Genomic DNA, 576,716 nt, shown 5'->3' on the forward strand with positions numbered 1-576,716 from the left:
ATGCATAATTTTTGACTTTGAAATAATTTAAACTCAAAGAGTTCACCACACATTTCACATCTTGCTCAGTAAAGCATGAATAAAACTGAACGACGGTGCCTTAAGGTGAGTCTGTATCCTTTTCTCGTTTTTAGTTTTTTTTCAAAAATTACACAACTCACCTTTGGGGCCCTATTGTTGTTTCCATGATTGAAAGAATATTTCTTGCAAGATTAACTTATGCTATCGACAAACGTTAGGTAGTATTAGGCTCTGGTTTGAAATAAAACAAACACAGGGTAAATATCACATCTTACCCGCAAAAGGCAACTGAATGTTTTTTCTTTACTCTCTCTCTCTGAGTCGCTTCGGGGACCGATAAGGTGTTATGATGTAGATTATATTTTTGGTTTATGCATGAAGTAGTGGGTTGTTTGCTACACGAGGCTTTATCGTGGGAAATTGTCGTTTATTTTTAAAATGTCAACAGGTCTTTAAATTGTTATTCCTAAAAGTCAGTTTTGAAATCACTAAATGTCAGTTAAAATGTCTGAATAGTGTTAATCGAGTTAAGAGTCCTTAAATTGCTCAGGAAGCTCACTGTGCGATGCTTCAAATGCGCCCCAGGAGAGATATTTTGTATTCTGTTTATGCGATCACAGCGTAAAATCGCACTCGGTTCGGATCAAATCATGGCAGTGAAAGGTTAACTAAATCTTATTAACCTAAAGCTACATTCAGCCTTAAGCGTGGAAATTTGCAAATTGATGAAGAACAACAGTTGAAATAAGTAGTTTTGCCCATGTTTGTAGACATCAGATTGGGTCTTTTATTAATTTATTTCCAAATTCTACAAACTGGAAATTTTTTATTTCTATAGTATTTTTTTTCTTTTAACTAACAAAAGGAAACAATGAACGTTCACAAAATCATGAAACAGTTTTAGGATATAACTCACCATCCTTGTTAAGAGCAGCTGAATAAAACACGTGCCAAAATAAGGAACACTTTACGTTGGATATAAAGCGAAAAGGTGAACTATATTCATGAATAAATGTACGCCTCAGGAGGGAATAAGAACTCTCAGCGAACGAAATGTGTTGGCAGTTGTCGGGTGAAAAATGTTGAATGCTTGCGCTTGAACCGATATATGATACAACATTTAGAAAATCTCTTATAAAACAATTATAAAACTAAATTTGTTGCTTAACAAACGTGTTTATATTCCTAAGATTGATATTTCTTTCGTTCATTTTTTATGACCTAGAGATAAGAAATCCACAATTCAACTCGTAATCCTTCTTACCATGTCGTTGTTTTAAAATTCATATTTCATCAAGAAGCTTCTTCAATCATCGGCTGCCCAAAGCATGATGGCTCATTCGGCCAGCTTCCAACCGCTGAAGAACAACTCTCTTCGAATCACGTCCGCACTTATGGAAGGAATAAAAAATGATGTTACACATCCATTATTCAGCAAACAGGGCCAGCATCGAAAGACTTTGGGATCTGAATCGGACTCTTTCATAAATGTTCCCACCTTCCTTCCAACCTACAACAACAACGACGACGACGACGACGGCGGGAGAGATCGGTCAAATGCATTCCTCAGCGAGCATAACTTCCGGTCGTAAAATAATGGCACACACCTGCTGTTTCATATATTGCACACAAATTCCGGCTTCTTCGTCCCCCCGATGGGATTGCTGCTGATATGTGTGAGAAACGGAATGATTTTCTATGGGCTGCGACAAGCTTTTGTGGTGGATTCAGTTTTTGAGAGAGTTTCAAAACATTTTAAATTTTCAATGAATTTAATACAAAAATTTCGACTTTTTATTGATGCGCCCGTAACCAAATATTTTGAATGAAAAGTAACCATCATTAGCTTTTAAATTCCAACATTATCACATGATTTAAACTTGATTTTTCGCAACTTTCAGATAATCATATTTTATCCTCAATCTTATTCTTGATATACTACTACTTTTCCAAAAATATGTGGAAAATCACAAAATACTTCACTACACTTCTGTTTAATTCTATTCTTCTTATACTTATCATTATTCTGATAACAACATTTGTTCTAGAGAAGAGCATCAAGTAATGATATTCGGACATCGACCGAGTACATAAAATAGTGAATGTTTTTAATATTCCGTGAAACGAATATTCAGCCAAACATTCGTTTGTTTGAATTTTTCTACACATTATTTAATTTTATTTGTTGAAAAAGTGTCAAATATTACGAGGCAACAAAATGGACGGCAGTCCTTGCTTTCGAAAATTATAATGTTTTGCGAATTAAAGGTTTTAGTTCAATGACCAACTTTACCGAAAATCACGAGAAACTTTGACTTCTAAGAAAAAAGCTGTAGAAATTATCATATTGTTTATTTTCCCAATTTGGTTAAATACTGCAGTTTTTACGATTTTTAAGTAAAATAGAATTTAAGGTATTTTTTATACCATAAGTCCAATCGTTTGGCAGTCTTCACCATAGTTTTTAGGCAAATCAAAATCATTAATAACAAATATTTGTAAGACTTCAAAATTAGTTTTAATTTTTCATGAGGATTTGTCAGCTCATCAGTTATCAATGATAGTTTTTACTCAAAATCGACCAATTTTGTACACGCCATGTCACTAAAACAAGAGCTGATAGACAAAATTTGGAAAATGATTGGAACTCAGGACACCAAAATCTTTCAAAAACAGATGTTTGAATAAAAAGAACCGAAAATACTGATCCCTAGTGTGATTAATCTTGTATTGAAAAATTGATTTACGTTTATTTTTTTTTAGAAAATTTCTTCAAAATTCCTCGAATCAAATCTAATTTTATATTGATTTTTTAGGAGAGCTCAAGATTTAATAGAAAGCTATCTTTGAGGACAATAAAAAAAAATTGTTTCGTAAAACAGAGACTGTGACTCCAAATTTGATGGAAATTACTTGCATTTCGTTCGTTTTTTTACTTACATAGAGTTCAACAACCTGGCTCGTTGTACCCCTGTTCGTTTCGTTTCTACCGGATTGGCAGCGAACACCTCTTTTGCAGGACAGTCGTCCGGCATTCTTGCAACATGCCCTATCGAGCGTATCCGTCCAGCTTTCATCACCTTCTGGGTACTGAGTTCGCCATAGAGTCGCGCGAACTCGTGGTTCATCCTTCGCCTCCACACTCCGTCCTCCTGTACGCCGCCAATGATGGTTCCTAACACTCGTCGCTCGAATACTCCGAGTGTACGCAGGTTCTCCTCGAGCAATATCCATGTCTCGTGCCCGTAGAGAACGACCGGTCTAATGAGCGTCATATACAGGTTACACTTCGTGCGAGGGGTAGACAGCATGATGTTACCCGCTGGCCAACAGTCCCGTTTGACTGGGACACCAGCGCCGAAAAGCGGATTACGGTGGAAGAACTTCGCGAGATAGCCAAGTCTCTCCAACCGAGGGAGGCCCCCGGATCGGACGGCATTCCGAACGTCGCAGTGAAGGCCACGATCAGGAAGTTCCCCGATATGTTCCGAACATCGTTGCAACGACACGTGACGGAACGGGTGTTCCCTGACACGTGGAAACGGCAGAAACTCGTCCTTCTGCCAAAACCGGGTAAGCCTTCAGAAGATCCATCGGCGTATCGGCCGATCTGTCTACTGGATACAGCGGGTAAGGTCCTGGAGAAAGTGATTCAGAACCGACTTCAGAGATACACTGAAAGGGAGGGCGGACTCTCGGAAAAATAGTTTGGTTTCCGTAGAGGTCGCAGCACTGTAGATGCCATCCGCTCGGTCATCGAGGTAGCGAACAGAGCCAGGTTAACCAAGAAGAGAGAACTCCACTTTTGCGCGGTGGTCACTCTGGATGTGAAGAACGCCTTCAACAGTGTCAGTTGGACAGCGATTGCGTCATCGCTCATCCAAATGAGGATCCAGACATATCTGTTCAGGCTTGTGGAAAGTTACTTCCACATTCGCCAACTGCAGTATATGACCGGCGAGGGTTTGCAAACACAAGAGGTTTGGGCGGTCAATACTCGGCCCGGTTCAGAGGAACATCACTTACGACGAACTCTTACGAACGAGCCTCCCATCTGGAGCTGAATTCGTAGGATTTGCGGAGGATGTCTTGGCGAGAGACTCCTCAATAGCGGAGGTTGAGCTACTGGCCACGGTAGCTATCCAGGCAGTGGAAAGCTGGATGCACTCCAAGTGCCTGCGTCTAGCTTATCACAAAACCGAGATGGTGCTACTTAATCACCAACCTGATCTCAACCCAAACAGGCACCATTGCCGTTGGACCGTGCAATATCGTGTCCAAACGCGTAATCAAATATCTAGGGGTGATGATATATGACAGGCTCAGCTTTACGAGCCATGTCGTCTACGTGTGCGAGAGAGTTGCAATGGCCACGGCCGCACTAACACGGATGATGCCGAACTCCTCGGCAATCCGAAGTAGTAAAAGGAGGATCCAGGCAAGTTAGACCACATCAATCTTGCGGTACGGAGCGGCAGCCTGGAGGTTGGCCCTGGGAACAAACTGTAACCTACAACGACTTAGCAGCGTTCAGCGGCTGATGAACCTGCGGGTTATCAGCGGATACCGGACCATGTCGTCCGAAGCCGCCTGTGTAGTAGCGGGTGTCATTCCCATCTCGGATTTTCTTGAGGAGGATGTCTATTGCTATACGACAACATTGACACGCCCAACGTACGAGATCTCGCCAATGTCGATGTCCAACTAGCAGCAGCTGTGGGACAGCTCAACAAGAGGAAAGTGGACCCATTGTCTGATCCCGCACATCGGGAGGTGGATCGGAAGAAGGCACGTGGACTTATATATGACGCAATTCATGACTGGTCATGGATGCTTCATGAAGTACCACTACCGGTTTGGACGTGTGGCTTCGCCATACTGCCCAGATGGTGACGAAAAGGAAACACCCGAGCATGTCGTGTTTGTCTGTCCGAGGTTTGCGACGTTGTACAGAGGATGTGTGCGGATTCCAACTCTTGGAAAGCGGTCAGCGATGGGTTCACCCGGATCATGACTGCCCTGCAGAGGATCTGGAACCAACGGCAGTCCGCGAACGATGTAGGATGACTCCATCGACGGGGAGCATCTGAGTAGTGTGCGTCCGATCTCTTGATCGAAGCTACAAAGATAAGGCATCATCTTTTGCGTAGCGGAGGTCAGGAGTGCGCCGTGAACGTGAACCCAAATGCCGGGGGGTGTCCGAGTAGTGCCGCTTCCTAAGGGGGAATCTGCGGGGATAAGACTTTACCTTCCTCGTAGCGGACCTCAAAGGAAGAGGGTTAACCACTGTCGGGGGATACCACGGGTAGAGAGGCTCTCGATGCCGGGCAAGCCTCTCAAGTCGGAGTAGGATGTCGTCACCGTCGGGAAACATCCGAGTCGTTGCGTTCAAAGTCCCGAACGGGTGCCGTGACAGGCGCGAGTCCAGAACAAGCGGGCAGGAAAATCCGTGGACCAAAAACCCTAGGGTTGCCAGCCAAGGGGGATAAAGAAGACCGGACAACGGTCAGAGTAGACTGACCCCATCGACGGGGGGCTGTCGAGTAGAGTGTGTCCGACCTTACGGTTCGAAGCTACAAAGATAAGGCAACATCTTCCGGCAGCGGATTCCGTGGGTGCGCCGCGTTCGTGCGTAGGATGCTCCACCTACGGGGAGTATCTGAGTTAGGTGGTTTCCAACGACAGAATCTGCGGGGATAAGACTATACCTTCTTTGCAGTGGAAATCGTTGAGAGAGGGTTATTCCACGTTCGGGGAATATTCACGGGTAGAGTGGCTCTCGACGGCGGGTGAGCCATTCGAGTCGGAGTAGGATGACGTCTTCGTCGGGAATCATCCGAATCGCTGCGTCAAGTCCCGCGCGTGTGCCGTGACAGGCGCGAGTCTAGGATAAGCTGCTCTCAATCTGTCACACGACGGGCAAGGTGGCGGATCTCGAATTTCGGAGATAAGAGGTCAGGCTTCGAGTCGTTAAAGGAGAGGTCAGGCCTCGAACCTCCAGGCAGATAGGTTTGTGTGGTCAAACCCGAGTCTTTATGATAAAGGGTCAGGTCTCAAGTCGTAAGAGGAGTACCAGGCCCTAAATCAACAAGACGGGGGGTACAAGTGGTCACCTCGAGTCATTACGAGGAGAGATCAGATCTCAAGTCGTTAGAGGAGAGATCGGGCCTTGAATCGTGCCGAGGAGACGTAAACCTCGAGTCGATGCGAGGAGGGGTCGGATCTCGAGTCGTTAGAGGAGAGATCAGGCCTCAAGTTGCGAAGAGGAGAGGTTTGTGTGGGAATCTTGAGTCATTGCGAAGAGATGTCGGTTCTCAAGTCGTTAGAGGAGAGTTCAGGCGTCGAATCGTAAGGATGAGAGGTTTTGCTCAAAGTGGTCTCGTTAATGAGTTTTGCCTTGAAGCGCACTAGCGCGAAAAGACCTCCCACTATTGAAGTATAGTGTGCTAAACAGTTCGAGGTGGGAACCAGGTCTGCGGCCCCAGATGGAGTTTAGAGAGTAGGGGGTATACACGGAGTATATCATGAGTCTTCCCATTGTACCCATTGTGGCAAACTGGGGGTACGCGGTGGCTCGCCGTGCCTTGGAATACAATCCGTAAGCCGGGATTTACCACCTTTGGTTACCAACTAAAAAAAGACCGCTTGTGGAATCTCACCGGATCTCATAGCTGGTGCCATTGTCTGCGGTCATCAGTAAGCCGAGATAGACAAAATCTTCGACTGTCTCCAGCTCGTCGCCATCGATTGTAATTTTGTTATTACTAGACAAGCGGGATTGGTCGGTCTCGGATCCGCAGGCCAGCATGTACTTCGTCTTGGACGTATTAATCATCAACCCAATCCTTCCTGCTTCGCGTTTCAGTTTGCGGTAGATCTCCTCCACCATCGCAGATGATCGGCCGACTATATCAATGTCATTGGCAGATAAGTTGACTGGATCTGTTGAAAATTGTGCCCCGCATATTGCCCACCGCTCGTCGAATAATACATTCTAGCGCCACGTTGAACAACATGCAGGATAGACCACTGGCTTGTCGAAGTCCCCTGCGCGATTTGAATGAACTCGACAATTCTCCCGAAATCCGCACACAGCACTGCGTTCCATCCACCTTCACCTTGAGCAGTCTGGTAAGCTTCCCGGAAAAGCCGCTATCGTCCATGATTTTCCATAGCTCTTCACGTGTCGTTTGCAGATTTGAAGTCGTCCTTCCATGAAGTCGGCCTGATGAATTCCCACGAATCTGTTTGCTTATGCAGTTAGGCGGCGGGGTAGGATTCGGGACAACACTTTGTAGGCGGCATTGAGAACAGTGATCGCTTGGTAGTTCTCACAGTACAATTTGTCGCCCTTCTTGTAGATGGGGCTTTAGAGTGCCCCACATGACCCGATTTTTGAAAAAGATATGTGCTGCAGGCTTAAACTAACCCTAGTCCTAGTGCAAGATCTCATGCCAAATTTAGGCCAGATCGGATCACGGGAAGGGGTCGCTCAACGAGCTTGAAGTTTGTATGGGATTTTGAGACATTTTTTTTCGGGAAAAACATGAAAATCCAGGTTTTCATCAATAACTTTCATTTCCTTCAGCCGATTTCTTTTGAAAAAAAGTTTTCTTAAAGCTCAAATTATGCCAAATAATAAAAAAGTGAAAAGTGGAGAGTGAAATTTATCATTTCTTGTTTTGTTCCAGTTTTGATAAACATCAGTTTAATGTTGTTAGTAATTTTATTTAAATAACTTGCATCATTAAACTGATGTTCATCTGATTCAACATCTGTAAAATTGTTTTGATTCTAGAACAAAAACCAATTACCCCCGGATACGAATATTAATGGTTTTTCGCTTATTTGTTGTCTACCCCTTAAGAAAGTTTATCAATCACATACAAGTTATCATCCTACCGGTGTTCCACGAGGAGAGTACAATTGTTGTTAGAAACTTGCGCGAACGTCACGACGTACACAAGGGGGAGGGTCAGAAAGCCTTGATTTTAATCTCTGGCGCATTTCTTCTCCGAACGTATGGGTAAAAATATGGATGAGAAATTTGATGCCATGGACTTTTATTTGATTTAAATAATACCAAATTTAAATATTGAGGACAATTCACAAAATTTCGTGTAGTAAATATTTTATAATGAAATATTCATTTTTATAATAATAATCTAAAAATAATCGGTTGAGATATTTAAGAGAAGAAGCCAGACTTACACCATTACACGATAATTACTGAATATCTATACAGTAGCAAATTTAAACAAAAATCGTGGTGCCACTGGTAAAGCATTTTCTACCACAGTTAAATTATTATCAAAAATTTCGGGCTTTTTACGCCACAATTTGCAAAACTAGAATAAATGTTCAAAATGTTGAATTGTTTTTTCGACTGAGTGAAGGAAAAAACTTTCGATTGGGAGAAAAAGGGGATAACATAAAACTTTATCATAACGTCAAGACGATTTTCCACTTAGTCTTAACATATGGTTACTGAAAGAGTGGTCTTTCCCTTAAATGATGATTTTAAAACATATTATCATTATTTATTGGCCACAAATATGAAGAATTGAAAAGATGCTGTTCAATACGTAGCGTTCTCACCTTTTAAAGATTCATAAGATAATATTTATATATCTCATAATTGGTTGAACTAGGATTGTTCGATCTTCGGGAAAAGATCGATCTCCAAGATCGATTCAGATGAACGGTTCTGGGATCGATCCATCTAAAAAATCGGAGCTTGAAGATCGATCTCCGATTAATCGATCTTTTCCAAATATGCAAAAAAGACACAAAATTTCAAATTTTTATAATCCTTCAGTATATGGAACGAAAAAAATTTCAACAATTTTATATAAAGTGAACCGGGATAAGTGTTTTAAAACAACACTAATCGAAATCCAAATATCTCAGAAACGCTTTGATATTTTATAAGTAACGTACTGACAAGAAATATTCTAGAGTTAAAGTAATTTTTGGAAAATGGCTGTTACTTCTTAAGATAAGCAAATTCTAGCAAGTTTTTCTATCGAATCAATCACAAACAGCTTCCTGCACAAGGTTTGAAAATAATTTACAAAATTATATTGAAATGAATTCAAAATTTTTAAAATTATTTTTCAACTGATCATGAATGTTAAATGAAAATCACCTCGACCAGGAATCGAACTCGAGTTTTCAGATTATCTCTCCGACATCTTACCAATAGGTAAATCGTCAGATGTAAACTAGTCAAGCTCCACAATTCAGTTGACTTCATCGAATTGAATTCGCTGCTAGATTCTACGGTAGAAAACGCTCATCGTGCCCCGATTGATGGTGCTTAATCTGCCCCTACAGTGACTGATTTTCAGATTTCAGCACAAAAATTTAAAATGCATTTTTAAACGTTTCTATATACATTTTCGTGGGTGATGGAAAAATTAGAGAAACATGAGGTATCAAAGAACGAAAGAACATAAGCCGTATATATCATGAATTTTTCGAAAAAGATACAACGGCTCACCGGCTGGACCTGTCCATCACCTACGAAAATGTGATTATTTTCAGATACAAAGATGTACCAAGCGATTTCATAACATTAGTTTTGGTTTATATTTACTTTTTTCAAGTTTCATCCAGCTAGGAAATTGACTTTTTTAGTGTCTTAACACCAAACAATGATGTAACTCACTTATAATAGCTGTTTACTACGGTTAAATAAGCGTGCTCTTTAAGGTGGCCATAATGCACTTTTTTACCCTAAATGAGAAAAAAAGATCGAAAGATCGAATCGAAAATAAACCGATCTAATCGATTTTTTCTTGGACGAAGAATCGATCCAAAAAATCGAAAATCGGAGTTGAAAAGATCGATCTTCCAAGGATCGATCCAAGATCGACCAATCCTAGGTTGAACACGTGTTCAACGTTATCATACATGATCGAAATTGTGCCTTTGCTTTGAAATTTTCTTTGGAATAAACAATCAAAATCTTTCAATCTATTGTATTAAATAGTATTTCTACGATTTTTCAAGCTGAACCATTCTCCCTTCAAAAACCAGCTCGACTTCAAATGTTCCGCACGTAGCCGGTGTGAATCCTCGGACTCAACACCGAAAAATGGGCTCCAGCTCACGTGTGTGTCCATTGGCTGAAAAGGAAATACGAAATGACACCTTTCACATTCCAGAAGCAGCACCAGTGGTGTTTTCCTGTTTCGGGCACCCAAAGCATCTAATTCTAGATATTTTTTTCCTGATCTTTTAATTTTCTGTTAGGTCTCAAAATTTATCGTAACATGTTACACATTTTGTTTTTCAATAGAGCAATTTAACAGATTAACTCATCAACCGAAAAAAAATGTCTTCACATTTTGAGTGTACAATATCTCATCCGGGGTGAGAATGTTTGCAGCAAAGTGTTGAGACTGTGGAATGAGGGAACTTTTTCCCGTGAAGTTGCGCCATCACCCTGGGGCTTCCGAATTCTGATGGACCAGCAACACGTTGTAGTAGTTAATGTTGAGTTCCAGTTTGGGAAATGGAACAAATGAGCGATGGGAAAATCTGACGATGATACGTGATGTCTTCATATCATACTATACATTCGTACTTGCATCGAGAAATTACCTTGCGGTGAAGGATGATTTCAACTGTTTTCTTCAATGTAATTTTTTATGAGTCCTTTTGTCGGTGCATTATAAACATGATCGAAAAAAATGGGTGTTTGAAAAGAAACGAACACACATATAGGATCTAAGAGAAACTTAAGTTTCTTCGAAAAGATCTTAATTCTACTTAACTCTAGGCGTTCAGCTTTCAAGGATATAATGGCTTATAAAAAATGCTAAAATTGAATTTTCATATTTTTCCTATATTTATAAAAGTTCAACTATGATAAAAACCGTTTGCATTTGACCCGGTGTATCTGAATTGAAATTAAGAGTGATATTTGAACATAGAAGCAAATGAAACTTTTCTCAATGTTACCCTTCTTGGCGCAAAATTGATTATTTTAAAGTCTTGTGTGATGTTTCCATGATAATTTAAAAAAAAATCATACTACCGTCGAAGCATGAACAGATTATTTTTCCCGATCCATTCAATTTTTGTAAATCTACCTTTCAATCGATTGTTATTGAACATTTCTCCTTCGAAAACCATTCTTTTCCTTGATTATATAATTGAATTACAGCTAATACATATGTAAACAGTTTGCACTTTTTGATTTAACAAATAAAATACAGTAATTTGCATTAGAAAAAAGTCACCAAAGTTCATAAATACCATGACAAGTGCTGTTTAGCATCTCTTCAAGTTGTAATGTCAACATGTTAAGTATAGCAGTGTGGAGAAGGGATGGACGAAGGAAGTTCCATATGAATTGTTTGTTGGCATATACGTATCGAGAACTTATCAAGCTAAAAGTACCATACATATATTATAAGAGAATTTGTTTGCGTACGAATAATTAGAGACCCTTCTTTATTTCTGGGTGGAGTAAGAATGAAGAAGGCAAGCCTTTATTTTTATTATATTTGGAATAATTAGAAAACTTATCAGATAAATAAAGCGAAATGTTATTTCATTTAGATTCGATAAAATTTTTCATGGTAGTTTGTGAGCACTCCTCGCATTGGAAGAGAGAAAAGGTGGAGGTCCATATCATTAAAACATATATTTTGACATCATTATTAACTCTATGAAGATTATAAAAACAGATTAAAAGTTTCAGATATTGAAAAACAAGTTTATATATCAATTTTAAAAAAACACTATCAAATCATCTTTGTATTGAAATTTGAAAGTTCACTGTTTAAAGCGTTTGCTTCTAAATCTTGTTGAATTTTGATTTGAAACGCTGCCTAAGAAATAAAACTAAATTTCAGTTAGGGTGATTTGCCAATCGTTGCACAGCTAAGCACATGATTTTGGTGTTTATGCTGTATTTTAGTCATTTCAACCAAATTCACTCGTTTTTTTTGTCGATACACTCATACAGGATTGGTCAACAAGATCCAAAAGTTCAATTATTTGAAAAAAGTGACATAAAAAATTAAAAAATCATTTAAAACAGCTTGTCTGTGCCCAATAGTTGCACAGGCAAATTTTGTGTCGTGCATAATGTTGTCCAATTTTTTTCCAATGGTTGCACATTTTAAAAATCAGTCACCATGAGGTCGAATAGGCTGATATTTGTTACGGAAGCTTATTATGAGAACTTCTAGTTCAAATGCAATCTAATTTTTAGACGGCCCCTTATGAAAGGAGTGGGGAGGGGGTCTTCCATATAAACCGTCCAATGCACTTTCCCATTCCAATTCGGCCCAAAAAAAAAACACAAAGCCGTCGGTTTGAGTGTCTGGAATAGCATTTATCACACGTGAAGTTTTCTCAGAAACTCAAATCCACCTCTTAATTAACCTGAAGCCATTTGAGTGTAATGTTATTTAACCTCATTTGCCCAGTGTTGAGCCTTTTTCTTTATATGTCCTACCAACATAAAATTTTATGTCTTTAAAATCCCATAGAATGAACTGAAAGTGGCTATTTCATCAATCTTCAGGAAACAATCACATGACATAGAAATGCTTCCCTAGAGTTTTCCGACTGAAAAACTGTTTTGGATCAAATTAAGTTTCACAAAGCTATGACTGATTATTTTTCTGGATGATAAGGGCCAAATAAAGCTTCACATAGATATCTCCAGTGACGGCAACTTGACAGCAGATTCGAATTCCTGAGAAAATTGCACGACAGATAAGTAATATTTCGGGTCTTCCAACCTTCGACTTCAAGTTTTTGGGATTAAGGGTCTGAGTTTTCCTCCTGTACAATATTCTGACAATATTAATAACAATATCAAGGGGATCGCCGTTGATATGGAATAAAATTCTTTTAGCTTTGTCGACACGAAATTAGAGAAACAGATTTTTTCAGAACAGCTTTTAATCCTAAGCATAAAATGTTGAGTAAATGGTCGCGATAAAGGATTTCAAAATAAATCTGATGAAAAAGTAGTCTTTCAAAGCCAATGCAGTTGAGTTGACTTTGACACTTTTCATGCAATTCAAATTGCCCAACTTTCATACATACATAAGTTTTTTCAACGAGTTAAATAATTTCAAAACTTCATTTTTATGATTTGACGGTAGAAAAAATAAACTTATGGATAAAAAAAGTGTCTTTGAATTATTGAATTAATTATTTAAAATCAACATTGAGTGCAAAAAATGTGAAAATTCTGAGTGGAAAATAATTAAATATCCACTTATTCAGAAAAAAAACATGTCATATAAATAGACAATTCGAGTTGTTTTAGTTGCAGGAGATCGAAGCAGTCGTCGCCTGAGCATGACGTGTTTTTTCAAGCTCTGAATTTTCGTTGATTTGAAAAGTGAAGTTTAGATAAATAACAAAAAATTAAAATTATAATCAAGATGAAAAAGACCCCCAATGGAACAAGCAATGGAGGAGGATTTTCTCGATTCATCAGGCACGGCTAACCGCTCCTAGGGTACAGTCAGTCAAACAAGCGGCTAATGCGTAAGGAACCGGTGCCCTCTCATCAGAATGTAGTCCAACAGTTCATGGGTGATGGTTACAGCATGGGTTCATTTTCAAGAGCCCTGAAATACAAGTTCAAACAGAATTTTAAGATATGCCGTTTGAAAGAAGAATAATCCTGGTTGTTTACCGAGAGGTTGTTGCTGAAGGATCTACACTGGGATACGGAAATGGAACGAACAATGGTGAGGTTGTCCAGGGTACGAGAAAAGGCTCTGCAGACCAAATGGCTGGTACCAAGTTACAACACACAGGGGTTCCGGTAGATAAGAAATTGAGGAGAAAATATCATGTTCGTGCAGAAATGGATTTGAGCGGACCGAAGATTGCAAGATATAAGAACCAGGTTTCCCGTAAATTGGTGAGCTCTTTCCAATTTATTTATCCGTGTATTCGGTCACATTTTAAATTTTTTAACACATCAATCCTTCTTGCCAAGTAGGATTTCCTATAAAAGCAAATATCCTTCCCTCTTCCTATCTGAAACAGCATCCTTGTTTGTAGGGTCGCATGAGTTCTCTTGCACCTGAAAAGTTCATTTCGCTGTTCAGATTATCCCAATATGATTACATTGACTTGTCACGGTGTGCATAATGGTACCGCACTGATTCTCAATAGCAACACTTGAAATGAGTATTGAACCCAGATACTCATTTTGGCATCTAGTGTTGGGCTTGATTGTTAGTTGTACTTCGTGTATCAGCCAATTCAAGATGTGTGTAGTCACCCAATGCTATGCTATGCTAATTCGAGTTGTTTTAGTTGCATGTAGTCAATTAACATGTTCAATTCTGTATGACAATTTGTTTGCAAGAAGAACTGTTCGCATGTACAAGAAATTCAAATTTTGAAATGAATTTAAATTATTGGTTTTGCCCATTCTTAAGATTAATTGTTTGCCAGCATGAGAAGAAGCAAAGTATTTCATGAAAAAAGGTATAACAATTTCGAAATCAAAAATCGTAATCCATTCAAAAGTACATTGTAAAATTGAAGGATTTGCTTTCTGAAGCTTTCAATAATTTCATGACATGTTTTTGCGAAAGTTTTAAATCATCACACTTATTGGCTGTGCAAAGCAGTATATTGCGATTCTTATTTCATCCGGTTAACCAGCTTTCAAATTAGCTGTCAAAACACTAAAATTAAAAAAATATTTACCTATTTTTTTTTAACTAAATTGACTACAATATGAATCTCAATGGAAAATAATTTCCTTTGAAGAGATTCATTATACTATATTTACTATTACACTAATTATATTTACTAATTTTATCAAGTTATGATCATTAATTTAATAAGATAAAAATACAAACTACAATTTTTTAAAGAATAATAATATTAGAAATTAACGCTACAAATATGCAAAAGGTAAGCAAAACAAAGACTGGTTGATGATCGACTGTTTTAATGGTTCAATTTTTCTTTCAAAAGCTGTATCACTTTGGTTTTTAACATGGAACGTTTGGTTATGTTTTTAATATCAGTTGGTAAGGTGTTGTATTTAGTAGGTCCAATAAACGAAATTCTTTTTTGCCCTAATGATGTTGTGGATCGGCTTCGTTGCAAGAAATCTGACTGGCGAGTGTTATGAGTTCGCAACCCCGTAGTAAAATGGAGGTTTTGAATATTTTCAGTTGAGTGTAGATTATCATAGATATATATAACAGTTTGCAAATCACAGAGTTCAGATATTGGAAGAACGTTATGCGTTCTTAAAGAGTATAGCTGAAGGGTAGGGAATAACAAAGGGAGTTTTAAGATGTTTTTCAAGCATCTATTCTGGAGCGTTTGAAGTTTCTTTAAGTGAAACAAAGAAGCTCTTCCCCATATCATAACAAGGTAGTTCAAATGAGAGTGAATAAACGCAAAATAAAATTTAAAGAGAACATGTTGGGGAACAAAATTTCTCAGTTTCCAAAGAACACCGCAAAGAGGAGTAATTTTTTTTCCAGGTGTTCAATTTGACGATTCCATGAAAGAGTTTCATCTAAGTAAATTCCTAAGTATTTGAAACAACTAACTCTCTCAATCGTATTACCATTCATAGCTGGGTCATTAGTACGAGGCAGTTTTTTATATGAAGAACGAAACAACATGTATTTGGTTTTTGTATAATTAAGTGAAAGTAGGTTTGAATTGAAATATTTTGAAAGCAGTTTTAGGTCGTCTTCAATGTGCTGAATTATAATATCAGGTGAAGTTTCTGAATAAAAAATTGCTGTATCATCGGCAAATAAACGTGCTGTGCCTTTAAGTTGAAGGTTACATAAATCATTTACATATAAGAGGAAAAGTAATGGCCCGATAATACTCCCTTGTGGTACACCGATATCAATATTTCTTAATTCGCTTCTTGTATTTTCAATAGCCACAAACTACTTGCGATCTTCTAGGTAGCTACGAAGGATATTATTTGCTGTTCCTCTTATCCCGTATTTATGCAATTTGGACAATAATATGTCATGATTTAGAGTGTCGAAAGCTTTTTTGAGATCCAAAAACAATGCCCCAACAACATTTTTTTACTCTATTTCACATATAATAGATTCCACTAATTCTGAGATGGCAATTTGAGTGCTCGAGCCTGATCTAAATCCATATTGCAGTTTATAGAGTATATTGTTCTGATTTAGAAAGTCTACAATCCTATTAACAAGAAGCTTCTCGAACACTTTACTAAAAACGCTTAAGGTCGAGATAGGACGATAGTTATTGACGTCAAGCGAATCGCCAGCCTTATAAACAGGGATAACTTTCGCAATGTTTAGACAGTTCGGGAAAACTCCTGACTCTAATATTTGGTTAAAATATTGTGTGAGTATGTACGAGAATGTTTCATGGTTGTTTTTTAGGACATTAACAGGGAAGCCATCTGGTCCATGACCCTTTTTATTTTGAGTTTTTTGTATGACAACGAATATCATTTCTGGGGTACAAGTAAGTTTATTTTTTGTTCACATGCAATGTATTGCAAGAACCAAGAAATATTAAAAAAAAACAAAATTATATTTTTGGAACTTTCAGTACAATTCTGATGGTTTTTGAATGAAAATTTGGATTTTTCCGTACAAGCCTCCTTCCTAATTCAGAACACGTTGTTATAATTCAGGACATAATCAACCGCTTCCAAAATTTGTATTGCTATTTTTAGCTGTTGAAACAACCAAACAAAGTTATTGGAGGTATACGAATTTATAAATTTGAAATTTCCATACAAATTTTGCAGCAGAATTATGTACAACAATGGGGCAGGAGGAGATTGAGCGCATTCAACACGTTTTCTGGTTAAGTATGGATAATAATTTTTTTTCAATATTATGGTGTTAAAATTGTCTAACAAACGTTTCATATAGAAAACTGATACGAAAAATGTTTTGTTCTGACGTAAAACCTTATTTGTCGAAGTAGGAATGTTAAGGTTTTTTGCACAAAAGCACAAAAACCGCGCGAAAAATACAAGAAAAAATAAAACTGTCGTAAGATACACACTTACCAGCAGAAAATTTCACTAAAGCCTCATTTCATCAGAAAACATTCCGAATTACATAATTCAGTATTATTTTTGAGGAAAAGTTGAAAAACAGCTGATATATTGACAATTTAAGTCATGTTGTGTAACAATGAGTTAGGGGACAACGATTGGCAAATCACCCTATTTAAACAAATTTTATTTATTTTCGGGAGGTGTAGCAAAGCACACCGGGTCAGCTAGTATTTCTATACAATAAAGATTCAACTCTTCATTAATTTTTCAATTTTAAAAGTTTTGAAGTTTGAAGTTTTATGGAACTAATTTTTTTTTAAGATTCTTATCTGTTTTATCTTTATGTTTACAGATGATGTGATCTCAATCTTCATTCTGAATTCAAGTTTTGTTTCTCAGATATAGAGATATGTTAATGTTCACATTAATCACTTTTTAAAAAACACTTTATTCACTGATCTCTTAAATCGACTGATCTTAACTACGCACGAAAACTAACTGACTGACTCTAACTAACTCGAGGACTTCTAGACCGGTCACACACCTGCTGCGTCGATTGTCGGCGTTGCTGGTTGGTGTCCGATGTCCGGCGGCTTCCGTTGGTTGTAGCCTGTCGCGACACGTTTGCTACCTGTGGGAACACGGGCGAACGGTCGCGCATGTTGCTGACGTTGCGTCTGGGTTCGCGCCACCTGATGACCGGGGAGCACGATATCACCTGATGACTGGGGAACGCGGTATCACCTGATGACCTGCTGGTGCACAAGGATTGCTGATGGTGCAATATGAGTGCACCGGGTTTCTTCTGAAGAGTGTTGGGATCTATCCATAACTTCCCCCTTGTTAGATTGAACCGTCTCGGTTCAGTTCTGATTGCGAAGCTGTTTCTGTTCTGCTTGCTGGGACTTGAACTGTGAGTTTCAATTTCAGATTACGAATTTCCTTCTTTTGGGAAATGAAAATGGCAATGACGATGGATGTTATCAAGATTGTGGTTCCAATACTGAATGTTTTAGTTCTTTGGTGTAAATTCTGTAGGTTTTTTAAGTTGTTGCGGTTATTAATGTGTACTTCTTCCAAGTTTAGTATGGATTCTGCTTTAACAGTTGCTTCTTCCACGAACGTCGAATGGATTGGGAGAGTTTTTGGACTCGTTTCTCCACTGAAGGTTTTGTCGTCAAATTGTTTGCCATTTAGACTTATGGAACAATTTTGGAATTTTATAAGGATGGTTCCCGTAATGTTTCTCGGACCAAATCCACAATTATTCTGTAGTAAAGTTGGTTTTACAGAATTCTTGATAAGTAAACCGAGGTTGTCGATTATTTTTATCTCTGATGCTGTATGGATTTTAACAAAGGTACAGTTGCTGGGAAATCCTCGTAGTATTGGATGTAGGCAATTATCGTCAGAAACGTTGAAAAGCTTTTCGACGTGACAAATGTTGTTTCCTTCAATGTTCATACACTGGTTAGTGATTAGGTATGACTCGTCGTTGTTAATTATAGCTTTTGTTGCGTTCAGGTCGATGACTTTCTCGCCTATTGGAATCGGTTCTATTTGTAGTTGTTTGTATATGCCTTTTCTAAACTTGGGTATCTTGATAACAAATATTATGTTGGAACCATTATGGAAAGCTATCGGTTCCAAAAACTCGTAAGTTTGGTCATAGCTCGTGATCGTTATCCCTTGTGTTTCGAGAAGGTGCGTAGCGAACTCTAACTCCGATGGTTGTAGGAAAGCTTTGGAAATCACGCCAAGTTTCGAAAGTTGTAAGGATTCGAAGATGATGTTCAGCTGATGTTGGACCTCGTCGATGTGGAATATGATGTTGTGTAAGTGCAGTATGTGTTTCCAGTCTACTGATCTATCTAAACCTAACATAGCTTGTTTCACAAAATCGTTAATTTCTTTTGATTGTAAATAAGCTTGTTTTGTTAAATTATTTATTCTATCTTCGAAAAGTTTGTTGATTTTAATTTGTTCATTATTTTCGGTAATAAGTGCGTTGTTGGAGTTTTCTAAAGTCTCTAGTTGCAATTCTATCTTTAGTAGGTCTTCATTGTCTAGGTTCCCAGTAATAGTTTTTATTGCAGATCCTAAAAAGTTCAACGACCTTTTTGTTTTTCTAGGTTTTGATGTTAAGTTGTGGAGCAAAAGAAGTGCTTGGCTGTGTTTTTGTTTTAAAATATAAGTGATTTCTTTGATATTTGGATTCTCTCCTAGTTTTTGTATAATAGATTCATATTGTTTTAGTATAGCTATGAAAGGGTAGAGGTTAAATTTATGATAAAGCCTATGGGAACCTTCTCTTATTAGCACTGTATTTGTCTCAAACGCTATGATACCAGGGTTTCTATTCATGTCGAAGATTTCCATGCTGCAATGGATATTTTTGGCTAAAGATATTATGAAGACTACTATGCATATATGTTTTTGGAATGTCATTGTAAAAAAAAATTTTTTTTTTTTTTTGCTGAAATGAAAAAATGGTAAAAGCAAAATTAATTAGTTTTAAAATTAGGATTTTCGTTTGCGTTTTAGTTTGGATTTGTGAATTTTCCTTCCGTTGTCGTCGATGATGTTAGTGCGGAGGTTTTCTTTAACTATGGTTTCTTTATACCTCTCTTGGTGTTTTAAGTTATTTCGTTTCCTTTCAAAGACCGTGACGTTTTGTGCGAATTCTTCAGGTTCTTCTCTGGATTTGTTTGTTTTTTCCAAATCTTTGCTTTTCTTTTCGAGTTGTTTCTCAGAGAAGAGTCTGTAAAATTCTTCTTTTAATCTTATTCTTTCGTTTATATCGTCTGGGACATGGTCTTCGTTTCGGAATCCGAAGAATAATTCTTTTGGGGTTAATTTTGTTTGGGAATGGATGGAGTCGTTGTATATAGACACTGCAAGATTTATTTTGGATTTTTCGGGGAGATTCTTGGTAGATTCTCTGTTCGAAAGAATGTTATGTAGCTCTCTCAGTGTTCTATGTACAACCTCGACTGTTCCATTGGAGGAGGACTGTCCTACACTTGTGAAATGGTATTCAATGTCCTGTTGCTCCAAAAAATCTTTGATTGTAGTTGATGTAAAGGATGCCTCCTGGTCCATGACGAGAAGGGAAGGTTTACCTACATTTGCTAGGTAACGAGTTATCGCTTTCAGAATGTGGATTGTATTGCGTGTTCTAATAGGGAAAGCCATTGTTAATCGCGAAAATTTGTCACAAAGCGTTAGGAAGTTAGTGTTACTTATGATAAAGATATCCATATGCACAATTTCTAAAGGTTTTGTTGGAGTTTTAGTGAACTCGAATTTTTGCTTATATGGACGTCTTTCATACTTAGCCTTTTGACAAAGTTTACATAGGTTGATGAATTTAGTGATCCTTGTCTTCATTCCTGGAAAGAAAAATTGTCTGGAAATATGGGATTTAGTTTCATTTATCCCACGATGATTAGTATTGTGTTGCCTTTGGATGATAAGGTCTTGTTCGATCTCATCTGTAACGTCTTCCAGAATTTTTTCAGTCCAGAAAATTTTGAAAGTTTTCGCTCTTGCGAAATAGTTTTTATAGATTGTTTGTAGATTTAATAAGGTACGTCGGTCACAGTAAAGGCCATTTAGACAATTAGGAGAGCCGTAATCTTTTAGAATGTTAATTAGAATAGCTGGACTAAATAATACTTTCTTAATGGTCACTCGATGATAGCCTCTGAAAATATTTGTAGTTTCAACGCTGTCCTGGTCAGATGTTTCTAGGATAATCTGATTTCGGAATTCATTCAATGCTCGCTCCGTAGAAGGAATGAAGTCATTGTCGTCTGAGTCGGCTGAGTGTTGTGTCATATCGTCCGATTCAGAGGCAGAATTAGCGTTAATTTCAAGCTTTTCCGGGATCATTCTGGACAGGGCATCTGCATTGTTGTTCAATGTACCTTTTTTGTAACTAACGTCAAATTCGAATTCTTCGAGAGTTAATTTCCAATTTAGTAGTCTTCTGTTCAGGTCATTTTTCTGCCTTAACCATACTAAAGGTTTATGGTCAGTTCTGACATCAAATTTTACACCGTAAACATAGGGCCTAAAGTGTTTAGTTGCCCACACTATTGCCAGTAGTTCTTTTTCCGTTGCTGAATAGTTGCATTCAGCATCGTTCAAAGTTCTAGATGCGTAGGCAATGGGGTGTTCTTTCCCATCGTCGAATTTTTGAGATAATACGGCTCCCAGTGCTAGGTCGCTCGCATCTGTTTCAAGAATGAATTTTCTTGTAAAGTCAGGATATTTCAAAATCGGGTCTGTGGTTAGAAGTTGTTTACACTCTTGGAAACACTCGATGAATTCTGCATTAAGAACAATTTTATGATCTTTTTTCAAGCATTTCGTCAAAGGTTTGGTTAGCTTTGCGAAATCTCGAATGAATTTCCTATAATACCCTATAAGTCCTAAAAATCCTTTGATTTGGGTTGGGGTTTTGGGTATAGGCCAAGTTAAGATTTTCTCAATCTTATCGGGATTTGGCTTAATACCTTCCTGGGTGACAATGTGACCTAGGAATTCACATTGTTTGCGCAGGAATTCGCATTTGTCGAATTGAATTTTTAGGTTCGCTTCGACAAGTTTGCGTAGGACTTTGTTTAAGTTGTCCAGGTGTTGCTGCAGCGAGTTCCCAAAAATTATTATGTCATCTAGGTACACAAGGCAACAGGTGCCAATTAAATTTCCTAGTATGTTGTTCATAACTCTTTGGAACGTCGCTGGAGCGTTCTTCAGGCCAAAGGGCATACGAGTAAATTCGAAATGACCTTTGTCTGTGCTGAAGGCTGTTTTAGGCCTGTCGTTAGGGTGTACCTCAATCTGGTGGAACCCAGATTTGAGATCCAAAGTAGTAAAGTAAGTGCTTCGTCCCAATCGATCCAAGATTTCTTCAATGAGGGGGATGGGGAATTTATCATCCACCGTTTTCTCATTAAGTTTTCGGTAATCAATGACTACTCGCCAATTCTTTTTACCGCTTGTATCGATCTTTTTTGGGACAATCCAAATAGGGGATGTCCAAGGCGATATTGAATGTTGAATGATACCGTCTGCTAGCATATCATTCACCTGTTTCTCCACTTCGGCTTTGTGGATGTGAGGATACCTATAGGTTTTCGTATGAATCGGTATGTCATCCACTGTTTTAATGCGATGCTGAATTGCGGTGGTGCAAGACAGTTTTTCGCAATTTTTTTGTATAATTTCTGAATTTTTTGATAAGATTTTGAATAATTTGGCTTTTTCTTCTAAGTTTAGATGATCATGCCGGATTAATCTTTCTAATTCAGTAGTTGGTATTAAAGATGGGGTTTTCTCCGGTTTTGCGTGTGTATGATGAATTTCAGTAATTTCTTGTATTGGCAAGGTTTTTGCAGGTTTAGTCCACTTGAATGAAATGGTTTCTCCAAAATTTGAGGCTAATGCGTTTATACATCCGTCGTTGGCTTGGTACAATCCGGCGGGGATTATTACGTCGCCAATTATGATGTTTTTTCGCAGAAAAACATTGCCATCTTGTTGAGCCACTGGGACTTTGATCATTGACGCTGAATGAGCGTTAATTGTTATTTCAGGTGGTCCCATTATCCGAATGTTGAATGGTATTGTTTTCTCCGGAAGAATTAATTTATTATTCGCGTAGTCCATAATCGCTTCTAAGTCGGAGAGTGATTCGTAACCTAAAATTCCGTCGAAGAATTTGTGGAATTTAAACAAATAGAAATGGGTTCTCTTGCCTGTTTGAAAAAGTTCGGTTACAAATTTATGCGAGGCCTTATGTTTTCCAAAGTTGTTTGAAATCATTAAAGGTTTACAGGGAACTTTAAGGGATTTTGGAATAAGGTCGGGTGAAATAAAACTCTTATTCGACACGCTATCGATTAGGAGTTTGGCTCCTTTCCCGATGGGAAGGTGGATTGTTATAAATGGTAGGCCATTAATTGCATTTATTTCTGAGGTTGTTTCGGTATACCGATCTGAAAATTTATTTCGGTTTCCGATTCAGAGTCGGATTGCTCAACTTGAAATTTTTCTGAATTTTCTTTAACCATTTTGGAATCGTGGTTAAACACTTTTCCTTGTCTAGATCTAATTGATGGGTCGACGTCCATCGGTGTGACCTTTGATCTGTCTGATCTAACCCGATCTGTTCGATCTGTCCGATCTTGTCCATAATTGAACGGTTTGTTTTGCTTGAAATTTTTAAAGTTTTGGTTTGGACCTTGAAACTGTCCTGAATTTTGAGGTTGTTTAGTTTGTGGGTGGTTCGCGTAATTTTGTTGATTGGTTTGTTTTTTTGTCATTTCGGCACACTGGAATCGACACAGGAAAGCGTATGCTGATTCTAAGTCGTCTGGTTGTGCCGTCTGGGCGTAACCAAAGTATGGCCGTTGGAGACCATTAATAAATGCAGCTAGGCATTCTTGTTCGATAAACACGTTTATTGCCTCCCAATTTGAGGCATAAATGGGGTTTTCTTTGGCTAGGGATTTTATATTTACCATAAGTTCCTTCGCCCTTCTATAGTAGCTGTGGAGAGAATTCTCCATTTTGGTGTTCCAGATCTGCGTCTGGTATGTAGCTATTGTGTTTTTGTCACCATAGCTATTTAGAAGAATTTTAGCAGTTTCTTTGAAAGTCTGTGGATTGCCATTAGAGCACAATGTGTCTCTGGCTTCCCCTACGACTTTATTAATGATACACTGCTCATAAATCTCCATCGATTCTTGCGAAACGCGAGATCTAAATCTGTTTAGTGTTGTGCGCACCGTTTGCACCCAAGCGGTGGCTTGTTTCTTTTTCCCATCAAAACTTGGCAGTGATTTAATCGGGTCTGGGATCCGAAAAATATCTTCTGCCATATCACGAGCAAATTGATGTTGCTGATTATTTTGCGCCGCTGCGCGTAAGCTTATGTTTTCGGATTGGATATCCCGCAGCCTTTGCTCCATTTCCAACATGCTGTTGTACAATGTTTGCATGTTGATCATGGTTGGCTGCGAAGAATTTTCCTGTTCCATTTTCAAAAATGTTCGTGCCTTTACTTTTGGCAAAGGGTTGAATTTTTTCATAAAAAAAAAATAAAAAAGTAAAGTAAAATTCACTTACCGATGTAGGTTATTTTCCCTGACGACAAAGGGTTGAAACCCACCGTTCCTGCTGAAAGTTTCCTTGTACCTCCCGTCGCAAGTCTCCTACGTGTTGAGGGATGGGTTGGCCTTCACGTGTTGGTTAGCTGTCCCCGGGCGGGCGAAAATTGCAATTGATAATTCCGGATCTTCACTTCACTTTAATAGCACTTTGTGTCCATGAATGTCCAGAATTCAATTCACAATCACTGAGTTTCAGATTGCAACCGATAATTTCTGGTCTTCACTTCACTTCAATAGCACTTTGTGTCCATGAATGTCCAGAATTCAATTCACAATCACTGAGTTTGTGATCAGTGCAAGGATTCACTTTTAGCTTTTAACGTTCGTCAGGCCGTACGACTGCGCCAGATATGTTAATGTTCACATTAATCACTTTTTAAAAAACACTTTATTCACTGATCTCTTAAATCGACTGATCTTAACTACGCACGAAAACTAACTGACTGACTCTAACTAACTCGAGGACTTCTAGACCGGTCACACACCTGCTGCGTCGATTGTCGGCGTTGCTGGTTGGTGTCCGATGTCCGGCGGCTTCCGTTGGTTGTAGCCTGTCGCGACACGTTTGCTACCTGTGGGAACACGGGCGAACGGTCGCGCATGTTGCTGACGTTGCGTCTGGGTTCGCGCCACCTGATGACCGGGGAGCACGATATCACCTGATGACTGGGGAACGCGGTATCACCTGATGACCTGCTGGTGCACAAGGATTGCTGATGGTGCAATATGAGTGCACCGGGTTTCTTCTGAAGAGTGTTGGGATCTATCCATAACTATAGATGCTCTTTTTTTTCTCTAAAATTGAACATTTTTGCAAATTTATTTCCCAAATTTTGATTTGATATTATAATTTTGATTTGATTTGATGCAGTTAATTGTGATTGTCCCATTGTGGGTTTATACTATTTCCCAATAGTCTTGAAGTAATTTTTTTTTTTGTGAAGTTTTTACCGAGTGTCAAAAAAACTGTTTAAATTGTCTGTCAACTTAAAAAGCACGAAAAATATCGAAATTCTTCCGTTTAGTTTTATTTGCAGTTTTTTACAGTTAGTTCTTTTTATTTTTTTTCGGGTTTTAGTTTTTTATTAGAATACTTATTTATTACAAGACTATCTCCTATTTTTTACATACTTCATTTTTCTACTCTACTTATATAAACTAACTTAAATTTAGCCAACTTCCGAAATTTGCAGAAAATGCATTTTTGTTGTTCCACCTATTTTCTCTTATTTATTTTTGCAACACATACAAACTAGGATTTTTACGGTTTTTTATCAAGTATGAAATCACTTTTGCTACTAACCAAAGGCCGGCTTTTTCATGTTTGTTATTGTCATTTGTTTTCTTCATCAACATATTCTCGGGATCATTTGTAGCTATTTTCAACCGTTGTTGCAATATGTTCTTCAACCAAATCCAAATTTCATTTGATTTTATACATTTTTCAGTTAAAAATATACATTTATGCATCTTATTGCCTATATAGAAGATTTCAACATCAATTGGTTGAAAATTTCTCCCGCAATATTCCAACGAAACAGCATAATCGAATTTTTAATACAGTAGTTTTTCGATTCTATCACGATCGAAAAAAAAATTCTCCGGGAATATGGCAAAACCGTGAATTTGGCAAAACTATAAATTAAAGTGTAAAAAATTATTTTATTGACTTTAATCAATAATTTATAATATTTTCATTGATGGAAACGGATCATTTGGTAGATTTTCAACACATGATGTAAATATCAAAGATTACTAAACAGAAAGGATCGGTTTCAGGGCAAATTAATCTTCTTTTTTTTATCAATTTTAAGATATTTTCATGAAATAAAATTATGTATATTATACATATTACTAAAGTCTAAATCTGATTAAAGTGAATAATTAAGTTTTTATGGAAATTTTGCAGTTATTTTATCTTATGTCGATTTTTAAAAAGAGTTCCAAGAAAAATGTATCAAAAAAATTTCTTCTGATTATTTAAAATTTCAATATTTTTATCTTCAGACATTTGATTAACTTAAAAGTTTACTTTTTCGAAAAATATTTTGAAATTGCTTAAAAACTAAACATTTTAAGGCAAAGCTAGCAGAATTTAATTTTGATCTTCCAAAATTATCCATTCAGACAATACTAAAGGCTGCCTGATCAGGATTGCGTACGCCACCCTTTCAAAAAAAAATACAATAAACAAATAAATCAGAGACACATATATATATACTTTTTTTCAAAAACGCTCAAATTTACCCAAGTTTTTTATATAATTCGCATAACCGAAAAAGTTTACATTTTTTAGAGCGGCTTTCCAAACACAAAAAACAACACTAGTATTAGCGTGACGTTAAAATACTTATGTCGATTATTACAAGTGTTTTTAAAATCGAAATGACGATTTTTTACACTACACAGCCAAAATAAGCAGTTCAATGGCATTTTCATATTATTTAATACCTATATTCCATAACATAAACCATAAAATTGACACGAATGCCAAAGCGTTGGTAAAGTATCACAAATAAACAAAAAAAAACCATAAAAAATATTATGAACAAAGACGCTTTACGCTTTTGAAAGACAATTAAGATCTTGGAAATGGTTTCTGAATAATTTCAAAAAAAAAAGCGTGATATAATCGAAACAATAACCGTGATAAAATTGAGCACGAACTTGGCGACTATTGATAAAATCGAACAGTGATTAAATCGAGAAACTACTGTACTTTTATTAAGTATTCGAACTTCTCAAAGAACTTTAAAAAAAATCAATTTGGAGCTCATCCACCGGAAGTAAAATTGCCCCGAGACCCCCGAGGGCTTAATCCGGTCCTGCTTAACTGCATCATTTGTTTTTTTTCCTTATAAGAATTCGGGAATCAAATGTCATTCAAATGATGTTCCTTATTGCATATTTTCTATACCATTCATATTCGTCTTTGTTGAAGTATGAGAGAACAACGCAGGTTTGTGTTTGAATCGAGTTAAACATTGTTAATTTCCTTCGTCAAGTCCTTATACAATAACTTAATCCTATAGCGATTATCATCTTGTCGCTTAAAACTAACTGATTCCCAAACTCAGAATCAGTTCTTAATTTTTATTGGACTCTGAGATATCCTCTCAGAATTAACTGCCAATACTGCTGGGTTACTCTGAACAACATGTTGTGTTGGCTAAGTTGATCGTGTTTGATGACAAAATTTGTATTGTTGTCATCATCATCGATGATCATTGGTTGTCAAAACGCTATTGTTCTCGGTATGCGAATTGACCGACCAAAAGAGAAAGAGAAATCAAAACAAGCCAATGTGGTTTTGGTTTTTCTCCATGGAGGAACGAAGTCGTTCCAGAATGGAATCTTCCGAGGACGAATTATTGTGAGAGGATCCGAAAAGAACCGTGAGTATCAACAGTCTTATTTTTTTTAAATTATTTTAGGCAGAATTTTTTTTTGAAATAATCTATCTTAAAGTATATAAATCTCAGAGATTAAACCGTAAAAAAATTCAAGTAAAACTTATAATTATAATTTTAAACCAAAAAAAAAATATAAAAACTATTCAGATTTTGGCTGGTAAACGGTGGATAATGTGCAACACGAGACCCCATAGTGGTCATATCACCTCTTATTCACAACTCCTATCTCTACCTCCCCGCGGTGCCGGCTGGGGTGCGAGTAACCTAAGCGGAGATCGGGTACCCAACCCCGGTGGATGCTTTGGTCGCATGCAGACTGAGAAGGTGGCCGCACGCGTCTGTTCCCCAGGTCAGGGGCGGCGTGCAACAACAACCGAGCGTCTGTTCTCCAGGTCAGGGGCGGCTCAAACAGCGTCTGTCTTGCAGCAAGCGGCTGAATTTATGAAATGCGGCTCCCGCCAGCTAAGTCCAAGATGGCAGCCCCATCGCGGGATAGGGACTTTAGGCTAACAACCTACTGCTCCCGATTCATAACTTGTTACGGAATCCGAAAGAAATGACCGATCTGGAACTTTGGCGACGACTTTTAGCATGAAAACACGGACACGAATTGGAACTTGGAATGTTTTAACCCTTGCCCAACAAGGCAAACTGGAACAACTTGCTAGAGAGGCTAGCCGCCTCAAGCTTGAAATTCTGGGACTGAGCGAAGTCCGTTGGCCTAATTCTGGAGAACACAAGACACAATCCGGGCAAGTCCTGCTTTACTCTGGCATACGAGGAGAACATGCTACTCGGGAACGAGGAGTTGGTTTCCTGTTAAGCCCGCAGGCCTACGCGGCCCTCATTAGATGGGAACCGATAAACGAAAGAATAATCGTAGCCAGATTCAGAACACGGGTTAGAAACCTTACAATGGTCCAGTGTTATGCGCCAACTGACGTTGCCGACTTGCAGGAGAAAGAGCAGTTTTACAGTCAACTGAACAGCGTGGTTGAGAGAATTCCGAAGGGTGACATTCAAATCCATTTGGGCGACTTCAACGCAAAGATTGGCTCCGACAATCAGGACCTTGAGCGCATCATGGGGCGCCATGGCCTAGGATAGATGAGCGAAAACGGAGAGCTGTTTGTAGAATTTTGTGGCAACAACAACATGGTGATCGGCGGATCGCTCTTCCCCCATCGACCAGCACATAAGGTCACTTGGGTATCCCGAGATGGCCGAACAGAAAATCAAATTGACCACATCTGCATCAGCCGAAAATGGAGAAGGAGCCTTCTTGATGTCCGCAACAAACGAAGCGCAGACATTGCATCTGACCATCACCTCGTCCTTGGCGAGATACGACTGAGAGTTGCGCGTGTCCAACGGCGCGAGGAGAAAGTCGGGTGTCGATACGACGTCCGCCGGTTGGAGAATCCAGAGATGAAAAGGGCATACGTTGAACAGCTAGAATCCCGAGCCTCGGAGCTGCCGACAGACGGAACAGTCGAAGAACAGTGGTGTGGAATCAAGAATGCCTTTATCACGACGAGCTATGGTACTCTCGGTAAAGTTTGTGGAAGAAGGAGTGAATGGATGTCGGATGAAACTTGGAGGATGGTCGATGATCGGAGAAAGGCGAAAGTCGGAATTGAGCAGGCATGTACCGGGTCAGCCAAAGCAGCCGCCCGCTTACGATATGCGGAGCTGGAAAAGGCAGTTAAACGAGCTTGTAGACGAGACAAGAGAGCCTGGACAAACTCCCTAGCCGAAGAGGGAGAAAGAGCCGCCGCCAATCGAGATATCCGATTACTTTATGACATTTCTCGCCGCCTCAGTGGTGCAAGGACTAATGCAAGAATGCCGCTGAAAGACCGAGCAGGTCAGTTATTGACCGATCGAACAGATCAGCTCAAACGATGGACTGAGCACTTCGAACAACTCTTCCAAGTCACGAATAGCGATGGCCAACAAAACCCGCAGCTCGAAGCGCCAACAGTAAGTCGCATTAATGGCGTCAACTCGGAAGCGCCCTCGCTGGCTGAAATAGAAGCGGCAATCAAAAACATGAAATCCAACAAAGCACCTGGGATCGATTGCATCCCTGCTGAAATGCTGAAAGCCGACCCTGCCCTATCAGCACAAATGTTGCACCGTCTTTTCGCTGACATCTGGGATACTGCAACATTCCCGGCCGACTGGATGCAGGGTATCCTTGTAAAGGTCCCGAAGAAAGGAGACCTGACAGAGTGCGGTAACTGGCGAGGCATAACGTTGATCTGTACAACCCTCAAAGTACTCTGCAAAGTGATTCTGAACAGGATCCAGGAGAAAATAGATGCTACACTCCGACGGCAACAAGCTGGATTCCGATCCGGACGATCATGTGTGGACCACATCACAACGCTACGAATCATACTGGAACAAATCAACGAATTCCAGGACTCTCTTCTGCTGGTGTTCGTTGATTTCGAAAAAGCATTCGACCGACTTAACCATGAAAACATCTGGGCGGCTCTAAGGCGACGAGGGGTCCCAGAGAAACTAGTCCATCTCATCGAAGCACAGTATGAGGCATTTTCGTGCAAGGTCTTGCACGACGGTGTCTTGTCCGAACCAATCCCGGTAACTGCTGGAGTGAGACAAGGATGTATTCTATCACCGCTACTTTTTCTAATCGTAATGGATGAGATTCTGATTGGAACGATTGACTGTGCACCGAACCGAGGATTGCCGTGGAATCCTTCAACAATGGAGCAACTGAACGACCTTGACCTGGCTGACGATATTGTTTTGCTAGCCCAAACACAACCAGATATGCAGAGCAAACTCGACGACCTCACCGAAAGTTCCAAGGCAGCAGGTCTCAAAGTCAATGTTGGAAAGACCAAGTCGATGGAGATCAACACAGAAAATCCCTCCAGTTTCATGGTAGCTGGGCAACAAGTTGAGAAAGTGGAGTGCTTCCAGTATCTTGGTAGCCAGATAACGCCTGATGGTGGTACCAGGAAAGACATCGAAACCCGGATCAGAAAGGCCCGATTTGCGTTTGCGAGTCTCCGAAACATCTGGCGGTCACGCCAGATCTCTCTACGAACTAAAATCCGAATCTTCAACTCAAACGTCAAATCCGTATTGCTGTACGGGTGCGAAACTTGGTGCACATATGCGGTGACGACGCGAAAACTGCAAGTATTTGTAAACCGCTGCCTGCGGAATATCATCCGCACTTGGTGGCCTGGCAACCGGATCTCGAATGAGGAATTACATCGCCGGTGTCATCAAAGGGCGCTAGAAATCGAGATTCGGGAACGTAAGTGGAGATGGATTGGGCACACGCTGCGAAAAGATGAAAACGAGATTTGCAGAAAGGCGCTAGATTGGAATCCAGAAGGTCATCGAAGAAGAGGCAGACCCAGAAATTCGTGGCGGCGAAGCCTAGCCGCTGAAATCCGAACTGTCGACGAGAATCTTGACTGGGACCAGGTGAAGACGCTGGCTCCGGATCGTCAACAGTGGAGGTCTTTTACCACGGCCCTATGCACCGGAGGATCGGCGCGGGATCATTAAATAAAATAATAAAATTCAGATTTTAAAACGAGATCTTTAGATTAAAGAGATCTAAAATAGTTATGAGAAATACAGTATTGGAAAATACAAATACAGCTCGTTCCACACTTTTTTTCAATTGAATACTTATACTCTTCCGTTTTAATAAAATACAGTTCAAATGATTTATATTTTTAGAGTTCAAATATTGAATATTTAACACTTTTTTTAGTGTTCTCATTATTGACAGCCTTAAATGTGGTGACAATATCGTCCCGCAAAAGGACCATCAAAAAAACTTTTCCCGGTGTGTTCTGTCCAGCCGTCGTCCTCGTCGTCGTCGTCAGCAGTGAACAATATTGCAAAACCAAACTAATCCTGACAAAGTTTTTCATTTATAGCAACTCTTCCTCCGAGGCGTTCTCCGAGTCCTTGGCAAGAGCGATAAACTGTCGTAAACCGCAATCTCGGTCGAATTGTAGCAGTAGCACTTGGTCTGATGCTACCTTGACTGGCCCCATCGAAATAGGAACTAGAGGAATGGTTCCTGCCTTGGCACCGAGTCCGGAATCAGCCAGGTCCGGCTGAATGTGTATGGGATGGATTAAAGGCGTTATAGCGGTACTTAAATCCACCTGAATCATGATAAATGTGGGCGTTTATTGCATCCAATAAAGGCCGGCCATTGGCTAGAGGCAATGTGTAGAAAATCGAGACGATGTCGCACTGGTCAAATACGAGGTGAGTTATCACGAAGGGTGTGGACTTGATCTTCCGCCAAGGCGCGGGCATCTTCGACTTCTTCCGCTATACGGATCAAACCGCAAAGATTATAACCGAAAGGGTTTTATTGAAGGTGGTAAAGTTACGGCAATGGCGCCGTTAGAAGATGACATATGGTCGCAGCAATTTTTTAAAGCTCCTCGCAATCAGGACCGAGTAATGTCACCCAAATGACAACTGATTGATGAAATTAAGTTTTTGGGCTAAAGATTTTCATTGAGTTTCCCAAAGAATCCATTTGAAAGTCATACTGACACAATTTTAAGAATCTTTAACGATTTTTTTTTAATTTTAATTAATGTTTAAAATAATGAAATAAACATTGCGAATCAAAATGTGTTCAAAACGCAATGAAGCTAAAGCTAAATAATTTCATAGGAATTGCTCCTTTTAAGAACAATTTCTTATTTCTGATGACCGTACTAAGGCCGTGGGGGGGAGGGGAGGATTTAAGGGGTTCAACCCCCCCCCCCCCCATGAAGATTTCATCCAAGCAAATTTTTTTCCATGGTATCGAAAAAAAATAAAAAAAAGCTGTTTAAAAAAAGTGTTAAGAAGCAAGTCCGGAATTATGCTCGCCTCCAGCGAAATTTTGTTTTTAATCACCCTAGGCTTGAGACATTTAATTTAACGAATAGAAACTAATTTTTAATTGTAAATTTCGATTTGCAATTCAATTGAATTTTTATATTGAAACTCTAAACTTGAAATACAAAACCCTACTTCGTCTTTAAAAGGGGTTTTCATTAAGAAGTGTAACTAAACAAGAAGGGAGTTCAAAAGGAACGATTTTAACTTCAAAATAAATAAATCGAATACTTTTTTCATACATCGAGAAATTTGAAATCATTTAACAAGTGTTTGTATCTCACGATGGTCACCATTATTTACAAAAATCTTAAATCTAATATCCTCAACCTTATTACTAAAAATATTGATTTGAAAAAAATGTTTATGTTTATTAAAATGTTCTGCTGATATTAATTCCGCTTCAAAAACGAATTTCAAACTCAATTTCATTGTTCGTCTAAATGCTCAATATCACATTTTAAAAGGTTCTGATAAATTACAAAAGGCACATTTTCCGAGGTGCAATGAATTTTAAAAGTAATTTTGACTAATTTAAGTGCCATAAATCTAAATATGCTATTTTTCTATCGGTTTTGTTTTTTCAAAATCTGTTGAAATATTTTAAGAAAGTTCTGCACTTTTTTATGGGAGTGTATTTGAGTGTAAGAGAAAAGAGGTGCCATACGTTTGTTTTGATATATTCAAGAGCTCTTCAAATAAAATGAACCAAATTTTACAGGGGAGAGTATATGAGTACGAGAAATGGTTGTATGATTAATAAAAAAAACTCTTTTCACCTTCCAGCCTGGGATGAGAGAGGAACAATTGAGTTACGCATAATTTTTTGTATAACTTGAGAGTTTATCCAACAAGTAGAACCAAATTTGAAAGAAAAGGTATAAAAGTACGAAAAATTTATCTACTTTTGGAGAAATTTGATACAGTAAAGTACAGGAAAGTAGGTATGTAAAGCTCGAAAACATATCATGCAAATGGAGCCATACGTGAAATGTGATGTTATTTGATTGAGAAAAATGTTGTTATGGCAGTTTGTGGACTCTTCCCACATTTCAAGAAGAAAGGCAAATGAAACGAGTTCCTAATATCAGATTTATAACCAACTAGCTGACCCGGTAAACTTCGTTTTACCCTTTTCTATGAAAATCGTTGGAAAATGTTTCACTTCATCTACACGTCTTTAACTTCTTCGTGCTCGTTGATCAATTTTCATGAAAATCTTCATAAAATTGTTCGAGTTGTGTCCCATTTCAAAATTATTTTGTATGGGAGCCCTCCTTCCATAAAAAGTGATATTCTCGAAACTATTATACAAACCATCTCTGACACGATAAACCCTCGGACACTAAATTTCACTTCATTCCGACCGTCCGTTTATATGTGATGGTGTTACAAAGAAAACGCCTCCATTTTTTTATATAAGATATTGAAGAACATGTGATGTGAAATCTCTCATTGTGAAGATATCGAAAATTTGTTAATAATGAAATTATTTTGACACAATTTATTGATTTTTTGAAGGTGTAGAAAAGCACACCGGGTAAGCTAGTCTATAAATATACAAATGAATGTGTGTCTGTCTGTTTGTCTGTTTCCCATAGACTCAAAAACTACTGAACTGATAAATATGTAATTTGATATGTAAGAGTTTTTGGGGTCGGAGATGGGTTCTAAAATACTTTCAAACCCTTCCGGAAACAAGAAAGTGGGGCTCTCGTCTCAAATTAACAAAAATTTGGAAAATTTTTCTTCGACGAATTTTTGTAAGAAACTGATAAACGCAAGCGTTTTGACATAATGAGAAGATTAATTGAATTGACAAATAAGTTTTAACAAAACTGCATGATATATTGTATTGATAGACGCTTCCCATTTTATTGAATGAAGACTCTCATCTATATGTATAAAAATGAATGCTTGTCTATCTGTCTCCGATCATGAATCCAGGCTAGTTATCTCAAGACCTAGAAATTACTCAACAAAAATCAAGAAAATAAACTAAAAAAAAATCTTTTTTCATCATAACTGATCGACCGATTTCGAATTGTATTTTAAGCTAACAAAAAACCTTTCATGATTATTTTTATAATACCTGTTCAGAAAATTTCGTTTTGGAGGCATTTGTTGCTTATTTTTTTGTTGGATTTGCTTAATAAAGTTAATAAATCCTGACATTTTTAAGTGGAATCCGGGCTACCGGGCCAGGCCGGACTGTTTGGAAATTTTGTATTAAATATCCGGACAAACCCTGATAAAACCGGGCAATCTGGTAACCTTACTATAGACCCAGAAACTGCTGAACCAATCATCTTGAAATTTGGCTTATGATCGTTAACAGAACCGGGTATTATTGTATTTTGGAACATGTTTCGACATATTGAGATTATTTGTTTTAGGAAACCTCCTTGCCATTTTTTAAAAGGAGAGGGGTTGTCATGTAAAATTCATATAAAAGGTGGCAGAACTCGTACAATTTGGAACTTTTTTGATCAAATTGGTACACATCTAAGTTTTGAAGTAATGAGATGATTTTAAATATTTATAGGCGTTTTCCGTTTTTGTGAAAGAGGGCTCCCATGCAAATCGAACAAAAATATTACAAAACACGAATTATTTTCAAGAAATTGGTATACATAAAAATGATGAGATATTTGATTGAATTTTCAAAAAAGTTTCGGTTGTCGCTCCCATATAAAAATACCGTGAATTATTTGAATAATATCCAAAAAGTCATAAGAGATTTGCATCAAACTTGTAACTAAACTAAATTTTACAAAACGACATGATTTATCACATTGATCGCCAAGTCATGATATAATTTGACAATTTATTGTACAGTAAGAGCACTTTTTTCTTAAAAAAGAAAGGAGCATTCCCATATGAAGATATATATTTTAAAACTTGAACAAATTTCAAGTGCTTCCGATCAAATTCGGTACACATACAAGTTCTGATGTAATAAGATGATATACCGATTTGAAATTCTCTTCCAACTTTTGTGGATGATCCCATACAAAACCAACGAGAGATTTGTACTAAATTGAAATAATTTCAAGTGGTTTACACCAAACTGGTCATGGTTTGTATTGATAGATTAATTTTGATTAAATATTTTTTCTGTGTTCTAACATATATCCTTCTAACCTGTGTTTTAACATATAATTTTTTAGTAATTTCACAAAGTTTGGTATACAAGTCAGATTTGATAATAAGATGATTCAATTGAAAAAAAAACTCTTTTCACTTTCCATAACTCGTATTTTTTCAAATGACGGAATACTGTTCAGAAATAAACAAAAAAAGTCAATTCTCGAATATTCTTTAACAGAAATAAAAAAAATGGAAAAAATTGTAAAGAATTTTCATACATTCTTAAAATTGTAGTAGGTATTTAGAAGAATTCTTAAACATTAAGACCATTCAAAGGAAATAGCAATAACAAATGTTGAAGGTAAATTCTCAAATTCACACAACAAAAATAACTCTTTTCAAAATTATTTTGATTAAAGATTATTGAAATCAATACTGATGTTATAGAATCGCTTGGTACATCTTTGTACCTGAAAATAATCACATTTTCTTAGATGATGGAAAGAATAAGTGAAACATGAGCTATCAAAGAACGAAAGAACATATTTAAGCCGTAAATATCATGAATTTTTCGAAAAAGATACAACGACTCACCGGCAGGACTTGAACCTGCAATCTCCGCTTCAGTACAACGGCGCGTTAGCCATCACCACGGTGAACGTGATGAAACCGGCGAACACAAGCAATCGACCATGTGCTCGCTCGGCTAAAATCCCGAGTCGATGGGTGGGGTTAGAGGAACAAGAGAGATCAATAGCGGGAAAGATCACATGCGGGATATGGTGATTCGATAGAAGGTCCAGCAGTTGATCGGCAGAGCTCGATTGCTCGTGTTCGCCGGTTTCATCATGTTCACCGTGGTGAAATTGGCTAACGCGCCGTTGTACTGAAGCGGAGATTGCAGGTTCAAGTCCTGCCGGTGAGTCGTTGTATCTTTTTCGAAAAATTCATGATATTTACGGCTTATGTTCTTTCGTTCTTTGATAGCTCATGTTTCACTAATTCATTCCATCATCTACGAAAATGTGAAAGATCATTGAAATTTTTCAAATTTTAAAGCCATAAACTCATATCTAACAGGGAATTCTTGCTTAGAGGTCGCTTTTTTGTGAAAATGCTTGAAATATGGTATTTAAGATTAAAATATATTTTTCTTTTGAACAGAATTTAAAAACTGTGCCACATTAGACTAGTTCACTTTTCGGCTTTTTTCGCTGATCGCAACGCCACTTACAGGGTTTGATCCTCATTCATTTTCAAGTACTCTGGCCAAATTTGAGCTCATTTGAGTAAGTTTCCGGCGTGCGCTAGGAGTTTTATTGAAAAAAGTCAATTTTTCTGGAAAAATTTCGTAGATGTGTTCCTAGCAAGCTGTCGTAATATAAAATGATAATTTTATAGTGCTCGGTGATTGGTATGACAAGCATTCGTATGGACCTGTTTTAGATAATTGACTAAATCAAACCGAAAAAAATTAAAAATTCATAAACTATCAACTTTTACAGAAAATTTACTTACAAGATGAGAGCTTAAAATCAGTAGTAAATAGAAAAAAAAAATATTTTCGATATAAACTTTTCATAAAAAGATAGCCTTATTTATAACCTTTTATTTGATGTATAACACTTAAAGATCGCAAGAGTGCTAGCAAAGTTATTCAAATATGTATGCAACAAATTTGATTTGATAAAATATTTTTCATTCAAGTTTGCTCCACACCAACTTGTGCACAAGAAAGGATATTTTATTCAATCAAGTACCCCATGACGGGGCCAGGAGTTAAAAAAAGCGCGCGCTTTGATCAAGTTGTAAGCAAGTCAGTCCTCTTGATGCCACGTTTTGCAGGTTGCATGATGCTAAAAACTTGAATGGAGACAACATTATGATTCAAAGAATGTGATGTGAATGTTCGAATATCTTTGCTTGTACTGTTGCGATAATTAAGTGGTATACATCAAATTAAAGGTTATAAATAAGGCTATCTTCGAAAATATTTTTTTTCTATTTACTATTGATTTTAAGCTCTCAACTTGTAAGTAAATTTTCTGTAAAAGTTGGTAGTTTATGAATTTTTAAATTTTTTCGGTTTGATTTAGTCAATTATCTAAAACAGGTCCATACGTATGCTTATCATACCAATCACCGAGCACTATAAAATTATCATTTTATATTAACAACAGCATGCTAGAACACATCTACGAAAATTTCCCAGAAAAATGGACTTGAGCTCAAATTCGGCCAGAGTTCTTGAAAATGAATGAGGATCAAACCCTGTAAGTGGCGTTGTGATCAGCGAAAAAAGCCGAATAGTGAACTAGTCTAGTGCCACATATTCTGATTTTGAATATGAAACGAAAAATAAATTTAAAAACAGATTTTCTTTCAAAAAACAAATATTATTTGGAAGGTGTTGCAGAGCACACAGGGTCAGCTATTCTTCAAAAAATATATAACAATGAACTTCTGTCTATTTGTTCTCATTAAACTCGAAAACTTTTGAGCCGATGTGCGTGAAACTTAGCTGGTGAATGCTTTAGAGGCCGGGAAGGTTCCTAAGATGGTTCAAGACCCCTCTTTGAATTGGGGGTAGCCACAGAATAAAAGAAACAAGTTTGAGTTTGAGAACTGATCAAGCAAATAAAACCAAATTCAGCATAGGAGGATATTTTGGGATGAAGATTATTTCTTTGAAAATTCAGGACCCTTCACTTCATTTTGTTGGGAGATACGAAGGGGAAAGGGAGACGGAATCGAGCAAATAGAAGATGAGTATTTGGAATTCAAAAAATGTTTCAATATTTCTTTGCGATTCCTCTCTTCTTTTTATGAACATATGGGAAGGAAGAAGAGGGTCACCTGAACCATTTTTAGAATAACTCGAAAATCGGAAAATATGAAACCAGAGGTTGCATTGGATCGTATTTTAGACAAAAAATATTTCTCTGATGATTTGACACCACCCCTTCATTCAGTGGTGAGATAAGAAGGTTAAGGAGGCCACTCTACTAACATTTTTAATTACTCGAGAAGATGAAGAAAATGGAATCAAAAATGGCCTGGGAGCGTATTTGTAAAAGAGAAATTGATATCGATTTTTGAAAAAGGGTATATGAACCAGATGTAAACAGATCGCGTTATCAGCAGGGTGAAAAAGTACAATTGAAGACCTACGTTTTGAACCTACTTATTTGTCCGATGGATGATTTGGATTCGATCGAGTTATTGAGCAAACAAAAAAAAAAATTTTTCTGGGAGGGCGATTGAGCGCGATTTTCTAGATTTTTTTTTTTAAATTCTATAGTACAGTTTAATTTAATTTTTTAATAAATTTCCCGAATTTTAAAGCCAAATGTTTAAACATATTTTTTTTTTAAAGTTTGTCTTTGATTTTTAATTCTGATTTTTTTTTTGTTAAAAAATATATTCCTTAATGTTTTTGCTAATCAAAAAATTAGATTTCAAATCGCCAGTATTTAGAAAATAAATATTCTCGATTCCTGTGATTTTTGGTCAATATTCTATGTCAAAGTTCTGTGATGAAAAAAATGATAACTTCGTATTATGTCATTGACAATAAATAAAAAATCGGTACCGAAAACGCTGGAAGTCGTTAAGTGCATGTCACGTTCTGGAAAAGTTTTTCTAATTAGCTCCCCAAAAATCCTCTCAACCTAAGGCAAAGCCAATTATAATATTCGAGTGAGCGAGGACGGGAAGGCAGAGAAGAAAAAAATCATTTATTCACTTTCGGTTGGCAGATAACCCGTTCACCGATTCGCCAATAATTCTATTGGAATTGGCGTTAATGACTCCATCGCATGAAACAGGCGCTAGGATATTTCGATTCGGTCGGCAAAATAACGTTAGTTCGAATCCATCCGGGTGCCCCCTTCCGCTAGAAAAACCGCGGCTGTCGAACAGAATTGGCTTTTGCCGGTTTAATAGAGGTTGAAAGAGAAGGAAAACGAATCTGGGTGCGGAGCTGGTGGTGGCAAAGAGACTAATGATTATTATAAATTATTCCCCATTTTATCCACCCCAAAGAGTGCCCTTAATTAGCAGCTGAATTCAATTGCTGGCAGTGCAGAATGCAAGTACATTTTAAAGCGAAGCTTTTAATTTGATTCCATCACTATCCGGAGGAAGTGTAGAGTGGTGTTTCTCTTTCCACTGGTGCTTATGCTTTCTGATTGTAACCGTTTTTGGATTGATCTTATTGGAATTGAAAATTGAATAAAAATTATCATGTTTGATTATGGTTTAAAGCGTTTGTATTACTGAGTTTTTTTTCCTAATTAATATTTCGTGTCATTGTTAATATGAGTGGAATAGAAAAAAACATTGGACAAATGGACTGACCGAAAAGAGTTTCCGGAGGATGAATGAAATGAAGTAGAAGCGAATGTTTGGAAGGGTGTTAATATGAGCAAATCAGCATGCATAAATTCACAATTGCGTGGTGCCCATTACAATGTCTGAATGTTTTGCTACATGTAATTAAACCTAATATTCATTATCCAAAACTATGGGGGTAATGAGGTTCTCCGCAATTTAAATTGCTTTTTTTTGTTAAATTTATGCTCTGTAATACATTATATTCTTCAAGAACTAGTATGTAGATACAGTTATTTATCAAACTTAACAGAATGAGCTCAGAATTTTACTAAGAGCTACAGTCTGTTCCGTCTTTTGGCAACATTTCTATTGTTAAACTTCACATAAGTTTAGGTAATATCTTTTGAACTAATGAAAAGTTATAGTTTTCTGGCTACAGGACAGTTAGTTTCTACTAATGAACATGGTTTGGTGTCAGTAAATTTGTAGCAAATTTTCAATAGAAGATTTCAGATTAATTTAAGTTTTAAGATTTGACAAACTTTTAGTTCGTCTCTGGAAGATTGCTGGCTCAAATTTCCATTATTGAACGATGTTCGAAGCGATTAATCTCCACGAAAGCTGTTAGAGTAGAAGTAAGTGCCTTTGAAATGGAAGGACTCCACACCGAGGGGCACCTGAATTTTTGAATTGGGTGTGTGGAAATGCAGTGTCAAAGAAGTCCAAATAGGCGAAATGCAGTTAAATGACCAACCGACATTTGTGGTAATTTGGCAACATAATTAACAGGAGACATGCAAGGAAGAGCCAAAAAGGGAAAATGCTACTGATTTTCAGAACTCCAGAAAATTTTCGAATCCGAGCCGGCATGAAGATCCAAATTTCAAGGACTAAAGCTAAGTACATATATTTTTTATCATCAACTACCTGACCCGATGTGCTTTGCAACACTTCATAAATTATCTTTTTAAATTAATGTAATAATGTCAGTAATCCTTGAATAAAGGCGAGGCACAAATTGATTTTAAACAGCAGTCATTTGATTGCCATTTTGAAACGCGCCTTGTTTCCAACAAAAACCAAGGACTTGCTATAGGGCCTAACGTTTTACATGGGCGTCCTTAAAGGTCCGATCCGTATAGTTCCGATACAATCGAACCCTGTTAAAGGAAATCAATTCCCTCTTCTTTCCTCCAAGAAAGAAACCCCGAATGAAGGTCTCGGGTCTTCTCGAAGAACAACTTTCGTTGTTGTTTGTTCCTCCTCAGACAACATCTGCTTCGTCATACTCAAGTGCGAATAATAATACTCACATCCCGACGACGACGACGACGAAGACTTGCAAGTAGCAACAGCAACACATGATGGGGAAAGTGGCGAAACCCCATTCCCGGACAAAATGAATGCAAGAAACTCCAACATCCTGGCAGCAAAACATATCGCTCTCGGTACGTGTTTGTTGGGAAATTTGGCTTTTCCTACTTACGCCGATGGTGCCTGTTCTGTTTTGTTGTTGTATCAGTACATGGGCAACATACTTTCGCCTCTATCGTCTTTTGCCAATCGCAGACTGTGGGCTCCCGAAGAAATGCACCCACGATGGTCAAGCCAATAATGTAGGAAGTTTTTTTGAGTAACAACAATTCTAGTCAATGGTTCAAATCTTCTCAAACACTATCAGAGATACATGATTTTACAAAATTTTCATGCAACCCACTGTTGATGGAATCGCCAAAATATCTCATAAAATTTGAAACCTTACTGCAAACATTTGCAACCGTCAGGAAATTTCTGCTGATGGAATCAGTGCAAAAACCTATCTTATGTAAGACGCCAAGGAAAGTTTAGGAGGCATCTACAAGCAACCAGCTACCAGCTTTTGCCAGGGATTAAGATCACGTCGTGAAGATAAGTGCGATATTTTCGATGTTCATGATGTTATTTTGCTTTGCTCTGGCTGTTGGCTGCATATTGGAAATAACATTTTGGCCAAAAATACACTTACACGCGATGCCCGATTCAAGAAGGGTAGCTCAAAACGTAGCAGTGTTTCAAATAATGTTAATCCTTTTATCAGTTGTAACACTCAGATAACATTATGGTTGGTTCTGGAAAGGCAATGAAATTTTGGCAAGAAATTTGAGCCAAATGGAGAGAAGACCATATTGCGTTTTTCTCAACTAGATTTGAAAATTTAACCAGTAGGATTATTTGTAGCGAACTAAAGTGTATTTTTCAAAATTACAGATATTATTGAACGCATTAACTTACATTTTCAGTTTACCATCAGTTATGAATTATGAATTATCGAAACTTCTATGGTTATCTGGACTTAAAAATCTTTTACTATATTTTAAAAAATCTTTATCGCTAACAGCCAACATAAAACAGATGCCGTAATCAAGTTTTAACTGAGTCTACTGAAAGACTGTTTTTGAAAATAACATCCAAACCGTTTTCCGAAACCCAGAAAAATTCAATTATCGAGAATTAATAATACAATTACTATTAATAGCATCTTCTTTAAAACAAAGGTTTTAAAAAATAAAAAAGGTCATAAATGGAATTGAAAAAAATAATTAAAAAATGACAAATCAGGCAAAAATGACAAAAGCTTTTCAAAAAAATGTCAAAATTAACAGGAAGACAAAGTGCAAAAAAATCGAAAAAATGACAAAAATAACAAAAACACGAAAATGACAAAATTGAAAAAAAAAATAAAAAATGACAAAAATGACAAAAATGACAAAAATGACAAAAATGACAAAAATGACAAAAATGACAAAAATGACAAAAATGACAAAAATGACAAAAATGACAAAAATGACAAAAATGACAAAAATGACAAAAATGACAAAAATGACAAAAATGACAAAAATGACAAAAATGACAAAAATGACAAAAATGACAAAAATGACAAAAATGACAAAAATGACAAAAATGACAAAAATGACAAAAATGACAAAAATGACAAAAATGACAAAAATGACAAAAATGACAAAAATGACAAAAATGACAAAAATGACAAAAATGACAAAAATGACAAAAATGACAAAAATGACAAAAATGACAAAAATGACAAAAATGACAAAAATGACAAAAATGACAAAAATGACAAAAATGACAAAAATGACAAAAATGACAAAAATGACAAAAATGACAAAAATGACAAAAATGACAAAAATGACAAAAATGACAAAAATGACAAAAATGACAAAAATGACAAAAATGACAAAAATGACAAAAATGACAAAAATGACAAAAATGACAAAAATGACAAAAATGACAAAAATGACAAAAATGACAAAAATTACAAAAATTACAAAAATTACAAAAATGACAAAAATGACAAAAATGACAAAAATGACAAAAATGACAAAAATGACAAAAATGACAAAAATGACAAAAATGACAAAAATGACAAAAATGACAAAAATGACAAAAATGACAAAAATGACAAAAATGACAAAAATGACAAAAATGACAAAAATGACAAAAATGACAAAAATGACAAAAATGACAAAAATGACAAAAATGACAAAAATGACAAAAATGACAAAAATGACAAAAATGACAAAAATGACAAAAATGACAAAAATGACAAAAATGACAAAAATGACAAAAATGACAAAAATGACAAAAATGACAAAAATGACAAAAATGACAAAAATGACAAAAATGACAAAAAAGACAAAAATGACAAAAATGACAAAAATAACAAAAATGACAAAAATGACAAAAATGACAAAAATGACAAAAATGACAAAAATGACAAAAATGACAAAAATGACAAAAATGACAAAAATGACAAAAATGACAAAAATGACAAAAATGACAAAAATGACAAAAATGACAAAAATGACAAAAATGACAAAAATGACAAAAATGACAAAAATGACAAAAATGACAAAAATGACAAAAATGACAAAAATGACAAAAATGACAAAAATGACAAAAATGACAAAAATGACAAAAATGACAAAAATGACAAAACTGACAAAAATGACAAAAATGACAAAATGACAAAAATGACAAAAATGACAAAAATGACAAAAATGTCAAAAATGACAAAAATGACAAAAATGACAAAAATGACAAAAATGACAAAAATGACAAAAATGACAAAAATGACAAAAATGACAGAAATGACAAAAATGACAAAAATGACAAAAATGACAAAAATGACAAAAATGACAAAAATGACAAAAATGACAAAAATGACAAAAATGACAAAAATGTCAAAAATGACAAAAATGACAAAAATGACAAAAATGACAAAAATGACAAAAATGACAAAAATGACAAAAATGACAAAAATGACAGAAATGACAAAAATGACAAAAATGACAAAAATGACAAAAATGACAAAAATGACAAAAATGACAAAAATGACAAAAATGACAAAAATGACAAAAATGACAAAAATGACAAAAATGTCAAAAATGACAAAAATGACAAAAATGACAAAAATGACAAAAATGACAAAAATGACAAAAATGACAAAAATGACAAAAATGACAAAAATGACAAAAATGACAAAAATGACAAAAATGACAAAAATGACAAAAATGACAAAAATGACAAAAATTACAAAAATGACAAAAATGACAAAAATGTCAAAAAAGTGAAAAATTTCAAAAATGCCAAAAATGTCAAAAATGTAAAAAATGTCAAAAATGCAAAAAATGTAAAAAATGTCAAAAATGTCAAAAATGTCAAAAATGTCAAAAATGTGAGAAATGTCAAAAATGTCAAAAATGTCAAAAATGTCAAAAATGTCAAAAATGTCAAAAATGTCAAAAATGTCAAAAATGTCAAAAATGTCAAAAATGTCAAAAATGTCAAAAATGTCAAAAATGTCAAAAATGTCAAAAATGTCAAAAATGTCAAAAATGTCAAAAATGTCAAAAATGTCAAAAATGTCAAAAATGTCAAAAATGTCAAAAATGTCAAAAATGTCAAAAATGTCAAAAATGTCAAAAATGTCAAAAATGTCAAAAATGTCAAAAATGTCAAAAATGTCAAAAATGTCAAAAATGTCAAAAATGTCAAAAATGTCAAAAATGTCAAAAATGTCAAAAATGTCAAAAATGTCAAAAATGTCAAAAATGTCAAAAATGTCAAAAATGTCAAAAATGTCAAAAATGTCAAAAATGTCAAAAATGTCAAAAATGTCAAAAATGTCAAAAATGTCAAAAATGTCAAAAATGTCAAAAATGTCAAAAATGTCAAAAATGTCAAAAATGTCAAAAATGTCAAAAATGTCAAAAATGTCAAAAATGTCAAAAATGTCAAAAATGTCAAAAATGTCAAAAATGTCAAAAATGTCAAAAATGTCAAAAATGTCAAAAATGTCAAAAATGTCAAAAATGTCAAAAATGTCAAAAATGTCAAAAATGTCAAAAATGTCAAAAATGTCAAAAATGTCAAAAATGTCAAAAATGTCAAAAATGTCAAAAATGTCAAAAATTTCAAAAATGTCAAAAATTTCAAAAATGTCAAAAATTTAAAAAATTTCAAAAATTTCAAAAATTTCAAAAATGTCAAAAATGTCATAAATGTCAAAAATGTTAATAATGACAAAAAATGTCAAATATGTCAAAAATGTCAAATATGTCAAAAATGTTAAAAGTGTCAAAAAATGATAAAAATGTCAAAAATCCCAAAAAATACAAAAGTTACATAAATTTCAAAAATTCCACAAGTAAAAAAAAAAATTCAAAATAACACTCGCGTGAATATTTTTAGATAGTTTTTAAGTTTGGAAAACTCGTTCTATAAGTCTAATATGTTTTTTAGACAATATTCACTGACAGTCAGGTTTCTGTTATTCAAAGGTTTAGAAAAAAATCCGAACAAACATGCTTCAGAAAAGAGGCTATAGATCAGCTACAAAATGCTCAAAAACATTCACTATGTGTCCAAGATGAACATTTGCTTTTTTGGATACTATTCAGACTAGTTTTTATTGATTTTAGAATAATGTTTTTCATTTATAACTTTTGGGTGATTGTTGATCAACAATGTGGTCAGTTCAATTATGAGAAAACAAAAATAGTTTCGTACTGCGAATCCACTAAATGCTTTCTAAAGATTTTTACATTGGTCACCTTTCATTATAATTAATTGGAAAGAATAAAATAATTTAAATGAAACTGAAATAAATCGTTTTTCATAATATTATAAAATAGGCGATTTGGGTTCCAAGATGATGTGTTTTCGATAACTTCAAAGAACTATACACGGAACTTTCAAACCGGAAATTCCCAGGAATAAAAATAATTCGGGAATTTCTGAATCCTGGAAAACGCGAGAAATTTTCTAGCTGAGAATTAAGCTAAATTACTTAAAATTATCATTGGAAAAATTGATCAGATTGAGCAAATGATAGTTATATCTTGATGTATGGCTAACATTTAAACTTTTTTTTTCTTCTTAAAACTGGTAATACATTAAATTTGATAAAAAAGGTTTTTTTCGTTCGAAAACTTAGTGTAAAAGTAAAAAACGACAAAGAATCTGAATTATTGTGCAAAACTCATCGTTAAGAGCTTCCGTTTCGCAAACTTTTGACAGTATCAAATCAAAATCATCGAAAAAAAAATAACAGATTTTGAAACAAAAAGATAGTTATCTTAATAGTTACGAAAAATCGTTCTAAATTATTATTTCAAATTTTTGCAGCAAGAATCTATTTAGTTTGTCGAAAATAATACTTAGTTTTGGGACTTGGGATTTTAATTGCTTATTGAATTTTTGAAGCATTAACAATGATGGAAATAAAATGCAATAATTCTACCTGTAAACTAAAAAAAAACATATAGATTGATAAGGTTTTGTATGCAATAGAGTGTTAAAATATTCATTTTAAATTTTTCCGAAACCTGAGAATTCCCGGAAGAAGGATTGTCAGGATTGAAGAATGGGATAATCTCCAAATAAGATTTTCATTAGATTGAGGATAAAAAACAGAGTTATCGTTTGAAGATAAAAAAATATAAGGCCAAATCTGTTTAAGCTTCCTAAGAAATGGTGCGTTTTAAATGTTTTGTTGTGGCTGGATGAATGACCATTTAAAAATTTTTTATGCATACCTCTTAACTATAACTGTATCAATAATAAGAAAACGATAAACATACAAACACATAAAGAATCTCTATGAAACTTGATGTTTACTCGAAGAGATTCTTTTTTCATAACTACATCTTGCTTTAACAAAAGCTTAAAATCACTAACCCTTAAAAAATCGTACTATGTATGCGTGGCCGAGATTCGATCTCATGCTCGCTGGCTTAGAAGACTTGAAAGCTATCCTCTAAGCCACGGGCTGCGGCCATGTACATACTCAATCCCATTCAAAACTTCAAAAGGACCAACAAAATTTACAAATTTAACATCACTCAAAGCGTTTACTTGAAGTTCCCAATAAAAATTTCTAAGTTCCGGCAGAGTTTTATTATAATTAAAAACTTACATATATTTTGCGACAGCTCCAATCTTTATTCCCGTGTTCATACCCGAAAAAATATGCTTCTAAATTTTTTTAATTTTAAAATTCATATTTTTCCTGCCGTATTGCTCGCTTCCGGGCAATATCACTCCCGGGAAAGACAATTCAAAATTTCATAACCATTTCATGGCCCTTCAAAAGCTCGTTATTCCCAAAAACAGTTCATTAGAATACCCATAAATATATTCGCTGCGCCATCATTCTCTCAGCTGCCAGGCTGTGTCCAATCAAATGTGGGTGTTCTGCCACGTGTCTCTGTCCCGCAGCGCCACTGTCAGTGTGTTATGAATGCTAATCGGGGAAAAATTAATTTGCCACCTGTCGCCTGGAGGTGTGCAAACGTTTACGAATTTCGGCCGGATATATGTGCGTCCAAATGTGAGCAAGCGCTTGCGAGGATGGTCCAATTTGTGGTTTCCTTCGAATCTTGCCCAAATTAAATATGAACGCGGTCAGCAGGATAGCGAATGTTCCAATGTATCAACCGATGGATACACATGGCTTTTCAATTTTGAACTGCTACCTATTGTGCTTTTATGATTATGAACAGAATTCGATGGTAACTCCCCCGCAAATTCGAATACCTATCAAATTTTGATGTTGCTGATACCAACGCCTGAGCTGTGGTTTTTATTATGAAATTAAATTTACCACAGGTTTGATGGGAATCTAATAAGAGCCACTTATAACATGATTGGAATAATTTTATCCAGGATGTGTGTTCACAAAAGAATTGAGTAATTATTATTTACCTTTTTTATCACGTTTGGGAATTTATCGGAAGGACGATCATTGGTCTTTTTGAACATTAGAATTCATGGCAATATTTTTCTATTCAACTACAGTGAGTGAAATAAGAATAGTACCACAAAGTGTTTTGCTTGTTAAATTAGGAATTATTGAAAATCACCAAAATTTTCTTCGACTGTTTGTTTAGTATTGTTTAACGGATAAATCAAGCATAAGTTTACTTTTTTTGGTCGTTGCAATTGGCGTTGAGGACCAAAAATATGAAAAAAAAAGGTGCGAACACAACTCGTGTTTTTCAAAAAAAAAAACAAGATTATTTCTAGAAATTTACAGTGTAAAAAAGAATAATAATGCTTCTAAGAAATATTTGATTAGACAATTGCATTTTAGGAGTTTTCAAGAATTCCAAAGGTTTTCAAAGATTTTAAAAAGGGGTTTTAACCCTTTCCTTCCCATGGTAGCACAGGTGATCCACAACTTCGCACAGCTCGCATTTGAACTGGGCGCTTTTGATCAACACAATTTTTTCACCGGATGTGTAGATATGAGTGAAGAAACATTGCACGAAATTTGAAGAAAATCGGTTCACTAGGTTTTGCTTGGCAGGTCAAAAGCTTCAAAAAAGTCGGATTTTTTTCGAATTTAAATCAAGTCGTCATTTGTTGTTCAATAACTTGTCAAGTTTTTATAATTTCCTTCAAATAAAATTACTGACGTGCAGAAGGCTGCTTATGCAAGCAGAATCAAATGATGGTTTACTTAGATTGCAACTCAAACATATAAATTTTTGAGTAAGTAAAGTGGATCACTGGTGATACACTGGGAACAAAACGTACTTTTCTTCTTGTGAAGCTTCTTATCGATACTCAAGAAAATCATTTCGTCAACAAAAAAATTCGCTTCAGGATAGTTAGTTCATCTGCTCAAATGACCACGTGTCTCGAAATGTTTGTAAAAGTTCGTGATTTTCTCGAACAACTGCATGTTTTGTTTTCCTTGCGCAAAGTGTCATGGCGGCCATTGTTCAAGGCAAAAATGAAAATTTCAAATATTTCAATAAATAGACTATCGAGGGATGCGTATACAAAAGAAGTTTTTTATCAAATAGGATCGTTTTAGTTTGTGATCGAAGTGATGAAATTCCATGTTTTTTTGCAATTATTTCCTGTTTTGCATTTGCACCCTATGTGTTGTTATCTTCCCAATGGAGCACATATGATCCACCTCAAAACTCAAATTTATCAAATGGATCATTAAAGTAGGCTTAAATTATGCATTTTTTGTTCTAGAACTTTAGCTGTAAATCAATATTTCTATTTTTATAACGTGAAAAACCTCGTGGGAAGGAAAGGGTTAAGAGATGCTCTTCTGGAACTTAGGAATTTGATATTTGAACTTTATTTCTTTACCTAACTACTAACTTGCTTTATGAAAATGACGTGAAATGACGAAACAAACATTCTGAGTTTATTTTGAGTCAGAAAAAAAAATCAGGTTGGAATTCAAAAACTAAGATTTTTTCTATATCCCTCACTTTTTCCAGTTTCAAGTCATAGATGACAGCACTATCTTGCAGTTAAAATAAAATTAAGTCTCAATATTGATTTTCCAGGTTGATTTAGGCCTATATTTATCATTTCGAGGTAGTTTTCCAACACGGTTTTGTTGGAGTTCACGCTGCAGAAAGCTTTTCCGGATTTGCAAATAAAATCGCCAGCACAAGAATATACCACCGCCAAAATACCTGCTCATCTCACTTTCTGATTCAATTTCAAATTATTAAATTATTCAAAAATACTGCTAGTTGTCTGGTTTATCAAGCTCCATCGGAAAGTACAAAATTATTCTGATGATCGGTCCTAGAAATCACTTTTAGTGATCTTGATTAAATTCTAATATTTTATTTTGTGATCTTAGAATTTACAAGGCGGTCACACGGTACCAAGTACTTATTTCTTGAGCAAGATCATCAAGCAAAACTGAGTTAATCCCAGGTATTTGAAAACAATCGTCAATTCGGTTTAATTACAAGATAGTGCTGCCATCTATGACTTGAAACTAGAGAAATAGTATAAGACTATTTAATAACATTTGTATTTTTGAATTTGCCTGTTTTTTTTTATTCAAATTTATCCTCAAATCTTGCAATATTTGCAATATAAAAAAATTTGGTAAATACCAACTGCTTTCAGGATGTCAAAGCGATTTGAGCTTATGTTTTGGAGTTTGCAAAGGAAAGCTTTACATTAGTATTGTGTACATACCTACATCAGTTTCTCTCGAAGACGGCAGCCTTTTTGCGCGGAGTACTTCTTAGGAGATGAGTCCATTGCACGAGTTGACCACATCAAATATTTGGGCGTAATACTCGACCGTAAGCTGGAATTCAAAACACCTACGAACTACGTCGTCGATAAAGCTTCTAGAAGCCTCGGATTTTTATTTCGAGTGGCCAAGGAATTAAAGGACGTGTATTGCCTGAAGAGCCTGTATTGCAGCATAGTTCGATCCATCCTCGAATACGCCTCAGCTGTCTGGTGTCCTTACTACCAGAACGGTAATGAGCGGCTCGAGGCCATCCAGAGGCGCTTTTTGCGTTATGCTCTCAGACACCTTAACTGGCAAGATCCGTTCCACATGCCAAGCTACGAACATCGATGTCGTCTTATTGACATAGATATTCTTCAAGCCCGAAGAAATGCAACACGAGCATCTTTAGTCGCCGATCTACTGACATCGCGTATCGGTTGTCCTACGCTACTGGAAGCTATTCCTTTTAGTGTGAGACCCCATGGACTGAGAAACCAGGACCTTCAACTGTATGTCCCCATTCGATTGAACAACTATGGAGCCAATAGTGCATTCATCGGTGTAATGAAAACGTTCAACCGCTTTTCCGAGCTCTTCGACTTCGACGATTCGCGGGATGTTTTCCGAAGAAATGTTTTAAGAATATCAAGAAATCGCTAATTAGATGTAAATTTTATGTAACTTTAACTTTAAGTCGTCATTTGGACCTATACTTGGTCCGTTGATTGAATAAACAAATAAATAAACAAATACCCCACGTTTGTGCTTAATATGCTACTTTTGCGGAATCCTGTTCTCAGAACCTTGATCAATCATTAATCCTGAGGATGACATTATCATCCTCGGAGACTTTAATCTGCCTGGTTTTAAGTGGTGCTTCTCCCGAGGCTGCTTTTTGTTTGCCCAAAAGATCCTCGTTTAGTTTACCCTCCAATATTATCCCCAACGCTCTAAGCACGGCGACTCTCCTGCAAATCAGTAACATCGTTAATATAAATGGCCATACGATCGATCTCTGTTTCGTTAACGGCGGGCTTTTGCCAACAATCGTAAAAACCGAAAAAAACTCCTGCGCTTCAGGTCAAATCCGTCTCTAATCCTCCCGCTTTGCTGCTTTCGATTGCGATATTTCTACTATTTTTCAAACTCTGGACACCATCGGCTGGGAATCTGAACTTGAGCCCTTTGATCCAAACGCTACTGTTTTCACACTGTGTAACTTCAATTTCCATCAGGAGTCACCCACCAAAAGGATTGCGCCTTCAAACTCATCCTGTGTCCGAGTTGCATGGTTGCCGCGTCTTGACTGATGCCGACCGTTGACTGCTCGAATCAACTCTCGCGGGAATGTGTGCTATGCTTCGTACTTACGCATACATTTATACTATACCGAACTATCAAACCGCTCGAGTCAACTCTCGCGGGATGCGCGCTCACTAGCACAAGTATACTACACACATCTCCCTTCCTCTCGGGAAAAGAAAGAGCAGCGATGCAACATTTCCATCTGTACTTTCAACCAGAAAAAAATTCTATTTCATCTGTACTTCTTTTGGACAGAAATGTGAACCAAAATTTGTTCATACGACACTCAGTACTTTATCTTAGAAATTCTCCAATTTTCAAAAATAAAGTGTTTGGAATTGATTTAATTTCCAATATTTATACCATTTCGAGTGTCTTTGATCACTCTGATGAATTCTAAATATCCTATCAAGTAAAATCATTTAGATGGTATATGTATAGCTACAGTGATATGTATTACATCAAATGCCAACAAATCTGTACAGGTTTACGAGAATTTTGAAATCGGTTATATGTACCGAAAATGAGCTAAAGCATGTGCACTTTTCCAGATAAATTTTTATATGTGGCAACCATGGCCATATGTGTACTCCAACGTCTCCAACAATGCTATTCAGGTTTTAAACTGTGTGTGAGTGAACAACCTACAGGCAGAGATGCCAATGTGGCTGATTTTTCAGGCGTTGCCTGATTTTTCGAGGCTCTGCCTGACAACCTGATAAGCCATTGATTTTCCCTGATATTTGAAAATATGCCTGATTTTGCCTGATTTTTGCGAATGTCATGAAAAATGGGTAGTAAGGAACTGGAGTAGGTACCATAGCTGAAATGAAAAAGTGAAAATGTGGTTGACTCAAAGCAATCGAAAGATTCCCGTTAATTCTTATTGAAAAAGAGAATTGAAGGGATTGCTTTGATGCAGCAGAATTATTCAACTAAGTAGGCTCACAATACATATTGGAGTGAAAATGTGGAGCGATGACCAAAAAAAAGGTCATCACTTTGAGCGAAATTTCCGTTACTTTTACGTAGCCTGATTTTGCCTGATTTTTATTTCACAAGTTCCCTGATTTTTGAAAATAAATGTTGGCAACCCTGCCTACAGGCAGTAGGTAGTTATGTATTGGTTCTGGTTTGCAATTTTTCATCGTTTAAAATCATTACGAGAGCATAGACCGATTCCTATTCAAATTTGTATTTTATAAATCTTAGGGCGGTCCCAACGGTAGATGCAAAACACGGTTTTCGACCACGCTAAAACATTTCGGCTGGCACCGGTGTCGTATATTGCTGTTTTAGCACAGTTATCGATTTCGAAATTCCCAACAGTTATACGCCTTTGTTCCAAATTCATGCAAATTTGGAACAGGATTTCAAAATATACGACAGACCGATTTAGTTCACGGTGAGAAAATTTTAGCCAACAATGATTTCTTTCACACATGTTTGAGTAACATTGGGTGTAATAGTTTCTTTTTGAGATATTATTTGAATGTTTTTTTTTCGCTTCAACCAGCCTATACGTAACATAAATTGAGGAAAGATGTTTATAAAAACCATATCAAGTATAAATAATAGATGTCACATTATTCTCGATTTAATATAATTAAATAAAAAGGTTTTCATTTGGGCTCGACGAATAAGTGAATCCAGTCAGCGTTTTAAAATTTGAAAAAAATAAACGAAAAGAAAATTTTAATACTTTTTCGATGAGGTAAAATAAATGTCTATTGTTTGTTCTATAATTTTTGTTTTATTTGAGATATTGAGAGATTTTTAGTTCGTATGGATTGCTCGGAGTTTTCGTCAATATCAGCATATTTTTCTGTATCCATACATAAATTTACAAATAGTGAAACAAGTTTTTGTCAAACTAAAATGTCGACAAATCAAAGGAAAATTTCCTTTGACTTTGGGATAAACATTTCTCATTTCCTTTATCAATGTCAGCAATAACTTGAAAAAAAAAAATTGCTTTTTCATTTCATTTTAACAAAACCTTATTCCATTGATTCAAAGCAATTTGATTGAATTAATTGAAGAATTGTTTCAATTGAGCTTTTTTCCTCGTTGTGTAGTCATGTTTGCTTTTAAATTAATGTAATCCTGGTAGAATAGTTGAAATCATTGTTCTGTCAAAAAGAATATTCGTAGATTTAATTTTAAGACAATTAATCGTGAAACTCAAAACTTATGCAATTTTTCTAATAAAATGGGTTTTTTCTTCTCAATTATTGAGTGTCTGCAATGAAAGTGTTTCAGTTTTAAATTTGCTCCTACACCGGTGGGGAGTGGGTGTTTTAGCCGATTCTAAAATTTCAAATTGTGCTTAAACTGGTATACTTAAAACCAATATTTACGCCTGAACCGTTGGGAGGGCCCTTAATATTGGTATATCACAGTAAAGAAGCGAGCTAATACTTCTCGATGTTTTTCTATCACTTCAAATTAAAAGAACAACATTTTTTGAACTTAGGCGAAAGTTTGTTCTCTTTACAGTTATTCGCTCTGTCCAATCAATAGACACATTTCATCGTTTTCCCGGGATTTCCTCCCTGTTTTGGTCTATCTCATTCCTTTTTTGGTTGCGCACTATTTAATACGCTATAATGTATGCACCTATTTGTAAACGCCTCGATGTTGCTCGATTCTATCGATCATGTGCTCAGGTGGCTTCCGCACGCGCCTCGCACCTTCTAAGCGTGATGCTGCTGTTTTATGTATGTTTTTGAGTTGATGGCCGAGACTTTGGTACTCTATATCACCAATTTAGGATGCTGATGTTGTCGTGAGGAAAGCGCGTCTGCGCCTCTCTCTTTCTCTCCTACGTTTGAGAACTTCTCCAGGTTAATTTTTTTTTTTGCGTGGTCCACTCACGACGCTTGTACTGTGTGGCAGTGTGTGGTGTGTCATATGCAAATGATCCACCCACTCGTTCACCCTTGCTGGGAGCATTCGTAGCAAATAGTAATAGAACGTTATTTTCATGGTAGACCGTCTTACCAAAAACTCGTGAGGAATCGAAATTTTTAAATGGAATATGCTCGCAGGAATCTATTAAAATTGTTCCGAATGGTGACGCGATTTCGATTTATTTACGCTGAACAGACTTGTCATGCGGTTGAAAAGAAAGCATTATCTTGGCTCTCATATAACTGCTCTGCAGAGATGAACACTCTGCCTACACACAAAAACAATGAAGAAACAAGGACACTCGCACCATCCGTATATTGTTGTTCCTGCTTCTCTCTTTGATTACTTATTCGTCTCACCATCAACTGTTTGAGCATGAATTGTATAATACCGTATTTGTTTATGCCGAGTGTTGCACTGGTTTTGACCTGGTGGAGTTCTGCTTACGGACGGTGGCCCACCGATAATTTTGCCAGTGTTGCGAGAGAGCGTGTGAGTGAGTGAGGTAGCAATACAATGTCGACGATTTGTGTTTGTTTTTGTCGGATACGGTTTAACACTGATCGACGGGAGAAAACAAATACGGTATAAGTATGGGCGAGTACGGTAAACTCTTCAAGTTTCCGTTTTTATTCAATCACTCATAGGCAACGTTAAAATTTGACGATGGCACACACACCACATTGAGAGAGCGTAAATATGAAAACACTTGCCTCTCAGTTCGTTTCGCCAGACTTGCCAGTTTTATTTACAAATGCCATAACGTTTTCACTCGAAACCTAATTGTCTGTTTCAAAAAATTGCTGCACCCGACCGATCAACTATACAAGGAATCTTTGTTTTTTTCTAATAGAATAGTCTTACGAGCATCTTTTTCCAATTGTTACCAATTAAATAATTGCCTTAAATTTATACTACAATGTAACAAGTGTAATAATTGGATCTTTAAATATGTATGAGCTGTTTTTTTTTCCAGTGTTATGTTTCAACTGCTAGAGAATATTTAATATTTCACATGTTTGATTTTTTGGAAATTATAATTTCATTCCTCCCAACAAACACCAAATTTTTCCAATTAATTCGGCTAGAATATTCATTGTGGACTCTTCAGAAGAACCTCAGACAATCTTTTTCTTTTTCTATCTTTTTTTTTCACACATAACCACAATTTAGAGTAAGTCATTTTTTGCTCTTTCTTTCTTTAGTCAATTCTTTTTTTATATCTCTAGTTGATATTTTTTTCCATCTGGTATAAATTATCATTTTTTTTTCTTTAAATTAGATTAATTGTACTTCTCCGTATTTATTATTATTTACTATTATTTTAATTCAATATTTTAGGTTTTCTGGATAAGAGTATTTTTCATTATTCAACTTTATCCCTTTTCTTGTAAACTATTATTTTCAACTCTCACATTTATCTCTTTTCCATGTTCTATAAATTTATTGCAGCTTTCTTCATAATTTTCTTGCGATAATCATTCTTATTTATTTCCGTTCCACCTGGATACAGTTCTTGGAAGTGAGCCTGCCATCACACTGTTTTTCTTCCAGATGCTTTATTTGTTCTTTCCTCTTCTATCAATAAATTAAGCACACTTAGCTCACTATTCAGTTTTTCTCAATACTCAGTGGCATTTCTAACACGTCGAAACTTTTAGCTGCATTCTAGTTTTTTTTTGCGGTCTTTATAACTCGCACTCTCTCTTTCACCTTGTCATAACTGAACAATTTAACATTTACCATAATTTATATGTTCTCTGAAATATTAAACGTATTTTTCAACTCACATTCTTTTCATTTCGTTTCCATATTTTTTTCAGCTGTCCTCTCGGCTCGATGGTCACTATTTATGCGGTCCTCCCAACTCGCATTTTTCCCAGCTGTCCTCCCGACTCGCTGTTCAATATTTATGCGGTCCTCCCAACTCGCATTTTTCCCAGCTGTCCTCCCGACTCGCTGTTCAATATTTATGCGGTCCTCCCAACTCGCGTTTGTTCATGCTGTCCTCCCGACTCGCTGTTCAATATTTATGCGGTCCTCCCAACTCGCATATTTCCCAGCTGTCCTCCCGACTCGCTGTTCAATATTTATGCGGTCCTCCCAACTCGCATTTGTTCCAGCTGTCCTCCCGACTCGCTGTTTGATTTCAATGCGGTTCTCCCAACACGCATGCTTAGCCAGCTGTCCTCCTGACATGCTGTTACACAATACTTACTAATAATTATTTTCGATCACTTTTTCAAAATTCATCACTTCTTAAACACTTATACTTTCGGCAACACTGTTCACACCTTCACTACACAAAATAGAATTCCAATCTTTTTTTTCCGTTCCTCTGGTGGGTGACTTCCGTTACAGGTTCTTCAATATGTTTATTTCGATCAAAACTGAGGATAAAAAAAGTTAATCCCAGTCCTGTCGGTCGCCAAATGTGTAACTTCAATTTCCATCAGGAGTCACCCACCAAAAGGATTGCGCCTTCAAACTCATCCTGTGTCCGAGTTGCATGGTTGCCGCGTCTTGACTGATGCCGACCGTTGACTGCTCGAATCAACTCTCGCGGGAATGTGTGCTATGCTTCGTACTTACGCATACATTTATACTATACCGAACTATCAAACCGCTCGAGTCAACTCTCGCGGGATGCGCGCTCACTAGCACAAGTATACTACACACACACACCTTTTATGATAATATTTTCGATGGAGACTGAAAACTGAGGCCACTTTAGAACTGATTGGAAGCTATAACAGGCAGTTAAGGCATTTTAGATATTTTAAATAAGGAGCTTATGTTTTAGATGTTCACATCAATTACCGAGGTGATTTCCATGCCACCTTACTGAGGCATGAGTGGAGTTCGGATATTCATATCTTTACTCAAAGATTGCTAGTTGTCAAATGTCGTTTAATTCTCAGACTTTGAAGGTGGTGACCTATCGTGCTGAAACGGAATGCAAGAACGACGCTCTTGGTATGTTTTGGAAACAGCCTAACGTGGTTTAATGTAAACATGTGGTTGCAATTAAGGGGAATGGACATTCGGCCGAAGGCCGATAGACCGAAAGATGTTAGGCCAAAGGTCGCTAGGCCGAAAGGGTTAACAGGCCGAAGGATGATCGGCCTAATAGGACAATAGGCCTGATGGGACATTTGGTCGAAGGTTATTTGGCCGAATGGTCCTTAGACCGAATGGCCAATAGGCTGAATTGTTATCAGGCCGAATGATCGTTAGGGCGAATGTTCATCAATCCGAATGGTCATTAACCGAATGGACGATAGACCGAACGGTCGCTAGGCCGCATTGGTGCTAAGCCGAATGGTCACTAGGCCGAATGGTTGTCAGGCCGAATGGTCGTAAGATCGAATGGATTCTAGCATGGCCGTAGAAACGGGTGGGGGGGGGGTGGGTGTTGGGGTTAAACCCCCCCCATGACGGTCAAAAAAAGCAAGCAAGGTTTCCTACTCTACACTCAAAATTTTAAATTCATAATCAAATTACGATAATAGAGCAAAGTTTTTTTTCAAGAGTAACAATCTAGACTAAAAAACAAATGCCAAAACTTCAAAAACCCATACCAAGCTCAAAATTCTGCTACAGTTTTTCAAAATTTTCTTACTGATTTAAAGAAATTCAGGTCTGAATATTACATTTAAAATTGATTATTTCGGAGGTTCTGTTTATGTATTCCTTAACCTAAATTGAATTCCTCCATATTTTCGTATTTATAATTCTGTATCCAGTGTAACGACGGCTAGCTCAGTCACTCGTTACCTCAGGGTCGGCTTCACTTGCTAGGGAGTGGACAAACGACCTGGGGAGGAAGGGGCAAGCAACTGACGAAACTAGAACCAATATGTACCAGGGGGTTTCGGACGTATACTCACAAGTGACGTGTACATTTTTAACAATTTATTCTGGGTAACATTTTAGGGGGAAAGGGTTCAGGGATAAGGGAACGTTGGGGCCCATTGACGGAAATTTTACTTGCCGGTGTATGCTGGCGGGTTTCCAAGCGATGCCGATGACCATGCGCATTGACGAGTTGGTGTTTGGGTCGTGTGATCCTCCCGGGGAATGCCTGGCCCATGGACGCACGTGGTGATATCTGCACCACGAGGGTACTCTCCGAGGCCGAACTACCAGCGCGCCCTACTCTCCCGACCGGTAATGCACTGCCGGATCTATCGGGATTGCAGGGTAGTTCCTCCTCCCGATGACTCGGTTGAAGGCGCGCCAAGCTAACCTCCACGGTTTGCAGGGCCGGAACTAGGGGCAGGGTGATAGCCCGGACCTTCGGAGCAGCGGTTCTGGTGGGCCGAGAGCTTGGTGTGGCCGCGGGGTCCTTGGAGCTGGGACCTGATGGGGCCGTTAGATGGCTGGGCCCGTCGGTGACCTTGCAGTTAAGCCTTGGGATACCGGACCGGCCTGGTGAAGGAGCCTTGGATTGCTGGCACGAAGGCTGCTGGCACGTTTGACGAGTGCCACGTGGTTATTTGTTGGTTTGCAGGCGGACGGATTTGGACGTCCGCACCGATCAGCGACCACACTTTGAATGACGTTTTCTTTCAGCGCCTCTTCTCGTCCGCTCAGGAAATGTCATCGAAGAAGGGTTGCCAGTATTCCGGCCGAACGATGATGTTGTCGCTGAGTTCTGACAGATGAGGGATGGGGGACATTGGTTGGGACGAGGGACCTATGTATTTTTACTAATTCCCTAACCGTTATACAATTCAAAATCCGAGGTCCCAGCACATGAAGGTTCGCATTTAAATTGTTGCTACGGTTAGTCCGTAACAATCATCCCCTCCTCCAGGAAAAAAAACAAAGTATTTTTTTCTGTATCCGTTTTCAAGACCATTGAGTCGCTCATTTAAATTTTGATCATCCATCTGAGGCCTTCGTCCGGATCCCAACGTTCTAGTCTATCCTTTTACCATTTAAAAGATCCCAGGCTTTACTTAACTTTGAAGCTATCGAACCTTTCTTTAATCAACCTTGATAGGTTGTTATAGCAACATCCATAAAATACTTCCTCCTTTAGATAGTAATTTAATCTAGAAACGTGAATTTTAAACTAATGCATTACGTTAAGTTATTTCTAGTTTAATCTATGAATTTGAAGTGCACTTATTCTACATTAATCTACCAGCTGGATTTTATCTAAAGTATTCATGAATCATTAAACCTATTTGCGCAAATAGGTCCTGATAAGACTTCTTCAGTTTCTTATGAATAACTGCATAATTATTTCTACGATATGCTTAAGTTTAATTAATTAGCAATTTTCATTTAGCAAAATTTAATTCAAATATCGTTTTCCTACTTTATTAAAAATAACTTTTTTTCAAAAATGATTCCATTTTTCTGACTGCGCGAAAGATACGCGTCGCTTCATTCTACTGTCATACCGGCTTCGCGACGCTGCGAACCAGAGAGAGAAAGAGCTGTCAAAATACGCATAAAGAGGCATAAAGCAAGGCGATAAAAAACCAAAACATTACATCGGACCACAACTTTTATTTTTGCGGATCCAATAATTTTGTTCTTTAGGACGAAATTATGTTTTGCCAGCTCCTTGAATTACTGACATGGGTGAGTTCTAGCTATTTGCCATAAAATTTCTCCGAACTAACGCTCCTACTGTTATTGCTTTCTTTCAGGCGTGTGTGGATGGGTGCAACGGCTGCAGCAGTCTCAGTTTCTGTGGATATATGATTACCAATAAACGATGAATGAGAAACGACTTTTGGATTATTTCTTTACCGAAAGAAATTTCAATTGGAGCAGAAACATCAGGGATGAAGACTTATGCTGGTTTGAGGTGTTCAGCTGGCCAAACACCCAAAGCTTTTCCCTCTAAATCCTGAATCTCGTACGACGAAGAGCCCTTTTTCGCAATTATTGTAGCAGGCAAATACTGGGGCCCATACTTCGCATTATAATGTTTGAGTGCGCAGGAAGGTTTTATGTTTTTGTGATAAACCATCTGACCTACTTTGAAGCTGGGGGCGAACCTTCGGTGACGAAATGTGTACCGTTTTTTCGATTCTTCATGTGCTTTTTCAAGGTTGCGCTTCACCAGATCGTTTATTTTATCGAACAGTTCCTGACGACGGTTTTCAAGTTGCGTATCTTGATCGGTGTTCAGCAACGAATCGTGCTCTGAACCATTCAATCGAATTTCGTAACCATGGGTGGCAAAGAAAGGACTTAGTTCAGTGGCGGAGTGTACAGTGGAATTCAAAACTGTTTCTATCTCTGCCAGCTTCGTGTCCCAGAGTCTCTGGTCCTGCCTGGCATAAGTTCGGATTGCGGCATTGACTGTACGATTCAACCGCTCCACAGGATTCGCCTGAGAGTGATACTTTGCGTTCAGCCAATGTCGTACTCCGAACTTATCCAAGAGGGCTTTAAACTGTTTGGATAAGAAACAAGTGGCGTTATCTGTTATTATTATCTCTGGTACCGAGTTTCTATAAAACCATTGGTCGCGAAGAATGCCACAAAACTTCTCGCTATCTATTTTACGGAAAGGAAGCAACATAACCCACTTACTATGGAGATCTAATATCGACAGAATATACTGATTCTGTTTTCGGCTCCTCGGGAGAGGACCGATAAAATCCAAGGCAATTATTTGCCAGGGATGACTGGTAAGCCTCTGCTCGCCCATCTGAGGAGTGCAAGCTATGTTTGGTGCTTTGGATTCTTTACAAACTGTGCAGCGAGAGACGTGGTTTCGTATTTCCGAAGTCATTTTCGGCCAAAAATAATGCTTCCTTATACGCGAAAGAGTTTTTTCAAATCCTAAGTGCATCGCGTTGTCGTGGCCATCCTGAATGATTTGTAGCCTCTCGTGTGGAGGTGGGACTTTCTTCCAATCGTATTGGGTGTCCCGCGGTTCCTCCTTCCCCGCAACATATTTAAAAAGGACGTCATGTTCCAAGCGGAAGTCTACATAATCATCAGGATTGTCAACTACTTTAGCTACGATCTCATCGTACCAGTCGTCGGGCGAAGCTTTAGTCACCGCCAGGACGCTGCGGGAGAGAGCATCGGGGACAGTGTTTTCTTTTCCCTTCCGGTGGACTATCGTCATGTTATACTGTTGCAATTGCAAACACCACCTACTGCACCGCGATGCTGTCTTCCACTTTGCGGTCATCAAGTGGGTCAAAGCTGATGAGTCGGTTATGAGTTGGAAATGAGACCCCTCAACGTATCCTCGGAAAGCTTCGATTGACAGCAGGGCAGCTAGGGCTTCCTTTTCGCAGGCGTGGTAGTTCTTTTGGGCGGAAGACAACTTGTGTGAGAAGTAAGCCACTACCCTCTCCTCGCCCTCCTGCGTTTGCGTCAAAACCCCAGCCACCGCGACATCACTCGCGTCTGTCTGTATTTGAAATTCTTGATCGAAGTTCGGAGAGGTAAGAATTGGAGCTGTAACCAGCCTTTCTTTAATAGCGTTAAAGGCTTCCTCTGCTTCATCTGACCACCCCAAGACTTTGGATTTGGTTTTCAAAAGGTCGGATAACGGTGCCGTGATTCCGCTGAAATCGCTGATGAAGCGGCGATAGTAATTTGCGATGCCAAGAAAGCGGCGAAGTTTTGTTATCGTTATTGGTCTTTCATAGTCAATCACGGCTCTGATTTTCTCGGGGTCCGCTCGAAGCCCCTCAGTGGATAGCAGGTACCCCAAAAATGGAAGTTCTGGTACCCCGAACTTGGATTTTTCCAAATTGATTGCAAGGTTGGCCTGAGTCAATCTTGACGCTACTTCTCGAAGCAGCTGAGTATGGTGCGCGAACGTCTCCGTTACAATGATGATATCATCAAGGTAAACGAAGACGTTCGGCTCCAGCTCACCATGTCCTAAGATCTTGTCCATGAGGCGGGATAATTCTTGGGCACTGTTTCTAAGACCAAATGGAAGGCGGCAAAATTGGAACATCCCTCGGCCCTGGACACTAAACGCCGTAAAACGTCGAGAGGCTTTCTCCAATGGAATTTGGAGGAAAGCCTCCGACAAGTCTATTGTGCTCAGGTACCGGGCTTTGGGCAACAGTCCCAAAATACGGCCGGGGTGTGCCAGCGGATATGCGTCGGGGACGGTTCTCTCATTAATTTTTCTGGCATCCAAACAGAGTCGTACCTTGCCCGATGGTTTAATGACAGGGACCACATTTGAGGACCAATCTGAACTGGCTCTCTCGATGATTCCCAATTCGAGCATGCGTTTCAGTTCCTGTGATACTTTTTCGTGTACCTTTGGAGACAGAGTGTAGGGATACTGCCGCACCGGTGGCTTCCCTTTCCACTCGTCGGCTATCTCGATGTGGTGTTCAGTAAGGTGTGTCATGGGGATCTCATTCGAGTTAGCGATTTTAAATATGCTTTTGATTGAATCAAGTTGGTTTAATTCTTCCAGCGACAGAGAGCATGTCTTTGGCGGCTCTTCTGACGATCGGATGGCTTCAACTACGGCACAATCTAGTTCGGTAGGTCTTATTCGGAACTTGTTCCAGAAATCCATGCCTAATATACATGGTACCGTTAATTTGTCAATGACCAGAGTGGGTATTATTTTATCACGATTCGCGAAATGATAGGGGACGTCTAGTTGACCTAGTACGTTCAAACTTGAACCGTTTGCTGACCGCACGGTTATGGGACAGGATAACGAGTTCAACTTAACTTTAGAAAATTTAGAATAGATGCCTTTGCTTATCAGGGTAAGCTGGCTACCCGAGTCTAGAAGTCCCTGCGATGGGATTCCGAATATTTTTATCTTCGCGTAGGGGCGGTTGTCGTTGAAGGTGTTCAATGATATGAGCAGACTCTCGATAGAATCTGACTCGTAGTAGTTTCCGGGGACTACTTCCCAGAATGCCGCGAGGGCGGGGTCGAGTTTTAATTGGTTTACGCGCTGTTGTGGGGCGGCTGGCGAATATCGGTCGCCTGTAACCCGTTTTTTCGGCAGAAGGGACAATTCTGAGTTTCGTACCCTTTGAATCCACATACGAGGCACATGAGCCCTCGGTATGCTTTACAGTACTCGAGCGAATGGTTCGTCTGTCGACAGTTAAGGCACTCGGTAGGACTAGGGGGTGTGAAACCGGCCATTAGGTATTCTAGTGTTCGCGATGGTTTGGAAGGCCCTGGTTGAGGATCGGATCCTTTATGATCCAGACCCTTGGGTTTATTGGATGATCGCGGACCCCTATCCAAGTCCTTCTTCGTTTTATCTGGTGCTTCTTTCGACTTCCCTGAACCATATTCCCTCTCAGTGCCCAGGTCTCTCTTTTGGGACCGGTTACCGTTGTAAGAATTCTTATTCTGCCAGCTAGTATTTTTCTGTTACGAAAGCGCGTTAACAGATTTTTCATTCCCGAAAACTTTCATGTACAACGAAAAGTTTGAAGCGTCTATGACATGCCCTGCATCTAGAAGCTCCATCAAGCTATTTGTGGACTTCCACAAAAGCAGTTTTTTGTAGTCGGTTCTCATGTTCCTTTTCAGGACATCAAGCTTTTCTGAATCGCTGAAGGGATTGTTCATCGACCTGAACATGCTCTCCATGTCGTAGTAGAACTCCTGGAACGTCTCGTTACGTTGTTGACGACGTTGGTAGATTCTAGTACGCACAAGTGAGTCGAGTTCAGGGTGAACAAAGGCCTTTCGCAATTCCGTTATCAAATGCTGCCAATTATCCAATCGGCCCGCCGCTCGCATGGACATGTACCAGTTAAGCGCGGGACCGCTGAACAAATGGAACGCTGAGTCAAAGAGCTCATCATCTAGAGTTCTTTCGGAAAGAGCTAACTGAGACACCAGCATTAGAAACTCGTTGAGCTTCAAGCCCTGGTCGGTCCCTGCATACTTGTCCAGGTTCCATTTGGATACCGGAAGTGATTTATGTGAGCGCACACGGGCATTTCCGTTGCCGTCACCTAGACTAGCCGTGCTACTGTTGAGGTTGTGGCGTTGGGACATTGAAGGTGTTAAATTAAACGAATTAGCTACTGACTGAACGGGATCTGTCACGAGTTCCTGACTTATGGTAGGCGGACGCGGGTTTGGAACCTCCGAAGGTTCTCGGTTAGAATTCATTTTTATCTCAGGTGGGTACATACTAGGTGCGTATGGCATGGCCAAACCAGTGCCGGAGCAGGGGTAATGACCGGAAGAAACCGCGAAAGGCATACCTGGCACTGGCCAAGGAGAGTAAGGAGTGAAGTTCTGTAAGTTTGCTAAATACTGTGGCCAATATGGCACGCTTGGTTGTGATACCGGAAGTTGCGACACATACTCGGTCGAAATACTGGGACGCGTGCCTGTGGTGAAAATAGGGGGATTCGTGATAGGTACCGGGAATCTAGATGACGCGGTCGGTGGGAACATCTGAGCGTTTAACGGTAAGGTTACGATCGGATTCAGCATCGGCAGTATCGCATGAGCCGACGTCATCGTAGGCTGAAATCCAGTTGTTTTCGTAGTAAAATCTTGTTTCGCGGTTTCCGAAAGGGTACTGTTTCGCGGAACTGCGTTCGATGGATAATTCGTTTTATCGTATCCTCGATTCTTTGACGCGGCTTCCTTATCCTTCATTCGTCTCAACTGATATAATTCACTTTCGAGATTCAACAAACCGTCTCGGAGATTCTTCTTATCCAGAGACCCTGATTCTAAAAGCCCTAATCTGGTTAAAGAATTGATAAGGTCTTGATCCAGAAATGGATCTTGGGTTTCTGTTCGGAGTTCTGATGCAGCCACTGACTCTGTTACTAGTTCACTTTCTTGGACTGATTCTCTTTCTCGGAAAAGATCGGAAAGACCTTCATCCACAGCTTTGGGATTCTGGTCAGTATCGTCACCGCTACCTTGAAAATATTTGTTAATGATAAATAGGACACGTTGTAAAAGATGGTTCAGATGATCTGTAGCAGTTTCAGGTGCATTTTGCTTGATCAACTTGATGCGACAACCCAAGTGTAAGAGTGTTGAAAAGAAATTTATGGGGAGTTTTCTAGAACTAGTGTAAAAACAAGCTTCTTCTACCTTTCCCAACTTGTTTTCACAAATCTGTGTTTCCTGATCAAGATCACGATTGAAAACTTTGGTGATTGATGATTGATTGTCTTTTTCACACTTCAATGTTTCTCTGAGGCAACGTTTCTTCCTCGAAATGTTATCGCCCTGTTCAAACCGAATGTTTCTCACATCGAGCTCGTAATCGATCTCGTCTTCTTCTAAATGATCCACTCGTAATTTATAAAACTGGCTATCCAGTTCACTCTCAATCATAAGATTCATTTTGAAAAAGAGGATAGGAAAACGATTCTTATCTACAGCTAGTGCACTTCAAAATGTTCCTATTTCGCTAGATTTATAAATTTCACGGGTTCGAAAAAAGCAAATTGTTTTTTTTTTAGCCACTGGGATCTGAAAATCAAATGTTTCACAAAATACTCTCGGATCAAATGGACGAATGCTGATACAAACAGGTGAACAAACATCAAACAACCGACAAAACCGTCACGATAACAATCAATCGTGAGTCACCCCGAGCAAGTGTTAAAAAAATATTCGAGAACGAAACGAACTGAATATTTTTTTTGTATTTTTCGCGGATCGCCAAGTGTAACGACGGCTAGCTCAGTCACTCGTTACCTCAGGGTCGGCTTCACTTGCTAGGGAGTGGACAAACGACCTGGGGAGGAAGGGGCAAGCAACTGACGAAACTAGAACCAATATGTACCAGGGGGTTTCGGACGTATACTCACAAGTGACGTGTACATTTTTAACAATTTATTCTGGGTAACATTTTAGGGGGAAAGGGTTCAGGGATAAGGGAACGTTGGGGCCCATTGACGGAAATTTTACTTGCCGGTGTATGCTGGCGGGTTTCCAAGCGATGCCGATGACCATGCGCATTGACGAGTTGGTGTTTGGGTCGTGTGATCCTCCCGGGGAATGCCTGGCCCATGGACGCACGTGGTGATATCTGCACCACGAGGGTACTCTCCGAGGCCGAACTACCAGCGCGCCCTACTCTCCCGACCGGTAATGCACTGCCGGATCTATCGGGATTGCAGGGTAGTTCCTCCTCCCGATGACTCGGTTGAAGGCGCGCCAAGCTAACCTCCACGGTTTGCAGGGCCGGAACTAGGGGCAGGGTGATAGCCCGGACCTTCGGAGCAGCGGTTCTGGTGGGCCGAGAGCTTGGTGTGGCCGCGGGGTCCTTGGAGCTGGGACCTGATGGGGCCGTTAGATGGCTGGGCCCGTCGCGTCGGTGACCTTGCAGTTAAGCCTTGGGATACCGGACCGGCCTGGTGAAGGAGCCTTGGATTGCTGGCACGAAGGCTGCTGGCACGTTTGACGAGTGCCACGTGGTTATTTGTTGGTTTGCAGGCGGACGGATTTGGACGTCCGCACCGATCAGCGACCACACTTTGAATGACGTTTTCTTTCAGCGCCTCTTCTCGTCCGCTCAGGAAATGTCATCGAAGAAGGGTTGCCAGTATTCCGGCCGAACGATGATGTTGTCGCTGAGTTCTGACAGATGAGGGATGGGGGACATTGGTTGGGACGAGGGACCTATGTATTTTTACTAATTCCCTAACCGTTATACAATTCAAAATCCGAGGTCCCAGCACATGAAGGTTCGCATTTAAATTGTTGCTACGGTTAGTCCGTAACACCAGTTTAGGATTCTTGATTTTAAATTCGAATAATCATAAGAAATTATAAATAAAAAGTGGCTTTGAAATCCTGGTTAAAACTTGGTTTTGCATTTCATATCAAATTTGAATATTGTTTTTCGAAAATCATCCCATTTTCAACATGTTGATAAAAGTTTTCCGAATATGAAAAAAAAAGATTATATTTATTTTCAAATTCGAAGTTTTTTGAATTAATTCTTACTCAAAATTTAAACATTTAAAGCTTCGAAATGGTGATCCAAAATTTGAAACTTAGATTCAGATTCATCATTTGAAATTCACAATTAAAATCAGATTCAAAACACAGATTGAAAATAAATAATAGAAAAAATGAATTAAGAATATACCAGAACTACAGAAATCAAAAAATAGATTAATGAATGAGGGCCCTCAAATTTGGCTCGTAAAGTTCTTATCTGGAATCAAGATTCACAAATTGTATTTTTTGTACATTTCAGAAAATGTATTGAAATTCGGAAACAGATTCCAAGTTCAATTTTTGAATTCAGGTTCAAAATTCAGAAAAAGATTTAACTTGTAAATAAGTTTTCAATCAACACTTAATTTTTGAGGAATTCAAAAGAACATAAACTTAAAAATTTGCTTGTAAATTCAATTTCTAGATTTTAAATTTTTAATTCAAAATTAGTTTGTACACACAATTCAGCTGAAAATAATAAATAAAATGTAAATAGAATTTGAATAAATTTTCAAAGTTTTGTTTTATACAAAAAAATCTAAAATTTGATTTTAAAACATCATCCATAGGATATTGAATTGGTTCTTTATGAAAAATATTTGCTGTAAAAGAAACATGTACCTGATTATCACCTAAAAAATCTGCACAAAATTTTATATTTTCTCTCATGCATTGTTTAACAGCGTAAATTTGATTCAGATTTCATCAAGCAAATTAGACCCCAATTTTTTTTTATTTCGAACTTTTTTGGAAAATGTTATTCATTTTCATAAAAGGTTAGAAACTTGGAGTTTGCAAAAGAGTTCGAAAAATTGGACTTGTTTGATTTGAGTATAGAATAAGTTTTTTTCAAGAAATTGAGGCCTACCCTGAAAAGAACTTATTTAATGCTCAGATCAAATACATTTGATCTACCAGATTCTTAAACAAATTCAACTATTTCATCAACCATCGATGAAAACAAGTTCCATGTTTTGTTTCTTAAGGTTTCATTATAAAAATTATGCTCACCCTGTAGGTTAAGGATCACTTTAAAACGATTTAATACGAAAACTATTAATAAGTTCTTAAAAATGAATAATCATATAGTTACAAACATAATTTATTTTTATTTTTTTCTTCTTGCATTGTTGGGCAAAAAATCATGCGCAAAAATAAGTCAGTAAACCCCCCCTCATGAATCGGTTCATTCTACGGTTCTGGATGCTACCCCCAATGGTCATCATGCCAAATTGTCGTTAGGCCAAATGTGTGCTAGGTCGATAAATCATTTTATCGCTTGTTTGCTTTTTGGCTGTTGGCTGTCAGGCTGAATGGATGTAAGGCCGAATGGTGGTTTTTGCAATGCACGCTTGTAATGGCCGGCTTGACGACCATTCGGCCTTGCATCCATTCGGCTTAACAACTTTTGGTCTATCGTCCATTCGGCCTATCGTCAATTTGGCCTAACATCCATTTGGCCTAACATGCAGACAAGTGTTAAATATGTCTTATCAGCCTGACAACCATTCATGAAAATAATTCAGCTTTTACAAAAACGAACACACACATACAGGATCTCAGTGAAACTTCATGTTTCTTTGAAGAGATCTAATTTACTAAATACTAAGACGTACATCTTTCAAGGATATGATGGCTAGCATTTTACAAATTCTAAAACCACCAACCCACCGAAATTGTACTATGTATGCCGTGACCTTAAATCTCATGACCTCTAGCTTAGAAGACTTGAACGCTATCCTCTTAGGCACGGTCGGCGGCGACCATTCGACCTATAAGCGATCGGCTTGATGTCCTTTCGGCCTTATGACCATTCGGCCTAACATACTTTCGACTTTGCGTCTTTTCGGCCTAACAGCCTTCGGCTGGATAACCGTCGGCTGGATAACCGTCGGCCGAAAACCCGATTTGATCGGTCGGCCTGTTAACCTATTTGTCCTCAGACGTTCCTATGTTATTAAGTTGTTTTTAAATAAGGAAAAGTAAAAGGCTTTTGGTGCTGACTAAGTTCTTCTCTGTAGGTCAAGCTTAGTTCTATTGGTATTTGGGTTGCAGTGTCACAGTATAAGGAAGTGTTAAGTTTATGATGGGCAATGGATGGTAATGGATAAAAGATAAATATAAGGTACATGTTTCCCCATGTGAGGTTCGTAGGATTGAAGGATGGGAAAAATCTTAAAAAGTCAAAGAATAAAATTTCTAAAGCTTAGTCCTTTTAGAAATGGGACACTTTCATTTGCCAATAGCTCGTTAACTAGTTATTGGATATTAAAAATTTTGACAGCATTTTGTTGCCTGTAAAAAGTACTATTTGACCTATTTTTTTCAAAATTTAAAATTTACGCGTTTTTTAGATATGTACGATGCAAGAGAAAAAGAAAACAATAATTTTGCACAGTTTCCTATAAAATTCGTCATTATCAAATTGATAGCTGACAAAACCGTCGATTATTCAAAGAATTACTGAGCTTTTGTGGTGGATAAGCATGCAAACACTGTCAATAATGTCCACAAAGTTCAAATCAAGCATTGAAGTGAAGCAAATGATCGGCAACAACGGTTAAGGATCATCAAAGAAGTCAAGTCTCATACCAGCATTTTTAATTTTCAATAAACGAAAAACTAAGGGTAGATCGCTGAAATGTCCAAAACAATTTTCTGCGATTAACTGAAAGTGTTGCGTAGTGATGACTCATTGAAATCCAACCTCAAACAACCATTTTTTGATGGTTCCAAAGCTCTTAAGCTGTGAAACCGGTATCGAAAAAAAACGTTCAAAAATGTGGTCAAAAATAATCAAATTTGTTCATTTCGAAACAACTGTATCCACTAAAATGGTTCCAGTTTCCAGTTTCCAGAGAAGTATTGAACCAAAAAGTATCAGAAATTGAAGAAAGAGAGTGAAGCCACCTAAAATATAGATTTTACGAAGTATAAGTTGGAGAAACTGATCAATACCATGACTAAAAAAAGTGTGCGCCGGCCAATGGGAGATACCAAGAATAAAGTAGAAATTTCTTTAACAAAAAACGGTAAATATTTTTTTTCAAATTTTTTCATGAAAGATCATAACATTACCTTCTTTTTCTTCATAGAAAGTATTTGGTTCAAACGAATGGTTTTTGAGATACAGGCATTCGTAACTGTCCCATTTCTAAAAGAACTAAGCTTTACATTACTTTTCCCTTCAAACAATTCAGCTTAAGATCTGTAGAGGGATGGCGTGCAGCTGGCCTCTGCAAAACAAATCTCCACATGTGCTGCTTTTAACTTCCTCACATTCACTTCACGGACTTGGCCGGCGTCGTTATTGGTTCATTTAAAGGTTGGAGACCCCTAAAAATTGAGAGATTATATTGCTTGTTTCCCGTTAACTTTTGTTTGGTTCAATGTACAATGTTGATTATCTCGAACCAATCACGGAGTGCAACCATTATGCCATTGGCCAGGAGGGGCTGCAGCACAGTGGTTCAAATCCCCCAAAAGCCGGAAAAATCCATTTTCTAGAACAGCGACAATCCAATTTTTCTATTTGAATCACCAATATTCAAGGTACTTAATGATGTAATTAGATATTTTCTAGGACCTTTTATACACCTTCCATGGAACAAACTTGAACGACAACTTAAACACAAGAATAAAACATAGGATTTTTTATTCTTAACTAAAAAAAACTAAAAAAGCATCTTTATCTCTAAAAAAATATGAATATCTATACCTAAATGATATATTATAATTTTTTCACAGTTTGGAGGAGATGAAAAAAAACTTCGATTTTCTCTAATTATTTTTCGGAAACAGAAACATAACTTACGCTGCCGATCGCCGTGGTAAATTATATACCGTTGGATAGATAAAAAACTAAAAAAATCCTGCCTTAAAATAAGCATCTTGTTTTTGGTATATTTTGAATACGATAGCTTCGAGTGAAACGCTGTTTGGTTAAAAAATGAAAATTTATTTACGACCGTTTAGATCACCGCTGGTTTTATCTTTTGGGGGTTCTCGTTGATGTTGTTCGGTGATGTTTAGAAGAAAAGATTTGCTTGTTTTTTACGTTTCGGTCTACTATTTTATTTCAACCATCTTCAAAAACTATTTTGTAGTGCAAAATGAGGAAAAAACAAAATTTATAATAACTATAGCCTAATTAATAAAACGTTAAAGTACAAAAGTAAAAACACTCACAAAAAAACTATTTTTCCGCCTGCTAAGGTCGTCGCTTAAATTGGAAAGGAAGTCAAGTCTATTGCTGCTGCTGGTGCTGGTTGTCGTCGAGACGTTGGTTTATTAGATTTTTTGGATTCTCTCGTTCTCTCTCCTCTCTGAGTTTGGTCCATAGTCCGTTACACTACAAAATAGTTTCTGAAGATGGTTGAAATAAAACAGTAAACCGAAACGTAAAAAACAAGCAAATCTTTTCTTCTAAACATCACCGAACAACATCAACGAGAACCCCCAAAAGAAAAATGAAAATTTTAAATTATATATAGAGAGTTAGTCAAGCATGGTTTGCTTCGATGTATATGAAAATTTAACATCACACATCAGTTCGAATATTCATACAACTAACCTAGAGCATATTCGAAGCCCATACTTAATTTTACCAAAAATATTCATATAGGTATGGGAGAGTGGGGAATCATGGGCCACTTTTTTTCGTTGTTCCATAACTTTTTTTTATTACAAAAGATAACATAAAAAGAAAAAAATGATATGGTTTTCTACATTTTCAAGGTATCGTAAGGTTTTTTCAACTTTTTGAAAAATTATTTCCCCCAATTTCTGACTGATTTAAAAAAGCAATATTTTTTGGAATTTGAAAAATGATGGGCCACTAAATCCAAATTGACCAAATAACATGCAAAGTTCATGAGTTGACCCAAAACTGTGATTTCATAATTCATTTCGTTATTTTAAAGCAATTTCAGGTAATGAAATAAAAAAGAGAGCTATGATCGAATAGATTCCAAAACCTGGCTCGCGAAAGTGTTAGCAAAATGCCTTGTATAGAATTAACAAAATATTTTTCATAAATAAGAAAACTTCACAGATAATTAAAACGTATTTTAAGTTCTGAATGTGTATAAATACATAAAAATATAGGTGGTTTAAGATGTGTGGCCCAGGATTCCCCACAAGCTATGATTTGCAAATTGGTTGCGTTTGTGTGACTTATTGATGTTTCATCAAAAATTCCTTTTCCATGTGAAAGATCATGACAAAACTAAGATCATAAGTGTATTAGCATATTTTTGTTATGAACTTTAGCTTCCTCATCGATGCAATTAGCAGGTGTTTTTTTTATTGAGGCACTTGGGATCAGAGGGGTGCAAGTGATTTTTTATCAAAATTGAGATAAACTGTTTTTTGGATAGTTAAAGTATAGATTAACATTCTGTAAAAGACACAGGTCAAAAGAAAAATTATATCGATATTTTTAAGCTATTTATAAAAAAACGTGTCAATGAAAATCCTGTTTCGTTTGGTGTCAGAAGGGTGCAAGTGCACACACCAAAGGATTATACTTTTAGGCTGATTTCATTAGAACGTATACATTTTTGTCAGTTGAAAACAACATCATCTAGCTCCGACTAGGATTTTCTACTGGTTCTGACCTGGATAATCCAAAGTCCTCAGATAGAGAAGTGATAAAAAAAGATTCAGGTGTAACTTCGTCGGCATGAAAATCTCATTGTTATGTATACAAAAAATTCTAAAATATTTTTTTAAGGCAAATTTAGCCAATGCTAATAGGGATAAAAGGCGAACACAAAACGCACTTAACAATAATTTTTTGGCAAATATATCTAAGAAAAATCTCTCGGATGAAAGCTCAGAGGATTCAGAGTTTTCGACAGGCTCTGATCATGATGTCACATACTATCCCACGGAAACAATTGAAACTTCGAAAAGTTCAGATGAATCGTTGCGACAGGTAGTTTATAAAAATCTACATTAAGTCTATTAAGTAATATTTACATAACTGTTTAGCAAAGAGGTCTGGTATAATAAGACCAAAAAAAGGAAAATTAAACATCCACGGTTCTTCTGGAGAAACAGAAGTGGCTGCTGCTGTAGTTACTAGTGAGAATGAGTCCATTCCAGGAGAGTCAACTGGCCATTCATCAAGACCCCAAAAACGCCAACGAAATCAGGCAGTCTGGAAACTCATCTTACGAAAAAAGCTACGAAACCAAGGGGAAGCGTACGTTGGTTCTACCGGAAAAAGCGACCAGCTAAACAGTTAATTCCAATGAATGAACACATATGCAGGTATTCTTGTGTATCCATTAAGGAAAAAGAGAGATTCAAAGTTTTCAACAAATTCTGGGAATTAGGATAGTGGAACTTGCAAACCTCGTTCATTATGAGTTGCATAGAAATTTGAAGCCCGAAAACGCAGAAAATTAAATGTGTGAACATAAACAAAACATCTAGTATCATACTGAAAATACTCATTACATACAGGTTCCAAAAGGATGCTATCATATTGTTTGGAGACAGAGGGGTGCAAGTGTCATTCCTGGGATCAGAAGGGTGCAAGTGGAAAATATCAATAAAAATAGTTCGCCGTTTTAACATAAATATTGCAAAAACTTTGGTTTTTCTTTCAGAATCGTTCATTTTAGACCTCATGAGACACACTCCATCGAAAAATTAGTAGAAAAATTGATTCGATAATTTTGATTTAGAAAAAAAACTTTGAGGTCCGTTTTCTCGAAATCATCATTTCGGCACTTGCACCCCTCTGATCCTAAGCGCCTCAATTATGTTTATAAATTTTTCTAACTTTTTTAAGCTTGATAAATAAAAGAAGCATATGATGCGTATTTACGTCAACAACATATAGAAATATATGCTCACGCAAAGCGACAATGATGACAGTTGGTTTGAGATTTTTATCTCAACACACAACTGAGATATTGAAAGTGGCCCACGTTTCCCCATGGCCCACGATACCCCACTCTCCCCTACCTATAATAAAATATTCAAGTTTCCAGTATAAAGCTCAAACCCCGTTTTAAAATTATAGAAAAAGTAGCAATAAACAAAATTTTTTTTTTATCTCAGTTTCCTGCATAAAATCTTTAACGAAATTTTTAATTTTTGCTAACTTTTTTTGGTTTGTGAAATACTGCGAGCGGCCTTTGAAACAGTCTTCTCACTTTTTCGCTTAGGTATGGAATGTATGTCCCAACAATTTCATCAGCCACATCCTAAGTCTACGAGTTGATGCAATTTATAACTCACACCTATATGAAAACAGAGACGCCTCACTTGGAAGATACGCATCACTGACATACATTAGCGAGTAGACTGTTACAAAAATACGACATCATCGCTTCATCAAAACCTATGAATAAAATCAAAAGCTTAGCTTAGCTTGGTTGACTACTCAAATCCACCTTAAATCATTGAACTCGAAATGTTTTATCTGATATAATGTACTTTTAGAAAAAGGTTATCATCACTGAATAAAGAAACAATTACAATTAGAGTTATTAACAGGTTTTAATATCCATTTAAGTGGGACTTTATTTTCATTTACTTTTATTTTTAATGTATATTTACATTTCGAATTCCATGATCGCGTGGCTAAGCAGAACATCGCCAATGGTTGCTACTCCGTGATTAATCGAGGCCACCAATTTTGCACAAAGTCCAAAGAATTGTGCTTGGGATTAGCAGCCATTCTGTAAACCTATGAATAAAATCAAAACCTGGATTTTCTCGAAATTGAAAGACGAAATTTCAATTATGAAGCAAACACAATTTGTCCACCGAGTTTCCTGAGAATGTGGCCGGGTTTATGGCGGACAAAATTCACAAACCATCGAGAAACGGATAAATAATCATTAGCACAGCTTCAAACCAAACGTATCAAATGGCATAACGCAGTGTCATCACACTTTGAATTCTGATGATGTAAGAGTTTTGGAAAAGATGAGCGACGAAGGAAAAAGGAAAACTGCAAAAACCCTCCACCCACATTAAATTGAGCGGAAGCTGTCAAAGCATCTAAAGAGACGCAATCGGGATCTCAACTATTTACAACGCTCTTGTTAAAAAACTGAGAGAGATGCCACAATTCCAAAAATCAACCCAATCGAAATCACGACTGATTGAGCACCAATGGCATGCTCACTCAATAACATTATCGACGGAAGACATCGATTTCAAACATCGAGCGACGGCCGTACTTACTAATTCATTGGCTATTGAAAGCAGTTTTTGCTATTTTAAATTTTATCCTACGGTTAAAATGAGCAGTCAAAAAAAAAATAAAAGTACAAAAAATATTTTGAATAATTTTTTTTTAACAAAGCCTATTTTTTTAAGTAAAACTAAGGTTTAATGTTTTTTTACATGAAATATACTGCAAATATCAATAAATATTTAAAATTCGAAGATACATTTTTGCGAACTTTCAGTACATCTCTGGCAGTTTTAGTATGACAAATTTTGATATTCCAAATATCCTTACAAAATGAAAACTCGTTGCACTAATTCAGAACTGAATGAATCGTTTCCAAAATGTTTATTGCTTTACAAAAACAATCAAAACAATTATGGGAGGTTTAAAAATGTATAAATTTTAAATTGTCATACAAAGCTTGCAGTGGTCTAGACTGTCAAAAAAAAAATATTCAAAGTTGAAAATTAAACCTTTTTCTGAATATATCAAGCAACATGAGTCGTGAAACATTTATGGTACGAGTTAGTTTATAAAAATGAAGCTTAGTTAATAATTTTATTTGAAAAAGTATTAACTTGTTCCCCATATATGTGCAATTAATGGTTTGTTAAATTTTTTGTTAAAATAAGCATGGCCAGTTTCAATTCAAAGCAATAAAATATATATAAAAAAAATCTAAACAACGATGCACAGCTCATCTGTTTTCACCGAATTCATAAATTGAAATAGTTTTCCAAAAATTCAAACACTGTGTTTCGTATTCAATTTTTGACTGCCACGTCCGCAGATATAAATTTTCACCCGGGCAGTTGTTTTATTTTTTTCCTTATTATCCTCTTAAATTTGAAACATAGACAACACAGAAGGGCTCCGACTTCCATCCCATAAAATGGCATCCCAGGGTTTACTGCTAGAAGTTGTTCTACGTGGGATGACACCAGACCGCTGAATTGATGCTGCTGCTGCTGTTCCTTCGTGATTAGCATATAAATTTGGAAGGACCTATTGCATGTTGTTTCCTCTCTACCTATTCCACATCGGCTTTCGGATTGGTGGTGGCTCCATAGAGTTGTTGGTTACATGACACATCCGGTGGGTCGTCTTCGTCGAGGTTTTCTCCTCGGATGCGATAGTGGTTTATTGATGTGAATAAATTTTGGCCCTACGATTTGTGAGCGGCAATGGTCGTCGACGTCTGCTGGAGCACACATGGCGAAACTTTGTCATCACTTTTGACAGAGATTGAATTTTGATAGTGCACACATTTGCTGCGCCGTGTAAACCTTTCTGGCTACAGTCGGTTTCAAAAACTCATTGAAAAATAATTGAAATTTTTGGAAACATTCGCGGCTTTCAATCTCTTCCACTAACTGGGTAATGATAAAATTTTTGATTCTATTCGAAATAACGGTTACACAATGATGCTTAAAATTTGCAACTTTTGATTCATCCTCAGGCACCGCAAACACAATTCAGCGAAATGTAATCTAAATTGCACTGCCCATTAATATCAAATCAGTTAATGTGCTCCAAATTTGGATGCCAATTTTCCACGTAATCACTTCCGGTGCGCGAATAATTCCGTTCGTTTTGATTGGCACGTTTTTGCAACCGCAAACAAATTTCCGAAAATTATTCGAATGGGTCAAATTACAAACCAACGTTTGCCCTCGTAATCAATCAACGGCTTCAAATGAATTCACGTGATGGTGTGGTTGGGTTTGTTTAGAGCTAGAAGGATATTTTTGTAGGTGCCACAATTACAAGGTTTTTTTTTGTTGCAGTAACACGTGATTGTTAGATCGACAGTTTATGTACACACTTATTTTTCTGGATAATTAATTCAAGATCTCTACTCAATCCATCAGGCGCACTTATAAACACATTTTTGGTAAATATTGTCGCATTTGATATACCCTCAAGGTCACTTCCTTACTATCATCAACCTTCGCGCATTAACTTTCAAAACATATAAATTTAAAATTTATGTTATTGTTATCGACCGTTTATGATGTTTAATATTCGAGTTTTGGCTATTTATAGATTTTGGATTTCAAACAATCAACTTTTCTTTTGAAACGCTTGACATTTCAAACATTTTTGGTAGCCTTTCTCAAAAAACTAGAAAACTATTATATTAAAAATAACATCGAGCAATGGAGTCTGATTCAGAGTGTGGTTGTTATAGTCATATTTTTTTTCCTTAGTTTAGGTCTATGTGGTTTATCTATAGGTGGGGACAATCGAAAACATAAGTGTTAGTTCGTTGTATCCATACAGTTGTTTATGAACGATTGTGACGTAACGCGACGCCATCATGAAGTCGAGTATTAGGCGTCCAAATGTAGCCATAGAAACTTATTAGGAGGAATGTTTGGGACGCAAATAAATTTGTTTATTATTTTGAACTCATAGCGTCGCCGTACTGTGCGTCAGGAAAAAAAGAATAAATAAAAGGGTGCTTTGATTGTGATTTTTTAAATAACACGAAACGTTGCATGCCGTCGATGAACTGCGACTCTAACGTCGAGACGCATATGAACGATTGTGACGTAGCAATCAAAACATTGAAAAAACTGATTCTCATACTCGTGCAAGGGTATTCTTGTCCTCACCTATAGATAAACCACATGGAGTTTAGGTGTATTGCTTTCGCTACTTTTCTGTGGGTATATGGTAGTTTTTTAATATAACTTTTTTTTTAAACAGAAACTACTTATCTTATTGGGATTAGAACGGGAAACATTGTTTGTTTTTATCCCGTCCCGAGTATTCAAGAAAATTGTTAAATGAAAGAAAAACTTTATTATTAAATTCATAAAGACTTTTGAAATGATGTCAGAAATGCATAGTTGCAATATTATCTTCATGAAATAAAAAAATTGTACTTTTTAAACGTTGTTTCTCTCAAATGAGAATTTCTAGACAAAATCTGAATTCTGAATTGGGCGAAGGGTATTAAATAGTATCAAAATCAGTTTTCGTGTTTTTTTTTTGAATTGTTAGTTCTTCAGTTTTCAATGAGATTTCATTCAAAACTGAAAAAATTTCAATTTCTACAAACAATATCTCCAAAACAAGAGCTCATAGACCGCGCAGAATTAAGCCATCGGGAGCCTGGGCCAATTTTTCACGGGGTCCCCAATGAATCAACTTTTTTTATATTTTATCTCAGAGAACACATAATATTCTAAACATACAAAAAAAACTGTGAAGAGTTCTATATATTGCCTTCAAATAACCATTATGTCTGATATCTTCAAGAAAAAATTGGTAATTGCGGAAGAATTGATCAACTTATCGAAAATGAAAATGCTGATTAGAGCTGTTGAATGCAAAATTAAATTCACAATTTATTTTGTAACTCTATCACCACTCAATATTCTCTGGATTTGTGATATTTATAGAAATACGTTAAAACTCTTTTCATTAAATTATCATTCACTTGGTATGAGCTTCATCGAAAGTGGGATAAATATATTTTAATACTTTCTTCATGACTATAAAGAAGTAATATTGGGACTTCAAACAAAGGATCTCAAATAAAAAGTAAAACCGACAGACTTGAATTCAAATTCCATGGAGATACAGAAAATTCATCAGTGGAATTAAAAACCCAAAATCGGATTTTATCCATATCAACGATTCAAAGACTCAAAATCAACTCGTACTATCGAATAACGAATGAAATTCAAATATAAAATTGAAAATTAAAATACAATCAGAGTGTTTTTGATACGTGTTGAAATTTTTAAAACGTAAAGCAGATTAAAACTCAAAATTAGAAATTATTTACTTAAAATTAAAAGCATTTGTCAGTTGTCAATTTTTTTTCTAAATAACTCAGTACGGAAATTAAATTTTCAAGACACAGAATCATAAATCTGGAACAAGATGAGATATTTATGTTTCAATGATGTTCGCAATTCAACTATGAAAGCCTTTTTTTTTTTTTTGATAATGATATTTTGAGAATGATATGCTAAATTCAGGGTTTTTTGAAGAAGATAGTTGATAAGAAGTACATGAAAATCAAAAGTATGAAATTTGAGCTGAATCAGTTGGAAAATTTTGAATCAGAATTTCGAATCCTACATTCAAATTGGAATGAAAATTCAATAGCGGAGCTCAGTTTAACCGATTGATCCTATTAAGTCAACTAAAGTTACCTTTTTTTTCAAAATAAAAAAGGGTGTAGATTGCAGAAATCAACGCAAATTTCAATTATTTTCGTGAAACGAACATTAATTATACATTATTTATACTCATACTAATGCTTATAAAGTGAGCATTCCAGATTGTCTGGTTTTATTATTTTTATTCTCAACAAAACCCGAGAAAACTTATAATTTAAAAGGATTCTAGATATTTTCCTACAAAAACTTTAATTTTTAGATTATTTTAATTTTTAACAATGAAAAAAATAATGTATCTCCCCAAAAAGCCGTTACATTTTATTTCATGAGGAGAAAATACTTCCTTATCAAAACATAATGCATGATTCGTTGGAAACTCTTGACATATTTTTTTTATTCAAGAAATAAGAGAAATTGTTTTGTTATTTATTGAAGAGTTTGCATTCCAGACTGCCCAGGTTTAATCGAACATGCACGGGTTTTCGAAATAAAGTGGACAAATAAACCAAACGTTATTCGAAATAAGCCTAAATTTTTTTCTGTTTGTTTTATTCAATTTGTTTTTTTTAGTTTGAAACGAGATTTGAACGATGCTGCCTAGTTTCAATAGAAAAAATAATTAACTTTGAGGTGGTTTTACACTTTCTTGAAGATTTTTATTTCGAATTAGCATCGATTTGTCCGGATTTCATGTTGAAAAATTCGAGATCAAATGCCCAGATATTGCAAAGTATTGTAAAATGTGTGCTTATTTGTTGAAGATTTTTATTTTTTTAATAACTGTGTTTTAAACCGTAGAACAATTATTTAAAAAAAAACAACAATTTGTGCGTGTCGTGTCCTTTGATCTTAAGCAAAAAGATTTATATGGGTGCATCTGTAATATAAACATCCATTTTATTGATTTTTTTGTTTCTATTTTATTCCAAACGTTGAGCAGTCTTGTATCTTAGAGCATTTTTTTACTGGATATTACCCGTATACGTTATTCGTGTTTCAACTAAAGCATGGATCATCCAAAGTCTGGACGCACTGTGTATTATACCATAGCGCTCCTAGTTGTCGGATCTGGAATGTTTTGACAGTACTTTGTTCGGCAATGTTTCCTCTATCAGTGCTGAAAATTTCATAACGATTCGTTTTGTTCCAAAAAGTTACACGTAATGGAAGCCGCGAGGCAAAAATCAATTTTGGACACCCACGTCAAAACCCGCCGTTTCGTTTGGCTCAAAAATCGTGAAATCTGATTTTGGGCGGCTTCCTGGCCAAAAATTTTACAAAGCCACTGGTCGGGGTGATGTCCCCCCCCAAGTTCAAATTCGTTTTTTCCGATAAGTTGGCAAGAAAGTGATCTGGCAAGGTATTTGCTGCTGCGGACGAAAAACTCCGGTTTTTGTGAAAAACAAGACCATGGACTCCGAAATGTACAAGGAGGAGTGCCTGAAAAACGTTTTTTTTCCGTACATTAGATCTCACAAAGGACCAGTAAAGTTTTCGCCAGATTTGGCATGCTGCCACTACAGCAAGGAGGTACTACAGTGGTATTGGGCCAACGGGTGGATTTTGTCGAAAAGGACATCAACCCACCCAACTGCCCCCCACGATTCTGCCCTATCGAAAAATTTTGGGTTATTGTCAAGCAGAAGATGAAGAAGAATGGTAGGACGACTCGGGATGCGACAGAGATGAAGAGATTGTGAAACGAAATGGCAGCTGAGTGCATTGAATAGGGTGTCCTATGATTATTAGTTCTCGACGAAAAGTTCAAAATTTCATCAAAACAACATCGTTACAACTTTTCTCTTATTTTTCCTTTAAAGTGGATTAAAAACCCTACATTTTGATTACGAAACACTTTATTTTGTTTACATAGCTCCGAGGTAGACCCTATTTAATGCGTCCAGATTTTGCATGATCCATGCTCTAAATTTCAGAGCTTGATACAGAGTTATAGATAATTCAAACTTTTCAATCCATCCAGCGTTAAGTTCCTTTAATTAAAATTTCTATTGAACTTCACAACTGCGTTAAATAAAAACAAAAATATATGCAGAATGAATTGAGATGTTCGTTGTTGAAATATCAAGGATCCATCTATGGGTTTTTACTTGGATGTCAAAAAAGTTAAAAGTCTCAATAATAGACTTTCATCGATGGCAACAGCTAAGTCATCACCTTGTCGATCAAGTTGATTTTGATATACTTCTAAGATCCAATCGGCTGTTGGCAATGCGGACAAAAATTTTCCAAGTTTTTTCCGCACTTCATGGAATTAAATATGGAAGGTTTCCTCCAAAAAGAATTCTCCTTCATTTTAACAATAATTTTCATTGGATTTTGAATCATAAAATCAAATGGGTTTTCTCGGAAAATGTGCTAATAACATATGTTATTGTTGAAAAATGAAATTATTTTACTTTTTAGCCCTCTATCGCATTCCAACCCATAGCATAATTCAGAACTGTTAAAGAATTCAAACATTCATTTAATCATGATTTGGTGTTAAATTTTCTTCGAAGAAAAATCAGCTTTTAAGCTTTGAAATTATATTTAACTAAACACGAACAGCATTTTGAGTGTTGATTTTTCAGGGATTGCAAAAATAGGCATGAGGTATCATTAGTTCGGAAACAGAAAATATTTTTTATGAGTTGAAATTTTAACTTCACTTAAAACATACAACGATCTCAGCATAGGACGCAGATTACTTTTTTGTTGACTTCTCTGTCTTGCAAAACTAGGCATCCTTACTGTATCATCAAATCGAAAGAAAAAAAAAACAATTAAAATTCTAACGATTTTGGTTTAACTGAACGTTTTTTGATGCCTCGTTTAGCCAACCTTTTACAAGAAGTTTTTAGAGAACAATGATTCCAAAATTAGAAACAATAAAAAATGGCATCACTATGCTCTAAAAACTTGTTCGATACGTTAGCTAAACGAGGCAATATTAAGGTTTTACTGAAAGCTACACTTGGAATAATCGAGGTATCCTTAGGTTTATAAAAAGTAACCCATATTTTTGCATTCTACCACCTTTTTCGAGCTAAGTTATACCAATTTTTTCTATTTCATGACATATATCAAAATAAGGTAGAGTTTTGACCTCATTCCTCGAGATAAAAGATATAAAAATCTGCTTGGGAATTTTTGAATCACAATGATTTTTTGCATAATCAGACAAGGGAGAACAAAAATATCTTTTCAAATCCTGTTATGCCCAACCCCTCCTTCAGACGAAGTTTACAAAAACTGTCATATCATCGCGTCGAATACCTATTTTTATTTTTTTTTTCGCTAAATGATTGAAAAGATGTTGTTCCAAGGTTTCCTCCTGAAGACATCTGTTTGACATGCACATGAAATTTATCATAGCTGAGAGATGCTGGAAAACCATTAAAAACATGAAAATGTCCCTTTTTAACATAAATCGATATTTTCGCAGTCCAAGATTATATAGTTTCTTAAAGATTTTCGTTCAGAAGCCTTTATTGTGACAAAGATGCTGGACTGATGTTTCGAAAAAAAAATTATCCGAAGCTTGTTTAAAAACACTTAATATGCATTGATTTGCCGGTTCAAAATGGGTTTTTCTTCTTATACTGAAATTGAGTTCATGATTCTCATTCATATTCATCCTAATGTATGCTCAATAATTGTTTTTTTCGAAAATAAAAAAAAAGATATTGTTTTTATAATATCCTACTTTCCTACTATAATTTCCTACTATAATTCGATAACAATCAAAAACCAAAAAATCAGAGTTTTAATTGAAAAAATTTTGATTGAGGGTTATCATACAGATTTAGATTTTAAGTTAAGGAATTTTGACAAAGCTTTAGAAATAGTTTTCAAATATCAAGCTCAGGCTTAGAATTCTGAATCAAAAATAAGCTCCATTCTTTTTCGAGTTCTGCAATCAATACACGATTTTTAAAAATCCATATTTAAAACATTGTGGGAAAAAAAGTTTAAGGTTTGTTATAAATTGAAAATGAAGAAATTCTAGATTCATTATTATTATAGTTGCTGGACAAAAATTAAAATTTTCAAAAATTATCTTGGATGCATGTAATGCCATGTGGGTTTGATCTCAAAAAATGTTAAAAAACAAGTGTTTAATAAAATGTCAAAAAACTTACTCCCCTTCAGTGGTGATTAAGGATATCACTTTAAGCCTTAAAAGTTTCATTCTACGACACTATGACATTCACGAATTGAAACTAATTTTTTATTGTCAATTTTCATAAGAAATTTTTTGCGAACATTTTGTATTGAACTCAAATCTTGACAAACAAAAACCCTACCTCGACTTCAAAATCTGTTTTTATTTAGAAGGGTACCTTAACAAATTCATTCATAACTTTATTTCTTATCGCTTTTATACCAAAAAAGCGACTATTTGATCAATACTGATGTTATGAAATCGTTTGGTACATCTTTGTACCTGAAAATAATCACATTTTCGTAGATGATGGAAAGAATTAAAGAAACATGAGCTATCAAAGAACGAATGAACATAAGCCGTAAATATCATGAATTTTTCGAAAAAGATACAACGGGTCACCGGCAGGACTTGAACCTCGGCTCGGCCAAAATCCCGAGTCGATGGGTGGAGTTAGAGAAACAAGAGAGATCAATAGCGGGAATGATCACATGCGGGGTACACATGGTGTTTTCGATAGAAGATCCAGCAGTTGATCGGCAGAGCTCGTTTGCTCGGGTTCGCCGGTTTCATCACGTTCACCGTGGTTTTCGAAAAATTCATGATATTTACGGCTTATGTTCTTTCGTTCTTTGATAGCTCATGTTTCTTTAATTCTTTCCATCATCTACTAAAATGTGACTATTTGATCATTACAAATTAAATGCAGATACGAAAATTTCTTCAAAAAAAAAAAAAAAAAATTTGAGCCTTAATTTTATTTTGTGTTTGTTGTTCTTCATCTTCACATTCAAAAAGGTTTGAAAACTTTAACAAGGCCACAAAATTAACATTTTCGTTCACATTCAATTAAAATTTTTGAAACTTTTAAAAAGTGTTTAAGACAAATCTGCACTTTTCTGAAAAAAAAACAGTAAAACATAACATCTCCTTTTTAAATAAACAAATAATTTACTTTCTCCAAGACATCAAGTAGTTATAACTTCTATGAAAAAAGCGTTTTTTTGTTTATTTTTTACAACTCTGTGATATAAATGATTTTAAACAAGTTTTTTTGAAAGAAGTATTACCTAAAAAAATAGAACTTAAGATATTTTTAAAAGTAAAATTCAAATCGTTTTGTAGACTTCAACGATTTTTGTTATATGAAATGAAAACTTTTTTCTTTACTTTATGCAGTAATTTAAAAAATAATTGTGGTTCCATATTTCTATAAACTGTAATATTTTTCTTTTTCGGTTCAAACATCATCAATATATTATTTCTTAATTAAATTGATAATAATAATAAAAAATTTTATGATTGGCAAAATCTGATAAAGGAATCGAGTTCAATACGTCAAAATTTACCAAATAAACCATTGAACATAGACACAAAAATGTTTCTTTTTCAACTTCTAATATGTTTCAATTTATGATAAAATCATTTAAAGTTAGTTTTTTTGTGAATGTAATTTATCGACCATATCGGAGAAAGTTATATTCTTTTTGTAAGAACATTTCAAGATCATGAAAACTAAAGCGAATAGAATGTTAGAAGATATGAATAGATATTTGTAACGAATTTTGATTTTCAAAATCTTGAAATATTTTTTAAATCATCATAACTTTTACCGCTAGGGTCGTTTTATTGAATTTATATTTTATTTTAATGTTTAAAAAAATTTATGAAATTTTAATTTTAAACTTATGACATTTTTAGAAATATTTTTTAAAACTTTGCCTCTGTTTTTTTTTCAATTTTTGTGTTTTGCAAAGATCCATTTAGAAGCCTAATAATCTAGAGTTTTAATAAGGAAAACCTAGTGTTTACCTTTCTTCTTTTCCGGCGACGACTCATTGCTCGAAATTTTAAAACTTTGCTTGCGCTTGAAAATTTATCAACGTTTCATTTGATTTTATTATTATAATTTATATTTTTGGAGTCGATTGACACCTAATGAAAAAAATCAATTTTCTGTAGCTTTTGTTTTGTTAACTAGAAGAGTTTGGATATAAAAGAGAATTTTATCTCTGACTATGATCACTGGCACTCTTTTTTTCTTTTTTTTTTTTTCAATTTATCAACCTTTCAATTAAAAATGAAGAAAATTATTGTAAATTATTATTTTTTTAATGATAATTTGTTATCATTTTGCTTAAAAAATTCCACGTTGGTTAATTTTTTACCTAATTTGGTTTTTTTTTTTAAATTCGTGAAATTTATAATTTTTTCGATTTTGTGTGATAATCATGATTAAGAAAATGGTCAAAGAATTAAATTAACTTTTAATTGTGTATGTTCAGTATTGTTGTTATTTACAGCTTAATTTGAACTAAGGAAACCCCAGTGGACGGAAACTTTACAAGAACCTAGACCTACATGTCGTTGAGGCAAATTTCTGTGGGTTTTCTCAGTTGAAAATTTTGTGGCTGTGAAAAATGTTGTTTTTTTTTAAATATCATGAAATGAAAAGAATACAGAGAAAGAACCTTTGAAATTTTACAAGTTAATTTTAAACGATTTCAGATTTTACAAGACTAATAAAATTCGGAATGAAATTCGTCGTTTTAAAAAATTTAAATCGATTTTTTTTAGTAAGGAGGCTTCCAGTATCAAAAAAGTTTGTTTTTAAGAGTTGCTCAACCTTGTTCAATGTTTCGACAAGGACTGACAAGCTTCTTAAAACCACCTGTTATTTAATTTTGTTTAACCGTTATAAAGCTTAATGTAGGGAGACCTCGTAGCAAAATCAGGCAGGAATGTTCAGATCGATTCTTTAAAAAATTGTTCAGTTTTTTTTTGGTTTACATATAAAAAGTTTTGGAAAAAAAACTAGTTTTCAGCCATATGCAACATAAAGAAGTGATCTTAAATGTAGTGCTGAGTACCTGGCAGTAGTGTAAAGTATACCTGCCAGTAAATTCAAATTTAGCAGTGATAAACTTCTGTGAAACTCCACCATTTGACTTATTTAACTCAGAAAATTACTTGTCAAATAGGAATATCTTCCTGCAACCTGTTTCACAATTTAATATGGATTAGGAGATTCACTAAAGTTGATTATTTTTCAATACTTGGCAGAATAAGTTCCCTATTTTTTTATTTTGTTTTTAGTGTGATCATAATCATCACTGTTGCAAACCTTAATATTAGTACAAGAATTTTGAACATCCCTAAAGATTTTGACTTGTTTCAATAGTCTCAAAAAAAAACGCAAAGTCTCTCTTAAATTATAGTCGCTCTCACAATCAATGATCATCATCAAATTAGGCGCTTCCCGCCACAAGCTATGGCAATGATTGTGCAGCAGTTAGTCTTCACCAGCACTTGGTGCAATTAAGTTCGGACAAATATAGGTACTTATCGTCTTTCACTAAACGAAATCGCAGTTTTTGTTAGTGAAAGTATCACCACGTTGTCACAAAGTAATTACCGTGAAATTAACTAAGTTACTAAAGATCCTGTAACGTAAATCGGATCAATCGACGTCCCTGCAGCTGCTAGTCCGGTTTGGCTACAATCATAATTAATCAGTTTTATATTCTGATCGAGATAATTATAGGCATGTGAACACTGAGGATTCATTTTATATTTTGTTCAAGGTAGTTTGTTCTCAAGTTCATTTTTCGCATCCATCAACGTCATTTGTTGAGCAAAACAAAAATATTACAATTCAAAGCTAAATGTCATGATTTTATAGAAATGAACAATCAGTAAGTTAAAAAACACTTGAAACAAACAGATAAATAAAACCACAGAGTACAGACGTACAAGCTCGAACAAAAAATCGTCAAAAAAGTGTGTAAATTTCAAATGTTATCACCAGAAAAATACGTTAGAAATCGACTACAAACAGTGCCATCTATTGCGCCGTTCAAAAGTCATAAATCAACTTTAAAGTGCCCAGTTTTCGAAAAGGCGTATCATATATAAACTTACAAAAAAATCAAAAAGGGTGTTGGGATTTTTACACAAGTTTCGTGGGCTAGCTTGTACGTCTGTTCTCTGTGATAAAACTACCGAGTCCAGATACGAAACAAACATTTAAAAAAAAAGCATTGATGATGAAAACGGACTTTCCCGCCATCATAATTATTTCCACTTTCATAATGGAAGCGAGTTTAATTCTATTTCAATTCCACAGATATGTATGTACCTACCTTTGTAGTTGTCCCGTTTCATGGCGCATTTCCTTTGTTCCAACTGAATGACTGACGCAATCCAGGGCAGATTTGAAATGGAATACTTTTCGGAGCAATATAAAACTCACCTGCGTTTTATTAATCCAAATATATCATTTTATTTTTATTAAATCGATTTCACCTTTTTATTTTGTTCATGTGTTTGTGAGTGTGATGGTTATTTTTTTGTTTGTTCGTATTATTTGTTACCCATGCTTGCGCTCAATTTTGTTAGAGTAGGTACTTATTTTGGTTTTATTTTATCAACGCGCCATTTATAACGCTTTTCTCCAGGATCTGGGAACAATTTTTGCGCCGCGACATTGAACTTTCTGTTCCACGCGGTTTTGGTTCACGGATTTTTTTTTTTTGCTGATGAATTTTCTATTTTAAATGTTTTGTCCATTTCCCCTGATGACTATTTTTCGCGTGTATGTATGTGTGCGTGTGTGTTGATGGGTTTATCAAGTATTTTAAGTATGACGGGAAAAGAGAAAGAGTATCAACATTTGCACAAGGAGAGACACCTGTTATTTCTGTGTGTATGCGTTTTTTTTTCTGTTGTAAGTAGGATCTGTTTTTTTTCTGTTTCTGTGTTACATTCATCCGCGTATTTACAAATTTACACTAACTTGAACAACTTTCATTACAGCAATTTTTCCCACATGGTCATGGTCAACAAATGGTTTTTTTTATTCATTTTAGTTTTTTGGTTGTTGCAACTTTCACTCTGCTTTCGGTCGAGAATTAACGAACTGTGTATGTAGCCTAGATTTCAACTTTGTCGATTCTCTTTTTTTTTAGTTTTTCATTTTGAACCATTTTAGTTTTGTTTTATTCATTTTCATCTATACATCTGTTTTTTAACATTCATCTAACAATTACACTATTATGATGTTGACTGTAGCTGTCGAATTTTTAAAAATCAAATTAAATTTGGTTTAATCATAAATAAACGATCGTTAATAGCTTAGTTATTTTTTATTTTAAATATTTTCTTAAATCCATCAATGAACTATGTATTTCTTTAAGTTTTTCATTCCCAAATTAGTAACATAATCATTGATTTGCATTTGCAATAACGATATTTTATAAAGAAATCAGTAGGATGTCAATTGTTTGAAATCAACATCTTCCTGATTAAAACAAAGCGTTAGGAAGCAGCAGGTCAATTTATATGACAGTTCAACTTTTTTTCTTAATAAATTTATAGTTTTGGTGTAGTTTTTGTTGTATTTTGAGATAAATTTTTAATCCAGTCTAGGACAAAGGCTAGAAACCCTACCAAATGGTAAAGTTTGAAGGAAAAAATTTGAGGTGAATACTGTGAGGGCCCAGAGAATTGATATGGTAAAATTATTTGGTTTTCCTCGGACTAGCAAAGTATATGCTGGTTAGAGATTTTAATTTGTGGTTAATAAACCTTCCTCTTGCTAGCAGTTTGGGGGGAATTCAATTAAGATGTTCGAAGAATTTCATCAATGCAATTCCATTCAATCGATGAAGTTTTGACGAGAGCCTTATCAATAATTTTGAGACGACTGTATCACTTGAACCAATTTTGTAGGTTATACAAGTGTTGTGATCAAGGTTGCCGAAAAAAAATTCTGTGCTATTGAAAAAAAAATTTGAATTTCTGTGACTTTACCCAAAAATTCTGTGATGCTATTTCCTTTAATTTCATAAAAAGAAATCATGACTTATGATGTTTTTTATTACATTTGAGATGGGGAAAGTCAATTAACATCAATAATCTTATCATACATTTCTAATTCAAAGAAAGAAATTGAATTTTTTTTTACCAAAAAAATATAATTTTGGAAATCCATTCTAAAATTAAAAAATTCTGTGAAATATTTCAAAATTCTGTGTTCTGCGACATGGATTCTGTGATGAAAATTTATTCGAAATTCTTTGAAATTAAAATAAAAAATAATAAATTAAATTAAGATCAAATTAAATTTGAAATTACAGATTTTGTGATTTCGACTACCTTGGCTGTGATGTCTGTATTATTCGAATCCAAATAATTTTTCGAACTTGATCACAAACTAAGCTTAACTATGTAGGGATTTTTTTATAATTTTTTGTAGCCGCATGTAATTATACCTTCACTCCTACACCCCACTTTAAAGATAAGCTATTTCTTCTTCTCTTTTTACTTCTGTTGTTACCGTTTATGACGACAGAACTCCAATTTTCCCATTTTGACAGGGACTGCCGAGTCGCACTGTAATTAAACGCTCGACAGTCCCTAACCCGTAAACCTGATCCGGATCCACTCTCTGGAGCCACCGGATCAGCTTTACCATCGATGTTAATAGTTGTATGATGAGCGACACACTCTGAACCCACCATTTGGACTTCGTCAGCAGCTCCAGCACACTCAAGCACAGCCAGATTTTCCGTCCAACATCGAAAAACACCCCTAGTTGTACGCTCCAAAGCTTGACGTACCCGTGAGTCACTAGAGAAGATAGGTTATTCGATAATTCCTCAAACCCAGGCCTTGCGTCGATTTCCGTCTTCAACGTACACTTTGCTTAAGAGGATCTGCTTTGAAGAACCACTTGGATTGCTGGTTGACTGTCGGCACGTACTCTTTTATCCACCGTTTCCATAAGTCATCGGCCAGCTGCTGCGATCTCTTGTAAGCATCCCAAAGTGCCTCCGCAGGGTTGGTAGGTTCAATGACTTCATGTGGCTCGTTGAGATCTGAACCACGCAGGAAGACATTGGGATAAAGTGCATCTATCACTGGATCCGTAGATACAAGAGTAAGGGAAGTGCCAGCTCGTGATAGCAGTCGTAAATTAGCCGGCACAAACATTATCAATTTCCAGAACTAGTTGGATTATCTCCTTACTCTCCCCTCGCAAGTTCGTTCCGTTGTCCAAGAAGTATTCAGAAACGGGAACTCAGCGGCTGATGAAACGGCGGATCGCCATTATGCATGATTGCGCAGTTAGACTGTGGGCAATTTCTAAATGTACCGCCCTTAATACCATACAGGTGAACATCACGATCCAGCAATTTTCTCTGCGGTAAATAACGACGACTTCCACTGGACCTATATAATCAAGACCAACGATGGCCGTTTGAAAGGGCTTAATTTTGAGATTCTTTGACAGACATTGTAGGACCTTACACCATCAAATTGGTGAGATCGCTAACCACGAAACGTTGTTTGATTTTGTTCTTCACCGTTTTTCAATAACCGTGTCCAAACCTCTCGTGGTATTGTTGAACCAAAAGATATGTGACACATTGAGTTCTTGGTAAAACAATCAATAATCGAAGTTCGAAAGGGAGGAACTTCGTTTTGTTTTAGGGACGCCGTTCCATCCTAAACACACCATCTGCATCGATCAAAGGAACTAGCTTAAAGAGAGGACTCGATTTCTCCAACGGCAACCGCTTTTGTAAAGGTAGCTCTGAGTTCCGCTCGACACAGGTCCTGCATAAGAGTGTTTTCTAGCACCGTAAAAGAAGCCAACAGTCCTATCGGATCAAACAAAGAAAAGACCGTGCTTACGACTTCACGTTTCTCCGGTGTTTCTGACTCTGAAGGCGCTGCTTTTGTAGGTACCGCAAAAGAAAACACGTCGTTCTGTGTGTCCCACATAATGCCGAGAGCCCGTTCGTAATCCGTCACCTTGTATTGGTTCAAATGGATTGACTCTCTGGAGCCACCATCCACTTCCAAACTTCGAAGAACAGCTGTAGAACTAGACGTCCACTCACCTTTTGAGTGGATCCAACGTACCTCTCTGGTTCGCTCGATGGTCTCCCCTTCGGTGTTGAAGCTGTTGTAGTAGTCATCGACATAATGGCGGTGAACGATGGCTTGTGCTGCTGCATAGTATCTACTTTGAAATATAACAAGTAGGCCTCATTTGGAATCTCCGTGTGTGTATGTACACGGCATTCCTACTACAAACAAAAATATAGTTATGAAATATTACTGGATTCTATGGAATTGATTTTGTCTTTATCAGTCATTTGTTTCTTCTGGAATGTGCTTGAAATCAAAGATTGATTCTCAGAGGTAATAAGAAACGGTAAACGGTGCATTAAATTTCCTAGTATTGTACGTAAATTGTGAACACTAAAAAGAGAATTTCGTCGTCGTCCCCGAATGTATGATAAAATTAACGAAAAAAATCCTGCATTCGATGATTCGATGAATTTTAGTCGTTTTGTGTAATTACTTCGGAAATCTTCACAAGAACTGACTATCACATTACAAATATTAATAAAATTTTTGTTTTCCACTCGCCATAAAACCTACCAAATAAAACTGTTTACTAATTCAAAGAGCCAAACATAGTTGATGGTATTAAAAAGCATAAGCTCATATTTATTTTCATAATTTTATTGCTTATCAATTCTTTAAAAAATAAGATTTTTAAATGAATTCCATACATTTGCTAACAATTCTCATAACTATTTTTTGGAGCCTTACAACAACACAGTTGAAGAGGGCGGAATAGCCTACCTTATCTATTTCAAAGTACTATGGTGCTGCTGCTGGATTACGAGTGGAAAACTGGTGCAATTCTTTACGTATTGCGCCGAGCATGGAGAACTGGCAGCGCCAAAAGTGGCCGCATCAATGACAAAAACGGTAGGATGATCGTCTGGCGGGAATCGAAAAAGAAACCTTTGCGCTTGCTGGTCTGCATCTCTAACCCTGAGCTGATGGTACATCTCTTTAATGTCACCTCCCTCGGCTACGCGTCGATCTCGAAACTTGCGAATGACTGCCGGAAGTGATTCCAGCAGATCGGAGCCTTTGAGGAGGATGGAATCAAGGGAAATACCATATGCTTTAGCATCAAACACCAGGCGCACTTTATGTGGTTTCTCCGGATTCAGTACTACATTTAGCGGAAAATATCATACGTGGGATTGGTATTCAACAGTTCTTATTTCGTGACCTTATGGCAGTATCTTTTGATCTGTTAATTCTTGAAATACAAAGAGGAAGACCAGTTTTGTCTCTCTTGAAGCGAGTCCATTCCAGCTGATACTCGGACGGCAGCTTGTTCACTAGTTCCGACATAAGCATGGGATTGCTTAGATGGTCCTGCAGCTTGGCCGCCACCAAATGGTCACACAACTGTTTGACAGGGATTCCAAAATATAGAAAACTTTCCAGTTTGTCTACTCGTCTTGCTGACACCTTCCGCACCTTGGTCACAAGCGACTTTAACAGCTCCTCCGGATTCCCAAAGAGTTGTCGCAGATCCTTAATCACTTCCGGTACCGACGCAGACATGAGCAACCTGCTTTGAACTGCTTCTTTCGCCAAACCTTGCAGACTATCTTGAAGTATCTTCAAGTTGTCCACATTTGTAAACTCACAAGCTGCTGTAGTATATTAAAAAAAACTGATAAATTGGGGCCAGATTTCCGACCCCCCTCGGAATGTGAGGAGATGTTTTGAACTAGCTTGACGGGCAACTAGCTGCTTCTTCGTAGGTCCACTACTAAAATTGCGAGTTTGTGTATCCAGCTCTCTCCGTTGCTTACGCTCCAATAAACTTTGCATCAATGCTTGCTCCAAACTGATCAGATCCGATTCTTCCGCCGAATCGTTAGCTTCTTGGCTTCCTGTTTCCTATAAACACTGTTTCAAAAGACGGTTCAACCTTTTCCTGCGGTTCAAAATTTCCTCGGGCAACGCTTTTCGTCGCTACTCCTAACACTTCTTATTTTTGTTGTTGTGCTAAACTTACATGTTTCTCCGGTTCTAGTTCTTTGACTCGATTCTGTTCGTTGCATAACTCACGCACAGTTGAGGATAAGTTATCCGTTCCTGTGATTTTCATGAGATAAACGCCGCAAGGATCATCTTGCCGGTCTTGCCGGATCCAGCTTTTGGACCACACGAGTCCTCTTCACTTTCCTCCTTGAGCTCCTGGTTTAGATCTGATCTCTGCACAGAAAGTTTTTGGGTAATGTTTTGAAACGTGGAAATATTGTATGCCGTTATCATGGTCAGGGTTATTTCATTTCGAAAAAAATCATTTATTTGCTTTGGCGTCTTGAGCGCTTTTATGAACACATCCCGGCAATTTTATTCAAACCGTATGGAGCACATCTCTCTGATTTCCCCTTTTTTCCCCCTTTTTTTTTGACAAATTTAAGCTTTTTTCCTCAAATTTGAGCCTTCATCTCCTATGCTCTCAAAACAAAAAAAAGCTTAAATCTAAGGAAAAAAAGCTTAAAACGAGATTCACGAGCACATATTTAAAAGATGTTGGTCACACGATTCATGGACAAATCCTGTATCGTTGCCGCCTCCTGACCAAGACACGAAATTTCGTTCGACAATCACACAAAGAAGAATGCATGTCGTTTCGTCTGCAGGACCCGGCAATGTTACACGTTTTGTCTATGTATCGTGTGACCAACATCTTTCAAATGTGTACTCGTGAATCTCGTTTTTAAGCTTTTTTCCTTAGATTTAAGCTTTTTTTCGCCTTCAGAGCATAGGAGATGATAGCTCAAATCTGAGGAAAAAAGCTTAAATCTGTCAAAAAAAGGGAAATCTGAGAGATGTGGTCCATAGGGCTTGAATAAAATTGCCAGGATGTGTTCGTCTGATGGTAGTCGATTGATCCACAAGTGTTTGGTCGCATTCGTTTGATGGCCACATCCCGGCAATGTTATACAAACCGTGTGGAGCACATCTCTCAGATTTCTCCTTTTTTGACAGATTTAAGTTTTTTTCTTCAGATTTGAGCTTTCATCTCCTATGCTCTCAAGGCAAAAAAAGCCTAAATCTGAGGAAAAAAAAAGCTTACAAACGAGATTCACGAGCACATATTTAAAAGATGTTGGTCACACGATACATAGACAAAACGTGTAACGTTGCCGGGTCCTGGCAACGCGATACAATATGGGGTAAAGTGCTGACTCTGGCACATCATTGCACCATCGATATTGGAACAACGAATCTGGTGAGGATGTTTTATTAATTTTTTCTACCTTATTTCATTGTACTTTTTCTTTTCATTTGAGTTCAGATGTGTAAAACTATATTAATAAAAGTTTCATAAAGTTAAAATTACATTTCAAGTTTGAATAGAAGATGTTTAGTTTTCATCATTAATTGAAAAGCACAAGAAAACTCTAATGGAAATGAAAAAGCCTGGGTTGTATAAATAGATGCATAAAACAAGACCCAAAATAAAAAATAATCTATTTAAAATGCAATTGTTCAGATAAAATCAAGGTATTGCTCATCTCGGGTTTTCAGATACCTCTTTTCAAAAAATCCTGCCCGTTCATGAAGCAACCAAATGTAAATGTCCAAGTTATATTTTCTTATATGGAACCTATTTACGAAATTCCATTCAATATTTGTTCAGTGAAACTGCATCTTTTACAACGAAAAATTATAGCGAGAAACCGATCGTAAAAGCAAGTGGATAATGATTGTAAAATCTTTTTAAACTGTCGGACGATTAAAAGTAATGATCAAATATTGGTGCAATAAAACCTAGTGAGTTTCTCACTCCGATTAAGTGTAATCTTGTTTTGCTTTGCAACGGACGAGTTAAAGCCCGGAAGCCCCGAATAAACTAGCAGGCATTTATTCACCCATTTCATCACTTAACGGCATTCGACAGCACAGTCAACAGCTTTTGATTTTACTAGTAGTTAATGCTCCTTCCTGCTTGCCTGTCCAGCGTTCTGCCTCGACTTCCGCGTGTGCCATAAAAAAGCACTGTTTTATTCGATAATTTTATTTTCATGCTCACCCGTTCGGAAGATCGTTAAATTCGGGTTGATGGGAGCGGAAATATATAAACACATTATCTCTACTTATCAACCAGCCAGTGCCCACCAAAAACAGGAAATGTTTCCTGTCTGTTTGTCTGTAGGTGAGTTGATGTTTTTGCATTTCTGAATTTCTGTGAGCATTCATGGGTCTCGATATCTCCTATCGAATCCAATTGAACCGGATATTGAAAAGTATCGTTCCCATTTCCCGATAACTTCGACACAGAATTTTTCGCTTTATGCTTTGTGACATTGATATTGTTTTAATTTTGTGTACTCAGGATTTTTCACTATGCTATACAAACACATTCACCCAACCACACACACAATCTCACGGATTCATGCAATCACTTCCACGTGTAAACAAAAATATGTACACACACATTCGTCATTGATCGCTCACAAAATTGGTACTCTTGACCGGTCCATTTTCTGCCCCATCTGTTGGGAGGAATCGAAATCCTGGAAAAGATGAACCGTTTCCGGGATTCCACATCGGCTGACTCGCGTCTTCCAGCTGGTCAGTTGCCATCGTTCATCGCCCATCGTTCGCTTCCTTTTAATGAGCACATAACAACGAATTGATGACCTGATATGTTAAAGCTGTCAACAGCAGCTGGATGTGGACCGGTTCCAGAAGAACCCCCCGGCCATGATCGCCGTGCTGCATGGCGGCTGGATTTTCACCTGCGCATGGGGAGAAATGAAAAAAAAAAAAATAGAAAAAAAGATTATGGAAAAACATTCAGACTCCGTCAGTAAGGTTTTATTATCAAAAAGTCAGCAAGCGCGCTAACGAAGATTATTGGCGCGTTCTACAACAATATTCATTGCCTCCGTGTTCACGTTTTGTTTCCTATCTGAACTCCGGTAAGATTAATTGGTACGATTGGCAAATGTCGTGTTGCGTGGTAGAAAATATTGGTTGTACAGTGCTTTTTATCATTTTACAAGATAATTCGTCTCTTTTACTCAGTTTTTAAGCTCAGCTTGATTTTTTTGAAGCGCAAAGAAAGCTTTTCAAATTTCTAGTTCATTTAACAAATACTCCCAAACGAAGGCTGATTACCACACGTTATATTTAGTTGTATAAAATATAATATAAAATAAGAATACTGCATGTAATGTACGCAAAAATTTTCAAATAGTTGCTTAGACAATTTATTATTATCGACCCTATTTCCAACAAAGAGCAATGGTTTATGCAGACCCTTTTTTTTAAAGGGAGGTTGAATTAAAAGTGGCTCCAGAGAGTTGAGATAGATCATTCGGTCATACAATTTAAATGCATTACATAAAACGGTGCAGTGATAAATTGATTCGAATGTAATAAATGATTTTATTTTGGAACAAAAGCCTTAATAACAATGTTTGGAATAAAACTAAAACCATAAAGGTTGCAAGTGTGATGACTTTTATTGATTTTTTCTCTTTATATTTCTGGAGCCATAGTTTTGGTAATTGTAAAAGAATATTCCACCAAAAAAATAGAATGATAATGATTCTGTAAGCATGAAATATTTTTTTTTTGTTTCGATTATAGTCGTTTTACCATCTTTATGGCATTCGCGACTTTATCAACGTTCCAGTTGGCGGACAAATATTGAAAAATTTATCCGGTACAACTGTGTTCGATATTTACTCTTGGGCTCGAACTCGCGGACATCGGCTCAGAAAGCAACAGACTTGCCAACTGAGCTATATCACAAGCCCCATGAAATATTATAAAAAAAATCAATGTAGCTCAATTTTTTAAAAATAATTAAGTGGGAATTCAATTCCGAAATGGCGTTTAATTTACTTTGAAAAACTGCTTTGTTTTTTACAGATTTGTTTTATTTGCTTACTCAAGGAATCAAACAACCTAATGAAAAAAATTAGTCCTGATACAAGATTTTGACCGCGATTTTGCCTTACCGGCAGATAGAATTCAAAGTGGTAAAAAACTTTCCTAGAATACCTGCAAGGGCATCCAGCGGCCAACTGCGAAGACGCATGTTTATTATTGCTCAGAAACATTACGAAACAGTATATAAATCAAACATCCGTTGAATCAAAATCGGTTTAAATAAATTTAAATTCCTTGTTTATAACCTTTAAGCATAAAATTACACAAATTTTTGAGTTTAACTAGATTTTAATTCATAAATTTTTTCAACTGACTTTCAATGTGTGATGAATTTGTGATAAAGAAATACAGTTGGACGGAAATTTTCAAAGTGAAAAAATCTACTCTATTCAAAAACAATCCTTTGCGAGTTAGCTTTAAGTTGTTCTGAGTTTAAATTTTTATATAAATTATAAATTTCAACAGTTTCCAAGCTACAATAAATGATTCATTGAATAAGCTCTTTTGTGATGTTTGTTCACATTGCATATTCATGAAATTGCAGACATGTCTCAAAAAAGGCTATTTGAGACCCAATTTATACTGGATAAATGCGATTGATATGTCACAAAAAAGGCTATTTGAGGAACTTCTTGGAACTTGAAGTCCATGGAAGGCTTTTTGAGGAGCTTTTTGCAGCTATCATGCTCGCATTCGAGAAAATTCGGTACCAATTCCCTTTATAAACTTTGTTCAGATAAATTAGAACTTTGGAAGCACGCGTTTAAGTAGATATAGGACTTTTGGTTGCTTGAATTCATTCCAACACTATTGTTCTGTCATCTGAACAAACTTTATGGCTTTGGTAAAGCAAGGCGGAACAACAAATGGCATTGTGGAATTCGTTCTTCAGGGCAGACTCCATTTTGCGTTCTACGCAAACATTTTTGGAAACGAATAATTTATTTCGACGGACAATTGAGTCAAAAATTTAACCCACAAAAACTCTTTTTTTTTTTAACTGTATTTCTGAATGTGAACAAATATACTATGCTTATTAAACGAAGATTTAAGTAAAATGGCCGCGAGTAAGATTTTCAATGAGACGAAAGTACACAGCAAAAAAAAATGTAACGATGGACGATGTAATTTCTAGAGACGATGTTGTATTACGGATTTCTGTATGTATGTATGTATTGAATCCACCTTGGGTTTACGGCAGCGCCGCGGTTGTGGCAAAAAAAATAACCCACACGTCCATCTTGGCTACCACGCAACACAATCATAACCACTCAATGAGACTTCTAAGGGAATGGAATCGTACACAGCAAAAAAAATGTAACGATGGACGATGTAATTTCTGGAGACGTTGTAGTATTAGGAATTTCTGTTGAAATAATACATCTAAACAATGTATACAATGTGAATACGTCGTGTGGTGTAATATCACAACTTTCTGTGTGATATCGCATCAAGTAGTCAATGTTTTCTTCAATTGACGTTCAAATTTCTTTCATTTCAAAAAGTTAGAAACGGATTACGGACCTCAGCTGAATTTGTTTGGCGTGTAAGTACTACCAAAATTTAATAAAAATGTAAGCAAACCTATAGCTTTGAAAATAATTTCCTAATTTTTCATTTTTAGGAAATTTGGCCCATTTTGCATCAGCGGTACAATACATAACAGATGGTTTCAAACAGTCGGATACATGCTGACGATGTAATATTAAGTAACATTTACGACTCAAGTTATGTGCAGGTATTTGATGAAATTTCACAATACTTTTTTTGCTGTGTAAGCAGAGGCACTAACGGTATCCAGGGTGAAAAGGGGAAAAGTCTCGAGAAGCTATAACCATATTGTTGACTAACCACAATAGCATGCAAATTATAATCCCGCCGCCAAGGCTTCCGAAAAAAGAGTGCGTCCTTATTTTACAAAAAGTAATCAAATACTTTATTTTTCTCAACCATGTCAAATACCCTTGACATAAATTGAGGAACGTCTAGTATTCAATACGGTACTAGCATACACGGTAACCCGCTCTTTTTGTAAAACGAGGATACCCAGATGCCCCTACCCTAGATATTAATATAATACAATATAATATGCATAGTAATGTTATGTAATATATATGATGTTGTGTTAAAATAATATAATGTAATACAATATCAAAAAAGTCAAAAAGTAAACGGTCGGACTTCGACCAGACCGAACTGAGCGCTATGAGAAAATTTAGAAACAACAGAAATTTAATCCATTTTAATTCACATTCTAGAACGAAAAGCGCATAATATCGATTACAATGAATTCCTTGGTTTATAAACTATCGACTCTGATTGATAAAAATCAAAGATTTTGTCTCAGGATGAAAATATTTGCACACAAACTTGGAAAAATGCTGATGCCAATCAATTCGGTCTGATCGTATTCCAACCAAATTTAAGTTTTATTTAAGAAACATGGCTGAAAATATGTCATATAATATGTTATAAATAGAAATAATAAGATGAAAACATAAGGATTTCTAATTCCATGATAATATCTACTAATTGTGAAGATTATTACATTATTACATTAGATGTTTCGAAAAGATTATTATTTTTGTTGAGTTATCCGTTCTATCACAATGTGTTCCAAAATAATTTATCTAAAAAAAAAAAAATTGATATAAACGTTATCTAATAACATAAAAGTTTGCCAACAGTTTCATATCAATAAATATTTGATTACTGATATGTTTTCCTAAAAGCAAATAGTTTTAGAAACTTAAAAATTATAATCCGTTTAAAGAAATATTAATACATAGAATTTTTAATCTACAATTTATAAGGTAACCTACGCTTGAACAACTTTAATTAATCAGAAAAAATTTCAATGGAATAGTAAAATTTTTGATCCTAACCAGATGCAGAAAAATAATGTTTGCCGTCGTTTCCTTCTCCTTAATATCTTTTGAAAACTGAAACTGAAATAAATTAGACATTTAGGATAGGGTAAAGGGTTAAATATGAAATCCTTGAAAATTAGTGTCAAGATGGTAAATTTATTGGGCAATGTTTTGAATGCGTATTATCTGAAAAAGTAATATATAAATTAGAGCACACCCTTCAAAGAACAATATTGGAATGACATCTTTATTTTGACGCACTGCTTAAACAACTGAAATGGAGTTAATTCACGTGATCGTAATATTTTCCAACGCGTAGCATAAATTGTCATGTATGTATATTTGTATATATGGTTCCTCCATTTGTGACCTCTGAAACCTACAAAGGTTGTGAAGCAACATCCACTTAACATATAAGCAACACTAATAAAAATAAAAATTAATTGATTATTCAACAAAAGAATCTCCACAGCAAACGTAATAATTGAAATTCATTACTGATACTGATTTCTGTAATGCTATAAGAATGAAATAAATTGTCAAACATTTGCGCAATGAAAGTCGTAAAAATTGAAATGACTGTGGATTGCTATTTACGAAAAAAAGTAACTGAATGCATATAACATAAATATATATAATATATGGCCTGGCTTCGACCAGACCGAACTGAATGCCATAACAAAAATTTAAAACTGGAGATTTCGAAACTCATGTAATTCTTGTGTGAAGCCGAAAATTGGGAATATATCATTGCATTGTATTGCTGGAATTATAAACTTCTGATTTTCATAAATTAGCTTATCAAATCTCGTATTTAGTTAAATATATTCGTATGAGAGACTCGGAAAAATCAGTTCAGTTTGGTCTGATTGCATCCTGACCATATTATATATAATGAGCAATAATAATATTGATTATAACCTGAAATATAATAAATATAAAACTTGTATCACAACTAATGCACCAAACATAAGGAAAATAACAACACAAAAAGAAAAAAAAAGGTTTTTATAACAATCAGAGGAATGAGTAGGGTTAGGTAACTGAAAACTTGTCACCTCAATTTCATCAATGTAGGGCAACGCTTGCTTTGATCGAGCGCAGCAAGCATGAACTCGACCAAGTCTGTAAGATACAAAACGATTGTTTTGAAATAACAGTATTAACTGTAAAAAGTTAGTTTTTTTACGATAGTAAGTATTAGTTCTGATCTGAGAAAATTTAAATAAATTATTGAATTGAATTAACACTATATATACATATAATTAAGAGCAAATTCATTTATTTATCATTGAATACAGGTGACGTAAGCACGCTAATGCTCTCCGCTGAAACAAAATGTGCATATTAATATTATGAAAAAAGGTTGTTAATGAATGGTACATTTTATGTTATTAAAACTGAAATCATTTAAATGTTAATTTATATTTGGTGCCTCCAGCTGCTGTTTTGATTGTAGTATACTCATAACTGAAACCATCTATAAATTCGATTATATTATAACAACTGTTGATAAGACATTCCTATGCTGAAATAAGTTCAGTATTTTTTTGAAATAAGAATAATATTGTCCATGATATACCAGATGTTATAACAGTTAGTGATAATAGAGCTGGTGTTTTTTTTTTGGTTTTTCTGGGATTTTAACACTCTCGTGTTATTCATCCCCTTTAATAGAGCTGGTTTCTGGAAGGTGAATTAATGAAGCCTCTTGGACAAATCTTCTTACAAGCCGGGTAAAACAAACACTACACTAGTATACAATCCCGAGTAGCTTTTACCTCGCCAGGCCACAGCCCCAGAAAATCTAAATCTAAATTTTTCAAGAGATTGATAAACGCTGCAAAAAATCTGTTAGTGAAATAGCCGGATAATGTAAAATATTTAATATAAACTAAAATCACCTACTCTCGTCGAACAGCAGAGTCGTATTGAAACATCTGAAACTAATGAGATTGTAATAAGTAATTTATTGCAACACTATGCTAGAAATGATGCACCCAATTTGTCATCTCCCACTGAATTGAACATGAATATTCCAGTCAGGCCAGTCATCAATGAAAGGAAAAAGAAAATCTACAATCAGGAACGAACTCACCAGATTCCTTATCGCTTTTCCATGATGCCTCTGAGTTTGCCTTATTATTTCTATTTTGTTTCTCCCCTAGGTAATGGACGCGTTCACAGAGTGAATTCATGTCAATCAGCCGACGTTTTAACTTTTTTTGAAGCACCCTGTACTTCTATCATCGGCACGACGCGCCGCGGCGAACCGTCGTCGATTTGCGCATGCGTCTTCCTTCATCCCACGAACGAATGTACCCAACACACGCACACAGTGATAACTCGTTTCTTAGCTCTAACCATCGTTCAACGAAACATGCATTGAAATTAAAAACCCATTCCTGATTCACCTCACGATGGTTTCCCTTTATTTATAGCACTTGAATCAATTCACTGCTCGGACACTACCAACTACCAACATATTTGTATCTCGACTGCCACACACAAAAGATAGGACAATCATCACCAATGCAAATAAAACCCAGCTTCTACCAAAGCCCGACGCCATTTTTCACCTCTAGTTTCAGTGCCACTTTTTTCGTTTTCCACTTTTTTGCCCCACCAAACCTGTCTTCTCAATTATTTCTTTCACTAGCCTCTTCCAATTTCCGGCTCATTGGTAAATTAACCCACTAGGTAGCACATTTGACGAGAAAACACTTTATTCCAATGCGTTAACAAAACCGAGACAGCAAACAAAATCGACCGTTTCCGATGAGCGTCCGAAGCAGACTGACGATGTTGTATTACGGATTTCTGTCCCAATAATACATCTAAATGATGTACACAACGCGAATACGTCGTGAAGTGTAATATCACAACTTTCTATGTGACATCGCATCAAATAGTCAATGTTTTCTCTGTTGACGTTCAAATTTGATTTCATTTCGAAAATTAAGTAACGCATTACGGACCTCAGCTGTATTTGTTTGGCTTGTAAGTACCTACTATCAAAACTAATTAAAAATTTAAGCAAACCCACACCTTCAAAAAAAAATTCATTATTTTTCACTTTTTAGAACATTTTGCCCATATAGATCAGCGGTACGTAACATATTCTTTGACTCCAAATAGACGGGTACATCAAGGCAATGAAAAATTAGGTACCATTTGAGACTCAAGTTATGTGCAGGTATTTGATGTAAAATCGCAATTTTTTTTTTGCTGTGTAGACTTTATTTGAAAAGTAGACCTATACATCCGCGTTTGTGTCAATACATAAAACTACCGCGCCAGGAAGAAAAGGCAATAGTAAATGAGTGACTTTCAGACTATTCATTAATGCTGATAGTTCGTTAAGCTTCGGCTAATGCTGATCAACGTTTTTTTTTTCAAAACACGTGTATGATTCGTGAATTCCTAAACATTTTTTTTAAGATGTTTGTTCACTATAAAGGGTGATAAGGTCAAAATTTGGTCAATATCAACTTGACGAATTTCTTTCAATTTTGCATTTAAAAAAATTTGAACACCCCTCATTTTGAAGGTGTGTGTGTGTGTGGAATGTTGCTCCTATTTTGATTTTGGAATTCACTCTTCAGTTGTCAAAATGCCAACCAAAGAAGAAGAGCAGCGTATCAAAATTTTGCTCGCTCATCGCGAAAATCCGAGCTACTCGCACGCAAAGGTGGCAAAATCGCTTATAGTTGCCAAATCAACCGTAACAAATGTAATTAAAGTGTTTGGGGAACGTTTGTCGACAGCCAGGAAGTCTGGATCGAGGCGAAATCGAAAACCAGAATCCGTTGAGACTACAAAGAGAGTTGCGGTTGTTTCAAGCAAAACCCTATCCTCTCTCTCCGAGATGCCGCAAATAAGCTGGGTGTATCGTGTACAACCGTGCATCGAGCCAAAAAATGAGCCGGACTATCGACTTACAAGAAAGTAGTGACTCCAAATCGCGATGATAAACAAAATACGACGGCCAAAGCGCAATCCCGGAGGCTGTACACGACGATGCTGACGAACTTTGACTGCGTGGTAATGGACGACGAAACCTACGTCAAAGCCGACTACAAGTAGCTTCCGGGACAGGAGTTTTATACGGCAAAAGGAAGAGGAAAGGTTGAAGATATCTTCAAGCACATGAAACTGTCAAAGTTCGCGGAGAAATATCAGATTTGGCAAGCCATCTGTACCTGTGGCTTGAAAAGCAGCATTTTAATAGCTTCCGGGACTGTCAACCAAGAAATTTAAGTGAAAGAGTGTTTTAATAAACGTCTGCTGCCTTTCCTGAAGAAACACGGTTGTTCCGTAGTGTTTTGGCCGAATTTGGCATCTTGCCATTACGGTAAAAAAGCCATGGAGTGGTACGCCGCCAACAACGTGCAGGTGGTTCCCAAGGACAAGAACCCTCCCAACACGCCAGAGCTCCGCCCAATTGAGAAATACTGGGCTATTGCCAAGCGGAACCTAAAGAAGACCAAAAACAAACTGCTAAGGACGAGCAGCAGTTCAAGGCAAACTGGCTTTCTGCGACGAAGAAGCTGGACAAGGTGGCTGTTCAAAATCTGATGGCAGGGTTTAAGCGTAAGGCCCGGAAATTCGGATTTGGAAAAGCGGAAGCCTAACTGAATATTTTTTTCTGAATTTTATACTAATTAAACTTGAAAAAGGAATTTAATTTGATGTTTTTAATAAACGATTTCACCGATTAACACGCGTTTTCCCTTGACCAAATTTTGACCGTATCACCTTTTAGTGTCAAAATCGGGTCAAAAAAGGTGACAAAATCGGGGCAGATAAAACCGATTCGTGATATAATAGGGGTTTCACTGTTTTTGCACACTTGAGGAGAGCGAAAAAAAACGAGATACCGCCAACTGGAGCAACATGCAACACTTTCCAATTTCATTGGCTTCTAAAAAACTCACGTCCTCAGATAAAATTAAATAAAGGTTTATGCATCAAATAAAGGTAAGTGGGACATCAAACAGACGTAGTCACAAAAATTATTGATTTCTTCAGTTATTTTAATTTTTTTTAACATGCGATTTTTACTATAAAAAAAGGGGTAACTTGCAACAAACTTTGATTCTAATGGAAAATCAAATGAAATCGTTTAGTTTTTGATCAAGTTTTGATGCCATAAAAGCCATAACGCATAAAAACACTATTTGCTGTAATATCTGGTTCTGTAGAAACTCATTTTTTACATTTTTGTGAACATAAGGATATTGCATACATTAAGGGATAAAAGAATAGGTACTACAAAAAATTGTACTACCGGAAATCATAAAAACAAATGTTTGGATGAATGAAATTTCAATGTTGACAAATGCGCGATGCAAAACAATCATATTTGCGCATATGGAAACGAGATTCACAAGGTGTCTCTTCGATTTGCATTTTGTTGTATCTTACCCAAGACAGGTGACCGAATTATATGAAAATATGTATTTAAAAAATTGGTGATTGTTCGAAAAATATTTTTACACCATCATTGTTGGAATAGGATGATTCAACCAGTAAAAAGTTTGTAAGTGATATCATAAAGCCAATCAGTCATACTAGGTAAAGTATTAATGGATTTTTTGAATTTTTAATGAAAATGAAAAACTTTAAAATACTAGCTTAAGGTGTGAAAAATTATGACATCTTTATATTGTATTTACTAAAAAGTGGCTCTTTTACGTTATTAAAAATTAAAAATTTATCAGTACTGTTGTATACAAATGTTGCACCTAACACTGCTGTGGCATGATGCCCCGTTTGACGGTAGGTCGTACATAGCCTGCAATGTCTGAAAATACTTATAGTCTGCTTCATTTAATATTGGAACACAAACAATTGCGTGTAGTTCAGTCATTTATTAACGAATTCATAATTTGTTTTTCATACAAATGTAGCATTTTCTTTACTCTTTCATAAAAAAAAATTTAAAAAAATTATTCATTGCTGTTTAGAAGAAATTCTCGTACTTTTCCCGTAATACGGCACATTAGGCGGCACACACCCTTTTCGTCCACCGTTTTGGCGATTTGATTCCACCAGTTCTTCATTTGAGTCATGTTCCTAACAAGTTTTCCCTTTGCCTTAAGCCTCCGCTTCGTGATTGCCCAGTATTTCTCGACCGACCGGAACTGGGGGCAGTTTGGGGGGTTGAGGTCCTTCGGTATTACGCTGACCCCGTTCGTTGCGTACCATTTCATAACCGTGTTGCTGTAATGGCAGCTTGCGAGGTCCGGCCAAAACATTACTGGACGGTCGTGGGCACGAATAAACGGCAGAATCCGTTTCTGTAGGCACTCTTTTTTGTAGACTTCTGATGTCATTGTCTTGTCAGTGAGAAAGACTTTGGTTTTCTGTCCACAACTGCATATCCCCTGCCAAATCATGTACTTGCGGGCGAATTTATCCGCAAACATGAACTTAAATTTTGCAGGTACATCCCCCCGAGCCGTCGCCAAATAAAATTTTTGACCTGGGATTTGCCCAAAGTCCGCCTTCACGTTGGTCTCATCGTCCATCAGAATACATCCGTCGAACTTGGTCAGCACTTGGTCGTACAGCTTTCGAGCACGGATTCTGGCCACATTGTTCTGCTTCAGCGTCCGATTTGGCTGTTTGCTGGCTCGGAATGACCTTATTCCTTCCCGGAGACGAATTCGTCGCACCGTACTGTGAGCGGCCTGGAACTTATTGGCCAAATCGCGGTCTGAAAGATTGGGATTCCTCTTGACGGCCTTGATGACTTTCCCACGCAGTTTCCGGTCGACAGTTCCACTCCGACGCTTCGAATGCGGCTTCCGCGCCGTCGTCAATGTTTCCTTGTACTGCTTGATAACACGCCATACGGTATTTCTGGGCATTTTAAGCTGTTTAGCTAGCTTCGATGCCGACAACAATGGATTTTCAAGAAAACTGTGCACAATTTGATCTCTCCGTTCGGCTTCCATGGCGGTTGTTTACAAAATGCTATCGTTTGGTGTTATGACATAAATACATGGTGAAAGGTAATGAATTTTCCGACACGTGGGTGAAAAAAGTTTCCAAATCCGTCCACTAGGAGCGCCACAATGAGCAAAAGAATTTGTTCCAATATTAAATGAAGCAGACTTTACACAAAAAATACTTGGTTTTTTAGAAGTTTATCGTTAACAAATTCGTTTAAAATTGACGAAAGAACGAATCTTAAATTCAAATACCATTTCCAAAATCATTTCCAAATGAGTTAATGATCGAAAATTCAGAAAACCGTTGATTCAAGTCAAAAGCAATGCATGACTGAGATTTTTTTATCCTGAGAATCATCGCGTATTGTTTTAATTGAGCGAATTTTGGTTTGCGTGGTAATATTTGCTTTCCGTTCAAACTCATATAAATAGATAGGTAGTTTTGTACCTTGGAATGGTAGAAGTTAAAATAAATTTATAATCCACCATCGTATCGCATTGCCCAACTAACACTTACCATTGAGGATGTGCACCAGCGTCGAGGCGGCGACTGCATTGTTGGAAACGCACGAATAGTTTCCGGAATTTAGCGTATTAGTGTGAGTAATCACCAACTCCGAGAATCGGTTGTCTGGAACGAGAGCGAATTCGAGAAACAATTGAATTAGTAAACTACTCCGTTTCGATTTGCACGATTTTGAAACTGATGCAGCATCGGGCAAATTTTAGCCCGAATCGCTGCAACACGGTCGGCCATAAACATTTGCAGACTTCCTGGCGTGACGTGAATAACAACCCGTTCAAGCAAAGCATCGGCTAATAATTTCCGCTATGGATCGTGTGCGGGGGTGGATTCTCCCTTCAATTGCCGCTACAAATGGTTATGCCGCATCACTTTCTAACTACAACGTAGGCTCTAACTTACCGGACTCGGTGGACACATTAACTCCCCGGTGGACGTCATAATTGATCATGCGGTTGTTGTGGTACCAGAAGATATAAAGTGGCGGCTCGTTGCTTTGGACCACGCGGCATGTCAGCCTCAACGTCGAACCCGGCTTCAGATACTTCTCCGAAGGGCCGAATATTTCCGCTTTTGCTTCTGCAAATGAAAGACGAAGATGTTGGCATTAAGTTCAACCGGAAATGGATACAGTAATGAGCGGAAGAAGTTCTGGATAGATGGTTTGGTGTCTTTAACTGCTGAAAGGTATTTTATGACGTTGTTAAATATCGCTGTAACGGTTTTAAGGAATTTCTTGAAATTTCAAATCAATTGAGGTTTTTATTCTGCACTGGGCTGTCTTCTGTTGTCTTTTGTTATTTACTCCGTTTTTTTCTTTTTCTAGAAAAATACTTAAACCTGTAATTATATAGGTTAGAGAATCAAGTTATAGGGAATTTTTTCAGTTTTACTATTTTGTAGAATGTAATTTTTTTTTAAAAGTGTTAGGGGGAAGTTGTCTACTACCGGACACTTAAGGTTTTTAAGCAATAACTTAAAAATAGATTTTTGTAAATATTGGTTCCTCTACTGATTTGAAGAGTATCAATATTATGATCACTTAACTATATTAGAAAAAAATTAATTTTCAACATATTCATGTAGTAAGAGAATTCATTTCATGTTAGTTTTCACTCATTTCCAAAAGTGTTGTCTATGGCCGGACACTACGAATTACTTCACCAAAGTTGTCACCAATGGCACAAAACGTAGCAAAATGACTGAAATCACTCGCACAGGTTTTGTGAGTATGTGTTTTCCAATATTGAAAGTTCTATGAAGCCAGTCGTAAAAGTTTTTTTGACAAACCAGAACGAAACATTTGTTTCGAAAAAACTAGAGAAAAATTGTCTATGACCGGACAGCAAAATCTAAAGTGTCTCAGAGGACCAAAATAGTTTCGCTATTGAATTCATATCTTCTGCTAACACTTTTGAGGGTGCTCTAGAGATGAAAAAATGATAGTTTCAATTTGAAATCATCTAAAATTTTGAATATTTTCTTGTCCGGTCATATACAACAATTTGGTGTCCGGTCATAGAAAAATCGCATTTTTTAAATTTTCCTAATATTTCGCTTGAACTTCCGTTTTGTTATCTTATATTTACTATAGTCGAAAGATAACCAATCAACGATGCCATTCATGTACAGTTCAAATTTTACAAGCTAAAAAAACTGACCACAATACAAATGCAAAGTTTAGGCGATCCTCTCCTTACTACTAGGCAAAAGCTTTAGATGCCTATCATTAGTTTACCTTTTAAGATTGGATTGCCATATTTCAAACACCATATCAGGCTACATCAACTTTATTTTCATGGTGGTAAAACATTATTAGGATTTTTTTTTTCGAAAAATCTATGTTGTCCATAGACGACTTCCCCCTATATCTAGCCATTTTACTTATAAAGTTTTTATGTGTTGAGAGGATTGTAAAAAATAAGTAAATGATTTTGTTCGGCTAACTTTGCAACCATAAAATGAATTATCTCAAAATAAGAAAAAAAACGCTCGTTTGAAAAAAACTAGTTTTCTATTAACAAATCAATAGAAGTGCTATACGCCAAATGAGAAGGTTGAACAAAGAAAATCTCAACCATTTACAAACGAAATCGTCAATGAAAGACACCAATTGAAAGACATAACATTGGAACTCGGCAAACCTCTATAGATAAATCAACAGCTAGTGCTGAACTTTATACAACTTGTTGCATGAATAACTATCTCGACTCTCAACTACTGATTTCATGATGTGATAGTTAACTACTGATCAACTCTCGGAAGTTAACAGAGTTTCTAATATGCCAATAATTATGTTTATTGCTTTGCAAACAAAGGATTGGAACTTTTGGCGTTGGAAACTAGAACACCGAGAGATTCAACTAAAAATTTAATAAAAACTTCATTTTGGAACTTTTGATCAACAAAAATGATAGAGAATGAACAGAATTAATCTTATCCAAAAAATAAATGGTATTTAACTTTCCTTTGCGGTTGGGGTCTATATGACCCGAACTATACTTTCTCGAAGCGATATCTTAGAAACGGTTAAAGCTAATTACATGAATTTTTCTGCCTTTTCTTAAAATGAGAAACTCTACAATTTCTCATTTTTAGATTTTTGAATAGGTTTACCACAGTTACCCAGCAGATAAAGGCAATTAGCCGGTTAGGGTCACCCGGATTATTGTTTTGATTTTTGATTATAAAATCAATACTACTCCATCGATTCTCATTTGAATCATTTTGAAATTATCCAGATGCCCGCTATCAGAAATTTTTCAAAAATTTGAGTTTTGATTTTTGTGGTCTTCAGAAAACGACCTAGAAGGCAAAAAGTCTTTAAAAAAAGGTGTTTGGCAACGAAGATAACTCATTTAGTTGAAGTCGTTTTGAAAAACTATAGATTGCAATGATTCAAGATAGTTCGAGAGCTCATATTGACATAATAAAAGTGCTTGGTTTTACAGACCACAGCTAGTTTTTTCAAAAGTTCTTAAACAAAATTTCGATGATTTTAAACATAGCTATATTTTTCATGAGGATCTTGGAATAATGATAAAATAAATTACCGATCTGTTCAATTACATTCATTTGTGGCCATTTCTAGTATAACATCTAAGAATTTCAACATATTGAGGATCAAAACTGAGGTAAATCGACTGTTACTTTACGCTTTTTGTTGTCCTGAGCAAATCTACTCTGAAATGTTAAATTTATTTCTAAATAATATTATAACAAATCAAATGCTACACTTCATTAATTCAAGAATTCGATATATGCACATTTAATCCAATTTCTGTTGAAATACGGCTCAGTGAATTTTTGAATTTTCTCGTTGAATGTTTTTTGCGGTTCTTTATGTGAAAATAATATCATTTAAAAAAAATGTAGTCAGTTTTCATTGGTTTTCATTTTTTTTATAAATCGGAACAGTTTTATACATATAAATTAATCACTCAGTTAAAAATACAACGGTTTTCATGAAGAAAATAATTGATTTTCAATTTCTCCTCATTCATTACATATGACATAAGAAAAAAATTTTATTGCTTTAAATTAATCTTTGAATCTGCGTCAACATAGCTAACATAAAGAATTTTCATCATTCTACCCAGGATGTCCACGATCTTTTTTCCAAAATTCCATCTTTTTTGGCCATTTTGTCTTTCGGATCAATTTTCAGACGCCATTTAAATTATTATTATTTTTTCTTCATAGATAGATAGTGAACATGTGGACGATTCTAAAATTGTATACTTTATGGAAATCGGTTTAGTAGTTGTGAAGGTACTCTTACCGGCTTATTGGCCTTTTTGTTAACCGCAAACAAAAGTTAAAATAAGTTTTAAAAATAGTTGATCGATTTTATTTACACAATTTCCTTCTAGAATTATGTAAAACTTATCTTTTTTTTTAAAGGAATATATTGAATATGAAAAAAAAAAACTTAATCACGATTTACAATGTGAATTCTTTAATGTTTGCATTTTGAACTAAAGAGAATTTATTCTGAACACTCAGTTGATGATTTAAATTAATTTGATGAAGTTATAAAAAAAGGCTAGAAAAGTTCGATTTTTAAGTTCACAATAATAACTTAATAGATCAATAATACAACATTGTCATCTTATAATTGAAAGCTATTAAGTGCTGACAAAGTTGCAGTATGGGTGATTTCTCAAATGATCAATAAGAAATTGATAACAGTAAAAATAAGGAATTATAAGTTTTGATGAAAATAATAAAAGAACGAAACAAGCAAATACTTATTTAGTCATTGCGCATTAAAACATTATATTGGAGTTGCTGCTTCTAAAAGTTTTTCGAATATTTTAAAGATTAATTACAAAATCAGAAACAAGTCAAAAAATTAGATTAAAATAATTAAAATAAGTGAATATTTTAATAGGTTAATAGTTTAAAGTTAAAAATTTCAAGCTTAAAATATTTTGTAGCCGTTAATTAAAATATTGGGCCTTTGAATATACAAAAGGTAGAGACTATGTTTTCGTTATTTAAAACTAAGATTTGAAGGCTCCCATCTGTACTTCAAAACTTGTTTAATTTGTTTGAAACTCAAACAAAATATAGAATAAAGAAGATATTTTTTAAGTTCATGAAGGAAATTTCATCAATGAAAACGTCTTAATATTTAAAAGACTTATTTTATAATTTCAAATCATAAATCAAAGGAAAATCATTTGAGTACCTTTGTTTTGAGTATTGATTTGGTAGATTTAAACTTCATTGAAGATGATGGAAAAAAGCTTATTCAGGTGAATAAAAATGAACAACTATCGTCATTTTCCTAAATTTATTTATTTATTAATTATCCTAAGCTAAGCTTTTCACCGGAATCTGAACTAGAAAACATCGTCCACATTTTAATTTGTAGTAAAAAACTTCTTAATACTACTTTTATTTGGTTTCTGGGCATATTCAAGTTGATTTCTTCTACTTATGCGTTGTAAAGTGCTATCATCCTCCACAATGGTTCGTTTCTTGCGTAATTTTGAATCCTGCTTGATAAAGGGTGATACGGTCAAAATTTGGTGAAGGGAAAACGCGTGTACATCGGTGAAATCGTTTATTTAAAAAATCAAAATAAATTTCTTTTTCATGTTTAATTAGTACAAAATTCACGAAAAATATTCAGTTAGGCTTCCGCTTTTCCAAATCCAAATTGCCGGGCCTTTAAGACTAAATTTTGTCAAATGTCTGCATTAGTCGAAGAAGAATAATGATGAACTTAATTATACCTTATTCGTAGTAAACTTAACCAGTTGTGTGTGATTCAATTAGATATACATACCAAATTTTTTTTTCTTTAAGATATTAGAAAAGATTCCATTTTTTTAAACACTATAGTATACTTTAAAAAGTTTCATATTGATTTTGTTTCAAGAGTCTCCAACAAACATATTTTAAAATAAATTGGGTTGATAACATTTTCAGTTCCAAAAGCTATTCACGATATCAAACTAACGTATGGTATTGACAAAACCCACAATGACAAAGTATTTCGCGTGCTAAACAAATTTTGGGGCAGCTCTATCTGAATGTCAACGGCAAAGGTCATCTGATTGAGCAGCGCTTGGCCGGGTTGCTCGGGTTAATATACGTACCGACAACATCCAGCTGGACAAATATCGATGTGGGTGGGTGGGTCGAAACCTGGCACTCGTAAGGCCCGGCATCCCGCAGCTGTACGTATTTGATCTGAAGCGGCCACTCCTGAAACGAGACAATCGGGAAAAGGATACGATGAGCAATGAGACCGAGATTCGAGAGACGGATTCATCTAGCTAGGATAGTGAATCGGGTGATTGATGATGGCAATCAGATAAGTCGATAATGTATATTTGTTTAGAAAACAGTGTTGTTATCGTAAGTCAATCTAGTATTTCCACATGTTATTAACACCAGCAAAGTCCCGTTTATTATTGTAGATATTGATTCAACATCGTTCGGTATCAAATTGCTGACTCGCGTGGCACATTGCATTGTAGTATTTGTTCATGAAAGATATATTAAGGGGAGCTTACTCGTGTCAACATCCGGAGATTGAAAATTAGCAAGGCTGTTATTCTGTGATCAATGAATGTTTCGGGAAGCCTTCATCATTCAACAGAAATTCAAACTTTTCGTTGATTACTTTCAAAGATTATTAGTGTTCTTGTAGTATCATATAAAGTGAGGAATTTCAAATTGTAACTTTTCTTCAAAGGCCTGTTCTCAAAAATATTCTGTTTCTTCCAAATAAATATGGTTTATTAAATACAAGTTTATCCGAAACCGTAACGTTTGAAAATATTGTAATAACGAGACAGTTATTGACGCAAGAGACCCTAAATGTTCAGATAAAATAACCTGCATTTAATTTCCTTTTTTTTTTACGAAAATGAGAAAAAATATAAAAATTTTATGCCTATTTCTTGAGGAGGCTACCGATAAGTGGACGATGCAAATCTGAAATTGCTTCGTAAGGATTGACACGATGAAAGGCTAAACAAATGAAGAAGATTGCCTCCAAATGCGTTTTCCTTGCACAGCACTTACGTTGGTCCCACAAAGTTGATTTTCTGTTTCGGTTGGATCGTGACATTACGCGGAAACTGTGGAAGAGTGATTAAATGTCAAATATGTTGTTTTTGTGCCGAAGGAGGAAAATCGGCCATGTTTGTCAAAGCTGGGACCAAATTAAAAAATTTGAATAATTTTGAGGGTTAAGCTTCAGGAAAAAAAAATTGTAACCTAAAATAGCTTTGATTGAAAAAAAAAAGCTGGTGGAGAGTGAGGTAACGAGGGCCACTCTGAATATCTCAGATGTGTTGAGATAAAAATCTCAATCCAACTGTCACCGTCGTCGCTATGCGTAAGCATATTATTATATATGTTGTTGACTGAAATACGCATCATATACTTCTTTTATTTATCAAGCTTAAAAAAGCTAGACAAATTTACTTATAATTAAAAAAGCACCCGCCAATTGCATCGATAGAGAACCTATTGTTCATAACAAAATAGTCTCACGAATTTTTTATGCAAAAACAGCAATAAGTCACACAAACGCAACCAATTTGAAAATCAAAGCTTGTGGGGAATCATCAATAGGCCACCTATATTTTAATGTTTTTATACACATTCAGAACTTGAAATACGTTTTACTTATCTGTCAATTTTACATATGTCAAGTGAAGAGTTATGAAAAATATTTTGTCCATCCTATTTAAGGAATTTTGCAAAACGTTCGCGAGCCAGGCTTTTGAATCTATTCGTTCATACACAACTCTCATTTTTATTCCATCATCTGAAATTACTTTAAAATAACGAAATGAATTTTGAAATAACAGTTTGAAGTCAACTCATAAACTTTGCATGTTATTTGGTCGATTGGGATTTGGCGGCCCATGATTCCCAACCATTTTTCAAAATCCAAAAAATATAGCTTTTTTTAAACAGTCAGAACTTGAGGAAAATAAATTTAAAAAATTTAAAAAATTTACTTAATGATACCTCAAAAATGTAGAAAACCATTCCATTTTTTTCTTTTTTTTATTTTATCGTTTATGATAAAAAAAATTATGGGACAAAGTAAAAGAGGCCCATGATTCCCTACTCTCTCATATACATCAATTTCAGATGGCGCACTTTGTTCTTAAAAATTTTGATCGATTTTTTTTCTACGGACGGCAGCTTCAATAAAAATTTCATCAATTCCATCCATGCATTCAAAAAGTATCACAAAACCAGGTATTGTATTTTTTTTTACTACACTCCTTAGATGTCATTCAGTTTTTCAAAGAATTTATCACTTATTGCTTTCAAATATGTACTCGAAAAACGCTTTCAAAAGATATTTACAAAAGTTGTTGATGCATGAATTTTGAGTACAGTCCTTAGTCCCGAATATTGATTTTTAATGAGATTATACTCACAAAGGTTGCCAGATTGCCGGAATTTTTCCCGAATGTTTTGAATTTCTTTGCAGAATCTAATAAAAATTCAAATTAAGTGATCACAATTATATATTTGGCGTCCAAATTGTTTTCAAGCGAAGTTTATCGAAATAATCTGACTGAAGGGTTTCGATGTGGAAAAAGCAATGTTTAGAGTTTTGAAGAATTACCAAACTTTCCTGGATACCCAAATTTTAGGTGAGAGCGTAAAAATATATGGTAAGCTTAAATTTGAATCATCTTTTTCGATGTTCTCGATCCAAATTTTATTTTAAATCAAAATTTGTTTCCTGTGTTCGGATTTTAGAAACTGTATCCAGTTTAAAATTCTGGATATTAATTTCGGTTCATTATTGCGACATAATCCTGATTCCAATATTGGTTTTGCATTTGAAGCAAATATTTTCCGTGTTCAAAACTCATAATTCCGGAATATTAAAAGAAAATATTTAAAATAACTAACACTTTCCATGATCTGGGTTTGAAATTTTTACTCTTATATCTTATTCAGAGTTGAGTTTTGAAAAAATTCCATGATGGTGATCCAGAATTGAATTCAATCGGAATTTTAATTCAGATTCACTTGTTGTTTTCCAATATTTTATTGAAAATAGAATTCAAATAGAAAATCAAAGATAAAAAATTCAAATAAGAGATTTCTGGTTAAGGATTTCCTTATTTAATTCCCTTTTTTGTTAGTCATATTGGAAATTTTTGATTCTAATAAATGGAATTAAAATAAAGAATTCAGAATATTCATTCAGATTCTAAATGCCGAATGTGGCTGTGTGGTGGCGGCTTATAGAATACTACCACTGGGATACTGGTCCACGTCGTAAAAGGCGACTTATCCAGTACTTCCCATATGCGTTAGTCATTCTTCAAATGCGACTATCACATTGGGAGGGGGGAACCTTGGCTTGGTTTCAAGCCAAGTTTCTTCAGGGAGGATTCACCAATTGTGCTTATTGCTATTAATGCACATGCTCGAGTTGTATTCTCCTAAATTTTGTAAACACCCGCTTCAAGGTGGTTCTGTGCCTGCGGGCCCCAAAGTGGGGGTAGGAGGGTGTATAATAATCCTATCTTAAGCAGAACGTTGTTAAGGTCTGCACTATAGCCAGGCACTGGTGCAAAGGGCCGTATTTTTCCTGGCAACTCGTGGGATTCAGATTATACACACGATTTTAAAATTTTCATCCTGTATGGGATACCCCGCTTCATGCGTCGATATGAAGGTGCAGAGGTTCTTGTGTGTGATGGAAATATGTGTGGAATTCTTTGATAGAAATGCTTTCTATTAAGGTTGCACAGATAAATCTGCAGCACAAAAGAACCGCTACACTGAACTTATGTCGTTTAATCCTTAATGGAACTGCATCAATTGCCTTGGTCCAAGAACCTTATTTCCGAAATGGAACTTTTTACTTAGGGAATTTGCTCAAACCAAACTTTACTGTGTTCAGTGTAATTGGAATGACTAATGCCCGAATAATGCCTCGTGCATGTATATTGATAAACAATTCTTTAAATGCAACACTTATACCCAATCTAACAAAAAGAGATATTTGCGTCGTTCAGGTTTCGCTGCCTGATAGAAAATACGTCTACTGTTCAGCATACTCACCATATGAACAATCATCCCCTACGGATGATTTAAAAAATGTCATTTCATTCTGTGAATCACAAAATATACCGCTTGTAATTGGCTGTGATGCCAATGCCCATCATTTTGTATGGGGTAGCTCAGATATCAATCTGAGAGGCTTAAATTTTATGGAATATTTAAGCAGCACTGATTTAGAAATTCTAAATGTAGGAAATAAACCAACTTTTGTTAGGTGTGACAGAGAAGAGGTGATTGACATCACACTTTGTTCTAGAACAATTTCTCAGGAAATTTCAAATTGGCATGTGCCTAACGAAGAATCGATTTCTGACCACAGGTTTATCTATTTTGAACACTCAGGTGAGTTTTTAGAAACAATTACATTCAGAAACCCAAGAACAACTAATTGGGACCTATATTTGGAGCATCTTGCTACTAAATTTCATGGATATACACCTGAAATTACTACTCCTTCTGAGTTGGATGAAGTGGTTGCAAAAACCACCGAAATTATTTTAAATTCTTATGAAGAAGCGTGTCCCTTACGAACGTTGAAATTCAACAAAAACAGTACACCATGGTGGAACTCAAATCTCAGTAAATTACGAAAAAACTGCAGACGCTCTTGGAACCGAAGGCGCACGGAAGGTTTTGATGCTTTCAAGTTGGCTCGCAGAGCTTACCGGAAAGCAACAAGAGCTGCCGAACGCTCAAGTTGGCAGAGCTACTGCACAAACATTTCAGGCTTGCACGAAGCAAGTAGGTTAAATAAAGTCTTAGCCAAATCAAAAGATTATCAGGTTTCATACCTTAAAACCCCTAGTGGTGATTATACATCAAACGACGAAGAAACATTAAGTTGTCTATTCAATACTCACTTTCCAGGATGTGTTGATCAAGATTCATCGATAGAGCCTGAGTTCTTTTCTGGAAGTCTAGATTCCTTGCATTTTTCTCGGAAAATAGTTACTACAGAATCGATCAAATGGGCAATCGATGGTTTTGCTCAATACAAATCTCCTGGAAGTGACGGTTTATTTCCAGTTTTGCTTCAAAAAGGTTTCGATCATTTCAAACACATATTAAGAAAAATAATGATAAGCAGTTTTGCTCATGGATATATTCCTAAACTTTGGCGGCAGATAGCCGTGAAATTCATCCCTAAAGGGGGACGATCATCATACGACGAAGCCAAAAGCTTTCGTCCTATTAGTCTAAGTTCATTTCTATTAAAAGCACTTGAACGTTTAATTGATCATCATATCAGGCAAGAATGCCTTGTCCAACATCCGCTTAATGCGACACAACATGCATACCAAACAGGAAAATCAACATTAACTCTTCTGCACAACGTAGTACATAATATTGAAAATAGTTTTTCACAGAAAGAATCATGTCTAGGAGCATTTCTAGACATAGAAGGAGCATTTGATAATGTCTCGTTTACATCGTTAATGGATGCGGCACTACTTCATGGAGTGCCTAGTGTTATAACTAACTGGATTAGCGCAATGCTAGGTAACAGGAATCTTCATTCGTCTTTAAGACAGGCTTCAATAACAAAAGTTAGCACACGTGGTTGCCCACAGGGAGGTGTACTATCACCTCTTTTGTGGAACCTAGTTGCAGACGGCTTGTTGAGAAAACTCAATGACCGTGGAATACCAACCTATGGATTCGCAGATGATTATCTTCTGCTGGTAAGAGGTTTGTGCATAAGCACATTATTTGATATAATGCAACAAGCTCTGCGCTCTGTTGAACGATGGTGTTCTCATGTAGAACTGTCAGTTAATCCTCTAAAAACTAATATTGTATTATTTACTAAAAAACGTATCACCCGCGGGGTGCGCCCTCTGCTGTTTTATGGTTCCGAAATCACCGTGTCTGATCAAGTTAAATATTTGGGTGTCATTCTTGACTCCAAATTAAACTGGTCTGATCACATCGAATTCAGAATCAAAACCCGATTTAATACACTTAACAGTGGATTGGAGCCTTTCTAACAGAGTTTAAATTATATTTGGAAATATATAAAATAATATAGAATATACATGATAGATTCCTTCCCTCTGAATCATATAAGTATGATTTCAGATATTCAAACACGAAAAATTCCAATCTCAATATAAAAAAATGATGCCTGATACGTTTTTTTGGGGAAAAGCGAACTGGTATGTAAGGAGCTCATTTTATGTATGGAAAGAATGGTATTTAAACAGTAGAATTTCCAAGATTTATAACACGCTGAAATGGTGCCGTGGTAGCAACCAGAACTTTCACGTTGCTGGTCACGGTTCGAATCTTACTGTTTTTTTATGCTTTTTTTTACTGAATAAGTAAAACCAACTACAATATTGATGGATAGCCGTGACGCGTGCCCTAGCATGATACCTTTTTTAGAGCTCAACCATGCATAGAGGAAAAATTCCCACAAAAGGAGGGGAAAGTAATATGACTATTAAATGATTAATCTCATTCTGTAAACTAAATCTGAAATCTTATTCTGATTCTAAAGTTTGAATTTTGAGTTACAACACTTAGTCTAATATTTGAATATAAGTTCCAATTTCAAATTCCAGGTTGATCTTTAATCCAAATTCTTAATCAGAATTCTAAATCTGAATTCTCAATCTGAATTCTGAATCTGAACTCTGAATTTGAATTCTAAATCTGTATTCTGAATCTGAATTCTGAATCTGAATTCTGAATCTGAATTCTGAATCTGAGTTCTGAATCTGAATTCTGAATCTGAATTCTGAATCTGAATTCTGAATTCTGAATCTGAATTCTGAATCTTAATTCTGAATCTGAATTCTGAATCTGAATTCTGAATCTGAATTCTGAATCTGAATTCTGAATCTGAATTCTGAATCTAAATTCTGAATCTGAATTCTGAATCTGAATTCTGAATCTGAATTCTGAATCTGAATTCTGAATCTGAATTCTGAATCTGAATTCTGAATCTGAATTCTGAATCTGAATTCTGAATCGGAATTCTGAATCTGAATTCTGAATCTGAATTCTGAATATGAATTCTGAATCTGAATTCTGGATCTGAATTCTGAATCTGAATTCTGAATCTGAATTCTGAATCTGAATTCTGAATCTGAATTCTGAATCTGAATTCTGAATCTGAATTCTGAATCTGAATTCTGAATCTGAATTCTGAATCTGAATTCTGAATCTGAATTCTGAATCTGAATTCTGAATCTGAATTCTGAATCTGAATTCTGAATTCTGAATCTGAATTCTGAATCTGAATTCTTAATCTTGTAAATCTCATTTTGATTGTTTTGCATCACACGGTTTTCAACATTGAAATTTCTTTCATCCAAATTTTTTTTTATGATTTCGGATTTTACAACTTTTAATAGTATGGTTTTACCCCTAAAAGTATGCAGCAAACTTAATTTCAGAAAAATTGTGAAAAAAAGTTTTCACAAAACAAAATCGTGTTTTCATGCGTAATGATCTTTAAGTCATCGCAAATTTATCAAAAACTGTGCAAATTGGTATTCTTGGAGAAACAATTCCAGAATTGAAAATTGATAAAGTGAGGAGAAATTTTACGGATGATGAAAAGAGCGAAAGAACATTTTTGCAAGGAAAATTTATTAACGTACACCATACTTTACCTCGCAACATCCAGCTTCATCAATTTTTAATTCTGATATTCTTTCTCCATGAATCTAAATTTTTCACCGATATGCCGAAAATAAATTTACAAAAATTCTGAATCTGAATTCTGAATCTGAATTCTGAATCTGAATTCTGATTCTGAATTCTGAATCTGAATTCTGAATCTGAATTCTGAATCTGAATTCTGAATCTGAATTCTGAATCTGAATTCTGAATCTGAATTCTGAATCTGAATTCTGAATCTGAATTCTGAATCTGAATTCTGAATCTGAATTCTGAATCTGAATTCTGAATCTGAATTCTGAATCTGAATTCTGAATCTGAATTCTGAATCTGAATTCTGAATCTGAATTCTGAATCTGAATTCTGAATCTGAATTCTGAATCTGAATTCTGAATCTGAATTCTGAATCTGAATTCTGAATCTGAATTCTGAATCTGAATTCTGAATCTGAATTCTGAATCTGAATTCTGAATCTGAATTCTGAATCTGAATTCTTAATCTGAATTCTGAATCTGAATTCTGAATCTAAATTCTGAATCTGAATATGAGTTCTGAATCTGAATTTTGAATTCTGAATTTTGAATCCTGAATTCTGATTCCTAAACCTGTATCCTGAATTTGAAAACTGAATCTGAATTCTGCATCTGAAATTGAATCTAAATTATGTATGAGTATGTAGAAATGAAAAAAAAAACATAAATTCATTCTTCAACACGAGTAAAAAAAAACGAGGGTCATAAGATCTTCATATAAATTCCCCCCCAACGCAGTTTCCTGTACGGCTCTGCATTTTGTTGACACCCGGCATGGCTTTAGACACTATAATTTCATAAATGAAATTATAATGTCTATAGGCATGGCGGACTCTGAAGGAAACGCCCATCCGCCATTTGCTGCATTGAAAAGCAAGAAGTGTAAGATATAAACACTGTTGCCGTATTTGCCCCAGCAGACTGAGAAACTGCCCAGACCACGGTGCGTCTTAGTAATGCCTTTTACCTATTTGAGTTTGAGCCGCTTTCAATCAAGCGTGCCGATGGTTTATTGGATAGCGCTTGCAACTTTGGATCTGAAGGGTTTTGGTTCAATTCTCGAGTTAATAAAAATATTGTTTTTTTATTTTGATTATCTTCAATTTATAAATGATTGCTGGTGCTGCTGCTTCGAGGCGCCACTAGCAACTTTTTTTTATGCCATAATAAGTATGATATGTATTTGGTAAAGAAAACGGTTTCAACTATTTTGTTTTTTTCCCGTTTTTGAAAGGGTTGTGTAGAAAAAAAAATGCATTCTTTTAAGACTAAAATCATTTTAATTGTGCAGCCCAGTTTCGCAAAAACGTTCTTGACATTTTTAAAATGGCACATACAAATCCACGGACATCAACAGAACTCGTCGAGCTGAGTCGATAGGTACCTATAAAGGTATGTCTAAGACCCATAATTAATGATCTCTCAAATCGACCGATAACCAAACCTTTCTGTTAGAAAGGCAAAAAAGCATGCATGGCCTTCGGACAATGCCGACGTGCAATCGGAAAAAACTGGGGACTCAAACCCAAACATATTCACTGGATTTACTCCACAATAGTAAGACCAATTCTGGCCTATGGGTGTCTAGTGTGGTGGCAGAAAGGAGAAGTTGCAACAGTTCGGACTAAACTAAATCACCTTCAAAGAATGTGTCTTTTGGGGATGTCCGGATCGTTCACTACAACTCCTACTGCAGCACTAGAGGCTCTGTTTTCTATCAAACCTCTACACTTGTTCCTAAAACAGGAAGCCTTCTCATGTGCTTTTCGTCTACAGGCAGTTGGTCTCTGGCTGTCAGGAAATATCGAAAGATCATCGAGTCATACAAATGTGTGGCCTGAATTAGTTAGATTAAACAAGTTTAATCTAGCGCCAAACGATTTAACACTCTCGAGTAGTTTTCCCTACATGGGGTTCAAAGTCAAATTTCCTTCTCCTCAAGAATGGTTATCAGGTTTCGTAGAGGACCAAATGTCCTCTCATATTGTATTCTATACTGACGGTTCATTATCAAACGGCCGTGCAGGTGCAGGAATTTACTGTCACGAGTTGAACATAGAATATGCTCAACCTCTAGGAAAATATTGTACAGTCTTTCAGGCTGAGCTATATGCTATTATGTATGGAGTGCAAATTGCACTTCAAAAGAAGATTATGTTCAGAACAATTTATTTCTGTTCAGATAGCCAAGCAGCTATCAAATCACTCAGTGCTTCCAGTTCTAGATCAAAACTGGTAATCGCATGCCGGAAAGCAATCGAAGAACTTGCTGAAGGCAATGGATTAAACCTTCTATGGGTATCCGGACATAAGGGAATTTTTGGAAACGAATGCGCCGACGAACTCGCTAGAGCTGGGTCGGAAAAGGAATTTTACGGACCAGAGCCGGCTGTCCCAATATCACCATGTTGGTTCAGAAACCAAATTCAAACTTGGTCCTCTAACCAGCATGAACGATACTGGGAAGAGTTGGACACCTGTCGTCAAACTAAATTATTTTTAGAAAAACCATCTCCAATCATATCGAGTTACTTATTAACTTTAAATAAATCTCATTGCAGCATCTTGATCAGAGCACTCTCCGGTCATTGTAAACTCAACTATCACATGCACAACATTCAGCGTGCTGAATCTCCAGTATGTGGTAGTTGTGAATCAGATGTGGAAGATCCCTTCCATCTTATATGTAACTGTCCCTCATTTGCCAGACTACGTTTTCGTACTCTGGGATCTTACGCTTTAAGCGAATCTGAGTTTAAGAAATTAAACCTAAAAAACATTCTATCATTCCTTACCGAATGTAGAAAAGAGCTTTAATGCTAATAATCCCTAGTGGAAAGGCTTTATGCCATCTTACATAGATTGAATTTATTTCTTCCTTTTATAGGTTTTTCAGGTTTCTCAGGTAAATGATGAAATCTTGGATAAAAAAAAGGCTAGGCACAATTTTCCCGTATGTTTGGATAACGTGCTGCCATTAAGCCTACCCCCATTCTGATACCTGATACCTGAACACTTTCCATGATCTGGGTTTGAAATTTTTACTCTTATATCTTATTCAGAGTTGAGTTTTGAAAAAATTCCATGATGGTGATCCAGAATTGAATTCAATCGGAATTTTAATTCAGATTCACTTGTTGTTTTCCAATATTTTATTGAAAATAGAATTCAAATAGAAAATCAAAGATAAAAAATTCAAATAAGAGATTTCTGGTTAAGGATTTCCTTATTTAATTCCCTTTTTTGTTAGTCATATTGGAAATTTTTGATTCTAATAAATGGAATTAAAATAAAGAATTCAGAATATTCATTCAGATTCTAAATGCCGAATTCCTTTTCGGAATTAAAACTCAAAATTTCATAAATAACACAAATCGGAGTTATTCGCTATTATAAAATAAGATCTGAACTCATTTTCAAGATTGCGTTCTAAGAAAAATCTTTATTTATATTTTTTCTTAGAATTTTAATAGTGAAAAAAATAATTTAGGATAATTATTAGTATAATAATTTAATGAAAGTTTCAGATAAATTCAGCTGACAATAAGTTTATATTTCATATTTATAAAGCTTCAAAAAACTGGAAACTTTTTGGACTTATTTTCGAAAGATAATTAATGAAAAAAGAATTTAAACGCAAATAATGAGATACTCTCATTTATCTTTCTTTTTTACTATTATTTATGTTTGCATTTTATAAGCAAAAATGTTATGGAATTTTTTGAAACAAAAATGTTATGGAAAAATGATGGCACCAGAACCCCTCCTTCCCTCATAAGGCAGTTCTTCCTATGGCTCTGAGTTCTTCTTAAAATTTAATGTATTAATGTAAAACCATTTCATATAAGGAAGTTATCAACAAGTTACTTTGTCGTTCCGAAAGTTCATGACACATTTTTTAGAAGTGTCTTTTCACAAATTCTTTTTCACAAGTTCTAGCAAGAGGATAAGAAAAATTACTTACGGTTTTCTTTAGAAGCTCCAAAAGTGCAACAATTTGATGATCCAAAAGGGAAAGTTTGTTCAATTTCTCACAAAAAGTGTTTCAACCTTTAACAGTGTACAGTTTCCAAGTCTCCAGAAGATACAAATGAATGGTCTTATAATTGTGCTCTTTATGATTTTTGATATTTCATGTATCTTTTGATAAAACATCCCCATTGACCTATAAATGCTTGCTTTGAAAACCTGTCGTTTTTCGAAAAACGGACTAAATCTCATAAGTCGATTTTTGTCAAAAAAGATATCACCAGATCTCGACTTTTAATGAACTTTTAAATAGCTTGGCATAAAAAATAAAATTTCGATTTTCCGAACTTCCTTTCGTCTCCCCTTACGTAATTTTTGAAATTTTGAAGTCGATTTTTGAAAACAAAACAAAAATTTCCTAGTTAACACGAGATTGGGACTTTTTTTGGATTTTTGAGTCATTTCGCATCAAAATAAAAATTTCGATTCTTCCGATTTCCTTTAGTCCCTCTTTGGGTGGTTTTTGAGAGTCAAAAACCCGAAACTTTAAGCACCTTTAGGCACCCGTGAATCAAGTCTGATTGGGCTGAAATTTTGCACAGGTCAGTTTTTTTGGCCAATCTTCTAAACGCCGGTTTGCGAAATTTGACAGAACTCATTTGGCTGCCACTCTTATGTTTTTGTAGAATCAACTAAAACCCTTTCAAAAACTAATTGTTCAAGGGTGGTTAACTTTTTCCACACGCTAAAATGTTTTGAGAAAGTGTTGAAAAAAATATATAATGATTGTGATTCTCTCGCACATGTGGATGGGCCCAAAGTATTTCCAGATTGAGATGATTTGTTGTATTAAAATTGTTTAATCATTTTTGTATGAACGGGCTCTCGTACATAAGTTTTCACTGGCAAAAATTTTCTTGTTTAAATTTTTGAATTTGATTCGGATAAAAGTTGTTGAACATAGTCTGATTCCAACGAAGCATTTGTTTTAATTTATCAAGATAAGCAATTTCACATTGAATGAACCTAAAAATATGAAATTTACATTGGATATTTTGAAATAATTTCAAATTAAAAGTATATTTGAAAAATGTTGACCCTTTTAGACTTAAAAAAAAAGCGTATACTGAAGGTCTTCTCAAATTGAAATAAAAAAACGGTAATAGATTTTGTGAGAGCGAAAAAGATGACAAATTCGACACCGATATAAAACTAAAATAAAAAAAATGATGAGCAAAGGTCCAAGGGAAAAACAATTCGTTTGATTAAAGTTTCCAACGATAACTTTAAAAAAAGAGTTTGATGACATCAAACTATGTAAAAGTAATTTATTGTTTTCGGTTTAAACTAAATAGAAAATGAAGGAAACTTAAAAAAATTAAACAGAAATACACTCGAAGGCTCACATTTGAAATTTCAGTTCAAAATATAAAAAATACCGTAAGAGATTAAAAGAATTTATGCGCAAAACGAATTCCAATACAGAACTTGTCATACTAACGGTTTGAAAATAAACCGATTTGCTTTCTTTAATTAATTTAGAAAATAAACATGATTTTTTTTTCATAACAAGTTGGAGGCTTTACTGAGATAGCAAAAAGATAATTCTTTTCCAAAACATCGAAATAAAATTTACAGTTTTCTACACCAAACTTCAAATCAAATCACGCGTATCCATACCTCATTCATTTAGGGAAAAAAACTGACGCTTTCACATGGACAAGAATGGAATATTTTTAAACTTTGGGAGTAAAAATCCAAATATATTTTACATTTGTTCACTTTTGTTCCTTATGATCCTGCTTATAAAACTAGTTCATCAGACTTTAAAAACCTAGAGACTCTTCAAATCAAGAATTGACCGATTAAAATCTTTCCACCGTAGAAAAAAGTTCATTGTATTCGCTCAGTGACATTTTACGTCGGTTCCGATTCAGCTGCTCCTGATTAGTGAAGGGTTGACTGATGTGTGCTGCATGCGGCATTCAGTACCAGTTTCCGGTTCCGGACTCGAGTTGATTTGCGTTGTGTCGAGAGCGCCTCTAATGGCAAACAGAAACAGGCTCCAATCTCGCGAAACAGAATATAGTGAAAGGTACCGAGTGAAGTGCCTTCTGGCCCACCCCTGCACTTTTGCCGCCTCGTGCCAACGATATCCAATCAATGCCTACATAAATCACTATCAACAGTTCTCTGGGACATACATCCAGTGATATATGAATGTTTGCCGTTTGATTAGAGCTACAGAAAGCTACATATGCATGTGAAGGTACTAGGCACTGATCTCGGTTTCTCATTCAGTCAGTGGATTCGATTGGAATACGGAAATGGCCTTTGATAAATAAATTAATTGGGCTTGGTGTGTGTAGATTGTAGCGCTTTGTTTGACAGCCGTCGAGGAACAATCACAGACGCGAATTGCATCGGTTAGGATATTTGATTAAATTTGCGGGGTGATCGATTCAAAACCACAAGGTTCAGCTTAGAAAAAAAAATGTATCAAAGTGAGTGTAGTGTGGCTGCTATAGGTTTTGGTAAAAATCAATTAGATTTGAAGGCCAAAACAGATATCAAATTCTTCTTCCATATAAAAAGTTTTTCTGGTCGGAGATATATTCTATAATACTTTCCACCCACTCCGACTTGAAGGACAGGGGGCTCCCATACAAAATAATATGAAATATGACATAATCCATTTTATTATGAAGCAATGTTCATCAAGCTTTCTACAGAAACAAATTTTATTTAATCATGATGTGATTTATTGTATTATTGTACTAGTTTTGCCATATTCAGATAAAATATTGTTTTAAAATCCCATGTCAATTTTGAAAAGGGAGGGGATATATAACTGTTGAACTATAGTCTATAATAACTATAATCAAGCAACCAGAACCAATTGGAAGGCATGGGAGGGTATTTGAATATCAGAAAGCTGTATTTAATGGAATGAAACCCCTCTCCCTTTTGGAAAGATAGGAAGTGAAGAAAGGATCTTTCATACGTTTTGGTCATAACTCAACAGATAAATAGTCAACCAAGGAAGATTTTTGGGTATGAGAAATCATTTAATGTTAGTTAAATTAGGAGGAGATGTGTTGCATTACTGTGTGAACTAACCGAGCAAATGAAGCCAATTTTGGCATGAGAGGGTTCTTGAATAACAGAAAGCTCTGCATTGGGATGATAGAAGATGGTAGAAGAGACAACGCGCCATTTTTTTATTTTTAGAGAACTTATCAAGAAAATGGAACCAAATTTAGCATGGTACAATAATTAGATACTATAAAACTTTCTATGACGATTTTGAGGCCCCTTCCGCCAGCGGGACAATATTAAGGATATTAGCTCCCCAACCAGCTACAATACATCTTTTAGCAACTATCGAGAACTAAACGAGCAAAGGTAACCAAATTTGGCATTAGAAAGTATTTGGTTCAGAGAAGCTATTTGTTTATAGTATGAAACCCCCTCATCATTTCAATGATAATATTAAAAGTCCTAAGCTGATCAAGTAGATGGAACCTATGGAACCTAGTTCTATAAATCGATAATGGAAGCATATTTCAGTTAATATAACATCTGCCTTCCGAACCAACGCCGTCTATGCTTTCAAATTCAGGTGTAAACATCGAAAAAAGTTTAAACTTTTCAATGTCCTTGCGTTGGTAAAAAAGTGCGAACGATACAAAGACGTTAAAACAACATTTATTGAAACAAAAATTAAACCAATGATGAAAAAATTATCAACATTACAAGCGTTTTTTGTTTTGTTTTAAAATTGTCAACATTTTTTCTTGATAATTACCATATTTGCGACTGAATGTCATGACTAAACTAAAAAAACTCTCATTAGGCAATTCAGCTTACATTTTATGCAAAGAAATCCATTTTTGTATATGTACAATGTAGGTATTCACTGATTTTTTATGGAATGTTCTTAAGCTTCAAATTTCTGGTTTGTGAAAAGAGTTCCAGTTTATTTATTATTTATAAGCATAATTTTTTCACTGTAAAAGTCACATAAGCTTCGTTTCAAGATTGAGAAGATTTCAAAATTATAAAAATCAAATGAATTCTCCAGAATCGGTTTTAGTGCCAGATCAGTGTGCCATTTTCAGTAATCTAAAACTAGCATTACCCTAAATCAGATTTTTTTTGGAAATTTTTCTAAATACTGAAAAGCTATAAGTTTTGCCATGTCAATAGTTATTTATACACTAAGTTGCAAAAAAAGGTTTTTCAGCACGAGTCGTAAATTTATCCAACGAGGGTTGCTGAGTCGGATAATTATGTTGAGTGCTAAAAAAAATCAAGTTTTATACACGATTTTATGCAAATTCGCAACATTTCCTTGAAAATTCATTGATTAACCAACAACTTAAAATAAAGTTGGTCGTGCTGAAATGCTGCACTTTTCGATACTGTTTTCAATGTCCAAAGGTTCAATTTTCAACAATGAACTGCATAAATGTTATTTCGAATAAAGAGAATGCTTTTTAACATTAATTTACATGTGATTCCCCCCAGTTTAAAAAAAATAGAAAAATAGAATGAATCATAAGGCGTGTCACAATCTGACACTGTCACAAACTCAAATGAACTTGACATAGAAAAAATGCATAGCAAATGACATATTTTTAATTGAAAACCAATTCTTCTTAAAAATTTAAATGCAATGTCTTGTTTGATAGATATAAAGCTGACAATAATAGGAATTGCATTGAAAAATTTAAAAGATCATTCCCAAAGAAATAAGGGATCAAAGAAAAAGCAAGCATTTTTGTGTATGATGTGCAATTTTGGTAAAGCAAAATTTATCAAACGTAGGCAAACTTGTTTTATTATTTGAAAACTTGATTAAAAAAAAAGCGGGACACTTCGAGTAAAAAGCGGGACGGCAGGACATTTTCCAAAAAAGCGGGACATGTCCCGCTTTTGCGGGACGGATGGCAACCCTAGTTTAACGCCCTTTTGTTTAAATGGAAAACAAATGAGAAGAAGAGAATGTCTCCCACATATTTTTGTTTGGAAAGATATTTAGGTGCAAAATTGAATCTGATATAATTTTTAGGTTTTTTCAAATATAATTGAAACCAATATTCACCACACTTTTTTACTTCATGCAATTTGAAGGCGACACCATCAGCATCCTCTAGCGGACAAAATGGAAGCACTTATTCGAGAAATTCGTCCAACTTGTGAATAGCGTGTATTTCTGACTCGACTTGACCAAGGATGCCAGTTATAATAAAAAAAAAAATTATTTCTATTCTTGAGCCATAAAAACTTTAGTGAATCAACAAACAAACAAAACGGGGTTTAAGAAAATATCTTCATTCCAAACTTGTAAATATTTCTGAACAAAATATAGAGCTGAGTAATAACTTTCAATTACCTTCCTTATTTGATTTTTTCAAAAGATAGATTTTAATCGGCATATAGTGTTTTTTTTTTAAGAAAAAGGTTTTGAATTGAATCAGTCAGAATAGAAAAAACTGATTGACTGTTTATAAAAAAATTCTAACTAAAAGTTAAAGAAAAAAATCTTTACGTAGAAATATAGTTATTTTTTTTTACTAGATGACGGAGTTACGTCAACACCATCCAGACGGTCAACGATAGTAAAACAAAAACAGATGTGGCCTCGACTGATTGATTGGAATGCGGCGTGGCGAGCTTCATTAGAATTAAATTATTTTAAACACAAGTGTTTCGGCTAATTGAATTGATAGGAAAGAACCATATGTTCTTTATGTCTAGAAAGACCATATGTTCTTTGTATTAGAATTGTATAAAAAGGGATTAGCAATTGGTAGTAACTTTAGAATCAGTTCAGGTACAGTCAGAGTTAGTTCAGACTTAGGAGTGGTTCTCATAATTGTATGTTGGGTTATTAAGAATAAAATATATTTTTTTATTCAAACCTAGCGTGCAATTATTAATTGGCGCCCGAATAGGGACTAGTGCAAAGTGAAAGTGTTTTAAGTGAAGAAATATCCTGAAGAATCGGTAAACTGTAAGAGGATTTTACCTAATTCAGTTAAACAACAGCACTTCGAATATTAAGAACTGTTAGAGGTTTTCTTAAATTCGAAAAAACCTTTCAAAGTGTCTCTAATCGCGTTAAAAGCAGCCGTGAAAGTGGAACCTGAGTCCGAGAGTACTCGAAAAAGGATTTTTCTGTTTTCACTGAGAGGAGATTCAACTTGTGCTAGTTCATCGCTCCTATATTTCCCGTTGACCCAGAACGGAGGAGTTACTTTTTAGAGAAGTATAAACAACTCATCGTGTGCCCCCACTTCTCCACGAGTTTGTTGGCGTTCCCAACGAATGATGAGGATTTACATGTAAGTACAAAGAAAAATAATTACTCAAATAAGCGTGAACAGGGTGCATACCCCTAAGTGCATCGGCAATCCGTAATTTGAAAGAAATCAAAAGAAATAAAAGAAAAATAAAGTGAAAAAGTTGATAAAATAGAAAATAAGTGAAATAATAAAATAAAGCAAAAGTGAATTGAATTTTCACCATAATTATATTTGATTTGAAAGAAAAAGTGAAAAATCAAGTGAAAATTAAATTTAAGATTAATAAGTTATCACAATTATAATTGAGAAGAAAATAAAGTTCATTTAAAAAACTAAAAGAACAATTTTTAAATTGAAACAGCTTACGAATTTCTTAAGCATCAACCCAAATTGTTCCTTTATAAAATATAACAAGATAAAAAAATACAAAAAAATAAAATAATCATAACATTCTTTTCAGCTCATTAATCAAAAACATTCTTTTCAGCTCATTAATTAATTTTTATTTTCAGCATAATAATATTTTTTGTTTTCAGCATTTTTCAAAATACCATCAAACATTGACGAATTAGTCAATACTTTTAGTAACCTTCAAATTAAATTCCCAAGAATTCCTAAAATGAATTCTGAACAAATTTCTGCTCTTCTAAATAGGATAAGTGCCCTTGAGAGATTGGCATTTCCTACGGAAACTGATGATAGCGATCCACCAATTCATTATACAAAACCTGATGGATCACCAGTTAATTTATCAATTTTAGAAAATTTTTCAGATTTAGTAAAAGGTTTACCCGTTTTTACTGGAAATCCAACTGAACTTAGTCATTGGATTCAAGATGCGGAAACTCTTGTAAAATTATACACTCCAAAAGAAAATTGTAATATTGATTCAATTAATAAATTTCACATGGTTTGCAGAGCCATTAGAAGAAAAGTACAGGACGAAGCTAATGATGCTTTAGTTGCATCTAACGTTAACATAAACTTTTATAGTATCAAAAAAGTTTTATTGACTTACTATGGAGAGAAACGAGACTTAACAACATTGGATTATCAGTTAATGAATACGCAACAAAGAGGAAGACCTTTGTCGATATTCTACACGGAAATATCTAAACTGTTGTCTCACATTTCTAATCACGTAAGAATTAGCAACGAATATTCTCATCCAGAAGCAATAAAAGCTATCATAAATTGCTATAATAGAAAAGCAATTGATGCTTTTATGAGAGGATTGGATGGCGATATTGGAAAATTTTTAAGAAATTTTAACCCGGATTCTTTAGCTACAGCTTATAACTATTGCATTACGTATCAAAATGTAGAATTCAGAAAGAATATTATACGCAGAGTTCCAGATGTCCCACCGAGACCACAACCCAGGATTCAACCTCAACAACAACCTCAACGGAATCAACCAATATTTGTTCCGGTACCCATGCAAAATTATAGATATCCCAATAATCAATCTTTCCAGCCAAAACCGCAACATCAAACGTTTCAACCACGACCACCAGTTCCAGCAAAATTAAATAAACCAGAACCTATGGATGTAGATCAATCCATAAGATCTCGACAGGTAAATTATGTAAATCGGCCTTCTACTTCAAGACCTCAACCACCCTTCAAAAGACAAAGAGTATTTAATGTGAATACTCTAGATCCTGATCCTCAATATTCCACAATATTGGAAGAAGAAGAAAATATTCAAACTGAAGACGATTTTTCAGAAGATGTAGAGTTAGATTCTCTGACATTTGAAAAGTATATGCAGACATACGAAAAGCAGTGTAACAAAACTGAAGAAACTGAAGAATTTGTGCAGGAATATGAAGATTGTGCAGATTTTAATTTTTTAGAATAAAATCTACTTTACCATATTTTTTATTCTATGGAAAATTGAGAGAACCATTAAAAGTTTTAGTAGACACTGGGTCTAATAAGAATTACATTCATCCCAAGTTTACGAGAAGATTTCATAAAGTTAAAAAACCTTTTAAAGTATCTTCTGTTGGAGGAGATCTTAAAATTGAAAAATATTCGCAAGGAAGATTTTTTAAACCATGTTCTAATCTTATAGTAAAATTTTATCACATGGAAGAATTAAAGACATTTGATGCAGTTTTAGGTCATGATACCTTAAAAGAATTGGAAGCAATTATTGATGTAAATAATGAAAAGATTATTTTGCCCAATAATTATGAAATTCCATTATTACAGAAAGAATTTCAACAAATTAATAAAATACAAATTAGAGATGATCATTTAAGAACTTATGAAAAAAATGGTTTAATGAAAATTTTAGACAAATATCAAGATTTATTTCAACCCCCTGATGAAAAATTGCCATTTACAACTAAAATTAAAGCTACTATTAGAACAACTGATAATGATCCGATATATAGTAAATCATATCCTTATCCTCAAACTTTTAAAGATGAAGTTGAGAAACAAATTCAAAAATTATTGAATGACGGAATTATTAGAAAATCTCATTCACCTTACAATTCACCTGTATGGATTGTTCCTAAAAAAATGGATGCCTCAGGACAAAAGAAATTTAGAGTTGTAATTGACTATAGAAAGTTGAATGTCAAAACAATTAATGATAAATATCCGATACCCGATACTGCTGCAGTATTATCAAATTTAGGAAATAATAAATATTTCACAACTTTGGATTTAGCATCTGGTTTTCATCAGATTGCAATGTCAGAATATGATATTGAAAAAACAGCTTTTGCAGTAAACAATGGTAAATATGAATTTTTAAGAATGCCATTTGGACTAAAAAATGCACCTGCAATATTTCAAAGAGTTATGGATGATGTTTTAAGAGAACATCTTGGAAAAATTTGCTATGTTTATATTGATGATATAATAATTTTTGGAAAAACTTTAGAGGAACATTTGAGAAATTTACATACTGTATTTGAAACTTTAAGAAAAGCTAATTTTCGAATTCAACCAGATAAATCTGAATTTCTTAAACAAGAAGTAGAGTTTTTAGGATTTATTGTATCCCAAAATGGTTTAAAACCTAATGACAAAAAGGTTCAATGTATTAAGAATTACCCTCAACCAAAATGTTTGAAAGAATTAAGAGCATTTCTAGGACTTTCAGGTTATTATAGACGTTTCGTCAAAAATTATGCAAAAATTGCAAAACCCCTGACAAAACTCTTAAGAGGTGAGGATGGCCATCGCCAAATTCTTAAAAATGAATCTAAAAATTTTAAAATTAATTTAGATGATGACGCAATTAAATCATTTAATTGTCTTAAAAATATTTTGAGTTCTAAAGACGTATTAGCGTTCCCAGATTTTACTCGTCCATTTATTTTAACTACTGACGCCTCTGATAAAGCTATTGGTGCAGTACTTTCTCAAAAATTTGATGATGGAGAAAGACCAGTTACATTTATTTCAAGAACTTTATCTCAACCCGAAGAAAACTATTCAACAATTGAAAAAGAAATGTTAGCAATAATATGGTCATTAAACAATTTAAGAAATTATATTTATGGTATGAAGATTTTGATTTATACAGATCATCAACCATTATCTTTTACGATTTCTCCAAGGAATAACAATGCAAAATTAAAAAGATGGAAAGCTTACCTTGAAGAACATGATTATCACATTGAATATAAACCAGGTAGAGCTAATGTGGTTGCAGATGCTTTATCTCGCATCCAAGTTAATTCCTTAACACCTACGCGACACTCGTCAGATGATGATGACAATACTTTTATCCCCTCTACTGAAGCACCTATTAACGTTTTCAAAAACCAACTAATATTTATTCCTAACCAAAATTCAAATTATCAATTAGAAACACCGTTTCCAGAATTTAAAAGACATATATTTTGTGAGCAAACTTTCGATAACGAATTCTTATTGAATAAATTAAAAAGATATTTCAATCCAAGAGTCATTAATGGAATATTTACCAATGAACCAATCATGGGTAAAATTCAAGAATTATATAAACAACATTTTAATCCAAAATTAATCAAAGCAAGATTTTCACAAATCAAAGTAAGAGATATTTCGGATGAAAATTTACAATTAGAAAAGATTAAAGAAATACATGAAGTTGCTCATAGAAATTCAAAGGAAAATGTGTTCCAATTGTTAAAAAAATGTTACTTTCCCCAAATTGGAATTAAAACACGAAACTTTATTCGTAATTGTCAAATTTGTAAAACAGAGAAATATGAAAGAAATCCCCAAAAGTATATCGATATTAAAACCCCTAATCCTACTTATCCAGGAGAGATAGTTCATATAGATATATTCGAGTTCAGCACACAAAATTATTTTATAACATCATTGGATAAATTTTCAAAGTATGCCAAAGTCAAACCAGTAAAAGGAAAATCTTTAAATGATATAGAGAATGAACTTATTGAGTTATTAATAGATTGGGATTTACCAAGATTAATAGTTATGGATAATGAACCAACTTTTGTTTCAAATGTATTAGAACAAAGAATTAAAAATTTAGGTATTGAAATTTTCAGAACTCCAGTTCATAGATCAGAAACAAACGGACAGGTAGAAAGATTTCATTCAACACTTAGAGAAATAATCAGATGTATTAGACACAAACATAATACTTTACCTTTATTAGATTTGGTATTAATGGGAGTTCATTATTATAATTACACTTTTCATTCTTTTATAAAAGACACACCAAGAAACATTTATTTAGGTCCTACAGATAATATTAATATTCAAGAAAGACAAGTAATTCGAGATAAACTGAATGAAAAAATTATAAACTTATACAATAGAAAAAATGAGAAAATCATACCTAGAAGTTACCCAACTTTTGAACCAAATTCAACAGTATTTGAAAAAACATTCGATAGAATAAAAAGAGAAAGTAGATACAAACCAATTATTGTAAAAGAAAATCATGATTCATACATAATTGATAATAGAGATAGAAAAATTCATAAAGTAAATTTACGGAAAAAATAATGATTCATATCTTCTTTTCTTTTTATTTACAGAATATTAGGTGTATTAAGCACAATTATATTACAAATATATTCTATCCTTCAAATACACGATCTTTCAAATAATCCACTAGCAATAATCCCTTTAGGACAGGCAAAGATTAAAACAGGTTATTTCAGAATATTACACCCAATTGATTTGATACAAATAGAAAACACAATAAACAATGTAAATCGAGAAATTCAAAACAAAATGATTAAAAATCCTTTAAATGATTTGATTCTGATTAAAAATTATAAATTGTATGAAACATTTATGAAATTGAAGCCGTTCAGTTCAAGCAGACCAAAACGATGGGATAGCATCGGCAAAACTTGGAAATGGATAGCAGGTACCCCAGACGCGGATGACTTGAAGATGATCAACACCAGCATCAACTCCTTGGTACTCCAGAATAATCAACAAGTATTAATCAACGAGGAAATTGGAAAACGAATTCAGGATATAACAGCAATCACCAACCAAGTTCTGAAAGCTGAAAAAGAGAGAACGAAGAACCGATCTTTGGAATTTAATCAACTCATAATGTTATCAAACCTTGATTCACTACAAGATCAAGTCGAGACATTGGAAGAAGCGGTTTTAATGGCAAAACATGGAATTCCCTGTAGTAAGTTATTAACGATACACAATTTTAATAACATTGCTACTTATCTAGCCAAATATGATATGTTTATATCATCATTTGAAGAATTATTATCAAAAGCCAAAGCACAAGTTATGATGAACACAACACATATTCATTATATCTTAAAGATTCCGCAATTATCAATCAATACTTATGAACACATCTATGTTGATTCGATAATTAAGAATGACAAAAGAATTTCCATAAAGCAAAATTATTACTTACGGAATTTATCTCATATTTATGAATTGAAACATTCTTGTTCAAATGAAGCAAAATATTTCTTATGTGAGAATCAAGACATTGATATTCCACCACATTGCATAAAGGAATTGATATTTGGACAACATACAAATTGCACCTTTGAACGAGTCTATTCAAAAGGATTAATAAAAAGAATAACGGATGCAACAATTCTAATTAATGATGCAGTAATCGAAATAACATCAAATTGTAGCAATAACAATCATATTCTTAATGGATCATTTTTAATCCAATTTGAACAGTGCAATTTAAGAATAAATGGAGAATTATATTCGAATTATGAGATGACATTACCAAATAATCCTTATCATCCAACAACAGGATTATTAGTGAACGAGATAGGAATAATTGACTCACCAACCCCGGAGTACTTGACGAATTTAACATTATCCCACCGTGCAAAAATGGATTTCATCGAACTACAGAACCAGTCATTGGAATGGAAATTCAACCTATTTGGATCATTCACCGGAACATTGGTAACGATAACTATAATTTATTTTGCCATTCGTTTAGTTCTTTCTAGAAGGAATTCGCTTCAAATAAACATCAAGCCTGAGAAGATAGACGAAACAGCATTGACAGAAATATCAACAGAGCCTGAGTCTTCAACAAAACAGTTGTCGGAGGAAAAACAAAACGAGATTGAAAAATTCCTGAATGTATCAACACCTTATCGAAACATTTGAGCTTCTGGAAGAAGTCACTTAAGAAGGGAGGAGTTACGTCAACACCATCCAGACGGTCAACGATAGTAAAACAAAAACAGATGTGGCCTCGACTGATTGATTGGAATGCGGCGTGGCGAGCTTCATTAGAATTAAATTATTTTAAACACAAGTGTTTCGGCTAATTGAATTGATAGGAAAGAACCATATGTTCTTTATGTCTAGAAAGACCATATGTTCTTTGTATTAGAATTGTATAAAAAGGGATTAGCAATTGGTAGTAACTTTAGAATCAGTTCAGGTACAGTCAGAGTTAGTTCAGACTTAGGAGTGGTTCTCATAATTGTATGTTGGGTTATTAAGAATAAAATATATTTTTTTATTCAAACCTAGCGTGCAATTATTAATTACGGGGTATAAAAATACCCCCGGCACATAAAATTTTATTAGTAAAATGCCTTAATAAAACCATTTGTGAATAAAAAAAAATATATGACGGGTTTCGCTTTTCGATATGGCAAAAAATGAGTTTTTTCGACGATTCGTATTAAAAGATGGTATTGTCATTATCTCATGCTAGATGTTTCTTATAAGTATTTGAAAATTTTAAAACAAAATGATTTATCATTATCAAACTATGAAGTTTGTTAGATCATTTATCAAATCCAGATCTTAGGATATTATACGGAGCTTTCATACAGCAATGACTTGACAAAAATATCTTTTTAAATGTTTATAATTAATGATTTGATTAAAAAAATCAAAGCTAACAAATCGTGTCCGAAGTGCCAGGGCTCCAAAAAAATCAAAAGGCTAACAATTAATATCCATGTACTCTGATAATGGACTTGGATTTATGCCTAAGAGACTTGTAACATATCTTTAAGTTTCCGAAAAACATGAAAGAAGTGAAGGCTGGTGGTGCAAATTTTGAATTCATTTCTCAAATGAGCGGAATTTAATTTTATATAAGTGTTCGTAAACTAAACGCAAAAGTGATGAAAATATGTTCGGACGGCATCCCTGATCAGCATTTTGACAGCTTCAGATTTACATTTTGAAAGGGCACAAATTGATTTTTTTTATTAATAGACTAGGTCAGGCAAATAGAAATTTTGCTGCAGCGTCATTGCAGCATTTTTTACTTTTCGACAGAAAAATGAGCACTTTTTGCAAAGATTTGTAATCGTTTATGATAAAAATTTGTGCCGAAACCAAACAAAATCAACAAAACTGTTGTTTCATAGATGAGGCATGCTCAGTTTGGTGAAACTTGTAAACTTATCCAATGCAAAACTCTCTCAACATCTTAAAAAAAGTTTTAAGCATGGTCATTCAAATGAAACAAAATTTTATGCCTGCTCACTGGTCGGTGATTTTATCAGATCAATTTGCCATTTTAGCGCTTTTTTGTTTTTCCCTTCTGTTTTTCTACCCCTGATTAATAGAGACAAATGTGTGCAAGAGAATTGCGATATATTTCTTACGGTTTTCCCATCATTTATTTGTGCCCGTGAACATAAAACAAAAATTTAAACAAATGAAAAATCAAAGCTGAAAAAGTTTCACAGAAACGATTATCAAGGTGAAAACAAAATTTCAGCACATTTACTTTAAGGTCACTCGAAAATTGAGTTCACATTAAGCATCATGTGATTGTTTATCAGCAAGGAGGAAAAGTTCTGTTTCCACTATGGAATGTGAAGAAGTTAAATAAAAATTCATCTCAGGTTTCGAATGACATTTACGTTGGTTTTGAAATGAAATATTTTTATTTTTCCTTAAATTTCTACTATTACAAAACCAATGATAATTCAAAATACAAAAAACTATTTACATAAAGTACCATTCATAATTGTAACTTTTGATCCCATTGATAGAACTTTTCAAAAACTTCAGACATATTAACTTTATATTTCAACAATCACCTTGGAAAATTTCAATAAAAAGCGAAACGTACTTTCTGAGATATTGCAGTTGGAATGGTAAAAATTCAAAACGTTGGATTTTCGTAGAATTTCTGTATCTCAGGCTATCCAAACTTCAGAAAGCCCAAATTTTGTGATATATTAATGAGATTGTTGATCTATCTTCTGCAGATAATTTGATCAAAAATATTATCAGAGTGAAAAGTTATGGAAGTTCAAAGTCGAAGTGCCATTGCGCCTGCTTCCAATTTCTATACAATTATGAACGGTAGGTACTTAATAACTAGGAATAAAAAATAAGTAATCATTTTTGAATTTCCATTTTGTATTACTTTATCTATATTCAATTTTCGTCTTTCAGCAATTTTATTTTTATTAAGCTTCCGTTAATTTTGAATTGCCTTTTATATGACTTTTAGATAGTAATAATACAATCACGATGTTTATGGGTTTGGATAACATTTTAAAAAATGTAAGAATTTGCGATGTCATAAATAAATATTTATTTAAAAAGTACTCATTATATTTCCGCCTTTTCGATATGCTACGCCACACTTTTTGCGATTGTCAAATAAAAAATCAGAACAAATGGCATCTCTAATCAAAGTTCCAAAAAAAATTCACAGTGTAATACTTCCATTACTGTCGCCAGATAGCGCTGTTCGTGTCTCCCGATTTCTCGTTAAGTGGTGTATATCGGTTCAAGTATATTTGGTAATCCACCTTCATTGGGTGAGAAAGGAAGAGGGAATATCTTGTTTCGTAAAAATGTCTTTATGATTATACGAGACCCCTATCTTTTTCCAGTGGGTAGATTACAAGGAAGGATGACTATTCCTACCAGGGCCGGATTATGTCATTGGGTGGGGGGATGGACCGGTTTTATGCGGACATGTTCAAATTTCTAATTTAAAAATTTAGGAAAGTTGCGGTCCGGGCCGGTTAGCCGAAACTCTTAGAAGAAAGCGCTGTTTTTGCCAGACTTATTCACATTACTTGCAAAATCAATAAAAAAAACTGGAGTTGAATTATTATAATTTTTTATATTTGTGTCATACGGAAATCTGGCAACCTTAGTATATTGAACTGAAATAACACATAAGTCTGGTGTCTTCGAACAACATTAAGAGTTAATCTTTCTTAAAACTCTGATCTTAGGTGTTAAATGGAAAATTAATTCTAATTTATTTAATTATTCTATTGTCACCCTAAATTCTTTGATTTTGAAAAAAAAATAAAGATATTTAAATATTTTTCTTTTCATGATTAACTGCAGATTATCGAAAGCAGATTATGATATTATATTATAATATGATGATTATTATGATATTATATTCATTGTGTAAGTAATTTATTCTTATTACTCAACATTTCAAAATAAAGTCGGTATATTGTACCAGGTTATCAGAAACTGGTTCAGAAATTAAAAAGTCCGAAAAATCAATTTAATTTTTAAAATACTCATAACTTCTGACAACGTTTCTTTATTTAAATGTTTCATTGATGTTTGAAAACGTCAAAAATCCATCTATCCGACAATGAATAGACATGATAGAGTCCAATGAAAGTTTTGACCGCTATCTCAGATCTTCCGGTCGAAAAAAATATTATTTAAAAAAACGACACCCAATTTTGGCTTTGCTTCGCCAATGAACCGATTTTCAAAACTCAAATTTTCATTTTTTGTTCAACTTGATCGTTATTTTCATAGAACATACTTGGTCTGTCACAATTCCCAGTTCTTCAGTATATTGAAATGATGATAAAGTTGTTTGAAATGAGCGCTTATGGTCATATTGACCCGAACAGCTTTGGAGGATTAAGTGTCATTTTTATTGTCATACCGGAATAAATTTTTAATGTTTTAAAAATAGAGACGTTTTCAATAGTCAGTCTGTATATGATAATTGGCTGGGAACTTCGTCAAACGGTGACGTTTTAAGAAAGAAAGAAATTGGGAATAGTGGGCTTTAGGAATTGTAAGAAGGTTAAATTTCATTTGTATTTGTAGCTCAATAATGATAAATACTTTTTGCCCATATACCTAAACAGCAACATTATCTATGTTTCAATTATAAATATATTCGAAAGAAATCGTAGAAAAACAATTTCGTCTCAACAGAAAATTCTATTATTGATGATTGTATGCTTTCTGTGCTATTTAAATGGTTCCAAAGAAATAGTTTTGAAGGTGTTGAAGTACGATTAAACATTGCTGATATAAGTAACCCCGAAACATTAAATCTTCTTTTGTGATAAACTTCTAATTGTAGGGCTTGAACTCTTGACCCGAATTTATGGTCACCGAGTCAGAAGGCAAGCGCCAAGGTTGTCGAAATTACAGAAAAATCTGTATTATCACAGAATTTTGAGCAAAATTTCGTCTCAGAGTTTGTGTCACAGATCACAGAATTTTTAAAATTTTCACAGAATTCAGAAAATTTTTAACATATTTCCAAAATTGGAAATTTTTATGTCACTTTTTACTGATTATTTCTGAGTAATTCATGAAAATATGAAAAGAAGGTAATGTAAATTGATTTTTTTTTGCTAAACTGTAAGTAGTTTCCAATTTGTTGATGTTTCACATGATTTTCCAATTTACTTTATAGAATAGCGTCAAACAAACTGTCACAGAATTTAAGGTTCAAATCACAGAACTCCAGAATTTTTTTTTTTTCAAAACCACAGATTTCATTTGGCAACCTTGGATCAACCAAGCAATTTATTTTGAATGTCGGCTTTCGGTCCACTTGGAGAAAATATTCAATACTCATACATTTTTGTTGAAATTTAAGAGGTGTTCAATAATAGGTTTTATGTAGAAGGCTTTCATTTGAAATTTTTTCAATTGTTTTTAAACTACAACACCCAAAATTCACCCTTTGTTCCAATCATGAGCTCTCAATATGTCAACGCTATTAGCAAAAAATGTGAACTCCAGCGGTACACAGCGCGGTGACCAGTGGAAAAAACGTTTAAAATATTACTTGTCAAATCTTGAATCCAACTTTACCAATTTATTGGAAAGACTATGAAGTATCATGAACGAAAATGCTTTTTACATAACTCTACTCAAATAAATATTTTTTTTTTGAAACTTTTGTTTACCTTTGACAAGAAATGGCCAAAATTCGAATTCTTCGTTCTCCAAGTTGAAGATTTAAACTTATCGCGTGTTGTGTAGTGCTTGAACTTTACTGCTAATAGTTTATACTCTATAATTTTTGTAAGTTTCATTGACAAAAATTGCACAACCTTAGCTGGCCAGAAAAAAAATAAGGATTTTTGAGACATGAGATTTAAGAGTATACACCAAAATTGAGCTGCAAAATTCAAAACACATCACAAAATGGGATGTGGAGGGACATGAGGTTATTTTCTTGTTTTTGGGATGTATAATCCAATGGGATGAAATTCTTATAAAATGATTTTCTTTTTTCGCTTGAATGTAGTGTTCTTACATCATTTTTCTTAGAACTTGAGTCTTCATGCCAATGGTGCTATTCCAATCTTCTCATCTTTGTTACAATGCATGTTTTAGCACATTTTTGGCATAGAGATAGCATCGAGGGACATGGAAATTTGGCAACTTCATTTTTGGGTGAAGGAGTTCAAAAAACCTTCAAAACGCAATTATAAATTAATGGTTTTGAACTCAATAAATAACTAATGGATTAACGAAAACGTAACAAGAACATGGAACATGGAAATTCTACAATCAAAATTATTTCAGAAAATAAAAACGAGGAAAAAATGTTTGATTTTATAATTTAAAGGGTGATACGGTCAAAATTTGGTCAATATCAACTTGACGAATATCTTCCAATTTTGCATTTAAAAAACCTGAACACCCCTCATTTTGAAGGTGGGTGTGTGTGTGTGTGTGTGTGTGTGTGTGGAATGTTGCTCCTATTTTGATTTTGGAATTCACTGTTCAGTTGTCAAAATGCCGTCCAAGGAAGAAAAGCAGCGTATCAAAATTTTGCTAGCGCATCGCGAAAATCCGAGCTTCTCTCACGTAAAGCTGGCAAAATCGCTTAAAGTAGCCAACTCAACCGTTACAGATGTAATTAAAGTGTTTGAGGAACGTTTGTCAGCACCCAGGAAGTCTGGATCGGGGGGGAAGTCGAAAACCGGAAGCCGCTGAGACGACAAAGAGAGTTGCCGGTAGTTTCAAGCGAAACCCTAGCCACTCTCTCCGAGATGCCGCAAATAAGCTGGGTGTATCGTCTACAACCGTGCATCGAGCCAAAAAAACGAGCCGGACTATCGACTTACAAGAAGGTAGTGACTCCATATCGCGATGATTAACAAAATACGACGGCCAAAGCGCGATCCCGGAGGCTGTAGACGACGATGCTGACGAAGTTTGACTGCGTGGTAATGGACGACGAAACCTACGTCAAAGCCGACTACAAGCAGCTTCCGGGACAGGAGTTTCATACGGCAAAAGGAAGGGGAAAAGGTGCAGATATTTTCAAAAAAAAAATCTGGTTTGGCAAGCCATCTGTACCTGTGGCTCAAAAAGCAGCATTTTTATAGCTTCCGGGACTGTCAACCAAAAAATTTACGTGAAAGAGTGTTTGAATAAACGTCTGCTGCCTTTCCTGAAGAAACACGGTTGTTCTGTACTGTTTTGGCCGGATTAGGCATCTTGCCATTACGGTAAAAAGACCATGGAGTGGTACGCCGCCAACAACGTGCAGGTGGTTCCCAAGGACAAGGACCCTCCCAACACGCCAGAGCTCCGCCCAATTGAGAAATACTGGGCTATTGTCAAGCGGAACCTGAAGAAGACCAAAAAAACTGCTAAGGACGAGCAGCAGTTTAAGGCAAACTGGCTTTCTGCGGCGAAGAAGCTGGACAAGGTGGCTGTACAAAATCTGATGGCAGAGGTTAAGCGTAAAGCCCGGCAATTCGGATTTGAAAAAGCGGAAGCCCAACTGAATATTTTTCCTGAATTTTATACTAATTAAACTTGAAAAAGAAATTCAATTTGATGTTTTAAATAAACGATTTCACCGATTCACACGCGTTTTCCCTTGACCAAACTTTATCATCGAATTCCAATCAAACTGAAATTGAAATTTCAGAAACCAATCTCAACACTTAAATGCTAACAAGAGAACATCTTAAAGCCAATGTCCTATTCAAACTCTTAAAGTGGAAATCTCTGGAAACTGACAATCAAAAAATAAAAAGTTATCAACATTCAAAACCAGAATCATCACCGTACGGTTGATAAAATATTGAGTATGTTTTCAAGTAAGTAGTGTTTTTATCCAAGTTAAAATTCCCATGTTATATAGGTTTTTTCTGTTTTAAATTTTAAACATTTTAAACTGTGCGTACGGATGATTTAAAAAAAATATTTCAAAATATGTTCAAAACATATCATATAATATTTCGACGAGTCAATTTCAAAATTGCATTTCATCGGACTGAAGAGTTGTTTTTGTTTTAACATGACATTTCGATAAAAATGGTAGTGTGGCTTGTGATATAGCTCAGTTGGCATGTCATTTGCTTCCTGAGCTGATGTCCGCTAGTTCGAGCCCAAGGGTAAACATCAAACACAGTTGTACCGGATAAGTTTTTCAATGACTGTTCACCAACTGCATCGTTGAAATAGGTCGCGAATGACTTAAAGATGTTAAAACGACTATAATCGAAACAAGCTAGAGCATAATCAATCATCCACTTAAGTACACATTCCATATCTACACATTCCTGTTGAAATTAGAAATTGCTAACATAGCTGAATGGATGACTTCAATAAAATAAACTTCATAATGTAGAAGCCAACAATCCATCCCCGGAATAACATTCTGTAATTAATTGACACACTTTATATCGTTCTTGTTCCTCAGTTCATTCATTAGCATTCACGACTTACGATTTCCTTTCCCTAATTACGTTTCATCACACAAATATATGGAAGGCAAATTCTTTTGGGGCACCGCAAAATCAAGTTCGGATTTGTCTTCGATTTACGCACCCTCTCGTACGGATTCCAGATCTACTGTGATAGAATACAACTGCGGATAGAACGTTTTCTTCTAAGCATAGCCCGACTCAGTGTTGCACAGAGAAGCAAGCAATCAACAGTTCCGACAAATTAACGGATTTCTCGCATCCTTACAGATTTCTCGCCCGCGCCCGACTAGTTTTCCTCGAGAGGGTGAAAGATTCCAAACACATCGCCATGTTTATTTATTAAACACCCATTAAGATTAGAGAGGTTAAAACAGAGTTGGGAAATCAACTAACGGACGTCTAACTTCCGCCGCCTGGAAGGAGACACGCAATTTCTAGCCCTGGGAATAAGGACGTGTCTACTGAGAGAGTTTGATTTTTTTATGATTTCCTCCAGGAGAGGGAATCTTACAGTTCAGTTCAAATAGTTTCCTACAACTCAAACTGTCGACACGCCCTAGTTATCTTCAGTCAGTTGTCGGCAGCCGGAAACGGAAAACATTTCTAGACCGATAGGCAAACCTCCTCAAAGGCTCTTGGGTCGATAAACTGGGTAAAGTGCCTGAAAGATCGCACCTATTTGCTCTAAGTATGCTAAGCACATTAGCCGATGCGTGTCTTGAGGTACTTTGAAGCAATCCTTCGAAAGGTGTGTGTTTGGTAAATTTCCAAACGGAACCAGAAAAGCTAGGACGACGATTCTACGAAAAGATATTGCGGTGATTTGAAGCCTGAGGCGTTTCTTAGTTATTATTAAAATGAAACGGAAATCAGTCGGTTATGAATTTGTAGATTATGAATAGCATTAGTTAGAGCAAACAATGATAGAAAATTTTAATAAGCTCATCAATAGCTTCCCAGCTAACATTTATGAAGGTTTATCGCAGAAACAATAGAATTACTCAATCAAATATACCATATTAGACTGAGTGGAATGGGATAATTTTATAGTTTTTCAAACCCTGTGGTTTTAAAAGCATTGTTTTGGTTCAAAACTCATCCATGATTTTTGCAGAATTTTTAAGTAATGTTTACATAAGAAAATTTGAAATTTTATGTTTGTATGGGAAAACAGAATATTTTATTCTCAAATATCAACATCATTTTTGTTTCTTCTGTGGATTCAAGCCTGGTAATGAATTTTGTGCCAATTCATAAATTCTCTAAAGCAAATTTTCCGCTGAAGGCTATTAGGCAAAAAAGTTGTTAGCTGTTGAATCTATATCAAATATATAAAGATGAGTTGGGCTATATATGTTTGTATATATATACTAGCAGACCCGGTAAACTTCGTCTTACCATGTTAAACTTGGCGTCAATTTAATTTTTTTCGCTGTTTGACTTAAAAACAATATCAAGTCTTGAGTTGTTAATCGTATCGCTTTCTTGAACATGTCCTAGTTTTTTAACATATCCATCTTTTCCGTTTGCTCGAATTGTCCCGCTCAATTATATCGGAATCAAATCTAGGAATTTTAACTCAATTCCACGGGTCTTTTCATAAATTATTAAAAAATTCTCTCCTATCAATTTTACATGCATATTACATGAATCCTTTTCGTTTACTTTTCTTTGATTCGGATGCTTTGAATATTGGCGAATGAAATCAGGTAACAGCTTCCCGTTGCAAATTCGATTTTTTCAGCACTCAACGCGTTGCAACGTTACCATCAAACTTGGCTAGCCTCTTGATTAAAAAAAATCTACTCTTTATAACTTGTTCCATAAATAACATATGTGATTATATCTATGTTTTAATTATTGTATACCATTTAGTTGATTTTCTCCGCTTTGCTCGAGTTCACTTTAAGGTTTAAATCGAAATCAAAAGTTTCTCATTTATTGGAATTCATTGCATATGAAACTTTATGGAAGAAGAATTTTTAATATCGGGACAATTTATGGAGTTTTGCCCAATATTCTGCCTAGCGCAGCACTTTTAGCTCCCGAGTAGCTTTTGATGGTATATTTTTTTAGAACTGAAGAAATAAAAACATTAGATAAGATTTTTTACAAACCATTTTCAAGCAGCTTCGCTTTCCTCGCCTTTGGAAGCAGTGGTTTTTTATTTCCATATTTTCATCAAAATCATGTTCAAAAAAAAAGTTCGCCCTTTTTTTTATTTGTTTGAGCGAAAAATGCAAATTAAATCAAGAAGACTTTATTTATTGGGTTAATGTTCAAAGGAATTGAATTTGGTTATGAAAGGAGAAAATTTATGTTTAATTTTTTTGTTATTCAACCGTATTAAAGCATTTTTATTTTCATTTTTTCCTTAAAGACATACCTGCCAATTTAAACCATTGTTGTCTGATTTAAAATTTTCCTAAACAGTGTTGAAGGTGATTTGCGATTCTATTTAAGATTATGTGATATTTTCAAGATTCAATAACATTTAATTGGAATGCAGGTTTTGAAAAATTAAATACATAAAAAAGAACTAATCTTTTAAGGCAACGATCATTTCATTCTTTTTTCTGGAAATTTTCATGTACATTTACCTCGACATTTAAAAATTTTAAATATCCGCTTCAAATTTAACACTCGGGATACCCTATCTGACTATTTTAGAGAAAAATTGGTATATGTTTCATGACTAAAAGGCGTGTTGCCACTTGTTTCACCGTGTGAAATGACAGGAGTTAATATTATTTTCAACACTTTTAGGTCATAATAAAAACTTATCAAAAACAAATTCTGCTTCTGCAATCAAAAAAATTATGCTTCTGGAAAATCAATCACAAAACAAATTTACAACAAACAATCGGATCTAAAGTCTCTTCTATGTAGTCAAAATTTATTAAACAAAAACACACATTTATGTTAAGTACGTACTTGAATTCTGTGTAAACAAACAGGGAACCTGTAAACAGTTTTTTGGTGAACGATTTAAAAAAAACAGTTAAGTTTATTTAGTCAGATTGTGTTGAGCCCAACCATTTATAAATTAAGAAACCATGCATACATTTTTTTGTAAATGTTGAACGTTTGCAATTCTTTGCATTCGGCCATTAAATGAACATCAATCCTATATAATCTATTTTAAAGGACAGGTTCTTGTTCAGTTCATGTGTCTGTTCATTTGCAACGGGTTTTGTGGTTGTTCTATAATATTAAAGGCGCTTGATACAACTTCTGTGAAGCACATTTGTACATGTTCGAAAAATATTTCTAGCGAATTGGATTATAAACCAAATCTTTCCATTTTTCTTTTTTCAAATGTCCGCAAAGAGTCATACCATTATTTCATACGCATCAGTACTAAATTCATATTATTCAGACAACAATTCCTTCTTTAAATAACACGAATTAAAGTTTTAATTTTTTCATATCGTTTAAATGGTTTTGATTTGATCGGCAAAATATCAATCTGGATCAAATGTAAGCGTCATTCTTTACTGTGTGCTGTACAAATGATCTAGGAATCAAGAAGAAAAAACACATCTAGGCTTCATATGGCCACCACATGCATTGAAATTATACATGGTTGAGAAATGCGCGCCCAAATATTCTCACTAAACAGTATGCTATGCCATAGTTACTAACCTCCTACGACGCTTGCTCGCGACGCCTCGACCATGGAGACAAAAAACAAACCGCCCGGCGCCGAAAAGAAAGAAAATCTCGATAAAATTGAAGGCCATGACTTTAATTTGATTTAATTTATTACAAATTTAATGATTACGGACAATTGATGCGACTTTGTGTTGTTTTTATTCGATATAAACCGATTCGCATGGCTACAGAATATTCTAAAAATAATTTCATTCGAATCGTTTCGGCCATTCCGGAGGAGTAGTACTACAAACACCGTTACAAGAGAATTTTATATAATAGATGCACCTTATACAAATCCACACCGCTTAACCGATCTGCTTGAAATTTGGTACAGTGATGTAAACGGACATGAGAAAGGTCGAGGTAATAGTTTTGGGCCCCTCCCGCTTAAGAAAAGGGACCCTCCCATACAACTTATGTTTTTATTCCCACGAATCAAAAGTCATGGCACCCATTTGTCAACCGATTTTCGATTCCTTAGGCGGCATTGTTTTCAACATCACCATGGGCTAGGCATTAGAAACGACCATCCAAAGTTCACGTGTACTGGAAAGCACATCAAAGCTTGCTGAGTATAAAAAATTTGAAAGGAGAAATTTTGGCGGGTGTTTTTTTTCCTTCTACTGTTCAAAGCACGTGGTACCGGTGCGAGGTATTTGATTGCAATAATGTTCATCTATATATATAAAAATGAATGTTTGTCTGTCTGTCTGTTCCCTATAGACTCGGAAACTACAGAACCGATCATCGTCAAAATTGGCATCTGAGGGTTTTTGAGGCCGGGGATGGTTTCTGTAATAGTCAAAACTCCATCCGACTTAAGGGAAGGGGGGCTTCCATACTAAATTTGTAGTTTTTCGGAACAAATTAAAGTCATGACATACATTTTCTCGAGATTTTTCTTCCTTTGGGCGGTTAGTTTTTCGTCTCCAAGGTCGAGGCGTCGAGCCAACGTCGCAAAAGGATAGTAACGATGGCATAGCATACTGATCAGTGGGAATATTTTGGCGCGTATTTCTCAACCAAGCATATTTTCAATGCAAGGGGTGGCGATATGAAGCCTTGATGTAATTTTTTTTCTACTCAATTTCAAGCTCATTTGTACAGCACATGGTTATGAATGACGCCTAGATGAGACCCAGGTTGACATTTTGCCGATCGATTAAAACATATACCTACATTTTGTTTTGTCAAAACTGTAATTGAAAAGTCATGGCATCCATTTTGTGAGATTTTCTTTTATTTGAGGGGTTTGTTTTTCGTCTCTATGGTCAAGCAAACGTCGTCGTCGCAAGTGGATAGTAACTAAAGCATACTGTTCATTGATCGCTGGAAAAATTCAACAATCAGGCGCCGTTTTCTCAACCAAGTACCTTTATTTCTTATGCACGTGGGAGCGATATGCAACCTAGATGTGTTTTTTTCTTGCTTAATTGCACGTGGTAATAAATGACGCCTAGATGTGACACGGATTGGTATTTTATGAATCGAATCAAAACCAATTGAAAGATTTGCAAAAATACTTCCATATTTAGTTCGTGTTAATGTAGGCAGCATTCGACTTTTCATTTAAGGAACATTAGAACATGTTCAAACGTTCAACTTTTTCTGTTAAAAAAAATAAAAATTATGTTTTCTTCTAGAAATTGTTACTTCAGCCAAAAAACACAACTGAAACGAATTTAGAAATGAAAATGGGAGCTTTTTATTTTAAATAATTCTGAAAAAAACCATCGTACTTTTTGCTTACATACCAATTCAAGTACGTACTTAACATGAAAAGTGTTTTTTTGTTACATGGCTGCATAAAAGAGACTTTTTATCCGCTTCGTTTTTGAAAAGCGAGACTTTAGAACTGATATTCAACTGGAAGCAAAATTTTTACGAAAATTTTTTAGTATACCGTTGAAGTGGTCAAAACAATATTTCCTCCTGTAAACTTACACGGTGGGACAAGGGTAAACGTCGAAATTTTAAGAAATTCATCTTCAAAATTATTCAATATGTTGGAAAGATCAGAAAGGGTATTCCGAATGTTGAAACTGAAGCGAATATTGAAAATTCTTAAATGTCTTTGTAAATGAAGGTCATTCCCTTTGAACAGCATTCGTTAAAAGTGGAGTAACAAACATAAATTTATTCTGCAGGAATACTGCAGATATATCAGTGAAACTTGATAGAACATAAAACAGGAATTCGTATTAAATCCATTTTAAGCCATTACTCTGACGCATCTGTAAATAAGCATTGCATTGACACTTGCCCCAATATACGGGACAAAAGTAAATTAAGAAATTTGTTTTTGCCAACATTTTCGAATATTTGACTTTCAAAGAGAAAATAAAAAAAACGCTGAGAACTTATTAAGTGATGCAACTGATATTTTTGTAAATATTCATATTTTTGCCGCAGTAAATTTATTTAAAAAATAAAGAAATTTGCACTGTATCTAATACATGACTAATTTAATATATTTTTCATTACCATGATAAGTGCTGCTTGGGTCTCAAGCCGGTTAAATTTGCCTACCATCTTCAAGCAGTGGGGGACAAAATTGGAAAAGATGGGAGAGCTCCCATGGAAATTTAAGATAAAGAGCTTTTCAAAGAAGGGACCATATTTAAAAAGGTTTTTTTTGGGTACAGAGTACAAATTTCAAATCTTGAAAAACGAGTTTAGAGATCAAGTTTCAGTAAATAATATATACCATCTTTGAATTGCAATTCAGAACTACAACTGCAGCTGTCATTTCAAAGTTGTTGGTTCTGAAGTATGATGAGGTTTGATTTAAAAAAATGCTCTCTAAAATCTAAATTTGAATAAGTTTTTACAAATTACATTTATTTCCGGAAGGTGTAGCAAAGCACAACGGGTCAGCTAGTTTAGAATAAAAAAAAACTACTCACCTGTTAGAAATATATTGAGAAGAACAGTGGTTGAGAATCTACTAGAACATGCAGTGTGTAAAGTATGGATACATTAATTCATGTTCATTATGAATTGACTTCTTCAGTTGAATAACTATTTGGACTGAAAACTAATGTTCCAGCATTTAGAAACCATCCATTTTCATTCTTTCGGAACTCCTCATAGGGAAACAAATTAATAAAACTGAGGGTTGTAAGTCCAAGGCTGCGATCTCAACACTTTGATTGCCGTGTAGGAATTTAATTTACAATAGGAATTATACAATTAAACGTTCATTTTATGCAAAAAATTAAAACCAAATCCAACGCACGAGACTTTTAGTAATTTAATCTGAAGTTTTTAGTTTTGTACAATTCAATTTCATTTGTAAATTTTTAAATTTTAAGTTATTAATGATCATCGATGTGTTCAATTCTACCATCCAATTATAAGAAAACTTAAAAAGCACATTGGAAACATGCAGAGGAAGTCTTTTATAAGGTTTCAGCGAAAATTTATTTGGAAATTTCTAAGTACAAAATAAAACTTAAATGGGTGTTCCATTCTATGGGGGGATCATGAAAAGAGGTCGTTAACATTTGTTTACAAGCTTAATAAATGGGATTTTCACTAGATAACCCATGGAAAAGATTAAAAAATGTTATCATTTGATAAAAAAATGGCAATTCAATTCAAGCTTCCTAAAAAATGGTTCGGTGGGGGGGGGGGGGGGGTGTAAAAAAGGTTGCCAGACCGGACAAATCCAGCCTATCTTATCGAAAAACCTGGTCAAATTCAGAATTTGATTTAAAAATTTTCAAACAGATATCCTGGCAATATTCGGGCATACTTGGTCAAAACCACGGAATTATTCAGTAAAAAAAAATGAAAAATATATATATATATATTTTTTTTTTTCAACAAACCACATCAGCAGATTTTAAATTGTATATCATGCTTCCAAACACGAGTCATGATTATTTCTAAAACTTGCCATTTAAAACTTCTTATTGAACGTAAAAATGAAAAAAAAAATTATGAAATCTCAGTTTATGTTACGTTTTAAAAATGATGTGAATAAATCCGGGCAAAATCCGGGCTTTTTGCAACAAAATCCGGGAAACCGGGCCAGACCAGACTTACCTCAAATTTTGATTCAAATGTTCTAGCAAATCCAGATAAGTCCGGGCAACCTGGTAACCTTTGATTGAAATGTTTTTCGTGATAGAATGGATAAGCATTCAAGGGAAATTATTTCAAATTTCTATTAGCAAACCTAAAAACTTTTTGTTATTCAATAATATGAAAACGATAAACTTTGCAAATAATCCCAATTAAAACTTTAAAAAGATTAACAATACTTACAAAGCTCACATGGCCAAACATGGTCCAATTTGTTATGATGATGAACAAAAAGCTTTCAAAATTTGAAAAAGTCAAACTACTCATTTCGATTTATATTTTATGTGAACCCGAGCAAGGCCGGGTAAAATCAGCTAGTACATATATAAAAAGCAATTTCTGTATGTTTGTTTGTTTGTTTGTTTGTTTGTTTGTCCTCTATAGACTCAGCCGTCTTAAGAGCTAGAGGTCTGAAATTAGGCATGGATGCTCATTAGGACCAGGAAAGATGAAAAATGTTTTCAGATTTTTGGATGACCACTTCTGAAGGGGGTGGTCCATACAAGACAAATATTGTTTTCGAGATATTGACGTTACTTTTCGTAGGATCGTATTGAAAATTTGCACATGAGTGTTTTGAAAGACGAACAACCGATTTAAGGTGGCAAATTTTGTGTAAGGGGTCGGCCAAAGGGGTCGTCCATGTGTAACCATCGGTTCCCCCCGACTAACTAGCTGAGTAGGAAACCCCCTCTCAAGCCTCAGGGTCGGCACACTCGTTAGGATTTTCGGCACAAGGAAACACCTTAGTAGCTTGGATAGAATTCCCACTTTATTCTCCCCAAACACTCAACACACTCGGAGGGTACAAAATGCCCTTCCCTCTCACTAAACTGGATGGTCCTACCTTGTGGTTTTGCTGCCCGATGCGTCTCAAGGCCCAAAGTTCACCTGGTTCGGTTGTCCGGTGGGTTTGCTGTTGGGCGACGGTGAGCGGTTCCGCTCAGATGCTGCGGCTGGACCCAGTCGGCAGTTACCACACTTGCGTTGGACCACAATGGCGGAGGAAATCGGGAGAATGGAAGCGGACACTGGCGGATAACGGCCTAGCACGGCAGAACTGTCGGGCACGTGCTAGGGCCTCGATCGCACACAAGGAAGACTCTCTGGTCGTCGGCAGCCTACACCTTCGGATTTCGGCGATTGACCTAAGGGCGATTCGGCACGAGGATTCGCTGGCAGCCCGCACGAGGATGGCCGGCGGATTACGGTAAGCTCGACCTTCGGTTCCCGGTGGTGGCACAGCGCGTAGCGGATTTGACACTTGAGGCTATTCTGTGTTTAAGCCAACAATTCGGGGTCTTGTAGAGACATGATGGAAGGATGTCAAGAGAATTAGTGGGTTGCCTGGTACGGGGTCCAATATGGCAGCTACCTGGCAGTTCAAGCTAGTCCAACAACGCTTTGCTTTCCTGCATCAGACGTAGTGACGGGTCTGAGCTCTCGAATCCAAATGAGGCTGCGTTAACTTGAGGGCTTTGACCCCGTACACAGTTCAATGGCCTTGTCTTCATCCACCAATTCTTCTCATCATGCTCTATTGTCTTCTTTTGCCCTTTTCGGTAGCGTTTATGATCCTAGTCAATCTTAGCACCATCTGGTGCCAAACTCCGCTATTGACCTGCTGCGCTGTGCTGCTGACGTGTTCGGGAAGGTTTAGGGCGGTCCTTCGTCCTCCTTACTAAGATACCTCCTTGGCATGTTACGCGTACAAACTAAAGAATCCCACTAAACCAGGTAGTAAGGTTAACGTACTGGATACACATGTTAACTGTTCACTGTTTTTGCTATATTGACGTTATTATACATCGAATTCAGATGAAAATTGGTGCATTCGATTTGAAGTATCAAATTCAGTGTAAGGGGCCCGCAAAAGGGGTCTTCCATATTAAATTTCCAGTATCTTAGTAATATTGACGTTTTTATACATCGGATTTCGATGAAAATTTGGACATATGAGTTATTAGGGACAAACAATTGATTTCACTTATCCAAACTTAAATCAGGGGTCGGCCGAAGGGGTCGTCCATATTAACTATTCACTGTTGATGCGATACCGTCGTTATTATACATAGGATCCAGACGAAAATTGGTAGACAAGAGTTTTGAAAGACGAGCAATGAATTTCAGGTATTAAGTTCTGAGTAAGGGGCCAGCAAAGGGGGTCGTCCAAATTAACCTTTCAAAATTTTTGCAGTAACATCGTTATTATGCATCGGATTGGGATGAAAATTTGCAAACGGTAGTTTTCAGGGACGGGAAATCGATTTCAGATTTCAAATGTTGCCAGGGGTCGACGAAAGGGAAAAATTAATTTTTCACTGTTTTTAGCCATATTGACGTTATTATACAATGGATTGCTTTGAAAATTTGCACACGGGAGTTTTGAGGGAAGGATAATCGATTCCAGATATCAAAGATTGTATAAGAGGCCACCGAAAGGTATTTAGCGTTGTTATACAACGATTGAGTCGAAATTTATACACGGGGTATTTGACACGGTCAATTGATTCCTGATTTCAAATTTAGTAGCAGACGACGGACAAAGTGATCGTCCAATATTTTTGCAATTATTACTAAACAATAACTTCAGAAGTGCATCTGGAAAATGCTTGGCAATGGACTTTCATACAAACTGTTCATGACATATTCCAAGTTAAAAGCGAAACGGAGTTCGTATGGGATCAGCTAATAAGGTTATATATTTTGGCATTGAAAAGCAATCATTTCATTACTGCTTGAGCCTAGCGAAGTATTGTATGAATACTTTTCAAGTAGTACACTAATAGTCAAAAGCGGTGATATCAGCTGAATTGATTGATATTTCATGTCAAGAGACTCCTATTTTAAAGCTCTTATTCAACAGATCCTATTCAACAGCTTGTAACTTTTTTGCCTTATTAGATTTAAAGTAACAGTCTTGGACAAAGTTTTTGCAGCGGAAATTTATAATAACTAGAGATGTACCGAATATTCGGCGCCGAATACCGCCGAAAAACCGTTAAGCCGAATATTCGGCCCACCGAATAGTTGAGCTAAGTATTCGGCCGAATACGCCGAATAGGCCGAATATCTACTACAGACTTGTACATTTTTCAAATAATATTGGATAATTTATAAAATATCCAAAAGAAATGTTATTAAAGAAACACAATCATTAAAAACTTATGGTTTCAGCAAAACATCTAAGGTGTTCTCGCGTATTTTTCAATGTAGATTGTACAGGAGAATGCTGAACGGTATCGCTTTATTCTTTGATTATAGTTTATTCCAGATTTTCTGGATATATTCAGGCTTATCTATAAATCCAGTAAAGAATCCAGATAAGTCAAATCTGACCGAGATGTCCAGACTTTGTTTAAAACTTCTCAAGTTTTGCTCGGGTTTATTCAGATTTTTTTTTTTACGAATGGTTTTATTAAGGCATTTTACGTTCAGATTATTTGCGAAATTAAAAAAAAACTCAATTTCCTTCCTTGTTTTTAGATTTTGTATACAATAATAATTTTTTCAAAAATTTCAAAATAAACATAAATTTTTCCCTTTTTAATTTTTTTTAAATTGTCCTGAGTGCCTCACCGAATGCTGATCTACCTATCTTTTCAACAACTATTTTGAAGATATCTTGCTCAAATTCGTCCTTCATGCAATTCAATTTCAGAGAAGCAATTTCAAATAGCTTGGCACCTGTTTCGACATGTTTTATCCCAGATTTTGCAGGAACGTCATCTCTTTGGTGATAAACGCCCTAGAAACGACTAGTCATCTGATATCTTTTCAGTTATTGGTGACATTTTAAAAATCAGAAAGACCCCTACTTAAAAAATATATTGTTATATATCATCCAATAATATCGTTTGGTTGAAAATAATCGACTTAAAAGCATGAGGGGCGTTAATATGGAAGAAATAGATAGCATTGAAATTTCCGCTAAAATGTTTTTCATTAAAAAATCAATACTATATTCGACCGAATATTCGGCCGAATATTCGTTTGGCCGAATAGTTGAAAAGGTCAATATTCGGTATTCGGCCGTTCGCCGAATACCACTTTTCGGAACATCTCTAATAATAACAGTTAGAAACTCAATTTTAGCGAAATAAAATCACTGTTAAAGCTCAATACAGAAGTGCGAAGTTCAACTACAAAAATCAGCTCAATGCTATTTGATTGGTCTCGTTTCAGAGAACAAATTTTCAAGTTTATCTTAAAGCATATAAATAGAAAAAAAATGGGTATCCGATTCTGTTATGCTTTTTTTTATTCTTCTTCTGGTGAAACAGAGTATTTTTTCATAAAAAGAATCTAGCAACACTGCCAGATTTTCTGTCTTATTTTCAGTAATATAAATTGATCAAGAAAAAAATAGCTTTTTGAGCCCTGAAATCTTTGAGTAGAATGTTCTTAGTCAAGTTTTTTATAATTATCATGTATAAAAAGGGCTACCAGAACATTGGAGTCACCAGGTGAAATGGATTTGCAAAAATTAACATTTAATCGGGATTAATTGTCATTTTTCTTGAAAATTAAACTGAGACCTTATTTGAACACCCATTTTGTCGACCGATTTACGTTTCCTTTGGCGGGGTTGTTTTCACCATCACCATGGTTTGGCGTTCGGCATTAGAACGACCATCCAGAGTTCACGTGTACTGGATAGCAAATCAAAGCTTGCTGAGCATTAAAAATTTGAAAGGGAAAATTTTGGCGGGTGTTTTTTTTTATTCTACTGTTCAAAGCACGTGGTACCGGTACGAGAAATTGGGATGCAAAATATGCCTATATTTTGAATTGAAAAATACAACTAGCCTGTTAGGAATATATTGATTAGAATTGTAGTAGCTTTCGAAGTGCTTTTTACTATCCCTTTGAGGGTTTGAGGGCTTTGAGGGTCTGCAAAAACATACAGTGAACTGAACAATGAATTGACTTTTTCAGTCGAACAACTATTTTGACTGAGTGTTGAAAAACATATGAACCGATTTTCATAAAATCAGCTTTAAAGAGCCATCCATTTTCATATTTTTAGAATTTATCATAGAGAAAGATAAATTTATAAGATTCAGAGTTATAAGGCCAAGGCTGCGAATTTAACGCTTCGATAGCCTTCGAGGAATTTAAACGGGGGTTTAGAAAATTGATTAGGAAATATTGAATCTAAGGTTTTGAGTTTTATACAATTCAATTTCGTTGGCCAGTTTCTAACTTTTGAGTCATTTTTGGTCATCAATGTTACTTGACAACATTGATGACTTTTCGCCATCATTAACGGGATGATTGTGTCCAAAAATGGAAACATTGAAATATAACTCAAATTAAATCTAATTCTTTAAATTATAATGGTAACTTCGGTTCAGAGATAGTTTGTTTTCGATAACTTCAAAATAACTTCAAAATAACTGTTAGTGAAACTTTCAACATTTAAGAACCAGTACTCATAAAGCAGTGTGCCACAGCCTGTGGTGTAGAGGATAGCCTTCAAGTCTCCTAAGCCAACGGGCATGAGATCGAATCCCGGTTACGGCATACATAGTACACTTTCTGTGGGTTGATGGTTTAAGCATTTGTAAGATGCTAGCCATCATATCCTCGAAAGTTGTACGCCTAGAGTTCAGTGAAAAAGAAATCTCTTCGAGGAAACATCAAGTTTCATTGAGATCCTGTGTGTGTTTGTGTTCGTTTTTTTAAAATAAAAAAAAATGAAAAAACACACATATCTACTATTGAAAAGATGAAAAATGAGTTTTAAACATGGTTCAACAAGATTCGAAAGCTTTTTTAAAAAAATTTTTAGTAAATAAAACTTGAATACACCATTGTAGAGGGAGATCATCCAACTTGAAAAGGGGGATGATCTCCAAAAAAAGGTTTTTATCAAATGGGGAATGTAAAAGTTTAACAATCAGTTTTATCAGCTGAAGGAAAAAAAAATATCAGGTAAAAGCTATTCAAGCGTCCTTAGAAATGGTTGGTGAAAAATATGTTTGTTATGATAGGATGAACTAGCATTCAAGGGAAATAATTTTAAATTTCTTTTAACACAAACCTCATAACTATAAGTTTTTCAAAATTATGAACTCGAGAAAAACAATAAATAATCTCAATCAAAACTTAAAAAAGACTAACAAAACTTACAAAGCTAACTTGGCCCAAAATTGGCAGAATTTCTTATATCTAATGATGAATACAAAGCTTCCAAAATCTCGAGAAGTCCAACGACTCATTTCGATTTTTGTTTTATGCAAACCCGAGCAAGGCCGGGTAAAATCAGCTAGTAAATTATACAATCGAATTAAGGAATTTCTCTCCTAGTAGCTTATTGGGGTTGAACAAATCCATGCCATTGTTTAAGGAGTATGCTTTGTTTGAGGCTTTCGAAACCATCCTGATGTTTCTTATCGAAACCCGCAAGAATCTGCAACAAGTTTGTAGCTAGTTTTGAGCAAAAAGGCGACGTTTTGAAATTCCAAAAAGTTTGCAATTCAACCCACCCAGCAAGTTCACACTATTAGGACAACGTTGAAAAAAATGATGAAAGTTTTTATAAATTCTCACTGCAGTATTTAGGGTTCAATTGGAATAAATTATCTGAATTTCACATTTTTCAGCTTGCGAATAATAGTATTCTTTACGAAAAATTTCAGAACTGCTTAATTTATGAGTAGATAATGGGATATTTTCTTTTCAACGATCATTCGAAAAGCAAGTTTTAAGCTCAGATTATGAGTTGAACTCAAGTCATCAAACTTTCTGTTTAGATTTCGATTGCAAAACTTTGAAACTTATATTTAAAAATGAAATATTATGAATCGTTTCAGATTCTGAGTTTAATTTTAAATCAAAGATTTTCTGGATTAGAATTTAACTTTTATCAAATCAGCTTTTTTTAGTATTCAGATTTGTTTTTTTTTGTAAAAATAGTTCAGTTATCACGGTAACTCTGGGGGAAAACATTTTTTTATCACTAAAATAAGCATCGCAAATTTTTGCAACTCTCAAAAACCTTGACTTTTTGACATTATTGTGTGCGTTTTCCTATGAGCTTTCAAATGCTTTCGAGAAATCTAAAAAATACCAAACAATTTTCGAGAAAAATGAGAAAAATCGAATCGCAAAAAGTTTTAAACGCCGAAGTTGAAAGTTTTTGAAAGTGATACAAAACAATTGCTATAACCCGTATAATTTACAAGCGGCATTCCTCAAATTTGTAAAAAAAATCATATTTTAACATGACAATCTGTTTAAAATGAAATAGAGAAGCCCCCTTCCCCCTTTCCCTAGAAAAAGGTAGTCACAAAGAAGTTTCCTGCCTAACTCACATATGTCAATTTTCAACAAAATCCAATGTATAACAAAATGAGTCATCTACAAATATGACCACATTTTTCTTAATTCCCGGTCCTAATTAGCACTTACATATACCGAATTACAGTTCTCTAGGTCTTGAGGCTAAAACTAGGGCAGAAAAGGCAATTGAGGTCAAATAACCAAACTCACAATCAAATAAACGAAATTTTTTTTTATGCACAAAAGAAAACATACCTTTAGAAGTTTCTCCGATAGCAGCACTCAAATTTTTTTCCTCACTCGAATACAATTTAAGAAGATCCTACGCACTGGTCGTTTTAACTGAAGAACGAAATTTGTTCCAATTGCACGACAAGACCACGTATAAGCTACGTCAAATCAAAACAATTGATGAAACATCAATCAGTCACACAAACGCAACCAATTTGCAAATCATAGCTTGTGGGGAATCGTGGGCCACACATCTTGAATCACCTATATTTTTATGTTTTTATACACATTCAGAACTTAAAATATGTTTAACCTATCTGCAAAGTTTTCTTATGCCAAATGAAGAGTTATGAAAAATATTTTGTCCATCCTATATAAGAAATTTTGTCAAAACGTTCGGGAGCCAGGTTTTGGAATCTATGCGATCATACACAGCTCTCTTTTTTATTTCATCATCTGAAATAGCTTTTAAATAACGAAATGAATTAGGAAATCACAGTTTTGGGTCAACTCATAAACTTTGCATGTTATTTGGTCATTTTGGATTTGGTGGCCCACGATTCCCCACCATTTCTCAAAATCCAAAAAATATTGCTTTTTTTCAAACAGTCAGAATTTGGGGAAAATAACTTATTAAAAAATTTAAAAAAATACCTCATGATACCTTGAAAATATAGAAAACCATACCATTTTTTATTTTCATTTTTTCTTTTATAATAAAGAAGTCATGGAACAACGAAAAAAAGTGGCCCATGATTCCCCACTCTCCCATATATTATTCTTTATTTTCAGTTTGATTCATCATTCGTATAGAATCCTGCTTCGAACCTTGCATTTCATTCTAAAATGTGATTAGTTTTCAATATTCGAAATTCAAAACTTCGGAATACGGAAAGGAAATATTTAAAATTCAAACCATTTTTAAGATTTGGATCTGAAATTGTAATCCTAAACTTATATGCAAAGTTTAAGCATAAGAAAGTTTAATGAGTCCAAAATTAAAAATGTTATCAATTTCATCATCCACAATTTTATTTAGATTTACAAGTTCAATCATAAAACAGCTAAGTATCATATTTTACTTTTTTTTTTATAATACAATGAATATACTAATTGTAACAGAATTTGAACAATTCACACACGCATGTGGAACTCATTCATTGTGTTGTAATCAACTCTGTTGAATTTGCCGAATTTAAATAGATGGAGTCCAGAATATGATTTTAATCTATTTCAATTAAACAAGATTACTTTTCTTTTTTTTTGGTTGTCTATCGATATAAACGGCTCCATCCAATTATCAACATATGTTTACTGAATGTGAATCGAATTATCACCCTAAAAGCTATAATATTTCAGTTGAATATCCAATACAAAACCAACAGAGATGAGAAAAATCATTTAAATAAATTCAAGCATTTTATAGTTTCCAATGTTGTACTGTTTGATGTTAAAAAAAAAATGTATAAAAAATTTTTTTTCAGGAAGTGGTAACATTATGCTCTGTTCTCTTGTATTGTTCATATTCTTTCAATAATTAACTAATTCGGATTACTTAATTATTAAAAAATATATACTCTTATATTTTTATATACCTATTATATTTATCAGGTTCATTTTTTCATGCTGCATCTATCATTATTTCGGTTATTTCTATTTAAATGTTTAAAACCTCCAAACATTTTTTTTAATTTTAATTAGAATCATATTATTTTTAAAAAAATTACACTACTATTGTACAGTATCCAATTAATCAACATGTTTATGATATTGCCTATTCATTTATTGTGAAAATGACAAGTCTGGTGGGATTTCCTTCTTCTCATTCTAACTCTTATCAAATAACTCATACTTTTAAAAATGAACACTGAAATTAATTGCAGATTCGTGACAAAATAAAATTTTAACCTAACGCCTTTTATGTTTCGAGATGCAACATCATTCCCATATCATTTCAGAGCCGATGATATACAATACTAATTTATTCTATTTCTTTAACATACTACTTCAAAGTGAAAGTATATTTCCATATTTTTTATTTTACTGCACAAATAAACTGATCAACATAACACTAAATGGATCCTTGCAAAACTGGATTGCATAAATTTAATTTCTTTGATGTTTTAGATTTTAAACATAAAAAAATGCCAGATAAAGTTTTTTTTTCATGAACCTTATCTGAAATCTGGTGACATCTTTGAATACTTCATTAAATATCATTCTGTATATTTTTAAAATTTCATCACTCATTTCATATAAATCCCAATTAAGATTTGAAAAAATGAAGTCCAGTTTTGTTGCTCTTTTATCATATGTATTTTCATCTTAACTCAGTAGCATAATAAACCAAACATATTAAAATTTCATTCTTTTTCAGATCATCATTTATCACAAGGGGTGGATTATTGAAACTCATTTAATTCAAGTTTCTTTCTGATTTATCATTTTCTGCCAATCGTAAATTACAAAATAACGTAAACGAATTTTTATCAAATATTTGTAGAAACTTACCTTAAGTTTAGTACCATTTATTGATTGCAGGTCGATAGAGAAAAGCTTGGTACGCATCACCCGTTGATTATTTCAAATATATATGTATTTGGTAATACATAGTATAAATTCATCTTAAAGCTGCCTAACAATTTATCATTATATTAATTAATATAATTTACTCAGATTGTACTTGAATGACTTGGATTTGATGAATTCACGTGAGCACTGGTTTATTTGCAATAGTAACTCAACTAATTCAATCTACCGATCATCTTTAATGCGAAATTTAATTTACAGGTTTGATGGCAGTTGTTGTTGGACGTTGTGTTCTTAAATGTAGAGGTAATAAGCCCGGCGAGCCAAAATTTGTTAATCTAAATTATTAATTATGCATCAGATAAGAGTACGCCATTTTTAATAAATATTAGTTCATACTTAATTTTATTTTACCATTTCTTATCATAAAACAATGTCATTTTAAAGCAGGATGATAAGATATACATATTAATTTTATCTGGACCACAAATACCCACTTTTGTTTTGTACTAGATATAACATCGTTCCTGTTTTATTCGAAGGCCGAAGATAGTTTTTTAGGTTGATATATTTTGTTTTATTGTATTCTATCTTTAAACCAGATTGTATAAATTTTATTATATTATAATATGATTTTATTAAATTGTTATATTATATTATAGTTTAATACATTATTATATTTTTTATAATAATATATGAAACCATATATCATCTTTTTTTATACATATATAAATACATAATATAAACATACGCTTAACAAACTTTTTGTTTTCAGATTACGTTTACATATATATTTTTTTAGATTAACTATTTTGTAACACGTTGTTATAGTACGGATAACTCAACGTCAATGTTAATCTTTTCGAAACATCTATGTATTTCAATGTAATAATCTTCACAATAAGTAGATATAGTCATGGAATTTGATATCTTTATATTATCTTCATTTAAAATGACATATTATATAACTTTTTTCACATGTATTTCTTATATCAACATATATTTGGTCGGGATCGACCGAATTGAACGCCATCAGCATTTTTTTTTGCAAGATACTTGAACATTTTGTACAAATATTTTAAACTACAGACAAAATCTTTTATGTTTATCAATCAGAGGCGATAGTTTAAAGTCCAAGGAATTCTTAGTTATCAATAGTTTTCGCCTTTATGAATTGCAAGAGATTTAATTTCTGATGTTTCTGAATTTTCTCATGGCGCTCAGTTCGGTCTGGTCGAAACCCGGCCGTTTACATTATTTGACTTTTTGATATTGTACTGAATAATATTATTTTAATACAACATATATACAATTTGCATATGCTATAACATTATATTCATATTATATTATATTTTATTATATATCTATTGTATTATATTAATATCTAGAGTAGGGCATCTCGGTATCCTCGTTTTACAAAAAGAGCGGGCTACCGTGTATGCTAGTTCCCGTTTCGAATACTAGACGTTTCTAAATTTATGTCAAGAGAAATTGGCCTGGTTGAGAAAAAAAGAAAATATTCGACTACTTTTTCTAAAATAAGGACGCACTCTTTTTTCGGAAGCCTTGGCGGCGGGATTATAATTTGCATGCTATTTTGGTAAGTCAACAACACGGTTATAGCTTCTCGAGACTTTTCCCTTTTTCACCCTGGATACCGTTAGTGCCTCTGCTTACGATTCCATTCCCTTAGAAGTCTCATTGAGTGGGTATGATTGTATTGCGTGGTAGCCAAGATGGACGTGTGAGTTATTCTTTGTTCACAACCGCGGCGCTGCCGTAAACCCAAGGTGGATTCAATACATACATATGTACATACAGATAAAGCTTAAATGTAAGTTTTATAATCAATACTAAAATATCGATGTTAAAATATCATTAAGGATTCAAATTGAAAGAGAACGCACTTTCATAACTTTGATTCTTGATTAATTTAAATTTAAAATTTAATCTAAGTCAGTTTAGAAACACAAACCTGGTGGATATCACATTTCAAAGAACTTGCTTTTGAAAAATAAAGATTTCAATTATAAAAACATCAATCTCAGGATTTAAATAATTAAAGTTAATGTAAAAAATCATAATTTTTTATCATGGTTTTTATGCTCAGGTAAATATTCTGCTGGGAGTTTTATTCAACACTATTTACATTTGTAAAAGATTCTTCAAAATTAAAGATTGTATCTGAAATCTAAAATTATAATCATTTTTACAAGAGTATAAAATAAACCTTATTTGAACCGAAAATATAATTTTTTAATTACTATTGCCGGGAATCGAACCCAGTTCGCCTGACATACCAAAACTAGACTCGCGCCAGCCTATCCGCTAGACCACATCGGCACCTATGCTTCACTGTCAATTTTTCGTAAATTTGGAAAAATGTCGTCGAACATAAAAGAGGGTCGTGAATTAATCCTGCGCATTCATTTCGAGAATCCGGAGTTGTCACATCGGGACATCTGTAAAATGCTGGAAATCGTCCAATCCACGATTAGTAGAGTACTAAAACGATACTTCGAGAACCTAACCATCGACCGGAAGGTGAAGAACGGCAAAAATGGATGCTCCGTCAGTGAAAAGGATCCCAAGCGAGTAGTTAAGCAGTTTAGACGTGATCCGAGAAGTTTGGTCCGGGATGTCTCCAAAAAGCTGAATTTGTCAAACTCATTCGTCCAGCGGACCAAGCAGCAGGAGAGCCTGCGTACATACATACAAGGATCAGAAGGCTCCAAACCGCGACGAAAAGCAAAAAATGGCGGGGAAGACATGAGCCCGGAAGCTGTACACCGAAATGCTGACGAAGTCGCATTGCCTGGTAATGAACGACGAAACCTACGTCAAAGCGGACTTTCGTCAGCTGCCGGGCCTGTTGTTCTTCAGCGTTCCGGAGGAGATTCGTAAGCTGAAACTGTCCAAGTTTGCCAAAAAGTACATCGACGATCGGCACGGTAAACGAGCAGGTTTACCTTAAGGAGCGCCAACAGAAGCGCTTACTACCACTATTGAAGCAGCATGAGGGTTCAACCACCTTCTGGCCGGATCTCACTTCAGGCAACTATTAAAAGGACATGTTGGAGTGGTACGAAGCCAACGGGGTCACCTTCGTGCCAAAGAAAATGAAACCGCGCAAAGCGCCGGAGCTTCGCCCAATAGAGGAATATTGTGCAATTATGAAGCAGGCCCTCTGTAAGAACCTAAAAGTTGTCAAATCGGAGGTGGACTTCAAGAGAAAATGGAATTCTGTTCAAAAAAAGACAACAACCTGACGATTTACAGAACCTTATGGACGGGGTGAAGAGGAAGATGCGAGCACAACGGCTTGGGCTCGAAGTATGAATAAAAAGAAAATACCAAAAATTGTTTAAAAGTAATTATTTTTCGGCATAACAGTCTTTATTGTCTTAAAACGATGTTTTGATTAGTCCAACGTTTCGATGCTTGTTGGCATCTTCCTCAGGGAATTCTATGAATTTTATTACTATTAGAATTTATAAATTATATGTGTTAATCTACTCTTCTACTCACAATCTATCGTTCCGTGTGAAATTACTGTGCTTATGTGAAGCTTATTGTCCACTTTTCTCTTCTCTAATAGTCTCAATGTTTTTAAAAAACTTACTGTGGAAAATATATATAAATTAAATTAATTGGTTTTAAGCTACACTATTTTATAATATACACACTTCTGGATTTTTGTATGATTTTTCGTGATCGAACTTTAAAGCGGTATAAATTTGAAAATGGCTACCAATATGGTTACCAGCCTACTTGGGTTATGATGTTCTCTTTTGGGCTATGTGTTTTGTGATGATTTTTTGACGTTTTTCTTTGAAATCTGTTTTTCTCTGTACTTTTGGTTTTTGAGAGAGTTAAAGATGGATGAGCAGGTTGCGCTAAGATTGGTGATGTCAGTTCTATAATTGATTGTGTTGGGTGTGTTATATATATGACACATTTCTAAAAATTTTAGACTGTGGTAGTTGAAGGTATGTACTATCTAGTATGTCTACATTTTCGAGATCGAAATAGTGTCCAGAGTTGATACAATGGTCTATTAGAGCTGTTGTGTTTTGTTTTGGTTTATCTTCTTTAGGTGTACTTTCGTTAGATGTTTTGAATGTGTTTTTGATTTTGTATTGGTCCATCATATTTACGTTGCTCTTGTGTCCAGCTATCCGCTGGTCAAGAGTGTTTTTAGTTAGGCCAATGTATGTTGCTGGGCATGGATCGTTACATTTGATTTTGTAGATGATACTTGCTTTTTCGCCTTTCAATTTTGGATCCTTAACCAGGCTATGAAGGTGACCTACGGTGATCGTCTGTCTTCCAGCTATCTTGACTTGAGGGTAGTCGGAATTCAGACTTTTGATAAGTTTTTCGGTGAGGTGTGGAATGTATGGCATGGAACGGATTTCTGCTGCTGGCTTGGTGAGGATGAGTGTGGTTCCGGATTATTGGCTGCTTTGCTGTGAGATGTGATTCCTGGATGTGGCTGATTTCCTGGAGATTCTGGTGGATGATGGTTGGAATTTGGGCTGATGGGTTGACAGATTTCTTCAATGGTGGGTGGTGAGTCTGGAGGATGGTCTGCTGATTGGTTCGATGAGTGGTGGGTGGTTTTGTTGTTGATCATTTTATTGATGAGGCCCGGTAGTTGTTTAGTGCTAGGTGATGTTGGACGAGCTGATTTTTGTTTTGGTTGATCTCATTTCTTGAAAGATGGTAAACCCTGTCGAAATTCCAACCATCATCCACCAGAATCTCCAGGAAATCAGCCACATCCAGGAATCACATCTCACAGCAAAGCAGCCAATAATCCGGAACCACACTCATCCTCACCAAGCCAGCAGCAGAAATCCGTTCCATGCCATACATTCCACACCTCACCGAAAAACTTATCAAAAGTCTGAATTCCGACTACCCTCAAGTCAAGATAGCTGGAAGACAGACGATCACCGTAGGTCACCTTCATAGCCAGGTTAAGGATCCAAAATTGAAAGGCGAAAAAGCAAGTATCATCTACAAAATCAAATGTAACGATCCATGCCCAGCAACATACATTGGCCTAACTAAAAACACTCTTGACCAGCGGATAGCTGGACACAAGAGCAACGTAAATATGATGGACCAATACAAAATCAAAAACACATTCAAAACATCTAACGAAAGTACACCTAAAGAAGATAAACCAAAACAAAACACAACAGCTCTAATAGACCATTGTATCAACTCTGGACACTATTTCGATCTCGAAAATGTAGACATACTAGATAGTACATACCTTCAACTACCACAGTCTAAAATTTTTAGAAATGTGTCATATATATAACACACCCAACACAATCAATTATAGAACTGACATCACCAATCTTAGCGCAACCTGCTCATCCATCTTTAACTCTCTCAAAAACCAAAAGTACAGAGAAAAACAGATTTCAAAGAAAAACGTCAAAAAATCATCACAAAACACATAGCCCAAAAGAGAACATCATAACCCAAGTAGGCTGGTAACCATATTGGTAGCCATTTTCAAATTTATACCGCTTTAAAGTTCGATCACGAAAAATCATACAAAAATCCAGAAGTGTGTATATTATAAAATAGTGTAGCTTAAAACCAATTAATTTAATTTATATATATTTTCCACAGTAAGTTTTTTAAAAACATTGAGACTATTAGAGAAGAGAAAAGTGGACAATAAGCTTCACATAAGCACAGTAATTTCACACGGAACGATAGATTGTAAGTAGAAGAGTAGATTAACACATATAATTTATAAATTCTAATAGTAATAAAATTCATAGAATTCCCTGAGGAAGATGCCAACAAGCATCGAAACGTTGGACTAATCAAAACATCGTTTTAAGACAATAAAGACTGTTATGCCGAAAAATAATTACATTAAATTACCCAGTCGACCCCTCTAAAAATCTCATTGTTTAAAAGTTTTTATTTTACTATCTTAAATTTTTAAAAGTATCGGTCCACTGGGCGAATTTCTACAGCGTTTTTTCTGTGATGCAATTTGATGTGACAAAATTAAATTCTTCATAAAAATTAATTGTTCTAGACCCCATATGGATTATTTCAAATTTGGGCTTAGATTAAAGGGGAGAGTTCCAGCTTTTAAATGAAGCTAAAAATCACGATACCAATTTTCGATAAATAAAATGGTTCCATCAGAGACACCGTTTTGTAGGTTTGATGTCTAATACAGTGAGTGAAATAAGAAAAATACCACTTTGTATTTTGCGAATTAGAATATGAAATATTGAAAATAACCAAAATTATCCTTAACAATCTGTTTTGAATTTTTTAAAGGATAAATCAAGCATAAGTTTCCTTTTTTTTGACGTGGCAATTGGCGTTGAGGACCAAAAATATGATAAATAGAGTTCAAAATAAGTATAGTACCACTTGCGTTTGTCAACAAAAACTATTTTATTTCTAAAAATTTACTGTGTAAAAGTGAATAATAATGTTTTTTAGAATTGTTTACAAAGATAACTGCATTTTAAGGAGTTTTCTAGAATTCCAAAAGGTTTCAAAGGTTTTAAAGGGGGTTTTTGAAAGATGCAATTTTTTTGTGAAAAAGAGCAGTTTAATGAATTAAATTTGAAATTTTTCAAGTTCTATATCCAAACAATGCGAATCCCAAAATCATTTATCCATTGCCTTTGCAATCATGGCCAGGTATCAACCTAACCGGCTTCAAAGCTGCTTAATCCGTAAATTTTCCAACACGCCAGATAGAGATGCCACCAATCCATTCCCCGAAACACTTAAGAACACGAGCTCGATACCCTAACCTTTGGCTTCAGAAGGATTTCATGAAACATGAAAGAAAGCAGAAAACCTCTTGTTTGTTTGCTTGCTTGAATTCGATACTTAGATGGAAGTTTTTTCTTGGCTTTGGAAGCTGAAGGATTAATACCTTTTATGAAATATTCATTAGGCAAAGTGCAAGCTTTTTCGGTAAGCCAAATTTTAACAGGGGTTGTATCATGAAGGAACGCTCTACGTCTGATTTGAAGCTAATAGATAAGTAGCTATGTATACTATGTAAAAAAATAAAATAAGATAAGTAGCTAAGAAAAATGAGTTTTGAGCGGCTAAAGGTATTAAAAAACTTAAGGAATTGGTTGGAGCAAAATTTGAAAGGCATGTTTATGTTTCGTGTCATATTCCCTTGTAATTGTTTGTTGAAGTTACATTTTCAGTCAGAGCGTTTGAATCCGAGGACCTTCTATTGAATATAAAAAAGGGTGTTTAAATTGTTTTTTCGTTTGGTTAACAGACATTCATTGCAATTCGTATTCCGAGCTCATTTTTTCCCACTTTTAATCCCTTCCCTAATTGCACTTTACTGGAAGCAGTCAAAATGAAAATGGAACAAATTTTACCTCGTTACCTTGAGGTTCCACCCTAAATGGACCAAACATGGCAAATCAACAAAACCCCCAAACATCTGATGAAAACATCTCTCAAATATTCATAGATAATACTTAGCCGAATAGTTTTGCCTATTTCGCAAATGGCCGACCCAATCCCAGCCGAGACATTTAATCAGAATTTGTAGTCCGGAAAAACTTTTCACCATCACTTTTTCGGTTGTTTCTTCTGGAAGCCCGTCTCGTCGTAAGCTGCGATTTGGGGGCTCAGCTATAAACAAACATTTCGTGCACCATTTGCTTTCCACCCCTTCCGGGCTTAAGGCCAAGCCCATTGCTCTTTTGAATCCCTTTCGTTCTCTTGAATGTGTTTCTCCCCCAAATTGTATAATTGGGATGTACCATCTCCGGATACAAAATGGGGAACTATATCGAAAACACAGCTACCCCAAAAACAAACAAAAAAAACCGGATCCAAGAGAGCAAGAGGTGTTGTGCCAGAAGCAAAAAGCTTCCTCATATGCTAGCAAACAACGTGAGGAGCAGATCAAAATGGCAGAAAAAAAAGAGCCAGCTTCTAAATGGTCCCAAGAATAATCAAACCCATTTGTCTGGTTTTTATCCGCCCGGGGCCAAACAACACGCAACATAAACAAGAGGCGGAATAAATTTTAATTCTTTCCAGAAAAACATAAACCGGAACAGATGCGTAAAAGAGGGCTCTAATAGGTGGGAGCAGGGATGCCCGGTTTTTGTTTTTTTTGGAAAAGTACGCTTTCTTGGGTATTTTTTCAATGGCTATTAGATGGAATCCTTATTCTCAGCCTAGTTTCTATATTGGAATATAATATACCAACAACAACTAAAAATTGGACACCAAATTGAAAAAATAATTGGTTTCTTCAGTTATTTCAAATTTTCTTAAAAAGAACGATTTTCACACTACTTTGAAAAAAAGTAACTTTCAAAAAACTTTGTTCTCAATGACAATGTAGTGAAAACGTTTGAAAATTAATAGTTTATGAGTTAAGCAGCCATAAAGAACGTTACGCATGAAAAAATCAATACAGTTTTTTTATAGTTTGTTTTTCAAACAACTTTTTTTTCATTTTTTCAGTCAATGATAGCTGAAATCATAAAAAAGCGTTTCGATGGGTAAATTTTAATGTTAAAGAACGCGTGGTGTAAAACAGTTATATTTCAGCTTGTGAAAACAAGATTTAAAGAGTGTCACATTGATTTGTATATTGTTGTATCTTACCCCAGGCATGTAACTGAATGACTAAAATTTTTCAATAAAAAAATTTGATGATTGTTCGAAAAAATTCTTACAGTATGGAATTATGTTTTATTTTTGGCTTTTTTTCGATCTTGGATTTCAAGCAAACAACTTTCTTTCAGAAATGCCCGACGTTTCGACCATTGAAATTGATTGTGGGAAATAAGATTGAATCAAAATAACAATCATATATTCACAGAAGAGCAGCGAAGACTGGACACCTGAACGTTGGAAAAAACGAAATCTGACAATAACAACCGTTAGACAAGTGTGTTTGTAACAAGCTCATTGTAACTTTTGAAACTAATAAAATTCCAGTACCCTTGAGGAAGACCACCAAGAATGGTCGAAACGTTGAGCATTTCAAAAAGAAAGTTGTTTGCTTGAAATCCAAGACCGAAAAATAGCCAAAAATAAAACATTAAACTTAAAAAACGGTCGATAACATAAACCTTACCACACAGTTTGGAATAATACGTCCATTAGACCGCTGCAAGCTTTGTATGGAAATTCAAATGCTTTAATTTTTACACCTCCCATATTTTTTTTTGGTTGTTTTTGAGCCAGAAATAACAACAAAAATTTCTGAAGCGATCCATTCAGTCCTGAATTAGCGCAACGAGTTTTAATTTTGTATGGAAATTTGTATGGGGAAAAAAAATTTTCATTCAAAAATCACCAGAGATGTTCTGAAAGTTCCAAAAAATATAACTATGGATGAAAAATGTTCCTTGATTCTTGCAGCACATTTCATGTGAAAAAAGCACAAACCTTAATTGAGCCCCATAAATGATATTCAATGTTATATACAATTTTTGTTTTCAAAATTAGTTTTTTTTTATTTTATCGTTTTTCTTGCTAATTTGAAAGCTGTGTAGCAGTAGGATGGAATCTCTAAAAACTGCTTTGCATTGCAAGAGAATTTATTGATTTATATAGCCTTTGCAAAACTATAACTTTTTTCATAAAATTCTTAGCTGCTTGTCATTTTAGTAAAAAATGAAGCTTAAGAATAGTCAAAATCAAAAATTAAAGACCGACTTCATTTCAAGCTAATTTGAATTTTCAGGATGATATGATGTGCAAATGTGCAAAATCTCATCTTCCATACAAATTTCCATACAAATTAGAAATGCGTTGCGCTAACTCAGGAATCAACCAAATCATCTCAAATTTTACACTGATGCTTGGTGACCTAAAAGGCATCGAAAAAACATACGGGAGCAAAAAGTCATTTTTTGCAGCGGTCTAATGTCGATATTCAATGTAATCATTAAACCAATCCATCATACTGGGTAAAGCTTTTCACGGCATTGAAAAATGAAAATATTAAACATGCATTGATAGATTTTTAAAATTTTACATGTGAATCAAAAACTATTAAAAATAAGCTAATAATGTGAGAAACTACTTCAAAGTTTTCTGTAGATGCACCCTGGAAGCTCAGAAAAAAATACTCGCTAATGAGACTTTGAGTGTCAACTTTACTTTCCTTGCTTAAAACCGCTCTTGTTTCTTAACTGATTTTTAAAAATTTTAAAGTTTTAAAAACCTCGTTATGTTACTCAAACATTCTTCAACCTTCAACACTTCTTACTTACTTACTTAATGATCCCGCGCCGATCCTCCGGTGCATAGGGCCGTGGTAAAAGACCTCCACTGTTGACGATCCGGAGCCAGCGTCTTCACCTGGTCCCAGTCAAGATTCTCGTCGACAGTTCGGATTTCAGCGGCTAGGCTTCGCCGCCACGAATTTCTGGGTCTGCCTCTTCTTCGATGACCTTCTGGATTCCAATCTAGAGCCTCTCTGCAAATCTCGTTTTCATCTCTTCGCAGCGTGTGCCCAATCCATCTCCACTTACGTTCCCGAATCTCGATTTCTAGCGCCCTTTGATGACACCGGCGATGTAGTTCCTCATTTGAGATCCAGTTGCCAGGCCACCAAGCGCGGATGATATTCCGCAGGCAGCGGTTTACAAATACTTGCAGTTTTCGCGTCGTCACCGCATATGTGCACCAAGTTTCGCACCCGTACAGCAATACAGATTTGACGTTTGAGTTGAAGATTCGGATTTTTGTTCGTAGAGAGATCTGGCGTGACCGCCAGATGTTTCGGAGACTCGCAAACGCAAATCGGGCCTTTCTGATCCGTGTTTCGATGTCTTTTCTGGTACCACCATCAGGCGTAATCTGGCTACCAAGATACTGGAAGCACTCCACTCTCTCAACTTGTTGCCCAGCTACCATGAAACTGGAGGGATTTCCTGTGTTGATCTCCATCGACTTGGTCTTTCCGACATTGACTTTGAGACCTGCTGCCTTGGAACTTTCGGTGAGGTCGTCGAGTTTGCTCTGCATATCTGGTTGTGTTTGGGCGAGCAAAACAATATCGTCAGCCAGGTCAAGGTCGTTCAGTTGCTCCATTGTTGAAGGATTCCACGGCAATCCTCGGTTCGGTGCACAGTCAATCGATCCAATCAGAATCTCATCCATTACGATTAGAAAAAGTAGCGGTGATAGAATACATCCTTGTCTCACTCCAGCAGTTACCGGGATTGGTTCGGACAAGACACCGTCGTGCAAGACCTTGCACGAAAATGCCTCATACTGTGCTTCGATGAGATGGACTAGTTTCTCTGGGACCCCTCGTCGCCTTAGAGCCGCCCAGATGTTTTCATGGTTGAGTCGGTCGAATGCTTTTTCGAAATCAACGAACACCAGCAGAAGAGAGTCCTGGAATTCGTTGATTTGTTCCAGTATGATTCGTAGCGTTGTGATGTGGTCCACACATGATCGTCGAGATCGGAAAATCAGTTTCCGTTATTCCAAGTCTAAGAAATTATCCTTGAAAACATGCTTCGTAAAAAAATGTAGACCTTAAAAAATCACTTATCGTCCAAGAAATCTGAAGTTAGAAAGTAAAGGTTGTATATAAGGATTTTGTTTTTTTTTAAATCTTTTAAGATCATGACCACTTTTTGGTAATAAACGTACTTTTCAATCAATGGACCGTCAAAATAGTTTAAGTCATTCCTGATAGTTTTTCAAAAGTGAATCGAAAAGTTAACGTAACTTGGCACATTTTTGCATTTTTTAATTTTCAAATTGCAAAACACAGAATTTTTATCGAATTTTCGAGATAGCTGTTTTTCAAACTTTTTGTCAATTTGCAATTTCTAAGATTTTCTAAGCCATCAATTGGACTTTGCACTGGATTTTGAGTAGATTTTGATTTCTGTAAATAATTTATATTCGCCAATTTCATACCAATTCTAGTGGTGTGGGGCTGCGATATTTAAATAAGTATTGCAGCGCTAGTATAATTACATCACTTGAATTGGTATGAAACTTCCTTTTTGGTTAATATAAATTTATTGCGAAAACCTTACGTGAATATGTTCAAAGTCTAGTGCAAAGTTGAAAATCAGAAAAATTTAAATTGACTAAAATTTTGAAAAACAGCTACATTTGAAAAATCATTAATATTTCTATGATTCGTATTTTTTTATTCTTAAGATGCGAAAATGTGCCAAATTTCGAAAACTTTTCAATCCTCTTTTTTAAATTTATCTGGAACGACGACAACAATTATGACTGTTCAGTGTTCATTGATTGTCAACTGCGGCTTTTACACCACGTTTTTTTACACTTTTTATGGTCATGATCTTCAAAACAAAAAAAAAAATTGAAAATAAAATGTACAGCGTTTATCTTCTAACTTCAGCCTGAAGTCTTCAGCGTTCTTGGACACAAAGTGCAACTTTTTTTAACATCCCGTAGCTGATCAACAGTATTTTTTCAAAGCATTTTTTCGGATTTTTTTTCTAAGTCTTTGAATAACGGAAAATTGAAGAATTTTAGGTGAATGTTGTTCGGATAACATATTTGAGTTACGTTACGAGGTTTTCAAAACCATAAGTTTTGTAAAAGTCAGTTGATAAACAAGAGAGATATAGTAGTTTTAAGCAAAGAGTGTCAAATTGACTATCAAGCTCTGATCAAGGAGTTTTTTTTCTAGGCTTTCAGGGTGCGTCTATAGAAAAAGTAATGTTTGAAGATTTTTTTTTATTTCGATGCACCCGAATAATGTAACAAGTCGCCAAATTTCCAATAGTGTTGACACTCAAGAGTATTTTGGGGTTAAAATTTAAAAGTATAATCCGTTTGAAATAAAGAATTAAAAATAAAATCTTCAAACTTTCAAATTCGGATGTGAGGATTTTTTTTATTATATGACAATATGCGCCGGAGGTCTTCAGATTTTCCCCAAAATTGAGTGCCATTTTTCGACCATTGTTTGTTTTCGATGCAAAAAAAACGAGATTAATCGTCATTATTTCTTTCATAGCTCTTTAAGGAGACGTTGGCCCACTTTGGTGTTTTCAGATTAAAGTTGCTGCATAAATTTGACTATACAATGGTATTATTTACAGAATATTCGGTGATGTAGACGGTACTTTTCGACATAATTCAGAGATAATTTACAATTTTTCATGTTAAAGTCATTACTTAAATTTAATTTGATATGTAATTAGAAAAGCTGGTTAAATTTCAATGCGTATTTATGTGCTTTTTAATTATTTGTGTTGAAAAATAACAGAGTTATGTAGCTGTTTTTATTTCATTTACAAAAAAATGTAACGGAATCTTTCTGAAAAAATAAAACGGTTGGAAATCAGAAAAAATACATGTGTTTTGAATTCGAAAAAAATTCATTCAATTTCAATTTTGGGGAAGCTCTGAAGACCCCGGGCGCAAACCCGGCAGATAATAAAAGTTATCCCCATGTACCAAAACTAAAGAAATAGGCGGACAGTTGTCAGTATGTGAAACAGAAATCAACCGACAAATTTTAAGTTTAAGTTCCAATAAACTAATCGACGATAAAATGCTATAAATGATAAGGTCCAGCGCAGTGGGCCAAACACTTCGATTGTATTGGGGTTGTTATTTCTGAGCAATATCCTTCATGAAATATTTATTCAAGAATAACCATTTGTTGCGCGGCAACAAATGCTTCCGAAGCTAATTAACAATATCGTTAGTAATTTTAGTGAAACTCTTTGAAGATCTAGATTTACTCAGTGTAAGCGACGCATCTTGACCTAAGATCGAGAGGGCGTCCTTAAAGCGCAATGGCTAACTAAGGGATGGTCGACTACGACCACCAAAAAAATGCTTAAACAACTCGCTCGTCTTTTTTGCATTGTCTGGGCATTGAGTTTGAGGAAAAACCTCAGAAGAAGGGCGGTGGGAAAAGTTTTCCTGAAAGCTGGCAAGACATGAGCCAGCTCTCTATCCCTGGAATCTTGTTATGAGACGGATGTTGCTAAAGAGTCGTAGCTATTTAGAGTTGTAACGGAAGTAGAAAATCGCCGTGGTTCGAATTGTCACCGTAGTACATTGCGAGTTGAAAATCGATAGCCTTCGTAAAAGTATTGGAAAACGACAGAAGTGTGGTGATTCAAAACTATTTAACCCCTGTCCGACAGAAGAGGCAATCCGACGGCCTATGTTTGGACACCCGGAAGACGTAGTTGCAGATTCGTTGGTAAGTCGTTGTACTTTATTGATTACTTTGAGATCTTTGGGATTGAAATGCGCTTGCATTGATTTTCAAAGAGCCGACCTATATTCCCAACGATATTGCCAGTTTACTTCTTCTCTCTGTAGAGCGCGAAAACAAACTGTCCTTCCCTGGGATAAGAGTCCGGGCAAAAGTATATTGGCTGCTAGTACATCTGCATTCGCAGATGGCGCAAAAGTGCTGGTAGTAATATTCGCGACTATCAAGGTTGAAAGCTTTCGAAAGAGGTAAAATATCCACTACGTAACACATTATCTTTGTAACATTCGCGACAATGCTCATCTCTTTGTAAACTGTGCGCTAGGTAACCGATTTCTCACCATAAAACTGTGAAAAAACTTAAGCAGTATTTTATATGGTGGATCTCTATCAATCAGAACAAAAAAAAAGTGGCTCCAGAGATCTCCAACCAATTTGTCAATCAAACCTTGATGTTTTTGAGTCAAATTTGTTTGGATATTGATCATCCATTTTCGTTATGAATTATTTTCGCGTGAGCTTTCATAACGTAGTATGAAACCAAATGTTTTATTTTAAATTACAAATAAGCTTAGCTTAGCTTATTTGACTACTCATATTAATGGCTAAGTAAAACGAGTTCCACATCGCCAATGGTTAGTACTCCGTGATTGATCGAGGCCATCAATTTTGTACAAGGGCCAGAAGAATGCAGCTTGGGATTAGCAACTCATTTTCTATGCACAAAACTCATTCTCTCCCTAAAAAACATTATCAATAACGGCGCCGGCCACGTCCTAGTAATCAAAGAGGGATAAAGGAGGGATTGTTAGTAAGATACTTTTTTGGATCAACCATAAATCTGTTGTTTTAATTTTCTTCAAAAGCTTGTTTTGAAAAACTCTGAAACAATGATAAGTCAGTAACAAATAGTTTTACTACAAAAAATACAAAATCTGACATAAACTAGTTGCACCTTTTATCCATTTAGAATATTTGTAGTCTGGACAACATATTCTATATGTGAAATATAAATTTTGGGCCTCTTTTTTTATTGGAAATGTGGGAAATAAGTTAGGTTCATACCATTTTTGACAAGTTTTAAAGCATTTATTGGAGCCTTTGAAAATTTGTCCTTTCCAGAACCCAATTGACACCAAAATATTCATAGCTAGAAATTTTCAACTATGGCTGAGCTGGAAAATTTACGTTTTAAATTTTTTTATAATTTTTAAACGTTTAAAAAATTTTATAATTTTTAATATTTTTTTTTATTGATAATCATAATTTTTTAATATATCTTTGGCAAGTTGAAAAATAGAAGTAGCAATTTTAAGCTTAATTTTAACGTATAATGTAAGCTTAATTTGTATTTGCTCTATACTTCCAATATTTACAACAAAACTTGGAATTCGTTATTTTTCTTGTTATCAGTTTTGTATTTGATCATTCAAGAAATCACCCATTTCTTTACCTGTACTTTTTCAGTCATGTTAATTTTTTTAATTTTTTTAATTTGTTTAAAATGGTTTAAAAATTAAATTTTTATACATATATAGATATTGCATTTTTATTATTGTTATTATTTCTAGCTAAAAATAAATTTCGAACGATTCGAGTAATCAACGGTCGGCATCAGTCAAGACGCGGCAGCCACGCAGGTCATACCGTGTCCGAGTTTGGTGGCGCAATCTTTGGTGGGTGACTTAAACACATGTTACCTATAACCGGAAATTGTAAACAAGTTTCTATAAGCTGAAATATAACTGTCTATTTTGTATTGCCCATATAAGCTGTGAAACAAGTTTATGTATCTGTTTATTTAGTTGAGAATTTTGTATTACTGTCTTTTTCTGGTTTCAAATTTCAAATTTTAAAAGGTTCTGTTATTGGTTATGTCTTTTAGTTCTCTAAATTATGAACTTATTCATATGTTTTTGAACATTCCACTTTCAGAATTGTGTTATGATCTTCATCGGATTTTTTATCCAGAATTATAAAACTAACAAAGCGTAACCATTTTAAAATAGTTATGAACAAGAACTTTTTATCCTAAAATTCGGCTTCACATAAAGTTCAATATTTACTACTTTTTAATTTTAGTCTTGGTATAAGCAACAACATAGGAAAATTTTATCTAAATTTTGTGATCCGATTTTAGGAAGAATGATGCCTCATTTAATTATTTATGTTCAATAAGATTTAATTTTTACTCCAGATTTTTCAATAATGACTTCAAGTTTTAAGATGTAACATATTTTTGTCTAAGTCCTGAAACTCAGTTTTAAAACTATCAAACGTAAAAAACAGTTTTCAGATATTTTTACTGTTAGACTAAATTTTTGATGATAATATTGGAGTTTTTCATGTTGTTTAACCCTCCGTTTCATAAAGTAACAAATTAGCAACAATTAATGCATGGAAAATGGGAAAAATCGTTTTTAATTTTAATTTTTATTCTTTATTCTTTTTTGAGGCTTAAAGTAGGTTTACGGTATGTTATAATATATCTGTAAATGAGACAGTATTAAGTTGCTCATCTATCGGATATTTGATTTCTTCTATCATGTTTGCTCGTCTTTTTTGTTCGGATGATGCATACCAACCTTAGTTTTTGAAATTTGAGTAATTAATAGATTTTTTTTCGATATAATAACTTTAAAACACGTAGTTCACGATGGTTTTCATATTTCTTTTAATTTAGCGGCTCACCACATTCCCCCACACCAAAAAGCTCGATTTGAGCCCCCTGGTAATGGACGCAAACTGTTCTCAGCATGTTTGGCAGCAAAACAAGAAAAAACTTAATATGTGCCTTGAAAACGCGAGCAAAGTTTTAATAATGCTGAGAACTTTCAAAGTGATTATTTAATGCGAGGAAATGTTAGGAGGGAGTATAACAATATTTGTTAAAATGAATCTCAGTGGAAGAAATTCCTTTTAAGAGATCCATTATTTATTTAATGAAAAAAACTAAGCTTTAAAAGAATTATTAACATAAAGAGTAACTAAGAGCACGACTAAAACTACATAATTTAAATTAAATTTATCGCTAAGAAAATTTAAAAAATGGACTGAAATAAGTGGTTGGTTGATTATCAGTTTAGGTTATCTTTGTAGTTCTGCATAAGTTTGGTTTTAAAAGTATTTCTGTTGGAACTGTTTTTAATTTCTTCAGGAAGGCTGTTGAGTTTTGTTGGACCAATGAAGGAAATTCGACGTTGGTCAAAACTTGTTGAATTTGTACAGCGCATCAAATGGTGAGATTGACGATTATTGTGATATCGAAAACCCGCATTGAATCTAAAGTTTTGATTATTGTTTGAAGAGTTTAAATTATCAAAAACATAGGTTACAGTTTGAAGATCACAAAGTACGGAGAGAGGTAATATATTATGAGAGCGATTAGAATAAATTAAATTGGTTGGATAGAGAACAGGAAAATTGAATATGGTTTTCAGACAACGGTTTTGAAGGGTTTGTAGACGAAAACCAAGGGATATTGACGCTCTGCCCCAAACAGCTATTAAATAGTATAAACGGGAGTATACAAAAGCAAAATAAAATTTAAGTAAAATGTGACGTGGAACAAAAGCCTTCACCCTCCATAAGACTCCACTCAAGGATGATATTTTTTTTATGTAGTGGATCAATGTGGCAGAGCCATGACAGAGTTTCGTCTAGAATTACTCCTAGATATTTGAAGTTGGTAACCCTCTCTATAGTTGTGTTGGATAGATTGAGATCGCAATAAAGTTCGATTTTTTTCCTCGGAGAGTGAAAAATTATGTTCTTTGTTTTAGCAAGATTGAGGGTCAAGAGGTTTGCTGAAAAATATTTGTAAAGGAGTTTTAAATCTTCTTCCATGTTGGTTATAACAGCATTTGGACAGTTTTCAGGATAAAATAAGACTGTATCATCAGCAAATAGACGAGGTATACCACGCAGAGGTAATTTGCTGAGATCATTGATGTATAGTAAAAACATTAAAGGTCCTATATTGCTGCCTTGTGGGAAACCAACTTCCAAGCTCTCTAGAGAGCTCTTTGCCTCACCTAAGATGACAGATTGTTTCCTGTTAGCCAAGTAGCTGCGTATAAGATTGTTGGCTAGGCCTCTTATGCCATAACACTCCAATTTTTTTCAGTAATATATCATGATTAAGAGTGTCGAAGGCCTTCTTAAGGTCTAGAAAGAGTCCACCCACGATTTTTTTGGCATCTATTTTTGCAATCACAGAATCTAGCAATTCACAGATGGCTGTAAACGTACTTGTTCCAGATTTAAAACCCTATTGAAGATTGTAGAAAACGTGTTTTTCGTTTAGAAAGCTGTTCATGCTGGTTATTAAGAGCTTTTCGAAAACCTTACTAAAAATGCTTAAAGATGATATGGGACGATAGTTATTAACATCGAGAGTATCTCCAGATTTAAATATTTGAATCAGTTCACGTCATTTTGAGTATTTCTAAAATTAAAAATAGAATTTAAAACATTTCGTCTGAAATCACTTATCTTTTGCTTCAATTTCCATCTATTTTTCTAAACCTTGAAACTATTGTCATCCAGAGCAAACAAGGACATGCAAGCAGTATGCAACAATGTTTGCCAATAAATCTCGATACACTATTCAATTACTCGAATACTGAAACACATGAAAAACAAGATTATTAATTGATTTAAAACATCCAAAGCTCTTTCTAAGAGCTGGCATCACTCCCACTATCGACAAATTGGAAAGCTTCCATCCTTGAATCTTGTAGCGATTGGGTTACGACACGAAGGACGACGTCGACGCTGGGTTGATAAAAAAAATGGAATCAGGTTCACAACAGTAAGGCTGGTTTTGTGGTTTGGTTACGGAAAATTGAAAATATGGAAAAATTCTTTTAAAAAATCTTTGTTTTGTGTTGTAACATTCGAAAGTTACGGCTTGGTAAACTGAGCAGTTTTTTCAAACTATCGCTACATTTAATTTGATTAGTGCCGGTGTGGTTTCGGAAAATTTGTACGGCTGATTAATGTTATCATTATTTGCCGCACAGACGATACCCGTTTCGTGTTGTGGTAATGGGTTGAGGGAGCAAAAACACGATCGGGCTTCCGGTGAACGTTGTTTTGAAAGGTTGGTTGATATTTACGTGCTTCCGCCCACAGATAAACATGTACACGAGAGGAGACACACAAACACACAAACATGAACATGCATACGTTCAAACAACAGACACGCACACATAAATTTCCGAAAACCTTTTGTAGCTCTTCCATTTTCCCATGCCCGTCAACCAATCAACCCCCAAAACATAAACCGATTCGCCACAGCACAGCCCGGCGGGAAATGTTCAACAGCATTGAATTATCAGCGTCGATGGGAGAAAAGGCAGGGTTGACACGGTGTGTTTGCAGGAGATAAAAGATCGAACAAAGTAGGGTTACTTAGTTATTTTAGAACACTGTATATTTTAAATCTGTATTTTGGAAATATTATTTTTTAAATTTGAATTGGACTGCTTGGAAATTCTTTTGAAGCAAATTTTTAATTCAGAATAAGAAACATTATTTTGAAAAAAATATCATAGACTTTACGATAACAGAATTGATTTGAAACTTTCATTGTTATTTGATTTGAAAATATTGATTTACTTTATCAGTCAAATTTATAATTTTAAGAGTTTATGTAGTAATAATGAGTAAGTAAATCTGTAAGAAATCCATTTCCCTATTTATTGTGTACTAGCTGACCCAGTGTGCTTTGCTACACCTTTCAAAAACAAATAATATTTTCAGAAATCATTCAAATTTTTATTGTTTTGTTGGCATTATTTAACACAAATTTTAACATAATTCATAAGCAACCGCTATAAAATGAGAGCTGCAGCTGAACTAATTTTTTTGAATCTTGATCTATAAATTTGTGTTGAAGATCAGATAATTTTAGTCTGTTTCTTTAAGGGGGGGGGGGGGGGTGTAGAGTCTAACACTTTCGAAAAATCAATTTTTTTATTTTTTTATTTTCTTATTGTAAAACATTTCAAGAATGTTGTGTCAAATTTTCAAGTCAATTGAAGCAAAACTGTAGAAATGATAGGCCTTTATCTCCTCCTATCTAATACTGCAAGAAAGCAAGAGCAGAAACTTCAAACTCGTTTTTCTCGAAAGCACATTTTTAAAATCCGTGGACATCGTCATTTGAAAACTACTTATCCGATTCTTTTCAAATTTGGAACATATTTTCTACATACATATAAAATACCAGACCCCAACGTTTTTCTTTTCTTTTACTTTGGGGAAATATTACAGATAAAAAATGGCGGATTGTTTCGTTAAAAATCGTAGTTTTTACTTCAAACAGCCACAAAAAATTCATTAAATATGTTTTAAGTTAAATAAAAACGTTGGGGTCCAGAAAAACATCTATTAAAAATATTTTGCTTTGATTTTTTGACTTCAGATGATTCTGTGCTGAGATACATTGTCCACCGCAAATCCTGTTTTCTAAAAGGCATCCTCGAAAGTGCTCCGTCACCGGCTCATTTTTCAATATTTTTCTACGAAAAAAATACTAAATGTTCTTTCAACAATGCTTTGTATAATGCAAAAAATTTGAATACATTTGTTTGAACGATAGCTCTAGAAAAAAATCATGAAAATGGTGATTTTTTACCCGTTAGACCCTGCCCCCCCCCCCCCCCCCTTAAGCTCAAAGGAAGGTCTCAAATTAATCGTACGCAAACAATCTTACTTATAAAATAAGGGAGCTTTTGGTTGATATGTTCTGGATTCAGGCGTGGTCCTATGGAGGGGTAATCGGGGTGATCTTCCCCCATCCTCCCTCCCCCCCCCCCCCAAGCGGCAAAAAACCGTTACAAAATACTCGCAAATGCTGGAATTTCTATAGAAACTTCGAACTTTTCCTAGTGGGTGTTCTTTCGAATTTTCAAAATTTTCCACTCCGTGGGGGTGATTGTTAAAATAAATGAATTTATAAATTTCTTAAATTCCTAAAATTGGAAAAAATTAGTCCGCCAAACTACAACAGCTGTAACTTGAAATTCCCTAGACCGATTTTCACCAAATTACTTTTGTTAAGGCACTTACAGTGTTAAATTATATTTGCTGACCATATATGTTTCTTTTACACATTTTTTATACATTCATATCTATACAATTTTCTAAAAATAACAGAAATTCTACTTCTAAAATAAGAGGTGATGAACAAAATCTGATAAAAATTGAGTTCAAGAATAAACCTCCAAAACAGTTTTTAAAACATAGGCTCCGAAAACATGCCTATGTATTAATTTTTCCCAGATGAGATTAAACCAATGATAATAATATCCCGTCATCACTCGACTGTTTTCTCGGGAATAAGGTAACCGCTCAAGATATTTTTCTAATTTTTGACCAACACGGCTGGAGTACCAAATTTACACCAACTATATCGCCGATACTGCAACTCATCAACACAATAATGATCAAAATTTTGAGTAGAAATCCAGCTTAATAATTGTAGTTGCAAATTCACCCTTAATCTGAAAGTACCGTTATTCCAATTGCAATTGATTAGGACTTTTCATTGAAAAATAGTATGAGCTTAAAGAAATGAACCCTTTATTATTTTTTTTTCGTTTTAATTTGTACAATAAGTTTGAAAATATTGAGTACATGATAATATACATATTGAGTGTACGAACCAAAAATACGATTTTTCAATTTTTTACTAAATCATTCGTTTCAAATTTGTAACAATTTCTTTCGATTCAGCTTAAATAAATTTTAAAATCTATGAGAGCTTGAAATTTAAGAGAAAACAAATAAAATTAAAGTACCGAAAGCTGCAAACCTAAGAATTTGATTTTAATGATTTTGTTTTTGAATTAAATTTATATTTAGAAATTGAAGAATCGAAACAAGAGTTTATACTAATTCGATTTTTCGAATCACGATTCAGCAATAAAATTCAGAAAAAAAATAAAATATTCAGTTTTAAATTCATAGCTATTGTTAACACTTTCCCAAATGAATGTTTGGATTTCCAAAGATATTGTTGCTAAACTAGAATCACTAAAATATTGGTGAGAGTTTTGCGGTGATATATAAATACTCAAGAAAAATATTGTAGATAACTTGAGATTTTTTTCATATTTTATTCTATAAAAATGTGTGTAGTTTTTCATTTGTAAAATTATCTACATTTATATCGGAAGATTCTTTAAAGAGTTCTAAAATTGATAATTTTTAAACTGCTGAATATACAAATGATGAAAATGATCTTTGTATCAACAATTGTTCGCAGTGAATATTAAAGATTCGAAGATTGTTTTAAAAAGGGATTCATAAAATGTTTAAGGGATATAAAAAAAATTTATATGTAGAGAAAGTTTGTCAAACTTCTCTTATTTCAAATGTTTAAAATACAAACCTCCAATTTAGTTCAATGAAATTTGAAGGGAAGAAGAAAAGCAGTGTGCATCATGTTCGTGTAATATTGTTTTTTTTTTTTTAAAGAAGTGTATCTTATCAGGTTCATCTATTACTTTGATGATTAATCATTTAGATAAAAAAATTGTTCAAATCATTACAAATTTTATGCTGATATAAATTTTTTTTTCAAGAACGCATTTTCAGCCTCTTTTTTTATCTAAATGTTTAACTCCACATTTAAAAGGATATTTATCAATTCACAAGTCCACAGAAGTAACATTTTTTTAGATGAAAAGAATTTAAGAGCTAATTTTGATTTTTGTTGGTGCCAGAAATTATTTTCAAATAGGTTTAAAATTACTTAAGTAAATTCTGCACTTTTCTGTCAAAACTTTTTAACATTACAATTAAAATTCGAAAAATGGGTTCATACCACATTTCTATTCCCAAAGACGCAAGTAATTTTGACTACTGTTAAAAAGTTTTCTGTTTGTTTACTGTTCCCAATTCTGTAAAATAATAGACTTTTAACGAATGTTTGAAGAAGTTATGACCACATTGAATTTAAGATATTTCTCAAAGCAGAAACCAAATCGATTTTCAGACTTAAGCAATTTTTTTGAATAGAATAAAATCTTAGTTTTTTGAAACTTTCTTAAGTAATGTCAGAAATACTTGACTTTCCGAATTATTAAAAACTGTAAATTTTTAAGAATCGGTTTTTTTTTCATGTTAACTTGTACGTTCATCAGTTATCAATGATTGACTTCACTCAAAACTGATTCATTAAAAAATTTAATTAAATTACAAAACTTATGCATGTCTGCTTTATGCTTTCAATACTAACAATCATACTATGAACTCCTTGTTTTTGCTTTTCTCTGTTTTATATTGATCGTATACATGTATACTAAAGAAGTATACATGATTCAAGAAGTCACCCATTTCCATACCTGTATTTTGTTAGTATTAGCTTTCAACGATGAATTGAACTTGTTGTTCTGTAAATACATAATTATTATTATTGTTAACTCCACAAATGGGCCGTCCATTAATGATGTCATTTAAAATTTCGAAAAAAAAAACATCTCCCTCCTCCATCTGTCACATATTGTCACAAACTTCCGTCATCGCCCCTTTTTGTATTACATAATCTCAAACCCTCCCACCCCCCCTTGTAGTTAAATTTTCAACCCTTTCCCGTTTTTCCATAATTTTAATGGGGCGGACTTTCTTGAGTTGCAGTGGAAGTTTTCTTGTGAACTTTCTTATGCTCATAAAATTCACCCAAAGTGATTTTTTTTTTTTTTTTTTTTTTTTTTTTTTTTTTTTTTTTTTTTAATTTTTTATTTATTCAAAAAAATATTTACATATGTATTTTACTTAAAAACTAGCACTTTTCTTAGATCTAATTGCACTTTTATTAAAACTAATGTTTCTGATTTCAAATCATATGAATATAGTTTTGAAAATGTTTAACAAAAATAAAGTTATTGTTCCATCTTAAGGAACGCACTCTTTCTTTAAATCCTTTAATATTTACATCTTTTCTTGTTTCCATTATATAAGATATGCACTCTAAAGTCAACCAAAGTCCTGCTTTGAACTTAAAATTCTTCTTGTTTATTGTGCATTGGAGTAAATCTTCTGCATCGGAAATATTCAGTTTGAATTTTGTTTTTAGTTCTTTGTTCAACCAAGACCAAATTATCTTGGACTCTACGCAATCTTTGATTCTATGCAAAGCAGTATCATTCAAATTACAAAGATCACATTTTGGAGAATTTAGCCCTCTAACACTGTGTCTGAACATTTTTTCATTTGTTGGAATTAAATCTCTTAGTAGGATAAAAAAAGATGATTTTTGGCTGGAGCTAAGGTAGTTTTGGTTGCAATTTTCAAAAATAATCTCCCATTTAAAGTTAGGCAGTTCTTTAGTTATTTTAATATCAATATTCATGCGACTTAGTAAATAATCATAAATTGATTTGCTCGTATTTAAATTGGTCATTGCTCGCAGATCATTTGCCAACGACAGCCATTCTCGCATATTTCTGGTGAATTTGCTTTTATTCATACTGCGCAAAATAAAGTCGTTGGGATTTAACTGTCCATTTATATTGTACAAAATATTTTTTATAAATAAAGCTTTTGATTTGGTTTCAACGTCAGAAAGAGCTGTCCCTCCTTTGTAAACAGGCAGATATAGTTCTCTGTGTGAAACAAAATAAAAAAGTCCTTTTCGTATAAACTTACTTGTCAGCTGTCTTAAAATACTTATATGTTTGTTGTCCATGGGTAGAACTTGGGCAATGTACCAGAGTTTTGATAATATATAGGTATTCAAAATCCAAGATTTTTGAAATATGTTCAAAAATCTTTTTTTGTGTTGTGCTAACGTAGCTTTTAATTTACTTATTAGAGTGTTGTAATTTTTATCTATAGTAGTTTTAAAAATAGGGAAAAAATGCAAACCTAAGATTTTAACACTATCCTGTTCTTTTATTTTTTGTGGTCCAATAGGGCAATTATTTAATCTCAAAAAATTTGATTTGGAAAGGTTCATTTTTAATTTGGAATAAATACTATAATAACTTATCAACTGTAAAATAGTATCAAACTCATGGTCATTTCTTATCAAGATGTTGATGTCATCCGCATATGCAATAACTTTAATAAATTTATTGTTTAAGAAGATGCCATCAACATTTTGATAGATCATTCTTATCAGTGGTTCTACGTAAAGAGTGAATAAAGCCATACTCAATGGACATCCTTGCCTTACCGAGCTACAAATTTTGAATGACGGAGTTAATAAACCATTTACTAAAACCTTGGATGTTGCGTTGAGATAAAGTTTTTTCAAAAAATTAATAAATAAATTTGGAAAACCGAATTGAATCAAAATCTTCCACATAAAATCATGGTCAACGCGATCAAAGGCCTTTTCTAGGTCAATCGTGAGAATTGCACATCTGAATTTTTTATTATCATTGGCTTTAAGAAAAACATCTCTTAGGTCCAATAAATTTTCCACACAAGATCGTGACTCTATACAGGCTGACTGTCCAGCTTCTATCAACTCTGATAATAAAGGTCTTAAGCGAATCCACAGCATTTTAGTCAAAATTTTATAGTCTGTATTTAACATGCTGATAGGTCTTTTATTATTAAGGTCAAACTGATCACCTTTTTTAGGAACAAGTGAAATTATTCCTTCTGTAAATAAAGCCGGTGGGTATTGACCATCAATAAGATATTCGTTAAAAAGTTTCAACATTTCTTCTTTGACTTCTTCAAAGAATATATTATAAAACTCATAATTTATTCCATCTGGTCCAGGGGAAGTTTTTGAAGAAGCATGTTTTATTGCAAATTTCAACTCTTCATAACTGAAAGGTCTTGAAAGAATGCTGACAGATGACCCATCTAATTTTTTTGTGATACAATTCAAAATGCTTTCTCTATCTTCATCAACAGTAGGGATTTTCTTAAAACTGTTGGAAAAATGAGCATGAACAATTGATTTAAGTTGTGAGGAATTTTCAACTATTTCATTATTAACTCTAAGTTTTAATAGTTTTGATGGATCGTTTCTTTTTAAATAAGATGTTAGCTGGAATAAAGATATCATTTCATCTGAATGAATAGTATTTGCTTTCAATTTATGTTTGAATTGAGTTAATCGTTGCTGCTCTAATTCCAGAATTTTAGATTTAACTATTTTCATTTCATCAAGATTAATAAGTCCGGAGGACTGTTCATCAATCATTTCTCTGAGACAACTATAATAGAAATTTTTAGAATTATGGGATTCTTCGTTAATTTTAAAATTTTCATATTTAAATAATTTTTTAACACTTTTCTTAAAGTCATTATTCCACCAAAAATTCAAATTTATAAAGGAATTACGTAGTTTTAATTGTCTGTACATATTTTTAAATTTTTCTTGTATTGATTCATTATTCAATAAAGAAATATTCATCTTCCAAAAACCACGTCCGATGAAATGGTTCTCAAAATTGCAACATTTATACTTCAAAATCAAACCATGATGATCTGAAAATGGTAAAGCAATTGTATCTATATTAATAACAGACGAAAAAATATCTGCTGATCCATAGATTCTATCTAATCGCGATTTTGATGAACCACGACAAAATGTAAAATTAGTTTTGCCCCTTTTAAATTTGAATTCAAAATCAATCAGTGAAAGAGATTCTACCAGCGTTTTCAGTCCATAACTAATGTTTTTAATTAGAGAGTTTGAATCATTGTTCAAAATGATACAATTAAAATCCCCAAGAATAACATTTTTATTTGCACTTTGCAAATGAATTAGCATATCGTTGGTAAATAAATTATCACGCTCTTTTCTAAAATTAGTTCCAGAGTGGGCATACACGTTGATAATATTCATACCATCAATTTCAACTGAAGTAATTCTGCCGTTGATATTTAAAATTGGGTTTCTGAATTCAATATTTTTACGTATTAAAATAGCTGTTCCTTTTTTATCCTCACTAATGTTAACTATTGCAAAATGAGTTGTTAGAAAACTAAAATTTTCAAAGGACACCTCCTGAACGCAAACAATATCAATATCGTTGTTCCATATAAATTCCCTCAAAAGTGATTTTTTTAATGCAGAATTAATTGCATTCAAATTAATTGTTGCAAGCTTTCTAACTAAATTCATGAATAAATGGAATTTTTTAATTAAACAATGAAGAAGAAACTTAGAAAACAAAAGTTTTTTTTTAGATAAATGGAAAATTTAAATTCAGAATAACTAAGTTCTATCAGGTAAAAAAGGAAAGAAGATTGATTGAGAAAAATTACTTAGAATGCGATTTCGAATTTTTACGATTTTCAATAGCTTTCAAAATAGATTCTTTTTTTGTCGTCTTTCCTCTTTTACCTTTACCTGATACAGGATCACACTCATCGCTGTCAGCCACCGATTCCGTTCGTCTTTTTTGCGTTGTCCTTCCTCGTCGCTTTCCGTTGGGCACATTGTCGTCTTCATCAGTCGATTCTGCACATCGTTCGGGTTTTCCAGTATTTTTGCCGGCATTGGTGTGTGTAGCGGCAACAACCATGGGTTCCTTATCCTCTGCTTCTTTGCTGGCTGTTTCGGCGATGATCGGATTGGTAGTTGAACCCGAACCGTCTTCCTCGTTCACATTCGTGCTGGTTTCATTAGTATTGGTTTCTTCCTGAACGACTGCTGCTTCACTCGTTGTAATTTGACCCGTTTCGTTGTTTTCCAAGTTCTTGGTGGTGGTGCTGTCCGTATACGATCGGCGTAGAACGTTTCTCGATGGTAGTGTTGTCATTGAGGTTGTCGGTTGAGATTGGTCGGTGACGGCTATTCTCAAGCTGGCAGCAACATGACTGTACAACGGTTTTTGCTGTTCGGCTGATTTGGAGCTACCTGCTACGCCAACCGTCTCGCCTTCCTTCAGTTTTGGGCAATCCACTTTAAGATGTCCTTCTGCTTTGCATAAAAAGCAACGATTTTTAAGGCCATCATAATAAATCCTTGCACGGAAATGTCCGATGAACAAACTGGCTGGTATTTCTTTTTCCAGCTCCATATGTACACCACGGATTCCACTATACACTGGATAATTGTAATCCGCTGGATATCGTTCACGGACAAACTGATGAATTTTTCCGTAGCGACTCATGGCTGCAGCTATTTCTTTGTCTTCCGTTTCTGGTGGCAAGTTGAAGATCCGTATATAGCGAAAAAGCTTGCTGGCCATTTCAAACTTCACCGTTGTCACTTCTCCATCTTTGTAATTGAACCGATATTGTTCTTTCATTGCGTTACAAAACTGGTCAAAGGATTGTTCGTCTATTAGCTTCACATAAAAGCTCTGGTCATTTTCGTCCTTATAAACACTGTGCACTTTTGCAGCCGGGATTTCCACTGTCTTTGCAAAAAACCGTAAAACTTCTAAATAACTGGCACTTTTTGTCTTGTTAGTAAAGACTAGTTTTAAAGTATTCTTTCTGGTTTCCATTTTATTATTCCGTTTATTTCTTCCGCTTTGTTTTATAAAAAAACCACTCACGTAGAGTGAACACAAGAGAAAAACTTTCAGGGAGCGCGCTGTCTGTACGTGTTGTCGCTTCCACGTTCAAAACGGAACTGTAATTGAACACGATTACCGTTTCAAAAATAGTAAGTCATTTGGACTTCTTCCGTGGGCACGGACTGAGAAGGATCGGTTTTTTTTTTTCATGTTAACTTGTACGTTCATCAGTTATCAATGATTGACTTCACTCAAAACTGATTCATTAAAAAATTTAATTAAATTACAAAACTTATGCATGTTTGCTTTATGCTTTCAATACTAACAATCATACTATGAACTCCTTGTTTTTGCTTTTATCTGTTTTATATTGATCGTATACATGTATACTAAAGAAGTATACATGATTCAAGAAGTCACCCATTTCCATACCTGTATTTTGTTAGTATTAGCTTTCAACGATGAATTGAACTTGTTGTTCTGTAAATACATAATTATTATTATTGTTAACTCCACAAATGGGCCGTCCATTAATGATGTCATTTAAAATTTCGAAAAAAAAAACATCTCCCTCCTCCATCTGTCACATATTGTCACAAACTTCCGTCATCGCCCCTTTTTGTATTACATAATCTCAAACCCTCCCACCCCTCCTTGTAGTTAAATTTTCAACCCTTTCCCGTTTTTCCATAATTTTAATGGGGCGGACTTTCTTGAGTTGCAGTGGAAGTTTTCTTGTGAACTTTCTTATGCTCATAAAATTCACCCAAAGTGATTAGGTGAGTATTATTATTCATTAAATGAATGGTGCAAGTGCAAGTAAAATGATATTTTATCTCGTATAAAGCTTAGTTCTTTTAGAAATGGGACAGTTACGAATGCGTGTATTTCAAAAACCATTCGTTAGATCGAAATACTTTCAATTAGGAAATAAAAGTAATCTTATGGAAATTCATGAAAGAAATTTAAAAAAAATATTGATCTGTATTCTAAGTGACTGAATTCTCCTCCTTCAATTTCTGCTACTTTACGGTCCATTACTACCCTTTTAAAAGAAACTGAGGGCAATTAAGTGGATACAGCTGTTTCGAAATTAACAGAACTTGATTATTTTTAAGCCACTTAACAGCGTTTGTAATGGAATTTATGCTGGTTAAACGAGACAATAACGAAGCAAAACCATCATGAGATTAAAATTTAAGAAAAATCGGTTAGTTTAGCTCGTAGGTTGCGAAGGGTAAGTACAAGATTACTCTTTTCAGGCTTTTAAAAACAGTTTGTCAGCTATCAATTTAAAAATGACGGATTTTGAAAGAAATTGTGCCACAGAAGCATTGAAGCCTTCAATGTGAAGGCAACGTTTAGTTTATTCTAGCATATTTTTTAAAATAAATAAAGTCACAATAGAAAAAAACGGGGTTATAAATATATCTAATAAATTCTAATCTAAGTTGGAATATCCAAATGAATTGTAGAAACTCTGAGCAGTTTCAGACTAAAGTGAATTTTTGAACATTGAAAGTTTCAATTCAAGTCACTTTGAAAAAAAAAATTGTTCGCTTTGTCCACTAAGCATATTTTTCCAGCATTTACGTACAGATTAGGGTATGGTAGATTAGTTTAAATTTTGGTTTCGCTGGGATTAATTGAAAGCTAATTTACGGTTGACCAGTGCACAAGTTAAGCTAAGTAATTTTTTTATTTTCTGAGCAACTTCGTATTGATTGTAATGCACATCGACGCAAAGGTGCAATTGCACATCACCGGAAGAAATATGAATGGAAAAAAGTCTAGCTCTACAGAAAGATCATTAAAAAATAAAGAGCACAATATAGGTCGAAGAATGGAGCCTTGGAGAACTCCTGACAAAAGGGTTTAAATATGTAGAGAAAACTGAACTTTAATTTGAAAAGATTGACTTCTTACCGTAAGGTTAGATTACCTTCATAAGATAAGTTGCTGGTTCAGAAAAACTATACATAGGGGTAAGTTTAATACAAAGATTATTATGAGAATATGTGGCAAAATCAATCAATAGAAGGAAAGCAATTCCTATTTTGTTCACTGTTCTAGCAATATCATCATGTACTTTGATTCAAATGGCTTTGGTACTATGATTTTCTCTGAATCCGGATTGAAATTAAAAAATCAAATAGAATTTTTTTGTTTAATTGATTTTTTTTTGTTTGATACGTTAAGAAGCCAAAAACAAAAACTTAATTGATTTTTATACCGATTTGTACAATCGTATAATCGTTATCGTTAGGGGAGAGTGGGGATACTTGATCCCCTTTTCTTATTTGCGCCATATCTTTTTAGAAAAATTTTTAAACTCGAACCCTCTTACATTTTCTGACAGCATGAAACTTCAAATTTATATGCTCCAAAAATTAGAACGATACTTGAAACCGTAGATGAAATAGAAGAATTTTCGTGGGAGTAAAAAAATTGCGATATTTTTGAAGTTAAGGGAGAATTGATGCTCTATTGAAGGAAGGAGACTTGAACCTTCATTCAGGAAGCTCTAATCCTTGGAAAAAAAATCAAACAAAACCCAAAGATAGAATGCCAATTGACTATTTTGGTCATGTTTGTTTTCATTTCTCAATTGATAACTGTCAGAAGAAGAAAATTCTATAACTTTGTCTCAACCCTTAAATATAACATTGCATACTTAAAGGCGCTGTTTTCTATAATTAAGAGAAAAATAATTATTTAAGGCTTTTTCTTCAAATAGTTGTTGGATAAATATAAGTTATTGGATAAATATTAAAAATCTTGTAATCAGCAAGGATCACGTCCGTTCCGAAGAAGAATATACCGTTTTGAACTCTAGGGATCAAATATACCCATAATCAACATTTTAAAAACCTTTTCTAAAAAAAGTTGAAAGTTTTCCATTGCTTCGAAAATATGGTATTACGAAGTTCAAATTATACTCGAACGATATGGTATGTTTACAACAAAAATTTACAAATATTTTTAATGTAAATTTTCCATGTAAGGAACAATTTAAAGTGATGAAAAAAAATTTTCAAATAAAGTTCAACAACTCAAACAATTGATTTGTTAATTTTTTTTAGCTTTAAGCATTGTTGTTCTGCTCCATTTGGCACATTTTTCTAGAACATTTGATCTTTGTAAGATATTCCAGTTACGAGATAAAATTAAGGAATCAAGTAACCCAAGGGATCAAGTATCCTCATTCTCCCCTACTGATATTACGTTGATTTAAAACGAAGCGTCACTGTTATTATTTTTTTAAACATATGCTATTAAACACACCGTGTAGCTTCAATGGGGTAACTGAGAGGGGTTCAGGGTGGAAGTTAAAGGATTGGATGTCCCAGGCTTTGACACTCGAAGCTAAACGGGTGGTTTTACGACTCCGGTTTCCGTTTTCCAGCCCCGGGGCCAACTCTCGGAGGAGCTTTTAAATTTATAACTTCCAAATTTTTTTTCTCACGCTTGGTAGCTTCAAATTCAAATCCATCACCAAACCGAGCGATTGATTAATGGTTGCGATATTTGTGGATGTTGATTTTTAATCGATATGCGCATAATTAATGTTATCGATTACAAGTGTAATCAAGTGGTTAAATATTTGCCAAACCTGAGCAATCAACTCGCTACGCTCGAGTGGTTGTGTAAATTATTTCATTTTTATAACACACAAAGCTGTTGGGATTAGATGAAAATCAGATCAGAAAAATATTATTCAGTAGATAAAATTGAATCTTACACAAAATATTTTAAGAATGAAAATGATTTTAAAATCTAAGAATTTATGATTATTACTCTCATAATTTTTGTCGTCTTCCTAAGTTTCGTGTTTATCAACAGTTTTCTGAGTGAGCTGAGAACCACTCAAAAAGTGCATTTTAAAGTATTGCAAAAAAACGAAAAAAAAAAATTCCAAATTAACATCAGGCACGACGATTTTTGCATTTCTAAGTAAATTGGCAGTTGAAAATGCAGTATACAGATTCAAGTCTTTTCAATTTCCGCTTCAACACAAGAATTCATATCAAAATTTCTCATTTCTATGGCTTTGTTTCTCGTTCATACCCCAAAACTGTGAGGGGATTCGTTAAAGTTGACACTCATGCGAAGTTTTTTCTCTTACTTTGTTTGTTCATACCTGAAAACCCCTCCACTAGTCGAAGAAAAGCTCCCTCTTAGGGGCACACCACAGAAAAGGTGCTCTCATGGTGTGGAAAGCTTCCATTTTGCTACCATTCTTTTTTTTTCCCATTCGGCCATAATCTCCTTCAGTCAGCAACTCATCTTGGATCTTGAGGTAAAGCTAACAAAAAGGGAACGGTATAAAAGTCTAATGGATTAATTTCTATGGTATCCATTACAGAGAGCAGCAAAAAAAAAGATGAAACCTTCTCAGAAATAGGGTGTGTTCGAGTGATTATAATACATAATGGGAGCAGAACGATGTACTTTTTATCCTTGTTCCAAGAATTCAAGCTCATAAGAAAAATATAACGATTTGCTATCACCTTTAAGGTCAATTTCTTTCCATGTCTGCTTCTGACTTGTCTTGAAAAAGTTTTAAAATTCTATGAACTTTTTTCTCAAATCAAGTTGAAATGATGATGAAAGATTTTTCAGAAGTTTGATAGTTTAAATATGCTATTTTTTGAGGATTTTTTTTTAGGTTTTAACCCTAATCCGCTCTTGAGTGTCAATATGACACTATTGGAAGTTTAACGACTTTATTCGGGGGCATCCAAATAAAAAAGATCTTCGGGACCCTTAATGAATTTTTGAAATATTCAATTTTGCATTGTTACTTTTTTCAGGGAATCTAAAAATCACTATCCTGCGATAAAATTTGAGGATCAAAACACCCGTGTGAGAAATTTTCATCTGCAATTACACTATACCAGCACTTATCGATTTAAATGTTGTCCTAGATAAGTTGTGCATTCAAATTCAACGTCTCTTTTAACGTTAAGGATAAATTCTTGCTCACAGACAAGAGAAAATTTCTTTCTATTTTGCATGAAACTTAAAATGCGGAAAGTCAGAATGGACGCAAATTGTTGGAAAAAACACTCTCTGTGCGTTTGATCTCTTTTTTTTTTGTCACAGAAAATAATTTCAGGTGAGTTATCTTGATCGTCTTTGGGAACGAATGAGAAGTCATCGCGTTCTCATATTTATCGCTATGTGTTGAACAAGTGATAAACCAGTTACCATTATCAGTTCTACCCAATTTGCTTTCCTGCTTTCTATGGATGCACCCTGAAAGGCCAAGAAAAAAATACTCCCTAATCAGACCTTGAGTGTAAATTTGACACTCCTCGCTCCTTGCTACATCTCTTTTGTTTTTCAACCAATTTTTACAAATATTTTACATAGTTTTGGATATCTTTTAATGTAACTCAAATATGTTTAAAGACATTGCCCACCTTAAAGACTTCAGTTTTCCGCTATTCAAAGTCCAAGAAAACAAAATTCGAATATCATCCTTCGAACTGTAGATCAGCCACGGAATTCTAAAAAGATACACTTTGTGTCCAAGAAAGCTGAAGTTAAATGCTATACGTTGCATACCAGGATATATATTTTTTAATTTCATTAGATCATTACCACAAAAAATGTGAAAAAGTGCTGTTAAAACTGTACGTTTCATTCGATGAACCGTATAAATTGTTTAAATCCCACAGATAAATTTTGTAAAGATGATTGAAAAGCCTACGGCACATTTATGCATCTTTAGATTTTTATAATACGAAACACTCAATTTTTGAACAATTTTGAAAGGCAGTTGTTTTGTAACTTTTTGGAATTTGCAATTATTATGTTTTTTTTTTTGTAATTAAATTCAACTTTTCAGGGTATTTTCAGTATATTCACTAGAGTGTCCATTTACTGGCCATTTTCCCGTTCCCAGGAATCGAGAAATCTGGTGGCCTGTTACCCGGAAATTCCCGGGATCCCGGGAAATATTCAAAAACATAAAAATATATATGCACTTCGATTTAAATACACATAGCTTATCGAACCTTTCTTGCATACAGTCCATAATTTGTTCAAAATGCTCTCTTCATTATGTTTTTCAACTTTTTGATCAAATAAATCAAACTGTTTTCAACAATGATAAATTAAAAACATTCAAACGATTCATAAAATAACCTGAATAAGTCAAATGCAGGATTCATTCATGCAATTAGGGGTGAATAAAAAAAATTACCTATTCATTGGTTCGATTATTTCAATCTTTTTTGATTTTAGCTAAACATTTTACATATTTGCTCTTCATATGAAAAAAAAAAAGATGAAGAATAATTTATAAATTCTGAAATTCATCTGGCTTTCAAAGCCAGAGAGAAACAATAACATAAATGTAACTTTCGAGAAAACACAAACTGCCTACCTGCTGAATGATTTTTCAAATATTTTTCGAAGTGTTGTGGGTTTTTGTTCAATGAAAACGGTGTGGAAATACATATAATCTTTTCAAACCTATCTATTTGAATAAAAAAAATGCACCAAATGGCTGCAAAATGCCTTAGGAATCGGCATTTTCTCAATGAGTTCTCAATGAGGCTATCAGGCTTTTCTAGAGGAATAATTTCATACATGTCGGGAATTCCCGGAAATAAATCAATGATTCCCGGGAATCGGGAATTCCCGTATTTTTAAATTTCCCGGGAATTCCTGCCCAGGAAATCCCGAGACGGACACTCTAATATTCACGCAAGATTTTTTCAATAAGCTTATATTCAACAGAAAGCTAATTTCATACCAATTCTAGTGGTGCAATTAGTAGTCTCATAAAATCTGAGAAATTGCAAATAGGCGAAAGGTTAAAAAACAGCCTCTTTTGAAAATTCGTCAAAAATTATGTGTTTCGTATTTCGGAAATCTTAAAATGCAAAATTTTCCAAATACGCAAACTTTTCAATCCTCATTTCAAAATTTATCAAGTGTGACTTAAATAACTTTAACGGTTCATTGTTTGAAAAATACGGTTTTGTGATGATGAACTCAAAAATTTATAAAATTATGTTTTTATGTGCAACGTATGACTTCTCACTTCAGCTGTCTTGAAGACCAACTGATTTTTTGAGTAACAATGATATTTTTGAAATATTGAGTGATCACAACCCCGATTTTTTTTATCCACTCAGGTAATCAGTCTGATAAAAAATTTCCAAATGAAATTTTGATTGAATTAATTTATCACTTTTAAAATTACAACTTTTTTAAGGTTAAATTGAGTTGCAATTTAACACACCCTATTGTTCATTGACCCAGTATTGTATCTGGCATTCGTATTTCATTGGATTGTTAGTTTAAAACAAATGAATTTAAAAAAGAAACTATTTGATCCTTAAAATTTATTTTATGAACCCATAATAAATTATAAGTTATCTTGGCTATCTTTTTGATGAAAAATCGTTCAAATGGCTCTTATATTTAAAAAACAGACGGAGATAGAAAAAAATGTCAAACTCTATTGTATGAAAACATATTTTAACCAGATCATTAGTAATTAAGACTGATGCATAATTAAGCAGAATGAAATACTTTTGACCAATTCAAAGATAACTACATTATTTGAAACTGTAGTCCAAATTTGAATTTTTACTTCAAATTAAATATTCACGTCCAAAGACAAGCAAAAATGTTCAAAATTCAAAATTCAAACACATATTTGAGTTCGATGTTTCTGAATTGTTTGGTATTCAAAAATCATAAATTTCGAAGAAAAAGTAAATTAAAAGGGATATGAATTTCAACTGCTTCAATTTCGAGGGAAGCAATATGCTTCTCTCCAAATGTTCCCTGAATTATTGACTATAATTTCCAATTGTTTCTAGAGAAGTTTTTTCTTTAATTATTCATCTATATATATAAAAATGAATTTCTGTCTGTCCGTCTGTCTGTCTGTCTGTCTGTCTGTCTTTCTGTCTTTCTGTCTGTTCCCTATAGACTCGAAAACTACTAAACCGATTTACGTGAAACTTGGTAGGTGGGGGTAATGGAAGCCGGGGAAGGTTCCTATTCTGGTTTGGAACCCCTCCCCCTAACAGGAAGGGGGGGAGGGGCCTCCCAAATAAAAGACAATTTTTTGCATAACTCGAGAATCCATCAAGCAAATGGTATCAAACTTGGCATGAGGTGGAATTTGGGAACGGGGAATATTTCAATGAATATTAGGTACCCCTTCCTCCACTCAGTGGGGTTATAGGAAGGGGAGATAACTCGAAAACTAATCAAGATATTGAAACCAAATTTGGCATGGGAAGGTATTTTGATATGAAAAATATTTCAATGATTATTTGAAGTCCCTCCCTCCCTGCAGTTGAAAGGGGGAGGGGCCTCTTTCATATTTTTTTACATAACTCAAAAACTAATAAAGCAAATGGAACCAAATTTGGCATGGGAAGGTATTAGGATACGAATGATATTTCAATGATTATTTGAAACCCCTCCCTCTTTCCAGTAGGGAGATATAAAGGAGGGAGGGGCCCTCTTTTTAATTTTTTACATAACTCAAAAACTAATCAAGCAAACGGAACCAAATTTGGGAACGTGACATGTTCTAATGATTGTTTGAGATTCCTTGCTTCTTCCAGCGGGGAGAAAGGAAAGAGGGAGGGAATTTTTATTGCATAAATAACACAAGAACTACAACAACAAATGGAACCAAATTTGGCATGGAATGATATTTAGGTACGAGAAATGCTTCAATGAATATTTCGTAACCCTCACACCTTCAAAAAGGTGGATGAAAAGGGGGAGAAGAGGTCTCCCTTACAATTTTCAGTATAACTGGAGAGCTGATCGAGCAAATTGAACCATATTTGGCATGTGAGGGTATTTGGATACGAGAAATGTTTCTATTGTAAATTGAAGCGCCACCTTTTTTCAACGGAAAGATAAAAAGGGGGAAAGGGGGCTTCCATGCAATTTTTTTGCATAACTCGAGAATTAATAGAGCAAATGAAATAAATTTTGGTATCAAAAAGTATTTGAGAACAAACAATAATTTTATGAATATTATGTTCTCACCCTTCCATTCAATGGGGAGCACGGAAGGGGATGGTACTTTCTTTCAAGTTTATGCATAACTCAAGAATTTACTACGCAAATAAAACCAAATTTGGCATGGGATGGTATTTTAATACGAGAAATTTTTTTACGTCAAACAATTCCTTTCTTGCAGTGGGTAGATAGAATTGGGAATAAAGGAAGGGAAGAGGAGAGAAATGGACAAAACTTAACATGGAAAATCATTTTGGTATGATTCTATGATTTTCTGACACAGTGAGTAGGTACATGGTAGGAGGGAGGTTAGCCCAATACAATTTTGTTAGCATTAGATCTCAATTTATGCTAACGAAGCCAACAAATGGAAACAAATATAGCATGGAAAGGTACTTGGTTACGAGATATGTTACTACGATTGTTATAGACCCTTTCGCTGTAAAGTGTAGAGAGGAGAAAAAAGGAGTGGGTTCCATATAAATTTTGTTGTAAAGCTTAAAAACTTATCAACCAATTTAACAATATTTGATACAAAAACATTTTTGGGAATGAATAAAATGGGTATGATTATTAAAAATCACCCCCCATTCAGCAGGGGGGATGGAAGGACAGGGGGGAGGCTCTCTTATCAGTTTTTTAGCATAAATCCAAAATATATCAAGCAAAAACAACCATATTTTATCAGTTGAATTATTTGCGTACGATTTATTTGAGACCCTCCTTTTTTAGGGCGAAGCTTAAAGAAACAGATTAAAATCATCAGATCTTGAACACAAATTTATGGATCAAGATTCAGAATATAAGTTTAAGTTATTTTTGGATTGCCATCCGAAACTCCAGCTGCAGCTCTCATTTTATAGCGGTTGCTTATGAATTATGTTATAATTTGACTTAAAATAATGCCAACAAAACAGTAAAAATTTGAGTAAATTCTGAAAAAATCATTCGATTTTGAAAGGTGTAGCAAAGCACACCGGGTCAGCTAGTTTCAGATAAAAATCAAGAAACACGAAGTTTGTTTCACCTTTTTTAGGCGTTATTCAGTCATGCTGTGGAATATTTTTGTTAAATTTAATGAGTTATAACAAAGCTATAAAAAAAAGCTTCTAGCAAATACCCCATGAAAAAAAAATTGTGAATGTTTAAAGTTCATATAAGCTGCAAATTTCATTATTCAAGTTTTGACCTTTGATTTAATAAACATCAAAGTTTAATAAAATATAAGCAATGCAATAGGCGATTTCAAAAGATAAGAAAATATAAGCTCTCTGGAGCCACTTAAAATTGCAACATTCGTGCAAGCTCGCTTTTCATTTCATCACGATTATTTCTGCATTTTAAAGCCTTAACCTGAAAAAACTTTGTCTGACTATGAAATCAAACATAACTTAAACTCATTTTAGTGTTTTTTCCGGATCTTCATCGATGCTTTTTATTTTCGGTTATAGTTCTTGTACACGTTTCGAAATTGTATTCCAAAACTTCGTTTCCTGATAGTAGTTCAGAATTAGGGATCATTTTTTTCATTTTTTTAAGGGATAGTTATACCGATATATCGAAACCGAATTCTGGAAATACTTGGCTATTTTTCGAATACCGAATTACGACTTCTCAAAATCGATATTTTAATTTTTTTAAATAACCAAAACTATATTTTAAAAAATTCGTAGAATTTTTAACTTTCCTTAAAACTTGTCTGGGTTCTTTTAAAAGTTGAAGAGAACTTCAATATTTTTGGGTTTTTTCGAAGACGCATCCTGAAATTTCAAGCCCTCTTTAAAATTTAAGAATGACATTAAACTAAAAATCGCTGTATCTCAGGATTCTTTGTATGTTAATGATATTGATTTGGGGCTTTAGATAAAAAAAAGTGTCTAGATGAGGTTCTTGGAGCCAAGGAGGTTAAAGTGAATAAAAGCTAATTTTGAACAAATACGCTTTTTAGTCGTTTTTTGGTAATTTTCCATATATTATGTGGAAAAGTACGTAAATTAAATTCTAAAAATCTGAAAAACAAGAATACAAAACATAATTTTTAACATGAAAAATATTTTCGAATTCTTAACTGAAAATTGATCATCATTGCACTTTTGCCCCTCTGGATAAGGTTGCCAAAGTTTTTTTCAGCACAGCCAGACAAGTCAAGGCAATTTTTTTTTTAAAAACCTGACAAAATCCAGGCATTTGATATTCAAATAAACGAACAAGAATCCGGGCAATGTCCGGAAATTTTTTTTCCAAAATCCAAAAATGCGCATTAAAAACCCAAATAAAATTTCATCAATACTCATCAACATATTTCAATCGTGGGGGAGAGTGGGGAATAATGGGCCAATTTTTTTCTTTACTCCATTTTTTTTTTATTTTATAAGAAACAGTGAAAAAGACAAGTGTGATGGTTTCCTGCATTTTCAACGTACCTTTTGACAACTTTATCTTTTTTTATAATTGGTTCCTCACGCGTTCTGACTGTTTCAAAAAATGTCATTTTTTGGATTTTGAAAAATGGTGGGGAATCGTGGGCCACTAAATCCAAAATTATCAAAAAACATGCAAAGTTTATGAGTTTACTCAAAACTGTAATTTCAAAATTTATAATATAACTTAAAAGCACTTTCCGATAGGAAAATAAAAAAGAGAGTGTTGAGTATGATCGAATACTTCCTAAAACCTATCTCGCGAACGTTTTGGCAAAATTTCTAATAAAAGATTTATGTTCGTCTTTATCGCGTTCAATAAAATAGGCAGAATATTTTTCATAACTTTAAATTTGGAAAAAAAAACTTTACAGGAATGAACAATGTGTTTTAAACTATGAATGTGTATTAAAACGTCAAAATACAGGTGGCCCAAAATACCCCACGTTTGTGGCCCATGACTCCCATAAGCTTTGATTTTCAAATTTGTTGCGTTTGAGTGACTTTTTGATGGTTCATGAAAAATTCCTTTTCCAAGTGAAAGAGCAAGACAAAACTATGAGGATCAGCATATGAGCATATTTTTATTATGTTCTTTAGGTCTTCCTCCGATGCAAATTTATGGGTGATTGTTTAGTTATGTAAGTACATATTTCTAGCCTAATTAAATAAGAGAAGCATATGATGCATACACAAGTAAACAACATATGGAAAAATATGCTAAAGCTACGATGACAGTTGGATTGACATTTTCCACCTTCCACGATAATTTTTATAAACTTGCTCAAAAAATGTCGTTTTGGAGGCATAAAACAAAAAAAACAACTCGATTGTTTTGTTTTATTTGATGGATAGGTCCAGGAAAAATCTGGGCATTTTTTCAATGAAAGCCAGGCAACCGGCCCGGTCCGGACTGGTCCCGAATTTTGTATTAAATATCCGGGCAAACCCGGCTTAAACCGGGCAATCTGGCAATCTTACCTTTGGATCGAAGGGCCTCAAATGACGGTTGCATATGTTTAACATTGTATTTCTATTTCGAAACCTGTGAAGATTCTGTGTTCAGCAATTCAATAAACAGTTGTGTTTGAAATAAAGTCAAATGCGTTACATTTTATCAAAATTTTATAATGTGTCAGAGACAACTTTCATAAACGGTTAATGGAAAAATAATGGTTTTATATACTTTTTCACATACGTATTTTGTTAGATATCGTAGTTACGGCAAAGCAAAAAAGTTTTATAAAACTTATTGTTCAATATAAAAGGTCTCTGATAAATATTATTATTATTATTATTATTGTTCAGTAGACTGGATCGATTTGCATTCATTTTTAAATATTTTTCAATCAAAACATCGCTAGACACCAGCACTGATGTCAGTTGTATTGATTGGTTTTCAATGCTAATAAAAATACCCCTTTTAACAGCTTATAACTTTCTCCCTAATAAGATTCGAAGTTACAGTTGACGACAAAGCTGTTAAGCGGAAAATTCACTAAAAAAAAATTATTAATTGGTGCAAACACAATCAAAACTATTTGGTTGAAACAAAAATGATGTTGATTTTTCAGAGCACCTGCCTGGCAATCTTAAAGAGAATTCGTTTTCAAGTGGTGGTGCACCGGGGCACTACCGGTAGTGTACTTTTTGCTGATTTCATGCTCGTTTTCACGAAGAGTAGTGCACTGGTAGTGCACCATAAAGTGGACGGTGGAACACTCTGAAAATATTCGGTGTTGCTTGCGCTCTCACCAATACTAGCATGAATTTTGACAGCACGTGCTTCCCGATGTAAACAAATATCAGCTGGTTGGTTTATTTCTATACCGCAAAAATTGCGTTCGAGCTGTTTTTTTCTCTTTACTATCCCGAAGAACGGAAACTTGTTCCGGATTCAATACCAGTGCCGTTTCCAACAGAGGCGGAGAATTTCACCTGGATGGCACGTTCCAATGCAAACAACGCTCCCAAGAAGAAATGTGCCCAGAAGGCTTGCTGCGATCGGTTCCAGGCGATGCCGAAAAAGAGCAGCAAATCCGAGTGTCTTAGGGCGACGATGCTCAGTTGCGCCAAGTCCCGGATTCCCACCCGTTGCCCTTCAAAAACGGTAGTTCGAGACTACACCCGCATTGGGACCTTGAATTCCGTTCGTTTCGGTCCGTTAGCAAAACTTTCTCCCCCGACTTCCGCGATTCGAGTTCGCCATTTTGACTTCCAAGATTTTTTTTGTAATCTGAAAACGGAAATAGGTACTCGAACGAAGATGAGATTTGCGTGAAATAAACGTTCAAAATACCGGAACCTTCAAGCTGGGGTAACAGCAGTCTAGCAGCAGCAGCAAACATAGACCGCCCAGAATCAGCCGGTATTGCAGTTATCATCAGAGCCAGAGGCGGATCTACCAAGCAAAATAAATCTGAAATCTTCACAATTCAACATAATATATTAATTCATGCTAAAATTTTCATGTTATTTAAAAGACAATGATCAACTAAAGTAAATTTCATTTCATATCGAAGTCAAACGAAAACAAATACCAGCTGTAATGGATTTTTGACAGCTTGATGTTTTCTGTTGACACTGCCGATTTCACGCACACCAACAAAGGTGAGTGCAAAACTCGATTCATGCTCGTTTTCAGCGTGGGTGGTGCAACACTTTCGGGTGGTGAAAACAAATACGGTATTAGTCTATACCCAGATATTTTTCGTATCGTGTATGCAATCCAAGAACTTTCTAAATCTCAATCAACATCAACGGGTTTTCCGCGCCAGACAATTTGTGAGCTAATAATTAGTTTTTCAATTGCTGAAGCAAGAGAAAAAAAAAAGACAGTTCACGTTGCCGTCGTCGTCGAATGGATTGGTTAACACAGATTCAATTTTGCAAACCTCTAACTATACCTAGTTGGAAGTAAGGCACTTAATTACCTCGGAATCCTCGGAGCGGATGATGTTGAAGCGCTCATCACTGCTGTAGGTTGTCACTCCGATGGTGAGAAGATGATAGTCCTTCCGGCGGATCCAGGACACCTGATAATGGGTGTGGGACGAAAAAAAAAACGAGAGGGAGAGAAAGGGATGAAAATTGAAACACGTTAGTTACATAACCAGCTTCTTGTTTTTTTTTGCTTCGTTTTGCTATGCTATGCTGTGTACCCCTTTAGGGGATTTGTTTTTTCTCATCCATTTTGTTTCCCTCCCACAGACAAGAACGACGGTGATGGTGCTTGGACAGATTCTCTTGTACAGTCGCTAGAGTGGACTAATTCTCGAAGCACACGGGTCAAGTGCGGACACTCGGCGGTCTGGCCAGTTGACACGAGTTATGCAGAAGAGGAGAAAAAATATGCGCTTCAAAGCTATAATAACCGCAGCAGATTAGTAATAACTGGAGACGGATTAATTTCTCGCTTAGTTGAATTTGTGGAATGCAACTGTGTTCGCCATCATAATCTTTCTTAATCAAATCCAACCGAGATGAACCGCGGAATTGGACTTGGTTATCGTTGAAGGAATACTAGTTTTAAAGTAATTATTCGTAGGCAAATGGTGTGTGTAATGTGTAATTAGCCAGCAAAAGCTGGCACTGATCGATTAGAAGTGAAACGACAGCTAGTATTATGAAGGTATCAAACATTCAGTGCATTGATCCGAATACAGCAGATGAGTTACACAATTTAATTTTTGGAAATTATCGCCCAAATGAATCAAATGATATTTAGTACTCCCAGGAAACATCAAATTGTATCATAAATGATAACTTAAATCGTTTACAATGGTGTTGCGAATTGCAATTTCAACTGCATAGTGAAAAGATCGTGCAAATTTTTGTCTGAAGTCAGTTAAATCGAATATGATAGAAAGTTCGCCATGTCTGTATATTTTAAGAGAGAGAAACATCTTTATGTTCTCTCTACAACCAGCAGTGCATCAAGACGGCTAATAGGGTTAGTTGCCCTACTTTGGACCCATTAAGCGGTGGTTTTTAAATAATCATGTTTTTCTCACGAATGGACGTGAAATTTATATCATTCAGGAAGTTCATTCATAAGTACTGATCTTATCTGCAAGTTTCAATGAAAATTTTCAACATGAGTTTCGCCATTATTGAGAGACTTGCAAAGATATGGATGATTTAAATTTCCAACTTTGAACTTACTGTTCCTATTTTGGTACTGGACCGGTTCCTTTCATTGGACCTGGAACTAAAATATCTATAAAAAGTTTAATTTTTCGAAAATAAATAAACAAATTTATTGTAAATGTAATCTTCAATCAATTACTATAAAAAAATAGTATTACAGCTTTTTAATATTTAAAAAACTAAAATTTCTGTTATGAATATCACAAACACTTTCATTCCCCATCAGCTCTATCAGCAGAACGACAGCTGAAACTTGATTGTGTTTACTTACTTATAGTTTATTTGCGTAAATCTGGCAAAAATGTTGGAAATATTCAATACTGGTTCTGAATTATGCCCAAATTCAAAATTCGCATCATTGTTGATTTGTTGGATTTGTTACAAAGATTTGGTGATGTCAGGTCTAAACATGGAACATCAAAGTCGAAAGTTTCCTATATTTGGACCCTTTGCAAATTTTCCGAGTTTTCCATTGATTTTCATGAATTTTTGGAAAAAGGGGTAGTATGGTTCATATTCTTCGCAGTGAAAGTAGTTTCAGTTTAAGCTTTGGCTTGGACAGTAAAAAATCGTGATTTTTTCTTAAACACTCTAATTTTTCAATACGCGCCTCACTGAATGAGCTGTCTGATTTACCACTAATGAAGAGGTACATTTTTAAAAACGTTGAAAATTTTATCAGAAAGACTTTTAATGGCAAAAAACAGTATGGTAGGGTTCAGGAAGAATAAGAGTTCATTGTGTGCATAGCAATATCTTTATTTTATGCCAGCAAAATGAATTATTTACAGTTTTCGGCATTTCAGGACTAAAGTAGGCTCTAGGTCCAAAGTAGGAGCACTCACCCTAATTAGATGGGAATTGATTAATTTTGACCTATGAGAGAAGTGGAAAATATTTTCGCTGGCAAAGATTTGAAGGCTATGAGAGCAAAATCTTGCGCTCTCTTGCATTCTTCCGATAGGTACGAATAAGGAGTCAGATAATACTCAATTGGTATAGTTTTCGTCGCTTTAGAAAGAAATGAAACTGATGTATGTATATTGCCTCCACTTTGGTAAATAAATTCTGTTTTTTCAACTTTCATACGATCATTCTATAAAGTATATAGAACGTAGTATATATAACGTATTTTTGTACACGGTTAGGTTATCAGGCAATATTGTTGTTTCAAATATTTGTTATTAAATGTATTTAGCTCTTTAAACTCATTCGATTGAATTTTTCACTCCACTTCACTACTGAAACTTCAATAATTTTCAACTATTCTGATAAAAAAATAAGGCTTTGAGTCGAAACGTTTCACCAAAATGATGGTTTTTGTCAATGAATCACGTTTTCGGTGTTCGGACGCATCCATCGGTCTCAACAGCTTCCAATTAACGAGCGAGTGCTGTAGTTTTAAAAGCAACCAACGACGTAGAAAAGCCCAAAAAGATCTTGAATAACATTTGAAGAGAGCTTAAGTTTTCAGGTAATTTTTTTATGAAAATTGTTAGCTCTAACAATAACAATACATAACAATACATAAATGTGGTCTCTGGTAGAGATTTATAAAAATGATTGAATTCCTAGAAAAAAAAAAATTGATAAAAATATTTTAAAATATTACTCTGAGAAAAAATGGATTTTAGAAACTAAAACTCATTTTTACCAAATAATGCCGAAGCAGGTTTTGTTTTAAAGGTTGGAAATCTACACTAAAAAAATGAATTACATGATTTTGGAAAACATCATGGAAAAGTTTTTGTTAGAAAAACTGGTTCCCTTTAATATGGACAAGTTGCAATGTAAAGACGACTTGTTGACCTTATTATTATTTGAAAAAACTTCTTCAAATTATGAAATGGCAGTTTTTGGGAAATTGAGTATAAGTTTTTGAATTCCAAATTTTTCAGGGTTGGATTTAATAAAAATAATTTTTTTCTAAAAATTCAATCATTTTTCCTAAACTCTCTTTTGAATTTAATTTGCGTAGAAATTATCATTTAAGAGCGAAAATTGTTTAAAACATTCTTCCTGAAAAGTTGGGTTTTTTCAAATGTTTGTTTAGATATTTTTTTGGAAAATCTAAGTAGACCAAGTTGCTTTACTAGGTAACAACTTTATGCCCACAAAGTTTCATTGAATTCTGAGAGGGTCACACCAATTTCGTGTCGATTAGGCGTGAAATCCTTCAATAGTTTTATTATAACTCAAAACGGAACAATAATCATTTAAAAACAGTTTTCAAAAAAATTTTATGTGTATACGTATCTAATAAATATTTTTCCTTCAACACTTTTCATAATCTGTTCCATTTTATTACCTTCAAGAAATTTGATGCCATAGGGGTTTTGCTTCTGTTAAACAACAAAGGTTTGTTCAGACTCCTGATGTTTTAAGCAGACCTCCTTTGGCGATAAATTTCTGCAGTTAAGCTATGCAAAGCAGAAATTCAATGCCAAAGGTGATCTGCAACCAATATCAGAATCAGTCTGAATAAACTTTACTGTTTAGCAGAAGCAAAATTTTCTTTTCATTCAACCCTTTTTTGGAATGATATCTTCTCAGAAATCAATAGATGTTTCTATCCGTGGGACAATGGAAAATTTTGAAAAAGATTCCAATTGCTGAATTCATGGTTCATATTTTTGGCGGATAAGATTTCTAATATAACCAGGATTATTTTTCCCAAATCATTCCCAAATTAATGGTAGATATTCCAGCTTGCCCGATTTTTTTCGGCGCACATTTTAAGCTAAATTTCAATAAAGTTTTGTGAGACACGGCCACCCAGATTTCGTGTAAATAATTCCTGTTAGGAAATTCAGCCATTATAGTGTTAGATTTTAAAGTACAACGACAATTTTTTTAGCTCGTTCTAAACGAAATTATTTTTTAGAAGTCTTTAATTCTATGTGCTTTCTTCGCATAGTTAAAAGATGGATTTTACATAAAGATGCCAAAATGTTGATTTAGCCATAATAAAAAATAAAACAATTTGAAATCCTATACCAGAAATCTCCTAGGTTTCCAAAACGAACTGAAATTTACTGGCCTGGAAGCGAGCAGAAAAAAGATCTGAATGCATCCTCCAATATTTTTTTGACTACCACTCAATTCATATTTAAATTGCTATGTTACCCTGTCAATGCGAAACAAATACCAAAAAGAGTCCCTATATAAAATCCATCCTAATAAAAAAAAAAAAACAATTCGAGTCCTGTTAAAAAGTGAAGAAAAATTTAATTTTATAAAACTGTTTGTTTGAAACATATCTGAGCTGAAAAAATCATTCATACATACAATTCAGTGTTAAAAAGTGAACATTAATTCATTGAAAACAAAATAGAGAAGAGCTGCTTTTCGGAACTAAATTCAGTGTCGAAAAGTACATTTCACGACCGACTTGATCATAATTTTTCAGTCCATGGCATGGCTGTCCACACGTTGCAAAACTCGATATTTTCAGCACTCGACGTTATTATTCAGAAACTTGATACATAAATAACTTTTGAAAGCAGATAATATTTTCGGTTTATGAGACCCTACTTCGATTTTTAAACAGTCACACCAGTTTCCCACTGTGCATTGGCACCAAAAAGATTTACTCATGTAAACTTCGAAAATTCTGCAAAAATCATAGATGAGTTTAGATCCAAAACAAATCTTTTCAGCTATGAGAAATTTGAATAAAGTCTCAAATCGACTTAAGTTCAGAGACATATGAATATTCACATAGTGTAGAAGGCACAAGATTTACACCTAAATTGTGTCAATAGTTTTCAGTTTATTAAAAAATAACCATAGCGCAATAAGGAAACACGCGTCGGAAAATGGATCTATGGCTGATTTGACACTCAATTCCCCTACATTTTTCAAATAATTATGAAAAAAAATCGGATAAAAATATTTGAACAAAATGAGACTTATCGTGTGTTTGTGTGATTTTTCCAAGAAATCGAATGAAAGCTGTTTGAGCAACCGCACTCATTGAAAACAAAACTGCAGTAATGGCCGTTTTCTCTCAATTTCGCAACATTTTTTATAAAATAAAAGACACACACCGTCCTAGCCGATTTCGGCTTTACAGACGAAAAAAAAAATGCCGTGGACAGCTCAAGATTAACAATCAACACCCGGTACCAAGACGGGAATTTAACTTATGCCATCAGTGGAAAAGCGATTACCACGCTAACAACTCGACCACCGAGACGTACAATTAATATATTTTTAATAAAATTCAGAAAAAAACTTGTTTGGACTGAAAATTTTTGGAGCAAACGGGACCTATTTAGTATGATTTTTTTTTGAGGAACTGCCTTCATGCAGTTTGAGCCACCGCACAAATGAAGCTATGACTGTTTTTACTGTCAGTTCCTCTATTTTTTTTCAATTTATTCATAAAAAAACATGCACGGACTGGAAAATTTTGAACCAACCGAAAGTAATCCTGTGTGGTTTTTTTCGAAGAATCGAACGAAGGCTATTTGAGCTACCGCAGGCATAATAAACTGGAGTTATGGCAAGTTTACCCTCAATTTTCCAATCATTTTCCGTTAATTCAGAAAAGAGAATAAATAAGACCTATCTGGTGTGTTTCTTTTTTCGAAAAATCGAATGAAGGCAATTTGAGCCATCGCACGCTTCGGAAAATGGAGTTATGGCTTAACTATTTTAAAAAATGTAGGAAAAATTGAGCGTTTAAACAGCCATGACTCGTTTCTTCGATACGTACGTTGGTATTTCGGAAAAAAATAAAATAAGATAGGTCTCATTTAGTTAAAAAATTTCAAGTTTGAACCAGCGCTTTTTCTTAGTTCATTGAAACATTTAGGGCAATTGAGTGTAAAAACAGCCATAACTTCATTTAACGATGCGTGAGGTGGCTTAAACAGCCTTCATTCGATTTTTCTTTAAAAATCACACAAGATAAGTCTCATTTTGTTTGAAATTTTCCATTCCGATATACTTTTCCTGAAATATTTTAAATATGTTAGGGAATTGAGTTTAAAACCGTATAACTTCATTTTCTGATGTGTACGGTGGCTCAAATAGCTTTCATTCGATTCCTCTGAACCAAATCACACAAGATTAATCACACAATTACCCCAAAATTTTCAAGTTCGATCATGCGTTTTTCTGTATAAGTTAAAAAAATGTGGGAGAATTGAGGTAAAACCAGCCATAACTTCATTTTCCGATGCGTACGATGGCTCAAATAGCCTTCATTCGATTTTTCTGAAAAAATCATGCAAGATAAGTCTTGTTTGGTTGAAATTTTTATATTCGAACATACTTTGTTCATAATTATTTAAAACATTAAAAAATCGATGGTTAAATCAACCATTTCCGAAGCGTGTGGTTGCTCAAACATTGGCATTCGATTACAAAAAAAAAATAAATAAATAAACACACAAGATAGGTCGCATTTTGTTCAAAATTTTCTAGTCCCAATCAGTTTTTTCTAGATTGTTTACAAAATATTGGAGAGTTAGGGGTTAAAAAGGAACTTTATCTCTGTTTGTAGGCTCGTGTGGCGTTATTTCCATGAATGGAAAGTATATTTGGAATTTCCCAACATTAGGTTACGGCAATGAAAGAATGAAACATTCAGATGAAGTTTTGATTGGAAACTTAATTGACATGAACCATTGCATTGGGAATATTTTCATGAGAAATCTTTTAACACTCATATGGCTCAGATTTCAGGGATTCATTAGGACATAAATGGTTATAAATGAAATGCTTGAAACTTCTACGAATAAGTCAACTCGGGTGGAAATAAAGTGGATTCAGATTTTTCATAAAATTCTGCAAAGAATTATCGTTTTTTTTTTTAATTCTAATATACGCTGTAAAATTCATGTAAGACCTTTGAGGAAAATCGACATGATTCATATGGGATCCCGAGCAGACTTTGATGCCTGAATCGATAGCAAAACGTTACCAAGTTGAGGCATCGGCACCAAAATGATAGCATATTTTGGTATTCATTTTCGGGCGATAACAAAACAAGGCATCATTAAGCTATCGAATTTAGTTTCTTGGATAGCAAAGTAAAACGTAAATGAGGTATCAATAGCAAAATGATAGCACCATTTGGTGTCTGTTTTTCGACAACAGCCAAATAAGGCATCATTCAGGTTTCAATTATTCTACTTATGATAGCAATCCGAGACCAAAATAAGCTAACAACAGCAAGCTAATAGAAAAACTTAGAATAGAATCTAATTCGATTGTGGAACAGGCATCACTAAGTTATACTTTTCTATTTACGAATTAAATAGAATTTATTGAATTTAAGATCCGATATACAAATTACAGCATAATTTATTACGGAATTTTAACGATAGCAAAACTAGGCATCTTTAAGGCATCTTTCTTTTTAAAGAAAAGCAATATGTACGTAACATTAAAATTATTGCAAAGTTTGAGGTTCTCACAAACGTCTTAAAACATAACAAGCATATAAAGAAACTTTAGTTTTTTTTTCACTCCAAACAGAATTTTCGATTTGCTATTATTTGAAAAAAAAATGATGATCCAATCTAAATTCATCCATTTTTTTAGTAATCAAGCGTGATCTCAGAACTACTGATATATTTCGAAAAAAGGTAGAAGTTTGGTCTATCATTAATAAGAAAAGTTTTGAAAACGGAATATGATGTTTAATTTTATGAATCTGCGTATATTAGCTATAATAATGTTCAATTATTGATCAAATTGTCGTAAAAATTGTTGTTATGATGATGTTTCACCAGATATTTAAAGTTGTCATGAAATTTAATATAATAAAAACACACTTGAAAAATTGGTTGGAGAATAAGGTCATAGATAGATGAAAGTTTGACAAGTAAAAATCTATTGTAATTCAATATCAAAGGCATAATTTTAAATAATGTCGATAAATTTAAAAAGTTTTTTTTTAGAAAAAAAATTTCAAGTTAATATAAATTGTAATCATTTTTTTCTTAAAAAGTTTAAAAAATTATTTAAAGTCAATCCAAGTTGGAAGGAATTTTTTCAAAGGGTTCTAAGATGTCCGATTCGCGAGCGACTACTGTATAAAACATACACCTTATATGCACGATTTCGGTAAGAAATTATTCATAATATTCCGTCATGCATCACTCAGTGAAAATCCTGAATGTATATATACATGAACATGATAAACAGAAGATTTATGATATCCTGGTTGATGTTCTTTTTAATATAAGATTATTTAAAGCTGAATAGGAAAAGGACTTTGTTTAGAAATAATGGTTAGGAAGAACAAAAAACGTTTGAGAAAAATAGCGAAGGTATCAGAAGAAGAAAACTTTAGAAATTTTTCTATCATTCGGTAAAATGTTACAAGCAATCCGTTACAAAATAAGTTATGGTACCCAAAAAAAACAGTTAAAATGCTCTGCGATTTATATAAAAACTAAATTCGGATCAGTAATAAAAATGTATTTTATGAGAGAATCGAAAAATGCGCTTCAGTAGTAAAAAGTATGACAATCATTGCCTTCATTGCGGCGTTTCTCTAGCCGTATCAAATAACGAACCTATCATGAATGAATATCTTCTTCACTTTGAATTGCATAAGAAAAGGCGATTATTTAACAAACATCGAAGAAAACACAAAACGATTTGACATAAATCGAATAATGGTGGTACAGAAGTAAAATTTGGGTATCAATGTCGATTGGAGGATTGCACGGTGATGGCAAATTTTGCTTTCAAGAAAAGCTTATAAATACCTCGTTTAGGCATCCCTTTGATAAAAGTTTTGAAACCATAACGATGCCAAATTTTGGCTGTAAATTACGCCTTAAATTGGCATCATTATGCCCTCAAAACTCGTTTAGGAACGTTGGCTAAACAAGGCATCATTAAGGTTTCAGTGAAACCTACACTTGGTATAATCAAGGTATCCGTATATGAAAAGTGAGACCCAAATTTTGGCATTGTACCACCTTTATTCGGGCAAAATGATACCACAGTTTACTATCAAGGCATGATAGCAAAATTAGGTATCATTTTGCCATAAAAGTCTGCTCGGGATAGTAAAATGTTTAGAGTATCCCGTTGGAAAACGTACGTTTTATTATTGAGAAAGAATTTCAGTTATGTTCACGAAAGTGATATTGGGGTTGACTTCACCCTTAGAATTATGTACCACTTTGGATTCATTCTCGGGCATGGATTTTGTTAACCCTCTGGAACCCTTAGTTTACTTTAGCTGATAAATTCACAGGAACTTAGTTCGATGATTACAAACAGTTTTTGTTCCAGCAAAAAACATTACAGAGAAGATAAAAATTTGGACAATGCTAATAAAAAATTGCATATTTACAGGGACTAAGGACTTTCAATACTTTTTCGGTTGTAGTTTTCAGTTTTTACACACTTCAACAATATTTTCCTAACTTTTGAAGCATATTTAGATTCATTGTATACCTTTATATATTTTTGGTTGAAACTGTACCACAAAAAACGGAGATATTTCAGCTTAAGAGATCTACGAAAGATGTACGACTAAGTGCTAAACACTGAGTTCTCTAAAACATCAAGTATGTATCTATTGTTTGAAAAAAATAAAAAACAAGTATTTTTTTAAACTCTTTTCAAGGTTTTTAATCACAGCATCATTTGTCTCATCATTACACCAACTTTTTTCAGACATGACAAAGCCAAATTTTCTTTTTTAGTTTGACAGTATCTTTCCAATTATTAATACGAAAACAAAGGCACCGATTAATTTTTTTTTTAATGATTTTTGAACGATTTTTTTCACGGTTTTTCGAAGTAAACTGATTTTTGAAAATGTCATAAACAGGTTCTTAATACTCCTGCTTTTTTTTTTAAAGTATTTCAATTATAGAGATTTTCAGTTTGTTCTGCTTTCGCGGGCTTTTCTTAATTTTTTTTGAAAGAACAAAATAATTGTTTAGAAATGGAATCCATTGTTGTTTCATGGTTATTCAGTTCAGCAAACTTGATTCCTGTCCAAGACACCTTGTAATTTTCCGAACCTTAAGTATCATTTTGAATTGATCAGTAGTGAAAACATTAAACTTACCACTCCCTCGCCGATATTCCGCACCACGCAGGGCAGCACCGTAATGGAGCCGACCTGGGCCGAAATGGTGGTCAAATTTTCCGTCTCGAAGTACATCTTGCTGAAGTTTCCTTCCCCGAATTCTCGGAAATCCCCTCCACCGGCACCCGGCGAATCGATTCGATTTACCGCCGATGCCGGTTCCGATTCCAAGGGACCCGCACTGCCGCTTCCTAGAGACTTCTTTGGCCCCACCGTTTTCCCTCCCCCACTAGTATTTCCTACACTTAAGCTAGCACTTTTCAATTTACTACCACTAATACTTCCACTTAAACTACTGCTACTGCTTACTAAATTTAAATTAACTAGACTGGATTTGGGCTGTTGTGGCGCCACGACGAGTGGGCTAGTTCTTTCACCAAGCGACGACGAGGAGGCAGGAGCTGCCATTAGCGGGGACAAAAGGTCCTCGGGAGGGTTCAGATGGGCGGGAAACCGAAATCCGCCTAACAGGAAGAGGGGATCATCCGCTCCGGTTGGAATCGACGCCGCCGTCGGGGAAGAAGGGTGGTGCCCATTATCGGTATCATCGCTGCCGCCTAGGCCACCATGTTGCGGTTCCAGTTGTTGGACCAGCGCTTCGAAGTGTGGAAGCAGCGGATGAGCTAGGAGAGATGATGACACCGCACTGGCCATGGTACCACCTGCCTTGACGCTTTCGGGGTTCAAGGAGCTCCCAGGCTCTAGGGTGGTTGCCCAGGTTGGAGCGACAGAAGTCTGACGACTGCCGCTTATCGACGACGACGACGACGTTTCCTCCAATCCGCCGCCATTGCTCCTGCTGATGTTGCCCTGCCCTGCTGTGGGGGTGGAGGAGGTGGGTGTGATAGAAAAACTCCCGGTGTCGTTTTGGTCCACCGATGATGATGACACTGCTGAAAGTGATGAGGAGGAGCGAGACGACGACGAGGGCAATGTCGTGGTCGATGCCGTTATCAGCAGACCTAAAACGAAACGAACCGAAACACGACCGAGATTAAACTTTATGAATCGAACCTAATAGCAGCGAATATATACATGGATAGGCATGCGAGTGTTCTTGCACTCAGATCCGGATTTTGTTTTATAGATGCCCCAGGCAATTATTCTCTGAAAGGTTTCTAAATTTTTTTTATGCTGTAAAATCAGAAATTTAAATTGCTAAATTTAGGGACAAATAGATGGAAAAGTCTTGATTGCGTAACTTCTTTAGGTGATTTTATAGATTCTTCAGGATCTACATATTCAGGGTGGCCAGCGGGTTTCCATTTTAAAATTCCCGGTTTTCCCCTCTTTTCTCTTGTGAGATTGTATGTTTTTTTACGGTTTAAGAATACACTGCTAAATACCTTTTACAAGGTTTATTGACCGAACAAATAGACATTTTATGATATTTGTAAGTAAAAGTGGATGAAAACAGAAAATTTCCAGGGAATCAATTTTAAAATTTGAAAGCTATTCACAACAGCAAAAATTGCGGTTGGATTTCGAACCAATAATAAAGTTTTTAAATGTTGAAGTGTAAAAAGGTAACAAGGTAAAAGAATTTCGTTTATTGGACCTACTAAATACAACACCTTACCAACTGATATTAAAAACATAACCAATCGTTCCATGTTCAAAACCAAAGTGATACAGCTTTTGAAAGAAAAATTGAACCATTAAAACAGTCGATCATCAACCAGTCTTTGTTTTGCTTACCTTTTGCATATTTGTAGCGTTAATTTCTAATATTATTATTCTTTAAAAAATTGTAGTTTGTATTTTTATCTTATTAAATTATTGAACATAACTTGATAAAATTAGTAAATATAATTAGTGTAATAGTAAATATAGTATAATGAATCTCTTCAAAGGAAATTATTTTCCATTGAGATTCATATTGTTGTCAATTTAGTTAAATAATACATTTCCTCGCACGACATTAAACAATTTTGTGTTCTCAGCATGATTAAAATTTGCTCGCGTTAACTTTTATTATTCATTGCTGCCAGACATGCTGAGAACAGTAGCGTCCATTACCAGGGGGCTCAATTGAGCCTTTTGGTGTGGGGGAGTGTGGTGGGCCGCTACAAAAAAAAAAAAAAAAAAAATTGATTCCAGTACAGAAACATCTTTATTCTTAAAATTTGAGTTTTTCGGACGTTATCTTGGAATGTTGAAGTACAGGCGAGCATTGTATCATTTTAAAATCACATTATGAGATTATATGGTCCATCAAACCAACGTTCTGGATTTCAAATTCACTGGGAGATTTCAAAGGTCGTTCAACTAATCAGAACCGAAACTTTCATTTGTCAATGAAACAATTTCGGGGTTAAAAGGTTTCTTAAAACTGCTAAAATTATTGTGATGTAAATATATTAACCAAGACACTAAAGGTTAGGTTTTTTTCGTGAAAAAAATTAAACTTTTTTGAAATGCAAATATTTTGTCATTTTTCAACTTCGGAGGTAACTACTAAATTTTGAGGTACTTCATCGAACAAATTTATAAAAACTTCGAAAAATTTTGAAGATTTGTTAGCATTTGACGCCAAAATAGATATTTGTTGTCATTATATCCTCCATAACTCTTAACACGTTCGTCGCCACGCTCATTTTGGTAGTTTTAATAGCCGGACCCAGAGATAATCTCGGAGCGAGAAAATAAATCGGGAGTTCTTCATTATTTGCAACTTGTGGCTCAACTGAGCGGATAGCTTGAGTAAGAGAGCGTCACACGCTTTTTGATGTGACGGGGCCTCCCAGGAAATACACCCGTAACGTGTTAAACGAACAAAAAGCCCATAAAAATCTCTAAAATTGAAATCTGCAACATCAAAACGGCTGAAAAATTATATATTTTGCCAAATATTTGATGATAAAGGTAGTTTTTTTTCTCATGTTGAAGTTTACAATATTTTAATTCAAACCCTGGTTGAATTTCGCTGATGTTATTTGATTTCAATTGGGAAGTTGTAAAGTTATAAATGTGTAATTGAAAAAGGGCTCATCAATTTCAAAAAAATCACAAAAAAAATAAATTTATAAAAACCGTAAGAATGAACCAAACTGAAAATTTGAAACAAACTTCGTTTAATCAGTATATTTTGATAAATATACAAGCTTATTTTGTGCTGTTAATGAAATTTACTTTTAAACTAGGACTTCAAAAGTTGAACTCAAATTCTGATATAACAACTTCGCATTGAAATTCTTATTCATATATGACGATATAAGCTTCCAAATTAAATTTCCAATTCGAACTTTAAGTTTAAATTTTTTATTCCAATTCTAGGATTTATACTTAAAAATAAAGATGAATAGCATAAATAGCATGAAACTATTGTTTTTTTTTTGTTTGATTCTGAATATAAGTATATTATTTTCGAGTGGTATTTTAATAATTATTTCTGAAATCATCTGGAAATAGGTATTAGAAAAAAAGAAGGCTTAATGGCGAATTCCCGGGAATAATAAAAATCTGGAATTCCTGAATCCCAGGAAACGCTAAAATATCCCGAGAATTAACAAAACCAATCAAAAGTGCTATATTTCTTAAAATTTACAATTTAAACTGGAAAATGAATCAGATGTTCAAGTAAATTTATAGTTCTACCTGGATTTATTTCTAAGACTTAAAATTTCTCTTTTTTAAAACTGTTTTTAACCTTGAACTTTATAAACAAACTAGCTGACCCAGCAAACTTCGTTAAGCCTTTGAATTTCGCAAAAATAATTAACATGTAAATAAGCAGAAAATAGGTAAATAATTATTTACGCTCATGAAACTGGATTGTTACCTTCAAACGGAGTTAATCGACACAGTTTTTTGTCTATTTTCGTAATACTTCTGTCATATTATGGTAGTGCCTACCTCCAGGGGCAAAAATATTCGAAGAAGATTGACTTCCAACTAAACTGGAAAGCGAATATCTTCTGGGATAAAGTTAAAAATCTATTTTCTTCCGTTTTACATTTTTCTTTTTTCATTTACAGAGGATCCTTGACACCGATATTCACCAAAACCATGTTTGAAATTTTCTTTATCGTATAGGTACCAAATTTGTAGAAATGGCACAACACTTTTCATGGTATGAAATTTCGAGATTTTCATTCTGCAAATATATAAATATCAACAAATTTTCATATAACATTCTGTTTTTAGTTATCTATCATGTATTTGATATGTTCTCTGTATTAGATAATCTCCTCTTAATTTTTAAAATCATCTTTTTTATATCGACTTTAACTTTATCATATTTATCGAGAAATGGGTGCTTAAGCACTGAACAAAGAAAATAAGAGCATTCAATATATGTGTATGTACATGGAATTTTTATTCACAGCAATTTCAAATCAAACGGTTATGAAATCTTTTCTTGAATTCAAAATCAGAAATGAAATTCAAAAATGTCTTTGCAAATCTAATTCAGTTTTCATTATCTCTGTTTTGGATCTTGAATCATATTTTCGTCGAGACTAATTTTTTTATTTTCCAAGCTTCTTGTATTTGAAGATGATATTGAACCAGTTATCTGTTCTTGATTTCTGATACTGAGTGTTGGATCAAATTATGAATTTTATTTTTACAAAGTCAACCCTATTTATATCCTTAATTTTGTTTAGTTTTTTAGCACCTTAGTATGAAAGGAAGAAGTGGATAGTATCTAACATTTCCTTGGTTTTCTGATGAAATTCACATAGAATTACAAAGTTAATATCATTCTATTCTCGAACTAACTCATTACATTCTTGACGTTTACGAAAACCAAGTAAATCAATTTATGGTCGTCTTATTTTTTTAATTAAAAATTAGACGTTCTCTTGGTGTTATATCATAAATATGAACAGAAGATTCTGTAATGGAATATTCCATTTTTATCTGTTCAGTTGTTTTGAATATGTCAAAACTTCCACAGTCATACGTAGAATATTATTTTTCTTGAATAATATGACAGTCTTTCATTTAACCGGAAAATGAACAAAACAAAATAACGGAGTAAATGAAAGAGATCGGAATTTTTCCTGCGCGTATCCTGGTCAGGCAAATTAATTCTATCTAAAAACCTAACAATATCCGGACATTTGATTTCAAAATTGTCAATCCAAAATCCGGGAAATATTAAGCAAATTTGGGCTAAACTCAGAAACTTCTAAAAAAAAAAATTAAAACGGAAAGCACTCTAAAAATTTTTTTTCTTCGAAATACATCAGAAATTTTGAATCGTATTTTAAGCATCCAGAAACCGTGCATGTTTATTATTTATGTTAAAAGTTGCTCAAAAAATTTCGTTTTAATGCGCAAAATTTCAAAAAAAAATTAACTTAATAAGAGATTTTTATTATTTGGCAAATGAGATTACTAAATCCGGAAAATTCGGGTTTTTTTTTATCAAAATCCGAACAACCGGACTGGACGACTTGACCGGGCCCTTTAAATTTTGTTTTATCAATTACCCGATCAAGTCCGGGTAGTTGCCTTGATGCTGAAGCAAAAATGACAATTTTCGAAAATAGGTAGGTATACTCCATGCCAGCTTATTGCATTCTTTTTTTTTTCACCCCATACGGAGTATCCATTTTACTGGTGCCACGTGAAAAGTACACTTTCAACGAAAATGGGCGCCAAAACTTCCTATAGAGAGATGGATGAACATCAGTAAGCCTTGATTGCTTTTGGCGCCTTCCTACTCTGGGTGATTCGAATGAAAAAAAAAATGGAAATTGGATGCCATGACTTTTATTTGATGCGAATAAAAACTAAAAATTAATTTTCAAATTCCACAAAAACATTTTCAAAATTATCTCTCCGTTGTGTTATTCTTCGCGTGAAGACGAACACAACAAAAAAAATTGCATGCAAATCGGATGATCCAGTGAAGAGTTTTGCGTGTTCGCACGTTTCTGTATGGTCTGTCTCTGTCAATGTTTTATATATATAGATATTTTTTCGTTCAAAAACTTAGTGTTGAAGTCAAAAACGACAAAGAATCCTTAAAACCAAACAATTCCAATAAAAAAAAAACGCTACGAAAGGAATCTGAATGTTTTATTTTGAAACACTCATCATTTAAAACTTCCGTTTCGCAAACTGTTAGCAGTGGCAAAATTATTGGCAAAGAAATTATTTATTTTAAAATTAAGGACAAAATTAACGATATTAATATACGAGAATTTAATCGATGAAAGGATAACCTGAATTCTATCTAATCAACTTCTTTCGATAGTGAAATAAATTCTCAAATATTTCAAATTTTTGCAGCATTGCGTTCGTCGCCATGGCACCCATATTCGGGTGACGGGTGTATTTCCTGGCAGGCCCCGTCACATCAAAAAGCGTGTGACGCTCTCTTACTTGAGTTTACTGCTCAGCTTCGCCACACGTTTCAAATATGGGAGTTCTTCCTCGTTACTGCCTCTCTCTGAAAATTTCTTTGGGCCCAGCTAGTAAAACTACCAAAATGAGCGTGGCGACGAACGTGTTAAAAAATTTGAAATGTTTTGCAATACTACTACCAAAAAACAATGAAAAATACCATTTTTGTATTCAAGTAACTAGAACTATTATACTGAACCTGAAGTTTTATACGATCAAATTTTTCTATGTCAATTCTGTAAGAATATCGAACAATTCTGGGTTTAATTTCAAACATTCGGTGGAAATGCGTAAACTTTTCCCATTTCGTTTTTTTCATCAAAGAAATACAATCAACGTCTATGTCAAATTCTCAATAAAAATTCACTCTTGATTATTTTAAACATTTTAGATTATTATAATTATGAACCTGGGCTTCAAAATTCAAACAAGTTTAAATTATTTTAATTTGTTTAAATCTCCTTTGTCGAAACGATCATGATTATGGAATTTGATTTAAATTTTCATATCAAATGTATTCTAAACTTATGTATTCTTTGTACTTTCAAAGGTTTTAACCTTATTTGGAATTATTTATTTCTTACTAGTTTCTTATCGCTCATTGAATTTCAATTAAAAATTTTTAAAAGTAGAATGATTTTTGCAATAAGTTCTAATAATGATTTGAACGAATATTATTTATTTCAAATATCAAATGAAATCATCGAAAATAAAGAAAATTAATTCTACTTGTACTTTATTTTGATACAATTTGATAAAAAAAAAACCAACTCTTACTTCGATAACTGACCACTCTAAGAAAAAAATAATCTTCTTCCCTTCCAATCTGAAATAGATTTCACAAGACAACTTAATTCACATTTTTCCTATGTGCAACGAATTCAAGAGATGATCCCATACAAATATGCAATGTTTTTCCTATCAGTTATTGTTTTGAAACAACTTTTGAAAAAAAGGTAAAAACTCATTAAATAAATTTGTGAGCATTACGAATGATAAAGTTTCTCGAATAATCGAGTTGTATTGAATTTTGAGAAGATAGTGAGATTTGGAAGATTTCATTTGTCAATTTTTTCCAATTCTGCGGAATACGATAATTTCAACGATTTTGACAAAATGGAATCTTTGAAGTTGCTCAAAATATGAGTTAAATCGTTTTGTGTCTTCAACAAAGTTGTTAAATGAGTTATCAAATACTCAAAGACTTTCTTGAGTGTTGTCAGAAATAGGTGTTATTTTATCTATTGAAATTTCTAAAAATTTGATAATTTAATTATACAAAGAGTTGTATCTCGGAAGCTAGAATATCTAGCATGTGATCTTTGCCGCAATTGATCTCTCTTGTATTTCTCTAACCCCACCCATCGACTCGGGATTTTAGCCGAGCGAGCACATGGTCGATTGCTCGTGTTGGCCGGTTTCATCATGTTCACCGTGGTGAAATTGGCTAACGCGCCATTGTACTGATGCGGAGATTGCAGGCTCAAGTCCTGCCGGTGAGCCGTTGTATCTTTTTCGAAAAATTCATGATATTTACGGCTTATGTTCTTTCGTTCTTTGATAGTTCATGTTTCTCCAATTCTTTCCATCACCTACGAAAATGAGAATATCTTCAAAACATCTCAATTCATGATAAATTGAAGAAGAGTAAATAGATTCAAAATCTTTATTTATTTTTCATGCAGGCTGTTTAGTTGAACAGTTATCAAAGATCGATTTAACCCAAAACAGATCTCTTTAAATAAGATATTTGAACCAAAACCTATGTATTTTTATTAAGAAAATTTCGATTTTAATCATTTTTTTTTCTGATAAAGCTTGACAGTTTATTGAATTTTTTGGTGCACTGAGTTTTCTGCATTTTGTTCTAATTCTGATTTGTACAAAATTTCAATTCTGATCAGGATTTTTATTCATTTTATGCTATTCCTGAAATATTTAAATTCGTGTTGTCTTTTATAAGTTTTTAAGTAATTTAAGCAATTTAAGAATAAAGAATAATATTTTAAAATTTTTAAAATAATGTGTCAAAAATAAATATGGATTTTTACTCTGATTTTTTGTATTCATTAATCAACAATCAATTTTTAAAATGATTAAAAAAAATTCTATCTTATAATTTTTTTTTTATTTTTAAGTTTCAAGTAGCAAGATGGTTTGGGAAAAAAATTGCATTCTACGTAGTGTTACAATTGCTCACTAAATTTGAAATACTAACCGACCCAACAGAGGTTTAATTCATCTATCAGTGATCAATTCATCTATAAGTGCAGCGCCGATGTGGTCTGATGGTAAATAATCTAAGAATGCATGTGAGCACATACTTTGGCAGAAACTGCGGTGAATCCGTGCACCCATGATGGATATCCAACATAAATCAGTTCACTTTTAGAAAGCTCAAATCGTTAATGTCGAATAAACATATTGTCAACTTTTTAGAGTTATATTTACGAGTTGACTAAACTGCAAAGCTTGTCGTAAATAAATGATAGAAAATCACTCAATACCAATTGTTGCTTGGTCATACAATTCATAGACGACATTGATATTCTTTTGTTGACATTGTTGACCTTCAAAATCCAGCCCTGGAATTTTGAGATATTTTGCGCTAGTATGAGTGTGTTCTTGTGGGTCGTCATTTGTTGTTTGTGACTTTCCGCTCGCTTCAAGATGACCACCCGATGATGGATGGAGTGGTTAAACCGATTTGACATCATTGGAAAGTTTCGCAACATTTGGTACGGTCAATAACAAATCGAATCACTATGGCGGTAATAAATTAAGTTGTCGGAATGTCCTGTTTTTTTGTCCACCGAAGATTATCTCAATATCGGATCTATCGGAACCACTATTGGAGCGAGTGACATCTTGAAGAGAACATGGGAAGAAGTTTGGTTCCCTCGGAACATAATTAGAGCTGACTCGTGTTTTTCCACGTATGATTTAAGCAGCTCATCATAAATCTTTTAGACTTTTACGGGTTGGCAGGAATATTTTAAAATAAATTTTTCTACGTTGTTTTAACAATGCAGTGTTTCGTGATTCCGACGTATAAACTTACTATTCTTTGATATAGATCATCTCTTATAAAAAGTTTGTGTATGGTTTGGAAAGAGATAACAAATAACGATTCAATATTTTGCATTTAAGGGGAGAATGAGGATACTTGTGTCGTAACCGAACGACATTTTTCACTCCGAATTCTCATTAATTTCCGTTCAATTCGTCAGCGCACCCACTCCATTATTCATCTTTGTACAAACTGGATTCTCCATTCATCTATCCGCTTTCTCACACCTATCCTGACGTTCACTCTCTCATTTTTGGTTACTCTCATTATACACTCTTATGATCAGAATAATGCATTTCCGTATATTTTAGCCAGTTCATTTTCACCTTCTGCACTGATAGAAATTATCATAAGTTTTTCGTTATCTTGATTACGTGCATTTGTAAATACATTAATCATAATTATTTTTATCAGCTCATTTCTTCTCTAATATTCCTAACATTCACTACAACTTGATCCCTGTGGATACTTGATTCCTCAGCTACCGTCAACTGGGGCAACATGCAACAATTTTCAACTTCAATAGCTTCTAAAAAACTTACGTTCACAATTAATCCTACCCCTAATGCATCAAAAGTTTTAAGGATGCTGGGGTATCAAATTGGCGTAGTTAGAAAAATTATAGATTTCTTCAGTTTTTTTTAATTTTCTAAAAACATGCGATTTTCACACTCCTTAGAAAATGGGGTAACTTGCAACAAACTTTGTTTTTAATGAAAAATCTTATGAACACGTACGAAAATTTATAGTTTTTAATATATTAGCGATGCCTAAAAGATCATTACGCATTACAACACCAATTGCAATAGTTTTTGGGTCTGTAATAACTAATTTTCACATTTTTTCTGAAAATGAAGATGTTGCATACATTTATGGGTTAAATAATACTACGAAAAATTTTAAAAGCTGAAATCATTAAAATAAATGTTTGGATGAATGAAATTCCAATGTTTAAAAACGCGTGATGCAAAACATTCATATTCCAACACATGTAAACGAGATTTACAAGGTATTTCTTTGATTTGCATTTTGTTGCATTTAACCCCAGACACCTTACGGAATTTTAAAAATATTTGTTTAAAAAAATTGGGTGATTGTTCGAAAAATATTTTTACACCAACAATGTTGGTATAACATGAGGAAACCAGTAAAAAGTTTGTAGGTAATATTATCAAGCCGAACCGTCATACCGGGTAAAGTTTTTTTCGGCATAAAAAAATGTTAAAATTTGTACATTTATTGTTCAATTTTTCAAATTTCACATAAAAATAAAACACTTAAAAAAAACTAGCTTAATATATGAGAAATTATGTCATCATCGTTTTGTGATCATTAAAAGATAACTTTATTACAATACATTAAATAAAAAAATGATTAAATGTAGTGTTATATAAATGTTGCATCGATCCCCGCTGTTGCATGATGCCCCGTTTGACGGTATATCTCGAAACTAGAATGTCTTACATAGATCAAATGTTACAGAAAAAAATTCTTAATACAGAACAAAAATACAACCCTGTTATGTCAACAAAAACGTAATATTTTTGTTTTTTGAGTTAATGCACTTTGTTTGGAAAATCTAACAAAATGTGTCTTGAAGATCATAGTTTATTACTTAAAAATGTATCCCACGCAAAAAAGTTATGAAATTTTATTTTATTCCAATATGTCAATCTCTAGAGTATAATATGAACTTTTCAAAGACATATTTTAAAAGCAATAGTAAACTCTCCACTTTATTTTAGAAAAAAGTTTTCAGAAATGTGTGTTATGAGTTGACTTGATCCCTCGAGTCCAAAAAGATATATATTTTTCTTCCAAATAGATATTGTTCATTGATAAGCACGAAACCATTAATATTTATCCATTGACTAAATTTTATCCAATAATTTCCTAAAAGGACTCAAAAAAGTGTTTTTATCTAAAAATATGAAAATTGCGCCTTAAAGTATGCAACGAATTCAGGGTAGTAGAAAAGTTTTTAGAATTCTTTTTGTCTGACACTTATAAAATGTTAAATAAAACTAATATGGCCAAAAGAGTCAATGATTTTTTTTAGATTTTGCATGATTTTGGCCAAAGCTTAGGGCGCCCCGATTAAAAAATCAAGTTTCCATTAACTTTAAAAAATTCGATTCTAGTTTATCTCTGGGTTCATGTAGCGATCTAAGTTTTGCAGCATTTAAACTTGAAATAACACGCTGTCCGAAAATGCAAAAGACAGCCATCTACAACATTTTTTCAAAAAGATATGATGAACATAAGAAAAAGGGATCAAGTATCCTCATTCTCCACTACAGTACCTGGCAAAATAAAGTACGCTCTAGCTATCAAAATTTTCAAATCAATATTCAGTTCACAAGATGAATTTACCAAGCTAACGTGAAAAAACGTGAAAAAAATATATCCCAAAAGGTGTTAAAAATTAAATGTTAGCAAGCATCGTTCACAAAATGGAACTAATTTTTAATTCTCAATTTCAATTTGTAATTTAATAAATATTTTGAATGGAAACTTAACGCACTAAAGCCCTACCTCGTTTTTAAAATAGGTTTTTATTAAGAAATGTGTCTGAACAAGTTCATTCAAAACTTTAAAACTAATCACCTAGAAAAAAAATCATCCAAAATTTTAACACCTATCACTAAGAAAAAAATCGTTTTTATCATTACAAATTTCATGCTGATATGAAATATTATTCAAGAAACCAATTTCAGCCTCGTTTAATTTTGTGTTTCTTGTTTTTCTTAGTGCTCAGCTTCACATTCTTAAATGTTTTGATAAATTACACAATACCACTAAATTCACATTTTCTGTGGTGATACGAAATTAAGTTCTAGTTTTTGTTTATTTAATTGCCCTAAAGATTTTGAAAATAGGATTAAAAATTATTCAAGATATTTTTGCACTTTTTTGACAAATTTTTTAAACATTACAAAAAATTTTGAAACACAATTTCTTATCAACTTTTTCCACGACCACAAGGAATTTGATCTTTTGCCAAAAAAAAAGTTGTCTTTTTGAAAAATGTTCGCAATTCTGCAAAATTATATATTATTGACGAATTTCTAAACAAATATTAACTTCATTGAATTTTATATACTAGCAAAAATCAAATCGTTGTGTTTACCTAAAATTTTTTTAAATGAAATCAAATCTTTGCTTTTAACTACTTTCTTCAGTCGTGTTTGAAATACTTGTTTTTCTTTTAATTTCTAAAAACTTTAGAATTGTTTTTTTTTCGAACATTCACTTTCATCACCCAAATATTCTACCTTAATTGAATATAGTATAATAAATAAACTTATTCAGAATCAGTTTTTAATGTACATTTTTTTAGTTTATCAGTTATCAATGATTCATTACACTCAAAAAAAATTATTTTAAAAATATAAACTTCATACCACAAAAACGAGATTACAAAAAGATAGACAAAAGATTTGATTTAAGGACACCATAATCTGTTAAATAAACCATTAAAACATAGGCACCAAAATGCTCCCTCTTGAACTATCAATTAAATTATTCAAATAAAATATGGAAATGGTAAGATGTTTTTATTAAAAAAAATCCTTCTTAAATATTAAATGCATTTTTATCTTTTTCATCTTCATAATCTTTTTTAATCATTGAAGAATTAAAAAGACGTGATATTGTTTGTTGATATTATTTATCGACCATTTCGCTGAAAATATTGTTCGTTTGGTAGGAACATTACAAGATTATGTAAATTACAGGCGGATAAAAAGTTAGAAAAAACTAATAGATATTGAAAATGAGCTGGTTGAATTTGATGAAAAGCATAACATCAATTGGTTCCTCATGGAAAAATTGTCAAATTCATAATCTTGAAATGTTTTTACCAAAATAGCATTACTTTTACCAATAAGGCTTATATGTTGAATGAACATTTCATTTGAATATTCAAATATATTTTCCAATTTTTTTTTATCTTTTCTTTTTGAATCCAAATAAATATACTAAAGTCAAACTAATGAATTTTTTAGAAACATGTTTCACAAGTTCGTCTTTGTTTTTTAACCCCAATTTGGCAGAAAATTTAAATTGACATTTTTTAATGAGAAAAACTCAGTTTCTTGCTTCTTTCCATAACTCAATATTTCAATTGCCGGCGACAAAATATTCGTATATAAACGTTGAACTTATTTCCAATTATTTAAATCATAACTAGGCCAGAACAAAATTCAAATCCTTCTTTTGTCACTCGCAGTTGGAACATCACGAGGGGGGGGGGGATACTAAAAAATAATGCGAAAAACAAATATATTTTAATAAATTGCACAAAAGCTTGTATGCAACAAAATTGCATACTATATTATTGCACAAAACCTATAAATCAAGTAATTTTTAATCTAAAAATTCTGGAAATCTTTCGTAATTTTGTTTTTTTTTCACGAAATTTACATTACTTCAAACATTAATTTTTCCCTCCATCGGATTTTTTTTAGAAATTTCGAAGCGAGGGGGTTTGACAAAAGAAGAAATTGATACTTGTTTCAGCCTTATTGAATTGATCTAGATTTTTAAAAAAAAATCCTTGAAAAGTTCGAAAAATGATTCCATGTTACAACCTTAAAATTCAATTCAATGCGCAATGTAAACTGAAAAAGTATTTCCATTGTACTTTCAATACTTACTACAAAACTTAAAACTCCTTATTTTTATTACATACTAGCTGATCCCATACGAACTCCGTTTCGCTTTCAACTTGGAATATGTCATGAACAGTTTGCATGGAAGTCAATTGCCAAGCATTTTCCAGATGCACTTTTGAATTCATAGTTAGGTAATAATTGCTAAAATATTGGACGATCATTTTGTCTGTCGTCTGCTACTAAATTTGAAATCAGGAATCAATTGACGGTTCCAAAAAAACCCGTGTATAAATTTCGACTCATTCGTTGCATAACAACGCAATTATTGCCAAAATGTTAAACCCTTTTCGGTGGCTTCTTATACAATATTTGATATCTGAAATCGATTGCCCTTCACTCAAAACTCCCGTGTGCCAATTTTCAAAGCAATCCATTGCATAATAACGTCAATATAGCTAAAAACAGTGAACAATTAATCTATATGGACGACCCCTTTCGTCGACCCCTGGCAAAATATTTGACATCTGAAATCGATTGTCTGTCCCTGAAAACTACCGTGTGCAAATTTTCAACCCAATCCGATGTATAATATCAACGATATAGCAAAAATATTGAAAGGTTAATATGGACGACCCCCTTTGCCGGCCCTGTTCACTGAATTTAATACCTGAAATCCATTGCTCGTCTCTCAAAACTCTCGTGTATTAATTTTCATCTGAATCCGATGTATAATAACGACATTATCGCATAAACAGTGAATAGTCAATATGGACGACCCCTTTGGCCGACCCCTGATTTTAGTTTGGATAAGTGGAATCAGTTGTTTGCCCCTAATAACTCCTACGTGTAAATTTTCATCCCAATCCGATGTATAAAAACGTCAATATCACTAAGATACTGAAAATTTAATATGGACGACCCCTTTCGCCGACCCCTTACACTAAATTTGATACCTCAAATCGATTGCACGTCACTCAAAACTATCGTGAACCAATTTTCATCTGAAAACGATGTATAATAACGTCAATATCGCAAAAACAGCTAACAGTTAATATGGACGACCCCTTTGGACGATCCCTTACACAAAATTTGACATCTGAAATCGATTTCTCGTCATTCAAAATACTCATGTGCAAATTTTCAACACGATCCGACGAAAAATAACGTCAATATCGCGAAAACAATATTTGTCTTGTATGGACGACCCCCTTCAGAAGGGGTCATCCGAAAATCTAAAAACATTTTTCATCTTTCCTGGTCCTAATGAGCATTCATGCCAAATTTCAGACCTCTAGCTCTTAAGACGGCTGAGTCTATAGAGGACAAACAAACAAACAAACAAACAAACAACCAGTTTCGTATTTCATCATTCAAAAAATCACCCAATTTCCAACCTGTACTTTGTCAGTGATAATGAAATTAACATTTTGCATCTTTAATGAATAAAGTCATTATTGTGAACCTATTCAAACAAGGACTTTTAAGTCTGTTAATATTGTGATAACTGGGAGAATGTAAATATTTAAAAAATTGATCTCTTAGTGCCAGAACTCTTGAAATAAAATAAAATATTTTCTTTTTTTGAATTTCATTCAATCATCTATGTATTAATTCTTGATATTGATATGTTTGTCCTTAACGTTAATTCACATTTCAAATTGTGATTTAATAATTAATTATGAACATTTGGTCATACAATGTTTAATCACGGTTATGACCTGGTCTGAATTTTGTTTAAAATTCGGATTTTATTTTGATGCACTGATTCTTATCAACGTTAAATCCCTCCCCCTCCCCCATGAGGGTTCATCAAAAGCCAGCGAGGTATACAACAATTCACTCAAAATTTGTTATCCTTAATCATTTTATGATGATGGAGTAGATAAGGATATTCAAAAGTAACAATCGTGTATCAGAAATGATGTCAAAACTTCAAAAACTCATCCCAGGTTCAGAATTCAGCTACAGTTTTCCAAGATTCACTTTTTGATTCTTCTGAAAACCTTATTTAAAATAAGATTTAACTCATTTCAGAGGTTTTAATTCCATATACCCAAAATTGAAATTCTATATGTGTTTACATATTTTGGGCTATGAATAGGATTCATGATTTTCGGTTCAAACATCATTAAAAATTGAAATGAAAAGCTGTGTTTGAAATCATCGTTTAAACTTGGTTTCGATTCATACGCTTTTTTACATTAACCTATTTATTTTTTTACAAATATGAAAAAAATACATTGAAATCATTCTAAGTTTTTGTTAAATATTCAGTTTCAGTTCATGAACTTCATTTTTATGCAAAATTCAAACATTTAAGTCGGATAAGAAATACATAATTGAAATAAAGAAAAAGCCCAAAAACATCCGAACTATATAATAATGGATTCTGAAACTGAATTCAATTCAGAAACCGTTTTTATGTACATTCCAGAAAACGTATTGCAATTTTTTAGCAGTTTCAAAATACAAATTAAGAAATCAGGTTCAAAATTCAGATTCAGAATTATGTACTGTTCAAAATTCTTATTCAGCACATGAAAGAGTACTGCAATCAGAATAAAATTATCAAGATCACTATTTCGCAAGGAATTCAAATGGCAAGAGATTGCAGGCTTATAATTATGATTTTTAGTTAGATTTTAAAATTTAGCTTAAGGCAGTTCGTTTACACAATCCAGCTGAAAATGACAAAAAAATAGGTAGAATTTTGCAAGTTTTGGCTTTTTAAAAACTTATGTAAAAACCCATCCGAAAGGATTAATCTTCTTTAAAAAAAATTGCAGGGAATTCCATAGCTATGTTTAAGCGTATTATTCAAAATTATTTATATTGCTGTTTTTTTCTAGATGAAAATTTCAAACTATAATCTTAAACTAGGATCGAGATTGTAAAGCTCCGATTTGAACCGCATTTTTTTTAAATTGGATTTAATTTTAGGAATTTATTTGAAATTTAAAGCTTTCCTGAAAAAAAGCTATTGTAAGTTTAATTCAAGTAAGCAGAATTATGCTGGTCAGATTACCCGGACTTGCCCGGATATTTAATTTAAAAAATGAGATTGGTTAGGTCCGCTTCACAGTGGTTTAAAACTCGAAAAACGTGATCATGGGCTTTTTGATGCCTTAGATATCAAAACAGCTTAATGACATGTTCTACAATGTTTCATTATTTTTATTTGCGCAAATTTTGTCATTATTTTTTTTTCTGATCGATCCACCTAAAAGTGAGATTTTTTTTTAAATTTTTTGTGTTTGTCATCCAATCATAATGATGTTTTCAGAAAACTTGTAGACAATACAATTTAAAAAAACTTTGTAAAAGATTTCAAAGCTCTATCTTTTGAAACAACAGATTTATAGACATTTTTCTAAAAACTAACCTCAAAAAACGAAATTTTCGTTTAACTTTCTTCAAAGCGACTTTCGAGTCTTACTTTATATGAGAGAGTTGTGATAATTGTAAAAGTACACAACTTCATAGAAGGTGTCAAGTTTCTATCTTGACGTTGAATGGTACTTTTTGTGTAATTACGTTTGAAAATTGCATATTTTCTATGCTCAATATCTCTAAAAGTTGCAAACTTATGAAAACAAAATTATATGCATTTGAAAGGCACATTCTTGAACTTTAATAAACATATAATTTCATTTGTTTGTATCAGGTTTTACTACTTAAATTATTTGTCTGAAAGATGGTAGTTTTGAAGTTTTTGTTAAGCCAGGCTGGCAATCTCTCGCTGTTTAGCAAAAGGAAAGATGAAATATTCTTTATTTTTCTATTCCTACCGTTGACAAGTGAAGACGACGGTTCTTAATTTGTTAAAATTGAAGAGTTGGCCCTGTCTAGAAGCGTTATTTTCTTCGTTCGATGCGTCAAGTTGAAGTTAAATGTTCAATCTTCTTTAAGATTGAAAATAAGAAATAATTTCATCAAAAAATCCTATATCAAATTACTATTCAAGGATCAAGTGTGAACTTTTTGGTTTATTAAAAATGGCCTTGATCATGAATACCGATGCAAACTACATGCTTGATAAAATAAACTACATGCTTGATAGAATAAAAAAAAAATCTTACTTTTAGGTGGATCGATCAGAAAAAAAATAATGACAAAATATGCGCAATTAAAAATAATGAAACATTGTAGAACATGTCATTAAGCTATTTTGATATCTAAGGCATCAAAAAGCCCATGATCGCGTTTTTCAAGTTTTAAACCACTGTGCGCTTGCCCAACTTTTGTTTAAAAAAATCCTGATTTTGTTCGGATTCATTCACTGTTTTTTATAGCTAAATTTCAATTTCGAAACAACTCTCATTCCCCCCTAATGGACCCTGCATTTAACGCTCTAGAGAAGAATTTGTGTATTTTTTTTTCTTGAGTTGATTTTTTTTTTCATTTTCATTTAACTCCATGAAAAAGTATCTCTTAACATTTTTGTTCCACAAACTTTACAAAAAAATTAAAATTTTAATGAAATGGTCATAATTCAAAAGAAAAAATCTCATCATGTGAAAGAACTAGGTAGTTATTCGAGAGTTTTTTTTTTTTGTTTTGATTTATTTTTATTCTTGTTTTCAATCCATATTTTGATAAAAGTCTTGAATACTAGTTAAAGTTTCAATTATTCAATATCTTATTAGTTTTAGGAACTTTATGCAGATATTAGGTGTTATTTCCTTCAACTTATTCACAATTTGAATGAAGACATTATCGCATATTTCAGAATGGTTTAAGCTGCACTGATCGTATGAAGAAGATCGCACAATTTTTTATTTTGTGAAAGAAAAAAACCAAGAAAACATTGATAAAGATGTTTTCTATACAAACATCCGTCCAAAAAAGAATGAAATCGTTCGTTGGGCGATAATGAACCTCATTTTCTACCCGACATCTTTTTCGATCACGTTAATTGATTTCGACGAATTTTGGCCTGGTATTAGATCAAACAATCTTACATCTTTTGGCCAGTTTGCAAGATTTTTCAATGAAAACTGTACAAGATACAGCTAATTTAGTGAAGCAACTCCAAATTTCTTTTTTTTACGGGAATAGCCGTATCTTTGTTACCAGTCATTTTACAGTCTTCAAATTTTGCAGAACGTTAGTTGGATAGTTAAACTAGATTATGTGAAAATTTCATGAAAAAATAACAACCGAGAGAGAAATGACAGCTTGTCGAAGTTGGAAGTGAGTGCGCAGCTTCACGCGATTTCATTCTTTTTTGAACGCAACTGTATGTTTGGAATATTAAATCTATTTGCAGGTCTTGAAATAACAATTTATAAAGAAAGAGGCAAGCCAATGCCATCCTACTTACAATCAAGGTTGCCGAAAAAAAAATGTGTTTTTGAGGAAAAAATCTGAATTTCTCTGATTTCACCTAAAAATTCTGTAATGTTTTTCTGTTATGCTTTTTCGATTATTTTCATTGAAAGTTTGTGAAATATTGTTTTTTTTTACATATAAGTTGAGTAAAATAAATCAACATTAGAAATCTCATCAAACCTTTCTTATTAAAAGCAAGATATATAAATTTTATATTTACAAAAAAAAAATAAGTCTTGGAAATTCGTTCAAACTTAAAAAATTCTGTGAAACTTGTGAATATTTCAAAATTCTGTTTTCTGTGACACATATTCTGTGATATAAAATTGCTTAATATTCTGTGAAATTACAGATTATTCTGTAATTTCGACAACCTTGCTTACAATACACCTTATATTTTTTTATATAATTAGATTTTTTGTTTAAACGTCTAAATAATTAAAAAACGTTTATGCTCATTAACGATTGTATATTTAAGACGTAACAGTTGATATGAAATAATTGAATAGTAAAAAAAAGAAGAGAATTCTCGATTAAGAAGTAAGTGCAAAACAAAATAAACAGAACCAAAACACTTTTTCAAAGTTTCAAAATCACTAAAATGTAAAAAATTGTTCTTAGAATAAAGTTTTAAAGGATGGCATGAATTGGTTTGGCTGTTGCGTCTTTTTTGATAAGAAGATCATACAAATTTTCTTCAATTGCGTTAACCATCAGTGAACAATGGAGAAAGGTGTAAAGAATCATTTTTTACGAAATTTGTCCTTCACAGCATCATAAAATGTTCATCCAATTTGAGATCGAAAAACTCAGACCTGAACCTTCGCTTACATTCTTGCACTTAATTTGACAACCCTCTTCAACGATAGATTTTCAATCAGGACCCCCGCTGTAAATCTCTTCCACTTGCCATATTTTCTCACCTTTATTATCTCCGGTTCAACGACAGCATTCTTGAGGTTTACCTGCAAAACTATGTGTGGGCGATGGTCTTTCACCATTCTCTTTTTGTAGTTGTTACGTGCTGCTGTAAGTGCTCCTCCCATATTTGTCCGATAATCGATGGAATAGAAAATTCAATTTAGATAAAAGGCGCAAACGGCCTTTGTTCGGCAAACGATGGTGAATGGAGCAGCAGAGCACTGGAGCTAAGAACTGAATCGAGGGAGACAAAATAAAAGTTGAACGAAGCCAGCCCAAGTTTTCCATTGTCATTTCCATCATTCGGTACCTACGACATGGCAGAAGCATCATCATCAAGCTTGTTGTTGCTTTGAAAAATACAGTGAAACGAAGCCAAGGCAACTTTTGATGAAATCAATCGTGGCTTTGTCCTTACCAGATTTTCCCCTGCAGAAGGAAATCCCCCCATTCGAAAAATGCTCAGCCCACCCGAAAATAAAATGGCCGGAAAATGTCTCCTTGGTAGATTTGTATTTTTTACTTGCCTTCTCTTTGACAGCCGAGAAGTACATTAGAGAAAATTCCAAAGTAGATTAAGGGTGATTATTAGTTTGGGAATGATTGGCGTAATCAATTGATGAGATTAGATTTTCCGAAAGTGAGATTTAAGTTTTTTGCCTGTTTCGCTGTCAATGAAGAAACGATGACTTTTCAATGGAATGTTACTTGTGAATGAGTTTTTAAATTCACAGTAGCTTAATGAACAAACCACGTTTGCTCATCAAATTGACGAAGCATTCCATCTTCTTCGAAACAGTCCAATAAAAAACGTTATTTTATCTCAGTCGCTTCCAATTTACTACCTGCCATTAGGATTCTGATAGCCTGTAATTACAGCCTTCCCCGCGTTCTTGTGCTATTTCGAGGACACTCCCAGTCAATCGATGAGTTGCCCCGAACGAAACACTTATCGGAAGTTGACTGGTCGGGTAAAATGACATTTTTTCTTACCTGACTATTCAAGAGTTCAGGATTCGATTTTCTTAGATGGGAGGAAAAAAGAAGCTCCCGACATTTACAGGAGATAAGAAACAAGATAAGGCCCGGGACCTGGTCTGCCATCAACCGTACCTTTGTCATTAAAAAGCAATTCTCATTATTTTCTAATTAGTGTACCTTATGACTTCAGTTCGAGAGGAGGGAAATTTCCACTACCCTCACCCTAGTTTCTGCACGAGACATCTCCCACTGACTTCGGTTATTGTGATTTGAACTTCAGAGCAAACTTTTGTCAATCGAATTGAGAAGAAGGATTGGATGATTCTAAGGCGGGAAAATTATCTTCGAACAAATATTGGTTCTAGTGAAGTTTAAAACCCGATGATAAAGATATCGGCTCATCGATGTTAGTCGTTAAAATTCTTCTGAAGCATGTACATGGGAGTCTTTAGCAATCAAAGGTCAGGCAAATCGTCTTTTTTCCTTTGATTAGAAAGCATAGCTGAATTTTAAAAGACATACACCGTCTTAGCCAATTTAGGCTTAACAGACTGAATAAATGACGTGGACAACTTAAGATTGACATTTAACACCAAGTACCAAGATGGGAATCGAACCCATGCCAGCGATTACCGTCTTACCACGCTAACCACTCGACCACCGAGACGTACGTTTGCAGGTTTTATCTGGGCTTGCCTGGATTTCTAAAATAAACATATGTAAAAGAATGTCCGGTAAGTGTCCGGATTTTTTTTGGGATTTCTTTGGGATTTTTCAGCTTGTTCCATCGCAATAAACTTGTTTAGATTTTCTCAGTTGCAGAATTTTAAATTTGCAGCATGCTGTGTTTCAACGAAAAATGCTTTTCATGAGTTGATCTGGTTTTTTATTTCAGAGAGATATATTCGGATATTGGTCGGATTTACTGCTCGATTTCTGAGTTGCAATTTTTAGAACTTCAAATTATCTGCAATATCCGAGCAAGGCAATATCTGAAAAAACCTGACCAATTAGCCTGGATTTCACTCTGATTTGCCCGGCTCGTAAACGTTCAGAAAAAAATAGGAATTATCTGATTTCTTGTTTGTGAATAGACCCAATTCAGCTGAACTTTTGCACCATCCAAACACAATTCCGAATACCGACCGACACCATCATCCAACTGTTTTACCTCTTGACTATTTTCCTGTCGAGCTCGTATTGACAAAATCTGGACTTTATGCATTGTGATATCGACCATGTGTGGATACTTTTGGAAAATTTGAGCGTAGATGTAGCGGTTTCCAAGACGCTCTACGCATTCATGCACTGCCTAAGCGATTACACGGCCACCAACCTGACAACCTCCCTTGATAAACTTCTGAGCAACTCAGAATTAAATCAATACATACTATTCATCGAACGCCAAGTGAGACCAGATCCTTCGACATTTTGGAAATACATCATAAGCCGACGTCTTACTAACTTATCCCATTATCTGTTACGCTTCATGGATGCACGTCGGAAAGCACCAAATGGCTAGCTGACTTGTAGGCCGATTTTATCAGTGTTGTGTTTAGCTCGGGCGTCTGTCCTCCAGGTCAGAGGCGGCTAAATAGATGGTGGGAGCCACATTTCATAAATTCAGCCGCTCGCTGAGTGACTGACGCTGTTTTATTTAGGGCCGTGTACTGTTGACGATTCGGAGCCAGCGCCTTCACCTGGTCCCAGACAAGATTCTCGTCGACAGTTTGGATTTCAGCGGCTAGGCTTCGCCGCCACGAGTTTCTGGGTCTGCCTCTTCTTCGTTGTTCTTCTGGATTCCAGTCTAGCACCTCCCTGCAAATCTCGTTTTCATCTTTTCGCAGCGTGTGCCCAATCCATCTCCACTTACGTTCCCGAATCTCGATTTCTAGCGCCCTTTGATGACACCGGCGATGTAGTTCCTCATTCGAGATCCAGTTGCCAGGCCACCAAGCGCGGATGATATTCCGCAGACAGCGGTTTTCAAATATTTGCAGTTTTCGCGTCGTTACCGCATACGTGCACCAAGTTTCGCACCCGTACAGCAATACGAATTCGACGTTTTAGTTGAAGATTCGGATTTTCGTTCGTAGAGAGATCTGGCGTTTCAGAGACTCGCAAACGCAAATCAGGCCTTTCTGATCCGGATTTCGATGTCTTTCCTGGTACCACCATCAGGCGTTATCTGGCTACCAAGATACTGGAAGCACTCCACTTTCTCAACTTGTTGCTTAGCTACCATGAAACTGGAGGGATTTCCTATGTTGATCTCCATCGACTTGGTCTTTCCGACATTGACTTTGAGACCTGTTGCCTTGGAGCTTTCGGTGAGGTCGTCGAGTTTGCTCTGCATATCTGGTTGTGTTTGGGCGAGCAAAACAATATCGTCAGCCAGGTCAAGGTCGTTCAGTTGCTCCATTGTAGAAGGATTCCACGGCAATCCTCAGTTCGGTGCACAGTCGATCGATCCAGTCAGAATCTCATCCATTACGATGAGGAAAAGAGGCGGTGATAAGATACATCCGTCTCACTCCAGCAGTTACGAGGATTCGTACGGGCAAGACACCATCGTGCAAGGCCTTGCACGAAAATGCCTCGTATTGTGCTTCGATGAGATGGACAAGTTTCTCTGGTGCTCCTCTTCGGCTTAGAGCCGCCCAGATGTTTCCATGGTTAAGTCGGTCGAATGCTTTTTCGAAATCAACGAACACCAGCTGAAGAGAGTCCTGGAATTAGTTGATTTGTTCCAGTATTATTCGTAGCGTTGTGATGTGGTCCACACATGATCGTCCGGATCGGAATCCAGCTTGTTGCCGTCGGAGTGTAGCGTCGATTTTCTCCTGGATCCTGTTCAGGATCACTTTGCAGAGTACTTTGAGGGTTGTACAGATCAAAGTTATGCCACGCCAGTTACCGCACTCTGTTAGGTCTCCTTTCTTTGGGACCTTTACGAGGATACCCTGCATCCAGTCGGCCGGGAATGTTGCAGTATCCCAAATGTCAGCGAAAAGACGGTGCAACATTTGTGCTGACAAGGCAGGGTCGGCTTTGAGCATTTCAGCAGGAATGCAATCGATTCCAGGCGCTTTGTTGGATTTCATGCTTTTGATTGCCGCTTCTATTTCAGCCAGCGAGGGCGCTTCCGAGTTGACGCCATTTATGCGACTTACTGTGGGCGCCTCGAGCTGCGGGTTCTGTTGGCCATTGCTATTTGTAACTCGGAAAAGTTGTTCAAAATGCTCAGTCCAACGCTTGAGCTGATCTGTTCGATCTGTCAGCAGCTGACCTGCTCGGTCTTTCAGCGGCATTCTTGCATTAGTCCTTGCACCACTAAGGCGGCGAGAAATATCATATAATAATCGGATATCTCCAATGGCGGCGGCTCTTTCTCCCTCTTCGGCTAGGGAGTTTGTCCAGGCTCTCTTGTCTCGTCTACAAGCTCGTTTAACTGCCTTTTCCAGCTCCGCATATCGTAAGCGGGTGGCTGCTTTGGCTGACCCGGTACATGCCTGCTCAATTCCGACTTTCGCCATTCTCCGATCTTCGATCATCCTCCAGGTTTCATCCGACATCCATTCACTTCTTCTTCCACGAACTTTACCGAGAGTACCATGGCTCGTCGTGATAAAGGCATTCTTGATTCCACACCACTGTTCTTCGACTGTTCCGTCTGTCGGCAACTCCAAGGCTCGGGATTCTAGCTGTTCAACGTATGCCCTTTTCACCTCTGGATTCTCCAACCGGCGGACGTCGTATCGACACCCGACTTTCTCCTCGCGCCGTTGGACACGCGCAACTCTCAGTCGTATCTCGCCAAGGACGAGGTGATGGTCAGATGCAATGTCTGCGCTTCGTTTGTTGCGGACATCAAGAAGGCTCCTTCTCCATTTTCGACTGATGCAGATGTGGTCAATTTGATTTTCTGTTCGGCCATCTCGGGATACCCAAGTGACCTTATGTGCTGGTCGATGGGGGAAGAGCGATCCACCGATCACCATGTTGTTGTTGCCACAAAATTCTACAAACAGTTCTCCGTTTTCGCTCATCTGTCCTAGGCCATGGCGCCCCTTGATGCGCTCAAAGTCCTGATTATCGGAGCCAATCTTTGCGTTGAAGTCGCCCAAATGGATTTGAATGTCACCCTTCGGAATTCTCTTTACCACGCTGTTCAGTTGACTGTTAAACTGCTCTTTCTCCTGCAAGTCGGCAACGTCAGTTGGCGCATAACACTGGACCATTGTAAGGTTTCTAACCCGTGTTCTGAATCTGGCTACGATTATTCTTTCGTTTATCGGTTCCCATCTTATGAGGGCCGCATGGGCCTGCGGGCTTAACAGGAAACCAACTCCTCGTTCCCGAGTAGCATGTTCTCCTCGTATGCCAGAGTAAAGCAGTACTTGCCCGGACTGTGTCTTGTGTTCTCCAGTGTTAGGCCAACGGACTTCGCTGAGTCCCAGAATTTCAAGCTTGAGGCGGCTAGCTTCTCTAGCAAGTTGAGCCAGCTTTACTGGATGGGCAAGGGTTAAAACGTTCCAAGTTCCAATGTACCAAGTTCCAAGTTCCGTGTTTTCATGCTAAAAGTCGTCGCCAAAGTTCCAGGTCGGTCATTTCTTTCGGATTTCGTAGCAATTTAATAAATCGGGAGCAAAGGTCTCTATCCGGCGATGGGGCTGCCATTTTGGACTTAAATATGCTCCGGAGGATTGGCGCGGGATCATTTAGTAAGTAAGTCTATCTGAGCAAATAAAAAAGAAGCTGCATAGTGAAGGCAATAAATGAATGACGACAGTAGACAAAATATTTCAAGTATTTCATCCCCGTATATGACTTTTTCAAATTTCATTTCATTCATTTCTTTTAAACTCTAACCAAAGCAAAGAATTTAGAAGTTTTGAATTTAAAGCAAATACAAAATTTATCACCATTATTTCCTCATGTTTTTTTTAGGAATACGAGAGAAATTTGTGACAATTGAAAATTGTTGACCCTACATTTCATTTAAAGCAAATTCAAAATCAACACTCTAAGAAACTCAACTGAAGTTTTTTGGAATACTTCGGTCCAGGGAATTGCAAGTTACAGCTGCTTGAGTTTGTTGTACCGACTTTTTTTTCAAAATTGACCCTTTTTAGTGATAAATAAACTTTTATGTGGAATAAACACTTCCACGAAGTGGAAAGTTTTGAAAATTCAAAAGCACATAAGTTGATGTTGAAGTTGAAGTTCTATGTTTTCATAGAAATTCGAGCATTTTGTAAAGGTTTTTTGCTGCTGGAGGGGGGTGGGGGGTGATCACCCCCATAGGACCTCGCGTGATCCAGATTCTCATTTTGGCATCTTATGCTGGTTTTGATTATTAGTTGTATCATGTGTATCAGCCAATGCAAGATGTATAAAGTCACCCCATGCTATGCTATGCTATGCTATGCTATGCTTTGCTATGCTATGCTATGCTATGCTATGCTATGCTATAATTATCCCATAAATGATCGTGAGGCATGATCATGGTAAACATCTTTAGAAATCAATTGTTTGAATTCGCAATACTAAACTGTATTAGTTTTCCTATAATTGGTTGATGAAATTGACATTTATTGATAATCAACTTTGACTTAAAAGTTACAAATTGGCAAATGAAACATAATTGTACAAAACTAAAAATGAAAGATCAAATTACTAAAAATTTTCATGCGTAGGATTTGATCTCAACTTTTTCTAAAAAAAATGCACGTTTATTGTCAAATCCCCCGTTTAAGTTCCTTCTCGGCTATTGGAGCGTTGAAATCGCTGTCCTCTTTTAAAACTACTGTTCTAGTCAATAATATTCCTAACTGGCTAGTTGTACTTTTTAATCTTAAATGAAGACTCATTATTGAAATCCAATATATCAAACAAATACGAAAGTTGTATGGGAAACTTCCTTTTCTTAGGTGGTAGGGTCTCAAAACTATTACTTAAACCATTTCTTGGTCCAAAAACATACCTGTACAAAATTTCAGACTGATTGGTTAAGCGGTGTAGATTTATATAAGGTGCATACAAACAAAAAAAAAACAAACCAACAAACATGTATAAGCCAACTCATCTCAGGCCAAGATGAAGTCACATTTAATTTTTAATTGCAGGTGATTATGGTTTCGTATGTGTTCGTGATTGCTTCAAAATTCAAGTTTATTTCCATTCAGCTCACTTTGTCAACAGAGTATTCGTTGCTCTAAGATATTTACCATGTTCTTTAGGACATAGACGCTACATGATGTAATTTTTATTTCAATGCAAATTAAATAAATTAACTTAGACGCTGATGTTAGGCGTCGGATATGTTTTGGAACAGGTTCAATATTTAGGTTATTTCTAATTTCCAACCGAATAATTTTTGCGAATTTTTTTCCTTTTTTTTATTTACCCACAGTGACCTGCAGCAATATTTCCCCAAAGTATCGTTCAAGTTTTCCTTAAGGTATTGCCCCAGATTGTCATTGTATCCAAACCTAGTAGATAACTGTTTAAGGCGTTAGTTTTTTTTGTTTCTTTTCGATTGTCCCGCTGTTTGCCGTTTCGGCCACCGGCGACGTTTTCCGGAGCACCTCCAGAGAAAATCTATTCGGCAGGCACAACCAGAAGGAAAAAGCACGGAAAAACTTATGCCCTGCTTGGTCTGCCGTTCCAAACTCTCCCTGGTAATCATCATAATCGTTCCCATTATCGTCACGGTTAGAGGCACAATAAAACAAAATTAAATGCAATCAATGGCCAACGGAGAAGAAAGAGCGATGCAAAAAAAGACTGAAATGTTCGTCGTTGGCATAAACGGAACTCAAGGTGAGATAGTGGGCACCCGTAGGCTTCCGGGGAAAAACAAAATAGCTGCTACCGGTCGAGCTTCTTCCCGGTGACGTTTTTTCGGGTGGCCTTTTTCGAGTACCAACCACCTTCCGCCAATCTTGCCAAGTGGAGAACGGAGCAGAAAATGTCACTTCCGGGGATGCCACCGTTTCGTTGATGACTCTTATTGTGTCACTTTGTTTCGCCACTCTCTGCCTGACTACCGGATAGATAGGCAGATGGCGTCCATGGCTCGTTGCTTTTTTTTGCATTGCTTATCCCCATTCCACTTCCGTTCCGGCAGATGGCGACCGACCAAAATTACTTTTGAATTATTCAATTAAAGACAATGCTGATGGTTTTTTCCCGTATTTTTTCCTCGCTTCAGCGCCAAAACCATTGACATGTGAAGGTCGCCAGGCAGAGTAGATAAGAGTTTTCAGCGACTTACTTAATGGGCCAAATGGCGGTGCACCATCATCAGGTGACAAAAGCCAATTAAAACTAGAGAATTAGTGTTTTGAAAAAAAAAAAAGAAGTAAATTTTTGTTCACCAATTGCAAACAGTGCAATCAACAACACAGAATACGGCCTTTGAATAATTTTTAAACAGTTTATGATCTTTATTTGACAAAACTTATTCTGCAATAAGAAAAGCCGAATGTGAAGTAGAGATAAGGCGAACTATCTCTCACAGAGTATCTTTGATATGCGTGGACCTACAGATCAGACTCTAATAGATCGATGCTTTTCTATCATTGAAATGGTAAGGGTATTTCAATATAAATCGTTCAAATTAACAGCGTTTCAAACGAAAACAAACGCACATTGGACCTCGTTCTCGTTGATCGCCACAAAGAAACTTTATAATCACAACCGCAGCCGAAGGACTATAGTCTCAATCGACAAACACCACCCACCTTTGGTGACGTCTGTTGAGATTAGATGCTCTCAATCTTTCTGTGAACCGACAGAAGCACCGTCACTGAATTTCAGGAAAGCCAACTTCACGTTACTCAACGAGTTACTGCGTTCAGTCGATTGGTCAGATCTCGCTGAGGCGGGATCCATAGACGATGCAGTAGCACATTTTGCGTCCACTGTTAACAGCTTTTTTCAGCAAACCGTACCTCTGAAGCGTCCTGTGCTAAAACCGCCATGGTCAAATCCTCAGTTACGATGCCTCAAACGTATGAGAGCATCTGCCTTAAAATCCTGGAGCTATCACCGGAATCCGACACTTAAGTCAGCTTTCACATCCGCCAGCAGTGCTTACCGACGTTACAACCGTGCACTATACACTCGCTACTTAAACCAGACTCAAATGAATCTGAAACAAAATCCTCGTAGGTTTTGGTCATTTATCAACGACAAACGGAAGGAAAAAGGACTCCCCTTGAAAATGTTTCTCGAGAACGAAGTTTGTGACTCGATCACAGGTCAATGTGAGTTGTTTGCGAAACACTTTGCAAGTGTTTTCACGACGGAAAATATTGAGCCAGCCGAAATCAACCGAGCATTATCGCACGTTGTGGAAGACGCGATGAATGTAAGTAAATGTACCAATCTACAGTGAAACAGAAATCAAACACGCCATCAACAAGCTCAAACCATCAGCTTCACCGGGTCCTGATGGAATTGCCCCGATTTTTTTTCGTAAAATGCGCTGAGAATCTTTGTAAACCCTTGACTACGATTATTAATCGTTCGTTATCGTCTGGTACCTTCCCAACAAGTTGGAAGAAGTCGGTGATGTTCCCTGCTTTTAAAAAAGGAAACAAACAAGATATTCAAAACTATCGTGGTGTGACGTCCCTGTGCGTAGGATCAAAGCTGACTGAAATACTTATTTCAAAGAGCCTCCTGATTAAAGCTAAATCATACCTATCAGTGATCAACACGGCTTCTTTCCGGGAAGATCAATCAACACTAATCTGACACAATTCACCTCCTACTGCATCAAAGCCATTGAGGATGGCTGTCAGATTGATGCCATATATACTGATTTGAAAGCTGCATTCGATCGTGTAAATCATCGACTTCTCCTTGCAAAGCTGAAACCCCTGGGTGTGTGCTCGACACTTGTTTCCTGGTTTGGCTCTTACCTGTCAAACAGGTGGATGTCAGTTCAACTGGGTTCCTGTGAATCAATGGAGTTCAATAGTCCATCGGGGGTCCCTCAAGGTAGTAACCTTGGCCCCTTATTGTTCTCTCTGTTCTTCAACGATGTTCTAGCGTATTCCAAAATGCGCGGTAATTTCGTTCGGCAGAAAATCCTCTCCGACTAGATGGAACTATCAAATATCTGACACTCCGCTGTTGCGAGTCTCAGTCATCAAGGATCTCGGTGTTCTACTCGACGAGAAACTGACCTTCAGAGACCACTAATGCAACATTCTAGCCAAAGCAATTCGAAACCTTGGGTTTATCATGAGAACCGCCAAAGAATTCCGGGATCCATATTGTATACGAGCTCTTTACTTTTCGCTGGTTCGGTCGATCCTTGAAACCGCTTCCGTTATCTGGTGCCCAACGCAGTTTATTGGTCGAACAGGATTGAAGCCGTACAGGCACGCTTCGTTAAGTTTGCCCTTCGCTGGACTAAATGGATATAAACACACTTCTTGAGAGACGCTTTATCGCTCGCGCTGTTTTCATGAAGAAATTAATCGACGGTGAATCTGATGCCCCACGTCTTCTATCCCATGTGAACTTCAACGTCAGGCCGCGTTTACTCCGAGAACATGAGTTCCTTCGCATCGACTTTCGCAGAACGTGCTACGGGCAGAACGAACCAATTAGAATCATGTCCAAACTATTTAATTGGTTCTACCCTCTCTACGACTTCCAGATGTCCACTGAAACCTTCAAACACATAATCAGAAAATCTTCCGAACTGCAGAGTAGTATCAACCTGTTTTTAAATCGTTCATTAAAGTCTTTTAAATTTATGTGTCATGTCTAGCTTATTTGCATTGTATAGACTGAGGTTAGTTAAATAGTAGTATTAATAACACTAGTTTACAGCATTTTTGAACTCAGTAAACTGAAGGTCATTTCTAATGTGAAATCGGGCGCTGATTCCGAAAATGAAATTCAAAAAAATCTCAGTAGAACCGTTTTGGAGTTATGCTCCATATATGAAATTTCGGAAAAATTAAAAAAATTCTTGTACTAAGATTGAAATATCTCGGACGGCATAACAGTAATTTGAATTCCCTCTTTTTCATATTGAAGACAAATAAATTTTCTATCGATCATCTGGACACTGTTTTTGCGTTAGACCAACAGTATTGTTGATATTAGTGACTTTATGAGAAAAAAAATTATAAAAAACGCATTTTTTAGAGAAAATTTTGTTTCAACGAATGTTTTAGACTCGATGGTAGCATTTAAAAAATCTGATTTTCTTTTGCGCTTGAGTTTAAATTAAAAACAAAAATTCCAAGTGGTTATTTATAAAAACCGGTTGAAAATTGAAGAAGTTATGGCTACTTTACCTTAATAGTATTTTTTGTAGTTTTTCATAATTTAACGAACCGCAGTACACTTATCATAGTATAGGAAGAATGAAACATGATAAATCTCACTCGCTCCAAGTCAAAATTATTTATTAGCTTACCAGAAGGTCATATGCCAAGTTTCAGGAAGATCTGACCATAGGGAGGGGTTGCTTGAGTCTCAAACGTGAATAAAATTTTGAGGTATTTTACCCGGAAGGAACGAAAAATACTGGTTTTTCATCAATTACTTCTTACAGCACTATCTGATTGTTTTTTATGGTTGATTTTCTTAAAGCCTAAGTTAAGACAAATATTTCACCCGAAGACTGTAACTCGATTGGATTTGAAACAGAAAAGTTATTGCGGTTCAAAGATTGTATTTTGGTCGAAAATTCTCGTATAAAACGCAATGCGTAAAAAGTACTCATTGCGTGTTGGACAAAATTTGCGGCCTTTGAACTGAAATAACTTTTTTACTTCAAGTCCAATCGTGTTACAGTCTTCGGGTGAAATATTTGTCTCAACTTAGGCTTTAAAAAAATTAATCATAAAAAACAATCGGCAAGTGATGAAAAAAGTTATTGATGAAAAACCAGTATTTTTTGTTCATCCCGGGCAGAAAACCTTAAAATTTTATTTACGTTTGAGACTCAAGCAACCCCTCCCTATGGTCAGATCTTCCTGAAACTTGGCAAGTGACCTTCTGGTAAGCTAATAAATAATTTTGACTTGGAGCGAGTGAGATTTATCATGTTTCATTCTTCCTATACTATGATAAGTGTACTGCGGTTCATAAAATTAAGAAAAACTACAAAAAATACTATTATGGTAAAGTAGCCATAACTTCTTCAATTTTCAACCGATTTTGATAAATAACCACTTGAAATCTTTGTTTTAAATTGAAATTTAAGCGCAAAAGAAAATCAGATTTTTTAAATGCTACCATCGAGTCTAAAACATTCGTTGAAACAAAATTTTCTCTAAAAAATGCGTTTTTTATAATTTTTTTCTCATAAAGTCACTAATATCAACAATACTGTTGGTCTAACGCAAAAACAGTGTTCAGATGATCGATAGAAAATTTATTCGTCTTCAATATGCAAAAGAGGGAATTCAAATTACTGTTATGCCGTCCGAGATATTTCAATCTTAGTACAAGAACTTTTTTAATTTTTCCGAAATTTCAAATTTGGAGCATAACTCAAAAACGGTTCTACTGAGATTTTTTTTAATTTCATTTTCGGATTCAGCGCCCGATTTTACATAAAAAAATGTTGGTCAGTTAATCAAGTTCACGATTTTTTTTAAATTTTGTAAACTAGTGTAATTGTTATGGAGACCATAAGTTGTCAGATGATGTAATAAATCAAATCAAATAAATAAAACAAAAATAGTCATAAAAACCCAGAGCCTTCATTGCGAATTGAAAACAATGCACTGATGGATCTTTTTATTTGAGTGTCCGCAAGGTCCAACTTGACATTTCGAAAATAAGGGTCAGTTAAAATAATGTTAAACGAACATAAAAACATAAAATCTCAATGAAACTTGATGTTTCCTCGAAGAGATTCCTTTTCCTTAACTCTAAGCTTACATCCTTCGAGAATATGATGGCTAGCATCTTACAAATGCTAAAACCACCAACCCACAGACAGTGTACTATGAATGCCATGATTGGGATTCGATCTCATACCCGTTGGCTTAGAAGACTTGAAGGCTATCCTCTACGCCACGAGCTGTGGCAAATTTTAGGATTTGAAATTCTTAAATGTCCAGATCAAAAAAGAAATTAGCAATATTGTCAAGCTCACATTTTGTTTGAACTACTTCAGGTTTATTGAAGACTGAAATGCTCAACTAGCACTGAAACTGATTTTGTTAAATGCATCATTTATTTGGTTAAATAATTTGAAAATTATGTAATGTTTTTATGCAAAAATAATAAGAAATTCAAGTTTCAAAACCATATTCGATCTGTTCGGGAGTAAGCAACCCTCGGTACACGAATGGACGAAACTACATCAAAGCCCTCCGTTCAATACAGTCGGCCACGCAGAGAGGTAGAGAGCGCCGGAGATGAATACTATCGGCACTTGATGCGGTGTGAGTGAAATGTGTTCGTGAGGAGAATAGGAGAGTCGCGCCGATGGGCAAAACATCGCACATCGGTCTGGCGACGCCATTCGAAAACAAGAATCATCACTTGGAACTGAACCGCCGTCATCGCTTGTGGAGCATTTCTCCGACCACCACCAATTTTTGTGTAGCTTAAGTTAAATGTTAAAGTTATTTATAATCGTTGTAATATATGTTAGTGCATTGAACTTGTCGCGTTTTTGTGTTGTGTGATGACTGGAAAATCCAACGGAACCTCCCAAAGGCCTGATAAGTCCCAGTCGTTTGCTCCTCCAGTTCGTCTTCCCCTGTATGTTGGACCACCAAAGACGTTCTATCGCCAGCTATCGAGAGGAAGTTCGCCCACCGAAGGAAGAAGGTATTTGGGGATTCGACACGATCATTTAATTAAATTCGTTGTGTAATTAAGGAAAATAAAATTTTTGAATATAACATGTCACGATTTTCATCATGTTTCTGACGATTTTTGTGTATTCGAAAAAAAAAGTCAAATTAAGAAAGGCCATGTTAAGATTTTATTTAGGACTACTGCTAGTTTCGTAAGGTTCATTCCTTTGCGGATTTAATATAAGCTTGAGCCTTCAGTATTTCAGACTTTTTACAAATATTTGTTGGATTAGAATAGTTAGGGATCTGAACTCAAGTAACACATATAAAGCAATGGGCTTGTGATATAGCTCAGTTGGCAAGTCTGTTGTCTCCTGAGCCGATGTCCGCGAGTTCGAGCCCAAGAGTAAACATCGAACACAGTTGTACCGGATAAGTTTTTCAATAACGATCTGCCAACTGTAACGTTGATATAGTCGCGAATGCCATAAAGATGATAAAACGACTATAATCGAAACAAAAAAAAACAAACATATAAAGCAAACTAGTACAAGAAACAAGGCGGTTTCAAAGGGGAGAGGGCAATGGGGGCAATTTCATCGCCCTACCTCCCCATCACTCGAGGAAAATTAAAATTTAAACATTACCACATTAAACATTATCATACTGCGTTAAGTTCTAGAAAACAAGGAAAGAAAATGAAAATCGGTATTAAAATGTTCAATATAACAGGTAAGCGCCCCCTCGAAATAATATCTTACCAGATATTTTCAGGAAAAAGTGGAACATAACACGAAAAAATGCGAGACACGGTAAAAAAAAGCGGGACATTTTGTAAACTCTTAAAACCATAATTTTGAAAACCATTCCTATACAAATTAATATGTTTCTACGGCTAGAATAGTTCCAAGAAAGTATAAAAAAATAGATAAAAGAAATTTGTTCACAAAATTGAATTCTTATGAAAACTTCCATCTTTGTATACTGCGAATACTAAAGTCGAAAATGTTGTAGGTAGATCAGAGTTATTTAAAATCCGAAATAAGAAGATAGTTTTTAAATTTTTCAACAGCCGCTTTTGATCATCTACCAAGTTTATTCCATTTAACTCGTTTGCTCATCGTTTGATCAAATATAGTGATATTTTTGCTGGATTGTCCTGTTCTATTCTTTGCGGATTTTTACCTCTTCCGTCAATCTATGCATTCCTAATGATTCAAATATGTTTCCGGAGACACAAGTGGAGCCATCATTATTTGGAAGCAACTTGAAGAATATTTTTTTCATTCGAAAACATTAACATCGCTAGAACTTTCTTAAGCTAATCAGATTGTTATGGTGATGCTGAGATAAGTTTGCAAGATTTTCTGGCTTTTCCTAGACTTGCTGGATATTTGACACAAAATTTTGGAAAAGTTCAGTCCGACCCGGTTGTCTGGATTCCGTAGTAAAAAAGCCTGGATTTTGCAAAGATTTATTAACTTTTTTCAAAAATTGAACTATAAAAAAATTTAACTGAGTTATATTTTTTTAATTTTGGCTTCCAAAAAAGATTTATCCAAATAATCATGAACTGTTTACGATTTCAAATCAGCTGATGTGTTTTGATGGAAAAATATATTTTCAAGTGTGTTCTCATTGATTTTTATTAGATAATTACGAGATTCCGACCAAATTTGCTCAGATATTGCCCGGGTTTTGAGCTAAAATTTTTGAAATCAAATGCCTGAAATTTGCCATTTATTAAGATAAAATTGCCCGGATTTTCTTATTCCGGATATGTGGATATGGATAAGTTTAAAATATGCTGGCAACCTCAAATGCTCAGAACTAAACGAATTATTTAATCTTGTCTTGTATAAACCTTGAAAAAGGCTGCTAATTTTGAGAAAGAAAAAAAAACACAAAATGGAAATTTTATTTTATTTATTTTATAAATTCAACCAATGACTTTAAATTGAGGCTAGAAATAACATTATCGATAAATTTCATAATTTTTAAGTGGCCATCCTTTTAAGATGGCAAACCTACTCTTAAAAAAAATTAAGAGGAGCCCTTAGAGTAACCATTTTTCTCGAAATTTTCAGCTGAACAAGTAAGCACAAGTTTTAACAATACCTGGGCAATATCTGGACATCTGATCTTAAATTTTTCAACCCAGACAAATCTAAGCAGCATTCAATGTTAATTCGAAAAAAAAAATCTATTAGAAAGTGACTAAAGCCAAAATCAAAATCGTTGATTTTTTATTTGAATTACTGGTAAACATGTGTTTCCTGTAATAAATTGTTAACGTGGTATAGGGATGGCCCATTTTAATGTTCTCTCATGCCGGTCCTTGCTTATATTAATGTGTTTAAAAAATTTTTTTTCGAAACATAAATTGTATTGAAACTTATCCTGATTCTATAAAAAAGGTGATATGTAGTTATAAAAAACGTAGATCATCATTTGGATTTCTAATTCTTACGCTTGTTACTTTCTTGCTAGTTTTTTTTTTTCTATGATTGTTTACAATTTTCTTGGCTATAATTCTGGCTGAGATATTGAATTTCTTCCTCCGCTTCGTAGATTCTTCTACAAAAATGGATCGTTTAGTGTTGATAAAATCCTGAAAGGTATCTTTATTTTTTTCAGTCGAATTCGGCGCATACGAAATTTTTCTTAGCAGTGGTTTCACACCTGTTGAAAAAATACCACTTTTTTAAAACCCGAAATCAAGTTTTCTATTTTATTATCCTTGAGATTTTTCTTCAAGGTCCTTAACAGTGCTGGGAAATGAGGATTTGTTAGAGTTATTTTTTTATAAGTTCAAAGTACTAATTTTCAATTCCCCTTCATGGAATGAAAAAAAAAGAACGAAGAAGAAATATGTGTTGAGTTTGGAGAGAGACATATAAAAAAATGTAGTGTAGGTCGCACAATTCTATAAATAGTGAAGTAAAAGGAAAACTAACGTTATTTCCAATTGCTGCACAGAAATAAATTGAATATTTGTGGTTTTTGGAGCTCAAAAAGTAAATTCTAGGCTGTGGAAACCGCGATCTTAGCTTGGAACATTTTCACCACCATTTGTACATTTTAGACACTGCGTCAAAAAATTGGAATAACTCTTGACATATTCATCCAATTTGTAGAAGAAAAACTGATTCTGGTTAAGCAGATCGTAATGAACGTATTTATCAGGAAAAGAGCATTGAAATTCGCTGATGTTAGTTTATACCAGACAAATTTGTAGAATGTACTTTGTTTGTCATTATGACACTTAATTTAGACGATTTTTTAAATTAAAACAGAATATTTATGAGACAAAAATTCAAAGCAAAAAAAATGATATGCTGGCTATCATGTGACAAAATTTAAAAACGATACCGTCAACTGGGGCAACATGCTACAATTTTCAACTTCAATGGCTTCTAAAAAACTTATGTTCACAATTAATCCTACCCCTTATGCATCAAAAGTTTAAAGGATGCTGGGGTATCAAATTGGCGTAGTTAGAAAACTTATAAGTTTCTTCATTTTTTTTTAATTTCCTAAAAACATGCGATTTTCACCCTCCTCAGAAAATGGGGTAACTTGCAAAAAATTTTGTTTTCAATGAAAAATCTTATGAACACGTACGAAAATTTATAGTTTTTAATATATTAGCGATTCCTAAAAGATCATTACGCATGACAACACCAATTGCAGTAGTTTTTGGGTCTGTAATAACTAATTTTCACATTTTTTTTTCTGAAAATGAAGATGCTGCATACATTTAGGGGTTAAATAATACTACGAAAAATTCTAAAAGCTGAAATCATTAAAATAAATGTTTGGATGAATGAAATTCCAATGATTACAAACGCGTGATGCAAAACATTCATATTCCAACACATGGAAACGAGATTTACAAGGTATTTCTTTGATTTGCATTTTGTTGCATTTAACCCCAGACACCTAACGGAATTTTAAAAATATTTATTTAAAAAAATTGGGTGATTGTTCGAAAAATATTTTTACACCAACAATGTTGGTATAACATGAGGAAACCAGTAAAAAGTTTGTAGGTAATATTATCAAGCCGATCCGTCATACTGGGTAAAGTTTTTTTCGGCATAAAAAAATGTTAAAATTTGTACATTTATTGCTCGATTTTTCAAATTTCACATAAAAATCAAAAACTTAAGAAAACTAGCTTAAGATGTGAGAAATTATGTCATCTTCATTTTGTGATCATTCAAAGATAACTTTATTACAGTACATTAAATAAAAAATTGATTTAATGTAGTGCTATATAAATGTTGCATCGAACCCCGCTGTTGCATGATGCCCCGTTTGACGGTATCTCTGATACTTATGAAGATATTTTGAAAACAAACATTTTTCATTTTGGCCCATAGTCACCCCGCACGACGGTTCAGCGACGCATCTTGGATGGCGTCAGACAACGAAATTCGACTTCAGCTCATTAGAGCAAGTTCACTGGTGTTGGAAGAAAGTGAAAGAAATTTTGACACTTTTAGCACATTTCGAAAACATTGCCATGCAAAAACATTTTCAATATCTGTGACCTTAAAGTTATTTTACAACACGCATGCTGTGATGCAAAAATAGCAATATTTCTATCACATAAGGCTGGAATAGAAACAGTGCTGTAAAAAATACAACGTCCCAAGATCTTGAAAACATTTTTGCATGGTAAAATTTTCAAAATGTGCTTCAAGTGTCAAAATTTCTACCACTTTCCTCTAACACGAGTGAACTTGTTCTAAGACATTCACAACCCATGCAATCTCTTATCTATTTCATTCAAAAAGTCTTTTTTTTTACAAGATGGAAATTTGACTTCAAACCATAACAGCCGGGTTTTTGCTGCCGTGAGTGGGTTCGTCCCACTAAAACCACCTTGGGCTTCGTGTGCCAGATGTGCCCCTTGGTTTCACCCTATGATACTACATCAAGGGGTAGGCTGTGCTCATGCACTTATACATCTCACCCTTTTCCTCTTTCTCAATTTTTCCTTGATCATTGTTCTGCTTTATCCTTTTTTCCTTCTTCTCCTTTTCCTCTATCGCCAACTTCATTGGCGGAAGACCCCGAAAAGTGTGCCGGTTAGGTAACGCTTTCATAATAACTCACGCCCGTCACAGCATCCACTATCCCGGGGACCTCGAAACGTGTGCCGGTTAGGTGACGCTTTCAAAGTAACTCGCGCCCGTCACAGCAACCACTTCCGCAGGATTTCTAACCACCAAGGCATGGCCGATTGAGAAACTACCAAGCTAGAATGAGTACGTGAGACCTTTTAAGTCCCACCACACGTATGAGTCCAGATTAGGGTTATACCGCGCCCTAAGATCGCGTTGCTTTTGAATTGAAGTGTCATTCGAGGCCCAAGACCTTCCATTAGCTTGTCAAATTTGGTTGACTATCTCGCTCTCTCCCTTCATCATCTTTCCTGATTCTTATCAGATCGCGCATGATTTGCGGGATTTCGTCGACTATAGCACGCCACGACTGTTCGTCGTGACACATTTCATTCACTATGTTTTCAGCGTTCAAATCTTGAAGTTGTTGACGCCTTGAATTGAACCTGGGGCAGACAAAGATAGCATGCTCTGCCGATTCCTCCGTCTCTACGAATTCCGGGCAATAAGGCGAGCTGATAAGCTAAAACCGATGAAGGTATTGCTTTAAGCACCCATGACCCGAAAGGAACTGCGTCAGGTAGAAGTTGACCTCTCCATTTACCCAGTCTGAAAGTCTCGGGATTAGCCTATGCGTCCATCTTGCGTTGTTCGATGCGTCCCATTGTTCCTGCCACTTGAGCATTCACGCTGCTCGTTGAGTTTTACGCACTCCTCTAACAGCTCTTGCTTTGTAACATTCCATATCCTCCGCCAGAGTTATGTCGATGGGAATCATGCCCGCGATGACAAAAGCTGCATCTGCTGATATGATCCTGTACGCACAGGAAACTCGCATGGCTATCAACCGATGTGTGCTCCGTAATTTGGATCTGTTGCGCTCTACCTCTATCGCGGAGCTCCAGGCCGCTCCTCCGTATCGTAGTATCGAAAGTGCTACGCTCGCAAGGAGACGTCTCTTGCTACTCATTGGACCATGGCAGTTCGGCATAATCCAGGCCAATGAATCTATGACTTTCGATGCACTTTCACAACAGTATTTGACATGCGCACCAAAATTTAAGCGATGGTCTACCATTACTCCAAGGTATTTCAGCTGCTGTCTCGAAGGTGTCGTGTGCCCTCCAACAGTAATCTCCGTATGACACAACTCTTTTATTGGTCACGAGCAGAACTTCAGTTTTATGGTGAGCTATCTGAAGCTTAACTCCCTCCATCCAGATGCCAACCCTTTCTACGGACACCGTTGCAAGGTCTTCTACCTCCTCGATTGTTTCGCCAGTAATCATGAGCACGATATCGTCAGCAAATCGGACTATCTGCACGCCTGCTGGTAGTTTCAGCGTTAACACCTCATTATATATGGCATTCCAAAGCACAGGTCCGAGTATGGAACCCTGTGGAACACCCGCTGTTAGGGCAGTAGATCGTAACCCAGTTTCGGTTTCGTCCGCTTCTTTTTATATGCGCGCTTCGCGTACTCTGTCACCATACGGATGGCGTTCACCGCAGATCTCTCTTTCCGAAAACCGAACTGTCTGTTCGACAGTCCACTTCCGCCTTCTGTGTAGATAATAAGTCTGTTTAATATTATCCTCTCCAGTAGCTTACCAAGGGTGTCCAGCAGACAAATGGGTCTATATGATGATGGATGCCCTGGGGGTTTCCCAGGTTTCGGTAGTAGCACCAACTTCGCCAACTTCGGTGTATTCCTTCTAGGCTTGGTCATGTCGCACACCGCTACCATCATTTTCGTCAGCTGCTCAGCATTACGGACCTGCGATGCTTCCTGCATGTTAATAGCTTCGGTGCACACTTCCTTATCGAAAACTTGGTCTTCCATCTCCGCTCATGGGCTGGCAGTTGCCTTACTGTTACCGGATTTCGGTCTCCTACGCTATAACGTATCGCCTGGTGGTCGCTGTGCGTATAATCGTCACACACTCTCCAATTCCTGTCAGTTTTTAGTGATGGGCTCGCAAAGGTGATATCTATCACTGACTTTCTGTCTGGCATTCTATGCTTGCGATAGGTGTAGGTAGATCCAGTGTTGCAAAGCTCAACCTCCAGTCTCGCGAAGGACTCTAGCAGACTGTGGCCCCTAGGATTGTTGCCCCTACAACCCCAGTTAACCGCCCAAGCGTTGAAGTCTCCTGCTATCACTACAGGGGCCCTTCCTGTCAGTTCGTGAGTGAGTTCATCCAACATTGTGTTGAACTCCCCAATCGTCCATCTTGGTGGAGCATAGCAGTTGCAAAAGAAGATGCCGTTGATTTTAGCGATCACAAATCCGTCCCGAGAATCTGCCACTATCTCCTGGATAGGAAAACGTCCCGTGGCGTAGATAGCAGTTAAGCCGGACCTGTCCGCTGTCCAATTACCGTTTCCGGACGGAATCCTGTATGGTTCTGATAAAAGCGCCACGTCGCACTTTCTTTTGCCTACCGTTTGCTCCAGCAAAAGCTGTGCGACCTCGATATAGTTGAGGTTTAGCTGGATTACATCCAATTTTACTGGCTTGCCTTTGCCTTTTTGTATGCCTGGCAGTCTAAGCCACCAGTTTCGTGAGCATTGTCATCCGCCTGCTTGCACAGCATGCATTTCGGTTGATTTTTACAAACTCTAGCGAAATGTCCCTTCTTCACCAAATCTTCGGCAACATCGTGACCGGTCGGGTCCGTTGCAGTTTCGGGATTGGTGACCGAAGTCCCAGCAATTAAAGCAGCGTTGCATTTGTTTTGGTATCCTGGGTGCGGTTCTAAAGTACCCCACTGACCATCCAACTCTTACACTCCCTGCCGTCAGTAGAATGTTGGCCGCTGTTGGCGAGAGACAAATCGTCGCAATCTGCATTCCACCATACGCATTTCTCAGTTTTGTAGCTACTGATTCGTTGCTCATACCAGGTATGCTGGAGAGTGCTTTCTCGAGCTCCTCTGCAGTGGTAAACTCATCCAAGTCCTTGCATTCAATAGATGCGACCTGCGAAAGCGCGCTTCTTCGCCCAGGGTGCTTTCGACAAGCTCCTTGAAGTCGGCGCTCTTTACCGTCGGGTCTTTTTTTAGCTCAAAGAGCAGTTCACCTTTTGGGTGCGTCTTGTTTTGGTGACGCTCTCGCCAAGAGCAGATAATTTTGGCTCTGCGCGTAGCTTCCGGAACAAGTCCGCATACGTTGTGCCTTCTTTCGCTTCCACGATAAGGGCCCCTGGACGACACCCGTTGAGGTTTTGGTTTTGGGGGTGGTTCTGGCTTCATGACGACCTTTCTTTTCGTGTTCTCCTTCCTATTACGAACCATTCGCCAACCTCCTGCACTACTTTCTCCGTCTGCATCCTTGTAGTCCGTACCCTTCCTTTTTTGGAGGAATCGTTTACGACGGGGGAGTCGCGATCTCTTTTCGCGATTCTTCTCGGCTTGGACTCCTTCGAAGGTCCTTGAGAAGCAACTAATTTTACTTTCTCCAATCCCTTCTCCGCAGCCTCGGCTTTCCGCACCAGCTCTGTTCGTTCCTTGACGGCACTCTGCAGAAGCATCATCAATTTCGGCACCCAGGTCTTGATATGCGTGTGCACGTTGTTGGTACTTCGCACAAACTCCTGCATCTTGTTGACCATGTCGGCTGCCTCCAAAAGGCCACATTTTTTTATGTTCCTTGGTGCACCTCTTCCAGCGACTGGGACCTGCTCCTCTCGCTGGGAACTACTGAGGTTTTCAGTGGATTAATCTGCGGCCGGGCTTCTCCCCGCTTCCTTGGCAACCTCCCTGCCAATCTCCTTCCCTAGCTCCTTTACTACTTTGCTTAGTAGAGGAGACCTAAGGAGTCCTCTCTTAGCAAAGACCTCTGTCTGCGTTCTTCTACCTTCTCCTCCTTCGTCCGAGCTAACGTCAGTTGTCTCGAAATTCCTTCCGTTTTTGGTGTTGTTGTTGTTTTGGTTCATGTTAAGTCCCACGAGTAGCTAGGGAAATATACGGTCCACTGCGCCAGTGCCCTGCTTTAGCGCAGTAAGGACTTCATTACTGTGGGGTGCGTCCTGGTGCTATTCAAAAAGTCTGTACTCATTTACTGTTCTTATGATTAACGGTTTTATAAGAGCTTTATTAAAGCTTTGCAGACCAAAATCATACAGCATAATTATTTTTTCGAAGCTTAGAAAAAGTCACGAACAGGACAAAATAGCCAGCTTAATTAGAGTTCTGGTGATGTATAAAATGCGCTTAAGCTTTTTATGAGGATTGCTGACGTGTGCTGACCATAATAAATTTAAAATGGTTACTTGGTTATGGACCTTTCCACTGTTAAACCATGCAACCAGATGCACATATGTATCCAGGGAGCCCAAATCAGTTGGGAAAAGTCTTAAATCCCAGTCACAAGATTTATTTCCGGAGACAAGGGTTGTTGCTTCTTTGATTTGGTGATCTACGTGAGATTTACCAATCGAGAGAGAAAATATCTTCGAGCCCATCAGCAGAAGTGTTCACATTTAACGTCCCTGAACTTAACGATACCTAGTCCTCTTGATTTCATGAAAAGCTTCCCCGATAGCAAGCTTCACCGAGTCCTTTCAGCCAGAACGAAAACACAATTCGCTTCGATTTCAATCAATTGTAAGACTATACGTCAATAAAATTAAGCTGCTCTACTGTGTCCCAAAAGAAAAGCTATCCGATCGAGAAATAGAGAGTGAAAAAATTGTACCGAATCCCAATAAAATACCTACCATACACTTAAGATGTAGGAGAGCTTATAGATAGAGAGCTAGTCTGCAAAACAGACAAACAGGCGCACACACCCATACATACATTCATGGACCATCACCAGGAAATCAGGACTTTATGGTTATGGTTATATTTATGGGGGAGATGCTCGGATGTTCGCATGTTATATTTTTTGCTTCGATCTTATTTCCGTTCGATATTTCCTGATTTTGCTCTGTTCAGTTGGGTTGAATTTGACTTGACTAGGAACTGCTAACGTGAATAGAAGAAAAAACCTACCGGAAAAAGCAAACACACACATACATACTAGCGAGCAAAAAAAAAATCTGCGCTCAATTTTCCGCCTCAGCGCAGTTCATTTGAGACGATTGTCATTTTTATTTCATGTACCCCCCGAAAATGATTGCTCTCGATTGAGGTATTTTCTTCACTTTTTTGCTGCTGAGCTCACGGAAATGTAATCATCTCTACACGGGAAGTATATGGAAGAAAGAATCTTGAAGGCCTTCTTGTGTCATTTTGTTAAGAATTCACGATTTTTATCCTCTTTAAAAACGGATCTTATATTTGCTAAAATGTACAACAATGCTCAATTCATAGAAATACACTACATAGAGTGGTTGCCTTGAAATCAAACATATACTACAGAAATCTTAATAGCTAAATTTGACTTATTTTAAACTTAATGAATTTTTTATCACATTCCTATTTAATAAATTTCACTTATTAACAAATTTTTATATTTCTTTTTTTTTCACAAGCTCAAGTGTATGAAAAAGTGATTTAAGGCTTAATGATTAAATTTTTCGAAAAAAAAACTGAACAAGAAGTAAGTTGAACAATCTCCGTATTCAATCAATATCATTATTCGCAATTGGCACCTTTTTTCGCACTGCGTAAAAAGTTCTAAAAGATTGAAATAACCGAACCGGAAATGAAACGATCAAATTTTTTTAGGTACAAAATTATTCCAAAACATTGAAAGCAGAATTTGTTGAAAGATTAAATCAATCGAGAATCAAATTAAGATCGGCCGATTCAAACAAAAATTAAGTTCAGCTAATGTGATGTTAAAAAAAATGATATATGAATCCAATATTTGATATCGGATATCGATTGATCATTCACATTCAAAAAAAAAAACACTTAAGAATTCTAAATAAGCTAGTTATCATAAGATTTAAAGTTTTAATACTTCATTTATCAGTTTTAAAAATCTAAGCAGATTATTCAGGATAAAAAAGTTTATCAAACTGTTTTTTCTGTTTTCTTATATTTCCATGATGATATAAGAGTCGGGATGGTCTCAATATTTGTTCAAAAATGCTATTTTTATCCAACTTTTGTCTTTTGGCTCGATTTTCAGACAAAGATTTTGAATTTTTGTTTCTTACTCAATGGATAGTCAGGGCTGGATTAAGCCATCGGGAGGCCCGGGGCAATTTTTCTCAGGGGCCCCTATGATTGGTTTTTTTTTAAATGCTTTTTTCATATCCCAGAGAATACAAAACATTTTAACCGTGTAAAAGAACTGGAGATGTGTTCAATATATTCTCTTCAAATGGCCATGTTTTCGTTGTAACTCGAAATTAGTTTCTGGTATCTTCAAATAAAAATTGTTCATTTATCAAGTGCAATTAGGCTGGAACAAATATCAATTTCTTTTTTTGTCACCCCCCCCCCCCCCCCTTCGAAATTTCCAAAATCCTGAAGGGGGGAATAAATAAAGTTTGAAATATTTTAAGTAAATTTCAAATAAAAATTCAAATATCCGAAAGATTACAAGACCAAGAACCAGATTTTGGAAGATAGAAGTTGATTCACATTTTGTATTCTTGATTTTATTGAATTTTTCGAAAAAAAATACTTCATTTATAGGTTTTATGCAATAATATAGAATTAAATTTGGTTCCATACAAGATTTCGTGCAATTTATTCCAATTTATTTGTTTTTCGCATTATTTTTTATTGTCCCCCACCCTCGCGATGTTCCAACTCCGAGTGACAAAAGAAGGATTTGAAATTTGCTCCGGCCTTATTACGGAAGAGTTTAGAAATTTCTCAAAAATGAAGTTATTATTGGAGCTTCCAAATGCAAAATTTTGTTCTCAGTTTTTTAAATACTCTTATCACCAACTAAAATTCTCTGATTTAGAATAATGACCGAATGGATATTTTAAATGTTTTTCATTTTATCATTGACCGTCGAGGAATTTTCACCTAATGACAAATGGAAAGTATTATGAAGATTTTAAACATAGAACACAAAATAAAAAATAATAAATAAACAAAATAATTAAATTCAAATTTTATAGAGATAAAGATATACGAGTTGAAGAATTCAAAACTTCAAATTAATGTATTTTCACAACCACAAATCAGTGTCTCATATCTAAATCATAATTTCAAATCAAGTTTTGAGAAACGAAATATTAATTTAATATCAAAAATGGAGATTTAAAGTAACAATCATAGCAGAAATTGCACCAAATGTTTATTTAAATTTTATATCTTTGAAACTCAAAAAGCGTTTTCATGAGATGTTTATGAATATGTTTCTCATCAGTTAAAAAAAAATTATCAAATTGTTTTTCTAAATGTGACAAAAGTTTCATTCGATGCCTCCAAAGCCAAAAAGGTAGAAGTGAAAAAAACAGAATAGAGATCATTGAAAAAAATCAGATAAGAAATCCAAATGAGTTTTGTACCTTAAACAAAGATTGTAAGTTCTCAAAATTGAGAAAAACCATAAAACTGAACTTCAATAACTGAAGAAACAACATAAGATTTGAAATTCTCAATGAATTGAGTCTGGAAAAATATAAGATGAAAAAACCAAAGAAATATTCATGTTAAGAGAATCACTCAATGATATTAGCAACTCAACTATGATGTCGTTTTAATGATTATTTGAGAATGATCATTTAAAAATGTTTCAGGATATTAACTTCAGTAGACGGAAAAATGTTTGTTAAATCAGTTGAAAATGTTTAAATACGAATTTAAAACCTAAGACAGAAACTGGAATGGAAATTCAATAAAGAAACTCAGTAGTGTCGATTGGTGCAATTTACGCAACTGCAGTTTTTTTCACAGATTTTGTTTTCAAAAATAGGGAGGAAAAAAGAATTTATCAACCAACGGTTATTTCAATAATAATGATTGGTAAATGAAAAGTTTTAATAATATCCGTTATTAACCCGAGTATTGCCCGGGTAAAATTCTGAGATGTTTTTCATGAAGCTTCTCTGTACTCTCTTAGCACTGTGGGCCAGTTTTGACGAAATTAGTTGATATTTTAGATCAGTAACCAGTACTTGGAAATTTAACGTAAAAATAAACATTATAATTGTGCAAGACGTTTGTATGGAATGAAAATGAGGAGATCCTGACAAAATATCCTGACTGACAAGCTTCAGTGAAAAAAAAATGAAAATTTGAGGTATTTTTCCTCATATTTTTTTTCGAATTCGGTTTAAATTTTTTTTCCCAGATTTTGAAAATTTTGAATTTCAATGCTAAGATTTTGATGTTCTCAGCCCAAAAAATGCGGGAGAAATTCTTCATTGTTCACCCTAAGGGCCCCCTTAATTTATGTGAGAGCTAAAACTATTCTAGATATTAATTCACGGGGTCCCCTTTAGTTGTTATATTTGAAGTTTTCATTCCGATTTTCTAGTTTTGATAACTTTTCATTCATTTGTAGAAATTTAGGTAGTATGATTTAGGTCACGTTAAAACTTTTTTTTTCCTCGGGGGGCCCCTTTTGCCCCCCCCCCCCCCCCTTTAATCCGGCCTTGTGGATAGTTAACATGTAGACGATTCTAAAGAAGTGGCTGTGTGGCAGCGGCCTAAAGAATACTGCCACTGGGATACTGGTCCACGTCGTAGGAGGCGACTTATCCAGTACTTCCCAGATCCGTTGATCTCATATTTCTGTCTATAGGAAATCAATGAGGTTGTATCTGGGAGGGGGAGAAAATACGTCAAGGTCAATTATAACATGCTGATTTCATAATTGTGTTCATTTCGGAATTGTGTAAGCCAATGTTTTGAATCTGAATCGATTTTGAATTCTATTTGATCTACCTACTTAAATTACATAGTTAATATTTGTGCCATCAAATAAATTTTTCAAATTTTCCTTGTATAAACACAAGTGTCCAGTGCCTTCTATCTTCAGTTTGATAACACCCTCTTGTGGATGTAAATTGCCTTTGAGAAATAGATATTTAATTAAATAAAAAAAAAACCGATCACTGCAATCATGCAAGCCGTAAAAATGTCGTTTTCAAGTAACAAATGTTCAAAAATATTTGTTTGGCTTAGGTAGCCGAAAGGCTTTCAAATTTATTGTTGTATCTAGTTGGAAGTCAAAACTAAAATCACATATCGACAGTTATTCCTGTATCACCAAATATGTGTATCTTCTCTTGTATTGACACATGTGACAAGTTCACTTTAGCTTTAGAACGGTTAAATGTATGTTTAGAAGAGTTGAATCTCATCTCATTTCATTTTCTGTTGTTTTGTTATCATACGCTAGCCCTGGTTCTGGAATTCACTGCACTAGTTTCGTGCAATCGCATTTGCTTTCGTAAATATCGCTTAAATTAAAAATAATGTTCACTTGTACTTGTACAGATGACCAAAGGGCTTAAAATCGCTTCTTACGTCCAGTTTATAAATATATCGCAAGGTAATAAAAAAGCATTGCTGTCACATCGGATTGCTATGTATCAAAATTCGCCTTCTTATGCACTTTTCAAAGCTGCATTTCAAATTTCACTTTAAAGAAACTCATAGTAGCTATCTGACCAGAGCACTAACTGGTCTATTTAGGTTACAAACTTTGTGTAATGAATTTCCTGTTTGGTTTAACTATGATTCCGAGGTAGTAGGTACTACCTATATTTTCCTTCCACCTAGCGTGTGATTGCCCTTTTTTATCTGACTACATTTCATTGATGTCTGAATTTAAGTAAGAATGTTATAAAGAAAAAAAAATCATTTCAAATGTAATTTTAGGAAGCGCAAATGCTTGAAATCCCTATGTGGATAGGCTTAATGCCAACTTAAATGAGATTTTTTTAAAAGCCCTCACGGTAGCATCCTGGTCGAAGCATTCTCTGATCAGTGTAAAATCAAATCTCCTCAAATAATTTATGATTCTTAAGATTCTTTCCAACTTATATGAAACTGTATCTCGTTCGCTTTATTACTTTTCTGTACTCTGCCTATCATGTAATATTTGAATCTAATTCTGAGAATTTAAACCAAAGTAACATTTCGTCACTCTTTACCCCATATGAGCTTTAATGCTTAAAATCCCTATGTGGATAGGCTTTATGCCATATTTTGTCAAGAATTCCCATGTGGATAGGCTACATGCCATGTTTAATACATTGAATTTATTTTCTTATCCCTTTTATAGGTTTTCAGATTTCCCAGGTATATGATGAAATCTGCAAAAAAGGCTAGGCACAATTTTCCCGTTTGTTTGTATAACGTGCCGCTTAAGTCTAACCCTTTTCTGATACCTGAGGTCACGTTAAAACTTTTTTTCCCTCGGGGGGCCCGGGGCAATTGCCCCTTTTGCCCCTCCTTTAATCCGGCCTTGTGGATAGTTAACATGTAGACGATTCTAAAGTAGTATATTTTATGGAAATCGGTTCAGTAGATTTGCAAATACAGCCAAGACAATAATCCGGCTAGATTGTTTTTCAACGAAAACCAAGGTTAATATAAAACAATACACAAAGAAAAAAATAACTTCAATGCAGATTTTTCTAAAGTGATGATTACAAGACTTTTTAACAGCAAATATTTTTACAAAATCAATTTCATAACTAAAGTCTTGTACATGTTCTTTTTTCTCAATAGAATTGAAGGTTTCGTACAAAAAACTTGCAATAAACTCAAATTCAACTTTAGATTTGTAATTTTTCAGCAATATTTGTATAATACTATGTTTGATTTAAATAATTTAAAATTTGGAAAATGGAAATATCAACCAAAATTATCAATCACGATCTTTTGTGAGTTGAATTCCTCGAAAAAATAGTCAACTTGATATTTTTTCTTGATTTTAAAGCTATTTAGGATCTGAATCATAATTTTGAATAATTATTGGTTCTGAATTCTGACTTGAATTCAAAAATTGAATTTTGAATCTGATTCTAATTCCAGATAAGACTATCAAGTTTGAGAAAAAAAAGTGCAATTTGTTTCAGAACCCTCAATTATTACATAAAAAAAATGATGATAAATAGATTTAGGTTATCATTGTAAAAAAATCTTACAAAACTGATATTGGCTCCTCGAAACTAAAAGGTCCGAGCCGTTTCAAATAAACGAATTAATAAAAAAAAACCCTCAACTATAAAAATGGAATTAAAATTTTGATGTTTTGGGATATCAATCTTGTTATAAAATTTCAAACGTTTATTTTCAATATGACAATCTGAATTAAAATTCAAAATTTTATTTCAAGTTTTCAACTCTTATTCATCATTTTTAAACTTTGTTGCGTTTGAATTCTGCATGAAAATTAAGTTCATGGACTTCATATGCCCGATATTTAATACGAAACGAAAATTTCTATAGATTTTTCAAATGTTTCATCCAAATTATCCAAATATTGGAAATGCATATGAGTTTCAAATATCATCAATCAAATGTTGTTTGAATTTTAGATGATTATTCGGATTGAAAATCAAGAGTCCTAAACTGGATGCAGAATCCGAAATTCTATCAACAAATTAGAAAATTCTGACAATTTTCAGCAAAATACTGAACCTGGTATAAGTTTTCGAGATTTTGAAATCAGTTCTGAAGAAGATTGTTACTCTTGAATAACCCGAGTGAATTATCAAAACGTGCTTGATAGTTTAAGTTTTAGAGTGTTAAGTAGAAAATATCGCATGCTTTTCATGGACTTTCATGGGGGGAGGGAGAGTTAACCTCCAACCCTCCCCTCCCCACGTTCCTACGGCCATGACTACTCGCAGCAGTAAACATATTTATATAAAAAAGTCAAAACCCTAGCATCAATTGTATGATCACTAACCACTTTAAAAAATAAAAAAAAAACAATATTGAAAAAATCTTTCTGTTCTTATAAACCTGGTTGAAGCAATAAAAATTTCGCTGCTGCATTTTTGCAGTTTTTTTTCGACAAAAAATTGAGTTTTTTTTTAAAGAGTTGTAATTGTTTAAGATAAACAAATATGCCAGAATCAAACAAAATGATAAAAATATTGTTCGTAACTATACGATTATCCATGCATTTATATGTACTTTTACTTTAAAATATTGGTGCTAAAACTAAAAGGTGAGCTGAATTCGTTTTCATTGATGGTAAAAATCATTGAATCTGTCTGGTAGATAAAACTAAATTGATTTGAGCATAAAATAAGGTTTTTTTTAAGAAAAGCCCTCCATTTCCTTATTAAAAACTTTTTGTATACTTTAACCAAAAAGCTTTATCTTCAAAACTCTTTTGCGAATTTGTTGAAAATAAATTAAATTTTCTTCAAATTAAATAAACAAATAAAATAAGCAGAATTTATTCTCTTGGTTTCTGAAATAGAAAATGTCGAATTTTGTAGTTCGACGGCTTAGATTTCCTCGTGGTTCTTAATGTGTTTATGGTGTTAAACAATACATCGAGTAAATATTGAATTTTGTGCAGATTTTGAAGGTGTACATCAGATACATGTTTCTTTAACAGCATATATTTTTCATAAAGAATCAATTTCATAATGAAAAACCTGTGGATGTTTTTTTTTTTAAATAAAATTTCTGTTTTTTTTGCATCAAACAAAACTTATAAAATTCACTCCAATTCAACATTTTATATGTGACTTTCAGCTGAACTGTGTGTACAACCTAATTTTGATCATAAATTTGAAATCTGGTAATTGAATTGACAAGCAATCTTGAGTTCATGATTTTTGGACTTCCTCATCAATTTGTGTTGATTGTTTAATTCATTCAAAAGCTAAATAATTTTCTGAATTTCGAAAATGCATTCTGAATCTAAATCCTGAACCTGAATTCAAAAATAAAGCTTTGAATCTGTATCTGAAATTTTAAACGATTTCTGAAATGTACAAAAAATACGTTTTCTGAATCCTTATTCCAGATCAGAATTTTATGAGCCAAAGTTTTAGCACTGATTAGCTGATATAACTCCCCTTGCAAAGGAGAAAATTATTGTTCGCCCAGATGTCGAGTCAAATTCGAACCTTTTCGAAAATCTTCAACCAATTTCCTTCAAAATATTACGCAATGTCGTCGTTGTCAAGCTTTTTGTCACGGCACTAAAAATTGTAGAATGAATGCCAGATGCATGCTTTGCGGCTCATTCGATCATGAAAAATCTAAATGCCTTTTTGGTGGTGATAAGCCACAAACAGAATTTTTCAAGTGTGCAAATTGCGCAGGTAATCATTCCTCGAATTCGCTAGACTGTCCCATCAGGGCAAAAATTATTGCTTCTAGGAAAAATCCCAAAGTTTCCAGAAAAGTTTCTTCTCCTCCTTCCTCTTTTTCGTCTTCACACGTCGGGCCGGCAAACAACCTGCCTGTTCGCGGTCAGCCTCGGCCTACATTGGAATCACGGCTGGGTAATACCCGAAGTGTTTTTAATGTTACCTGTGCTGATTCTGCGCCACAGACTCGTTGTTTACCGTTCTCAGAGGTGGTTGAAAATGGGTTTCCCTCTTCAGGTTTTACTAATAAAAATGGGAAAAAACCAAGTATCACCGTTCATGCGAAGGCTTGGGAAAATCCCCGAAATTCAAATACTTGTTCTTCTCCTTCATTTTCTGATCCTAACAATTTTGTTGATTTGGGTGAGATTACTGAGGAAAAATTAAAATTTTTGCATCAAAATTTAATGGAAATGATGCAACTTATGTTGAAAGCAAATTCAATGTTTGAAGCTTTCCAAACTTCTTTTAATTATGCTAACAAAATTATTATGACTTTACGATTCCCTCATGGATCCAAATAAATGTTTAAATATTATGAATTGGAATGCTAGATCTTTGCTGGCTAACCAAGATGAATTCTTTTTATTTTTGAAAACACAAAACATACATATTGCTGCCATCACTGAAACTTTTTTAAAGCCAGACAATAACTTGAAAAGCAATGCTTTCTTTAAAATTTTGCGAAATGATCGACTTGATCGACAAGGTGGGGGTGTAGCTATTGTCATCAATAGTCGTCTCAAATTTAGACTTCTTCCTTCTTTCAATACCAAAGTCTTAGAAACAATTGGAATTGAATTAGAAACGTCTATGGGGAAAATTATAATTATTGCCGCATATTTGCCTTTTCAATGCAGCGGTGAACAAAAAAATTTTTTGAAGGGAGATTTACAAAAACTCACCAGAAACAAATCTAAATTTTTTATTATTGGTGACTTGAATGCAAAACACCGATCTTGGAATAATATTTCATCAAATTCAAATGGGAATATTTTATTTAATGACTGCTCTGCAGGTTATTATACTGTTGAATATCCTAATGGGCATACTTGTTTTTCTTCGATTAGAAATCCTTCCACAATTGATTTGGTTCTAACGGATTTAGGCGAGCATTGTAGTCAATTAGTTACTCATGCGGACCTCGATTCAGACCACCTTCCAGTAACTTTCTCTTTATCCCAAAGTCCCATTGAAAACCCTTTAAAATCAACTTTTAACTTTCAAAAAGCTGACTGGGAGCGATATAGGAATTTTATTGAACGTAATTTAGATGTAAACGTTCCACTGAATTCAATTGAAGATATTGATATGGCTGTAGAAAATTTGACAAATTCAATAGTCAATGCTAAAGCCGCTTCAATACCCAAAGTTAAACATAAATTTAATCAACCTTTAATTGATGATGATCTTCAGTTTTTGATACGACTGAAAAACATTCGTCGACGCCAATATCAACGTACTAGGGATCCTTATTTAAAATTTATTTATTGCGACCTTCAAAAAGAGATCAAACGTCGTTTAAATTTCATTCGTAATGAAAATTTTGCTAAAGCAGTAGAGGACATGAAACCCTACTCTAAGCCATTTTGGAAATTAACTAAAATTCTTAAAAAGCCCCAGAAGCCAATTCCTACTTTGAAAGACGGGGATAAACTTCTTTTAACTAATGCAGAAAAAGCTCAAAAATTAGCCCAACAGTTTGAGTCTGCTCATGATTTTAATTTAAACGTTGTTAGTCCAATTGATGCTCAAATTTCCCTTGAATTTGATGATATTTTTTCTAAGCAAAATGTATTTGAAAGTTCCTGTGAGACAAATATTGATGAACTTAAATTGATTTTCAAAAAATTTAAAAATATGAAAGCTCCGGGGGAAGATGGGATTTTCTATATTCTTATTAAAAAGTTGCCTGAAAGCACTTTAAATTTTTTAGTTAAAATCTTCAATAAATGTTTTCACTTGGCTTATTTTCCCAATAAATGGAAAAATGCCAAAGTAACTCCAATTTTGAAACCTGGAAAAAGTGCTTCAGAGCCTTCAAGTTATCGACCAATTAGTTTGCTTCCTTCTTTAAGTAAACTATTTGAGAGAGTTATTTTGAATAGAATGATGATTCACATTAATCAGAATTCTATTTTCCCTGATGAACAATTTGGTTTTCGTCATGGGAATTCTACTACACATCAACTTTTGAGTGTAACTAATATGATTAACGCTAGCAAATCTGAAGGTTATTCAACTGGTGTTGCTCTTCTAGATATTGAAAAAGCTTTTGACAGTGTTTGGCACAAAGGTCTAGTAGCTAAATTAGCTCGATTTGATTTTCCTGTATATCTCACCAAAACTATTCAAAATTATTTGACTAGCCGAACCTTACAAGTAAGCTATCAAAATTCATGCTCTGAAAGGACTCCCATTAGAGCTGGGGTCCCTCAGGGCAGTATACTTGGGCCGATTTTATACAATATTTTTACTTCTGATCTTCCTGATGTACCAGAAGGAAAAGGTAGAAGATTATTTGCTGATGATACTTTGCTTTCAGCCAAAGGTCGAAATTTACGGGTGGTACGCAGTAGATTGCAACAAAATTTAAATTCCTTTTTGAATTACTTGAAAATGTGGAAAATTTCTCCTAACGCTTCCAAAACTCAACTTATTTTATTTCCTCATAAGCCAAGAGCTAAATTTTTAAAACCTAATGAAAATCATTCCATAACTTTTAATGGGGTTTCATTAGAATGGTCTGATCACGTGAAGTACTTGGGACTTACACTTGATCGGAATCTTACTTTTAAAAATCACATTGAAGATATTCAATCAAAATGTAATAAATACACTAAATCTCTTTATTCTCTCATCAACAGGAAATCCAGGTTGTGTCTGCGAAATAAGATGCTAATCTACAAACAGGTGTTTCGACCAGCGATAATGTATGCAGTTCCGATTTGGTCTAGCTGCTGCGCGACGAGGAAGAAAGCCATCCAGAGGATTCAGAACAAGGTTCTGAAAATGATTTTGTGGCTTCCACCTTGGCACAGCACCGAAGATCTTCATCGGATTGCGGGCATTGAATCGATCGAAGAGATGGCCAACAAAATCATCTCCAACTTCAGAGGCAAATCGATGCAGTCTTCCATCGCAGAGATTCGTTCTCTCTATAATTAGTTTTAATTTAGGATAGTTTTAGTTTTTAGTAGTAAGTTTAAAATATTTTTTTACATTACAGGATGTTCTCCTACATAAAAATACTTGATTGCACTCAGCAAAATTAATTCAAATAAATTAATTATAGTGATTAATAAACTATAGGGCTCTGGACAGTTCATCATTGAACTGAACACCTAATTTAATGTAATAATGTAATATAAATGTAATGATGAATTGGTACAAATAAAGACATATTTAAAAAAAAAAATTGTTCGCCCAGAGCTCCTGACGCCAACTAGCTCATCATTGCCGAAGCTTCGTTTCCCGATTATGTAATGATACCAATAATTAAATGTCGTTTTTTAGTAAACCATTTAATGTTTAATTGATTATTCGTAAATATTTTTCATGAAGAGTTCTATAACTCAGCTAGTTCAAATTTTAGTTTCAATGTATCGAATCAATTCCATTCTTAATGAAGAAGAGTATTTTGAACTTTTGTAAATTTCATTTAATGGGAAAAATTGAGTAAAATTCAGATGATCTAAAGAGTATATTCTCTAATTGAATACCTAGTTTAAATCGTACACTACAAGATCCTTTTTAGAAGAACTACGATTTTTTGCCTCAATAAGATTTAGAACATTTTCGCTTTGAAAATCTTCAAATTTATGACTTTTATACATTTACCTAAATAATTTCTAAAAAAATGTTTGAATTTAATTTCAATTCAGATATTAAATAATTTTTGAAATTCTGCTAGATTAATGATTGATTTTTTTTTTAATATGAAGGGTTGATTTTCACATGTGATACAGTAACGGACAAAAATTTAAGACCACTTCTCACCAAAACAAAATCAACCTTGAATATCTACTTTAGGGTTTAAAAAGTGATGTTCTTATTTGTTTAATGCATAGTTATAAATTCCACAAACAACTTCATACACCTAGCAAGTTTTTGGGAAATCCTTAAATTGGATGGCCTTACAATCAGATAAAAACTAAAGAGGAATAGTGCAAGGGCCTAGGAAATTGAATGTAATCACAATTTCATTTGTTTTCGTTGTTAATATTTAATAAGTAACATTAAACAATTAAGCCCCTTAATTTATGCAGCATCATAGTCCATCTTGCGATTTATTTGTTGTTCGGTCTTTACACACGAACTGCTTTAGTTTATCAAATACTAGCATTTGTGAATATTATATAAGTGTTTTACATTCTTAATGATCAAGAAAACACGTTAAAACCGTCAAGTAGAGACTGATCAATATTACTCCAAAGCATCAAATTCTAAACAAAGACGGAATCGATTTTTAAATCATATTTAAAGCAGTTCTGTGAAATTCAGCAATCATTTTTTTGGTTCATAGGATTCTAGTACTGGTTTTAAAAATATGAAACATTCCTTATTCCTTTCAACTGAAAAAATAATCTAGAAATATTGAAACAAGTGATCAATCTTACCCCGTGGTACATAAAAAATTAAGAAATAAAAATTAAAAACAATGCTTCACATATTAAATAAAAATGTCGTAGCTCCGTAGCCGTAGCTTCTGATCAGGAAATCTTGTTTCAGTTTTGACTTTTATTCTTCAGGAAATTACGAATGTTAACTCTTAGTCCTCCTACAGAAACATCCGTCCTTAATCGGAAACATCTAGCATCTCTGCCTTCAAAAAAGTAGTTTTTCTGTTTGTAATTCTCAGGCTGTGAAAACGTCAACATTCATGGCAGTTATATTTTGTTATGCTAACCATGAGATTAAATGAGTGTACCTTGAAGTATTTAAACTCTAAAGTGTTGTGTACTTAAGTTTTCGAAATTGAGCGCTTTGCACAAAGTAAATGTAGATTCATTCATGAATCAATTAATTTATCTCGTGTTTTCAAACAACAATTTCGTCAAATGATAACACGAGATTTTAAATATTAATTTAACGCTTAATTTTTTTTTGTGTTCTACACTGACTTCTTAGCTTACCCCTCTGATGTTTTGAACAAATAATATGCATTTTTTACAAAATCTTGTTTTTTAGAGTACTAGCTGATCCCATACGAACTCCGTTTCGCTTTCAACTTGGAATATGTCATGAATTTTCCAGATTCATTGTTAAGTAATAATTGCAAAAATATTGGACGATCACTTCGTCTGTCGTCTGCTACTAAATATGAAATCAGGAATCAAAAACCACGTGTATAAATTTCGACTAAATCATTGCATAACAACGCAATTATTGCCAGAAAGCTAAACCCCTTTCGGGGGCTCTTACATAAACTTTGATATCTGAAATCGATTGCCCTTCCCTCAAAACTCCCGTGTGCAAATTTTCAAAGCAATCCATTGTATGATAACGTCAATATTGCTAAAAATAGTGAAAAATTAATTTATATGGACGACCCCTTTCGTCGACCCCTGGCAAAATATTTGACATCTGAGATCGATTTTCCGTCCCTGAAAACTACCGTGTGGAAATTTTCATCTCAATCCGAGGTATAATAACGTCATTATTGCAAAAACATTGAAAGGTTTATATGGACGACCCCCTTTGCCGGGCCCTTAAACTGAATTGAATTCCTGAAATCCATTGCTCATCTCTCAAAACCCTCGTGTACCAATTTTCGTCTAAATCTGATGTATAATAACGACAATATTGCATCAACAGTGAATAGTTAACATCGACGACCCCTTTGGCCGACTTCTGATTTTAGTTTGGATAAGTGAAATCAGTTATTTGTCCCTAATAACTCCTATGTGCAAATTTTCATCCCAATCCGATGTATAAAAATGACAATATCACTAAGATACTGAAAATTTAATATGGACGACCCCTTTTGCAGGCCCCTTACACTAAATTGGATACCTCAAATCGATTACACGTCACTCAAAACTATCGTGTACCAATTTTCTTCTTAATACGATGTATAATAACGTCAAAATCGCAAAAACAGCGAACAGATAATATGGACGACCCCTTTGGCTGTCCCCTTACACAAAATTTGACACCTGAAATCGATTGTTCGTCTTTCAACACACTCATGTGCAAATTTTCAACACAATCCGACGAAAAATAATGTCAATATCATGAAAACAATATTTATCTTGTATGGACGACCCCCTTCAGAAGGGGTCATCCAAAATTCTGAAAACATTTTTCATCCTTCCTGGTCCTAATGAGTATCCATGCCAAATTTCAGATCTCTAACTCTTAAGACGGCTGAGTCTATAGAGGACAAACAAACAAACAAACAAACAAACAAACAAACAAACAAACAAACAAACATACAGAAATTGCTTTATATATATATAGATTTTATGGTAGGTATGCCAAATTGTTCTTTACTTTTTTGGAGAACCGCTTTACAAATGAACTAGCTCAGACGCATTTCCAGTTATTTTTCTTCCGTTTTGGAAGTGGGTAAAAAAACTGAGTCGATTTGCGACCATTTGAGAATTTTTCAAATCCTGGAGTCTAAAAAGCTTGGTTTGATTTAAAACTCATCTATGATTTTTCGCAGAATTAAAGAGTTTAATCTCATATTTAATTATTAATATGATTGATTCAATTTTGATGGTATAATTGATTCAATATGATAGACTTAACTACAAATGTATGGTTGATTTTATGCGTTGAAAAGGCATTAGTATTTCTGTCTGATATTTTTTATTAATCTGAGGACACACCTTACATCCCCAAAAATAAAAATTCTCACATTCCCAACACCAAACATTTCAATGGCTTTTCTTAACCCGATTTGCAAATCCTCTATTTCCAACAATCGTAAAGCCGCAAACGAATCCCTTTAAGATCATTTCTCATCCTGCATCCTGACCCCTCCTAAATATAATGTATCCCATAGCTCAGAGCCATTTTTTTTTGCTTCCTCCGATTGTGGCCAATCAACCTTTGGGATGAAAAATGACCCTTCTTTCAATATCATCCTTCTAGGCCAGGGGGTTATCTGCTCGGCACACATTCTATTAAATATAAACCAACCGGTTGTTGTTGGCCATCCCAAAATTCCACCGCCGAAAGGAAGAACCTAAGGGTAAAAAATAGTAGGTATCTATATATTTTAACCTCCTCTTGATAAAAAAAAACGAAAACATCCCAGGGACATTTTGCAAACCACGTCAAAACCGTCATTCAGGTCCAACTGGTTCGGAAGCCATTTTTTGTTTCCACCCACCCACGCTGCTATGACGGATCGAATCCTGTGCCGGATTTCAGAGGAATTTGATTACCAGCTGCCTGGAAGTAGCGCTCCTTCAATCAAACGTCATCGCTGCGTATCCTTGTACTGTGTAAGTACATATCCTTGAAATTCCGGGACGACAAATTGTCTTTGTCGGGGCCAGGAAAAAAAAACCTTTTACTTGTCCCGTCTTTCCCTTCGGATGTTTCCAATAAACGGCTAATGCTATAAGGTTAATTGAGGAATTTTTCATTTCGCTAACACTCGTTTTCAAAATGACGAATATGACTGGCGGAAATTTCCACTTACTGCTGGAAAACAGCTAACACCGCTTTCATGAGGCGTAGCCCCTTTTCAAAAAATGAGTCCCAATATTTAATGCCGGGGTTTTTTTCCTCGAAAAATGCTGTGTTTATCATCCCTTTTCATCACACTAGCTGGAAGCGACGGCTGGTGGAAACAAGCCCGGAATCTTATCAGCTTGTCGGCTTAATGCGATCTTATTGATACATTTATTGAAACCTTTTTTCCTGGGAACAGAGAAAAAATGTTAAAGGGGGTATTCGGAAAGGAGCACCATATTGGTGAAAGTACTCGGCAACAGCTGTAAGCATCGCATATTAGGCGGAACATGTAGGATGTAAGCTTGAGGATAAAAATAGAAATCTTTTTGCGAGCTTTTTGCCTCAGGAATGGGGACCTAATTGAACCGATATGTCAAATTATCGGAATGGTATTGAGCTTTTTATAACTTTGTTAGGCATTTTTTTTACAAGAAATGTATGTTTCTTCAGAGCACGATCATTTTCAATAAAAAAAATCCTTTTTATACCGAATTTACCATACTCTTTTCCCTTATTTGAAAAATTATTCAAGAAAATTTGAGAACGGATGAAAACAACAGAACAACAGAACAATTTCAATTTTCCAGGAAAGTTGAGAGTTCGATTTTGAAAATTGATAAAAATATAAATTTTAAAAGGAAGTTGCTTGACAATAAGACACACAATCTTCACAAAACGAGTAAGTAATAAAATAAAGGTTTCAAAATTACGGTTAGCCTTAAAATTTTGTGTTTGAATAACCATTCCATTTATGAAACCAGAATCATTCTTTTTTTAGATACGTTATAACTGTAACGGCATCACTAATCTATCAAAAATTTAAAATTTTCCCACGTACTGATTTCATTTTTCATTGTAAACCAGATTTGTTTCAAGTTTCTCATTTTTTCGAGTAGGATGAAATCGCATTTTTGAAAAAAAAAAGTAACATAAGATACCAATAATTTTTTTCAATATTCCTCGATTATTTTTTCAGTTAAGGAGAATGTGGCATGTTTCATAATTTTAAAACCAGTCTTTGAACGTAAAACATGGTTGCAGAAATTTTATAGATTACTTTAAATTTGATTTTAAAATCGAATTCGTCTTTGTTTAGAATTTGATGCTTTGGAGTAACACTGACTGGTCTCTTTTTTTACAGGATACAAAACACCTTCATAATATTTACAAATGCTAGCTTATCAATTGTTAAGGCAGTACGGAACAAACTCAAATGATATTGAATTATGCATGAAATTCTACAAAATGAACACAACACTTTCGGTGGCTCTAAGATGCTAAATTTGTAACTTTTTGTCCAGTGAACTCTGAAATATACAATGCTAAATTTCGGTGTTTCTTGGTTTAGATATTTTCGCGGTCTAAAAAAACGCGGTCCCCAATGTATTAAGGCCGAAGAACAATTTATATCGAAAGATGGACCATGTTGCTGCAAAAACTAAGGGGCTTAATTTTTTTACATTACTAATTAAATTTTAACTACAAAAAAATTGCAATTTTGGCTACATTTAATTCTCTAGGCCGTCGCACTATTCCCCTTGATTTTTCCCTTAAAACTTTAGTATTTGATAGGGTTTCTAGCTTTTTGTCCTAGGCTGGCTTACTCTTGGAAAACGTCCCTATTTTTAAAATATCAAAAATTTATCTCAAAATACAACAAAAACAAAAGTTGAACTGCCACATAAATGACTCTGCTGCTTCTAAACGCTTCAATTTCATCAGGAAATGTGTTTGTTTGCGAGCCTTCGAAAAAATAAATATTTCAAGATTTTGATATAACATTTTTTCTTATATTCGAAAATTTCAAAAGCAAACCAAGTTTTTCCCAATTTAAAACTCAACATGTATGTTTTTCAACGAAGAAAACCTAGTTATAGATGATTATGTGGAAAAATTCATGTAGATCAAAGCTACCCTGGTGATCAATGTTACCCCGTTTTACAATAAGTATAAACGGGTTTTAAAATAAATTATGAGAAAACCTGAACTTAAATCAAGGTGAAACAAAAAAGGTGTGCTAGTTTATATACATCAAAAGTGATGTGATTGAAATGTCACAGTTGAAGGGAATTTAAGAAATCTTCCGTATTTTCATGTTCAAAGGATGCTATTTAAGGCAAAATCCTACCTATTTGTAACATTTATACTGTGTGGCTAAATGGCTATTGAAGAAAACATTTTGTTATTTTAAGTTTCATTAATGTTCACAGAAGGCTATTTGAAGTCCTATTCGTAACTTTCATGAAACTTTGAAACCTTTGTTCAGCTAAGTTGGAACTTTGGAGGCACGCATTTGAGTTGATTTATGACTTTTGTTGCATTGATGATTATTCGATTTTAATACATTATTTCTGCTATTAAGTTGATGTGTTAAGCCATTTTTAATATTATTTTTCGAAAATTGGTATTTTTCTTTTGAACGAAAAAGTATTCACAAAAAATCCTTTGTTCTAAAAAATCCCTAAATGGGTTTAAAAAATAAAAATTCATTTTGCACTTTGAACCCAAAATTTACCATTTTTGCACTTTTACCCCTTTGGCTCTGAGGGCCACAATTTTCAACATTTCATAGCTTGAAAGTGATGTATTTTTTTTACTTAACTAGAGTACCTTTCTATATAGATTTGTATCTACCTTTCTAAAAATTTTCAATGCTGTTAACTGATTTGAAATTCAATTAAAGAAACATCGACTGTTCTAACTTTATTTGATTCAAATAAGTTCCTAAAGTAATCACACAATCTTTAAAAAATAATAAATTTTAATGATACGATTACTTATTCTGAACTAGTCGTTTGCCTGAGAATAAATTTTAAGCAGTCGAATTTTCAAATTTTTTCAATATTTTCGAAAAACACTGAAAACGAACACGATTTAATATTTCGAATAAAACTAGAATTCAAAGCTTCGGGAATCACAAAAACATAAATTATAAGCCTGGATTAAAGAGAAACTGAATCCGAAATCTCAACTGATTCTCAGAAATAAATCCAGATTTAAAATTGTACAGTAGACTGAGTCGATTTGGGGTCATTTTGGAATTCCTCAAACCCTGGGGTCTAAAAAGCTTCGCCTTGGTCCAAAACTTATCCATGATTTTTTGCAAAATTTTTAAGTAACGTTTACATGAGTAAATTTGAACTTTTAGGTTTGTATGGAAAAATTGAATATTTTGTACTGAAAAATCAACATCATTTTTGTTTCGTCTGTGGAACCGAGCCAGCTTATGGTTTTTGTGCCAATTTATAAAATTCGTAAAGGAAATTTTCCACAGAACAACTTCGTCGAAGACCGTAACTTCGTATCTTATTAAGAAAAAAAATTAATAGCTGTTCAACAGGGGTATGTCTTTTCGCATTGATTAACAATAAATTCAATTGACATCACTGCTTAAGCCTCGCGAAGTATTGCATGGAAAGTAGTCACGCAATACCTCGCTAGGCACCCTGCAGGGATGTCAATTGAATTTATTGTTTATCAGTGCGAAAAGACGTACCCCTGTTGAACAGCTAATAACTTTTTTTCCTAATAAGATACGAATTCTACAAAGTTGTTCAGCGGAAAATTTCCTTTAGGAATTTTATAAATTGTCACAAAAACCATAAGCTGGCTCGGTTCCACAGACGAAACAAAAATGATGTTGATTTTTCAGTACAAAATGTTCAATTTTTCCATACCAACCTAAAAGTTCAAATTTACTCTTGTAAACGTTACTTAAAAATTTTGCAAAAAATCATGGATGAGTTTTGGAAAAAGACAAAGTTTTTTAGACTCCAGGGTTTGAGGAATTCCAAAATGACCCCAAATCGACTCAGTCTATTGTGCAGTAAAATGATAATAATTGTTATTTATTTATCGTCTTGATTTTCATACCATTTCTACAGTTTGGATTTGATGGCATGTTTGAAAAATTTGAAAAAAAAATTCGCTGTAATGTTTTGAAGTTGAAGAACTATTAAATCAGGATTTTAATTAGGAGTTCTTGATCAAAATAAAAAAAATCTATTATTAACTTAAGCGGGTGTTTCAAAACACAAACTTGATGATTAAATTAAATTTGATACAAGGATGATTTTATTTCAAGAGTGCCTGTGATCAAAATCAGAGATAAAATCAATTTTTATCATTAAATACTTCCAGTTATCAAAATAACAGGCTAAAAAAACTCTATCAATGAAGTTAACTTCATATATAACTTCATACATTTATAAAACAACATGGTCAATTTATCATTGAAGGCCTTGTTCTGAAGTACAGTTTGGGAAATTGATGATTTCTAGAATTACCAATAAGAACTGATACAGATTAAAATAAAGAATCGATGATTTGTTGTAAGTATTGATGAAAGCACACAGCGAATATCAATTTGACTAACGTTATTCAATCAAATTTAGCTTTAAATTTGTTTCTTTGAAAAATAATCCGAACTTTTCATAGATTTAAAACATTACGAACGATTCAAGAGGGTTATTTTAAATAATAAGTATATTAATGAAACAATTTTAAATTTTCATGCACAGGTTTTATAGTTTTAAATTCAAGCTCTGAATAATTTTGTCGCCGTTGAAATGCTGGGTCTTGGAAAAGACAAAAGGAAGAAACTTTGTTTTTTTTTATTAATATTTAAGAATTTAAGGCTTCTAAAAAGGTTACGTTTTCAGAAAAAATAAAATCAAATTGGAAAACAATGAACAATTTTTTAAAATTATTTATAAAAAGCAATTTGATTGGTCTGTTAAATTCGGTGAATTTATTTAAAAATTCAAAAAAAAAACCCAAAAGAATTCGATAAATTTATTTGATTTTTATGACAAAATTAGAAAATAATAAAATACGTTCCCAGTTTTTGTGATATGGATTTCATAAGTTAAAACATGAATCAGTTTTGAGTGAAATCAATCATTGATAACTTTTGCGCTAACAAATCTGGATAAAGTTAAGAAAAAACTGATTCTTAATTGGTTTATTATACTTAAATTAATCAGGATTTTTTATGATGATGATAATGATAATATGATATACAAAAAAGTTAAATTATACAGTAAAAAAGAATATGGAAAGATAGCATTACAAGCATTTAAGACACTACTGAAAAAGTGATAAAAAAGGTTTCACATCGTGTAACAAATTTGTTGAGGCCTGCATTTGATTTTAAAAATATAATGATCAAAATGTCTGGAATTCAATGTGGATCAAATGGAGTAATGTGAACAAGTAGAACACTTCTATAACTTTTAACGCTGGATTCAAAATTACTTGCGATCTTGGGGTTATGTAAAATAAAACAGATTCAAAAAAGAAATTTCTTAAACGATTTTTAATTATTTATGAGGTGTTATCAAAAACATGAGCTGTTTTTTTTTGCAATTCATTTATTTGAAGCGGCTCGTTACCTTACAGTTTTAATGAGCCAAAATCTGTTTTTTGTTTGTTTAACATGGGTTTCTTATGTCTACTTTACAATATTGTTGAGAATAAAATTAGAAGAAAGGATTTTAGATGCAGATCGATAGCTTTTAAAAAGATATATTTCGTACATATAGTCAAGGTCCATCGCAGCTAACACATCTCTCACTGGAACCTCAGGTTGTTTCCCTCGGGCCCGAAGGGAATCATCTAAATTCGCTCGGGCGGCAGAATGGACCTCACACGACCAAACAATATGATCGATGTCATGGTAACCCTGACCACAAACACAGAGATTGCTGTTAGCGAGATTCACACGATAGAGTAACGCATCCAAGGCACAGTGATTGGACATGAGACGAGAAAATGATTTAATAAAATCTCGACTCAAGTTCAATCTCCTGAACCACGGTTTAAGGCCTACCTTTGGAATAATTGAGTGGAGCCACCGACCCAACTCATCTTCGTTCCATTTGTGCTGCCAGTTGATGAGGGAGTTTCTACGGACTAAAAAGTAAAATTCGTCAAAGGCAATTTGACGCTGATAAACGTCGCCTTCAATCGCACCCACCTTTGCGAGTGAGTCTGCCTTCTCATTGCCCGGTATTGAGCAATGTGAAGGGACCCAAACAAAGGTGATCAAGAAGCAGCGTCTGGATAAAGCACTCAGTGTTTTCCGTATCTTCTCGAGAAAGAACGGAGAGTACTTTTTTTTATTGAGCGAATAGCTTCGATGGAGCTGAGGCTATCTGTTATGATATAGTAATGTTCAGGTTGTTGTAATGTAACGCTTTCCAGTGCCAAGTAAATAGCCGCTTATTCAGCGATGTACACTGAGCACGGAGACTGAAGACGGTAAAATATGCTGGAAGATTCGTTGAACACTCCAAATCCAAACATGAGCTGTTAGACAATAAACTAATAACTTATTTGGTTTCAGGGATAAATTAATTAAAAACTTGAGAGCTGATTTTTTGCACTTTGGAAAAAGGTGAATTTTGTAGCCTTGAATAATTTTTAAAAACCCCTTTCAATATTGAGTTAAACATTCAAAAGAATGAGAAACACAAAATTAAATTGGTTTCTTGTAGAATATTTCATATCAGTATTAAATTTGGAACGACATTATCTGTTTTTTTTTAAAACAATAAAACTGGTAAGTTATTAAGTGTAGAATTTTAGGTTTTTGTTTTTATTTTGCGAATTCTATTGAATATCGTGATTATTCAATACTAGTCACAGGACTACCGACTTGAATAAATATTCAAAGAATAAATTTTGAAGTTCAAATGGTTGGTTTAAAATTTTGAACTTACTCAGTTACACTTCTTAGTAAAAACCAATTACAAACACGTGGTAGGGTTTTTGTGCGTCAAGATTTGGGTTTCAATTTAAAAGGTTAACTGAATTGCAAATCTATATTTACAATCAAAAGTTAGTTTTAATTCGTGAAAATTATATAGAGTCGTAAAATAAAATGTTTTAAGCCTAGAGTGATTTAAGACATTATTTCCGCCGAAGGCGAGTCAATTTTCTGACATGGTACACATATTACACAACACATATTTTCAAACAGCTTTTGGTTCAAATGATTTCCCGGTAAATCGTTGGAAAACTTCAACTCCATGACAAAAAAATGTTCATATGCCTATGAACAAAGTTTTGTCTTGCTTTTCATATGGAAATGAAATTTTTCACGAAATATCAATAAGTCACTCAAACGCAACCAGTTTGCAATTCAAACCTTCATATATTTTGGTGTTTTATACACATTCAAAACTGAATACAAATTTTTCTTTTTTAAAAAAATCATATTATATTTCCAAATTATAGGTAAAAAATGTAGGAAACAAAACTATTCATCTCATGAAGAGTTAAATCACCGTAATTCATGATTGTTACATAATTTATCGGCCTTATCGGTGATAAATGATGTTCGTTTTTAGAAAGAACGCCTTATGATTATGAAATGTTTCAAACGAATGGAGAGTTTGAAGAAATGTAAGAAGTTGAAAATGAGCGGGAAGAATTTATTAGAGGCATAATCATTACATACAAAATTTTTGTTTGGCACGGGACAACTAGTATGAAGGGGTAGATATAGATAGAGTTACGTAGAGTATAGAGTTACAGACATATTTTTCATCATTTTTGTTTTATCTCAAATAAAAATATTAAAGAAAATATGGAGTAATGACAAAAAGTTGCCCACTAGGGAGAGTGGGGCATTGACGGCAAGTTGTAAATTATAGGACATTTTTTTATGTCGATATGAGAAATAAATGTTTTTGAAAAACTAAAGCTTTCGAAGCTACTCACCGCCGCCAACGTTTGTCGATTCCAGTATGATGAACAGGGTGGTGCACCATTTCGTCAGATGCCCGAGACCGGGAAGGCCTATCGTCGAAGCTCCAAGCTGCTCCAACCTTCGCCTTCGCCGTCTTCGCTTCGGTCCGTTGCTCCAGACCAGCATGACCTCAGCTGATGGTGATGATGATTCCAATGTTGATATGCCAAGGACGGGCGTTTCTCCAACGTTGGTTCAGCCAAGTCCCTCGGCTGCCGGGAGAATGTTGCTAGTCAATTTCTTGGCCACAGTCGTGGTCGTTGTCGCCTTTACCCTGAACTCCCCGTTTTCGCCCCTTTCCTTGTTCCTGTTGAAGGACCAGGGGGAGACGGATTGGTTTATGAGCAAAACCCTTTATCCGGCAGGCTTTGCGATGTTTGGGTCTGGGCACGTCTTTATCTGGTTCTTACCCCTCGGGGAGTGCTCCCGAAACTCTCCGGTTATTCGTTTTCGTGCTTTTGCACCGCCCGGTCAATGATATCTCTGCCCGATGGCCATCGACGATGACTCCAAACGGACGCAAGGAATCAACCCAACCCAGAGACCGGCGACGTTGCGGAAAATATGACCGGATGTCGGAGCGGTTTCTGGGTTTTCCTCTCGGTTTTCGGTTGACCCGGATCGGTCTGGTTTGTCGTTGGTGGATTTACGGGATTATTAGCTGTCCTCAACAGCCAGACAATCTACACAGTCTGTTATAGTTTCCTTCCTTTGCCCGATGACCACTCACTTGAGGGTACCAAATTGAGGCGCCCATTCGTATCGTTCTGGATGCCCTTTCCTGGGTGCGAACTGGGAAATACGACTCACTTAAGAAGTGTCCACACCCACACTTCCACACACTCCAACCCAGAACCGTTATCTGCAAATGGGTAAAAAAGATAGAGAAAAAAAAAAGAGAAAAATGGAATTATAACAATGATGCGTGAAAGCTGGTTGATTGAATCACGTACTCGAAATCAACACTATGTGGCAAGAAATGAAGTTGGCGACCCTTTTTTGGCCCCAAACAAAATCCACCCAAAACACACCGAAGCCAAGGCATAAATAACAGAGATGGATGGATGGAGTAGCCAGAAGGCCGTAGTGGGAGGACCATCCGAAAAAAAATATAAGAAAAAACCCGTGGAAATCAATCCTTAGAAGATGTACCTACAAAACGAACGGCAAGAAGGAGGAACCTTTTCTTGAATTCCTCATGAATACGAAATCTTGTTTGTCTATTGGAATGTAATACACGAATAGGACTTTAGTATACAGTGGGTTTTTTCGCCAATTCCTTCTTCCCTCCCTTCAAGTTTTTTTTTCTTCCTACCGCTCCAGCAAATAATTGAATCAGATCGACTTACCCACTGATTCTGCAATTTCATTTACGAACAGAATGGGTGCATTAGCTATCTGATTGAATTGGTTGCGTGGTTTGGTTGTCGTCGGTGTCGTCGAATTCATGAGATGGACAAAGGTTTTGGAAAGCGTTAGCCAATTCCAGTTTGCAATAAAAGAAAAGGCATTGACGTTGATTGTAAATTTTAAATTAGCTGCGTTGAAAATAAATCGACAAACGAACACAAATGAATGCACACATTAACGTCGATATGAACTGCAAGTAATAAAGTTTGGAGTATTTCAATAATTTAGTTCTAGAAACCATCCGATCTGGGTTGCCAGGTGCCCTGATTTGTCAGTAAAACACAGACTTTTGAACCTTCGCTCTGAAATTGCTCAGGCACAGATTTTGCCTTGATTTTTGCTCAGGGTGCACAGATTTTACAAACTTTCAAAATTGAAGGTTTAAATCTTTATTCTTGAACCGGATATGATACGCAGTGTGAGATTCTACAAGAAATCTTGCGTGTATGTAAGGCAAATGAAAAGTTAAGAATAATATTCTGCCAATATTATTGAAAGCGATAGAGACAAACGTAAATTCTGTATAGGTATTGAAAAAATTTATGCGGGCCAAGATTTTGAAAATATTCGACCATACACAACTCTATTTTATTTCGTCAACTAAATTGCTTCAAAACAAATTATTTGAATTAGAAAATAACAGCATACCGAATATTCGATACATTTCTAATGCGAACCGTAAGAACCGTAAGGAACCGTAGGAACCGTACGAACTTTACGAACCGTAATGAAGCGTACGAACCGTACGAACCGTACAAACCGTAAGGAACCATAGGAACCGTCCAAACTGTAGGAAACGTGCGAACCGTACGGACTCAAAAACCGTACGAACCGTAGGAAGTACGAACCGTACGAACCGTACGAACCGTACGAACCCCACGAACCGTACGAACCGTACAAACCGTACGAACCGTAAGGAACCGTAGGAACCGTAAGGAACCATACGAACAGCACGAACCGTAGGAACCGTACGAACCGTATGAACCGTAAGGAACCGTACGAACCGTAAGCAACCGTACGAATCGTACAAACCGTAGGAACCGTAGGAACCGTAAGGAACCATACGAACCGTACGAACCGTACGAACCGTAAGGAACCGTAGAAACCGTACGATCCATAGGAACCGTATGAACCGTACGAACCGTACGAACCGTAGGAACCGTACGAACCGTAAGGAACCGTAGGAACCGTACGATCCATAGGAACCGTATGAACCGTAGGAACCGTACGACCCGTAGGAACCGTACGAACCGTAAGGCACCGTACGAACCGTAGGAACCGTATGAACCGTACGAACCGTAAGGAACCGTACAAAACGTACGAACCGTACGAACCGGACGAAACGTAGGAACCGTACGATCCGTAGGAACCGTTCGAACCGTAGGAACCGTATAAACCGTATGAACCGTACGAACCGTGAAACCGTACAAGCCGTACGAACCGTACGAACTGGAAGGAACCGTACGAACCGTAGGAACCGTACGAACCGTAAGGAACCGTAGGAACCGTACGATCCATAGGAACCGTATGAACCGTACGAACCGTACGAACCGGACGAACCGTAGGAACTGTACGAACCGTAGGAACCGTACGAACCGTACGAACTGCACGAAACGTACAAAACGTTCGATCCGTACAAACCGCATGAACCGTAAGGAACCGTACGAACCGTTAGAAACGTAGGAACCGTAAGAAACCGTAGGAACCGTACGAACCGTAGGGACCGTACGAACCGTAAGGGACCACTCGAACCGTACGAACCGTAAGGAACCTTACAAACCGTACGAAACGTAGGAACCGTACGAACCGTACGAACCGTAAGGAACCGTAGGAACCGTACGGAACGTAGGAACCGTACGAATCGTACGGATCGTAAGGAACCGTACGAACCGTACGAACCGTAAGGAACCGTACGATCCTTAGGAACCGTACGAACCGTAGGAACCGTAGGAACCGTAGGAACCGTAGGAACCGTAGGAACCGTACAAACCGTAAGGAACCGTACAAAGCGTAGGAACTGTAAGAAACCATACGAACCGTAAGGAATCCTAAGGCACCGTACGAACCGTAGGAACCGTATGAACCGTACGAACCGTACGAACCGTAAGTAACCGTACGAACCGTACGAATCGTAGGAACCGAACGAACCGTACGATCCGTAGGAACAGTTCGAACCTTAAGGAACCGTACGAACCGTACGAACCATACGAACCGTACGAACTGTACGAACCGTACGAACTGTAAGGAACCGTACAAACCGTACGAACCGTAGGAACCGTACGAACCGTAAGGAACCGTAGGAACCGTAGGAACCGTACAAACCTTACGAACCGTAAGCAACCGTATGAACCGTTCGAACCGTACGAACCGTAAGGAACCGTACGAACCGTACGAATCGTAAGGAACCGTACGAACCGTACGAACCGTAAGAATCGAAAGAACCGTACGAACCGTACGAACCGTAGAAACCGTAAGGAAGCGTACGAATGGTAAGAAACGTACGAACTGTTCGAAACGTACGAATCGTAGGAACCATACGAACCGTATGAACTGTAAGGAACCGTACAAACCGTACGAACCATAAGGAACCGTAGGAACCGTACGAACCGTACGAACCGTACGAACCGTAAGCAACCGTACGAACCATACGAACCGTAGGAACCATATGAACCGTACGAACCGTACGAACCGTACGAATCGTAGGAACCGTACGAACCGTACAAACCGTACAAATCGTAGAAACCGTACGAACCGTAGAGAACCGTACGATCCGTAGGAACCGAACGAACCGTACGAACCGTACAAACAGTACGAACCGCACGAACCGTACGAACCGTACGAACCGTACAAACCGTACGAACCGTACTAACCACAGGAACCGTAAGGAACCGTACGAGCGGTACGAACCTAGAAACCGTTCGAACCGTGAGGAACCTTACGAACCGTACGAACCCTAGGAACCGTACGAACCATACGATCCGTAAGGAACCGTAGGAAACGTACGAACCGTAAGGAACTGTACAAATCGTACGAATCGTACGAACTGTACGAATCGTACGAACCGTATGAACCGTACGAACCATACGAACCGAAGGAACCGTTCGAACCGTAAGGAACCGTACGAACCCTACGAACCGTAAAGAACCGTACGAACCGTACGAACCGTAAGCAACCGTATGAACCGTAGGAACCGTACGAACTGTAGGAACCGACGGAACCGTAGGAACCGTATAAACCGTACGAACTGTACGAACCGTAAGGAACCGTACGTACCGTATGAACCGTAAGGAACCGTCCAAATCGTAGGAACCGTACGAATCGTAGGAACCGTACGAATCGTAGGAACCGTACGAACCGTACGAACCGCACGAACCGTAGGAACCGTTCGATCCGTACATACCGCAGGAACCGTAAGAATCCGTAGGAACCGTACGAACCGTACGAACCGTAGGAGCCGTACAAACCGTAAGGAACTACACAAATCGTAGGAACCGTACGAACCGTTGGAACCGTAGGAACCGTACGAACCGTAGGAATCGTACGAACCGTAAGGAATCGTACGAACCGCACGAACCGTAAGAACCGTACGAACCGTACGAACCGTTCGAACCGTAAAGATCCGTTCGAACCGTAGGAACCGTACGAACCGTACGAACCGTACGAATCGTACGAACCGTACAAACCGTAAGGAACCGTAAGGCACGGTACGAACCGTAGGAACCGTATGAACCGTACGAACCGTAAGGAACCGTTCGAACCGTAAGGAACCTTACGAACCGTACGAACCGTAGAAACCGTACGAACCGTACAAACTGTACAAACCGTACGAACCGTAGGAACGGTTGGAACCGTATGAACCGTAGGAACCGTACGAAACGTACGAACCGTAGGAGCCGTACGTACCGAAAAGAACCGTACGAACCGTACGAATCGTACAAACCGTTCGTACCGTAGGAACCGTAGGAACAGTAACGGACTGTACAAACGGTAGGAACTTTACGAACCGTAGAATCCGTACGAACCGTGCAAACTGTACGAACCGTACAAACTGTACGAACCGTACGAACTTTACGAACCGTAAGGAACCGTACGAACCTTAGGAACCGTTGTCAGATGTTTTTTGTCCATAAGAACACATCTGTCATATTGAGCAAAAATCGGATGCACAGATTGCGATCTTTGGAACTGATAATTATTAGTTATTTACTTGGTGTCTTCTAGTCAGGCAACACTTTTTGCCTGCCGGAAATGGATTTTTTGTATTATTTCAGGAGTCTGCATTCTGTTATTCCCAATAACCATAAACTTTTACTATATTTAAGATCAAGGGTTGAACTCCGATTCACAAAGTTAGTAGTTGCGCTGCGTGGGGACCTCATTCACACGATGAGATGTCGGGTTCTAACTCGTCAGAGGAGGGGTTGCGCATCGAGTTGTGTTTGAATTGCTGACAGTGGATTCGGAAACGAATATTGCCTTGGAACGACTAGCGCGAATTGACCTCCCACTATTGAAGCAAAGTGTGTCAAACAGTTCGAGGTGGAAACAATGGTCAGTGGTCCCAGGTGGACTTTATGGCGTAGGGGGTACAGTGTTTCTTAGCATTGTATCATGAGTCGTCCAATTGCACCCATGGACCCAGAGTAGCAAACTGGGGGGACGCAGTGGCTCGCCGCGCCTTGGAATGCAATCCGTAAAATGGATTTACCACCTGGGTTAACAAATAATTGAAAAAACAACATCTTTTAGACTTTATCTTGTTTTGATCAGATTTAGGTTTTTCTTTATCAGATTTAGGCTGTTAAAATGTTTGAGGCTTTTATCTTCAATACAATTAAGTAAAAAAATGAGTAATCCTGTCGAGTTGCATACTCGTTGTTACAACGAAGCTGCTTTCTGGCGAGCTATCCACATTACACGATGTAACGATAATTTTTTTGCTGAAATCCATTGCACTACCCTTCAGTAGCTTACAAGCATTAAATTAAAGTTCAACTTGGTTTGCACTAATGAAAACGTTTGAAATTCATTCTTGTTGGAATAACAAGAACCTAATGCAGTCAGACTGTCTCCTCAAGCTCCCGATATTTATTACCGGTATTATTCCCGTCCAGTTGCGACACTCATCGTCCTCGTTTTTGTGGGTGTTTATTTTCTCGAGTAAAGAAATTCATCGAGAAGTTTTTATTACCTAGTAATAATGGCAAACGTCTTTTCTCTGAATTATCATTTCTCAAAGCCCTTTTGTCTCTGCAAGGGAGTCACTGATTCCGGCGCTTTTGCCAATGATCATTGTGATGGTCCCGAAACGCCTTTTTCACGGGAACATTCTGTGTGGAACATCCGGTGATGGGAAAGGAAAATAGGGGAAAGTTCCCACTGGGTTGATTTGATCAGGAAAAATTGGGTTGGGGGACTTCGACGACGGCGGGAAAATGGAAAAGACGATTTATTATGCTGCCATGCTTCGGATGGACGTCGTCATGGGGCCACTCTTCTTCAGCCAGGCAGCGATGGAGAACGATAGCAACAATAATAAAACCAATCTCGGTCAAACGACCAGAAGAAAACAGATAAAGAAAGAATGAAAGGGCCCCCTCTTAAATCACGAAGATGATTTATATTTTCACCAGTAAGAGAATCATCCCCCCTTACTCTGGACGTTGGTACAAAAGGGTAGGAGTCGGCCAGGAGAGAGGGACTGTCTACTTTCTGGGATTGAAATTGAGCCTGGAATACAAAAATCTGAGGTGCCGGAATCAAGACGAAAAAAAAAACTCCCAGGACACATCGTCCCTCCAGAATGGATGGCGAAGGATGGGCACACGACAAAATACATAAATTAAGACAGATTTCACACTTCGCATTCAGTCAAACAATGTTGTCCCACTGTAGAGCTGGTTCAATAAACTGGGTCATTTTTGGAGGGAAAAATCGTGCCATGACATTGTATTTGGCTAGTATAAGGTTAAACTAACTGGAATTGCAACATGATATTAACTACGAAGAATGGAAATGAAAATCATGCAAATGATTATATTTCGTCAAACTTGATAAGTTTAAATAATCGAAAACTTTTTTCGATTGGTCTACATTTTTTTTAAATAACGTTATTCTCTTAGAACGCATTTTTACTCAAAAGCTTAAAAATAGCTGAGAATTTTTTTTTAAAACGTGCTTTGGGAAAAACAGGGTAGATCAGCTACAAAATGCTAAAAAATAAAGTTTCTCATTGACCAAAGCTGAAGATAGTAGTTTTGCGTTGCGCATAAGGATATTTTTTTTGAAATTTTTTAAGATCATGACTATTAAAAAGAGGTTTTAAATAATAATTCATTAACAACGAATCGTAAAAATAGTTCAGTCACAGTAGATAAATTTTTAAAAGTGGATTGGAAATTTGATGGAAAAAATGTATTGGAAATTTTTACGGATTTTCAAAGGTAGCATTTTTTTGAATATTATGCCAATTTGCAATCTCTCCGATTTTGTACACTTGAATTCAACTCTGCACCTGATTTTAAGTACATAAACGCGAGATATCCGCAATTAATTTATATTCACCAGAAAGAAAATTGCATTCCGGTTCTATTAGAGTAAATACAGAAAGATGAAAACGTTGATTTAAAAAAAAAAATCAGTGCCTACTTCAGTGGGCTTTAAAAAGCGCAGGCTGTTCTTTAACGAAAATTTATACTTTTGCCCTATAAGTGGTTCATTCTTCTGCCCCTCTTAGATTTTTTTGTGATTTACAGCTCATTGTGCAAGACAGAGACATTGATGAAATTCTTTCTTCGGCATTCGATAGGGGTTGAAAACAACTAAATTATTGTTTATGTGTGTAACACTTCCTTTTAAAACATGAATTTTGATTGCTCAAACATGTTTGCCGATTTTGTTTGGTTTTTAATGTATGTATGTTGAATGTTTGTTATCCACCATGGGTGCACAGATTCACCACAGTTCCTGCCTAAGTATGTGCTTACGTGCATTCTTTTAGATTTTTAAGTTCGACAAATCTCCAATGTTCTCCAAAATTTCTATTTTCTCGGTTTTTTGATAGTCCTAAATCTTAATTTCTATTAACTGGTACTTTTACCTTTACTTACCCTAATCTATAACAAGTGGAATCACGTAGAAATAAAGTTGCGAATCAGGGGGTTCAAGCTACGGAAATGTAAAATGCGGTTTTAACATGGTGAATTGAGGGATACACAGGAAAAAATCTAAAGCATTCTATTAGAAATAAACTATGTAATTCTCATATTCGAAAAATAATGCATATTTTTGATGATTTTATAACATCTTCATGATGTTTTTATACTGAGAAGGTCCAGTAGTGTAATATCACAACTTGCTATGCATTATTACACCGAAGTATTTACCACAGCAAATCAATCGATATTCTATTTATTTAGTTTTTGTTTTTAATTCTAGGAGTCCAACATCCGGATATGTGGCTGAATATAATATGTTTTAACCCCATTTTTTCGGTTAAGTTTAGATACGGTTTAGCTTATGATTAGGATGATCAGGACAATGTTGACCTTTACCAGACATATTATAATCAACATTGGTAACTCTCAACATGAAGATGTACATCAACACCACCCCATGAAGAAAGTTGTTATTAAAAGAGTCAAGTTGGCGTGTTTTGTCGAGAATTTCATAATTTGTTTTTTTTTTTATCAGTAAATCTGTTTTGTCAAAAAAAATTCTTCAATTCAATGGGATATCGGTTAATACACAACCTATAATTTATAGGAGATTTTCATTATAAACATTGGCATTACAAATTACCGATTACCGATTACCGAATGAAAATTCGAGAGAAATTAAAGGCTTTGCTTTGACTTCGAACGCAGTAAAATAAGCATGCTTTACAAAATCGAAAAGTTCGATGCAAGCTATTTCTGGCCGTAGGACGCTTTCTGTCAACAGAATTTGGAAGATGTAGAATTACGAGAACTGGGCCTGCAGGCACACACATCGAGAGGAGATGATATGCCCCTCGCATTTCGTTTATGCGGTTGGGCTAAGCTTTGGTGCTTGTATCGTTTGATTGCTAACATAAGCCCAGTGATAGTTAATGCTTCAAGATGGCTCCAAACCAGAGCTGCAAATGATCAGTGTCAGACAGCCAATATCACTCAACTTTGATATTGCTTTGTCTATTTGTGTCTAAAGCTTAGTTCTTTTAGAAATGGGACAGTTACGAATGCGTGTATCTCAAAAACCTTTCGTTTGATCTTAATACTTTCTATGAAGGAAATGAAGGTAATCTTATGATAATTCATGAAAAAATTTGAAAAACATTATTTATCGTTTTTTGTAAGAAAAAAATCTACTTTATTCTTGGTACCTCCCTTCGGCCAGCGCACACCTTTTTCAGTCATGATAATGATCAGTTTTTCAAACTAATACTTCGTCTAATCTGTATTTTAGGTGGCTACATCCCCCTCCTTCAATTTCTGATACTTTTCGGACCAATACTTCTCTTTTAAAAGAAACTAAGGCCGTTTTAGTGGATACAGCTGTTTTGAAATTAACAAATTTGATTATTTTTGAGCCACTTTTTGAGCGTTTTTAATGGAATTTCTGCTGGCAAAATCTGGCAATAATGAAGTAAAACCATGAGGAAATTGAACTTAAAGTATAATCGGTTAGTATAGATCGTTGGTTGCGAAGGATACATAAGCGATTTTTTTTAGGCTTTTGAAAAGAGTGAAAATCATAGTTTTCGTTTTGAAAATTGTTGTTTTTTTTTCCACAGGAGCAGAATTTTGGCAAATCATTATATTTTATACAAAATAATAAGCAAATACAAACTTTAATATATCCGGGACCTTGCCACGAGCAGAAGTGGTATAGGATTCAAACGCTGGAATTTGTTTAAAATAGGGTATTTCATAAGTTTTGTCGTTCATCAGAAATCATCTGTCCCATAGCCTCGGAACCAGATATACAGCTTACGAGCTGTTGATCTAGCAAATTTTTTTTGTTTGAGGTTAGGTTTGAATGACTTATTAAAAAGCAACACTTTCATCTCATCGGAGAAATTTTTTTTTGGAAATTTCAGCGATCTACCCTTACTTTTTCGCTTATTGAAATGAAAAATGCTGGTATGAGACTTAACTTCCCTGACGACCCTTAGCCGAAGTTGCCGATCATATTCTTCACTCCAATGGTTGATTTGAACTTTGTGGACATTTTGACAGTATTTCCATACTTTTCCACCACTCACACACAGTAGATCTTTGAATAATCAACGGTTTTGTCGGCTATCAATTTAATAATGATGGATTTTGAATGAAACTGTGCAAAATTATTTTTTCCTTTTTCTCTTGCATCGTGAATATCTCAAAAAAGCGTAAATTTTAAATTTTGAAAAAAAAAAAATAGTTCGGATAGTACTTTTTACAGGCAACAAAATGCTGTCAAAATTTCGAATATCCAATTACTAGTAAACGAGTTATTATCAAAAGAAAGTGTCCCATTTCTAAAAGAACTAAGCTTTATGTCATGAGACACTGATTTTTGGTCAGCGACATCAGCTTACAATATCATGACCAAGTTAAATGAACGACTTGCTAAGACTTTTTGCTAAGACTTTTTTCTTCTTAAAACCAACAACTACATTTTTTCAACTTTTGCGCAACTTATAACGTAAAATCCCTCCCAACACAGTCAGAAAATGAAACAGAAAGGTAACCGTATTTATGATGCGAGTGGAGTATATTGGTCATGCTCGAACGAAATCGACTGAAATTTATCAGCTTTGCTCCAAACGATTAAGTGCGAAAAATGTGGCTCCAGAGAGTAATTCAAGCTAGGACAAAAAGTTGCATTCTTATAATCAAACCACTGCATGCGTTAAGCAACTTAACTAGTTCTTGTCATGTGAATCTGAAGAAATTAAAATAAAATTTCTTACATTCATAATCGTGGCTCCAGAGAGTTAATAATCGAGATTCTTTACCAATTGTTCGAGATGGTAATTAAACTGTTTACTAACAACCAATCAAAAAATTTTTGACAGCTCACAACACATTAGTTTCAGAATAATTGAACGGAAATAAATCATTTGAAATGTTTTTTTTTTTCATTTTCTGAGGGGGATTGATCCCTCTTTTGAAAAGGTTGTTTAGGAGATCCGAGGAAAAAAAAATTATAGTTCCACAAAAAACTGTAAATTTAAGTTTTTTTTATGTAGATTGAAGTAGTTTGGAGTGTGGTTTTTTTATGTGATGATTTTTAAATAACAAATAGTTTGCAATATTTCGAATATGAAATTAATAGGAAATAACACATGAGAAAATAAGATCATTAAAACTAGGAAAACATTTATTGTGAATTATTGTGTTGAAAAAAAACATCAACCCATATTCAACTTCATGCGCTTCGAGGAAACTGATGTTTTTTTGCATTTTGTTTATTCTGTTCGTTGCATTTGTGATCCATGTTCAAGATTTGGAACTTTGCTTCGATTAACATATTGATGTGCTTATTGGCAACCAATCTTGCGCAAGATGTACAAAGAATGTATTTATCGGCAAATAAATTCTGATTCGAGTAAGACCACATTAAAGTTTCAATAGTTTTTCTTTTAACTCCGACAGCTGATTCTTCTGGACAAGTTTTAGAAATTTGTTCAAAATGGGTCTAAATTGTATGAGTAAATTTAAAAAAAAATTAGATTAAGAACTATTCGTCCTCACACCTTCATGGTATCGTTTATTATTGGTTAACACTTTGAATTTTGCAATTAGGGGCCGTTCATTCCGATGCGTTTTTATGAGCTATTTTATGATTTCCGTTGAAAAATAACAGAGCTATGTAGCTTTGAAGTATGGTTTTAATTTATTAACAAAAAAAATATAAACAAATCCAACTTGAAAAATAAAAATGTAAGAAATCAGAAAAAAAACATGTGTTTTTAAATCGTACTGCCGGCGCAAACCCGTCAGGTAATTATAAAAAATCCCCATACCCAAATGTAAAGTTTTCAACTCGTTTTTAAAACGATTTTTTTTATTTTAATCCACATAATCCGTCTGCACATTTTCGGTGGGACTGGTAAGGATGAAATTGCATGAAGATTCAGACTGCAAATACAGAGTTGTTCAAAAATTTAAACTAAAATAAAATACAAAATATTCACCCCAGCGAATTGTTGTCTTAATTTACAAAATCTGTGCCTCGGAAATAAGCAAAACAAATCTGACTGTATTTTGTAAGTGACGGGTTCTGACAAAAATATATCTCTTTTTCCGAAGGTCTATAAAAACAATTAAATTTCCGTTGGTAAGATCATGGATAGATGATTAAAGTTATGTAACTATCTTACCTATTTTTCGCACCTTTTTTGTGAATGTCTGAAAATCCTGATCATCTAAATTTTAGTCTTGAGATTTCAGAATGCCATCGAAACATAAATCTCCAAAAAGTTTCATGCAAACTTAAAACGAAACAAAACAGATGCTGCCCCAGCCAGCTTTCCGAAAGCGTAAAAAGTCTGAAAATAATTTAACAACGATACTAAAGTGGGCCTAATGCGGTCGACCTCGGAGTGTTCTTTTTTCATTTTCTCTTATTTCCAGGAAATTTCCTCAAAGAAAAAGCAAAGGAAGACAGCCGGAGAAAAATCTCCTATAACGCCAATAAGGAGCTATCATCGGGATGGCAAAAGTAAGATAGTGAATAAACAATGAACATTCTGCTGAACCCTGGCCGGCATCGAGATGATGAATGTGAGCATTGCTGGAGTTTTCCCTTCTCGGGGGTTTGTGAATGAACGGGTAAGAGAATTCGCCGTCTGTGGAGCAGTAGAATGTTCCGTTCCCAACGTTCTCGGATTTTCCTTCCCCAATCGGTTGAAGGTCGCAGGAAACCTTCTTAGCTGGGGTTCAGCTGGTCCTGGCCTTAGGGGAACAGCTTTTTATGTATTTTTTTTTTCTATTCCTATTCCTATCCCTTGGCCCGTTGCTGAGAATTTGGGACAATCCTTTGGAAAAGTAAGTATGTAACCATCATGGGATCGAAATAACGCTGCAGGTTATTTAAAGGGGAGGCACCCAGAGAAAAAAGTTTGAACTGGCCTCATTTAAATATTTGTTCCGAGGGAAACGGAATTAGGACTCAAACATAGAACTTGAGAGCTACAGTAAATATCTAGAAGCAAATTTTTGTTGAAAATCCAAATTTTTAAACGATTTAAACAAACTTTAAATTACCAGTAACATCTTACTCTGATAATACGATGATTTGGTAGTTGTGGGATAATTTGAAAAAAAAAAAAATCAAGACGTTCAATGAAATGTTTAACTTGTTTCTAAGAAAAAGCAACAACATCCAAAGACATCCGAACGTAACATTAAACATTTATCAATTTGCATTCAAATCTTTTTCACATCTTTGTGTTTTTTATGTACTTTTTTTTTTAAAATTTTTGTCATTTTTTTCATTTTTGTCATTTTTGTCATTTTTGTCATTTTTGTCATTTTTATCATTTCTGTCATTTTTGTCATTTTTGTCATTTTTGTCATTTTTGTTATTTTTGTCATTTTTATCATTTTTGTAATTTTTGTCATTTTTGTCATTTTTGTCGTTTTTGTCGTTTTTGTCATTTTTGTCATTTTTGTCATTTTTGTCATTTTTGTCATTTTTGTCATTTTTGTCATTTTTGTCATTTTTGTCATTTTTGTCATTTTTGTCATTTTTGTCATTTTTGTCATTTTTGTCATTTTTGTCATTTTTGTCATTTTTGTCATTTTTGTCATTTTTGTCATTTTTGTCATTTTTGTCATTTTTGTCATTTTCGTCATTTTTGTCATTTTTGTCATTTTTGTCATTTTTGTCATTTTTGTCATTTTTGTCATTTTTGTCATTTTTGTCATTTTTGTCATTTTTGTCATTTTTGTCATTTTTGTCATTTTTGTCATTTTTGTCATTTTTGTCATTTTTGTCATTTTTGTCATTTTTGTCATTTTTGTCATTTTTGTCATTTTTGTCATTTTTGTCATTTTTGTCATTTTTGTCATTTTTGTCATTTTTGTCATTTTTGTCATTTTTGTCATTTTTGTCATTTTTGTCATTTTTGTCATTTTTGTCATTTTTGTCATTTTTGTCATTTTTGTCATTTTTGTCATTTTTGTCATTTTTGTCATTTTTGTCATTTTTGTCATTTTTGTCATTTTTGTCATTTTTGTCATTTTTGTCATTTTTGTCATTTTTGTCATTTTTGTCATTTTTGTCATTTTTGTCATTTTTGTCATTTTTGTCATTTTTGTCATTTTTGTCATTTTTGTCATTTTTGTCACTTTTGTCATTTTTGTCATTTTGTCATTTTTGTCATTTTGTCATTTTTGTAATTTTTGTAATTTTTGTCATTTTTGTCATTTTTGTCATTTTTGTGATTTTTGTGATTTTTGTAATTTTTGTCATTTTTGTCATTTTTGTCATTTTTGTCATTTTTGTCATTTTTGTCATTTTTGTCATTTTTGTCATTTTTGTCATTTTTGTCATTTTTGTCATTTTTGTCATTTTTGTCATTTTTGTCATTTTTGTCATTTTTGTCATTTTTGTCATTTTTGTCATTTTTGTCATTTTTGTCATTTTTGTCATTTTTGTCATTTTTGTCATTTTTGTCATTTTTGTCATTTTTGTCATTTTTGTCATTTTTGTCATTTTTGTCATTTTTGTCATTTTTGACATTTTTGACATTGTCATGTTTGTCATTTTTGTCATTTTTGTCATTTTTGTCATTTTTGTCATTTTTGTCATTTTTGTCATTTTTGTCATTTTTGTCATTTTTGTCATTTTTGTCATTTTTGTCATTTTTGTCATTTTTGTCATTTTTGTCATTTTTGTCATTTTTGTCATTTTTGTCATTTTTGTCATTTTTGTCATTTTTGTCATTTTTGTCATTTTTGTCATTTTTGTCATTTTTGTCATTTTTGTCATTTTTGTAATTTTTATCATTTTTGTCATTTTTATCATTTTTGTCATTGTTGTTATTTTTGTCATTTTTGTCATTTTTGTCATTTTTGTCATTTTTGTCATTTTTGTCATTTTTGTCATTTTTGTAATTTTTCTCATTTTTGTCATTTTTGTCATTTTTGTGTATAATGTAAGTTTTGTTATTTTCGTTATTTCTTTAGTGCTGGTCATTTTTTAAAACTCGGCAGCACTATTCTTAAAGAGAATGACTCAAGTGTTGCGTTTAAAATTAGTAAATTCATTAGTTGTACCAAGATAATTTTTTATATGAACCATTGCCTTGCAGCTTAATACTCAATCAGAGTTAATCTTACCGGGAAACTCCAATCTTCGTAAAACGCTCTATTCGCTTTTGATCCTTTTTATGAAACTGCGAGCCGAAAAAGAAAGCATAACTCCATCTGAAAGGGAGCCAGAGTTTTGTCTAACGAAAGGATATAATCCCCGGTGCTGGAAGAAAAAAAAATGGAAACTTTTCCCACCTGCACTTCCGGGCTCCCCGTCAACAAGAGAAGAAAGTTTCGCCAAACAACTTCCAAATAACAAAATATCCAGAACAGAAAGAACCGATCTGAGTTAAACTGAAAGGTGCCGAAAGCAAGTCCAAAATAATTCCCTCCTTTGAAATCCAACAACAGCAACTCCTCCGCGGATATCGGTTGCCAATGGCGGAATCGTGTCTGAGTTACCGGAACGACCGGAACTTTAAACTTTCGGAATAATGCTGCCCGATTGTCTGACAGACAGGCCAGAAGGAAGGAAGAGGGAAAAACAGACCTCTTCTCGGTAGCCTTTATTCTAGTACTCAAGAATAAACTTCCTCACTCATGAAATGCTTTAGATTTGTGTGGATAAAGTAGTAATGAAGCACCGTTTGAATTGTTTTAGGGGAACTCTCAATTTATCTACTCAGAATATAAATGCTGAGTGAGCAGAACTATTAGTTTGGTTAAACTGAACTTCAATTTTATTATGAAATAAGTGCAGTAATTTCAGAGAGATAACTCTTTTTTTCAATTTGGCATTCAGTTCAGTCTTGTTGAATCCCGACCAATTCATTAAATATTTTTCTACCGTCAGATCTCAGAGTTGAGGTTTAAGATTTTTAAAATCGTTGAAAAACATTTGTATGATTCAACTCGGGCAACTTGCAATGTCTGAAAAGTGTCAAATTCACTTAAACAGCTTTGGCTTTGAGAGACATTTTTGTCAGATTTATTTTGAAATCCTCTATCTCGATCATTAACTCAACAACAACAAATAATCGAAAGATTGTTCTTAAAAAACCCTGTTTCTCAAACTTCGAGACGACAAATCTCAAAAAATCGTATTTCATATCATGAGTGAACCCTTTGATATTGATAATAATATTGTATAGAAACAAAATTTAAGTCGAAGTTTGAAAGATCCGAAATTCTAGGGAGTGTATATGAAAAAAAAATGCAAAACTTTGTATTGTGAATAACTTTCCAATGCATGGATGTAAATTGATGAAATTTCCAGCGAAATTACCTGGTAACGTCTTGTTAACATATGTTATTTTTTGTGATGTTCTGTTAAGTGGATTTTAAGATAGCGGCCAATGAAGAAATTTTTCAACATTAATTTTTGGCAACACGTGCACCATCTATAATGCATTATTTTTTTTTTTCGATTATAGTCGTTTTGCCATCTTTATGGCATTCGCGACTTTATCAACGTTACAGTTGGCGGATCGTTATTGAAAAACTTATCCGGTACAACTGTGTTCGATGTTTACTCTTGGGCTCGAACTCGCGGACATCGGCTCAGGAGACAACAGACTTGCCAACTGAGCTATATCACAAGTCCTATAATGCATACTATAATCATCCTTTTTTTTTTCAAATCAAGGCTTTTTTTATTACATTTTCTGTTTCCTGATGCTTCCTTCAAAATAACTGAAATTTCGAGGAAGAATGACTTTAATGGGTTAAATTCCTATAAAAAAGGAGAAAACATAACTGAAAATTTTCAATTTGGTCGAAGTTATAACAAATTTTATCACTCCACTGCCGTTTTTGCGTTATGGCACAATTCAAGATCCAACTTAACAAAATATAAATTTCACTAGACCGGAGCGCTTTGCAGAGAAAACGGTCACTTCAGTATTGGATGCCATATCGAAAACTACTTGACAGATTATCACCAAATCACTGAAAATTTCATCAAATCCATCAAAAGTTATTCACGAAACAAAGTGTTGCATTTTTTTTTTTCACTCCTTACTTATCTCATGTCCAATCTTCAGAAATTTCAATCTGCCGTCGAATTAAACCGGAAAGATCTGAGTGAAGCTTTATTTGGCCATTTATTATCCAGAAAAATAATCAGTTATAACTTGTTGAAGTTTAATTTGATCAAAAAAAAATGTTTAGCCGGATGAAGTTTTTTTTTTTTTTTTATTTTTTTTTAAATATGTCTTTATTTGTATCAAATCATGATTACACTTATATTACATTATTGCATTAAACTAGGTGTTCAGCTCAATAATGAACTGTTCATAGCCCTATAAGTAACTAGATTATAAAAATTTATTTATAAGATTTAAATTTGCTGAGCGCAATCAAGTTTTTAATGTAGGAGAACATCCTGTAATAGCAAAAATATTTTATACTTAAAACTAAACACTATCTTAAAATTAAACTAAACATAAAGAGAACGAATCTCTGCGATGGAAGACTGCATCGATTTGCCTCTGAAGTTGGAGATGATTTTGTTGGCCATCTCTTCGATAGATTCCATGCCCGCAATCCGATGAAGATCTTCGGTGCTGTGCCAAGGTGGAAGCCGCAAAATCATTTTCAGAACCTTGTTCTGAATTCTCTGGATGGCTTTCTTCCTCGTCGCGCAGCAGCTAGACCAAATCGGAACTGCATACATTATCGCTGGTCGGAAAACTTGCTTGTAGATGAGCATCTTATTTCGCAGACACAACCGGGATTTCCTGTTGATGAGAGAATAAAGAGATTTAGTGTATTTATTACATTTAGATTGAATATCTTCAATGTGATTTTTAAAAGTAAGATTCCGATCAAGTGTGAGTCCCAAGTACTTCACGTGATCAGACCATTCTAATGAAACCCCATTAAAAGTTATGGAATGATTTTCATTAGGTTTTAAAAAATTTGCTCTTGGCTTATGGGGAAATAAAATAAGTTGAGTTTTGGAAGCGTTAGGAGAAATTTTCCACATTTTCAAGTAATTCAAAAAGGAATTTAAATTTTGTTGCAATCTACTGCGTACCACCCGTAAATTTCGACCTTTTGCTGAAAGCAAAGTATCATCAGCAAATAATCTTCTACCTTTTCCTTCTGGTACATCAGGAAGATCAGAAGTAAAAATATTGTATAAAATTGGCCCAAGTATACTGCCTTGAGGGACACCAGCTCTAATGGGTGTCCTTTCAGAGCATGAATTTTGATAGCTTACTTGTAAGGTTCGGCTAGTCAAATAATTTTGAATAATTTTGGTGAGATATACAGGAAAATCAAATCGAGCTAATTTAGCTACTAAACCTTTGTGCCAAACACTGTCAAAAGCTTTTTCAATATCAAGAAGAGCAACACCAGTTGAATAACCTTCAGATTTGCTAGCGTTAATCATATTAGTTACACTCAAAAGTTGATGTGTAGTAGAATGTCCATGACGAAAACCAAATTGTTCATCAGGGAAAATGGAATTCTGATTAATGTGAATCATCATTCTATTCAAAATAACTCTCTCAAATAGTTTACTTAAAGATGGAAGCAAACTAATTGGTCGATAACTTGAAGGCTCTGAAGCACTTTTTCCAGGTTTCAAAATTGGAGTTACTTTGGCATTTTTCCATTTATTGGGAAAATAGGCCAAGTGAAAACATTTGTTGAAAATTTTAACTAAAAAATTTAAAGTGCTTTCAGGCAACTTTTTAAGAAGAATATAGAAAATCCCATCTTCCCCTGGAGCTTTCATATTTTTAAATTTTTTGAAAATCAATTTAAGTTCATCAATATTTGTCTCACAAGAACTTTCAAACACATTTTGCTTAGAAAGAATATCATCAAATTCTAGGGAAATTTGAGCATCAATTGGACTTACAACGTTTAAATTAAAATCATGAGCAGACTCAAATTGTTGGGCTAATTTTTGAGCCTTTTCTGAATTAGTTAAAAGAAGTTTATCCCCATCTTTCAAAGTAGGAATTGGCTTCTGGGGCTTTTTCAAAATTTTAGTTAATTTCCAAAATGGCTTTGAGTAGGGTTTTATGTCCTCTACTGCTTTAGCAAAATTTTCATTACGAATGAAATTTAAACGACGTTTGATCTCTTTTTGAAGGTCGCAGTAAATTAATTTCAAATAAGGATCTCTAGTACGTTGATATTGGCGTCGACGAATGTTTTTCAGTCGTATCAAAAACTGAAGATCATCATCAATTAAAGGTTGATTAAATTTATGTTTAACTTTAGGTATTGAAGCGGCTTTAGCATTGACTATTGAAGTTGTCAAATTTTCTACAGCCAAATCAATATCTTCTACTGAATTCAGTGGAACGTTTACATCTAAATTACGTTCAATAAAATTCATGTATCGCTCCCAGTTAGCCTTTTGAAAGTTAAAAGTTGATTTTAAAGGGTTTTCAATGGGACTTTGGGATAAAGAAAATGTTACTGGAAGGTGGTCTGAATCGAGGTCCGCATGAGTAACTAATTGACTACAATGCTCGCCTAAATCCGTTAGAACCAAATCAATTGTGGAGGGATTTCTAATTGAAGAAAAACAAGTATGCCCATTAGGATATTCAACAGTATAATAACCTGCAGAGCAGTCATTAAACAAAATATTCCCATTTGAATTTGATGAAATATTATTCCAAGATCGGTGTTTTGCATTAAAGTCACCAATAATAAAAAATTTAGATTTATTTCTGGTGAGTTTTTGTAAATCTCCCTTCAAAAAATTTTTCTGTTCACCGCTACATTGAAAAGGCAAATATGCGGCAACAATTATAATTTTCCCCATAGAAGTTTCTAATTCAATTCCAATTGTTTCTAAGATTTTTGTATTGAAAGAAGGAAGAAGTCTAAATTTGAGACGACTATTGATGACAATAGCTACACCCCCACCTTGTCGATCAAGTCGATCATTTCGTAAAATTTTAAAGAAAGCATTGCTTTTCAAGTTATTGTCTGGCTTTAAAAAAGTTTCAGTGATGGCAGCAATATGTATGTTTTGAGTTTTCAAAAATAAAAAGAACTCGTCTTGGTTAGCCAGCAAAGATCTAGCGTTCCAATTCATAATATTTAAACATCTATTTGGATCCATGAGGGAATCGTAAAGTCATAATAATTTTGTTAGCATAATTAAAAGAAGTTTGGAAAGCTTCAAACATTGAATTTGCTTTCAACATAAGTTGCATCATTTCCATTAAATTTTGATGCAAAAATTTTAATTTTTCCTCAGTAATCTCACCCAAATCAACAAAATTGTTAGAATCAGAAGAGGAAGGAGAAGAAAAAGTATTTGAATTTCGGGGATTTTCCCAAGCCTTCGCATGAACGTTGAGACTTGGTTTTTTCCCATTTTTATTAGCTAAACCTGAAGAGGGCAACCCATTTTCAACCACCTCTGAGAACGATAAACAACGAGTCTGGGGCGCAGAATCAGCCCAGGTAACATTAAAATCACTTCGGGTATTACCCAGCCGTGATTCCAATGTAGACCGAGGCTGAATGCGAACAGGCAGGTTGTTTGCCGGCCCGACGTGTGAAGACGAAAAAGAGGAAGGAGGAGAAGAAACTTTTCTGGAAACTTTGGGATTTTTCCTAGAAGCAATAATTTGTGCCCTGATGGGACAGTCTAGCGAATTCGAGGAATGATTACCTGCGCAATTTGCACACTTAAAAAATTCTGTTTTTGGCTTATCACCACCAAAAAGGCATTTAGATTTTTCATGATCGAATGAGCCGCAAAACATGCATCTGGCATTCATTCTACAATTTTTAGTGCCATGACAAAAAGCTTGACAACGACGACATTGCGTAATATTTTGAAGGAAATTGGTAGAAGATTTACGAAAAGGTTCGAATTTGACTCGACAATGAAACATAAGACGAGCCTTTTCAAGAATTTGCAAATTATTAACCTGATCCTTTTTAAAATGGATCAAATAAAGTTCAGGAGCAAAACCAACACTACTGATATTATTCGTATTGGTTCTTTTCCTCATTTGAATTACTTGAATTGGAGAAAAACCTAACAAAGAATTTATTTCAGCTGTGATCTCATCCGGTGTCTGATCGCCAGTGAGACCACGAAGTACAACTTTAAATGGACGATCACTTCTAGTGTCGTACGTAAAAAATTGGTGTTTTTTATTATTCAAATAATTTAAAACCTTTTGAAAATCATTAAAAGATTCCGCCAATATACGAGCAGTTCCCCTTCGACCGATCTGAAAAGAAATCTTCACATCCTTGACGGAAGTGACGATTTCTTTTCGAAAGGCATTGAAGTCAGGAATCGTGACCGTTATTGGTGGAATCTTTTCGTTTTTAAGAGTATAAGAAGAAGAAGAAGGTTTCTTAGTACTCTTATCAGAATTAAATATGAATATTTCCTCATCACCGATGTTATGAAGGACATCGAATGAATTGGAAATTTCAACTTTTTTGGCAGATGGCCCTGGATTAGGTTCAGCAATCCGTTTTCTTCCGGCCCTTGAGCCGGCCGAAGACTTCCCCATGCTGGAAAGAAAAAAAAAAAAAAAAAAAAAAAAAAAAAGAAAAGAGAAAATATGAATAAAAGAAAATGAAAATAATTTAAGCACTGAAAAGTGCTGATTGAAATACAGGTAAGGAAAAAATAAATAATGTAAAATGTTCCTGCAGGTACACAGCAACGATACGATGCTCCGGCGTACGTGTTGACGGCTCAACGGTACAGATGGAAGTGAGCCGGATGAAGTTGGGTTTCATTTTAATGTGAAGTGATTTTTTCTTGAAGAAAAATATAATGCTACAGATGTTACATTTATTACTTATAGTCCGACTTTCATGTAAAAGATATTTAATTCAAAAACCTTTTTAAATTGATAAGTTCTTAAACAAAATTGTTTATCTAAAGCATTAATCAGTCGAATGATCCAAAACTATTTAAGGTTTGAATGGATATTCATTATTAAAAAAATCGATCGACTTCCAAGTAAGTCCTGAAGCAATTATTATATAAAACCAGATCTTCTTCATAGGGGCAAAGGGGGGCAAAACAGATGGCGTCCTTTTATCTTTTCACCTGCAAATTGGCACTTAAAAAATCTAAGTACCTACAAAATACCTTTTTGTCAATTCTATGGTATAGCGGAGATATAAAATATTTTGTTGGTACCCAGCAATCATAAAATCGCATTAGAAATGATAACAATCGTTAACAATTTTAATGCAAATCGCAATTCCTGCCTAATAAGTAAACGATCGTTACTTGAAGTCGATGTTAATCAGAAATAATAAAAAGTCCGCCATGTTTACAAATTTGTTTCCGCGTGGGATTCAATTGAGAAAACAAACTTGTTGTTCTCTCTGCGATAAGCATTTCAATCAGATTGATAAAAATCAGATGGTTCATTAAGAAAAAATTTCCAATGAGAGAAGCAGCAAATTTCTGTCGCTGGCTGAACGGTTTGTATGCATTAAGAGCGCTCTCTTGCATACTTTCAGGATGTACGAATAAGCTGTTGAATATTGTCAAATTTGAATAATTGTACTTATGCCAGAAGTTGAAAATATGTATGTATATTGCTTCCACCTTTTTAGGTAAATACTTTTTTCGAGTTTTATGCGATGATTCTATAATGTATATGAAACGTATACCAAAGTTTGTTGAAAAATATACCCACAAAAATGTTTGCTGGGTAGGATATATAAAGGAAAATGCACAATGCTGGATAAATAAAGCTTAATAACACTCCACTCAGATGGCTCCAGTTTAATTTAGCGGTAGATTTGAGTTTCTGAAAAAAAAATCACGTGAGAGAAATGTTATTCCAGACTCTTAAACCAAGAGCTTTGTGTTGTTTTTTCTTCAGATTTTGGGTCCAAATTTTTCCATGGTGCTTTGGACGGTTTATATGGAAGACTCCCCTCAAAAGGGGCAGTCTCCAAATTTGATTGCCTTGGAACTAGAATTTCTCATAATCAGATTCCATAACAAATGTCAGCCTCTAGTTAATTCGGTAAAAAATACTAAAATACAGCATAAAAACCAAAATCATGAGCTTAGCTGTGCGACGATAGGCAAATCACCCTATATTGCAAATTCTACAAAAGTTTATTTATTTTGTGATTCATTGATGCATTCGTTTATCGTTTTAGATTAGAGATCCAAGTGTAATAATATTGAGTTTGTAAAACCATGAACAAGTTTTTGAAATAATCTTTTTTAATATCAAAATCTTCACTTTGTTTTGTTAAGAGTGGTTTAAATGTGAAAAATGTAAATTTGTCCACTTTGACTGAGAAAAACTACGCTCCACACCTTTATTAGGGGAAAAATAAATAAATCGAATCTTAATAATATTTACTTTAGACCTTTTAACCTTGGGAGGTCATTCGGGTCATTTTTTGTCTAGATTTTGAAACAAGCTTCAAGGAAACAATAGGAGCAGAGGAAATTAGGATTAATAAAAAAAATCATACCACTTGTCAAAAGTGCTCCAGATCATATTCTTTTACTCCCTTACTCAAATAAAATTATTTGCCAGGATGCAGAGATAATTCTGATTCTAAAGCACAAATAATTTCTATCTACAGACTACTAGGACGTGGCCGGCGCCGTTATTGATGTTTAAGGAGAGAGCATCAGTTATGGGCATTGAGGATGTATTGTCAATCACAGGCACTTTTCTTTTGGCCTTTGCGTAAAACTGATGGCCTCTGTTAATCACGAAGTAGGTAGCATCCAATGCACCGTGGAAAAGAAATTAAATTTAGCGGGAAACAATAATTAGCGTCTTCCCATATAAATTTTATGCATTTGATGTCGTTGACAAACTTTTACAACAACTAAATAAATTGATAAATTATTCAATAAAAATATCCCTTATGTGTTACCTGATACGGTTTTTCTCGTGATTTCTTTATATTGGATGAGAACCCTCCTTTTCTTTAACGGGAGGGGCCTTTTTGTACTTAAAACTATCTTGACATGTAATGTAAGCATTTTCACAATTAAGATTCACATGGCAATGGATTGAATTTTATCGCTTTCTATCGTATTTTACGATTATTTTGTATAGGACGTCAATCCATTCAGCGGGACAATTTTCAAATTTCGACCTGAAATTTAACTTTTCGGCATGTACCAAAAAGGTACATATGCGTACCTTCTCTCAGAATTAAACGTACCTCAATAAATTCAGAGTTATAGAACTATGCGATTGTCCCGCTGAATAAACGGTTCGATTTCAGGATCTCGCGTATTAAAAGAGCAAAAAACATACTTTTTCCGGAAAATTGATGTACCTCTGAGGTACATCAGATTTCAATAACAATTTTTTAGCAAACTTTGAAATTTGTCATACTTAGTTATATAAACTATTTCCAGTGACTTTATATACTCGAACAAACATCGTATTCGAGTTGCTTGAAGAATTTCAGGGTGATTTGATGCAACATTTGTTATACTTAAGTGTACTTAGTATGAAATTTTGCTTAAAACTCATTTTTATGTAGTTAAAAAACAAATGTTGAATAACTTTGCTGTTTCTTGACCGATTTCCTTCGTTTCAGAAAATATCTGATGTACCTTGGATGTACATCAAATTTTGTTCGAGTATATAAAGTCAATGGAAAAAGTTTATACAACTAAGTATGACAAATTTCAAAGTTTGATAAAAAAATTTTTCTTGAAATTTGATGTATCTCAGAGGTTCATCAATTTTCCGGAAAAAGTATGTTTTTTGCTCTATTAATACGCGAGATCCTGAAATCGAACCGTCTATTCAGCGGGACAATCGCATAGTTCTATAGCTCTGAAACTATTGAGGTACGTTCAATTCTGAGAGAAGGTACACATATGTACCTTTTTGATACATGCCGAAAAACTTGATTTCAGGTCGAAATTCAAAAATTGTCCCGCTGAATGGATTGACGTTTGTATAGGAGCCCTCCTTCCCTTGAGTGCGACGGACTCAAAACTCCACAAATACCATTTTTTACTCAAAAAACTACTCCATGTCGAATTTCACATCAATCGGTCCAGCAGTTTCCGAATTTTTTTAAGAACAAATGTACAAATTCTCCCTATTTGTATAAAGATTTTGACGATTTTTAGTTAAATTCAAACAACGATTACAGAATCAGAAAATATATCTCAAGTTTTTTTATATTGTAAAGATTGTAACATGAAGTTTCTAATGCAATCAACGATAAAATTTTCGACTAGCTTTATTTGGAGTTATTGAAGCTGAAAAGATCCAAGCAACCAAAAGTCCCCTAAAACAGGTTTAAAAACGCTTACTCAGTCTCATCATTGATATAAAGTACGTTCTATGCAGCTCAAAATTTAAGTTCTATTGATACTTTCAAGTTCCAAAACAAGTCTTAATGATCTTCTATTCAGCTTCCAGCGGCTTTTTAATTCAGCTTCCAAAACATCGCAAAATGAGCAAAAAATTTCTCTCTATCTCAACTGCACCCTTGGCTTCTGTTAATATCACCTGAGTATTAACTATGTTCTGTACGTGGTGCCGCCATGATGCCACGCGCCGGATTCCAAACTCGACAACCCAAGCAACCAAAATTTCGGATATCACTTAATAAACGAACTCATAAGTTCACATAGAGCTGTACAAAAGTACTGTGGAACTTTTTTGCTGTTCAAAATAATATTACGAGGTCCATGAAATTTCATTCTCTATCATTCTCTGCAGAATTAAACACGTCGTTACTTGGGAAACGAAAATGTGAAGTTCACATTTAGTTCCGGAAGAACTTTTTTGCAGCTTGAAAATGGGAATGAAGTAGAAACTAGGAACTGGAAAGTCCTTTTGGAGAAAATTATCATATCAATTAAAATCGTTTCCTACTCATGATGTTCATATAGAGCAGAACATATCTAGCTCGGTTTTCAAGCGGTGAGCTCGGGTTCGAGGCTTGATAAGAACATGTTATTTAAATGTGAGTTAGTAAAAATTATGGGGTTGTTTGATTTGAATCAAATTAGGAAAATTGAGAAGGTGGCATATTTTTTTGATTTTTTCTATTGCTTATAAAAGTGATTTTTGAAGCTGGTTAAAAGTTGTTTAGCAATTCATATGAACTGTTTATCAACCTTAAAGTTTGTTTTGTTACTTAAAAATTGAGCTGCAAAGAAGTTGTATTTCAATTCACGATCGAGCTGATCAAACCTGATACAGGAATATTATCCGAACTTTTGACTGCTTGGGAAATTGCTCAATTGGTTCTATCGTAAAAAGGTTTAAAAAAGTTCTTTTTTCATGTTATGTGATATAATAAAGAAGTTATAAAGTGGTTCTTTAAAGCCGGTTTCACTTAAATCGTTTCACTGTTTTCTTATGAAAACCAGTGTCCGACCTCCTGTTGTGTGACTGGGGTTTTTATCTGCCTTTACAACCAAATTTAAATTTTAATGAAAATTCCTCCCCGGCGTGTGATGGCGCAAAAGTTTTCCAACCAAACCAGAAGAAAAACCATTTCTGCAGTATCATTCCCGCCGTTCGCTCGACGCATAGCGTAAAACATTTCATCCCGATAGCGCGCCCAATAATGGGAACATGTCAGCAAAAATTTACCACTTCCTCCCGCTCCTGAGACCATTTCACTGGCACCGTCACACAGCTTTCTCTTATTTTTACGAAAAAAAAACAACGTTAGGGGCCACGCTTTCCAACCCAGTCAAAGCGTCATTTTTGTTTCATACCCCGGGAAAAACCATGAACGTAAATATGCAAACAAACGTCGCGGCGCGCGTCTGGGGCACGTGTCGAATACCAAGCAGTTGATTTTTGGCGCCGCTCCAAAACGTGTGAAATGAACAGTGGAGGTGGGGGAGAGCTCCCGGGATTCTTACTGCCCACACACACTTTTACAGACTCATACAGACTCTCATTCATGTTGTAGGTAGGTACCTGAAAGAAGAAGGAAAACGAGAAAACATAAATCAATCATTGGCTCCGTTGGTGTTTATTGGGAGGTTTTTGGAGAGGAAAAGTGGGACGTCGAGCTTCCCCGGGAAGTGGTAGAATAAAATTTTATGAAGGAAGGAAGCTTTCGTTTCTTCTTCATGGTTTGGCTGTACTTGGATGCTGGGAATGTTTTAGAAGTGACAATTTGATAAATTCCCAAGCTTAGCGGTTTTTGTCGATACTTGTTCGTTCATTTCTCGTCTCAGCTTCGATGAGATGTAAATGAAACATCGATAATGGTGGTTTTTGCTGTTTGAAAAGGAATGCGGTAAATAAGGTAGCGATTTTGCGCTTGAGTAACTGTGAGAACTTTGAACGTCTCATGCTTCAGACGTATTAGTTCTCCCCCTGGAATGTGTTATGTTCAGTGAACAGTAACCAATTAGTGTTGGACGGGATTAGGAAGCAGCACCCAACTTTGGAATGCAATGAACTGTTCGTGGTCGTGTATCTTTAAAAAATAAAAATTTTGTCCATTTTCTTGCCACCATAATAGAAACGAAACATGGTTTTCAACAGTATTTCTTCTCTTCCCCTGAAATAACAATCGATCAGTTCAGCAAATTTTGGGTGTACTCATAACCGCAATACACTTTGTTTCGCCATTTATCATCGAGATGATTCTAATGTAATTTTAATGGTGCTTGAACCTGGGATTAGTAGCATCCAAGCGATCAATCATGATTTATTCCTTAATTGAACCCAATTGAATGGGACCATGTTGACATGCTACATACATCGACATTGTACAAGGAATTTCGAAAAAAGAAACAGTTTTATGACAAATTTATAAACTTGAAGCTGAATGTTACTGTGTGGAGTTTATACCCTTGAAGGTAACAAAATGAAAAAAAAAATGAATAGTGAGGCTTCTGTTAACTACCCCGTGAAACAGAAAATTTGCTAGAAAAGGAGTGGGCTTAACAGCGGCACGTGATTCAAATGTATGTAAAAACTGTGCCTCACCCGGTCTCGTGGCGAATTTGACAACAGCAGTTAAAATGTCAAACTGTTTTCGAAACGTGCTTTTACTCCACAAGCTATCTTTAGAGTAAAACGTTATGAAAATTTAATGCTATGGGGTTTAAACTTTCATTATGTTTTACTCTGAGGATAGCTTTTGGTCATATTTTTCCTCAGCCCAGTGAACATTTAGGTCTGTATATTTCAGTTGTTTCTGAAACATACACACTATTGTACAATCTGAAAAAGTTGTAGAGAATATTCTATATGTGCCTGTACGTAAAAAAATGGAGGCAATATACGGACCAAAATTTGCTCACCTTGAAAATATAAAACTTTGTATTGCGTTTTCAACAATTTGATAGCAACTTTGCTTTGCACAAAATCTTAGGATTGTACAACTTACAACTTTCTATTGCCTGTCTTACAATTTGATAACAATTTCCTTTTGCAGGTAGCCTGAGGTTTGTACAGTTTTCTTCACCATTCAATACAATTTATTGTAACTGTATCCCAAAGCAATTATATTTTTCCCTTATTACGATTTTACAATGAATCGCCGTGAATACAATAGAATTTAATGTTTACTGCGAATAAAATTGAACCATATACAACTTTATGTGTCTTTGATTAAATTGATGAACCTTGTTATAAAAATACTGTATGCCAATTTCCAAATACTGCGTATGCGTATTGTCATCTTGTAAACGTTCTTAACTTTAACTCTTGGTTTTATAAAGCATATGTTGTTGATCAATCTTCCCTCAGTATCGAACTCACAACGTTTCGATCCCTGTCCTTGGATACTTCCTTGGCGCCATTTCATGTGGATACAAACAAGCAAATTTGTTCATGTACAGTTGAGAGTTCCGTTCAAAAATCAGTTGATCGTATAAAATACCACTGACTGCATCATTTCGGTTTCCAAATCTATATATAGATGCAGTTTTTTTTTTTTATATACAACTTTAACCTATCTCATAGACGATTCTATAACAATCAATAATAGTATTAAGCGCTGTGCGATCTTAGCTATCTATTTACTGTACTGTTAAACGATTCGACAATCTGCATGCAATACATAGATGTTGTCAGTGTTGTCAGTATACGATGATTACGATATTACTTAGCATTGGAATTGCATTATTAACAATTATTTACCGATTAAGTTTATCTCAATAAGCGACTTAGAATGACAAATACGAATAGATTGTTTAAATTCCATTATACGATGTTCTCACAATTACTGTACGACCTTTCATGGAAATAATGTGTCATCGTAGATCGCGAGCATGAAAGATTGCTTAATTGTACAGTGGGAATAAATATTGAGCTTTCCACAATTCTACTGTGATTCGAAACGACTTTATTGATCTTCCTACATGATTAACAAAATGTTATCGTATATAAGAACTATACAAACCATAAACGATAAAAATAACTTGGTTTAGCTACAACATGATGTTTATACAATTCCAATCTAAACTGGATGCTTATACAATATACAATGAACACTACTTTACGATTTCTGGTTATCTGGGAGCCGTCTTAAGAGCTAGATGTCTGAAATTCGGCATGGATGCTCATAAAAACCGGAAATGATGAAAAATGTTTTCAGATTTACGTCGTCCATACAAAACAAATATTGTTTTCGCGATATTGATGTTACTTTTCGTCGAATTGTGTTGAAAATTTGCACATGAGTGTTTTGAAAGACGAGCAATCGATTTCAGGTGTCAAATTTTGTGTAAAGGGTCAGCCAAAGGGGTCGTTCATATTAACTATTCACTGCTTTAGCGATATTGACGTTATTATACATCGAATTCAGCTGAAAATTGGTTGACGATAGTTTTTAGTGACGTGCAATCTATTTCAGGCATCAAGCTACACATCGAATTCAGATGAAAATGGGCACACGAGAGTTTTGAGAGGCAAGCAATCGATTTCAGGTATTAAATTCAGTGTAAGGGGACGGCAAAGGGGGTCGTCCATATTAACCTTTCAATATTTTTGCAATATCGTCGTTATCATACATCGGATTGGGATGAAAATTTGCACACGGTGGTTTTCAGGGACGGGCAATCGATTTCAGATGTCAAATGTATTACCAGGGGTCGACGGAAGGGGTCATCCATATAAATAAATGTGTCACTGTTTTTAGCAATATTGACGTTATTAGTTATTAGCAATATTGACGTTAGTTATTAGTCGAAATTTATACACGGGGTTTTTTCGGCACCGTCAATTGATTCTTTATATCAAATTTAGTAGCAAACGACAGAAAAATTGATCGTTCAATATTTTTGCAATTTTACTTAACAATGCATTCGGAAATGCACCTGAAAAATGCTTGGCAATTGATTTTCATACAAACTGTTCATGCCATATTCCAAGTTGAAAGCGAAACGGAGTTCGTATGGGATCAGCTAGTATAAACATATTTTCAAAAGTTACTATTTTTTATACGATATCCAATTTATGTAAACAAACTTACATATGTTTTAACAAAAAGTGCTTATTATATTTATTATTCAAGCTTTGTATAGGCAAAAATAGCATAACAAATTCTTAAGTCCAAATAGTTGGAATGTGTCACATGAAGATATGTTTAGTTCCGTTTTATTTTTTTCGTATCCCCGAGTACGCTTTTTTAAATATTTTTTTAGATTTGGCATGAATCTGAAATTTATTCGAAGCTTGAAAATAGATTTTTTGAAAATGATGTTTCAATAAGTATGAGAACATTAACATACAGCAAGATTTGATCATCTTAAACCAACATTTTTGGCTGGGAGTGTATTCGAAAAAAATATGCAACACTTTGTTTTATGAATAATTTTTGAATGCAGGGATGGAAATTGATGAAATTTTCTAGTTGGGTAATGTTGTACGTGTACAAAACTTGATGATAATCTGTCAAGTGATTTTTGAGATATCGCCAAATGCCGAAGTTTATTGCCAAAATGTTTTGGACAGGATCGAGAAAAATCCAGAGAAGTCCCATTGAGAGACCCAAAACAGCTGAAAATAATTTATTCGACCAAAGTTTACATGGTAAATTGTCTTGGAAAGCCTAGAGGATCCATTAGTGAGCTAAAGTTTGAATAAAAGTGAATATGATTGATTCCATGAAGTTAAGGAATTTGAGAGGTTTTTTCAAGCTTAATCTGAAAATATTTATATAGGAAGAGATGTAAAAGTTAAATCATTTTAAATGGTTCATCTAGCTGACTGATTAACAGCCCAGACTTTATTTTTACAAGATAGAAAATGTGCCCACCGGTAGAATAAATAAAATACGGTGGTCAAATCTTGCGCAAAATATTTGGACTGCTAGTGGGAAGATATATTGAAAAACTTCGTATTAAGCAGCAAAACGAACTCTTTAGAAGTCACCTGGCAGGTTTCCAACCAGAAACTTTTCGTTGACAAGTCTCCCCTGTTTTCCCGGAGATAAACAAGGAGAAAAAATTGAAAAATATAATGTCTCTTGCTTGAGAGCGCCAACCATCTGTGGAAACTGCAAATCAGTCAGTGTTTCTTAACAATTGACACGATGAATGGCAAAAAATATAAAGAAGACTGCCTCCAAATGCGACAGTTTTCTCTGCATTGATCCCACAAAATTTATACTGTGTTTAAGTTGCCTAGAATCGTTCCATTACGTAAAAATTGTCAAATATGTAGTTTTTGTGCCGAAAGAGGACAGTCAGGTAAATTTGTTATAAATTTGACCAAATTCATAATATTGAGTAATTTTGCAAGTCAAGCTACAGGAAACAGAAAACGTAATCAAAGAATGCCTTGATTTTAAAAAGGATGGTCTTGATATTAACTTAGAGCAAGTTCACTGGTGTTGGGAAAAAGTGGTAGAAATTTTGTCACTTTTTGCACATTTTGAAAATTTTGCCATGCAAAAACATTTTCAAGATCTGCGGCCTTCAAGTTTTTTAACAACACGTGTTGTAGTTTCACATACTGTGATGCAAAAATTGCAATATTTCTTTCACATACGGCTGAAATAGAAACAGTGCTGTAAAAAATACAACGCCCAACGATCTTGAAAACATTTTTGCATGGTAAAATTTTCAAAATGTCCAAATTTCTACCACTTTTTCTCGACAACAATGAACTTGCTATTAGAAAAAAAAGTCGATATTGCATTTAAATAAATCATAATCAGGAGGTCTAAGTTTAAAAATTCAACATGAATATAAACAGAAGAAATGATAAATTTTATAGTAAGCTAACAGAATCTTGTAGTACTAACCATAATTGTTCAAATTTGTTATCTAAATCCTTTGCGTAACAAAAAATCAGCGAAAAGAAACAATACATTTAATTTAAATAACGCATCAGACATAACAACCGAAAAATTCAACTTTTACAATTATTAATTCCGGATAGGAATTTCCATCAAAATATTTTGATATTGTTTTTTCTCGAAGGACGATATTAAATTTAAAAATTGAAATTAGGAGAAATGGAAAATAGAAATTTAAAATAGCAAACCAGCTTCAAAATTTAAAGTTAGAATTTTGAAGAACAGCATTACAGAATATTTATTTGATTTTAAGTTCTGATGTTAGATTGTTTTTCAAATTAAGAACTAACTTTATGAAATGAGGATGGAAAATAACAACCAATGATCGATTCTGATGACTGATTATCGAGTGCAAATATCATTTAAAATAAAAACAAAAAAAATATATTTCAAAGTGGATATATCTAACTTAATTTGAATATAATAAATCTGATTTAAATTTTAAGTCAATATTGATGAGTTTAGCATGCAAAGTTCATTTATTATTTTGCTTAAACATTCAGTAAACCACGACAAAAAAATCCAAAGCTCAGAAACAACGTTCAACACATGTCACGCCTTGTTACTTTAGAGAGTTATGAACTATATAAAACTCGATAACTAATGCAAGGAAACAATTTCATGAAAATAGTTGTCTATTCAGTTAGAAAAGATGACATATGTTATTGATATACGAATAATAGTAATGCAATGAAAATACTGAATTTTTACTCTAATAAGTAAATTAAGTAAGTTCAAAAGGGTATGAATTTTTTTTTAATTGTAAAAGAAACTCTGAATCCTTTTTCTGTTTTTTTTTGTGTTTGTCTTATTTCTCCCAGTTGTTTACAATGTTTTTTTTCTAATTTTTCTATTTTAAAAGGTTTTGAATCCACACCTTTTTTGAGTTCATGTGTATATCGGTTATTTTGAATTTTGAAATCTTAGCTGAAAAAAATATTATGTTTGAGATTATTTTAGTATTCACGTTCCATAAAATTTGAATAAAGATATCGCTTGTGAGATAAAAATATAAATACAGAGCTTCCATCTGCAATTTGAATAAATAGTTCCGACATTAGCGACGGTGGATAAATTTACGTGATTTATCAGTTTGAAAATTATCCATTGACAATTGAAAAAAAAAACAGTTGTTTATTGATACCTATCTATAAAATTTGTAATACTAGAAAATTTTTATTTTCAAAATGATCAAGTTTAAATTTCTTGAAAACTTAAACATTGATCAAAATTTCAATATCTAAATTTAAAGCCTCTAAAAGAATTGATCTTAGTTTCAAATACATTATAGCCAATATTTAAGACAAAAATATGCAAAAAAAGTTTTCAAGCCCATATCTATATATATAAAAATGAATGTTTGTCTGTCTGTCTGTTCCCTATAGACTCGGAAACTACTGAACCGATCATCGTGAAACTTGGCATCTGAGGGTTTTTGGGGCCGGGGATGGTTTCTATAATAGTTACAAACCACCCCGACTTAAGGGAGGAGGGGCTCCCATACAAATTTTGTAGTTTTTCGAAACAAATTAAAGTCATGACATCCATTTTCTCGAGATTTTTTTTCCTTTGGGCGGTTTGTTTTTCGTCTCTATGGACGAGGCGTCGCGAGCAAACGTCGTGAGAGGATAGTAACCATGGCATAGCATACTGATCAGTGGAAATATTTTGGCGCGTATTTCTCAACCAAGCATATTTTCAATGAAAGGGGTGGCGATATGAAGCCTTGATGTGATTTTTTTCCTTCTTGATTCCTAGCTCATTTGTACAGCACATGGCTATGAATGACGCCAAGATGTGACCTAGATTGACATTTTGCCGATCGAATAAAACATATACCTACCTACAATTTTTTTTTGCCAAAATCATAAATTGAAAAGTCATGGCATCCATTTTTAGAGATTTTCTTTTCTTTGAGGGGTTTATTTTTCGTCTCTATGGTCACGCAAACGTTCGTCACAAGTGGATAGTAATCAAAACATGCTGTTCATTGATCGCTGGAAACATTTAACAATCAGGCGCCTGTTTCTCAACCAAGTACCTATATTTTTCATTCACGTGGGGGTGATATGCAACCTAGATGTGTTTTTTCTTGCTTAATTGTACACAGCACGTGGAAATAAATGACGCCTAGATGTGACACGGATTGGTATTTTATCAATCGAATCAAAACCAATTGAAAGATTAGCAAAAATACTTCCATATTTAGTTCGTGTTAATGTAGGTAGAATTTGTTGTTACTTCGCGGACAACTGAAAAAAGATACAGAAAGTTAAGAATTTACATACAATTTTTCAACCCATTTCGCCTACAAGGTTATTTTTGAATCATATTGATAACAGAAATATGAATATGATGTTGTCTACAGAGGTAGATCGGAAACATTTAGTTGAACATGTAAAAATGTACTTAATTGAAGTTTTATGAGGCGTCATTAAAATTTAAAATGATCAAAAAATCCGATCCGACACATGAACTGATTATTTATTGTTTAAAACATCAAGAGCCTTTTCTTTAAATTAGATAAGATAGGACTGACGTGTGCATAAGTGAAAGGTATCAGTGAAATAAATGATTTTTATTGACCAAAAGTGAGGGAATTCATTTTCCGAAAGAATTTTCATTCAAGGAACACTAGAGTATGTTCGAACGTTCAACTTTTCTCTGTTACTAAAAAAATAAAAAAATATGTTTTCATCTATAAATTGTTAATTCGGCCCAAATACACAACTGAAACGAATTGAGAAATGAAAATGGAAGGTTTTTATTTTAAAAAATTCTGAAAAAAATCATCGTACTTTTAGCTTACATACCAATTTGGGAAAACTTAAAGCTGTAATGTCTCATGTCCACGAGTTTGGCATATGGCGAAACATTTTTCAACATAATTTTGGTGCGAAAAGGATAGATATTCAAACTGCTTCGAAAGGCGAGGATGATGAACAAAGCTGTTTGAAAACGGTTATTAAAAATCCTTTTCATCCTTTTTTTTCAAATTTTATAGCAGGCGCGGGGGTGGGATTCTCTTAATCAGTTTCGCGTTCATAAACGAGCGATTTAAGCGCCACCTCTTTCGAGGACCGCTCGTCGAGTTTTATTGCCCGGCGAGAAACCCAACCTCAGGGCGGGTTTTACTAAGAATCCAAAAGCGGATGCGGAAACGATCGGGAGACCAAAGTTAAGGAGAAGTACTAGGGAAACTACACCTTCGATTCGAAGAGGTAGCTGGGACGCGAACCACGGTCTATCCGTTTGAAAAAAAACACACGCTTGCGTGATCGTCACAGGAGGAACTCACTTACCGGTTTTCCCCTGGGTGACCGAAGCATAAGCGAGGGAACTGTTTTCTCGAGCAGTTCTTCCCGAAGCAAAAAAAAACAAACTACAAAAAACTAGAAACTAAAAAACGAACGGATAAACACGTGAAATCACCTTTTTCAATCAGACTTAATGTTCTGGGAAAGCATGAACTCTCTTATTTTTCAACAAAATACATTATTGGCGGTTGAAAAAGTTTGTATTGAGACGAAATGAAACGGAAAAAACATATTTTACATTTTTGTACAATTTCTTAAGCTAAGTTTTTATTTTAATTTTTACCTAGGATTACATATTAGCTTTTTGGGGGTTCCTTTCCCTGCTTTCCCTACGTGTGCTTAGTGAGTGAGAATGGGCTGTTATTGGCGCAGCCTTCTCAACTGGGAAACCTCGTGACTTAAAGGGTTTCCAAAAAACTGTGTGTGGCTAATTTTAGAATGGCCAAATATATCTCCTTCACATGCGCATGGGTTATTTTTAGTTGTACTTACAGTACCATTTCTGCTTACGTCGGCAAAGTAGAGCTGATTGTTGCGGGGTTGTCGAAAATAGATTCGACTGCTGGGCGGAGTATCACCGGCTCATCAGTGACCGGGAACGGCGTTGATTACGGCGTGTCGATGTTGGCGAAAACTCAGCGGTGATGATGCTGCAGATCAGCAGCGAATCAGTCTTGGTGGCCTGGAAAGGGTTGTAACGGGCAGACCACTGAACCACGTGTTGACGGGTGGTTCACTTCCGACAATTCCTGGTCGGGAAAACCTCGATCCTGTTCCGTGCACCTTCAGCGGGTTCGAGCGGCAGGTCAGCTAGCTATCGCTAGAAGCGTTGTGTTTGCTCCCTAATAAAAAACCGTTGAACGGCTGTTCAACGAAAAAAAATTAGCACACACAGTCATTCACACACAGAAACCATAGATTTTTTTACCTTTTTTGTTTTTAAAGGCGAGCACACGATTTGAGCACACGACAACTAGCTAGCTAAACTAAATCGTCCTGTTAATGAAGGAACATAATATGGAAAAATTAAATCTAATCTAGAAGGACACTTCACGTGTTCACATTACATCTACGAAACGCGGCCAAGTACAAAAACACTCGCTTGGGCTTAAATCACGGTCAGGATCAAAGTGGAAGAGGTGAATTCCTGGGAACCTCAGTAAGGTCGCAAGTTTGGAAAATCTGGTTTTTTTCAAAGGAATTCCGATGATCCCCGAAGGCGGTCATCGACCTTTCAAGCGTCGGTGTTTGTCATAGATGCGCTCTCGGCACGGTTTGGTAGCATCCCTTTCCTTCCCACATAAAATCAATCTACCCTCTCATTTCGATCCGCCCTTGGATCCCAACATTTACGAGGTCAAACTCTGAAGGCGACGCTAAATCAAGAACGCCTGAAATAGTCCCGATTAAGTTCGACTTCCTATGAAGAAGAACTGGTATGCAAGATTGGATGCAGTGTTATGAAGTGAAGCGCGTGGTCTGAATGCATACCTTTCTATGTAATAGCATTTTGAAAAGGCTTATTTTGTCTTGTTGCTCTTGGTTAATGTTATCAATAATAATTGTACTAATCACGAATAAATAAATAAATAACGAAATGTATACAAATATATCTAGGTAAATATTTACAACATGTAACAGTGTTACATAATTCCCTACTGAAAATACGAAAATTTGTTTGAATTAATAACTCAAACAAATTTTCGTAGCTATTTATTGGTCTCCTATACAAACGTCTCTGTTCTGATCGTAACAACCTTGGTTGGCATACATCCACATTCATACGCAACGAAAAACAAAACATGAATCAATTATCAATTGGAGTAATTTCCTACTCCAAAGATTATTACAAAAACTTCTTCGACATTTTAATTCATCAACCTTTACACAGAACTACACAATAAATAAACTGAATCCTAAGTCATTCCCCTCCAGAAGTTTCGTTATCCGAAGATTCTGGAATGCTTATTCTTCGAAACTCAACCGGTTTGCCTCACTAAAACTACACCAGACCTTCCTGTCCGGAAAACGTTTTATGTGGAAAACAAACACGAAAAAAAAAAACAACCGGTTTGCCTCACTGAAACTACACCAGACCTTATTGCCCGGAAAACGTTACATGTGGAAAACAAACACGAAACATAACCGGTTCGCCTCACTGTAATTACACCAGACCTTCCTGTCCGGAAAACATTACATGTGGAAAACGAACACGAAAAATAACCGGTTTGCCTCACTGTAGCTATACCAAACCTTTTTGTTCGGAAAACGCTACATGTGGAAAACAAACACGAACATAAACAACCGGTTTGCCTCACTGCAACTACACCAGACCTTCTTGTCCGGAAAACGTCACATGTGCAAAACAAACACGGAGCAACATGCACGACTCTCTGAAACTAAACCAGTATTGTTTAACTGGAAAACATAACATGAGAAAACGAACACGAATTATTAACTCTTCATCAAAATTATTTCTTGCGAAATAATTTGAGAAGGAAAAAAAATTATTTGATTTCAATCACATTCAACCCATTCATGAACACACCTATCATTCATCGTAATGAACATATCTATTCTCTAGCATGTTGGCCGATGAGGCGCGCCACTCACCGCCAACTCTCACGCACACTGACGCAGCCAACGCAAGACGATCATAAACAGAAAGAGAAATGTCAAAAGTGGAAAATTTTCTGAACGGTTGAGTGGAGTGCGATTTCAATGGCGTGTGAAATCATTTGATTTGGCTGTAAGAGGGAACCGGATTGCTGACGATTCCTGGAATTAGCAGGACCAGGTGGCCATGGACCGGAACGAGCTGCAGCCGATATCGGATTTTCGGCTCCTCAATCAGGAAAGTATTATGTATCGTGAGTTTGATGTTTTGTTAATTGGTTCTGTTTTTGGGGCTTGGGATGGGGTTTTCTATTTCATTTTAGGTCTAGTGATGGCTAACTAGTGCAGCAATGATGATGTGGAATACCATTCACTTGATCCGGATTAGATTAAGGATCAGCCAACATCGGATAAGGATGCATTGGAGTGGACTTTAATGTTGGTCTGTAAAACATCCCGAATGGAATTAGGTCTCCTAGTATTGAAGAAGGATTATCCACAAATTGAAACTAACCTATGGACATTATGGCAAATAACAAGACTAAACACGGAGGAATTATCTACGGAAAAAGAAGAAAAAGTGGATTACGAATAACAAAAACTGAATAAGGAGGAAGTCTACGGAAAAGAAAACAATGGAAAAAAAATGAAACAAGGACCAAAAACAAACTGTGAGTATTTTTGATATTTTTTTACTAACCTAAATTTAAGTATTTACAATAGAAAAAACCGCAGGCAGGCGCGACTACTAACTTAATTAATATTTACAATACTATTTACAAGAAAACTATGTACAAAGGGGGGAAGCAATTTCCACTCCCAAATTTTTTGCCTTTTCGGTTTTCGACGGTCGTTTGTCTGTTGCTTACCTTTTTCGTTGAGGTGTAAACAGAACGTTATTCGAATGATTCGAGCTCAACATGAACGATTGAAGCGTTTTAATGAATTTGGAAAGACGATTAGAACTCTCTCGGAATTGTTTTGCTTTGAGGATAGGCTCATTCTTTGCTTATAGCGACCACTACTAAAATGTTGTCGAAGTCATCGCTTAGGCTCGCTTTATAATTCGTATTACACGTACTTTTGGCAGGTCATCACCTTAGCTCCTTCTTACGCTTCATGGGCACTACGACTCCTCTGAAATCAGCACCTAAACCTTCAAAGCTTCCGCCAAAATTAACATCGCTTACCCTAGTTCATGAAAACACCCGCGTCAATCAAGTGGCATTAAAAACCAATCAAAAGGTGAATTTTTTCTGACGATTTCAGTTTTCAAATTTGAAATCAAGTTGTCACTTTTACTGAGGATTTTCATAGCTCACAAAATGAAGTTTAAAGTGGTTTCGTTTTCCACTGTGAATTAATTTTAGAATTTTGTTTTCCTGTAAGGATTAATTGTCACTTGTCTCCAAAGTTTACATAGCTTTAAAAAAAGAGTGAGCAATTAAATTTTGAATGGGTTCGATGCCCATTTGAAATGGTCTTCGATTCGTTTCGATTTTCTTCGTGAAAATTGTTTGTCACTTGTTTCCAAGTTGTACATAGCTTTAAAAAAAATAGTTAATGGAGGTTTTAGCCTGTTCTGGGCAGATTAGCCTTTTTAAGGTGATTAGCATAGAATACTCCTAATCTTTTTCCGGTCGTCGACTCGAGCTCGTAACAATGTTTACCAAGTACTTTCCTTACGACGGCGAGTTCAAACTTAGGGGCCAGTTTTGAGCAAAATCCTTTAGCCTTATCCGACAGGTCAAATGTTCTTTTAAGAACCGTTTCTCCTTCAGAATAAATAGGGCAATTAGAGTTAGAGCGAAGATTATAAGTTTTCTTGTGACGTTCGTAAGCCTTCGTTAGATTTTTCCGAATTTCTTCGAACAGCTTCTTACGCGATTCGTCTTCTTCCTGAGTAGTTCCTGATAGTTGTTCGTTTCTCATTTGTTGATATTCTTTACCATCTGAAATTCTTTCGCGACCGAATACCACGAAGTATGGCGAATGTTTTGTTGAGTCATGGACTGCACTACGAATAGCACAGGCAATAGTCTGAAGGTCGTCAGCCCAGTTTTTATGCTGATTGATCGTTGCTCGTATAGCCGTCGTTATTACACGATTCACACGTTCCGTGTTGTTCACCTGAGGGTGGTATGCAGGTGTCAACCAATGGTTTACTCCGTATTCCTCCAGAAGACTTTTGAACAATTTTGAAGTAAATTGAGTACCGTTATCGGTTAAAATTACTTCCGGAACTCCGAATAGCAGAAAAATCATATTTTTCACGAATTCTGTGAGTGAACTCGCTTTCGCTCCCCTAAATGGCTGAACTAAAATGAATTTGCTGAACACATCTGTTGCTACAAGCAAACAGGTGTGTCTCGCTTTTCCTGAAGCCGGTAAAGGTCCAACAAAATCCAATGTAACGAATTGCCAAGGAAATTGGACGAATTCTTTTTGACTTCCCATTGGCGGAGTAGAGTTTATGTTTCCCGCTTTGGATGTTTGGCATTTTAGGCACTCCTGACAAAATTGCTTCACCTGTTTAGCCATTCCTGGCCAGAAAAAACGTATTTTAAGCGCTAGTAGTGTTTTCTCTTGACCAAGGTGGGCAATTTCATGCTCGGTCTTAATGATTTTTTTTCTTTCGTTCTCCCGTGGAAACAATTTCCATTTAAAGCGAGGATCATCTGTTGTGTTGCGATTTGGTTCAAGCTGATAGATTTGTCCATCCGTCACTCGGTGCTTAGGAAATTTATCTGGGTTTTCCAATATTTGTTTGATAAGTTGATCGTATTCAGTATCCATATTGGCATCAATCAAATCAATGGATCTCGACAAACAATCTGCGGTGATATTCTTAGAGCCCTTACGATACTCGAGTTGAATATCATAAGATTGTATTTTAAGGGCCCATCGGAGTAGTTTTGAATTACCCGATTCTATTCCGATGGTGAACAACCACAAAAGACTACGAGCATCCGTTATTACCTTGAACTTTGAACCCTCCACATAGTGTCTGAAGTTTTCAATAGCTAGTAAGACACCGAGACATTCTTTCTCCACGCTCGCGTATGCTCTTTGAGTCCTACTCAGCTTCTTACTAAAATAAGCTATTATTCTAGTTTCGCCTTCCTGTTCCTGGGTTAAAGCGGCTCCAACGGCGGTATCGGAAGCATCCGATTCGATAGCAAAAGGCTTTGAGAAATCCGGGTTAGCAAGAATAGGAGCTGAACACAAAACCGATTTTAATTCAGAAAAAGCTTCTTCAGCTTTCTCGTTCCAAGCAAATTTCTTATTCGTCTTCTTGAGCAGATCAGTAATAGGGACAGTTACCTTGCTGTAGTTTTTAATGTACCTCTGGTAAAATCCAGCTAAACCCAACAATCTTCTGACGTCTTTTACATTTTTCGGCCGTGCATAATTAAGAATTGCTGAAATTCGTGAACTATCAATTGCTACTCCTTTTTCTGTTAGCAAATACCCTAAATACCGTATTTGTCTCCGGCAAAACCTGGACTTTTCCAGTGATATTGTAAGATTGGCCTTTTTCAGTCGCTCAGCTACTATTTTTACCAATCTAAGATGTTCCGTGAGGGTCTTTGTCGCTATCACGATGTCATCCAGGTATACAAATACTGCTGGCATGAGATCGAATCCTATCGTCCTGTCCATGAGTCTGTTCATTGCAGCAGGTGCTCCGGTCACTCCGAACGGGCAAACCTTGAACTGGAACAATCCAAGCTTCGTACGAAATGCTGTATGTTTCCTGCATTCTTCTCGAAGAGGAATTTGGAAATATGCATCTTTAAGGTCGATTATGGAAAAGAACTTTGCATGCTCTAACCGTTGGAATATTTCCAGCATATTCCGGATAGGGTATGTGTCCTTCATTGTCAAGCTGTTCAGGCGCCGCGAATCCAAGCAAACTCGGATCTTCCCGTTGGACTTCCTTACAGGAACCAACGGATTTGTCCACTCGCTCACGCACTCTTCAATCACGTCCATGTTTTTGAACCTTTCGATCTCAGCGTCGATTTCGGCCTGTATACTCGGAGAGCATCTGTAGATCGGTTGGTTACGAGGTTTTGCCCCCTCTTTTAAAACAATATTATGCTCAATAACATTAGTTCGCCCCAATTTCCCGCTACTTGTGAATTCGAATTCCTTGATGGCTTCTAGAAGCTGACTTTTTTCCTCAGAACTGAGCTCATGTTCAGTCTCAATCATTTCTAGGGTAGGTTCTGGTGGTTTGTCAGGAACATCGAAAGTAGGAATGTCTAATGTTCCATCCGTTTCTTCGATTTTGATTTTAGGTAATAGGTCTATGGGTTCAAGATTAAACGCGATGGATTCCTCCTGACCTTCGAACTCACCAATTAACTCTGGACCATTCCCAAGGTCGACCATCGGCTTGATACCAAAACTCCGCCAGAAATTACAACCCAGTATTGGTTTGGATATTTCTGGTACTACAACGGTTGGTACTACTCTAGTAATATTTTTGTATGTGTATGGAATATTTAAATATCCAACACATTTGTATTCCGTACTATCTGCAGTACAAACTCTCAACTTCGTTGGTTGAATTTTCAACCCATATTTTTCTGCGAGGTGTAAGGAATTTATTACGCTAATTCCGGCACCAGAATCCAAAAGAGCGATGAGTTCAGAGTCAAAAACTTGAACTTTTAGATACGGACATTTTCGAGAATGAATTTTAATGGTATGAAGTTGATTAACAGGGTCGAAATTTAAATCTAACTTTTCAGAAGGAACTTTTTCTGTTCTTGGGACGCTTCGGTTCCTATCAAGGCATCCCCTTACTGGTTTCCCGGTCTAGAAAAATTCGGATTGTTCCCATTAAACCCGCAACGAGGACAATTTCGAATTGTTCTCCCCAGTTCCCCACAACCGTAACAAAACACGACCTTAGTTTCTGAACACTCGCGCCAGCCATGGCCTAGCTTCTTGCAGTTCCAACACAAAATCTGCTTGACTTGATCGGAGTACGGTTGACGATCTGGCCTTGATGAATTCTGATTCGTTCCGGGTTGATTGTTGTAGGGCCGCGTTCTGACCTGGTCGGGCTGCTGTTGTCGATCCAACCTCGATGTATTTTGGTTTATTCCGGAATGGCTGTTGAATGGACGCGTTCTGATGACATCTATCTCTTCCGTACCGCTGTCATTGTTGTCCGAATAACCGTGCTCCACATTATGGATCTGCCGTTGATTTCGAGATTCTAGATGACTGTGTGGGTTCATATCCGCTGCGTCAATTCTATGGTTCACCTCAATCAAGTGTTCCAAATTTACTACCTCGATGACTGAGAGTTTCGACTGGTAATGGTGTCGCATATTTTCCCAAATCACCTGAAATTTATCGCGTCTAGACATGGGTCTTGAGAGCATTTTATTAAGTCGTTCAATCTCCGTCACAAAAGCGATGAACGACTCCCCTCTAAACTGCTTCCGCTCGTGTATCTTCTGTCGTATGCCTTGATCTTGGTTCGGATTACCAAATCGATAACGGATTTTGGCCTCAAATTGTTCCCACGTTGAAATTTCTTCGATGTACGTGAAGAACCAATCCGATGCTCGGCCTTCCAGTACCAGATGTACATCTCGAAGTAACGCGTGATCAGAAACCCCTTCCCTATCTGCGATAATTTTCAATTTGAAGAGAAAATCTTCAACGGATGATTTTCCATCACCGGAGAAAGATATCTTCCAATTTTCGATTCGGCGATATTGACGATACTCTCTTTCGCGACCTTGAGTGGAAAATCTTGACTGCAGACTAGTATCACTGCCTCTAGGAAACCTCCTACTACGATCCCTGAACCCCTGCGGAAAAGACTGGCGTAAATTTGATTGCTGACCAGCATCGCTGCTATCGCTGTCGCCTTCGTGCTGTGGAAAATTCCCTCTACCATGATTAGACAATCTCGGAATTTCAAACGCCAAACTATTTGGTTGTGGCCCTTCGCGATTAGGTTGCCTGTTTTGCCTTGAACAGTTCAACTCCTGTGTTGGTTGATCCCCAACTCTAGCACGTGTTAACAGTGACTCTAGCTCCTGAATCCGCCGAACCAAATCGTCGTAAGAAGGCCTAGTATCATGTTCTACGAAAGATTTCGGTATGGCTCCCTTCGACTGGTCAACTTCTTTTGGAAGTTCCTTCGAGTTCGAACGCTCAAACGCAACCGCTGAATGAAATTGCTCCTCATCCCCTGTCGTTAAAGTCTCACTACTCTTTGAAGGTTTTTTAAGTACCCTATAGATTTCTTTTTTCATTTGTAATCTTCGCGACTCTTCGTTACTATCTGCTCCCTGATGTCTGTTCAGTCTGAAGTAATAATGTCGTAGCCTTGACTCGGTCCTTAGGTCTAGCTTATCACCTGCTAATCCCAGAAGTTGTTGCAAACGATTTTCTATGAAATCTGCTTCCTGAGCAAAAGTATAAGGCGGTGGATATTGTCTCCCTTCAGCCTGATCGTCTTTAAATAACTTTCGTAACAATCTCTGTTTTCCTTGCAAATCTAACGTTTCTGCTTCTTTAGAACGCCCACGCAATTGAATCTCATAATCAACTTCCTCGTTAGTTAAATTATCAGCCGAAGGATACAAAATCGACATTTTAACTAATTTCGTTTTCGACTTTTTCAGATGCAATGATACCAACGAGAACAACAACCAATCGGAGGATTAATCAACGGACTTACAAATCTACGAATTTTGCGGACTTACAAACCAAAGACGGGTGCAGCTCAAAATATGCAATAAGATTTTTTTTTTAAGCAACCAGTAGTTTGAACAGATAACGATTGATAACAGACCAATAATAGTTTTTCAGAAGAGTTTTGATTATAATTACTGCAATTTTAATTTAGTACGGAAATTGATTTTTGAAGAATTGCAGATTAGAAGAAAAATTGTAGCCTAATAATAACAAAATACGATTGAATTCTATTCGAAACTAGCCTAAATAGTACGTCTTCTTAGAATTAACGATTATTATTTATAAATAGGACGGCTTACAAAAATGACAAAGTCTAGGACAACTACCCTAGATAAATGATAAATTTGCGTACAAAAATAGTACGGCTTGCAATAAATAGGACAATATGAATAAATTAACGAAGAGAAGTAATGAATAGGACGTACTGAATAAATAACGAAAATTCCTAATAAATAGGACGATATGCAATAAATCATAAAGAAAATATATCAAATAGGACACTATGAAGCAATAAAAATGTAATAATAGTTATGTTCAACTAGACTAGAGCAATATATAACCATTTTTAAGACAACGACTGTTTTTTTTTATATACAATCAGAAGGAAATTTTTTTGCTATTTTCCCAAAACTAAAGCCTTAATTGAAAAAAACAGCCTCTTTTAATACGTTGGGCGCCAGTTCTAGCAGGCGCGGGGGTGGGATTCTCTTAATCAGTTTCGCGTTCATAAACGAGCGATTTAAGCGCCACCTCTTTCGAGGACCGCTCGTCGAGTTTTATTGCCCGGCGAGAAACCCAACCTCAGGGCGGGTTTTACTAAGAATCCAAAAGCGGATGCGGAAACGATCGGGAGACCAAAGTTAAGGAGAAGTACTAGGGAAACTACACCTTCGATTCGAAGAGGTAGCTGGGACGCGAACCACGGTCTATCCGTTTGAAAAAAAACACACGCTTGCGTGATCGTCACAGGAGGAACTCACTTACCGGTTTTCCCCTGGGTGACCGAAGCATAAGCGAGGGAACTGTTTTCTCGAGCAGTTCTTCCCGAAGCAAAAAAAAACAAACTACAAAAAACTAGAAACTAAAAAACGAACGGATAAACACGTGAAATCACCTTTTTCAATCAGACTTAATGTTCTGGGAAAGCATGAACTCTCTTATTTTTCAACAAAATACATTATTGGCGGTTGAAAAAGTTTGTATTGAGACGAAATGAAACGGAAAAAACATATTTTACATTTTTGTACAATTTCTTAAGCTAAGTTTTTATTTTAATTTTTACCTAGGATTACATATTAGCTTTTTGGGGGTTCCTTTCCCTGCTTTCCCTACGTGTGCTTAGTGAGTGAGAATGGGCTGTTATTGGCGCAGCCTTCTCAACTGGGAAACCTCGTGACTTAAAGGGTTTCCAAAAAACTGTGTGTGGCTAATTTTAGAATGGCCAAATATATCTCCTTCACATGCGCATGGGTTATTTTTAGTTGTACTTACAGTACCATTTCTGCTTACGTCGGCAAAGTAGAGCTGATTGTTGCGGGGTTGTCGAAAATAGATTCGACTGCTGGGCGGAGTATCACCGGCTCATCAGTGACCGGGAACGGCGTTGATTACGGCGTGTCGATGTTGGCGAAAACTCAGCGGTGATGATGCTGCAGATCAGCAGCGAATCAGTCTTGGTGGCCTGGAAAGGGTTGTAACGGGCAGACCACTGAACCACGTGTTGACGGGTGGTTCACTTCCGACAATTCCTGGTCGGGAAAACCTCGATCCTGTTCCGTGCACCTTCAGCGGGTTCGAGCGGCAGGTCAGCTAGCTATCGCTAGAAGCGTTGTGTTTGCTCCCTAATAAAAAACCGTTGAACGGCTGTTCAACGAAAAAAAATTAGCACACACAGTCATTCACACACAGAAACCATAGATTTTTTTACCTTTTTTGTTTTTAAAGGCGAGCACACGATTTGAGCACACGACAACTAGCTAGCTAAACTAAATCGTCCTGTTAATGAAGGAACATAATATGGAAAAATTAAATCTAATCTAGAAGGACACTTCACGTGTTCACATTACATCTACGAAACGCGGCCAAGTACAAAAACACTCGCTTGGGCTTAAATCACGGTCAGGATCAAAGTGGAAGAGGTGAATTCCTGGGAACCTCAGTAAGGTCGCAAGTTTGGAAAATCTGGTTTTTTTCAAAGGAATTCCGATGATCCCCGAAGGCGGTCATCGACCTTTCAAGCGTCGGTGTTTGTCATAGATGCGCTCTCGGCACGGTTTGGTAGCATCCCTTTCCTTCCCACATAAAATCAATCTACCCTCTCATTTCGATCCGCCCTTGGATCCCAACATTTACGAGGTCAAACTCTGAAGGCGACGCTAAATCAAGAACGCCTGAAATAGTCCCGATTAAGTTCGACTTCCTATGAAGAAGAACTGGTATGCAAGATTGGATGCAGTGTTATGAAGTGAAGCGCGTGGTCTGAATGCATACCTTTCTATGTAATAGCATTTTGAAAAGGCTTATTTTGTCTTGTTGCTCTTGGTTAATGTTATCAATAATAATTGTACTAATCACGAATAAATAAATAAATAACGAAATGTATACAAATATATCTAGGTAAATATTTACAACATGTAACAGTGTTACAATTTCTATAACTTATTTTTTCAACTCCAAAAAATACACCATCTAAATTCTAAAGCTAATCAGGAGCTGGATGTGCTTATAATGCAGAAAATTAGGAATTTACTAAAAAAACTGTCCTGATTCACGCTATTGATCGGTTTTCAAAATTCTATCTCCATAAAGTCGATATGCAATAAATTCCAATATGCGAATCTTTTTCTTTCACATAGAAATTTATGTAAACTCGAACCGGGTAGATCAGCCTACCTTCTTCAAGCAGTGGAGGACAACATTGGAAAAGATAAGGGAGCTCCCATGTAAGTTTAAGATGAAGAGCTTTTTTGCGTACGGATATTTGGCATAACTCAAAAATAGATGTGACAAATGTTTTTATGAAAGTTCGTAACTTCCCACTTTGGGAAAAAGGAGGAAAATCCATAAATTTTGACATTATTTAAGTCATTATGAAGCTTTAAAAACTGAGTACAAATTTTTGATCTTGAAAAACAAATTTAGAGATCAAGTCTCAGTCAATAATATATACCATCTTTGAATCGCAAATCGGAACTCCAGCTGCAGCTCTCATTTCAAAGTTTTTGGTTCTGACCTATGATGAGGTTTGATTAAAAAAAATGCTTTCAAAAATTTAAATTTTTACAAATTACATTTATTTTTGGAAGGTGTAGCAAAGCACACCGGGTCAGCTAGTTCAAAATAAAACACAAAAACTTAAAGTAAATATTTCACATTTTATGTAATATACATGATTTTGAATGCTTAATAATTTACCCATTACGATAAAGAAAATGTTGGTATAAGTCTTTCGAAATTACCTTCGTGTTGGCCATTACGCTGTGAAGAAGATTTCAGGGTGCTGGATAAATTTTTCATCAGTCAGGGAGGTACAAGTTTTATCCTCCGAAATCCAGGTTTAGCTACCTTTAAAAAAAATTTTGATGAACTTCTTCATGCTAACATGATAATGGAAATCATATCAAACTTTTCTTAGAGTTGTTAAACTTTTAAAATAATATAGAAAAACTATTAGCCCTAACTAAACATTGGTAGTTTCTAGAAATAAACGTTAATTTGAAGCTAAATCATAATTGGTTGATGTATACAAGATACGGAAACTAAGTCACTGGAGAAAAAAAAACAACATACAATCATATTAAAATAAAAAAAAACACACAAAATGAAACAATTCCGGCAAAGTATGCACATTCAGAGGTCGTTTCTCTTAAAAAGCTCATTGAAACACTGCAGAAAAGAACACGTAACTGTCTCCAATCAAGCGAACATCATCAACATCATCATCATCTACTTCATCGTCATTGCGTAAGCCTTTCACGTACTCCTGTGTCAGAAGATAAACTAGAAGAAACCCGACGAGGTAGCTAACTTCTGCTGTAACTAAGCCATCAACCGTACCTTCTACTTGAAAGGCTTCCAAATTCATCTCGTTAAAAAAAAGTTCCTCCCGAGTAGAATGGATCGTTATAAAACAGATAAGCTGCAGTAGTTATGTTCGTAGAATAAAAAGAAAACGTGGCAGATTTAGTCCAAATCAACTTTGCAGCAGCGTCTCATCCGTCATCCGAGGGAATAGCTTCGAACGTTACCCAATCCTGAACTCTTCATTCAAGAAGGATCAAGTGAGATAGGGAAGTAGCAAAGTAGCTGCAAAAAAAATTCGAAGGAAAATCGGTCCTGTTCCGAGAAAAAATAACGACGTCCTCGCCATAAATCAACCACGTCTAGCGTGAAATAATGATCTAATTTTTTCAGGTGTACCCCGAAAACTGGGACTTCGAAATTGTTCTATTATCTAGAGCCATCCTGGAACGAGAGAGATAGTTAGCAGAATGACGACATAGGGAAACAACTTCGAACTGGAAAGCAAACGATGCGTTGAATTTGGGCTGGAGAAAACTCAATTCACGCATCATTTCTTGGGCCAATGGATGTGTTTTTTCCTTCCAGCAGGTACCAGCCTATATTTGCTCTCAGATGCGATTCCGTTATGGCGTCGAGTTTGTTGGCTTTTTTCTGGTTGAGAGTTTTCAACCCAAATTCGAAGGACGTGACTGGATTTTTTTACTCGACTGGCTGCCAAGGCAGGTGAGATTGAACGGCATAGAATAACAGAGATTCTAGTTTTAATATTCCAGTGTTGGTTCCAGTAAGTTAATGAACCAAGATGATAAACAAAATTTAGAAATACTTCTTTGAAAAAGGTTAGATTTTAATGAATATGATATTTCTTGTTTTTATAATCATGACATTTGTATCCGTAATCTATGATGATAAGCTGAAAAGAACGATCATTGATTGGTCGTGAGAAAAATTTTAAAAAGCATTTAAACCATCCATGAACCATTCAAGATTGGCCTTTTCAAAAGCTCTGATGAACACAAACTCTCAAATAAAATTTAATTTTTATTGTTCTAGGGATTGGAAACATTGCTTTGATTAAGTGTAAGAATGGCATTGTACAACATTTGCAAAAACATCTCGGCATTTATGACGGACAAGACTGAAATAGATAAAGCAAGTTTTATATGCGGATTTTTATTTAATTTAATAATTGTTTTTATAACAGGAGTCTGAGACAAGGGCTTAAAGAAGCTGTTTTCATTATTTTAACAGAATATCCTTCCATGCCGGTTTACATTTATTCATTAAACTATATTTCTAATATTATTTAGTGAATCTCTGCAGGAAATATATCAACCCATTACGTACTTTTGAGTCATTTAATGTTTTATTTTTCACATTCAAGTTCCTTCATAGTCTTACCATGTCCATATTTCCGTACAAAGACACCGAAATTTTCTCAATTTATTCTACCCTTTCCAGGGAGAAATTTTAAAATTTTGTTCTCGCGGTTCATGCAATTAGGGTAACGGACATACAGGGTACATATTTTGGACCACCTTGCAGCTTTTTCCAATATTTCTCTCTTAAATCATGGTTATCAAGATAATTTTGAACAAATACAAGTTGAAGCTACTTCTTATAATTCTAATCATATCTAAAATTCCATTTAAATAAGCTAAAATGATAAGGGAAAGATAATTAGAAATAAAGTTTTGATTTTTCACAGTTGAGCATCAAGCACATTTCAGGAGTACGTGCCATTACTGGAATCAATTTTCAAAAGGTTTTCTGCATAGCTATGATGAACGTTGACTCACTTGTTTGCAAGCTTGAAGAATGTAAAAACTTGTTTAAGGAGCTGAAATACATGAAAAAACTTCACATGTACAAACTTTTTAATAGGATCATATTTTTGAAAATTATTGACAGTTTGGTCTTAAAGTAACAATCATTCAGAGTTAATTTTCGAAAAAAAACTTGGTTAGGTAAAAGAGACGAATAATAAAACCCTTTTGAATGAGGGATTGGGAAAAAACGACAACAATTCAGTGAATATGTAACAAGTTTAATTTTTGTAACAGTTGAAATATCTCAAATGATAGTAGAAAAATTTTCACAAAAATATATTCAACTAAGCTAGTTTAAATATGTTTCAAAACTTAGAAAAAAATATTTGGAATTCGTAAAAATTACAAGCAAACAAGTACTTAAAATATAGTTTTTCAGCCGCTGTGGTTAGACAATTAAAAAAAAAAATAAACAGTTGAATAATTTACTTCAACGATAAACATTTTCGTTTTCCGAGAGTTATTTTAAAGATGAAACTGAACTTTTGTGAATTTTGAAATAAAAAAAATCTGGCGTTTAGATGATTAAGATGAGTTTTTCTATTTTTACTCTATTTTTATCAAAAATTACTGTTTTAAAGCATAAACAGTTTTAGTGTAGGTACCTTAATAGAGGCTGGGAAAAAGTTGAAGAAAGTTATATCAGGAATACATAAACGTGAACAAAAAAAACTACAAGAATAACAAAGGAAAGCTGCCATCAGTATGGCAAAATTAAGAAAAAAAAAAATTTAGTTCAAGGGTGGTCAAAAATAGGTCCAGAGGGTGATCCAAAATAGGAACCTGGTGGTCCAAAATACCGATCAGAGTAATGATCCAAGAAACAAGTTTCCAGGCTTAAATCTTGTTACATTGCAAGAAACGACGATATGTTTCGATAGAAAAAGCCTTGACCTTCGCAATGAACGGATAAAGCAGGCGGAAATTATAACATGTCTTTTTTTTATTCCAGACAATCGCAATGCTACTTCCCAAAGCGGTCCAAAATGGGTCCGTTACCCTAGTATGTATAAACTTACTTCGCACGGAACAATCGCGCAGGGTAACATCAAAGTTCGGATAAGATCAGAGATGCAAGGTGTCCTGATTTTTCAGAATTTGTCTTGATTTTCGAAAAACCATCCAGATTTTACAAAACGCTTGAATTTTCCTGATTTTTGAAAAAAAATGTCTGTAAAATGTCTTGATTGGTCCTGTTTTTCAAGAACAAACATATCTAATTTATAACTGATTTTATAGTCCGATGGGGAGAACATCAAACAAATCTGTAATTAAATTAATAGTTTAAACGATGTTAACCCTTCGTTTTGAGTGGTGTGTTTAGAAATAAATTGCATGTCAGCTAAGGCTCTGCTCAATCCAGTTTCCTCGTTTGAGTCGCCTTTAGTACCTGTTTTTCGCCTTTTTTTATTTATTTCAATGATGGAAAATAGTTTTACAAGGATAAGTTTATCGCGTAAAGAAGACAATTTAAGTAAATATTTTATTTTTCGGCTATCTAACATGCATTCATGAATTAAGACGAATCAAAGAGATACGATGAGTGACTTTTCCCAAGTTGATATTTTTAGTCAGTAAATATATTTTCGTTTACACAATAACAATCTTTAGAGTATTTCAAATGTATAGGCATAGCTTAAGTGGTTTGGTAAGACCTTTTTTTTATGGATAAGATTTTGAATTTAAATAAATGTTACAGATTTTTGAAATTGTTAAATTTCAGACTTTCTTGCTACATCGTTGATTCAAAAATTCATTGGTTTAAAATTGATTTTAACTCACGATTTTCAATGAAATTGTCCATATCAGATGGTTTCTTACTTTAATCAGATTTAATGGTTTTCAAGCTTTTTTCACTCACTGCCTCCTTTTACTAAATTTTTTAGGTCATCGCCTCCCCCTAAAAAATTATGTTAAACATAAAAAAAACAAAAATACATAAAGCAAAATGGGGATGATTAATTTTATTTTCTTATTTATATCACATCTTTTTAGAAAAAATTAGCAACTCGTCGTCTTTTGCATTTCTTGACAGCATATAGTAATTTCAATTTGATGAGCACCAAAAGCTAGAACGGGTTTGAACCCGTAGATGAATAACAATATTTGCTCCTTAATCAGAGCCATTTTCATTGGGCAAGCCCGATAATTGGAAGTTTTTGGGAGCTGAATCTTAAACCTAGTGTTACTAAATAATCGGCCGTTTTGTTGAAATATTTAAAAAAAAAATCATTTTAAATATTTCTCCAATTGGATGCTTTCATTAAATGATGGTTTTTTATGCTCTTATAGCTCTTAAAATTCCTTCAATTCATTTTTCTCATCATTTACTCAATCTTCAGTTATACATCAATGAGCATTTTCGCAGGTCTTATTCGAAAGAATAAAATACATTTTAGAACCCTAGCTATCGATCGAACCCATAACATACATTTTGGCAAACTTTTTCTTGAAAAAAATCTTTCGAGTTAACTATTGATTTCAAAATATGGCATTGGAAAATTAATATTGTTCTTTTAACATTTACATATTGGAATGAAAATTTTTATTTGAAAAAAAAAAAAAAAATCACGTGGAAACCATTTGCACCTTCCAAAGATGTTCGCATACATCCGTTTCAGAGAAATTTGACTTGTAGTTTGTTGTTATTCCCGTGGCCCCGAATGTTGACATTTTTTGTAAAACGAACTCAAACACATACCCACAGGATCTCAATAAAACTTGATATTTCCTCGAAGAGGAACTTCTCACAAATGCTGAAACCACCAACTCACAAAAAGTGTACTATGTATGCCATGACCGGGATTCGATCTCATGCCCTATGGCTTAGAAAACTTGAACTCTATCCTCTTCGTCACGGACTGCGGCACTTATTTTTAAGATATTAGAATTCATTGTGTAAGTAATTTATTTTACTTTCTAAATACTTCAAATTGATGTGAATTTTTTTTATCATGCTACTTCAACTTTCGGAATTGTCAAGAAGGCATCTATCAGACAATGTTTAAATATTTGGGGGTCGAATAAACATGTTAACCTCCATGCCGGATTTCCGGTGGAAAAAAATCTTACTTCAGCAAAGACATCCAATTTCGTCTTTGCTTCGATGTTTTCAATTTTTCAATGAACTGATTTTCTAAACTTTAATTTAATTTTTTTTTTGTTAACTTGATAATCATTTTTATACTTGGTCTCTAAAAAATCCCAGTTCTTCATTTTAATAAAGTGATGATTAAGATGCTTTGAATCTGCGCTTCGGGTTATATTGATTCGAACGGCTTAAGAGGGTTCAAAGTGTTGAGAAAAATGATCTTCAAGTCGTATTTTGGTTAATTTTCCATACAAAGTTTAACAACTAATTTTTTTTAATTGGTTGAAAGCATTGTTGTTTTGTTCTATTTGACAATTTTTTCTAGAACATTTGATCTTTGTAAGACATTTTGGTTTCGAAGTATAGCGAGGAAATCAAGTATCTATCCACAGGGATCAGATATCCTCATTCTCCCCAATCAGTTGAAAATGATTGACAAAACATTTAGATGAGATTTTTATCATTTATTTTTCGAACGTTTACAAAAAATTCTATCTATTATTTCTGTAAGAACATTAGTCTACGCAAAATCCGATTTAACTTTTTTTTGAGATTCCAGCATTACAATTATTGATTTGATTTAATTTCACAATGACTTTTTTCCCAATACAAGTAAAAACAACGAATTGTTTATTCAAATTACATTTTCCCACTATAATCAGTTGATTATCGTCCAAAGTATCCACATTTTCTTCTTTTTTTTATTTAAGTTTGTTACATAAACGAACAATGGACAAAAAAATAATTTATTCATGGACGGTGATAGTTCTGGCAACTCTATTGGCTACGAACAATTGGCTTTGGAATTTTATATCATTCGTTCACTTGAATGTAATTTTAAACACATTTAAAAATAATAGAAAATTACATTTAAATGCTACATGATTTGAATTTTTAAAGTTTACATTTTACACTCAACGACAGACGATATTGAATGTTTGAGATTTTAACAGGGCATTATATGTATAAGGTGTCGATTTTCATTGCAATTTCAGGTAGCAAATAGATTGAACTCAAAACAAAATGAGTAATTTTGGTGGATGATAAAATTCAGTTAATCGTATTTCAAAATTTTTCATTAACATTATAAATAGCTATGTAGAAAGTTAAGAGATTAAAAACTACCACACTGACTGAAAAAAATTATTTCAATTGATTGTATGATATAAAGATTAATTGATGTAAAGCCCTTTGGTTTTATTGGTAGAACTCAAGAATAGAGTTGATAGAATTTTTCTCACACTCATCCGGGCCGGACAAGTCCGGGCAACTTAAAATACTTGGCAAAATTAGGGCATTTGTTTTAAGTACTTTAAACCAAAAAACCGGGCAATATTATGACAAATTAAGTCAATGCCCAGCGATTATTCAACAAAAATGAAGGAAAAAAAACACATGAAATTTTTTTGTTAGCATCAAAACGCATCAACAAAGTTAAAGTCATACTTTAGACTTGAAAAAAAAAATCGTTTATAAAATTTCTTTTTAAATCGTAGATATTTAAAACAATAACAACTCAATTTGAGTTTTTTGTTTGATTTTGCAAATGAATTGAATTAACTCGGATAGAATCCGGGCATTTCTCAACGAAATCCGGGCAACCGGGTCGGAACAGATCTCTCCCAAATTTGGATCCGATTTCCAGGCAAGTCCGTGTAAATCAGAGCAATCTGGCAAGCTTATGTTAGAATGAACCGTTTTTCAATATTTTTTGGACGGCAAACAATTTGAGATGACATAGGTCACGTTAAAAATTTTCAGGCATTGGCAATTAAAACTAGTTCGTTTGAACAAAGTTCGAAATATGATTGAGACTTGAAAAATAAGAACAATGGGAATTCAAAGATAACTAGAAAATATGTAATTTTTACACATCTGTGTTATAAATTTGAGATTATGTAATAATTTTCCATGATTTCGGTATTCTTGTCACCCAATTTAAATAAAACTTTTAACACATACTAACGTTGGTAAGCACACACAGTTAACACACAAAATTTCTATGAATTTTTACCTTTTTGTCGGAATATTCAATTCTCAACGAATATATCGCACAACAATATATGGTCGGCTATTCTAAGTCTAGCTAGAACAAAAAAAGGAACAAGAACATTCAACATCTCCCAGCAATTATTTAAGGTCTATCGCAGGAACAACACTCAAACAGATCTAACAGAGGAAATGATCGTATTAAACTTACCAAAATAACATATAAATAGCTACAAAAGTGAAGGCAATAAACCTATAATGACAAATCGATCCCGAGTTATTAAAAAATAATTAATAAATATCAGCTCTGACCTAGAATTGAACATGAGCCTCCTGAGTCCAGACTCTTTCACTTTACCACAAGACTAACTAGTCAGTTGAATTAGGTCATGTTTCAACTCGTAACAAATAACAAAACGTAAACAAATAATGAAAATTAGTCAATAGGAACATTTTTACGATGATGTTTATATAAACGATTTAAATTACCATCTCCATCAAGACTTCATGTTAGCTGGGCTAACTCTCAAAACTGTTAAAGTGGACTTTTACTTTCAGACAGTCTGGATAAAAGTGATCGGGATTTGTTCCGTAGATCCTCATTTAGGTCACAAGGATGAAAATCCTTTTACCTTTGAAGGGAAAATCCAATGACCTACAAATCTGGGCATCGAACTTTCAAACCTGGGCTAGGTTACTAGAGCTCTGCTCTCGACATTACATTTGCTCACTTCTTATACCTTCCAGAAAAAAGCATCTTCCTCTTTCATTTCCGAAGCTATTTGGATCTCTGAGAATAACCTCAAGAAGTGATACTCGATCACTTGATTCTTGAATGCGAATGTTTTACACGAAAGCAGAATAAAGGCATGCACGAAAACATGGTCAAGCGATTAAACTGAAAACATGAAAAGCATTTTAATAGTCGTTTCATAAGACCGGCACATGTTGATAAAAAATAATAATAAATTATTTCCGTGAACTTATCTTCTTAAAAGTTCAACCACGTCTTTTTTTCTTATTTATTGTATCTATATTTTTCTATATACAATTGAAAACACGTTACATACTTGAAATTGTTTTATTCGGAGCAATTGTTTGTCGTTATTAGCGCAGAATCAAGTAACAAGACTCTTAAGCAGTTATCGAAAGAATCATAAAGATTTTTGGGAAAACATCGAAATAAATTTTACTGTTTTAAATATGGGTTTGAGCCATCGTTACAATACTGACTTTTTCATATTGATAATAGGAATTGGAGTAGGCATATAGGAATATTGATTTACGTTTGACTTGATGTACTCTCTGAAGCCACTTTAATAATAAAACAATACTGACAAAGTTATGATCATTCGGATAGTTCAGAAGTGACCTCCAAAGACCTTAACATTTTGTTGTTCTGATTCTATATATAACACTTTTTCATCCTTTGTCGCATTCCTTTCCACCATAAAATGTATATACAACTTTCTACGGAAACAGAGCAAATTTAAATCATTTAGTAATCCAGAAATTCCGGAATATTTAGAAGCGTTTTGATTATAAAATGTTCCCTAGATGTTTTCTTTCAAATAAATTGATAATATTTTGTGCAGTCAAATATTGAGCGAATTTCAATAATCTTATGATTCAAAGTATTGAAAACAGATTGATCAAAACATCTAGACTAAATATCTGAACCTTCAAATCAAAACAGTCACAAGTACCTCCATCTCGAGACAATGCGTGAATGGCAAACAATGAAACGTCGAAATCTTTTGTTCAACATCGGGAGCATTACACCTTGATAACACCTGATATTGACAAGGCATCATTAGAGGAAAAGTAATCTTGAAGTCAACTCCCACAAGTCGTCTACCGATTGCGATGTGGGCAGGGCATAAATAATTCATTTCATCGGTAGCCTTCATCAATCTTTAGCGCCACTCCAAAGCGAAATATGATAAATTTATGAGTATTTTTCCGGAGCCAATCAAGGGGTGGCTCCTCGTCCTTTTTTCGAGCTACATTTCTGCGAGCACCTCACCCGACCCGAGTCCAATTGTTTCGGGGCTAAGCTTTCAGAAAAGCTACCATTCAGCAAATCATCTTCTGCCAGATTGGAGTCGATTTTTTTCGAATGTTTTGTGTTGGAACTTCTCCACCCACACCCTGTCAACTGGCTTCCTTTTCTTCGTTTTCGCGCACCTTTTGTCGAGAAAAGTTCAGTTAATTAACGGGGCGTCTCATTTCTAAATGAATCTGAAAGGACCGAGGAAGGTGGGTCAGGGGGGAATGGCGGCGTCTCTGATCGAATGAATTGTTTATGAATCGAGGCAGCTGCCGACTTGCGATGGTGAGATGTTGTAAAACGTGCCAGTAGGTTTTGAAGCAAAAAAAAAGAGGCGGATGAGATTGTATTTTTGCGAAGCTGAAAGTAGAAGTCTGATTCAGTTATACAGCAGAATGTTTGACATTTGCCAGTTAAATTGAAGATGAATGAAAGAGTTAGGGGAAATAATCAATAAAACTACTTTCAATCCCTGGGAAAGAAAGATGCGCATCTCGATATTACCTCATACCGTTTTCTAATTGTTTATGGTAAGGTTGCCAGAATTTTTTAGCACTTATCCGGGCTGGTTTCAATCAAATCAATCAGAAAAACAATGGGCTGGTGAAGCAAAAAGTTATTATTGAAAAACCAGTAATTTTCTGCCTCTCCCGAGCATTAAACCTTAAAATCCTATTCACGTTGGTACCTACTCAAGCAACCCCTCCCCATGGTCAGATCGTTCTAAAAATTGGCATGTGACCTTCTAGTAAGCTAAAAAATAATTTTGACTCGGAGCGAGTGAGATCTACCATGTTGATTTCATCCTATACTATGATAAGTATACTGCAGTTCGTTCAATTATTCAAAAATTCAGAAAATTACTGTTATGGTAAAGTAATCGTAACTTCTTTAATTTTCAACCGAATTTGAAAAATAACCACTTGAAATCTTTGTTTATAATTCACATTTAAGGCCAATCGCTAATCAGATTTTTTAAATGTTAATAAAATTTGATATGCAAAACAGAGGTTTCAAATAACTGTTATGCAGTTCGAGATATTTCAATCTGAGTACCGTAATCCGGGGTAATATTGATCACTTTTTTCAATATTTCTCGATTATTTTTTCTGTTGAGGGGAATTTGGCATGTTCTATATTTTTAAAACCAGTACTGGACTCCTATGAATGAAGAACATGGATGCAGAAATTTATTAGACCTCTTTTAATTTGATTTAAAAATCGTTTTCGTCTCTGTTCAGAATATGATGCTTTGGGGTGACATTGATCAGAATAATATTTAAAAATGCTAGTTTATCAATTTAACCTTGATTTTTAACGTTTTATTTTAAAAATATTCATAATCGAAAAAAAAACTATGATGTTGCCTACATATAGGAGCAAAAATAATTATAATTGATAAATAGTTTGAGCTTCAAAATACAAATGAAATTTTACCTTCACACATTCCCCTAGGCCCTCCCACTATTTCCATTTTAATTTTTTTTTCAAAGTTAAGGTTCCTATCCATTTGTAAAATACGGGCTTACTCTTGGAAAATGTCCTTTTTTTTAAATATCAAAAATTTATCATTAAATGATCATAAAAATAGCACTCTAACTGTTCATATACAAAGAAGAAAAGTTGTTATTTCACATAAAACAACCCCTTAGCTTCTAAATGCTTTTTGGTATCATCAGGAGAGCTGTTTGTTTGCGAGCCTTGGAAAAATAGATATTTTAAGATTTTGAAAATAGATTTTTTACTAACAGAAAAAAATTTCAAACACATATCAAATTTTGCCCATTTGATACTCAATTCATAGGCTTTCTAACGTAGAAAACAGATTTCAAAAATTCAAACTACCGACTGAGTTATTGATGATTATGTGGAAAAGTTTATTGTTGGTCAAATTTACCCCAGTGATCAATGTTACCCCGTTTTACGGTACATGTTTTTTTTTATTTTTCCAAAATTTCATATTTGGAGCATAACTCAAAAACTGTTCTATTGAGATTTTTTTGAATTCCATTTTTGAATTCAGCGCCCAATTTTACATTAAACATAAAGGTCAGTCAATAAAGTTCACGATATTTTTTTAAATTTTGTAAACTAGTGATATTTTCGGCGTTTTGGGTCTTTTAAGTAGTTCAAACAACTTTGTTTTGAAACCCCCGACGTTTCTTTCCGACCACCAAAACTGGTCGAAACTTCGGATTTTTCAAAACAAAGTTGTTTGATATACTTAAAAGACCGAAAAAACCAAGAATATTTAATGAACAGCATCCGGTCGTAACAATAAACCATAAATTTTATTTTAGACAAAAATTGTATAACAAAACAAAAATGGTACTTAAAGTGACAAGAAGTGATAATAAGTTGTTTATATTGAGCATGCCAGATCACCCGGTTTTACCCAAGTTTGTTCAGAGTTGCCCAGATTTTATTGAAAAAGCCCGGGTTTATTCACTGTATTTGCCAAGTAAATAAAAAAAAAAAGTTGTGTTGTAAAAATGTATATTTTATGCGTCCAGAACAATTTTTTTAAAGCAATTATTATAAAAATAATCATAAAAGGTTTTTTGGAAGCCTAAAATACGATTTAAAATCGACTCATGATTTTTGGTGAATAAATGTTATTTTAAGATTTTTTTATGATTTTTATAAAGTTTGGGTTTTAACCAAATTTGCTTGAACATTGCCTGGATTTTTGGTTGACAATTTTTTAATCAAATGCATGGATTTTGCTAGCTTTTGAAATAAAATTGCCCGGATTTAAATTATGATTGATGAATTTAGTAATTTTCTTGCACATATTCATATCCATTTTTATTCCTCTCAAATAAAATTATTCTTAAAACTTCAGCTTCCAATTATCAAAAAGAAACCAACAAAAAATCCAAATAACATCATGTCCCGCAAATGCTTCCGAAAAACTTTTTTCGACAATTTCGCCGCCAAGTTTTCTCTCAAAATCTAATGGCTTTGTGGAAAATTTGCTCCAATTATAGCTGGATGGAATTGATTTCGGGACCTGTCAGTGGCAGCGTTATTTGTACCGTGCCAGTTTTGTGACATTTTTCGACACCTTCCTTCGATAGCGTCCCCGGCAAATATCTCCCCTAAGGACTATTAGCTGAGATCAGGTTTTGAGGAAAGGATAAGAAAAGTGGAGAAGCGAAAAATGTTCGATACACTTCTGAAAAGTGACAAGCGCCAGATCAACTTGGAAAATATCCGAAACCAAAACTCTTTCACAGTTTCCATTTTTGCTGAGACATGAAGATAGAGGAGGAAAAAATATATACACAGCGCAAAATGAGAGGAAAAACTCCAGTCGCTGCCTGGGAAACTATGTTAATACAAGCAATCAGCAAGCAATCGTTTACAGAGGCGAACATTTATTCTCAAAATTGTGAAAACTTTTCGTATTAACTTAATAGCTCAGTGTTGGTTCAAGATGCTTCGACCCTTTGCTTTGCCGCGCGCTTGTTCTTCATCTCCGGAATTCATTTAGCAAGTTGCTTAACGCTTTTTTTTCGCGGTTATATCACGAGGTTTTCGCTGTTGCTTGCAAATAGTCTGAGAACTTTGCTTGCTTGCTCCGGGAATCCGCAAGGGTCCCTTCGGAAAATGAGGTGAACTGTGAAATAGTTGCGCAAAGTTCATAATTAGCGCCCGATCTGGAGCAAGCAATTTGGGAACATTTACGCAATTAGAAATTTTAGAGGAAAAAATCGAAAGATAAGTTTAGGGTGCCCCAAACTTTAGACGCTAGACGGCATTTGAAAAAAATTGAGGTCAATACAGATAAGTCCTACTGTTAGTTTCAAAACATAAATGCTTCCTTATTTTTAGTCAATTTTCAGTCCTGTGGTTAATTTCTTATAAACTTAACTTTGATAAAGGTAAAATGAACAATCTTTTAATTTATTTTTCAGAAGAAAAACGTCCAACAGGAAAAAAAACCACGAAATAAAACTTTACTGAAAACCGATAGAACTGAAGTTGAATCTTTTTTCCCTCCTCAACCTACCACTTCGGGGTTAGGTTTATGTTCTAGGGGTGAAATTCTTTCCCCTAAGGGGTGGTTTTTCTTTCCCACGAATTTAACTATATATTTCTTTCACTTACCAGCGTTTAGGAAGAAGTATCAGCTTTCGATTCCGCCGAGGCACTTTTTTCTTCATCAACCGAATTCGGTCTAGGGCCTACACAGATTCCTTACTAGGAAGGGAAGAGAACGCTGGAGGGCGTTAGCTTTTCCGAGCCCCGGGAAAACAACAAAAATGGAGAAATGGGGAATCGAAAGTTTCGCAGAAACAACGGAAAGAGCTTATCATTTTGGAAGAGGATGATGGGAAGTTTCGCGGCATCGAGATAAATTTAATTATGGCATACCTCGCTGCGGTAAGCAAAAACTGCGGCGGCCTTTGACTCGCTCCAAGTATTTGTCTTTCGGTTGACGAGGGGGTTTCGCTTCAGGTCTCCCCGGGGAAACGGAGCGAGGAAGTCGCGTGGTTCATTCACAGCTGCTAGCAGTATGATAGCGAATCATGACGAATGGAATATGTGGGTTTCGAACGAAAACTTGGTGTACGCTCTGCTTAAAAAAGCTTGGTAAATGAAATGATGAATTTTTGATTATTTTAATTTGGGTCAGCAGTTTTTGGCTGCAGATATTATTCTCACCAAAGAAAAGCTCATATTGAGAAAAATGTTCGAAATTGTTCCGCTTTATTAATGAAATTTAATCAGGAATGGGTTAGTTAAAAATAATAAACGAGTTATGATCGCATTATAAGATTGAGGAAATTTTGTTTAGAGACTTATCGGGTAGATCGTACACTTCAAAGTAAATATCTGTAGATATAGATGTAGATATAGAGCAAAAATAGAGTAAACAAAAAAACATGAAAATTATACTTTTAAATCTTTCTTTAACCCGAATCAAAATGAGCATACAGTGGCGAAAATTACCGACGAAAATCGGTGAATTATCAGAGGTTTTCTAAATCTCATATATGTATACCCAGAAATCAGACTCTACTCCTTAAATGAACTTCCATGGAGGTGGAACTATCGGCGTGAAATTCTATGCCGAGCTGGCACTAGCAAGCTTTCTTATCCACGGCATTGTCCTGACTGAAAGAAACCAAGCAAAACAATCAGCCAGCAAGGATATTGTCGAACGAAGTAGCGAGCGCTATGTGTGTATGAAGACTGGCATAAGAAAAAACATTGCTTTGTTTCCAACTTTCCGGCAAACAACCACTGGCTAATATGTCCGGCAGAAAGAAATTTGTGCATTTGTTTGAAAACCAACAATATAAAACAGTTTCTCGTTTCCAATTCACATCTTATTCCCATTCCATTACCAATCGCTTCACATTCCATTCCCATTCCATCCCCATTCCAACCCCATTCCATCCCCATTCCATTCCCATTCCATTCCCATTCAATTACTATTCCGTTCACACCCCCATTCCCATTCCATTCAAATGAGGATAAAAAAAGCCACTGGTACATTGGTTAAGTAGTCGGACTGGCAAGTCAAAATAAGAATATGCGTTGGGTTCGATTCTCACTTAATTTTTTAAATTTATTTTGTATCCAATAGTATGGAAATCCCGTAAAATGTTATTCTTGTTTCGCTTGAATGTTGTGGTCATGCATCATTTGACTTAGGAGCTCGAGTTTTTGTGCCTGTAGTGTTTTTTCCAATCTTATCATCTTCTGTACAGTACACTTTTGAGTGTATTTTTGGCATAGAGCTTACGCTGAGCGGCATTAAAATCATGCAACCTCTTCTTTGGGTGTACAAAAGGCCTGCATTATGTTTGTTTGTCCTCAATGTACGCAGAATCTGCTGAAATTAGACATGCAGAAGTTTTTGAGGCCAGGAATTGTTCCTAAGTTTGAAGGCACTCCCCCTTTTAGAAAGGGGGTCCCACCATACAAATTAAAGGTAGAATTTAGTAAAACCATATAAAAAATCCTCATATTCAACGCAGAACCCCCAGAATGGTAACTGTAGGTTCAAAAAGACTTTCCGAAAGTTTGAGCTTATTTGGCTGAAGCACAAGCTGGCACAAAGCACTTAAAATTAGAATGGAGAATCTTGGCAAAATTTATAAAAAATCGACATTCTTTTTCTCATAATGTTTAAAAATATGTTTTCAGTTTGCTAAAAAGAACTGAATTTCAGGAATCATAGTTCAAACAATGACGAACAAATTTATAGAAGATTGTGACGCGATACTCCTAAATATATGCACCTGCTGTTTTTTTTTTTTTTATATTCGTGTGGGTTACAAAAAACGATTTTATTGTTCATTGGAAAAAATTAAAAGAACATTAGCTTAGAGAACGATAAAAAACTTACTATTTTCACAAGCAATGAATGTTTGATAAATTTTTTTTGGCATTTTACTGCATGCCAATTCTTCAAGTTTAATTATTGATAAACGCTTGACCATATTCATAGAAGGGGCTAAAACATCTGATTAAAAACAGGAGGTTGTTTTTTGTGTTTTGTGTTTTGGTGTTGTTTAAATTTTAAAAAAATACACAAAATATCTTTCATTACAAATATAGGGCTAGATAAGTTGAATTTTACTCATGAAATATTCCAAAGTTACAAAAAAGTCGGGCAAGCTAAATCCTAAGTAGTGAAAAGTGGTGTTAAAGAGTTTCATTCTCTGACCAAATAACCCTCAAACAAAGAAGAAGAAGAAGCTCACAGGTCTATAGGGGAGAGTGAGGATACTTGATCCCCTTTTCTTATTTTCACCATATCTTTTTGGAAAAATTTAGCAACTCACCGTCTTTGACATTTTCTGACAGCTTGTAACTTCAAGTTTCTATGCTCCAAAAATTAGAACGATACTTGAACCCGTTGATGAACTAGAAGCATTTTCGTGGGAGTAAAAAAATTGCGATTTTTCTGAAGTTAGGGGAGACTTGATCCCCTATTAAAGGAGACTTGATCTTTTATTCAGGAAGCCCTAATCCTTGTATAAAAATCAAACAAAACCCCCAGATAGAATGTTTGTTGACTATTTTGGTCATGTTTGTTCTCATTTCACAATTTATAGCAGACATAAGAAGAAAATTCTATAACTTTGTCTCAACGCTAATAACATTGCATACTTAAAGGCGCTATTTTTTATGATTAAGAGAAAATTAATTATTTTTGCTCTTTTCTTCAGACAATTGTTTGATAAATATTAGTTTTTGGATAAATATTAGTAATTTCGTAATCAGCAATCATAACGATCAATTCAGAAGAAGAATATGCCGTTTGGAAGGGGGATCAATTGTACCCAACTCTAGGGGATCAATTGTACCCATAATCAACATTTTAGAAAACTTTTTCTGAAAAAAGTTGAGAGTTTTTCATTGCTTTGAAAATTTGGCATTAGGAAGTTCATTTTACGCTCGAACGATTGATACATTGGAACAAATATTTTTTTCATAATTTTCCCATGTAAGGAACATTTTAAAGTGATGAAAAAAGATCTTCAAGTTACATTTTGTGAAATTTTTCAAACAAAGTTCAATTACTCAAACAATTATTTTGTAAAAAAAATTTAAACTACAAGCATTGTTATTTTGTTCATTTTGGCACATTTTTCTACAACATTTGATCTTTGTAAGACATTTCAGTTTCGAGATATAGCTAAGGAATCAAGTATCCCCAGGGATCAAGTATCCTCATTCTCCCCTACCTAAAGTAACATCTCATGTGATTCATCTTGTAGAAAAAACTCTCAGCTTTACGATGCGGTACCGGAGATGACCCGAAATGGCACTGAGTCTGGATCGACATTTACGGTAAAAAATCCTGTGAGCATCTTCAGAGGCATTCGCAACAGGCTAAGAAATGTATTAAGGTTCAAGGCCGAATTTTGATCTAATCTTGATGTTTTTTTTAATGAAGTTTAACCGACCTCATGGAGATTTTTGACAAGTTTAAGTTTCATTTCAAAAAAAAGAATTACCCTTGGTAACAGCAAATAACTTGATCCCAAAAGGTTTTTAAAAATAAGTGTTAGCAAACATGTCAATAAATTTGTTAGCCTCCGGGGGAATTTAGTCTTTAATCAGTGCAGGCCTAAAAATTAAATTTAAAACACTGCATGTGAATTAAGATTTGCATTTCAATTAACCATTTTGATTGAAACTCAAATCTTGACACAGAATGGGTTTTTATTTAGAAGTATAACTAAGTTCAGAATTTTAGATTAATCATTTTAACCTCAAAACACATTCATCGAATGCAAAATAAACACATCAACAAGTTGATAGCCATTTAGTAGGTGTTTACTACTTACGAAAGTTAACAGCAAAAAAATCTCAAATTTAGTATCCATTGCTTAATTTCCTCTCACTTTGATTATTAAAAAAAAATCGTTAATGTCATTACAAATTTGCAACGCAATAAGAAATATTCTGCGAGAAACCAATTAAAATCTTTTCATTCAAAAGGGATTTGATAAAATACACAAGGCCACAAAATTCACCTTTATACGAGGTGCAAAGAATTTAAGAACTTATTTCGATTAATTTAGGTGCAATTAGTCTTTTTCTGTTAACTTTTGTTTTTTAACCCTAATCCGTTCTTGAGTGTCAATATGGCACTATTGGAAGTTTGGCCGCTTGTACCTTTATTTGGGAGCCTCTAAGTAGTTCATTTGGGGACCGTCAATGAATTACTGAAATATTTAATTTTGCATCATTACTTTTTTATAGACGCACCCTAAAAGCCCAGGAAAAAAAACTTCCTAATCAGTTCTTGAATTTCAAGTTTACAGTTCTCGCTTAAAACCGCTATATCTCTCTAGTTTTTTTAATCGTTTATTTAAAACGGCTCGATCCATCTCTCTAGTTTAACAATCGATTTTTACAAAACTTATAGTTTTGGAAACCTCGAATTGTAACTCAAATATGCTTTTCAGACATTATTTTCATACAAAACTTCAGTTTTTCGTCTAAGAAAAAAATCCGAAAAACATGTTCGGGAAAAAGAGTTAAGATCAGTTATGCAATGCTTAACAAAAATTTCACTAAGTACCAAACACAGCTGAAGAAGTTTGAAGTACACGTTTGCACACATAAATATATTTTTTTTTTAAATTTAAAGCACTTAAATTACACTTTCCATTAGATTTTGAGTGTATTTACGCAAAATTTCTGCAATAAATGAATATTCACCAGAAAGCCCAAATCGTCATAAAGGCTTCAACCAATTTGTCAAATGAAGGATGACCAAATTGGAAAACATAAATTTGAAATTGAGCAGTAACTGGACCCAATATTTCAGTTTACGGCGACAAAATATTTAGAACTTGAAATTATAAACTCTCAAAGCTGCGCTGGAAAATTAATAAACTTTTCACATATTATTGTAATTTTTGATCAACTTTTATTAATCGAACATGATTATTTATTATTTTGTGTAAAATAAGTTTTAAGAGTTTTAAAAAATGAAGTTCCAACTTTAAAGCTAAATTATAATGGGCTACGATAACTAAATTAGTAAATAATTTTTCTTTCAATATTATCAAAAAAAAAATTTGAATTTCTTAGGTTTATTTTTAACCGGTTTCGTATTGATTATTAAAAAATCCTTATCTGTACTAAGTCAATATAAGTTTTCAGTGATTCATATTTTATTATAAATATAACAAAGTATTTTTGTGAACATCGAAAATGAACTTTTGTAAACTCTTATTTCGATAACTTGAAGAATTTGAGTATATTAAATGAACTCTTTAAATTTTTCATTCGCGCTTTGAGTGTCAAGCCGAACGGTCGAGTTTTTTTCCGCTCCGCGTACTTTAATCGATTTGTGTTGTTGCATGAGTTTTAATTAAACGGCTTTGAGAATTATAGTGGAGAAATAGTTTTAAGCATCAGATGCTGCTAAAAGTGATGTGGTAATGAAAGTGAAATTTAAAAGAAAAGTGTCTATGGAAATTAAGGGAAAGCGTTTCCTACCAGGTCAAACTTCCGACGACCGAGGTTTTTCGGTCGTTAGAATACTGTGAAATTCCGAAGGATTTGATTTGTTCAGTGATGAGTAGCTGCTTAGAAACGTGATCTGTGGGTTTTATGTCGGCAATACGTGAGGCGGTGAGATGCTGAGGATATTTAAAAAAAATAGTCCTTAAAAGTTGCATGCATCTCGGAATGCTTGGGGCGCAATTGAACGAGAAAAGAAAATCCATAACACGAATCACGGGGATGGTGCATTCATTTTCTGCTGTAGTGTCTAATTCAGTGGGCCTGGGATGTTGGATAGTGATTTGTGGGTGATTCGGGAACTGATACGGTGATGGAACTTGTGAGGTGAAAGATTATTGGCTTGTGGAAGGAAGGTTTTGTATGCAGCCATTACGCGAAGTTCGGAACTCAAGCGTGGGTTTATGGCGTCGAAACATACAGCTAGTACAGTGACGCGTGCGCGGTCGCTAGGGCAACGGTTTAGGTTGTATGCCGAGGAAAAATCATCGCTTGCTTCGACGGGCTCGCGAAAAGGGAATAGCGATAATTCTGAGGCGAGGTGGAAACAACTAGAAACTTGCAGATTTGGTTCAATGAAAAAATGGCTGGTATTACAGAAAAAAGATAATATGCTATTTTTGGCTGATATTCTAAACTACAAAAGTCAAAGGCTCAGTGATTTGGGAAGACGAAACCAAGAAAGGAAATTTTACCCGTTGTGTTTGGGGCTCTGTGACGACTGCAATTTTTCAAGGGTGCTTGTTGATAGTTAGTGGTGAGGATAGTGATTGAATGGATTTACATGAACGGATCTTTGGTGTTGTGGTTTAGCACGAAGCATGTTTGTTCGTGTTCCCCAGAGGCTAGCTAGGAGAGCGGCAATGTTTTGGAGATGAGAAACCCAATCCCGGTGAGAGGTTTCCATTACTACTCTTTTTATTTTAATATCAGTAATTTTTCCAAGCTTTATTCTGGATCAGGAGCTGGTTTAAACAGATAGCGATAATAAATTAGAGAATTTTCTTTGTTTTATTTTTAATAAATTGGATTCGTTTGACTTATTTTCCAAAAAGTTGTAATTAATGGTCAATTACTGATCTATTTGATTAACTCTTGCATCTAGTTTCAGACCTATGTTTCCAGCGTCGGTACTTTTAATTCGTTTTCATCTTCTGTTTCTCCGTGTTATAAATATTTTAATATTAACCGCAAACCGATCAATACATTTCTGCAAAGACTGTGTATATAAGTTATTATTATAGAAGTCTGTTTTGTCTGTCATATTTTTCAAACAAATTAATTGAAAATTCTTTTGTTTGACTTTTTTCCAATTCTATTATGTTCGTTTATATTTTTTGCATGGCACAATAACAAAAGGCCGATATCAGAAAGACATTTATAATTGATGAAATGACTACTGTTGGGTACCTGAATCCTTGGGATGGTTCTTCGATAGCTCAGGTTCGGGGCAGGCACCAACATCGACCAAGTGGGGATTTTGAGCAGTGGGTTTTTGTGCACTGTATTGCACTTAGCAGCAGCCACAGAATGTTCGGAGTTGTTCACGAAATAAGTTACACGGCGATTTAACAAACTCAACACACGTTTAATTACAGTAAATAATTTAATGACCACATTTTACATTTCAAAGAACAACTATTTAATTTCAACTAGTCTAACATTTATTACATAAACTATTAGCTAAACAATTAACACAGATCCTAGTTCCTACTTCCAAGATTGGAGATGGCCCAATCGCAACTGCTTGATCATCTCCTCTGTTGACTACCAGCATCCCGATGGCCTGGCTGTTGATCGACGTAGATGACGTCATAGGTCGTCGGGTCCAGTTGAGATGATCACTGCTATTCCGCTCTCTTATCAGTTTCTGTTATCGGCCTTCGCTTTATCCTTCACCGCGGTGGCTATCGGTTGATATCTCACGGGTGTGAGATGTGATATGGGAACCTTGGGGTGATATGTCCACTTCGCTCCCCAACATCCTCACCCACCCAGAAATGCAGTTTCTGAAAAATAGAAAAAAGAAAACCTCTTCGGGCGGGATGGGGATGGATTCCGGGATGGACTATGGTTGAATCTGCTTTGACTCCTCCGATGGTGTTGGGTGACCCGTTTCCTCGAATTTCGGTAATATGCAGACTCTCTCGATCGGCCGTGTTAATAATCCATTCGCAGTCCTGATGGTCACGACTCGTATTACACCGTCCTCACCTGGGTGTACCTTAACGATTCGTCCCATCTTCCAGTGAATCGGTTGTTTGTTGTCATCGCAAATGATGACAAGCTCATCAACAGCTATCGGTGTGGATGGTCGCCAACGTTTCACTCGGGCCTGGAGCTGGCACAAGTACTCGCGTTTCCATCGGATCCAGAATTGTTTTCGTTGCTGCTGGATTTGCTGCCAATAATTTAGCCGATTTATCGGAATTCCGTCGTGATCTGGTTCGGGTGGTGCTCTCAATGAAGACCCGACCAAGAAGTGTCCCGGAGTGAGAGCTTCCAGATCGTTCGGATCGTCAGAAAGTGGTGTGATGGGTCTCGAGTTCAGACATGCTTCAATCTGAACGAGAAGAGTTTGCATGTCCTCGATCGACTTTGGTGTGTCTCCGATGACCCGCAGCATATGATGTTTGGCCGATCTAACCGCGGCCTCCCAAAGACCGCCAAAATGTGGACCACCAGGTGGGTTAAAGTGCCAATTGATTCCTTCCGAATCACAAAACTTGGTTATGTGATCCCGATGTTGTTGTGATTTCAGCTGCTGTAGGAATTCCCGCATCTTGTTTCGTGCCCCGACGAAGTTTGTTCCGTTATCGGAAAACAGATCTGAGCACATAGATCGTCGTCCGATGAATCTCCTCAGTGCCTGCAAAAAACGATCGGTGGACAAATCCGACACCAACTCCATATGGACCGCCTTAGTGCAGAGGCAAATAAAAATAGCTACATACGCCTTAGTAGCTGTTCTCCGAGGGCCTGGTCGAATGTAAATAGGGCCAAAATAATCAACCCCAGTTTTCGAAAATGGACGAGAGATGGTAACCCTAGATGCCGGAAGATCACCCATGAATTGCTGAACCGGTTTCGGTTTGGCTCGGAAGCATTTGTGGCATTGGTGTACGATCTGCTTGACGATGTTTCTCCCTCCCAAAGGCCAGAACCGAAGGCGAATGTTGCTGAGCATCAGCTGAGGACCCGCATGAAGCAGCCGAAGATGATATTGCTCGAGGATCATTCTGGTGAGCCGATGTCGCGCTGGTAGCACGATGGGGTGCTTTGAGTCTTCTGCTTCTTCCGATTTGCTGAGTCGTCCACCAATCCGAATCAGGCCACTCTCAGAAACGAACGGATGAAACCAACGCAGCTTGGAACTCCTAAGAACAGTTCCATCCTTGGTGAGTGTTTTAAGCTCTTCAGCAAATGATTCTTGCTGAACACTTCGAATAATTCGGATTTCTGCTTCTTTCAGCTCTCCCAAAGTGAGTGGTCCGCGCACCGTCTGCTGAGTAGATTTTCTCAAAATATTAATTAGACGAAGCCATATAGCTGTGCTTCGTAGGAGTTCGTTGTAGGATGAAAACTTGGCAATAAAAAACTCGTTAAAGTCCCCCTTCTGGGCGCATGCAGCTGCATGGGCAGTTCGGCGCCTTTCCTCATCTCCTTCCTCGCTCCTCACATCCATTGATTTTGGCCAATTTTCAGCTTCCTTTTCCAACCATGGTGGACCATTCCACCATAAACGATTATACATGAGCTCATCCGGTGTGATTCCTCGCGAGATGAGATCCGCTGGGTTGTCCGATCCTGGAACGTGACGCCATTCACATCCCTCAGTTAAATTTTGAATTTTGGCCACCCTGTTGGCCACGTAGGTTGACCATGTGCTTGGTGTCGCTTGAAGCCAGCGCCAAACGCATGTTGAGTCGGTCCAGAAGTAAGTCGATGCGTTTAAATTGAGAGCATGTTTTACCTTGTCGTACAGTTCAGCAGCATGGAGAGCGCCAGCCAATTCCAGCCGAGGAATTGATTGACACCGTAAAGGGGAGACTCTAGATTTGGAGGTAAGTATTCTGGTGAGAGTCTGTCCTTCAGCGTTAGTACTCCGGAGGTACAAGCAGGTTCCGTAAGCCTTCTGAGATGCGTCGGAGAAGCAGTGAATTTCCACATTCACCGCGTTGGGAATTATGACGCATCGATTGATCCGCAGTTGATTGAGGAGAGGAAGTTGTGAATGGAACCATTTCCATTCCTCACCCACCGTCGATGGTAGGGGCTCGTCCCAGCCCAAGCATTCGTCTTGATTGTTTTTTAGAGTCCATAGAAGCTGCATGAAAATTTTAGCCTTGACGATTGTTGCTCCTATCAGACCAAGAGGATCAAAGAGGGTAGCGATAATTGATAACACGCGCCGTTTGGTAAGTATGTCGTTCGATTCAATAGCAGGAATTTCGAAGCGGAAGCGGAGCTCATCAGTAATGGGCAACCAAGTTAGTCCCAATGTGTTGACCGATGGATCCGGATCAAGAATAATGCCCTTTTCAATTCGAATTGCCAAATCATCATCCGAAAGTCCAACCAGCGCTTCTAAGCAGTTCGAGGCGTGCTTGCGTAGCCGAAATCCTCCACAGGCTGTGAGATCTACCAGTTGCTTCCTGAGTATCGTTGCCTCCTCCACCGTGTCCGCCCCGCTGATTACGTCGTCCATATATGTGTCCTCTCTGAGAGCCTTAGCTGCCAATGGGTAAGTATGCTGCTCATCTTCCGCTAGCCACTGAAGGGTACGCGTGGCCAGGAATGGTGCTGGTTTCGTGCCATATGTTACGGTGTTTAGCTCGTAGGTGGAAACTTCTTCTAGTGGCGATTCTCTCCAAAGAATTGACTGAAGAGGTTTGTCCTCCGAGAGTATATTTATCTGACGGAACATTTTCTCAATGTCCGAAACCAACATGAACTGTCTGGTACGCGAACGTAGAATGATGGAGCGTAAATCCTGCTGTACGACCGGCCCAACAAGAAGGGTGTCGTTTAGAGAGATACCGGAAGCCGTCTTACAGGAAGCGTCGAACACTACTCTCAGTTTGGTCGTGGTGCTCGATGATTTGATCACCGGATGGTGAGGTAGGTAACATCTCTTGACTGCAGCGTGGGTTTCAACCTTCTTCATGTGGCCCATTTCCTCGTACTCGCGCATGAACATGGCGTACTGCTTGTGTAGTTCCTCGTCGCGTGCCAATCGACGTTCGGTTGCGTAGAGGCGCCTCAGAGCGATTTCTCTTGATTCACCTAGGGTTTTCAGTTTTGATTCATCCTTGGGTAAGCCGACACAGTAGCGACCGCCTGGTTCTCGTACGATGGTTTTGCAGAACATTTCCTCGCAACGTGATTCTTCAGGTGAGTAGTTGTTAGGAAATTCAATTTCTTCGCTGGACCAAAAGCGAGAAATCAAAGCGTCTAAGTTCTCAGTAGTCGACACGTTGCAGTTGATGCGTAGAGGCTGACTTGGATTTGAATTACCACCGCTGATTACCCATCCGAAGACCGACTCGTTTAGTGATGGTAAGTTGTCGCCTAATGAAAGTTTTCGACCCGTAGAGAAGAAATCGAAAAATGCCTCTATTCCTAGGACCACATCGACGCTCGACGAGAAACAAAATGTAGGGTCAGCCAGCTCTATACCTTCCGGGAAATTCCATCCTTGTGTGTTGACGTTGGCCGTGGGAAGATTGACGGTAACCTTGGGTAGAACTAGGAAGCTCATGGTGCGTTTGAAATCGGTTGTTCGGGATCGAACGATAGCGTTAACCTTTTGCCTTACTCTCGTGCCTGTTTGCCCAATTCCCAGAATAGAGATCTCCACCTTTTGTCGCGGAACCTGAAGCAGTTGATTCATTCGTTCGGAGAGGAAGTTGCTCTCAGAACCCGAGTCTAAGAGTGCGCGTGCCGGAAATTGATTGCCCTCGTCGTCTTGAAGTAGGATTACTGCCGTAGCCAATTGAACCTGTGATGAAAACCGTTGCGATGCAGTGTTAGCCGTAGAATCAGAAGCCGCCAAGTTGGCTGTCTGATTTTGGATAACGTGTAATCCTTCCGCTTCCTCTCGCCTCCTTGGTTGTTCCCTTGACGCCTGCCTTGCCTCCCCATCGGATTTAAAACAGACCATCGAATGATGCCGAGCCTTGCAATAACGACATGAGAATTTGGATTGACAATCCTTCGCCTGATGACCTGACCGGAAACAGTTCCTGCAGAGCGCGTGTGAGCGAATCAAAGCTTCCCTATCTGCTACCTTAAGCCTTTGAAAAGTCGAGCATGTGTAAAGTGGATGATGTGCGTTACATGCAACACATTGCTTCCCAGAGAATTGGACGGCGTTGTGACTAATTCTTGGCAGCAATCTTGGTCGCGATGGATTGTTGACCTGCTGAGGTCCCCTTGGTTCAGTTTGTTTGGTGGGTAGTGCTTCCAGCACCCGGATGCGACGTTGAAGGAATTCCAATAACTCCTTAATGGTATCCTGTTCGTTTGATGACGATTGTTCTTCCCAGCCACGCCTTGTGGTTGAGTCAAGCCGAGAAGTTAGTAAATTAACCAAAAGGAGATCTTTATATTCGGTTGGCTGAACGATTTGGTCTAAAGTTTGGATTATGCGTTCAAAGGATTCAAATAGCAAATGCAATTCCGAAGCGTTTTCCTTATTGAGGGTGGGAAGAATGAATAGCGATAAAACCTGGCGTTTCTTCAGATGTTTGTTGTTGTTGTATCTGCGCAAAAGTGTATCCCAAGCAATTTGATAATTGGCTCTGGTGATTTGAAGAGAGTCAATTAAATTTTTGGGTTCCCCTTGGAGGCAGCCCTTGAGGTAGTGGAACTTTTCCACTTCGGGAAGGTCCGTTTTCCAATGGATGAGTGACGTGAAAAGGTCTCGAAAGCTGAGCCACTCATCGATATCCCCGTTAAAAGTTTGGAGTTTGATTTGCGGTAGGCGCACATGGTCTAGCGAATGATGAGCAACCGTTTCGTTTGCACGAGCAGATTGGTCATGACCAGATAGTTCCTGCTTCATCTTCATCTTCTCCATGAGAAAAGATTTGGCATGGTAGAATTTATCGCTGAATTCGAGTCGTTCGTTTTCGTACGCATCGTCTTGCGCACAATATTCCTCATGAGATATTATAGCAATTATAGTCTCATTAAAACTCTCCCACAGACCATCAAGTTTTTCGAGCCGAACTTCGATTGAGCTGGCCGAACAATCCTCGTTAAACTTCTCCACAAATCTCCATATATCGTTAAAATTGCATCGAATAACATTATATTTAGTAGTGAGCACCTCGAGAGGCACTGGGGCAACCTTCTTCGATGCTGCAGGCATTGTAGTTCGCTGTGTCGACGATTTTTACTCGCTGATTAACTGGCACGACGTTCGGTTCCGCTCGTAGAAATTTCGGGAAATGGTGAAAGGAATGATGTAGTCTCCAGAATATTCAACTTCGGCTGACATATACTGTGCAGCTTACCTACGAAACTATTAACGGCGCAAAACAACGTACTGTCTCAAAAAATCAGCGTGGAACGTCCTTAGCAATCGTCGGCTCAAACTCAGGCAGAATGTGTGGCGAGGGTTGTAGGAAGGGGGGATGACCATGTAGTACCAAACTAATAAAGCTTCGACTGGGCATATACTGCAAAGCTTACCTAGAAGACTATTTATTGCGACCAACTTCCAGAAAGCAATGAAGACTTCAGCCAAAAAGAGTTGCCTCAGCAGGCAACACAGGGATGCGGTGTGTAGTGATTCGAAGAGGTTTTAATTTTAATTTAATTTGTGTATATTCTGCAAGCTTCGGTGACATATACTAGTGTTGTGATTAATTTATCACTCACCTGAGAAACCTTTAATGGCGCCTCCTCTTCGTCTCAGCACACCAGCGGATTTCCTCAAAAATTGTGCACCCTAGTGCAGCCAGTCTTCGAAGAACAGTGGTGGGCACCGCCAATCGTTTTTCGGATAGTTGATCGTTGATGATGATTGTGCTCCAGTAGCACGAAAGGCAGGATGAGATGTCGAAATAGGGTGTTAGAATCGATCTGGTTTGCTTCGACTGGACATATACTGAACATGTGTAATAATTTATTTACCTTACAAAACAGGTGAATCCGCAGGTTCAGTGTCCAGATCGAAAATCCAAAACCAGATTCCAACCGACCGATGAAGAATTGTTCCAACTCCCGATGATGATGAAGCACCCAATCAGCAGTGTGATGGTTTCACAATAGCACCTTCAGTTGCGATGGCGCCAACGCGTGGATGATGCGACGCCAACTTGGAGTTGATATGGCGACGAAAATTGTTTACAATAGCGCCGCTCAAGTAGAATGGCGCCCAGACGGAGATGATGCGACGCCAACTCGGCAGTGCGATGGCGTCGAGAGTGATGAACAATACCGCCGTGCAGCAGGTGCAATGGCGATAGGGTATTGTAACCGTTGACGAAAAGCGCCCTATGCGCTTTTGAATTTACCGGGACGTAGGATGGATCTGGTGGCGATTCCGGATGTTCCTGAGCTGTGTCAGGTCCTCATCCGGTTCGAAGGACCAAAATGTTGGGTACCTGAATCCTTGGGATGGTTCTTCGATAGCTCAGGTTCGGGGCAGGCACCAACATCGACCAAGTGGGGATTTTGAGCAGTGGGTTTTTGTGCACTGTATTGCACTTAGCAGCAGCCACAGAATGTTCGGAGTTGTTCACGAAATAAGTTACACGGCGATTTAACAAACTCAACACACGTTTAATTACAGTAAATAATTTAATGACCACATTTTACATTTCAAAGAACAACTATTTAATTTCAACTAGTCTAACATTTATTACATAAACTATTAGCTAAACAATTAACACAGATCCTAGTTCCTACTTCCAAGATTGGAGATGGCCCAATCGCAACTGCTTGATCATCTCCTCTGTTGACTACCAGCATCCCGATGGCCTGGCTGTTGATCGACGTAGATGACGTCATAGGTCGTCGGGTCCAGTTGAGATGATCACTGCTATTCCGCTCTCTTATCAGTTTCTGTTATCGGCCTTCGCTTTATCCTTCACCGCGGTGGCTATCGGTTGATATCTCACGGGTGTGAGATGTGATATGGGAACCTTGGGGTGATATGTCCACTTCGCTCCCCAACAACTACCATTGATGACTAACTGGACGGTTGCAAAGATATCAAGGTGTTTTTAGTATTTAAATGAATCAAACATAAACTAAATACAGGGTGCTAAGTTTATCAGGGCAATAGCTATAACACTACTACTGGCAAGGATGGATGTTGAGTATGAACAGGTAAGAGATTAACGAAGAGGTAAGATTGTATATTTTTTTAACTGTTTCATTCATTAAATAAATTATTTTTGAACGGCCAATCAGTTGCCAGCTGGGCAGGTATCTACACGTATGCGGAATACCTGTTGAAGATTCATAACACTAGAAATGTTATTAATTTTATACGGTTGCGAAACTGATTGTATCGTTCTACAAAAAACTCATACACGTAACACTCATAACATAACAGTTCATACGAAGCCATGGTGTCGGGTATGTGGTTGTTTGCATTGTAGATAGGCCGATCAATTGATCTAAAGAATGTAAATAAGCGCATACGTTGGCGGAACTGCGGTGAATCCGTGCACCCATGGTGGATTATCTACATACATACATACATACATTAAATGAACTCTTTAAATTTTTTTTAAATATATTCGTTTTCTATCACTTTACATACAATCATCAACAATGTATGTTTTTCCCTTATCAAGAATTTATATTTTATTAATTTCATTAAAGAATCCAGGTTCAATTCAATTGAGGCCCTCAAGATCAGAGGCATCTAAGTCAAAAATAATTCATTTTTAGTAGAGTAGATATACCTAATAATTCTTAATGTTTCAATGTACATTTGGTGCAAATCCCGATTTTTTAAATAATTTTTTGATTTAATTAAAACTGTTCAAATTCGAAAAAAATTATGAAAAATCGAGCACCTTCGTTTTCTCGAAACTATCATATAAGCACTTGCACCCCTCTGAACGTCTCAATCGAGATTTTAAATTCAATTTGTTTTTAAATCTGTTGTTATATTTCATTTATTTCGATGCATTGATTTTTAAGTTCGAAGCGGTAAATTCTGGTTTAATTCTAAATTTTTATTCACTTTAGTTTTCTAGACTTTCGGAAATATTTGTAAGCTAGACTGCCTAAAACTAATTTCCAACTAAATTTGTTGTTCGGAATATGGAACATCATTAAAAGTAAGTTATTATAACTTACAAAGACACGAATACCCCAGGCGTGGTAAAATGTCTATAATAAACCATAAAAATAACTTACCAGGAATAGCATTTATTTAAAAATTTAGTTCAAATTTACTTTAAATTGTACTAGGAATTTTTTTTATAAATTGAAATTTGGGGTTAAAATGGATTGAATTTGTTTTTTTGATTTAATGTGTTTTTCTGGTATTATTATTATTTCTAGCTTAATTTGAAAATCGAAAACCCCCCATGGAGGAGTTCTTTGCGCTGGCCTAAGTAAGTTTTAAGCAACGTTAAAGGAAACATTTTTAATCTTAAGATAAAAATATGAAGTTTGACCGAAACTTTCTTCTATTTCTCTTGGAAAAATGATTTCTTGTTAATTCAAAAATGACGTTAATGAACTTTGAAATCCTAGTTCCTTTCATATTCAACGTAGGGAACACAAATTTCAATCAATGCACTTGGATAATATTTCGTGGCGAAAACTTTTAATTCAGCACGTATGGAACTTTTAAAGTTAGTAATCTCGTGAAATGGTTACGACAAACATTTTTTTAAAGTTTGTCAACTGAAAATCATGCCTACCCAAATATAACTGTTTAAGTTTTGAATAGTGTTCTGATGTCCTTAAACGTGAGTTTTGAATCCAGTATGACGCCAAGATCTCTTAAAATTTTAAATTTTTTCCTGATTCATTGTTTATTTTTGTTTGAATGATCGGGCAAATTTGTTTTTAATGATGATATATTAGTTGCATTTTTTCACTTTCAATGATAGAAGACTTTTATTGCACCACTTAAAAAAACATTGATTTTGTTTTGAAATGTTTAAACATTGTCGGTTGTTTTGATTTTCCGAAATAATTCAATATCGTCAGCAAATATGAGGCTATCAATCTGTGTCAGATTGAAAAAAATGTCATTTACAAACAGTATGAAAAGAAGTGGTCCTTAATTGGACCCCTGAGGCAGACCAGAGGATACAAACACGGATTTGGATAACTTGTTTTGGAAGCGAAGTGTTCGATCGATAAAGTATGATTTCAACCAGTAGAGATGATTTGGATGAAAGTTTTTTTTTATTTCAAGATTATAAGGTGCAGACAAAAGCTTTGTTTAGGTCGGTATAAAAGCCTCACAATCTTCATAAAAAGTTAATGCGAATTCTATACATCACCAGAACTCTAATAAAGCTTAAATTTGGCTATTTGGCCCTGTTCTGGAAACGTCATCATGATTAATTGTTAATCTTTGTACACATAGGAATGCTTTAAAATTCATTAAAACTTTTATAAAGCTTTCATAAAACATGTAAAATTTTTAGAATTAGGAAATTTTAATAAAATATTTCTATGAAAAAATTAAATTAAAAATATTTCACGTAAAACATTTAACAGCTAGGATAATTGAAAAAAGACATAATAACATCGAAAAAAATGGAATTGATTGAAAATAGGCCGTAAAAATTATTTCATTCAAATTGTGCCCTTCGATTTGGCGACCAACATGGCGTTAGTCAAATCATTGCTTAATAGCTTAATTATGGTCCGATAAATGGCAAATTATCATTATAAAGGTTTTATGAGAGCCATAGAAATAGCTAAAATTTGACGTTTCTCTCGCAAGCAATCCAATTACACCCATAGGATGAGTTCCTCATTTTTGAGTTGTTAATCATTAGTACAGCAAATTAGGACAGCCTTTTTAATGAAATAAATGAAGGTTTTGTTGTGAATGTCCAGTGAATTGATACCGTGAGTTGAAGTCGAATTTCGTTGTCTGGCGCTATTTTGGAATCCAAGATGACAGCTGATGCTTTATTTTGAAATACTTTAAATGACTTTAAATCGAATGAAATCCTCAAAATATTGGTATTAGGTGAAAGAGCTAGCCTAGAAGAAGTCGAATTTCGCTATCTGACGCCATCTTTAAATTCGAGGTGGCTGAATTCAGCTGAACTTTAAAAAAGCATGAAAATAGCACAAAGCCGTACAATATGGAAATTTGGTAAAGGGTTAAAGTATAAGAAGTCGAATGTCTCTTTAAAACGCCATCTTGAAATCCAAGATGGTGGCTTCCGCTTAAGTTTAAAATGCTGTAAATGACTTAAAATCGCATGAAAAGCCCACGATATTGGATGAATCGTTCAAACAAGAAGAAACCATATTTTGCTTTCTGACGCCATCTTTAAATCAAAGATGGCAGCTTTTCTTTAACTTTAAAAACACTGAAATCGCAAGAAAACCCCACAATATTTATATTAAAGGTGATACGGTCAAAATTTAGTCAATATCTACTTGACGTATTTCTTTCAGTTTTGCATTTAAAAAACCTGAACACCTCTCATTTTGAAAGTGTGTGCGTGTAGAATGTTGCTCCTATTTCGATTTTGGAATTCACTTTTCAGTTGTCAAAATGCCGTCCAAGGAACAAGAGCAGCGTATCAAAATTTTGCTCGCGCATCGCGAAAATCCGAGCTACTCGCACGCAAAGCTGGCAAAATCGCTAAAAATTGCCAAACCAACTGTTACAAATGTAATTTAAGTATTTGGGAAACGTTTGTCGACAACCAGGAAGTCTGGATCGGGGGAAAACGAAAACCGGAAGCCGCTGAGACGACAAAGAGAGTTGCCGGTAGTTTCAAGCGAAACCCTAACCTCTCTCTCCGAGATGCCGCAAATAAGCTGGGTGTATCGTCTACAACCGTGCATCGAGCCAAAAAACGAGCCGGACTATCGACTTACAAGAAGGTGGTGACTCCAAATCGCGATGATAAACAAAATACGACGGCCAAAGCGCGATCCCGGAGGCTGTACACGACGATGCTAACGATGTTTGACTGCGTGGTAATGGACGACGAAACCTACGTCAAAGCCGACTACAAACAGCTTTCGGGACAGGAGTTTTATACGGCAAAAGGAAGGGACAAGGTAGCAGATATTTTCAAGCACATGAAACTGTCAAAGTTCGCGAAGAAATATCTGGTTTGGCAAGCCATCTATACCTGTGGCTTGAAAAGCAGCATTTTCATAGCTTCCGGGAAGAAACCAAGAAATTTACGTAAAAGAGTGTTTCAATAAACGTCTGCTGCCTTTCCTGAAGAAACACGGTTGTTCCGTACTGTTTTGACCGGATTTGGTATCTTGGCATTACGGTAAAAAGACCATGGAGTGGTACGCCGCCAACAACGTGCAGGTGGTTCCCAAGGACTGCAAGGACAAGAACCCTCCCAACACGCCAGAGCTCCGCCCAATTGAGAAATACTGGGCTATTGTCAAGCGGAACCTAAAGAAGACCAAAAAAACTGCTAAGGACGAGCAGCAGTTCAAGGCAAACTGGCTTTCTGCGGCGAAGAAGGTGGACAAGGTGGCTGTACAAAATTTGATGGCAGGGGTTAAGCGTAAGGTCCGACAATTCGGATTTGGAAAAGCGGAAGCCTAACTGAATATTTTTCCTGAATTTTATACTAATTAAAATTGAAAAATAAATTTAATTTGATTTTTTAAATAAACGATTTCACCGATTCACACGCGTTTTCCCTTGACCAAATTTTGACCGTATCACCCTTTAGGGTTGAAACCGCTTAACTAGAAGAAGTCAAATTTGATGTTCTGACGCCACCATGAAATCCAAGATGGTGGCTTCCAATTTACTCTAAAATGCAGAAAACGATTAAAAATCACATGAGGCCATCCAAGATGGTGATTTCCGCTGATTTTTAAAATACTTTAAATGATAATTCTCATTGAAATTTAATGCGATTTTCGGTATTTTTAAGTTAAGCGGAAGCCACCATCTTTGATTGCAAGATGACTTCAAAAAGCGAAATTCGACTTGTTTAGTCCTTTCTCTCAATTTCCATATTGTGGATGTTTCATGAGATTGTCAGTCATTCAAAGCTGTGAAAAGAAAAGCGGAAGCTTCCATCTTATATTGATGATGGAGTCAATTAATAATTTTTTTCTCTTACTAGTTGAGCTTTTCCACTCAATACTCAGATTTAAAGATATACATATTTCTTCTGGTGATTCAGAGTATTTCGAAGATTTTTATATATTTCTTTTTATTTAACTCAAAAACAACAGAAATGACTGATCAAAAATATGTAACAATGGGAGTTCTAATTCAAATATGTGACAGCTTGGTCGGGAACTGTTATTTGATTTTATTACGGTTTTAAAATCAAGCACTGTTGTACCTTTTTTAAAGATGTAAAAAAAAGCCTGAAAAAAACTTCTTGGTTTATGTTTTTTTGAAGTTTAAAAAGAGCATTTAGAACTTTTTTCCAAACAACTTAAGCAGTATATTTAGTTAAAGTTTTTTTAGCGTTTTCAGAACTATCTGAGAGAAAATGGTTGAATCAATTACACTAGTTTACAGCATTTTTGAACTCAGTAAACTGAATGTCATTTCCAATGTGAAATCGGGCGCTGAATCCGAAAATGAAATTCAAAAAAATCTCAGTAGAACCGTTTTTGAGTTATGCTCCAAATATGAAATTTCGAAAAAATTAAAAAAGTTCTTGTACTTAGATTAAAATATCTCGGACAGCATAACAGTAATTTGAAATCCCTCTTTTGCATATTGAAGGTGAATAAGTTTTCTATTGATCATCTGAACACTGTTTTTGCGTTTGACCAACAGTATTGCTGATATTAGTGACTTTATGAGAAAAAAAATTATAAAAAACGCATTTTTTTAGAGAAAAATTTGTTTCAACGAAAGTTTTAGTCTCGATGGTAGCATTTAAAAAATCTGATTTTCTTTTGCGTTTGAATGTCAATTTAAAACAAAGATTTCAAGTGGTTATTTATCAAAATCGGTTGAAAATTGAAGCAGTTATGGCTACTTTACCATAACTGAAATTTTTGGAGTTTTTAATAATTTAACGAACCGCAGTACACTTATCATAGTATAGGAAGAATGAAACATAATAAATCTCACTCGTTCCAAGTCAAAATTATTTATTAGTTTACCAGAAGGTCACATGCCAAGTTTCTGGAAGATCTGACCATAGAGAGGGGTTGCTTAAGTCTCAAACGTGAATAAAATTTTGAGGTATTTTGCCCGGATGGAACGAAAAATACTGGTTTTTCATCAATAACTTTTTTCATCACTAGCTGATTGTTTTTATGGTTGATTTTCTTGAAGCCTAAGTTGAGACAAATATTTCACCCGAAGACTGTAACTCGATTGGATTTGAAACAGAAAAGTTATTTTGATCGAAAATTGTCGTATAAAACGCAATGCGTAAAAAGTACTCATTGCGTGTTGGACAAAATTTGCGGCCTTTGAACCGCAATAACTTTTCTGTTTCAAATCCAATCGAGTTACAGTCTTCGGGTGAAATATTTGTCTCAACTTAGGCTTCAAGAAAATCAACCATAAAAACAATCAGCTAGTGATGAAAAAAGTTATTGATGAATAACCAGTATTTTTCGTTCCATCCGGGCAAAATACCTCAAAATTTTATTCACGTTTGAGACTTAAGCAACCCCTCTCTATGGTCAGATCTTCCAGAAACTTGGCATGTGACCTTCTGGTAAGCTAATAAATAATTTTGACTTGGAGCGAGTGAGATTTATCATGTTTCATTCTTCCTATACTATGATAAGTGTACTGCGGTTCGTTAAATTATTAAAAACTCCAAAAATTTCAGTTATGGTAACGTAGCCATAACTTCTTCAATTTTCAACCGATTTTGATAAATAACCACTTGAAATCTTTGTTTTAAATTGACATTCAAACGCAAAAGAAAATCAGATTTTTTAAATGCTACCATCGAGACTAAAACTTTCGTTGAAACAAATTTTTTACTAAAAAAATGCGTTTTTTATAATTTTTTTCTCATAAAGTCACTAATATCAGCAATACTGTTGGTCAAACGCAAAAACAGTGTTCAAATGATCAAAAGAAAACTTATTCACCTTCAATATGCAAAAGAGGGATTTCAAATTACTGTTATGCCGTCCAAGATATTTTAATCTAAGTACAAGAACTTTTTTAATTTTTTCGAAATTTCATATTTGGAGCATAACTCAAAAACGGTTCTACTGAGATTTTTTTGAATTTCATTTTCGGAATAAGCGCCCGATTTCACATTAAAAATGATGGTCAGTTAATCAAGTTCACGATTTTTTTTAAATTTTGTAAACTAGTGTTATCTAAGGATTTTTCATCACCATAACAAAAAAATGCCATAGCAAAACCATAAAGAAAAATTTATAATGTGTGTTACTTGGGCAGGTTTGTGAAAGCGTTGTTATAACGTATTTAACAAACTCGAAAAAATTTGATGCAGTAGCGCGCCATTTGAAGAAAACATTTTTTTTTTTTGTTCGCAATCACAGTTTCTAACTTGTTGATAGTTTTTTTTTTCCTTTAAACTTAATTCAAAGATGCAATGCAAGTTAGAAAAGCTATTCCACATAAGTTTCGTACGTCTCATTTTTCCGGACCTAAAAATTGGAATTCAGAAGATTTTTTTTTACAGAATTTGGTAACTTACCGATACGTTGAAAAGAATTAGAAGAAGTTCAGTTAATTCAAACGCTTGGTTCTCAGGGAAACTAGGGAAGATTCCACCAGGTTCTCCTTCTTTAGTAGCATCAAGTTTTTCTAAGTTCTTCTTTATCATTATCATAATCAATCATTAAATTCTCCACAGTCTAACTTAAATCTTCTTTCGTTATTCTAAGAAACCTCTAATCACCTGATTAAACATTCCATCAATTCATCGGTGGCTTTAGTTATTCTGTTGTAGCTGCTAATGCTTACATGACATTCGTTGTTCGAAATCGTTCCGGATCAAAGTTGTGTAATGGGATACGATATCTGCTCTAATCAGTTTCGCGGCAAATGCATGTTTCCGTTAACTTTTCGTTTGATTGCACGCTAGAATTTTAATGGAATCAGAGCGCCATATCAAAAACTTTTGTAACAATCATCCAAATCCCGAAATCTCGAGCTAATGTAAACCGAATCTGAAAACGTTCCGCTATTGCGTTCTGACAGCCAGCTGGATGAAAGCTTCTCGCGGATGCTTGAAACAAGATCCAACCATATCAACACACATCCGGATGCTGCCCTCATCTGGGTGTATGTATCACACGTATGTACGAAGAACTTTGTGCATTCATACTGGGAACCATTTAATTAGGCGTACAGCTCGTTGTTAATCATTGCCGAAAATCTGGGCCGCTGAACGACTGAAATTCGCAGTACGTCAAACGGGAAAGGCGAAAGCAGCCTGCATGATTTCGTTATTCATGTTCTGAGTGTGTGTACAACACAGAAGTACAAATTCAACGTTCTCAGCATTTGGGCATCAGCAGTTTTAGCCCCGGTGATTGCCGAAAGTTAGAATAAGCCTGAATTTGTGTTATGTATGCTCGCCATGAGCAAAACAAACTGTGTCGGTGGATAAAGTTTTCATTTTTAATCACCATTTTATGAAGGGTACATTCATTATTGTTAACTCAAATATTCCTGCATGGGTAATTTTGGAAAATAAATTATAAATTTTTAACAAACAGATGGAAGCAATCCCACTGTGCAATTTGCCAACGGTTTGTCAACCGGGCTGCGATGGCTTTGAAAGGCTGCGTCGAAAACTCCCGCATTAGGTAATTAATCATAATAATGGAGTCATTCAGCTATGCATTTCATTATCCCTGCCTTGCCCATCAACTTCGCTCGAATGGTGTAAACAAGCGTCATTACCTCTATGTACAGAAACATGGGTTGAATCAACCCTCCCGGGGAGAACCTAGCGATTGTTATGTTACACTTTGGATTACAAACTAGACATTGGCCTAACGCATCAACACTGATAGGAGGATTGGCTAGTCAAAGATAAAATGTTTGACATCTTGTATTCGGGCTAATTTATAGTTAACATTCATGAGTCCATTTTGACCTTATGGCTCCCTGCAAAATGCCAATTTGTCAAAATTAGCACATTTGCTCTGCCCTGATTTTCAGTTCATTTAGCTTGTAAGTTTGTCGTGAGTTCAAAGTTTAAGATTATTTATGATTCTAGAGGTACATTTTTATTAAATAACAAGATTGTTATCACAACTAGGAAAAACACAATTTGGAATTTCTTTTATTGTTTAAATAACTCCAAAATTCATATAAAGGGCGAACACGAAATTATTGCGACAAATTCCACAGGACAGAACTTTTTTACCGCTGGGTAAAAATCAACCACCATTTGCACATTTTCTCATTGATGTGTATTGTTTACATGTTGTCAATCTCGAAGTCGTGTTTTTCAATTTAACGAAAATGGAGGTGAACCAACGCAAGTCGAGAAAACAAATTCGTTCCAAACACCTGGAATTTTCTGACCTGTCGCACCGGCAGTTGGGAAAAAAATGAACATTCACCATTCAACTGTCTCCTGGGTATTGAAGCGGTTCCAGGAGCGATTGACGTTGACCCACGGCAAAGGAGCTGGAAGAAAACCGGGACCGGAGAACAAAAAGACGGAGGAAAAGGTGGAGCAGATGGTTGAAGCTAATGAAGTCGTGATTTGGATAAAAAGATAGGCATGACACAGAGCTACGTCCACAATGCAAAGAAGAGAGCTGGACTACAAACATACATACAAACAAGGTACAGAACTTCCCAAACCGCAATGAGCGGCAATAATCGACGGATAAAACTCTGGCACGGAAGCTCTACGAGAAGATGCTGACAAAATATGGCTGCCGTGTGCTGGACGACGAAACGTATATAAAAGCCGATTTTAAGCAAATTCCGGGGTTGGAGTTTTCCACCGGCAAGTGCAAGTTCGATGTGGACGACAAATTTAAGAAGAAGAAAATGTCGAAGTTCGCCTCCAAATATCTCGTTTGGCAGGACATCTTTCGGACTGAGGAGTTAGCCTTTAGTGACAAAGGGCAGAGTAAATGGCGAGATCTACAACTCTCAGTGCCTCGATGATCGCCTTCTGCCGTTCTTGCAGCAGCACGACGAAACTTAAATATTTTGGTCAGATTTGGTATCATTCCACTGTTCTAAAAGTGTCCTGGGGTTAAATGAAGCCTAAAGGACATAGAACCGTCAAATTTTCCAGAGCTGTGCCCGGTGGAGCAGTTCTGGGCAATAACGAATCGGGAACTTCGGGAGAGCAAGAAGACAGTCAAAGACGAGAAGGACATGTTAAGAAATTGAAAAAGAAACTGAGAAACTGCACGCAAAATAATCTGCACGTAGCGGCTAGGTGAAAAGCTACATAATTTTCATCCAATTGATTTTCACGGAAATTGAACGAAGAATATAAATAAACACTCCCCTAAAAAGAATTGATGCATTAGAAACATCACTTACAATTTACGTGAATTTTCAATGAATGCAACGCGAAGTGACGATGGATGCTACGAGAAATGTGTATTGTATCGGAATGAAATTTTAATCAATTACACTATATTTATTTTTTTTGTCTATTTTTGTTTGTATAAATTGTTATGAATATAAAAAAAAAATTCAGGAAATTAAATTTATTGCCATTATGTTTTGGCACAATTCACCTGGTCCGAATCAATGCATCGAATATATCCCAAATGATTTTACAAAGGGCATTCGGCTCAACATCTAATCCGTCCCACAAAACGACGTGCTTCTTACATTCTCTTTCTCAAATATATTTCCCAGTAGTAAACAAAATCAGCTGACTGACGCAACAACCTTTTCTTATTTGAGAGAAAAATGCTCGAAACCAATTTAAAGTCTTCTATTCAGATTTAACGTGAAATTCATGAGACAATTATTTAAAAGTGAAGTAGTTACTACCAGGGCGTACTTGAAATAATCTGGTTACTACAAGATTCACGTTGAATCGAAATGATGTAACCAAAATTTAGTTAAATACCGTAAGAATAATTTCTAATTTATTTTGGACTAGCTGACCCGGTGTGCTTTGCTACACCTTCCAAACATAAATGTAATTTGTTAAAATTTAGATTTTTGTAAGCATTTTTTAAATCAAACCTCATCATAGGTCAGAACCAACAACTTTGAAATGAGAGCTGCAGCTGAAGTTCCGAATTGCGATTCACAGATAGTATATATTATTAACTGAAACTTGATCTCTAAAATTGTTTTTCAAGATCTGAAATTTGTACTCTTTTTTAAGGGGGGGGGGGGTAGGGTCTAACACTTTCAAAAAATCGATTTTTTTATTTTTTTATTTTCTTATTGTAAAACATTTCAAGAATGTTGTGTCAAATTTTCAAGTCAATCGAAGCAAAACTGTAGAAATTATAGGCCTTTATCTCCTCCTATCTAATACTGCAAGAAAGCAAGAGCAGAAACTTCAAACGCGTTTTTCTCGAAAGCACATTTTTAAAGTCCGTGGACATCGTCATTTGAAAACTACTTATCCGATTCTTTTCAAAATTGGAACATATTTTCTACATATGAAATACCAGACCCCAACGTTTTTCTTTTTTTGTTTTTTTTTTACTTTGGGGAGATTTTACAGGTGAAAAATGGCGGATTTTTTCGTGAAAAATCGTAGTTTTTACTTCAAACAGCCACAAAAATTTCATAAAAATTTTTTTAAGTTAAATAAAAACGTTGGAGTCCAGAAAAACATCTATTAAAAATATTTTGCTCTGATTTTTTGACTTCAGATGATTCTGTGCTGAGATACAGTGTCCACCGCAAATCCTGTTTTCTAAAAGGTATCCTCGAAAATGCTCCGTCACCGGCTCATTTTTCAATATTTTTCTACGAAAAAATTACTAAATATTCTTTTAACAATGCTTTGTATAATGCAAAAAATTTGAATACATTTGTTTGAACGATAGCTCTAAAAAAAATCGTGAAAATGGTGTTTTTTTATACCCGTTAGACCCTACCCCCCCCCCCCCCCCCGCTTAAAGCTTCATAATAACTTAAATAATGTCAATATTTTCCTCCTTTTTTCCCAAAGTGGGAAGTTACGAACTTCCATAAAACATTTGCCACATCTATTTTTGAGTTATGCCTAATATCCGTACGCAATAAAGCTCTTTATCTTAAACTTACATGGAAGCTCCCTTATCTTTTCCAATTTTGTCCCCCACTGCTTGAAGAAGGTAGGTTGATCTACCCGGCTCCAGTTTACATAAATTTCTTATTGAAAGAAAAAGATTCGCATATTGGAATTTATTGCATATTGTACTTTATGGAGATAAAATTTTGTAAACCGATCAAAAGCGTTAATCGGGACAGTTTTTTGAGTATATTGAGTATTATGAGCATTTCCAGCTCCTGATAAACTTTAGATGGTGTATTTTTGAAGTTGAAAAAATAAGCTATGGAAATTTAAAAAAAAACGATGAAAAGAATTTTTAAAAACCATTTTCAAACAGCTTTTATCACCATTCTCGCCCTTAGAAGCAGTTTGAATATCTATCCTTTTTGCGCCAAAATTATGTTTAAAAAAAGTTTCGCCGTATGGCAACATTACAGCTTGAAGTTTTCCCAAACAGCACTTGACATGGTACGAAAATCTTTGATTTTTTACAGTGCAAATTTTTTGTTTTTTTTTTTTAATAAATTTATTAAAGAAAAAATATAAATATTAAAAAAAATCAGTTGCATCACTAAATAAATTTTCAGCGTTTTTTATTTTCTCTTTGAAAGTCAAATATTTAAAAACGTTGGCAAAAACAAATTTCTTAGTGAACATTTGTCCCGTATATTGGGGCAAGTGTAAACGCAAAGCATATTTTCAGATGCGTCAGAGTAAAGGCTTTAAAATGGATTTAATACGTATTTCTGTTTGTTTGTTTTATCAAATTTCGTTGATATATCTGCAGTATTCCGTTTCAACATTCGGAATACACCTCCTGGTCTTTCCAACATATTGAATCATTTTGAAGATGAATTTCTTGGAAGTTTGAAGTTTGCCCTTGCCCCACCGTTTAAGTTGACAGAAGGAAATATTGTTTTCAACACTTCAAGGGTATAATAAAAATTTCTCATAAACAGTTGAATATCAGTTCTAAAGTCTTACTTTTCAAAAAAGAAGCGGATCAAAGTCTCTTTCATGCAGCCATGTAACACAAAAACACTTTTCATGTTAAGTACGTACTTAAATTGGTATGTAAGCAAAAAGTACGATGTTTTTTTCAGAGTTATTTAAAATAAATTGGAAATTGAATTCCCTCACTTTTGGTAAACAAAAATCAGTTTATTTCCCTGATACCTTTCATTTATGCACACGTCAGTCCTATCTTATCTAATTTAAAGAAAAAGCTCTTGATCAGTTCATGTGTCCGATCGGATTTTTTTATCTTCTTTAAATTTAAATGGCGCTTGGTAAAACTTCAGTTTTGTACATTTTTACATATTCAACAAAATGTTTCCGATCTACCTCTGTTGAAAACATCTTATTTATATTTCTGTTATCAATATGATTAAAAAATAACCTTGTAGGCGAAATGGGATAAAAGATTGTATGTAAATTTTTACTTTCTGTAGTTTTTTCAATTGTCCGCAAAGTGTCATACCATTATTTCATTAGCATAAGAACTAAATTTAATTTTTTTAGACAACAAATGCTACCTACATTAACACTAACTAAATATGGAAGTATTTTTGCTAATCTTTCAATTGGTTTTGATTCGATTGATAAAATACCAATCCGTGTCACATCTAGGCGTCATTTATTTCTACGTGCTGTGTACAATTAAGCAAGAAAAACACATCTAGGTTGCATATCGCCACCACGTGCATAAGAAATATAGGTACTTGATTGAGAAACAGGCGATCAATGAACGTATGTTTTGGTTACTATCCACTTGCGACGACGTTTGCTTGACCATAGAGACGAAAAACAAACCCCTCAAAAAAAAGAAAATCTCTAAAAATGGATGCCATGACTTTTCACATCAAGGCTCCATATCGCCATCCCTTGCATTGAAAATATGCTTGGTTGAGGAATACGCGCCAAAATATTCCCACTGATCAGTATGCTATGCCATGGTTACTACCTCTCACGACGTTGGCTCGCGACACCTCGACCATGGAGACAAAAAACAAACCTCCCAAAGGAAAAAAAAAAATCTCAGGAAATTGAAGGCCATGACTTTAATTTGTTTCGAAAAACTACAAACTTTGTATAGAAGCCCCCTCTTCCTTAAGTCGGAGCGGTTTATAACTATTACAGAAACCATCTCCGGCCCCAAAAACCCTCAGATGCCAAGTTTCACGATGATCGGTTCAGTAGTTTCCGAGTCTATAGGGAACAGACAGACAGACAAACATTCATTTTTATATACATAGATTATCCTATATAAACAATAGAAATTCAGATTATTTTGAGAATAAATACTTACAATTTGAAGGATTGTGCAGAGGAAATGATTTCAAATTGAGGCTAAGGTTTTATATTTTGATTATCAAGAAAAGTCAACCACCGTTTATTAATTTTTGTAAATTTATTTTTCGGCTTATCGGTGATATACCGAAAAAAAAATTTACAAAAAGTTTTATATTTTCTAGTGTAAAGTTTTTCAAAAAAATAGTGGATTGGCGAAACACCCTAGTTTGAAATATTTTTTATAATATACTAGCTGACCGGCAAACTTTGTTGAGTCTGTATTTTTGAGATTTTTTTTATATTTTAGCACTGTTCCTTAGTCAGCCTTCCTTTTGAGTGGATAAAAGCAAGTAGATGCCCTTGTGTCAGAAAAAAAAATCCAGAATTATAGTTCAATATACGTATAAGTTACTTTTGGTTAGCGAACTTATTTTCTTCCGGTAACTTAAGAACGCTTAATCTGTCAAGTTTCAATTTATTTTAGCCATCATTCCTATTCAAAAACTCCTATCTGATCAAGTATTTCAAAATTACTGAAGATCGATTTGAACGGAAAATGGATTTTGTCGATTTGTGTTTACCTCTGTATTTAATTACATTGAAGTATTCTTCAAGCATGTTCGTCAGAATAGAAAAATTAAAAAAATGAATTGGACAAAATCAGAACATTTAAAGAATAATGAAAATAAACTAAGTTTTTATTTTTTTTTTTTTTTCATTATTTCAAATGTCGATTTTTCGAACTTTGTACTAAATACACTAACTGAATCTTATTGTTAATTGACAGAGCTGAGTTTGACAAATATTTAACAATTCAGGAAAAATCACTATTCATCTTATTTTACAGCAACACTTTTCAAATCAATATAATGATTGAAAATTTCTTTACAATTTGTGTCATCATTATCTTTTTTTCAATTTTTAGTTAGGGATTTGCAAATTGCAATATAAATTAGGAAATTAAAAAAAAGAATTTGAACTGTCATGTTCTTGGATAACTTTACTCTAAGCCTTTGAAACCTTGAATGAAGGTAAATCTTTTTTAAGTATTTGGAATTAAAATTCAAAACAATCACAAATTATTTAAAATTAAAGTTTATGATCGTAAGATATGAAACTGTAATCCAAACAATTAAAATTAATTCTGGATTTTATTTTTTATTTATATCAATATTCTGAATTTGGCTTCATGAATCTGGATTTTCAGTTATATTTGAACGTAAAATTAAAAGCTGATATTCTTTGATCTTGATTTTATTTTTCTTAAACTCACTTGTGCTTGATATATTGTTTTTTTGATCTGATATCTGGTACGAAACTTTTTTTTTGTTTTTTTGTGTATTGGTTCAGATTTCTCTCTATACTTAAATTTTCGAAATTTTAGGTGGCATGCTTTTTACTGAAATGTTAATTTTTTATATTCTTTCAAGTTCGATGATATTTTTGATTACGATCCTTTTTCTGACTTTTGAAACTGAGAGTTGGATCTTATATCAAGTTGAAGTCCTATATAGCTAAACTTTGAAAAAGTTCCTTTTAACCACAGAGCATAAAAAGTAGTGTGCATTTTTCAACGTTTCCTGATCCTCCAATCCGTTCTTATGATAGTGAAACAATTTATTTGGACTCACATAATTGATAACATTCAATTCTCAAACTTACTGGATAAATTCCTAACATCTTCTAAAAATCAACCAAAAAAAAATAAAGGTGATTTTTTTTTATCTATTTTTAAAATATTTTCAATGGAATTTTTATCAATCACCAAATTCTTGGGAGAGTAAGTGATAACACGAGAAAAAACACGGAACAGAAAGGTCTCACAGTAAAATTTCTATCATATCCCATGACGTAGTTTTAAAAGAGCTGTGGATAGTCTAGAGAAGTTTGAAAGGTTTCCTAAAGCTATGTCTGAATTGAGAAGAAAATATTTTGTTATTGATTTGTTTATATTTTTTTGTATTTATATCATTTTGGCTGCAAACATTATTCAAATTTGTTTAAAAAATCTACTGCCACAGTATAGTCGCATCAATGAATTCTCCACTGCCACCACAGCTGATCACGGTTTTCCGCCTTAATGACGAACGCTCGACGAAAGCACTGCTAGCGCACTACCCCAACTAGGCACTTGAGTGAGTATGCATAAATCTGCTCTGATGATGAAGCTGATGAACCGCAACCGCGAATGTTTTACCACTGCTGAAATGGAGACGCGTCGCTCGCTGGTATAATTCTAGCGGATTCATTAAATCGCGCGCTCTGGCTCGTCATCATCTCTTTTGCTAGGTGGTGCTTGAAGGCAGGAATCCAGAACTGGCACATTGCTTGCTGGCGAGGGTTGAAAATTTATATATTGGCACATCGCAACGAAACGAAAGCTGCCTCGGGACCATATCGTGGAACTGAGATTCTGTGACAATCAACCCGGATGACTGATGGATCCACCGCCATCTGTCAGGTTGTTCCGGAAAATCTGGTGCAGCTCGTTGAACGACATTTCAGCGGTGAGCATTAAGAGGTTTAGTATAATATCAATCATAAAACTTTGATGATTATAAGGCTTGGTGAAGTTCCACTAGGAATTACACGTCAAATGGAATATTTGATGCGGTGTTTCATTAAAGAACTATTTTAGGATTTCCACAAATTTTAATAATTTAGAATAGATTCAGTTTAGGTTGAACTAAGTACAACGCTATTTTGAAAGTTTTGAAGCAGTTACTTGCGAAAGCTAATAAAAGATAATTAAACCTCAATGTTAAGTGTTAACGTAGAATTAATGGTCAAGTTATTTCTAAATTGTTCCGGTTTTCGGAACAGTTCCTGACCAATAAACTGTCTTCTTATGTTCGAAGATCATAAAGTTTCGATAACGCGAAACCATGGGATCTCCGCCTCATGGTTCCCAGCGCAATATTTATACGCAATAAAAGTTAATAACCGGTTACCTTCCCGCTGCCAGGAGCAGAACCCGAGGACAGTAGTGTCGCCAAACATTACCGTAAAAATGTGAAAGGACACGACAGGATTTTTCCAGGAGGACGAGTGAGTGCTGCTGCTGTGGACAGCAACGGGAATCGGTATGGTTGGTGTACTTTAAAAATTAAATTTACGACAAACACGAGACCGGTGGGCAAAAAGATAGAGAGACAACAGTAGAACACAGAGAGTGTGACAAAAAATAAAGGAGAACCAGACAATTGCTACATCGAAGGGGACGTTCTGATACAGTGTTGAGCGGAAAGAAAGTTGAGGTAAAAATAGCAACATATTGAAAAAAAAATGTGCAAAACTTTGCTAAAAATAATTTAACAGAGTAATTAGGAGCTATATCAAGAGATTTTTGCAAAACTTTCAACGGCAATTAAAAACAATTCCAGAGTCCATACCAAAATTATTGCCATGGTTTAGTTTGAGTCACTTTAGTAAGGCTATGATCATTTAGTATCCGGGCACTTTACTTCTGTGGTAGCTACGTTATTAGAGCTCGGATATGCAAAACTTTAGCAGCGTTGTGTTGGTTGTGAAAAGGACTATCTTGCCTATTTTTGCCAGATTTTTAAGTTAATGTGTGTTTGAGATATTTACGATGCAAAAAGACATGGTAAAAATGATTTTGCACAAATTTGTGTCTTCTGCGCATTTTGCGCCTCAAAATTCTTCATTGTCGACTTGAAAACTCATAAACTGTCAATATTTTTCTGATTCTTTTTTGGACCGAATGGTTAAGATGTATAAGAAGCCACTCTAGAATCCACACGAAGTTCAAATCAAGCATCGGAATGAACCCTTGATCTTAAATATGGTAAAAAGTTTATGGTTATTGGGGATAACTAAATGCAGACCCCTTAAATAATGCAATTAATCCATTTCCGTCAGTCAAAAAGTGTTGTCGGACTAGTAGACACCAAGTAAATAACTAATAGTGATCAGTTCCTTAGATTGCAACATGTGCAACCGGTTTTTACTTAATGTGACAGATGTGTCCTGATGGACGAAGAAATTTATGTTAAAACCGGATTTAAGAGATCAAATTTTTCGAGATGCCTACTCATGAAAAGGTTCCAACCAAATTCCAATTGCTTTTTCCTGGTGAGTTTGTGTAAAACATCATGATTTTGCAAAGGTTTAACTTCTGTGGTAAAAATAATAGATCGATACATGACTGAAAAAAGTGTGCAAAGATAAAAAAGAGATTTTTTTTCGAATAAATCCATCGTCAGAGTATAACATGAACTTAATAATGCCATTTTTTTAAAGCAATAAAAAGATTCTCATTTTTGTATGTTATGGATATAATTGATCCCTAGAGTCCCAAGAGACATCTGAATGGATCTTGGTCATTGGTTATCATGAAATTTCTAATACTTGACCGGTAACTAATGTTTTTCGAATATATTTTAGTTAAAAAGGACTAAAAATACTGTATTTATATAAAAACTAGTAAATTGTTCCTTAAAGTATGCAATGGTAGAAAACATACTTTGATAATTCTCTTAGTCTGATACTTACAAACTGTGAAATGAGAACTAATATGCAAAAATAGTCAACGGACCTTTTATCTTCGGATTTTATTAAATTTTGCCTGGGGTCAGGGCACCCTGAATAAGGGATCAAGTCTCCTTTAGTGAAGGATCATGTCTCCTGTTACTTAAAAAAATATCACAATTTTTTTAGTCTTACGAAAACGCTTCTAGCTCATCAATGAGTGCATATATCGTTCTTACTTTTGGAGCATTTGAAATTACACGCTGTCAGAAAATGCAAAAGACGGCTAGTTGCTTAATTTTCCAAAAAAGATATGATACAAATGAGAAAAGGGGATCAAGTATCCCCATCCTCCCGTAAAGGATAAATGTTTTTCTAACAAAAACTTTTTAATGTTTTTATTTTTTAAAATCAAAGAATTTATTTTTTCTGTGCAGATTTCCAAATTTCAATTACAAAATTGTTTCGCAGAATTTAATTACCTACTGGTTCCTTGAAACACGCTCTTTACATGGGCGGTTACAGCAATCTTCTTTCCTAGTTAAATCATTGCAAAGTAATTTATTCATCTTTATAGCAGTTTACATAAGCTTTACAATTTCGTGTTTTTTACAAACACAGACAGTATGCGTATCAGTGTTATCCGAAAGTTTGCAATTTTTAGGGTCTTAACTGAGTGAAAGAAGTTAACAAAACATCAATTTCAATAGCAATATCAATATAAATTTTTTCAAAAAAAACTACACCACTGCAAAATAAAAACTATTAGTTTTGAGTGAAATGAAATGTGAATAATCATTTTAAAAAAAATGTTTATTGTGCGAAAAACTTTTTTTCCCTTAAATATGCACTGGTTGTAATATATTCATCAGATTCTGAGATGGTGGTTTTTGACAAATCGAGTTTTAGTTTTCAAAATGCATTTTACTTAATGTAGAATTTTATGATATTTTTTGTAATTTTTTTTTAAAATTCAATCATTTAACCAAAATTCTCCCATATGCTCGAATAAAACTCAAATAAAAACAAAAGTAAAGTGAAATGAGTGAAAAGACTAGGGCCGGATAAAGCCATAGGGGGGCCCGGGAACTCTTAAAAATCGTTTGTTCATATTCCATCTTAGGAAAACATATTTTTAACCAGGCAAAAAGGACCTGGAAATGAGTTCAATATGTTGCCTTCAGATAACCATTTAGGGGAAAGGTTTCCTGATAGATTCCTCCTGATAAATAAATAAATGGGCCTATCGGGATAAATGCGCCTACGGCCGTTTGACGAAATGGCTGACAAGACAACATATCTAATCAATGCATTTTGAGGATAATACGCTTTTAACATAAGGCAAGAAAGAATTTTATGAATAAAAAAACTCAAAAAAAATTTAAAATTCATTCAAAGTTTTGATACGTTTTGATGTAATATTTTGACTTTAAAAAATTATTCGTAAAGAAGCTTAAAACAAAAAGTTGTGTGGTTTTTGTTTCTTATTCAACTGAACCTTAAAAGTTAAACAAATTTAAGCTTTTTTGATGGTTTCTCAATGATGGGAAAGTGGAATAAGAGAGTGTTTTTGTATGCCCCCATCATGTTTGTAAAATGCCGCTACCCTTAAATAACACGTTAAATAGAATCTATTATATAAAATTCTCTTGTAACGGTGTTTGTAGTACTACTCCTCCGAAATGATCCAACCGATTCAAATGAAATTATTTTTAGAATATTCTGTGGGCATGCGAATCGGTTTATATCGAACAAAAACAACAAAAAGTCGCATCAATTGTCCGTAATCATTAAATTTGTAATAAATTGAATCAAATTTAAGTCATGGCCTTCAATTTTATCGAGATTTTCTTTTTTTTTCGGCGCCGGGCGGTTCGTTTTTCGTCTCCATGGTCGAGGCGTCGCGAGCAAGCGTCGTAGGAGGTTAGTAACTATGGCATAGCATACCTACTGTTTAGTGAGAATATTTGGGCGCGCATTTTTCAACCAAGTATAATTTCAATGCATGTGGTGGCCATATGAAGCCTAGATGTGTTTTTTTCTTCTTGATTCCTAGATCATTTGTACAGCACACAGTAAAGAATGACGCTTACATTTGATCCAGATTGATACAGTGAGCGAAATAAGAATAGCACCACTATGTGTTGTTCTTGTAAAAATATGAATGATTGGAAACCACGAAAATTTTCTTCTACAGTTTGTTCTGAATTGCTTAACGGATAAATCAAGCAAAAGTTTACTTTTTTTGGACGTAGCAATTGGCGTTGAGGACCAAAAATGTGAAAAAAGGGTGCGAAATAAGAATAGGACCACTTGAGTTTTTCAACAAAAACAAGATTATTTTTAAAAATTTATTGTGTAAAAGTAAATAATAATACTTCTACGAATTATTTGAATAGATAACTGCATTTTAAGGAGTTTTCTAGAATTCCAAAAGTTTTCTATGGTATTAAAAGGGGGTTTTAAGAGATGCTCCTCTAGCGTTTAGGAATTTGATATTTGAGCTATAAAACTTTATCAAACTGCTTGATTTCTTCATTAACATTCATAAGTATGATGCAAAATGATGAAACATAGATTTGAGACTGAGTTTGAATCAAGAAAAACAGGTTGGAATTGAAAAATACTAATGTTTTTTAATAGTCAAACACTATTTCTCTAGTTTTAAGCCATAGATGGCAGCACTATCTTGCAATTTAACCAAATTCATGCTCATTTTCGATTATCCGGGATTAATTAGGGTGTGCTGGATGATTTTAGTCAAGAAATAAATACATGGTACCGTGTGAACGCTTTGGAAATTCTAAGATCACTAAATCAATAAAAATTAGAATTGCATCAAGGTCTCTAAAATTGAATTTTTTGTACCGATTATCAGAATAAAGTTTTGCTTTGCGATGGAGCTTGATGGACCAGACGGCTAGAAGTATTATTAGTATGATTTGCAATTGAATCGGAAGTTGAGATGAGCAGGAATTTTAACGGTTGTACATTTTTGTGCTGGTGATTCTTTTGCAAATTCGGAAAAGCTTTCTGCAGCGTGAATTTCCACAAAGCTGTGATGGGCAAATACCTCAAAATGATGAATATGGGCCTCAATAAACCTGTAAAATCAATATTGAGACTTAATTTGGTTTTAACTGCAAGATAGTGCTGCCATCTATGAGTTGAAACTGGAATAAGTGTGGTTTATTGAAAAAAAAAATCTAAGTTTTTGATTTCCAACCTATTTTTTTCTGATTCAAAATAAATCCCGAATGTTTGTTCTATCATTTCACGTTATTTTAATGAAGAAAGTAAGTAGTTTGATAAAGAATTACAGCTCAAATATCAAATACCTTAACGCTAGAAGAGCATTCCTTAAAACCCCATTTTAAAACCTTTGAAAACCTTTGGAATTCTAGAAAACTCCTTAAAATGCAGTTATCTATTCATATAACTCGTAGAAGCATTAATATTCACTTTTACACAATAAATTTTTAAAAATAATCTTGTTTTTGTTGAAAAACTCAAGTGGTCCTATTCTTATTTCGCACCCTTTTTCACATTTTTGGTCCTCAACGCCAATTGCTACGTCCAAAAAAGTAAACTTTTGCTTGATTTATCCGTTAAGCAATTCAGAACAAACTGTAGAAGAAAATTTTCGTGATTTCCAATCATTCATATTTTTACAAGCAAAACACATAGTGGTGCTATTCTTATTTCGCTCACTGTATTTTGATTGATTTGATCCAGATTGATTAGGGATATTGATATGATGGCAACCCTAAATTGTGTTTATTCCATAAAGTTATAAAAGATATAGATTTTTATAAAACTTCAGCTTTGTTGTATGAAAGTTTTCAGTTTCTAGCATTTCCAATGAAATTATACGGAAGTATTGCGAAAAAAAAAACAGAAATTTTACCTACCTGAAGTTCGGCTATTTTGACAACAGTTATAATAAAATCAATTTCTCAAAAACGGAAGGAGATTTCAACAAAAAAATTACTCCAATGTATAGAAAACAGATTTCTGCTCATGTGCATACAGTTTTTGTACAAATATTCGATGTTATATTTGATTATATCAGTATTCTGCTTAATAGGCGCATATATCCCGCTCCTCCTCTAGATACTTGGAACCAATAAAATGCTAACATTGCGGGAGAGATAATCATCTAAACGAAAATTAAACTATGATTAGTGCTGTTAAATACAAATTAGAATTTGCAATTTATTTTATAACCGTATCCCAAACCCAAATATTCTAGCTTTGAAAAATTCAAAGATTGATATTGAAATAGTTTTTATTTCATCATTGGTCGCTTTGTAAGTGAATAATTAAAATCAGAATAAATATTTCCTTTATGACAATTGGGAAAAACATAAGAATCCAAAATTATAAACAAAATAAAACGCAGGTACATGTACATAAGAGTTCAAGAGTACAATTCAAAACTACAGATTAGACTTCATCCAGAATTCGATGTCTTCAATCAAAATAATAATTTCAAATGAGGAATTTCTAAATTTATAATTCATAATCCAATCATTCCAATTCATATCTTCATCACACCAGAAATCGTTTTCATTTACCTAAGCTGAAAAAATAATAGAAATGTTGTGCGGATTACTATTTTACATTAAAAGTGAGATTCTCTTTAGATGAAATCGGGTATAAGCAGAAAATATATTTGAATTGTTTTTCTAAATGTGACAGTATTTACTTTGAAAACACTATTTTAGCTTTGAGATTAAATGTTCAGACAGAGAATCAGTAATCATCGAAAAATCAGATAAGTAATTCAAATAACTTCAGTAGTTGTTGACAACAAAGGTCTCGAGTTCTCAAAACTCAGAAAAGCCAGAAAGCTACAGAATCAACACAAAACTTGAAAATCTCAATGGATTGAATCTCAATTTTCAAATCGGGAAGTAGTTAAAATAAATAAATAAAATTTTCACGTTTTGAGTCAATGAAATTCGCTGTTCAACAAAATGAATATTTTTAAGAAGAAAATAATTTGAGAATGGTCAGTTGAAAAATGAAAAGTTTTAAACTGAATATTTAGTTCAGTTGAGGATAATTTCAAAATATAAGTTTAGATTCAGAATCAATTGTATAAAACTTTGGTAAAATCGGTTGGAAAAGTTTCGACAGCAATTTAAAATCCTAGACTAAAGTTGGAATGGAAAATCAATGGAGAAACTCAGTATTGCCGAATCGTTCAATTTAAGCAACTACACAGCAAAAATTATTTCCTGTAAAGTAACGCAAATGTCCTGTAACAAAAAGGAGCAGGACATCAACCGTAATTTTACAGGTCGAAAACATGATAACGTGACATTTAATTTTAAGTGTACAACTTTTTTACAGGACATTTTCTGTAATAAATGAATCTCCGTTAACTTTACTTTTAGGAAAACAACTTAAAATTACAAGTTTTGTTAATTACAGGTGATTTATTTTAAAGGTTGCAGTTTTCAGTGACTCGTAATACCTAGTCAAAATTTTTTTCTGTGTACATAAGCAAGGTTCTATCAATTGGATACCCAGGAATTCTGTAACAAATATAATATTTCAAATGATAACAATTATTTTTGAAATTTTCTTCATATATCTTTTCTGGCAAAAACTACCAAGATATTGCAGGATGAAATTCTGCAAGTATCTTTTTAATCTTTTTGTTGCATAAATATGAAAGTTGTCACAAATAATGTTATTGTTTAAAGTTAATGCAACATACTTTGTAACTGTGCAAGACGGATGTATTGAATGAAAATGGATATGTTTTTCATTAGTCTTCCTATTTCTTACTTATTTTTTCATTTCAAAACTGATTATTACTGTAATCTCTTCAAATTGCGACAAGGTAAAAGAAAGTTGTTGCAACATCATCCTCCCCCTTGTTAAAGCCGTAACATTTTTTTGTTAAATGTGGAGAATTATTCTTATTCTTCTATAATCTTATTCTATAATCAAGTGGAATAGTTGTTTCATTCATGGTAGGAACAGAATTCCAGATTTTCCGGAATTTGCGGACATTTCCGGGTTTTGAAAATGAAGCGGCCAAGTAAAATCGGTCTCTCTACTGTCTCGCCCGGATGCCAACATAATGCTTACTCTTAAGGCCCTCCAACTTATGTTTGGGTAAAAGCTATCAAGATATTATTGCACGGGTGTCCCTTAGCTGTTGAATTTTATGTTTTCATACCAATTTTCTATTCCCGATTAGGTACCTTTCCTTTATTTTGAAAATTTAAGGCAGTATGATTAAAGAAATGTTAAACATTTTTCCAATGTCAGGGGGACCTCCCGGATTAGGAATTTCCTGGAACTATATTATAGAATTAAACATTAGTTTCTCGATGCCATCATAAATCCAAAATAGTGGCTTCTGTTTAACTTTTCAAAGCTGTTAATCACTGAAAATGTCAAGTTTGCCAACAATTTAGGTAGCAAAGAATTCGAATTTTTCTACTTGTCTTTATCTTGAAATCCAAGGTGACGGCTTCCGCTTAACTATAAAATGCAGTAAATGCCTGGAAATTGAATTGAAATTAGTTGAAGGAGCTCAACGAGTAGAAGTTGAATGACACCATTTTAAAATCCAAGATAGCGGTTTCTGCATAACCTTAAAATGCTGTAAAATACTGAAAATCAAATGCAACCAAAATATGAGTTTTAAGTGATAGGGTTTAACGATAATATAACGAATTTCGCTATCTGACCCTATCTTGAATTCCAACATGGCGGCTTCCGCTCATCGTAAAAAGGCTGTAAAAGACTGAACATCACATAAAACATCCACTTGAATAAATAAATGAAACTAAATGCAACGAGATAAAATAACAGATAAAAAAGAAAAAATCCATTGAAAACCAAAAAAGTTCAATAAACAAGTTAAAATCAGATACAAGAAGATTAAACTAAAATTAAAATTAAAATAAAGGATGGAAAACCAATAAAACAATTGTAAACAACATAAAACAAAACAAGATTAGATGATTGAAACATTAATGGACAGAACCAGATAAAAAAAGAAAAATTTTAGGTAAAAAAGATAAAAACATACTTGAATAGATGAAGTATGATCAAAATAGAGAGAAACTTGACAGTCAAGAGATAATAAAACAATCCAATTTTTTTTTTGTTTCGATTATAGTCGTTTTATCATCTTTATGGCATTCGCGACTTTATCAACGGTACAGTTGGCGGATCGTTATTGAAAAACTGATCCGGTACAACTGTGTTCGATGTTTGTTCTTGGGCTCGAACTCGCGGACATCGGCTCAGGAGACAACAGACTTGCCAACTGCGCTATATCACAAGCCCTAGACAATCCAATATTGAACAAGATAGAAAAACAAAAAAAAAACCAAGACATAACATAATAATACGTAAATCACCTAAAACTGATTTTTAAACAAAGTTCAACAAGATGAGAAATGGTGAATAATGCCATGAAAGGCAAGATTTATCAACTCAGAAGTAAACAATATAAATGTATAGAAAACAAATAATTATAATGAAATAGTTCAAACATGACACAATATATCATTAAACACATTTTAATAAACGAACCAGAAATCTTATGGACATTTTTTTGAAGTTAACGGAAGCCTCAACTTTAGATTGACATAAATTTTCATCTGTTTTTTTCTTTTTCTATATCATTTTTAACCCTTCGTTTCATAAAGTTACAAATATGCAACAATTAATTAAAACTGTTCTAAACTTCACATTTAGCTAAAAAGTAAATTTTTTTTTCGATGGGAATAATATTTATAATTTCAAGATCACGTTCAATTAAAAAAAAATATTTTTAGTGTTTATAGGAACCAAAAAAACTCACTTGAATCTGAAAAATATGGAATGTGGAAAAAGCCTAATTTTTCAAATTTTTGGCCTAGTGTAATTCATATTGAGAATTTTTTTTCGACTCAGAAAAAATATTTTCGTATTCCCACTAAAGTAATTTACATAATAAACAAAATTTGAGATTTTTTTTTTGTTTTTTCTCTGATATAATGGGTTTTCAATAACTGTTGCAAATATGCAACACTATGCAACGGTAGTACCCTAGCTAGTTATATGGGTTCCATAGTGTGTTTTCGAAACTTGCATCGTTAAACAGTGTATTTGTTTCCCGATGACAATGTTTTCGTTATTAATGATTTATTATCATGTTCAGGCCGTATTAAGAGGGGGGGGATGAGAAAAATTGCACCCCCCCCCCCCTGAATAAAGAAGGCCCCCGAGGTGAAGAAAAAAAAGTTTTACTCTAAACCGTTATCAAAACTAGAAAAATATTATAAACTAATCAATTAATCAAACTTTAAACTAGGACGGGTCCGAATAATTAACTTATTTAGGATTTGTAATTCAGCGTGTGTAAAACACATTATTTTGATTTTTTTCCGCGGCCCATTGGTATAACAGATACATATTTTGAATAAAAAAAAATATCGGATGCCTTCATAACTTGCAAAATAAGCATACACCAATTTTCAAAAGTTCTATATTATTCAACGTGATTCAAACTCAAGTACGGGGCTTTATCCAGAGAGTTGAAAAATCTAAAAACAAACAACGAATACGCTTTTTTATTTTTCCACTTGAAAACTCAGTACTATCTGCCAACATTCGATAACCGAGGTTTGAAGTATTGTTTTGCTTTTTTTTTCTTAGAGATGAATGAATGATTTGATTGAAAATTACAATGCTCATTATTTTTTACTAAAGTATGAGCCGTTTCTTATTATCAATCGACGAAAAATGCTCTTTATTTATACTATTCAACCTTTTCCTGGAAGCTTTGGAAGTTGATTTTAAATTGAAACTTTTTGTTCTCGAATTTAGTTTTATTTTTATTTCTTTTTTTTTCTTAAACTGATTTCAAGTTTGAATTCTAATTTAAGAATCATGTTCCAAATTCTAATGCTCATTCCGAAGAAATCTTTATTGTTCTTTTAATTTTGCCAACAAATGATATTTAATAGTTTAATGTAATTTGTAATTGGATCATTCCTTCAAAACTAAATTGAGACTTTGCTCTTCAATATCAAGTTTGTTTATTAAAACTGGCATATAGTTATGGTATGATTTAAGATTAAGAATCTTTATCAGAACCAATTTAAATACGTTTTCGGAATTGATTTGTGTTGATTTGTTCAAGGTTATGTTCAGATAAGTTGTATAGGTAAGAAGCTTTCCATTTTGCCGCCGGTCGTGGCCTAGTGGATAGCGTTCCAGCCATCTAAGCCAGAGTCCATGAGATCGAATCCCGATCACGGCACATATAGTGCTCTTTCCGTGGTCTGGTGGTAAGATGCTAGCCATAAAATCCTTGAAAGATGTACGCCTTAGAGTTAAGTAAATTAGATCTCTTCAAAGAAACATGAAGTTTCACTGAGATCCTATATGTGTGTGTTCGTTTTTTTTAGCACCTTCAAGCAAACGTAAGGAGTAATTTCCTCAGTAGGTGGTATATTATCGCATAACTACTCCTAGCTAATTTCTCGAGAGTCTTTGTAGTCTAGTGGATAAGCTGGTGCGAGTCTGGTTCCGATGTGCCAGGCTGGATTCGATTCCCGGTATCGGCGAGAAAACTTTTGGGTTCGAATCCCATAAGTGGCCGACAGGTAAGATGTGTTTCCTCTTATACCTGATTATATGAATGTTTAACCAGCTGCCAGCTGGCCAGGTATATACACGGATGCCGGAATACCTCTAAGTAACCTGATTGACTCGTTCTTCCAAAATATACCTACATACGAAGCCATGGGGTCGGTCCAAGAATGCATGTGAGCACATACTTAGGCAGAAACTGCGGTGAATCCGTGCACCCATGGTGGAAAACCAACATACATAACTACTCCCAGATAAATTCTCAACTTTCCGGTGTCCAGAAATCTAGATTTGCGAAGTTCCTGTGCGAAAACTATGATTAGTGCAAGAGAAATTAGGAATAAGCATTTATTTCCAGTGCAAGAGAAATTAGGAATAAGCATTTATTTCCAGTTGTCGAGTGTGAAGAAAAAAAGGTGTAACCGTTTCATGTTGTTGCAAATTTGCAACAATTAATATTTTTTGCTAAATAACCGAAATATGTGAAAATAATATTTTTTCCTTATTTTTCCCTTCATGTATTCATCATTGCGCACTATTGAGAATTTTTTCGAGAAAAAATAAAAAATCATGAAATGAAGGGTTAACCTACTTTTATCTCTTTAGTTTTCATCTGGTTTTATTTATCCTTTTTATGTCATTCAATTTTGTTTATCAATCGTAATTTTTATTATGTTTGAATTTTTTTCGTCTAGTTTAATATTGTTTTATCAATCTTTTTTTTTGTATTATTTTCTTCTTGTTTGCTCTTATTTATTTTTATATTTAACTTATTTTTATTTCTGGTTGATTTATCTTGTTCCATTTTATTTTATTTGTGAAATACCGCTTATTTGGTTCATTTTTTCAATGCATTTTCTAGTAAACAATTTTGTTGTTTTGTTTCGTTTTGTCTTCCTTTTTAAAAGTTTCATTTTGATCTTTCTGGCTTTGTCTTGTTTAACCAAGTTTCATCGAATTGCCTGTTGTTGTTATTTCTGGAAAGCCATTTTTAGTTAAAATTTATTAACTTTGGTCTTGGTTAATCTTTTAATCATTTTTCCTTGGTGAATCTGGTTTATCTTGTTTTTTTTTTGTTTCTTCATAAGTTTAAGTTTATTGCACCTTATTTTATTTTGATTCTTTTTATTATCTGATTTCCTATAATTTTTCATATTATTCGATATTTACTTTTACTGTTTCATCTGGATTTATCCTGTTTGATCTTGTAGGAATAGAAGAACTCAAAAAGCAGGAAGCTGCTTACGAAAATGATGTTAGTCGAGTGTTTCGTGGCATTGAAAATGGGAGGCTTACTAATGAATTTCAGGAATCTCCAAGATTTGTGATATTTGTCTGAAAGCCAGAGGGCACGCAAAACGAACGATCTATAACGACGCCAATGGGAAAGCTATTGCTAGCACGATTTGCGCACAAAATGCGTGTTTTCAACAACGTGTGTAGGATATTTCGAAGATGTTTTAAAAATCAAGTGCTTATCTCCGGAGCCGGGAGCGAGCTATATGACAGCTGTTTTTCCACAAGGTCATACTTAGTAGTTTTGTTAGGCATCTGGATGGGGAATTGGACCTGGAGTCATCAGAAGAGATGCCAGGCTTCAATTCGCCAACAAGAGAAGTTTGTGAATTTTACCCGGGGATAGCAACAGAGAGGATTCTTGGTATTTGGAATGGTAATGATCGAAATTCCACCATTATAGCACAAGTTGTGAGAATTTGCAACAATTCGCACAATTCCTTCCTCTTTGAGCAATGGTTTTTTCTCATTTTAACACAAATTTCCTTTGTTTCTCGAACAATTTAACACAATTTCAATCATTGTCTGCACAATTTGCGTGATCATTGGCGTATCTTCTCTCCTTGTCTTAGTCCCACGATTTTACACCGAATGTTTATGAGAGGTGCAAAGGTAGACTAGGAAGAAAATCTCGTGTGTCGAACGGTGGACTGAGGCGAAAAGAGATAATACGCCAATGATCACGCAAGTTGGGTAGCCAATGATTAAAATTGTGTTAAATTGTGTCCAATTGAGCGGGAAAATGTGTAAATTTGTGTGAAAATAAGAGAAACCAGTTCTCAGAGAAAGAGAGAAAGAAATTGTGCGTATTGCAGGAAATTGTGCTGTAAAGCGGGCCACAGACTACACAACATTTGTACAAATGCGATGAAATTCGATGAAATTTTGTCGCTGTGAGCACGATTTGCATAGTGTATGGCACTGCTTGAATGAGCGCCCAAACGGTTGGAGTAAAATCGGTCGGGATCGAAATATTTTGTACAAAACATTCTCCCACCCGGGGTGGAGATGGTTTTTTTGTTGCTGTTGCTGTTTTCGCCAGCAATCATTTGTGTTCGCGTGAAATATGTTTGTATAGTGTGTGGGCGAGCATAGATCAAACAATCGACGCGGAATCATCGAATTTGTACAGGCCAATTTGTGTAGTCTATGGCCCGCTTAATGGAGAAGTTTTACTCATAACCATACTAGATACAAAGAATTTTCTCTCTATTGCTATTCCCCGATGTCAAAAATGTCTCTCTTCAGCCACAATTTGAAACGGTCCTCCACAATTTAACACGTTTGTCGCCACGCTCATTTTGGTAGATTTACTAGCCAGGCTCAAAGAAATTTTCGGAGCGAGAAAGAAAAGAGTGAGAACTCTTACTTTATAACGTGTGGCTAAAATGAGCGGCTAACTCGAGTAAAAGAGCGTAGCACGTTTTTGATGTGACGGGGTCTCCTAGGAAATACACCCGTCACACGAATATGGGTCCCATGGCGACGAACTTGTTAAGTACGGTGATCTTCCGGAATTTGTGGTGACCCTTCACAACTTTTGTCGAAGGATCGAGATAGAATGTGGCAACCAGTGATGGTAAATTTCGCCCGTCACGCTTGACCCGACTAGTTTTGTTTCATCAAACGACTGGCACTGTTCTCAATTGACGGAGCCTCACTACTCGCATGACGGATAAAGCACGACAACAATCAACATTTCTCCATCATCGACTGGCGAAGCTCCTACACATGGTCAAAATTTCTCCTGAGAGTGACTGGCAAATCTCTTCACACTTCGATCGGCTGCTGACGGCAGGTACAACTAATTGAACGACTTGCTGGCAGAGAGCAACAATAGCAATAAAAAACTGAAAACGAGCTTGCTGGCAGGAGCAACAATAATAATAAATGCTTTTCTTGTTCCTCTTCGGTCGTCTTCGGCTTGCTGGCAGGAGCAACAATAATAATAAATGCGTTTCTTTTTCGTCATCGGTCGTTTGAATGCGATTGCTTGACTAGGTTATTATTTTAGCTTCAAATGAATGGGGAATGAATGACTGGCAAACGAAGTGACTGGTCGTTAAGGAACAGTCAATTCAACGGCTTCAACGTATGAAATAGATTTCTCGCTGTGTTCCGATATTTCAATCTTGTTACCTGATAATCACAATTGTGCTAGCTCTTTGCGGTGTACTGTCCCAAACCACACAGGGGGACAACTTGTATAAAATGTAACCTATTTTCCCCAGCGTTCTGGCTGTGGTCTACTTCTGGTTAGTATAACGCGCAGAGGACGTGTCCGTGCATATTTCAGCAAGCGGATTCCGCCTTTCGACATCGCCGCCAGAATCGAGAAAATTTTATAACGAGAGCAAGAACCAGTAGAAAAAAAAAACAAACTGTAATGTTTGCACTTTTTGCTTGCTCGCTGGCTGCCATTCGTTAGGAGATGATTTTTTCATGTTTCCCCTTGGCCACTTTGGCTGTTGGTGCCCGAGGGAATTTTAGCCCAAGCAATGGCTTGATTTTTCTTACCTTGACAGGGGACTTTTCTTCGGGACTGGGTCCTTGATTGGATTCTCTTTTGCTGAAGGAGCAGCAAAAAAAAAATTACCACAATCGATTGGGCTGCGACGACATACCCATATTGAGAGGGAAGGATTTTGCACACAAAAAGCGTCGTAAATGACACATCTCTATCAGAGTTTGTGGACCGATAGAGTATGTATGTTAGTAAACTTGAAGAGGAAACAAATCAATATTTCTTCCTACTTGACTGATGGAGTTAATATTCTTTTCAAAGGGAGTTCTGGGATATCTATTAACGATAATTTTTTTTTTAACTTTGTAACAAGATTTTTTTTTGTTTGTAGTTTGTAGTTTGTAGTTTGTTTTGTAGTTGGCGGACAGTCATTAAAAAACTTAACCGGTACAACTGTGATCGATGTTTACTCTTAGGCTGGAACTCACTTAAAGTTACATCGGCTCAGGAAGAAACAAGATAATTTATTCTTTTGAGATCATTCAATATGTATGCATTATGGAGGACATAATTTTACAAAATATGTTTAAATAATAAACTTGATTTTTTGTCTGACAAATGATATTTAAAAATTCACTGCAAATACTATGCGAAATTATTTGGGTATAGATAATTCATCATGTGTATTGTAAAATGTAAAATTATTAACCCTGTAAAACCTAAAACAATTTGCTGTAAAATTCACAGAAATACGGTTTTATAATTACAAAAAAAATTTTTTGACAATTTAAAAAAAAAAGCAGAGGCACAGGGACTAAGGAACTTGACTTTTTGTACTTTTTTGGTAGGAGTTTCAACCATTTTTCTAAATTTGGGACCATATTAAGACTGATTGATAGCTATATGTTCGCAAAATTTTGGTTTAAAGTGTTCTTAAAAGAGCAGAAAAATTTCAAAATGTTTTATAAGTAAACAAAGAATTTCTCGAAGCGATGCCATTGTTTCCCAAACCCTTTTCATTTCTCTTAACTTACATAGGGTAGTTTTTCATTCTAAAAATCATCCTGTTTTTAGATCTTACTGTCAATCATTTTTAGACATATTTCAAGTTTTCTCATGATATTGTGCTTCTCTTAGCTGTTACTTTAGACAACTCTTTGTCAACCAGTTCAAATTCTTATAGATTGTTAGATTTACATACTTTGAAGCATTTAGTTCAATTCGTATTGGCATTGGTTTTATGCTGATATTTTTAATCTGATTCATCTGATTGGAATCATAAGTTACTTAATTTGAGGATTTTGGAAACTTACACTAGCTGACTTTTTGCTACCCCGAATTGTTATAAATGTTTAATTTATTCATCCCTTCTTAACTTCTTTACTATGCAACTTAGAGATAGCATTCCATGTTAAATGCTGTTGAACAACAAAATCTTTCTAACAAACGGATTGTATAGTGAAATATTTTTTTTAAATTTTTTAAAAGTTATGTCTTTAAGATCTTAAAAAAATTAAACTCCACAAAATAAACTCAATATTTGTCAACTCTGAGATTGGTTAAGATTATCTCGGAGTGTCAAGACTTGTTTGTGTATCAAAGCCAATAAAAATAAATTGAAGATTTTTCTGGTAGTGTCGTTATATTCGACTATGTATGGAACCCTCCTGTTTGGAAAATATGTGGAAAATATTTTCATTGTGCATGAAAATGGATTTAATACAATCAATCAAAGCATCACGTTAAGAATTTAATTGTGCATCAATTTTGGAACAATTTTTTTGAAAAATTAACATATTACAATCACACAAAACCATCTCATTGAATCAAGCTCGAAATCATTTCTATCGCGGTATGCAAGAAAGTGGATAAACGAAGGTGTAGATGTAACAACATATTTTGACTGATTAAAAAACCTGAAATTAAAAACAAAATATCAGTTGAAAAGAGAAATGTTTATAAAATTTGAATTATAAACTCATTTCTTTCCAAGATCATAAGTTTATTCTTTTGTAAATGACTTGATACCTTATTAACGAAATCTGGAAATGTACAATGTTGGTAGTTTGAAAAAAAAAAAGGTGGCTGCATAGATGTTAATATGCATCGTTTAAATCATGCTAATGCAGCTTGGAAATGGTGCGAAAGTATAAAAAAATTGTCTAAAATTGAAAATCAACGATATATTTCGCAAAAAATCATTCCAAATCTAGGCCGGGCAAACAGGGGGGTTAGTAATAAATCACTCTGAGCCTAAGACATCTCATTCCTCAACAATACATGACGTTCATGAACTAAAGCTTCTTTTAAATTGACAATTTCGAAAAGCATTTTAATTAACATTTAATAATCAAACTCAAATCTTTACACACAAAATCCCTACCTCGTCTTTATAATTGATTGTTTTTAAGAAGGGCATCTAAACAAGTTTATCAATAACATTTTTACCAATCACTTTTAAAATAAAAAAAACCTTTATCATTTTTTATCATTACAAATTTTGTGCACATACACACACAGAGTATTAGTCAAGAAACCAATTTTAGCTACAATTTTATTTTGTGTTTCCTTAAACTCTACATCCAAAAGAATTTTGAAAAATTTCACAAGGCCACATAATTCACCTTTTTTTCTTAGGTACAATAATTTAGGAACCAATTTAGATCAATTTTCGTGCTCCGAAACTTTTGAAAAAAGATTTAAATAATTTAAAAAAAAATCTTCGCCTTTCTGACAAAGCTTTAAAATATTACAAAAAATAGAAAATTTAAAGTTCTCTAATAAATATAATAAATAAAGATTTTTTTAACTTTCTTCAAGATACCAAGTAGTTTTGACATCTACGGAGAAAGTTATAAAAGCTTTCTATTTGTTTACTTTTCCCAATCCTGTGAAATATAAGAATGTGACGTATTTTTTAAGAAGTATTATAACTAAATTGATTTTCAGACATTTTCAAAAGTAAAATTCAAACCTTTCTGCAGACTTCAGCAAATTTGTTTACATGAAATAAATTCTTTAACTTTTTAAAACATTTTTCAGTAATAATACAAATACCTACTTATTCTAAAAAAATTAAAACAACTTGAAAGAAATTTTACTTTTTTAGATCTGTTTCATCATCATTATCAAAATATTATTCCTATATTGAATCTAGTATAATCAACAATTTTAGAATCAGTTTTTTTTTTATTTCATGTAGATTTGATAGTGAATCAGTTGTTTTTTAATTGATTAAACTTAAAACTGATTTACATTTAATCACAAAAACTTCCAATCACCTTAACGAAGGTAATTGAGAAGTAGTGATAAAAGATTCGGGTTCAAAACGCTAAAATCTAACAAATCGATCCATTAAACATATGCTCCAAAAATTTATCTGTTTCATCATAATTTTAATTTTTGAAGAGTTTTATCATGTAAGTTATGTTCGTTAATATAATTTATCGACCTTGTTAGTAAAAGTTACAAAAAGTTATAGGCGAATCGAAAGTTGGGAGAAATGAAAAGATATTTAAAATAAGTGACCGGCATTTGATATGAAGCATTTTCATCACATGTCATCAATTTGTAACTCATGGATCAAATTTTCATTTTTATAATCTGGGAATGTTCTTAACAAAATAACATAACTTTTACAGACAAGACTGATAATTTAAATTTTCAAGTTAATTTTGGGAATTTTATAGTCGAACCAATGGAATTAAATAAATTTATACTAGCTGTCCAGTAGACCGCTGCAAGCTTTGTATGGAAATTTCTAATTCTCAAATTTGTGCACCTCCCATAACTTTTTTTTGGTTATTTTTGCTGCCAGAAATATCAATAAAAATTTTGGAAACGAACCATCCACTCCTGAATTACGCATCGAGTTTTACTTATGTACGGAAATTTGTATGAGAAAACAAAATTTTTCATTCAAAAATCGTCAGATATGTTCCAAAAAATATATTTTTGGATGAAAATAGTTCCTTGATTCTTGCAGTTCACTTCATGTCAATAAAGCACAAACCTTAATTGTACCCCAGAAATGATATTCAATGTTTTATAAAATTTTGGTTTTCAAAATGATTTTTTTTTAATTTTATCGTTTTTTAATGCTTATTTGAAAGCTGTATAACAGCAAGACAGAAATAAAAAATCTCAAAAACCAGCTTTACTTTGCCAGAAATTTATTGATTTATGTTGCGTTTGCATAAACATTTCACGCAATCATTAACAGCTCTAGCAAGCAAAGTCTGCCATTTTTGAATATTTTTCAATGAATTCAGATTTTTTATTTTGAAATGGTTAGAACTTTTTTCATAAAGTTCTTAGCTGATTGTCATGTTAGCAAAAAATTAAGCTTAAGAATAGTCAAAACCAAAAATCAAACACCGAATTCATTTCAAGCTTATTTGAATTTTCTGGATGATTTAATGTGCGAAAATTTCTTTTCCATACAAATTTCCATACAAAATTAAAACTCGTTGCGCTAACTCAGGAATCAACCTAGTCATCTCAGATTTTCCCTTGATGCTTGACCCGAAAAATATCGAACAAACATATGGGAGCAAAAGTCATTTTTTGCAGCGGTCTACTGACCAGGTCTGCTTTGACCCCCCCCCCCCTCTTTTACGTGTCTCTCGCACGGGCCTGTTCCAAATAATTGTCAAAAACTTAAAGCAGAATTTTGGTTGGTAACAAAAGCGATTTACTACAATTTGAAGGTGGCCGATCCTAGTTTGCATGTTTTTAAAAGAGAATTAAGGGAAGTGAAGTGGAATAACAGAAAATTAATCAAAACGGAGTTTGGTGTGTTTTAAAATATTTGTTGATCAAATTTTTGATAGATACGAGTCAGGCTCAGTTTCACGAATTGTGTAATATTTTAAAAACAGTTTTTATGAGAGCCCTTCTTCCCTAAGTCTGATGATTTTCAAATTATTACACAAACCATCTTTGGTCCAATAATTTTCGGGAACCAGATTTCATTTTAAAAAAAACTTCCGTTTTGCAATATAAGAATTTTTAGATCCTCCTCAAAGTAAGGTCATTTACTACAATTAATCGCTAGGTTTAAATTGAAAATTTCCCGGTTTATTCGGCCCCAATACATGTTGAAAAAATTCTGGCAACCTTAGTATAGAGAACATTTCACAGAAACAACTCAAATAGTTTTTTACATTAAAATCACAAACTACACACTTAGAAAAATCCACGTAACATTACATGCAATAGCATGGGTAGAAAGGAATCGGGTATTTACATGCATCAATACTGTTTGTTACTACTGAAGGTTGCAATACTGAGATTTACATGAAAGTGCGTTGTAATTTTACATTGCACTTTTTCGCAGCCTCGTCACAGAAAATATGAAAAAGAGTATAGCATCTTGACATTTGCGATGAAATTAACGTGCAATTTCATGTAAATCTCAGTATCGCAACCTTCGTCCGTATTTTGTTTTACCTGTTCGTGTGCTGTTTGTTTTTGTTCGAGTTGGAGCCTCCTCCCGGAGGTAGTGGGCACAGAGTTATTCAGTATGGTAAGTCAAAATAAAATAAAATATCGTTTTAGGAAGAAGTTAAAATGTTGATTAACTTGTTCCTTTTGTTTTTTTTGCAGGCCTTCGATCTCCTCCGGCATTTGTCGTCGTTTTCGTCGTTGAGGGAATCGAACAACATCAACCGGCGTTTTGAGAAAGTGAATAGTGTGCAATGTGTAGTGATCAATTCGAGTTATATGTTTGTTTGTTCTATTAGAAGTAGTTATTGTTTTGAAAATAAAAATATTATAAAAGAAAGCCCGATCTTTTTCTTATTGGATAAATAGCCATATATACCTAAGGATGAAACGGGAAACGTAAACCTACATTAAACAACGCAGTAGAATGCGATGGGAAGTTTACATGAAACAAACAGTATTGATGCATGTAAATACCCGATTCCTTTCTACCCATGCTATTGCATATAATGTTACGTGGATTTTTCTAAGTGTGTATGTAAGGTTTCTTTCAATAAATGCGATAAATTAGCTTATGTCGAATAATTACTTCCATCAGTGTAATTGCCTTTAAAATTTCCTCAAAATTTCAAAAGCATTCCGAATGATCATTAAGTCTTCTAAGTCTTCTAAGCCAGTAGTCATGAGATCGAGTCTCGGTCTCGGCATGCATAATAATCTTTCTGTGGGCTAGGGGTGTTAGCATAATTAAAATGCTTATTATAACTTCTAAAGATGTACACTTTATCCTTAAGCATAATTGAGATCTTTTCAAAGAATCATGATGTTTAACTGAGATCCTAAATGTATGTATTTATTCAGTTTTGGGGTGCTTGGGATGGGTCATTAGTTTTAATGTTAATTTCAAAACTAACGAAGAGATGAGATGTAAATTGTTTTCTGTTCTAACTGTGTTTCTCTTTAACTTCCCAAGTACTTCGCTAAAATAGCGAAACAAACATCAAAGCTAACCACATTGCGAGATTCAGGGGCGGTCCTAGAGTTGGCTCTTGGGGGGGGGGGGGGGGTGGGTGATTTTCCAAATTTTCAAAAATCAGGCAATAAAAAGGATCGTAAATAACTGGCGAAAAAAACCTGTATTTTGAGAAACAGAGTAGAAGATGGAGGAGGGGAGGGAGGAGGGGAGGGAGGAGGGGGAGGTGTGGTGTGTTTGTTATTTGACAAAATTGGAAATTAAAGAAAAATAGTGAACATTTTTTTACTAATTTCTTATTTTGATATCCTTTTATAAAACAATCTGCGAATCTTAGATGATCACTGCGAAAAAGTTTTGATAAAGTGATATTTTTGGAAATTTTTACATTTGGCAGTTTGAAATCTCATAACTTTAAGAATTCTTTAACGAATTTTCGGATATCAATGTCATTTCACAAATGAAAATTGGACACACATTTTCGTAGAAGAAAATGTAAAAAAAAATCTCCAAGTTATCCACAATATTTTTACTGGGAATTTTCATATCAGGATATGACCTTCACTAAAATTTTAATAATTCTCATTTTGCAACGACTTCAAAACAATTATTTGAGATAACTTTGTTAATAATTGATATAAATTTTAGACCGAATATTTAATTATTTTTCTGAAGTATCGAATTATTATTAATTCTTGTTCAAATTCTTAAATTTTTAAATTTAATTCTTAAATAAGATCATAAAAATCATATTCTTAGGTATGCAGCTTTTGGAACTCCAGTTTTTTTGTGTTTTTTCTTGAATTTCAAGTTCTCATACTAGATTTTTAATTTTGTTGAAACTGATTCCAAAGAAAAAGTAACTAAATTGCAACGAATTACTTATGAAAAAAGTGAAAAGCCGTATGTTTTCTTCATGCTGTTAATATTTTCAAACTTTTTTTATAATGTTTGAATTTAATAAAAACATATTGAATAAAGAGTTAATTTCACATAACACATAATCATTTGCAATTAAAATAACCGAACTTTCAGATGTAGAGTGGATTTTTTAACCTAAATTATCAAGCTGGATTTCTACTCAACATTTTAAATATTATTGTGCACATAAGCTAAAAACAGTATCGGCGATATAATTGGTGTGAATCCTGAAATCCAGCCTTGTTGGTCACAAATTAGAAAAATATCTTTCCGAATGTTTAACTTGAGCGATGGCCTTGTTTCCGAGAAAATATTCGGAAATGACGGAATAGTTTTATCTCCCCTGGGAAAAATTAAACCAAAGGCTAGTTTTTGGAGCCTATGCTTTAAAAACTGATTTTGGAAATAAATTTCTGACCTCGATTTCAGATTTTATCCATCACCTCTAGTTTCAGAAGAAGTATTTTCAGTATTTTTTCGAAAATTGAATAGATATCATTAGAGATCTACCGAATAATGCGAACTAGACTGGCCCATAACAAAAAAAAATCCTTATATTCCCCGCGGCACCCCCTAGGTTGGTGCCTTTAGGTGAAAAAATGACTTTCTGAAAGTTTCAGGTCATTTGGCAGAAGCACGAGCTGGCGCAAAGGATTTGAAATTTGTATGGAGATTTCCGGCAAAATGTATAAAAGTCGACATACTTTCACTCTTTGTGCTCTAAAATATGTTTCCAGTATGATAGAAAGCTCAGAATTTCAGGAATTATAGTTCAAACAATGACAAACAAGTTTGTAGAAGATTGTGACGCGAGTTGACTATAATGAGTTATCCGCAATTGAATGTGTGATTGTTTTCACATTTCTTTGATATATCGTGAATGGTGTATGGGCTAATATAATCGCACTAACTTGATCGCATCGTCATACAATGAGAATAACAAATAGAAAGTTTTGTCCTCGACAAAGTTGCAAAAAAAAAGCTCTGACAAACATTATTGTGGGGCATTTAGACCTTATTGCATTCACAAAGTTTCTATCTGTTATTCTTATTGTGTGACAATGCGATCAAGTTAGTACTAATTATCCACTTATACACCGTTCACGAGATATCGATGAAATGCGAAAAAAAACAAACATTCAATTGCAAATAACTCATCACAGTAAACTCGTATGGCATCACAATCTTCTACAAACTTTTTTGTCATTGTTTGAACTATGATTCCTGAAATTCTGAGCTTTCTAGCATACTGGAAACATATTTTAGAGCACAAAGAGTGAAAATATGTCGACTTTTCATACATTTTGCCGGAAATCTCCATACAAATTTCCAATCCTTTGCGCCAGCTCGTGGTTCTGCCAAATGACCTGAAACTTTCAGAAAGTCATTTTTCCACCTATATGCACCAATCTAGAGGATGCCGCGACGAAAAAAAAGTTGTAAAAATCATCCCATACAAATTTGGGCCAGTCTAATGCGAACAGCCGAATGCCGACTATCGGCCCTTTTCAAGTATTCAGTGAAACAAATATTCTAAACATGAAAAATTGTAAATTAACTTAAAATGTGTTCAATAGTATTGTTTGCATCACCGCATATTCTGCCGAAAATACCACTGTGAGTAATATTTTTAAAGTGGTGATAGAATTGGTAAAAATATTTTATCACTTTTTGCATAGAAAACAAACAATGCGTGAAAAACTGCAGTCACATATGTACATCCGCAGGTAACGCGAGCCTCTTACAGGTTTGGAGCCAAAGTACTAATCAAAGTTGGTGGAAAACACAAATTTTTTTCGAACTTTGTAATTTTGAAAGTTTTAAATTAAATTTTATAAAAACTATTGATCATTATTAAAATTGTTTAATTGTGATAACGGCTGAAAATGTATGAGGCTCTTCGAGCAAAAGGGATATAAGTGCATACAAGCTTATGAAAATCGTAAAATATCACAGTAAATAAGCCTTGGAAAGAAGAATAAACAATTTATTTAAAAAAAAAGAAACTTATTTCGAGAAAACACATTTTTAATTTGACGTGTTTGGCCATTTTCCATAAATTTATCTAAAATTTTAATTTCTTTTTCAAACGTAAAAGTATGTAAATTAAAATTCTAAATATCTGAAAAATAATCAAATATAGCTCGAATTAAGAAGAATCGTTTTATATCAATAAATCAAAATCGATCCTTTTTGCTACGTTAAGGCAAATACAATCAAAGCTCAATTTTTTCAAAAACGTTCCAAAATGAGAAATTATTTAAAAAAAGTTTTCTGAAATTTAAATGTATTTTTTTAATTTAAATTGTCAAGACAGTTTCAATGTGTTTAATTCAAAAAAAAATATGGGCTTTTGAGAATCTCAAATTGAAATGCATTCTGTACAAATCGGAGCTTGCAATGAAAAATAAACCATGAAATGGAATGGATGGGAATAGGGGTTGCCAAATTTCCACATTTGTACACGAAGAGGGAGATGGGGGTAAAAATCTCATTTTTTTTCTATCCACGTGGTATCTGAACGGCCCCAAAGGCAATTTAACACTTAAATGCTCAAGTCAAGGATCGAGATATGTTGATCATCAAACATGGAGCCAAACCAAACTGCAATAACTCGTAAGATAATAAAGTTATGGTCCAAACAAGATTGCAGGTATTTATTGAAGTCATATTAAGTTAATATACATTTTGCCAAAAATATACAAAAATGTTTTGATCATCGACTTTAGAATGAGATCAAAGGAAATGCAAAATGTCATAAGATTACTGCACTGAACCCAAATCCACTCTTAAAATACACATGATTTTTCACTTAAAAACAAGGATCCAGTGATTTTCTTCCATTCAAGTGCGACATATACATTTCACTTGGCAGTCACTTAAATTTCAAGTGAATTCATCCACATTCACTTCAGTTGTCACTTGAATTTGAAGTGAGAAAAAATATTCACCTCCCCATCACTTGAATTTCAAGTGAATGTCGGGTCGGTTGTGTTTATTTTCAGAGTTCAAAATGGCAAAGAGCAGCGTTTAAAGCATATGCTGGATTTGGATTTTCCCAATTCTTTACTAGGCGATTTTTGCGGTAGTTTGTGTTAAACGTGATGTAAGGAAAAGGTAGGGGAAAGGTTTCCTAAATGGGCCTATCGGGTTAAATGACCCTACGGCTGTTTGATGAAATGGCTGACTATACAGCTTATCTGACCAATGCATTTTGTGGGTGATACGCTTAGAACATAAGGCAAGAAAGAATTTTATGAATTTACAAACTCAAAAAAATTTAAAAAATCATACAAAGTTTTGAAACATTTTGATGTAATATTTCGACTTTTGAAAATTATACGTAAAGAAGCTTAAAACAAAAACTAGGATGGTTTTTGTTTCTTATTCAAATGAACTAAGGAAATTAAACATATTTCAGCTTTTGTGAAGGTAAGTAATGATTATATAGTGGAATAATGGAGTGTTTTTGTATGCCCCCATCATGTTTGTAAAATGCCTCCATCCTAAAATAACAGGTTAAATAGAATAAATAAATGATTTTTATCATTGAACCTTCAATTCTAAGCTCTGAATAACATCTTAAGAGAGAATTGAAGATCATAAAACAGATTTGATAAAGTTTTTCTCATGGATGAACTGCCTCCATAGTATGGCAACCCTAACTTTTGTTTTATTCCATAAAATTATAATATTCATAGATTTTTATATAACTTCAGCTTTGTCGTACGGAAATTAATACTTTCTAGCAGTTTCAATGAAATTATACGGAAATATTGCCCAAAAAACAGAAATTTTGTCAAAACATAAATAGGCGCATTTAGCCCGCACGGTTTGAGGTTCGGCATTTTAGACAACACTTATGATAAAATCGTTTTCTTGGAAACAGAAGAAAATTTTAACATAAAAATTACTCCAATGTATAGAAAACAGATGCCGGCACACGTGTATATAGTTTTTGTACACATATTCGATGTGATATTGGATTAAATCAGTGTTCTGCTTAATAGGCGCATATAGCCCGCTCCTCCCCTATGTAATGGTGTTATCATGTTTCAGCTTGTGAGTTGAACTGGACAGACTTTCTGGTTTGCAGCAGGGAAGATTTAGAAGTCGCACTATCCGCAGTAACCGATCTGCCTTGGGATTACGATGGAGTTTTCCAATCAATAAATTCATGGTGAAAGCGTAATGTAAGTATTTGAAATCGAAGTGTTGTTCTATATATGTTCTTTTATTCAAAAAACGCGTGAGATAATTAACTAGAAACTTACTTAGAAACTCAGATAAATTTCTCTCGAAATTCATAGTTTAATTCACTTGACCGGTCACTTAAGTGAATTCACTTGACCCATCACTTAAAATTAAAATAAAATTACGTATGGCGAGAATTTACTACAGATGTCACTTTTTTTTTAAGTGAAAATTATTTTAGGTGTGAGATATGACCAAACAATTTTTTTGTTTTTGAGGGGATGATCCCAAGCTTATGGCCGGTAGCGTATATGGTCAGCAAATTCTTTTTCAACGCTGAGTACCTTAACGAAAGTTATTTTGGGAAATACGTTCCAGGGAATTGCAAGTTACAGCTGTTTTAGTTGGGCGATTCGACTTTTTTCAATTTAAAGATATTAAGTGATAAATAAATTCTTTTTTTGAAGAAACACCCCCACGGAGTGGAATAATTTGAGAATTCGAAAGTACACCTACTAGGAAAAGTTCTTAGTTTTTATATAAAATCCAACGTTTGCGAGTATTTCGTAACGGTTTTTTGCCGCTTGGGGGGGGTGATCACACCGATCACCCCCCCCCCCCCCCCCATAGGACCGCGCCTGGCGAGATTAAAATATTTCATTTAGCAAACCAAATTTGTTCACTGTCGTCACCTTGTCTGGATCATGCAGAAATGAGAACTAAAATGAACCAATGGGCCGGCGGCATCCAAAGCTTTTTCATATAATCAAACGCTCTCCGGTCCTTTTGGTGAATCGTGCTCTAAAATTAAGCTGTCAATAAAACATGACCCAACGTGCCATCTTCTACGGTGTCCTTGCTAGCTCTAGCCGAACAAAAAAAAAAACCATAACATAAACAGTGTCTCTTATTGCAAAAAATTACCATAGCCTCAAGGAATGGTTCGCATAATTCAAAGCAAAGCAATGCTTCAACCTGGTATATGGCTGAAAATTCAATGTGACCTCTTGGAGCAGCTGTTGCCACTTTAAGGAGAAACCGTAACCAAATCCAGCAGTAACAAGTTTTCCACCTGACGATGTCGTGCGCTAAGGCCTACAGATCAAAAGAATTTCGCATCGAAATGCCTAACGAGCAGCAGCAGCTCGAAAACCAAGGACCATCGCCGTCGTCGGTGAGAAATCCTGGAAGAAGAACGAAGCGTCGACAATTCATTGTTGATTCGATGGGCTGAATGGGCCAAAATAGGACGATGATGCCTGGCTGCACTGCTTTGGTCACGCTGCCACTTTTTTTTCGAACACACAACGACTAAGTGGGTACTTGGCAACAGCCATGAAAAAGCCCTTGGGATGTCACCTTAAAATGGTTTGCCTCTTCACCTGGTAATACTAAATTGTGACGAGAAGGAATCAATTTAAACCTGGCACGCGAGAAATTTCATTCACACTGAAAAACGAGGGAACAAAATAGTAAGCAACGAGAAGCTGTATCATGTTACGGAAAATTTAAATTACCGTGATCCGGGGTAAGATCATTTTTTCAATATTTTTCGATAATTTTTTTTTTGTTAAGGATAATGATGCAAGTTCCATATTTCGAATCCAGTACTGGACTCTTATGAACGTAAAACATGGGTACAGAAATTTATGAGTTTACTTTAAATTTGATTAAATAATCGATTTCGTCTCTGTTTTGAATTTGATAATTCGGGGTAACATTCCGATCCTTAATGTTTCATCGTGATCCTTAATGCAAGCTGAAAAACCATTATAATTGAATGATGGACAATGAGGCTGCATAAATTTAACTCAAAGTACAATTAAAATTAAAACAAAACTATACATTTGCTAAGGAAAAAAGTAGACCTTTCACATAAATCAACCTGTTTTCTTCTAAACGCTTTGATTTCATCAGGAAGAGTGTTTGTTTTCAAGTCTTCGAAAAAATATATATTTCAAGATTTTGAAATAACATTTTTATTTACCTTTGAAATTTTAAAAAACAAACCAAGTATTTCGCAATTTCAAATTTAACTAAAAGGTTTTTTAACGTAGAAAAAGTTTAAAGATATTTTCACTTTAGACTTAATTATTGATGGTTACCTGGAAAAATATCATGTTGATCAAAATAACTCCGCTTACAACTCGTTTCATTTACGGTATCTTATAGAGAGATCTTCAAATTTTGAAAGATATGAGTTCATTTAAACTATTTTCCAAAAATTTACTTGAAAGTCTCCGTGTTGCGTAGATTTCTTAAAAGTTAGTTAGTTTTATAATTTTTTTGCAAAATTTGTAAAAGATTAAAATGAAAAAATTTAAATATTTATGTCGCATAATCACTCAACAAAACACTGGATTCTTTACATTGTTACAAGAGATCACGATATGAACTTTAATAGAGAGTCATTTTTAAATAGAAATGCTCAGAGTCAATAACATATACATCAAAAGTTTTGAGAAAATTATACCTATTAGGTTTTCCAAATATCGTAATTGTGTGGTGTCGAAATATAGTCCTTGTACAACGCGGACAAACTGGCAACACCATACATACTCGACGCGCCAGTCAGTCGCAGCCATCATCGAGAGGAGGTGTCCGTCAAGTGGGTGTGATCCGTTGCTCGGGATCAGGGCCGGTAATCGGGCGATTCCAGATGACATGGCTAGAACCACATAGTAACCAACCAAAGTTTGAACTGAAAAATTGTATCTTGAAATGTGAAGAAAATTTAAAAAAATTCATTGTTTGATCAGCTGTGAAACCAAAAAGTTATTTTACACAGTAAACAAAGAGAAAATGTTGTGTTAATTATTGTAAAGTAAGCATTTCCGGTTGCAGGATTTATATAGATATGCCCGAAGTTTAAAAAAAAATTACCCATGTACTGAAAATTACATTTTTGAATTGGTTTTGATTTGAAAACAAATTAGAATTAAATGTGCCGATTTTTCGAGATTTTCTAGAAAAGCTTTTATATTTTCCTGGTCCGGATACGTGCTTCAAAAAATAAGGAATGCTTCCTCTGGGGGGGGGATGCCTGACCTGGCTGGACTGGGTCAATTTCCACCTTCTCCTCCTTAATCCGGCCTTTGTAAAAGTACATACTCTTGTGAGTTAAGTATTTGATATCTTTTTCAAACCAAAATGGAACCAACTGGTTCGAGTTCAGAAGCGAAATAGTTTTGTTTTCAGAATGCTCAGAATGCTAGTGAATCCTCAAAGTTATTGATTTGTTTTTGTTAACTTTTATGAAACCTTGCTAGATGTAAATGAATAAAGGGTCTCAAAAGTGTTGATAGACTAAGGCAAGCATATTCTTATCATTAGGTTATTGTCAAACATTCTAAAACATGGATCATCCAAAATCTGGACGCACTGTTTATTATACCATAGCGCTCCTATTTGTCGGATCTGGAATGTTTTGACAGTACTTTGTTCGGAAATGTTTCCTCTGTCAGTGCTGAAAATTTCATAACGATTCGTTTTTCCCAATAAAGTTACACGTAATGGAAGCCGCGAGGCGAAAATTAATTTTTTACACCCACGTCAAAAACCCGACGTCGCACAGTGGGCCAGAAACCACACTTTTGCGGTCAAAATTGACTACAGGCCAGAGGCTTTGTTGTAGCTCATCGGTGTCTTCGACAAAGTTACTCGACTATATTTACGCTATCTATTGATGGATTTGAATTAGTTCTATTTTTCTCCGCAAGGTGGCGCCAAAATCTAACTTTTTACAGAAGCAAGATACAGGCATGGTTTCTTCTACAAAGTTGTTCATTATACCTTTTACATCAACTTTGTAGAGCATTGTTAAGCTCTATGTTGTGTACTTACTTTGCAAAAATAATAATTTAAGGAAACCTTGCAAAAAATGGTTTTTTTCACCTATTTTTGTGTTTAGCTATACAATACCTCAAATTTCCACAGTATTCGATTGGAATTGAATTAAATGAGATATTCTAATGAAAAACTTATTCGTTTCTCAGATTTTTTCTGTCAAAATCGCAAAAAATTGGTTAAAATTATACGTTTTTCAAATTGCAATAACTTGCTTGCGTGCAATTTGGCGCACCTCATTTTTTGAGAAGTGACAGTTGTGATTATGATCTAAATGCATGTAAAAATGTACAAAAAATTTATTTTGTAAAACAATGTCAAGAAAAATCTGTTTCTTTTAAAAAAGCTACATTATAGCGGAGATTATTATAGCTCTTTATTTAACAGCTATTGCTTCATAATTACCTTCAGTTGAGCCATTCAAATACATTTCCCCTCTTTTAAGACCATTGGACGAGGACAACTTCTTTTTCGTTTCTGATTACCAAAGGCGCGATTATTTACCTGAAAATAGACAAAAAAAAACACACTTCTTTTAACTGTAAAACGTTTATAGTTTGTAAACTTAAATTTATTGAGGTTTTGTTGGATAAAATATTCAAAGAAAAGCAATTAAATCGAGGAAACTATGTTGGATAAAACAAATGCCACTTTTGCTCTTAATGCCAATGCAACTTCGATTAAATTTTCAACATAAATATAAATTATTAGCTTTTTGGGTAATCATATAGTTTAGATGACGTTTTTAAAGAATCACAGTAAACTGAGAATCATCCGGGTAAGATTTGTTCAAATTTGGTCAAAACTAAACAATCATGACAAAAAATTGAAAAAAAAAATCATCAAAACTTATCAGGAAATTCTAAATCGATTTTTGGCTTCCAAAAACATTCTTTGATTATATTTTATAAAACTTTGGATTTAAACACATAAATTTAAAAAAAAACTATCAAACACAATTTCTGTTTTTTTTATAATTGGCAAATAGTTTCAATAAATCCGAATAAAATCCTGACTTTTTCAATGAAATCCGGGCAACCGGGTCGCACAAGATTATTCCCAAATTTTATATTAAATATCCGGATAAACCCGCCTGAAACCGAGCAATCTGGCAACCTTACCTTAAATCGGTGGAGAACTAAGAAGTTAAAAATAAAACAAGTGCAGATGATTTAGAAGGTAGTTGAATTTTTTTGATTGGCTGTCAAAAAAGTTGTTAAACTATTGTGACAAATTTTAGGAAAAATGATAACTAACTTTTGGAAATTCTAAGGAAACTGTTTGAAACCTTCCGATATGAATAACAACTTTTTAAGCAGAAGATACGTGATACCATTGAATACACTTTATTATAACTCCACAGATAAACAAGTTGTAAATATGGACTCATCTTGTGTATTACATTCTCTGAAAAAAAAACCCAGAATTTGGCATCTCTGCACCCACAAATCAGATTTTACTCTAAAAATGACCTTCCTTGGAGATGGAATTATCGGTATACATTTCAATGCCGGACCGTCACAAAAAAGCTTTCTAATAACTGGCATTGTTCTTCCAGCGCAACCTTTTTTTTTTTATTTGGTAGGATTAAGGCTGCTGCTGCTGATTGTTTGTTATGATTTGGCCTTCCGGCGGATAAAAACGGATTGGCTTTAGAAGCGCAAATTTTCAGAACTGTTGCTGCTAATTGTTTGTTTGTTCTGATTTTGCTTTTCGGTGGAAAAAACGGAATGGCTTTGGAAGCACAGATTTTTAAGACTGTTGCTGCTGAATGTTTGTTTTGGTTTGGTCCTCCGGTGTTAAAAGAGGGAATTTGAAAGCGCAGATGTTCAGGCAGCTTCTGCTAATTGTTTACTTTTATTCGGCCTTCCGGTGGAAAAAAGACGAAATTGGCTTCCCGATCAGGAGAGCATATCAAAATAATAACTTAAACATATCTGAACGAGATATTTATATCATCTTCAGTCAGAATTTTGTTCTCTTAATTTTGGACTTTAAGTTTCTTGAATCTGGGTAACATCTTATTTTGATTGACTGTACTGATCTCAGTTGGTACACTGTTGCGTTCCCGATCAGGAGGGAAAACTAAATTTTATCAAGATGAGATATTTTTATACTTATTTATTCCTATCTAAATGAGTTATTATTCAGTACTCGTAGGATGTTAAAATATCTCAAATTATATCATAAAATCTATACGATCATAGCTAAATTATATCAATTTTAGATATGCTCCTTTCAAGATTATATCTCGTTCAGATAGCAAAGCTTGATATTGGGCAGAACAAAACCTATCAAAATTATAACTTATCAAGACATGTTAGCTTCGAGAAAAATTACTAGTGGAATGTCAATAAACCATATTTTTCGCTAAACCCATGTTTCATTTTTGGTTTCCCAAAAATTGGATCCAATTTTAAGGATCTGTTGAGCGAAACTCATTAATGTACGGTTTGGGCCGTTGACTTTGATGTCCGTGTTTCATAAAAAGTTGTACATACATAAAAATAAGATATTATCATTTTATTTTAGGACAATCTGAAACAATTCTTTAAAGAATTATAATTATCATTGAAAATAAGCTCAACCCCATTCAAGTCTGTGAATCAGAATGAGATATAATTCAGATTGGAGAAACTTTAAATCTAAATTTTTGAGTACTTAATTATAACTGAATCAGATGTGAATATCTTGGTGAGATACGTTTGAGTTATTATTTTGATATTCTCTCCTGATCGGGTTGGGTTCGGTTCTCACTTTTTTTTTCAAATTTCGGATAAATTATACAATAAGGTGAAAATCCCGTAAAGCGGTATTGAAATTTGCAACATCTTCTTTGGGTGTGGATACTATGAGTACAGAGCACAGCCTCATATTACTGCAAATGTTGTAGGTTTCTTGATCTTTCCGGAATAAAAAAAAAATGAGTAAAACATGTAAAACATCACGAACAACCTTATTTACAGCTGTCGCACTGAAGGACTCCCACTTTACCAACCCTGAAACGAAACTCTGTTTTTAGTCGAATGTTTTATCTGATTTTTATCAACACTCCAGAACTTTTCCGAGATCGAACAGGCTTTCTTCCTAACAATTTCCCGGTAGGGATAAATTTCCACTGGCACAGACACCTTCCTTTGCCGATTGCCTGCCAACCACCTGACAATCTTACCCGTCCTGTCGACTGTCGACGTCTGTCAGAGGTTACTGGTATTTAACAGATCCGATATTCGCTTTTTATTTTTGCGATTCTGCTACCCATTGCGCGCCCCATTCGTCGACTGTCTAGGCGCCCACAATTTAACGCTTTCGATTTCTTTGAAAAAGAACAGACTGTTTTCGCTCTGTTGTAGCCATTTTTCGATCGGGAATGTTATCGAAACGGAGCAAGTTGATGGAAACATGGGGGAAAAATACTGCAAACATGTTTTTTGTTCGTCTGATGTTTTTTTTTCTGTTGGCTTTTCAGTTTCATCTTTCCAAATCTCCCGGGGGTGAAATCGAGTTTTGGAGCTCTGATGAAACTGAAGTGAGCCGAGACTTCGCAAGAAGAAATAACAGAAACACACTGAGCTGAATGTTGATCCGATTCCACCCACCCCATATTGAACGCGGTTCAGGTTTTTCCACCTTTCGATTAGGAACAGATATTTATCCAAACATCCCCATTCACAAACACATACGTGCATACACATTCACACAAACACGTCCCAGGGAAAAATCCTACTTTGAACAAGATGCCACCCAGCTGCGACAGGATGTAATTTATTGCCACCTTATTTTTCCGTTCAATTTTTTTTTGCTTCCTTTCTTTTTTCGTAACCAAATGAAAAACGAAACATTTATCGACTTCACATTTGTAGGTTTTTTTTTCAACCAGGCGAAATTCCGCCCCTACACAACGCTGTTTGATTAAAGCTGGAGCTATTTTTGTTTCCATCGAAGATGAAACACCGCTTTCCGATATTCAGAGAAAAATTCTCCAACCTGAATACTTTAACCAGTCATCAGCAAATTTCTCATGAAAATTCTTATACATATCTATCTTATACAGGTTCAATAAAATCAATGTTCATGTGGGTAAATCAAAAATATTAAATAATAAATGTCATGCTTCAATTTTTTTCAATGGATGGCCAATTTAATAAAAAAAACAAATGAATAATATTTTACAATTTAGTGCTAAAAAGCCAACTTCTCGTCATCTAAATACCAATACCGAAAAGTGCTACTTTTTGAGTATTTTTGTTGCTTGCAATTGTTCAGTCCAGAACCTATCTGATTTAAAATTTTCAGTCGTTCACGAGAGTATCCATTTCCCGGCCGTTCCAGAGAATAGGGAAATCTGATTATCCTTTTTCCGTGAATTCCTGGGATCCCGGTGAAAATTAAAAAAAAAGATTTTAAAGAAAGGTTTTAAAGGATGGACACTCTAGTCGTCCATGGTCAGTTATGCGTTATCTTATGCAGTTATGCAATCTTTAAAAGATCAATTTAACTAAGACTTTTAATTTCTGGATCGATTAGATCGGTTAGATTTCGATTTGATTTTACGATCCTTTTAATTTTCCTTTCTTCGGAGAGCTAGAGATATGAGTTCATACACTGCCGGCCAAAAGTTTGGGATCACCCACTAAAAAACATGCAAATTTTGATCGTTCATATCTCAGCCGTCTTAGGACATATTGAAAATCTTCTGATCTCATTTGAAAGATAATGAGCAATAGCTATCTCGGAGGTATTTTGCCCAAATATAATGTTTTAGTTTTGAACTTAAAACTTAACCTAAAGTTATAACATTTTCAAACAATCGCACTCAATATTCAAAGCCGATCATCTCGGGATAGGGTGGACCAAATCTCAAAATTTGAGTGGCATTAGAATTCCTGTTCTTTACTTCTCAAAACACAATCAAAAAAATTTGAGAAAAAAATCAAGAATGTATTTTTAATTCATAAAATAGACACTTGAGTTATCGTCCAAAAGTTTGGGATCACCTCTTTGTATGGTGAGTTTGGGATCATTCTTATAAAAACATGCAAATTTGTTTTATTCATATCTTTCTCATCTAACATCGTATTGCAGAGCTGAAGGGTTCATTTGGAAGCTTAGGAATTGTTGTTTTTTAATAAATTCATTCAAAAATTATATTTTAAAGTGATAACCATAAAAAAATCACCTGAAATTAATTGTTTTTTTGAAAGTTCTCAGATTTTTTTTATAGTTCTCACCTTAAAATATAATTTTTGAATGAATTTATTAAAAAACAACAATTCCTTAGCTTCCAAATGAACCCTTCAGCTCTGCAATACGATGTTAGATGAGAAAGATATGAATAAAACAAATTTGCATGTTTTTATAAGAATGATCCCAAACTCACCATACAAAGAGGTGATCCCAAACTTTTGGACGATAACTCAAGTGTCTATTTTATGAATTAAAAATACATTCTTGAATTTTTTCTCAAATTTTTTTGATTGTGTTTTGAGAAGTAAAGAACAGGAATTCTAATGCCACTCAAATTTTGAGATTTGGTCCACCCTATCCCGAGATGATCGGCTTTGAATATTGAGTGCGATTGTTTGAAAATGTTATAACTTTAGGTTAAGTTTTAAGTTCAAAACTAAAACATTATATTTGGGCAAAATACCTCCGAGATAGCTATTGCTCATTATCTTTCAAATGAGATCAGAAGATTTTCAATATGTCCTAAGACGGCTGAGATATGAACGATCAAAATTTGCATGTTTTTTAGTGGGTGATCCCAAACTTTTGGCCGGCAGTGTATAAAGTCCAATTTCGAGTACAAATTTGAAGTCAAACAGTGTTAGGAGTTTAACCCCCTCCATGAAGATTTTTTTCAAAATAAAATTTTTAGTTTGAAAAATGAGTTTATCGTGGTAACTGGAAACTATTTGATCACCAAAGGTTTTTAAGTGTTAAAAACATGTCAGAAAATTCCTCCGGAGGAATTTATTTCAATATAATTCTAGGCCTAAGACAATTAATTTTGACCAATTTGACGTTCATGAAATTATTTTTTTAAACTAATTTTTAATTGTACTTTCACAAACCTTTTGTATTGAAACTCAAATATTGACAATCAGAAACTCTACCTCGTCTTTAGAATGGGTATTCTTTAAGACTTGTACGAAAAAAAAAGTTTAAAAAATTTTGCTAGTAGGAATAGTCCCCATTCTGTGAATTATGGAAATTTCGACGAATTTTGAGATAAGTTTAAAATTGGATTTTGAATGTTTGCTGAAAGAAAAGCCAAATCGTTTTGTGTTTTCATACAATTTTCTAAATAATATAAAAGTGTTTTTTAACATTCGTTGGTTATTCTATGTTACATTTAATGTTATCTTTTTTAATTTCTGACAATTGAACAATTCAATTTTTTACCATAATACAGACCCCGTTCGATTTCGGCAACACGCCCGAAAGTTTTGTGCTGTCAAAATCGAAGGTTGCCAAAATTGAACAATTTTTCTGAGGTTTTTCTTTCACTTTTTAGAACAAAAAAAATATTATTATTACCATTTACATAAATTTTAGTCAATTTTTGAGTTTAATTATCTGTTTAAGATGATTTTTTTTTGTTTTTTTATAAGTTTTTTGTTTGTCATATTTGCTATTTTTGACATTGTCCGAAATTTTTTAGTAATTTTTGATCATTTTTAGATTTTTATTTGTATTTGTTTTTAAGTTATAAATATGCATGTATATCATAATTTTTCGTTTATGAGTACTTCATTTTTTTTTAAATATTTGTTGTTGTGGTTATATTTTATCACCATTTGAAAAAGTTTGAACGTGTTTATCGTTTTTGTGTAAATTAAATTGGTCCTATAGAATAATGTAGTTTTAAAAACTAGGAGATTGTCAACATCGTGTTTTGCCAAAATCGTTTGTTGTTTAAACCGAATGGCACCAAAAACGAACGAGGCCTGTAACTCAAAAAGAAAGCTAGAATTGTTTGAATGAATTGAGGAAAATAAACAAATTCCGAATCATGTCTTCGTTGTTGTTTTTGTGATTCATCAGTTACAAAAGGTAACACAATTTCCATTTTTCCGAGGTACCGTAAAACGTTATAAAATTGATCCCCGAGGTAGCTTTGATCAACATGAAATTTTGCCATATAGCCATCAATAACTAAGTCTAAAGTTAAAATATCTTAAAACTTTTTTCTACGTTTTACAATTACATTTTGTGTTTCAAATTGGGTAAAACTTAGATTGTTTTTGAAAATTTATTTTTCGAAGGCTTACAAACAAACACCTTTCCTGATGAAATCAAAGCGTTTAGAAGCAGCAGGATGATTTAAGTGACAGTTCAACTTGTTTCCTTAGTAAATGTACAGTTTTGGTTTAGTTTTTGTTGTATTTTGAGGCAAATTTTTGATAATTAAAAAAAAAGATGTTTTTCAAGAGTAAGCCGGTATAGGATCAAAGGTTAGAAACCATATCAACTGGTGAAGTTTGAAGAAAAAATTGAAATAGAATAAGGCGAGGGCCTAGAGAATTGAATGAAGACAAAATTTCATTTTTTTTTGTAGTTGAAATTTTATAAATAATGTTAAAATATTTAGCCAATTGATTTATGCAACATCATTGTCCATCTTTCGATTCGAATTGTTGTTCAACCTTATCACACGAACTACCTTAGCTTATCAATTACTAGCGTTTATAAATATTATGAAGGTGTTTTGTGTCCTTAATGATCAAGAAAACTCGTTAAAACCGTCAAAAAAGAGACTGATCAATGTTATCCCAAATCATCTAATTCTAAACAAAGACGATATCGATTTTAAATTCAAATTTAAAGTAGTTTCATAAATTTCTGCAACCATGCTTTACGTTCATTGGAGCCAAGTATTGGTTTAAAAAAAACGAAACATGCCACATTTCTCTCAATAAGAAAATAATTGAGAAATATAAAAAAAAAATATCAATTCTACCCCGTTTTACGGTACCCATCATTTTCAACTGTTGAAAATGGTTTTTAAGATCAAAATAAAAAAAATCATGAAATAAAGGGTTGAATTTCTAACAATTGTAAGATTTTATCATTTTTGTCATTTTGAGGTACCTCTTATTTTCAAGATATTTGTTTTTGTGGTTGTATTTTATCAGCATTTAAAAACTTTAAAACGTATTAATGGTGTTTGTCTAAACTTTATTGGTCCTGTTATAGGGAAAACTATTGGCTAATGGCGTTGAAAAACTTATCGATTTTAGCACAACTGCCAAATAACATATTTATGAGGTGCCAAGAATTTAAGAGTGAAGTGTGATTTACTTTTTGGACTAAATTTCAAATATAAGTGCATGAAAGCTTATTTTCAGAGAACACGCTTTTAAGTTATTATATTTAATCATTTTCATATATTTTCCGAAAATTTGCCTTCTTCTTGTGAACGTAAATGTATGTAAATAAAATTCTAAAATTCTGAAATAAAGATCTAATAGAGTTTGAAATATGAATAAAAGTCTTTCATTACTAATTTAAAATCGACCGTTTTTGCACTTAAACTCCTGCAGCTCTTAGGGTCTCATTTGCAATTAGTTTTTGTGTTAACAGATTATCCTTGTTGGTATATGATTTAATCTATCAGCACTTGTCTTCGAAATAACTTCAGAATATAGCAAAAAGGCATTTTAGTTATTTTTGCACTTTTTTTTAAAAAATCTTGAGACCATTATGAACAATTTTATAATAAAGTTTTAACTAGATGAAACTTTCCCGAAGACCGCGAAGAGTTTTGCCTTCTGTGAAAAAATCTATAGATGTGTTCTTTTTGTTATTTTTTCTTCCAATTCCGCAGAATACTGAAATTTCGAGGTAATTTTGAAAAAGATTTAAAACCAAATATTATCTTTAATATTTTTGAAATTGTTTTGCAGTTTTCAATAGAATCGTTAAATCAGTATAAGGACATTTTTCATTGATTTCATGAATAGGTGTAATGTTTTCTATACAAATTTCAAAAAATACTATAATTTATCATTTTAAAAGCCTTGTTTTTCCAAAAATAAGATAATCTAGACAAGATCATTGGTACCAAAAATGCTGTTCCCTAGATTTATCAATAAATGATTTCACTCAAATCTGACTGATTTTCATACTGATATCACAAAAATTAGAAGTGCTAGATATAAACGGACAAGATATGTTCAGGACGCCAATATTTTCCAATTTAATCATCAAAACAAAGGCCACTATAATGCTATTCCCTTAAATCATCAGTTAAATTTTATAAATAAGTTTTTATATCCAAGGTATTTTAACTGGAAAACTTACTTTTGAAATGTTCAAAAATTGCAAATAAAAATTGATTTTGATAAGATCAACCTCAAACTTTGTATAAATTTTCAATCATATTTACCAAATTTTAAGTCCTAATTTTTTTAAAGTTTGTTTGTTTCTCAATTCTAAATTTTTGTAATAATTAGCTACACGAATTAAATCTCAATTCAACTATTATCCAGCTTACTAATGATTTATAGGATTAAGAATTCAGATATGCTTTCAAATCTCACTTTCATCACTGGCTATCCTGATACAAAATTAAATTGTTTTATTAAACTTCATTAAAAAATTAAATATATCTTTTGAATATATTAATTTAAATTTTTAACTTTAAATTCGGGTTTCATATGTAATTTTTATTCGTTTTTGTTTTATGGAGTTTCGAAAACATTGATAGCATAAGCAAAAGAAACTGGGCAAAAATTTATGAATGTTGGTTTTGCACTAGACCGCTGTAAAAAGGGACTTTTTGCTCCCGTATGTTTTTTCGACGACTTTCGGGTCACCTATCATCAATGTAAAATTGGCGATAATTTGGTTGATTTCTGAGTTAGCGCATCGCTTTTTATTTATATATGGAAATTTGTATGGAAGAAGAAATTTTTGCACATTAAATCATCCAGGAAATTCAAATAAGCTTGAAATAAAGATGGTCTTCAATTTTTGGTTTTGACTATTCTAAAGTTTCATTTTTTGCAAACATGACAAGCAGCTAAGTATTTCATTAAAAAGTTATAACCATTTCAAAATAAAAAAAAATCTTAATTCATTGAAAAGTATTTAAAATGGCAGACTTTGCTTGCTAGAGCCTTTAATAATATCATGATTTTTTCAGCCAAGTTTTTAAAAATCTATTGATTCTCTGACTATGCAATGCCATTTTTAGATATTTTATATTCACACAGCTTTCAAATAAACAGTCAAATACGCAAAAGTTAAAAAAAATCGAAAAGAAAATTTTAAAACATCGAATATCTTTTCTGGAGTACAAGTTAGGCTTGTGCTTTCTTCACATAAATTTTACTGCAAGAACCAAGGAACATATTTAATTCAAAGTTTTATTTTTTGGAACTTTCAGTACATTTCTGGCGATTTTTGAATAAAAAAATTTCTTTCCCCATATGACTGACAGGGCTGTATGGATCGTTATGAGAGGTGTAAAAATTTGAAAATATGAGTTTTCCATACAAATCTTGCAGCGGTCTAATGGGCACAATTGACGAGACAAGAAAAAGTCATTACACAGCCCAAAAAACCTTCCTTGGGTGAAAAATGTCTTGAAACAAAGAAGATGTTTACGGCATACAATAAGTTCAAAGCTGATTGTCAAACGCATCTGCATTTCGACTAAAATTGGAACATGACTCGCTAGCTGAACTATTTCGCAGCTTTTAAACATTTGAATAATACAACTTCTCCAATCCATAACACTTTTCTCCCACGGTAGATTTCCTCTGCTGCTACAATTTTTTTTTTCGTCTCGTCAAGTTCATTAGAACCGCATAATTCATAGAGGAAATTGGTAAAAATTGCGCAGAGAAGGCAAGATGCGCCACCATCAGTATTTCACGAAACAAACATTGTTCAACATTTCTAAAAATGCCAGTCTGTTCAATTTACGCATTTTTGCGTTTATTAACATTTTTCTTTATTTTCTATATTACGTAAGTTTGACAAAAAACAAAAACAATTTTTTTAGAAGCTTTTCTGACAATTTTTCAACTTTTCTCGTAAGGAATTACGGCATTTATCAGCAAAAAAATTACCTGGCATCTGCTTCAATGATGCACATTGGTCTTGACAATCATTACATATTGAAAAATTTCCATATTCAGTTAATTTTTCTGTTCTTTTGATCGAAACGGAATGGAAATCGTACTTTAGAAAACTTTTCAAAATTCATCGATTAAGACGTATATAATTGGTAAAAGTGTTCCTTTTTTTTTTTTGTTTCGATTATAGTCGTTTTACCATCTTTATGGCATTCGCGACTTTATCAACGTTACAGTTGGCGGATCGTTATTGAGAAACTATCCGGTACAACTGTGTTCGATGTTTACTCTTGGGCTCGAACTCGCGGACATCGGCTCAGGAGACAACAGACTTGCCAACTGAGCTATATCACAAGCCCTTGTAAAAGTGTTCCTGTTTTTTGTATTTCTGATGAAAAACAGTCCCCATTGAAAAACTATTGTCGAATTTACTGGATTGCATTCTTTATTTACAAGTAGTAAAAGATTCTTCTTAACGTGGGTGTCTTACCCCCAGTTCCCCTATCCGTCTACACCAGAAAAAAAATGTCAGAAAATGGAACATCAATTTTAATAATTTGTTAATAAAATTACTTACTGCAGAAATCATTCGTTAAAAACTTTGGTTCGAATGAATTTTGAATTGTTAGATTAAAAAGATTTTTTATTTTTTCGAGTTTGTGTAATGGTCATAAGTAGAAAAATAGTATGAGAAATCAATTTTCTTATTTTTTGAGCTTTTTACCTACCGAATTTTATAAATTCTAGCTGAATTTGAATTTCAAGTCTTCTTCTTAAATTTTCAAATATAATCAGAGTCAGTTTTGAAACACAAACTTGGTGAGAATCACAAATATTGGATAAGATCTGGATTCATTTCAAGGAATATGTTATATATTTAAAAAAAAATAAATAAAAGCTATATAAGCGAAGTTAATTTCTGAAAAATAAAATTACACTAATTTACAGCATTTTAGAACTAAGACAGCTAAACATCACTTTTAATGTGAAATCAAGCGCTGAATCCGAAAATAAAATTTCAGTAGAACAGTTTATGAGTTATGCTTCAAATATGAAATTTTGGAAAAATAAAAATAAGTACTTGTACTTATCTTCAAATATCCCGGACTTTTTTTCTGGAAGATTTTTTGGCTTGCAGTCTTGTTTTTAGCAAAAACGATATTATTCGATCCATATTGGATTTTCTCCAAGAACTTAAAATTGTGTTTATTCAGTTAGTTTTAATGATCATAATGAATGCTTTCTTACAGATAAGATACCGTTTTCTTGTGAGTGTCGACTCGGCTGGTCGTGTAAAGCTGTTTTAAATCTGTTTTCCGAATAATTTAATTTAATTTATGTTTTTAGATATGAGATGTAGTGTTTCGACTTACTGCGTACAGCTGATTGTTGATTAAAATCTGTTTGTCTAGTGTTTTTGGGATTAACTTTCCACAGCATCGAATTTCTAGCACAGTCTTCATTTTTCACTTAGGGTAAGTGAGCCCTATTTTGGCATGGTCCTTTTCTTGGCATGCCAACATGTCTTTTCATGTTATTCATTTCCAAATTGAGCTAAAAAAATATTGAATACATTTTTAATGCGAAGAGAATAATTTATTTCAAATCTGTGCATACCGAATTTTTTGATTGTTTGTACTTTATTAAAGTAGTTTATTATTTTCGATCTGCATCCGAGGCAATTATGTTGGAAATCACCGTATGAAAATCAGATGAACTCACCTTTCTAGTGCAACAGTTGAATTCACATCCGATTTCAAACGCGGACATTCATTTAAAAAATTTGCAATAAATACTCATGCCTACAGTTAAACTCGGCAAAAAATCTTAAAATATTAGAAAGACAAAAGAATGAATATTTATTAAGGATTTGAATAAAAATTTAAAACTAACTTTGTTCCTTTTCTTGGCATGCAACTTCAACGAAATACACCACCAGTGTTGGAAGATGGAAAAAATACATGTTCATTAAAGAGGTATTTTTGGGCTGATGTTTTCCCTAAAAATTCATTGTTTTCATACTAATTGAGTTGAATGATAAGACCGTTTCTATCAACTTAAGCTTCGAAACAAGTTGGAGAACATAAGTAATTCGACAAACTAAAAGTCATTTCCAAGCATTGAAAATGCAAAAATCGCTATTTGGGAACCATGAATCGAAGGTACATTGGTATGCGTTCGAACAGCATTTGCATTGCAGTCTGCCGAGCAACTGCCTACAGAACACAGTGATTCGAAGTAAAAAAAAACTAAGTGAAATTTAGCAACTTACAAGACTTAAAATGTTTTTCTTATCTAAAAGCTGTTAGATCGAAGGCAATTTATGACTATAGTATATAAAATACTTAATTAATTGAGTTTTGGAATCATTTCCTATTGCTTGGGAACCTTATACTCAGATTTATTTTTTTGGATTTTTGTTCTAATTTTTTCTTGGAAACAGTAGTTGGAAGTTCAGGAAAATATCGTTTCCTTTCCAATTATTCCTTTAATTATTAGATGTGAGTCGAATTAAAAAAAAAATGTTTTAGCAAGGTTTACATTCTAACATCTATTTGGCGTGTCAAACCACTGCGCAACGCTCCGGGCATTCGAGATGGCTCTTGCTGGAAGCTTATAATCTCAGCTAACAAATTCAAAAGGGCATAATTTCAAAATACCATTCAAAGAATTTTTCAATTTCTTACTTCATGAAGCCAAACTCCACAATATGAAGATAGTTGTTTGGTTGGGAAAATAACCCTATGTGTCGCAAACGCAAGTCTCCTAGAGTATTTTACTATCAACCTATGGTCTATAAAAACTCAAAAGAAATAATTTTAACAATGATTTATAAATGACAACACATCATGATGCACAGAACCATAGAAATGTCGCAAATGAATCTGTCGTTAGGCTTAGCATTCCTAAATTTGTCCAGTTAGCATTCAAGTAAGGAATTTCTTCAAAAAAAAAAAAACTGAGAAAATCTAAGCAATTTTTTCAATATTTGGAAAAATCTAATCGATGAAAAAAGTTCAAAATAAGATATTGCAATTCAACGTTACAATACCACTTTCACAACAACCACGTTCAAGTCGTTTTTTTTTAAATAATTCTTTTATTTGACACGGCTCAAATCTTTCAATATTACTCCCGTTCAAGTCGTATTTGATTTTTATTTTGATGAAATTCTCTAAGAAAACATCGCAAAAATGATGAACTGTGAAATCTCTTTAAAAAAATTCGAGGAATGTGAATCAATCGGGGCCAGATACGGATATTTTACCTTAATATTCTGGCAGCTGGACCACACCAACTTTTTTCTAAAACTCTACGTTGAAAACCTGGGCTAGTCTAGATAAGCCCATGCCATCTGAAATACTTTTCCTATATTGATTGGCTCTATTCAGATTTTATCAGATTTCAACTAACTGTATACATATTGGAGAAATTTTTTGAAGTGTTCAGTTTAAAAAGTTTAGTTTAGATTTCATCAAAGGGATTTAATGTTCATAAAAAAGAGAAAATTCAAACCACTCGTGGACATAATTCGTTTCTGAATCGATCCCCCTAATGAAGGTTTGGTTGTCATTCATAAACCAATGATTTTTGTTCATACACAAATATTCCGAAACAACCTGAGGTGTTTATAATCATCACTTTGTTTAAATGAGTAAAAATTTTAAAGTTTTAAAAATTAAAAAAAAATTTGCGGAAATTCTGGACTTCCAACTTTATTAAATGAAAGCTTATTTTGTGCTTCCCTTCCAATCAAATTTCATCAATATTTTCGAAAGCCTTTTTGTTGTATGAGTGAAGCCCGGTGTTCCATCGTCGCATAGAACTTTACGCTCAGCTGACGTCATTCTGTCAGTGGCCTTATATTCAGAATAGCCAACGATTCTGTTAACTGTCAATTGAGCATTGTTGGTAAAGATCTATTCCACATTGCTGGTGGCCAAGAATCGGATCATCGAAACGGCAAACAATTGGTACGGCGGCCAAGTAATTGGAGCACCGCAGTGAATACTTTGCATGCATTTTTCTCACATTAATGAATGTTCCATAGAGAAACCATATTTTTGTTGAACTCTAAGCAAGTTAGCAAGTAAATTCTTCAAAGGATGTTCTATGGTGCACTCAACAGGAAGGTTGGAATGTTGAAAAACAGGGTAAACCATGCCTTAGGTGCCAAGGTCGGGTACATTTACCCTATTATGTTTTTATCAAAAATCAGTTATTGTGTATGTGTGTTGATGGTGTAGTTTTGTGTGTGTATTTTTATTTTTTTTCCGAGTAATTGAAAAATGTTAGCGTATGCAGACATTTCCATACACAAAAAAACTATACCATCAACACCAAGGCCGTGCGAACGGGGGGGGAGGGGGGGGTAGGGGTTAAACCCCCCCCCTCATGAAGATTTTTCCAAGTAAAATTTTCATCATAGTATCAGAAAATAACTTGATCTTAAATAAGTGTTAACAAGCAAGTCAAAAATTTTTCTCGCCTCCGGCGGAATTTAGTCTTAACACACACTTGACTTGAGACATTTCATTCTACGACATTTCATTCTACGACATTTCATGACGTTCACGATTTGAAACTAATTATTCATTGTACATTTTGATTTGCTATTCAATTAACCTTTGGTATTGAAACTCTTAACTTGACATACAAAAACTTCTTTAGAATGGGTTTTTATTAAGAATTGTAACTAAACAAGAACAGAGTTTGAAATGAACCTTTTAAACTTTAAAATTAATTTATCGAATACTAATTTTCTACATCGAAAAGTTGGAAACCATGCAACAGGCACAATGATCAACAGAATAAGCAAATAAAAATCAATTGAAAATCCCCTACCTTATTACTTAAATTTTGATTTAATTATATCTTTTATGTCATTAAAAATGATAGAAAATATTCATCAAGAAACTAATTTCAGTCTTAACTAAACTTCGTATTTTTTGTTCTTGCTCAACATCAGATTTGAAAAGGTTTGGATTAATAACACAAGACCACAAAATCTACATTTTTCCAAAGTAAATGAATTAAAAAAGGAATTTTGTCTAACTTGAGTGCCCTTTATCTAAAAATGCAATCTTTTTATTAGTGATCAGCTGTTATTGAAATATTTTTTTCAAAATAGATTAAAATCTTTTATTTAACGAATTTTTAATTAAGTTTGATCAATTTTCTTAACCTATTTGCAGCAATTTCAAAAATACTTGTTAGGATATCTTTCAAAATTTTCAAAAACTGTCGAATTTTACATTTTAAAATCATGCATCATCATCATCATCATCATTGTCAAAATATTATTCCTTAATTGAATGAAGTATTTTGAAAGAAATCAGGACCAGATTTTTTCTCAAATGTAGGTTTAATAGTTAATCAGTTATCAATGATTGATTTCACTTAAAATTGACACAGTTTTAAACAAAATGTGATAGTTCAAATTTGACAAAGATTAGAGTTCAGGGCTCTAAAATCTACAAAACTAATCATTAAAATATAAGCACCAAAACCACCAAAATGTTTCTCTCTTGAGTTATCAATTAAATTTCTCAAATAAGTTTAATAATGGAAAAACGTAATTATTGAAAAAAAAAAAATCCTTTTTAAACTTATCTTTTCCATCTTAATATTTTGTTGAAATTTTCAAATGAGTTTACCTAATTTCATAGCACAGTTTTTTTTTCCAATTTTGAAATAAATTTACCGAATTTTAAAGTGAAAGTATTTAAATTTTTATAAATATTTTAAAATGTTTGTCTATGTTTTCCAATTTGAATTTTTTGTGTTTGAAAACTTCAACCTTAAATTTTTTTCCTAATCAAAAATTCCCCCTCACCCCCCCTCCCCCCATGAACGGGTCCTTCGCACGGGCCTGATCAACACACATTCACAACAACTGATTTTTGATCAAAACAAAATGAGTGAAAAGTGAAGACTGTGCTAAAAGTTCGATGCTGTGGCAAATTAATCCCAAAAACACTAGACAAACGGATTTCTATCTGCAAACATCTGTACGCAGTAGGCAGTGTTCGGTATCGCTAATTGAAAAATTAGCGGCGCTAATAAAATCGCAAACTCATTCAAATTTAGCGATCGCTAATTAAAACCGCAAAATGAGCAGATAAAGTTATCGCTTTAAGCTTAAAGCGCTAATCGCTTATCGCTAACTGTTGACTAACAATAACGTAAACAGCATGGCAACAGCATAGATTAAGGTTGCATCTCAATTCGTTTGCTCGAATACTTTACAAACATAGTGCAGATTGTTTATTGTGTCCAGTCTGATGACAAATCTTTAACCAGGTTGTACTTTTTTACAAACTTTCCAAATAGAAATGCTAAATTCTTATGATAAGGCATTGCCAAACGTGTATCTATAAAAACTAAATGAAATAAAAATGCATATTCATTCTATGCTGATATTATCATATTTTTATTTTACCTGATTTGAAATACTAGTAAAAACTGTATTGTGAAAAGTAAATATCTCATCCACTTAAAACAAGTTGTAAAAAATGGATTTTTAAGCATTTAGTGGGGTAGTAAGATACTAATATGAAATCTAAAAAACTTGGAAATTTGGAAAAACCTTTGAAAATCTATCGATTAACATAAAAAGCACGTTTCAACAAATCACCGCATGTGGACGACCATGGGTCATGCAAAATATTGTACAAGTGGACTGGAGTTTTGCAACCAAAACACAGTATCTCAAAGTTGACCTTCTAGCTTTGAATTGCATAAAGGATGTTTAAAATAGTTTATAATGTTTAACTATATTTATTGAATTCTTTGTCTAAGAATGTTGAGAAAAGAAATATTAAAAGAGAAAAAAACATTAATCTGTATGAGGCACTTCTGCCCTGAGACCATTCGAAGTGACTTGGAGCGCATATTGGTGTAAGAATGATACCCGATGTCTATAATTTTCTTGTCAAATGACAAAAAGTTTACTTCTATCAGTAATAATTCGAGAATATGAAACAAATAAATGGAACTTAGCAGTCTGCATTTAGCGGAACCAAAAAATAGCGAAACTTTTTAATTCACTAGCTCAATCAAAATTTAGCGGCAAAATTGACCCGCTATCAAAAAGTTATCGAACTAACTAGCGATTAGCGGATTAGCGTTTTTGTGCCGGACACTGGCAGTAGGTTGATAAACTTCACCTTATATCTAAAAACAGGAATTAAATTGAATTATTCGGAAAACAGATCAAAAGACAGCTTTACACGGCCAGACGAGTCAACACTCACAAGAAAATGGCATCTTTTCGGTAAGAAAGCAAACATTATGATCAGCGAAACTAACTAAATAAAACAAAATTTTTAGTCCCTGAAGAAGATCCAATAACGATCGAAACGATGAAAACGTTAATCAATTCGTCGTTTTTTGCTAAAAACACGACTGCAAGCCGAAACCCCCCCCCCGCCCCCCGAAAAAAAACACGAAAATGAAATATCCCGGATTGCATAACATTAGTTTTAAATCACTTTTATGCAAATTAAACAAATTTGCTATCGATCATTTGAATTTTATTTTTCGGTATGATCAACATTATTGTTGATATTATTGAAGTTGTGATAGAAATAATAATAAAAAATTAATTTTTTAAGAGAAAATTTTGTTTTTTCGACAGCTTTAGACTCGATGATAATATTTAAAAAATCAGATTTTTTTGGACCGTAAGTGCAAATTTAAAACAAAAATTTCAAGTGGTCATTAATCAAAATCGTTTAAAAATTGAAGAAGTTATGGTTATTTTACCAAAACAGGAATATTAGCATTTTTCTATAATATAACGACCGCAGTGTACTAATCTTGATAAAGGAAGAACTAAACATGATAATTCTCACTCGCTTCAAATTGATCATTTACTTAGCAGAAGGTCACATGCCAAATTTCAGTAAGATCTGACCATGGAGAGTGTTGCTTGAGCCTCAGAAATGAATGGGATTTTAAAATGTTTGCAGCCAAAAAAATACTGGTTTTTCATTGATAACTTGTATTTTCATTGACTGGTTGCATATTTTGAATAGTTTTCTAAAAGTTTTAATGAAAAAAAAATACCCGAAGTCTACTGCAAGATTAGATTGAAAACAAAAAAGTTATTGCAGTTTAAAGATTGTATTTTGACCGCAAATTGTCGTCTAAAACACAATGCGTGAAATGTACTCATTACGAGTTTTTGTATGCATTGCTCAGACAAAAATGTTATAGGACAAAAATATCGCTCCCTCCTATGAATCGGTTCTTTTTGCGGCCCTGACCTGAAGTATAAATTCTTGTATGTATTCTTGATTCGATGACAGCCATTTGAAAATGGTCTGAATTTTGTCAATTGTGATATTGTTTTCATATGAGCCCTCTTTGATTCTAATTATAGTGAAATAATTCAATAATTTTTTCTTTAATGTATGTTTGTTGATAAATATTTATGGATATCGTTCGAAAAAAATCGAATTTTTTTTTTCAAACGACACTATACATTAAAGGGTTAAAAAAGAAATTGAAGCAGTACTGATATTTCCTTCAATCGAAATGGTATTCAATTGATTCATCAACGTTTGAAGCGGATTCCAGACTTCAATCGATGATTGCAGCCAGGGCCGTAGGAAGAACCGACTCATGGGGGGGGTTTTGGTGACTGATTTTTACCTATGAGGTTTTGCTCAACAACGTACGAAAAAAAAAAACAAATTATAATTGTTACTATTTATATGATTATTCATTTTTAAGTTTTCATTTATAGTTTTTGAATTAAAAAGTAACTTTTGAAAAATGGTCCTTAGCTTAAAGGGTGAGCTTATTTTTTTATGAAACCTTTAGATCAAAATATATAGAATTTGTTTTCATCGAAAGTTAAAATTTAATGTTTAAGAGTATGGTAGGTCGAAGCATAAAATAAGTTCTTTTTAAGCTAAATAGCCTTCAATTTTTTTTAAACCGTATTCTATGCTCAAATCATACGAGCCCAATCTTCCAAACTCTTTTGCAAATTTCAAGAATTTAACCTTTGAAGAAAATAAATAAAAATTTTCAAAAAAAAAACAAAAAGCGATAACAAATTTTCGGATCGAATTTACTCGATGCAAACTTAAACTAAATTTATGATTTCAGTTTGAAATTCAGCTTTAAAAACCTTCAATATCAATAATGTGAATCAATACACTGAGAAAATACAGAATTTTTTGCAGATTTTTTAGGTAAAGAACAGATAGGTACTTGTTTTTTTTTTTAACAGAAAATATTTTTCATAACGAATCAATTCTATAATGAAAATCCTGTGGGTAATTTTTTTAAATATAATTATGGATATTTTGCATAAAAGAAAAGACAGAAAATTAATTAAAATTCTACATTATATATGTGATTTTGAGCTGAATTGTGTGTAGAAACTTCTTCTGATTAAAAAAAATTAAATCTGGCAATTGAGAAGCAAACTTTTATGTTCATGTTCTCTTGAATTCCTTTACAATTTTATGTTGATTGAAAAACTCGTTCACTCATTCCTGAGTTTTAAATCTGAATACTGAACCTGAATTCAAAAATTGAAATGTTTCTGAATTTCTATACCATTTCTGAAATGTGTTAACCGACCATTTCTGAAATGTACAAAAAATACGATTTCCGAATCTTAATTCCAGATCAAAATTTTATGAGCCAATCATTCATGAATCTTTTATTTAAATTCTGTATTGCTGGTTTAATCTTAATTAATTTTTTCAATTATTTATTTTTAATCTGTATTGTGAATCAGAATTCAAATGTGAATTTCAAAAGATGAATATGAATCTGAGTTTTCAACTTTGGACTGCCACTTAGAAGCTTTTAATGTTTAAATTTTGTTTTAGAATAAAGTTTGAGAACTTCGATTTAAAATGTAAAACAAAATTCTTCTTTTTTTCATATTCGGAAAATAATTATCAAAATATTGAAAATGCAAATCAATTTCAAAAAACATGATTCAAATTTGATATGAAATGCAAAACGAATCAGGAAAGCAGCTTTTCATTCCTGATTTCTTATGATTATTCGAATTGAAAATCAAGAATCTTCAACTTGATACAGAATCAGAAATACGAAAATATGTAGAAATACAATTTTTGTTATGGGAATATAGAATCAGAATCTCCAGAATGGGTTTTATTTAAAATTTAATATTCAATACGAATTTCTATGATAAGGTCACCAGATTGTCCGACAAGTAATATAAATATGCATGGATATTTAATATAAAATTTGGATAAAAATTGGTCTGACCCGGTTGCCCGGATTTCATTGGAAAAGCTGAGTTTGTTCTCATTCTCATTTAAAATCAAACTTTTAAAAATAAACAGAGTTGTAAAATATTTTTTATTCATGCGTACAAAATTTTTGGAGCAAGTTTCAAAAAAAAAAAATCGGGGAAGGTTTTTTCAAGTTTTTTTTCATGATTTTTGATGAGCAGTTCCTAAGTTTTGATCAAAATTGCCCGATATTGTCTAGATTTTGGTAGAAAATTTTGAAATTAGATACCCGGATTCTGCCTGGTTTTTACATAAAACAGCCCAAATTTGTTCGGCCCGGATACGTGCTGAAAAAATTCTGACAGCTTTAGTCTATGAACAAGTGAGAGAATTTTAAAAAACTGTAGAAAAATTTTGAACTTGGGATGTATTTTTGAGGTTTTGGCATTAATTTTTAGTCTAGATTGTTTTTCTTTAATATATTTGCTCTATTATCATAATATGATTATGGATTTAAAATTTTGAGTGTAGAGTAGAATACCTCGCTTGCTTTTTTGGACCCTCATGGGGGGGGTTTAACCCCCAAAACCCCCCCCGTTCCTACGGCCATGATTGCAGCAACCATTCCTCACAAAACCCGAAACCCCTTTCTGACAAATTGAATAGCCAGCTGGGCGGGTCCCAATCGAAGGAAGGATGCAAAAGAAGAGCGTGCCATCAGGGAAATGCCACAAACGGAACCTTTCCCAGTATGTAGGATGTAAAACCGTGCTCAATTTGAGTGGTGGTTCCGGCATTCCGAGGATGAAAAAAAAGGTGGCAAAAATGTCAATCAAAGTGTGACGAAAGATGGTGAAACGATGTCAAACTAAATATGATTGACGATCACCAGCAAGTTCCGGGTTTTTTTTTCTTTCTTTTCTCTCTCAGTGCTAGAGAAACATTATTGGGATTGAAGGAGGAACTGGTTGATGGAATTCGGAACGTTTCATTGCTTGTTAATCGTGTTTTGCACATTCACAGCACCATCTGTTGGAGGTGAAGCAAAAGTTTTTACAATCAGTGGTTTCCTAATCGTTTTGGGGTAAAAGAAATTCAATTTTCTTCAGAACAAACATGCTGACAGATTCGGTTGCGTGTGTCAATTTGAACATTTCGGAACATAAAACACCTATCTCGTTTATTGAAAAACTTTTTCTTTACGGTACGAGAGTGAGTTAGCATAAAAAAATTTAAAATATGTAAGTATTTTAATTGAAATTAATTTTTATGTAAAGTCCAATACACATTGAACCATAAACAATTTTTGAACCTGATTGTTAAACTTTAAAGCATCTGATTAAGAAAACTTAAATCGTGTCAAAAGAAAAACTACCAAACTGTTTAGCAGAAAAAAAAACTACCAAAGTGGTTCAATCAATTAAAAGTTTTCCACCCGATCCGGACCAACCACCCAGAATCATTCCGATTGAAAACTGTTTCCCATTTCGCTGCCGGCCCGAAAAAGCTTACATATTCATTGCTTGATTATCCAGATGGGGGAACTTTTGGACCGCAGTAAACTCTTCCCCTGAGGGGTGGACGCAGCCCCACAGTTTTCCTCAGTTCCCCAGTTGATCGTTAATTTGTTGAAAAAGAGTAGCAACCAGGAGTGAGGAACACTATTCAGAAAGGTGTAAACTTTCTCACTTTCGGACCAACCTTTAGTTCGAGTTTTCTTCACCGGATCGTGTTGAAAATTTGCACATGAGTGTTTTGAAAGTCGAGCAATCGATTACAGGTGTCAAATTTTGTGTAAGGGGCCATCCAAAGGGGTCGTCCATATTAACTGTTCACTATTTTTGCGATATTGATGTTACTATACATCGTATTCAGATGAAAATTGGTACACGATAGTTTTGAGTGACGTGCAATCGATTCGAGGTATCAAATTCAGTGTAAGGGGCCGGAAAAAGGGGTCGTTCATAATAACTTTTCAATATTTTTGTAATATTGACTTTTTTATACATCGGATTGGGATGAAAATTTGCAAATAGGAGTTATAAGGGAAAAACAATTGATTTCACTTATTCAAATTTAAGTCAGGGGTCGGCCAAAGGGGTCGTCCATACTAGCTAATCACTGTTAATGCGATATTGTCGTTATTATACATCGGATTGAGATGAAAATTGGTACACGGGAGTTTTGAGGTATGGGCACTTGATTTCAGGTATTAAATTCAGTGTAAAGGGCCGGCAAAGGGGATCGTCCATATTAACTTTTCAATATTTTTGCGATATTGTCGTCATTATACATCGAATTGGGATGAAAATTTGCACACGGTTGTTTTCAGGGACGGGCAATCGATTTCAGATGTCAAATGTTTTGCCAGGGGTCGACGAAACGGGTCGTCCATATTAGTTAATGTTTTACTGATTTTAGCAATATTGAAGTTGTTATGCATTGAATTGGTTTGAAAATTTGCAAACAGGAGTTTTGAGGGAGAGGCAATTAATTTCAGACATCAAGATTGTATAAAAGGCCACCGAAAGGGTTTTAACTTTTTGCAATAATTGCGATGTTATGCAACGATCGAATCGAAATTTATACACGGAGTTTTTTGGCACGGTTCATTAATTCTTGATTTTAAATTTAGAAGCAGACGACAGAAAAAATGATCGTCCAATATTTTTGCAATTATTACGTAACAATGAATTCAGAAGTGCAGCTGTAAAATGCTTGGCAATTGACTTTCACAGAACTGTTCATGACATATTCCAAGTTGAATGCGAAACGGAGTTCGTATGGGATCAGCTAGTCATCAATATATTACAAAATTAGTGGATCAAAAACCTAGTTATGATGTGGTACCTACCTAAACGTCGACAATCTAAGCTGCCTTTCCAGATCTTGTACATTTATTGTTTGGTTTTGAGCATGACTTTGAGCAATTTCCATTAACTCAGGTATTTTTTTACCAGCAAATAACAGTTCAAAAAAGTCACTTTATGGAACTTCCATTTCGCCTGATCGAATAGATCTCTAAAATCAAACTTACCTAACATGACATAGAAAATTAAACGCTTGCTTTTGCGCTATCTGAGACCATTATCTGCACAAAAGCAGAAAAGTTTTAAAAAAATTTAAAGCCGTAAAAATGGGGGGTGCTAGAGGAGGATTTGATATTTTTGTTTAAAAAAAACTTAAAAATATAACATGTTGAAAATCAAATATCTCAAGTTAAACAAAAACACATCTTGTTTTTTGAGTATTTAATATTTATACTACAATCTAGTTGATACAGCATAAAGCAGATTTTTTCGTTTGCTCCAATTCGAGATAGAGCAGCTCAAAAATTGATATATTTTTATACAATAATGCTCCTAGCTTAACAAGACAATATTTAAATTCAATTCTGGGATGAAATTATGAAATATCTTTATTTTAAAATTTTATTTAATCTGAAACCAATGAAGTGAAATTTTAATCATTTGTTTAGAAGAGTAACAAATTTGCAACAAAGAGGGTATAAAATGAAAGACTGTTTTTTTACTCCTTGAAGGGCACAATATTCATTTGTAATACAATTTTCTGGAAAAATTGAAAACATATGAAATGAAGGATCAATTTCTGATAGCATAAGGCAGCAAAATCACATTGGTGCAAAAAATTTAAGAGTTGATTTTAACTTATTTGTGAGTGTTGAAATATTTGTGTATTTTTAAGGAAAAACTGTAAAATGTTACAAAGATATTTGGTATAAAGGTTTTAATTTAATGATCACCTTTCTCGATGACTGCGTGTAATTTTGACTTTAGAGGAGAAAAAGTTATTTATGTTCTCTTTTTTATTTTTTACAGTTCTACGATAACACAAGAACTTGACCAAATGTCAAAGAATGTTTAAACAAACATTAATCTCAAATATTTTGAAAACCTTTTGAGCTTTGCAGTCTTCTACATAGATGTAAATTAAAATGATTTATATCAAATATATTCTCAAACATTCTTCTGTGATGTCAGAAATAAAATAGTTATACAATTTTCAATTGAATGTTCTAGAAATTGTCGAATTACATTTTATCTATCTAAAACAATGAATCTTTGAAATTAGAAATTACAGGCAAAATCTTGATCCTTCATGAAACAATATTATCCTTTGTTACATGAAGGATCAAGATTTTGCCTGGAATTTCTTATTTCAAAGATTCATTGCTTTAGTTAGGTAAAATGTAATTCAACAATTTAGAATTAAATAGATTTAAAATCAGGTTTCAGTTTTTAAAGGATAATTATCTCATCAAGCTGCAATTCAGTAAAAAATTAATGTTTTTAAATTATACGAGCCAATCACCAAAACAAGAGGTGATAGACAAAATCTGAGGGAATATTTTAATTCATGACGCCAGAATCATTCAAAACAGTTATTAAAACATAGGCACCTAAAAAACTGTTATCTTGTGTAGATATGTAGATTATTCTATTCTGTAATGTAGAGTATAAATACATTGCAGTTAAAATAATCAACTTTTTTTTGTCAAATTTGAAACTAGATAACTTTTAATTTAAATTATCCTTGTGTGAATGATCTGAAAACAATATTGACGATATGGTTGGTGTGGGTCAATCGAGTCGAGTCAGTCGAGTTTGGAAACAAAATTCAAAAAAAGATTTTTATATTATGTTTTTATATTATGTTTATTAGCATTATGATATCTGAATTTAAAACGAACACTCTAAAAGTCAAATTTCTGTTTTGAAAACGTTAAATTTCAACTGCTCTGTAGTACGTTCAGTAGTTATAATCATAGGATAAGAAGCCAAATAAAGTACTTGTTACTAACATGATCAAAAAACACACAAACAAATAAATATCATTATTTATTTTCGAATTTAATAACTTATTTATCAATGTTGGCTTATAGTGAATTCAAAATCTGAGTGATACTGAAATCAAAATTCTATTTTTTTTTTTAAATGTATTACAATATTTTGATTTTGGATTAATGATTTCTTCGATCTTGAAAATATTTGAAACAACAAAAAACCTAAAAGGCAACTCTTTCGAAAAAATAAGCTAACATGATATTTTTAACTGTTTGATTTGATTGGTTAGAAATATATGTAAGGTAGACCATAGCAATTGGTGGCAGGCATAAACGAAGCCATCAATCAGCCTCCAGTAAGTATTCCAAACTAAACATTTTGTACGAAAAAGCTGAACGTTCTCCTATGTATCTTTTATCAGTTGTGAATCTGAGCTTATTTTTATTCATTCAAGTGAATTTTTTTTAATGATAATTTATTCTGGTACTGGATTGCCTGATGCAAAAGGACACAAAACAACAGTTCGTCGAGTTGGGTTTTGCGACGTTTTGACTTTTGGCAGGAAATGCATTGCCAAATGCTTCAAAAGTTTTTTCATATAAACGGGAATCGTTCAAAAGAGTTGTTTGGACTTTCGTAGTGAAATAACATTTCTGCAACTTGTTGATGGGTAAGTTCCATAAACGTTTAGGTCTCAACATTATTTTCAGCCCAATAATTTTTCTCCGAACAGCGGCAACCAACTTAAGAACTCCGGATTCTGTAGTGAACATATTGATCGCAGTCGCTCCAGGGATTCAAACGTTAGACCTCTTTCTTTATTCCTTTTTTGAGGTGCTTGACAAATTACCGCTGGAAGAATTTGCTCAAATCGCATGCCAATAATAGAGTCATACCCCAGAAGGATAACATCATGTTAGAAATTTAGTACTTGAACCAAATAAGCGAACGTTAGGACAAGGGGCGTCTTGTGACTTCAATACTTCAATCACTCACATCAATTAATATTTTATTAAGAAATAACCTTTAAATATCAAAATATTAAGCTTTAAATTCTTAATCTAGCGATATATATTTTAGTTTTGTGCGCTAAACACATTGGCTTTTACCCGAAAAATTTATGATTGCAATTTACGATTTACTGAAAGTGCTAAAAAATATCATGATGTCACCGTGGAATGGGCCAGAAATGAAAATGGATGGTGGAAAGGAATCGAATAGTCAGTGAAAAATGTGAGCTAGGGCCTTTGTGTTGTGGATATCTTTGACTACTGGTGTGATTCTAAAATTCAAATGCATCTTCTTAATTGAGAATATCTAGTTAGTTTAATTGTCTTAATTATGCTTATGCTTTATGCTATACATTTCAGCACATTTTTGGTGTAGAGTTAGCGCCAATGAACGGCATTGAACCTCTGAACGATTATTTTATATGGAAGCCCTCCCTCCCTTGGAGTGCGATGGACTCCAAACTTCACAGATAGTATCTGTCAGATACCATTCTCTACTCAAAAAACTACTCCATGTCGAATCTCACATCAATCGGTCCGTTATTTTTTGAATTCTTGAAGAACAAATGTATAAATTCTTTCTATTTTCATGGATATTTTAACGGTTTTCAGTCAATTTCATTCAGCGATTGAACGCATTAATAAAAAAAAATATCTTCAGATTTTTAATATTGTGAAGATTGTAGCACGAACTTTCAAATGCAATCAACGATAAAATTTTTGACTTGCTCCATTTGCAGTTATTGAAGCTCTAATAAAGACATTTTTCAACACATATTGCCTCATAACTTTAAAACAAAAATAAATTTTGGTAATCCGTTTTCAACAAGAGATGCGCATTATAATTATCTAAAATGTTGCTCAATAAATGATTTTGATAAAGTATCACCATGAAAAGATATCAAGAAAAAACTGTTTTTTATAAGATCACCCTAACTTCATGAAACCAAGTTGTCATAAAACTTTCATTTCAAGAGATAGATGTTTTGTGTCTTCAACAAAGTTTCATAAATTATTATGTTCTACAATATAGTAGAATAACATAGGCCTCTATCTTATCAAAATTAAAAATTATTTTCGGATCTCAGAAGTCTTATGAACCACCCTAAATTTTTCCCAGTCAAAATGACCGCCTTTAGTTGTTCAAAAAGTTTATCTAAGACATCAAACTCAAGGGGAAGACGCTAATAATTGTTTCCTGCTGAATTTAATTTCTGGACCACTGTGCATTGGATTTTCTTGATTTCTGAAAATAAGCCTGATTTTTACGAATGTGATGAAAAATGGGTTGCAAGGAACTACATCAGCTACCATTGCTGAATGAAAATGTGGAACGACGACCGAAAAAAAGGTCATCGCTTTGAGCGAAATTTCCTGGCGTAGGGGAGATGGGGGCACAAACAAACACAAACAATTGCGTGTAGTTCAGTCATTTATTAACGAATTCATAATTTGTTTTTCATACAAATGTAGCATTTTCTTTACACTTTCATAAAAAAAAATTAAAAAAATTATTCATTGCTGTTTCGAAGAAATTCTCGTACTTTTCCCGTAATACGGCACATTAGGCGGCGCACACCCTTTTCGTCCACCGTTTTGGCGATTTGATTCTACCAGTTATTCATTTGAGTCATGTTCCTAACAAGTTTTCCCTTTGCCTTAAGCCTCCGCTTCGTGATTGCCCAGTATTTCTCTATCGGCCGGAACTGGGGGCAGTTTGGGGGGTTGAGGTCCTTCGGTATTACGCTGACCCCGTTCGTTGCGTACCATTCCATAACCGTTTTGCTGTAATGGCAGCTTGCGAGGTCCGGCCAAAACATTACTGGACGGTCGTGGGCACGAATAAACGGCAGAATCCGTTTCTGTAGGCACTCTTTTTTGTAGACTTCTGATGTCATTGTCTTGTCATTGAGAAAGACTTTGGTTTTCTGTCCACAACTGCATATCCCCTGCCAAATCATGTACTTGCGGGCAAATTTATCCGCAAACACGAACTTAAATTTTGCAGGTACATCCCCCCGAGCCGTCGCCAAATAAAATTTTTGACCTGGGATTTGCCCAAAGTCCGCCTTCACGTAGGTCTCATCGTCCATCAGAATACATCCGACGAACTTGGTCAGCACTTGGTCGTACAGCTTTCGAGCACGGATTCTGGCCACATTGTTCTGCTTCAGCGTCCGATTTGGCTGTTTGCTGGCTCGGAATGACCTTATTCCTTCCCGGAGACGAATTCGTCGCACCGTACTGTGAGCGGCCTGGAACTTATTGGCCAAATCGCGGTCTGAAAGATTGGGATTCCTCTTGACGGCCTTGATGACTTTCCCATGCAGTTTCCGGTCGACAGTTCCACTCCGACGCTTCGAATGCGGCTTCCGAGCCGTCGTCAATGTTTCCTTGTACTGCTTGATAACACGCCATACGATATTTCTGGGCATTTTAAGCTTTTTAGCTAGCTTCGATGCCGACAACAATGGATTTTCAAGAAAACTGTGCACAATTTGATCTCTCCGTTGGGCTTCCATGGCGGTTGTTTACAAAATGCTATCGTTTGGTGTTATGACATAAATACATGGTGAAAGGTAATGAATTTCCCGACACGTGGGTGAAAAAAGTTTCCAAATCCGTCCACTAGGAGCGCCACAATGAGTAAAAGAATTTGTTCCAATATTAAATGAAGCAGACTTTATTGGTAAGATGTCGGAGAGGTAATCAGTAGGCTCGAGTTCGATTCCTGGTGGAGGTGATTTTTTTTTCATTTATCATTCATGATCATGATTGCACTAAACGGTGAGGCTTAGATTCATCAAACAAAGCAATAACAAAATAATCTAGGTCTGTTTGTAGAATTCTAAGTATTAACACATGCTTATACATTATGTTTCTAGTGTTTTGTTTGACGGATGATGCTTTGATGCTATTAGCCGTGTAATGTAACAATAAAAAAAATCAATCATGAATGATATGTGCAAAAAAAAAATCCCCTCGAACAGGAATCGAACTCGAGTCTACTGATTACCTCTCCGACATCTAACCAATAGGCCAAATCGTCAGACGATACAAGTTAAGCTGTAGCTCTATTATTCAGTTGACTTCATCGAGTTGGATTCGCTGCTAGAAAACGCTCATTATGCCTTCATTGATAGTGCTCTGTTCGCCTCCAGTGAACAAATTAAAGTAAAAACGCGTTTTAAAATTGATTAAAGTGAAAAATCATAAATTTTATGATGCTGAAAATTGAGAAACAATTTGTAGATCACGTTGCAGTGCGTACATTTCAGATCAAGATGATTTGAAGGTCATAAAAGCTTATTTGGTAGTGCTCAAAAATTATAATATTTTCGTCACTTGAGAACCTAGCTGGTTATTATTTAATATTTCTGTAAAAATGAAAAGGATATTTCTTTTTTGGTGAAAAATTAATACTATAGGTAGTACGAAACAAGTCCTTATGAAAATTTGTTTAAGAAAATACGTACTTATGTAGAAAAAAGGAGTGCTTATTATGCCCTGGGTGTTTGTTATGCCCTCATCTCCCCTATTAGATAGTTAGAATGGTGGACAGCTTTGGAAGACCTGTTATTCTATCTATCGTCACAGTACTCAAGCCTTATCGAGAAATAAGCTAGAAAAAACGTTTATTTAAAACTTTTTTCATAAGAAGAATGCCCTTGGTTTCAGCATTCACCATCGAACGCTCATTCCAGAGAAAGGATACTAAAAAATCCCAACTGTGAACTTAGCTGTAATTAATTTCCCAAGTATGTAAATGGTGTTTGCTCCTTTTTTCTACGTTGAATAACCGCTAGGAAATTTCCCCCCTACCCGCCTAATGAAGCGGTTTACTCACTTAAACATCCTTAAAGTTTTTTAGCTTCTTTCTAAACTGCGTAAAAAGTAACAAGAAAGAGCAAAAAAACACGAATAAAGTTTTGTGAAAAATTAGGCTGCTCTTGTTACGACGTCGCGATGCGATGGCTTCGTTCATAGTTGAAACAATTACTCAAGAAGTTATTTCGGCTGCGGTCCTTGGGGTTTGAGAGTTTACTTTTGGGGTTGATGCCGGCTTCATTTGAGCCTAAAGCTGCGGTGATGGCCTTCTGGCGTGAGCTTTGGTGCCAAGCCAGTCAGCTGAGTCGAGCCGACCCAAAGCAAATCACCCAAAATCCGCACATTTTTATATGTGGGCTGGCAGGCTGGCTTTCATTTATATCGCGCTTCGTGTGCCACGCGGCCCCGCCACCTTTAAAGGAGCCTTCGATGACCATTCACAACAGCTTCACGGACGATAGATTAATAACTTTTTCGATCAACGATTTGGCCGTTGCTGTTTTGATCTGATTTTTCAAGAGTGGCAGCAAAACGTTCATATAACAACTAGGTATGATGTCTTTTTATTATTATTTTTTAAAGAAACAAAAAAAACTAAACTTGTGGTGGCCGGGTGCCAGTTCAACACCGGGGCTCCGTTTCCAAAAGTCTGCTACCGCAGCATTATATTTTTCTGTTTTCAATTTAATTGATAGAGGCCATTGCCAAGACGCGACTCTCTCGTTGTTGCTGGCGCAGAACTTATTGACGGGTGGTAAATATATCAGGTGGCATAAATTCTATCAAATTGTTGCATTTTTATTTGTTATGCTAGAATGTGTGGTTATGTGCGCCTATTAGCATTGAAATTACCCATCATCCATGCGGTAGAGCTTTGGAAGGCCTTGTACGGGGTATAAGGTTAACCCAGTACTGGCCCGAACTATTAGAAATCCGCACGGAAACGGTTCTGTTTTGCTAGGCGGCAGAAACATTATTAACTATTTGTTGTTGAACACTTGTTGAACAGCTAATTTATACCGTTGGAAATAAGTTCAGCTGTTCCGCTTCATTTAGCATACGGCTGGCATACGTTTGCTTTGAAATAGCATGTTAAGTGATGTTGCATTAAATGTTCCTTAAGTGGTGAAATACTTAAATTTCTATACGATCAGGTGAGCATCACTCTTAAAAGGAATGGAATGGAAAAATCTCGAAGGAGCAGATTAAAACAATTGGAACGCAACTGCAGGCAATTAAATTGGTCGAATTAGTAACAAAAATCGTGAATCAGAATCACAAATAAGAATACTAAAAACACCGGTCAACATAACAAACGAAAATCTTATGACAACTGATAGAATTTAGCTTAATCTGAATTTTCAACTTATTTTCAACCAGTTCATTTTTTTTAAGATTTTGGGTTTGATTAATCTATTTAACATCTTATTCTTCTTTTCAGTACTATCAAAAGGAGAATAATTGACTGAGTATATGTTCTTCAAACTCCTATACTGCCATGCATTTTTTTAATCGGTAAGCTTTTTACATTTTCCTGACATTTTTTCCCGCTTCCCGTTTGAGATTCACTCGGTTGAGTTAGAACCATTTCATAATCTTTAGCGGTAGAACTGAACATAAAGTTTTTGGCATGTGAGCATAGTCATAAGTTTTTCAATGACTTGTCCGCCGACTTCATCGTTGATATAAGTCGCGAATGACATAAAGATGTTAAAACAACTTTAATCGAAACAAAAAAAATAGTCACGTGAACCTGTTATAGGAAGGTTAACGGAACCGCCATTTTATACGGTTTTAAAATAGGGAATCGTGTCAATGTTCCAGATCATCATATCTAAAACCTATACAGCACACCAAGGGGTCATGTCAAACTTCGAAAACTAACAATCTACATTTTGTAGATTAACCCAAAAAAGAGACCTATACAAAATTTCAGCTCAATCGGACTTGATTTAGAGGTGCCACAAAAAATCGAAGTTTTGACCCTAAAAAATCACTTAATAAAATCGGAAAAATCTCAATTTGAATTTTGATGCCAAATGACGATTTTTTAATTTAAATGAAGATTACGCCAAATATAATTTTTTTCGCAAATTTTATGACAAGAGTATTTGTGTCGGTTTGTTTAATATGTCAAAATCTGATATTATCTCTAGAAAAAATTGTTTGTCTAAAATCAACTTTAAAATTTTGAAAATCACATAAGGTTGGACAGAAATCGACTTTCTGGGATTTAGTCTTCTCTTTCTCCACACAGTCCGCAGGGTTCGGCCAGGGTACCTTCAACATTCTAAGGGGGCAAGTTTTTCAGTTTAAGAGATTCTATAATCTGAGGCAACGAATTGGAAGTCTTTGCTTCTTTTGAAATTGAAAGTCAGGAAGTGTAACACCATCTAGGAAAGAAGGTGGTGCAATTCTTAATGACTGTAATTTCATAAAACGGAGAGTTGACGAGTAGCGTCAACCGAAGTTTTAGGCAACTGCATATGCGAATGCGAATCGACTTTCTGGGATTTAGTCGATTTTCCGAAAAACTACCGGTTTTCCGCAAGACAGCTAAGTCCTAAACAGTCGATTTTTGACCAAAAAAAAAAAAAATTTTTCGATATAACACCAGATTTGGACGTTTCATGCATTTCTAGGTTACATGGCATCAAAATTAAAATTTCGATTTTCCGGATTTCTTTTGGGCTCTCCTTACGTGATTTTTTAAAATCCCAAAGTCAATGTTTGACAAAAAAAATTTTGTTCGAGATAACACCAAAACTCGTTATTTGGCATCAAAATTAGAATTCCGATATTTCCGATTTCCTTTGGTGGTCCCCATTTGGTGATTTTTAAAAGTAAAAATAACCGAAACTGTCCGATTGAGCTGAAATTTTACACATGTTAGTTTTTTGAACCAATTTACAAAATGTATACGGTCGGTTTTAAAAATTTGATAATGAAACTTTCCCCATAGAACCATTGCCACCATAATGTACAGCTAATGTACAAGCCTAATCAATCAGTAGCCTTCACTCTCCAAGCTAAGCTCTTTATCGTCGCGATTGTGCCAAACATACCCAGGTCCCAGGATATCGATTTGTCGCAATTACTGCCTCTGGTTGACATCGATTCGGAAACTTTTGTGACATGTCGATGCTGAAGCTAAAAGGAATAAATTAAATGAAGCTTTCTTCTGATGGCTGGTCTTATGACATCCAATCAAGTGGTTCAAATGAACGCAAATTCAATAATTCTTGTTCAAATTTATTTTGTATTAGCTGACCCGGTGTGCTTTGCTACACCTTTCACAAATAAATGAAATTTCAAAAAAATGTTCAGTTTTATTTGTTTTGTGGGTATTATTTTAATCAAACTACAGCATAATTCAATAGCAACCGCTTTAGACAGCGTCAGATGGAGTTTCGAATGACAATAAAAAGATGTCTCAAACTAATTTCCTGAAACATGATCTCTGTCCTTCCCATCCTCCCCCCTTCCCCCGTCTTTCTGGAAGGAGGTCGGAGTCTCAAATAATCATACCAATTCTTTTCGTACTTAGAAACTACTCACATATCAAATTAAGATTCATTGTTTGATAAGTTTTTACAACAACCCTCTCCTTTCCTTCCCTCTCCACATCATAGACATATTTCTCGTATTGAAATTCCATCCCATGCCAAATGTTGTTCCGTTTCTTGATTAGTTTTCCCTCCATATCACCCCATTGGATGGGGGAGTGAGTACTTAATATTTTCTCGGTTAGTTCTTAAATTATGCAAAAAAATATATATGGAAGCCCTCTTTCCCCTTATATATCTCTCCGCTAAAAGAAAGAGGAACCTAAATTTATCATAGAAACTTGTCTCGTATTCAAATTCCCTCACATGAAAAAATTAGGTTCCATTTGCTGGATCAGCTCTCCGGTTACCCTCCAATACCGAATTTGGTTCCATTTGCTGGAATAGTTCTCGAATAATGTAATAGAAATTGTATGGAAACTCCCCCTCTCTTTCCTTTATCCCCGATGGAAAAAGGGAGGTGTCTCAAATAACCATTGAAACTTTTATCGTATTAAAATACTCTTACATGTCAAATTACGACCCATTTGTTTGATTAATTGTCGGGATATGTGAAAAATTCTAAGAGAGTCCCCCTTCCCCTCCTTATATCTCCCCACTGGAAAAATGGTGGGTTACTAAACCATCATATAAACATTCCTCTTACCGAAATACAATCCGATGCCAAAATCGGTTGCATTTGCATGATCAGCTCTCGAGTTATTCAATCTTTTAAATTTTGTTTGAGAGACCCCCTCCCCCTTCCAGTGAGAGGGAGCGGTCCCAAGCTATTCTTGGAACCTTCTCCGACCTCAGAATCCTCCATCTGCCAAGTTTCACTTAAATCGGTGCAATAGTAGTATTCGAGTCTCTAGGGAACAGACAGACAGAAATTCATGGTCATATATAAAGATAAAGATCGAATTTATATGGGGCCATCTCCCTTTTCAACAAATTAAGCGATATTCACTTTTCCACTAACGTAATAAATCATCTTATCATGATAAATTTTGATTGTGTAGTAAAACTGATGGAAAAACCCCAGCTACCAATTTTCACGATGATCGGTTCAGTAGTTCCCGACTCTACAGGGAACAGAATGACAAACAAACATTCATTTTCATATATAGAAGATTATTTTTTCAAGTATTTGTAATTAAACGTTATTCATCCCTCTTGTAAAGGGGAGAGTTTCTATTATAATGTGGTACATTTTTCAAAACGTCGATGTTTTGTTTTAATGTTAGTAACGGCGAGATACGTCAATACACCATCGATACGGGTTTTTTTGCCTTTCTTACAGAAAGGTATAGTTATCGGTCGATTTGGGAGATCATTAATTATGGGTCTTAGATATACCTTTATAGGTACCTATCTAATCAGCTCGACGAGTTCTGATGATGTCTGTGTATTTGTGTGAATTTTAGTAAACTTTGTTCTCGACGTTTTTGTGAAACTGAGCAGTACAATAAAAATGATTTTTATCTTGAAAATTTTGATTTTTTTTCTTCTTCAACCTATAAAAGAAAGAAAAAAATACAAAATAGTTTGAAAATTTTTTTTTCATAGTAAATATCAAAAATCATCACTCCAAAAAACGTGTCAATTTGGCTTGCTAGCCACAACCAGCAATCACTAAAATCAAGATTATCGTATATATGACGTCAAATTATACGTGACGTCATAGATATGCGCTTGCTATCTAGAAGTATGGATCTGTCGATGTGTGGAAGGGAGAACAGACAGGCTTCACTCCCACTCAGGTTCGATGTCTTCGTGACAGAAACCGTGTGGGAGGAAGACAACAACCAAAATTTTCCCGGCCAACCGTTAAAATTTTTCATATTAATGGCTCAGTTTGCAACCGAACCATTCCAAAAATTTCGGAACCGAAGCTCCGAATTATGTAACTTAAAAATGGTTTTCACCAAGGGGTACGACCCCGAAATAATTGAAGTCGTTGATGAGTACGTCATGCCCACACTGCATGGTACGAAAGCGATAGTAACTTCGCCCAACATTACATTCAGGCACAGATTGCTCTGAGAAGGGGAAAACAACACGGGTACGCGGACGATGTATGCACATCCTCTCATCTTCTCACGTGCCGTTCGTGCTTACGAAGCTTTTTCTTAAGCAGCAACGACAGGAGAGTATTTCGCCCGTGGAAGCAAATTGAATCCAATAAGACGAATGCTACTGAACCCTCAGTCGTTAATACAAACGGAACGCAAGGAACTAAAAATGGAATCTGGAGTGCGCAAGAATACATTAAAGCTTTGTTTCGATGTTGGAACAGCCACCCCGTCACACCTGGATGTGCTGAATTTCATCACCGGTACGCTAAACCTGGGAGTAGCTGACCTGCACTCTGTGTACAAAGACGAGAATGACGGCCATTTTTACGTGAAGTTCTTCGATGAACCGAAATTCACCGAATTCTGGAAAAACGCATTTGATTCTTACATTTTTTCATTTGACGATGGGACACAGGCTCAAGTTACTCTGGAAATTGCCAGCCGAATATTCCGGTATGTAAGAATATTCAACTTACCACCCGAAATCGACGACAAAATCATTGCTAACGTGCTTGGACAATTTGGCATGATCCGCCAACATGTTAGAGAGCGCTACTCGCAACAATTTAATTTTAACATTTTTAACGGCGTGCGAGGAGTCCATATGGAGGTCACCAAAGAAATCCCCCCAAGTATCTTCATTGGACATTTTCGAGCTCGTATTTATTACGACGGCTTGAAAAATCGCTGCTTTCTCTGCAAGGAGGAGGGTCACCAGAAGGCATCATGCCCGAAGCTTCTATCATACGCTTCTCGTAATAATCCAAGTTCATACAGCTCAATCACAGCAACGGGAATTGTTCCTGGCCCAGAGCTAAGGGTTGCACCGATTTCGAGCAATATGACAGTTCTTGACAAACCCACGGAATCATCACCAGCAACATCAAAAGAATCAGCTTCGATCACCATCACTAACCAAGAAGAAACCACCGCTGGTGCGGATGGTCCGCATCCCGAGGAAAGCAAAGGGCCGCGGGAGACGCAGCACCTCATCGAAGATTCAACACAACACGAACCCGAACCTATGGATACGTTTACTAAGCACGTTGCTAAACGCTCGGCGACAATCACGTCAACATCATCATCGGACCCGGAGGAAACAACGTGTGCAACACAAAAGGAACCGAACATGGACAAGACAATGATCAACGACGATTTCCAGAAGCCGAAGTCGAAACGAGGCCGTAAGGGTAAGCAGCAGGCTAAACCGACTGTAGACATTGCCACGCGATCTCGTTCACGTTCGCAATCGAAAAATTGAAAATCCAACCTAAAAAGAACACAAATCTAGAGGATATGGTGTTTTTTTTTGTATGAATCAGACGGAAACCGACGATAGCATCCAGAAAAAGATTAGATGTGAATGATACATTTTTAGTTATTTGTTGTAGTTTCAGATCCGACTTTTTTAACTACTAAAGAAATTTATTAGTTTAAATGAGTATTGAGAAATGAAAAAAAACTTGAATGTTTGAAAATGTACTTGCATATCTTGTAGAACATTGAAAAATTGTAAAAATTGTAAAAATTAATTGAATAAAAGAATATTTTGGAAAAAAAACCCTCTCGAGCTTTAAGCTCTCGGGCTTGTTTTTTTGTTCCCTTTTCTCTTCCTCTCTTCAGATCTAACGTTGCGTTGGTGTTGTTGGGGTTTGTGTCTAGAGAAAAACGATGACGGCTTGGAGGTCAATCTGAACTTTCACTTGCTGAAGCCAATGGAAGATGACAACCATTTCGGTTACGATTGATTGACAGCTCGAAGCGTTGTCTAACTTTTGTGGACAAATAAAGTTATTTTGTTTAGATTTTAATCAAGTGTGGTTAATTTGTGTAAACTTTGCTAAGTTGATTAATTTGTATTCGGGTTTATTCAAATTCTATTTTACTCTATTATAAAAGTCACTTTCATTTTACCTGGAGAAAATAATTTTAAAATTTTAACAGGATTTAAATTGAATGCTGTTCATATTTTAAAGTTATTATGAATCATTTAATGTTTTTATTTAAGCTTCATGTAATATGCGATTGGCACCAAATATCGATACATTCAAAATGTTTTCAGAAAAGAAAATATCTTGATTTTCGTTGAAATATTTCATTCTTTATATTGCTTTTAAAGTTTGGATTTTTTAACAGAACAGAAAGTGAAAACTGTTAAAAAATTTAGACCGAGCGTAATTCCTTATTCGTTAATCAGTGTTATCATGTGTTTCTTCAAAATTTCAACTTGCATCAAATGATATGCCAGATCATGGACTCCTCAACGTGTAGTACAACTCTAGTATAACTTTAACAAGATTTGGTCAAATTGAATCAGAAAATTATAAGTTTTTTGTCCAAAATTATTTTAAAAGGTTTTATTTTTGACTGGTCCTAGCTTCTGATGTGAATCGACAATCTAAAATTGTATTATTAATTTACGCTACAATTAACCACTTCAATGATTTAAACTCGATCTTCTCGCAATTTCAAAATGTCAATGTCACTATGAAAGAAAACAATCTTTAAGATCGTTTAAAATCGATTATTTATTTATTACTAGAAAACCACATTAATCGTTCTAGATTTTTAACCAAAAAAGTTTTAGTAAATTCATTCCCAGCATATCGGTGAAATTCCTTACTTTTCCTAAATAATGAGATGTTGCGGGGCGAAGTATGGTGTACGTGAATAGGTTTTTCATCTTAAAAATGCTCTTCCGCTCTTTTCAACATGTGTAAATTTTCTCCTATTTTTTCTTTCCATCTTTATCAGTTTTCAAATTCTGATATTCTTTCTCCAATAATATATACATTTCACCGATATGCCGAGAATAAATCTATAAAATTAATTAAAGCTTGGTTGATTGATCTTAAAAAAAAAACAATAAAGTTTAAGGAGAGTTTATTAGACACATATTCCCCAAAATGACGGTATTTCTCGATAAGTACCAAACTTTTAGTTTTGGAACCCTTATAACGCCACTAAAATATGATCATCAAGAAAAAATCCCTTAAAATCATTTGGTCTAACGTTAATCGAAATCTTCAAAAAAAAATAAAAATTTTCTTCACAAAACAGCTGTATGTGCTCTGAAAAAAATTATCAAATTTCACACCGAATTACACACCCTTGATTAAATATTGTTAACAGTTGATTCGTGGGACTATTACGGCTCGTTCCTTACTTACCTATTGAATTGAATACACGAATCATACTAATCACTGTTTTAACACTTGTCTAATTATAAGGGTTATTCTAATTCAATATGTCAATAACATAATCTAATATAAACATCTCTGGCTACAACTTTGTCGAAGAGATCAAAGTATTACAAATTATGAGAAATGAGTTGTAATGTCGCAAACGGAGGGATAATTATTTCATTTGAATTATCTATTTAAACTTCTCATCACTGATTGTACTGAGACCAGAAAAAGCATCCCGATTACTGAGTATAATTGATTGTTTAGTATTTAAATGTTCATAATGGTTTGTTTACACAAATTAAGTCAGAAAAACCTGCAGTTTATAGCATTCATAGGGTTTTATTAAAAAAAAAATTCCTACTTTTTTGAAAATTTAATCATTTATATTTTGAGCTAACTGTTTGTCTAAGGACTTTGAAGAATAAATATTTGGTACTAGGACACAAATTGGACTTTCTTATGACATTGAAGCCCAAATTAATCCACCTTTTAATGATTTTTGACTGTTTACTGTTGATCGATTTTTTAACCCATGTTCAAGGTTTCACAAGGATTGTACAGGTTAGTATATAAAACCAAAAAAAAAATCAATCTTTTGACTGCATAAGTAAGCGTTTTTGGAGGCATTAGTGTTTGTAGAAATGGGAATGAATTTCACTTTACGCACATTTTTAGGCGAAAATTCAAGATTGTTCAATTTTTTTTTCAAAAGTAAATTAACTGAACCTTCTGTCATTCATTTTTTTTAAAGGTAAAAAAAGTTGGGAAAACCTCAACATCAACTTTGTTTTTAATAATTATTTAGTGCTTGGTTTGAATCAATAATTTTTCTTTTAATATTTTCTCAATTTACTTTTAGTTGGTTAACTGGCATCAATCGGCGAAGACAGTGTTTAATTTTTTAAATAATTATCAAACTTTTTGAAAATTTTTAATATCGTTTCCTAAAATTTTTATTTCCATTAACGAAAATATTTGATTTTTCATATTTTCCATACCAATTTGAGAAACTAACTTAACTGATAGTATTTTCTTAATGGAAAACTGCCAACATTTGTCTGTGGTTTTCTGCATTTTTGGATATCGTTGGATTGTCTTTTTTTTAATTTTCAAACCAAAAATAACATTCTGCCACTAACAAAATTAACTGGAGTGGCTTGAAAGGCTTAAATTAATTTGTCTGTATTCATTTGCCTTAATTTTTCCACATATTCAAAATGTTACTTTGCTATAAGTATACAATGAGTTACAAAATTTTAAACAAAAGAATTTGCCATATTTTTGCATAATAAAACCTCAAGAATGCTCTTTGCTTCCGATTTTTCTGATTTAAATTATGTAAAATATTTATCATAAATATGAATTAAACATCATAAATATTTGAATACTCTACAATCAATAACTTAGTCGTCGGGATGCTATTTCTAGTCTCGGTACAATCAGTGATGAGAAGTTGAATTAGATTTTTCCAATGAAATAAAACAACACTGTTTTCGAAATAACAATTCTTTTCTCTTCATCGGTATGACTCTTCGACAAAATTGTAGCCAATAATTTTTTTTTTAAGATCATGTTCACGCTAAACGAGAGACATGTGTTTGATCAGTTATTAGTAAAATTTTGTTTTTGACAAAAAAACATCAAAAAGGTTGAAAAGTCTTCAAAACAAAAAAAAAATTCTAGATCCCCCGATGGATTATTTCAAATTTGGGCTCAAATGAAACGGGAAAGCCCCAGTTTTTGAATGGTGCAAAAACTATGCGATGCTTTTTTCCGATAAATAAATTGATCTTAATATCAGCGACACCGTGGTCAATTGATTCAGAAGTTGCTCCTCGACAGAATCATGGACCGAAATGGCCACTCGGAGACTCTACGGACGTTTTGGAACATCCTTAGCAGAAAACGATATCCAAACAAAGCAAATTTTTGAGTCTATCGATTTCACTCAGATCACTCCAGAGTCCAGAGAAGTCAACCAGGTTGGAAATTTTCGATTCTTGATATAAGTATGCCAATTCACTCGAAATGAGTTTTATGCAGGATTGCTTTGAAATTTATTTTATCGATTTTTTTATTAACCGTACAATCGTTCAAAAAAGAACACTGTGTTTATCAATGGATTGGAAGATTTACGAGATTGAAAAAATGTTGGCATAAATGGATCCCTTAAATAGAAAAACGCATTATTTCTCATCATAAGTCATAACACATGATAAGCAAATGCTAATGCGTGCTTAAAATATTCAAATTTGAGTCCAACTACCGTAAGCTGAAATGATGGGAATAGAAAGAGACAACGCAAATGATGCTGATCACATGGGAGAACAATTTCTTTCATTCCGATAGACTTCGACACTCGACCAGTATTAATTTCCTACGCCAGGTTGTCTCCTGTAGTGAATGTTGATGCATAGGCAACGGAAAGGCTCAAGATGGGGGTTCAAATCCTACCGAGAGACAAGGCAAATTTTTTTCGCATGTTTTTCAACATCAACATCTACCAACCACAAGCAACCAAAAGTTCAATACCCAATCAAACGCGTGCCCCCAAAGTTCAAATTTCGCTGAACGAAGGTTTTTAAGGGAATTATTATTGAATTTTCTCGAATGCGAGCATGAAAGTGTGAATAAGACATTTCAATGGACATGAAAATTTCAAAATTATGGATCTGTGGAAAATTCTCTAACCGCTTTCGTTTCAGAAATTTTTACCTGTTAAATTTCTTGGAGTGTCAATTTTACACATCTTGTTAAAACCTTATATTTCTTTTGTTTTTGAACCGATTTGTTAAAAAAATTATAGTTTGCAAAACCTCTTGATGAAACTCAAATATGAATTTCAGACAATATTCAGCTACAAAAAAATCAGTTTAACGTTATTGAAACTCAAAGAAAAAAAAACGAAAAAAAGACTATAGCCCAGTTTAGAAATTTGAAATAAAATCACTGTCCAATTGACACTCAAGGTTTGATAAATGAGATTTCTTGTTTGGGCATTTAGGGTGCGTACATAAAAACGTAATGATGCAAAATCAAAGATTTCATAAATTTATCGAGGGTTCCGGAGGATTTTTTTTTATTTGAATGCGCCTAAATAAAGATACAAACCGCACAACTTCCAAGGGTATTATAATGACACTAAAGAGCAGATGAGGATTAAATAAACATCTTTGTAACATGTCAACGGCATCCGCCATTTCAAGAATTAGAAAAGGGAACGAACATCCTAAATGGGGATATACTTAATTAAGCATTTTTTTTAGTTTTGAGTTTGTTATACAGCTCAGTTGGTAAGTCAGTTGCCTCCTGAGCCGAAGTCCGTGAGTTTGAGCCTAAGAGTAAAAATCGAACACAGTTATACCGAATAACTTTTTCAATAAATATCCACCTACTACAACGTTGATATGAAGTCATGAAAGCCATAAGGATGGTGAATCGACTATTATCGAAACAAACAAACAAAAATTGTTGTTTGAAAATTGTTGAAATGTATAATTTTTATTACAATTCTATCTCAGAAAAAAATTAAAGCCAACTCGCAAAGGATTGTTTTTGAAAACATCAAGTTTTTCACTTGAAAAAATGTTGCCAAAACTTTTTTTTTACCAATCAGGAAATTACCAACTTACAAAAACCAGAAGAGAATAACAAATTTATATCAAGGTGTGATATTTTGACATTTAAATTTTCATATTAAAATAAGACATATATTTGCACTCTTAGGATGTTAACACATTCAGGGGCGCGAAGAAATCTAAGCCTACAAACTCTGAAATTCGGTTTTTTTTTTATCTCAGAAACCACTGGACCAAATTCTACAAACTTAGAAATTTTGAGTTATCGAGAGTCATGTGTTTCAATTGTAGCAAAATTTTTCATTATTTAATTCAAAAAAATTAATTATGCTTTTTAGAGTACCTCAATCACGGCTAGCAAAAAATTCATATAAAAAATAATAATCATATCTACTTTTTATAGCATTATTACAAGAATATTATTCAACCAGATAGAATATGACCATCAAAAATGCAAAAATATATGTCTTGAATGCAAGTTTTCATGCGCAATTAGCTAACATATATCAACTTGTATGCAAAATTGAACTGCTTCCTGCCTTGCACCCAAAACTGTTGTGCATTATTAGACAGCTTCAAAAAATGACTTTCTGCTCCCATTTGAGTTTTTGATGCCGACTGGGTCACCAAACATCAGTGTAAAATTTGAGATGATTTGGTTGGTGCCTGAGTAAGCGCAACCCGTTTCAATTTTGTATGGAAATTTGTATGGAAGAAGAAATTTTTGCACATTAAATCACCCAGAAAATTCAATTAAGCTTGAAATAAAGTTGGTCTTTAATTTTTGGATATGACTATTCTTAAGCTTTATATTTTGCTAACATGACAAGCAGCTAAGAATTTCATGAAAAATAGTTATAACCATTTCAAAATCAAAAATCAGAATTCATTGAAAAGTATTTTAAAATGGCAGACTTTGCTTGCTAGAGCTTTTTATATTTCATGAAATATTTTTGCTGAGGTTATACAAATCAAATAATTTTCTGGCTATGCAAAGCAGTTTTTTGAGAATTTCAACAGTCATCCTACGGTTAAACAGCTTTCAAATAAGCAGCCAAAACGAAAAATTTGTATAACATCGAATATCTTTTCTGGAGTTTAATTTAGGTTTGTGTTTTGTTCCCATAAATTGAACTACAAAAATCAAGGAAAATTTTTTATTTAATGTTATATTTTTTTAAACTTTCAGTACATCTCTGGCGATTTTTGAGTGAAAATTTTTGTTTTGCCATAAAAATTTCCATGCAAAATTTCAACTCGTTGCGCTAATTTAGGATTGGATCGATCGCTCCCAAAACTTTTATTTCTATTTGTGGCAGCAAAAACAACCGAAAAAAGTTATGGGAGGTGTCAGGGAGGAATTTAAAATTTAAATACAAAGTTTGCGGCGGTCTAATACATTTTGTTTCAAACTTACAAAATGCTTTAAAATCTTGAGTAGGGGGAAGTGTTCCTAAATGCGCATATTGGGTAGTAAAAATTCAAACAAGATTTTTGTCAGTTTTGTTATAATATATTGAACTTTAATTATCGTGCGTACAAATTCTGTGAACAAAAATTTTAATGTTTTTTTCTTTCTTATTCATCTGGAAATCGGAAATTCAACAAATTGAAGCTTTTGGCAAAGTTGTAACTGATAAGATATTGGAATTAGAGACAGGTTCTGAAGGCTCATATCAAGGCAGGTTAAATGCCTATATCAAGAAAAATAGATTTGTCTTATGAATTTTTTACTTTTTATCATTGAAACTTTAAATTTCCGCTCAAATCACGATCTTACAGCGATAAAAGAAGAACTTCATACTGATCCGATAAAAATACGATATGAACAAAATAATTCCATAAAATATGACCATATAGCATACCTAACTATGTTTCATGCAAAAGAACTTTTTATGTAAAAAATTTCACCAAAATTTTAGTCTTGGCGTATGCTTAACATCCGTTTCTCCATTTTCAATAAAATAATATCAAAATATTGCAAGTGTTAATCAAATATAGCTAATAACATAATAATGCGCATTTAGCCCGCCAGTTTCGGAAATCGGCTATTTTGACTTCTTTCATTATAAAATTATTTTCACAAAAACTGTAAGAGTTTTTAACAGATAAATTTCTCTAACGTATATAAAACAGATGTCTGCTCATGTACATATAGTTTTCAGACTCCTATCTATTGAAATATGGGAGAAAATTAGTGCTTTCCTTAATATGCGCATATAGCCCGCCTCTCCCCCTGCCAGCATTCGAACTTCAACCTTTAGGCAAACACACTACCACAGAATCACGCCTGATGCATAGGAATGAGACCCTGAAAATTCCCATAATAGTTTTTGAAACAGGCAAATGGAGGCGGAAAAAATAATTATTTGTGTCAAAGGAGATCTTTTTTTCGAAACGACAAAAACGAGCTATATCTGAATGAGATATTAATAACTCGTGGAGATGGGTTCAAGTGATAATTTTGATATGCTGACATGATCGAGAAACAGTGTATTTATCTCTGTTATATAGGAAAAGTTTTCATTAAACGTTCAAAAGCGAATTGTTTTCGTTTTTTTCTTTTCCGAAACTTAAAATCCTTTCACTTGAAAGAAGGTGGGTAGGTACTTATTATTACCTTTACCATCAAAAAAGGAAGAAACGTAAGAAGGTATTTTTTACATTTTTACAGCCATACATTAGATAAATTCAAAAGTGTTTAACATCTTTTAAAGAGCGAAACTTTCTTCGCTTTTGTGTTATCATTGCAACAGCTCAGCACGAGCTCCGAAACCTATATTGTTTCGCTCTAGCTGTCAAATATGCTGAGACTTGTTTGCGATTACATTCGCAACAAGTCGAACTGAAGATATTTTTTTGGAAAGGGTGAAGACCTAGAAAAAAAGTGAATAAAATGGATCCTAATGTTGAGCCAAGCTATTTTGGGGGATAATGCAAATAGAAAAAGAAGATCAAGTTTTTTCAACAAGAATTTATTACCGAAATATAAAATTTATCACGCAACACTAAACTTCATATCAATAAATCATTTTATCAGTGATATTGTAAATTCAATTGCTTTGCTTAACTTGACTTAACTTAACTTCCCAAAGATGTTTTCTATTTCAAAGTCCTCTTCAGTTTTCTCATTTAATATTTGACCTTCAAAAGAAGGTGTTGAAGAGCTGTTATTCTCAGCTGTTTACTTTTCATTCCTTAGGGTGCAGTTGCCTTTCCGTAGAAACTTCTTTGCAGAAACTGATGGAAGTTGGTAAACATCACACTGGCGTTATGTGTTTCTCCTTTCATTGGACTCAATATATAATTGCATTCGATAGTGCTGCAGCATTCGTTAGTATCATTTTACCAGGATATTTTACTGAATCAAACCTGGACTAACCTGAGGATGAAATCTGCTGTTTATTCCTCCTGCAGCGTTGAATCCTCATCCGGAGCTAATCTATATAATAATGCAATTAGGGCTTTGACCTGTGAGTGTTTTGCAGCAAGCGTCTCAAGTCGATTTGATTGCCACCAGCCATTCAACGCAACAATCCGAAATTTCTTCGCCTAGACGACAAATCGTTCCACATCAGCAAACATGCCGTTCCGATTAGATTAAAGAGTCAGTGCTTTCGTTATAGCACACACAAATTCTGCTGGCAAGTACCGTCTACATATGTGTAAGTGGATGCCATTTCCAAGAGCAGGCAATACACACATCCACCCACCCACATAATCGTAGCCCATGGGTTTACCTCTAGCTGGCAAGCAGAGCAGCCCCAACTCCAACCCATTCAGCAGTTCATCCCAATCCTAAGAAGGTTACGGTGAATGAACCGGAAACCTTTGGGCTCCACTTGTTCACCCACATTCTCAATTCCCCTCGCAGTAGGCAGCCTCGACCCTTGAAATTCCACGCCACGAGGTCACCATACGACAAGAAGAAGAGTTTCTTGGAACTGAACTCTCGTCTTCAGGTGCTTCCCGATGGCTAGCTGCTGCTGCTTTTCGTCAACGCTAAAGTCATATGACTTGGATAAGGTCTTGATAGATCAAGGGGTCGGCAACATTTTGAATCGGAAGAGCCGTTAACATTAATATATGTATAAAAATTTAAAAAAAAAAATAAAATTCCGGAAAAAAACTTTAATTTATTGAAAACATTAATAAATATAATCCTTTCATTGTGGATTTTTCTTGTGTGAGGTGGCTGATAAAACTAAAAACTACATGCAGTAATACCAAAAAGCACCAATAAATTGATGATTTATACTTAACGCTTAGTTTCATAAAGAATCAAATTTGCAACAATCGAGAAATATTTTTCACTATCGATTGAAGTTGGTAAGCTAGACTTCAGGTTATTCAACAATTGATTAAAATCTTGATGATTCTCAGATAACTTTCCTCCGGAAGTTAAAATATGATGAGTGTTGTTAAATAGAACATTTAGATTATTTTCGTAAAGGTTTTTGTATTGGAAATGTTTGTCGTTTTTCACTTTTACACTAAATTTTCGAACGAAAAAAAAATTATCAAATGCAATGTATGACAGTATTAAGAAAAAAAAAATGAAGTCTAAGCCATACATCAAGGTGGAACTATCGTTTCGTTTTCACAACCTGAATATGCATCCAATTAAGATCGTGTTAATTTAAGCGTTTCCTGGGATTCGGGAATTTCCGACTTTTTTTATTCCCTGGAATTCCCGGGTAGGACATTCTGATGTGGGATATTCCTATCCTCCTGAGCAAGACCGTGCTAAGTAGGGTTGGGTGGGGCGGGGGATAAAACGCACCTCTCCTCTCCATGGAGTTTTTTTTTCTAAGTTATATTTTCAGTTCGGGAAATATTCTGATACCGGAAGGTGTTTGAAAATAAATAAGTGTTTACAAACAAGTCAGTATATTCGCTCGCCTCCAGTGGAATTTAGTGCTTAACCTTCTAGTGCCCTAATCCACCTTAAAGCGGGGTTTCCTAAGATTGTCATATCACCGCATCGAATATTTATTTTCACAATTTTGTTTTCCGCTAAATAATTTGAAAAAATGTTGTTTTAATATTCCTCAATGATGACAGCCGTTTGATATGTGCGTAGCATAAGGGGATTTTTTTTTATTATCTGACGGGTTTGCGCCGGGGGTCTTCAGATTTTCCCCAAAATTGAAAATTTGGTTCATTTTTGCGACTTAAAAACACATGTATTTTTTCAGATTTCTAACATTTTTATTTTTTGAGTTAGCTTCGGTTAGATTTTTTTGTAAATAAAAAATAACCATTTTTCAAAGCTACATAACTCTGTTGTTTCTCAACGGAAATTATAAAATAGCACATCAAAATGCATTGAAATTTTATCAGCTTTCCAAATAGAATAGTTGAAAAAAATTAAATAATGACCTTCCGCATGAAAAGTTGTAAATAAACTTTAAATGGCGTCTAAAAGTACCGTCTGCACCACCGAATATTTTGCAATAAATACCATTGTGTAGCTCGATTTATGATGCAACTTTCATCTGAAGACACCAAAGTGGGCCATTAACACCTTGAAGAGTTATGGAAGAAGTAATGACAATAAATCTCTTTTTTTGCATCGAAAACAAAAAATGGTCGAACAACTGCACTCACATATGGAGATAGCAAGCACTTCTAACAACATGGAAACAAAAGAACTTATCAAAGCCGGTAAAAAAACACTATTTTTTCGTCATTTTCAGACTGCCCCTACCCGCATAACAGTCCCATATGAATTTTCGTCATTTTAGGTAAACATAAGGCTTCAACATAAAAGAGGTTTTGTTCTAGAAATTTCGAAAAAAAATATCAATTCGTGGCTGTCCTATATAAAATATACCTGAATAACAGTCCCATATGTGAAATACCACGGATTTGGTTACTTTTCAATGTTTCTCTCGGCGAAATAGTCTTTGGTTTATTGCTTTGAATCATTTAAATATTTTTTTAACTCACTTGATGTCGAATGATGCACACTAGTTTTCGAAGGCAGGTCTGAATTTCTTAGGAATGACTTCCTGAGCGAAAAACTATCGGATGCAATAAAAAATCGTAAAAAGATTCAAATTTCAACAATGTGGAATTCATGATATTTTTTTGCAAAAGTATGTTTCTTTTTCTGACAATTGCATTTAGAATTTCAAAAATGATCAAATTTAAGTCTTAGAAAGTAGCTTGGTGAGATAAATATATGTTGTAAGGGACTGTCATGCTAGTAGATTCGAAAAAGGTTTCAAATATGACCGATTAACAGTCCCATAATGAAAAAAAATGGTGCTCTCGACCTTACCAATAACCTAATTTCGAAAATTTCAGGTCTAACTATTTATTATGATAACCTAGAAACGATTTTCGTTTATGCTGAAAGTGGTGGTCTTAATTTAAAAATATATTCCAAAACAGAAAAAGCTGATTGTCTCGCTTGCTTATTTTTGTATATGGGACTGTTATGAAAAAAGGGGCGGTAGATTGTTGCAGTTTAACTGACTTCATATTATATCCAAAAATCTATTAACGTATTCGTTTATACCCAGTTTTGCACCAGGTCACAACAAGTTATGCACATCTTACTGTCATTTTAAGAAGTTTATGCGCTAAGTTTTGCATCCGTAATTCCCCAGATTTGATTTAAAATGGACGGTGGAACACTGAAGATTCGTGTGTGAGCGATCGAGGTAGCAAAACACTGACGACGAATTATGTTTGTTCTAGTATGGTAAACCTCAAAACTGAGCGAATGTAGAAAACGAATACGGTAAAAGTATCATATTTTCATCATTTTACAGCCTGGGCTGGCCATACTGAGCTCTTTGATTATAATCAACATTTGTGCCACTTTCTCATTCTTTTTTGATCAATGGGAAAGGATTTTGGTGCCCACTGCTTAGCTCCCGATATAAAAACTATGTAAAGCACGTCTATATTTCATTTTTTTAATCACATTTTTGTGATCCCAAACACAGGGACTGAACCTTCTACTATTGGCATTGATTATGCTTCACAATGATCTATGATCGAAAAATTAATAAGTTACATAGTATATGACCAGGTTGTAAAAGCAACATTCCCATTATTAGTTATATCACTTAAACAATACGATACTCAGAATTTTGGTTAAAATTTAAAGTCAGTTTTGCTGCAAACACTCTACAAAGCACGAAAAAGTAGTGTTTTTTACCTGCTTTGGTAAGTTCTTTTGTTTCCATGTTGTTAGAAGTGCTTGCTATCTCCATATGTGAGTGCAGTTGTTCGACCATTGTTTGTTTTCGATGCAAAAAAAGAGATTTATTGTCATTACTTCTTCCATAACTCTTCAAGGTGTTAATGGCCCACTTTGGTGTCTTCAGATGAAAGTTGCATCATAAATCGAGCTACACAATGGTATTTTTTGCAAAATATTCGGTGGTGCAGACGGTACTTTTAGACGCAATTTAAAGTTTATTTACAACGTTTCATGTTGAAGGTCATTTTTTAATTTTTTTCAACTATTCTATTTGGAAAGCTGATAAAATTTCAATGCATTTTGATGTGCTATTTTATAATTTCCGTTGAGAAACAACAGAGTTATGTAGCTTTGAAAAATGGTTATTTTTTATTTACAAAAAAATCTAACCGAAGCTAACTCAAAAAATAAAAATGTTAGAAATCTGAAAAAATACATGTGTTTTTAAGTCGCAAAAATGAACCAAATTTTTAATTTTGGGGAAAATCTGAAGACCCCCGGCGCAAATTGTCAGATAATAAAAAAAAATCCCCATAAACAATTTAAAAACCAATAAACAAAACGAGAAAATAACTCATTTTCTTAAAAATCATCAATGTTTAAATCTCAGAAAACATAGTTGCATATAATTTTCATTCTGAAAAATACATACATTTATAACCTTTAATGTAACAAAGATGATGGGTTGTAGGGAGAAGTCGTCTATGGCCGGACATCGCCTATGGCCGGACAACATAGATTTTTCGAAAACACAATATCCTAATAATGTTTTAACGCCATGAAAATAAAGTAAATAGAAGCCTGTTATGGTGTTAGAAATATGGTAATCCAATCTGAAAAGGCAAACCAATGATAGGCATCTAAAGCTTTTGCCTAGTAGTACCGAGAGGATCGCCTAAACTTTGCATTTGTATTGTGGTCAGTTTTTTCGGCTTGTAAAATTTGAACTGCACATGAACGACATCGTTGATTGGTTATCTTTCGACCACAGTAGATATACGATAACAAAACGGAAGTTCAATCGAAATATTAGGAAAATTAAAAAAAGTGCGATTTCTCTATGACCGGACACCAAATTTTTGTCTATGACCGGACAAGATAATATTAAAAATTATAGATGATTTCAACTTGAAACTTTCATTTTTTCATCTCTATAGCACCGTCAAATGGTTAGCAGAAGATAAGGATTCAATAACGAAACTATTTTGGTCCTCTGAGAAAAATTTAAATTTAGCTGTCCGGTCATAGACAATTTTTCTCTAGTTTTTTCGAAACAAATGTTTCATTCTGGTTTGTCAAAAAAACTTTTATGATTGGCTTTATAGAACGTTCAGTATTGGAAAACACATACTCACAAGATCTGTGCATGTGATTTCAGTCATTTTGCTACGTTTTTGTGCCATTGGTGACAACTTTGGTGAAGTAATTCGTAGTGTCCGGCCATAGACAACACTTCTGGAAATGAGTGAAATCTGACATGAAATGATTTCTCTCACCACATGAATATGTTGTAAATTAATTTTTTTCTAATATAGTTAAGTGATCATAATATTGATACTCTTCAAATCAGTAGAGGAACCAATATTTACAAAAATCTATTTTTGAAGTTATTGCTTAAAAACCCTAAGTGTCCGGTAGAAGACGACTTCCCCCTATTTTTTTTTTTTCAAACAAAAATTTCACCAAAGTTGGTTAAAAATTATGAAATAAAAAAATTGTCTAGAAATATTTTCCATCAATATGGGTTTTTGTACAACAAAAGTTGTTTGTAATCACAGTGTTCAACTTCTGTGAATATTTCAGCGAAAAACAATAAAGTTCTAGAGGGTTTATTACTGAAAGCTTTAAAGATTTTATTTTACGAAACTTTATGTCGTTCGTCGTTCATGAATTTAAACTAATTTGAGTAGTAAATTTTGATTGGCTATTTAATAAACCGTTTGAGTTAAAACTCAAACTAATTGCTTATCTTGCTCATTCTTTATAGTACTGGAATTTTAACAAATTTTCGAAGAAGTTTTGAACCAAAGTGAAATACGGATATCTTTTGAATTTAAAATTGTTTTTTTTTATTATCTTCAGTTATGTAAAACAAATTTGTAACTAGAGATGTAACGAATATTCGGTCGGCCGAATATCGCTAAAAAACCGTTAAGCCGAATATTCGGCTCACCGAATAGTTGAGCTAAGTATTCGGCCGAATAGGCCGAATAGGCCGAATATTTAATATTTTATTTTAAACAATAACAGATTTGTAAAATTTTTCAAATGATTTTGGATAATATATGAAATATCCTAAAGTAATGTTGAAAAAGCTACACAATAATCAAAGACTTATGGTTCAGCAAAACATCTTAGGTGAATACCTTTCACTGTAGATCTTACAGGAAAGTGCTGACGAATATCGATTTTTACTTTGATTATTGTTTATTCCAGATTTTCTTGATATATCTAGGCTTGCCCGTAAAACCGAGAAAAGTAAAAACTGGCCGGGATGCCCTGATATTGTTTAAAATTTTCCAGAATTTGCCCGGGTTTATTCAGATTATAAAATAAATAAAATAAAACTCAAATTTCTTTTTGAAGATTTTAGGATTTTGTATTCAAAATCAATTTTTAATAAATTTCAAAATGTGCATAAATTGATACGATTTTTATACTGATGCTGTGATTCAATGAATAAACTCAATGAATTTTAGGAATTATGTTCGTCAAGTTATGTCGTGAGATGGAATACTATATAAATAAAAAGTAAATAAATAAAATAAGTGATTCAATGAAAACTTTGAATTTTAAGACTATTCTTTTTTGTTTCTCTTGTATGTTTAAGAGTTAAGCCTCGATTTCGTTCAGATTTATCATTTTTTAAATTCTTTTTTTACAAAAATCGTCGTAAATTTCCCGACCATATGGATACGTTGTTTATAACAACTATTTAAAACGATCTTCATCTAATTTGTTATCATAGCAATTTCAAATTTCTCGGCACCTTCGACATGTTGTGTCCCAGATTTCACAGGAACCCAATCTCCTTGTTTATAAACGTCCTAGAAGCGACAAGTCATCTGACGTCCTTTCAGATAATGGTGACATTTTGAAAATCAAAGAGACCTCTACTTAAAAAAGATCTGATACATCTGATTTGACTTAAAAACATGAGAGACACGTGAATGGCAGAAATAGAAGATTTCAATTAGAAATAACAGTAGAAATAGAAGAATTTCTATTGAAAACTCTACAGAATATTTGACCGAATATTCGGCCGAATAATCGTTTGGCTGAATAGTTGAAAAGGTCAATATTCTGTATTCGGCCGTTCGCCGAAAACCACTATTCGGTACATCTCTATTTGTAACGGTATCTTTCCATTTTTTTTCAATCTGAAGAGTTAAACTTTTCCAGTTCGTTGTTCATCATCACCATCATCAAAATTCTTTAACTCAATTAAATGAAGTATACAAAAAAACCGATATTTTTACTTCAATATAAGTAGATAAGTTAGTTCATTAGACATCAAAGATTAATCTCACTCAAAACTGGTTTATTTCAAAACTCATATACCCAATAACACCAAAATAAGATTCGAGCTAAGGTCGAAAAAATATACCAAATCAATCTTTAAAACGAGGTTCCAAAATGCTGTTCCCTTGAGATCTCAATTCAATTCTTAAAACAAGTTTTAAAACATTTTCACGTTTTAATTTAGAAAGTTTCGTTCGTTCTTAAATGTTTAAAAAAAACCTTTTTTATTGATCTTCAAATTTTGTTTTAATTTTTAAACAAATTTTCCAAAATATTCAGGGCCGGAAACATTAAACTTTAAGAGTTTTGCTTGAAAATTAATAACTGTTTACCTAATATTTTATCAATATCAATTAGCTTTTTTTAATCGATCAAGATTTTTGAAGTAAGCCATGAAATATTCAAAACTTCAAAGCTCATCTTTCCATAAAACCAAATTCTGCCTGAATTTGTTTGTGTGTTTATTGTTTTTCGAAAAGCGAAGCTCCTCATTCAAAAGGATTTTGACAAATCACATAAGATCACAAAATTCATATTTTTTTGATGTGCAAAGAATTCATGAGCTAGTTTTGATTAATTGTGGTGCCCATAAACTTTTGAAAAATAGGATGAAAATGTAACTGCGTCCCAGAGGTAAAAATTATTGAGGAAAGTTCGGCACTTTCATGACATAACGTCGAAATCTTAAAAAAAAAATCTAAATAAAATTCACCCCCAGACCGTAGGTTATTTTGATTTCGGCAAAAAAAAAGTTGTTTTGGTTATCTATTTGTTCACTTTTCCTAATTCTCTAAAGTGGTAAAGTTTTAACGAATTTTTTAAGAAGATTGAAGAAATACTTGTTTTTTTCAAATTTTTAAAACTTAAAATTTAACTTTTTTAGATCATTCACGATCATCATCATTTTAATATTATTCTTGAATCGAACAAAGTAGATCAGATATCAACAATTGATTTCACTCAAAACATATTCATTTGTAAATTAATACACTCCATATCACCAAAACAAGAGGAACAGCCAAAATCTGACAAAAGATTCGAATTCAAAACGCCAAAATCTACCAATTCAATAAATCACATATACATAAGGTTGCCAGCTTGCTTGGTTTTATCCGGGTTTGCCCGGATATTTGTTACTTAATTTGAGAACAGTCCGGCCAGGCCCGGTTGCCCGGATTTCATTGAAAAATGCCCGGATTTAGCCCGCATTTATTCACTTTATTTGTCAAACAAACAAAAAAAAAACAACAAAAACCTCCAAACGAGTTTTTTAGAGAAATTGTTATAAAAATAATTATAAATGGTTTTTAGAAAGCCTAAATTACGGTTTAAAATCTATCAAAGGGTTTAAATGAAAAAATAAAAAAAAATCATTTTTGTTTCTTAATTTTTGTTAAGGAATTTTTTAGTTTTGACAAAATTGGCCCGGATATGCCCGGGTCAATTTAAAATCGAATGCCTGGATTTTGCTAGTTTTTTATATAAAAATTACCCGGTTTGTCCGGCCCGGATACGTGCTGAAAAAATTCTGGCAATCTCACATATGCACTAAAATGCTAAACCTTGAATTATCATTCAGTATTCGATATATAAGTTTTACTATTGTCAGACGTTTAAATTGATAAAATTTATTTCTAAAAAGTTTAAAAATCAACTTTTTCATCTTCATATTTGTTTATAGTTTTAAAAGCTATAATGGTTTCGTAAAAGAATTTCAAAATTTAATTGACGGTGACAAAATATTCTAAGCTTGAAGTTTGAAATTATTTATACGCTTGAAAATTTGTAAACGTTTCACAAACCTTTTATATTTAAATTCATATTTTTTTGAACGATCATGACTTTTTAGTTAATCTATGAAAAGTTAAAAAATAATGATTCAAAGTAGCAACTTGAAAGCTTCATGTTAATGAGCAATGTCTACTTTAGTAGCATTTGCTTTGAGCTTTAAACATTGATATCAGAACCTGATATTCTTTTTTTTTTATTTTAACCATTCAAAAATTTGATTATTTAGGCTATCACCCGAAAATTCACGTTTCGGAGCGTGATTGAATACTCTTTCAAATTTAAGATATTGTAGAGCAATTTGTCAATAAAAACTTCAATTTAAAATGGAGAATGAAATTTCTGATTAAAATGATTAATAAATAACATTTTTTTTAATGTTGTTAAACAACTTTTAAGCATGGCTTATTACTGACTTAATCTGAGATTTATTTTAAAATTCGGTTATAATTTCTTTTTAAATTTAGTGTTATATTTTGAGTTTTTTTGTGCACTGATTTTTCATATCTTGAGCTTTAAATTTTTAGTTTATTCAAAATTCTAATTCGCATTCGTTTTCTGGTGTTTTGATAATATTTACTTAGAATTTCTGGTTCAGAATAAGGATAATGATTTGGATTTATTTATCAAAAAAATACAGGAAAAAAATGAATTCGAACCTTTGATTTTGATTTATTTTGTATCGAATCAGTAAAATTAATTATTTTTTAAGTTTGTGTGATGGTCTCGAGTCAAGAAAATGGTTTTAAAAATCAGTTTTCAACGCTAGTGTGTATTTTGGTATTGTTATTATTTTAAGCTGAATTTGAATTTTGAACTCTCCCTCTTCACAATTGCTATAACAGGCAGGAAGAATTTTTGGTCATTTATTTTATTAGAAAAAGGATTTTCAAAGAAAGGTTTTGCATACTCACTTTCATTTTGTTATCTTTTTTTTTCTTTCACGTTTCAAACCTTCAATTTGCAAAAATTTTAACCAAAGACTAATGATTCTATTCTGAGCTGTTTATATTAGAAAGAGTTATTTAAAAAAAACTTTAACGAATAAAATCTAGAATTCAAAACTCATGAGTACTGACACTAAACTCTTTGATAAGGTATTTAATCTGAATATGCAATGGTATTTTTTTATTATTATTTTGACTCTTGTTTCAATAGGAAACATAATGTTTCCAAAGGAAACATAATGTTTTCAAAGGAAACATAGGAAAAATAATTTTTTTAAAGGTGACTAATTAAACGAAAGTTTTTCACTTTGAACCACTCAAGAAAAATCAACTTATCTCTCATTCCAAGTTATAAAAGTGGAATCGCAAATCGATGATTTTTGAACTTGAGTAGTGTATGGTTTGGTTCAATGATTTGAATTACTTTCTCTTTCAAATAGATATAGGTATCTTACACTCTGAATCAAACTCTGATAAAATTTGACGATTTCCCAGTAAATTTCAACTGTGTTGTTGTTGTTAATGCTAATTGATGAACATTTTTTCCAATTTTATGTATATGAAACACCGTAATTTATGTTTGTTTCATAACTAATCGGCCTTATCGATGAAAAGTGATATCCTTTCATTTTTTCTAACCTTCTATTCTTCAATAAAATTCCATAATCTTAAGATAAACTTACCATCACTTTTCACTGATAAGGCCGATAAATTAAATATCATTATTCCTATTTTTTTAAATAAAGTTTTCATGTCATGCTTATTTGACAAACTTATTGAAAAAATTGAGTTTCATGTTTGATTTTCCTATCTAAACATTTTCATCCTCTGCAGTTTTCAAATAGTAGGAACTGTTGCTTATCAATCTGGAAAATTTGATTGAACATATAATGGTTGAGATCCAGAATTTTATCTTCATAACCTGATTTTTAGAATAAATTGGTTTTTTATTGTTTAAATATTTACTGTTTTCACAAATGGATCACAACGTCGAACTCCTCACAATTAACTTGAATATTATTCACTACTGTTGATTATTTTGTGAAACTCAAGTTCAGCCATATCATTTAAAACTCAATGTCTTAGCGTCGGGTTATTATTTGTTCAAACAATTATTTTGAACTACTTGTTTAATGAACATTGAAAAAGCTGTAAAACTGCGGGTTTAAGTCCCGAATTTGATTAACTGATTCTGACCCATAACTAAAAAATAATATTACGAGAATTGAGCTTTTGAATTCGGATTATTGATTGTGTTTTTCGTTCCTTATTTCTGCTTTAATTAATTGTGGTGTGGAGTTACGCTTTTTCACCAAAAAGAATTCCGAGAAGAAGTTTTTCATGATTCCTTAATAAAACTTAAGTTTTAATATTTTCCTTGATTCTAATGAATCATTCTTTCACTTCCAAGGTTTTTTTTTTTGTTAATTTGACTGATTTGATTTAAATTTAAATGATTATCTAAAATATCTAAACATTTAATCAATAGGTAACTAACAAGTCAAAAAATATGTTTTTTGCTATACAACTTGTAAAACATATGATAATTTGAAAAAGGAATAGAAAAAACCTTTGAAAAAAAATTAACCAAATTCATTGGATGAATTTTGTTACAATATTTCTTATAAGTTTAAAAGTTTGGTGAAATATAAAAGCTTGGTTTCCACCATATGGTTCATGTAGTTTCGACAAAAAGTTTCATTTTTCAAACAAAGTTAATCTTTTGAAGTTTTGTTATCAAAAAAAATAACCTTTTTTTAACATCAGTTTTATCGTGCTTATGAATTATAGATACAAAAGTCATTGGCAGTGAAAAAATGCCATTTTAAACTGTAAAGTGCAATCTAAGACCTAAGTAACATTTTTAAAATTCTTGAAAAAAGTAAGCACTACCCATTACTTTGAAGATTTGAGGTTGTATAATTCATGTCATTCAATGAATTACACACTCGAATAAATGTATTTTTGTTAAAATTCCGTCAGGTAAGAATCAATGGAAAATTATAAAAACAGATCTTTTAGTCAAATTTTGTTAAATTTTCAATCACAATAAAAAAATACATTCCAACAGCAGAGTTGTTTTGCTCCCATTGGAACCTTTTTCAAGAAAATAAGATAGTTGTCAGGGTTTCCGGTTTTAAGAAATCTATAGTCACTCCAAGGATCAAGTCTTCTCACTCTTATCTTAATGAAAGTGTTGTTTCAAATATGTGACTTAGATATCTTTGCACTCTGTATTTTTCCATCTTTTTCTCGATTGCAAATAAAAATTTAAAGATTCCTATTCAAAAATCTAACTGCAGGTTACCGATCCCTGCTGGCCCAGGTACTCGGAAGCGGGCAGATTTACCCAGGAAGTTCATAATTCCCATTGCCACCACCCATTAAAGTGCGTTTCCGGATCACAGCATCGGATTAAAACTCTGGCAACCCTAAGCTTGCTATTAACATGACAACAGGTAAGGAAATGCTGTGAACCATCAATGTCTTCAGCCAGCCAGACGTCTCGGCAACATACCGGAGACCGGAGTCCCGGAGACACTGCCCTCGTCCTTTTCTGGGGGTGTCTGTGTTCGGTTGTTTGAGTTCTAATTTAATTGGATCTCATGCTGGGAGTTTTGCCTCTCTCTCTCTCTGACATGCCATGAACGACGGAAAATGGAATTTCCTAATGAAAAAGAGTGTTATTAGCTTAATCCGAGGCCGGAACTTTTCGGTTCGGCTGTTTCATTACAGGATAATATCTTGTTTTTTTTTTTTTGCTTTCGGCTGGCTGTCTTCGTTTTTTTGTGTGTAATCCCGGGTCGTTTCGTAGGGAAAATAATTTTCCGCCCTGTTTCAACGATTTTGTGTGATGCTTCCTTTAAAGGAAGGTAATCATTGCAAGCGAAGGTTTTTCACGATCTGTTTGTATTTATCGGGCGGATTTTGGGGTCGGATTTACGAGGATGATGCTTAGCAGAAATTGCCGATAATTGAATGAAATAATTGTATGAAATCGATAAAATGAAAACTTCCGGGTTCACCGCACTGGAATCGAAAAGCTAAGTCTAATGAGAGATTTTTTTTATATGTGGCGTTTAAAAATATACATTCTAAGCTAAATTATTGTTGAACAAAGAACACCTTCCCATCTTAATTTTTTTTTTGAGTAAAATTTTCTCAGCCCTCGAAATTTATCCTAGATTTTGGCCGAAATTAAAAGTACTCAATAAAAAGCATGCAAATTTTTCACAAAAATAAATTTTCTCTCAATGAAATTCAACAAAATATTTCAAGATTTTTTTATATCTGACTAGCTGATCCCGTACGAACTTCGTTTCGTTTTTTACTTTAAAGCTGATGATTTTGTATTTTGTTGGTAATTGCTACTCATTTTCACGAAAAAATTGCTTAAAATACTAAACAGAATTTGCAAGCGACCTTTTTTGCTTGTCAACCAAACGGAAATTAAAAATAAGAAATTGATTGACCGTCGAAAAGAACACCCGTGTACAATTTTTTGTCTTTTTCGGATGCATAACGACGAAACTATGTCTAAAATATTATAAAAATAATATAAACGACCCCTTTTCTGCCATCTGGTTCAAAATTTGAATTCAAAAATCAATTATCCGTTTTGTAAAACACCTGTGAATGAATTTTTGTCTGGATCTCATGCGTAATAAAACAATTATTGCAAAAACATTAAACAGTAAATGTAGATGACCCTTTTTTCTGTCGTCTAATAGAAAGTTTGTTATCAGGAATCGATTCCTGGCCCTGCAAAACACTCGTATTTGAATTTTAGCTTCGATATAATGCCGAAAAGCGTAGTTATTAAAAAAAAAATCGAGAATATTATGGACGACCCCTTTTACAGATTCTTTGTCAAAATTTGACACATGAAATTTTAAATCGTTGTGCCGACTGCAGAAACAACTCTAGGTTAGAAGTTTCAGCTCAAATGTCCTGTGATCGATTTTTGGAGCTCATTCATACTAACGTTTCTTCTCTGAAACATTTCCTTGGGTAAACAGAACAGTAAACAGATAATATGGACGATCATTTTTGCCGACCCCTGACCCGAAATTTGAAACCTGAAACAGTTGAGCGTTCCTCAAAACTTCTATGTGGAAATTTTCATCTCGATCGAATGAATAATAACGTCAATACCGCAAAAACATTGAAAAGTTTATAAGGACGCCCCCTTTTGCAGACCTCTGAATTAAAATTCGACTCCTGAAATTAATTACTCGTTCCTTGAAACTCTCACGTACCAAGTTTCAGTCTTAATCCAATATATTGAAGCATTAATATGCGAAAATAGTGTTAATATGGACGACCCTTTTGGTCGACCCTTTTGGTCGACCCTTGACCCTGAATTTTAAACCTGGAATCGTTTGATCTTTCCTCAAAATACTCTTGTGCAAATTGTCATCAAAATCAAAACTATAATAACGGCAACATTGCAAAAACATTGAAGAGTTGATATGGACGATCCCTTTTGCCGACCCCTTCTACAAAATTTGGTAACTGGAATCGATTGTCCGTTCCTTAAAATCCTTGTCTGCAAATTTCCATCTAAATCCAATGCATAATAACGCCAATATCGTAAAAACATTGAAAAGTTGATATGGACGAGCCCTTTGGCCGCTCCCTGACCCTGAATTTAATACCTGGAATCGATTGCTCATCCCTCAAAATACTCATGTGCAAATTTTTATATCAATATAATGCATACTAACGTCAATATAGTAAAAACAATGAACAGTTCATATGGACGACCCCTTTTGCCGACCCCTGATACAAAATTTAATAACTGGAATCAATTCCCCATCTCTCAAAACCCCTATGTGCAAGTTTTTGTTACAATCCGACAAAAAATAACGTCAATATCGCGAAAATAATATTGGTCTTGTATGGACGACCCCCTTCAGAAGGGGTCATCCGAAAATCTGAAAACATTTTTCATCTTTCCTGGTCATAATGAGCATCCATGCCAAATTTCAGACCTCTATCTCTTAAGACGGCTGAGTCTATAGAGGACAAACAAACAAACAAACAAACAAACAAACAAACAAACAAACAAACAAACAAACAAACAAACAAACAAACAAACAAAAAAACCCACAGAAATTGCTTTTTATATATATAGATGAAAAACATTTATAAAGTGATCTTTTTCGCCCTTTATTACCCTCGTGAAGAAAATTACCTAAGTCAATTTTGTCCTTTGAGGGCCTTTTAAAACACAATTAAACTTGTTTCGCTCCATAAAAAACTCTTATAAACTTATCCGTAGCATTCGTCTTCTTATAAGGTCATTAGAAGTCGTTTGAGTTATAAATTGGCGAATAAATAACTTATTGTGGTGCCTATAAACTATTTATAAGAAACGAAACCTTCTATTGACACATTCCACACGCTTGTACCGTTCAAAAGTGATTCTAATCAATACGCGTATCGAAAAATTTTAAACTCATTTATAATTGAGATAACTCAAATCACACAAAACTAGCGGAAAAAAGAGAAAAAAAATTAAACATGTTTTATATGATTTTGAAAATCAAATTTTTGGTTGGAAAAAGTGGTTATTTCGAAAACTTTTCCAAAATATTCATGGATTAGATCGTTTTGTAGTTTTTTTTTAATATGTTTTGAAGTTAAAAAACACTGCTTCATTTTGTGGTGGCTTATTATGTAGCTCAGAAGGCAAGTCTTGTCCGCGAGTTCGAGCCCAAGAGCAAACATCGAACGCAGTTGTACCGGATAAGTTTTTCAATAACGATCCGCCAACTGCAACGTTGATAAAGTCGCGAATGCCATAAAGATGGTAAAACAACTACAATCGAATAAAAAAAAACTGCTTCATTTAGTAGAAAAAAGAATTTTTTAATATCCAATGTGGTTATTTTGAAAAGCGAACAGAAACAGTCGCATTTAAGTGAATTCACGTCACAAAAAGGGAACTTTTTAGTTTTAAGAGAAAACTTTGATATTTTCTGACATAAAAAAATAAGATCTTCTTTGAAAATAACAAGGCGATTCTAGAATACTAAATTTCATAGAAATCGGTTGGAATCTAGCTGAGTAACAACAGCGCGAATGGGTCAATTTACGTCACAAAATTTGTTTTTTTGTGAAATTTCATAAGGAGAATATGCACTGAAAGCAGTTTTGACCCTCCAGATCGGGGCCGTAGGAAGAACCGTCTCATGGGGGGAGGGGTTTGGTGAACAAATTTTTTCAAAGATATTTTCGCCCTTATATTGCAGGAATAATACAAATTAAAAACTTTTTTTCAAAACTATTTGATTGTTCATTTTTATGTTTTATGATATTAACAGTTTTTCGTATTAGATAGAAACTTTGAAAAACATAATTCAATATTTGAAACGGTGAGCTTTATTTATAAAAATCCTTAAAGAATGACATAGAAAACTTGAAATCTTTGAATTTACTCAAAACCTTGGTGAGTTGAGCTGATTTGATTTGAAACAACAATAAGTTTTGTTTAAGTGAGCCTTAAAAATAAATAAAAGTTTTAAGAGTAAAAGTATTAGATTTTGCGGTTCAAATTTGATTCTTTCAAACTAAGTCCAATATTAATATTTTAGTTTGGAATTTAGCTTGAAACAATTGCAATATTAACAATTTTCAACAATACACAAAATAATATGGAATTTCCTGCAATTTGTTTTACAGAAAGATTACCAAAAATGTTTTGCATTGAAATCAATTCCATAGTTAAAATTCAGTGGATTGATTTAAAAAAAAAAAAACATAACCAGCTTTTTTCATTTTTAAATGGCAACCTAAACTCTAAGTCTAACTAACTATTTGAATTCCCTGACGGGAAAGTCAGCTTGATAATTTTTTTCTTTATTGTGAAGCTCATTTACGAGCTGAATCTAAATCTGTATTTTGAATATTATTTTTAAATCTTAATTGTGCACCTTAACTCCGATGTTTTTTTAACGATTGTTACTTGAATTTGAGGTGATTTTCCGGCTTTCAGTCTGATCATATAGCAAAAACGACTATTTACGTTTCAATCCATATAGGATCGTCATCAGGGACTGTAATGTTTATTGTGTGTTAACAAAATTTCAAAAATCTTCACAAAATTCACTGATTCTTACCTAAAATGTATCGTATTTTTTGTCAGGTTTGATTCGGCTGATCGGGTAAAGCTGTCATTTGTGTCTTTTACAATATTTTGTAATTAATTTGTGATTCTAGTGTTTTGTAGTGCTGTCTGACTTACTGTGTAAGAATCCGTACTCCCTCTTATTTTATGGATTAAATTTCCGCAGCATCGATTTTCCACAGTCACTACTTTTCACTTTTTGTTTTGAACAAACACCTTCCTGCATCAAATTAACAAGGTTTAAAAGATATCTTCAAAATCGTTCTGAATTGAGTTAGGATTTTTTTTAAATATTTTTCAACTTTGATGGTCAATATCTTTCATAATGCTCAAAATAACGACTTCAAACCTATTCTGTTATGTTATTCGAATAAAAAATTTATTATTTCAAAGAATCAATAATTGCTACTCTAATATTAAAAAGTCATGCATTAAAAGGTGAAAACTTCAAATCAATTTAAAAAAAAAATCAGGATGGGTTTAGCTTTGTTTCATATTTGGAAAATTATTTTCAAATGACTTTCTAGATTCATGAATTTGAATTAAATGCAGAACCAAATTTTAACGATTTCAAACAAGCTTCCACTTTCTGTTTTCTAATGATGATTCGAACCTAAAATAAAGAATCCCAAACTGGGTACAGAATCCGAAAAATATAAACAGAAATACAGCAATTAAAACTTTCAACAATAGAATGTTTCTAAGTGAAAAACTGACAAAATAAGTATTTCCGCTAGTCCTGGGCACACAAAAGGATCGAGTTCACCACTCCGATCGTCTGAAGAATAGAACTGCAACGGAATAATTTATTATTGGCTGAGAAAGTGTAGTGTTGTTGTCAAGTTAAACTGAAATTGAAATCTCAAGTGAAACTATTTGAAAGTTTGATTTTTGGAATGTAATAATCGGAAAATAATCCGTGAAAAAAGTATTGTACTATATGAAGTTATGCTATCGGTGTGAAATTAAGTTACACCATTTAAATATAAAATTTACTAAAAGTATTTGAGAATTTCCATTTGATATTTATTCAAAGCTCCACCATTAACAACCTGAAAAGTTTTATAAGGTAAATGTAACGTTCTTTCGAGAATATTTTTAAGAGGACTTCTAAATTTTTTGTTTTTATAAGATCCCTTTGAAAGATTTTAAAAAACTCATCAAGCCTGAAACAGATTTATAGGAAATCCTTCTAGATAGCTTCATAACTTTGTCGGTTTATAGAGTCCTAATCATTTTTCCGTCTCAATTTCATACACTTTAACAAGACGAAAAAGTTATTTAAAAGTTTATCAGTTTAATTACAAATTTTTGGAAAACATAATCGTTTTTTAAGTCAGTAACGACTGTTAATAACTTTGTATATCACTGCCATTTTGATGGTAAAAAATGGGATATTTTTACCGACAGTTTAATAAACCTATAAAAGCTTGGCATCGTAATGGCTGAAATAATTAAAAACAAAAATCTTGAACACCAACAATAATTACAAGGAAATTAATATTTTTATTTCTATTTTATCGGTTTTTCATTGCTTAAACAGAAGTTTACTGTAGGCCCGTTATTTGTTCGGATTTTTTTCTAATACATATTTATGGAAAACTTAAAAGCGCAAGTTTATTTGAAACAGGTAACAAAAATTCAGAATGAGAAAATAATATTGAATTTCGTTACAGATTCATGAAAAACAAATTTTAGCCTTCTTGTTTGTTTTTTTTTTAAATATCTGATTTGAATGAGATTTATTTGTTTTAAAAATAAATAGGGAAACCAAATTCCAGAGCAGGATTGTTTGTAAATGAAAATAATATGATAAATAGGTTTTATACGCAAAATTCATACAGAATTTAAGAAGTTGAGTTGGCTTACAAAGGTTTTATAATTTACTCTACAGAACCAACTGCAGAAGAGCCTTTTTGTGCTATTACCCAGTAAGCGCGTCCTCTCAAAAATCGACAGAGCATGCAAAAAATTGAGAGTTGAGTCACCGAACTTAGAATAAATCGGTTAATTTCGGCGACACTCCAAGAACGCAAATATTTTCATTCGGTTTGTCCTGCCGAGATACCTAGAGGCAACAAATACAAATACGTACATGCGAAATCAGTTTGAATCGTACACTCGTACGGTGTGGTCGCATTTTGTCCCCGCGTCCCGTGTGTGCTTTCAATCGTAGCTGTCGACTTCTCAGGCAGGCGAACACGCGTCTCGGAGGGAAACATACAAACACGATTCGGATTGTGTTCGTGTGTTTCTCTGGAGGGCGTGTCTTAGCTCAATTCGTGGCACTCACCCAAGGCACGCGTATGGTGTGTTCCTCTCTAACGATCTGATGATGCAAAATCGCCAGAGAGATCGTTACGATCCCTCTGGCGATTTGAGTTACCTCTCTGCCGATTCAAATTTACCGGGTAAGCTTTGTATTGGATTTTTATAGATTCTTAAATAACCAAACAAGTTTTATAGCTTGAACTCATAGTTGGACTGGAGTGCTTAAAAAACCCAAATTTTTACTTGGGTTAGGCTAAGGCTGCCAGATTTTTTTAGTACTTATCCGGGCCGGAAATTCCGGGCTATTTTCATCTTAAAACCTGGCAAAATCCGGGCATTTGATTCCAAAATTTTGATCAAAAATTCAAATTTGGCAAAATCGGTCCAAATCTAGGAACTACTCATCACAAATCTAGCAAAAAAACATGAAAAGTATTTTTAATTCATCAGCACTTTTAAAATCGTATTTTACGCTTTCTAAAAATTTATCATGGCAATTTTCATTAAACTTGTTGAAAAAATTGGGTTTGCGACGCAAATTGCGTTTCCAACACAATTTGTTTTTTTTTTTTTGTTTGTTTTGTTTCCTGGCAATCCCGGATAAAACCGGGCAATCTGGCAACCTTAGGTTAGGCTTTTATACTTATATCTTATACCTCACTTATATGCTAACAAATTTTAATCAATCACATCTCTTTTGAAGTTTGATAATAAGTTGTCTGTTTGAGTAAACTTTAAATAAACAACAAAGCAAAGCATAAATTTAAGTACGGCTGTTGGAAGTGGTCGCTCAAATTTACTAATCATGACTAGAGGGCCCCAAATTACACCAGACTTTTGAAAAAGTTATAAGTTGATTCTAGGTCTGGTACTAGATCTCATGCTTGATCTTATCACGGGAAGGGTCGCAAAACGAGCCTGAACTTGGTATGGGATTTTTAGATATTTTATTCGGGAGGAACATGAAAATCCAGTTTTTCATCAATAACTTCGTCCCCTTCGGACGATTTCTTTTGAAAACATTTTTTCTTGAAGCCTTACTATTAATCATACATTCTTGTAAATAATATAGGTTTATAAAATTTTATAACTTTTTATTATAAAATCATAGAAATATTTACTTCAAGAGTTGCTTAGATTGACTTTGAATGTGTGATCAATTCGTGGTATGTAAATACACTTAGATAAACTTTTACTGTTGGGTTAGACTTAGTCAATTTGAGGATAATTTTTTAATATCTCAAACCCTTGGGTCTAAAAAACTTCGTTCTGGACATTGTATTTTTGACAACTTAATAATTTTTTAAAGGAAACTTTCTGGTCCAAAGTTTTGTCCACCGAGCCCGGTTTGCGCTTAGAGTTTGCTTGTCCACGAAGCTACTTTCCTCTTTATAAAGGGTGATATGGTCAAAATTTAGTCAATATCAACTTGACGTATTTCTTTCAATTTTGCATTTAAAAAACCTGAACACCCCTCATTTTGAAGATGTGTGTGTAGAATGTTGCTCCTATTTTGATTTTGGAATTCACTCTTCAGTTGTCAAAATGCCGTCCAAGGCAGAAGAGCAGCGTATCAAAATTTTGCTCGCGCATCGCGAAAATCCGAGCTATTCGCACGAAAAGCTGGCAAAATCGCTTAAGTTGCCAAATCAACCAATACAAATGTAATTAAAGTGTTCGGAGAACGTTTGTCGAAAGCCAGGAAGTCTGGATCGGGGGAAAATCGAAAACCGGAAGCCGCTGAGACGACAAAGAGAGTTGCTGGTAGTTTCAAGCGAAACCCTAACCTCTCTCTACGAGATGCCGCAAATAAGCTGGGTGTATCGTCTACAACCGTGCATCGATCCAAAAAAAACGAGCCGGACTATCGACTTACAAGAAGGTAGTGACTCCAAATCGCGATGATAAACAAAATACGACGGCCAAAGCGCGATTCCGGAGGCTGTACACGACGATGCTGACGAAGTTTGACTGCGTGGTAATGGACGACAAAACCTACGTCAAAGCCGACTACAAGCAGCTTCCGGGACAGGAGTTTTATACGGTGAAAGGAAGGGGAAAGGTAGCAGATATTTTCATGCACATGAAACTATCAAAGTTCGCGAAGAAATATCTGGTTTTGCAAGGCTTGAAATGCAGCATTTTCATAGCTTCCGGGACTGTCAACCAATAAATTTACGTGAAAGAATGTTTGAATAAACGTCTGCTGCCTCTCCTGAAGAAAAACGTTTGATCCGTACTGTTTTGGCCGGATTTGGCATCTTGCCATTACAGTTAAAAGGCCATGAAGTGGTACGCCGCCAACAACGTGCAGGTGGTTCCCAAGGACAAGAACTCTCCCAACACGCCAGAGCTTCGCCCAATTGAGAAATACTGGGCTATTGTCAAGCGGAACCTAAAGAAGACCAAAAAAAACTGCTAAGGACAAGCAGCAGTTCAAGGCAAACTGGCTTTCTGCGGCGGAGAAGGTGTACAAGATGGCTGTACAAAATCTGATGGCAGGGGTTAAACGTAAGGCCCGGCAATTCGGATTTGGAAAAGCGGAAGCCTAACTGAATATTTTTCCCGAATTTTGTACAAATTAAACTTGAAAAAGAAATTTAATTTGATTTTTTCAATAAACGATTTCACCGATTTACACGCGTTTTCCCTTGACCAAATTTTGACCGTATCACCCTTTACTTCCGAATAGAATTTGGGATCGCTCCAATGCATACTTCTTTCATTTTTGCTAACTTTATCAGCGAAATGTTGGGGAAAGTATATCATTTTTGCACGAGATTTGTGTGCTTTTCCGGGAAAATGCTTCTCATTTTCACGAATATTATGAAAACCGGTGCTCACGTTACACAGAGTTTTAAATTGAACTATAAACAACCACCCACGGCAGGAATCAACTGTTAAAATATCATCCGGAATAAGCAGGAATGTGTCGAAACCGTGCTTAGACATAATGAAACACCTCCGAAACTTTTTGCCAAATTTACATCTTAAACGTTAGTTGAGAAACAAATCCGATTGTAGAATCCAAAGTCCTTCATTTGATATGCAAATTTAATCAATCCAATGCTTTTCTGAATGACTACATTTATGTTATAACTTTATTGATTATAAAAATTCAAAAAAATTCATGAATTATTAGATTTGAAATTTGCCCTCAACCTTTGCCTTCAACCAATGACTTTAGCTTCCTGGAATTAGATCGATTGGAAATCTGTTCCGAAACACCTGTGATGCTTCAGAAGATTAAAGTCTTAACCTTTTGAATCCATTGATCAATTAAGATTTAAACTCTTTTGTTCCCAAACATGATATCTCAATCAAGTGTTGAACATGCCCCCTTGCTCACACAATTTCTTCGTCCGGGATTATTCCCCGGGGAGATGAACTTTCAATTTATGCTCTTGAACTATCTTTCTCTGAACATCCTCTTAGAGGTACCAAAAAAAAAAATGATTACACCAGGTTTAACCTCATAAGTCAGGCAAAATTTTATGAACTTACCTTTCAACGCCTGGAGCTGCTTCCGTCCGTTCCGAATCGGATAAATGGAAAATATCTGTTATCCTTAATCGGCTTTTGTCCCCGAGAAGTTTTGCTGGGCCATAATTTTCTGCTGTTGCAGTTTATAGATTCATTCTTGTGATTAAAATTTATCTTCTACTGAGTTGTTCTCGTTAGATACCTTTGTAAGTTAAGTCGCAAGGGAATTCACCCAGCTGGTGACAGAAATTTCCTCCCTTCCCGCAGAGACCAATTGGTTCAGTGTTGTCGGTTTTCCCTCAGCACACTTTTCCAAACCCGTCTGAATTAACTTTTTTTTTCTTCTTCAGAGCACCAGAGAAAGGATTGTTGAATGGTTTCAAAACGTGCACTCGTATGAGAATGTAGAAGAAGCACCACTTTCGTTTCGAGACGCTCGTGTGAGCTCTACTCGTTTTCACTTTTTCTTTTCTTATTTCAGCTATTTACTCTCAGTATAATGGAGCAAGGGATTTTCCTCACCCGAATCTGCTGCTGCTGCTGTATTTACCCCGAAACAATCCTAAGAAAATTCGCAAATTTCTTAAACAGCTCCTGGCGATATGGTATTTGCAATCCACTTCTTCCGACTGAAGTTTTGTTTTCCTTCCATCCAATCTGGAAATTAGAAATAGCTCTGTTTGTTGTATTTTCTTTTAAACTCTTATGGGACGAAACTTTTTTTTCTTTCCTCGGGTGACCTGTCGACAAACCGAAAGCTTCCCACTTTTGATAGACACACAGCTTCGTACATATACGTATACTAAACACAGAGGCTTTTCCTCTAAGGTTTGTTGAACCGTTATCTTCGAAGCCGAAACATTCACACGATTTAGAAGAGGATTGTATTGGCTTCCGTTGAGAGGATGAACACAACACGAGTAGCAGCAGCGAACAAAAAAAAAGACGACAAAATCTGTCGTAATCCGAGAGCCGAAAGTTATGCGCCAAATGCTTACGTTGAACTTTGTGGAAAGTTTTTTGAATTTCGGCAATATTTGAGGGCGCACGTGGGCTTGAGTTCGGTCAAATGACGGACCGAATGATGTTACGGATCGATGGGAAAGAAAAACCTTACAGGGGGTCGTCCTAAAATGGAGTCGAACGTTTTTGGGCGGTTCTTTTGTTCTTTTGAAACTATTGCATACATTCAGGCTGCGGAAATCTAAGAAAGGTCTTCCCGGTTTTCGTAGACACGCAATCGTTGGAATCCCACTGTGTTTTTTTCCTGTTTCCAATTGATTGTTTTGTGATTGGCTGAATGACTTTCTATTTCGGTCTTGTGGTCACGGTCCTTATCATGCGGCCACAAATGTAATCGTAACAGCGAAAGTGAAACTTCAAAGAGCAGGAGATTTGATTTCGTTGGAAGGTCAGATTCACGATGACCTTTCTCAGCGAACGATTCGTACTTGTCGAGATAAAAACTCACTCCATGTCGTTCACAATTTCACGCTCCAATTCACTTGTTTGCATAATACTGGGCTGAGCCAATGTGAAAGCCGCGGCGACGAAAATTTACTTTCCATTATTCCCGGCGGAAATTTCATCACCCAAGGTCGCTGCTCAGAGAAGAACACAGTCGGAATGGCGTTATTTTTTCTTCTTCGATTCTCCACAAATATTGTCGTCAAGCACCCGTATCGGTGACCTCCCAAGAGAGTCAGGAAAACCGACTTTTCACATCCCTACCCAGTAATCCACACTTGCCGGATATGGCTCTTTTCACGTCATCATCGCCTGTTTACATCCTTTGGCTGGCATCCAACAGTAAGAAACACCCGAAAAAAACACCACACAGAGCCTTCCGGCTATTCCACCAAGAGCAAGAGAATTCCGATTCCGTAATCGAATCACATACGCGCTTCTCTGAATAATTAAATTATCATCCCCTCGACTGGAAGCGCGTCAATTTCTGGGCCGAAACCGAGACGCCTGCAGAAATGTTTAAAAGAGTAAGTATTCCTCGGAGGCCATCCGGAACCGCAATCCGGAAGTCGAGTCCTCCGCCACAAACCCGGAACCCATCCGCCCCTTCGAAAGCCTGGCAACAATAATCCGGCTACTGGCTACCCAAAATCCGACCACCGAATGAATGGAATGGATGCTGCCTTGGAGCAAAAAAGTACCGGCAACAGCACCGCGAATCCTGCACAGTACACACAGACACCGTACCGAAGCAGCGTGAATCCCGTTCGATACTGACATGGGGCTTCAACCAGCCAGCCAGCCAGGAGTTCCATCACAGCCCTGCAGTCGTTCATCGTGGTGGAGACCTTTAGCACCATCGTCGTTGTCGTCGTCGGAAGGTCTTCGGAAAAACCTCCCAAACACCCCCCTCCCGGAGAAAAGACTAGCAACGATGCTGATGAATACGACGAAGGAACAACGGCAACGCACCCGCATGCACTTTTATCAATGATACGCGAGGCCGTGCTCTCCCTGGGAGCCTCCGGCTCTTCCAATTTTCATTTGGGAGAGCCACTAAAATATGCTTCTCCCAAAAGTGGAAGTACTAGAATCGAATCGGGAAGGAGCACTCTCTGGTAGCGGTAGTACTAGATTAGACGATTTGGAACTCAAACAAACTCAGCTGATTGTGGAGTGTCCTTGTCCAACTTTGTTTTTGTTGAGGCTGTAAAAGCTTAAAAGGATTCAACACTGGCCGGTCGGAACTCTTTGCTTCTGCATTCAACACGTATTTTCAGTTGAGACTCTCTCGAAGCATGACAAAAAAGAAAGTGTAACAACATTGCCGATCAACTGTTTAATGAAATCAGCCATTTCCAAGTTTGTCAAACGATCAGCTGATTTCTCATTGTTTACAAGTTTTTTGGTAATCTCTGATCTGCTGAATAACAACAACATAAAATATGTTCAGAGACCGCGCAGTTTCTAAATGTGTTTCACACCAAAATCAAATGCAAGTTAAACGATATGTGCCATGAAGGTTGTCCACGATGAAATTGCTACTCACAAAATTGATTCGCAAAGTTCTGGATTTTGTTCGATTGCCATCAAACTTTCAGGGATTGAAAAATAACTATTAAACTTCATATTACTATTTTACTCGTATTTTAATTACAGTCCATACGCAAATAGCCGCTACTTGGCCTTAACCCCGGCCATAAGATTCTGCACAACATGTGAATCAACCGTTTTTGCATGTAAACCCATACTTTCTTCAGTTCCTCGAATGTCTTCTCTACCTTAGGTAGTTTAACACGTTTGTCGCTACGCTCATTTTGGTAGTTTTGCTAACCGGGCCCAAAGAAATTCTTGGAGCGACAAAACAAAGAAGAAGAGCTTCCAGGCGGCTAACTGGAGTTAGATAGCATCACACGGTTTAAGATGTGACCGGGCCTCCCAGGAAATACAGCCGCCACACGAATATGGGTCCCATGGCGACGAACGTGTTAAGAAGGTGCTGCTTCATAATCGCGCAGTACTTCTCGATGGGACGAAGCTCCAGAGTGTTGAGAGGGTTGAACATTTTCGGCACAAAATTGACCGTATTGTTCGCATACCATTTCAACACGTCCTTGGAGTAGTGGCATTGTGGAACGTTGTGGGCCTTGAGGAGAGCACTCGTTCATCGTGTCCTGGGTCATGAAAAATGTATTCCGCTTCCCAAACGTGCAGATGGCTTGCCAAACTAGGATTTTTTTTCGCGAATTTGGACATCTTCTGAGTGCGGACATGCTCCGGAACGCTGAACTTATCCTTGGCCGTGAAAAACAGGTTGCCGGGGATCTGTTTGAAGTCGGCCTTCACATATGTTTCGTCGTCCATGATGCAGCATTCAACTTCCGTCAGCATGATGAGGTACAAGGTTTTTTATCTTAAACATTCAAAGCCTAGCCTTAGTTTTGGCCTTCTGGACAAAACTTCGGCTAAGGTGCAACTTCTTAGCCACATCTCGAATGGAGGCGTTCGGGTTTAGGTTGAAGGCCCAAACTTCACGGTTGTGATTTTTGATGTTGTACGGATTACTTTTTCCTTCACTTCTGGGCTTCCGATCGGTAGTCAAACGTTCCTCGAACCACTTAATCACTCGCGACACCGTGGAATTCGTGATTCCGCGACGTTTTAGCGATTGAACGATGCGAGAGATCCTTGTTCTCGTGATGAATGCGCAAGATTTTGTCACGCACGAGCTGTTCTTTGGACTCCATTTCCGCGAGTTTTGCAGGATGCACTCTAAACTAAATCAGCCCAAATTTTCATTAAATTCTACCCATCGGCTAAAAATATAGTGTAATTTCATAGTTTGGCAATTTCATCGTGAACACCCTTCAATAACGTTTTTCCAGGTAGATATGAGCTTTTATAGATTAATCGCATTTGAAACTGATAAACAATATCAAATTTCTACAAAAAACGAATACTTTATTTGAACAAATACAAAGATTTCTTTTTCGAAAAATCATTGAAAAAATGAAATCTTTACAGTTCAAAATAAAAATCATCTGTGATGTTATGATTTTTCAAAACAAAAAAATCAACAAAGTGAACCAACGTCTGTCTCAGGAAATACCTGTTGATCCGAAGGAAGGGGGAAACAAAATAAATTCAGATATTTTCTGGGACAGACCATGGACCGCTTTGTTGATGTTTTTTTCTTTGAGAAATGATAACATCACAGTTGTATTCTATTTTAAAATTTTTATTTATAATCTGCAATTTCAAAATTTTTCGCTCCGTAGGAATGGTAATAAAACAAGAAAAGTTATTTCATTTGCCATGATAGTTTAAAAATTAAATTGAAGTGAAATTTTCCAATGGCCGCTTCAAAAACATAGGACGTCAACTGGTTGTCTTACTTTTCTTATTTTGATTTTAATTTTGATAACCTTGGAAATCCCAACTTTTTTGTTCACTGAAAAATTCACGGAAGTTTGGTTTTATAGTTACAAACAACTTTAGTTCTACGAAACAGTTTATCGTTCAAGAAGCATTTTTTTTATTTTTGTCAAAAATTGCATAAATAAATGAGCTAAATTAAATTAGTTTCAGCGTTGTTTTGGTCGTTTTCCCTTTAAATAGGGTCTAAATTTCTTCTTTTCTGGTAAATTTTAGATTTAACAGTCAAAAGCTGCTGTAGACCGAAAAAACATATCGACCAATTTTTTTTGTCATCAACAAAATGATTTTCAAATAATTGGAATTTTTGCGTTTTTTTTTAATTTCCGTAATTGAGGCCTTTGATGCCTAAAAAGGGATGTGTAAAAGCAAACTTCGAAAAAAAAACGTCTTTAAATTGTTGTGTTTAGCCATTTTCCATACGTTTTACAAAAAAAAAAGTATTAAGAGGTATGTTATATAATTTCGAAAAAATTTAAGAAATCACAATATACAGTTTGAAACATGAAAAATCGTTCCGTATTATTAACTCAAAATCGACCATTTTTGCATTCATACCCCTTTGACTGTGAGGCTCTAAATTGTAAAAACTTCACATATTGAAAAGTTTTTATTGGTTTATCAAATATTAAAAAAAAAAAACTCCTGAAGTTTCGTGTAATATTCGGAATCAATAAATTAGATCTTATTATATTAACTTCCGCTGGCTATCTAGGTGCAATTATAAATATTATAGAAAACAACAGTTTCTAACATTATCCATAAAAAAAAAACAGAATTATCATCATCTTATCATAAAAGCTTCTAGTGTTTCTTACTTAGCTAACATTAAATATTAATTGGTCGTTTCCAATTCATTAGAAAACCCAATATAATCTTGCGGTAGTCTTGCTTAGACTGAAATATATCTTATATTTTGTAGCAAAATCTTAAAAATCGGTATGAAATCGGTATGTTTTGCAAATAATCGATATTCGGTATATACAGATTCTTGGTAGAAAATTTGCTCAAAAATCGGTAAGAATACCGATAAATCGGTACATGTGGCATCGCTGGATGGAACCGCCTTTTTTATTAGTTGATGACCCAGGTGGTAAATCCTTTTTACAGATTGCATTCCAAGCCACGTCGAGCCACCGTGTCCCCCCAGTTTGCTACTCTGGGTCCATGGGTACAATTGTACGACTCATGATACCATGCTAAGGAGCAATGTTCTCCCTACGCCATAAAATCCACCTGGGACGCTTGACCTTTGTTCGCACCTCGAACTGTTTAGCACACTTTATCTTTAGTGGTGGGAGGTTGTTTCGCGTTCCAAGGCAATACTCGTTTCCGAATTCACTATCAGCAAATACCTCATTCTAACACAACTCGATGCACAACCCCTCCTCTAACGAGTTGGGACCTGACATCTTATCGTGTTTAAAGAGGTCCCCATTTAGCGCAACTACTAACTTTGTGGATCTAGTCCAGGAAGTCCAGAAACACAAAGCGAGTTGTCGACGACACGCGGGTCAGGAGGCAAGCCTCCTAAGCCACGTGTAGGACTTAGACTCCTCCGAACTCTCTAGTGTTGACTTAAGTCACCACTCAGCGCAACTACCCAATTTTCAAGTCGGGTGCTTTACTCCCCGAAGCGCAAATCGAGCGGTAGACCGCCCTCATCAGGTCACACTCGCGGTTCAGGAGCATCACTTCCCGAAACGCGTGTCGAACCCTGACGCCTCCGGCATACTGTGCCTCTAGTGGGTTTGGTGATAGTTCTCTTAGCCGTACATCTGCAATACGCCGGACTTCTAGACACGTTTCCGCCCTGGACTACGAAGAGGTGGAACCACCAGCCCAAGGCACTGGATAGAACCGCCTAGAACATAGGTCGGCAACCTGCGGCTTGCGAGCCGCATGCTGCTTTTTAGATGTAAAACTGCGGCTCCTCAGCTCACTGCGCGAATATTATTAACTTTTAGAATAAAATATTACTAAATCATCAGTCTTGCGATCTGAAACAAAGCATGCAAATCTGTGATTTTTGTCCGAATCGTTTTTTCAGTTTTTCTCATTTCCAGAAGAAATGCTTTTTAAATTGAATCCGCTGTATGATCAATTCGAATAAGATTTTATTGTAGCCTTATGTATTTTTTTTTCTTTTTCAGTGTTTTTTTATGCATCAGCATAGAGATTAAGGTTAGATACAACCTTAATTTATATTTTTAACACTCGCAACCATTCTGTTGCGGGGGCGAGTTGAAAACTGTCGCCGCTAAAAATGATAATCTGGTCACCCAGTCAACCGATTGAAGGAGGAAGCAGAAACGTCAAAACCGACAAGAACGTATCGTGGGTGAATAATAAACGGCACATCAGAAACGTGTCTTCACAATTAGCTTTTACGCTCCTGACTTTTGCCAATCTATGCAGCTGTTTTAAACTCGCTAATTCTGGCTCTTCTTAATTTTTAACTAAATTTAGTAAGATTAAATCGCCGGGATTAAACTGATGATGGTTCCCTAATCGGGCCTGAATGAAATAGGTTAAATTAATTTCGAATTGCTTCTAAATGGACTTACAATATTTGTACCTTATTTCCCTATCTTCTGGCACTAAAACAGTTTAACTCGCGATTGCTTAGGCGATATAATCGATAGATTAATATTTCACGGAAGTGACGATTGTATTTCGCGTATGAGCTAATTGTGAAGACACGTTTCTGATGTGCCGTTTATTATTCACCCACGATACGTCCTTGTCGGTTTTGACGTTTCTGCTTCCTCCTTCAATCGGTTGACTGGGTGACCAGATTACCATTTTTAGCGGCGACACATTCCTTTTCCCTGTTTGACAAATATTTTGTTGAAATTTCTAAGATCTTATATGAATCAATCAATAATTTCGTAAAATGATTTCAACTTTTATAAGGTAAAATAAAAAAAAAACATCCTCAACAAATTTGTTAAATGAATTTAAACCTTTAATACGAAAAAAAAATTTGTTTCGTAATTTCAAAAAACTTGCAATGATATCTTTAAAAAATTTAAAATTTGTAGCGTTTTGGTTTTTAAAATCATTGTATCTCTGATATTAGAAAATCTTAGCTTTAAAATTATTCTTCGATTGAAGAGATAAAACACAAATTCAGAATTAGTTTTTGATTTTGAAGTAGGCTTCTTGTTTCATCAGTTATCAATGATTGGTTACACCCAAATTTAATTTACTTTTATTATCAAAAAAAAAAACCAAAGGTGATAGACAAAACCAGACAAAAGATTCGAGTTTAGGACGTCTAATTAAGCAAAATCTATCAATAAAAAATAGGTACCAAAAGTGCTGTTCCCCTGAGTATCAAGACAAGTTTATAATTGTATTTTGAATTTTTTATATTTCATTTCGATTCTCATATGTTATAAAACTTATCATTTCATCATTATATTCAGTATTCCTGTTTGAAATAAATTTGCCAAGTTTTAAAGTCCTTCAATTTGAATTTTTGAATTTTTTCTTAAATTCTAAATTTTGTTTTTCAAAAATAAAAAAAATCCTAAATTTTCAGTAACAAAATATTAATGTACATTTTATCCTTTCCAGGACCCAATTTTTCAATTGATGGCAACAAAATATTCAGAGCTTGAAACTTCAAAAATATGACATTTGCGCTTGATAATTTATAAACGTTCCTTTTGTTGCGCAATTTTGAATTAATAAGTATTCGCTTGGATTTTCAATATTCATAACAAAACTTGTTTTTTTTTTAAATTTTTATTTTTGTCAGTTTTTTTTATATACTGCCCCTACTTTCATAACAGTCCATATGCAAAAATAAGCAAGTGAGAAAATCATCTTTTTCTGTTTTGGAATATATTTTTAAATTGGGACCACAATTTTCAGCATAATCTCAAATCGTTAGATGGAATGTGTTCTAGGTTGTCATAAAAAATTGTAAGACCTGAAATTTTCGAAATTGGGCCATTGGTAAGGTCGGGAGCACCATTTTTTGTACATATGGGACTCTTATGCGAGTAGGGGCAGTATAAGCCTTCAAATTCAATGATGAATTGAAAATGTTGTATTATAAAAGTAAAAAGTTAGTATCGTGAACTTCAAAAATCAGCATTGGTTGCCCTTTATTTTCAAATCTAACTTTGAGAGAACGAATATAAAAAAATAATTTCTGACTTAGATCATTTTAAGTAAAATTAAATATTTTCTTCTTTTCATTAAAATTCAAATCAATCATCAATCAATTGTGTTTTGAAAAAATTATCTGAAGTTGAAAATGGACTTTAATTTTTTTTTTCAAATCGAAAATTTACATTTCAAATCGTGATTTTTTTTCCAAATTAATTATATGTCCATGATGAAAAGAGATATTAATCAAGATGTTTCAAAACATTTCGTAATAGAAAATTCGACTGGAAATATGTTTTTCGGTGAGTTACACCGGATAACAAAAAACATGAATTAACTTAAATAATTCCGAAAACAGATCAAAAGACAGCAAATCACTCACTTTAACATTGTGCAAGGTATTCATTTAAGTTAAATTTTAATTTTGGTTTTTTTACTCGAACCATGCTGAAAGAGTTGTCAAATACGGATTTAAGTTTGGAAAAACAACTCTTTTGTTTTAACGTAATTTTTTAAATCTCATGTTCAATGATCAATCAAATGCTTTTTTTTATTTATCAAACAACAGGAATAAATACTTCATGGGGCTCTTTAAAAATCTGAAATTTTTGAAAATTTGTTGTTTTTGATTCTTTTGTCTTAAAAGGTTGCCGACCACTGGCCTAGAACTCTCCGGGCGCTCACATCTCGCTTTCAGTGAGAGCAAGGCCGGATTAAAGGGGGGGCAAAAGGGGCAATTGCCCCGGGCCCCCCGGCTCAGGGGGGCCCCCCGAGGGAAAACAAATTTTAACATTACTTTAATAATACTACCTCAATTTCTACAAATCTTTGAAAAGAAATCAAAACAAGAAAATCGGAATAAAAACTTGAAATATAACGATTAAAGAGGCCCCCATGAAATAATTTCAAGAATAGTTTTTCTCTTACATAAATTAAGAGGGCCCCCTAGAAGAAGCAGTGAAGAAGTTCTTTCGCATTTGTCGGGCTGAGAATATCAAAATCTTGGTATTGAATTTCAAAATTTTCAACCTAAAATCTGGTCAAAAATAATGTAAACCGAATTCGATAAAAAATCGAGAGAATATAAGGAAAAACACATCAAGTTTTCTTTTTTTTATCGAAACATCTCAGTCAGGTAAAATAAAGAAAAACATCTCCGCATTTTCATTTCATGCAAACGTCTTGCACAATTATGCTGTTTATTATTACGTTAACTTTCAGTAATGGTTATTGGTCTGAATTAGCAGCTAATATCGTCAAAACTGGCTCACAGTAGTAAGAGAGAACAGAGAAGCTTTATGTTAAACATTTCAAAATTTTACCAGGGATCAAAATTATTACTAGGTATTATTTTAACTTTTCACTTTTTAATCAGTACTATTGAAATTTTCGTTGGTTGATAAATTCTGAACCCTTTTGGACTTTTGAAAATAAAATCTTTAAAAAACTGTATTTGCTAAAATTGGACCAATAGACAGTATTGAGTTTTTTTTTTTGAATTTCCATCTCAAATTTTTGTCTTAGGTTTAAAATTCGTATTTAAACATTTTCAACTGATTTAACCAAAACTTCACCATATACTAAAGTAAATATTCTGGATTAAGCATATCATTTTACTAATGATCATTCTCAAGTTATCATCAATACGATCTCATAGTTGAGTTGCTAATATCATTGAGTGATTCTTTTAGCAGGAATATTTCTATGTTTTTTTTTTCATTTTTTATTTTTCCAGATTCAGTTCATTGTGATTTTCAAGTCGTTACTTCAGATACTGAAGTTCAGTTCCATGGTTTTTCTGAATTTTGAGAACTCATGATCTTTGTTTTAGGTTCTCAACTCATTTTGATTCCTCATGACTTTTTTCAATAACAACTGATTCTGTATTTTGAACATTTAATCTTTATTCTGAATTGTTTTTTTCAAATGATCAATTTTTTTCATTTATACCCCTGTGGCTTCGGGAGCATCGAATGAAACTTTTGGCACATTCAGAATAACAATTTGATAACATTTTTGTTATCTGATGAGAATCATATTCATAAACATCCCACGAAAACGTTTTGTTTGTATTTCAAACTCTTACATCTGTATCTCTATGGAGTTAGAATTGAATTGTTTTATTATTTTTATTGAAATTTTGATTTTATGTTTCAAATCTTTATGATACTATCCAATTGTCATAAGGTGAAAATTTCTCGATGAAGCACAAACCAGACGATCAATGATGAAACGAAAAACATTTAAAATATCTATCCGGTCATTATTCTAAATCAGAGAATTTTAATTGGTGATAAGGGTATTAAACAAAATTAAGAATTAAATTTTGCATTTGGAAGCTCACGTCAGAGCTTTCATTTATGAGAAATTTCTTAACTCTTCCGCAATGTTTGCACTTGATTGATCAATAATTTTTATTTGAAGATACTAGAAACCATCTTCTACACAGACAACATGGCAATTTGAAGAGAGTATATTGAACTCATCTCCAGTTCTTTAACACGTTTAAATTGTTCAGGATAGCATTTGAAGAAAAAAATCAAATCATAGGGGCCCCCGAGAAAAATTGCCCCGGGCCCCCCGATGGCTTAATCCGGCCCTGAGTGAGAGCAACCGTCTTGCTCGCTCGGTGCGGTACTCTCGCGTCTATTCTCAGTCCGCTTGTCGAACTGAACGGAAAATGTTTGCATCGGTTTTATTCTGTTGACAGATAACCACGTCTAAAGACGGGGTTGGTTTTTAAAGGTTTTAAAACATTAAATTAAATCAAAATCGATGAAAAATCATAAATCAGACATCAAAATTAGAACATTGTAGCGAAACTCTGACTATAAAATGACAAGCGAGTATGTGAATTAGAAAAAAATAATAGAATGTTGATTTCAATTTTATCACTTTAATTTTGATTTTATAATCAGCCATTCTTGAAAAAATGTTGGAGGCAACAAAATTCACATTTTTTCGAAGTGCAAAGCAAAGTTTGAATTATTTCTATCGGCATTTGTTTTCAAGATTACTTCATCTGAAAGAAAACTTCTGAAAATAGGTTAAAAAATTTTCGGAGATCGTTAGTCATTTTGACTTTTGAGAAACATACACAGTAAACGAAAATTACTGAGTTCGGTATTTTTTTAACCGAAATCCTCACATGTGTAAATCGTTAAACTGTTCGGTAATTTTTTTGGTAAAAAATAAACGAACACCGGTAAATTGATTCTTCATTTATTTTTTACCGAAAAAATTACCGAACAGTTTAACGATTTACACATGTAAGGATTTTGATAAAAAAATTACCGAACTCGGTAATTTTCGTTTACTGTGTATTTTAGAAGCATTTTTTGTTCTTTTTTTTCAAATTTTGCAAAATATAATGAAATTTAACAAAGTTTTGAGAATATTTTCATCTTAATTGAATCTTAGACATTTTTTATAGCACAAGTCAAATTGTTTTTCAGAATGCAAAAAAATTTGATAAATGAAATCTTCAAAATTAAATATCAAAAAGCACTATTTACTGATGTTTGTAATAATTGAAATATTATATAACCTAATATATAAAAAATAGAGAATTTTATTTCTAAAGCGTTGTATCTCTGAAACTAGACAATCTAGACCACATCAGAATTCTTGATTCACTGAAATTGATTTGAAAGATTTAAAATCAGGTTTTTGTTTTTTTAGATTTTTGATTCTTTATTTATCAAAGATACGTTTACTTCAAAATTGATTCATATTATAATTATAAAACTTCATATCACCCAAACTATCAAAAAAAAAAAGATTTGAGTGAGGACGCCAAAATCTAATGGAATCAGTCATTGAAATATAGGCATCAAAAACTTGAGCAGATTCTGATGCCTTAATCAATACATCAGAAAATTGAGGTCAACATTATAGCATCCTTATATATCTGATTTTTTTGCGACGAAAATTAAAAAATGAAAAATTTCAATCGAGCTGATAATAAACCACGATTTCAGTCCTTACCAGCATATTGCGCGCTTAAATTTGTTTTCATTTCTCTGAAGTAGCAAAACAAGGCATCAAGGTATTTTTTTTCCTGAATTTTATTTTCGTTTCGATGTGTGTCAAATAAAAACTAAAAATAAAAAATAATTAAGTCGATAAAATATTATCAAATCGAAGTAGATTTGAGTGCACATCGATGCAAAATTTTGGAAACAATTCACATTAAAAAGTGCCAACTCTGTGCTTTTAAAACACGTTTTTAAACTATGCTAAAAATTGATCCGAATATGCATCGATTTGATAAAATAAATTTAACATTTTCCCTGAAAACTGAATATCATCAAAGCAAGGTTTGTTTAGTAAAGTATTTGATACTGAAAATTTTGATCTAAAGGGTGATACGGTCAAAATTTGGTCAAGGAAAACCGCGTGTAAATCGGTAAAATCGTTTATTTAAAAATCAAATTAAATTTCTTTTTCAAGTTTAATTAGTATAAAATTCAGGAAAAATATTCAGTTAGGCTTCCGCTTTTCCAAATCCGAATTACCGGGCCTTACGCTTAACCCCTACCATCAGATTTTGTACAGCCACCTTCTTCGCCGCAGAAAGCCAGTTTGCCCTGAACTGCTGCTCGTCCTTAGCAGTTTTTTTTTGTCTTCTTTAGGTTCCGCTTGACAAAAGCCCAGTATTTCTCCATTGGGCGAAGCTCTGGCGTGTTGGGAGGGTTCTTGTCCTTGAGAACCACCTGCACGTTGTTGGTGGCGTACCACTCCATGGCCTTTTACCGTAATGGCAAGATGCCAAATCCGGCCAAAACAGTACGGAACAACCGTGTTTCTTCAGGAAAGGCAGCAGGCGTTTATTCAAACACTCTTTCACGTAAATTTCTTGGTTGACAGTCCCGGAAGCTATGAAAATGCTGCATTCCAAGCCACAGGTACAGATGGCTTGCCAAACCAGATATTTATTCGCGAACTTTAACAGTTTCGTGTGCTTGAAAATATCTACTACCTTTCCCCTCCCTTTTGCCGTATAAAACTCCTGTCCCGGAAGCTGCTTGTAGTCGGCTTTTATGTAGGTTTCGTCGTCCATTACCACGCAGTCAAACTTCGTCAGCATCGTCGTGTACAGCCTCCGGGATCGCGCTTTGGCCGTCGTATTTTGTTTATCATCGCGATTTGGAGTCACTGCCTTCTTGTTAGTCGATAGTCCAGCTCGTTTTTTGGCTCGATGCACGGTTGTAGACGATACACCCAGCTTATTTGCGGCATCTAGAAGAGAGAAGTTAATGTTTCGCTTGAAACTACCGGTAACACTCTTTGTCGTCTCAGCGGCTTCCGGTTTTCGATTTCTCCGCAATCCAGACTCCCTGGCTGTCGACAAACGTTCCTCAAACACTTCAATTACATTTGTAGCGGTTGGTTTGGCAACTTTTAGTGATTTTGCCAGCTTTGCGTGCGAGTAGCTCGGATTTTCGCGATGCGCGAGCAAAATTTTGATACGCTGCTCTTCTTCCTTGGACGGCATTTTGACAACTGAAGAGTGAATTACAAAATCAAAATAGGAGCAACATTCTACACAGAGACACACCTTCATAATGAGAGGTGTTCAGGTTTTTTAAATGCAAAATTGGAAGAAAAACGTCAAGTTGATATTGACCAAATTTTGACCGTATCACCCTTTATTTCACAACTATGTTGAAGGCTGAAATGCATTATCATTTGTGCATTGAAAAAGACAAAATTGATTTTGGTTTCAAGTGTTTTCGAATTTCTTGGCTAGCATGAGTAAGAAGTAAGATAGCGTCACACGTTTTTGATGTGACGGGGCTCCCCATGGCGAAGAACGTGATAGTGGCGTTCAGGGATTGAAATCCATCATCAATATTTTGTAGCATGTTAATTTTATAACCAAACAAATTATCAAAATGCGCAAATGGAAATCACACCACTAGCGTATTGAAAGAGGCGTCCAGTTTGCTCAACTACCGTGATTTTTGTGTAATTGGATTTTATTTGTCATTCGCTGTTTTCTCTCAAGTATCGAATATTATTCGAAAAAAAAAAGCTCGTGGTGGAGTGTTTCAAAGTTTTCTTAAGGCCGCCAGTGAATTTTCAAAAAAAATTTGTTATTCCTATTATTTACCCAAAGAAAGGAACAAATTTGAAAATGCCATTCGAGTTCGTCTATTAATTCCAATTTTCAATTTCCCCTGATATAAATGTAAAATAGCATCGAAAGGTAGTAGTAATCAACCATCGTTTAAAGAAAACAACTGACTGATGTGCAGGAAAACAATAACAATGTTCTAATTTTTCAAGTTAAACAATAATCAAAATAGCGCTTTCAGTTTAGTTTTTGCAGAAATGATTTCTCAAACAATATGAAAAATTCTCAAGTAACATGATTCCCACAGTCTAGAGATTGATGAACTTATAAAAATTGATTAAATTTTAAAATTTATTAACTCAGAATCTAAGATAATATAGATTAAGTCTTACTGACTAAACGCCAAAAATGCCAACTTTCAATTCCAGTTAATGTTTTTGCTAGCTAACTGTTTACTTATGTTCCAACAAAGTTCGCAATAAAATTTTCAGGATGTCTACTGGAATTGCACATATCATCGTTACTTCCCGACGGGCGGCATCCCGCTTAGCTAGCTTCCGATGAAAAGAGCAGAAAAAAAGGCGGACTAGCAATCCAAACTATTCCCGGAAACGCCTGTAATGCAGCATGCACTTTACTCACTTCCTTTTGTTGGAATTGCTTCCATTTGGTAGGGATGGTTTTTTTTTTACATTTTCGTTAAAGCTCCAAAACTAAATTTGGATTACTTGGGGAGATTTTTTTTCGTTCATTCCCTCGAATGAAAAATGGAGTGATGTAATTTTGCACTCAAGTATGATGTTTGCACTTGTTACATATCGGCGTACGGAAACAAAAGTTTACACTAGTAATGGTTGAAAGTTTTGAGTAGGGGCTGTCCCTCTGGAACGGTGAACCCTTTTTTGAATCTTTGTGCCGTGGATATTGGGGAATAGAAGTTATTTAATAAGTGGTGTTGATTAGAAGTATAGTAATCGACTATATATGACAATGGAAAATAGTTTGAAAGTTTGCTGGCGTTGGAATAAGTTGTGTTAAATTGACAATTTTTTGAGTTTCAAAACACCTGGGATTTCAAAAGATTCCCTAAAGGTCCCTTAAGATTTAAATGATGAGATGAACGTGTGTTCAAAGTTTTGTAGGATTTTATGAGAAGATGCTTAACTGTGTTCAAAGATACTTGATTTTTATATTTTTCTGGCTATTTTTCTTGGCAAGCAATGCAATGTGAAAGATATTTGTTTTTATAAAGCTTATCGAAATTCATGCAATGCATTTATTACAAAATCCAAGCAAAGATTTGAAAAAGATAAATTTATTTCATCTAGATCAAATGATCCAAACATCTAAAGACACTGAAGCCAGTAACTGTTTTGTTATATGTGCCTTACCACTGTTTGAAAGTGTAATTTAATGAAATACGTAAATATCCAAAAATATCCTAGCTTAGGGCCTAACCCAAGCAACATTTTTGGTTTTATAACCGGCTATAAGACCCAGTTTTGGTTTCAAAAGAAGCCTGAAGAGTCTTATACATCAAACAGTGTTACTTAAGTAAAAGAAAATAAGGCTTGTTTTACTTAGAATTCTCCATAAACCTTGAACAAAATTGGTAAAAATATGTTTTTGTTTTTTTTTAGGGAAAATGTAAAAAATGATCTGCTAGGTACATGATAAACTTTTTGATGAACACCTTCCATTAATTTCTGCACAGTAGTAAAATCAACCGTATTGGCAATTTTTTCTATAATTATGCCATATCATATGATGATTTGATTGATTTGACACCCTTTTCAAATTTACTCTTTACTATTGTCCAATATCTTTTGATGGGACGTAACTGTCCACAGTTTGGTGGATTTCAACTTTATTCAAAAACATCAAAATTATATTTCTCGTACCATTACCTACAATACTTCCCAGGTGTAGAGGCAGCTAGCCAGATCTATCTAGAACGTTACAACGTCTACTGGAGACATTTCAACTTATAAACTTGCTTCAGTGATGGCAACTTTTGTCAAATCTTCAACATGCGGGCGAATTCATCCGCGAAAATAAATTAGAACTTATCTTGAGCATTATTCTTAAGGTTAGTAAGGTAAAATTGACGACCCGAGATTTGTCGATCTCAGGAGTTTGAAAGCCTTGGCAATCATTTCTCCTGACAATGTAAGATTTGCATCGTGCAGAATTATTTTCACTCTCCTGCTTTCCATCGTCGATAATTTTTCAACACGTGCATCAATCCTAACAAAAACATTACCACTAGAAAAACAATCCTTACCTCTCGATCGGACAACTACAGAGTGTTCAATAAGTTCGAATACACTTTTTAACCAAATGGTGTGGTAAAGCCGTAGCATATAAATATATTGCGTTCAAAAAAGAATGAAATCGGTTGATATTTTTTTTATGAAATTTTCACACAACCTAGTTCAACTATTCAACTAACGCTATACAAAATTTGAAGTCTTTACAATGACTAGAAACAAAAACACAACTATTCATGTAAAAAGGGAAATTTGAGATTGCTTCACTTAGTTTGCTGTATCTTTGACCATTTCCATTCAAAAATTTTGAAATTTGGATCTAAGTTGTAAAAATGTTTGACCTAGCACTAAGCCAAGTTTCGTCAAAATCGATGAACGTGATCAAAAATGGTGCCGGGTAGAAAATGAGGTTCCTTATCGCCCAACAGACGATTTCATTCTTTTTTGGGCGGATGATTGTATGAAATAACCTTTCCATTTGAGTAGAAAAAAATATTCTGATCAGTTGATTTGAAATTATCGATATATTTATTTGTATTCGAACTTATTGAACACCCTGTAGAGGCGCTGCAGTACAGAAAATAAAACGACCCGATACTAAGTGGTATAAGATTAATTTCGAATAGTTTCACTCTAAGTAATATAAGTTAAAGTAGTTTTACCAGATGGTTTTAAAAAATAGCGATACATTTTGTAAATCGAAAACTGAGACATACCTCAGTTTGTTGAACACCTGCATTCCGAGTCAACGTCGATGATTTTAAACCCAGGAGTAAACATGGACCAAAGTTGAAGGTTTTCAATGCTGTTTCACCAGCTCGATCATTGTATAAAACTAACAACTTTGATTGAAACAAATAAAAAAGTTAATCATTGATGGAAATGATCCGTACTAACAGTGATTTTCTGTTTCTAAAAATCTCAAACATCAAATTTCCATCATACTTGCTCTTAAAGGTCAATAACAAACAAATGCTTAGTGAAGCTGTCATTTTCATAATATCTGGTTGAGCTTGAGTTTGAGATGCTCTCAATCTTAATCAAATATTGATTTAAAATAAAGAAATATTTATAATTATAAAATAATTTGATTTCAGTGCGAAATGGGACCAGTGAGTCATTATTTAACATGTCTTCATTAACACTACTCAAAATAAAATCTTTTTGACAATATTTTTTTGGTTTAGTGAAAAGCTACAAATTTTACAATCTAGCAAAAATTTCTAGTTTCCATCGAAGAGCTTATCGACCTTACCTTTTCTATATGCTACGTTGGTATCTGAAGGGTTCATCAATTTTCATATTTATATTTATAGTTATGTCTTTAGACGAAAAACGATATAAATTAATAAATAAATATTTATGTTATACTTATTCTAAAACATTATTTCGAATGAAGAAATTGTGGTTGAAACAGATTTGTCAATTTTATCAGATTTGAAAACAGAAAAACAACGTAAATGAAATTGCTTGTCACATCACATATCGATATAAAAGTTGGCAAAAAATAAAAACTTTAACAATATTACAACAAATTAAACATTCTTAAATTACATTCAACTTTACAAACTGTTTAATAAAAATGGCCCATAATGTTTGATGGATTGAAATAATTTGGAGCCATGATTTCGATAAATGAAACACATTTTTATTCTTTAAGAATATCATGAAAAATGTATTTTATCCTTTTTCCGCACGTATCCGGTCCGGGGGAATCTGTTTTGTTTTGTTTTAAAACCTTGCAGAATCCGGGCATTCGATTTCAATATCTGCAAACTGAAATCCGGGCAACATGCAAACAAATTTGTTGAAAATCCAGGTATTACTCAACAAAAATGAATTAATTAACGATTCGTATTTTAGGCTTCAAGAAAGCCGTACCTGAAAATATTGACAAATTTTGCTAAATCATTTGAATTTTGCACACGAAAATCTTAAATTTTTATAATTTTATATGAGTGTTTGTTTGATTTTGCAAATAAAATATATCAATTCGAACAAAATCCAGGAACAATCAGGACAAAATTTTCAACGAAACATAAGCTTATTATAGATGATATGAGGTGCATTCGTGAAGAATTAATATTTCTATACAGAATTAAATCTCATGGGATTTCATAATATGGGAAGACGACACATATTCTAGGCCAAGAATTTCAGATTTTTCCTGGACGTATCCGGATCGGGCAAATCCCGGCATTTTTAACCAAGAGCCTGGCAAAATCCGGGCATTTGATTTCAATATTTTCAACCTAAAATCCGGCAAATTTACTTAAAATTATGGGATTTTTCAATATATATCAAGAAAGTTACTTGAAATTTTTTTCATCAAAATTCATCAGGAGATATTTAATCATATTTAGGCTTCCAATTATCCGTTCATGATTATTTAGATAAAACTTGATAAAAATTCTGTTTTGAACGCAAAAATCAGAAATTATAATCGTACAATTTAAGTTTTTTTTTGCCAGGTTTTGCAAATGAAGAAAATAAATCCGGGCAAAAGCCCGGCATTTTCCATCGGAATACAGGATACTGGGCCGGATCGAATTTTCCGAAATTTAGTGTCAAATAACCGGACAATCTGACAAACTTATTTTAAGCCCTCGATTAGCGATTAAAAAGGCAGGAATCCTTTTTGTCTGTTGAGATGTTTGGAAACAGCAATTTAATCAGATTAAAGCTGGAAAATTTATGTTTTCATATAGAAACTTTGTTCAAAAAAAACGGGACATTAAGACCCGAATGAACACTCAGGGTTTAAAAGGTCATTAATAAAATTAAAAAAAAAAAAACGGGACATTTAGAGTAAAAAGCGGGACTGTTGGACATTTTCGAATAAAGTGGGACATGTTCCGCTTTTGCGAGACGGATGGCAACCCAAAGATAAAGGCCCCCCTTCGAGTAAGAATTGCAGCATTTTTCCCGCATTTATGCTGTCTGAGCGTATAAGGACAACTTTTTTTTCGTAAAACCTGGTATAGTCTAGGCAATTGATTTCAAACTCTGCAGCGTTTGAATCATTTTTAAACTAAAAAAAATCACCATTTAGATAAAGCTCGCTAGAAAATGTAAGCACAACTCAAATGTTCAGTTAAATGTGAATGAATCAAGAAAAATGCGAATGGGTCAGTTTTGATTCAAAATCTTCATTCAAAAGCACTCATACAAAATTACACTCGTCAATTTTTCGCAGAACTTAATAGATAATAACTAAAAGATTTGCTTGGTAAAAAAAAGTTATATCAATGCTATTTATTTCACATCTTTAAGAAGAAATTTAACATGGTTTTTATTGGATGCAAACCGGACAAAGTCAGCCGAAATGATTAGGTACGTCACTTAATGAAAGTAAGGGTTTGTTGTTATTTTGGAAGACGTTGATTTTTTTCAATTAACTTGAACTTCTTTGCGAACATTTGCTATTTCAAACATGAACATCATTTGCATCACATTTTTTTCTATTGAAACGTATTTTTTTTACGATCTTTCTTCGATGCATAAAAAACATTTAACTTGTTTTCACATGAAAGTTTTTTCAATTTGAGCCGGCGGTATCTACCCATTACTTCCATTAAATAGTTTTTTGGAGCTAAGTATATCACACCAATACCTTGAAAACGAGGGATTTTTTTTAATTTGTGGTTCAAATTCACTTAAAAAAGTCTTGGTTTTTCTGTACGTGTTTCCAAAAAGTCTTTCCACAGTTAAAATTTGCTTGAAAGCCTTGCTCATCATAACCACACAATTATTGAAAAAACATGAAACAGTTAATATGAAATGAGCATTCGATTGCATAATGCAAAGTAACGAAATTACGGCAAAAATTTTAATCAGTTTATATGAACTTCTCTTTTTTCTGTCCTTTAATTCAGAATTTGAAAAAACAGTTAACATTTCATATGGATGACCCCTTTTTCCGATCCCTGATCCAAAATTCACATGTGCAAATTTTTTTTATCACAACTTAATGTATATTAGGCTCAATATCACAAAGATAGTGACAAATTCACAAGGACGACCCTTTGGTCGAACCCTCACTCAAAATTTAAAAAAATTAAAATCAATTGCTCGTCCTTCAAAACACCCATGTGCAGATTTTCATCTCAATCCAATGCATAATCACGACATATTGACAATATTTGGAAAATAGTGAACAACTAACATGGACGACCCCTTTTTTGGACCACGATCCAAAACTTGACACCTGTAATTAATTACCTCTACTGTAAAACTCCCATGTGCCAATTTTCATTACAATCCTATGTACAATCAGGACAATATCTGACAAATTGTGAACAGATAATATGGACGACCCCTTTCACCGGCCCCGAACTTAAAATTTGGAACCTTAAAGCAAAAGAGCGTCCCTCAAAACTCCTATATGGAAATTTTCATCTCAATGCAATGTAGAATAACGTCAATATTGCAAAAACATTAAAAGGCTGATATGAACGATCCCTTTGGCCGACCCTAGATCCTAATTTTGAAACCTGGAATTGATTGCTCGTCATCGAAAACATTCAAATGCTAATTTTCATCACAATCCGATGCATATTATCGCCAATATCGCAAAAACATTAAACAGTTGATTTGGACGACCCCTTTGGTCGACCCCTATTCCTAACTGTGATTCCTAGAATCGATTGCTCGTCCCTCAAAACACTCGAGTGCAAATTCTCATAACAATCCGATGTAAAATAACGCTAATATCGCTTAAAAAATATTTGTCGTGTATAAACGACCCCCTTCAAAAGGGGTCATCCGAAAATCTAAACACATTTTTCATCATTCCTGGTCTTAATGCCAAATTTCAGCTGTCTAGCTTTCAAGACGGCTGAGCCTATAGAGTACAAACAAACAAACAAACATACAGAAATTGGTTTCTCTCCGTAGTTAGAAGTACAAATTAATTCTTCCTTCTATTTCATATTGGATTCTAAAACTGAGATTGATATTAAATATTTAAATGTTTAAATGAAATGTATATTCTACTTTCGATGAAGCACATAAGAGTTCCACAGTTTTCGTTTAATAAACTTTTATTCCAAATACTTTTCTTTGGGATGGCATATAAAAAAATCGATTTATAGGGACTCCAAGAAAAATTGCTCCGGGCCCACCAAATGCACAGTGGAAAAGCTTGGTCCTAAAGTCTCAAATATTTCGATGCCGCAGGACCTGACATCATTCTTCATCAACGTGAAACTTCCTAATAAATTCAATTCTGCTGACAAATTTGGTCGTAGGTGTCTTAACACATTGCGGACCAAATACGAGATATCTCTTTTTTTTTGACGCAAGTGGGCTTCTCGTACAAGACTTACTAAAATGCTGAACACTTAACAGTTAAACAATATACAACAAATTTAAACACAACACCTTAGGAAACTTAAAGAAACAAAAAACTGTTGAATTTTATTTATGGGATTCTGAGATATACACTGCCGGACAAAAGCTCGGGATCATCCCTAAAAAAAAAAAAAAAATACATGTACAAAACTAAATGTATTTTAATAAGTATGAAAAAAGGATTCGAATTCAACTCGAATTATAAAATTTTGTCCAGCCCACTCGGGTTTGAATTTTTTAGATAAGTTTTTGAAAAATGTTCCAATTTTAAGTTAAATTTTAGTCAAATAAACCCAATATTAACATTTCGTCAAATACAAACAATGAAAGTTTTGCTCACGATCTCTTGAATGAGATTAAAAGAATTACAATATGTAATAAGATGGCTGAGATATGGCCCAAATTACCCTTATGAAGATACAGAACTTTATCTATAGTAACTGAAATTTTAACGGACTCTTTATGTTTTTTAAAATTCAATTTTTTATTTTAAGCATTCTCGTTAAAAATCAAATGGGTAATCCAAATTTTGCAATCAATAAATTTTGGTTTAAAATTCAAGGCTTTACAGAATTATTTCCTTGATATAAAAAAATATTGGAGCAGCTCTCTTAAGTTTCTTTTCGTTCAGCTATGATTAAAAAAAATTAAAATCGATCGTTTGTATGTTTCTTCGAGCCTTTCACAAAAGAACGTGTCGCAAGAAAATCTCACCGAAACCCCCTAGAGGGCACATGTATTCCATCAAATTTGGATTTTCCGTTGAGCAAGGTCAGGAATGGAACATTGTTGCCGATTCCAAATCCATTTCTACCACATTGATTTCTCAGCCAGGGATAACAGATTTGACAAGAAAAAAAATATACGAGCAGAACAATCCAAACAAAGCTATCAAAAGCGCTTCTAGCAATTTCTCCGACATTCGTCTTTGCCCACCGGGGAACTAAAATTCGTTGCCCGGGTTTTGTTTATTTTGCCAACATTTTCCACATTTATTGAATCATAATCAAGCACACTAATACGATTAAGCGCAGTGGCATTGTCGGGAATTTATTGCTGGATCGAATTCACATTAATTCCTTGGGGCGGTTGACGATGTCCACGGAGACATTGTGGAGTTGAATTTCGGTCTTTTTTGGTAGCCGAGCCACGTTATTGAGATAGATGTATTTCAAATCGATTTGAGCAAATATTATGGTATAACGGATAAACATGGCTTTCGACGGTTTGTGTACCCACCAGTCTTGTCTTTCAGAAGACAGTTTTTAGAAAAAATCATATTTTGAGGTTACTGGTATAACGAATCGCTTTGGAAAGCGCTGCAAAAAGTATAACACACGTACAGTATCGAATGGAAGCACAAAATTTTATTCTGGGAAATATGAACCAGATATATGGTTTAAATTTTGTTATATTTATTATTCAGAGGCAGCTTCCGCGAAGAAAATCATTTGTCAGAAGATAATTTGATCCAGCTGACACAGCGAGAAAAAAAAGAGCAAAGGCAACCATTTTTCAGCCCCGCGAAGTAGCGGCGCTTTTTTCGGTTTGAGTCACCAGAGCTAGGATATGAGGTGGTCTGCAAAAAGGACGACGATGCCTGAAGAAGGGGAACAGAAATGGTACGCCACCCGTTGCACACTGGTGCACATGTTAAAAACTCATTTTTCATCAATCGATCATCCTTTGGCCGGGATTGTGGGCCAAGTTTTTTCCCTTTTTATTCGCTAACTCCTCACCGACCTCGCTAGAGGAATTCTACTTTTCGCCAACCACCCCGCGATTTATGGCGTCTTTTCGCATTCTTGTCTAGGCCACAAACACTCATACAATCCTCCTTCCGGTGGAACCGGAAGCGGGAATGAATGTGGAGGGAAAGTTATTGCTTTTGCGAAACGAAATGAGGCTCGACACTTGGGGTAGCTGTTTTTTTTTATTTGGAACCGTTGAGAAGGTATCAGACGCCCCTCCCGGTGCCTCGGAAACCATCTTACAACATAAATCGCTCCATTCCATCATAAATCATGCTTCTGCCATCATTTGGCAGCTGTTCGATCGAATACATTTTTTCCGCCGATTCTTGTTGAGATCAGTCAGCGTGTGTATGTGTTTTCTACTTTTTTCCTCTCTGGCGCGCCACGGTTTTTGTCGTGCAATAAGGCTGATGAAGGGTGAAAAAAACAAGAACCACATATAGACCAAAAATTATCAAATATCGACGACGACGATAAATTGGTCATTTCGAATGACATAAAAATACCAAAAAAAAAAAAGCATCCTAGCCTGTACTATAATGTTATTTGGATCATCTGGATTATTGATTGTTCTCCCGAATAACTTCAGCTTTGAGAGTTCGCTATAAGTATTAAGAATACCAAATGTACAAATGAATCAAACACCTTCCTTTGATCAATTTTTGTTCAAATATTTTTCAACAAAGTTTGTCTTTTACACAAATTTTGATAATCGAAAAATAGATATTATCAAGAGCAAAAAAAATTAAAAAATTAAAAAATGATCTATGTATGTATGTATGTATGTATGTATGTATAGTAGCTACCTTGGGTGCACGGTCGTTCCGCAGTTGTGGCTAAGGCTTCATCAACAAGTCACCGTAAGTAACCACATATCCATTTAATAACAGCTGGATGAGATGTCCAAGGGATGGATTCGTAAGTAGAGTAAATTACGATATCCTAAGGCTTAGGATCGATTGGTCTCGAGATGTTATTGCCGAATATAAAACTTACATACTATGCAAGTCTCTGTAGACCCCCTCCCCGTTTCCAAGATTTGTTTTTAGAAGAACGCGTCTATTGAAAATTTGGTCAGTTTTGTAAGACCTATTATTTTTGTTAAAAAAATATTTTTTTCATTCTTGCGTTTTTGGTCAGTTTTGTCAAATTTAGAAAAATTAACAGATTTTCCATTTTTGTATAATTTGCGAATTTGGTCAATTTGGTGAAATTTGTCATTTTGTCAATTTCATCATTTTGGTTATATTTGTCATTTCTTTTTCCAAATTTGTCATGTTTTTATTTTGGTTTAATTTGTCAAGTTTTAGAATTTTGTAAATTTTGTAAGTTAAGACATATTTATAATTTTTTCATTCACTCAGAGAAAACTTGGTGTTGGAACCAAAATAAAATTGATTTTGACCCAAGAAAGAGTTCTATTGAAACAAACTTCTTTTTATTTGCAACAATGAATTATGAGTTTGATTTTGAAGAAAAAATTTTGAAACAAAGGGTTTATTCTTTTAACTGAACAAACCTTTAAATCAATAAATTTGTTTTAATTAATGTTAATTTTTCCAATTGTGTCGATTTTATCATTTTTTGTCAACTTTGTCATTTTGATTTTTTACAGGTTCATAATTTTTGTCACTTTCGTCATTTGTTATTTTGATCATTTTCATTTATTTTCGTATTTTTCACATTTTTGACATTGCTGTCATACATATTCATTTTCGTAGTATTTGTCTTTTTGTCATTGTCTTTTTGTTATTTTTGTCATATGGTTATTTCAGTTCATTTTCGTCATGTTTTGTCAACTTTTTTTTTCAAATTTGTTATTTGTGCCATTTTAGCTATTTTATTTTTGTGTGTTTTTTCTGGTTTTAGATGAAAAATTACAAATTATGTGTTTATGGAATATGCTGATTTTTTTTTCCGAAAAAAATCTTATCATATATCTCTAAGAACTGCATTTTAATAAGTATATGTTTTTATCAGAGGTATTAAGTATTCATCGAATCCCATGTAAATAGAAAATAAAAGCTGGAACGCACATCTGATGAACTTTTCTGCACACTTGCGTGACACTTGATGAATTCTGCCGCAATCTGATGAATTTTGCTGCACATCTGGTGAATTTACGCCCTTCTTATTTACTTATCTTTGCTCAAGCAAGTCTGCTGCGGCGTTGAGCAAGATATGTAAATGAGAAGGAACTTCATTTCGTTGAATCTCAATTGACACAGCCTTGTAAAGCAGGGTCAAAAGTATTCATGAATTTTCGAGCAATAAATATGTACGGAATTTCGAACAAAATAATGATTTATGAAACATTGAATACTTTTATTGCGCAGAAAAGTAATTAGTCATTTTCTTTAAAATAAATTGCATTAATGAAGGCACAGGTGCTGTAAACGCCTTGATTTATGCAACAATAGACTGGCCTGCAGTTCATGTTGAAAAAAGCACCATCTCATTCGAAGATTACCCTCTGTTAATTTGGTTTAACTTTTTTTATAATAGATTTATTAGATTTTCTCATAGTTTAAATACAAATTCGATTAAATTTGAGAGGTTTTCATAAAAATCAGGACAATTCAGGGCATTTTATGCACCAATTTTTAAAAATCAGGACAACTGGAGAGTTTTAAAAAATATGGACGGTCTCTCGAATATCAGGACACCTGGCACCTCTGAGCACAAGAGAAACAAAAACATCAACTAAACAATTGTAATACACGTCAGAGGTGCCAGGTGTCCTGATTTTTCAGGATTTGTTCTGATTTTCGAGAGGTTGTCCTAATTTTCAAAAACTTTCGAAATGTCCTGTTTTTGCGAAAATTTTTCTTCAAAATGTCCTGAGTTATCCTTTTTATTTTTTTTATAAATTACTTTATTTGAAACGGCTCATACCTTTGAGTTTAAAGGAGCCAAACTCGTTTTTGTGTTTATAACAATTGATTACTTAGGTCTAGCACTTTTTGTTTCAAGAGGAGAAAAAGATAGAAAGGGAAATAGGAAATTGAAAAGAATTATAGACGGAGATCAATAGCTTTTAGAAAAAGATAAATTTCGAACATGTAGTCCAAATCTAGCACAGCTAACACATCCCTCACTGGAACATAGGATGGTTTTCCTCGGGCCCGAAGGGAGTCTATCAAATTCGTTCTAGCGACAAGATGGACCTCGCACGACCAAACAATATGCTCGATGTCGTGGTAACCTTGGCCACAGCCACACAAATTGCTGCCAGCAATATTTAAACGATAGAGTACCGCATCCATGGAATAATGATTGGACATGAGACGGGAGAATATACGAATAAAATCCCGACTCAGGTCCAATCTATTAAACCAGGGTTTGAGGCTTACCTTTGGAATAATCGAGTGGAGCCACCGACCCATATCATCCTCTTTCCATTTGCGCTGCCAGTTGACAACAGAGTTCCTTCGTGCCAAGAAGTAAAATTCGTCGAAGACGATTTCACGGTGATACGTGTCGCCTTCTGTCGCCCCCACTTTTGCCAGAGAGTCTGCCCTCTCATTACCCATTATCGAGCAATGTGAGGGGACCCAAACAAAGGTGATGGCAAAGCAACGTTTTGATAAAGCACTCAGAATATCTCGTATCTTCCCGAGGAAATACGGCGAGTGCTTTCCCGATCTTATTGAACGGATTGCTTCAACAGAACTAAGACTGTCCGTTACAATATAGTAGTGTTCTGTTGGCCGTGATGCGACGCTTTCCAACGCCCAAAAAATGGCTGCTAACTCTGCAATGTATACAGAACATGGTGACTGGAGATTATATGAGGCGCTAGCTATTTCGTTGAAAACTCCAAATCCCGTTGATTCCTCTATTAGAGACCCATCGGTAAAGTACATTTTATCAGCATCGACGTGTCTATATTTAGCATCGAAAATTCTTGGAATCAAAAGTGGACGATGCGATTCCGGGATTCCACGAATTTCTTGCTGCATAGACAAATCAAACTGGACAGAAGAGGTGTCGTAGTCATGGATGAAAACACGAGTTGGAGAGTACGAAGAAGGATTAAACTGCATGGACATAAAGACATGATATATAGACATAAATCTTATTTGAAGATTTTGCTCAAGTAGCCTTTCAAAATTTACGATCACCAATGGGTTCATGACCTCACACCTGATGAGGAACCGGAGAGATAATAAATTAAATCGATCTTTCAGTGGGAGTATGCCTGCTAAAACTTCAAGACTCATGTTATGCGTTGAGGGCATACAGCCCAACGCTATGCGGAGACAACGATATTGGATACGCTCGAGTTTGATGAGGTGAGTTTTAGCAGCTGACTGGAAACAGAAGCTACCATACTCCATCACTGAAAGAATAGTTGTTCGATACAATTTTAAAAGATCTTCTGGATGGGCTCCCCACCAGGTGCCAGTGATTGATCGGAGAAAATTGATTCTTTGTTGGCATTTTCCTTTCAGATACTCAATGTGGGCTCTCCAGGTACACTTGGAATCAAACCAAACCCCAAGATACTTGAAACACCTCGATTGAGTGATCGTTCTGCCTAGGAGTTGAAGCTTAGGTTGAGCAGGTCTATGTTTCTTAGAGAAAACCACCATCTCCGTTTTCTGAGGGGAAAACTCAATCCCAAGCCCTAAAGCCCAGGAAGACAATCTGTCTAAAGTATCTTGTAAAGGTCTGTGCAGATGAGACTCGGAAGATCCTGTGACAGACACCACGCCGTCATCTGCAAGTTGTCTTAGAGTGCAGCCTTCAGAGAGACAACTGTCGATGTCACTTACGTAAAAGTTGTACAAAAGTGGACTTAAACATGAACCCTGCGGGAGGCCCATGTAAGAGGTTCTTCTAATTGCAATATCTCCGTGAGCAAAGTTCAGATGTTTCTCACAAAGCAAGCTGTATAAGATGTTGTTCAAGAGAGGAGGCAGACCCCGGGAGTGCAACTTGTCTGACAACACCTCTATTGAAACTGCATCAAAAGCTCCCTTTATGTCCAGAAACACTGAAGCCATTTGCTCACGTTTTGCGTACGCCATTTGTATCTCTGACGACAGCAAAGCAAGACAATCGTTTGTCCCTCTGCCCCTTCGAAACCCAAATTGAGTATCTGAAAGGAGACCATTTGTTTCAACCCATTTATCCAAACGAAACAAAATCATTTTCTCCATCAATTTGCGTATACAAGACAACATCGCTATTGGACGGTACGAATTCGCATCGGACGCTGGTTTTCCGGGCTTTTGGATAGCGATAACTCTCACTTGTCTCCACTCTTGGGGAACAATGTTATGCTCCTAGAATTGATTAAATAAATTTAACAAGCGAAATTTGGCAGCGTCCGGAAGGTTTTTCAACAAGTTAAATTTGATTTTATCAATACCCGGAGCTGAATTGTTGCAAGAGAGGAGGGCAAGTGAGAATTCGACCATCGAAAAGCTGGAATCCATACCACACCTATCTGGAGGCACATCCCGTATTATTTTTTGTACAGGCGTAGAGTCTGGACAGACTTTCCGTGCGAAGTTAAATATCCATCTATGTGAATATTCCTCACTTTCATTCGTAGATGATCGATTACGCATGCTGCGTGCCACTCTCCACAAGGTACTCAAGGATGTTTCTCGTGATAAGCCACCCACAAAATTCCTCCAGTACGCCTTTTTCTTCCCCTTGATCAATTTTTTAAACTTATTTTCAAGGGAAACATATACTTCAAAAAGGGCGAGAGATCCATATTTCCGAAAATCTTTGAATGCTTTTGATTTGTCCTTATAAAGCTTGGAACACTGCTGGTCCCACCATGGGTTTGGAGGCCTTCGAGGAACTGATGAGTCTGGGATGGGTTTTGTTTGAGCACGAAGTGCACTTTCATGTATTAATCGTGAAAGAAAGTGGTACTCCTCGGTAGGAGGTAAAACATTCGTAGAACCGATAGCTGATGTTATTTCGTCCGTGTACTTTTTCCAGTCGATGTGTCTTGTAAGGTCATATGTCATATTTATTGTGTTTGAAGAGCTGACCCCATTGGTGATTGTAATTTTGATAGGCAAATGATCACTACCATTGGGATCAGGGATTACCTTCCACTGGCAATCCAATGATAGTGAATTTGAGCAGAGTGAGAGGTCAATTGCACTGTGTCTTGCAGGTGGTTTAGGTATTCGTGTTTTTTCTCCCGTGTTCGAAACTGTTAAATTGAAACTATCACAAATGTCATAGATAAGAGTAGAACGACTATCGTCAATTTGTTCTCCCCAGACAGTTCCATGCGAATTGAAATCGCCCAGGATTAACCTTGGCTCAGGGAGCACTGAGCACAGGTCCTCTAGGTGATTTCGATCCACTGCAACTCTCTGAGGCCAGTACAAACTGACAACACATAAGTCCTTACCTCTTATAGTTGTATGACACGCAACAGCTTCAATTCCGCCTGATAATGGAAGGTGGATTCTGTAAAAGGAGTGGCGCTTATTGATCCCCAAAAGCACCCCTCCATAAGAATCGTAACGATCCAGACGGATAGCATTAAAATCGTGGAATGAAATGTTCGATTGAGAAGAAAGCCAAGTTTCGGACAACGCAAAAATGTCACAATTTATTTCATGAAGAAGATGTTTGAACGGATCCATTTTCGGAATTAGACTACGACAATTCCACTGTAGAACAGTGATATCTCCGACCTCTCGGCGTAAATTAGCCATCGAGAGAGATAAACACTGAAAGAAGGGGCCAGGTTTGCATCAATTGCTTCAAAAATGTCTTTGCCAAGGGGAGCATTGCGAAAACAATGTCTCTTATGGATTCAGATACGTTGAAAAACGATAATATTCCATTTACTATATCAGTTAGCTTGAAAATTCCCGCTTGGGAGGTTGGTTCTCCCGAAACTACGTTGGATATTGGAGACTTCGAAGATCCTGCCACTTCTGGTTTACTCTGGGGTACAAATTTCATGGGGAATCCAGGAGGGCCTGTTTTGGCATTTCTCGAACTTGATGGTTTTTGTCTATTATTTATTGTAGAGCTAACTGAGGGTATTTTTTCCGGAACTTTGGGGGTTTTAGGAGCAGGTTTTGCCCGTTTCCGGGAGTTTCCAACGAAGATAACTGGTCTATCCTGATCAGTGGAATCAGTGTCTTCACTGTCAACTGACAGCACTGAGAAGATGTTACTGCATTGGGGTTGGGTCGGAGGCGCCGCGCTCTTTAAAATTGCGGCATAGGAACGTTTTGACCGTTCCTTCAAAGAGCGCCTTTGTTTATCCCAGCGGCTCTTGAATGCCTCGCACAGGGAGATATCATGGGGTGAGCCCCCGCAATAGACACATTTCTGCTCTATTGCTGAGCACGCTCCTTCCCCATGAGTCTCCCCACAGTTGGGACAACGCGTCTTGTTGTAGCAGTGGGACGCTGTGTGTCCCAATTTTATGCAATTTTTACATTGCATCGGTCGAGGCACAAAGAGCCGCACAGGAAGCCTCAAAACTCCGTCAATCAAGACGTAGTTAGGGAGGGCGGTACCTGCGAAGGTAACACGAAATGAGGCTGAAGGAGTGTACCTTTTATCTCCATTAACGACGGTGGTAGTTCTGAGTTGGCGACAATCCAAGATTTCAACCGAAGTCGAATCAAGGCTCTTGAACTTACCAACGCCGTTGGATTTAATGTACTCCTCCTTGAGACTCATCTCTGTGATCACGCCCTCGATCTCTACGTCTCGAGAGGGGATGTAAACACGGTACTCAAGGTTAATGAAATTGCTGGCTACAATTTCATTTGCGGCTTTCCGGTCAGCCACAACAACGCGCAGCTTGTTCGGACGTACTTTAGTAATACTAGATACAGAGGGCCACCTCGCCAGATCTTTGGTGATCTGTACCACATTTAGTTGCTTACCATTTACTTTGGGCCGGATGAAACCACCCAAGGTCCAGTGAGAGATGAGCCCTCTGTGTATTTTCGGAGCCGGGTTGTTCCACTCTTAACCGAGGGCGATGAAGAATTACCACCCACCTGAGAATGGATCGCATTTGAGGGACCAGCATCATCTGTATCCTCCAAATGCTCTTCATTCTCGTAGGTTGAATTCTCATCGTCCTCGGTTGAGGCGTTTAACCCCCCGCCTTCGTCCATTTTTATCAACGGAGACACTAGTGTCTTCCGTTTTCAAAATTTGAACGAAGCACTGAAAATTCAAAATATAATAGTGAAAATGATAGGGTAGGAAAAGAGAAAAAAAAGAAGTTACAAACTTGTTTCTTAATTCGAAAACGACGATTTCCTTCAGTGTCTGCGATGGTCCAAATATCTAACGTCAACAATGGCCGACCGCCACGTGGTTTTCTTTCGATCGGATGTCCGTCCGTCCGTACTGCCTGTCCGCCTTGATCAGGACGTAGATGGTCAACAATTGTGGTCACCAGGATGAGTTGGTTCCCCGACAACGGCAATCAAAGTCCGAATTATTCGGGCTTCCAATAAGATCCAACCGGCGCTGCGGGAGATTTTATTCGGATGTATCCGGCTGCTGGTAAGGAATAATCCTTTTCCAATCGGTGTAATATTGCACCCACGGTTTTATTGTAATCGCACTTCAAAAATAAACTTTGAAACCACTCTTTCGACGAAATTGTTTTTTTTTTCACTAGCAGCGATAAAAACGCGACCGCCTTCGGCGAGTGATGCCAAACCAATGTCCTGAGTTATCCTGATTTGTCAATTTTGTCAATTTAGTAAATTTTGTCCATTATGTCGATTTCGTCAATTTTGTCAATTTTGTCCCTTTCGTCAGATTTGTTAACTTTGTCAGATTTGTAACCTTTGTCCATATTGTCAATTTTGAAAAATTTGTCAATTTTGCCAATTTTGTCAATTTTGCCAATTGTGTCAATTTTGTCAATTTTATCAATTTTGCCAATTTTGTCAATTTTCAATTTTGTCATTTTGGACAGCTTTTTTCTCTTTCATCAATTTTGACAATATGTTTAGTCATTTTTGTCAATTTTCTTAATAACAATTTATACTCGACAATATTTAAATTATGTGTTTTTGATATTTGTTTTCAACAACTTGTCAGGATACATGCTACTTCTAGATGAATTGATCCCAGTATGACATTATTTTTTTCCAATAAGATTCTATTTTCCCTAAATATATCCAGCATGAGATCAGCAGTGGTATCGATTATTTCAAAAGGACGTACGGCCAAATGTTAACAAATCGAGTTGTCAGCTGAGTGAAAAAGTACCGTTTGAAGACCCTCATTACAGCTCAATTTCTTCTTTTGTCACTCCGAAATTTCCAAAAAACCTGAAGGGGGGGAGGGGGATAAATAAAGTTTGAAATATTTTATGTAAAACTAGCTGACCCGGTAAACTTCGTTTTACCATTAAATAAATAAATCTTTATTGAAATTTAATTTCATCCTAACGTCCTAAACTTCATCGTACGTGATGTTGTTACAAAGAAAACGCCTCAATTTTTATATATAAGATGTGAAGAGATAATTTTCTATGGGGACCCCCCTTTCATAAAAAGTGAGATTCTTGAAACTATTATACAAACCATCTCTGACCCAAAAAACCCTCGGATACCAAATTTCACCTTATTCCAACCGACCATTCATACGTGATGTTGTTACAAAGAAAACGCCTCAATTTTTATATATAAGATAAGAAAATAAACAATAATTCTGAAGATAACAAGATTAATAATCAATTGAAATTTAATTTCATCCTAACGTCCTAAACTTCATCGTACGTGATGTTGTTACAAAGAAAACGCCTCAATTTTTATATATAAGATAAGAAAATAAACAATAATTCTGAAGATAACAAGATTAATAATCAAATTTTGGTTATATCACCTTTTGTACTTTTGATTTTATTGATTTATTTGATGAAAAATTACATGATTTATAGATTTTGTGCAATGATGTTATATGCAATTTTGTTGTACACAAACTTTCGTGCAAATTATTCCAATTTATTTGTTTTGCCCATTATTTTTTTTATTATCCCCCCCCCCCCCCCCCTCGCGATGTTTCAACAGGATTTGATTAGATGTTCTGTAATTTCAAACGCGTTTTTCTCGTTCCGAGCTAACTGCTAGTTTCGCCCTTATGAAATGTTACGCTAGGTTTGTTTACATTTGGCGCGTTCGCCCTTTTTACTACAAAATTATCTGACAGATTCCCGCTTGTGTATAATATTTTAAGCTAACGTGACAAGAAACTAAGCATTGCGAGAAAAAAAATTAAAACCGTAAAAAAAACAGAATCCATTGAAAAGTATTTTAAAATGGCAGATATTGCTTACTAGAGCTTTCAATATTCCTATTTCTGCAAAGTTTATATAAATCACCTGGTTTCCTGGCTATGCAAAGCAGTTTTTTGAGATTTTTAATTCTCATCCTACGGTTTCATAGCTTTTAAATAAGCAGTCAAAAACGCTTAAATAAAAAAATAGAAAATATGTATAAAATCGAATTATTTTTTCTAGGGTTCAAGCTAGGTTTGTCCTTTGTTCACATGAATTGTACTGCAAGAATCAAGGAATATTTTTTATCCAGAGTTATATTTTTTGGAACTTTCAGTTCATCTTTGGTGATTTTTGAATGAAAAAATGTTTCCAAGTTTTTGGGCGTTTTAATTTTTTTTTTCAGGACTTTTTCTATGTCAGCCGTATGTGATAGAAATCGATCTATTTTCGCATTAAGCATGCAAAAATAGAACACGTGTTGTAAAAAAAAAATGATGGCCGAATCTAAATGACGATCTTGAAAACGTTTTTTGTAATTTTAGTTTTCAATATGTACTAAACAAGTGTCAAAATTTTTTGAAACTTTTGAAAGTTTAGTTTTCAATATGTACTATACAAGTGTCAAAATTACTACCACTTTTATCCAATGCGAGTGAACTTGCTCTAATATGTAAAGATGAGCTGAAATATATACACCGAAAAAATTCTTCACATGAACGCTACGTGAAAATGTACATGGATTTTTGCCACCATGAAAATCACGTGAAACCTACGTGAATTTCAGGTAGCAAACCGAGCTGGCGCAGCAAGCAGAATTCACGTAATTTTCATATGAGTTGTATGTGAAAATAACGTAGGTCGAATGTGAAAAGGAATGCGTTCTGCTACATGCAATTCACGTAGGTTTTATTGAAATATAAACGTAGTTGGTTTTTTTTCGGATCTTATAAATAAAAAATGTGTTGATTTTGCAGGACTTTTAATTTTCTAATACATGATGCACTTTCATTTTTAATTGAAACTTTGAACACTTTTTTCTTCACATAGCTAACATATAATATCGCATCGAAGACGGCATTTGGGTTCCCTCCATAATAATTGCCTGGTCGTCCTAGCTGCTCCAATTCCGAATTCTGAAAAATAACAAAAACTATAAATAACGAAAAATCAGCTTCTCCATCACCTAGAATTTGTCTTTCTGATAGCACAAACTGTTGGATCCGCGCCATCTTGAGTAGTGTCTGTCACATAGATTTTATGTGAATAAGTTATCCAGAGCTACGTGAACGTCACATAGAATGCACCAAATCCCTTTGTACTTGGCGGATCACTCAATTTTCACGTAAATCGAATGTGTCTTCGTTTTGACAGCGATCAGCCATATGAATTTCACGTAAGGATCAAGTGAATTTGTATTAGCTTCTAAGTGATTCACGTAAGTCGAGCAAAAATTCACGTAGAGGGCGCCTACGTGAAAATCTAGGTGAATTTAACGTTTTTATTTCGGTTGAATGTATGTTTGTCAATTCATATGCACCTTATACATATCCACACCGCTTAACCGATCAGTCTTGAATTTGGTAGGTGTTTGTATGTTGTAATATATTTGGACTTAGGAAGGAAGTCGTAAGTCTTAATTATGTTTTAAACTTTGCTCTTTAAATTTACATAGTATGAGATACAGGGCGAACCGTTATTATCGTTTTTTCATACGACCTTAATAGTCAATAAAAAAAATTCGAATAGGCATCATTTTAAAATTCATTCGCTTTTTAGCAAAGTGAACTTTTAAGCTTCAGGCTAAGTTAAAATTTCAACAAACAAACAAACTCATTGTATATATGAGTCTTACGATATAAGAAATATGGTTCAAGTTAATTTTTTGTCAGTTATAAAGTATAATAAAACCGGAACAAATTTTAAATCCTTCTTTTGTCACTTGGAGTTGAAACATCACGAGGGGGAGGGCGGTGTTTTCAATCCAAAATTTTCTAAAACTAGAACAAATTGGACAAAAGATTGCGTGTAACAAACCTGCATAAAATCTACATTATACAAAATCGAAAAATTGAGTTTCTTCAGATCGAAAATAAGAATAAATCTCAGTCACTAAAGACGATATTTACAATTCCCATCTCCTAAAGTTTGACTTACGCTTGTTGGACTGTCTGAATTGTCATAAAATTTATATTTTTTTTTTAATAAAATAACTTAACGCTTTTTTCACGACTTGTTCCCCAGTGAACATTTTGGTCTGTATATTTCAGTTGTTTCTGAGATATACACACTTTTGTACAATCTGAAAAAGTTGTATAGAATATTCTATATGAGCCTGTACGTACCAAAGTAGAGGCAATATACGGACCAAATTTTGCTCACCTTGAAAATATAAAACTTTGAATTGCGTTTTCAACAATTTGACAGCAACTTTACTTTGCATAAAATCTTAGGATTGTACAACTTTCAACTTTACATTGCCTGTCTTACAATTTGATTACAATTTCCTTTAGCAGGTAGCCTGAGGTTTGTACAACTTTCTTCGCCATTTAATACAATTTATTGTTACTGTATCCCAAAGCAATTATATTCTTCCCTTATTACGATTTTACTATGAATCGCCGTGAACATTAATACAATAGAATTTAATGTTTACTGCGAAAAAAAATTGAACCATACACAACTTTATGTGTCTCTTTTCGCTCAGTCTCGAACTCACAACGTTCCAATCCCTCTCCTTCGATACTTCCTCGGCGCCATTTCATGTTGATGCAAACAAGCAAATTTGTTCATGTACAGTTGAGAGTGCCGTTGAAAAATCAGTTGATCGTATAAAATACCACTGACTGCATCATTTCGGACTCCAAATCTATTTAAAGATACCGTTTCTTGATATGAAACTTTAACCTATCTCAAAGACGATTCTTTTACAATCAATAATTGTATTCAGCGCTGTGCGATCTTAGCTAGCTATTTACTGTACTGTTAACCCTCCAAAGCCGTTCGGGTCAATATGACCCGAAGCGCACATTTCAAACATCTTTATCATCATTCCAATATACTGATGAACTGGTAGTTTTGACAGACCAAGTATGTTCTATGAAAATAATGATCAAATTAACGCCAAAAAACTAAAATTTGAGTTTTTAAAATCGGTTCATTGAGAAATGAAATACAGCCAAGCAAAGCCAAAACTGGATGTCGTTTTTTTAAAGTAAGACTTTTTTCTACCGGAAGATCTGTCATAGCGGTAAAAATTTTCATTGGACCCCAACATATCTATACATTGTCGGATAGATGGATTCTTGGCAATTTCAAACATCAATGAAATAATTTAATACAGAAAAGCTGTCAGAAGTTATGAGTATTTTAAAAATAAAATTGATTTTTCGGACTTTTAACTTTCTGAACCAGTTTCTGAAAACTTGGTAGGGGAGATGAGGGCATAACGAGCACCCGAGGCATAATGAGAAGTCCATTTTCCTACATAAGTACGTATTTTCTTAAACAAATTTTCATGAGGACTTGTTTCGTACTACCTATAGTATTAATTTTTCACCAAAAAAGAAATATCCTTTTCATATTTACAGAAATATTAAATAATAACCAGCTAGGTTCTCAAGTGACGAAAATATTATAATTTTTGAGCACCACCAAATAAGCTTTTATGACCTTTAAATCATTTTGATCTGAAATGTACGCACTGCAACATGATCTACACATTGTTTCTCAATTTTCAACATCATAAAATTTTTGATTTTTAACTTTAATCAATTTTAAAACGCTTTTTTACTTTAATTTGTTCACTAGAGGCGAACAGAGCACTTTCAATGAAGGCATATTGAGCATTTTCTGCCGGAGAATCTAGCAGCGAATTCAACTCGATGAAGTCAACTGAATAATAGAGCTACAGCTTAACTTGTATCGTCTGACGATTTGGCCTATTGGTTAGATATCGGAGAGATAATCAGTAGACTCGAGTTCGATTCCTGTCCGAGGGGATTTTTTTTTGCACATACCATTCATGATTGATTTTTTTTATTGTTACATTATACGGCTAATAGCATCAAAGCATCATCCGTCAAACAAAACACCAGAAACATAATGTATGAACATGTGTTAATTCTTTGAATTCTACAAACAGACCTAGATTATTTTGTTTTTGCTTTGTTTGATGAATCTACGCCTCACCGTTTAGTGCAATCATGATCATAAATGATAAATGAAGAAAAAAAAAATCACCTCCACCAGGAATCGAACTCGAACCTACTGATTATCTCTCCGACATCTAACCAATAGGCCAAATCGTCAGACGATACAAGTTGAGCTGTAGCTCTATTACTTAATTGACTTCATCGAGTTGAATTCGCTGCTAGATTCCCCGGCAGAAAATGCTCATTATGCCTTGATTAATGGTGCTCATACTGCCTCGGGGGGTTTCTCATTATGCCTCTACAGTGACTGGTTTTCAGCTTTCGGCAAAATTTTTTAAAATGCATTTTTAAACGTTTTTATCTACTTTTTCAAGTTTCATCCAATTAGACAATAGACTATTTGAGTGTCTGAACACGAAACAATGATGTAGGGTCAAGTGGGGTAATTATGAACACGGGGTAATTCCGAACAAGTGCCATACGCGCTGCTGTGGGGGATGAACTAAAACAAAAAGTTCCAAAAGTGGTAGTTTAACATAAAATTGATAACTATAAGCTGTTTCCGATCTATTTTCAAATCCTTATGATATCATTTCAGAGGTTTTAAAAAACCATTACCTCGAGAAACGGAAATCGTTTTCGACAATGTTCAATGTTTTGAATATCTGATCTTAGGAAATCCAGCTGAAATGTTGTTATCACCTGTTTTACATCCAGTTTATGATGCTTTATCTTGATTTTGAAAAATTTTTGAAAAATTTTATTCGCACTGGTGCACAGATGAGTGTTCATATTTACCCCATAGTTTTCGTCCTATGGGGTAATTATGAACACACATTTCCTGACATTTCTTTGGCTTTTTGATGGTCAAATGTTTTATTCATCAACTTAGGGGGCCATTCATTTATTACCCAAGCATTTCCAGACCCCCTTCCCCCTCCTCCCCTTGTAAGAAATTTCTCACAAAAATACCCCCCCCCCCCCTATGTAAGCTCTTAACACAGGACCGTGAAGAAATCTTAGCCAGGAAAAATCAACACTCGGCATTCTATATCCCAGGAACTTACTGGACCAAATTTCATAAATTTCATAATTAAATTAGGTCCGCAATGTGTTAAGTTTTGAATTTTTGAGAAATTGTTTTTTTTTTCTTCCAAAAACGAGATTCGGATTTAGAAAAAAAGCTATGCCAGTTCTTTTCAGTCTTTGAAAAAATGTTTTGCACACAATTTTATCAAAACTTAATGAAACTTCAAGAGTGAAAAAAGTTTATAAAACAGAAATTTTGAAAAAAAAAACTAAATCAGCATCTAAACGAGTCTTAATTTGGTTTAAAAAAAATAGTGGTAAGAACTTGCTTTTTGTTGATAGAAAAATGCAGTCAAATGTTTTCTCAGGTTTAGTGAGTGGTGCGTACGGATAGTAATACCGAAACCGAAAACCTGTATCCCAGGAATAGTTTTCTAACACCAAATAAAGGTTTTAGGTCCTTCCAAAACCAGTTTTTTGTATTGATAAATAACAAGGTTATAAACTAGACTTAAAGAAATTTGCTATTATACTAAAAATAAAATTCACCTATTTTAACAAAAGGTTTGCTGCTCGAGCTTTTATATATTACCGAGTGAAATTCAACATTATTATGAACCTCAAATCTCTGTGGTCAAACGTAAAATATATGAAAAACCACGATAAATTTAATAGATGAATAAGTCTACAAAACAAAGATCAAAAAGATAAACTTTCTTGTATGTTTGGACAACGTGCTGCTATTGAGAGCATTAGAACTACAGCAAAGAATAATTGTTTATGAGTTACATTCGGATAACGAAGATCCAAAATCTATTTTCTTGCAGTCTTTTTTTTATACTTAGTTACTTTTTTCAATCTTTATTTGTTCGAATACATTTTTCTAAAATTTAGAACAAAATGAAAATCTTTTGTTTGAAGATTTTCTTTTTCAGTTTGGTGATGAAAACTTCTGCAGTAATAATTTTGTTTTGAGAAAATAGAGCTACTAATGTGAAATTTCGTACAGGTGATAAAAAAAATAAATTTGTGTAAATATTTTTAAAAACAGTCGATCATATAGAATTGACAAGATTTGCAAAATATGACTGTTCACTGATCCAAGAAGATTTTAATGGGTGTTTTTGTGAAACAAGCATCTTTCAAAAAAAATAGAATTTTCTGTATATGTATAGGTATACTGTTACTTTTCAAAAATGTTATACCAAGTCCGTAATCCGTGTTCATAATTACCTCCTAGACAGGGGGGTAAATATGAACAGACGGGGTAATTATGAACATACGTCTCAAGGACGTGGGTTGCGACCAAGAAAAAAAAGTTGCTCTACAGAATGATGAAGAGCACGGAAACATTCAATATTGGCAGGTTTTCAGAATTTATGATAAGAAATAAACATATGGTGGCTGTGAGTGTGCCAAATGAAGAAATTTTGTTCATAATTACCCCACCTAGCCCTAATTCACATATTACAGCTGTTCTCTATGGTTAAATAAGCATTTTCCTTAAGGTGCCCTCATCTCCCCTAATATATATCGACTTTATTTTAAAATGTTGAGTAATAAGAATAAATTACCTACACAATGAATATAATATCATCAAAATCGGTTAACATTTACAGCCAGGAGAACGAAATCAAATTACAACTCATATTTCCCCGAAACGGATATTTAGCGAACGGCTTTGGAAGGTTAAACAATTTGAAAATCTGCAGATTGTTTAAATTCCATTATACGATGTTCTTACAATAACTGTACGACATTTCATGGAAATAATATGTCATCATAGATCGCAAGCATGAAAGATTGTTTAATTGTACAGTGGGGTATAATATTGAGTTTTACACAATTCTACTGCAATTCAAAACAACTTTAGTGATCTTTCTATACGATTAACAAAATATTATCGTTTATAATGAACTGTACAAATCATAAACGATAAAATACAATTTGGTTTAGTTACAACATGATGTTTATACAATTCCAATCTTAACTGGATGCTTTTACAATCTTCAATAAACACTATTTTACGATTTCTAGGTTTCTGGATTCGTTTATCACAGAACCGGATTTTTTTAAGCGTCGGCTGTGTTTTTGCAAACGCCGACTGTATGTGCCACTTTTTTCATTTTTATAATTTTTTTTTATCAAAACTGCCTTCATTTTTGCATCAAAATTCGTCAAGGATTTCCAATTTTTGCAATTGTTGACATAAGATGATAACGATATTGCTAAGCATAGGAATTGCATTATTACAAATATTTACCGATTAATTAAATCTCAATAAACGACTTTGAATGACATGTATGAATAGATTGTTTAAATTCCATTATACGATTTTCTCACAATTACTGTACGACCTTTCATGGAAATAATATGTCATCATAGATCGCAAGCATGAAAGATTGCTTAATTGTACAGTGGGATTAAATATTGATCTTTACACAATTCTACTGGGATTTAATTCAACTTTATTGATCTTTTTATACGATTAACAAAATGTTATCGTATATAATGAACTATACAAACCATAAACGATAAAATATTACTTGGTTTAGCTACAACATGATGTTTATACAATTCCAATTTAAACTGGATGCTTATACAATCTACAATGAACGCTGCTTTACGATTTCTGGTTATCTGGGTCCCGCATGTTCTCACGAATTTCGCGATGCTCAAAAACAAAACAATCAGTCGCAAAAGTTGTATTAAAAGATTGTGACGTTTAATGAGTGATAACATTATATTTTTTAAACTAAACAAAAAATCTTAAGCATATTTAAGAAGGTTTCAATTTTTCAAAACTTTACTGTGACCGGCCCTAATTCTGTGAATTTTCATATCTCGCTAGCAAGAAATCCAAAAAACAACTTTTTAAGCCAAACCAAAATGAAAAAATGCCCAAAATGACTAAACTGAACACAAACGGAACCGTTTCGGGTAATTTTTGAGAATTTTTGAAGACAGTTATTAGATTAATATTAAATTTTCCTAAAAATTTCAGTTTGGGTTTTGTTTATATTGTTGGACAAATGTATCAGCATTTTTCTAGAAGCTTCAGTAGAATGTACATTATTGCTACAAACAAGAGACAAAATTTATTAATTTTAAGGACCAGAATCAGTAGTTCTTAACCGCAGAAAATTATTTCCGTCAATCATATCTGAGGTGTCGGTCTAGTGAATGAGATTCAAATTCTTTGTTTCAAATTTTCACAAGGCGATGGCGCTCAGTTCGGCCTATTCAAATCCAATCAAACATTTGTTGAAAACTTACTAAAGGTTCAAAATCTTTACAGAAATTCATTAGAAGTGAAAGTTTTGAGCCCCTTTGGCCTTAGGAAAGGGATTCTCCCAGATAAAATGTGTAATAGGGAATCAAAGCCTGCTAGTCAATGATGTTTTGAAAATTGAACATTGTTTCGCGCATTTCTGTTCCAAGAACATAGAACCGATACGAAATACTTGGATGCAATAATGTGCCTACACAGTGTTCGGCATCACTAACTGAAAAATTAGCGCCGCTGATCAAATCGCTAACACATTCAAAGTTAGCGATCGCTAATGAAAAACGCTCAATGAGCCGAAAAATTCATCGCTTATTGCTTAAAGCGCAAATCGGTAATAGCCAACTATTGACCAATAATGAGGCCGGAACAAATATCAAATTCTTCTTTAGTCATTCCTATTAATAATTTATAGGTAAATAAATCTTCTTTATAACAAGCTTGAGCTGGAGATCAGAATACTTCGAACTCGAGGGTGCCATGCGCAATCCCGTTTGGGCAGTCTTTAGTGTTGTCTTAATGGATTTTTTTCTGTGTGTATATGAAATTCTTCTGTTTTTGCACGGCACTTCAATCACCGAACACTTCACCCTCGATAGCTAGCGGACTGTAAAAACTAGCTCAAACACTTTCTTCTGAAGGGATCTTCTAACTTTCCCACTCTGGGGGAAGAATTTTGTTTACCCGGCGGTGAGATTTCGGACGTAGTAAAAATCGCGATACGAGCTGTGCTGTGGTTGGAACTTGATTAATTTATTTTGCCGTTTGTTTTCCTTCCAGTTCGGCTCTCTGGATCTCTCTCAAACATAAAGCGGTGTCACAGTGAGACATGAGAAATTGAGCATTTATGGACCGTTAGCACGTCTCACTGTGGGCCATGGAATGAATTGTCATTTCCTAACATCTTCTAACTTTGCTTTAAATATGTAAATTGGTCTCAGATTTTTTTTCTGCAAAATATAAAAGAGGAAAGAATTATATCTGGTCATAAAGCAAATTTCAAGGAACGCATTTTCAAATTCCAAGTATTGTTTATTTAAAAATGTATTTCAGAAAGGTTAATTTTTCAGTTCATCTAAGGTGTGAAGATTGAAATATTAAATCATAAATTGGCATATTAACTAAATAAATCACTTTAACTGGCTGAACACATGCTTTTCTTTTTAGAATAAATCTTAAAATTGCTATAGAAAAAAATGATTCGAACAGAAATCGATCCTTTGTGCTAAGAAAACTTTGATAAATACACGTAATAATCAAATCTGATTGATTTATAATTAATGCAAAATTCATCTATATGAAAGTCGAAATATTTTTTTCAAATCCTAATTATTCCAAGTATATTTTCATTATTTTTTAACCATAAGCATGTTATTCACCTTGGTTGCAACAAACTGGAGGATTTCCATTCTCGTAAATTTGTTCACCTCACCCTTTCATATATTTATACCAATCTTAATATATTTCTCAAAGAACATATTTTTCCTGAGTATCGATGTAAAGTTTATTTCTGACTTTTCGAATCACCATTAATTAAACAGAAAAATTTCCACTCAATTTCCGTCAATCCGTTTCTTTGGGTTCGACCGTCATTCGACAGAGGCCCGAGGATAACGTCGAATTGCAATTATCCGCATTTCCTCGTCTTCAGATAATCCGGCATTAAAATTACCTCTTCCGAACCCAGACTGAAGTCACAAAACACTCACAGATGGATCAACATGGCACACGTGTTCGGGACAACTCTCGCGCTCGTCGTTTGCTGATTGTTTTATGAAAATGTGACGATATTCGGTATTCATACGTTGTATCTACTGACGTTCATGAAACCCGCCACGTCGTTAATCCAGTGGACAATTTATCATTATATTTATGTATATCCCTTTCACTTATTTATCAACCGCGGCCTATTTTCATGTTCTGGTGCAGTGGAAGCAAAAAAAAGAACCGAGCCAATACTTAATGCTTTTCCACATCCGACTGCTTGTAAATAATCCCCAATAATTACAGAACTGTTGACCCTCGCGTTTTTTCTTCTCGCTTTTCCACTATTTTTCAACTTGGACAGCCTCCGGTCGGATACACAAAAACAAAAATATGGTAGCCCCCAGTTTCTCTCGTCAATAACTACGTCTGATAAGGTATCAAATATTCATCAAAGGGTGGCTTTACGCGGAATTATGTAGTGTGGTTGGCATGAGTGGGTGGGTGGTGTTGTCGCAAATAAATCTAAAGGATGGATGAGTGTTTTTGATGGAACGGTTTCGGGCTCACTTGACTTGGATGACCTTTAAGAATGAGTAGCCGGAAACGGAAGTAGGTTCATTCTTATGAAAAAAAAAATCAAACTTGAAAAGCTGAGATCCGCATTGATAAATGGAGTAATCAAGATATTGATTTAGTATGAATTAACACAAAATTGATTATTATTGCACTTGTACTCTTAAGCTCCAGAAAAAAACTAAACTGAGTAGAATCAGTAGCAGTAAAAACGGAAGAACCTGTAAAATTTGGAAATTGGTTTAAAACAATAGTATACAGTAGAAAATTAAACAAAAATCGTTGTGTCACTGTTGAAGCATTTGATAACTCTTTTCAAATATTTTTCAAGAATTTCAGACTCTAAGAGCCACAATCTACGAAACTTTAATTTTTGCTCAAAATTTAACACAAGTTTTTGAATGGATGAAGAAAATAGTCTTTTTTTAATTGGGAGAAAAATTGGATAAAAAATAATTAAAAATCTTTATTAATATCTTCACTGTTTTCCAATAAGTAATTTTCAATGATATTTGAAAGAGTGGCAGCCTTTCTTATCTGGATTTTCTTAAAATTCTATAAATTAAAGTGTTCAAACATTCACCGGAAACGCCAATGTTTCAATTATTGAACGTTCAATCTTGTAATACTCGTTTCGTAAAAAAAAATGCATGTACCATTTAAACAAACACCGGTTGGTGCTTGGAAATATAAACAAACTGTTTCTTGGTTGCTGGATCAACCAAAATCGCCCCTGCAAAGCACCCCTAAATATATGCAATGATATCCAAAGTCTACGTGTTCATTAATTAAAACATTGCCTGTTCAATATTAGAACCATGGCCGTAGAAACGGGGGGGGGGGTTAAACCCCCCCCCCTCATAAGGATCCAAAAAAACAAGCGAGGTATTCTATCCTACACTCAAAATTTTAAATTCATAATCAAATTCTGATAATATAGCAAAGATATTCAAAAGTAACTATCTACAACAGTTTTTCTAAATTTTCTCACTTGTTCATAGAATAAGATTGTCAGATTTTTTTCAGCGAGTGTCCGGGCCGGACAAATCCGGGCTGTTTTATATAAAAAAACCTGGCAAAATTCGAGTATTTGATTTCAAAATTGTCGACCAAATCCAGGCAAAACCGCGAAGCTTTGGTCAACACCTAGGAATTGCTCATCAAAAATCTAGACAAAAAAAAACTTAAAAACCTTTAATGATAATCATTTGAAACTGGCTGCAAAAGTTTTGGACGCCTAAATAAAAAAATTAAAACACAATTTGTTTTTTTTAGTTTGATTTAAGAATAAGAACAAACCCGGGCAAAATCCCGTCTTTTCCAATGAAATCTGGGCAACCGGATCGGATCGGACTTTTTCCAAATTTTATATTCAATATCCGGGCCTATCCGGTAAAAACCAGGCTATTTGGCGACCTTATCATAGAAATTCAGGTCTGAATATAAAATTTTAAATTTAACCCATTTTAGAGGTTCTGGTTGCATATTCCTATAACCAAAATTGCATTACTACATATTTTCGTATTTCTGATTTTGTATCAAGTTTAGGATTCTTCATTTTCAGTTCGAATAATCATAAGAAATAAGGAATGAAAAGCTGCTATGGAATCCTTGTTCGAATTCGGTTTTGCATTTCATATAAAATTTTAACCATGTTTTTCGAAAATCAAATGCATTTTCAATATTTTGATAGTTTTCCGAATATGGAAAAGGAAGAAATTTGTTTTATATTTAAAATCGAAGTTTTTCAACTTTATTCTAACACAAAATTTAAACATAGAAAGCTTTTAAGTGGTGATCCAAAATTGAAAAGCAGATTCTGATTCATCATTCAAAATTCATATTTTAAATCAGATTCACAAAACAGATTAAAAATAAATATTTGAAATAATAAATTAAGATTAAACCAGCACTACAGAATTTATATAATATGTAGATTCATGAATGAGGGCTTCAAGATTTGGCTCATGAAATTCTGACCTGCAAACAAGATTCCGAAATCGTATAGAAATTCGGAAACAGGTTCAAAGTTCAAATTTTCAATTCAGGATTAGAATTCAGATTTGAAATTCAGAAAAAGATTTAGCTTGTGAATGAGTTTTTCCATCTACATAAAATTGTTGAGAAATTCAAGAGAACATAAACTTAAAACTTTGCTTGTCAATGCAATTTCTAGATTTCAAAGTTTTTAATCTGAATAAGTTTTTTTTACAATTTAGCTGAAATTCACAAATATAAAGTAGAATTTGAGTTAATTTTCTAAGTTTCTAATTCATGCCGAATATCCCAAACTATATTTAAAAAATCATCCACAGGATTTTTAGTATGGAATTGATTCTTTATGAAAAATATTTCCTGTTTCAGAAACGTTTACCTGATCTTCACCTAAAAAATCTGCACTTTTATTTTTTATTTTTTCGGTATATTGTATAACATTATTAATATTGCAGCTTTTTTTAAAGCCAAACTTCAAACTAAAATCATAAATTTAGTTCAAGTTTGCATCATGCAAATTTGATTCGAATTTCTTTTATCTCTTACTTCTACTTTTTACTTGCATGGTGCAAATTTGATTCGAAAATTTTTCTATCTTTTAATTTTTTTGTGGAAAATTTTATTTATTTTCTTCAAAGGTTAGAATCTTGGAATTTGCAAAAGAGTTTAGAAGATTGGGCTTGTTTGAATTAGTATAGAATTAGTTTTTTTTTTTGAGAAATTGAAGGCTACCATTAAAAGAATTTGTTTTATTCTGAAATCAAATAACTTTGATCTACCAGATAATTCTTCTTCTTCTTGTTTGGTTGTGGTAGCGGGTGCGACCACATTTGGATCGGTGACTGTGACCATATATCCAGCGGTATACCAGATAATTAAACAAATTCAAAAATTTTAACCCACGATGAAAAAAAATCTATATTTTATACCCTTTTGCTAAGGACCACTTTTCTTAAGTTACTTTTTTAAGGTTTCATTAATGACACTTTACCATCCTTGTGGCATTCGTGTCTTCTCTTGCAATTTCATACGAAAACTATAAATTAATACCTAAAAATGAATTATTTTATACATAGTTACAAACACTTTTTTTTAATTTTTTTTATTCGTGTGTTGTTAGACAAAAATCATAGGTAAAAATAACTCACCAAACCCCCCCCACATGAGTCGGTTCTTCTTACGGCCCTGATTAGAACCATTATTGTGTTCAATAACTGGGACAAAAAAATGAATAAAATGGCTTAAATGGTGATTTTAAAACATATTTCCGCAAAAAATTATATTGATTCGAAGCTGTGGATTAAGTTTAAGCTACACTATCAAAATTTTATCCATAAAACCTTTCATTATTTTTGTGGGCTACAAATTCGCTGAATCCCAGAGATGGTGTTCACTATAGGGGAGAATGAGGATACTTGATCCCTGGGGATACTTGATTCCTTAGCTATATCTCGAATCTGGAATGTCTTACAAAGATCAAATGTTCTAGAAAAATGTGCCAAAATGAGCAAAATAACAATGCTTGTAGTTTAAAAAATTTTAACAAAATAATTGTTTGAGTTATTGAACTTTGTTTGAAAAATTTCACTAAATGTAACTTGAAGATCTTTTTTTATCACTTTAAAATGTTCCTTACATGGGAAAATTATAAAAAAAATATTTGTTCCAATATAACAATCGTTCGAGCGTAAAATGAACTTCATAATGCCATATTTTCAAAGCAATGGAAAACTCTCAACTTTTTTCAGAAAAAGTTTTCTAAAATGTTGATTATGGGTACAATTGATCCCCCTTCCAAACGGCATATTCTTCTTCTGAATGGATCGTTATGATTGCTGATAACGAAATTATTAATATTTATCCAAAAACTAATATTTATCAAACAATTGTCTGAAGAAAAGAGCAAAAATAATTAATTCTCTCTTAATTATAAAAAACAGCGCCTTTAAGTATGCAATGTTATTAGCGTTGAGACAAAGTTATAGAATTTTCTTCTTATGTCAGCTATAAATTGTGAAATGAGAACAAACATGACCAAAATAGTCAATTAACATTCTATCTTGGGGTTTTGTTTGATTTTTATACATGGATTAGGGCTTCCTGAATAAAAGATCAAGTTTCCTTCAATAGGGGATCAAGTCTCCCCTAACTTCAGAAAAATCGCAATTTTTTTACTGCCACGAAAATGCTTCTAGTTCATCAACGGGTTCAAGTATCGTTCTAATTTTTGGAGCATAAAAACGTGAAGTTACAACCTATCAGAAAATGTCAAAGACGGCGAGTTGCTAAATTTTCCCAAAAAGATATGGTGAAAATAAGAAAAGGGGATCAAGTATCCCCACTCTCCCCTATAGTGTTCTTACCCTATATGAGTTTGTTTGGCGATATGAGAATTAACAGAAAATTTGTTTATATAACGTGCTTTTATTTGTTTAGAAAACACCCCACCACTACTAGTATTCATTTCATCATTTGGAATTATCATATGATTCTTAGATATGCTGCCAAATAAACAAATGTTCCACACAATTGAAATCTCTGTCATTTCTAAAATTATGAAAAAAATATTGGAGTTTAGATTGCACAGATGGCAAGAATCTTAATTTATATTTATTTATTTTTCAAAATTTCTAGCACAGGTTAAAAAAAAACACAGGATTGCATCAAATAGTAAGTAAATAGTTTGATTAGATTTCATTAACAGTATGACTTATAAAAATTACGATAGATTTAAGGAGCTGGTTTTGGGTTGTTATCAGCAATTTTCGAGGATATTTTTGTGGGTGTATTAGCTCCAAATCAGGATGCTGCGTTGAAAAAAATCAGGATTTTTTCAGGAAACCATGAAATTGGTGGAAGTTTCATGAAGCTCTGCTTGAATTGCATAAATGAAGACGAAATAAAAGTATTGAAGAAGCCGCAAATTATACAACTGGAGCGAGTCGAACCTTAGCTATTCGGCAGTTTATATTGAAAAACACAACTTAATATCATCTGAATCAAACGTTATCATCGATTAAACTATTTTATTTATAGATTTGATTGATGTTCTCATCGTTTATTTTTGATTTCTGTCTTTCTTTTGAAAATCAGGACAAATAAGGACATTCTACAGAGCATTTTTCAAAAATTAGGACAATTGAAGCGCTTTTGAAAATCAGAACGGTCTCTCGACAATCAGGGCAATTCTTGAATAATCAAGACAACTGGTCCTCTGATTAGATCTAATCTTCATCGCTCAATGCAATGCAAGCACTGTAGTATGCATGCAGTAGTAGGTATAATAAACGCTGTGTCGGCAAGGTTTACACAAAGGAGGTACTGACCAGTTTGCTTCTTGCTCAAAAATTTCACAAGCAAATTGCGACGGCTGCAAAATGCCATCTAGCGACTGTTTTCCGCTTGAAACCTTCTCTTCTTGATGGATCATGTCCACGGAAGGCGGGTGGTGGAAGACCTTGATCTGTACGCACGGTGAAAGTGGTAAAATCGGTCAAGACAAAAGTGAAGCGAAATGCTGTGTGAAATATCCTGAGGCTGGCTAAGAAATCGAATAAGGTACACTGGGGTAAGTGGGGACGGTTTTTCGTATATTTATTTTATTTTTATTTACATAGTATTCCGTCTCACGACATAACTTGACGAACATAATTCCTAAAATTCACTCGGTCCATGGCAACCGTTCTCCAATTTCTCGGGCACCCCACGTTCGCCAGATCACGCTCCACTTGGTCTAACCACCTCGCTCGTTGCGCCCCCGCTCGTCTTGTTCCTACCGGATTCGTAGCGAACACCTGTTTTGCAGGACAGTCGTCCGGCATTCTCGCAGCATGTCCCGCCCAGCGTATCCGGCCAGCTTTCACCACCTGCTGGATACTGGGTTCGCCGTAGAGTCGCGCGAGCTCGTGGTTCATCCTTCGCCTCCACACTCCGTTCTCCTGTACGCCGCCAAAGATGGTTCTTAACACTCGTCGCTCGAATACCCCGAGTGTACGCAGGTCCTCCTCGAGCAATATCCATGTCTCGTGCCCGTAGAGAACAACCGGTCTTTCGTATAGTTCAACTTTAAAAAATCATTGAAAAATCAGCAGTTGATCAATTTTGATAAAATTGCATTCAATGTGATGCAGAACATGTTGTTCACAAATGCTGAAGAGATGAGCTTGATAAACGAAAAGCGAAAAAAGTTATCACGTGAAGTGTTATGGACTGCTGGTGTCTTCACTTACCCCGCTTTATGGGGTAAGTGGGGACGGTAGCTTTTCCCTTTGATTTCTCAGGAAATTTTCAACAAATTTGTGTTTTCTTGGTTGAATACGTTACTTTATTGTTCGAAACGTCAAAAATTTTGAAAAAAAGTTCATGGTAGTGATAATTGTGTGTAATTTATGTTGCAACACACGAGATCCGATTTTTTTGAAAATTTATGCCTATTCCAGAAAACACAAGTTTTTTCCCAACTTTTCATGGTTCGTATGCTAAATAAAGCTAAAATGTATTGAATGAAGGAGAGAAAACTGAAAAAATATCTAAACATCAAGTTTGTTTGAAGCCGTCCCCACTTACCCCAGGTAGGGTATGGAGACAATATTTTAGATTTTTGAAAATAAACTCTTTTTTCTTAATTTTTAATCGTCGTTTCTTTTCCTAACATGTTGTTTCTAATGTAAGGATTGTTTCCATGTAGAGTTTTTCGTCAAGAGCCAGCTAGTTTACGAGAAATTCGCGATTGAAAAAGATGCTCATCAACTCCACATCGTAGTTAAAAATAGAAAATTTACGAAAAGTCATCGTAAACATCCGTTATTGTCAGAACCGTGTCTCTTTTACAGCTATTGGATAGATTACAAGTAAATTTAACATTCTGCATTAAAATTTTGAAAAAATAGTCGATAGTATTGTTTTAATAGCCACCGTCCCCACTTACCCCGGTGTACCTTATCTCAAATTCTTTCAAGCATCGATCATCAAATGCATGAGCGAAGCGCCATTTGATAACAGAACGAAATAATGCACTGTGACTTTCTGTCTAAGTTGATAGAAGCAGCTGATCGGCGTATTAGCGGGCTACTCAAATTTCGGAATTGCCTTTTTAAGCTTTGAAAAAAAACTAGAAGACTTGAAGAAGATTTAATTTATTGGAATTAAAAGGTACATTGTCCATTGTTGAAAAAAAAACTCTTGAAAACGGTCAATATTCGGCTGTTCGTCGAAGCTTCCGTTTGATGACAGAACAGGAGCGTTGCACGGCCTTCATGTGAAATTTGTGAACACATCTCTTGATTCTACCAATCAATTGTTCGGAGTTCTTGGCTCTCCAGTTGTTTTCGTACGCCGATGAGCTCAAAGTTCCGAAAATTTTTCCATTGGACGACACTGAGGCTAATTTGACGGGTTGTAATTCTTGAGTACAAATGGGATCGAATGGGTTTTCAGGAAGGAATGTGTTTAGTTTTAGCATAAAGCGATGACGATTTATCCGGCCAAAACACGTGTTGTTTAGTTTATTTATCAAAAGCGGCGTAAGACAATAGTCTTTTTTTAATGCCACAATGGCTTTAAAGCATTGATGGAATGCACTATCAAATTTACAATGGTTTACTTCTCTTTTTTCGATTATTCGTTTAATTTTTCTGATTGTCTTTTCATTTTACTAAATAGTATTGAATATTGCTTCTTGAATGCGCTTAAATTTAAAATATGTTTCGTTAAAGTTGGTAGTGAATTCCAAAGAACTACACCTCTGACAAAAAATGTGCAATTATAATATGTGCTTGAATGATTGGGTATGACATAATCTCTAACCCTAGTCCCCCTAAAGGGCTGAAGAATGTTAAACAGGTATAAAAGACATTTATTATTGACGATTTTATAGAACATTAAACATGACCTAACTTTGATGAAATTATAAAAATAATAACCTAGCAACTTATGTTGTAAATGAGTAACACAATCTAAGCGATTTAAGCTAAAAACAAAACGGACGCATGAATTAAGCGTAATTCTCATTCTGTCGAGTGCTCTGGCTGATAGTGTGGGTAGAAGGAAATCACACGCGATGAAATATGGCAAAATGAATGTCTTAAAAAGTTTCAATTTAATGTTCTGTTAAGGAAACAAGACTTGAGCTTAAAATTTCTAAGCATGCTGTAAATTTTACCACACTAATTTAAAACATGACTATCCCAATCAAATTTGTTGTTTACCACAAATCCTAAACTGTTAGCTTTTTCAACGAATACTATTTCGTTTCCTCCTAACTTCAAATACGGCGTTTCTGTGCAAGCAGTTCGAGTTACCAGAAGGGCATTCGATTTACATGCGTTCAACGTCATCAGATTGTTCTTCAATAAATAATTCTAAAACAAGGTTCACTGACCGACAGGTTTCGACAATATAAAGTTCTTTACTATTTAAATACAGCTGGATATCGTCAGCAAATAAGTGTAGAGTACAATGATTTACAACACTTGAAAGATCGTTTATATACATTGTGAACAATATTGGCCCTGAAACGGATCCTTGTGGCACTCCAGAATTCACGGGTAGAAATATCGAAAATTCTTCGTTGCTGTTAACTGCTTGTTGAATGTCCTCCAGGTACGAAATACGAAAGAATTAAGTCAACGGCTACCGGCTTGAATTTGAAATTTTTGTTCAGTTTTTCACATGGTGTTCTGTGAGAAATTGTATCAAACGCTTTTGAACAATCGAGAAGAACTAAAACGAATTTACAACCTTCGTCAATAGATTTTGATATATCATTACCTATTTTAAGCATGGCTGTATTCATGGGTGGCAAAACTCCTCAGATCGGCTTGTCCAGTGAAAGAGAGTGCAATTTTTTTCGTCTGCTTCACCAATCGGTGCGGGGAGAGATAAATCGCACTGAAATGAAGAGTGAGATTGTCAACACATAAGAGTGAGCGAGAGCATTCATATCCGCTGATGAAGAGAATTCCCTTCTCCGGAAAAACCTGTTGCGCAATGTGCTGAGGAGAATTCGAGAGCTAACTCAGTTTATTCTTGGTACGTTCACGAGAATAGATGCTACTTTCCGAATCAAAGCTCCCAGCGGTGTCTTGATTTTCTAGAAGCCGTCCTGATCTTAATTGCAATTGATTTTGCAATAAAAACAGTTTAACCTCTTAAACCAATGGTAATCTTCGATTCAAATGATATTTGAACGGTGTTTTTCGGTATAAACTAAAAGCCACCTAACTTCATATCTCTTCTGCTGCATAAATTAAGGCGTATACTGCACCGCTATTTCGCCTTAATTTATGCAATCTAAGAAGAGCTGCATTTCATTTCCACCAATCTATGGGGTCCTGAAAAATCCTGGTTTTTGTTTTTCGCGGTGTCCTGATTTTTTGATGAAACCACCTGTCACCTCTTCTTCGAACGCTACCTTTTGTGAAAAAAAAAGAATTCAAAACAGCTAACAGCAGTGAGCATAGTAGCGGAGTAGAAATTGTTTATATTTTTTCTACGTTGTGTGGTGGGAGTCTAAATATTTTTTTCCTTATTTACTCTGAGGTGTATGACTGAAACACAGGGCGCTCTTTGTTTAGAATTCTCTTTCTCCCACTCGAATGCAAATGCTCTCACACTTGCCGTCCGAGTCACTTACAGCTCGTGTAAACTCGGGTAACGAGTGGAGCACGATTAGCGAAAGAGGATTACACTCGGAAGCCGAACTGAAAACAGAGTTGGTTTCTCCCGGCTCTTTGTTGTTTGAGAAGAGCCAACCAACCCTGGCTGTTTTAGTGCTATGACCTGTTCGATATCCAGATCGATGTTCTGAAATTACATTATTTGCATTTAAATATGTATTGATTTGCTCATTATTCGTTCGAATACTTAGATAGAGCACAAAAGATGCTTATCGGACGGAGATTTGAAAGTGATGTCAAATTTGTTTTTTTATTGAAAGGAATTATTTTTGAAAGTTTCCAAGCTTTTGGATATTGAGATGTTTCGATTATTTTGTTGTAAACGTCTTGTAATCTGAGTTTAATTGACTGATTGGAAAGTTGTTAAAAATGTTTGATCCAGTACCTGGCCAAGTTTCATGAATAGAATTTTTGTAAACGTAGTTTCAGAATGCTCAGAAAAAATTTCACTTAGTGTCCCAGAAAGCTGCAGTTAGAAGCTGAGGATATTTTTGTAAAGTATCGCCACGCTTATGTAATTACACCACTAAAATTGGTATGACATTTGTTTTCTGGTGAATATAAATTTGTTGCAGAAATCTTGCCTTAATATACTCAAAATCCAGTGCCAAGTTGCCAAAATGTGTGAAAAATGTTTTATGATAAGAAACAGAATTTGCTTGATAAATTTTATGGGTATTTTGTCTAGTCTTACGGCATTTGATGTTACTTCGTACAAAGCATTGATAATTTCATATTCTTGAATGTAGTTGAGTGATGAATTTGCACGATAACGATCATAAGATGGTCTACAGTAAAACTTTCATGAAACTTTTGATTGATTACATCTGGTTGAAAATCAATTTCCGTACTAGATTTACGCTTTGTTATGTCAATATTTTGAAGCTTTCTCCAAAACTCTTTAGGTATCATATCCTGACTGATTTCACTATTGTAGTAGTCGCGTTTTTCTTTCAAAATTTTCTTGTTTGCTAGATTTCTTAGTTTTTTTTTTTAAATTAGATTGATCTTCACACTGGTTTAGTAATTTTCCATTTAGCGTAAGCGCGGTCGCGGTCTATCAGTGTCATTTATAAATTTGAATTGAACCAGGGATTGTATTTTCGTTTTGTTGTATTATTTTTTCTCATTGGAACACACGTGTCATGAAGACATGGCTCATGGCTCAGAAATACCTCTCTTGGAAATGGCAATGTACAGCATCACTTTCTGTTCGAACTTATATTGAAATTGTATTTAATGTTCGGAGATGTAATAGAACTTTCCTTGGAAAAGTATTAATCGTTTCCGGAACCGTGCGTCTTCGAAAGAGGGAACTAATTTTCGTCGTCCAAAACAAAATATTTTCCGGAATATTTTTTAATCATCAAGCGGCATTGGGATTTGAGAGTCGAATGTTATCCTAAGTGTATTTTGGGGCTCTTGTTTTCTTTCGGCACTTAATTCCATTTTTTCCAATTTTTTTTGCCAATGTACTGGTGAGAATAATTGAACCTTTTTGGCGTTGAAGGCACTAGAAAGAGAACGAAGCTCTTTTGAGTCCATGATTTTCACTAGTCTGCCACTACCCTGCGTGCGAGAACTAGGGATATTAGGATATGGTAAACAGTAGCCGCCACATTTTCACTTTTAAAATATTAAACATTATTCTTTTTGGCGAGATTTTTGTGCAGTTCGTAGAGCTTTTTGTTTCGACGGCATTTTGACTGATAACTGATAACAGATAACTGTTAAAACTTACGGGTTTCTCCGGCGTCCGGAACAGCAGCAGACTTCTGCTGCCACGAGCAGGACCAAAACAATGTTTGTTTTGGTTAATCTTGCTATGTCCAATAGGCAATCGAGAACAATAGATCAATGATTGCTAATGAGAGGTGAAGATGATTAACACGGTACAAATGTTTACATCATCACACGACTAAGCGAGACTACTCAAGTTGGGTTCATGGTAACACAACAGTGTTGCCAGATATTCTGGGTAAGAGTATCAAAATACTCATTCAGAAATGAGTACTTACCCGGTTAGGGAAGATGTTAAGTTGAGAGTGAGGCAATATGAGTGAAATGTTATGAAATGACTAAACTGACGAAACAGGAATAAAGATAACTCTATTCCACCACTGAAAGCTGCGTTTTTAACAATAACATATCCAGTTAACTATGTTGACCGGAAATGAGCCTCCGAACAACGAGTTTTAACCAGACTGCGCATTGGAGATTCCAGACTTACTCAATCATATGTGGTTTTTACGTAACGCCTCGCCAACATGCTCTTATTGTGGTGCCTCTTTAAATGCTCAACATTTTCTCATCGATTGTAAAGGTTACCAGGAAATTCGGAAAAAAAATCAAAAGAACTATTTACGAAGTTTGGATCAATGATACAGAGAAAGAAAAAAAAATCTGATAAAACTTGTAAAAGAGGCAAAATAGTTTGAACTTATTTAGTTTGTAATTACATCTTTGTAAATCAATTTTAAAAGACACGAATATCCCAGGAGTGGTTAAATGTCTCTAATTAACTGAATAATAATAATTATCAACAACATATTCGCATTGTTCTCTGAGCTCGAGCTGATTTTCGGACGAGAAAATTTTTCTCCGGTGTCAAATTCAGAAACGGATGTAAAACTAAGTTTATTTAGAAACAGGACATTTACGAATGCGTGTATCTAAAAAGTGATTGAATACTTTCTATGAAGGAAAGAAAGGTAATCTTTCACAACAAATGGAAAATACCTAAGCAACTACACTTTTTAAACCTGGAAAAAGTGCTTAAGGCCTTTGAAACTAATTTTGAAAAAAAAGATTCATTTGAAATTTTGTTTGTTTTGTGTTGCATATTTTGAGAAATAATATTTATTGGAAAGATTTTTTGTGTTCAATGTTTTTTTTCCAGTGTAAGTCAGTTAACCTTTTGAAAGTTTTCCATGAATAAAGCGGGACATTTTGAGGAAAAACCGCGACGCTGAAACAATCAACAACCCTGTGCTATTAGAGTGTCCATTTCCCGGCCATTTTAGCGGTCCCGGGAATCGGGAAATCTGACGACCCTTTTCCCGGGAATTCCCGGGATCCCGGAAAAATTGAAAATGAAAATTTAAACATAAAGATTACCCTTTACTCCATTTTTTAAATTAAGAGTAGTACCTATATAGTATTGCAGAACATTTCATACTTTTCAAATGGCTTTATTAGCAAACCAAAGGCCCAGAAACAAAGCACTTTAATCGACAAACTGGTCTGATTCTAGCTGCAAAAATTTGAATTGATTGAGAAAGATTTCCCACTATCAAAATAAGTTAATTAGCTTTTTTTTGTATGAGAAGAAAAAGTTAATTAGCTAGACTTCATATTATTCATCAAATACCGTAGATTTTCAGATAACTATCCATTTGTTTTACAAATGAAATTTTTGTGATGATTTTGCTACTGTCTATAGTATCCGAAACGGATGTTCTAAATGACGAGTGTTGCAAAATAGAACTTTCAAATTCTTTCCGTAGCGTTTCATTTTTGCTATTTTTATATTCTAAAGTCTCTTTGTCGTTTTACACTTTTAAACTTAGTTTTCGATTGAAAAAACATTTTTTATCAAGTTCAATGTATTAACCATATTTAAGAAAAAAAAATTAAAGCTTAGTCATCAAGGTAGGACTGGTAGAACTATCATTTTCCTTGCTCAATCGCATTCACTTTTTCCAATTAAGATCGTGTAAATTTGTTGTAATTTAGCTCATTTTACTGGCATCGGGAGTTCCCGGGATTTTTTAGGCGTTTCCCGGGATTCGGGAATTCCCAAATTTTTCTAAATCCCGGGAATTCCCGACCGGGAAATCCCGGGTAGGACACTCTATGTGCTATCCGGCTTGTTGTCATTTTTGATCCGTAAAGGAAGATTTAGTACAAATACTTTTGTTCTTATGAATTAAAATGAATAATATTGATTAACACTTATTTTGCTACATTTTCAGATTGAAAATACGTGTAATTCAATAACGTGTTGTGAGCTTACTTGGATGAATAATTCTACTGAATCAAAGCAATCGAAAGATTTCCTTTAATTCAAACACGCAAAAAGAAATGTTCAGATAATGGTATTTCGGTAGCAACTTACTATCTTCTTCAGTGAGCGTTTTCGATTGATGAATGTGTTGCCGTCGTTGAATTGAAGGGAATCTTCAATTGCTTTTATTCAGTTCGTAAAATTGTATGGGACTCGTTTTTTTACGAAAAATCTTAAAATTAAAATTGTTCTCCTAAATGTTTTACAGATTTATTTAACTGATTTTTTAAAGTATATTAATACATACAATGTCATTCGTGGTCATTCCTTAACACATTCATCTCATTCACAACACATAGTTAAATTGAAGTATTAAATGGCAATGATTACTATGACAAAATCCCATTGCGTCCCTGGAACTTATAGAACACTTTGTTATCTTTTCTTCTCGAGAAGCCTATTTAATAAAGATCGCATAATTGGGCGTGAAATTGCATATTTTTCTTTTTTGTTGCAAAAACATAACCTTAGTTGTTTGTTTAAATTTTCTCACTTTGATTTTTATTCCAAACTTCGAATTGAGAAACTTTGTAATGTATCCGCAAATTAAACAGACTTGTTAATAAACTTGTTTTATCCAGTGTATTATGGTGATTTCAATAAATGTCAGAATAAAACAAAAATCTTTTTTGAAATTAATCCTTATTTTTTTTTTGTAACTGATTTATTTGAAACGTATTAATCCTTATGTTTAGCAGACAAGGTTGCTGAGAAAAGTTGTGAAAAAATTTGAAAAAAATCACTAAACACATTATAATTTTAGGTAAAATCTTAAACCACATATAAAAATCGGAAAATAAAATGAAAAGTTTATACACTTTATACAAATAACTGAAAATACTGACCCATTTTTCTAGTTTCAGTCAACAGCATTGTTTTGAACGTCTACTGCCTGGCCTAGCTTCATTCAGAATTTCTCAATTTGCTTTCAATCGGTTTTTCATATTTTCCGAGCTTAGAGGGACGAATCGTTTAAACAGAAACCAACCGAGGACATTTTACTGTTAACGAATCAACCACTCAAAATCACTCACTCATACGTATGCTTCAACCTACTCCAGAAAGATCCAGTTTCACTGAAGCATAACAGCCTATCTCAAGTGAGCTACCGATGGGTGAGGTCGCAAAGATTTTCCATGCCTTTCTGTTCTAGTACCGCAAGGTTAAAGGATAACACAACAAGAGAAGGAAACATGCTCTTCTCAATCAATGGGGGGGTTTGTTTTGAAACGGTTTGACTGAGATCTGAGAGGAGAGATTTGTAATCTTGAAAATACGAGAAACGAGAGAAAAGCGCTGTTCGAACGAAGTTTTCCGACCCGGGAGGTGGAAATTCCGACGATCTATGGGAAAGTGCTTAGTTATGCAGCAGCCTTCCGGGATGTTGGACCCGTAATAAACTATTCTTCATGTTTACTTTCCATCTTCAATGCAATTCTCAGCTGGGCTGGCCCATTTTTTGTCAACCAATTTATCAACATTGTGCCCCTGAATAAACTTATAGTTTTTTTTTTCTTTTATGAACTCCACCGGGAAAATTCGATTATTACGAGTATGTTCCGGCTAAGTTGGTTTGCCGAGAAGCAAAAGCGAACCTGATTTCCCAAAACCCAAGAAAAGGGATCGGGGAAAAAACAAAAAAAAAGAATGGCTGAGAGATACCCAATTGTAGGAGAGAATAGCGTATACACAGGTTTGTGTGTGCGTGTGTTCCTTTTTCGAGTCGCAGGGAAAAACCGGTCGTAAAGCATTGATGACCATGCAAAAATCACGCCCTGTTCCACATGATGAGATTTTCCGGGCTAGGCTGGTGGCAGAAAATTGGGAGCCTGCAATCCGGCAAATGACAGAACCTCCCCCCGTTTTGGGAATTCTCCTGGCAGTTTGGACCACTCTTGGCTGGCACCATTCCGAAGTCTGCGATGGAGAAATGCTTTTGATGTTGTTCAACTTTGTTGGGTTTCCGCGGCGCGGTTCAAGAACTTGTTTTTCCGCATTTGTCGAGAGTTTTTGCCTCAGCTATGGGCCTATGGGCTCTTAACAGAAGCAATTCCAGAGCATCTAGTGGGGAAGTGGTTCATCTTGCGCTCAAGATGGCAGTAATGCCGTTGTAGGAGTTCGGTTTGGAGAGTCCTTCAATAATGATCGACTTTCAGCTTCGCTACAGTTGTAGGTACATACTTCATAGTTCCCAGGAATTGTGGAATGGAATTTCAGCGATGTATTTGTTGTTGTTGTTGTTGTAGTTGTTCCTATTCGTTTTCCCAATCGAAACCGCAAATATCTGAGCCTCGGCATTCAAGTGGCCAGCAATAGTGGCCCTTTTTGTGTTGCTTCCCTTGAACCGTGATTTTTCCTTAGTCCTAAACGAGCAGAAATTCCGTCGAAATCAAATTATTGCAGTTGTTGCGAACTTTAATTTCCCTAGTTAATATTTACTTAGCACTCCGTTTTGTATGTAGAAATCTTCGAACATTGATCTATGACTAAGTGAATATTTACAATTGATTCTTCACGTAGATTTATTGTCATTGTAATACCCGTGAAAAGTTTTTTTTAATTAAACTAATTTATTTCAATAAAATTCAAAGTCAATCAAGCCAGCCGGAGTATCTCGCAAATTTGGAATTTTGAGAAGAATATTTGAGCACCTTTTCAAACATCTTTATTTGTTTCGAAAAGTAAGAAGGGAGTAAGATGAGCCAAACCTGTCCCAAACCAATGGTAATGGATGCACACACAACTTTGTTCGGCATTTCGTCTTAATTATCAATTGAACAGTTTATAATTTTTTTTCAAATTTTTATGCCCAACGTGTCCAACTGTTCTAACCTGTAGGCGGATAATCTGCCGGTATGCTTTGTTAAACCTTCCAAAAATGAATGTTATTTTTTAAAATTAATACGATTTTTTTAACCTTTTATTTTAAATCAAACCTTATCATAATTCACAAGAAACAATTTTGAAATGAAAGGTGCGGCTGGAGTTCCGAATTGCAATATAAAGATGGCTTCGTATTATTTACTGAAACTCTATCTCCGAATTTGTTAAACATGATCTAAAATTTGAATTCTGTTTTTAATGCTTCATGGTTTCTTAAATTTTACAAATATTCATGATTTACTCGTTTGGATTCTCCATCCCATTTTCTCAAGGAGGGAAGATCATCAAGGTCAAATATGGTCCCTTTTTTTGATAAGCTCTTTATTTGCAAAAAAACTTACATGGGAGCTCCCCCCATCTTTTCACATCCCACCTCTCACTGCTTGAAGGAGGTAGGCTGATTTATCCGGCCCGAGGTTACATAATTTTTGAAATTAAAACAGAAAGATTCTCATATTATAATTTATTGCATATTTTATTTCATGGAGATAGAACTTCGAAAACCGGTTTTTCCACATGAGCATGTAGATGGTGTTATTGTCGGAGGTAAAAAATAATCTATTGAAATTTTTAAAAAAGTTGAAGAAGGTTTTTAACAACCATTTTCAAAAAGCTTTTTTTACCATCTTCGGTCTTCAAAGCAGTTTAAATTAATATCCTTTTTTTCACCAATATCATAATAAAAATGTTTCGCCGTATACCAAACACGAGACATTACAATTTGAAGAGTTACCAAACAGCACTTGTTATGGTATGAAAACTGGCGATTTAAAACAGTGTAATTTTTATTAAATTAATTTATTCAAAGAAAAAAATTAAGATTATATTTATATAAGCTTCAGGCCAATGAATCAACGAAACGATGGATTTATAAAGAAGAGAAAAATGGTTTAAGCCTATTTAAAATTAGTCTTCAATTGAAGCATTTGGATGTTCTGATTTAAAAAAAAAAAATTGGATCTTTGTTGGTGGTGATTTGCGATTCCATTCATGATTAGGTGATATAATTCAAGATTTAAACTAAACGACTTTATCGGTACAATATAATTTTATTGAATTGAAAATTTTCAAAAATTAAATTGATCAAAAGGAAATAATCTGTTCAGGCTATGATGATTTAAACATCACTCCTAACCTTAAACAAAATTTTGGTTTATACATTTTAATGCCAATATTATTTTTCAATTTAGGTACACTGGGACAAGTGCAAACGAATTTCACCAAAGTGCAACTATTATATGCCTTAAAAATGTGATTTTCTCCAAAAAAATATCTGTTGAATCACTGAATTGATTCTCAACGTTTTAGTTTCTTTCGTTAAAAGTAAAATATTTAAAAAGTTTGAAAAAAATTTAAGTATACATTTGTCCCATTTTTTGGGGCAAGTGAAAACACGTAGCTTATTTCCAGATGAGTCAGTTTAAAGACTTTAAAATGAATTAAATACTTGATAATGTTTCATTGGTAAGGTTACCAGGTGGCAATTTTTGATAAAAACCTGACAAAATCCAGGCATTTAATTTCAAAGGTGACGACCACTAATCTGGGCAATATCCGGGCAAATTTTCTTGAAACCCATAAAATAATCAACAAAAATCAAGAACAAAAATTAAAAAAACTTTTTTTTTCAATCAGAACTCATCGACAGACTTTAAATAATTCCAAATAATCTTGCATGATTATTTTTATAAAACTAATTCCATTCTTTTTTTGAGGCGTCCTTTTTTTTTCAGATTTGTCAAATAAAGTGAAAAAAATTGGGCATTTTTCAATGAAATCCAGGCAAACCGTCGAGCCGCACTGATCCAAAATTTTGTATTAAATATCCGGGCAAACGTGAATAAAACCGGCCATTCTGGCAATTTATGTTTGGTACTTCACTTTAACTGAATGCTGATATTGATGTGGCAAATTTCATGAAGACAGTAGTGCATTTTGTAGAATTTGTGTGGAAAAAGTTGGGCCAATCATCATCATCAGCCTGTATGAAAAGCTCGCCGATGTGCATCAAACGAACGAGAAACAGCGCCACAGCTACATAAGTACAATTTCTTAAACCATGGCATTTCTTTTCATAATAAGTTTAAACATAGAGAAATTCTCCATATTTTTAATTGAACATGTTTAACACATGTATGAATTTATCCAGTCGCCTCAGCCGCCGAGAAAAACGTGATAGAGTTTAAAAATAGTATGATTTAATTTTTTTAAATTTTTTCATTTAATTTTTGTTTTATGTGAAAAAGGTTCCATTTAACTATTCCAGTTGAAATCATTTACAGTAAATGTTTTTTTTTCGCTATGTGATTGGTATAACCATAGCAAACATTTAATTGGAATAAGTATATTTTTACATCTTCAGTTGAAATAGTTTAATTGTAGGATTTAATTTTAATGGTCATTCAAAAACAAAAATTTTTTTTTCATCAGTTTTTAATGTTTTTATTATCTAAAGACATCATTTTCATCATTATTTTAGTTAAGTTTGAAATCAAAATTGTCGATTTTTTTCACTTGTCATTGTCTAATATTTTGTTTTGCATGTTCTTTTACTTCGAAAATTTGAAACGTGGGCATTTATGAAAATGAAATGCGTAGGGAAGTGCTGCAAAATATTTCAAAGCCTCCTTGGATTCGTTTCTAATGCCAGTCAACTCTGGGTGGTGTAGGTACCCAAAATCAAATCTTACCTTTGCAGATCACTATAACTCAGTAATACAGAAATCAAATAGTATGCTTGATCGATCGGGGTACGAAAAACACGTGCTTCGATCCATCCATGTATCATTTTATAGATCGATGCAAAGTCCGCCTATCGCAAATCACGCTCTTGGCTCATTTTCAACACCTTTCATGCTTCCTAATCTGATCTATCCGTCTGTAATTTTCATTACTTTCATTTGATATTCTTCCTATTAGAATGTATAGTTCACTGAAATGCACCGAAAAATCATTCAATTAAAACATAAACCAGCGGTGATAATCTGTTAACACAATTATTCGAATTGAAAACCAAAATTCCTGAACTGCATACAGAATCCAGAATACGGAAAAATAGGAATTCAATTTTTTTTATGAGAACTTTGGAATCAGAAGCTCCGATATGGGTTGAACTAAATTCAAAATTTAATATTCATACCTGAATTCCGATGAACAAATGTGAAAATTTCGAAACAGTGTAGCAGAATTTTGGACTTGAGATGGATTTTTAGGTTATTTGTCCTTAGTCTAGATTGTTACTCTTGGTATACCTTACTCTTTTATCAGAATTTGGTTCTAAATTTATAATTTTGAGTGTAGAGTAGAATACCTTGCTTGCTGTTTTGGAGCCTCATGGATGGGGGGGGGTTCAACCCCCAAGACCCCCCCGTTCCAACGGCCATGGTCGTAATTATACATCGGATTCAGACGAAGATTTGTACACGAGAGTTTTGAGAGATGAGCAATGAATTTCAGGTATTAAATTCATTTTAAGGGTCGGCAAAGGGGGTCATCCATATAAACTTTTCAATATTTTTGCAATATCGTCGTTATTATACATCAGATTGGGATGAAAATTTGTACACTGTAGTTTTCAGGGACGTGCAATCTATTTCAGATGTCAAATGTTTTTCCAAGGGTCGACGAAAGGAGTCGTCCGTATTAATTAATTTCAATGGATTGCTTTGAAAATTTGCTCACGGGAGTTTTGAGGGAAGGGCAATCGATTTCAGATATCAAAGATTATATAAGAGGCCACGAAAGATGGTCAGTTTAATGGCGTTGTTATGCAATGATTTAAATAGTCGAAATTTATACACGTGGTTTTTGATTCCTGATTTCAAATTTAGTAGCAGACGACAGACGAAGTGATCGTCCAATATTTTTGCAATTATTACTCAACAATGAATTGAGAAGTGCATCTGGAAAATGCTTGGCATTTGACTTTCATACAAACTGTTCATGACATATTCCAAGTTGAAAGCGAAACGAAGTTCGTATGGGATCAGCTAGTCTACATATAAAAATAGACTTTTGTCTGTATGTCTGTTCCCTGTACACTCGGAAACTACTGAACCGATTTTTCAACATGGCAGATGAGTGTCTTTAGAGCCGGAGAAGATTCTTAATATGTTTTGAGACCTCTCCTCATTCCAGTGAAGGGTCTCCCAAACCAAAGACTGCACAGCTCGAGAAAAAATCAAATAAATGTTACCAAATTTGCCATGGGAGGGTATTTGGGTACGAAAAGTATGTCTATATTCGATATGCCTCCTTATTTCCAGTGGGAAGGGGGAAATGAGATTCTTTTACAATTTTTATGATAACTAGAGAAATAATCAAGCATATGAAGCTCGATTTTTCTAGGGAGGTAATTTGTATATTAAAAATATGTCTTTGAAAATATTACACCCCTCCTTGCTTCCTATAGCAAGAAGGAAGGGGTAAAAGAGGCTTCCATAGCATAGCATAGCTTAGCATTGGGTGACTACGCATATTGGCTGATACACGAGGTACAACTAAGAATCACGCCCAACACTAGATGCCAAAATGAGTACCTGGGTTCAATACTCATTTCAATTGTTGTTATTATGGTTTTCTTTGATTGATAATTTTTTCGGTGATTTATTTAGGACGAAATTAAAACTGCTGTTTTTTTACGTTTCGGCCTACTGAGCTTCAGCCATCTTCAGAAAAAAACTTGTTTTGCCGCGTGTTTCCCTAACGGCCGTCTCTTGATATTAAAATATCAAGAGACGGCCGTTAGGGAAACACGCGGCAAAACAAGTTTTTTTCTGAAGATGGCTGAAGCTCAGTAGGCCGAAACGTAAAAAAACAGCAGTTTTAATTTCGTCCTAAATAAATCACCGAAAAAATTATCAATCAAAGAAAACCATAGAAAAGTGCGGTGATCAAAACCAAACAACAATTGTTGTTATTGAGAATCAGTGTGGTACCATGCACACCGTGACAAGTCAATGTAATCATATGGGAATAATCTGAACAGCGAAATAAACTTTTCAGGTGCAAGAGAGCTCATGCGACCCTACAAACAAGGATGCTGTGTCAAATAGGTGGAGGGAGGTTATTTGCGTTTATAGGAAATCCCTCTTGGCAGATAGGATTGATGAGTAAAAAATCATTAAAATGTACACACATACACACAAATTAATGAAAAGAGCTCACCACTGTTTTAGTGTTGCTTAGCATTGACACTGCGCTCTGGAATCTTTCACGTGGTTCCGATATCTTGAAATTTCTGATCCTTTCCAAAAAAATCCTGTATGAATTGAACGGCGCTTCTTATTTGTCTGCAGCTCGAACAAGATTCACATTTCATCACTAACTACAAGTTTTCAAGCATTAGCTGTTTCAAAGAAGTATTTAGCTTAGCTTAGCTTAGCTTAGTTGACTACTCATATTCACTTTAAATCATTGAACTTGAAGTGCTTAGATATGGTAATTCATTTAAAACTTCAGATAGCATATTTGATAAGACTTTATTCATTTTACGCACTTCATATTCCATGATCGCTGGGGGTGGCTAAACAGAACAAGTTCTACCTCGCCAATGGTTGCTACTCCGTGATTGATCGAGGCCATCAGTTTTGTGCAAGGGACAAAAGAATGGTGCTTGGGACTAGCAGTTCATTCACAATGCACAAAACTCATGCTCTCCCTTTGAAAATGATCAATAACGGCGCCGGCCACGTCCTAGTAGTCAATGAGGGATGAAGGAGGGATTCATAGGGTCAATTAACAATTTTTTGTCTTTTTGTATTCCAAGGATTAATTTCGAAAAATTCAGAAACAAAAGTAAGTCAATATCACCAACTATAGAAGCCGTCTATACGTCTGCGAATCTATATTTAAACATCCGAGGGAAGGGTTTTGTTTGTAGAGGAAAGGATATAGATCAGGATCCATTTTGATGAATGGTGCGATCAAGTTTCCTACACCTCCTATACTCCTGGGTTTTTTTAAAGGAAACTCCTATTTCTATTTTTGAGGCAGTTATAAAAAGATAAAAGTAAAGCAAAAAATGTGTTTAAATGTTCTTTAAACTAACTTGTTTTCCTAATTCCTGATTGTTCCTGATACACTAATGTGTTTTCTAGAACGATCCTTTAAATTGAAGATGCTTCTATCAAACTTCGAAGAATATATTTAGAACAATATGTTTAAATTATTAAAGTTTTGCTAATGGATGAAGTAATTCTCCTTTTTGTTCCTTTTAATTTTTGGTTTGTAATGTAGATTATGATAACTGAATAAGATCGTTTTTGTAAACTCATCAGTGCAATTCAACTCTTTGCCTCAGGTTGATTTCACAAATGAGATATTCATGTAGCGATTAAGGTTTATTTGTAAGAATTCGTAAAACAACATAAAGGGGATAAAGTTTTTTGGAAAGGTTTTGGACGAGGATTCAGAATCTTTATATCTACTATTATCCGTTTGATAAAAAAAAAGTTAAATTTTTAGAATCTAATGTATTCTGTTAATTTCTGCAGTTGAAACGAATTGAAGATTTTAAAAATTAATCAATAAAATCCAAATGATTGACAATTTCTTACAGGTTATTATCAATTGACATAATTTTTTTTGTATGAGTGTGTTGCATGCTTTGTTATGAAATCATGAAAATGAAGTATGTGAATTCTATGTAAAATTCAATAAAATAATAGACACGTACTTAGCTTTATTGATGTAAGTTGAAGTTCCCTTTCGTAAAGCCCACGCTGCTCGTTCTGTCGAGGTGTCAACAAGAAAAAAATCGTCTACTCTCGCTGTTACTCTCTCGCCCGGTCGAGTGATGGATTTCATTTTGCTCTTTGAAGTAGATAATGGTCTCACAATTTCACTTATTCAGAATGTCTGATTCTGCAATAATTTTTCATGTCACTTAAGAATTTTTAAACCCCTCTTCACTGAAATGATGGATTTTCATTTAACATTTTCGAGTTCCAAAAATGGAACTAATTGAATCACTCTACATGTCACATTAAATTGAGGCCAGATATGCGTATCATTGTCTGATTATCATACGCAAAACGATTTATGACAATTCTATCGACCGCCATTTTTCGTTTTTCATTTCTTTTAAATCTATTTTCGTAATAGTCATTAACACTAATCTAACTTCGATCGAAAACTGTTACTAATAGCTACCTAAACAAAGCTTTACATTAAAATCCACTGCATAAAACTTTTTAAAGGCTTAAAACGTATCGAAAAAAAAAGTTACGAGTTACGACACGGAAAAATACGTCCGCACTCAACCACGATCAAGGCGTTCCGGGTTATCCGATAAAGATTCACCAAAACAGCAATCTTCGGCTAAGGTGAAAGTAACACAACACCTAATTTTGCAGGCAACGCTTAACAAACAAAAGTCGACAACATGACCAAATTCCTCAGCTTGCCGTCTCTAGATAAAACGGAAATCAACTCTCGGCAAGGTCAAATGGGTAAATCGGGTTTGTTTTCGAATACGTCGACATTGTCGTATCCGATGGTTCAATCGACTCCCAAGGTTTCGACGCTGGGTGCAGCAAATCTGAAATGAGCGAAGAAAAAATACGACCGCACTCGAGGCTAGCTAAGAACTCCCCATTAGCTGTTTCAAAGAAGTATTCAAAAAAAATTGCAGCTAAAGTATTATTTAGTTCATTAATCCAGAATGTGGGATGCCTGAAGAACTTGTTGCAAATAACGCATGCAAATTTTAAACAAAAAATTAAACTTAAAGCAAATACTTAGCTTGGGACTTCACAAATGGATTGTTTTTCAGGTTCGAATATAATAGGTGTCCACCTATGACGTTTGACTGACTGCACCCTCGAAGCGGTAGGCCGTGCCTGATGTCTTGAGAAATCCTCCGACACACATTGCTTGTTTCATTCGGGGTCTTTTTGGCTTGATCATGATTATTCCTGATATTAATTTACTTTTGAAATAAACGAAAATTCAGGGCTTGAGAAAACACGTCCTGCTTAAGTCGATGACTGCTTCGATCCTCAAGAAAGGGGGAAAAAGAGGCTTCTATACAGTTTATCCACATAACTCAAGACATTGTGGGTGGGGTGTTTTTTTTAGCATAAATTGAGATCGAATCGAGCAAATAGGATCAAATTTGGCATGGGTGGGATTTTGAGTACGAGAAATGTATCAATTAATATTCGACACCCCTTATTTCTTCCAGTGAGTACATTGAAAAGAGAGAGCGGGCCTCAATAAAATTTTGTTGGAAGAACTAATCAATCAAATTCCACCTTGCAGTGCGGAGAGGGAAGGAAAGGATGAGGTTGTATAAAAAATTTGTAGTTTGGAAAAAAACGGGAAGAAATATGTAGGTTTTTATTCGAATTAGATTCATAACTCAAAAACTTATCAAACAAATGGAGCCAGTAACCACGTCATTCCTTCATGATCAGTTCAGTTTTATGTATGTCATGCTGTTACAAAAAAAATACAACTAGGGCTCTCGAATACGTGTAGGTATCACTTCTAAGCTGCCACCCTGTTCACCAAATGCCTTCTTGGCAAGCTTGAATTTTGTGGAACTAAAAAATTTGTTACATATTCGACTGGGAAACATCAGAAAATATTTTAGAAAATTGTCAGAGAGTGGCACATAATGATCACAAATCTTGATAATCTCGAGTCCATGTTTCTGGTCAAAAATATCCTTGAGAGTTTTGTCAATCCTTTGATTTATGGGATTATTACATTTAGACCAACTTTAATGTTCAACGAGCGAGATTTATCTGACAAGATATTTTCATCACCCATGAATCATTACCCCTTCCAGCCAATAACAGATCGGTGCGTTTTCATCATCCATCCATAGCCTGTCTTAATAATGATGATTATCCAACAAAACCCACCCATCACGATGCTGCTACGCTAAGATCTTTGCATAACTAGTAAGAGGACACAAAGTGATGACGTGTTCCGGTTGGTCGGATTCGGTTGGGTTCGTTTGATGCTGATGCTGACACTTCACGAACACGAGCGACAGTCTCCTGTCTTGCTTTGCTTGCTTGCTTGCACTCGACACAAGTCCCGCTGCTGCTACTTCGAATCGGAAGTACCCCGATAAACAGCTCGCTTAGCGAAGGGCAACGTCAATAACAAAAACAGCAGCAGCAACAACAACAACAGCAAACAAAACAGCGATGTGGTGTCGATCTATTGCTTTTCATGCTGTCAGCCAGGCGTGAAGAGATGCTCTTCTATTTAGTATTGCATGAAGTTTAACAAGAGTGGGTGGACGAGGCTCTGATGTTGATATGGATAGTGAAAGAGAGTTTTGAAGTGCTCTGGAGCTAGAAGAAGAAGAAGAAGTAGAAGATGATGATGATGATTATTTATCGATCCGCCCCATCGGCGAGCTTATCAGTTTTCGAGTCGCACAGCTAAGCAGAAGGGTTGATATAGGGAAGCAATTTTAGTGTGATGCCAACCAAAGTTATCATCCTCCCCGGTTTCCTAGCGGCTCGTGAATCGGCAAATTTCGCCACCACAAACCTCCAAGCTGTAAGAGACTCAGCCATTTGGTTTCTGCAAACAAGGTTTTGGATGAATTATCGGCTCCTCCGAGGGCAACACACGAGAGTGGCGAACGAATTACGCCCACGATGCGGCGTCATCTCCTTGTTAAGGGAAAAGAAAAAAAATGAAAACATTATTTACCGGGTATCGAGCATGTTCTCAACCCCAAAGAGATTCAATTACGATCTATTCATCGGGATAACCCATGGTTGGCAAACCGATGATGTTGTGGGTTTGTTGCTGGCGAGTATCGGAAAGCGCCAAATGTGACATTGCCAAATTTGAACCATCCATGTGCGCGCTCTTTATTCAGCGAAATCCACTTTATTGAATCGATTACTATCAACTTTATCATTAATCATGTCCCGTTTTACTTCGGCCCAGCAGTAGTAGCTGGGTCGCATAAAACGCGTCCAGGAACCGGAACGAGGACCAATGAAACATTCCTACTGGTGGAAAATGTCCTAGCTCATTCTTCTGTATCGTTCTTTTTATTTCCGGTTAAGTTTTCTGCTTATCACAGTGTGTTATCAGATGACCCTCATGAATGTTTTGCTAAGTACTTCCCAGCAAGATATTGTGTTCATTTGTCGCTTGGAGAAACTTTATGAGTACAAGTATCCTACTGGTTTTAATATGCTTTACCTCTTTTGTTTCAAACCGATAACTGGTCAACAAAACGCCTATGATTTGTTTTTGGTGACTACATTTATGGAAATTGTTATATGATTTTAACTGCCGTAATCTTTATGATTATAATTTTTAAGTGGCATGCTCAACGGAGTGGAAACAAGAGAGATTTTTAATTTTTTTTCTAAGAATATGAATGAAAGGTAGAAAGACAGACATTATTGTGTCTAATGACAGCCTATCCACCTTTCTTTCATATTCCTTTAACAAAAAATCACTCTAGTTTTCGTTCCACCGAGCATGCCACTTAAAAATTCTAATTATGAAAATTACGGCGATTAAAATCATATAACAAACAATCATTGGCAAAAAGGAAAAAAATACTCACATTTTCGTAGGTGATGGAAAGAATTAAAGAAATATGAGCTATCAAAGAACGAAAGAACATAAGCCGTAAATATCATGAATTTTTCGAAAAAGATACAACGGCTCTCCGGCAGGACTTAAACCTGCAATCTCCGCTTCAGTACAAAGATGTACCAAGCGATTTCATAACATCAGTATTGAACTAAATACAACAAGAAAATACGGTTAAAAAATTGACACTTGGCCAAAAGTAAGAACGCGGAATAGATAAAATGTGGAAAGCGAAAAATCGACAAGTAGCAACTATTCGCAGCGAGAATCTGAAAAATGGCAACGTCGTACATAGGAGTATTTCACCCAAAGACCTGGCCAAAACTCATAATTTAAATTTCATTGGTTACTTTTATGTCAATGTTTATTAGATTCTTGAATAAATTTATCATTATGTACTGGACATTTTTTAACATCTGATTTGTTCAGAAGCTGCAGCAGCTGTCGAAACTTTAGTATTTTTAAAAGATAGAAATTTTCTACAAATCGTTGAATAAAACTTTCCTAAGTGACTAAAATTAAAAATTTGAAATGAAGAACTTCAATGAAAGGATGTTAAACAATTTTAAGTAAAACGAATCAAAATCGATGCTAATAGGGACAGTATACAGTGCTTTGAGAATTTTTTAATTTATTTTTGGTTTTAACGTTGTTTTTTACAGATTAGTGTTTTTGTTTATGTTCCCAGAAAGTCCCTGCAAAATGTCTCATATCATTAGAAAATTGATAACTTAAAAAATCATGTGCAAAAGAAAAAAATCGCGCAAACTCGCGAAATTTTGATAATTTTAAGTGTTAAGTTGAGAAAATTCATAATTCTTTTCCACAAAAAAAGTCACCTATGGCCTCGTTTATTTTAATTAAAAGCTTCTTAAATTTATGTTTTTTTTCGAATATTTTCAAAAATGATTTCACATTTAAAAACCAATAGAAAATTCTAGATTTTTTTTTAATTTTATAACTTATTTAACCAGAATAATCTATCATGTCATATAAAAATGAGAAAATTTCTAAAAGAAGATTATAAAAAATTTATTGACTTCAAACCTGAGAAAAATGTTTGGCCAACTTTTTCCTCTACTAACTCCTGTGTGCGTCACTAGATCTGTTCTCGCAAAAGAAAAGCTCAGTAGGCCCATGGGTTGTTACCAAGGCCGGATTAAAGGGGGGGCAAAAGGGGCAATTGCCCCGGGCCCCCCGGCTCAGGGGGGCCCCCCGAGGAAAAAAAAGTTTTAACATTACTTTAATCATACTACTTCAATTTCTTCAAACCTATGAAAAAAATCAAAACTAGAAAATTGGAATGAAAACTTGAATCCCTTGGAAATCTTGGTCCCGGGAAATAATATCTAAAAAAATGCCCCTAGAGTATGCAGTGAAAGAGTTCTCCCGCATTTTGCGGGCTGAGAATATCAACATCTTGGTAATGAATTTTCAAAATTTTCAACCCAAAATAAAAACAAAAATAATGTAAACCGAATTCGAAAAAAAATGGAAAAAAAATTAAGAAGAATATGTGGCACATTTTTTTTGTAATCGAAACATGTCAGTTAGAATATTCTGAACAAAATAGGTAAAATAAAGAAAACATCTCCTCATTTTTATTACATACAAACGTCATGCACAATAATAATGTTTATTATAACGTTAACTTTCTAAATAATGGATATTACTGACTAGACTGACTGACAGTGCTAAGAGAGAACAGAGAAACTTAATAAAAAAAATCCAGAATTTTACCTGGGCAGTTCCCGGATTAATACCGGATATTATAAAAACTTTTCACTTTTCAATCATTATGATTAAAATTTCCGTTGGTTAAATAATTCTTAACCCTTTTCCCTCTCTATTTTTGAAAATAAAAATTAAAAAAAAACTGTAGGTGCTTCAGTTGGACCAATCGACAGTACAGAGTTTCTTTATTGACTTTCCATCCCAATTTCTGTCTGAAACTTGAAATTTGTATTGAAACATTTTCAACTGATTTTACCAGAATTTTATCATATACTGATATTGAGAACTGGATACACTGCTGCAGAGAGCACAGACGCGCCACCTGAGGTTAAGGGCGTTTCCTACAACTATTTCTGACAAGACGAGCTGACAGACAAACGACGACGGTGGATACGACTCTTAACACATTTTCTCATCATCTACAGGATCACTTCAGCAACGTGGGTAAACTCGAGGTTTATATAAAGTGAATTATAAAGTGCACTTAAATAGTTTAATTATTAAAACCATTTCATTTCTTGCTAATCAATATAGTTACCAGTAATTTGCAATAATCAGTTCTAGAATAGCTGGCGCGATTTCCGGATTACATCAAGTTGAGTTGAGAATTGAGGTTAGCTTAGGCTTGCCAGACACGTTCAGAAAAAAGCGGGACATTTAACGACAAAAAAGCGGGACACAGCCGAAAAAAGCGGGACAGTCAAAAAACTCTTTAAAAAGGTTAATTGTATTGCAAACTCATAGGTATACCATCAGCCAAAGTAATTCATAGAAAGTACACTCCCTAATTTTTTAACGGAGTTTGGTTTTGCTCAGTTTTTCTTACATAACTTCTATTAACACGGTTTTTTCTACAAACAAGGTTATTTCCCACGGTTCTCACAAATTACAACACGTTTTTCGAAAGAGATATTTCAAGTCTTACATTTCCTACGGCGGCTTTGATATCGCGTAAAAACCTGTGCGCATTTCAAATTTGTTTTAAAAATTTTAAAACCCATGAAAATTTTCCTTCATTATATCCTTTGGACACTTGAGTCGAAAAAGATGTTGTATGTCACAACACAATGTAACTAAAATTGTGTCGAAAAATTAAAATTTCTTATCAGTTGGTAGGAACTTAAACAATATTTTCTTCATTCCAAATTTATTTGCATTGGTTGAACGTGCTCCGAAAATGCTTAACTGAATCAGAATCTTATGGTAACTTTAAGGATTTTAGTATTGTCTTTTGTCAACTCTGAAAAATTGATGCTTATTTTGAGAATAAAGACGTTTTCGATTTTTTTGTGTACGACGTATTAGAAAGACTTTTGTGTTCAACCAATGAATTTAATTTGAGGATAAAGTTTAATTTTTTCCAGTATAGGTCAGTGAACTTTGTAAAAGTTTTCCATGAAAAAAAGCGGGACATTTTGAGGAAAAAGCGGGACAGCGGGACATTCAACAAAAAAGCGGGACATGTCCCGCTTTTGCGGGACGGATGGCAACCCTAGGTTAGCTACCTTGATGTTTAGTAATTGTTAAATTCTATTGAACAAAATTATTACTTTGAAACAGTTCTCTCTGATCGACGACTCTACATTACAAGTCAATTTGCTGTTGGAAAAGGCTCTCAAGAAAACTATAAATGTAAGTTAATCGAATTTGAAACTTATAATATCAAACTAACCACTCTGTAATAAATTTTAGTTTGAAGCACTTTGCTACCAGAATTTGGTTTTTTTCACCCCCCAATCAACAACAACTGAAGTAAATATCCTGAATTCAGCATATCATTTTTCAAATAATCATTCTCAAATTATCATAAAAACGATCTTATAGTTGAATTGCTAATATCATAGAGTGATTATCTTTACATGAATATTTCTCTGTTTTTAGTCTTATCTTTTTCCAGATTTAATTCATTGAGATTTTCAAGTCTTGTGTTGTTTCTTTAGCTACAGAAGTTCAGTTTCATTATTTTTCAGAAGTTTATGAACTTGAGATCTTTTATTAGGTACATAACTCATTTGGATTCTTTATTTGACTGTTTTCAATGATATTTGATTCTGTGTGAAATCCACATTTGGTGCAATTTCTGCTTCGGCTCTAATTGTAACTCTGGAATTTGAGTTTCATAATTTTATTTATTTTTTTAAATGTTGTATTCTATGTTTCAAATCTTCATGATATTTCCTAATTGTCATTGTGTAAATATTTCTCGATGAAGCAGACGATCAATGATGAAATGAAAATCATTTATCTATTCCATCATTTTTTTCCAAATCAGAGAATTTTATTTGGTGTATTATAAAAATGAGAATTAAATTTTGCATTTTGCAGCTCAAATCAGAGCTTCATTTTTGAGAAATTTCTAAACTCTTCCGCAATGTTGGTTCGTGATTTATTAACAGTTTTTATTCGAAGATACCAGAAACTATCTTCTACGCAGACAATATTGCAATTAGTAGACAGTATACTGAACTCTTCTTCAGTTCTTTTACGCGTTTAAAATGTTTTGTTTTCTCTGGGATAACATTTGAAAAAAAAAATCGAACCATAGGGGCCCCCCGAGAAAAATTGCCCCGGGCCCCCCTATGGCTTAATCCGGCCCTGGTTGTTACAATTTTAATCGTTTGAAGTGTGTGTGAAATCACACTTTCAAACCACTGGGCCCGCTATACATAGGAATTATGTTTCTCAGATTCTCATGCATAGTTAGCTAGTATAGAGCAAAGGCGGAACAATCGGGAGAATTCATGGGAGCTTTTCATAAACTCTAGCCTCTAGCCTCTAGCCTAAAATTTCAACACCTATCAAGCTTTCTCCTATTGGCACACTTATGCCTGTCTATCCACCTTTTTTCATCTATATAGATAAAAAAGAATGTTTGTCTGTCTGTATGTTCCCTATAGACTCGGAAACTACTGAACCATTCATGGTGGAGATTGGTATCTGAGGGTTTTTGGGCCGGAGATGGTTTCTATAATACTTACAAATCCCTCCAACTTAATAGACAGGAAGCTCCCATTCTCAGGAGCTACTGAACCGGTCAACATGAAACTTGCTGAGTAATCATTTTGAAAACCGTGTATGGTTTCGTTCGATAATACTTACAAACCTCTCTGAATCCAAAAGAGGGTGCTCCCATACAAAAATAACAAAAATTTGACACAATTTGAACAATTTTCTCAACCGACCAACGTTAAATTTGGTTTGTAGTCGTTTTCAATACCGGAGATGGTTTCAAACCCAAATCATACAAGTGGGGGTTCCCATACAAAAATCAACAAGAATTGACAAAATTTTAACAATTTTTGAAGATATTTTACTAAAAGTTGATGAACGTAAGTTTATTGTAATGATGATATGATTTTTTTAATTGACAAAAAAGTTTTAACAAAATTTGATTATATTTTGTATTGATAGACGCTTCCCATTTTAATAAATGAAAATCCTCATCTATATATTAAAATGAAGGTTTGCCTGTCTGTCTTTTCTCTATAGACTCGAAAATTACTAAACCGATCAATGTGAAATTTGGTATGTAAGAGTTTTTGAAGTCAGAGATGGTTTCTAAAACACTTTCAATCCGCTCCGACTTAAAGGAGCGGTGGCTTCCATACAAAATTAACATAAATATGACACAATCCGAACAATTTTTGAAAACTACCGGGCCGATCCACGTGAAATTTGTTGTTTGATTGTTTTAAAGAGCAGGAACGGTTTTTATAATTCTTTCAAACATCCCTAAATCCAAAACCAGGTGGCTCCCATACAAAATTAACAAAAATTTGACACAATTCGAATAATTTTCAAAACTACTTAACCGATTGACAAGAAAGTTGGTTTGTAGCCATTTTTAAGAGCGAGGATTGCTTTTAAAGTACTTTCCAACTTCTCCGAATCCAAAACGCAGGGCTCCCATACAAAACTACCAAAAATTGTACACAATTCGAACAATTTTCGGTAACTACTGAACCGACCAAAGTGAAATTTGACGTGTAGCCGTTTTAAAGACCGGTAATAGGTTCTATAATACTTTCAAAACCCTTCAAATTAAGAGAGGGAGGGGAGGCTCCTATACAAAATTAGTACAACTTGACAGATTGCGAACAATTTTCTGAAACTAATGAAACGATCAACGGGAATACTTGCCAACCCTTCCAAATCCAGAAAGGGTAGGCTCCCATACAAAATTAACAAATTTTGATAAAATTTTAACAATCCTTGAAGCAGTTTTGTAAAAAATTGAATAATGTTAGCGTTTTGACATAATGAGATGATTTATTGAACAAATAAGTTTGAACGAAATTTGGTGATATATTGTACAGACACACGCTTCTTTTTTCACGAATGAAAGCTCTCATATTCAATAAATGTAACAAACATATCATTTTCAAAACCAATGTCTTAGTGTTCTCATAAAATTTGGCACCCTTTTTGATTATTTACAAATTTGCCTGTATTTAAACATTACTCCCGCATCAAAAGGGTGATTTTTTTTTCATTTAAAGGGTTTATTTTTTGTACTGAAAATCATATTTTTTTCTAAAGGGTGACTCCTTCAACTTACAAACCTTCAAATTACATCGGGACTCAAGATAATCTAGAAGTTCAGATGTTATGAAAAATAGTTCGCTTTTGAATAATGTTGAAATTTAACTTAAAAGGAAGTTTATTTTAATTTTAACAATTTAAACGAACATATTTTTTTCTATGAAAGGGGTAGGAAAGCACACTGGGTCAGCTAGTATTTCTATAAAAAAAAATAAAAAAAAATTTAAATAAATTTTTTCTCTAGTTTTATTCCGCCGAGCAAAAATAACAATCATTTATGGAAATCGTACTTATATATCTTCATCTTCAAAGTATATTCCAGATCCTTTTTTTAAAGTGTCGTTAATAGTTTATCTGTTTATTTGTTCAAAACACCAACGATCCGTTGATGTTGATCTTAATGATAGGTTAGCTCAGCTAAGCTTGATTGACTACTCGATTAGCAGCTAAAAAAACAAATTCTAATATGTTTTACAGTGTTTAAAAACAAATGCAATTTGAAATCCACGATCGCAGGCGTGGCTCAGTGGACCAAGTTTCACATCACCAATATTTGCTACCAATGTTCCGAAAATCAATCAAAACAAACACTCAGGAACAAGATAAGTTTCTTATTCGAAACATTCTGCTCCTCTCGCAACTTTTTACCCGACTGGTATACAATCTCGATCAGCACTCCACTCAGCAATGCCAACCAAGTCGCATAATTCATAATTTTTTCTTTGCAAAAATCGCCTATCGGAGAAGGTTGAAAAACCAATTGATCCTGACGTATCTGTAATTCAAAATTATTGTTTTGCAGGAAAAGAAAAATCAAACAGCGGGACACCATAGATTACCAGTAATTTAAACGTATATACGTTTAAATATAAACGTTAAAATTGAAAACATAAAAGTGAACATCTTTCCTTCACAAGTACAACTATAATTTGATTTTGTTCTTACAGATGTAAAAAAACGCTATAAAACCCAATAAACTTATTTATTGGCTATGTTGGCGATTGCCTGTATCACTCACTCACTGCCTGAACCATTCACTCCTGATCTTAGACCAACATGATTCCCCGTATGCATCGCTCATTGGTGAGATTCCAATTTAATGATGGTGCTGCACTGTTTTAACAGCAAGCATCGTGCGGGGTGATCTGTATTTTAGCTATGTATAGAACGAATGATGATCGGATAGGTCCAGTAGCAATCAACAACAAAACCCGAGGGCTGTACGTTCAATTGCGAAGTGCAATAAGGAACATTCATCTAAAATGAGTGATTTTCGGAACACTGGTTGCTACTCCGTGATTGACCGAGGTCATCAATTTTGGTCAAAGATCAAAAGAATGGTGTCTTGGATTGATAGCAATTTCGCAATTAACAAAACTGATGCTCTCGCTATGAATATCAATAACGGTGCTGGTCACATCCTATTAATCAAAATTTAGTTGAGAAATTAGAGAAAATTATGAAAGATATTGGTTTGCGCTTTATGACCGAGGTCACCTCTACATCCCAGCTAACAATTTCAATTGGAGTGTGAGTAAAAGGAAACGATATGGAAACACTTTTGACAAGTGTATGATCTGGCTGTTACTTTAGAAACATGATGCTACACTTTTTTCAACGAATTAGATCATTATCTGACACTTTGATGAATAAATGTTTAGAAATTGGCAAAACGAATAGTTGGAGGACTACACCATTAAAAAAAATTAGTATCTGCCCATTATGTATTTAAAACATATTTTTAGAGTATCAGCAGCGGTCAGGTGTCAAAGCTATCACTCCATTTTGATACTTTGGCGGCGCACCGCAAGGTTTCAAACCAGGTGTTATTTTGCTCCTGGGCGTTAAAAAGCGAGCCAGAAGCCAAATTTGAATACCGACCAGCTCCCGATTTGACAGGTTCTAAAGTGTCTAGGGAAAATTTACAAAAGGAAATTGCTTACAAACAACAACAACACCTATCGGTGCGTCACCAGTGGCAAAATTGGAAACAAGTTTAGCACTTACCGGTGCGCAAATGAGCTTCTTAAGCTAAAATAACACCTAGAATGTGTCCCGGCTTAACACCTGGGATAGCACTTACTGCTGCCGATGCTCTTAGAATGTAATAACAATACAATTTTTACTCATGATTATTGAGAGCATGATCCTTCAAACATGCTTAATACTTGTAGTCTATTATTTTGCTGGTATGGACATTTTAAAAACTACTTATTTGAAATATTCCTAAGTCACTAAAACATTTTCCTGTACATATTGACACCCAAATAAAAAAAAATAAATATTTGCTCATACTATCTTCCTTTCAACTAGAACTAACTGAAACCAGAAATTATATTTAATAAGACATTCATAAAAACAATTTTCCAAATTTCCAGATTTTTTTCAAGCAAGGTCCGACGCTTCGAATGCGGCTTCCGAGCCGTCGTCAATGTTTCCTTGTACTGCTTGATAACACGCCATACGGTATTTCTGGGCATTTTAAGCTGTTTAGCTAGCTTCGATGCCGACAACAATGGATTTTCAAGAAAACTGTGCACAATTTGATCTCTCCGTTCGGCTTCCATGGCGGTTGTTTACAAAATGCTATCGTTTGGTGTTATGACATAAATACATGGTGAAAGGTAATGAATTTCCCGACACGTGGGTGAAAAAAGATTCCAAATCCGTCCACTAGGAGCGCCACAATGAGCAAAAGAATTTGTTCCAATATTCAATGAAGCAGACTTTAGAAACCGTTTGTCGTCTATTATTTCCAAGTATTTGGAAGATGACGATTTTTTTGCAAATAAAAATTTTCACCATTTCTAACATTAATCGGCTTAAATTTTTGAAACTTAACATTTAAGATGCTTGAATAAATAACTCGGTCAAAAAACCAACTACACTTTTCGATTGCTTATCAAAGATCGCAGGAAAATGAAAATTAGTCAGCTCTTCCAAAGTCTAACTGATCCTAGCAATTGAAAGCAAGTGCTCGTACTTTATGTTTTATAATAAAACTTTTATTGAAATTTACTGACACACGTTATTCCAATAAACTTGAAATTTTTTAAAAATTTTATTCTATCTTTGCATCATGCTCGAGCATCAGCCGTAGACAAAAGCTCTAAGTCTCGAATTACCGAATCAAAACCGGTAAAAAGACCAAACGTATATTTAATTTACGTGTCCTGCACCTGATTTTTCTTCCAAAACTGGAGCCATTTTGCTTTAAAACTTCGGATAGAATAACCAATGAAGTTTTGTATGTATGTATGTATGTATGGGTCCCCCATCGGTAGCAAGGTCCAGCCTATGTCTGTGTGGCTTGGCCTTCGAATTGCTTCTCAGGCTTCCACGGCCGATGGTTCGTCAAGGGAAGGCATCCAACCTTCAGAGACCTACAATGGTTGGCAATCCACTCCGCCTGCAATAGTCTCTTCAGATTAACCCCAGATGCATTCCCTCTGAAATATATAATTATTTATACAATGAAACACATCTTACCTGTCGGCAACTTATGGGATTCGAACCCAAAAGTTTTTCTTGCCGATACCGGGACTCGAACTCAGTACGCCTGGGTTACCAGACTCGCGCCAGCCTATCCCCTAGACCACATCAGCGCTCTAGGATAGAATAACCAATGAAGTTTTGCATATTTATTAAAATGATTTCAAACAGAAATGCCTGTTGATCTAAAAAAAAATCAACATTTATTTTGTTCATGTTGAATTTTTTTTTATGCAAAAATCATCTGAACCACTAAATTGAAGATTTTTAACTCGATGTAGCCATCTTTATTTCTCAAAATCAAACAGGTTCTGCAAAAAAACTTAATTTTAAAAGCAATTTGTATTCACTGCCATGTAAGAAATCTGTTATCATCACCCTTTTGTTAGTACCGTAAGTGAAAGTCAGTTGGCGCTGCATGTCAAAAAGTTTTGCTGCAAATCGCCAATTATTCCTAGCTGACTTTAAATTTCAAAACCCCCCGCCCCCATGGACGAATCCTTCGCATGGGCCTGTATTGAGGTAGTTCATCACAATGTGTGTTTAAATAGTCAATTTTTTATAGAACTAATTATGAAATTGACTTAAGAATTATTTGTGAAAATTGAAAGTTAACAAAAAGTGTCTAAGTTTGTTACACATTTTTTGAAACTTTCTTCTGTTGGTCCCAATAGTGATTTTTTGATAGTTTCATTCACCGATTTTTCGAACTTTTTTAAGTATTCGCTCGCAAAGTTTAATTAATTAAATCAATTGAACTTGTGAAATTTGCTGGGATTCAATCTTTCACAAAGTTTCCTTTTAAAATTAGTAAAATTTTGATTTTCTGATCTGATGATGATTTTGTGCACTGTGCTCAACATGCAACAATGCAATAATGGTCTTATACGGAACCTCAAACTTCAATTTTGTACATTCTTTGTACAAAAAATTGGGTCTTCGAGGATAGAATTCGAGTTGTGAAAAAACTTTCCGAAAATGCGCACAGAAAAAAGGATTTTAAGCCCAACGTTGAAAAGACAGTGATTTTCTTAAAATATATTGATCTTACTTTTTAAGCTGTGATTAAGCTCCACAAGAAATTGAACTGGTGACGAATAGTATCATCAGTTGAAACATATTTACGAACAGAAAGACCTTCAGAAATTTTCATTTATAATAAAAGGGAAAAGCAATTTATGTTTCTTTTTGAAATAAGTAAAACTCGCGAAAACGTTCAAATAGATTGAAAAATTTAAATTATTCAAAAATAATGAACATTTTCTGATGTATAGGCTGGTATTGTCCCCTACGTTTAAAAATCTTAGTTATATTTCTGTTTTTTTTTTATACACATGACTTCATTTTATTTTTCCTTTTTCAGTTGTGTTTTCGTCAAAAATTTGTCGCAATAAAATATGTATGACATAAAGCTCTGCTTACTATTAAAAATATTATTCTGTGAGCGGTTTGCCGAAAAAATTTCATATTGAAATAAGCCCATTGCTTCAAAAGGTTGCTCACCCGTGCTTTAGAAAATTTATAAATTTACACAAAATTCATAAGCAGGCTTGGTTCCACAAAAAAAACAAAAGTTATGTTCAAATTTCAGTACAAAGTTTTCAATCTTCCCATACAAACCTATAGATTTAAATTTACTAAATTAAATGTTACTCAAAAATGATGAGTTTTGAACCAAGACATTACTTTTTCAGGATCCAGGGTTTGAGAAATTCTGAAATTGACTCAGTCTAATGTTACATACAAACTGCATCCACCATTTCATGAATATGAAATGAGTACAAATATTATAAAATAAAAAAAAAGTGAATAAATCATTTTTGGAAAAATATGAAATGTAAAATTTATAGTGACATTTTTACTCAGAAAAACTTATATTTAATTAGCAATGTATGGTTTATGGAAAGATAAATTTTTTGATCTTTGGAAAATTTTGCCTAACTGTTTTTAGGTACCAACAATTTATCCATCTACACATATGTATTCAGTTTATGCAATTCATGGATTAGAAATCTATATATGTTCAAGCTAAGGTTTTATGCTTCAAAAATTAAAATGGAATTTCATCAATAACTTTTGTTCTTTCCTACCGATTTGTTTTGAATACGAGTTTTCTTAAAGTCTAAACTATGACAAATATTTCATCCGAAGACTGCATTTCGATAAAAACTTGGATAAAAATGTTATCAGGCTTTAAAAAGGGGCTAACTTTTTAAATTGTGGTATTTGGGGATACGAGCTCAAAAATTTTCTTGCCGATATTTGAAATCGAATCCAGTACGCCTGCAATCCCAAACTAGACTCACACCAATCTTTCCGCTAGACTACTTCAGCGCTATTTCATGGGCAGCTATATTGAAGGATGCAAAAACAATGTCTAAATGTTTTTTTTTTGCTCGTGAAGTAAATAATTCAGATTGCATAGGCACTTGGTTTTAAGAAGTATTTACAGATAGAATTATATATGTGCCATAGGTAAGATTTTGGTGGTAAAACCCTAGGCCACTCCACTTCCCCCTTTCCTCGCTCCATTAAGTTGCTTGAGCTAGCTCCATTTCAAGTGAAATGGATTGTTGTTATTATGCTTAATTAAAGTAAAATCGTAAACACATTATGCCCCCGAGGATGGCTTCACTCGAAGCCAAAACGTTGTTTTTGTTTAACTTGAAACGGTTTAAGCTCCTTAATAATCAATAAAATTAGCTTGGTTACTCTCAGGAGCCACTAGCGAATGTTTTTTTTTTAATTCACTTCAGTATAGTTACAAAAATTTGGGTTGTACCTGTGAGTTGTTGAAAAAAACGGAGCTATAAAAAATCAACAACAGTGATATTTTGTATTTTGATATTAAAAAGAGATTTATCACCATATTTTATATTTGTTATTTTAACTTATAGGCCTTATCAGTGAAAAGTCGTTAGCACTGCAAGTTTTTCCGCTTGTGGGGCGAACCCCACTTGGCGTATTAATGTGTGGTGATGGATGCAATTATATCTGTATCTATCACTTCATAGTAGTTGGCCCGTGAGGAACAAAATTTTGATATGTGATGAAAATGCTTCTACCCACTCATTATCACCACCTTTCATTTCTTCTAACGTTCTATTGATCTTTAAATTTTCATAATCTTAAGATGTCCCTACTACATATAAAGGACATCCCTTTTCACCGATTAGGCCGATAAATTAATGTAACAAACAGTGTTATTTTGTATAATTTGGAACGGTTTCAAGCTCTTAAAAATCGATAACATTAGCTTGATTACTCTCTGGAGCCACTAGTGGCAGCTTATTTTTATTCACTTCAGTAACAAAAATTTGTGTTGTACTTGTGGGTATTCAAACTTTGCTAACTTGGATATCTTTTATTTAGAAAAGATCAAAATTCATCGAGCATAAAATCACCGTTTAACTCAACCAGGGATTAAATCGCAAGGTTTTTACGCTGCAAAAGTTTGCTGCGGAACAAATTATACCATTTCTTCATTTTGGATTCACTTTAAAATTAACTTCCTAGAAGAGAAGAGGTCTAAGGAGTGTAAGTTTAACTAGAATACCCAACAAAGCGGATTTCCGGGCTTGGTTCGTCCCTTCTTTGTCTCGTTCCTATTGGGAATTATAGCTGGGTTATCATAAAACTTGGGCATATTTGCACAATTTTTCAAAATACGATTTCTCAAAATATTTAAAATTTAACTTCAAAGTAAAATGTTAAACTTGAACAGCCTAAAAATCAGAATGATTGATTAAGGTTAAATTTAATAAAAAATATATTTTTTCTATTCACCGCTCCTGTATGTCATTCTAAGCTTCCTTACAAAGTAAAGAATTGGAATCCGGCCAACTATAGAAAGCAAGCCCCCAAGACAAGGCAGGCCAGCAGCTGGCAGGCAGCATCATCGGCGCTTGGTTGCTTGAAGCTTCAAAAGTCCTTGGATCGAATTCCGAAACTCGGTCAGAGAACGATTTCTTGATGTGGCAGTTGACAGAGTTTGGTTGCTTCCCTACTCGGCTGGAAGACTCGGCTTTGCTTTTGTGCTTCATTATACGCTCGATTTAATGTCAAGTTGTGTCTGAGGACGTCAAAGATGCTGCTCCGGGTAGAAACCGGCTGGTCGTGATGGCGAAATGCCGCAATTGAGCTCCAGCGAAATTTGATCCTTTTTTGGAACGGAAACTACGGCCAGTTTTCGCATTCACTGCGGCAAAGTGCATGGTTCTTGATTGCATTCTAAGCTCAAACGAGGTACTGTCTTCGATGCTAATTGCCATCGAAATGCTTTTATTCGTTTTACTGATTTCAGTTGACTATGGCAAATTCAATTAATTATAACCTTTTAATGGAGATTGCCTGTACATATCATGGTTTCTAGTTGTCAAAATGTTGCTGCCCTGAATCCTTAACATAGATCCATGAATCAATGGGCAAACTGTGCAAAATTTCCCTTGAATTTTTCAACTTGAAATACCTTTAAATTTTCAATCCTATGAAAAATTTAAAAAATATCCTTTTAAAATAGTTATTATTACAAGCAGCACTGTCAAAAATTGAAAAATTTACAAAATTGAAAAATGTTTTTAACTCCGTTATATCTTTTTACAAAAGAGAAATGGGTTTTTGATAATGCAAAAAAAATAGATTTTTGTTAAAATATTTCAATACATTTTATATGGAAGGTTAATACCACCTACATACATACATCAGTTGATTCATCATTATTGAAACAATAGTTCTCGTTTTATGAAAGTTCAATATTTGTATGCTCTGGTTTTTACTCGTATAACAAAATAAGAATAGCGGTTTTTAACAATTGAAAACATCTCTTTAAAAACGAGATTGGCCTCTTAAGGGCGTCGAAATGTGAACAACAATTCCTAACAAACAATCAACCCGACCTTGGTTACCTTTCGAGGAGTTCCCGCATCAATGTGATCCAAAAATGTGCGGTCAAATAGAAATCAACTTTTTCGAAACGGTTTCCGTTTGTCATCATTGTCCGTCCATCGTCCACGGCTCGCGCCCTCAATCTTGGTCATTTGTTCGGGTTTGTTTGGTTACTTTTTTCTTCCGGTCCAATTCCAAATGTCGGTGGCCGGCTGCAGCAAAAAGCTCTTCTAATTGAATAATAAGGTTTTCGCCGGAAACCATCCGGGAGCAGAATGAAACAAACAAACACCCTCACCACATTCACTCAGGGAAAAAATGGAGCAGCAGGGAAAAAAAGCGCGCCAATGAAGCTTCCCGATACGGTTTTGTGGTTTTGCAGGGATGCTCAGAGGGAAAAGGTAACCAGTTTTTGATTTGTTTTTGAAAAAATGTAATGTTTTCATAAATTAAAAAAAACAATGATGCCATACCAAAAATAGTTTTCACCCCAATCAGAAAGTGAAATGTAAATTTCCTAACTAAAGACCTTTGAAAAAAATTTGACGTCGATGGGCACCGATCTCGACTCATTTTGGCAATGAATAAATCATTCACTCCAAACCAAACACAGTTTTGAAGGGCGAAAGGAACGAGCGGACGAGCGAAAAAAAACCAAACGAATCTCTAACGATGACCAGGAACGATGGCTTTTGCCCGACCCTTGCCAGATAATGATCTAATTTTTGCTCCATTCCACTTTTCCAGTTTTCTGAATTCGGGGTTTTTCATTTACGCATCATTTGATGGTGGTTTTTTGATCGAGCGAAAGGAAGGTTGTTAGTGTGATTTTTTTTTCTATTGTTTTTTTCTACGATGTTCAGAATAGGATGAATAATTTATTTTGAAGTTGGTTTTTAATAGTTTTTTTTTATTATTACTTTGATTTGATATATTTTCAAGCCTGATCTCTAAAATGCGAAATCAATCAATCAATTGTGTTTTCTTTCAATTTTTTAAAATATGAAATAAGAACTAGTTTTTGTAGGGTAGGTGAGTTCTCTTAGGTCTTTTTTAAAACACTCATCAGCTTCTGCCCAGTGCTTTCTCATTTTTACCACTGCAGGCCAATCTTTCTTGAATTTTTCATCACTGTCCGCTAGTTTCATGAATTTCCTCACATTTGCATTCGTTAAAGCTCAATGTTTCGATTGGGAGAATCTCTGGACAGTTTGGTGGGTTTATGACTTTCGGAATACACACAGCAAAAATTATATCCTGTAAAATTACGCAAATATCCTGTAACAAAAAGAAGCAGAACATTTACCGAAATTTTACAAGTCAAAAACATGATAACGTGACATTTAATTTTTAGTGTACAACTTTTTTACAGGACATTTGCTGTAATAATAAATGTATCTTCGTTAACTTTCAAGGAAAACAATTTAAAATTACAGGTTTTGTGAATTACAGGTGATTTATTTTAAAGGATGCAGTTTTCAGTGACACGTAATAGTCAAAATTTTTATCTGTGCATGTGACCTTCTCAGCAAAAAATATTTCCTGTAAAATTACGCAAATGTGCTGTAACAAAAAGGAGCAGGAAATTTACCGCAATTTTACAGGTCGAAAAACAAATTACGTGACATTGAATTTTCAGTGAACAACTTTTTTACATGACATTTTCTGTAATAATAAGTGAATCTTCGTTAACTTTCAAGGAAAACAATTGAAAATTACAGGTTTTGGTAAATACAGGTTGATTTATTTTAAAGGTTGCAGTTTCAGTGACACGTAATGGTCAAAATTTTTTTTTCTGTGTTGTTGACTTCATACCAATTTTATGCAACCTTAGAGTAGTGACACGAAGTGAGATCAGACCAAAAGATTGTAGGATTGCTATGCTGTTTGGTTATGGGTAGCAACCTTTTTTTGTAAACATTCTTGCAATGGATTCTTACGAATGGACGAGACATTTTACCGCATTCACATATAGCTTGCCACTCCATAACCTTCTTTCAAAAATTTTCAGTGTAAATAGCTTTCACTGATACAAAAACATCCGTACTCATCGGCAAGGTATAAAATTGTGTTCCGGGCCGAGTTTTATAATCGAGTTTAACCAAGGTTTCATCATCCATGATAACAAAACCCGTTTCTTGGTCCGAAGTTTGTCCTAGAGCTTTGGCTGCTTTTTGGCTGCTTTTTGACTGCTTTTGCTTCCGATGAGTCTGAGGTCCTATTCTCTCTTCGACATGCGTAACGTTAGTCAATGAGGTACCTAGTTTCTTTGAGACATCCTGTAATGATGCCGAAGGATGCTGTTTGTAGTAATCCTCCATTTTCTTATCCATTGTAGGGTCAGCAGAACTAGGTATTCTTCCAAGTCTCGCGGAATCTGCGAAAGTACACTGTTCTCCATATTTTCTCAACGCGGTTTGAACTGCTTCGACACTCACATCTTATTCCTTCGCTAATTTTCTGATTGAAAGACCACTCACAATGCCCCATTTGAGCACAATCCGTTTTCTTTGCTCGAGAGTATGGTCATGCAATTTCAGATTTCTTCGAGAAAAACAACAAAAAATGACAACGCTTACTTAACTTGAATGCAAACAACAGAACGCAGCCAAAATTTGTTCGAACGCTTAAGCAAAGTTCGTCTTAAATCTGGACGCACTGTGTATTATATAGCACATCGCTCCTGGTGGTCGAATCTGAAATGTTTTGACAGTACTTTGTTTTTTAAAAGTTTTCTCTGTCAGTGCTTAATATTTCATTTCGATTCGTTTTGTTTTAAAAAAAACCACAACGCAAAAATGAATTTTGGACACCCACTTCAATAACTCAACGTGGTCAGGTTGTAAAATCGCGAAATTGTTGAAAATAGTCAAATCAACCGTGTGCAGCATTCTCAAACGTTCCCGTGAGATGCATATTATCCATCGGCAGCTTCATACCAATCGTTATAGTAGAACTAAGGATCAAAACTGCATTTAAAGGTGTTGAGAACGATCAAGGTAAACCCAGGGCAGTCGGACTATTACATCGCCAGGATATTCAATGCCGAGCGCTGCACCGTCAGAAGGAATACGATCTTATTAGGCCAGTAAGCAACCAAACCGCACATTGAAGAAGAGTGTAGAAGCCAAAGGACGGGCCCGGAAGTTATACAACAAGGTTCAAACGAAGTAATACGGATGCATCCTCATGATAGACGAAACGTACGTGAAGATGGATTTTGGGCAGCTTCCACAGGTCTAATTTTTTATAAAGCCACTGGTCAAGGATATGTTCTCGGCAAGTTCAAATTCGTTTTTTTCGATAGGTTTGCAAGAAAGTGTTTGATCTGGCGAGGTATTTGCAGCTGCGGGTGAAAAACCTCAGGTTTTGTGACACATCTGAACATGGACTTCAAAATGTACAAGAAGAAGTGCCTGATAAAACGTATTCTTCCTTACATTAGATCTCACAAAGGACCAGAAAAGTTTTGGCCAGATTTGGCAAGCTGCAACTACAGCAAAGAGGTAAACGGGGTGGATTTTGTCGAAAAGGACATCAACCCACCCAAATGCCCTCAATTCCGCCCTATCTAAAAAAATTTGGGCAATTGTCAAACAGAGTGAAGAAGAATGGTAGGACGACTCGGGATGCAACAGAGACGAAGAGATGGTGGATCAAAATGGCCGCGGAGGTCAGCGAACAGGATGTCCAAACTATGATGATTGGTATTTTCCGAAAAGTTCGAATTGTCGTCAAAACCACATTGGAATAATTGTGTTGTAATTGTTCCTTTATAGTGCAATTAAAGACCTACTTTTTGAGTTCATAACATTTTTATTTCGTTTATATAGTTCCGAGATAGAACCGTTTTAATGTTTCCAGATTTAAGATTTTAGATCAAAATTTCAAATCAATGCTTTTGATTCAATATTCATAATCATGTATCTTATCCTGAGTAACATTTTTGCTAGAAAATGAATCTCCAGTATTTAGATTTTTAATTCAGAAATTAAAATTTCAGGTACCTTAGGAAAAAAATGAAGAATAATCATCAAAATTAATCTTTCGGATAGGTCTAGAAATAATAATTCGGTACTGAAAAAAAAAACATGGAAAGAAATTAAAAATATAAAAAACTAGCTGATTTATCCGGCCTTGCTCGGGTTGACATAAAATTATACCAAATTTGGCCCATGTTTGGCCAAATTTCGATATTTTTTTAATTTTTTTTATTTTTATTGGAATTAAAACTTATAGTTATAAGGTTTGTATAAACCGAAACTTCAAAATAATTACCCATCAATTCTTATTCATATTAAAGAAAAAAAACTATTTCTTAGTTTCAACAAATTTGGCCTAATATTTGAGGCCCTTGTAAACCAAAAGGGTAAAATTGCATTTTTGCTTGTTTAGAGAAATCACGCTTATAAATTTTTGTAATCGGTCCTTTTTCATATATTTTTCGATAATTTTTATTTAACTTTCGAACGTAAAAGAATGTTAATAGAATTTGAAGTGGTTGGATATGATCATTCATTCAGAGAAAAAAAAATCACCGAATTAAGTTTTTAATATGATAAATCGTTAAGCATTTTAACTTAAAATCTATTATATTTGCACTTATACCCCTTTGACTCTGAAGTCCTCGTTTTTAATCTTCAAATGATAGCATTTTTTTTAACTTTCTCATGTAGTATTTTAAGCTTGTAAACATATGCAAACGACCGCTTTTGAAGATTATCCCACTTCTCTAGATGGATGATGTTCGCGCAAGAAAGTATATTTTCATTTTATTTATCACTGTAAAAAATTTTAGAAATCATATGTAGTGTTCGGCATTAAAGCGCTAATCGCTAATTTTTCTGCTCCGTTTTTGTTTTATCGTTTTATTTATTTTTTCAACAAACTTTTGTACCAGCAGATAGACAAACTTCACCACAAGTAATCAGTCAAGGAAGAATGCTGTCACATGCTTTTTTTTATAGTGTCTGGCTTTAAATCGCTAATAGCTAAATGGTCCGCTACTTTTTTGTCGACAAATTTATTTACTGACGGGATTTCAGTTAAAAAAAAGGGATAAACAAACTCTTTTAGGTGCAATTATTCAAGAAGGTCTAGCGTAACATTTCAGAAGGGCGAAACTAGCAGTTAGCACGAAACGAGAAAAACGCGTTTGAAAATTCGGAACATCTATTAAAATCCTATTTAAAAAATCGACCACCTTTTGTTCAACAAAATCAAAAAATGTGCATTACATTCCCTTATTGTTCGATGGTTATCTAGAATTTTAACTTTTTTCGCTTAATTTCAGCGATTTTCGAGTTTCTCTCTTTTATTGTTTTCGATTCCAGTTACGCCTGCCAGTTTCGCCCAATTGATCGGCCGTTTTTGTTTGGGTTTTGAAGTTTCGCTCATTGCATTGGTCCTACACGCAAAAACTAGTTAGGCCGTTTTGTCACACACGGTCAACTCAGTTATATATAAAAAAGACATATATTATCACAAATTAAAATCATAATTATTAAATTATTTTGAATTATGTTAGAAAAAAAAAATTAAATAAGATAGTGAGGGCTCAGATCTACGGCTCATAGCGCACACAGCAAGAAAAATTCGTGTAATTTTATATCTAAAACGTTGCACGAAATCGGAACATCGTTTTTTATCTAGAAATCTATCACATTGTATTTTTAATAACAATGTAATGTTTGGGAGTTTTAAGTTTAGATCGATAACGATGCACGTCAATAGAACCGCATTTTGCCTTGTAAAAATATACAGCGATGTAAAATTTAATTTCATTCTGATTACTTGTAGCTTTTCATGGATTTTTCGGGTATAAGATGATCTATGAAAAAAATAAAAACTGAAAACTTTTACTGAAGGATTTTATTTTCAAAATTGAGCATGAAAATAAAAAAAAATCACCCACCAATTTCACACTGTTTATGATATAAATTTCATTGACCATTTGATTTATGCATCACAGAATGTAAAATTATAGCAAGCATTTATTTCTATTCACTTTTTGAAAAAAAAAACACAAAAAATACATCAAAAGGAGATTAAAATTACATCTTTCGTGAATCACACTTGTGAAAAAATATATCAATCGTGTTTTATATTTCGTATACTTTTAGAAATTTTTGCTGTGTAGCAATGGTCAATTGAAAATATTTTATTTGAATAACAACATATTTTCATCATTTTCAAATGAATGACTTATTTTAAATCCCAATATAATAGCTTGAATTTAATTTAATTTGATAAGCAGAAGAATGAAAATTTTTTGTTCTTAGAGTATTAAGTGATCATAATCGGAAATGGAATCATTTTGTATACTCAAATTTTTCCAGTTTAACAAATAAATAACTAAGAAAAATCATTTTTAAAACTCACAATAACAATTTTTATGTTTATGAAATGTCATGTTAAATTGAACATTCAAAGCTTATATTGGAATCGTACAGATTTGAAAATTTGAACGAGCTGCTGGAATTTGATGAGGAATGAAAGTAAAGAAACTTTGGAAGTACACAATACTATTTTATCAAATATTACAGATTAAAAAGACACGAAAAGCTATTGCTTTGAACCTTTTTCCGTAATTTCCAAAGATGAAAAAATCAATATAGATTCATAAATAATATTTTCAAATGTAGAAACAATTAAACGGATTTCTTTTTTGAAGCGCAGGTTTTCTAGGTTTCAATGAAAAGCGATGAATATTTGGTCACCTTCAATTAACACATAATGTTTTGGAGAAGACAAAATGTACAAAAACAATCTTAGCAAAATTCAGAAATTACTCAATAAAAATCAAGAGATAAAATTTAATTTTTTTTTTCATCAAAACTCTTCAACAGTTTTTAAATCATATTAAAGTTTTTCAAAAATCCTACCATGATTATTTTTTGAACTTGTTCTAAAAATTTCGTTTTGGTGGTATTTATGAAAATACAATTACAACACAGTTTGTTTTCTTTTCGTTTGATTTTTCAAATAAAGTGAATATATCCAAGAAAAATCTGGGTATTTTTCAATAAAAACTGGACAATCGGGCCGGGCTGGATTATTTCAAATTTTGTTATGAATATCCGGGCAAACCCGGATAAAACCGGGTAAACTGGCAACCTTATTAAAAACCCTTTCGATTCTTTTCCAAAATAATCATGATTCGCAAGAAACTCAAGAATGACGCCGCAAAGCTGGGCAAGGTTAGAAAAAGTAGGAAGTCTTTAATTCAAAAGTGACGCCTAATGTAGGGTTACCATCCGTCCCGCAAAAGCGGGACATGTCCCGCCGTCCCGCTTTTTCTTGAGAAAATTATTGTGGAAAACTCAACCTTCTCCGATTCTACCACTTCAAAATAGTTGGTTCGTGCTAGATGAAAACGCTTTTTATAAATCTCCCCTCGATCATTTCAACTTCTGTCAAAACTAGAAATGTCCCTTCTTAAAGAACATGACCGATAAGGCTGTAAAAATTTAACAGGTAACACGTTCATGAAGTACTAACTGACACTGGAAAAACCTAAATTTAGCCTCAATATAAATGCATTAGTTCAATAACAACAGATCAACAGATTCAATTACACTTTTAGTTCTCAGCATTTAAGGTTGCCAGAATACCGGACGGATCGTTTTTGGACACAAATATAAAATAGTACTATAAATATTTTTCTATTGAAGGAAATATTCTTTAATTTGCTTCCAAATGATGATGGCTCCGGATTTTTCTCTGGAACCCTAGCAGAATCTTCTGAATGTGAAGCTTAAGGGGGGGTAGGGTCTAACACTTTCAAAAAACCGATTTTTTTTATTTTTTTATTTTCTTATTGTAGAACATTTCAAGAATGTTGTGTCAAATTTTCAAGTCAATTGAAGCAAAACTGTAGAAATTATAGACCTTTATCTCATCCTATCTAATACTGCAAGAAAGCAAGAGCAGAAACTTCAAACGCGTTTTTCTCGAAAGCACATTTTTAAAGTCCGTGGACATCGTCATTTGAAAACTACTTATCCGATTCTTTTCAAATTTGGAACATATTTTCTACATATAAAATACCAGACCCCAACGTTTTTCTTTTTTGTTTTTTTACTTTGGGGAGATTTTACAGGTGAAAAATGGCGGATTTTTTCGTGAAAAATCGTAGTTTTTACTTCAAACAACCACAAAAATTTCCAAAAATTTTTTTTAAGTTCAATAAAAACGTTGGGGTCCAGAAAAACATCTATTTAAAATATTTTGCTCTGATTTTTTTACTTCAGATAATTCTCTGCTGAGATACAGTGTCCACCGCAAATCCTGTTTTCTAAAAAGCATCCTCAAAAGTGCTCCGTCACCGGCTCATTTTTCAATATTTTTCTACGAAAAAATTACTTAATGTTCTTTTAACAATGCTTTGTATAATGCAAAAAATTTCAATACATTTATTTGAACGATAGCTCTAGAAAAAAATCGTGAAAATGGTGTTTTTTTATACCCGTTAGACCCTACCCGCCCCCCCCCCCCCCCCCTTAAGGAACAAGTCTCATTCCAGATAAAATAGAACCGAACTACCAAAGAAACCATTTTGAATCAGACAATGGATGAGCGGAATTAAATAAACTTGGCAAATGATCAAAAAAGGCTGTTTAAAAAATGTAAACTTTCTTTAAATTCGGGATTTAAAATTACTCTGAACTACAACATTTTCGACTGAAGCTTTTGCAAATGAAAATTTTCTTAAGAATGCAAATTTTTAAACAAATTTCATTTATTCATATTTTAATACTTTCTAAGCGTTCTTTTAGCTGAAGGAACATATACATATGAAAGAGAATGATCATAAACATTAGATTTTTAAGAAGAGTTTCTAGTTTGTCCCGCTTTTTTCGGTGATGTCCCGCTTTTTTTCGTGAAAAGTCCCGCTTTTTTCTGAAAGTATCTGGTAAGCCTAGCCTAATGGCATTCTTTAGAACTTGAGAAGATGAGATATGAGTCAATAAGCCGCGAGATGTGTGGAGTTGAGCAGAAGAAGTG

General features: G+C 34.7%; 2 protein-coding genes across 2 annotated transcripts; both read right to left on the reverse strand.

The window, feature by feature from the left end:
* Positions 1-88,447: 88,447 nt before the first annotated feature.
* On the reverse strand, positions 88,448-482,601 carry LOC129749570 (serine-rich adhesin for platelets-like). Its single transcript, XM_055744590.1, has 8 exons — positions 480,396-482,601; positions 285,219-286,108; positions 217,366-218,348; positions 207,098-207,199; positions 113,958-114,066; positions 108,751-108,927; positions 108,343-108,456; positions 88,448-96,834 (listed from the first exon to the last, which is right to left on the reverse strand). The coding sequence occupies exons 2-8, from the start codon at positions 285,370-285,372 to the stop codon at positions 96,707-96,709; spliced, it is 1,767 nt and encodes a 588-aa protein (XP_055600565.1). The 5' UTR covers positions 285,373-286,108; positions 480,396-482,601; the 3' UTR covers positions 88,448-96,706.
* Positions 355,861-361,167, reverse strand: LOC129742036 (uncharacterized). Its single transcript, XM_055733882.1, has one exon. It carries the CDS (start codon positions 361,165-361,167, stop codon positions 355,861-355,863), a length of 5,307 nt encoding a protein of 1,768 aa, XP_055589857.1.
* Positions 482,602-576,716: the final 94,115 nt, after the last annotated feature.

Source organism: Uranotaenia lowii, chromosome 2, assembly GCF_029784155.1.
Source record: "Uranotaenia lowii strain MFRU-FL chromosome 2, ASM2978415v1, whole genome shotgun sequence".
In the NCBI taxonomy this organism is placed as follows: domain Eukaryota; kingdom Metazoa; phylum Arthropoda; class Insecta; order Diptera; family Culicidae; genus Uranotaenia; species Uranotaenia lowii.

Coding starts and splice junctions, on each gene's coding strand:
- LOC129749570 (XM_055744590.1), bottom strand. CDS start 285,372: ATGCTGGTCTGGAGCAACGGACCGAAGCGAAGACGGCGAAGGCGAAGG. Junction 108,928..113,957: donor TGTCCAGCTGGATGTTGTCG/GTACGTATATTA, acceptor TTTCATTTGCAG/AAGCAAAAGCGGAAATATTC. Junction 96,835..108,342: donor GCTGGTGCACATCCTCAATG/GTAAGTGTTAGT, acceptor CCCCATGCGCAG/GTGAAAATCCAGCCGCCATG.
- LOC129742036 (XM_055733882.1), bottom strand. CDS start 361,167: ATGCCTGCAGCATCGAAGAAGGTTGCCCCAGTGCCTCTCGAGGTGCTC.